This window comes from Homo sapiens, chromosome 5, assembly GCF_000001405.40.
Source record: "Homo sapiens chromosome 5, GRCh38.p14 Primary Assembly".
Taxonomy (NCBI): domain Eukaryota; kingdom Metazoa; phylum Chordata; class Mammalia; order Primates; family Hominidae; genus Homo; species Homo sapiens.
Genome location: NC_000005.10, coordinates 55,068,090 through 55,616,623, shown reverse-complemented (window position 1 = coordinate 55,616,623; position 548,534 = coordinate 55,068,090). Strand labels below are relative to the sequence as shown.

Here is a 548,534-nt window from a genome sequence, read left to right as displayed (position 1 = left end):
CAAACAGCTTGCGTGTTTGAGCAGATCAATTATTAGGCAATTTTCCTAACTCTGCTTTTACAAGAGTTTCCTTATCACTTACTGAATACCCATTGTGTCTTTTTCCCTTAATTGCCTGAGAGGAACCATCTATCTTCCTGTCCTGAAGGGAGTTCTTCCTAAGTCTGGTCGGACCTTTGTATAGTAATTAACTAAGATTTAGATCCCCTGTTAGGAAACCTGCTGGGTTAAGGATTTTTGATAGGAAGGCTATGGGCTGTCAGTGCCTCAGTGTTTTTGGGCTACGCCCTTGTTTACACTGACAACAAGGTGGTAATGGAGTGTTATGGAGTGTCATGGAGAAGACATTCAATTATCAATTATAGGTTTTAAATTTACCCTGGCTTTTAAAGGAATAGGGTACACTGTTTTTTCTTTACTACTTCTATCTCTCTTTCTCTCTCTCTGACTCCTTGTCTGTCTCTCTCTTTCTCTCTGACTTCCTCTTTGTCTCTGTCTCTTCCTCTCTTTCCTTCTCTCTTTGACTTTCTGTCCTCCCCCCCATTCTCTTTGACTTTCTGTTTTTGCCCTCTCTCTCTCTCTCTCTCTCTGACTCCCTCTTTGTCTCTCTGTCGTTAAGCACCCCGAGGGGAGACAACTATGCCCCCGTGAAAGTCCCCATTCTGTTTCAGTCGGGAATACTGGGGCTTAATCTGTTGGAGAGGGTTGTTCTATACCAAGGGTCCTTCCGTAGGTATTTCCGATGGGAGGTTCTGCCTGGCAGCAATTTTGGCCTCAGCATCTGCCCGATGGTTTCCTTCTGCCTTTTCTTCTTCACCTTTTTGATGGCTTTGGCAGTGTAAGACTGCCAGCTCCTTGGGTTTTTGCACTGCATGCAACAGCTTCATGATTTCCTTGTGGTATTTAACGGAGGTTCCCCCAGATGTTAGGAATTCCTTTTCCATATTGCAGCATGGGCACGTAGGATTAGATAAGCATACTTGCTATCTGTATACACATTTATCCTTTTTCCCTTTCCCAGTTCTAAGGCTCAGGTAAGTGCCACTAGTTCTGCTAACTAGGCACTGGTTCCTCGGGGAAGAGGCTTACTTTTGAGTACTGTTACATTACTAACTATGGCATAACATCACTAACTATGGCATAACCTGCCTTCCGTATCCGATTATCCACAAATCAACTTCCATCGGTATATAAGATTAGGATTAGCTAAGGGGACTTCTAAGAGATCCTCTCCGGTGGCATAAGTCTGGACTATAATTTGTTGGCAGTCATGCTTGATTGGTTCTCCATCCTCTCGGAGAAAAGTGGCAGGGTTGAGGGCCGCACACATGTGTATTTGAAGCACCGGTCCCTCAAGGAATAGCGCCTGGTATCTAAGCAGGCGGTTGCCTGATAGCCATAAACTTCCTTTGGCACCTATGCCATTTACATCATTAGTAGTCCAGACGGTGAGATCCTTTCCTTGCATTAGTTTGATAGCCTTTGATACTAAGATGGCCACCGCTGCAACTACCTGTAAACGGTGAGGCCAGCCTTTTGCTACTGTATCAATTTCCTTACTTAGGTATGCCACTGGTTGCGGGGTTGTCCCACAAGTCTGAGTAAGGACTCAGAGCCCTTTCCCAGAAAGCCTGACACCTGTGTCTTTAGTCTGGTGGCCGCGCTAGTTGCTTTTAACTGGCCGACAGGTGCCCGGTGTTTAGCCCCCAGATTCTAAGGAAAAATAGGACAGAATAGCAAGCGAAAGGGGTCCAGTTGTGTCCAGAATTGGTGGGTTCTTGGTCTCACTGACTTCAAGAATGAAGCCACGGACCCTCACGGTGAGTGTTACAGTTCTTAAAGGTGGTGTTTCCGGAGTTTGTTCCTTCTGATGTTCGGACATGTTCAGAGTTTCTTCCTTCTGGTGGGCTGGTGGTCTCGCTGGCTTCAGGAGTGAAGCTGCAGACCTTCGCAGTGAGTGTTACAGCTTTTAAGGCAGCGCATCTGGAGTTGTTCATTCATCCCAGTAGGTTCATGGTCTCGCTGGCCTCAGGAGTGAAGCTGCAGACCTTCGCGGTGAGTATTACAGCTCATAAAGGCAGTGCGGACCCAAAGAGTGAGCAGCAGCAAGATTTATTGCAAATAGTGAAAGAACAAAGCTTCCGCAGTGTGGAAGGGGACCCGAGTGGGTTGTCAATGCTGGCTCCGGCAGCCTGCTTTTATTCCCTTATCTGACCCCACCAACATCCTGCTGATTGGCCCATTTTACAGAGAGCTGATTGGTCCGTTTTACAGAGAGCTCATTGGTCCATTTTGACAGGGTGTTGATTGGTGCATTTACAATCCCTGAGTTAGACAAAAAAGTTCTCCAAGTCCCCACTAGATTAGCTAGACACAGAGCACTGATTGGTGCATTTACAAACCTTGAGCTAGACACAGGGTGCTGATTGGTGGTTTACAAACCTTGAGCTAGACACAGAGTGCTAATTGGTGTATTTACAAACCTTGAGCTAAACATCAAGGTTCTCCAAGTCCCCACCAGATTAGCCAGATACAGAGTGCTGACTGATGCATTCACAAACCTTGAAGTAGACACAGAGTGCTGATTGGTGTGTTTACAAACCTTGAGCTAGACACAGAGCACTGATTGGTGCATTTACAAACCTTGAACTAGACACAGGGTGCTGATTGGTGCATTTACAAACCTTGAGCTAGACACAGAGTGCTGATTGGTGTGTTTATAAACCTTGAGCTAGACATAGAGTGCTGATTGGTGTATTTACAATCTCTTAGCTAGACATAAAGGTTCTCCAAGTCGCCACTAGACTCAGGATCCCAGCTGGCTTCACCTAGTGGATCCTGCACGGGGGCCACAGGCGGAGCTGCCCACCAGTCCTGCGCCATGCACCCACACTCCTCAGCCCTTGGGCAGTCGATGGGATCGGGCGCTGCGGACCAGGGAGCGGCGCTCGTCGGGGAGGCTCGGGCCACACAGGAGCCCACGGCAGTGGGGGGAGGCTCGGGCATGGCAGGCTGCAGGTCCCGAGCCCTGCCCCGTGAGGAGGAAGCTGAGGCCCGGCGAGAATTCGAGCACAGCACCTGCGGGCCAGCACTACTGGGGGACCCACACACCCTCCACAGCTGCTGGCCCAGGTGCTAAACCCCTCCCTGCCCGGGGCCGGTCGCACTGGCCAGCTGCTCCGAGTGCAGGGCCCACTGAGCCCACGCCCACCCAGAACTCGCGCTGGCCCGTGGACACCACAGGCAGCCCCGGTTCCCGCCCCCGCCTCTCTACACCTCCCCACAAGCAGAGGGAGCTGGCTCTGGCCTCAGCCAGCCCAGAGAGGGGCTCCCACAGTGCAGCAGCAGGCTGAAGGGCCAGAGTGGGCACCGAGGCTGAGGAAGCGCCGAGAGCAAGCGAGGGCTGCGAGGGCTGCCAGCACACTGTCACCTCTCACAGTGGTACTCACTGCTTGGCGATAGTCCCATCTGGGTCACCAAGATGTGTCCGGAGTTGGTTGCTTCCAGTGGGTTCTTGGTCTCACTGACTTCAAGAATGAAGCCACGGACCTTCGTAGTGAGTGTTACAGCTCTTAAAGGTGGCACGGACCCAAAGAGTGAGCAGCAGCAAGATTTATCATGAAGAGTGAAAGAACAAAGCTTCCACGGCGTGGAAGGGGACCCAAGCGGATTGCCGCTGCTGGCTGGGGTGGCCAGCTTTTATTCCCTTATTTGTCCCCATCCATGTCCTGCTGATTGGTCCATTTTACAGAGCACTGATTGGTCCATTTTACAGGGTGCTGATTGGTCCATTTTACAAACCTCTAGCTAGCCACAGAAAAGTTCTTCAAGTCCCCACCCAACCCAGAAGTCCAGCTGGCTTCACCTCTCAGTCCCAGCTACTCAGGAGGCTGAGATGGGAGGACTGCTTGAACCTAGGCGTTCGAGGTTTCAGTGAACTATGATTCTACCACTGCACTCTAGCCTAGGCAACAGAGCAAGACCCTGTCTAAAAAAAAAGAAAAGAAGAGTGGGCAAGGGTCTTAACAGACTTAACTGAAAAAAGCCAGATGCAAAAGACTACATATTGTCTGGTTCTATGTATATGAAATGTCTAGAAAGGGCAACTTTATAGAAATAGAAAGCAAAATAGTGGTATCCTAGGACTGGGATGGAAGCAGACGTTAAATGGCCAGAGGGGAACTTGCTAGGGTGTTAGAAATGTTCTAAAAGCAGATTGTGGTGATGGTTGCAGACTATATATTTTCTAAAATCATTAAATTGTACACTTATATTGGCTGAATTTTATGATAATTTATGGTAAATCAATGGCTTCATTTTATGGTATTTTAATGTAAATTGCCTCTCAAAGTTGTTAAAGAAAAAAAGTTCAACTTCACTATTAAGGAAAATTTTAATATTTTTTGCTACTTGCCAAATCTACTATTACTAATACCCTGAAAAAAGTGTGGAACATGGACACTCATACACAAATGGTAGCTGTAAATGTGGGGACAGACTTTTGGAAGGTAATTTAGCAATGTATATCAAAGCCTCAAAATGCACATATGCCTTGAATCATTTCCAGTGTAATATCCTAATGAGACCAGGCACAGTGGCTCATGCCTGTAATCCCAGCACTTTGGGAGGCCAAAGTGGGTGAATCACCTGAGGTCAGGAGTTCAAGACCAGCTTGATCAACATGGCGAAACCCTGTCTACTAAAAATACAAAAATTAGCCAGCCATGGTGGCAGGCACCTGTAGTCCCAGCTACTCGGGAGGCTGAGGCAGGAGAATCGCATGAACCCAGGAGGCGGAGGTCGCAGTGAGCTGAGATCATGCCAGCCTGGGTGACAAAGCGAGACTCTGTCTAAAATATATATATATATATATATATATATATATATCCTAATGAAATAATTGGACAAATGTAGAAACACACACACAGATGTTCATTTCTTTAATATTTGCGATGGAAAAATTAGAGACAACCTAAACATCCAACAGTAGGAGGTAAATTAGGAAATATTTATCTCTTAGAATACTGTGTAGCTATCTTAAATGGTGATGCAGATGTATATATGTAATGTCAAAAAGATGTTTATAAATATAAGTAAAGAGATTACAATTAAATATGTGTAAATTAAAAATGTTTGTTTATATACATATGCATAGAAAAAGGGCTGGAAGTTTAACAAATGTGAACATTAGTTGTTTCTGAGTGCTAGAACTATTGGATGTTTCTTTTTTATTGTCTTTTATCTGTATTTTCTAAAGTTTTAAAGTAAAATGTATCATGTCTTATGGGGAAAAGGAAATAAAAGTTTTTGCATAAGAAAAAACCTCTGGCTGGGTGCGGTGGCTCATGCCTGTAATCCCAGGACTTTGGGAGGCCGAGGCAGGCAGATCACGAGATCAGGAGTTCGAGACCAGCCTGAACAACATGGTGAAACCCCATCTCTACTAAAAATACAAAAATTAGCCGGGCATGGTGGCACACGCCTGTAATCCCAGTTACTCGGGAGGCTGAGGCAGGAGAATCCCTTCAACCCGGGAGGCGGAGGTTGCAGTGAGCTGAGTTCGTGCCACTGCACTCCAGTCTGGTCGACGGAGCAAGACTCCATCCCCCCCAAAAAAAAAGAAAAAGAAAAAAATCTCATTGATTTATCACTTAAAAGTAATTATAAGGACTTCTTTCGACATTAATAACAAAAATCCTTTGTACCTTCACACAATAGTAGTTGTAGTTTTAGTGTTTATTGATTGATAGAAATAATGACAAAAAGCTACTCTAACTTCTAAACCACTTACACACAGCTTTGAATGTATTATTACAGTGTCTATGGACATTTAAACAATTACACACACATTTCAGGCTTATTTATTTAGTCTATGTTACAAAACCTTTTGAAAAAATTCTGTGGCCTGCAGGTTTGGCAGGACCAAACTAGAGAATAAAGTCTAAATTCTTTAGCTTGGTATCCAGGATCCTTTTTATTGCAATTTTCATACTTGTCCAACTTCATGCCAGTTCACACAGAACTACTTATTATTCCTGGACTGGCCCTGTTCCTTTATTGCATCTACCATTTATATAAGGTATGTCCTGGGCCTTGAATGTTCTTTTTCCTCCACATCTTTCAGGACACTGCTTGAAAATCTCCCTTCTTAAGTACTTAACTATCTTATCCCAGATAGTTTTAATGTTTCCTTTTCTGTGCTCTCCAGAACTTAATGCATCCACTTATCACATTGGATTGTAATTAGTGGCTTATGTATCTTTTTCCAAATAGATTAGGAACTTCATCTTTGTATCCATAGGGTTTAGCAAGTTGCAACAGAAAGAGGTACTTGCAATAAACCTCAGTTGATTGAATGAGTGCACAGAAAAAGACCCAGTACTTGCCCTTAGTGGCTTTCAGGCTGCTTAGGGAGACAGATACATGTCCAATATATGATTAGTCTTGTAATAAAAGATGTCAATGAGCCGGGTGCAGTGGCTCATGCCTGTAATCCCAGCACTTTGGGAGGCCGAGTCAGGCAGATCACTTGAGGTCAGGAGTTTGAGACCAACTTGGCCAACATGGTGAAAAACCCCATCTCTACCAAAAAAAATATATAAAAATTATCCACACATGGTGGCATGCCTGTGATCCTGGCTACTCAGGAGGCTGAAGTGGGATAATCACTTGAACCCAGGAGGCAGAGGTTGCAGTGAGCCAAGATCGCGCTACTGCACTCCAGCCTGGGTGACAGAGTGAGATCCTGTCTCAAAAACAAACAAACAAAACAATAACAACAACAACAACAACAAAACAGAAAAAAAATGTGAATGACTACACAGAAGAGGTAGTGATACATTTTGACTGGGTGATTAAGAATTGCTTCCCAAAGTAGGGTCCATTTGAATTAGACTCATTTTGACAAAAAAGAAGAAAGGACAAAGAAAAGCCTTGACTTTATTCTATAGAAAAATGAGGGTGACTCATTTTGCACCCTCAACCTCAACTCTCTAGCTATCCTCACTGCCCCAGCTTCCCTTCTCATCTCACCGTCAAAAGTGACTGACAATAAATTCCTTGTCAGGATGCTGAATTGGCACTCTAATCTCCTAGCAGAGTTTGCTTACCTGGCCAGATACACATTTGAGTGGTAAGAAAAAGTGCTAGATGAAGCATGCAAGAAGAACTCTTTTCTCATCCTGGGTTGGTCATAGTCTAGCTGATTAGACTGGATACATGATGCATCACGTAGCTTCTTGATTCTCAGTTTCTTCTTTTGCAAAAGAGGGGTAGTTATAATAATGACAATCCTCTCTAAAGTATATCACAGTTGTTCAGAAGAATTTAAAACATACTATATGTAAAAGCACTTTTCTAAGCTGATACACTGTACCAATACTCAGTGTTAGGATTATATCATTACATTTCTGAGAATACTTGTTGGAATTGGCCAGACCACTCCTCCTGAGGGGCTTTCCAGCTTCAGGAAACTTTGACAGTGGTTTGGGGAAAGAAATCCTGTCTCCCTTGTATAATCAGATCAGTAGTGGTTTTCAAGTGAATTTAGGTAACAAAATATCTGGTAATCATAGAAACAAAATATTGATGTATTTAATTACATCACCCAAATTAGGACTATGTATTCCTAATTTTATTGGCAAAACGGTGAGTCTATTACATGTATGTAAATAAAAAGTAATGGAGATACCCTTCTCCCCAGTTCCTGCCACAGTCTGAGCCCAGGTAGTTACCTTAGCTATGTACTCACTATGGTAGTCAGGGTTCTCCAGAGAAACAGAACGAATAGGACAAATGCGTATATAGATGTAGATGTGTGTGTGTGTGTGTGTGTGTGTGTGTGTGTGTATGTGTACAGGGCTACCTCAGAGATATTGCAAGTTCCATTCCAGACCATTGCAATAAAATGAATATCACAATAAAATGAGTCACGGGAATGTTTTGGCTTTCCAGTGCACATAAAAATTTATGCTTATACTATACTGTAGTCGGTTAAGTGTGCAATAGCATTACGTCTGAAAAACAATGAAAACAATGTACATGCCTTAATTTAAAAATACTTTGGGATTTTTTGTTTTTTGTTTTTTTTGAGACGGAGTTTTGCTCTTGTTGCCCGGGCTGGAGTGCAATGGTGCGATCTCGGCTCACCGCAACCTCCGCCTCCCAGGTTCAAGCAATTCTCCCGCCTCAGCCTCCCGAGTAGCTGGGATTACAGGCATGCGCCACCATGCTAGGCTAATTTTTTTTGTATTTTTAGTAGAGATGGGGTTTCACCATGTTGGTCAGGCTGGTCTCGAACTCCTGACCTCAGGTGATGCGCCCACCTCGGCCTCCCAAAGTGCTGGGATTGCAGGCGTAAGCCACCGCGCCTGGCAAAAATACTTTGTTGCTAAATATATATATATATATTAACAGGAGCCTTCAGGGAGTCATCATATTTTTGCTGGTGGAGGGTCTTGCCTTGACCTTGATGGCTGCTAACTAATCAGGGTGGTGGTTGTTTAAAGGCCAAGGTGGCTATGGCAATTTCTTTCCTCCTGCCTTCATTCCTTCCTTCCTTGCTTGCTTCCTTTTCTTTGAGACAGGGTCTTGCTCTGTCACCCAGGCTGGAGTGCAGTGGCACAATCATGGTTCACCATAACCTCATATTCTGGGGCTCAAGCAATCCTCCCATCTTGGGAGTAGCTGAGACTACAGGCATGGGCCCCCATACCTGACTAGCTTTTTTTTTTTGAGATGAAGTCCCGCTCTTATCCCCCAGGCTGGAGTGCAATGGCAGGATCTCTGCTCACTGCAAACTCCGCCTCCTGGGTTCAAGTGATTCTCCTGCCTCACCCTCCTGAGTACCTGGGATTACAGGCACATGCCACCAGGCCCAGCTAATTTTTGTATTTTTAGTAGAGATGGGATTTCAGCGTGTTGGCCAGGCTGGTCTCAAACTCCTGACCTCAGGTGATCTGCCTGCCTCAGCCTCCCAAAGTGCTGGGATTACAGGCATAAGCCACTGTGCCCAGCCACTAACTTCTAAACAATTTTTTGTAGAGACAGGGTCTTGTTGGGTTGCCCAGGCTGGTATCAAGCCCCTGGCCTCAAGCAATCCTTCCACTTCAGCCTCCAAAAGTACTAGGATTACAGGCATGAGTCACCAGACCCAGCTATCGTGACAGTTTCTCTTTTTTTTCTTTCTCTTTTCTTTTTTTTTTTTTTTTTTTTTTGAGACAGAGTTTTGCTCTTGTTGCCCAGGCTGGAGTGCAATGGCGCAATCTCAGCTCACCATAACCTCTGCCTCCCGGGTTCAAGCGATTCTCCTGCCTCAGCCTTCTGAGTAGCTGGGATTACAGGCATGCACCACCATGCCCGGCTAATTTTGTATTTTTAGTAGAGACGGGGTTTCTCCATGTTGGTCAGGCTGGTTTCCAACTCCCGACCTCAGGTGATCTGCCCGCCTCAGCCTCCTAATGTGCTGGGATTACAGGAGTGAGCCACTGCGCCAGGCCAACAGTTTTCTTTTTCTTTCTTTTTTCTTTTTTTTTTTTTTTTTTGAGATGGAGTCTCTCTCTGTTGCCCAGGCTGGAGTGAAGTGGTGTCATCTCGGCTCACTGCAACCTCCGCTGCCTGGGTTCAAGCAATTCTCGTGCTTCAGCCTCCCGAGTTGCTGGGATTACAGGTGCCCACCACCACGCCTGGCTAATTGTTTGTATTTTTTAGTAGAGATGGGGTTTTGCCAAGTTGGCCAGGCTGGTCTTGAACTCCTGACCTCAGGTGATCCACCCACCTCTGCCTCCCAAAGTGCTGGGATTACAGGCTTGAGCCACTGCGCCCGGCTGACAGTTTCTTAAAATAAGACAACAGTGAAGTTTTCTGCATTGATTCTCTTTCACACACAAAAATTCTCTATAACATGCAGTGCTGTTTGATAGCATTTTACCCACAATATAGAACTTCAAAATTGGAGTCAGTCTTCTCACATCCTGCTGCTGCTTTATCAACTAAGTTTATGTAGTATTCTAAACCTTTCTTGTCATTTCAACAATGTCCACACCATATTCACCAGGAATATATTTCATCTTAAGAAACCACTTTCTTTACTCATTCATAAGAAGCAACTCATACGTTCAAGTTTGATCATAAGATTGCAGCAATTCAGTCACATCTTCAGGCTCCACTTCTAATCCTAGTTATCTTGCTATTTTCATCTCATATGCAATTCTTCGTCTACTCTAGTCTTGAATCCCTCCAAGTCATCCATGAGGATTGGAACCAACTTCTTCCAAACTCCTGTTTTGTTGTTGTTGTTACCGGTTTTTGTTTGTTTTTGTTCTTTGTGAGATAGGGTCTCACTCTGTTGCCTAGGCCGGAGTGCAGTGGTGAGATCTCAGCTCACTGCAGCCTCAGCATCCCAGGCTCAAGATCCTCCCACCTCAGCCTTTCAGGTGCACACCACCATGCCCGGCTAATTTTTAAATTATTTTTTGTAGAGATGGGTTTTCGCCATGTTGCCCAGGCTGGTCAAGAACTCCTGAGCTGAAGTGATCTGCCTGCCTTGGCCTCCCAAAGTACTGGGATTACAGGCATGTGCCACCACCACACCTGGCACCTATTTTGCTGTTTTGACCTTCTCCTCCATGAATCACAAATATTCTTTTTTTTTTTTTTTTTTTTTTTTGAGACGGAGTTTTACTCTTGTTGCCCAGGCTGGAGTGCAATGGCGCGATCTTGGCTCACCACAACCTCTGCCCCCTGGGTTCAAGTGATTCTCCTGCCTCAGCCTCCCAAGTAGCTGGGATTACAGGCATGTGCCACCACGCCTGGCTAATTTTGTATTTTTAGTAGAGACAGCGTTTCTTCATGTTGGTCAGGCTGGTCTCAAACTCCCGACCTCAGGTGATCCGCCTGCCTCGGCCTCCCAAAGTGCTGGGGTTACGGGCGTGAGCCACTGCTCCCGGCCCACAAATATTCTTAAAGGCATCTAGAATGGTGAATTCTTTCCAGAAAATTTTAAGTTGACTTTGCCCAAAGGCATCTAGAATGGTGGATTCTTTCCAGATTTTAAGTTGACTTTGCCCAGATCCATCAGAAGAATAACTGTCTACAGCAGCTATCAACTTAAGAAATGTATTTCTTAAATAATAAGACTTAGCCTGGTGCGGTGGCTCACGCCTGTAACCCCAGCACTTTGAGGGGCCAAGGCAGGCAGATCACCTGAGGTCAGGAGTTCGAGATCAGCCTGACCAACATGGAGAAACCCCGTCTCTACTAAAAATACAAAATTAGCCAGGCGTGGTGGTGCATGCCTGTAATTCCAGCTACTCGGTAGGCTGAGGCAGGAGAATCGCTTGAACCCAGGAGACGGAGGTTGCGGTGAGCCGAGATCACACCATTGCACTCCAGCCTGGGCAACAAGAGCGAAACTTGGTCTCAAAAAAACAATAATGATAATAATAATAATAAGACTTTAAATGTGAAATTATTCCTTGATCCATGGGGTACAGAATCAGAATGGATGTTGTATTAGAAGACATGAAAACATTAATCTCCTCTTACATCTTTTTTTTGGCGGGGGGATGTGGTGCTTGAATGGATCCTGGAGTCGGCCATTGCTCAAGCACACCACCAAACAGTGCCCTTGCAAAGCAGGCCTCATCCCTGTCCACCGGGCCCAGCACCTCCCGGGTCTACCTCATCTCAGACAACCCTGCTACTCTGAATCCTGATTTGAAATCTTGGTGAAGGTATGTTTTGTTGTTTTTCTAAGTCTTTTAAAAAGAATTATCTTGGTTTCTTTGCTCCTGATGACTTTTTGCCTAATAGCTGGAGCATGAATAATGCTCCATGACTAATCAGATTTAGCCTGCTGCAGAAACTGTTTTAGTTTATCAACTTAGGGGGCATTCTGTGGGAACAAAGTTAAGATTTCAAGAGGTTCCAATGGTTCGCAACCCTGCCCGACTTCGCTTAGGCTTAATACTGCACTGAGAGCAGTCAAACCACCTTATGACAGCTCTCCCCAGCTGCATGAAAGTCTCCTGTTGTCACTCACTCATATCTCCTCTCCTACTCTAAGCATTTTGGTTACCATTTTATTCCTAACAACTACACCTTGTCAGACACAGAAGGGCACTCAGGAAATATTTGTTGATGAAATGAATAAAATTTCTGATAAGAATAAAGAGTTCATTGTAAAAAAAAAATCAAACTGCAAACAAAATAGATGAAATTATACATGAATTTCTCTCAACTCTCTATGTATAATGTTAAATCAAGTTTAGCCTAAAGCTGCCCTATTACATATTTTAAATTTGGCCTAAAGGTTTCTCTGTACATCATGAAGTATAACCTAAATGGAAGGGTAAACAGACTATAGTCTACTCTTGTGCCAGTCACTGAGTTTTGGCCAATCAAATGTGGCCAACTGTTCAAACCATGCTAAAAGAAGGCAAACAGCTGAGCTGTAACCAATCCAGAGCTGTTTCTGTACCTCACTTCCGTTTTCTGTACTTCGTTTTCGTTTTTCTGTCCAGAAATCTTCTTCCACCACGTGGCTGCGCTGGAGTCTCTGAGCCTACTCTGGCTCAGGATGCTGCCCAATTCACAGATCATTCATCACTCAATTAAACTCTTTTGAATTTAATTCAGCTGAAGTTTTTCTCCTAATGGTAAAAACTCTCCTAAGTTTAAGAGCCATAGTGGAAATCACATGGAAAAAGCTGTAGATTTGATTACATAAAACTGCTAAACTCTGTAAATCAAAAAAAATCACAGACTAAATTAAAAGAGATCGAACTGGGAAAATATTTGCTACATGTATGATAGATTTACATGGAAATAAGTGGGGGCACCTAAGATATTCCAGGAAAAAATAAGAAAAGAACATGAAACAGACAATTCACAAAAGAGAAAGTATGAATGGCTAACAGCTAGAAAATAACTAAAAACTATTATTAACAAAAATTTAAAAATCAATTATAGTACTCATTTCTGACTGGGGCACAGTGAGCTGGGCACACTACTTCTTTCTAGATCTTCAGAGCCAAGTTTTTAAAACTCAAAGCTAGACATTGACTCAGTTTCTTTGTCTGCATTTTAGGTGTTTAGACCCCACCTGAGGAGCTGTACATAACAAAAGCCCTCAATGCCACTAAACCAATGGGAGAGGGGTAAGAGTACAAAGAATTTAAAACCACAATAGACTCATATTATTCTATTACCAGTAGATAGAAATCAAATACGTTTTATCAATTTGAAGAACGTTTTCCACGTCATCCAGTCACCCAGGCCACAAGATCCTCAGTGACGACAGATAATTATGAAATTAGTTGTATTATTGATACTGCTTTTTCCTGGGTATTGGCTTCCCAGAGTTACTGAGAGAATGATGGAATAAAGCATCGACTTTGTCATATAGAGCCATGTATTACAAGTAAAACTTGCTGTTTCAAAATCTTTTCCTTCTCTTTCAAAAAAACTATCATTTTCTTCTCTCTGAGCAGTTTTTGATAGAGTTCATCATTAGCAGGGGCCTCAAAACAGAACATTGCAAATCATGTCAGTTTCAGAATGATTTTTTTTTTTTGGCTTGCTGATGGCAAACTGCAATGTGAATTTCTGCAAGAGCACAGTGCCATGTCATAAATCATTAGTCTGGCTTCAGAGTCTCTTGCTATTTTCCCTACATGGAGGACAGATGCTTTTTTGTTGAATCAGGACCATAATTTGCATCTGGTAGGACAATGGATCATATTCTCTTCTGTCCACACACAGAGCCGCATTGACAACAGCAAGAGTTGCTCAGAGATAGAGGCAAAGTTTGGCTCAGCCAGTGCTAAATTCAGCTTGATTTTTAAAAGTAAATGACCCAGTTAAAATCCAGTGAAGAGCAAAGCACATAGTGGATTTGGAAGTTTCCTTTGAAATTTCCAGCTCAGTGTATGAAGTAACTCCAGACTCTAATGAGCCTCTCCGACTGCAAGCAACTAAGACCCAAAATGATTGTCTGTATCAGATCCAGGGCTTTCTGTGACAGCAGACAATTTATTGTTATGCTTTACACCCTGGTTTTCCATCTGTGATTGATGTGTGCTCTTCCGCTTTCAAAAGACTTTTCTAATAGTCACGTTTCTTCCAACTGACCCTGCAAGATGAGTCAAAATTTCCATACTTAGGAATCCCAGCTACTTAGGAAGCTGAGGCAGAAGAATCTCTGTAACCTGAAAGGCGGAGGTTGCAGTGAGCTGCGATCACACCACTGCACACCAGCCTGGGCGACAGAGCGAGACTCCGTCTCAAAAATAAATAAATAAATAAATAAGGAGATGGTTATACAATTGCATTCTTCTCAACTTAAAAGCCTCTCTCTGAGCTGGATGCGGCCATTCACGCCTGTAATCCCAGCACTTTGGGAGGCTGAGGCGGGTGGATTGCCTGAGGTCAGGAGTTCGAGACCAGCCTGCCCAACATAGTGAAACCCCATCTCTACTAGAAATACAAAAAATTATCTGGGCATGGTGGCACGCAACTGTAATCCCAGCTACTAGGGAGGCTGAGGCAGGAGAATCGCTTGAACCCGGGAGATGGAGGTTGCAGTGTGCCAAGATCGTGCCATTGCACTCCAGCCTGGGCAACAAGAGTGAAACTCCATCTCAAAAAAAAAAAAAAAGCCTCTCTCTTTGGCTTGTAGATGGCCATCTTCGTGTTCATATGATGCTCTCTCTGTCTGCATGTCTCTGTGGCCAAGTTTCCCCTTCTTATAAAGACAGCAGTCATATTGGATTAGGGCCCACCCCAGTCACCTCATTTTAACTTGATTACATCTATAAAGACCTATCTCCAGATAAGGTCACATTCTGAGGCACTGGATATTGGACTTTAATATATGAATTTTGGGGAGACACAGTTCAGCCACAACACCAGGCAACCTCTCTGGCTTTGGTTTCTTCATCTTTAGAGGGGAATGTTGGCCTTATTGCTCCTTCAGGGCTCTTTCAATCCCAGTGTTCCAAGATTTGCTCAGCCCTTTTGAAGCTGCCAAGCCTGTCCCTGCTATCCCCAGGGTTATAAATATAAGAATTTTCCCTCCCCGGGCCTGCCAACCAGTCCTGGAGGGTGGGAAATGAACAGAGAAATGCTGCGAGGGTGGAGTTTTCCTTTAACCTTTTGTCACTTGCATGAGTGCTGTAATCGGACAAACATTCAGGGCGTGGTGAACTGGGGTTCCTGACATCCTAAAGCAAATAAGCAAATGACATTTGTTCTTTTCCAAGTCCCGAGGTTTTATGTGCTCCAACTATAGATGACAAAATAGTTCCAGGAGAGCTGCAGTGTTTTGTTCTCCCTGCCAATTCATTAGCAACAGAACCGTTGCCGGGCTCTAATCCAGCCCGGCTGACAGCAGTTCCCCAGTAAAGGAAGGACAGAACTGGAGCTGTCTGTGCAGCCAACAGGGATCAGGAGTGCTCAGATGTACTGACACGTTGGCAAAAAAAAAAAAAAAAAAAAAAGAATTAAAGAAAGAAAAGAAACTTACAAAAGTTTATTGAACTGAGAAGTTCACCCGGTTTCTTCAAGGAACTCAGACAGGAAGGTAGGAAGGAGGGGCCCCCGGCATGGTGATAACACAAATTAGGGGCTGGCCAGCATCATCTTTGGTGAAAATTTAGAAAAATTGGGATTTTCTTACCTATAAATAAAAACTGTTGGTTTTAGAAACCTAAACTAAGAGTATGTGTGCAAAAGGAAATCTATATAAGGAAGCAGGGCTGGACTGTAGTTACAGGAGGCCCAGGAACAGCCCACTTCCTTTCTTTGTGCCTTTTTAAATCATCTCTAAATGTGGAGATGGTAATACAATTGCACTCTTCTCGACTTAAAAATACTTTTCTTCTAAATCACCTGACACATCTTTTTTTGCCCCTGCATGGTGCTCATAGCCAGTAAGAGATCTTTCAGAGCCTCTTTATCAGTCTAGTAGATCTTGCTGGAAGCCGCCAGCACTCCAGATGCTGAATGCAGTCAGACTACAGCTCAAGCACTGACCCTGACCATCCTCCTGGTCTTAAGAATGTGCCAAACCTTTATGTTCGAGCTGCTTTATTAGGAACTTCTTGAGCTTTCTTTCCATGCAATTTCTCCATTCCTACTTTAAACTTTTCCACCCAGCTTTTATGATAATAATGAGCGAGGCTTGGATGCTGCTTTATGGCTTTTGAAAAGCCTGGATAGTATATGAGTGTGTCCATATCTTACTTTTTGTTTCTACCATGTGCAGCAGTGCGGGGGAAGTAAAAAAGCCATTCTTGTGGCCCCCTCCCGGCTTCCTGGAAGCTGCAGTGTGCCTGATGGGACAGGCATGTTCCTGGCTACACTGTAGCTGAGCAAAAGGTCTCTGCATACAGAAGACCAGGAGACCATAAGTTCACCATCAAAGAAAAGTCTGCAGCTGGTAGGTTGAGCCTGAATAATAATACATGCCACAACTCACTGCTGTTCAACTCATTCCTCAGCTGGGTTCACTGACTTGTGTACCTCAAAATGCTATGTTTTGCTGTCTCTTCCCGTCTATACTCTGAGATACTAACTCTTGAATCCTCCCAGTTAAATAGGAGTCTTGGATACTAAACCTGGCCATTTAGAAATCACATCCATTTATTTGTTCCTGTAGTCATTAATTCATTCAGAAGCAAGGATTGGATGTCTCCCATCTACCAAGCACAGGACTCAGCCATAGGGATGCACAGAATAACAGGAAAGGCTTTTCCTGCCTCAGAGGAACTCCTGGCCAATGGTCTCCTCTGACGCATGAAGGCTTCTGGACTTGGATTTTCATTTTGAGTTTTTGAACTTGTAGTACCCATGCGTCCTTTTCAAGGAAGAACTTGACTTCCTTGCTAACGCAGAGCATAGATGTCTGCCAAATCCCTGTACTCAACCAGACTTCCAGTTCTGATTTCTCCTAGTCCTTCCTGTTCCTATTCCTGAAGCCCAGCACAATAGCCTGAAGTGTCCACTTGAGTTTGGAAGCTCTGTCCCCATGGGAAGGGTCATACACTAGAGCCTTTGGGGCTGAGGAGCCTCTAAGACATGGCTTCTTTGGAGTCTCTGTCTTGTTTGTTTTCTCTTGGATCCACCCTAAGCATGACCACCACTGGACTACGATAGAATTTGAAGAGCCCAGTATATGTGAGAGGTCATTTGCAACAAATGAAAATGGGGGCCAAAGGGCAAGGTTTAGTTGTCAGAGTGGTATCTGGTGGCAGCAACCCTGCCAGGTCCCCTGGGAGCCCAGGTCTGCCCAGCACAAGTTCCTCAGCCATCCTTGCTGCTTTGCCTTCTGCCAGGCTGGGAAGAGGAAGGGGATGGTTACTGTGCCGTGAAGAGAAAGGCAAGTGGGCATTGGCCATAGCCTGTGCTTAAGAGGCAGTCGCACCTATCGAGTATTCCTGCCCAAAATGCTTAACCTGAATCAAATTGTGACGAGATAATCAGATGTCCAAAAAACCCCCAATTGGCCTGAACTCTTCAAAAATGTTGATGTCAAGAAAGAATTTTTTTTTTTTTTTTTTTTTTTTTTTTTTGAGACGGAGTCTCACTCTGTCGTCCAGGCTGGAGTGCAGTGGCACAATCTCAGCTCACTGCAACCTCTGCCTCCTGGACTCAAGCAATTCTCCTGCCTCAGCCTCCCAAGTAGCTGGAATGATGGGCAAGTGCCACCACGCCTGGCTAATTTTTGTGTTTTTAGTAAAGACGGGGTTTTGCCATGTTGGCTAGGCTGGTCTTGAACTCCTGAGCTCAGGTGATCCGCCCACTTTGGCCTCCCAAAGTTCTGGGATTACAGGCATAAGCCACCATGCCTGGCCAGGAAATATTTTTTTTACAGGCAAGGGAACTGGGCCGGGTGCAGTGGCTCACACCTGTAATTCCAACACTTTTAAGAGTTCAAGGCAGGTGGATCACTTGAGGCCAGCAGTTCGAGACCAGCCTCACCAACACGGTGAAACCCTGTCTCTACTAAAAATACAAAAAATTAGCCAGATGTGGTGGCACACACCTGTAATCCCAGCTACTCGGGAGGCTGAGGCAGGAGAATCACTTGAACCCAGGAGGCAGAGGTTGCAGGTAGTGGAGATCACGCCATTGCACTCCAGCCTGGGCAACAGAGGGAGACTGTCTCAAAAACAAAACAAAAATAGCAAGAGAATTGTTCTACATTAAAGAAAACTAAAAAGACATGACTAAATGTAATGCATGATGCCAATTTAGATCTGGGATTGGAAAAAATATAGCCATAACAGACATTATGGGGACAGTTATGAGTGTGTGTGTTTGCAGAAGGAGAAAGAAAAATGTGGCAAAATGCTAAAAATTAGTAAATCTAAATGAAAGTATGTGGCTATTCATTGTACTGTTTTCTCAACTTTGCTGCAGGCTTGGAATTTTTCAAAATAATAAGTTTAAAACTCAAGCATCATCCAGTGGCAGGTAAATGGGCAGTAAGATGGAAAAAATGGAGTGAGCAGACAGCAGGATCCAGGTGGCAGCATGGCAGCCCCAGACAACTTCTGGGCTGGGGTCTAGTCCCAGTAAAAAGTCAGGACCCAGGCTAAAAACCAGGCAGGCAGACAGGCATGAATACAGGGAAGCTGCAGCTTAGTGTGCACCTGGAAGCCTTGGGCCAGCCCCACCATCTGGGGACCAGGTGTGGGTAGAGCAGGTAAATTCCAGATCCACAAACAAGCAAATAACTCCCAATAATGCCACCGGTAGCCTTTGGAGGCTCAGGACTTTCCCAAGTCCTGAGTGCTGAGTGATCAAGAGGCCAGACAGGACTGGAGCCAGCAGGAACTAACATGTCTGCCTGTTGCCCAAGGATGACAAAAGCTCAAGGCGGAGATGGGGACTCCTCAGGAGGTAGGAACTTTACTGGGTTCTGTTTCCTCTTAACTGGCTACGTTCTGCATTGCCAGATTAAGTTACTGATTAAACCCACAGATGTCACTCTAATTTCCAACTTTTTCCATCTTTTCTGCCTCCTAGTCTCTATTTGCAATTCTTCCTAGCTGTCCTTGTTCTTCTCCTAGTTTTATGCCATTATGATGTGTGGAAAATATTAGACAACCTCTCTACAGTGTCTTAAAATGCCTGAGGACAAAGATTCCAAAACAAAATTTATCAAAGCTGGTTTTGGACTCAATAGTGTGACACGTAGTTTCCAAAGGTCATAAAGCTGAGTGCTAAAGTGATCAAGCTCCCAAGCTCCCTGGCTTTGTCATCCTTTGGCATTTTCCCAAGTTTTCTGGTCCTTAAAGGAATTGCTGATTTCTCCTTCCTGACTCTTTTTAATCTCAGCTGTGCTGAGCAGAGCTTCCCAAATTCTGGGCAGGCCAGCAGCTTAGCCCTCTCCTCTCCAGGACTCCTGAGCATTCCCCCTGTACATAGGGATGGACAGTGCCGGAGGTCAGCCAGGGGTTGGTGGGATGGATCCAGTCAAACTCAGCTCTGCTCGGTTTCCACCATGTGGCTCAGCAACAAAGCAGCCATGACACGTGTTGCCAAGACCATGTGTTGGGAGCCAGGAGTAGATGAATTCCTGGTGTACATAAGGAAAACAGCAACTGAGTTTGCTACAACTGTGATTAACATGCAAGATTCATCCTGGAGATAGCTCCTCTTGAGAAAACATAAGATTTGCAGAAGGGGATTTAAAGAAAGCCCCAGTGGTTTTTCATCTCAATCTTTCTCTCTCAATTTTTTAAAGCACCAAATCCCTATGTTCAAATATAAATTTTAGGCAAGAACCAATATACAGGCCAGGCGTGGTGGCTCACAACTGTAATCCCAGCACTTTGGGAGGCTGAGGCAGGCGGATCACCTGAGGTCAGAAGTTCGAGACCAGCCTGGCCAACGTGGTAAGACCACCCCCGCCCATCTCTACTAAAAATACAAAAAATTAGCTGGGCATGGTGGCATGCACCTGTAATCCCAGCTACTCGGGAGGCTGAGGCACAAGAATCGCTCGAATCCAGGAGGCAGAGGTTGCAGTGAGCTGAGATGATGCCACTGCACTCCAGCCTGGGCAACAGAGTGAGACTTCATCTCAAAAAAAAAAAAAAAAAAAAAAAAAGGAAAGAAAGAAAAGAAAAAAGAACCGATATACAAAAGAGATAACCTGGCTTGTCTGATTTTTGTGTGTGTGGGAGGGGGACCACAGACCTATGTGGTCTTTCCCAGTAGCCCAGGATACTTTCAAAGTATTATTACGGCTCTCACGGGATCCAGGGTTTGAGAACCATTGCTCCCATCTTTCCTCCCCACATGCAGAGGAACTATGGCATCTTCGCTGATGCCTTCTTTAATGTTTGTTGCTCGAGCTATTTTTTTTTTTTTTTGAGATGGAGTCTCCCTCTGTTGCTCAAACAGCAGTACGGTGGCATGATCTCAGCTCACTGCAACCTTCACCTCCCAGGTTCAAGTGATTCTCCTGCCTCTGCCTCCCAAGTAGCTGAGATTATAGGCGTGTACCACCATGCCTGGCTAATTTTTCTATTTTTAGTAGAGACAGGGTTTCGCCATTTTGGCCAGGCTGGTCTTGAACTCCTGACCTCAGGTGATCTGCCCACCTCAGCCTCCCAAAGTACTGGGATTATAGGTATGAGCCACTGCGCCCGGCTTTTTTTTTTTTTCTTTTTTTGACGGAGTCTAACTCTGTCACCCAGGCTGGTGTGATCTCAGCTCACTGCAACCTCTGCCTCCCAAGTTTAAGCGATTCTTCTGCCTCAGCCTCCTGAGTAGCTGGGACTATAGGTGTGTGCCACCATGCTTGGCTAATTTTTGTATTTTTAGTAGAGACGAGGTTTCATCGTGTTGGCCAGGCTGGTCTTGAACTCCTGACCTCAGGTGATCCACCCGCCTCATCCTCCCAAAGTGCTGGGATTACAGGTATGAGCCACCGCTCCCACTTGAGCTATTTTTATGCTTCAATGCATACCAGGACCTCTATCATATGAGATGTTTTATTTCTTTCTTAAATGTCTAGAAAGGTCCTTTGATGGAAAATGAATAACTCATGATATCTTCAAAAACCAGCATTGGCCTGAAGTTAATATATTTCATCCTAATAAAAAAATAAGGCCGGGTGCAGTGGCTCACGCCTGTAATCCCAGCACTTTTAGAGGCCGAGGCGGGCGAATCACGAGGTCAGGAGTTCAAGACCAGCCTGACCAACATGGTGAAACCCTATCTCTACTAAAAATACAAAAATTTGCCAGGCGTGGTGGCACACACCTGTAATCCCAGCTACTCAGCAGGCTGAGGCAGGAGAATCTCTTGAACCCGGGAGGCGGAGGTTGCAGTGAGCTGAGATTGTGCCACTGCACTCCAGCCTGCATGACAGAGCAAGACTCCATCTCAATAAAATAAAATAAAATAAAATAAAATAAAATAAAATAAAATAAAATAAAATAAAAGTGTGATCACAAAGTCTCACTTTCATGATGCTGAAAAGGCAGAGCTCATGAATCCTTCCCTCTCCTCCCTTACGTGATAGACGAACCCCAGGGTGTGGCTCTTCTCACAGGTTCTGTTGCACTGGCTTTCTGTGAACTCAACATCTTGGATTCAGTTGAACTTGCTTCATTTTTTTATTGTTACACACTACATCATTCATTACTTTTCCTGCCATTGACTGCTAGTTACATTTTCATCTATAACCGCAAACATCATGGGATAGAAAACCGTGGGAAAGTTAATCTCTAAAGCAATGGAAAGTTCCCAAATGTGAGAATAACAGGGCAACCCATGGTGGGAAATGCTACTCAACAGCTTTATTTCATCACAATAACAATGACTCTTGAGATGGAAAAAATTTTTATTTGATAAGGCTACCATTCATCCCAAAATGGACAATGTGTATTTAGTCATTCAATTCAAATTTGTGTGGCTCATTCCTCAGCTACTTAGTTATTTTTCATTAGATTTCATTAGTGGTTAGACTGTATTTCCCTAGTCCACAGCAGCCAGAGTGCTGTACACTATTAACATACAAATGGGGATGTCTCCTGCCCTTATCATCACTTGGAGTCCCCATCAGTGTTCCACCTGGGAGTCCCTAGAGAGCCTCTCGCCTGAACTCACCAAAAACTTTAGGACCACCATAGGCTTCTACCACTGTCTTCTTCTGCTCGGTCCCTCTTCAGTGATGTCAGCTTCCCAGGCCTCACCACCCACACAGCTAATGAAGGTGTTTCAAGGCTACCTCTGGTGTCCTCAAACGACCCCCTTTACAGGCCCATTGTCACTGCCACCACCCCGATACATGGGTACATGTGGTGTACCAATATGGAGATGAATACTCTGAAGGTCATGGCATTTGTTGCCCAAGTGAGAAAAAGCCTCTCTCTATTTCATGTAATGTACATTTTGTGTAATGTACATGAGCAATTACTGAGGCAGTCTTCCCTTGCATCCAAGATCTTAGAGTTTTTAATGAAAATAGGGGCTGTGCACAGTGGCTCACACCTGTAATCCCAGCACTTTGGGAGGCCGAGGCGGGCAGATCATGAAGTCAGGAGATCGAGACCAGCCTGGCCAACATGGTTAAACCCTGTCTCTACTAAAAATACAAAAATTAGCTGGTCATGGTGGCTCGTGACTGTAATCCCAGCTACTCAGGAGGCTGAGGCAGGAGAATTGCTTAAACCAGGAAGTTGGAGGTTGCGGTAAGCCAAGATCACGCCATTGCACTCTAGCCTGGCGAGAGGGTGAGACTCCACAAAAAAAAAAAAAAAAAAAAAAAAAGAGAGAGAGAAAGAGAAAGAAAGAAAATAGGGCCAGGTGTGGTGGCTCACGCCTGTAATCCCAGCACTTTGGGAGGCCAAGGCAGGCGGATCACCTGAGGTAAGGAGTTTGAGACCAGCCCGGCCAATATGACGAAACCCTGTCTCTACTAAAAAAAATACAAAAATTAGCTAGGCATGGTGGCTCACGCCCATAATCCCAGCTGCTCAGGAGGCTGAGATAGGAGAATCACTTGAACCCAGGCGGTAGAGGTTGCAGTGAGCCGAGATCAAGACACTGAGTCACTGAGTGAGCAACAGAGTGAGACTCTGTCTCAAAACAAAAAAAAGAAAAGAAAAGAAAAAAGAGTTTTTAATGAAAATAAGGCTTTCAGATTTTAACATAGGCCTTTCTCTTCTAGGATTCAGTCCTGAGTTCATGGAGGCAGGACTAGGGTTGGGGGGGCACAGTCGAGTATATTCAGAACTGGCCCCCCCCACCTTAACAAGCTTTTCTGGTTCAGTCTCTCTTCCTTTAAATGAGTTCTGTCTCCCCAGCCATCAGTTCCTCTTAAAAATTGGCTTTTGGCAGCTCAGTCTACCAAACAGGTCTAGACACGTCTGAATCCCAGTGGGAGATGGCTTAGGCTTAAACTAAGGCTGCTGACACATGACTTTCCACTTAAAATTTACTCAGGCTCTTTTACCCATCAATATGCTTAAAAAAAGAAAGATAACTTCGCTTACATCAAGCATTCATTCTGAAGTTACTAATTTTCTTTTGCCTTGTCCTTATGAGCTCTTGGATTTCAAATGGTAGATTGGTGAGGTTATTACTGATCATTTGACTCATACGCATTAACCACATGAATATTAAGTATATGATTTCTATTTCTCCGTGTCAGCATTCTGTTTCCCTAAAATAAATTTACTCAAATGAATCTTCAATAGGATGAGGAGAAATTGGAACCATCGTACAATGTTGGTGGGAATGTAAAATGGTACAGTCATTTTGGAAATCAGTTTGGCAGTTCCTCAAAATATTAAACATAGAGTTACCATGTGACCCAGCAACCCCATTCCTAGGTATACCCAGAGAATTGAAAACATAATCACACAACAACTTGTACACAAATGTTCAGTATGATTCCCTTTAGATGAAGAGTTCAGAATAGGCAAATCTGCAGAGACAGAAAACAGATTAGTGATTGCCAGGGACTGGGAGAAGAAGGGAATGGAGAGTGACTGCTAATGGACATGGGGTTTCTTTTTGGGATGATGAAGATCTGAAATCAGATAGTGATGATGGTTGCACAACCTTGTGACTACTCTAAAAATAACTGGATTATATATTTAAAGAAGGTGAATTTTATGTGAATTATGTGTCAATTTTTTAAAATGGATCTTTACGATATATTAAACAATCAGCAGCCTGCGTTTTATAGGAAAACTTAAATGGTTGCTTTACTGACGTTTATAACAAATTACAGCCTTCTTGTAAAAAGCAAGATCCTTTGAAAGCCCAAATAGAAAGAATAAATGCTTTGGCTGCGTGCGGTGGTTCATGCCTGTAATCCCAGCACTTTGGGAGGCCAAGGCAGGCAGATCACCTGAGGTCAGGAGTTCCAGAGCAGCCTGGCCAACACGGCAAAACCCCATTTCTATTAAAAATACAAAAAATTAGGCGGGCATGGTGGTGCACGCCTGTAATCCCAGCTACTCGGGAGGCTGAGGCAGGAGAATCGCTTGAACCTGGGAGGCAGAGGTAGCAGTGAGATGAGATCTTGCCACTGCACTCCAGCCTGGGAGACAGAGGGAGACTCTGTCTCAAAAAATAAATAAATAAACACTTTTAAAATTTATTCATTTGGCAACCATTGAGCATGTAGTATGGCAATGTGCCAGCATTGCAGAGATAATGGTGACCAAAACAGACACAGAGATATGGGCAGTCTCCAGACAGTCTGCAAAATAGCTATGCCCAGAAAAGCACAAGGCTTGGTGGGAGCATGTGAAAGGAACATTCAACTCACACGCGAGGGCTCGGGGAGATCTTTTCATAGCCCCTGACTCCTATCAGAGCCCTGGAGTTGAGCCCGAGTCAAGGATGCAAAGAGCAGAGGGAGGAGTGTTCCAGGAGGAAGGAATGGGGTGTGCAAAGACCCTCAGGTGAGAGAGAACGTGGACTATCCTGGGAACCCCAAACCGTTTGGAATGGCTCTTGAGAAAAGATCCAGTCTAAGTATTTGGTCTGAACTGAGTCTTGTTCAAACTTTACTCTGTATGTCAATTAGAATGTTTCAGCTGCAAGTAACAAAAAATCTGACTTCCACAGACTTAAAGATTAAGGACATTTATTTTATTATTCCACCTAACAGGAAGACTAGAGGTTGGCAGACTTCAGAGTTGGTAGATTCAGGGGCTTAACCATGAGGAACTGTCTTTAGGGACCCAGCTTCTTTCTTTCTTTTTTTTTTTTTCTCCCTCTGTCCCTCTCTCCCTCTCCCCACCCCGACACACACACACACACACACACACACACACACACACACACACACACGCTGCCACCACCTTCTAACTGTCTCTCTGCTATCCTCCTGTTCAGCTTCTTTCTAAGACAAGTTCCCCTTGAGGCCACATGACCTGGGACAACATGCTTTCCTATTCTCTTTCAGCAAGAAAGACACTTCTCTTTTCTGAAAGTCCCTAGCAAGCCTCCCCTGATATCTCATTGGCACAAATTTCTGAACTGACCCCTGGCGAGAAAGGGGGAGTTATCCTAAGTGTCTTGGATTCATTATCCAGCAGTGGAATGAATGCTGGGGGGTCAGCCTCAATGTGGCCACAGTGGACCATAAACATAGTTGGCTGCCTTGGGCTGGCACTGCCTTCACCAGCCCCTGCCTTGGGGCCTGTCTCCCACTTTTGCATCAAAGACATGACCAAGATGAACTTTAAAGCATGACGTATAATGTGGTTTTCACTGCAAGTTTGTGAGAATCAATTATCATACTGATAAACTTCTCAAAAATTATCTTTAAACCTCTTCCTTTCCTCAAATTTCCACTCCTTACCACATCCACCACATCTCTTTCTCTCCACCCCATCTTCCTCCCTAGGCCTGCTACAGCCATACTGGCTGTTACCTATTTTCCACTCCTTTTCTTTAAACCACTCAGCTTGCATTTTCCATCCAGCAGAAGCCAGTCCCCTCAGCCCCCATGCCGAGGAACAGAGTTTCAGGTCACCTTCTACATGCTCCCCAGGGTCTCAGTTCTCGCCCTGCCTGGAATGCAACAGGAGATCTGCAAGCTGACTTCAGTGTTTCTACCAAAAAACCCCTGTATTCTGTTTACTTCAAACTCTTTCAACCCAACAGTTTAATTAACCATCAATCATTATTAAAAGCTATGAAGACATCACACAGAAATTGTTCTATGTGGAAAAAAATGAACTTTAATATGGCTTAAAAATACCACAAACCCCCAACAGAAATACAAACTACCATCACAGAATACTACAAACACCTCTACGCAAATAAACTAGAAAATCTAGAAGAAATGGATAAATTCCTCGACACACCCACCCTCCCAAGACTAAACCAGGAAGAAGTTGAATCTCTGAATAGACGAATAACGGGCTCTGAAATTGTGGCAATAATCAATAGCTTACCAACCAAAAAGAGTCCAGGACCAGATGGATTCACAGCCGAATTCTACCAGAGGTACAAGGAGGAACTGGTACCACTCCTTCTGAAACTATTCCAATCAATAGAAAAAGAGGGAATCCTCCCTAACTCATTTTATGAGGCCAGCATCATCCTGATACCAAAGCCTGGCAGAGACACAACCAAAAAAGAGAATTTTAGACCAATATCCTTGATGAACATTGATGCAAAAATCCTCAATAAAATACTGGCAAACCAAATCCAGCAGCACATCAAAAAGCTTATCCACCATGATCAAGTGGACTTCATCCCTGGGATGCAAGACTGGTTCAATATAAGCAAATCAATAAATGTAATCCAGCATATAAACAGAACCAAATACAAAAACCACATGATCATCTCAATAGATGCAGAAAAGGCCTTTGACAAAATTCAACAACCCTTCATGCTAAAAACTCTCAATAAATTAGGTATTGATAGGACGTATCTCAAAATAATAAGAGCTATCTATGACAAACCCACAGCCAATATCATACTGCATGGGCAAAAACTGGAAGCATTCCCTTTGAAAACTGGCACAAGACAGGGATGCCCTCTCTCACCACTCCTATTCAACATAATGTTGGAAGTTCTGGCCAAGGCAATTAGGCAGGAGAAGGAAATAAAGGGTATTCAATTAGGAAAAGAGGAAGTCAAATTGTCCGTTTGCAGATGACATGATTGTATATCAAGAAAACCCCATTGTCTCAGCCCCATATCTCCTTAAGCTGATAAGCAACTTCAGCAGTCTCAGGATACAAAATCAATGTACAAAAATCACAAGCATTCTTATACACCAACAACAGACAAACAGAGAGCCAAATCATGAGTGAACTCCCATTCACAATTGCTTCAAAGAGAATAAAATACCTAGGAATCCAACTTATAAGGGATGTGAAGGACCTCTTCAAGGAGAACTACAAACCACTGCTCAATGAAATGAAAGAGGATACAAACAAATGGAAGAACATTCCATGCTCATGGGTAGGAAGAATCAATATCGTGAAAATGGTCATACTGCCCAAGGTAATTTATAGATTCAATGCCATCCCCATCAAGCTACCAATGACTTTCTTCACAGAATTGGAAAAAACTACTTTAAAGTTCATGTGGAACCAAAAAAGAGCCCACATCGCCAAGTCAATCCTAAGCCAAAAGAACAAAGCTGGAGGCATCACACTACCTGATTTCAAACTATATTACAAGGCTACAGTAACCAAAACAGCATGGTACTGGTACCAAAACAGACATATAGATCAATGGAACAGAACAGAGCCCTCAGAAATAACACCGCATATCTACAACTATCTGATCTTTGACAAACCTGACAAAAACAAGCAATGGGGAAAGGATTCCCTATTTAATAAAGGGAATTAAATGGTGCTGGAAAAACTGGCTAGCCATATGTAGAAAGCTGAAACTGGATCCCTTCCTTACACCTTATACAAAAATTAATTCAAGATGGATTAAAGACTTAAACGTTAGACATAAAAACCATAAAAACCCTAGAGGAAAACCTAGGCATTACCATTCAGGACATAGGCATGGGCAAGGACTTCATGTCTAAAACACCAAAAGCAATGGCAACAAAAGCAAAAATTGACAAATGGGATCTAATTAAACTAAAGAGCTTCTGCACAGCAAAAGAAACTACCATCAGAGTGAACAGGCAACCTACAGAATGGGAGAAAATTTTCGCAACCTACTCATCTGATAAAGGGCTAATATCCAGAATCTACAATGAACTCAAACAAATTTACAAGAAAAAAACAACCCCATCAAAAAGTGGGCGAAGGACATGAACAGACAGTTCTCAAAAGAAGACATTTATGCAGTCAAAAAACACATGAAAAAATGCTCACCATCACTGGCCATCAGAGAAATGCAAATCAAAACCACAATGAGATACCATCTCACACCAGTTAGAATGGCAATCATTAAAAAGTCAGGAAACAACAGGTGCTGGAGAGGATGTGGAGAAATAGGAACACTTTTACACTGTTGGTGGGACTGTAAACTAGTTCAACCATTGTGGAAGTCAGTGTGGTGATTCCTCAGGGATCTAGAACTAGAAATACCATTTGACCCAGCCATCCCATTACTGGGTATATACCCAAAGGACTATAAATCATGCTGCTATAAAGACACATGCACACGTATGTTTATTGAGGCACTATTCACAATAGCAAAGACTTGGAACCAACCCAAATGTCCAACAATGATAGACTGGATTAAGAAAATGTGGCACATATACACCATGGAATACTATGCAGCCATAAAAAAGGATGAGTTCATGTCCTTTGTAGGGACATGGATGAAATTGGAAATCATTCTCAGTAAACTATCACAAGGACAAAAAACCAAACACCGCATGTTCTCACTCATAGGTGGGAATTGAACAATGAGAACACATGGACACAGGAAGGGGAACATCACACTCTGGGGACTGTTGTGGGGTGGGGGGAGGGGGGAGGGATAGCATTGGGAGATATACCTAATGCTAGATGACGAGTTAGTGGGTGCAGCGCACCAGCATGGCACATGTATACATATGTAACTAACCTGCACATTGTGCACATGTACCCTAAAACTTAAAGTGTAATAATAATAAAATAAAATAAAATAAAAAATACCACAAACCAAATCCAAAGACAAAAATTGAGAAGCAGTTGTAAAATACACAATAGTTTTTTATATAATCACTCAGAAATAAAAGAACAGCCAGGGCAAAGGATATGAGCTGTCAGTTTATGAGAGAGAGAGAGAACATTTATTTCAATTGTTTGCCTATCAGATTGATAAAGATTTAAAATCTTACTAATATCCAATGTTGGAGGGAATAAGGAGCAATAGGCACTTTTTTTTTTTTTTTTTTGAGACAGTGTCACTCTGTCACCCAGGCTGGAGGGCAGTGGCATGATCTCGGCTCATTGCAACCTCTGCCTCCCAGGTTCAAGTGATCCTCCTGACTTAGCCTCCCAAGTAGCTAGGACTACAGGAGCATGCCACCACACCCAGCTAATTTTTGTACTTTTTTTTTAGTAGAGATGGGGTTTCACCATGTTGGCCAGGCTGGCCTCGAACTCCTGACCTCAAGTCATCCACCCACCTCAGCCTCCCAAAGTGCTGGGATTACAGGCGTGAGCCGCCATGCCTGAACAATAGGCACTTTTGATGGGAACATTAATTGGAACAACTTTTCTGAAAGACGATCTGCATTTATATCAACATTTAAAATATATTTACTTTTGATCAAATAATTAACACTTCTAGGAATTTATTCAAAGGCTATATTCAGGCAAGAACACAAAAATATAAGTACACATATTCGCCATAGATCTTTTCATAGTAGTCAAAATTATAGGGAGTTAATTAGTGAATTATGGTAGATTTGTGTTTGCAAGACTTGCTTACCTATGACTACCTCCCCAGAATCTAGCTCAGTGTGTGGTCTATATATGAATATTTACTGAGAAAATGAACAAATAAATATAGTAGGAAATTCTATAGCTATTAAGAATGATGATGTATAGGCCAGGCACAGTAGCTCATGCCTGTAATCCCAGCACTTAGGGAGGCCAAGGCAGGCAGATCACAAGGTCAGGAGTTCGAGACCAGCCTGGCCAACATGGCAAAACCCCGTCTCTACTAAAAATACAAAAGATGGCACATGTCCATACTCCCAGCTACTTGGGAGGCTGAGGTAGGAGAATCACTTGAACCCGGGAGGCAGAGGTTGCAGTGAGCCAAGATCGCGCCATTGCACTCCAGCCTGGGTAACAGGAGTGAAACTCTGTCTCAAAAAAAAAAAAAAAAGAATGATGATGTATAGATGTATTTCTATATGATGTATATGTATTTGTGTATGACGATGTATAGATGTATTTCTATACATCGTATATTTCCATAAATTTTCCATTTATTACAATGGAAAATTATCCATCATATCTTACTAAAAGGAAAAGCAGATGACAAAACTGCATAGACAGAATCATCTCATTTTTGTATAAAAAGCAAATGTGTGTGTGTGTGTGTATCTATGGAAAAAAGTTTAGAAGTATATACCAAAATATAAATTGTGGTTCTTTCTAAATGGTGAGATTATAGATGTTGTTTGCATTCTTATTTATACCTTTAAGTAATGTCTGGATTTTTTACAATGAGCATAGATTAACAGATGTGACTTCGATAATCACAAAAATTTCATTTTGAATAACAAAAATACTGCTCTCTATGAATATATGTGCTACAGAAACACACATATATGAAAGTAAGTATAAACTACTTTGTAGTTTTGTATGTCTTTCCAGGATCGCCTGAAGATGACAATGTCCTTGTAGCAAGTTACCACCAGGAAAAATCAACAAGTTGTCCAAAACTTGTTCAAAAGAGGCCAGGCATAGTGGCTCATGCCTGTAATCCCAGTACTTTGGGAGGACAAGGAAGGAGGATCAGTTGAGGCCAGGAGTTCAAGACCAGCCTGGGCAACATAGCAAGACCCTAGGAGGCTGAGGCAGGAGGATCACTTGAGCCCAGGATTTCAAGGTTAGAGTGAGCTATGATTGTGCCACTGTACTCCAGCCTGGACAACAGAGAGAGACACTGTCTCTTAAAAATATTCAAAGAAAATGCAAACAAAAAGTCTCAGGGAGTTCTTCAGCAGCTCATTGTGTACTAATGCACTAGGTGGACAGGAGGTGGACTGGATCAAGACAGACCTTTCCCAGGCCAGACACTATAGAGGGCCCAGCTGTGATTATCCTCCAGCCATGGTCCTCCCCCGAGGGCCAGGAATCCAAGGAGCCAAGCTCACTCCCTTCTAGATTGTGTTCCAAGAATCTTGGCACTAAAACAGCACCCCTGCACCTGCTTCTTGCACAGACCTTTTGCTGAAGTCTGAACACCAGTGGGTCAACTGTGCCTCTAGTATACACTTTCCAAGCCAAAGAGTTGGCCACGGGGGATTTATGTATGGGGGTATGAATAACTAGGGTATCCACACATGTGTGCAAGAGTCCCTGGAAGAGAGATGCAGGGTGTTCAGGGGAGGGAGAAGAATGGAGAACAGGCCAGAGGCTGTTTTTTCCCCATGTTGCCACATTCCAGAGTGAAACTCTGATAATGCCAAATTTGAAGCCAGCCTTCCTGCTCATTATGAAGGTATATTTGTAAATGTAGGAGGATTAAATATGCCATTTACAGCTATATTGGCTTGATTTATAACTTTTAAATATTTAGACACATGGTATGTGGGCCTTCATTTGTATTCTTGCCCTGCGTTCCACAAATGTTAGGGATAGAGCCTGGAGACAGAGAGCAAAACCAGTAGATCAGTTTGCCCTGTGAGAAGTTCCAGCTGTCAACTGAGAGGGTCTGCAGAAGAGCATAGATGTTGCTCTCTAACCTCATGGACAACTTAGACCTAGACCAATCTTGGATGACATCCATGGCTTCCCAGTAGGTTCACTGGTATCATCTGGACTCTAGTGAATATGTAAAGCAGAAAACCAATGATGAAAGAGGCCTAGGATGCATCCAGTCCATCAGTGGAAGCAATGCTTATTAAAGGTTAACTCTGATAGGCTAAGCATTTGCTAAGAATAGACAATAGGATTCCCAAGCACTCAAGAGCCTGAAGCTGTATAGATAGCTTGGATTTATTTGGTAAAGAAAAACTGCTTCCCATACAGCTTTCTGGAAAAGCACTGCTTCCTGGGAGCCCTGACGTGGGACTCTGCCTGAGTTTGAAGCATAGTCAAAAATAATAACAAAGGACAACTCAATAGAAAAGGAAAGGCAAATACATTTTGAATATATAAAAATATTTTCAACCTCACAATGTGAAGAAACAAATTTAAAGTATGCTTTTCACATGCACATTATCAAAGATTGAATGATTTGATTATATGAAGCATTAGGTTAGATGTAAGACAATAGGCAATCCTGTGCATTTTGGGTGGAAGTATAAAATGTTACATCCTCTTTGAAGTTATGTTTTGGCAGAATCCATCAAAATGCAAAATATTCAGGCGAGCAGATCACTTGAGGCCAAGAGCTCAAGACCAGCCTGGCCAACATGGCAAAATCCTACCTCTACTAAAAATAGAAAAATTAGCTGGGCATGGTGGCACACATCTGTAATCCCAGCTACTCGGGAGGCTGAGGCAGGAGAATTGCTTGAATCCAGGAGGGCAGAGGTTGCAGCGAGCCGAGATTGCACCACTGCTACTCCAGCCTGGGAGACAGAGGGAGACTGTCTCAAAAAAGAAAGAAAGAAAGAAAAAAGCAATACATTTATACTCTGACACAACCACCTCACTGCAGGAAATTTATCAGACAGATACATAGCTCTTTGCATATGTACACAAAGAAATTTGCATATTGCATATTGTATGTAGTAGGGAAAGATTGGGAACAATTTGAAAGTTCATTGTGGCCGGGCGCTGTGGCTCACACCGGTAATCCCAGCACTTTGGGAGGTCGAGGTGGGTGGATCACAAGGTCGGGAGTTCGAGACCAGCCTGGCCAATATGATGAAACCCTGTCTCCACTAAAAATACAAAAAAATTAGCCGGGCGTGGTGTCACATGCCTATAATCCCAGCTACTCTGGAGGCTGAGGCAGGAGAATTGCTTGAATCCGGGAGGCGGAGGTTGCAGTGAGCCGAGATCGTGCCACTGCACTCCAGCCTGAGCCTGGGGGACAGAGTGAGACTCTGCCTCAAAAAAAAAAAAAAAAAAAAGAAAAGAAAGTTCATCAATATGATACTGGTTAGGTAAATTATGCCTCATCCATTTAGTGGAATGCTATGTGACTGTTAAAAAACAAATAGGATGATTTATGAACTGCTTGAAATGCTCTTCAAGATAGATTATTGAATAAAAGATTAGGGTGCATGAAAAACAACTGGCCTGTACTCTTTGACAAACATCATGAAAGACAGGTGAAGTAAAGAATGTATCACCGTGAAATTGACTAAAGTCTCATGACAGTCAAATGCAGTGGGTGATACTGGATTGGAGCTTGGTGTGAAGAAAAAAACAATTGCCACAAAGGATAGTATTGAGACAACTGAAAAAATTTGTATTTCAAACTGTATATTAGATAACAGTATTGTATCAATGCCAAATTTCCTGAATCTGATCATTGTGTCATGGTTATGTAGGAGAATGTCCTTGTTGTTAGACAATATACTAACAAGTACTTAGAGATAAAGATGTCTGTAACTCACTCTGGAATGGTTCAGTAATAATAGTAATAATCAAAATATATGTATGAATATAAAAAATACAATTGTGGCAAAACGTTAAAAGTTAATGAATCTACATAAAGGCATATGAGAGTTCATTTTACTATTTTTGTAACTTTTCTGAAGGTTTAAATGTTTTTTAATAAAAAGTTTTTTAAAAAGAAAAAGAGGTGTAGAAGAACCTCTAGTGTATTACTTTTTAGGAGAAATTCATAGACTGGAAGGGAACAGAAGAAACTGATATCAGTGGTTGCTTCTGGGATATCAGAAATTGGCCTGAGAGAGCAGGTAGAAGGGAGATTTACTATATTGTGTACCTAACTGTAATGTTGGGACTAAAAATTTTTTTTTAAATCTTATGTACGCATTTCCTATTCAAAATGAGAGAGGAAGCAGCAGGAGTGGGTGGGGGAGGGAACCAAGACATTATTTTAAAAGTAACCACAGCTACTAACCAGCAAACACAACTTCACTTTCATTGTGTGCATTTAGAGTAACAATTAGTTTTCCTAATTCATTTTAGGCATTCCTGTGTACACTGATCAAAAGTAATCAGTATCGTTTTTTAAAATGAAAAGCAGAACTAAAAATGACACTGCTCAGAGACAAGCACTCTTCAGATTTTCCTATGGCTCCCTGTAGTCTTTTTCCCAAACACTTTTTTTTTTGTTAACATAGTTGAGATCATACTTAATATATAATGTTATGATCTACCTCCTTTTTGGCTTAATATATCAAATATATATCTATAGATATCTATATCTATAGATGGATAGATAGATAGATAGATAGATAGATACGTAGATACACAGATAGATACATAGACAGATTTTTTTTTTAAGACAGGGTCTTTCTGTCACCCAGGCTGGAGTGCAGTAGTGCAATCTAGGCTCACTGCAGCCTCTGCCTCCTGGGATCAAGCGATCCTCCCACCTCACCCTCCCAAGTAGCTGAGACTACAGGCCTGCGCCAGCATGCCCAGCTAATTTTTGTATTTTTTGTAGAAGTGGGGTCTTGCCATGTTGCCCAGACTGATCCTGGGCTCCTGAGCTTAAGCAATCTGCCCGCCTCAGCCTTCCAAAGTGCAGGAATTACAGGCATGAGCCACCTTGCCTGGCCTTCAAATATTTTCTCAAGTCCTTAACAATTTGTTTTAAACAGAAACCTTAATAGCTGCATAATGTACTATCCTATGGATGTCTTACAATTTATTGAACCATTCCCTGTTGTTGGACATTCAGGTTGTTTGCAGTTTTCTAAGTAAATCTGCAGTGAACATAATAACTTATAATTCTCCATCTGCATTTCAGTTTCTTTTCTTCTTTTCTTTTCTTTTTTCTTTTTTTTTTTTTTTAAGACGGAATCTTGCTCTGTCACCCAGGCTGGAGTGCAATGGCGCGATCTCAGCTCACTGCAACCTCTGCCTCCCGGGTTCAAGCAATCTTCCTGCCTCAGCCTCCCAAGTAACTGGGACTACAGGCATGTGCCACCATGCCCTGTTCATTTTTGTATTTTTAGTAGAGTTGGGGTTTCGCCATGTTAGCCAGACTGATCTTGAACTCCTGACCTCAGTTGATCCCCCCACCTCAGCTTCCCAAAGTGCTGGGATTACAGGTGTGAGCCACTGTGCCGGCCTGTTTTCTTCAGATAGATTCCTAGGGCCATTCGCAGTGGTTCACGCCTGTAATCCCAACACTTTGGGAGGCTGAGGCAGGAGGATCACGAGGTCAGGAGTTCAAGACCATTCTGGCCAACATGGTGAAACCCCGTCTCTACCAAGAATACAAAAAATTAGCCAGGTGTGGTGGTGTATGCCTGTTGTCCCAGGTATTCAGGAGGCTGAGGCAGGAGAATCGCTTGAACCTGGGAGGCGGCGGCTGCAGTGAGCCGAGATCGCGCCACCGCACTCCAGCCTGGGCGACAGAGTGAGACTCCATCTCAGGTTAAAAAAAATAAAATAAAAAGATAGATTCCTAGTAGGGAAATTACTGGGTCATAGGATATTAACACATTTAAAGACTCGTGGGACATATTGTCAAATACCTTTATCAAAAGATTGTTCCAGCTCCTTCTTGCAGTGTCAAGGACCTTCTGAGTCTGCAGTGATGGGAATCTCACGTGTTGTAGACTGGACTAGAAGGCAGAGAGCTGTGTGGTGGTCTCTGCTGTGCCACAAATCACTACCTGGCCCTGAGAAAAGCAGTTTTTACAAAACACCAATAATAATGATTTTTAAATATATGTAAACCTGAAATAATTTTTAAATCATTTTCTTTGTTTTCTTTTTTTTTTTTTTGAGATGGAGTCTCTCTCTGTCACCCAGGCTGGAGTGCAGTGGCGCCATCTCAGCTCACTGACACAGCCGCCTCCTGGGTTCAAGTGATTCTCCTGCCTGAGCCTCCCAAGTAAGTGGGATTACAGGCACACGCCACTAAAAAATCAGCACACCCAGCTGATTTTTTTGTATTTTTAGTATAGATGGGTTTCACCAAGTTGGTCAGGCTGGTGTCGAACTCCTGACCTCAGGTTATCTGCCCACTCGGCCTCCCAAAATGCTGGGATTACAGGCATGACTAACGCGCCTGGCCTTTAAATCATTTTCATATGTTTGTTTGTTTGCTTGCTTATCTGTTTTGAACCTTGCAACTAGCCCATGAAACAACAGGGAGGTATCATTCCCATTTGAAAGATCAGAAAGACTCCGGGCAACATTGCAAAACCCTGTCTCTACAGAAAAATTAAAAATTAGCCAGGCATGGTGGCACACACCTGTAGTCCCAGCTACTAAGGAGGCTGAGGTGGAGAGGATCTCTTGAGCCCAGGAAGTCGAGCTGTGGTCATGCCACTGCACTCCAGCCTGGGTGACAGAGCAGGATCCTATCTCAAAATAATAATAATGATAATGATAAAGCTGGGTGCAGTGGCTTACACCTGGAATCCCAGCACTTTAGGAAGGCGGGGCGGGCAGATCTCTTGAGCTCATGAGTTTGAGACCAACCTGGGCAACATGGCAAAACCCTGTCTCTATAAAAAATACACAAAATTAGCTGGGTGTGGTGGCCTGCACCTGTAATCCCAGCTACTCGGGAGGCTGAGGCAGGAAATGGCTTGAGCCTGGGAGGCAGAGGTTACAGTGAGCCGAGATCGTGCCACTGCACTCCAGCCTGGGTGACCGAGTAAGACCCTGTCTCAAAGAAGAAAGAAAACAAAGTTCAGAATGGTTAAGTGATTTTTTTCCAGAATCACCAGCTGGTAATTGACATGAAACACACCACTTCTGGTGCATACTTCAGAATAATTTCCATTTAAGTCACACCGCCTCCTTTTTACCATGTCATGCAATCCCTCTAGATCTTGGTGGGGATTGTCTTAGTGCTTCTCAGACTTTCCCGTGCACACAAATTATCCAGGTATCTTGTTATAATACAGAGTCTGATCAGCAGGCCAGGGGTGGGCCCAAGATGTGACATTTCTAACAAACTCCCAGGTGATACAACACTGCCAGTCTGTGAACCCAACTTTGAATTGCCAGGTGGGAGACAGTCACTTAAATTCCTGTCAGCAATACTACTCTATATTTCAGTATTTTCACCTAGGACAAATTATTTTAGTGTGTAGATGCCATTTATCATATAGAACCCACCAGGTTCCAGAATGCATAGACAAGTGGATGACAATCAGTAACTCACCATAGCCTGGATTCCATAATTTTATACCAAAAATTCAAATAATACAGCTTTAAAAAAAACATATATATCTAAGAAGTTATTTGAAGCTAAAAACACAGATTGCAGAACCAGCCAGTACAGAGTAGGATATTTAGCTGGGGAGGCAAGAGCTATATACAGAGAAGTGACCTAAGAACACCAGGGTGCATGACTAAGTACTGGCAAAGGAGAGCATCCCAGGCAGGGGCCACAGCCTTGGAAAGGCAAAGGAGAGTAGGAATTAGTCAAATATTTTAGGGTCAGTAGACAGACTAATTTGGGAAGATAGAGATCTTCCCTATCTTCCCAGGGAGATAAGATGGGAAGTGCAACTCCAGGCTGGATTTTCATAGCTTGTGGATGCTTGGCTGAATTTAGACCTTTATCTGATAGCATACAGGAACATGCCACTGAAAGCTTTTTTTTTTTTTTTTTTTTTTGACAGAGTCTTGCTCTGTCACCCAGGCTGGAGTGCGTTGGCATGATCTCTGCTCACTGCAACCTCCGCCTCCTGGGTTCAAGCGATTTTCCTGCCTCAGCCTACCAAATAGCTGGGATTACAGGCGTGTGCCACTACACCTGGCTAATTTTTGTATTTTTAGCAGAGACGGGGTTTCACCATTTTGGCCAGGCTGGTCTCGAACTCCTGACCTCAAGGGATCCACCCACCTCGGCCTCCCAAAGTGCTGGGATTACAGACGTGAGCCACCACATCCAGCCCTGCTGAAAGCTTTTGAGCAAAGGAATGACATGATGAATGGAGTTAGGCAGATGAATTTTCGGAGGGAAATAACTGGAGTGCTAAAAGGCCATTGCTGTATTAGCCGTGAGAGAATTGCAGTAGAAATGAAAATGGACAGGTACAGGTACAAGAGATATTGTGAGGGAAAAAAGTAATAAGTTGACTGTACTGGCTAATTATATGTGGTGGATGATAGAAGAGTTTAGGGTGAGTCTCTGAGGTTTCAAGGCTGGATAACAGGAAAGTGGTGGTACCATTAGCAAAAATGGGAACATAGGAAACATGCTGATTTAGAAAACGATTTCCTCCTGATAAGCAACCACAACAATAGCCCCAACCAACTTTATATCCTGGCATGGCCCAGGATACTATGATCACAATGGCAGAAGAAAGACAATTTGAGACAAAATTGCCTTAATTTTCTGATCACTAGTTAATATTCTGCCTTCTGTCTATAAAAACATCTGTCAGGCTTATGACTGGTTTTCCAAGAGTGATGGGTATACACAGATTTCTGCCTACTTTCCACCCATCCTAACAACTGTCGCTGGTCACACAGCTGACTAGAAGTGCAGAGAGAAATGTGCATGCTGGGATCAGGGCCAAACTAACCTGCCTGTATGGGGTTCAGACCAGAGACTGGCATCGTGAATTCTGGCTTTCTGTGCACTCTCAGTACATGCACCTTTAGAAAAGCATTGATCTAATTCTGATTTCATTCTGACTTAGCATGATCCACTAGAAACCTCCTTGTAGGAATCTGAAGTTCTGAGTTCAACTCACAAATACACTGGCTTCATTGCCTTATAGTGGCCTCGTCCTCAGAATAGCATAGTTATTTGCAGCCAAGGGCAGACCTTTATACACTATTGGCAGCCTCTTCTCGGCGGAGCTCGTGGGAGCCTGAAAGGAAGAAGTCCAGACATGCAGGCAATTTTCTCCTCTGTTCATCAATCCACTCCATTGTCTTTTTCAGTGGTTTGACCTCATGCCACAGTTGTAAGGTATTTTGGAAAGCCCTGAGATATATTCATAGCTGTGGCTGTACAAACAAAAGATTTTTAATTAAAATAAAAGCAATAATAGAAACATTTTCAAAAAGAGGGTTGGTTTTTTAAAAAGCCAAATGTCTTTGTCAAATTCTAACTGGGATAGTTCCATGTGTAGATTGTTTTCTTTTCCTGTGACTTCTTATCACAGATAATTAATAAGAATTTGTGGAACACCCACTCTGTTCAGAGCACAATAATAGTACTGCCACTGTTTAGGGTTTAAAGCAAGTTGCCAATTCAATAAACCCAGTAAAGGGTTTCTTTTTTTTACCCCTTTGTAACAACCATCTTTTATCTGAGAGATTGAATATATTTCAATGGTAGAATCATGTGGCATCATATATCATGATTTATCATAAATTTGCAGTTGACCTATCAAGTGAGATTGAACTATGATATGAAGCCACCATAGAAAAAGTTTTTCTCTATTTCTTCCCTCTTCAGTCTTCTAATGGAAGTATAGTTTGAGTGGTGAGAGAAATGTTCCAAGAACAGGCAGATGCAACATCAGCATCTGCCACAATAGAAATGAGTAATGAAGTCTCAGGATAATTTTCTGTTTTTGTTTTGGCAATAAAAACCCGACTTGTGTTTTTATTACTCTTCTCAATCACTTCTTAAGCCAGTAAACCTGATATAGGCAAATCAATTAGTTCAGAAATGTCTTCAATAATGGGATACTCTTAGAGAATGGGCAAGTGACTTCGGGAGGCCCAAGTGGGAGGATCACTTGAGCTCAGGAGTTCAAGATCAGCCTGAGCAACATAGTGGGACCCCATCTCTTTAAAAAAAAAAAAAAATGAGAGAGAAAATAGGCAAGTGATTCAAGCAACTCATTATTTCAACCACAGTCACACAGCAGGAAGATATTCAAAACCAAATAAATGCCCCAGAACTTGCATAAGAACAAACACACAGAAAGAAAAGATAAGACTCTGTGGAAACCAGTTGGATTTCATCTGTTACTTCAGCCGTTGGGCAAGATCTGTTTGACATGTACTTCTGTAAAAGTTTCTTATCTATGGAACCAGCTAAGTTCTTTGAAATATCACTTCATCTTGATATTCCTAATGATGATGAAAGATTTGTTTGCTGAGCTGTGTCCAAACACAAGCTGAAGTGGAGATTCTAGGTACATATCAAGATGATTTGGACCAAAAGGAGCTCTTTTGATAATTTGGAGCCCATTTCACTATGTTTCACTTTCGTTGAGGTTTCCATAGTGGAATGGTTATCATGTTTACTGCACACTTATGTTTCACTTTCAGTAACTGGGATTAAATGGACAGACACTAAACAATTTGTGTTGTGTCTGGGCATGGTGGCTCACGCCTGTAACCCCAGCACTTTGGGAGGTTGAGGCCAGCCTGGGCAACATAGTGAGACCCTATCTCTACAAAAATTACAAAAATTAGCCGGACATGGTGGCATGTGCCTGTAGTCCCATCTACTCAGGAAGCTGAGGTGGACCAATCACTTGAGCCCAGCAGGTAAAGGCTGCAGAGAGCTGTGAGACGTGACCACGCCGCTGCCCTCCAGTCTGGGTGACAGAGTGAGACCCCATTAAAAAAAATTTACGTTGCTTCAAGCTTTGCTTTTGGGATAGTTTTGGGATGTTTTGGGATAGTTTCCCAAATCTTTCAAAATATTGGATTCATTAAGTTTTTTGTTGTTCAGGAGGGTTTTTTTGTTTGTAGAAATGTTACCATTTTCTATAACTATGGTATAATATCACAATCAGCCTGTTGATACAATCAGCAATTTCATCCAGATTTCCCAGTTTTACTTGTACTGGGCGGGGGGGGGGGGGTGGGGTGGGGGGGCGGTGGTGTATTTACACAATATTATCACTTGTGTAGTTTTGTCTATCCACCCTACAGTCAAAATGCAGAACGGTTTCATCACCACAAGGATTCCTTGTGTTGCCTTTCTGGAACAATACACACACCCCTCCCACCCCACAAACTGTATTTTTTTTTTTTTTTTTGAAACGGAGTCTCGCTCTGTTACCCAGGCTGGAGTGCAGTGGCGTGATCTTGGCTCACTGCAACTTCTGCCTCCCGGGTTCAAGCAATTCTGTTGTCTCAGCCTCCCGAGTAGCTGGGACTACAGGTTCGCACCACCATGCCAGGCTAATTCTTTGTATTTTTTAAGTAGAAATGGGTTTTCAGCATGTTGGCCAGGCTGGTCTCAAACTCCTGACCTCAAGCAATCCACCAGACTTGGCCTCCCAAAATGCTGGGATTACAGGCGTGAGCCACTGTGCCCAGCCCCTGTATTGTATTTTGACCTATCAGTTAGTTCTCCATGTAGGCTGGAAAGTCAGATGATAGCAATGAAAAGCATGGGCTCTGAAGCATCACTGCCTGGGTTTGGATCCAGGATCTACCACCATGCTAGGTAATTTATATAACTTATCTAATTTAATGCTCACAAAAGCCCTGTGAAATAGATATTCTTATCCCTATTTTCTTTTCTTTCTTTTTTTTTTTTTTTTAAGACAGAGTCTTGCTCTGTTACCCAAGCTGGAGTGAAGTGGCATGATCTCCGCTCACTGCAACCTCCACCTCTAAGATTCAAGCGATTCTCCTGCCTCAGCATCCTGAGTAGCTGGGATTACAGGTCTGCACCACCACACCCGTCTGATTTTTGTATTTGTAGTAGAGACAAGGTTACATCATGTTGGCCAGGCTGGTTTCAAATTCCTGGCCTCAAGGATCCACCTGCCTCGGCCTCCCAAAGTGCTGGGATTACAGGCGTGAGCCACCGCACCTGGCCTATCCCTATATTCATATGAGGAAACTGACCCTTAGAGAAATGAAATACAATGCAATATTTGCTCAGAGTAACACAAAAACAGACATTCCAACTAAGATACAAAACCAGGATTGTCTGACCCCAAAGCCCATGCTTTTCCCCAACAGCAAACATTAACTTTATAAGAATAAATAAATGCACCTTTGTGCATTTATTTATTTTGGTGCATTTATCTATTATTTCATAAAGGTGCACCAAAGATGCAACTTTGTACATGAAAATTATTTTTCTAGAGTAGAGTTGTAAATTATATCTGTTGGATAGAAAAGGGAATTCCAGGCCAGGCACAGTGGCTCATGCCTGTAGTCCCAGCACTTTAGGAGGTGGAGGTGGGTGGATCATTTGATCCCAGGAGTTCAAGACCAGCCTGGGTAACATGGTGAAATCCTGTCTCTATTTAAAAAAAAAAAACAAAAAAACAAAAAAAAAACTAGCCAGGCCTAGTACTGTGCGCCTGTAGTCCCAGCTACTCGGTAGGCCAAGGTGGGAGGATCACTTGAGCCCGGGAGATTGAGGCTACAGTGATCCACTGTGATCTTGCCACTGCACTCTGTCCTGTAACAGAGTGAGACCCTGTATTTAAAAAAATAAAAGAAAAGAGAATTCCAGAGTGTATAGTTTTATTACCCTACAGGACATTAAACAAGTTTTTTAAAAAAAATAATAGACCTTTCCTTTTTACAAGTTTTTGATTTGCTGATAAATTAGGCAGATTGTACAGACAGTTCCCATATATCCTCTCTTCCTCCACTCTTACCCCCACAGTTTCTCCTATTACTGTATTAACATCTTGCATTAGTGTGGTACATTTGTTATAATTGATGAACCAGTACCGACAAATTATCATTAACTAAATTCCACAGTTTACATTAGGGTTCATTATTTGTGTTGTACAGTTTTACAGGTCTTAACAAACACAAAATGTCATGCATCCACCATTACAATGCTATACAGAATATTTCACTATCCTAAAAATCTAATGTGCTTCACCTATTCATCCCTCCCCTGAACTCCTGGCAATCCCTGACCTTTTTATTGTCACTACAGTTTTGCCTTTTTCAGGATGTCATATAGTTAAATTAATAATATGTAGCCTTCGTGGATTGGCTTCTTTTACTTAGCAATATGCATTCAAGATTCCTTCATGTCTCTCTGTGGCTTGATAGCTCATTTCTTTTTAATGCTATATAATACTTCATTAAATGGCCAATATCACAGTTTGTTCACCTATTCAACTATTGAGGGATGTTTTTGTTGCTGCCAGCTTTTGGCACCTATAAATAAAGCCGCTATAAACTTTGGCATGCAGGTTTTTGTGTGAACATAAGTTCTGAACTCATTTGGGTAAATACCTAGGAGTATGACTGCTGGATTATATGGTAGGAGTATGTTTATCTCTATAAGAAACCATCGGCTGGGTGCAGTGGCTCACGCCTATAATCCCAGCACTTTGGGAGGCTGAGGCAGGTGGATCACCTGAGGTCAGGAGTTCGAGATCAGCCTGGCCAACATGGTGAAACCCCATCTCTACTAAAAATACACAAATTAGCTAGGCGTGGTGGCGCACACCTGTGGCCCCAGCTACTCAGGAGGCTGAGGCAGGAGAATCCCTTGAACTCAGGAGGTGGAGGTTGCACTGAACTGATATCGCACCACTACATTACATCCTGGGTGACAGAGCAAGACTCCATCTCAAAAAAAAAAAAAGAAAGAAAGAAACTGCCAAACTATCTTCTAAAATGACTGTACCATTTTGCATATCTACCAAGTTTTTTAAAAATCTAATTTAGGTGCAGTGGCTCCTAAATTAGGTGGCTCCTAAAGTGACTGTACCATTGTGCATATCTATCAAGTTTTTTAAAAATCTAATTTAGGCACAGGTGAGGTGGCTCACGCCCGTAATCCTAGCACTTTGGGATGCCAAGGTGGGCGAATTGCCTGAGCTCAGGAGTTCAAGACCAGCCTGGGCAACATGGTGAAACCCCATCTCTACTAAAATACAAAAAATTAGCCAGATGTGGTGGCAGGTACCTGTAGTCCCAGCTACTCGGGAAGCTGAGGCAGGATAATTGCTTGAGCCTGGGAAGCGGAGGTTGCAGTGAGCTAAGGTTACGCCACTGCACTCCAGCGTGGGTGACAGAGCGAAAAAAAAAAATCTAATGTAGTAATCTTATTTCTAGATTATTTCTTTCATAAATTGCAGATATTCAGTCTCTTGAATTCTCCTGTGAACCAGTTTCACCATCTTGATGGCTCCCCAATTAACAAGGTAAGTAAATATTTGACATGTGCTTACTTAAATATTTGTGTTAAGGGCCATGCTTTTTACTTTCTACAAATTATACTTTGAAAATGATAACCTACCATATTTCCCACATGAAAGACATAACCTAACACACACTACAGGAAGAAAATCTTTTGTCATTTTTCTAGCCATGGTAATGAACTTCACAGTCACACTGAGATTTCCTAAGGGTAGACTCACATGTAAACTGGCTCAATAACCCTTTTCAAAGCTATTATTTTACCAGTGCAAAAGAGTACCTGTAGGGGTGGGTTGCCCCTCCACACCTGTGGGTGTTTCTCGTAAGGTGGGACGAGAGATTTGGAAAAGAGAAAGACACAGAGACAAAGTATAGAGAAAGAAATAAGGGGACCCGGGGAACCAGCGTTCAGCATATGGAGGATCCCGCCAGCCTCTGAGTTCCCTTAGTATTTATTCATCATTTGTGGGTGTTTCTCAAAGAGGGGGATGTGTCAGGGTCACAAGACAATTGTGGGGAGAGGGTCAGCAGACAAACACGTGAACAAAGGTCTTTGCATCATAGACAATGTAAAGGATTAAGTGCTGTGCTTTTAGATATGCATACACATAAACATCTCAATGCTTTACAAAGCAGTATTGCTGCCCGCAGGTCCCACCTCCAGCCCTAAGGCGGTTTTTCCCTATCTCAGTAGATGGAGCATACAATCGGGTTTTATACCGAGACATTCCATTGCCCAGGGACAGGCAGGAGACAGATGCCTTCCTCTTGTCTCAACTGCAAGAGGCATTCCTTCCTCTTTTACTAATCCTCCTCAGCACAGACCCTTTACGGGTGTTGGGCTGGGGGACGGTCAGGTCTTTCCCTTCCCACGAGGCCATATTTCAGACTATCACATGGGGAGAAACCTTGGACAATACCTGGCTTTCCTAGGCAGAGGTCCCTGCGGTCTTCCGCAGTTTTTGTGTCCCTGGGTACTTGAGATTAGGGAGTGGTGATGACTCTTAAGGAGCATGCTGCCTTCAAGCATCTGTTTAACAAAGCACATCTTGCACTGCCCTTAATCCATTCAACTCTGAGTTGACACAGCACATGTTTCAGAGAGCACGGGGTTGGGGGTAAGGTCACAGAATCTCAAGGCAGAAGAATTTTTCTTAGTACAGAACAAAATGGAGTCTCCTATGTCTACTTCTTTCCACACAGACACGGTAACAATCTGATCTCTCTTGCTTTTCCCCACAAGTACCCGTTGAACATTCCAGGGAACTGATCCATAAATTTATTTCCAAAATGTTTTAACTTGGGAACCAATTACTGGATAAATGCTAAGTTACCCTGGTATAAATCTGATAAAAGTGAATTTTTCAAGCCACACGGTCTCCTTTGTTCAGTATATTTTTAATTTAGTGGTCTCTCTTAAGGGAGGAATTGAAATCAACCCTCTGCAACTGGGTCTTAGGCTTATCTCCAAGAAATAAAATCTCACAAGGTTTTGAGGCCTACAGTCTGAATTCTGACACTGCACAGAACTTATACAGACAGGGTAGAGACAGGAGACTTACAGGTCTGGTAGTGAGGGAGGCTAGGGTGCGTGGTTTGAATGTCAAGGGCGTTCTTGGGCTTGCTGCAAACCTCATTCTGATTCTTCCATTTTTTAACTGTTGAACTGAAGTCTATTTCTCTGCAGGGTTAAGTTATTCCAGACCAAGGAGAGAATGATTCGCTCTTGCCACCCTCCTCAGATGTGGAGCCACCGGGCAGATGGTTGGCACTGTGCACATGGCACTTGCATACACACACACACACATGCACACACGCACACACACTCACACACACCTCAACTAATGTAAAGGTCCCAACATAAACATTAGTTCTCACAAGTGCTCCAAGGATTTTAAAGGCTTTGGTGCTGCAAAAGATATTGAGTCAGCTTGTGACAGCTACAATCCTGCTCCTGTTTCAGGTTTAAGAAAAAAAGAAAGAAAGAAAAAAGGAAACCATACTCATTTCTTCCTTCCACAGCTCAGTGAAATTCCAAAAAATTAGTAAGAATCCCTTAGCTTGCCTCATTGGTAGAAATGTCTGGTTGGGACATTCCTTTGGCCACTTTCGCTGAAAACTGCATACCTCTGGGACTAAAGCATCCCCACTCCAGTCTCCTGTCTCAAAACTGACTGAGAATTGTCTACAAAGATAGGAGGACTCTGTGCAAAAACCCCCCGGAGAAAACAACACAAAACCACACCTGACCCTGCATAGAGCTTGTATTTCCAGAGAGAAAACACAGTCTCTGAGATAGTATTAGGTTGGTGCAAAAGTAATTGCGTTTTTTATAATTACTTTTAATGGCAAGTTAATATTTTTTAGCATCCCTCAGGGCCTCTTTTTATTTTCCCTGCTGAGCAGGTAACCACCTAAGGAGTGTTTGTCCCTGTTTCCATCATAGTCAAGGAAATGTGGGACATTCTTTTGCCTGTGAAATGGGAAAGTTGTCACTGCGATACAGTGTTAAGTTTCTCCGAGAGCCCATCTTTGCAAGTGAAGAGGCCTTCCTTATAGGAAATAGAAATGCTGACCAGGCCTTTTCTATCTAGGACACTTGTGCTCCTGGTCATTTTACTACAGCAGTTTGTGTTTAATTTGTTGTTTTATTTGGCAATAAGCAAGCAAGGAAAACAAGGGTATTAATAATGATAATCGTCATTTGAACTTCCTGGGTACAACATGTACTTGTACCCAAGTGCTGAATACAATTTTTAAAAAGGATTATTTGTATGTGTGCACAAATGAGACTAAAAATTGCCATGAACTTAAATCATTCATTCTCCTTTGTCCCAGAAAAACACATTTTTGTCTCCGTGGCATTTGAATCAACTTTTCTTTCCTTTCCTAATTTTAGCATTTGAAAAGATTTTATGTCATGAAACGACTTTATTTATGTATTCTGCAACCCTTGCCACAAAGCCTTAGGGTGTACCAATTAAAAACATGAGTTTTACCCAGCAAAGAACTGAAGCAATTTGATGATTTTTCATCGATGAAACAGTTTCCATTAGCAAGCTCCTTGCAAAATGATAGTTCTATTTGGCGACTCAAATGCCATAAATCTGGTTGTCTTTCTGGTTTTGCGGCGAATCCCGCCTGCCTGCCGTGGTCTCTGTTGTTGATTTAGGATTTTGGCTTGGCGACCCTTTGTTCTTCCCTCTCATCCCTCCTTTGTTAGAAAGGTGGAAAATCAGCAAGGGCTGTAAGCGCTGAGAAAACAGGGAGTCTCCTAGCAGGAGTCTCTTGAGTGTAGTTACCATTTATGGATTATGATCTAATAATTCAAATTCCAGGGCAACAGAAGACCATTGCAGAAGTTTTCTTGGCATATTAAAATCTGCCCGCAAGAGAGTTTACCAGAAAAGGAATCTCTGAGGTGAGGACCTGACGTCCACATCTTTGCGTTGGATGGCCAAAATTTCTGAGAAACACTAAGCTGTGAGGTCTTCTGAGAAATAAGCTGATGTCACAGGGTTGGACGGACCTGTTGCCACAAGATGCTAATGCTCTGGAAACCTGCCAAATGTATTGCCTGTTTAAAATGTACTCCATAGAACTACCATTTGATCCAGCAATCCCACTACTGGGTATCTACCCAGAGGAAAAGAAGTCATTATACGAAAAAGATACTTGCAGCTGGGAGTGGTGGCTCACACCTGTAATCCCAGAACTTTGGGAGGCTGAGGTGGGCAGATCACCTGAGGTCAGGAGTTTGAGACCAGCCTAGCCAATATGGTGAAACCCTGTCTCTACTAAAAATACAAAAATTAGCTGGGTGTGGTGGCGGGCATCTGTAATCCCAGCTACTCAGGAGGCTGAGGCAGGAGAATTGCTTGAACCCAGGAAGCAGAAGTTGCAGCGAGCCGAGATTGCACCATTGCACTCCAGCTCTGGGCAACAGAACAAGACTCCATCTCAGAAAAAAATAAAAAAAGAAAAAGAAAAAGATATTTGCACACACATATTTATAGCAGCACAATTTGCAATTGCAAAATTGTGGAATCAACCCAAATGCCCATCAATCAATGAGTGGATAAAGAAACTGTGAGATATGTGTGTATTTTTATATATATATCATATATATGTTATATATATGATATATATATTATATATATATCATATATATAACATATATATGATATATATTATATATATCTATATATATAATGGAATACTACTCAGCCATAAAAAAGAATTAATTAAGGGCATTTGCAGTGACCTGGATGAGACTGGAGACTATTATTCTAAGAGAAGTAACTCAGGAATGGAAAACCAAATATCGTATGCTCTCATTGATATGTAAGAGCTAAGCTATGAGGATGCAAAGGCATAAGAATGATACAATGGACTTTGGGGACTTAGGGGGAAGGGTGGGAAAGGGGCGAGGGATAAAAGACTACAAACTGGGTGCGGTGTATACTGCTCAGGTGATGAGTGCACCAAAATCTCACAAATCACCACTAAGGAACTTATGTAACCAAACAGCATCTGTACCCCATTAACCTATGGAAAAATTAAAGTAAAAAATACATAAATAAAATGGACTCCAGAGAGAAGTTGGTTAAGGGGTATAAAAATACAAGTGGATAGAAGGAATAAGTTCTAGGCCGGGCACAGTGGCTCATGCCTGTAATCCGAGGACTTTGGGAGGCCGAGGCGAGCGAATCACAAGGTCAGAAGTTCGAGACCAGCCTGGCCAGCATGGTGAAACCCCATCTCTACTAAAAACACAAAAAATTAGCTAGGCGTAGTGGTGGGCGCCTGTAATTCCAGTTACTCGGGAGGCTGAGGCAGGAGAATCACTTGAGCCCAGGAAGCAGAGGTTGCAGTGAGCCAAGATTGTGCCACTGCACTCCAGCCTGGGTGACAGAGCAGGGCTTCATCTCAAAAAAAAAAGTATTGTTTTATAATGTGTTATAAATTGACTTGCTTACTATAAACAATTTACATACAGAAGTGAATAAAGGAGAAACTAGCATTTCAAATAATCCCAATCCTACAGCTAACTATTGTGAAAAACTTGATATATATGTGTACATATATGACATATAGTATCTAATATATATCTATTACATTTTATCTATTATTTATTATATATACTGATTTGGCTTTTTTTTTTTAACCAAATGGCTTACACTCTACATTCTACTCTGTAATTTGCCTTTTTTCCCACATAACAAAACGGCCAGACATCTTTCAAAGTCCAGATACGTATATCTACTCTATTTGGTTTTGGGTTTTTGTTTTGTTTTGTTTTGTTTTTTGAGACAACAGGGTCTCCCTCTGTCACCCAGGCTGGGGTGCAGTGGCGCAATCTTGGCTCACTACAACCTCTGCCTCCTGAGTTCAAGCAATTCTTCCATCCCAGCCTCCAAAGTAGCTGTGACTGCAGGTGTGTGCCACCATGCCTGAATTTTTTGGTAGAGATGGAATCTCACCATGTTGGCCAGGCTGGTCTCGACCTCCTAACCTCAAGTGATTCACCCGCCTCGGCCTCCCAAAGTGCTGGGATTACAGGCGTGAGCCACCATGCCTGACCTATCTACTCCATTTGTAAAATGACTACATAGTATTCCATTGCATGGGTATACCATACTTTTCCATCTAATTCCTACTGGTGAAGATTTGTGGTTTCTAATTTTTTGCCCTTATAAATAATGCAATGGGCATCCTTGCATATGTATCTTTGCACACCTGTTTGGGAAGTAGAACTGTTGGATCAAAGGATATTGTGTATACATGTTTAAATATAATCATACTAGTGCCTGTAATCCCAGCACTTTTGGGAGGCCAAGGTGGGAGAATCACTTGAGGCTAATAATTTGAGATCAGCCAGGCAACATCATAGAAAGACGCTGTCTCTACAGAAAGTTAGTCGAGCATGGTGGAGCATGCCTGTGGTCCCAGCTACTCGAGAGACTGAGGCAGGAGGATCATTTGAGCCCAGGGGTTCAAGGTTACAGTGAGCTGGGATCGTGCCACTGTACTCCAGCCTGTGTGACAGAGCAAAACCCTGTCTCTTAAAAATGAAAAATAAGCCAGGTGCGGTGGCTGAAGCCTGTAATCCCAGCACTTTGGGAGACCGAGGTGGGAGGATCACGAGGTCAGGAGATCGAGGCCATCCTGGCTAACACGGTGAAACCCCGTCTTTATTAAAAATACAGAAAACATCAGCCGGGCGTGGTGGCAGGCACCTGTAGTCTCAGCTACTCAGGAAGCTGAGGCAGGAGAATGGTGTGAACCAGAGAGGCAGAGGTTGCAGTGAGCCGAGATCACGCCACTGCACTCCAGCCTGGGCAACAGAGCCAGATTCAGTCTCAAAAAATAAAAAAATAAAAGATTATAAGTATATCATATGCAATTGTGCCCTCCACTTCAGCTAAATATATCATTTCGTGATATTACATGAACTTTGTAAGTATCATTTTAATGGCTGCATAATATCCCATTCAGTGAATTAATGCTTCTAAGTCACATGAATATGACTAATCAAGTCATTAGAACTTTTTTTTTTTGAGACGGAGTCTCGCTCTGTCACCCAGGCTGAAGTGCAGTGACACAATCTCAGCTCACTGCAACCTCTGCCTCCCAGGTTCAAGCGGTTCTCCTGCCTGCCTCCTGAGTAGCTGGGACTACAGGCGCCTGCCACCAAGCCTGGCTAATTTTTTGTATTTTTAGTAGAGGCGGGATTTCACCATGTTAGGCAGGATGGTCTCGATCTCCTGACATTGTGATCCGCCCGCCTCAGCCTCCCAAAGTGCTGGGATTACAGGCGTGAGCCACCACACCCAGCCAAGTCATTAGAACTTTACTAATCCTGCAAACAGTATACATGAGACGCTTATCCCTCACTGTTTTTAACTGGTAAAACTAGTGGCTGTGTTAAAGCCACAAAACACTAGTGGCCTTAAACACATCCTGAGTGGGACTCAATGTGGCTAAAAAATGTGTCTTGCTGGAGACAAATATCTAAGTGATTTTAAATATTGCAAAATATTTGTAAAGATAGAATAAAGATCAAAAAGGTAAAAGTAGATGAAAGGGTCACATTCCATAATTTTACCAAGAAAATAAACCAATATTTCAAAGATGAAAAATTATTTCTTGATAGCAAATTCAAATCACTTAAGCTGTATATTTCAGTGGAAAATATTTTTTAAAAAACAGCCATGTCAGACCAACAGGAGGTTTCTGACTAAAATAGTTCATTAGCAGATCAGGAAACCACAGTGTTTTCTGATCACAATGTTTGCTGATCTAGTTTCTCATCCCTTTGTTTATGCATACATTGTTCCTGGAGACATGTCTGATGACAGCTGTAAGACCATCATCATAAAAAAAAAACCTGTAGTTAAAATGCAGACTAATGAGCCTGTTTCAACATGTCTCCAAGCTGCATTAAATCACAGCTTGATCAAGAATCCACTTCTGGGCTAGGCGTGGTGGCTCATCCTATAATCCTAGCACTTTGGGAGGCCCAGGGGGGCGGATCAGTTGAAGTCAGAAGTTCAAGACCAGCCTGGCCAATATGGAGAAACCCCGTCTCAACTAAAAAATACAAAAATTAGGCCAGGCACAGTGGCCCACACCTGTAATCCCAGCACTTTGAGAGACCGAGGTGGGCGGATCACTTGAGGTCAGGAGTTCCAGACCAGCCTGGCCAACACGGTGAAACCCCGTCTCTACTAAAAATACAAAAAATTGGCTGGGAATGGTGGCTAATGCTTGTAATCCCAGCTACTCAGAAGGCTGAGGCAGGATAATCACTTGAACCCAGGAGGTGGAGGTTGCAGTGAGCTGAGATCGTGCCATTGCACTCCAGCCTGGGCAACAAGAGCGAAATTCCATCTCAAAAACAAACAAACGAAAAAAACAAAAAAACAGCTGGGTGTGGTGGCATGCACCTGTAATCCCAGCTACTCAGGAGGCTGAGGCTTGAGAATCACTGAAGCCTGAGAGACGGAGGTTGCAGTGAGTTGAAATCGCGCCACTGCACCTCAGCCTGGGCAGAGCGAGACTATGTCGAAAAGAAAAGAAAAAAAGAAGAATCTGCTTCTATCTAGGTGCAATGGCTCAGCCTGTAATCCTAGCACTTTAGAAGGCTGAGATGGGAGGATCACTTGAGTCCAGGAGTTCAAAACAAGCCTGGGTAACATAGCAAAACCCTGTCCTACTAAAAATAATTTTTAAAAAATGAGCCTGGCCTGGTGGCACATGCCTGTAGTCCCAGCTATTTGGGAGGCTGAGGCAGGAGGATTGCTTAAGCCCAGGAGGTTGAGGCTGCAGTGAGCCATGATTGTGCCATTGCACTCCAGCCTGGATGACAGAGTGAGACCCTGTCTCAAAAACAACAACAAAAACAACAACAACAAAATCTCCTTCCTAGAAACATCAAACATATTAGACCCTACAATTTGGAAGGTTGTTTTTTGCTTGTTTGTTTTTTTTTGTTGTTGTTTTTGGTTTTGTTTTTGAGACGGAGTTTCGCTTTGTTGCCCAGGCTGGAGTGCAATGCTTGAGTCACTGCAACCTCCGCCTTTCCGGTTCAAGTGATTCTCCTGCCTCAGCCTCCCAAGTAGCTGGGATTACAGGCATGTGCCACCATGCCCAGCTAATTTTGTATTTGTAATAGAGATGGGGTTTCACCATGTTGGTCAGGCTGGTCTTGAACTCCTGACCTCAGGTGATGCGCCCACCTCGGCCTCTCAAAGTGCTGGGATTACAGGCGTGAGCCACCATGCCCAGCCCATGGAAGTTTTTATTAATTTGCTCTACGTAAGGCATTGCCCAGAATATGGGATTGTAAAAAATGAAAAAGTGGAACCCTTTATTCAAATAAAGTTGTATATAGAAACCTAATATGTAAAACACTAAAGAAAAATCTGCTTTGCTTCAAGCCAGATCAGGGCTCAGAGCCCCATTACTTCAGCCCTATCTTTTCCTCTGTACAGATGCTCCTTGATTTATGATGAGTTTATGTTCCAATAAATCATAAATTGAAAATATCATATGTCAAAAATGTATTTAATACATCTAACCCACTGAACATCATAGCTTAGCCTGGGCTGCCTTAAATGTGCTCAGAACACTTACATTAACCTGTAGGCAAACCCATCTAACACAAAGCCTACTTTTTAATAAAGTGTTAAATATTTCATGTAATTTATTGAATACTGAGCTCAAAAAACAGAATGGTTGTACATGGGCACTCACCATTAACGTACACAGCCGAAAGCATACGGAGCCTGAAGAATGTTTAAAGCATTGAACTAACATGAATTGCTGCGTGATGAAGATGCTGCAGTGGCAGGGTCATCAATTTATCTCTCTTCTGATAAGGCTGGAAAATAGGCACTTGGGTATCCACACAGTACACTGTAGAGTTTGGGTTGTTTATCCTCCTGGTCGCATGGCTGACTGGGAGCTACATCTTGCTGCAGCTGCCCATAGTCTTTTTTTGTTGTTTTTATTTTATTTTTATTTATTTATTTATTTTGAGACGGAGTTTTGCTCTTGTTGACCAGGCTGGAGTGCAATGGCACATTCTCAGCCACAGTAACCTCCGCCTGCCCGGTTCAAGTGATTATCTCGCCTCAGCCTACTGAGTAGCTGGGATTACAGGCGCCCGCCACCACGCCCACCTAATTTTTGTATTTTTAGTAGATACATGGTTTCACCATGTGGGCCAGTCTGGTCTCAAACTCCTGACCTCTGGTGATCCGCCAGTCTCGGACTCCCAAAGTGCTGGGATTACAGGTGTGAGCCACCATGACTGGCTGTTTTTGTTTTTAAATGAGACAGATCACCCAGGCTGTTACCCAGGCTGCAGTGCAGTGGCGCGATCACAGCTCACTGCAGCCTTGACCTCCCGGGTTCAAGCGATCCTCCCACCTTAGCCCCCCAAGTGGCTGTGACTACAGGCACATGCCACCACACCAAGCTAATTTTTGTATTTTTAGTAAAGGTGGGGTTTTGCCATGTTTCCCAGGCTGGTCTTGAACTCCTGGACTCAAGCCATCCACCTGCCTTGGCCTTCGAAAGTGCTAGGATTACCAGGAATGAGCCACCACACCCGGCCACAGTAAGTGTTTTTTTTAATTTTAATTTTTTTTTTTATAGAGATGGGGTTATGTTGCCCAAGCTGGACTTGAACTCCTGGCCTCAAGTAATCCTCCCACTTCAGCCTCCCAAAGTGCTGGCATTACAGGTGTGAGCTACTGCACCTAGGTGAGAGTCTTTTTTAATGCCAAGCTTAACTAAATTTAAACCAGAACAATTGTACAGTATATTCACAAATATCATTAGACATTATGCAGTTAGTAAAAATGATATTGAAATTAATCCATCAGGTGGATTTTAGCAATAATGTAAATATAAAGTTCCATCTATTTTCATATATTAAATATTGTGTGTTTATGTGGAGACCACCCTTATTCTACAATCCAGTCAGGGATAGTAGGTTTCATTCTGGTAGGATGAAAGAAGACTTGGGAGATTCAGAAATTTGGAAATAGAGTAGCTCCATGTTTAAGAATTGCCTTAAAAAATGAGTCCAAAGACTACCTACAAAAGAATCACCTTGAGATGTTAAAAATATAGGTTTCTCTACTTCCTCTCCAAAGACTCCCATTCAGTGTCTGGAGAGAAGCCTGGGAATCAGTGCTTTTTCAAATGGTCTCCAGGTGATTCCAGTGTGCACTCAGGCAAGAAGGTGGCAATAAGGAGTTTCAGCAAGAGATAATAGGGAATTTTGGTAGGCTCCTATGAAAAGCTCAGCTGCAAGAAAGCCAGAAAACAGGTCAGCATGTGGCATCCGAGAAGTGTCATACCAGTGCTATACCAGTCCTGGGTTACTTGTTGTTAGATTTATTCTCCAGTTCTTTCCCTGTCCAGCTCAGTGTATCAGGGGTGTCCTGACTCCTGCAGGCTGTTTCCTAGGTCCCTTTATAGACTGACTTCCAGCTGGGATTGGCTAGTGAGAGGTACTGATCTGAGTTTGGAAAGCAGAAGGGAGAAGCCAGGGTATTTCTCCCTTTTCTCTATCTTATTCTCTATCTTAGACACCTTCTTTGGCTGCAATTGTGTCTTCTTCATGGTTCCAGCTTTCATCAGATAGGCCCACTATGGTTCTTGGTCCCACTAGCTGACCACAGCTCCTGGGCTCTAATTACATCTTTTTCCATCCCTCCAGCCTAGATGTGGAAATGCCTTCCTATTGGTGCCAATATCTGGGATACTTTAACATCCCCTATTGGCTTCTCAGCTACTCTATCACCCATGTCACCAATTCCCCTCATTAAATTTTCTCTATTCTAAATACTCAGAACAGTGTCTGTTTTCCTCCTTGCATGTTGGCTGATGCAGGCCCCAGCCACAGGGTTAGCTAGGGTTCAGAACCAGGTCTCCAGTCAGTCCTGGGATAGGTGGAACTGGCAGGAGCAAGGCAGGGAGGGTGCCAGTCATGGGGTGGGGTCCTTGGGTGTATAATTCAGGACTCTCCAGCTGTGTGATGAAGCTTGGTGCCTCACCATAGGCTATATCTGTGGTTTTCAAAAAAGGTCACAGGCATATAACGTCTTCTGGAAGCCTTACTACTGGAGTGTGTAGCACATAGTAGCTGCCTAATAAATATTTATTTATTAGATGCTTGTAGCTGGCAAGGGAAACCATTTGATCAGATTTAGGGAAAGAATTTGAAAGAGATTCTTTTCACATATTCTGCAAATGCTTCTGGCATGAAAAAGACATAAAAGATTATTTTTCTAAAGCTATTTATTTTTATTTTTCAGCTCCCAGAAATGTTTTTTTGAGCTGAACAATATCTTCTTGGAATCAAGTGACAGTTTTTTAAAACTAGAAAATGAGGCCTATGAACTAAGGATTTATTGTTATCTACCTGGCAATGAATATTAGTCCATAGCTTATTTTTGCAACAAATATATGTTAAATGAGATAAGTAATATCAGATAATGGTTACATTCGATTTCTACCACAGTTTTGCAGTAAAATGTTATCATTTCTAGGGAAGTAAAAGCTTAGTTGACCGTGAGAACAATTAAGGCTCAGGAAACAGCAAAATGCATTGATATTAACAAGTTAATTTTGTTTTAATTTTATTTATTTATCTATTTTTTTTTTGAGACAGGATCTTTTTTTTTTTTTTTTTTTTTTTTTTTGAGACGGAGTCTCGCTCTGTCGCCCAGGCCGGACTGCGGACTGCAGTGGCGCAATCTCGGCTCACTGCAAGCTCCGCTTCCCGGGTTCACGCCATTCTCCTGCCTCAGCCTCCCGAGTAGCTGGGACTACAGGCGCCCGCCACCGCGCCCGGCTAATTTTTTGTATTTTTAGTAGAGACGGGGTTTCACCTTGTTAGCCAGGATGGTCTCGATCTCCTGACCTCATGATCCACCCGCCTCGGCCTCCCAAAGTGCTGGGATTACAGGCGTGAGCCACCGCGCCCGGCCGAGACAGGATCTTGCTCTGTCACCCGTGCTGGAGTTCAGCGGCACAATCACGAGTCACTGCATCCTCTACCTCCTGGGCTCAGGCAATCCTCCCACCTCAGCCTCCGGCGTAGCTGGGCCTACAGGTGCATACCACCATGTCCAGCTAATTTTTGTATTTTTTGTAGAGACTGGGTTTTGCCATGTTGCCCAGGGTGGTCTTGAACTCCTAGGCTCAAGTGATCCTCCCACCTTGGCCTCCCAAAGTGTTGTGGTTACAGGCATAAGCCCCTGGGTCTGGCTACCATCGCCATTTTAATGCCCATGTTTACCCAATGTTTAGTTCCCACTTAAAAGTGAGAACATGTGGTATTTGGTTTTCTGTTCCTGCGTTAATTCACTTAGAATAATGGCTTTCAGCTTCATCCACGTTCCTGCAAAGGACATGATTTCCTTCTTTTTATGGTTGCATAGTATTCCATGGTGTATATGTGCCACATTTTCTTTATCCAATCCACTGTTGAAGGCAACTAGGTTGACTCCATGTCTTTGCTATCATGAATAGTGCTGTGATGAGCATATGAGAGTATACATCTTTTTTGTTTGTTTTTGGTTTTTGTTTTTTTTGATTTTTTTTTTTTCAGATGGAGTTTCACTCTTTTTGCCCAGGCTGGAGTGCAATGGTGCAATCTTGGTTCACTGCAACCTCCACCTCCCAAGTTCAAGTGATTCTCCTACCTCAGCCTCCCGAGTAGCTGGGATTACAGGCACCTGCCACCATGTCCAGCTAATTTTGTATTTTTAGTAGAGACGGGGTTTCACCATATTGGCCAGGCTGGTCTCGAACTCCTGACCTCAGGTGATCCATTCACCTCAGCCTCCCAAAGTGCCGGGATTACAGTTGTGAGCCAATGTGCCTGGCCGAGTGTATATGTCTTTCTGGTAGAACAATTTGTTTTCTTTTGGATACATACCCAGTAACGAGATTGCTGGATCTAATGGTAGTTCCATTTTAAGTTCTTTAAGAAATCTCCAAACTGCTTTCCACGGTGGCTAAACTAATTTACACTTCCATCAACAGTATGTAAGTGTTCCCTTTTCTCTACAGCCTCACCAGCATCTGTGGTTTTCTGACTTTCTAATAATGGCCATTCTGACTGGTGTGAGATGGTATCTCACTGTGGTTTTGATTTGCATTTCTCTAATAATTACTGATGTTGAGCATTCTTTTCATATGTTCATTGGCCACTTGTATGTCTTCTTTTGAGAAATGTCTTTTGACCACTTTTTAATGGGATTGTTTTTTCTTTCCACTTCTATAAATTTTATAATTAGAAAACTTAGAAAGGCCAGAAAAATGAAAATTTAATATACATTAACTAGAGAAAATCAGTAGCATACGTGTGTGCTAGCAACAACTCATTGGAAAATAGAAGTTTTTTTTTAATATATAGTTCCAAACCCTATATATAAATAGGATATAAATAGGATTTGGAACTTCTCCGAGTACTCTTTTTTTTTTTTTTTTTTTTCTGAGACAGAGTCTAGCTCTGTTGCCAGGCTGCAGTGCAGTGGCGCGATCTCGGCTCACTGCAACCTCCACCTCCCGGGTTCAAGCGGGCCTCAGAAATAATACCACAAAGTATATATACTTTTGAGGCCTCTGTTCTGTTCCATTGGTGTATATATCTGTTTTGGTACCAGTACCATGCTGTTTTGGTTACTGTAGCCTTGTAGTATAGTTTGAAGTCAGGTAGGGTGATGCCTCCAGCTTTGTTTTTTTTTTTTTTTTTTTGCTTAGGATTGTCTTGGTCGAGCTCTTTCTTGGTTCTATATAAATTTAAAGTAGTTTTTTCTAATTCTGTAAGGAAAGTCAATGTTAGCTTGATAGGGATAGCATTGAATCTATAAATTACTTTGGGCAGTATGGCCATTTTCACCATATTGATTCTTCCTATTCATGAGCATGGAATGTTTTTTCTTTTGTTTGTGTCCTCTCTTATTTCCTTGAGCAATGGTTTGTAGTTCTCCTTGAAGAGGTCCTTCACATCCCTTGTAAGTTGTATTCCTAGGCATTTTATTCTAAAAAAGAAAAATCCTCTAAGAAAAAGACAAACAACTAAATAGAAAAATGCACAGAACAGTTGAACAGATATGGCATAAAAGAGGTTATCCAAGTGGCTAATACAGTAAAAGATGCTCAGCTTCATTAGTTATTAGGGAAATGCAAACCAGAGCCATAATTAAATACCTCTAAATATCCACCAGAATGTCTATAGAGAAAAAGTACTGGTGACGATGTGGAGTAACTGCAATCCTCATACATTGCTGGTAGGAGTGGTACAAACAAAATTGTTTGGTAATATCCAGTAAAGGTGAACATATCCACACTTTATGACCCAGAAATACCACTTCCAAATGTAATCCAATAGAAATGTGTTCATACGTTCACCAAAAGACATGGACAACAATGTGTATAGCAGCACAATGCATAATTGCCTCAAACTTGGAGACTATCCAAGTGTCCATAAAAAACAGAATGGGGCTGGGCACAGTGGCTCACACCTGTAATCCTAGCACCTTCGGAGGCCACGGTGGGAGGATTGCTTGAGCCCAGGAGTTTGAGACCAGCCTGGGAAACATGGAGAAATCTCATCTGTACAAAAAATACAAAAATTAGCTAATTGCAGTAATGTGCACCTGTAGTCACGGCTGCTTGGGAGGCTGAGGTGGAAGGATCGTGAGGCAGAGGTTGTAGTGAGCTGACATTGTCCCACTGTACTGCAGCCTGGGTGACAGAGCAAGACCCTGTCTCAAAAAACAAATCAAACCAAAAAAAAAAAAAAAAAAACAAAAATAGATGAATAAATTGTGGTATTTTCATAAGATATAGAAAACTCTACAACAATGAGAATAAATAATTTACAGCTACTTGCAATAAATCAATGGATCTCACAAAAGTGATGTTGAGTGAAAGAAGTATGTACTGTATAATTCCATTGATATTTAGACATTTCAGCTGAGCCTAGTGGCTCACACTTTAAACCTAGCAATTTGGGAGGCTGAGACAGGAGGATCACTTGAGCCCAGGAGTTCGAGGTTATGGTGAGCTATGATTGCGCCACTGCACTCCAGCCTGGGTGACAGAGCAAGACCCTGTCTCTTAAAGAAAAAAAAAATTAAAGACAATCCATCGATATTGAGTACATAGTGTATAATTCCATTAGTAATTTGAGATGTATATAAAATTGATTTATATGTTGTGCTTTACAGTGTTCTAATGGGCTTTCTAAACAACTGTATGTTTAAATTTAGATGGCTTATATGTCTATAACACCAGCAGCTAAGTAAGCATCAAATTTGTCATTGTATTTCCCTCCTTAAACAAACCTGCGGTAAGCAGAATAATGGTCCCCCAAAGACATCTATGTCCTAATTACTAGAACCTGTGAATATGTTACTCTGTAGGGAAAGGGACTTTTCAGATGTGATTAAATTAAGGGCCTTGAGAAGGGGAAATTATGCTGGGATATCGGGGTGAGTCCTATCCAAAATCATATGCATCCTTAAAATTGGAGAACCTCTCCTAATGTGGTAGGAGGGAGATGTGACTATGGAAGAATAGTTAGAGAAATGCCACATTGCTGGCTTTGAAGATGGAAGAGAGAATAATGAGCCATGGAATGAGGGCAGCCTTTGAAGTTAGAGAAGGCAAAGAAACAGATTCTCCCCTAGATCCTCCTAAAAGGAACGCAATCCTGCCAACGCCTTGATTTAAGCCCAGTGGAAAACATATGGGATGTCTGATTTACAGAACTGTAAGATAATGAATTTGTATTTTTTTGGGCAGTGGGGAGGGCAGGGTCTCACTCTGTCACCCAGGCTGAAGTACAGTGGCAAGATCATGGCAGCCTCAACCTTCTGTGCTTAGGCAATCCTCCTGCCTCAGTATCCCAAGTAGCTGGAACCACAGGTACGTGCCACAATGCTTGGCTAATTTTTTTAATTATTATTTGTACAGATGGGGTCTCCCTATGTTGCCCAGGCTGGTCTTGAACTCCTAGGCTCAAGTGATCCTCCCACCTTGGCCTCCTAGAGTGTTGGGATTTCAGGTGTCAGCTAGCACACCCAGACAATTTGTATTGTTTTTGAAATACCAAGTTGGTGGTAATTCGTTGTAGCAGCAATAGAACACTGATATAACTTTCTTCTCCTGATTTTTAGTTGGAAAGGCAACATTTTAAAAAAATCTCATGCTTTCATCTCTCATGAGTTCCCACTGTCAGTAGCAGCAGCAATGATCCTATAATGCAGGAAGTTTGGCAAGATTGAGAGTTATGAACTGTATAGAATAAATCAGATACGCAAGGAGAAAAGGACACAAAGGGCTTGTCTTCAGTTCAACCCCAGTTCAACTGTCACTGGGGGTTCTGTTATGAAAACAAGCGCTGTTTCTGCAAGGTGCAGACAGGGCAATACTCCTATATAAATCTGCTCTTGATTTAACAACAAAAATACCTTCATAAATAAGGAAATCGTTCCAGTAAGTATTTGGCATGCCAATGATACTAAAAATCCATTAATGCATCTGAGAAGTGATTATACCTCCCTGAATTGGGGCCAACAAGATGATTCTTTGAGGTCTCCAACAAGAGAATAATATAACCAAGCAGAGAACTTGGCTGTTTAATTAGCAAGCCTGAAAAATAATGACTTGTGAGTGTGCCAACCAATGCTGACCTACTCTCTCCACCCACATTCTCTGATAGAGACTTTGATGTTTTTCCTCCAAGAGTTTTTTAAAGTGTTATGAAAACACAGCTTCAATACAAGTTTCCTAACCTACACCTACACCCTATACAGGAATTCTGGAACCATCACTTGAACTATCATTTCACACAGAGCATTGACGCGTCATTAATTGTGAATACTTGCCAATTTTCATTGTAAATTGTTTGGCATTATTTTGTAAAGGAGAACATATGCATATCCATATTCCTATGGCTGCTGTAACAAAACACCATGGATTTGAAACAAGAGATATTTATTCTCTCACAGTTCTGGAGTCCAGAAATCCTAAGTCAGTTTCACTGGGCTGAAATTAATGTGCTGGCAGGGCACTTTGTTTTCTGCTCTTCTGTTTGGAGTCAAATCTCCCTCTGCCTCCCACTTATAAGGACACTTGTGATTGTAATTAGGGACCACCCAGATAATCCAGGATAATCTTCCTATCCCAGGACCCTTCACTTGATCACATCTTCAAAGACTCTTTTCCCATATAACAGTCATAGGTTTGAGAATTGGAATGTGGACAAGGCTAATATGCATGTGCTTCTTTTTTTTTTTTTCGAGTCGGAGTCTCGCTTCGTCGCCAGGCTGGAGTGCAGTGGCGCAATCTTGGCTCACTGCAACCTCTGCCTTCCGGGTTCAAGCAATTCTCCTGCCTCAGCCTCCCGAGGAGCTGGGATTACAGGCATCTGCCACCACACTTGGCTAATTTTTTTTTGTATTTTTAGTAGAGATGTGTTTCACCATATTGGCCAGGCTGGTCTCGAACTCCTGACCTCAGGTGATCCACCTGCCTGGGCCTCCCAAAGTGGTGGGATTACAGGAATGAGCCACCACACCTGGCCATACCTTCAAACTTCTAAATAAAGACCAAAATACTTCTAATATTAAACAATGAAATAAATGTGAGCTATGCATACATTTAAGAAAGATTCATAAAAATGAGATTAATGATTTACCCAATTTTTGTTGTTTTTCAGACGGGGTCTCACTCTGTCCCTCAGGCTGGAGTGCAGTGGTGCAAGCATAGCTCACTGCAGCCTTGACCTCTCTGGGCTCAGGTGATCCTCTCACCTCAGACTCCCCAGTAGCTGGGACTACAGGTGCACACCACCACACCCAGCTAATTTTTTGTATTTTTTTGTAGAGACAATGTTTTGCCATGTTGCCCAGGCTGGTCTAAAACTCCTGGGCTGAAGCGATCTGCCTGCCTTGGCCTCCCAAAGTCTCTGGATTACAGGTATAAGCCACTGCACCCAGCCTACCCAATTTTTGGGGAATCAATGAGTGAAGGTTGTTGTAGTAGTGTTGGGTTAAATTAAGGAAGAAATGTTTGCAAAATGAAAAACGTAAGCAACAGCTCTTACCACCATGCAGTTAAAACACACACACACACACACACACACCACACACAAATACAATGGGTCGGCTGAGCGCTTTCAGATCATCTACTGTTGTGTATTTGTATGATTATCATAGACTCATCAGTTTTTAGTTTATAATAATTTGTATTTATTTATTTCGATTTTCCAGCCCATTTATTCCAGTTCAGGGTTAGTGCCTATCTTGTCAGTTCAGGGTGCAAGGCAGGAAGCAGCCCTAGACAGGATGCCATCCCATCACAGGGCACATTCATACGCACACCCAAACTCACTCAGACCAGGACCACGTAGAGACATGCTCCTTCACCTCATGCGGACATTTTTGGGATATGGGAGGAAACTGGAGCCCCAGAGAAAACCCAGGCATATATGGGGAGAACGTGCAAACTCCACACAGGCAGTGGCCCCAGCTGGGTGTCAATTTTTTTTTTTCTCATCAACATTATAATGGAATGAGGTTCTTCAAGGATCTGCTGTATGAGACTAACCCAGAGTCATTTTTCAAATTACTAGATTTAATGAATCAGAATTTCTAAGAAATATGCTGGATAATCTACATACTTAACAAGCATCCCAGGTGATTTTTCTCATTAGGGAGATTTGGGAAATTTCTAGATGAGTGCTTCTCTAGAGTTAATGTGCATAGGAATTACCTGGGATCTTGTTTAAAATGCAGTTTTAGGGCTGGGCGCGGTGGCTCACACCTGTAATCCCAGCACTTTGGGAGGCCGAGGCGGGCGGATCACCTGAGGTCAGGATTTCGAGACCAGCCTGGCCAACATGGTGAAACCCAGTCTCTACTAAAAATACAAAAATTAGCTGGGCATGGTGGCGCATGCCTGTAATCCCAGCTACTAGGGAGGCTGAAGCAGGAAAATCGCTTGAACCCAGGAGGCAGAGGTTGCAGTGAGCCGAGATCGCGCTATTGCACTCCAGCCTGGACAACAGAAGCAAAACTCTGTCTCAAACAAACAAACAAACGAACAAACAAAAAACAGCAAAAGCGGAGGGTGCTAGAAGTAGGGGGCCTAGAAACAAAATTCCCGGGGCTCCCTCCGGGGCCGCGGTCTGGGCTGCGCATTTGGCTGCCGCGCTCCTCGCGAAGGCAGTGGCTTCCAAACTCCTGCGCGCGGTCATCCTCAGACCCCCCTGCTCGGGCAAGGGCACCGAGTGCCAGAGCATCGCCCAGAACTTTGGCTTCCAGGATTTCTCCAGTGGGCACTTCTTGTGGGAGAACATCAAGGCCAAAACCGAAGTTGGTGAGATGGCAAAACAGTATATAGAGAAAAGTCTTTTGCTTCCAGACCATGTGATCACACGCCTAATGATGTCTGAGTTGGAGAATAGCCGTGGCCAGCACTGGCTCCTCGATGGTTTTCCTAGGACATTACGACAAGCCGAAGCCCTGGACAAAAATCTGTGAACTGGATTTAGTAATTAGTTTGAAGATTCCATTTGAAACACTTAAAGATCGTCTCGGCTGCTGTTGGATTCACCCTCCTAGCGGAAGGGTATATAACATGGACTTCAATCCACCTCATGTACATGGGATTGATGACGTCACTGGTGAACCATTAGTCCAGCAGGAGGATGATAAACCTGAAGCAGTTGCTGCCAGGCTGAGACAGTACAAGGATATGGCAAAGCCAGTCACTGAATTATACTAGAGCCGAGGAGTTCTCCAATTTTCTGGGACAGAGACGAACAAAATCTGGCCCTATGTTTACACACTTTTCTCGAACATGATCACATCTATTCAGTCCAAAGAAGCATATTAACCCTGCCCAATGGAAGAACCAGGAAGATGTGGTCATTCAGTCAATTGTGTGTGTAGTATTGGTGCTGTGTCCAAATTAGAAGCTAGCTGAGGTAGCACTTGCAGCCTCTTTTCTAGTTGAAATGGTGAACTGATAGGAAAACAGATGAGTAGAAAGAGTTCCCGAAGAGGCCCTCCTCTGCCTTTCAAAAGAAGGTCACCTACACATGTTTAACGTGTCTCTGCACGTCTCAAGCCCTTCACAGGAGAACAAGTACAGTGTGGATTTCAAACGGGGCGTAACCTCAGTTCCAGCTGATTTTTGACAACTATGTTGTTGCTGTGGTATCCTTTTTTTACACGTGATGATGGTGGTTTCTGGTTCCCCCCATCCCCACAAAGGCTGTTGTACCACAGCACCTGGAAGCCTGAGTCCGTTAAGGGCTCTAGCCCAGATTTGTCCCAGGCTTTCTGCTGTGTGCCTCCCTGGTGACAATGAAATTAAGGCTACTTACTCTCAGTGGTTGTTTCTCTGCTCTTGAGTGACTGTGTCCACAGTTCATTTTTTTTTCCAGTAGGAATAACTCCTTTTCTGCATCCATGCTCCATAGAGTCCCTCCCTTTCAGACATCTGGGATGAAAGAATTTGGCTTCTATTTCTTTTTAGACTGCATTTTTTTTTGACATCTATTTTCACTCTTAGGCCATTAAACAAAACAGGTAGTTATCGCTTTTATCCCTCTGAAATTCTTCTAAGAACTGAGTGAGGGGACTGTATTGAATCTCTGTATGCACTGGGAACTGAGCTATGAAGAGGATCTTCTTTCTGAAGAGGATCTTACTAAACTGCTGGTCTGACACTCATGGATTGACACTGTTCCTTTCTTTTATTGTGAAAAAAATTAAACCCCTAAAAATCGTTTGGGAACTCCCTAAAGTATTTTGGGAATCCTCAAAAAACATGGGAGGTATAAGTATTTAGCTACATAAATGTTGTAAGATCACATCTTATGTGTAGAAGTGATAAGATCATTTGGAATTACTGGACTAGTTGAATAGTTAAGGTTTCTATTCAGGACAATAAAATGTATTTTGAAAGTGCTGCTAACTATTGATGCTGACAGTGTTTCACTCCTATCAGTGACTCAAATATATTATAGATAGGTGGTAAAGGGAACGGAGCCTGTGGGGTTAAGTAGAATGTTGTGCTAGCTGTGCCTGGACTGAGTATAACAGCTTTACGATTATGGGAAAACAAAATCTTTATTATTTTTTTTCCATTCCAAAGATTCATCCTACAGGGTGGCCATAAAGTCTAGAATTAGATACAAATATTTTGTCATTCATTATAACATAATATCAATAAACCATTTGTTAAAAGATTTGCCTGGTTTCCAGAGTTGGTGGCCACCTTGAATAATTCTTGCTGTGGTCTGGGAAGGACAATGAAATTTATTCCTGCTGCCTTAAAAATATGTATCCCTTCTTCATGCATCATAACTGTCCCCAGTGAGTGTCCTTTACTATTCCTGAGAGTGACTCCTGTCTAACTTTTCATACTGGTGAGAAGAAAAGGAGCCTATTTTAACACTTCAGTGGTGTTGAAACACATTACTTACTTTCTGAAGATGTCTCAGTGAATCCTCAGTATGATAATGAATGCGTCTTCCTTCTAAGTACTGCCCAAGCACTTGCCAGCTCCTCTCGCATTGTCCCTTCATGTGAATATTTTTTGGTTACTTTAGTGGAAATATAGACAAGTGTCCTCCCCATCCTCTCAAACATAATGAGATTGTTTAGTTTGTAGGTTTATATAATGAAAATGCCCAGTCAGATCTATGAATCGTCGGTACATTATATTGCCTCTGAGCACTTTAGAATGTAGAGTTGCAATTGAATGGCCATTTGTGGAGATGGGGTGCATATCATATGTAGATAAAGCTCAGGTCTCCTGGGGAACCAGTTATAGAGAAAAATAAGTCTGATACGAGGAAAATTGCACGATTTAGAGTATTTCTGCCATAGAGAAAATTTCCACAAACTAGGAAACGTAGAGAGTTAAAGTTATTCTAAAGAATACCCAAAAGAGGAAAGTCTGTGCTTTTTTGGAAAAAGGAAAATCTCCAAACTTCTTTCTTCACTTCCCTCTGTGTTTAACTGACCCTCCAATGTGATCATTGCCTTTGGAGTTTTGGAGAAGTACAGGAAGTGGCCTGATCCCTGCTTCCATACTTCACTCCTCTATCTATCCTTCCCTCCCTCTTTCCTTCCAGCTAAATAGACAATTCTAGCCAACATTGAGTCACTCAGTAAGTCTCCAGTGTGTGTGTTTGCTGAGATTGTCTAGCAGTTGAGGGTCTGTGCTGGTTTAGGTGAGACCAAATAGAGATAAATATCTTTCCATGGTCTTTGAAACATAATGTTTATTTTGTGGTCAATGGCCTTAAAAAAATCTATTTCTGGTTTTCTTCAACAAACTCACTAGTTTTTCCCTTAAATGATTTTGTAAAAATTAAAATTATCTTGAAAATGTTTTGACAAAAGTAAAATTAAAGGGACATCTTTTCTTGGTTTTCCTTCTACTGCCACACAACTGTTCTTTCACCTTTAACCAAAGAGGGTGGTTTAGATGGTTTCCAAGATTCTAACCCGACCTCGCATTCTGTCATTCTACCCAGCTCTTAATTCAGTTTGCTTCCATTATCCTAACAGGCTTCTTACTTACTTAGACCTTGGAAATGCTGCTGTGTTTAATACCCTCCAATACTAACACAGACTTAAGATAGGTACTGTTTATTGAAAGCCTACTGAGTGAAATGTGCAGTTTTAGGACCTTTATAAACATCTCAATCTTTCTAGCATCCTATGAAATAGGCATGATTTCATGCTGATAAAAAAGAAGACAGGGGTCCCAGGGATGTGAAGCATCTTGCTCAGGCTTCGGCTGCTGGTGACCAGTGTAGCTGGGACTGCAGCCCAGGTTTTCCTAACTCAGAAGACTGAGCTTGTTCCTGGATGTTATTAATATCTACTTGTGTCCAAGCAACCAAGGGTCTTGAGTCTGCTTGATTCTGCTTGTGGTCTCACATCAAGAGTAACAGAGCTAGTCTAGGCATGGTGGAGCTAGTCCATGCCTGTAGTCCCAGTGCTTTGGGAGGCCATGATGGGAAGATTGCCAGAGGCCAGAAGTTCAAGACCAGCCTGGGCAACATCACAAGACTCCATCTCTACAGAAAAATAAAAAATTAGCCAAGCATGCTGGTGTACACTTGTGGTCCTAGTTGCTCAGGAGACTGAGGCAGGAGGATTGCTTGATCCTAGGAGTTCGAGGCTGCAGTGAGCTATGATTGCACCTCTGTACCCCAGCCTGGGTGACACAGCGAGACCCTGTCTCTTAAAAGAAAAGAAAAGAAAATAGCAGACTCACTAAAGTGATGTTCACCTTTTTATGACGTTCCTTTTTTTTTTTTTTCGTTTGCTTAAGCAAAGGAAGCTGCTAGAGGAGAGTCTTGTCTTGGTCTTCCTGCCTAAGAACTCCTTTATGAAAGGAATAAAAGACTGTCAAAGTAGGCTGGGCTTGCGTCCAGGCTAATCTGTGAAGGAGGCTAGCTCATGTTCCTTACCTACCCTTTGGGTGTCCACTGGGTCGTGCCCCTGGAGCGGCCTTTACCCTTGAGCCATGGTGCTCACACATAGGCTTTTGAGCTCCTTGGAGCTATCCAGACCCTGCTCACTTTTCTTTCCAGAGATCAGAACAAATCACTCCCTCACTCCTACTCCAAACAAGGTCTTGTTGATAAACTAGTCCTTTTCAAAGTGCTGGTAGGTAAACCAGCGATGATGGAGCATCAAACACAAGTTAACTCCTGACTTTTGTACCATTGTCTCTCTATTCCATTACATATTAACATGACTCTGAATACCTTCGCCCACCATCTGCTTGTTGTGCAACAGTTGAGGCAGTAACCAGGGGAGATTCACTTCCTGTCTTGTCCATCTCCAGGGATCACTCCCCTGCTGCTCTCCAGCAGCCAAGCTCAGGTGAGCTCCATTTTTACCCAAGATGTGACCCTCTCTTTGGTTGGGAAGGAGAAAGGTAAGAATAGCCATGAATGAGTAAGGATTCTTAAAGGGAGGTGCTGCTATGGTTTTTTTCTGCTATTTAAGATGTTGAGACAGGATAACTTTAGAAAGATGCATGCACAAACCCATAAATAGTGCTTTTATAAAATTTAGTTCACTGGAAACTGAGTTCAGTATTTGACATTAGCTTTTCTTTCAAAGTGTTTAAGACTGCTGGAGGTCTTTGCTCAAATAATAAATACTGCGTATTTCCAAATGTGTTACGGTATAGGCAGTAGTTACTATTTGTCTACTCCATGTTAGGCACATTACATGTATTGGCTAATCAAATCTTCATCAATTACCTGTGTAATAATCTCAATTAACTTGCCTCCTTGTATTATAAATGGAAATAATCCTGTTTATTTAAACGTATTTTTATGTATCAATAGGGATTAATCAGGAAATTCAAAGGGCCTTTTTTTTGTATCTTTCCCTAATTTGAGCTCCCTATTCTCATTAACAGATAAAACAACACATTTGCTTCAGCCTGGAATATTTGCTTTTGGTGCTTAGAGGCAGAGACAAGAAATGGGCACTCAGGGAGTCACACTGGTAGTTGCACACTGTATCTACAGAGGGCGTGTCTCATCTGTACTCTGCTGGGTTACAGGATGTCAGGAGGTATTTGTGTCCACCTGAGAATTCCGTTTATTACCTTCCATTTAACAGACAATGTCTTTCCTTTCTGCAGTTGATTTTGCTAGAGAGGCAATTCATAAGGTGAAGTCCTGTTCATAGTATGACTTGTTTTCTCACTATCCCCTTCCATTTTTAGTAACTCCTTGGTCTATTTGGTGTCTTTAAAAAAAAGAAGTTGGTAATGAAGACTTCTTTAAATATGGAAATGTGTGCTCTTTTATGGCATAGATATGAAATCCCTTCCTGTGGTAATAATTAGGTTATTCCCAGAAGCACAGGGTCATTCTTTTTTTTTTTTTTTGAGATGGAGTCTCGCTGTGTCGCCCAGGCTGGAGTGCAGTGGTGTGATCTCAGCCCACTGCAAGCTCCACCTCCCGGGTTCACGCCATTCTCCTGCCTTAGCCTCCCAAGTAGCCGGGACTACAGGAGCCCGCCACCATGCCTAGCTAATTTTTTGTATTTTTTTTTTTCAGTAGAGACGGGGTTTTACTGTGTTAGCCAGGATGATCTCGATCTCTTGACCTCGTGATCCGCCCACCTCGGCCTCCCAAAGTACTGGGATTACAAGCATGAGCCACCGCGCCCAGCCGCACAGGGTCATTCTTTAAATAAAAGCTTTCCTGTTTAAAGCTTTTCAAAGGAGCAGACCACCTTGAAGATTCCCCCTAGGGTTGATAGGTGTCTAATTCCTTTTATAAAATTATTATTGTTTTCATTTTAAAGCTTTGGCTATAAAGTCAGAAATGTCCTAAATAACAAAATATTTCATATTTAATTTAAAGAAAAGTAAAGAGAAGAAAAATGAAAACCCAGTCTTTATGTAAGCTCCAAGGATATTAGGGCTTAGAGGGCTTTTCTAGTTTTATGACAATTTATACTACTGATTTTTATATTATATATTATTGGGGTTTTGTTGTTGTTGTTTTGTTTTGTTTTTTTGAGATGGAGTCTCACTCTGTCACCCAGGCTGGAGTGCAGTGACGCGATCTCAGCTCACTGCAACCTCTGCCTCCTGGGTTCAAGCGATTCTCCTGCCTCAACCTGCTGAGTAGCTGGGACTACAGATGCGTGCCACCACACCTGGCTAACTTTTGTATTTTTAGTAGAGACAGGATTTCACCATGTTGTCCAGGATGGTCTTGATCTCCTAACCTCATGATCCACCTACCTTGGCCTCCCAAAGTGCTGGGATTACAGGCATGAGCCACTGCGCCCAGCCCTGTATTCTTGTTTTTGAGATGAGCAGATCTCCGGGAAAATTGTTGAGTTACAATGGCATTTTACTGTGATCCTTCTCAAGCTCAGATCATTTCTGTAACCCAATGACGACCTGTCTCTTTGGTGTACTGTCCTGTGAAATGTTAGCTCAATTTTCCCAGAAGTTGTGTGTTTGCCATGAGTCAGAGTGCTTTTCCTCAGTGGGACAGTTGCTGGCCCTCTTAATTTTGGTGTATGTGCTTCAAAGTATGTAAACCTCTAGTCTGATCTGTATATGATATCCTGTTAATTGTATTATTATTTTGATTATCTTGCTGGAAGGTTCATAATTTTCAATTTGATAGAAATAAAGTTTTTTTCTGCTTATAAAAAAATAAAATAAAATGCAGTTTTAGATTCAGTAGATTTGGAGTGGAATCTGAGAGTCTGCATTTCTCTTAATAATAGCCTCCGTTAATGCACACACTGCTAGTCCAGGGCACATTTTCGGAAGCAAAGCTCTAGAGCACACTATGGTGTCAGAGACCCTGTTTGAGAATCTGGGAAGGGCTACAGAGCCAGTTCATAGCAAAATATATAAACATGTAATTTATATGCAATTGCAAAGGATTTGCAGGGTCTCTGAACGCTATCCTTAGGCTCAAGGTTAATAAGACACAGACATCAACCTGGTTCTCATGCGAAAGTGACAGGAATCTTTGAATAATAATGTCCAACATCTATTGAGCACCTACTATATGCCTTGGCATTGTGCTGAGTGATCTTGACATATTAGCTCATTTAATCTTCACAACAAACCTATGAGGTAGGTACTATTATTGTCATTCTCATTTTACCAATAATGGGCGGATCACTTGAGGCCAGGAGTTTGAGACCAACCTGGCTAACATGGTGAAACCCTATCTCTACCAAAAATACAAAAATTAGCTGGGTGTGGTGGCACACACCTGTAGTCCCAGCTACTGGGGAGACTGAGGCAGGAGAATCGCTTGAACCCAGGAAGTAGAGGTTGCAGTGAGCCGAGATCTTGCCAATTGCACTCCAGCCTGGGCAACAGAGTGAGACTCTGTCTCAGAAATAAAATAAATAAATAAATAAATAAATAAGGAAACTGGTGCACAGAAAGTTCTAAGCAATTTGTCCAAGGGTATTCAGTGGAGTATTCAAGAGCTGGATTCCTGAACCCAGATGTTTCATTACTATGTTTTGCTGCACCTAATGTGTAGTAATTACTTTGAAGAAAGTGATTACTTTCTTCAAAGAGAGTGAAAATGTGGGCTGATGATACCTGAGTTTCTCTAATTCTGATGGACATCAGAATCTCCTGAGGGAATTTGTTAAACATCATTACCAAATAATGCTTGGATTCCAGCCTAGCTTCTGAATCAGAATCTCTGGGGGCGGGGCTGGGGGATTGTCTTTAACTAATGCCCAAGATGATTCTGATGTGCAAAATTTGAGCATCATTGTCACAGACTTTTCAAAGGCAGAGTTTTAAGAGTCCAAAGGAAAGCTAAACGAAGTTTGTTGTGTGAGAAACTCTGAAAGGGAAAGTGTGACTCTGAGGGTTAGGAGGCTCCCAGAAATGTATTTCTGACTCTGATCTTGATAAAGAAGAAAAGTGTGGTGGCCCTAGAAAATTCCTTTGTTGTCCCATCAGGATTATTCCTTAACACAGTCACTTAAAAGGAGAAAGGCCCACTTTTAAAAGAAGTTCACCTTGTTGAGGACACAAAAAAGTACTTATAAAGGGGCGTCATTGATCTGTAAGAATAATGCAGCAGAATTAACCCCACTCCCCACTTCTTTTTCTTGCTTTTTTTTTTCTTTTTTAGATGGAGTTTTGCTCTTGTCGCCCAGGCTGGAGTGCAGTGGCGCGATCTCGGCTCACTGCAACCTCTGCCTCCTGGTTCAAGCGATTCTCCTGCCTCAACCTCCTGAGTAGCTGGGATTACAGGTGCCCACCACCATGCCTGGCTAATTTTTTTGTATTTTTAGTAGAGACGTGGTTTTGCCACATTGGGCAGGCTGGTCTCGAACTCCTGACCTCAGGTGATCCGCCTGCCTCGGCCTTCCAAAGTGCTGGGATTACAGGCATGAGCCACCGTGCCCGGCCACCCCATTCCCCACTTCTAACTCCAGACAAGCTTAAGTGCATGTGAGGGGAAAAGAGCTAATAACAACAACAAAAAGGAGGTGGGAGGGGGGCACAGCTTGCCTCTTTCCTGAACTCTTGCTTTACTTTTCTTTTTCTCATTCATTCATTTATTCCAGTACTTTTTTTTTTTTAACTGCATGTGCCTTCATTTTGCCAAGTACACTCTCAGAACTAGGAAGGCCTGCTCCCCTCACTTAAGAAGATCCATTAACTTGCCGGGTGCGGTGGCTCACCCCTGTAATCCCAGCACTTTGGGAGGCCCAGGCAGGTGGATCACCTGAGGTCAGGAGTTTGAGACCAGCCTGGCCAACATGGCGAAACCCCCTCTCTACTAAAAATACAAAAATTAGCCGGGTGTGGTGGTGGGCACCTGTAATCCCAGCTACTTGGGAGGCTGAGGCAGGAGAATCGCTTGAACCTGGGAGGCAGAGGTTGCAGTGAGCCGAGATCGTGCCATTGCACTCCAGCCTGGGCAACAAGAGCGAGACTCCATCTCAAAAAAAAAAAAAAAAAAAAAAAAAAAAAGAAGATCCATTAACCACAAAGATCAACCCAAGAATGAGTGCTAGGAGAAGGGCAAGTGCAATGTCAGAAGAGCACAAATGGGGTTGTAAGCAGAAGAGGAATTGCAAGATGGAAGAAGGGCAAATTTTATTATGATTTCTAAAACAGGTGGAGCAGGTGTATTCTGACTGGAGGCCAATAACTACATGGCAATCCTACCTAAGATTTGTAATTTTAATTTTTATTTGAGATGGAGTCTCGCTCTGTGGCCCAGGCTGGAGGGCAGTGGTGCTATCATGGGTCACTACAGCCTTATTTCCTGGGCTTAAGTGATCCTCCCACCTCAGCCTCCTGAGTAGCTGGGACTACAGGCATATGCCACTGTGCCCAGCTAATTTTTTTGAAAATTTTTTAGAGAAGGGGTCTTGCAGTGTTGCCAGGGCTAGTGTTGAACACCTGGGCTCAAGAAATCCACCTGCCTCGACATCCAAAAGTGCTGGGATTACAGGCATGAGCCACTATGCCTAGCCTATTTTTATTTTTTAAGAGACAGGGTCTCACTATTTGTGTAGGCTGGACTTGAACTCCTAGGCTCAAGTGATCCTCCCACCTCAGCCTCCTGAGTAGCTGGGGCTAGAGGTATATGCCACTGTACCCAGCCTGTCCAAGATTTTAAAAAAAAATATGTGATGTCTTTAAGATTATAGATACTTTATAGGTAATTAATTTACATATTTCTGGTGATAGATTTTTAAAGAGATTGTTAAAAGAGATATTTGTGGGCCAGGCGTGGTGGCCCACACCTGTAATCCCAGCACTTTGGGAGGCCAAGGTGGCAGATCACAAGGTCAGGAGTTCGAGACCAGCCTGGCCAATTTGGTGAAACCCCACCTCTACTAAAAATACAAAAATTAGCCAGCCATGGTGGCAGGCACCTGTAGTCCCAGCTACTCGGGAGGCTGAGGCAAGAGAATCGCTTGAACCCGGGAGGCAGAGGTTGCAGTGAGCAGAGATCACGCCACTGCACTCCAGCCTGGGTGACATAGTGAGACTCCGTCAAAAAAAAAAAAAAAAAAAGATAAAGAAAAAGAAAAAAAGAAATACTTGTGAGCATCCTACAGAAAGGAACTGGTGATCACCAGGGCCAGGTGTGTGTGGAGTTATTAAGAACAAGTCATGACAAATCATCACTGTTTCTTTGGTAGATTAAGGAACCATGGTAGGTAGTGGGTTGAGTGGGTGGTAGGGAAGCAGAAACAACGGATATGGATCCGCAGAAATCTTTGTTTTTGAAAAAACATGCATTGTGTGTCAGCATATGTCAGACATTTGCTAGGCAATTGCACCTATTTTTTTTATTTGCTCATTACTAGAACCTTTTTTAGAAAACACTGACTTCCTAAAAAACAACAACATAGAATCCAGGCCCTCCAACCTTGACACGGAAGGAGAGATTGGTGGAAGGACAGTATCTTTCTGGAGCTGGGTTGCCCATCCACAGGGCCCCAAATCAGATCCTAGATACACACTCATCTCCTTTTCATGGGTTTTCACTAAAGATTGTAACTAAACACCTCACACTTGGGAATTGGCTCAAGTGTTAACAGAAGACTTTCCTCTTAATACTCTGTAGCAAAGCTGAAAAAGCACTGGAAGCCATAAATACCTTTAGGAAAGATAGGAAATAAAATGGATATATACATGAAAAAAGACCAGAATCTAGATAATCTGATTTGCAAGATAAAGTTTACTCACCTTTATTTAGAGTCCTCTGCAGAGACTATGACTTCTTTTCACTACCAGAGTACTTATTTTAAATGACTGTTGTTAGTATGTCTCTACCTACTTTGAGTGATTTTTCTTTACCCCAGCTGTACTTTTTAGTTACAAATTGTTATAACCTACCTTCTAGAACCAATCTTATCTTCCGCTAATCCCCAATGTGAGTTTCACAGCCTTTCCTACTCAAAGACTTCAAAAAAGCCACTTGTTTTGCCTCCTTTATGCTTTAACCATTGCTCAATCTTCAAAGTTTATTCTTCCTCAGCACCCTTTTCTATTGACTCAAATTGTTTTATTCAGGGCTTTGAAGTTTCAAGGACCAGAAATTCAATTAAATTAGTTCAAGTAAAAGGTTTTCTTAGAATAATGACATGAAATTTCTCAGAAATACCAATCAAAGTTCTCTTGAGCCTTGTATTTGTTGTGAATATTTTAGGCTTAAACATATTATTATTATTTTTTTCTCACATAAGAAGAAATCTGGAGGCAACCAGTTGCTGGTTATTTTTAGTAGAGCTCAACATTATAAAGACCAGTGACACTGCATTTCTTGGTCTGTCCCTCATAATCAAAAGATGGCTGCTGTAGCTCTAGATATCAGGTCCATGTTCAAAGAAGGTAGAAAGGAAGGGAAGGGAATTCAGCCTTTTCCTTTGGTCAGGAAAGCAAAAACGTTAAAGAAACCTGCCAGTAGATATCTGCTTACATTACATTTACAAGAACTCTATCACACAGCTGCTAATAAAGGAAGTGAAATGACAAGCCACATACTCGGAGAAAAAATTTACCACACAAAGAATTACTATGAAGAGCATATGAATAACTTCCACAATTAAATAAGAATAAGATATACAATAGAAAACAATAGAAAAATGAAAAAAAAAAATAGAAAACACAACAGAAAAATGGCAAAAGACATGAACAGGCAGTTAATAGAAGAGGAAACATTTTTGGTGAATACATTTAGGGAAAGACATCCAACCACATTAGTGACCAGGGAAATGCAAATTAAGGCTACATTGAGATACACATTTATACCTACTAAATTAGCAAAAGTTAAGAAGTCTCAGAATATTGCATTGATGAGAATGTGGAGTTTCATCCACCACTAGTGGGGGTGTGGATGAAATGGTATAACCATTTAGTAAAACAATCTGAGATTATCTCATGAAGTTGAATGTGGACATACTACAAAATGCAGCTAGTAATTCCACACAAGAGACATGTACACAAATGCCTGCAGCAAGCATTATTTGCATAAATGAAAACCCCGATGACTATTGTCAGAAGAATGAACAAAATGATGTATTCATATGACAGACCTACTATTGCAGCAGCATGAATGAATGTAAGAAATATAATTGAGTGAAAAAATATCAAGGGCAGAAGATTAAATCTATGGCATAATATTTTTAAAAGCTAAAAAACAAGCAAGTGAAACAATATATATTTTTAGAGATACATATGCACGTGGTTAAACGATATGGAAAAAACAAAGCTAGGGAAAGGTAAATATAGAATTCAGGTGCTTTCAAAGATTCTGCAATGATCCAGGTGTTCAGTTGAATAGAATTGTAGATTCATAGTTGCCCATTTTATTATGCCTCATAACTTATTATTATTTATTTGTTTTTTTGAGACGGAGTCTCGCTCTGTCACCCAGTCTGGAGTGCAGTGGCAGGATCTTGGCTCATTGCAACCTCTGCCTCCTCGGTTCAAGCGATTCTCCTGCCTCAGCCTCCCCAGTAACTGGGACTACAGGTATGTGCCACCATGCCCAGGTAATTTTTTTGTATTTTTAGTAGAGACGGGGTTTCACCAGGTTGCTCAGGCTGCTCTCGAACTCCTGACCTCAAATGATCTGCCTGCCTCGGCCTCCCACAGTGCTGGGATTACAGGCGTGAGCCACCACGCCTGGCCTTTCATAACTTATTTATATGTTATATATTTATGTATCAAACATTACATGATTAAAATTTTTATTTTATTTTTATTTTTATTTATTTATTTTTTGAGATGGAGTCTCGCTTTGTCGCCCAGGCTGGAGTGCAGTGGCACCACCTCGGCTCACTGCAACCTCCGTCTCCCGAGTTCAAGTGATTCTCCTGCCTCAGCTTCCCAAGTAGCTGGGATTACAGGCGCGTGCCACCACATCCGCTAATTTTTGTATTTTTGGTAGAGATGGGGTTTCACCATCTTGGCCCGCCTCGGCCTCCCAAAGTATCGGGATTACAGGCGTTGAGCCACCGTGGTCGGCCGATTAAAAACTTTAATAAGGTATGAAGCAAATGGCTTTGACAAAAAGTGTAAAAAGGATTAAAATACACCATCCTGTGAAATTTTCTTTTTGGAGCACATGTACTGGGGAACCAGACATCGACATTTTTAGTTATTTTAGTTTCACAGTGCTATTTGAGTATAATAGAAACTGTATTTGCTTCAGTCAATTTGGGGAGAAAGAACATAAACACATGGAAACACAAATATCCTAAGGGAATTGAGTCTTATTACTTTGCAGACAATTTTTGAAATAAATAAGTTGCTGAGACAGTAAGTGCTGTTAGAATGGAGAGAGGGAGACTTACCAATAATATTATGTTAAAGAGCAGTGCAAGTAGAGGAGTGGGGACAGAATTGAGCATGCAGAGGTATCGAAAGAGAAAGTGGAAATGCAGCATGTAAATTGCAGATTCCTTTTCAAGAAGTTTAGTAATGACAGAAGAGAGGAAATTAGCTTCTTTCTTCTTCAGGGAGCTTCAGGACTGTTCTTCGGAAGCCCACCCTACTTTGCTTTTGTTTGATGCCTGTATTACAGGGAGAAAAGTTTGGCCCAAGGACAAACTTTGTTAAGCATTTATGCAAGCCTCTGAGGTTTCTTTCTTTATTTTTTTAAAGTATTTTTTTCTGGGATGCACAAACTCCAGAGAAATGGAGTCAGTGCTCTCGCTTCTGAGGTTTCATGTTCAGTCCAGGGACACACTCATAGCTGCCCCCCTCCCCCGGGGGTATTAATGGTGTTACCATTTAATTCGTGTTTCCTTTTTAAATTATTTTCATCACCATTTCAAAGTTATTTAACTCATTCTCAATTCCAATGATCACACCAGAATTCAATTATGACAACAAACCAAAACAGTCAAACAAAAAAATTCCCCCAAAAAGGAATGAAAGCTCCCCATTCCAAAACAAAATGATGTGTCATAGTCATTCTTTCCACAAATAAGGGCTTATTAATTGTTTTTTTTTTTTTTTTTGAGACAGAGTCTCCCTCTGTCACCCAGGCTGGAATGCAGTGGTGCGATCTTGGCTCACTGCAACCTCCGCCTCCTGGGTTCCAGCGATTCTCCTGCCTCAGCCTCCCGAGTAGCTGGGATTACAGGTGCCTGCCACCATGCCTGGCTAACTTTTTTGTATTTTTCTTTTTTTTTTTTGAGATGGAGTTTCACTCTTGTTGCCCAGGCTGGAGTGCAATGGCGCAATCTTGGCTTACCGCAACCTCTGCCTCCCGGGTTCAAGTGATTTTCCTGCCTCAGCCTCTCAAATAGCTGGGATTACAGTCATGTGCCACCAGGCCTGGCTAATCTTTGCATTTTTATTAGAGACAGGGTTTCTCTTGTTGGTCAGGCTGGTCTCGAACTCCCACCTCAGGTGATCTGCCTGCCTCGGCCTCCCAAAATGCTGGGATTACAGGCGCGAGCCACAGCGCCCAGCCTACTTTTTGGTATTTTTCATAGAGACAGGGTTTCATCATGTTGGCCAGGCTGGTTTCAAACTCCTGACCTCAAGTGATCCGACCGCCTCAGCCTCCCAAATATTGCTAGGATTACAGGAGTGAGCCACCGTGCCTGGCCTTATTAATTGCTTATAATCTGCACATGGCACAAGTCCCATTTAAAATAACAGGAAATGACAATGCATTTTAATGGGCTTTGGTTTATTAATCTATTTTATTTATTTATTTATTTATTTATTTATTTATTTATTTATTTGAGACAGAGTCTAGCTCTGTTGCCAGGCTGGCTAGAGTGCAGTGGCATGATCCCGGCTCACTGCAACCTCCGCTTCCTGGATTCCAGCGATTCTCTTGCCTCAGCCTCCATGTAGCTGGGACTACAGGCACGTGCCACCATGCCCAGCTAAGTTTTGTATTTTTAGTAGAGACGGAGTTTCACCATGTTGGCCAGGATGGTCTCGATCTCTTGACCTCGTAATCCACCCGCCTCGGCCTCCAAAAGTGCTGGGATTACAGGCGTGAGCCACCGTGCCCAGCCCTAATCACATGCTTTCTAAGTGGGCCTCAGGATTCCCCTTGTGGGCAGAGAACTTCTCTTGTTTATTTTAGCTTCTTCACAGATGTGTACCAGGTATCCATTAGGGGCTCAATAAATGTTGAATTAATGAATGTGTGAATAAACAAAAAATCACTAATCAGTAAGGTTTTTTTGAATGCTTATTTTTGAAAACGCACTTTAAGAGTAAATTTTTTTTTTAAATAGAAAGAATAAGATCTAGTACTTGATAGTACAACAGGGTCACTATAGTTAATAATTAAATTGTACATTTTAAAATAACTAAAAGAGTATAATTGAATTGTTTGTAATACAAAGGATAAATGCTTGAGAGGATGGATACCTCATTTTCCATGATGTAATTATTACACATTGCATACGTGTATCAAAACATCTCATTACCCCAAAATATATACACCTATTATGTACCCACAAAAAGTAAAAATAAAAAATTTTTAAAAAGTAAATGTTTTTAAAAATTACTTTTAAAAAGTAAATATTTCAAAAGCTGTTTAAGACACTGAGACTAGACTGTAACACAATAGGTGCTCAACAAATGTTTTTTGAATAAATACCTAATACTCAGACATCACAAGTACTTTGAATTTATTGTGACCTTGCAATCTGAGGCCCTTGTAACTCTGGAAGTAAAGAAAGCTACATGATAAACAATGGCACATCTTTCTCAGGTGTAAATTGCTTAAAGCTTTTACGGCTATTTAAACAAGAGGCAAAATAAAACATTAGCATTCGTTTTAAAGAAAAACATCTTTCTTCAAATGTATATTTTGTTTTTGAGAGCTTACTTGGGGCTGTATCTCCAGACTCTGTTTAATGTTATCTTTCCATTGGCTTTATGAGTGCTTTGCAGGATAAGTCGAAGAAGTAGTAGGCACATTTTGTGATTTGTGTTTTACATATTTAAAGAGAAAATATACCAATCATTAACATCTGTAGACGGTTTAACTCTAGATAAAGCCACTATCATATAATCTTTTCTGGGTTTCACTTCTTCCTCCAGACTGGAACACTGGGCAGCTTAAAGCTGTAAAAGCTTTAAGCAATTTACACCTGAGAAAGATGGGCCATTGTTTATCATGTGGCTTTCTTTACTTCCAGAGTTACAAGGGCCTCAGATTGCAAGGTCACAATAAATTCAAAGTACTTGTGATGTCTGAGTATTAGGTATTTATTTAAAAAATCCCCATTTTACATATTAGGAAACTGAGATTACTAAATGTGGGCTAGGGTCCTCCTGGGTATGGGGCAGGGGGAGTGCTTGCTGCTGTTAAAGAAAATTATCCTGACACTTGTCAAACACATGAATAATTTATTCAAGATTATTACAATAAGGGTCATGACTATTGGAACAGGAGAGAGAAATTGAGCTCAACTCAGAATACAGCAAAGACAGCAGGGGATTTATAGCCAAGGAACAGGCACCGTGTCTGTGAGGGAGGTGACGGTGGATGGAAAATTACTAAGAGGAGACATCAAGGGTAGAGGGATTCTGGCTAAAGGCAGGTCAAGGGCTTCTACAACAAAGGTGTAATATAAGGAATCTAATCCGATATTAAATATCAAGAATTCAACGGTGATCAGGTATCGAGGATGGATGATTTAGCATGCTTCTTGCTAACATTTGGGCTCAGCCAGGACACAGGGAGGTCAACGTTGAGGCCTAAGTGAGAAAGGGCTCAGAGGTACCAAACTAAAGGAGAGCGTCTCTGTTCCTGCCTACTCTGACCTCTTTTCCCCCCTTAAACTCAGTGGTAACAATCTGACCTGTTTATTACCTCATCCCCATGGAAGGGGTGGGGAGTGGCAGGCAGCCGGTGCTCTAGGATCGTTGGGTAGGGAGCCTAGCTCTCTGAAAGCAGCAATGCCTAGTGGGGGTACCGAGGCCGAGTTCGGAGACCACCTGAGCAATTGCGGTCCAGAGCAAAGCCCCCTGGATCGGAACGGGAGCCGCCCCCACGCCCCGCCCGGCTGCCGAGAGCCGCACTTCTGGGCGGATGCCGCAGGTCGGGAGGGATGAGGCCGACGGCGCTGATTGGCTGACCGCCGCGGCCTGGGGTTTCCCTGGCCCCGCCCCTGCTGCACTCCCCCCGCCCGCGAACCCGCGCGCTGCCCGGTCCTGCGCTGCTCAGCGGGAGGGGCTGGACCCCGCGTTCCTCCTCCCTGCCGGTCCCCATCCTTAAAGCGAGAGTCTGGACGCCCCGCCTGTGGGAGAGAGCGCCGGGATCCGGACGGGGAGCAACCGGGGCAGGCCGTGCCGGCTGAGGAGGTCCTGAGGCTACAGAGCTGCCGCGGCTGGCACACGAGCGCCTCGGCACTAACCGAGTGTTCGCGGGGGCTGTGAGGGGAGGGCCCCGGGCGCCATTGCTGGCGGTGGGAGCGCCGCCCGGTCTCAGCCCGCCCTCGGCTGCTCTCCTCCTCCGGCTGGGAGGGGCCGTAGCTCGGGGCCGTCGCCAGCCCCGGCCCGGGCTCGAGAATCAAGGGCCTCGGCCGCCGTCCCGCAGCTCAGTCCATCGCCCTTGCCGGGCAGCCCGGGCAGAGACCATGTTTGACAAGACGCGGCTGCCGTACGTGGCCCTCGATGTGCTCTGCGTGTTGCTGGGTACGTACGCGCCGCCGGGTCCGAGGGGCGTGTGCGGCTGTCCCGGGAGGGCTTTAGCGCAGAGCCGCGACGGGCAGCGGGGGTGTGTTGCCTGACGCGTGCGCAGCTGTGGGGCGACACACGGGGGCGGCTTCTGCAGCCGAGGGACCCCGCTTTGCAGCCTGCACCCCGGCTCCCGCGTGCCCGCCGCTGTCTGTCGCCCGCCGGTGCGATGAGCCCAGCCCTGCTTGGACGCTGTTCACGCCTCTGCGCTCCATACCTTGCTCCTGTCCTCTGTTTGCAGTTCCACTCTAGCAGAGCAGGGTGGGCTCCTCCCCTCTGTACGGTAGAGGAGCCTGGTCACTGGCCCATCTCAGTAGTGAAACTGGAGGTTTGATGCACAGGGGATTCTCAGTAGCAGGCGCCAGTGCCTGATTTATCGTGAGAAGCAGTTTAATATTTCGGCTATAAAAGGCTAGAACTAGTTCCTAATTAGAAGGTGTGCCAGGTTGTAAATTGTCAGGTTGCAAGTAGGGATGAGCACGCCAAGTTTTTGCGTATAGGTCTAAAGAAGTTTTGGGGGTGGGGGAGGATGCGGTACCCCAGACCTGTTTCCTTGTCTGCCCAGACCTTGCCATGGTGTAGCTTTCCATCTCTTGTGACAGTGTCTCAAGGAGCAGTAGACATTCTTTGGCTGCAGCAGATTTCGCATTGTCTTCCTGATTGGAAGAGTTCAGTTATGAGGCTTCTGGTTGCCAGTTACTCCTTTCTTTTGAAGAGAAAGAACTGGAATCATTTGGATAAGGGATGGGCGTTGGAAGGAGTAGTTTTCACTTTTTATGTATTGTATAAGGCAGTTATGCTGTGAACTATTTATATATGATGGAATAAACAAAAACAAAGCAAGAGCTGCTGGAGGTTTGGATAGTCCTACTCATGTTGAAGTAATCAGAATAGTAGTAGTATTGGCAAGTTCTCAGGGTGGGAGATCTGTGGCTTTAGCCACCTGGATGGAAGTCTGCGTAATGGTTTCTCAGTGACAGGAGATTCCCTCGGTTTTAATCCAGTAGTTCCTAGTTATTCCACTCTCCAGTTTCCAACCGGGTCATTTAGGCCCTTGCAATCTTGTGGAATTCTTATAAATTCTGTTACCAGGTTTTGTTGTTGTTGTAAGGAAAAATTCCATTTTGTTATCTTTTTTTTTTTTTTTTGGATACAGTCTCTCTCTGTCACCCAGGCTGGAGTGCAGTGGCGGGATCTCGGCTCACTGCAGCCTCTGCCGCCTGGGTCCAAGTGATTATCCTGTCTTGGCCTCTCTAGTAGCTGGGATTACAGGCACCGCCACCATGCCTGGCTAATTTTTCTGTTTTTAGTAGAGACAGGGTTTCTCCATGTTGGCCAGGCTGGTCTCGAACTCCTGACCTCAGGTGATCCGCCTGTCTCAGCCTCCCAAAGTGTTGGGATTACAGGTGTGAGCCACAGCGCTGGGCCCTAAAACTGCATTTTGTTACCTGTTAATATGAAGCATCTTTGTTGTTTCCCAAGACACTTCCTGTTTAGGTCCACAGTGAGTTTTAGGAATTAAGTTTAGGAAAGTGGAACACAATTTTGGCACATTGTCTTTTTTTTTTTTTTTTTGGAGACGGTCTTGCTCTGTCGCCCAGGCTGGAGTGCAGTGGCGCGATCTTGGCTCACTGCAACCTCCGCTTCCCGGGTTCAAGCAGTTCTCTGCCTCAGCCTCCTGAGTAGCTGGGATTACAAGCACATACCACCATGCCCGGCTAACTTTCGTATTTTTAGTAGAGACGGGGTTTCACCGTCTTGGCCAGGCTGGCCTTGAACTCTTGACCTTGTGATCCACCCGCCTTGGCCTCCCAAAGTGCTGGGATTACAGGCGTCAACCACCGCGCCCAACTGAACACTGTCTTTATAAAAACACAGTCCTTTCAGATGTCGGGACTTATTAATAATTAAATATATTCAAATTTATTTGCAACAAAAAATTACCTTTCATAGAAATGTTACATTAAAAAATATATTTTAACTTATACTTGATGTCATTGGAACTTTGTTAAACTTTGTTTATATTTTAGTGAAAGGAGAGGAAAATGTTCGATCAGAAAAAAATATATTTCTAATATATTGAATATTATCCTATCATTGCCACATATTGTGCACTATCAGAATTACATATCATCTTTGTCTTTTCCTACTGTGGGAGTTCGATCAATTTGTAAAACAACATAAATTTTTTTCTATGGGCCAAACAGTGATTAGAATGGCTGAAACATAATACTGCTCTGAGGTAGCTGAAGCTAATGGTATTAAACACAAAGCCATATGGTAGATCTGCAATTAAAAAAAAAATCACATATAATGGAGGAACTGACATGCAGTACAATTTTATAAATTATGGGTTGTTGTAGCCTGTAGTTTTAACATGATACAAACATCACATAATTATCCTATAAAGGTTAATTTCATTGCTACATTGACCTGACAGTTGCAGGAGTACAATAGCTGTCAATAAGATAAAATTGTGTTTTTGGTGGTTTTGGAGAAAGCTTTGAGGACTTGTTTTAGGAAAAGGCATTTAATCTATTTACAACATTATGTTTTGGTATTACTGGCATTTCTTTTAAAGTAATTCAGCATATTATCACTATAAGCTCAGAATTCCCTTTTCCTAAATAGAAAGTGACCTATTTTACTGACTTTTAAAAATGTAAGATTACATTACATTTAACAACATCAACTGTCCATTGCAAACAGCAGTGAAGGAGACCAGTGGTGCAGGAGATACAAAACTTTTCACGCTTACTTTTGGAAGACACGTGTTATATAGCAAATGCGCCTTTCTGGTGGAGTCTGTTATATTAAATTTGATTTGTATTCATTTTACTGACAGCAGGAGATTGGTAGCCTAAAATCATGGTAGCTTCAAGAGAGTTTTCAACCTGGCATAAATTTCCTTTTTCTGTGAGGAATCCACAGGTAAGAATTGACTGTTAGAACAAAAAGATGATTAAGCACTTCATAAGTGCAGGGTTTTGTGAAAGTGGTTCATAATTATAATGTGGATACATTCCAGATTCTGTTAATGACCACCTCAACATCATACAGTATAGCCATTTTAATATGATGATGTTACGTCAACCTGTTGTACAACTACTTTATAATTTTACTGTGGGTGATGTGTGTTGAAGTGATCATTAAACATGCCTGTGTGCATGTGTGTGTATATGTTTCTGTCCGTATGTCATCTTTATCATCAGTGTGAAACACGACTTCCTCTATATACACGTTTGAATTATTAGTTCCTTAAGTGGATCTGATAAATCCTTGGAAAAAGAAGGAGAATTTTGAGAAGTCCTGTGTGTTAGTTCCTCAAGTGGATATGGTAAATTCTTGGAAAAAGAATGAGAATTTTGAGAGATAATGTATATTTGATTCCTTTCTGAAATGGAACATAGTCTTGCCATCTGTCTTTGGCTCTTTTTATGACTGGTTCTGTGACTATAGAACAGGCCATATACATTATCTGAGCGCATGAGAAAAGCTCTACAGAGAATGGTGGTAGGCTGGTATGAAAGGCGCGATGTTGTTGTAGGGCATCGAGCCCCGGGCCGTCACCGTCACCTCGGCCGCTGCCGCTGTCACCATGTCACCATCGGGGCCGCTGCCGCTGTCACCATCGCCTTGTTCCCCCATCCCCCGCCATGGCTGAGGACCTCTCCGCGGCCACATCCTACTGCCCCGTCTGTCAGGAGGTGCTCAAAACGCCCGTGCGGACCGCGCCCTGTCAGCACGTTTTCTGTAGAAAATGTTTCCTGACTGCAATGAGGGAAAGCGGAGCACATTGTCCCCTGTGTCGTGGAAATGTGACTAGAAGAGAGAGCATGCCCTGAACGGGCCTTAGACCTTGAAAATATAATGAGGAAGTTTTCTGGTAGCTGCAGATGCTGTGCAAAACAGATTAAATTCTATCGCATGAGACTTCATTGCAAATCTTGTAAGAAGTATCAGGATGAATATGATGTTTCTTCTATCATTCCAAACTTTCAGATCTCTGAAGATTCAGTAGGGAACAGCAATAGGAGTGAAACATCCACATCTGATAACACAGAAACTTACCAAGAGAATACAAGTTCTTCTGGTCATCCTACTTATAAGTGTCCCCTGTGTCAAGAATCAAATTTTACCAGAGAGCGTTTACTGGATCACTCTAACAGTAATCACTTATTTCAGATAGTTCCTGTGACATGTCCTATTTGTGTATCTCTTCCTTGGGGAGATCCTAGCCAGATTACCAGAAATTTCGTTAGTCATCTAAATCAGAGACATCAGTTTGATTATGGAGAATTTGTGAATCTTCAGCTAGATGAAGAAACTCAATGTCAAACTGCTGTTGAAGAATCATTTCAAGTAAACATCTGAAGGCTGTAGACATCTCTGCATCTTTGTACCTGCAAGTGCCATCTTTAAGGGGGAAACTACATGAAGTCACCGTTTCAGTAACTTGATGTGTATATTAATAAAAGTAATTCAGTCATTTTAGTTTTTGATTGAAAATAAAGGTAGGGCTTCTAAAAACTTCATCCTCTTGGTAAGTTAAAAAATGAAAGTTATGACATTAGCTTTAAAAGCGTAAAAGATGTTTCACTAATGTAATGGTGAAAGAGAATCCCTGTTGTACTTTATCTTTTTGTAATATTAAATATTCTTGAATTTTTCATTATGTTGCTTTTGAAATTTGGTACATTCCTCCCATTTACTTTATTATTGTACACATTAAACACACAGTAGCAAATTTTGAACGATGTGATATAATCTAACAAATCTGAGCCAGTTATTAGAGTTGCAGAATAGAAACTTGAAGTGCTAAATGGAAAAATCCAAAGGAAATTTTTTAAATGCAGATTCTAGCTGAAAAATTCAACTATAAGAAAATCGTATTTATATAACATTTACTATTTTTGAAGACTAGTAATAATTTTAATTCTTTAAAAAGTGAAAGCTTGTTGTAAAGATATTTTCTTTTTGTTATTAGAAGGAAATACAGAGAGAAAAATTTATTTCTTTCATGGGCATTTGGTAATTTCAGTCTTTGACTGATTTGTAAGCCTAGAATATACTAAGCTGAATAGCAGCTCTTTGGCCTCAGAATTTTCAGTAGCCAGTATTTCTGATTAACTAAGTTGAAACTCTTATTAGAAACTTTCAGTTGGTATTACTGTATTCTAGAAGATATAAATGAGAGGTTTGGCTTCATCTCAGTTTAGAAATTTATTCAAAGCTAAAGATGTATATGTATATATATATACTTTTGTGTGTATATATACACGTATGTGTGTATGCAGTTTTTCAGGTTATATATAGAGTTTCTATAAGGATTTTTTAAATGGACAAGCAATAGGGGGTTGAAGTGTTTATCTGATTTGTTAAAATTTTGTGTATAACCAGATTTTTAAAAAGTGATAGTCACAGTGCTAAGTGATCTAGTTGGCTGCTATTACACCTTAGAAATTGAGTTTACACACACACACAATTACCTGTTTGTATGGTGCTCATTTCTTATTCTCAGATATAATGTGTGACCGTGATACAGTGAGAAAGATTCTACCAACCACTGTTTCACTACTTTTTAGTCAAAATTGGGTATGTTCTTAGTATTCATTAGTGAGAATCATAAAGTATTTTGTAGAAGGCCCAAATCACAGAATAAAGGACTAAGAGTGGATTCACTGACATTCCATACTAATATACATTGTTTATGCTTTCTTTAAAATAACTAAAAGAACATAAAAGAGAATCTCAGTAGTTTGCTGCTAATATATACATATATTGTATAAAAAGGTATATTTTGGTTTTGTTCTACACTGAACATTTTTTAAACTTGGTTTAATAAAAATGTTAATTTTGGAAAAGGCGCGATGTTTTAGCCCAGTGTATTAAACCATATCCTGAATACAACTTATTAGTGTTTAATTGCTAAGGGTCATTTCAGATTTTAGCCACTATGGCATTAGGCTGCCGATTAATGGACACTGAGTCCATTAATTTATTCAATGCATATTGATGGAAGGCTAGCTTCGTGGCCAGTACCATGTTAGGTACTAGGGATACAAAGATGAATAAGATAATCCCTGCCCTGAAGGGCTCAGAGTCTAATGATGAAGAAATAAACAAGTGGTTATAATACATCATGATAAGTACGATAATGGAGGTTTGGAATATGTTCCCTTTGAGCAAAGACGAGAGCCTTGTCTTAGATCTGCTCCATTGTAGATAAATGATTTGTCTGTTTACTCTTAGAGACGCAGAAAGGTCAGAAGTTACCTGGAATTACTCGTAGCTGCTGCTGCTTTTTTTTTTCTTTTCCAACTTGATATAGGGCAGTAGGAACCCAAGTAAGTACCAATGTTTATGACTTATTTGCGGGCAGTCCCACAATATCTAGAAGATTTAGCTGGAACTGACAAAACTTTGATTCCTTATACCTGTGTTTTGCTGTTTTTGACAATCATTTAGAATATCTTTCTGTGCTGTGTGTGTTCCATTTGCCCTTCCAGATCTTTTCTCCACTCTGCTCTGTGCTTCTGGGAAATGAATTACATGGGGTACATCAACTGAGCCCTTCCTTTTTGGTTTCAGATTAGCTTTGCCCAGTGGGAGGGACATCAGAAAGGATCTCCCTAAAAGCTAGTTCCCTCTTGCTGGATTTAGTGTTGCCAAAGCTGTTCTGTGAGTAGTTCACAACTTGTATTCAATAATGGCCCTCTCTGCCAGCCATCTATAGTTACACATCTTTCTGGGTTCTAATAACCCTTCCCTAGCCCCTTTAGACCTGGAGATGATAATGGCTTCCTGACGTTGCTAACCTGGAGTTATACCACCATCTTTTGCTGTTTTCCCTAAACCCTGCCTGTACCTTTTGAAATGGTTCCTTCATTAAGTTTTCTTGAATACTTCATTTGAGTATGCTGCTTTTCTTGGCAGGACCCTACTGATAATACCCATCTATGTCTAAAACAGATTTGAGGTAGCTTCCGTTTCTGCATTAAACACCAATTACAGTGTCCTTAATGGCAAATGCAAACAGGAGCCCATGGGCTGCCATCTTGGCTTTCTTGGGAGGGAGGGGGTTATGGTTCCCTCAGCATGCTCCAAATGTGGTATCATCATTATGCCAAATCAAAGTCAATGGGTATAGAGTAAAATCTGGCTGCAAAAACATTTGCAACCAATGCTAGATGGTTGTGGGGTCCCTGTTGCTTGTTTTAACCCAGTAATTATCTCAAATACTGATGCCATTTCTTATTACCATAATGCTGACATCATTTTACCCCTTAAGGATACTCCTAAGGAGCGGTCCCTTTGTTAAGCCTCAATCTGGGTCCCTTCCTCAAAGGGGGAAAAAACAAGTATTTTGGGAAGATTCTCACTTGCTAAATAGTTTCCAGCATTTTGTGCCTTCCCTTTTCTCGTAACATTTATTTGTTCATTCACTCATATTCAGTACACATTTGTTAACTGTATCATAGGTGCTGGGCAGTGTGTTAGACACTGAAGATAAAAATAAGTAAACAAATAGGACACGGTGCCTATCCTGACCACTTGCTGTTTCTTCTATTTAACTTTTTTTTTTTTTTTTTTTTTTTGAGATGGAATCTCGCTCTGTCGCCCAGGCTGGAGTACAGTGGCCCGATCTTGGCTCACTGCAAGCTCCGCCTCCCAGGTTCACGCCATTCTCCTGCCTCAGCCTCCCAAGTAGCTGGGACTACATATGTGCGCCACCACGCCCAGCTAATTTTTTGTATTTTTAGTAGAGACAGGGTTTCACCGTGTTAGCCAGGATGGTCTCGATCTCCTGACCTCGTGATCCGCCCACCTCGGCCTCCCAAAGTGCTGGGATTACAGGCGTGAGCCACCGTGCCTGGCCTCTTCTATTTAACTTCTATTAGGAAACTTATTTTGCTTCTGATGAAAGTTTACTTGTTTTTCTGTTTGTTGTCGTTGTTGTTGTTTTTCTCTATTCTAGTCACAGAGAGAGGGAAGGAATCTCAAAAAACGAACAAAAATTTGTCAAACTGGCATATTCTTGGGTCAGTCTAGAATCCTATTGCAAGGCTTTTTCTTTCTTTAAATGGGTAGTTTGGAACAAAAGCAGAGGCTTGGAGGAAATTGCTGCTATTTGGCTCTAGTTGGTTTTATTCAGCTGAGTTTTAGCTTAAATTTACCTTACTTGGAATAAAATATAGAAATGTTCAGAAAACGTTCCCCTTATAGATTTTATGAAATGTAAATTCTTCCTTTATATTCTCTTTGAATTACATCCTTTGGAAACTCAAGAATGTGCTATGGATCTTTGTTAATCTCTTTCTCATTTAGTCATTTTTGGCTGAGCTCTACCAAACTTTCCAATGTGTTACTCAGTTTGGGGAATTATTCTGATTCTTTTGGTTAAGAAATTTAAGGTTAAAATTGTCAATGTTTGCCTATTTTTTTTTTTAAAAAAAGAAGTTGGCAGCAAAAGTCACTAAACTCCCAGATTTTGAGTGAACTGATTAACATGTAATTTCAGTTTTTATGGAAAGAAATTTGGAATGTTGTCTACTTCCTCCTAATTTAGGTGCCTTAATTCAACATTTGAAATGGAAACATACAGTCTGTACAATCAGCTAATTAAGGATTATAGAGATACTGTCTTGTCTCTTCTTTTCAAAAAAAAAAGCATTTGCCATCCAGAGATTATGAATAGTGGTTACAGGTAGCATTCTCATCTTTCTATCCTTCTTTCTCCTTTTACCTTCTTTTTCATTGTCATTCCTTCCTCCCCACTGTACTTCCCTTCCTTCTGCTCATCTTCCCTTCAGTCTTCTTGCTGTTTAGGTTTAATGTGCAAATGGTTTAGGTAGGTTGCCTTTTTACTCAACTGAAACTAGTCTAAAATTGGGGGCCAGGCATGGTGGCTCATGCCTGTAATCCCAGCACTTTGGGGGACTGAGGTGGGAGGATCTCTTGAGCCCCAGAGTTCAAGACCAGCCTGGGCAACATCGTGAGACCCCATTTCTATTTTTTTAAACAAACAAAAATTATAAAATTGGGAATGACTTGTTCCTTATAAGCTATGAAAAACTAGTCTATGTATTTTCTTTAAAATGTTAGGCAGCATAGTCTAGTGATGGACTGTGGATTCAAATTTTAGCTCCTCCATTGAACTCTGTGACCTTGGGAAAGTTTTCTCTTTGTGCCTGTATTCTTTAGCTATATAATGAAAGTACCTATGGTTATCTTAAATGAGACTTAAGTGAATCAATATGTAAAGTGCCTTGCACTTAATATGCATGATGTATGTTTGTCAAGTAAAATAATTCTCTAATCCTACTACCTGTAACATAATAATTATATTAGTAGAAATAACATCAACTAGTTTTGTATTAGGGACAAAAACACAAACTTTAAAATGTTTCTCATGAGTACTCATGGAATGCTTTTGAAACTTAGTGTTTTATTAGTCATGTGTGAAAGCCACATACATGATTTCTAAGTAGTGGTAATTCCAGCCATGGTGAAAATTGATCTGTGTAGGTCTGTGGTGGAGAGTAATTAAACGAATGGAAAAACTGTTATTTTATACAGTGATAAGTCCTGAATTTCAGCTTACTCCAGAAAGTGGAGTTAGCTACACTCTAGTCACCTTTTTATTGCTGAGGTCTTGGGAATGATTACTCCACTTATAAAAAAGTAGAGTTAATATTCCTAAAACTTTTTTTTGGGGGGGGACGTAGTTTCACTCTTGTCGCCCAGGCTGGAATGCAACGGCATGATCTTGGCTCACTGCAACCTCTGCCTTCTAGGTACAAGCGATTCTCCTGCCTCAACCTCCTGAGTAGCTGGGATTACAGGTGCCCACCACCACGTCGGGCTAATTTTTGTATTTTTAGTAGAGATGGGGTTTCACCATGTTGGCCAGGCTAGTCTGAAACTCCTGACCTCAGGTGATCCACCCGTCTTGGCTCCCAAAGTGCTGGGATTACAGGTGTGAGCCACTGCACCTGGCCCAATATTCCCAAAACTTTTGAATGACCTTAATTATACATCCTCATTTGTATAAATTCTGTTATTTGAATTGCTCTTGGCGATTAAACAGGCAGCAAGGAAAAACCGTTGTGTAATACTTCTCTATATCCTCCCTCTCCCTAAACCAAGCTTGTCCGACCCATGGCCCACAGGCTGCATGCAACCCAGGATGGCTTTGAATATGGTCCAACACAAATTTGTAAACTTTCTTAAAACATTATAAGATTTTTTTGCAATTTTTTTTTAAGCTCATTGGCTATTGTTAGTGTTAGTGTGTTTTATGTGTGCCCCAAGACAATTCTTCTAGTGTACTCCAGGGAAGCCAAAAGATTGGACACTGCTGCATCTAAACTCTTTTTCAAACATTGTGACATATGTTAAACTCAAATTGTTTTTAAAATTGTGTGAGCACAATGTTGTTTTAAAGTATTTGACATTGCATCATTTTTTATTTATTTATTAAGCAGACATTATTTGCTGTAATACAATGCTAGGAGCTGCAAATACCAGTGCAAAAAAGATCAGCTCTCCATACCAGTGTATATAAGACAATTACAGATGTTTGTAAAAGCTATGACAGAATTAAAGCAAGATTATAAGAAAGTTAGACTTTTGGGGATAGCAGTCTCAATGAAGGCTCTCTAAAGGGGGAATATTTGAATTGAGAGGTATTGGACTTGAGATTTAAGGAACAAAATGAGTTGGCCGTGGAGGAGCTGGGGGAAAATTCCAAGCATAGGGAGGAGCAGGTGTTGAGGGCAAAAGAAGAAAAGGGCATTTTGTCACAGAAAAGAGGCCAGTGTGGCTGGAATATGGTATGTATCAATGGTATTTTTAATAGTGAATTTTGTAACTTTTATTTCTAAATGCCAGAATGGATAAAAATAATAATTGACATTTATTTAGTGCTCTCTAGGCTTGGTACAGCCAGTGCAGTCTCTCGACAACTCTCTTAGGAGCTTGGTCATCTGCATTCTGTAGATGACGGAAGTGAGGGCTGGGAAAGTTGGGAAACTCACCCAAGGCAACCTGGCTAACAATGGTATAGTCAGGAATTGGGAAGTGCATTTTTGAGGATTATAACTTTTGAATGCAGATTAACTAGTGTGTATTTGGGAAAGGTTGTAATAAATGGAGAGGGTGAAGTGGGGATGGTTGATGAGTACAAAAAATAGGTAGAATGAATAAGATCTAGTATTTGATAGTACAGCAGTGATTATAGTCAATAATAATTTAATTGTACATTTAAAAATAACGAAAACAGTATAATTGGATTGTTCGTAACACAAAGAATAAATGGTTGAGGTGACAGATACCCCATTTACCCTGATGTAATGATTATAAATTATATACCTCTATCAAGATATCCCATGTGCCCCATATGTATGTATATTTACTATGTACCCACAAAAATTAAAAGTAAAAAAAATATGGAGAGGGTGAGAAAGGCAAGAATGTGGGAATTCATTGTCTATAAAAACAATCATTATTGGGCCTGGCGTGGTGGGTCATGCCTATAATCCCAGCACTTTGGGAGGCCAACGTGGGTGGATCACGAGGTCAGGAGATCAAGACCATCCTGGTTAACACGCTGAAACCCCGTCTGTACTAAAAATACAAAAAATTAGCTGGGCGTGGTGGCGGGCGCCTGTAGTCCCAGCTACTCAGGAGGCTGAGGCAGGAGAATGGCGTGAACCCAGGAGGTGGAGCTTGCAGTGAGCCGAGATTGCGCCACTCCAAACTGGATGACAGAGTGAGGCTCCGTCTCAAAAACAAAACAAAACAAAACAAAACAAAACAAAACAAAACAAAACAAAATGATTATTTTAGATGGCTTAAATATTTTGTAACTATTTTAGTTTTATGTTTAACTAGTTATGATGTAGTTTCAGAGTCAGTTTCTGCTTACCATTTTGAGTATATCTGCTGTCTAAAAGAGGCACTTTAAAGTTGGGAGCAGTGGCTTATACCTGTAATCCCAGCACATTGGGAGGCTGAGGCAGGAGGATTGCTTGAGGTCAGAAGTTGCAGGTTGCAGTGAGCTGTGATTGTGCCACTGCACTTCCAGCCTGGGCAACAGAGCGAGACTCTGTATCTATAAAAACAAACAAAAAGAAGAGGCACTTTAATATTTCATATCTCAGACTCCCAATAACTATTAAGCATTAGCAATGAGGTTATATCATACTGGAGGATGTAACTAATTTCCCCTATTCAGTAACATGCTCACAGACTTTTTCTTCAAATAGCGTTGTTATAGGCATTCCTTTCAGGTTTTCACAGGAAAGGAAGATCTTTGTCTCTCCCTGTGTTTTAGATGAATCGTGTATGGAGTTCAGAGTGACCTTTGGTAATGCATTCTAGCAGATATAGTTAGAATCTCGTGATTTAGTCCTCAGTTGTCACTGCTTGGAAATGTTTCCTGAGTCTTTTTCAGGGTGGGGTGTCCAGGAAAATGACATATAGGAAACGTGTAGCAGATGAGCCCTTCAGTTAATTGGCAGCTTGTCACGGCAGATTCTGCCTTGCCTTTTGGTTCATTTGCATCAGTAGTAGGAGAGATGGGTTTGCTGCTTGGTGCTGGAGAGGTAAATGAGTAGAGAAGAAAGCTATTATCTATTGAATGCCTAGTATATGCGTTTGGTAAATGTTTCACATGAACTCATGTAATCATCACAAAACTCTGAGGTACATAGTATTAGCCTCATTTTATGCCCTACCTACCACTGGAGATACCAAAAATAGGTATGCATTTTTCGATCAAGGGAAAAATATAACCCATGGATTTTTACTAGCTTATTACTTATGGTAGAAGACAGACTCATAGGAAAAATGATAAAACTGTATAATGTTATTGAGTGCCTGTTAGCACTGAGATTACTAAGAATGAGTGAGACAAGGTCTCCATCCTCAAAAGGTACACAGAGCTTTGGAAGGTGAGATAGGCAGGTATTTTAATCAAGTTTTTTGTTTTTTGTTTTTTGTTTTTTTTTGAGACAGAGTCTCGCTCTGTTGCCCAGGCTGAGTGCAGTAGCATGATCACAGCTCACTGCAGCCTTGACCTCCCAGACTCAAGTGATTTTCCCACCTCAGCCTCCACGAGTGGCAAGGACTGCAGGTGTGCACCACCATGCCTGGCCAATTTTTTTTTTTTTTTTGAGACAGAGTCTTGCTCTGTCACCCAGGCTGGTGTGCAGTGGCGCAATCTCGGCTCACTGCAGCTCTGCCACCTGGATTCCAGCGATCTTCCTGCCTCAGCCTCCCGAGTAGCTGGGATTACAGGTATGTGCCACCACGCCTGGCTAATTTTTGTATTTTTAGTAGAGACAGAGTTTCACCATGTTGGCCAGACTGGTCTCGAACTCCTGACCTCAAGTGATTTGCCCACCTCAGCCTCCCAGAATGCTGAGATTACAGGCATGAGCCACCGCCCCCAGCTCCGGCTAATTTTTGATTTTTCGGTAGAGATGAGGTCTCACTCTGTTGCCCAGGTTGGTCTGGAACTCCTGGACTCAAGTGATCCTACTGCGTCAGCCTCCTAAAGTGCTGGGATTACAGGTGTGAGCCATTGTACTGGGCCAGAAGTCTGTCTTTATTTCAGAACAATTTCCCCTGAAACCATTGCTGTTGCTGTACAGCAGAGATAATGTAAACTTTTGGGCACATTACTTTTGGCTACTGCTGAATTCTGAAATAATTCCTGTAGATAGTTCAGAAGGATATGAGTCTATCCACATTAATAGGTGAAAACACTCTAATATTGGTGCTTAGGAAGTGTATCGCCATTCAAATACTTGTTATATGAATGACTGGGCAATAAACTTGAGTCAGCCATTCTTCCAGGGTTTAAAGTCTAGCTCCATCTATTACTATTGTGTGACATTGGGCAGGTCACCTCAACTCTTTGAGTTCGTCATCTAATGAGGAAAGAGATGATGCTAATAGTGCCTTTCTCATAGTGCTGTGAAATTAGATGAGATAATGCATGAGACAATGTATGTGAAGTGGTTAACATAGTCCTGGCCTGCAGTAGGCACTCAAATATTTTTGCTGTTTTTGTTATTATTAAGCTAATAAGCCAATTTGGTACCACTGACACAGTCTGCTATTTAAATGTGATTTCATGTGTTGGTGACTTTTTGTTTGTTTGTTTAATTTGTCCTAGCTGCAGTTTAAACAGCATTGAAGTCAGAACCTGGTTTGTATTTCAGTTCCTGGTGCCCAGATCATGATGGGAAATGTTTTGATTACTTCTAACCTATTTCTTTCTGGAATCAGATACCTCAGATCTTTTGATTGTACTTCTAGGTGAACAGTATTCCCACAGCTCATAGACAAGGTACCTAAATGAAGTTCTTGGTTGGAGAGAGAACAGCAAACTAGAAATATGAATAAATAAAGATGTGTGTGAGGTGAGAATGGCATGGTTTGGATAGTAATAACTTCTCTTAGTCCTCAGCTCCTAAAACATGAAGATTTTATTTCTTGAATATAAACTTGTCAAGAGCTAACTTAAAGTACAGGTTGAATGAGTTAAACATTGCCACTTCTCATCATAACTTCTTTTGATGAATAATTTATTCTTTATTTTTTCTGTAGAGTTTAAGAAATAGATGTATGTAATGATTACAGTCATTTATAGTATTCTGAGGTTGTCCTAATTTTAGGTAACTGTCTTCAGAAAGGTAACTTGTTAAATAGATGACTAAATGTAATTAAAATTCATACTTTTATACTTTTTTCTTTTTCTTTTTTTTTTTTTGAGACAGAATTTTGCTTTTGTCCAGGCTGGAGTGCAATGGCGCGATCTTGGCTCACTGCAACCGCCAGCTCCCTGGTTCAAGTGATTCTCTTGCCTCGGCCTCCTGAGTAGCTGGGATTACAGGTGCTCACCACCATGCCCAGCTAATTTTTTGGATTTTTAGTAGGGATGGGGTTTCACCATGTGGGCCAGGGTGGTCTTGAACTCCTGACCTCAGGTGATCCACCCACCTTGGCCTCCCAAAGTGCTGGGATTACAGGTGTGAGCCACCATGCCTGGCCACTTTTTTCTTAAAATTTTTAAAAAACACACTTTTGAGAGAATATTTGATCTAGAAAGTATCACTAGCATAGTTATGCAGTGTAGCAGAGGCAAGTGACATTTTTTGTATTTTACTATTTTTCAAAGGGCATGGATAAGAGAAAGGAGTTTTAAATGTGCTCCTTTTCAACTGTTGTCTCTGCCTAGCCCAGTAGCCACTTGGAGAAAAGGTTTCTTAAATTGTGATGTTATCAAAACTTGTTAGGCAGGTTATGGATAATGTTCAACTTTATGGCTAGTGTGGATATCTATATTAAAATTTACTTTATGTCCCACAGTATGAATGCAGTTCTCAGTGTTGCCATTGAATATAATTATTAACCAAATCTGAAAACCAGTAATTACCCTCTGAAGTTTTTTTATGGATTTCCCCCCTTTCCTCAGGATTTGACATTGTAAATGATTTTTTAGTGAGTGGCAATTAGTTTGAACCCTTTATTTAAAGAGTTCAAAGTGTAATCTAGTAGTAAAAACAGTTGGTTTGGAAGTCAGATTCTGGTCTTGCCTCTGCTATTCTCTGTGATCTCATGGACAAGATCCCATGGCTGCTTCATTTACTGATTGTAAATTATAATGAGAATGATGTATTCCTTGTTTATCTCTCAGGATCATAGTGGTAAATGAACCTCAGTTATTAAGGAGAGTCATCTTGCAGCAGTTGACACCAATGGATTCAGGTAGTAAGACAAGGAGCACATGGTATATAAGGGGCTATTTTGAGCAACTGCAGTGGACTTGTGGGAGATCAATTATAAACTTAGCCTGGCTAAGAATGGGGTGAGTGTTACTGTCAGCATAAAATAGGAAAAAGTTGAAGACTGAAGTATTTAGAAAGTAGTAATATAGGAAAATGATCCCTGACACAAAGTAGTGTAGGCCTCCTGCCTGGCTTTGGTTACATATGTTTCTTCTGGTAAAAGAGGAGGCAAAGATGAGAGTAGGAAAAGGAAAATTAAAAAATGAAAAAAGGCCGGGCGCGGTCTCTCATGCCTGTAACCCCAGCACTTTGGGAGGCTGAGGCCCCAGCTGGGTGTCAATTTTTTTTTTCTTATCAACATTATAATGAAATGAGGTTTTTTCAAGGACCTGCTGTATGAGACTAACCCAGAGTAATTTTTCAAATTACCTGATTTAATGAATCAGAATTTCTAAGAAATAGCTGGATAATCTACATACTTAAGCATCTCAGGTGATTCTTCTCATTAGGGAGATTTGGGAAATTTCTAGATGAGTGCTTCTCTAGAGTTAATGTGCATAGGAATCACCTGGGATCTTGTTTATAATGCAGTCTTAGGGCTGGGTGCGGTGGCCCATGACTGTAATCCCAGCACTCTGGGAGGCCGAGGCAGGCGGATCACGAGATCAGTAGTCTGACCAACATGGTGAAACCCTATCTCTACTAAAACTACAAAATTAGCTGGGTGTGGTGGCTCACGCCTATAATCCCAGCTGCTCAGGAGGCTGAGGCAGGAGAATGACTTGTACTGGGAGGCAGAGGTTGCGGTGAGCTGAGATTGCGCCACTGCACTCCAGCCTGGGCAGCTAGAGTGAAACAATGTCTCAACAACAAAAAAGAAAAAAGTAGATATTGCTGGTAGCTCTGTTTTTGCCTTTCAGGAGCACTTCTGAAGAGAATGAGGCTTTTTTGAGAGGAAGGAGGATTAATCATGAGGACATGCTTTGGAAGGCCAGAGTTTGCTGTCCCGTAAAGAGATTGTGGTAGAGATTTTATTTTCAGTTGGATTAAGTCTAGAATCACATTGATAGTGATTTACATTGCCTGAAGTAGGGAATTTGCTCTTTAGGTTGGTCAATTAATTAGGTCCGTATTCTAGATTTGCTAGAAAAAGGAGCAACTCACTTGAAGAGCTTTGTGGTGGTTGCTCTTATTTCATATCCTCACATGTTTCATGATTAAGGATGAAAATTGGGCCTGGTGTTGTAGCTCACACCTGTATTCCCAGCACTTTGGGAGGCAGGGGTGGGCAGGTCGCTTGAGCCCAGGAGTTCAAGACCAGCCTGGGCAACATGGCAAAACCTTGTTTCTACCCAAAAAAACAAAACAAAACAAAATTAACTGGGCTTGGTGGTGCAGGCCTGTAGTCCCCAGCTAACTTGGGGGTTGAGGTGGATCACCTGAGCCTGGGAAGGTCAAGGCTGCAATGAGCTGTGATTGCACCACTATACTCTAGCCTGGGCGACAGAGTGAGATAGGGTCTTGAAAAAAGTAAAAAAAGAAATATTTGATTTGAAAGATAGCATAATTTGGTTGAATATTTTGTAAATTAAAGTTGTAGTAAAAGCAGAGGAGTTTGAAATTTTGGACTGTCAAATAGAATTGTAGCAGAAGTGTTATAGTTGCTATGAGGCTAGCCATAGACATATTTTAGTGAATTATCTGACTTATAGTGAATTATAGGAGACTTTAGTGAATTATATGAGATAAAGACATATTAATACTTTCTGCAATAAAGAATGTAAATGGATACTATTTGAATGGGCTACCATTATGTTTATGTAAGCTATAATTACCCAAAATAACAGGGAAACAGTGTTGTACCTTTTAAAAGAGCTTAGAATGCTAGGATGATTCTTACCTTGCAATTTCAACTGCAGATTTTGTATTTTATTAAGACACGAAACAAATTTCCATTCATTTTTACTAATATGTAGATATTTTGCAGAATTCTTTTGTGTTCATGGGATACATAAAGTTTGAGTATGGACATTGGAAGCATACAGGTCTGAGTTTGAATCTCAGTTCTGTCACCTGTTGCTTGGGTAACTCACCTGAGTTCACAGCTTTAGTTTATCTGAAAAGGACTGTGTCTTAATCTGTATGTTCTCCTTGGCATGTGGCCCAGTCACCGTTACATAGTGGGCATTTGTTTATTCCACAAATGTCTGTTGCTCATATACTGTGTGCCAAGCACTGTCTTAGGTAATAGAGATACAAGTAATCATACAAATAAATATGAAAAATGAACCAATAAGTATTGTGAAGGAGAAGTATGGGTGCTATGATAGTTTATAATAAGGGGTCTAAAAAAAAGGAGGATGAGGTAGCTTTTAAAAATGATTACTTTGGCTGCAGGGTAGAATGATAGATTAGAGCTAAGAAATAATGGATTTAGGGAGATCAGTTAGGAAGCTGCTGTAACAGTCCAAGTGAGGCAGGCAGTGAGACTAAAGAGGTGGTGGTGATGGTGGTAGAAATGGAGAAAAGTAGATACATTTCAGAGGTATTTGGGAAGTAAAGGATACCTGTCTTGGTGACATGTTGAAGGTGTAGGGTAGGAGAGAGAGAAATGTCAAGAATAGTTCTGAAGCTTCTGGCTTGTATAATTGAACAGATGTTGGTTCCTGCCAGTTACTGAGGTGGAGTGTGCTAGATGAGAACCTGGTTTGATAGGAAGGGGGATGGGGAGGAGATCGTTTGGTTTGGGGCATGTAAGTTTAAGATGTTTTTGAAATATTTAAGTGGAAGTACCAAGTTCTTGTTTGGATAATGGTTCTAGAGCTCAGAGGAATGGTCAGACTTTTGAGAATCGTTGGCATATTCGTGGTAATTGAAGCCATGAGAATTGATGAAATTTCAGGAAGAAGTTATAAAATGAAAAGGAAGAAGACTTTATACTGAGCTTTGAGAAACACTGACTTTTCAGATTGGTTGGAGGGAATTAAGACCACCAAGACTGAGAAGCAATTCCTTAAAAGCTAGGAGAGTGTTTCTGGGAAGCCAAGTGGAGAGAGTGGTAACGATCTACTTTGTTCTGAAGGGTCAAACAAGATAAAGACTGGAGAGTGTCCATTGGGTTTAGTTACACAAAGATCATTTATAACCTTATGTAAAGCCATTTCAGTGGTGAGTTGGAAGCTGAAAGAGATGGATATTGCTGGGTATAGATTATTCTTTGAAAAAGTTGGATTGAGGAAGAAGGGAGAATGTGGTAGCTTAAGGGAGAAGACACTCAAATATTGGCTGAGTGAATACATGTGCAACATGAACCTCCTTTAGAAAATAACAAGCACAGGCTAGCAGGATCATCTCTGAGGAGGATAGGAGGAGGACCTGTTAGGGATATCAGCTGAAACATGAATAGTCTGGGATCATAGTTTTTTGTGTTTCCTATGATGTGCCAGATGAAGGAAGAAGAATCTTGCCAGAAGGAGAAATGTCATTTTTAGAACAATGGTATAGGAATCGTTGACCACCCTTACAGAACCCTCATTGCTGAGAATTTGATATATTGTTTTCTAACTATCACCAAGTATAGCGGAAAGAGTCTGGGATTGGAGCCTGGTAATACTGCTTTGCTATTTTCTTGTGTTAGGTCGCACAGTTGATTATTTAGTCCTAAAGAGCTTCAATTTCTTCATTTGTATAATGGAGCGAATACTGTCTACGTCACGGATTTGTTAGGATTAAATGACAATCTGTGTATATAAAGTAGCAGGTATTTAGTAGGCACTCAATAAGCTGATGTCTACCTGTTTTCTTGCTTCTCATGGTAACAGTTGTTTATTGTGTAGTTTCAGCATTATAAGTTTGCTCTTAGCCTCAAAGGAATCATTTGTGGGAATCCTTCCTTCTTCATCTTATCTTTTGTGTAAAATAACTTGAGTGATACAAGCATACATTTCTGGGGAAATGGAAATATTATTTGCTACTGCAATAATAACCAATAAATAAGTATTTTGCCAGTCGTTTTTGGCATGTATGCCTTATATTTGTGTGCCTTTAAAAAAAAAGCGTGTGTGTTTTAAACAAAGCTTACTAATTTAGATATGCCAATTTGGTAACTTCCTGCCAGAGTAAGAGTTTTTATGTTTTCCTTCTGAGACACACCTTAGTATAACTTTATTTTAGTTTCTGGGCCATTGCCATTTGGCATAACTTCAAACTAGATGTGATGGACCCACATAAATACTTTTAAGATTTAAAATTTTTTTTATGGTGGGGGGATATGAACTTTCAAAACCAGCTGAGGTGTCAGGTCTGGATTTTATTTGGTTGTTTAATTTTTTTTTTTTTTTGAGACCAGGTCTTCCTCACTCTGTTGTTCAGGGTGGAGTGCAGTGGTGTGATCACAGCTAACTGCAGCCTTGACCTCCAGGGCTCAATTTGATCCTCCCACCTCAGCCTCCTGAGTAGCTGGGATTACAGGTGCATGCCACCACAGCTGACTAATTTTTATACTTGTTTCTTTTGTAGAGATGGGGTTTTGTTATGTTGTCTAGGCAGGTCTTGCACTCCTGGGCTCAAGCAATCTGCCTGCCTTGGCCTACCAAAGTGCTGGGATTATAGGCATGAGCCATGTGCCTGGCCATTTAAAATTTTTTGTTTGTATTTTTGATTTTCGAATTTTTTTTCTACACATATTTTGAACACTGAGATAACTAATTGTATACCAAAATGACTGAAATGAAGTCAGTCTGATTTCCGTAAGTTTGATTGCTAAAGCAGTCTCCTTAAAGGTGTTAAAATGTGCTCTCAATCCCCACCCTACACAACATCTGTCTCCCAGGCTGAAGTGCAGTGGCACAAACATGGCTCACTGTAGCCTTGACCTCCTATGTTTAAGCATTCCTCACACTTCAGCCTCCTGAGTAGCTGGAACCACAGATGTGCACTGCCATGCTTGGCTAATTTTTAAAATTTTTGTCGAGTCCTGGTCTCACTGTGTTGTCCAGGCTGGGCTCAGGAGATCCTCTCACCTCTGCCTCCCAAAGTGCTAGGATTACAGGCATTAGCCACCACTCCTAGCCTATGTATGAACCTTTACGGAAGTTGATTACCCTAGAATTTTTATAAGAGCATTAGAATTTGCCAGCTTTCTTCAAGAGTTAATATAGGCCGGGCGCAGTGGCTCATGCCTGTAATCCCAGCACTTTGGGAGGCCAAGGCGGGCGGATCACCTGGGGTTAGGAGTTCGAGACCAGCCTGGACAACATGGTGAAACCCTGTCTCTACTAAAAAAAGAAAAAAAATACAAAAATTAGCCAGGTGTGGTGGTACCTGCCTGTAGTCCCAGATACCCTGGAAGCTGAGGCAGGAGAATCGCTTGAACCCTGGAGGCAGAGGTTGCAGTTAGCTGAGATCATGCCACTGTACCTCCAGCATGGGTGACAAAGCAAGACTCTGTCTTAAAAAAAAAGGAGTCATTATAGTAGTAATACTATAGTAAACACATACTTGATATTCTTTGGAATATGGGCCTTACTATGAAATAGGAGAAATTATTTCTTTCCCAGTTACTAATAAGGGAGACTTCATTGGTTAAGGGAATTTTGTGGGTAGAATTGCTAAGACTAGAAATCTCATTGTTGGTTCAAAGAGAGAAATAAGTTAACCACGTGTTCTCACCTGAATATAGGATGCTTTGCTTTACAAGCTTAAATAATACCCGGACAAAACTCTACAGGTCACAAGTTCTTTAAAGACTTAATAAACTCTGTAGAAACTATACTTCAAAGGGGAACCTTCTCCTTGATTCACTATCCTGCCTTGTCTTCTGAAATTTATTGGTTTTTGACAAGCGTTTGAAGAAAGACCACTAAAATACAGTGTTGTTAATATTTGGTGAAATGTTCTTGTACATACATCTGTTATAGATTTTCCAAGTTAAAAATTACTTTTCCATTAGAGGAGCTCCCCATACCTTGTTTCTTTCCCCAAAGGGGTGTGTGTGTGTGTGTGTGTAGTTTATAATGTATTTTACTCTTTTGACTTTGGAAATACATAGTATTTCATTGTATAGGTTTGGCACAATCTACTTTTTAACTCTAATTTTTAGACATTTGAACCTTGGATGATATGGAATACTGTCATTAGTAAGTTTTATGTTACCTTTCTTTCTTTCTTTCTTTCTTTCTTTCTTTCTTTCTTTCTTTCTTTCTTTCTTTCTTTCTTTTCTTTTCTTTTCTTTTCTTTCTTTCTTTCTTTTTTTTTTTTTTTGAGACAGTCTTGCTCTGTTGCCCAGGCTGGAGTGCAGTGGTGTAATCTCAGCTCACTACAACCTCCACTTCCCGGGTTCAAGTGATTTCCCTGCCTCAGCCTCCCAAATAGCTGGGATTACAGGCACCTGCCACCACGCCTGGCTAATTTTTGTATTTTTAGTAGAGACGGGATTTCACCATGTTGGTCAGGCTGGTCTTGAACTCCTGACCCCAGGTGATCCACCCACCTCAGCCTCCCAAATTGCTGGGATTATAGGCTTGAGCTGCATCGCCTGACCAGCTTGCTTTCTTAAAAAATATTCTGATTCCTGAAGTTTCTTTTTTTCCTTTTTATTTTTTCGAGGAGTTTTGCTCTTGTTGCCTAGGCTGGAGTGCAATGGCGCTATCTTGGCTCACTGCAACCTTCGCCTCCCAGATTCAAACGATTCTCCTGCCTCAACCTCCTGAGTAGCTTGGATTACAGGCTGCCACCTGCCACCACGCCCAGCTAATTTTTGTATTTTTAGTAGAGTGGCTCAGCCTGTAATCCCAGCACTTTGGGAGGCCGAGGTGGACGGATCACGAGGTCAGGAGATTGAGACCATCCTGGCTAACACGGTGAAACCCCGTCTCTACTAAAAATAAAAAAAAAAAAAATTAGCTGGGCGTGGTAGCCGGCGCCTGCAGTCCCAGCTACTCTGGAGGCTGAGGCAGGAGAATGGCGTCAACCCTGGAGGCGGAGCTTGCAGTGAGCAGAGATCGCGCCACTGCACTCCAGCCTGGGCGACACAGCTAGACTCCATCTCAAAAAAAAAAAAAAAAAAAAAAAAAAAAAAACTCAACACGTGTTAAATCGCTAAAGTCTGAAGAGCCCAGAAAAGAAAATAAATATCATTAGTAATATTCTCACCATCATCCAAAGATTACCCCTTTTAACATTTTGGTTGCTTATCTTTCCAGTGCTTTTTAATGTCCATATACCCACATTTTTTTAAACCCATGCTTTAAAAGAAAAAAAAACTTGTGATATTACTGCATGTATACATATATTTTGTAATTTTCAATATAATTGTCTGAAATTTTAATGGTTATATGGTATTTCACTGTATGTATTTGGTAGAAGTCACTTTGCCCCCATTTTTGGATATTTAGGTTATTTGCAATTGTGCTATTATGCTGTGTACAACGTCCTTGTGGAAACTTTGGCAAACCTTGGGTTGTCCATCTCAAACTCTCTCATTGTACTCTGTCCTTTTCAGCCTGCTTCTCTCTCTTTTCCAGTAACTCCTTTAACAACAAGATCAGATCAGGTGGACAGATTATTCTTCAAACAATTTACTATTAGGCAATGAATATGCTGGTTTCTGTGAATTCTGGGATTAAAGAGATACATAGACACATTTTATTTGCAGAGATAAAGAATTACAATAATAAACTAAGTGTTGTGATAGGTTTATATATGTATAAGGTCCATGGGGGCTCGGAAAGAGAGCAGGGGTTGTGAGGGCAGTAGGCAGGGAAGAAAGATCAGGGAGTAAGCATTTATTAATCCTCTTAATGTGCCAGGCACTAAGTTAGGCACATTACTAGGCTCTTAGTTTGCAGCAGTTCTGGGAGGTATGTACACAGTATTATTCTTACTTACCAGATGAGGAAACTGAGCTCAGACAGGTAAGTAATTTGCCCAAGCTCCCACAAGTAGTAACTGGGAGAAAGCCAGAAGTAAACCCAGCCAGATATACTTGACTACCCAACTCTGTCCAGTACTCCACCCTGGCACACCAAAGGATTGGTTCCACCAGTAGCTGAATGGAAGCTAGAATGGCAAGTAGGCATTAGCTAGGTGGAGGGGGTGGGGTCATTGTGTAGAGCATGTCAAGAGGTTTGAAATAGGTATGAGGAGTAGGTGAGATGAGGCTTAAGCTAAAATTTAATTGTTGTGTTTTAAAAATGTATAGTAAGATTGACTCATTTAGTGTACAGTTCTGTGAATTCAGATAATATGGAATTTAGTCCTGTAACCAGATACAATCAAGATACTGAATTGGTGTGTTACCTCCCTGAGTGCCCTCATTCTTCTTCTTTGTAGTCAGCTCCTCCCACCAGCCTTGACTTTTGGCAAACAGTGATGTGTTCTCTATCCTATATGTCATATAAATGGAATGTCATATAATGTCATATAAATGGAATCATAAAGGCTATATAGTATGTAGCCATTTGAGTCTAGTCTCTTTCACATAGCATAATGCGTTTTTGATTATGCCAAGTACTGTGATGTAAATGTTACTGTACAGTTTTGCTGTAGGTTTTTGTCCCTTTCTAAATGTGCTTATATCACTTCTAACCCTAGTTCCATGTAAACAGAATGTTTTTTGGCAAAGAAGTTATTAAGTTATAGCTTCAAATACCATGGAAGCCCTAAATAGTTTCCCGATAAGTGGCCAGGAGAAAGTACAATTGAAAAAAATCAGCTGTCTCTCCCAGTACCCTTTACCTCAGTTATCTCCTTGCTTTTGACATATAAAAATCACGTGGCCGGTTTACTACTGATTGTGACCTTTGCCATCTTAAAAGGGAAGAGAAAGAAAGCGAACAGCTGTACCATGAGGGAGTGGAAGGAATTAATGTTGTTCTTGGCCAGTTGGCACTGTTTTCTTGTGCCTTTCTGGGAAGGGAACAACAGGTGAGAAGGTTTGCTTTTTGTTTTTGTTAGTGTATAAATAAATAGGTTAACTTGTTTTTTATTTGTGTGGAAATGTGAGAGTCCATAGTGAAGTAACTTGCCCTAATAGCTCGTGATTTTTTAAAAGCTCATTAAATATATACACAAATTTATTTTAAGTGTCTTAATGAACTAAGCTACTCCAAGGTTGAGGATATTGTAGGCAATTACTGACGTAAAACTACAAATGTAAAAACCATCTTTGGTAAGTGTCACTTATATCCTATATCCCAACTGCTTTTTCTCCCTTTTATCCTAATTTTAAAATAAAAAAGAAAAGATAACGAAGAACTTTTTATAATAAAACCATGTCAGCCACAGAGAGATGGTGACTGTAAGCTAAGTGACCAGAATGTAGGTGCCTCTAAAAGTTGAGGGTGCACTGTTCTTTGAATTCTTGCCTGTTAACACTTTTCATAACATCTCTGTGAATCACACTCAAATATACTGTACAGTGCTATCACTGATACCTCTCACCTGCCACCAGGCTCTGCCCCTTCCCTACCAATACCTTGCACAAATTCATTGTCCTGAAGCACAGCTTTCTTGCTCAAGAACCAGTGTTGATTTTTCATTTCTTATTGAAACATACACAAATTGTTTACCTGAAATTGAAAACCTTCATGCTGTAGTTTTGCTTTGCCCATTCACATTTATTTCTCTTTGTTACTCATTCCCCTCTACGTTACTTTAGTGAAATCATCCTGTTTTTTAGTTGTCTAACAGCAGATTGAGTTCAGTTACCAATTTTTAAATTCAGTTCTAATTCCATTTCACATTGTAGTTGTTTTGACTAGTTTTTTTCTACTCTATTAAAAGCTCTAGTTGTTCTCTGCTCTCCTCACTTATCTGACTCTGAAATCTTCTAAATGGTACCCACTTTATTTAGAACGTTTTAGGGTCAAATAAGTACAGGTTGGAATCCTGAGTGCACCACTTAACTATTGAGGCTGACAGCCAGTGTACACCTGGGTCTTCACTTCCCCTGCCCCATGACTCTTCATTGTCTTAGTCCCTTCTATGGACCTCCCTATGATACCTCAGCTAAAAGTTTGAAGCAGAACCCAGCTCCTCTAGCACCAGCTAGTGTCTGTTCTGAGTGGCCGATGCTGGTACAAGTATGAGTTATTAAATATTTTTAATTTCACCCTGTTTATTATATGTATGATTTTAATTAAGTTACTTGTCCTTTCTGAGCCACTCCCAGATCTTTAAAATGGGGATAATAATACCTGTTTTGCAGGATGACTGTTCATTCATCAAATATTTGTTGAAGGCCTGCCTTGTTCTAGGCAATGACTTAAGTACTTGGGATATATTGGTGAACAAAACAGAAATGTCTGTGCCTTCTTGGATCATGTGTTTTAGAATTATGAGAATTAAATGAAAATAAATATTCAATATGGTGCCAGACACATAGAGGTGCCCACAGTGTCTTATCTCACTTTCTTCCTGCTTGCCATATCTTTTCCATCAGGGCCAAAGAGAATGGGAAGTGGGAAGAAATAAACTTCATATTTCATTTGTATAGCTGTGGAGAGTAGCAGGCCCTGGGTCCCTTTGGGGAGGTCATGCGAACTGGGCATGGCCTTCTGTCAAGAATTATTAGACCAGGCATGGTGGCTCATGCCTGTAATCCTAGCACTTTGGGAGGCTGAGGCAGGAGGATTGCTTGAGGCCAGGAGTTTGAGACCAGCATAGCCAACATGGTGAAACCCTGTCTCTAATAAAAATATAAAAATTAGCCAGGCATGGTGGCACATGCCTGAAATCTCAGGTCTCCAGGAGGCTGAGGCATGAGAATTGCTTGAACCTGGGAGGTGGAGGTTGCAGTGAGTTGAGATTGTGCCATTGCACTCCCACCTGGGCAACAGAGTGAGACTCTTGTCTCAAAAAAAAAAAAAAAAGTTTTCAGTGATCAGTGTGCAGATATAGGTGGACTAAAAAAATCATCAGTGACCTTTTATCTGTACTTTGTTCTTTTACTACTCAATGAGACTGAGAGCCTGCTGGATTCACTAAGACCAGGTGAACCCAGAGGGCTCTCGGTCTCATTGACTCAATTGGGTTTGAATCTCAATTCTGCAACCTACGTGGCTTTGGGCAGGTTTCCTCATTTTCAAAATTATACAATAATATTTACCTTTTAAACTTATTGAAGGATTGGAAAGCTGTAACACCTAGCATGCTGTCGTGGCATAAGGTGGGGGTTAAGTAAAAAGTAGCTACTATTAACATTTTTGAAAAGTGCTCCTTCATTTTCCCTGCTCCCTTTCATACTCTTCATCCTACTTTCCTGGTAGTTCATTTCTTCTTAGTTGGCTGTTGACTTTCTCTTTTCTTTCCAAGATTATGGCTCATGCCACTTTTTCCGAGCAATCTTAAAGTCTCATGGCTTCAGCTATTTCCTTTATAACTGATAATTCCAGATATTCATCTTCAGTCTGTATTCTTTTCTGAGTGCCAGATATGAATGTCTAGGTGTGTGCTAGACATGAAACATGTGCCAAATGATCAGGAATGATAATCAGGATGGAGTCTGTATACTTGACCTACAGAGGAAACAAGCTGTCTTATCTGGCAAACTTTTTAGTTTTGCTTATTAAGTTGGTAAAATTTTGAATGACTTTCTTTACTCTTGGACATCTAATGATCTTTTGTAAAGAAGGGGAAGAGAACCCTTTCTGTTCAGAAATAACACACAACTTGATTAGTAGGAGAATTTTTCATGTGATTCTGGAAAGAATTTGCAACACCTGTTTCCAAAGAAAGCAAGAAATATATTGCATATTTTTCTCCCCAAAATGTATTTTGTCCAAACTGAATTGGACACAGAGAACATTCCTTAAGTTTGGAATAAATAAACTTTCTGAAAACTGCTCAGGTAACAAAGTAGTAAAGAGCCAAAAAAAATTTTATTTACTTCTAACCTTTGACTACTAAAAGGAGAAAATGAAAGGGTTCATGGAAGCAAACTTCACAAAAGTAACTGTAGACTTAACTTGTCAGATCCAAATATACATGTAGAAAAATGTACAAACATGGTTAAATTTACATATGCCGGAATTTTGGGGGGAATGGAATGTGTTTCTTACATATTAGTTTTATTTATTACCTTTTTGGTAAAAAATCAGCTCCTAGAAGCAACTCCCACACTGTTTATTTTTCTTATACATTTTGCTGAGGTTTCAACATTTCTCTTCCATAGTTTGCAGCAGGATGGCTACTTAACCAAATTTAATAGGGTTAAGATTTATTGTGTGTATCACATAGAGACCCTGGAAGTTAGGCTCCTTTCCTAAGAGAGAGGCTGTGTAATGTGGTGAAAAGAAGAGAAACTTTTTGTTAAAGTTTTGGTTTCCCTGCTTACCAACTGTGTAATACTGGATTATCTGCCTTAGTGTTCACTCAAGTGCTGTGCACTTGGGTGAGTTACTTAGTGTCTCTGAGTTTGATGAAATTTAGCCCAGAGATACAATTAGTGCCTTTTTTTTTTTTTTTTAGTAATTTGCTGTATTTGTGTCTTCTTTTATATTCTTAAGCTAAAGTAGGACTGACCATTTCATCAGCCTGTTTAAAAAAAGGCATTTGGTTTTGTTGATAGTCTTTTCCTTTATTTTTCATTTCCTTAATTTCTGTTCTATATTGCTTTTAGTTTCTTGAGCTTTTAAAAATAAGGTTTTTGTTTTGTTTTGTTTTGTTTTGTTTTGAGACAGAGTCTTGCTCTGTTGCCTACGCTGGAGTGCAGTGGCGTGATCTCAGCTCCCTGCAACCTCTGCCTCCCAGGTTCAAGCGATTCTCCTGCCTCAGCTTCCAGAGTAGCTGGGAGCACAGGCATGCGCCATCATGCCTGGCTAATTTTTGTGATTTTAGTAGAGATGGAGTTTTGCCATGTTGGCCAGGCTGGTCTTGAACACCTGACCTCAAGTGATCCGGCCACCTCAGCCTCCCAAAGTGTTAGGATTACAGGCGTGAGCCACTGCACCAGCCAGTTTTATTAATTTCTAATGCAGGAATTTAAGGGTTTACAATTTTCATGTGGTATTTTAGCTGTATCCTTTAAGTTTCGACTTGTGGTATTTTCCTTGTTCACTTTTAACTATTTTGTCATTGACCTTTTGACTTTTCTTGACCTGTGACTCATTGACTCTTAAGTTTTCAAACATAGATATTTTGGGGAGACCTTTTTTTTTCTCCGTTACAGAATTGTTAAGATTAGAGATAATATGTGGGCAAATATCAGGCAAATAGTAGATACTCAATAAATGTTTTCATTTTTCCTTAAAGAAATAAACCTCTGCTATTTGTTTTTTTTTTTGCGTGTGTATAGATGTGTAGAGATGGGAGTCTCCCTATGTTGTTCAGGCTGGTCTTGAACTCCTGGCCTCAAGTGATCCTCCTGCCTTGGCCTTCCAAAGTGTTGGGATTACAGGTGTGAGCCACTGCAACTGGCCTAACGTCTACTTTTGAAATGAGAATGGGAAATACACAATTGCCAATAAGTGTAAATAATACTAAAAGTGACTTTAGTTCTGCATGATAGCCAATTGAGTAGATGAAGTATAGAAAATATAGGGGGATGATAAGAAGAGGGTAAAATTGGGAGGAGGTAAGGGAGAGAAGGAAATTTAGCCCTTCCAAATTCTTTCTCTAGAATTTAGAGAGGATGGCTCACACCTGTAATTCTAGCACTTTGGGAGGCCAAGGCGGACGCATCACTTGCGACCAGGAGTTTGAGACCAGCCTGGGCAACATGGCAAAATCCTGTCTCTACATAAAATACAAAAATTAGCCGGGTGTGGTGATGTGCACCTATAGTTCAAGCTACTCAGAAGGCTATGGTGGGAGGATTACCTGAGCTTCAGAGGTTGAGGCTGTGGTGAGCCATGTTGGTGTCACTGCACTCAAGCCTGGGTGACAGAGTGAAACACTCTCAAAAAAAAAAAAAAAAGGAAAGTTAGGGGAAAAAGTGGAAATATCAAAAGTGGAAATATCAAGTGTTAATTCCAGTCTTCTGTGAAGTCATATTCTGCTGAACAGTTTAGTCTATGGGCTTCTATATACTAATTATTTTAGATTATATTTCTTACACTTTAGTAATAGAAGTGTCCTTAGATGACCTTTAGTGTGTATGTGTATGTATATGTAGGTGCATGTTGCCCTGCATGGCAACAAAAATTTTGTTTTTGGGGAAAGGGTCCCTAGTTTCATTAGTCTTTTTTTTTTTTTTTTTTTTTTTTTGAGATGGAGTCTTGCTCTGTCTCCCAGACTGGAGTGGAGTGGCACAATCTCGGCTCACTGCAACCTCCATCTCCTGGGTTCAAGCGCTTCTCCTCCTGCCTCAGCCTCCCAAGTAGCTGGGACAACAGGCGTGCACCACCATCCCTGGCTTTTTTTTTTTTTTTGATACAGAGTCTCTGTCGCCCAGGCTGGAGTGCAGTAGGACACTGTCTGCTCACTGCAACCTCCGCCTCCTGGGTTCAAGCAATTCTCTGCCTCAGCCTAAGTTGCTGGGATTACAGGCACCTGGTACCACACCCGGCTAATTTTTGTATTATTAGTAGAGACGGGGTTTCACCATCTTGGCCAGCCTGGTCTTAAACTCCTGACCTCCTGATCCACCCACCTCAGCCTCCCAAAGTGCTGGGATTATAGGCGTGAGCCACCACACCCGGCCTAATTTTTGTGTTTTTAAACAAAATTGCCTGATCTCAGGCAATCCACCCACCTCTCAAAGTGCTGAGATGACAGGTGTGAGCCACCGCACCCGTTCCATTAGTCTTAAGGAGGTCCATAATCCCCAAGAAATTAAGAACCACCCCTCCCTCCCTCCTCTCCCATTCCTCCCCCCCCTTCCTCCCCCCTCTACTTCCTCCCCCCTCTACTTCTTCCCCTGCCCCCTCTCCTCCCCTCCTCTCTCCCCTCCCCTTCATCCCCTCTTCCCTCCCCTCCCCTTCCTCCCCTTCCTCCCCTTCCTCTCCTTCGTTTTGAGACAGCCTCTCTCTGTTGCCCAGGCTGGAGTGCAGTGGCACGACCTCTGCTCACTGCAACCTCCACCTCCTGGGTTCAAGCAATTCTGCTTCAGCCTCCTGAGTAGCTGGGATTACAGGTGCACATGCTACCATGCCAGACTAATTTTTGTATTTTTTTTTAGCAGAGATGGGGTTTTACCATGTTGGCCAGTTTGGTCTTGAGCTCCTGACCTCAGGTGATCTGCCTGCCTCGGCCTCCCAAAGTGCTGAGATTACAGGCATGAACTACCGCACCCAGCCAAGAAACAACATTTTAGACTTCATTAGTTGAGATAAATTGAGAAGCTTAAAAGGAAGTAATTTATTTTTTCCTGCTCTGATAGTAATGACTACTTCCCACTTGAGTGAGATTTGGTGTTCCTTTTAATTCCTCACATTACAGCCAGATGACCAGGCAATATACTAAGATCAGGATTTGACTTTTAATGTAGTGCAACTTAAAACTACTGAACATGATATGTTATAAGCATAAATATTGTAATACCTGGTATGAATTACAAAACTGTAAATGCCTTTGATTAGTAAAGTTTTGATACAGCTAAGCCAAGCATTTTGGGCCTCACCTGAGGGTAGGAACAGTTCTGGGAGTAAGAGGAAGCAGTTGGTAGCTGCAGTGGAGATGCGATACTGTAAAAGGCAGCTTTGGACAGCCAGAAGACAAGAAGACACTGTTGGGTTAGAGATGAAAGGTTTTACCCCAGGACAAAAGAATAGGGAAGACCTGAGGCTGGTGAGAGAGGTAGGAGGGTACCCAGTCATACTTGACTGGCTCTCTTGCTTCCCTTTACATGAAGGCGTCATTGCCTGAAAAGAGAAGCTAGCTCAGGATTCTAAAATTTGAAGGATGAAGCAGTGATAGGTTCTTCAGAGGAAGCACTAAATGTATGCACGTGGGGGAGTTTTTTTTTCTGAGCACTGGCTCACAATAAAACCTATGTTTACTCAAGTACTTTATAATTATTCCCTCTTATGTTTCTGGAATCAAAATTAGTGCCTTGTGTTAATATGTTTTGGAAATTTAATGCTCAACCTGTCAGTTTATTTTTAACCCCCTAGATCTGCATTATCCAGCATGAGATCCATTAGCTGCATATAGCAATTTAAAATTAAATTAATTAAAATTTAATACAATTGAAAGTTCAGTCCTTCAGTCACACTAGCCATATATCAAGAGCTCTGTAGCCTCATGTGACTAGTAGCTACTGCACTGGACAACACATTGTATTGGACATTTTTTTTTTTTTTTTGAGACGGAGTCTCACTCTTGTCACTAGGCTGGAGTGCAGTGGCACGATCTCGGCTCACTGCAACCTCCACCTCCTGGGTTCAGGTGATTCTCCTGCCTCAGCCTTCCGAGTAGCTGGGACTACAGGTGTGCGCCACCATGCCTGGCTAATTTTTGTCTTTTTCGTAGAGACGGGGTTTCACCATGTTGGCCAGGATGGCCTTGATCTCTTGACCTCGTGATCTGCCTGCTTCGGCCTCCCTAAGTGCTGGGATTACAGGCATGAGCCACCACGCCCAGCCTGGACATTTCTTTTATCACAGAAAATTTTATTGGCTAGCACTGCCCTAGATAAAATTATGTATTTTCTTTCCTTTTTCTCCCATCAGACTAAAGCTGGTTTATATTAATGCGTAATTAACTTTGATATTTGAAAGTAAAAAACTTGAAAGGCTTACTAGAGTAATATTCTTTTGCTTTTTACATAATTAAAAAGACAGTGCCACTCTTTTATAATGATCTGCCTGAGTGCCATTATTTTATAAGATTTTTCAAGAAGTGGTGACTAAATCAAAGCACTGTTATGGCTTGTATTTATCCCCTTCTACTGAACTCTTGAGTCTCAAGGTTATTTCTACTCTCTCTGTAAGCATGTCTGGAAGGGCCCAAAATGTTACAACAAAATTTCCAATTTAAAAAGTTAGTGGCGGGGCACAGTGGCTCACGCCTGTAATCCCAGCACTTTGGGAGGCTGAGGGGGGTGGATCACCTGAGGTCAGGAGTTCCAGACCAGCCTGGCCAACATGGAGAAACTCTGTCTCTGCTAAAAATACAAAATTAGCCAGGTTTGGTAGTGCATTCTTGTAATCCCAGCTCCTCAGGAGGCTGAGGCAGGAGAATTGCTTGAACCCAGGAGTTGGAGTTGGCAGTGAGCCAAGATCACGCCATTGCACTCCAGCCTGGGCAACAAAAGCGAAACTCTGTCTCAAAAAATAAATAAATAAATTAGCTTTGTTTCATACATTTTTAAGGAAATCATCATAGATCTCTAAAGTTGCAAGAGAGGGAAAATCGCCAAAAGTAATTATTTTGCTGTAGGGCTACTTCTCTGAGAACCTATCAATTAGGCATAAAGGCTATACGTTAGTTTTTACTGCTTTGTGTTTTTTTGTTTATTTGTTTGTTTGTTTTTTTTGAGACGGAGTCTTGCTTTTGTTGTCCAGGCTGGAGTGCAATGGCATGATCTCAGCTCACTGCAACCTCTGCCTCCTGGGTTCAAGTGATTGTTCTGTCAAAGCCTCCTGAGTAGCTGGGATTACAGGCATCCGCCTCTGTGCCCAGCTAATTTTTGTATTTTTAGTAGAGATGGGGTTTTGCCATGTTGGCCAGGCTGGTCTCAAACTCCTGACGTTGTGATCCGCCCGCCTCGGCCTCCCAACGTGCTGGGGTTACAGGGGTGAGCCACCATGCCTGGCCTGCTTTGTGTTTTAACAGAGTAAGAAAATAGACTTTTCCTTTGCTCTAGTTTCAATCTTCTTAATATAGGTAGGACTTTTTCAGATAAATTTATGATTAATTACAAGGAAAAGGATAGTATGGATGATTTCAGGTAAGTTATAGGCATAATTTCAAGAAACAAAAAATGTTTTTATTGTGATAGAGCATCTCAAACACCTTTAGAATCTACCTCTTTTTCCTGTTCCCCCCGTTATTTCTTTGTTTCAGGCCCTTAACATCTCTCATATACACTGGTATTTCTTGCCTCTGGCCTTGCCGTCTATTCTGTCTTCACACTGCTTTTTTCTTTACACAGCTCTTTTCACAGCCCCCTCAGTTAGAGTACAGATTGGATTGTGTGTCTCCCTGCTACCCACAGAATAAAACTTCAAATGTGATGATTTTGGTCTTTTGTTTTATTATAAAATATTCAAACATGGAAGTATATACAGTAGAAAATAAGTTTTCTCCCTGATTTGATTTGTATTAGTACCATCTCTGCTATTTAGCCCCCACTGTTAAATTTGACTGGCTTAAAAAAAATACCATCTCTGAAGATAACTACTTAGAAGTTGGTCATATGTTTTTCCAGACTTCCCAATGTTTATTTATATATAAACATAAATAATTTTAGGCCAGGCGTGGTGGCTCACGCCTGTAATCCCAAGACTTTGGGAGGCTGAGGCAGGGGGTTCATGAGGTCAGGAGATCAAGACCATCCTGGCTAACACGGTGAAACCCCGTCTCTACTAAAAATACAAAAAATTAGCTGGGCGTGGTGGCGGGCGCCTGTAGTCCCAGCTACTCGGGAGGCTGAGGTAGGAGAATGGTGTGAACCCGGGAAGTGGAGCTTGTAGTGAGCCGAGATTGCGCCACTGCACTCCAGCCTGGGTGACAGAGCGAGACTCTGTCTCAAAAAAAAAAAAAAAAAAAATTTTTAGAGAAATCAAATTATACCATATATGATGTTTTTACTTATTTTGCTTGGTTTTATGCTGTATACTCATTGATTATATTTTTTTGTTTTAATTTTTAATTTTTCCATATTTTATGGTAGGATGTCAAATATAAATATATCTCTTATATCTGAGATATAAATATATATGTGAAATATAAATATATTCTACCGGATTTTATGGTAGGATATTTGAAATATATATTCTTTTATGGTATTCCTATAAGAATATATTTATATTTCAGGTATATATGCAAGTACCTTAGCATTGCGGTGACTTATAATAGGTGCTCAGTCAATGTTTGTTTCCATTCTTCTTGGACATATATGAGAAGGGCCATATAAGATTATTAACTATTTATTTATTTTTTTTTTGAGTAGTGAAACTCTAAAGACTCACAGTCTGAGGACTCATGGAGTTGTTCACATCCATGAACAACAATGTTATGAATCTTTTAGTTATAAAGCAAACCTTTCTCTGGAGCATGTTTGTGTTTTCTCATTTAGGTTTATAAATTGCTCTGAGACTAGCAGGATTGCTGTTTAAGAGTCTTGTGAGGTAGGCTGCCTGATTATTTTAGGTGCTTCCAGTAAGAGCAGATATTTTTTTACTGGTGAATAAGAGACCACATTATAATTTGTCCTTTTTACTGAGAGTGCATAGTATATTGTATACTGTAAACTTGTATAGTATGTGAAAACTTTTTACATGGGAATCTTGGAACAAAGTCTTAGATGTCTAACTCGTTTGCTAACTCTGAGGATGTGGAGGATGGATATGGACATAGGAAGTTCAACATGTGTATCATGGAGTGGGATATGTAGGTGTGTAATCTATGATACAGTTTCAGATCTGAGAGTTTCTAGTGGTTCTAGAGAAGAGAACAGGATGGATCTGGAGCTGTTGTTAATTATTTGTAAAGTCCTATTTTGAAGTGTGATTGCTTTTTACTCTTCAGCATCTCCTTTGGAAATCTTATCCCTCTACTTTCCTGCAGGGAGTTTGTTTTGGGTGGATCAGTAAAGAGGATGCAATTGGGGCCTCAACTTCTTTTCTCATTGAGGAAAGAGTGAGGGGTGCTGCTGAGAGCTCAGTGCTTCTACAGTAGCCATATTTGAAGGTTTGCTTAGAGGTAATGCTGGAGCGTACACAAATTGCCTTCAAGATTCCAGTAGTTTGTGATTTAAAAATTTGTTTGAGCAGTTAACATGGGTATATTCAGTTTGTTTATTTTTGTTAGCAGTTTGTGTTCCCAATGGAAAACAGCGTGAGAAAGAGTTGCTAGAGTATAGAATTGTAAGTGCTTCCCTAGCGTGTTCTTGGACTTCAGATTGTTCACCTTTTTTTTTTTTTGTCCCTTCTTGGTTTGTTTGTTTGAACTTGAGCCCTTTGGTGTGACAAGTCACATACAGCTTTTCAGGATCTAAGTTTATGGTTACATAAGATTATTGTTTATATGTTTCAGAAGCTTTGCTCACTTGTTTATTCATTCATTTCATAAATATTCCTTGAAATGCTTACTGTAAGCAAGATTATGCAGGGCATGTTATTAGGTGGTAATTAGGGAAAGGGAAAAATGGAAATTATATTTTGCAGATACAACAAAGGCTGAAGAGGTGTGTGTGTGTGTGTGTGTTTTAGATACACACACATCTATATGTACACAGAGACACGATCCACAGTTGTGTAGGAATAACTTCCTAAACATCTTTAGGATCTACCTCTTTTTCCTGTTCCCACTGTTATTTCTTTGTTTCAGGCCCTTAACATCTCTAATATACACTAGTATTTCTGTCTTCACACTGTTTTTTTTCTTTACACAGCTCTTTTCATAGCCCCTCCATTAGCACACAGATTGGAATTGTGTCTCCTTGTTACCCACAGAATAAAACCCAATGTTCTTAATATGTAGTCTTAATATAGACTCTATAAATAGCCCCTTTGTTAATCTATCTTGAATTACTCACTTTTAGGTTTCAGCTCCCTACTGAGACCCCAACTGGCTTTACCTTCTGTTCCCTCCTGGTTCTGCTTATCTTCCATTGCCCCTGTGGACCTGCTTTCTGTCATTGCCTTCCCTGCCCTCAGTCTCAGGAGCCTGAGACTGGCTTCTAGATGGGTTTGGACAATGGATAGCACTGGCAGGAGGAGAGTAGAGTTGCTGTGTTTATTTTCCTGGTTTCCTCCTGCAAGATCATGTCATGTTGGCTCTCCCAGAGGGCATGGCTCATATCATGGGGCCCTCTTTGTCTTTCCAAGTCTGTAGATGATAGCAGCTTCAGGAGGTTGCACTATCTTTTGACTGTGCCCACACCCTTCACACCTTGTAAATAGTCCCTTTCTTAAACTCTCCTTAAATTACCCAGTTTGGGGGTGCTATCTGTTTCCTGCTGGGATCCTGATGGCTGTGTTGCCCAAACCTAAATGTCAGTCATGCTTGCAGTTACAGCTGTGTTATTTTCCTGTAGTACTGATTTCCCTCTTTTATTAAAAGTTCTGTGGTGGCTGGGCATGGTGGTTTATATGTGTAATCCCAGCACTTTGGGAGGCCGAGGCAGGAGGATTGCTTGAGTCCAGGAGTTTGAGACCAGCCTAGGAAACATAGTGAGACTCTGTCCCTACCAAAAAAAAAAAAAGAAAAAATTAGCCAGGAATGGTAGCACAGGCCTGTAGTCACAGCTACTTGGGAGGCTGAGGTGAGAGGATTGCCTGAGCCCAAGAGTTCAAGGTTACAATGAACTATGATCCTACCACTGGACTCCACCCTAGGTGACAGAGTAAGACCCAGTCTCTTAAAAAAAAAATTTCTTTGAGGTCTTTTTCATTCTTCACCTCTTTTAGTCTTTTTTCCTTTCTTCTTTCTTGGCGTTGCAGCTGCCATATTATGGCAGTGGAAATGTTTGAATGAATAAGGAGGGGATGGACATCTGAGTTTCCCTGTTGTGTAGCATAATATTCATTTAAATGTCTGAAATGAGATCTTTAGAGAAAATTGAGGGAGTGGGTACATGAATCAGTGTAGTCACTTTAATAACTTGATTTTTATTTCATTGTTTTCAAAATAAATTTAGTACTTTTTCTTTACCTTCTACATATTAGGGATTAACATTGATTTACTTTAGTCTTTCTCTTTGTAAAATGCATTTTAGATTTATTCCATTGGAATATTTTGTAATAGCACATATTTGAGGAAGTATGTATGACATATATTTAATAAAATGGAAGAGGTTTCAATTATCACTGAATTGAGGAGAATATGGGAACATCTGTTTACATCTATCCAGGTATTCATGTGTCTGTTTTCCTCAACATATCATAGGAGTAGTGCACTAAGAGCAGACATACATGCCTAACAGTTGTGTTTAGCAAGATCAAAATATGTATGTGGTACTGTCACCCATGGCCCTGATAGGAAACAGATGGCATATTCAAGCTGGATAATTTGAAGAGGATTAAATGAAACAAGTATTCACAAATAGGTGGGCAGAGTTTAGAAAATCAACAAGAGATATTGTAGTATCCTGGGCTAGCAACAGAGAGGATGGGAATATTGCCCCATAGACCTGAAGTGCAAAGAGAAGGAGTGCTACCTCAAAAAGAGAGCTTTGTGGAGAAGGCTGCCTGATAGCAGCTGTAGTCCCAGGTAGAGGGTGAGCCACCACGCCCGGCGGTTATTACATAGTTTTAAAAGTGACTCCTCTTAAGGAAATTTTAATTAAGAGAAAAATATCCTAGAACTATGATTAGGGTCAAAACAGTATCTATGTTCTTTAGGTATTAAGGAAAAAGTGTATCTGTCCTAAGAAAGTGTTTATAAGGAGAAGAGTCTTCCTAGAACACTAACTTTAACACAGAACTCTCATCACTACTCTAAAAAATTAACATTAAAAATAATCTTGGCCAGGTGTGGTGGCTCATGTCTGTAATCCCAGCACTTTGGGAGGCCGAGGCAGGTGGATCACTTGAGGGCAGGAGTTCAAGATGAGCCTGGCCAACATGGTGAAAACCCGTCTTTACTGAAACTACAAAAATTAGCGGGGCTTGGTGGCGCGTGCCTGTGGTCCCAGCTAATCAGGAGGCTGAAGTCGGAGAATCACTTGAAACTGGGAGGCAGAGGTTGCAGTGAGCCAAGATCGCACCTCTGCACTACTCCAGCCTGGGCGACAGAGCAAGACTCTGTCTCAAAACAAAAACAAAAACAAAACAAAACAAAACAAAAATGATCTCAGTAGCAGATAAAGACTATTCCATTGCTTTTTGGAATAGTGATACCTGTTTACTCTGGAGGGATGGACATTCCTCTGTGTGTGTGTGTGTGTAATACATATGAACAATAGGGGACATAATTTTGACATATTTAACTTGAAGAAAGGCATGCTTAGACAATGACAACCCGATATTGAACAATGCTCAATACTAAGTTTCTTTATGAAGATACCATTGTTGTATTAGTGGAGACGGTATAATATATTCTCAGTAAAGACCTCAGTCTTTACTCAGTTCTCATGCTCCTTGATGTCTTAGCATTTGATATATTAGATTTGCCATGTACTAGATACTCTGAGCTTTGGTTTTTGTATCACAACATTGTCCTACTTCTCTATTGTTCATTCATTCTTTTGTTTAAAGAATGGCCAGACTATGCTGCTGAACAAGACAGACACAGCCCTTGCCCCTTGGAGCCTGTGAGCATCCTTTCTTCCTCTCCTATAGCCTCTTTTCATGTTTTCTCTGTGGATATTAGTCCTTAGCTAATTGCTTTGTTTCTTTTAGTCTTGATTTGCCTTCTGTAAGAACTGTTTTATTCTCCTAGCTTAAGTTGCAAATTCTAATGCCAACAACTTACACATCTTTCTCTACTTCTGATCTTTACCCTGAATTTTATTCACTTAGCCATTTAATACATTTTTTTTTTTTTTTTTTGGAGACAGAGTTTTGCTCTTGTTGCCCAGGCTGGAGTGCAATGGCGCCATCTCAGCTCACCACAACCTCTGCCTCCCGGGTTCAAGCGATTCTACTGCCTCAGCCTCCTGAGTAGCTGGGATTTTGGGTGCCCGCCACCATGCCCGGCTATTTTTTTTTTTTTTTGTATTTTTTTTAGTAGAGACAGGGTTTCGCCATGTTGGCCAGGCTGGTCTCGAACTCCTGACCTCGTGATCTGCCAGCCTTTGCCTCCCAAAGTGCTAGGATTGCAGGCGTGAGCCACTGCGCCTGGCCAATAAATTTTTGTTCAGATCTGTGTGCCTGGTACAAAGGATACAAAAATGGTAAAGGTAGCCTTTGCCCTCAGAGTTGCTGACACACACATAAAAAGTTAAAGTACAGCGTGATAGACATATGTACATGGTGCCATGGGACAGATAAGAAGGGAGTACCTGGCTTGGACTTGAAGGAGAAATGAGAGAGCAACTATCCGCAGTAGAAGGCTGAGCATTTCAAATCCCTGTGAAACCTAGGGTTTTGAAAACAGTATGTTTCGGCAACAGCAAGTGGTTCAGTGTGATTGGAGCCTTAAGGGGACAGTGGAAGATGAGGCTGAGCATTTAGGGAGGTGCCAGATTGCCCCAAAGGCAGTGTTCTCAATACTAAACTAATGTTCTTCCACCATAAATGAGCTCCCCCTGGCAACTTCTCATTTCTATCAATGGAACTTTCGTTCTTCATATGTCCAAACCCTGAAGTGCCATCTTCAGGTCTGCCTCAGCATTTGTGATCAGTGCTCAAGTTTTGTATCATTTCTATATTCAAAACATTCTTCTCTGCATCCTATTCTGTTTCCACTATCTACACACTACTTATCACCTAATTAGTAGATAATTTCAAAACTGTAAATATTTGTGTTTCTTCTTGCTCTCTCTCTCCCTTTTTTTTTTTTCCTGGAAGTTAATTTCTAAAATTCCTCATTTTACCATGTTGCTGACCCTGAGCAAAAGAGGACAGTGATATTTTATTTCCTACAAACTTACATCCTTTCCAAGTGTTTTAAACCCATAATCCTTTTTCTTTCTTTGGAGTTGGGAGTCTTGCTCTGCACCCATGTTGGAATGCAGTGGCATAATCATGGCTCACCGTAGCCTCGAATTCTTGGGCTCAAGTGATCCTTCTGCCTGAGCTTCCCAAATGTCTGGACTATAGGTGTGTGCCACTATGACCAGCTATTTTTTTTTTTTTTTTTTGAGATGGAGTCTCGCTCTGTCGCCCAGGCTGGAGTACAGTGGCGCGATCTCAGCTCACTGCAATCTCTGCCTCCCAGGTTCAAGTGATTCTCCTGCCTCAGCCTTCCAAGTAGTTGGGACTACAGCCACTACGCCCAGCTAATTTTTTGTATTTTTAGTATAGATGGGGTTTCACTGTGTTAGCCAGGATGGTCTTGATCTCCTGACCTTGTGATCCACCCGCCTCGGCTTCCCAAAGTGCTGGGATTAGAAACATGAGCCACCTCACCCAGCCACCCAGCTAATTTTTAAAAATATTTTTTAGAGACAGGGTCTTGCTGTGTTGCCCAGAATGGTCTTGAACTTCTGGCCTCAAGTGATCCTCCCGCCTCAGCCTCCTGAGTTACTGGGATTACAGGTGTTAGTCACCATGCCTGAGTCCTATAATCTTTTAATAAACACAGAAATCTCAAGCACTGTTATTCCCATGAAAAACCATAGAATTGCAGAATTCAGAGATAATCTATAGCAAATAATACACTGTTCCATTAACTTTCAGTTTTTTCTTCTTCTTTTTTTTTTTTTTGAGACAGGGTCTTGTCCTGTTGCCCAGGCTGGGGTGCAGTAGTGTGAACATGGCTTACTGAAGCCTTTACCTCTTGGGCTCAAGGGATCCTCCTGCCTCACCCTCCTGAGTAGCTGGGACTACAGGCACATGCCACCATGCCCAGCCAATTAAAAAATTTCTTTTGTAGAGACGAGGTCTCAATATGTTGCCCAGGCTAGTCTTGAACTCCTGAACTTAAGGGGTCCTTCTGCCTCAGCCTTTCAACGTGTTGGGTTTATAGGTGTGACCCACCGTACTCAGCCTACTTTGAGTTCTTATCGTGAACACAACATGTATTATACTGAGTGAGGTTTTTAAAGGACAGGTTCCCCTTCTCCCAATCATATTCTAACCTGTTAACCTAGCCAGATCACTTGTCTCCATGGGAGGCCGTATATTCCCTAACTCTGGAAGAGATAGCTTGTGTTGGAATCCTGGTTCCACCACTTCCTAGTTTCAGCAATGTTCCTCATTTCTCTAAGCTTCAACAACGTTATATGAAAAAAGCAGGTAGTGATAATACCTACTTCACAGAGGTGAGGTAAGGATTGAGTTAATCTATGTGGCCTAATTCCCAGCATGTGCAAGCATGCAATACATGTTGGCTACAAAATGCGTGTACCTTGAAAACTTCTTGCTCATTCCCTTTGTGCTCTTGTTGATGCAATTCTCATGCTTCCCTGCCTCCCTCTACCACTAAATGGTCTCCCTGTGCTCCTCCCTATTGCTTGTGTTTTACCTGTCATTTCACCTTCAACTCAGTTGCCTCTTCTTTAATAGTCTTTTCTAACTCCTCCAGTCTGTATTGACCTCTGAATTCCTATAGGTCCTTCTATGCCATTTTAGTAATTATATTCCTATTTTTATGGCATATTTCTGCCTTTTATGGTATTTCTTCTTAACTTTACATGCAATAAAAGAGTTGTGGAATTACCATCTCAATCAAGATACAGAACAGTTTCATCATTTTCCCCAAAAAATCTACCTTGGGATTTGTTTTTAAACAATTTACTGGGTATACATTATTTTTCTACATATACAATTTAGGTTCTTGAATTTAGTATTGGTTTTATACAAATTTGTCTTCCCTAAGTATGGCTTAGTATTGCGCATATAGTGAGTGAGTTTGTATAAAACAAAGCCTAAAAGCATGGTAAATTTGAATATCTTAAGAAGCCACTAATTTAAATTATTTAACTTTGGTCTTTCAGGGTCATTTTATTTAGGTGCAAAATTTCAACTGAAATTATTTTGGTATAACTTGTTAAAAGTGGTTTTGGAGCCTTGCCAGGGCTAATAAAACCGGGTGTTTGTTTGTCTTTGGAAAACAAAAGGCTTTTTCTTTCTATTTTTATTACTGAATATATACTTGTGGTTTTATCATTTTCTTTCTCTCTCTTTTTCTTTCTTTTCTTTCTTTTTTTTTTTTTTTTCCTGAGATTGAGTCTTGCTCTGTTGGCCAGGCTGGAGTGCAGTGGCACAATCTTGACTCACTGCAACCTCTGTCCCCTGGGTTCAAGCGATTCTCCTGCTTCAGTCTGCCCAGTAGCTGGGACTACAGGTGTATACCACCATGCCTGGCTAATTTTTGTGTTGTTAGTAGAGACGGGGTTTCATCATATTGGCCAGGCTCGTCTTGAACTCTTCATGTCAAGTGATCTGCCCACCTTGGCCTCCCAAAGTGCTGGGATTACAGGCATGAGCCACCTAAATTTTTACATGTTTCTTCTCCTGGATGACATTTGGTTGTTATGATATTAATTACTAAATTTATTTATGGAATTTTGCCTTTTTTCTTAAACACAGTTTAATGTAAAGCAATTCAATTAAAAATGAATTAACTACAGAATGCAAAATGGAAAACCTTCCTGTTTTCTCAGCTTTATTTTTCCATGGGCCAATTTTGCTCTCCTCCTTGTGGAAGTCTCTTTTATTGTTTATTTCTAAAATCGGAGGTCAATGCAAGTAATAGTATTTATACTTGGAAAAAGGTGGGGCTGATATGGACAAGCAAATGATGCTGCATGATTTCCTTAATCTTTGCCCTTGGGTATAATGGAGATCCATCTCCAGAGAGGGCAAAATATGGCTAGGATTTGCATCCCATTCAGTAGACTTTACTTCCTAATGAAGTGAATTGAATTTAATCATGTGTGTCTTTTTTTCCCTTCCCCAACAGCTTCCATGCCTATGGCTGTTCTAAAATTGGGCCAAATATATCCATTTCAGAGAGGCTTTTTCTGTAAAGACAACAGCATCAACTATCCGTACCATGACAGTACCGTCACATCCACTGTCCTCATCCTAGTGGGGGTTGGCTTGCCCATTTCCTCTGTAAGTAAATTAATAAGTAGGTAGTGATGGGTTTGTTGTGCTGGAGGTTGGATGAAGCATGGAGTTGGGGCGGGGGTAAATCCACAGTACTGTCTTCACCAGTGTTGATATGGTGAATGATTGCTTGAGGAATATACCCACTGTTTTAGTCCAGAGGCAGTGTTTCTCCAGTTAAAGGTGGATGTTACCCAGAACAACTTGATGTCATTCTGAAGAATGATAGAATGATTATTTTTGAATAGGAGAGTCTTTTTGAGTCATTTGGATCAACTCCTCTCAGTAAACAAATGAAGAAACTTAGGTCCAGACACTTGTTAAAGCCCAGTAAGCTATCGTACGGCAGAGCTGAAACTAAGATTATGCTTGCTTTATCATACTGTTAAGTGGAAATTGAGGCCATGAAAAAGGAAAACGTTTGCATATTAAATTTGAGAAAACAAACTCAGCAGAAAGACCACAAATATATGTGCAAAATAAAATTATCAGAATACATTAAGATATGTCACTATTGGCCAGGTGTGGTGGCTCACACCTGTAATCCCAGCACTTTGGGAGGCCGAGATGGGCTGATCACCTGAGGTCAGGAGTTCGAGACCAGCCTGACCAACATGGAGAAACCTAGTCTCTACTAAAAATAAAGAATTAGCCGGGCGTGGTGGCGCATGCCTGTAATCCCAGCTACTCGGGAGGCCGAGGCAGGAGAATCGCTTGAACCCAGGAGATGGAGATTTCAGTGAGCCAAGATCATGCCATTGCACTCCAGCCTGGGCAACAAGAGCAAAACTCCATCTCAAAAAAAAAAAAAAAAAAAAAAAGAAAAGAAAAGTCACTATTTCTTACTTTGTACTGTCCTTCAGATAGTTCATCAATTTGTAGGACAATATTGGGCTTCACTGTTAAATAATTAAAATTTTCATTCTAGTTTAAGATTCACAAACTAGGTTAAGATTGCCACTTGGGATATTATGCCTACTTTCTTTACCCTTGGCTCTCATTCCTAAATCTTGCCATTGTCATTTTATGTGACTTGGAAATAGAAGGGAAGGAGCAAGGTGAAGATTTACCTCCTTGAGTGTCTTGGCAGTGCAGCATATCACACCTTATTTCTCCTCTGGCCACCTGTCTTGTTACTTGCCTTTCCTAGATATATGACTTACAAAACTTTAGTGTCTCAGTAAACTCAGTAGCCTTGTTCTGCTGTAGGACTGGCTGGCTTTTCTCTCTCTATTTTGCCTCCAAATTGGCTAAGAATAATAACCTAGTTGTTTGTTTTTTCAGCTTATGTATCTGAGTTCATTTTGCCTTTTTGTCTGGTAGATTTTTTTCTAATGGGCTGCAGCTCAGTATTTTGAAGGTGAAGGGGTCCAGGATTTTATTATGTTCTAAGAGGTATAAGTATTAATATATTCATATAATTCTAATTTGATTATAGCTACTTTTATGGGAGTAAAATGAGAAAAATCTAGCATTTAGTTTAAGGGGATACTTCTTTTTCTAAGAAATACATCCCACCATAACTGGTTACTTAAATTTTAGTTATTCAGCTTAGGAGAAACTGTGTGCAGGGAAGTACTGCCACTTGGATGACAATAGACGGTGTTTCTGTACTATATGAAGTACTAAGTAGTTGTGGTAGCCATGATTCTGAGCAACTGTTGCCAGATAAAGTTTCTTTTTTAAGAAAAACTTGCCCCTGTATTTGAGGAGATAATTGCTTGAGAGTGAATAAATTAATTGTAATAATAACACATATATATTTTTGAGATGGAGTTTTGCTCTTGTCGCCCATGCTGGAGTGCAATTGTGTAATCTTGGCTCACTGCAATCTCTGCCTCCCAGGTTCAGGTGATTTTCCTGCCTTAGCCTCCTGAGTAGCTGGGACTATAGGCGTGCGCTGCCATGCCCAGTTAATTTTTGTATTTTTTTTTAGTAGAGATGGGGTTTCTTCATGTTGGCCAGGCAGGTCTTGAACTCCTGACCTCAAGCAATCTACTCTGCCTCAGCTCGGGTTCAAGCGATTCTCCTGCCTCAGCCTCTCAAGTAGCTGGAATTACAGGTGCCTGTCACCACTTCCAGCTAATTTTTGTATTTTTAGTAGAAATGGGGTTTCGCTGTGTTGGCCACCTGGCAACATGCCCCCTGGCCCATGATCTTTTATTAATTAAAAAAATTATTATAAAGTAGAAAGAGAAAATAAATAGCCCTTAGTTCTACTACCTGAAGACAACTACTGGTAGCATTTTGATGTTTCCTTTAGTTTGACACATTTTTTTGTTGTTGTTGTTGTTTGTTTGTTTTTTATTTTTATTTTTTTGAGATGGAGTCTCACTCTGTTGCCTGGGCTGGAGTGCAGTGGCACAGTCTCGACTTAGTGCAACCTCCGCCTCCCAGGTACAAGCAATTCTCCTGCCTTGACCTCCCGAGTAGCTGGGACTACAGGCACACACAACCACACCTGGCTAATTTTTGTATTTTTAGTAGAGACGGGGTTTTACCATGTTGGCCAGGCTGGTCTTGAATTCCTGACCTCAGGTGATCCACCTGCCTCGGCCTCCCAAAGTGCTGAGATTACAGGCATGAGCCACCACACCCAATCTAGTTTGACAGTTTTTATATCATTATGAGCACACCACAGATTTAGTTTTGTGCTTTGTTTTTTTACTTATCTTTATAACAATTTTTTTTTTTTTAGTTATAGTATTATAATATCAAGCAGCTTAAATAGCAATAGGGCTAAATTTTTTTTTTTTTAAGGAGTGGAAAAAGACTTAGTATCAATCTTTTTATCAATCTTAGTATCAAACTTTGATTAATTCCTGTGAGTTTGCTGTTAGGATTGACCTGGAAAAATATTTTAATGCCAATTATTTATTTATTTGTTTGTTATGAGACGGAGTCTTGTCCTGTTGCCCAGGCTGGAGTGCAGTGGCATGATCTTGGCTCACTACAACTGCCGTGCAATACCACCACACTCGGCTAATTTTTTGTATTTTTAATAGAGACAGGGTTTCACCATGTTGGTCAGGCTGTTCTGGAACCCTGACCTCAGGTGATCCACCAGCCTCGGCCTCCCAAAGTGCTGGGATTACAGGCGTGAGCCACCACGCCCGACCTAATGCCAATTTATTTTTAATTAAAGAAGTAGTATTTGGCCAGTTTCTGGGCCTTAAATGTGCTTGAATGTGCAGGAAGGAATTCTTGCAAATTCTTAGGGTAGATTTGTTTGTTTTAATAGTTTGTGTATAACATCTGTTATATATAGAAAATAATTTATTTTCTATAAAATGAATTATTTATGCTTAACATAACTTTCATATAATGTGCCTTATAATTTGATCAGAATTAAGATTTGGGGTGATAGAAAATCTATATTTTAAAGCAGTGATTTATTTTTACAATGCGAGGTTCATAATCTTTTTAAGAAATATATTATTTACTGTTTCTTCTTTAGCTATCCAAAAAGGTGCCATATTCAGAAAACTATAGATTTCTGCATTATTTGGCTTTTACATTTTTTTTTTGTTTTTGGGTTTTAATGATCCATATTAGATTTGACACCAGACTTTTTTTTTTCCATCATTTTTGGCTTTGTGTAGTTCTACCTTCTCCCTTGGTAATTCATTATACATTTACTTTTATAAATTCTTATATTTCTAGAAAAAGGCAAGACTTTTTATGTACAAACTTTCAGAGTAATGATAGTAACAATAAAGTTAGTATTAAATCTCAAATCCATATGTTGCAATGAATAATATACTTTGTCTAAATTTAAAAATTTGTAGTTTCAGGATAGAAAACTTACCTATGTTTAATAGGCTATTTTAAATCGACTTGAGTACTGACTGTAAGTAGTTGCTTTTCTTAAGTGATGATTACTGTATGGCATAACCTTTTAGCAAAAATACTTAGCCTAAAATAACAGTATAGCCAATGTTTGTGACCAACTTATTAAACTTTTTCTAAAGAGTGATTGTATTACTTATGGTGACCTAAACTGGAAATGTACATGGATGTTTGTGAAAAGGGCTTAATCACTTTTTTTTTTTTGAGGTGGAGTCTCGCTCTGTCGCCCAAGCTGGAGTGCAATGGTGCGATTTTGGCTCACTGCAACCTCCACCTCCCGGGTTCAAGCGATTCTCCTGCCTCAGCCTCCTAAGTAGCTGGGATTACAGGGGTGTGCCATCACGCCTTGCTAATTTTTGTATTTTTAGTAGAGATGGGGTTTCACCATGTTGGTTAGGCTGGTTTTAAACTCCTGACCTCGTGATCTGCCCGCCTCGGCCTCCCAAAGTGTTGGGATTACAGGCGTGAGCCACGGCGCCCGACCAAGGCTTAATCACTTTATATATTTTATGTTATTTTATTGTATTTTTTGAGATGGAGTCTGGCTCTGTTGCCCAGGCTGGAGTATAGTGGTGTGATCTCAGCTCACTGCAACCTCCGCCTCCTGGGTTCAAGTGATTCTCCTGCCTCAGCCTTCCAAGTAGCTGGGACTACAGGCGTGTGCCACCACAACTGGCTAATTTTTTGTATTTTTAGTAGAGATGGGGTTTCACCATGTTGGCCAGGCTGGTCTTGAACTCCTGACCTCAAGCAATCCACCCACCTCGGCCTCCCAAAGTGCTGAGATTACAGGTGTGAACCACCACATCCAGCCACTTTATATATTTTATAACTTAGTGAAAAACAGATGACTACCTCAAAGAAAAATGGGGAAAGGGCATGACTAGAAAGCTGTCAGTGGAAGAAAATTGCCAAGAAATATAAAGAAATGCTTTAACATTTAACATTTCTTAAGACTAAGTCTTAAGAAATCAAAGTTTATATTAAAGCAACACTGAGAACACAGTTTGGCCTGTCACAGTAGCAAAGGTAAGAACTTTCCCAGCTTATCAAGCATAGAAAACAGGTGTTCTCATACACAAATCTGGCAGGGGTATAAATTGGCATTAAAAAGAGTATATTGTTGAACCTATAAATTATACTGGAAGGAATTTATCCTGGAAATAAAAGTTTCATATAGAGAATTAGTTGGAAGACAGCTGATTACAGTACTTTTTATAGAAGAAAATTGGAAATAAGTAAGTTCAGCTGTAGGGGACTGTTTTATGATTTATTCTAGTGATGAAATATTATGATATTTCATAAGTTTTGATAATATTGACATAGAAAGATTTTTGTAATATATTGAGAGGGAGAAGAATAGTAATCGTTCTTTCTGAATAGTGGGATTATTAGTATATGAGATATTTTCATTTGGTCTCTTATATTTTCTGTTTTTCCCCTCCCTTGAACATTGTTTTTTCAAATAAGGAAGCCTATTTTTATTTTTTAAAAACCCATTAGAAATTTTTCTGTTTTCATTTTTCATATACCTGAAGTTTAAATGCCTTAACTATATACCCATTTTTACATAGCATTGTGGAAGCTTAACTGTTATGTGTGTGGATTTTGTCTGTTTCTAAGAAAGTGCCAAAAGAAAAAAAAAGATCAAAATAACTATGTTTTGAGATTTCACAGTAAATCAAACTTCACTCCTTGTCCTGTGGCTCAGCAGTCTACGTAGCTGACTAGGCTTTTTAGAAGTGATTGGTTGTCCGTTAACCTGAGTGGATCTACACATACCCATGTAACTCCTTGAATGTGGAAAGTTTGTCTTTTGTGTTGCAGCATGCTGTAATTCAATTCTGACACTAACCACCTGGAGTTAGCATGAGACTCCACGGATTTAAGGTCATTGTCCCCAATAAGACTGCTTTCACTGTAGTTTTCAGGTGCAAATTTGAAGTTCCCCAGGCTGCAACTCTGGGGGTTCCTGTGACTCTGTCAGGTTCAGTAATAGGCTAAAACAACTCATAGAGCTCAGGAAATCATTTTACTTATGATTATAGTTTTATTATAAAGAATCAGAATGAGCCAAATTAAGATACACAGTCAAAGTCTCAGGGTGGGGGGCAGCCTGAATGTAGAACTTTTCTGTCCTCTCCCAATGTCATCAAGATGTGTCACTTTTCTGGCACATTGATATGTTCACCAACCAGGCAGCTCCTCCAACCTTCAGTGTCCATTGTTTTTATTAGAGTTTTATTATGTAGTCATGATTGATTGAATCATTGGCCAAGCAATTGAACTTGATCTCTAGTTCCCCTCACCTACCTGGAGGTTGAGCTGGTTTAAAGCCCTGTCCCCCTAATCACATGGTTAGTGTGACCAGCCCCCATCCTGAGTCATTCATTAGCATAAACCCAGGTGTGAACCAAGGGGCTCAAGAATAACAAAGACCCTCCTATTACTCAGGAAATTGTAAGGTTTTCGAGTCTCTCTCCCAGGGACAAAGGCCACATTCTTTGTTATAGACCCCAGTCTCTGTATTTTTTACTCTATAGCCTTGGTACCTTGAAAGTGTTTAAAGCACTCAGTTGTTGGTTTGATACAATTTAATATTTTTTAAAAAAGTTTTCGTTGTTTCCTTTGAATCTGCCAACCCAAGTTTACTTAGGAGTTGGAAACTTTCCATCTAATATGGGTTTCTATTGTTGAAAAAAATTATTCTGATACTTGTTAAAATGGTAAGGAAAACTTTACTCAAGACTATTGCACCTAGTGCAATAGCGGAGGGCTCAACTCTAACTACAACAAGGAGAAGGGGGTGGATTTATGGGTGAGGGGAATCAGTGGATGGAAAATCACGAAGAGGAGACATCAAAGGTAGGAGATTCTTGTTAAGGCAGGCCAAAGATTTATGTATCAAAGGTGGGAGATGAGGAATTTAATCATATATCAAGGATGAGGGGCTTCTTGCTTAGCTGACTTAGCAGGACTTTTGCTAAGACTGGGCATGTCCTGTCCTTGCACACCATGCAAGGACAGGCTGACATGAAAGGCCAAGGTTGAGGCCTAGTTGAGAAGAGGGTTCACAGCTGGTTAACTAATGTTTAGTCAACTAAAGAGCCTTTGTCACTGTCTATTAATGATGAACTTTATCTTAAGCGTGCATTGCATAGTGAGTTAGTAGCTCATCGTAGAAGAACATCTATGTAAACATATCTTAATATGCAAAAAACCTTTGTTCTAGGTTAATTCAGAAATATGCATTATTTAAAATCCCATTATATCTCCATTTAATAGACCAAGTATTGGTCTATTAAAATTCCTTTACTCTGGGATGTGGATTGTTATAGTTTTTGGTTGGAGATTTTTGTAAAGTCATTCTAAGTGTAAAAAATACAGAAATGGAAATAGCCTCTCAACCCAAAATTTCTAATAATGTAGTTTTTTTTTTTTTTTTTTGAGACAGTCTCCCTTTGTCACCCAGGCTAGAGTGCAGTGGTATGATATTGGCTCACTGCAACCTCTGCCTCCTGGGTTTAAGCAATTCTTGTGCCTCAGCTTCCCGAGTAGCTGGGATTACAGGCATGTGCCACCATGCCTGGCTAATTTTTGTATTTTTAATAGAGACGGAGTTTCACTACATTGGCCAGGCTGGTCTTGAACTCCTGACCTCATGTGATCTGCCCACCTCAGCCTCCCCAAAGTTCTGGGATTACAGGCATGAGCCGCTGCACCTAGCCTCGAATAATGTACTTTGAATTATCCTTTTCAACTGATGTTGTTTGTGTGTTAGCATAATGAAAAATGTCTAGCTTTTGTATACCATTAAGCACTTGTATTTTTCTGGCATTGATTAATCAGATTTTCACTATAAATATTACTAGTGTAATAATATATTAAGTAGACAATATTCACAATTTTAAAGGATAAAATACGACTTTTTAAGAAATATTAAGAAATATTTTTTATTAATTTTGGTAGTCTAAGTGCTCCTAAGTTAATTTTAAAAAATCACTTTTACTCCCTTTGTTAACACCTGGGGGAAGTAACACAGGATACATTTTTTGGGTTGAATTGTTGTGGAATACCACATTTGAAAAGTTTGGGATTTGATAATGTTTTGGAAGATGAGGGAGATTATTTACTATATATATGTGGATTTTCTGAAGTTCTTTGTTTTTGGTACATTGTTTGAAAAAATAATATTTTTTTAGAGAAGCTGCCCACAAAGCAGGTAACTGAGGTATAATTTTTATTATTTTGAATAGCTTACTTAAATGGTAATAAGAAATTGCTAGTCTTGAGGAAGAAAGAATGAGTGGGTTAATAAGTTTATTTTTATAAAGTGTAAAGTACTATATAAGTAAAGTGTTCTTATGGCGAAGTGGCTTTAGAATTTTACCCTGCATAGCAGAGGAGATTGGAGTTGGTTAGGTTTTATGGCAAGGCACATCTCTCTTGCTGTCCTTTTCCTGTACTGGTTCAGGAAGCTGGTATCCAAACAGTCTATTGCTCACATTTGTTTGTCATTTCTCCCTTGTTTTCATGGGGACATAGGCGCTGTGCTGCCATTTCTTATTTTCACCTCTATAGGCAGTAAGACAATAATCTTCACTAGAGTAGGAATGGTCTGTATTGCTCACCATTGTAACCTTAGTGGCATGTAATAGGTGTTTAATAACTTGAGGTAGAAAATTTTATGAAAAACTACAAAATGTTAAATAGAATAAGATTGTTGTTTATGTTTGATAATGACTACTACCATGAAAATTCAGCTTAACTCTGTGGAAACTGACCATATTTCCAAGTCATCTCTTGCTATCAGATACCTCATTAAAACAGTTTTTCGGGGGTGAGGGGGGACAAAGGAGACTTACATTGAATGCGTATCCTGACTGGAGATGTGTGTGTGTGTGTGTGTGTGTCTGTGTGTGTATATACTATATACTATATATATATGTATGAGATATGTATATCTCCAAAGGGGGAAATATAAATATATAAAATTTAAATATAATACTTAAATATAATATTTAAATATAAATATATAATTATATTTATATTTCCCCCTTTGGATGTATCTTATATAAATAAATATATATTTATAGATCTTATAAAAATAAAAATAAAAATATATATATGTATTTCCCTCTTTGGAGATATCTTAAAATATGGAGGAAACGTCTATTAGAATTGTAGAAATATAGTACTGTGGAGATTGGTTTCTTAGGTTGGAAAAAAGTTTTATTTTCTTGTTTACTTATTCTCATGTGTAGCTGCATTTCCTATCCACAGCATTGTGGAAAGTACTGATTCTCAATTCTTATGAGCAATTTTATTAACAAAATAGTAATAGCTCCATTATTTGACAGTCTGACCTATATGTCTGGGTTCTTCAGGCTTCTAGCCTACATCCACATTCTTCTCTACTTGTTCAGGCATTAAGAGAAGAATGTATTTCCTGAAATATTTCACAAGTGGACACAGTTCTTTCTATTCCGTGGGTCTTTTGGTCTGCCTATGGGGTCTTTTTTTCTTCCAAACTATTGAGGTAGTACTTGATCTCACAGTAAATCCCAAGGCACCTGCCATCTGTGTGTCAGGATTTCTCAGACTGTTGCCAGCTGCTGTCATCCCCAAGGCAGTGTATCCCTTAGTGATTTGCTACTGTGGTCTCTAAAGTTGCATGCCACTCTCTCTTGGGCATCTGGTATGTTTTAGATTCGTACAATGGAATACTGTTCAGCAACAAAAAGGAACAATATATCCATGGTGCTATATAGGTGATCCTTAAAACATTATTTTGTGAAGGCAGTTTTGTAATTTTCGCTAATATTAGAAGAGTTCCCTTCACATGTAAAAGAGTTTTTAACCAGTTTCCCAGATTTGCTGGATACCCCAGCACCAATATTTCTAAATAAAACTGTTAGTATTTGTATTATGGTTCCAAGATCCTGAGCATTTGTGCAAGAGGAAGTTAAAGAAGATGTGGTGTGACCATGTTCTTATGTTGTCCTTTCCTGTCTCTAATAAAGGACGGCGAAGTGTTCTTGTGGTATTTGGTTTGTGGAAGCAGTAAGTTACCATATCACATACTCTGTCTTGAACCATTATAAATATTCACTGGTAAAATATAGAAAGTTGTGTTTATTTATAGCTGAGTATGAGTTTACTATGCAGAGAACCTGAGTCATGGGCTGACTAGTGAATGTATCAAAAAGCGGAATGTGGGAATGTAAAAGGGTGCAACAACTTTGGAAAACAGTTTGGCAATTTCTTAAAAAGTTAAGCATCAACTTACCATATGACCTAGCAATCCCACTTGTAGGTATCTACCCATTAGAAATGAAAACATATCTACAAAAATACTTGTATATGAATGTTCATAGGATTAATCATAATAGCACAAAACTGGAAGCAATCTAAATGTCCATTAACTGGTGAGTGGGTAAACCAAATGTGGTATATACATACAACTGAATACTATTCATTAATAAAAAGGAACAAAATGCATGCTGTAACACAGATGAACCTCGAAAACATTATGCTGAGTGATAAAAGCCACATATAAAATACTACATATTGTATAATTCCATTTATATGAAATGTCTAGAAAAGGCAAATTTGTGTAGAGACAGATAGCAGATGAGTGGTTGCCTGGGTTTCTTGGTGGAAGCAGGGATTAAATGCAAATGGGCTCAAGGGAATTTGGGGGGTAATGAAAATATTCTAAAACTAGATTGTGGTGATGTTGCATAGCTATATAAATTTACCAAAACCATTGAATTATATGTATACTTAGAATGGATGAATGTTATGGTATGTAAATTATACCTCAATTTAAAAAAAGGGAGCATGAAAATGAATTTTGCCAGCTCAAGTAATAAGAAACAGTGTTTGACAAGGGTAGTCATTTGAGAAATGATGAAAGAGATTTAGAGATATAATCTTTCAGGTGAAAGGAAAAGGGTTTTGACTTGATTTGATAAACGAAGAAAGGGAACTCTTTCACTTTTGCCTTAATCTTCAGTAAATGTCAAAGTTAACATCAAGTATCTATTTAAATGTTTGCATTTCTCCACACTTTTGTACACTGTGTCTGGTGAAGTAAGTTGATGGTGTGCACTAACCCTTTTGGAATAGTTTATCAAGGATTTAATGTTTGTATCTTTTAATTCCACATACATATATATCTTAAGGAAATAACTAGAAATGCAAACAAGAATTTGTATTCAGAAATGTTCACTATAGCATCACATAGGGTAATCAAAAAATTAAAAATAACCTACATGCTCTCAAAGTAGGAGGAATGGTTAAATTATAGTTGATTTTGCTTTGTCTCTCTTGGTTTCAAGGAGTAGAAATTCTAACTAGATTAAGTAAAATTGGGCTTTGTTGAAAAGGGTAAAAGGTGCTCTAATAACCCCAAACAGCAAGATCACTGAGGCCTTTTGGCAGTGGGGAGCCAGAGCTACTTTCCCATTTCACCCGGTTCAGGGACCAGGCTAGTCACTGCTTCTTCCTCTGTAGACCTGCTTTGTTCTCAGCTTCTTCTTCAGCCAGTCTTCCTTGTACATGGCTCAGTGTTGTTTGCCACCTTGGACTTACTCAGTTTTTGTTAAAATTCACATATTTCCAGAACAGGAATCTGAAAGAGCTGTTCTTTTTGAGCCTTAGGTGGGTCAGTGAACAACCTGTGGTTTGGTCTTTTTCTTCATCCCCTTCCAGGGGTCTGTATTTAGGTTTAGATAGTTAGTGAAAATGAAATGGCACTGGGTAATGACATTGATTCAATACATCTTGGCTAGGCACACTGGCTCACGCCTATAATCCCAGCACTTTGGGAGACTAAGGCAGGTGGATCACCTGAGGTCAGGGGTTTGAGACTAGCCTGGCCAACATGGTGAAACCCCATCTCTACTAATAATACAAAAAAACTAGCTGGGCATGGTAGTGCACACCTGTAATCTCAGCTACTCTGGAGGCTGAGGCAGGAGAATCGCTTGAACCCGGAAGGTGGAGGTTGCAGTGAGCCGAGATTGCACCATTGCACTCCAGCCTGGGCAGCAACAGTGAAACTCTGTCTCAAAAAAAAAAAAAAAAAATCTCATAGGCTTATACGAGGAATGGCAAATATTGGCCATTATTTATTATCAATTTAAAAATATTTCTAAGGCCTTTGGTGGTGGCAGCCTCTTTTCTTGATTCTCTCAACAGAATAGTGTACATTTGTGGTAGATTCATGCTTATTTTCTTATATTTCCTTACCAAAACTTGAAGTCAGGATATTACCCCTTCTTATTAAAACCTCTTTTACTAAGACTGGCAATTGAAATCCCATTGGATGCCATATTGGGCACTGTGGACCAATCTCCACCTCCTGTATGCCCCCTCTTTCTGATGTGGCCACGGTGAGGTCACTGTCTCCTGACCTGCCCTTACCCCACTCATGTCTGCCTTAGTGGATCTTCTTCCTCTCCTCATCTTCCTCTGCTGTTGCTCTGTGCCTCATCCTCCACTTCTTTTCTCTCTGTATACATCCTGTACAGTGTTTTGTACCTCTGTGACTTTAGAGACCCTTTCTATCCCCAAATCTCTGTCTCTGTCCTAGACCCCTTCTGCTGAGATGGAGTCTCTCATAACTACTGGCTTATCGAATATCACACTCAGAGATATCACCAACTCTCCTTTTCTTTCGAACATTCAGAATTTTTTGTACCTCAGTTTATTCTCTGCTATAATTATGTACTGTGCCTTATTCAATTTGTATTCCTGGTAGCACCTAGCGGAATTCCTTGCACAGTGGGTTTACTTAGTATTTGCCCACATGAATATTTTTATTTTTTAAAATGGGCTATTATCCTTTGTATGGGGTTTTATTTTGTTCCCCTACTATCCTGAAAAATACCCACAAACTTTTTTTCTAAATCTAAGAATAGTTTCTAACATGGTTTTTGTGGTCAGGGGGGAACAAAACCCCTTAATATTAATGGACATACATGTTAATAGCATTTCTAAATACATTTGGGCATGTGTATTAGGGCCTATATGTTTTCTCTGAGAATAAGGACACACAGCCTAGTGAGTTTTGGACTCGAATCCTATTATATGTGAATTTTCTTTCTTTCTTTCTTTCTTTTTTTTTTTTTAAGACAGAGTGTCACTCTGTCACCCAGGCTGGAGTGCCATGGCACAATCTCGGCTCACTGCAACCTCTACCTCCTGGGTTCAAGTGATTCTCCTGCCTCAGCCTCCTAAGTAGCCGGGACTACAGGTGCATGCCACCACACCTGTGAATTTAATTTCTATACTAAATATACTATTCCAAAAGAAAGAAATGTTTATTGGAAAATGCAACCAATTCAGAAATATGCTTTGTAGACAGTGAAAGTTTCAATTATTTTGTATAGACTAAATTAGATTATAGAGGTTCTTTGGCTGGGCACTATGGCTCATGCCTGTAATCTCAACACTTTGGGAGGCTGAGCTGGGTGGATTACTTGAGGTCAGGAGTTTGAGACCAGCCTGGCCAACATGGCAGAACCCTTCTCTATTAAAAATACAAAAATTAGCTGGGCGTGGTGGTGGGTGCCTGTAGTCCTGGCTACTTGGGAGGTTAAGGCAGGATAATTGCTTGAGTCCTGGAAGTGGAGTGTGCAGTGAGCCGAGACTGTGTCACTGCACCCCAGCATGGGCAACAGAGCAAGACACCATCTCAAAAAAAAAAAAAAAGAAAAGAAAAAAGAAGTAGTGGTTCTTTTTATGTACAAAATAAATTTGCTCATTGGGTTAGAGTATGGTTATTGATTAGGGGGCTAAGCATTTAGTTACTGCATGGGGCAGCCAATAATAAAATCACAGCCCTGTGTATTTACCTCCACAGTGTGTGCTGATAAGTGCAAAAGGTTTGTGCAAATTCTTTTGAAGTTATATTGTAACCATGGTATATGTATTGAAAACTTGGCCATTTTACCCCATTCCTATGAATGAAAACTATTTGGTGAATCAGAGGATAGTCTGAATTGGGATATGAAGGCCAGTATAAGTGTCAGTTAGCAAAGTCAGCTCTAGTTTATTATTTTTTTTTTTTTCTTTTAAGGCGTAGCATTACTAGAAGTATAGCTTTGGGAACCTTGTAGCATCTTAAAGACTTTTAAAGGGTTGACAGCTATTGGCAAATTGACTAATACAGAGAACTAAACTTTGGTTCATGTATTCAATGTCTAAATGAAAAATGGGAAGATAAAAGAGCTAAGAATGAAATGTGATTTCATGTGCTTCTCCTTTTTAGCTCTTATAATAGATTGAACAGATTTGATATTTGTGGTAAATACACTCAGGCAGAGTGACAGAGGCTTGGTTGTCATTTAGCCTTTAGGGCCTTAGTGGAGTTAATGAGAACTGCAAATGGTCATCAAGTCTTGGTGCTTCATGGAGAAGCAACACTTTTACAGTGAGTGTGTTAGCTTAGTGGTTATGGTATTACTGCAGGGACATGGATCACTTAGGGAGAGAGCGTTTCAGGCTTGGGTCAGTCTTAAAGCAGATCTCATGTGGAGGGTTTCTGCTAACCTGCATCTCTTACAACACAGTACTAGTCAGTATGCTGTAGTATTAATCAGTAGGTCAAGTTCAGTGAAGTAAAGGAGAATTGAATTCTTGAAGTTCACATTTAGGCAAAAATTTGGCGTTTTAGGAGGTGAGTATAAGACATGATCTTTATAGAAAACGCTGATGATAAAAACAGCGCTCTCTGTTAGGTGCTTTTATGCTTGACTCCATTGTCATCTTTTCTTAAGAAACTAAGCTCAGGACTGGGTGCAATGGCTCATGTCTGTAATCCCAGCACTTTGGGAGGCTGAGGCTATAGGATCAGTTGAGCTCAGGAGTTCAAGATCAGCCTGGGCAACATAGCTAGACCTCGTCTCTACTAAAAAACAAACAAACAAAAAACAAAAAAAAACCCCCAAAAAAACCAACAAACCAGCTTGGCATGGTGGTGCGTGCCTGTGGTCCCAGCTGCTCAAGAAGCTGAAGCGGGAGGATAGCTTGAGCCCAGGAGATCAAGGCTGCACTTAGCTATGATCGCACCATCGCACTCTAGCCTGGGTAACAGAATGAGACCCTGTCTCAAAAAAAAAAAAAAAAGAAACTTTAAGTTCAGATTCCTTTTTATAGCAGCTTTCAGCCTGCTATAGACAATACAGAAATGAGTGGATAAAGTTTTATTTAGATACTCTGATAGCTTAGCCAGTGACAATGACCTATCCAAATATGGAATGCTAAAATGTTTTCTTTTTGGAAGCAAAGCCCATGAAAAATTGGTTTGGAAGTAGCGTTAAAAACCTGGTGATTAAATGACAACAAGAACGTGAGAAGAGATTTTTCCAAAATCCATTTAGTGTGTTTGGACAGAAACAAAGGAAAGATAACTCTTTGTTAAATTGGTTAATAGAGGATTTGAACACTTTGTTTGCTGTAGACAAAACATCTTTATCTTAAAACTGTAATCTTTCTAACTTCCGTTGCATGCATTGCTGCATTTCCTTTTTTACATGTGCTCTCATTTATTTTCATGGCAAATGCATTTTTAGACAGAGTCTGTGGGATAATTATTGCCATTAATTAGTTTTGATATTTCTTTTTTAATGATATTTTCATTTATTCCCTTTTGCTAGCTGGATTGCCTTTTGCAATTCTTACTTCAAGGCATACCCCCTTCCAACGAGGAGTATTCTGTAATGATGAGTCCATCAAGTACCCTTACAAAGAAGACACCATACCTTATGCGTTATTAGGTGGAATAATCATTCCATTCAGTATTATCGTTGTAAGTTAAATCCACTTTTCCAAGTTTATAACTTTTGGGCACTTGGCTTAATTTTCTGTTACTCTTTTAATGCTTAAATGTGTAATCCTCCAAAAACAATGTATGCTTTTTAAACCTTTAATTGATGCTTTATTTGATCAAGAGAATCTCAGCTATTTTAAGTGGAGTCAAAAAATAACAATGTGTAATTGTAAGAGCCAGGCATGGTGACATGCCTGTAGTCCCAGCTACTCGAGAGGCTGAGGCTAGAGGATCGCTTGAGTCTCGGAGTTGGATACTATAATATGTGATGATCACATCTGTGAATAGCCATTATACTCCAGCCCAGACAACACTGCAACATCCCATCTTAAAAAAAAACAGAAAAAAAACACGAAAAGAACCTTGCTGGCTATGTATAGATTTTATGCTAATCTTTTCCATGTCACTGTGATTGTTAGAGCTCTAATTTTATTGTTTTAATAATCTTGTGATCAATAGTTGAATGTTATAGCAATATGATTCTAGCATACTTTATACATAGGATATCATTTTATAATTTATTGTATCTGTATGTATGTACCTACCGTTTTTGATTCTCCCTCTGTACTGAGTTCTAGAAAAGAAAAATTTTGCTAAGTGATGTTAAAACTTCAATGCACGCTTACTTTAAATAATTTTTAGATCATATCATACACAGGAGAGAAAAGCTATAGTTCTATATATGATTAGTAGTGAATATGAAAGAATTTTTACTGGTACTGAATGCAAGAGTGAGTCTTAAACTAAAATAGTAACTGTTGTTTTCCGGTATTTCAGGTGGAAATGCTTAAAGAATGTGTCTAGGGATAAGACTATTGACTGGACTACATGATTTTTATAATCTCTACTAAAATTCTGTAACTTAACAGTTTTGTGCTCCATAGCTTGTAATATTATGGTTCCAGCATGCTTCCACTGCATGGCTCTGCTGACCATAACTTGTGACTTTATAAACAAGATTTATGTTAGTTAAAAGTAGAAGGCTGGGTGCAATGACTCATGCCTGTAATCCCAGCACTTTGGGAGGCCGAGGCAGGCAGATCACCTGAGATCAGGAGTTCGAGACCAGCCTGGCCAACCTGGTGAAACCCCGTCTCTACTAAAAATACAAAAATTAGCTGGGTGTGGTGGCACACACCTGTAATCCCAGCTACTCAGGATGCTGAGGCAGGAGAATCGCTTGAACCTAGGAGGCAGAGGTTGCAGTGAGCCGAGATTGCACCACTGTACTCCAGCCTGGTTGACACAATGAGACTCCGTCTGGAAAAAAAAAAAAAAAACAACAAACAAACAAAAAAACCAGAAAATATGGTGGATGTGGTGGCTCACGCCTGTAATCCCAGCATTTGGGAGGCCAAGTCAGGAGGATCACTTGAGCCCTGAAGTATTGAGACCAACCTGGGTAGCATAGCAAGACCCCTGCCTATATCCATCCCCCTCCTCGCAAAAAAAAAGGCCAGGTATGGTGGGCAGGAGCCTCTGGTCCCAGCTACTCAGAAGGCTGAAGCAGGAGGATCCTTTCAGCTCAGGAAGTTGAGCCTGCAGTGAGCCATGATTGCACCACGGCATTCCAGCTTGGGCAACAGAGTGAGACCCTCTTTCAAACACACAGACACACACACACAGATTTTTTTTTTTAATTAAAAAATATATATAGTTGTATCCAGGAGATAGGCCAAAGATGACAGCATGTATATCATGTCTGTTTTTGGAGTTTATTTTAAAAAAAGAAAAGCTTCTTAATTTAGAAATGTCTTAAGAATGATCGTAATACCTTATTAGCATTGAAAGTTAACTTGTAATTTGTGGTGCATAATTAATAAAAGAAAACCTTTGTATATAGATATTTGTTTTATAAGACTGTGAGCTCCTTGAAGGCAGAGATGATATCTTGTTCATCCTTGTGTCCACTGCCTGGCATGGAGCCCAGCATGTCCTAGGTGCCTGAATGAAACTGTATGAAGGAAACTATAGAGTAATTACGCAGTAATGTTGGTGACTCTCCCAAAGTACGGGGAAGTTTTAGGAAATCAGGTATTCTTTTAATCTAAACAAATCTTTACACTGAATTTTTTCTGCTAGAAGAAAGCCAAGTCTATAATTCTTCCATTAAGGAGGGAGTAGGGTCTTTTTTTAAAAAGTATGTATGTTTCTGAGTGATTGCTAAGCAATTAAATATAACATTTTTAGTAGGACTTTTAGTTGCAAATAGCCAATTTCAGACAGGATTCAAATATTCAAATAAACAGTGCTAGAAATAGACCTGTCTTTCAATTCTGCCTTGTTTTTTGGTGTCAGTAAAAAGGATGCCATGCTAGCAGAACTACAGGAATTTGCTCTAGCCTGGAGGGCTGCAGTAGAGCAGGACACTGATTGCTGGGCACTGTGTTGATGTGCACGGCCTACACAGGGCCTGACAAAATGCTTAGTTAGCAAAAACTCATGAATTATATTTCATTAACTTGAAATTCTTTTCTATTTCTTTTCTTCTTCTTCTTCTTCCTCTTCCTCTTCTTCTTCCTCTTCCTCTTCTTCCTCTTCCTCCTCTTCCTCTTCTCTCTCTCTTTCTCTTTTTCTCTCTCTTTCTGTCTTTATCTCTCTCTTTCTGTCTCTCTCTCTCTTTCTTTCTTTCTCTCTCTCTGTCTCTTTCTTTCCTTTGTTTCTTTTCTTTCTTTCTTCTTTCACAGTCTCCCTGTGTTGCCCAGGCTGGAGTGCACTGGCGCGATCTCAGCTCACTGCAAACTCCGACTCCTGGGTTCAAGCGATTCTCTTGCCTCAGCCTCCCACATAGCTGGGATTACAGGTGCCTGTCACCACATCAGCTAATTTTTGTATTTTTAGTAAAGATGGGGTTTCACTATGTTGGCCAGGATGGTCTTGAGCTCCTTACCTCGTGATCCACCTGCCTCAGCCTCCCAAAGTGCTGGGATTATAGGTGTGAGCCACTGCGCCCGGCCTATACTCTACTGTCTCAACATAACCTGTGAGAAAGTTATCTTTACATTTAATAAAATGGCAAGCAAATTAATAGATGAATGCAGACTGCTTTAAAAAGAACAGATTGTTTAAAGGTATTGTTTTCATCTCTACAGTATCACTGAAAACAAACACTGCTTAGGGCAGTGGTTTTATGTATGTATGTTTTGATTAATTGATTGACAGAGTCTTTCTCTGTCACCCAGGCTTGGAGTGCAGTGGTGTGATCAGAGCTCACTGCAGCCTCAACCTCCTGGGTTTAAGTGATTCTCCTGCTTCAGCCACCTGAGGAGCTGGGACCACAGGTGTGCACCACCACATCTGGCTAATTACATTTTTTTTTAAAGAGATAACTATCTCTCTGTGTTGTGCAGGCTTGTGTCTCAAACTCCTGGGCTCAAGCAGCCCTCCTGCCTCAACATCCCAAAGTGCTGGGATTATAGGTGTAAGCCACCATGCTCAGCCTTATGTGCTCATTTAAAATAATTCAATTTTATTCATTAACTCAGCCTCTTTCAGGCAATGCTCGGTTAGACTTGTATACATTTAACTTTATTTACTAGAAAGTAAATCATTTATTTAAAAAAATCCCTGTGATTAAGACTGCATACCAGGGCCTTGACATGAGTTGCAAATGATTGATTAATAAATGAGTGATTGAGGGAGCTGGCAGGTAGAGAACCAGCATTATTATAGTTTCTGAGAAGACATGAGATAATTTCAATGAGGAGGAAATGGTCAGTGAAGTCAAATACACTGAGAAGTTAAAGTAAGTGAGAGTTGATAAAAATCTGTTTGATCTGGCTGAGTGCAGTGGCTCACACCTGTAATCCCAGCACTTTGGGAGGCCAAGGCGGGTGGATCACAAAGTCAGGAGTTCGAGACCACCCTGGTCAAGACGGTGAAACTCCTTCTCTACTAAAAATACAAAATTTAGCTGGGTGCGGTGGTGGGTGCCTGTAATCCTGGCTACACAGGAGGCTGAAGCAGGAGAATCACTTGAACCTGGGAGGCGGAGGTTGCAGTGAGCCGAGATCACGCCGCTGCACTCTAGCCTGGGCGACAGAGCAAGACTCCGTCTCAAAAAAAAAAAAAAAAATCTGATCTGATGAAACAATTTTGACTTTTGAGAAAAAAATCAGTAGAATAAAGGAAATGGAAGTGGTTAGAGATATTTAGGAGGGAGAAGAAGATGCGGAGATGTGTCATTGATTTTAGACAATTCTTTTGGGAAGGTGGGCCCTGAATGAAAGACACAAAATCATAGGGACAGTGTAGAAACATATAAAATGATCTTGGTTGATGGAGATTTAAAGGGGATGATAAGAGAATACTGTGGGAGATAGGCTTAAAAAGGTTGAATCACTCTGATTTAGATAATTATTAGCTTTGAACTTCATAAGTATTGTTTTACTTCTCCAAACATTTTTATTTCTTTGATAATTTATCATATCCCAGAATCTAAGTAAATAATGCATTATAAATAGTCTCAGTTTAAGGATTAGGCCACACTTGGCTTAGGTGTAAACTTCATGAAAGGTTAAGAATTGGCATAAATGGCTCAAAGGTTAGGGTAAGGAATTAAAATGAAACAAAAGAATATGGTTATCTTGTGTGGATCAAATGGGCAGACACATCTCTGCATTTAATTCAGAAGAATTGATTTAGAACTTCTTTATTGTCTGCTTCTCTCAGCGATGTGAGTTGACCTAGCATTTGCTGGCTTTAGAGACTCCCCTGCATTCCCATTATTAATGGTTAAGTTTCAGCTTACACTACTTCTGAAGATCAGCTTTTAATCTGTGCCCAGTATTCTGAATATTCCTAGCAAACTCATTTTCTGTCATCACTGGCAAGAGCCAGGATTTGGGTGGCCATAAACTATGATGATTATGACTGGGAAGACTCACAAAACATACTACCTGTTTCTGGAAAATAGTTCAGTGCCTAAGAACAGCTCATACCTGAGATGTGGAAGTTTCAACTGCTGAAACTGTGGTTGATTAATATACTTGATATGTTTTCAAGAATCAAAGATTAATTCCAAAATGAAATGTTAGATAAGTTCTTTCTGGCTGCTGATCTGTGAGGAATTACTGGGACCCCTTAATGGCCTAAGGAGGCAATGTGTACTGAAATGGAAAGGGTTCCTCTGTTGGCAGTCAGGGATAACCCTAAGCAAAACTGTAAAGGAATGACATTCTTGGAAGTACATATAGTTTACCTCTCCTGTGACCTGTTCTCAGAAAAGAATCTGACTAATTCATTCATGTTAAGGACTATAATTAGAACTGTATTTTTATGGGGCTTAACATGTATAAACTAAGGGCATTTGCTGTTTACCCAAGGCAGCACCTTTCACTAAAATTTATTGACCACCTACTTTGTTTAGGTCACTCTGGTGATATGAGGTTTTCTGTTCAACAATTAAGAAATCCTCCTTACCTTGTAGAGTTCATAGTCTCATTGTCAAAGTTAAAACATTCTAATTATGGAACTCTAGGAGCCATTGAGCCAGGTAAGGAAAGGATTTTAGGTATCAGATTCTTGAAATCCCTTTCGGGAAGCAACCATTTATTTTACTTATGGTAAGACTTACTCTGAAGACAGTTGATCCTCATTAAATGGAAATGTTTGAATGCTTTATAAAATAGTTTATATAAATTTAAGGTGAAGCAGAGAAGCTAGTAATGTATCTCAAGTCAAGCTTTGCTACTTAATTCTCTCCACACAGATTAGCAAACCCACTGTTCAGGCTGCTCTGTGGTTAAGTGGTTTTTTTTTTTTTTTAATTTTTATTATTATTTTTTGAGATGGGGTCTCGCTGTGTCGCACCCAGGCTGGAGTGCAGTGGCGCCATCTCGGCTCACTGCAACCACCACTTCCTGGGTTCAATTGATTCTCCCGCCTCAGTTTCCCAAGTAGCTGGGGATTATAGGTGCCTACCACCACTCCTGGCTAATTTTTTGTATTTTTAGTAGAGATGGGGTTTCACCATATTGGCCAGGCTGGTCTCGAACTCCTGACCTCAAGAGATTCACCTGCCTCGGCCTCCCAAAGTGCTGGGATTACAGGAGTGAGCCACGGTGCCCGGCCTTAACTGTTTATTTTGGTTTCAGGTAGCTAGAGTCTTACTGTCTTTTTTAATAGCAAATGTTACTATTTATAATGTTGCCATTCAGTATTCTTTGAATTCTCAGGATATGGGTTTGTTAACTTATAAAGCATTGGAAACCTTTTTATACTTTTAAATTAGTGACTAAAAATCCTGTCCCACCCCTTGGGACCCCAGCAGAGGTCACCTGGAAGGCTAAATCCCTGCCCTCTGTATCCTCTAGCAATCCTCCCTGAAATGATTTTACTCTTTTTAATATGATGGATGTCTTTGATTCAAAGGAATATTTGAGAAAAATGAAGCCTCTGTCAGATAAAAGTACTTATACACAGGAGTTTCTGATTGGGGAAGTAGGTATGTATGTATGTATTTATTTATTTATTGAGACGGAGTCTTGCTCTTGTTGCCCAGGCTGGAGTACAATGGCATGATCTCGGCTCACTGCAACCTCTGCCTCCCAGGTTCAAGTGATTCTCCTGCCTTAGCCTCCGAAGTAGCTGGGATTACAGGCACCCACCTTCATGCCTGACTGATTTTTTGTATTTTTAGTAGAGACAGGGTTTTACCATGTTGGCCAGGCTGGTCTCGAACTCCTGACCTTGGGTGATCCACCTCCCTCGGGCTCCCAAAGTGCTGGGATTACAGGCATGAGCCACCACACCCGGCTGGAAGTTTGTTTTTTGGACAAGCCATAGTTTTTGTCCTCCAGGATATATCACTGTCTACTTTTTAAAGCTCTGTTTATTTGAATACAAGAAAAAAAAAATAAGATCTTGTTATTTTAGGTAAGTGATGATATAATTTTGTCCCAGCCATGGCTTTGTAAGTAATGTCCACCATTGATATGACACCTGTTTTGTGGTTTAGAATTGGATATCCTAAGTTGACTCTCCATTGTAAAGAAAAAAGGGGCTGGGACTGTTTTTGAAACAAAGATATTTTTGCGATTTACCATTTCCTTTTTTCCCCCTATGTTTTGTTTTGTTTAAAGTGCCTGCTTGCTACTTTAACATGTTATTTTTCTGTTTCTTTTTCAGATTATTCTTGGAGAAACCCTGTCTGTTTACTGTAACCTTTTGCACTCAAATTCCTTTATCAGGAATAACTACATAGCCACTATTTACAAAGCCATTGGAACCTTTTTATTTGGTGCAGCTGCTAGTCAGTCCCTGACTGACATTGCCAAGTATTCAATAGGCAGACTGCGGCCTCACTTCTTGGATGTTTGTGATCCAGATTGGTCAAAAATCAACTGCAGCGATGGTTACATTGAATACTACATATGTCGAGGGAATGCAGAAAGAGTTAAGGAAGGCAGGTGAGTGTTAAATCGCTAATGCTTGTTTAATCTTGTATATTCTTGGAATAGAAGGTTTCAGTGACTGGAAGATAAGCCACGCACTTAAAAAGAGAAGTTAGTGTTATCACTGGGAGGTGAATTTTGATCTTGTATGAATTGTTCTCTCTCATCATGCCTTTTTCCTTTTTTATTGCTGTCTTCCATTTAAAAGTGTTTTATTGCAGCTCTTTTTTTCATCGCCAGCATGTAAGAATGTTAAATGAACCTTATAGATCATTTAGGCTAGAGTCAGCAAACTTTCTTAAGATGCCAGATAACATATATAATATATATAATTTTTTTTACATTTTTATATTATTATTTTGTAGAGACTAAGTCTCACTATGTTGCCTAGGCTGGTGTCAAACTCCTGGGCTCAAGTGATCCTTCCACCTTGGCCTCCCAAAGTGCTGGGGTAACAGGCATGAGCCACCACACCCAGCCAATAGTAAATATTTTAGGCTCTCTGGGCCATATAGTCTCTTTCACAACTATGGAACTGTGCTGTTAATAGCAAGAAAGCAGCCATAGACAATACTTAAATGAATAATGTGGCTATGTTCCAATAAACTTCACAAAAACAGCGCTGCCACAGGGGTCAAAGTTTGCCGAACCCTGATCTAGTCCCACCATTATTTATGAAGCTCTGCTAGATCTTAGTATTCTTAGTTTATTATTATTGTTTAGATTTTTTTTTATAAGGTAACTTGGTTCAGGTTGTGACAGCTCTAGGTCATCAGGTTGCTGTCTTATAACGCCCTTATTGGGCTCCTTTCTGCATGCTGGGACACCTTTAGACATGAATGAAACAGAATGTTTAGAACTCAGAAGATCCAACTTTTTAAATTGATAGATGAGGAAAAAATAGAGGACCAAGAACACTAAGTAAAGCCACTAATTAGTAGCAGAGCCAATTCCTCATTTCAAGTTTCAAAATTGTCAGCCTTATCTTTTTATATATCAAGTTTAATTTCCTTTAGTTGTTCAAAGTACAAATACTTTCTTGGGTAAAACATCCTTTGTTTGTTTGATTTTTTTAGATATGATTTCTAGATACTTCATTGTCTTTGTTGGTATTCTTGAAAGCAACGTGGGCCTGCTAATAGCTTCAATTTTTTTTTTCTTTTCCTTTTTTTCTTTTTTTTGAGATGGAGTCTTGCTCTGTTACCCAGGCTGGAGTGCAGTGGCATGATCTTGGCTCACTGCAGCCTCTGCCTCCCGGGTTCAAGCGATTCTCCTGCCTCAGCCTCCCGAGTAGCTGGGACTACAGGCACGTGCCACCATGCCCTACTAATTTTTGTATTTTTAGTAGAGACGGGGTTTTACCATGTTTTCCAGGCTGGTCTCAAACTCCTGACCTCAGGTGATCCGCCTGCCTCAGGTTCCCAGAGTGCTGGGATTATAGGCATGAGCCATGGCACCCGGCCAGTAGCTTCAATTTTTTGTATTTAGTGGGGATGAAAAAAATCTTATTTAACTAGAGTATATACTATGGTATTTGCTTGGGGTTTAGCAGTGAACAAGACATCTCTGGTCCCCATCTTCATGGACCTTAGTCTGGCAGGGAAGATTTACATTAAACAAAGGATGAGAATGGAAGAGAACTTGCTTGGTGATAATGAGGTCAAAGAAGAGAAAGATCAAGCTGTTAAATGGCAAACTTTGAGGTGGTGAGGAGGACTGATATGGGTGTAAAGTCTTAATGAAGGAGGGAAAAGTGACTGAAGAGGTAGACAGTTGAGAAATAGTTGGTAAAAGGTGATAGTGTTGATTTGAGCTCAGGTGAACAAGCATTTTTATAAGGGGCTAGAGGAAGAATGGTCCAGAAATGGCTTTGAGGAATGATGAAAACACCAACATCAATACTGGACTCTTAAGGTGTATGGGCTGTGTAGATCTCATTCCCTGCAAGGGCAAGCAGTATCCTAGGGAAAGCCTCTTTAATTGGATGGCTAGGAGGTACAGAGAGCCTTCAGGGAACAGTTTGGAGACACAGGGAAAGATAGAAGACTTTAACAGTAGAGCCAGAATTCCAGAGTGTTCAGTGGAGGAGTAGGAACAGAGGGGATGAACAAATGGCTTGGGTGGAGGAGAGGAAGCCTATTGAAAATGAGACTGAAATTTAAAACAAATTATAAAGAAGAACAAATAGCTGGGTAAAAACATACCATGTAAAACAAAATCTGATACAAGCTTATCCAACCTGTGGCCCACATGTGGCCCAGGATGGCTTTGAATGCGGCCCAACACAAATTCGTAAACTTTCTTAAAACATTATGATTTTTGTTTGTTTGTTTATTATCAGATATTGTTAGTGTATTTTATGTGTGGCCGAAGACAGTTCTTCTTCCAGTGTGGTGCGGGGAAGCCAAAAGATTGGACGCCCCGATTTAATAGAATAAAATTATCATGATTTCTTCTTCCATCTATAACTTAACCATATAACCTTTAAAAAATACCATACATATTTATGAATGCAATGATAAAACCAGCTATAGGAGTACGGCTGGCGTGGTGGCTCATGCCTGCAATCTCAGCACTTTGGGAGGCAGAGGCAGGCAGATCACTCGAGGTCAGGAGTTCAAGACCAGCCTGGCCAACATGGTGAAACCCTGTCTCTACTAAAAATACAAAAAGTAGCTGGGCATGGTGGCCGCACACCTGTAATCCCAGCTACTTGGGAGGCTGAGGCAGGAGAATCGCTTGAACCCCGGAGGCAGAGGTTGCAGTGAGCAGAGATTGCGCCACTGCACTCCAGCCTGTGTAACAGGATGAGACTCTGTCTCAAAAAAAAAAAAAACCACCTCCGCCCCACATAAAAAAACACTTATAGGATTTAAATCACAAAGGAAAAAAATAGAATAGATACTAGTCGAACTACTCTTTTAAATAGCTTTTTTGAGGTATAATTCACATGACATAAAATTTTGCCCATTTTAAGTGTACAATTGAATAAATTTGTAAAGTTATTTACCATTACAGTCAAGTTTTCAGATATTTGAAAAGCTTGTCCCTGAGTGTTTACAGTCAATTTACACTCCCATCTGCAACCGGAGGGTCAAGTTTCTGTGCCTATAGTTTTGTGTTTTCTAGAGTATTATATAAAAGGAATCCTACAGTGAGTACTTTGTTGTGTCTGCCTTCTTTCACTTAACATGTTAGTTTTGCAATTCATCCATGTTGTTCCTTTTTCTCCCCCTGAGGTATATTCGATTGTATGGATATAACACAGTTTACTTATCCATTCATGCAAATATTGATGGACATTTGAGTTGTCTCCAATTTTTGGCTATTAAAAATAAAGCTGTTCTGGCTGGGTATGGTGGCTCACACCTGTAATGTCCGAACTTTGGGAGGCCAAGGCTGGGTGGATCACTTGAGGTCAGGATTTCGAGACCAGCCTGGCCAACGTAGTGAAACCCCATCTCTACTAAAAATAACAGAAATTAGCGAGGTGTGGTGGTGCACACCTGTAATCCCAGCTACTTGGGAGGCTGAGAAACTGAGGCACAAGAATCACTTTGAACCCGTGTGGTGGAGGTTGCAGTTAGCCCAGATCATGCCAGCCTGGGTGACAGAACAAGACTGCTTCTTAAAAAAAAAAAAAAAAAAGATGTTCTGAACATTTGTGTACCAGTACAGTAATATATACTTTTATTTTTTCTTGAACAAATATCTAGGAGTAGAAGTGCTGGACTATATATAGCATGTGTGTATTTATTAATGGCCAGTTTTTGTTATTTTAGCCATTCTAAGGGTTTTTGTTATGGTATCTCAGTGTGGTTTTAATTTATATTTCCTTAATGACCAGTGTTGCTGAACATCTTTTCGTGTGTTTCTTGTCCATTCAGCTATTGTCATTTTTGAAATGTTAACTCTTTTACCCATTAAAAAAAAATTAGTTGCTTGTCTGAGTTGTAAGAGTTCTTTATATATTCTGAATAAAAGTCCTTTGTTAGATATATGTTTTGAAAATATTTTCTCTCAATCTGTGGCTTGCTATGTATTTTCTTATTTATTTATTTATTTATTTATTTATTTATTTATTTATTTATTTATTTATTTATGGGACAGGGTCTTGCTTTGTTGTCCAGGCTGTTTTTGAACTCCTGTGTTCAAGCGATCCTCTTGCCTCGGCCTTCCAAAGTCAAAGTGCTGGGATTATAAACATGAGCCACCATGCCCAATCAACTTTTTCTTTTCTTTTTTTTTGAGACAGAGCCTCACTCTGTCGCCGAAGCTAGAGTGCTGTGGCACAATCTCGGCTCACTGCAACCTCATGCCTCAGCGTCTTGAGTAGCTGGGATTACAGGTGTGTGCCACCATGCCCAGCTAATTTTTGTATTTTTAGTAGAGATGAGTTTCACCATGTTGGCCAGGCTGGTCTTGAATTCCTGACCTCAAGTGATCTACTCGCCTCAGCCTCCCAAAGTGCTAGGGTTACACGCGTGAGCCACCGCTCCTGGCCCAACTTTTTATTTTCTTTTTCTTTTTTATCTTAATTTAAGTTCTAGGATACATGTGCAGAACATGCAGGTTTGTTACATAGGTATATATGTGCCATGGTGGTTTGCTGCACCTATCAACCCGTCATCTAGTTTTTAAGCCCCACATGCATTAGGTGTTTGTCCTAATGCTCTCCCCACGCCTTACCCCACACCCCCTGACAGGCCCCGGTGTGTGATGTTTCCCTCCCTCTGTCCATGTGTTCTCATTGTTCAACTCCCACTTAGGAATGAGAACATGTGCGTTTGGTTTTCTGTTCCTGTGTTAGTTTGCTGAGAATGATGGTTTCCAGCTTCATGCGTGTCCCTGCAAAAGACATGAACTCATTCTTTTTTATGGCTGCTTTCTTTTTCTTTTTCTTTTTTTTTTGAGATGGAGTCTCGCTGTATCCCCCAGGCTGGAGTGCAGTGGCACGATCTTGGCTCTCTGCAAGCTTCGCCTCCCGGGTTCACGCCATTCTCCTGCCTGAGCCTCTTGAGTAGCTGGATCTACAGGCACCCACCACCATACCCAGCTAATTTTTTGTATTTTTAGTAGAGATGGGGTTTCACCGTCTTAGCCAGGATGGTCTTGCTCTCCTTACCTCGTGATCCGCCCACCTTGGCCTCCCAAAGTGCTGGGATTATAGGTGTGAGCCACTGCGCCCAGCTGGCTGCTTTATTTTCTTAATGGTGGTTTTTCAAGCTTAAAAGTTTTAAATTTGATAGAATCTAATTTATCATTTTTTTCTTTTATGGTTTTTGCTTTCTGTGTCCTAAGAAATCTTTACTTGCCTCAACGTTCCAAAATTTTTCTTATTTTTTAAAATAAGTTTTATGATTTATTTGTTTAGTATTGTGATCCATTTGAATTATTTTTTTGTGTATAATGTGACAAAAAGGGTCAATATCTACTTTTTCTCCATTGAATATCTGGTTGTTCCAACATTATTTATTGACCGAAAAAAAACATTTTCACATTGAATTATGTTGGCACTTTTGTTGAAAATGAATTGACCACATAAATGTGGGTCTATTTCTGGACACTTAGTCTAGTTCATTGCTCTGTATGCCTCTCATGCGAATACCATACTGCAGCTTTGTAATAGTTTTAAAATGAGGTGTAATGGGAAGCTTTTAACTTTGTCCTTCTTTTTAAAGCTTGCTTTGTCTATTGTAAGTTCTTTATGTTTTCTTTGAAAGGGCAGAAATTTTATTGAGATTGCTTCAAATATATAGATCAATTTTTGAAGAATTGCCATGTTAGTATTGGGTCTTCCAATCCATGAATATGTTGTATCTCTCCATTAACTTAGGTTTTCTTTAGTTTCTCATGCCAGTGTTTTTTAGTTTTCAGGGTCTGGGTCTTGCATACGTTTTGTTAAGTATATTACTAACTTAATGCCATTGTGAGTTTTTTTTTTAATCAATTTCCAATTGTTTTGAGTGTGTAGAAGTAGAATTTGTTTTTATATTAATCATGTATCCTGCAATCTTGCTAATTTAATTTATTAGTTGGAGTGATTTTATAGATTCCTGAAGGTTTTTTGCTTTCCCATTCATGTTGTGTGTGAATAAAGAGAGCTGTACTTCTTTTCTCTTTTATATTGCCTTAGATTTCTTTTCCTTTCCTTACTACACTGGCTAAGACCTGCAATACCAGGTTGAATGAAGTGGTGAGAGCAGATTGCTTGTCTTCTTCCTGACCTTAGGAAAGAAGCACTCAGCCTTTCACAAATATGTCAACTGTGCATGGTTTTTTTTTTTGTAGATGCTTTTTGTTAGATTTTTATCATGAATGGGTATTGGATTTTGTGACATGCTTTTTCTGTGTTTGTTAAGATGGCTATATTGTTTTTCTTCTTTATTCTCTAATATAGTATATTATGTTAGTTTTTTGAATATCAAAGCAACTTTTTATCCCTGGGGTATATACTTAGTCATGGAGTATTATACTTTTTATATTAATTGGATTTGGTTTGCTAATATTTTATTAAGGATTTTTACATCTGTGTTTATGAGTTATTGGTCTGTAGTTTTCTTGTAAAGTTTTTGTCTAGCTTTAGTGTCAAAAGTTTGGTATTAAATGTTGAATTCATCAGTGAAGTCATTTGGGCCTAGAAGTTTCTTTGTGGGAAGGTTTTAAGTTTAATTTAATTTTTTAAAACTGAGACAGGGTCTCACTTTGTTACCTAGGCTGGAGTACAGTGGCGTGATCTTGGCTCACTGAAACCTTGACCTCCCGGCTCAAGTGATCTTCCCACCTTAGCTTCCCAAGTAGCTGAGACTACAGGTGTGCGCCACCACGCCTAGCTAATTTTTGTTGTTGTTGTAGTATTTTTTGTAGAGACAGGGTTTCACCTGTTGCACAGGCTGGTCTTGAACTCCTTGTCGCAACTGATCTGCCCACCTTGGTGCCCAAAGTGCTGGGACTGCAGGCATGAGCCACCACTCCTGGCCTATTTTTTAATGTTTTAAAAAATATTTATATTCATTCATTCATTTATTTAATTAATTAGAGATGGAGTCTTGTTCTGTTGTCCAGGCTGGAGTGCGGTGGCCCAGTCATAGCTTATGGTAGCCTTGAACTCCTGAGCTCAAGTGATCCTTCTGCCTGAGGCTCCTACTTAGCTGGGACTACAGGTGCATGCCTTCAGGCTCGAATAATCTTTGTGGGAAGGTTTTAAATATGATTTCAAGTTTTTAAATAGATATAGAACTATTCAGATTATCTGTGTTTTCTTCTATGAGCTTTGGTTGTTTGTCTTTTAAGGGATTTGTCCATTTCATGTAAGTTGTCAAGTTTATTGGCATCAAATTGTTCATCATGTCATTATACTATCTTTGTATTGTTTGTAGGAACTGCAGAGATAGCCTCTCTTACATTCTTACTATTGATAATTTGTGTCTTATGTCTTTTTTTCTTGACTGATCTGGCTAGAAACTTATCAATTTTATTAACCTTTTGGTTAGTTTCAAGGGTTTCTTTTGATTTCATTGATTTTTATCTATTTTTTGTGTTCAGTTTCATTTATTTTTGCTTTTATTTTTATTTACTTTCTCCTGCCTGCTTTTAGTTTTGTTTGCTTTTCTTTTTTCTAGTTTCATAAAGTAGATGCTTAGATCACTAGCTGTGTCACAAATTTTGATATATTGGATCTTTATTTAACTGAAAATATAGTTGATCCTTAAACAATGCAGGGACTGGGGCGCTGACCCCCTGTGCAGTCAAAACTTCACATATAATAACTTTTGACTCCCCCATAACTTAACTACAAATAGCCTACTGTCGACTGGAAGCCTTAATAACGTAAACAGTCCATTAATGCATATTTTGTATGTCATATTTATTATATACTATCTTCTTACAATGAAGTGTGGTAGAGAAAAGAAAATGAGAAAACCATAATGAAGACAAAAATATGTATCTGCTATTCAGTAAGTGGAAATGGATCATCCTAAAGGTCTTTATCCTCATTTTCTTCACTGAGTAGGCTGAGGAGGAGGAAGAGGAGAGGTTGGTCTTGTCTCAGGGGTGAGGGAGGTAGAAGGGAGGCAGGAAAGGCAGGCATGCTCAATGTAGCTGTTATTGAAGAAAATCTGCATGTAAATGGACCTACACAGTTCAAACCTGAGTTGTTCAAGGGCTAACAATACTTTCTAATTTCCCTTGCGTCTTCCTCTTTGATCTGTGGATTATGTAGGGGATTTTGCATTTATCTTTCTGTCATCGATTTCTAATTTAATTTCATTGTGTTTAGAGAACATACTTTATATGATTAGAATTCTTTCAAATTAGTTGATTCCCATCCCCCTGGGCCCCCACATTTTTCACATACAGTCTATTCTGGAGAATGTTCCATGTGCACTTGAAGAGCATGTGTTTTCTGGGTGAAATGTTCTATAGAAATCAGTTTGGTCAAGTTGGTTGATAGTGTTACTCAAATCTTATATATCTTTACTGATTTTTTTTTAACCAACATGTTTTATGAGTTATTTTTTGGGGAGCTTGAAATCTCTAACTATAATTGTTGAATTGTCTTTTTGTCCTTTCATTTGCGTAAACTTTGTTTTTTTATCTTGTGGCCGTGCTGTTCAATATGTAGCACTTACAAGTGTCGTTTTTTTTTTCTGCTGTATTGCTCCTTTTTGGTATCAATGTATTTCTTTGTGTTTAGAAATATTCTTTGTTTTAAAGTCTATTTTGCCTGATATTAATATATAGTCACTCTAATTCTCTTATGCTTATTGTTTGGGTTATATATTTTTCTATAAGTAAAACTTTTAGCTTATTCGAATCTCTGAATTTAAAGTGTATCTTTTAGAGACAATATATAGTCATATCTTGCTTATTCTTTTTAATCCAGACTGAAAAATCTTTGCCCTTTGATCACAAATTTAATGTAATTACCAATATGGCTGGATTTTTCTGCCATTTTGCTATGTGTTTTTTTTTTTTTTTTTTTTTTTTTTTTTGGAGACAGGGTCTCCTCTGTTGCCCAGACTGGAGTGCAGTGGCATAATCTTGGCCCACTGCAGCCTCTGCCTCCTGAGTTCAAGCAATTCTCCCACTTCAGCCTCCCGAGTAGCTGGGATTACAGGCATGCGCCACCACGCCCAATTAATTTTTGCATTTTTAGTAGAGATGGGGTTTCACCATGTTGGACAGTGTGGTCCCGAACTCCTGACTTCAGGTGATCCACCCACCTTGGCCTCCCTAAATGCTGGGACTACAGGCGTGAGCCACCACGCCCAGCCTTGCTATGTATTTTCTATGTTTCGTCTCTTTGTTACTGTTCTTCCTATACTGCTTTCCTTTGTATGAAACAATTTTTTTTTAGTGTAGCAATTTAAGTATCCTACTGACATGTTATCTGTTTTTTTGGTTGTTTCTCTAGGGGTTACAATATACATCTTCATATATTTAATTTTTTTTTTTAAGGTTAATACATGACTAAGCTACAGGAAAAAAAAGCATATATGTATTAGTTTATTATTTACTTATAACCAAATGAAGAAAGGTGTTTATTTTCAGTGATCATAGATTAACCTGGGAGTTAACTATCTTCTTATTTTCTGGCATAAATATCCAAGCTTTTGCATGCTGACCATTTGTTACTCATTTTCATCCTTTTGGCATTCTTGTAACATAGGCATGGACAATAATATTGTCCCACTTTTATGAATAAAGAACTTGAAGCACAGTAAGGATTAGCATCTTGTTTTTGATTCTAGAAACTTAATAAAATGGAAGTGGGACTTCAGTATCAGGGTGTTGATTCTCTGTTTTGTACTTTTCCACCAAATGCCATGCCTATGTCTCTAATATCTCTCTTGGATCAACCAACATGTTAATAAGTTAGGCAGGAAAACTCTAATCTTTTCTCTCAGCCAGCAAATTTAAGAAAGTCATTGTGGTGATGAGTGTACCTAAAGTCTAGAAAATGTCATTGTAAATGATTTTTTTTTTTTTTTGAGACAGAGTCTCGCTGTGTCACCCAGGCTGGAGTGCAGTGGCGTGATCTTGGCTCACTGCAACCTCTGCCTCCCGGGTTCAAGCGATTCTCCTGCCTCAGCCTCCTGAGTAGCTGGGACTACAGGCGCCCGCCACCACGTCCAGCTAATTTGTGTATTTTTAGTAGAGATGGGGTTTCACCATATTGGCCAGGCTGGTCTCGAACTGCTGACCTTGTGATCTGCCCACCTTGGCCTCCCAGAGTGCTGGGATTACAGGCGTGAGCCCCCTTGCAAATTATTCATACATATATTATTTCTCTGGTTCAGGTACATAAATCTTATTTTGTTTTAGCTGAGAATTTTCTTGTGATATTTCTTATTGATGATATTTTTGTTTCTTGCACAAGCCATTTTGACAAAATGTGAAATATATTTATTTAAAATGGTATAAAAATAATTATTTTGTGATATATACATGTCATACTCATTCACTGTCTCTTCCTGGTGTATATAAATTGGCTGCCATATACTGTTACTTTGATTGCACTTTTAACCTAAGTATACTTAGGCTTTTTACCTATTTAAAATTTCTACAGCCATCCATATGCAAGTGTCCGCTTACAGTCCTGTGTAAGGGTTGGGAAAGCACCCTCTTTAAAAGCAGAATTAATTTTGGATAACTGAAATTGAAGAGCTATATATGTTGAAAGTAATTATTATTTATAGCTTTTTTTTTTTTTTTGGTCTGAGACGGAGTCTCACTCTGTCGCCCAGCCTGGAGTGCAGTGGTGTGATCTCTGCTCACTGCAACCTCTGCCTCCCAAGCTCAAGCGGTTCTCCTGCCTCAGCCTGCAGAGTAGCTAGGATTACAGGCCTGCACCACCCTCCCCGGGTAATTTTTGTATTTGTAGTAGAGACGGGGTTTCACCATGTTGGCCAGGCTGGTCTCAAACTCCTGACCTCATGATCTGCCCACCTTAGCCTCCCAAAGTGCTGGGATTATAGGCGTGAGCCACTGCACCAGGCCTGTTTATAGCTTTTAAGATAAGCTCCCTTAGTAAGCTTTGGGGTTCTGAAGCAAGGAGCAAGGAAAATCAAATATAGAAAAAGTTTTAGAAAGACTTTGTATCTTCCTAGAAAAATGTAATTTCCATCTGTCTTTCCAGAATGAGTCAGTTGTTGCCAATTTCAGAGCTGTATAATAGTGGTACATAACTGTGGGTATGCATTGCTGTTCTATTGTGGAGTGTAGTTTGGCTGGATACATACTTTCCTATTATTTTTCTCTTGAATTTTGAAAGTCAGAAAGCTAAAAATGCAAAAAATCCAGTCTAAATATTGTCTATAGTTTTTTAGGATTATAGTGTAATCTGCTCTTTTAACTTATGTATCTCTACAGCCTGCCACCATATAAGCTTTTAATTATAAAATTATGATGCTTGACATTGGGGAGAAAGGAACATAAGCACCCATAATGAGTCATTTTTGTTGACTGTATAAATGAGTCAGAGTTACATGTAAGGATGAGAATATCCTCCTACAATTTTGGTTTTTGATCTTGATTTTTTCCCATTGACTCTCTTTTCTCCCCGCCATTCTCTCTCTTGCACGTAGCACACTTTTGCGCTCTGTCTGCTATTACTGCTATTATAAACCTTTTACTGGACTTCAGTTGTAGTGACCATTAGGTCCTAAACATAGAACTAAGAGCATAAGTGGACTTTAATAGAATACTTATTAATTTTAATATCTAGAGTTCATAATTTAGAATTAATATATGAGAATTTACTGTAAATTAAAAGGGGCTATATACTTGCAATATTAGAACATCCAGTTATCTAGGACTGCCATTATTAATGCCAATGAGAATACCATTCCTCTAAGATTTTCTGGGGAAAAAAAAAGCTAATGAGCCCAGGTAGTTCACATCTGTAGCTCCCTTCCCAGGCCAAGATTCTCTTTAGATCCATGGCCCTTAAATTTTAATGGTTCATTAGAGTTATCTGGAGGGTTTATTAAAACACAGATTTGCTGGGCCACAACCTCAAGTGCCTGATTGAGAAGATTTAGCATGGGGCTTGAGAATTTGTATTTCTTCTAACAAGTTTCAGATGCTGCTCTTGATCTTGGCACCACAGCTTGAGAACTACTACTTTAGATTACCTGGATTATGAAAACATGACCTTGGATGACATCTACTTCAGGATACAAGGGTTTATATTTACCGTTAGGATGAATTTAAGGGCATACACAGCTAGCTAGTCTATTTGTTATTTTTAAAAAATTAAGACAGGGTCTTGCTCTGTAGCCTGGCCTGGAGTGCAGTGGTACGATCACAGCGCACTACAGCCTTGACCTCCCGGGTGCAACCAATCTCCCATTTCAGCCTCCCGAGCAGCTGGGACTATAGGTGCTTGTTGGCACCTATAGGTGCTGTTGGTGTAGCCACCATGCTTGGCTAATTTTTGTATTTTTTTTGTAGAGACAGGGTTTCACCATGTTTCCCAGGTTGGTCTTAAACACCTGGGCTCAAGCGTTCTGCCTGCCTCGGTGTCCTACAGTGCCGGGATTACAGGTGTGAGCCACTGTGCCGTGCCCGGCCTAGCTGGTCTATTTGTGATAGTACAGTATGGAAACTATTGGCTGCTTGAAGAGATTTGCTTTTTTTTTCTTTTTTTCTGGCTTTTATTTAAATTGTGTATGTTTTAGCACAGGCCCAGTGTTTCTGATCCATTCTGAGTAACTGATCTCTGGCTGTATGAATCAGATTTAAATACAAAATTATTTTTGTTTGGATTATGGAAGCCTTGTATTCTTCAGATGCTTACTTGCAGTATATATGATTGAATGTGAGAAATAAATTTCCTTTCTTAAATGCAACCCACATGCAGATAAAATAAAGCTGAAGTTTGAGGAAATGCCTTCTATCATAGGAAAACTCATTATAACTAGACTGGCTGGGTGTGGTACTTACGTACCTAGTACAACTGGCTTTACATTTTGAGAAAATGGCTGAAGAAGAATATGGTCTAATTGTAGACATTACTGGGTAAGCATTTATGATGCTAAAGGATTCATTTGTTAAGGCTTGTATTTCTCATGCATATGTATGTCAGTAACTAGACAGCTTTTTAAATCATATACCTGTGTAGGAATAGCAACATATGAAATGAAGAAGGGGATGATTTAAAAAGATCCTTCACTTTGTGAGAGGATATTATTATTGTATTTAACAGGAATGTGACTTAAAGATCAGTACCTCTTTCCAGCTTCCCTGTTCTTAATGTCAGTACCTGACAATTTAGGCTTGTAGGCAAAAAGCAGTGCTACTTAGTCTCCAGGGAATATGTGAGTAAGAAAACCAATAATAGCCCCTGAGGAGTACAGAAATTTGCTGTACCAAAATGGCCCCAGCTTCGCCTGGACCAGCTAATTTACTGACCAGTAACCTATTGACCTGTCTGGATCTTGATTTCCTGTGATGTCATTCTCTATTGAGCAGACAGACAGAAAAAGCTTTTGTTGATACAGAATTTCTAATGCCACTCTTCTGGGAGAATGAGGTTTGCAGAGACATTAGATAATATTATCTAATAACAGTACTGTTCGTTTATATAATAAACTTGGGAGATATAGGAGGGAGATATAGGATTGGCTAACTTTTATGTTTATATTATGTTAATCAATTATTTTTTCTTACATAATATATTGCAACTCAGAAGCAATGTTTTGCTTCTGGGGTAATGTTTATAAACTTTTGCATGTGAAGATGGGCAATTTGGAAGACTTTTGGTTTCTGGAAGAACAGAAATACTCCTGTAAAAATTGAGAAAATCTTCACATAGGCAGTGGGAAATAGAATTCAGACAGCCCCTAAGTCCTTTCTTCTTATGGTTTGTGGTTTGTTATTGTGCTGCTTACGTTTGTTTTGAGCATGTTTTTAAGACTTGAATTTTCTTTTTTTTTGAGACAGAGTCTTGCTCTGTTGGCCAGAGTGGAGTGCAGTGGCATGATCTCAGCTCACTGCAACTTCCACCTCCTGGGTTCAAGCGATTCTCCTGCCTCAGCCTCCTGAGAAGCTGGGATCATAGGTGTGTGCCACTGCACCCGGCTAATTTTTGTATTTTTAGTAGAAATGGGGTTTCACCATGTTGGACAGGTTGTTCTCAAACTCCTGAACTCAGGTGATCCTCCAGCCTTGGCCTCCCAAATTGCTAGGATTACAGGTGGGAGCCAACGGTATCCGGCCTAAGACTTGAATTTTAAAAAATTTATAACAGGATACATCTGTATTTAATCATTATGAATATTATTTACTCAGTTAATCTGACTGCCTTTGACCATAATGGAAAAAGAAATTTGAGGCATTTTGCACACATTATTCCAATACTTGCCAGATGTGTTGGGGAAGATGCATTAAGTTCTGCTTGTTTAAGCTAATGTTCTTTGACACTGCCCAAGATTTCTGACAAAAGAATGACAAGAGAGGGAAGTTAAACTGGACTTCCTAATGCTCCTCGGTTTTGATGAGGAAGTCCAAATTTCTAATCACTGAAAGGGGAAAATACATCAGGCAGTAAGGTGTCTAAATTAGATAACTTAGTGGCTTGATGTAATTTATTAGTATATAGCATTTAATTACATGATAAAGTATATTCCTTAGTTTTATTAATGTATTTTTATAACTGTCAAAACATAAGTTGTTAAAGTATACTTCTTGTGAAGCCATTTAAACTGATACTCGATGCATGTGGGTGGGAGAGAAGGTGAAATTGTTTATGACATTTAAATTTGAAAAGTGTAAGGATTATCTTGGATAATTAAATAAAACTTTATTACTCAATAGTTTAGATTCTACTTTAGCAAAAAAGGAAAAAAACCACATTGAATACCTACTCTATGTTCGATAATGCTGCAGGGTGTTAAGAGTATGACATGAATTAAGATGTGATCTCAATCAGGGAGGATGGGAGTTTGCCAGTAATTTTTCTTTTGTTTTGGTGTACCTTCTGATTTTTAAAAATAATTAACATATCTTATGCAACTAAAAATATACTGTCAAACCTATTTAAAACATCTTATTCTACCCAGCCTGCCCAGCTTTTGATGTAATTGGGGAAGAAGGTTCAGTAACAGATGATTTTAACATAACAGGTTGGGCTATGATTGATATGTTAATTGAGTGCTCTTCAGAGAAAGGGTGATCCATAAATTCAATCTAGATTTTTAGGAAAGGTTTCTTGGAGGAAACAGGGGCTGAATTGACTCTTAAGTAATAATTACCAAAGAGAGGTGTGGAGCTGATTTCAGGCAAAGGTGTTGAATAAACAACATGGAACAGATATGTTGGGAACTGTAAGTAGTGTATTACACTGTTTTGCATTGCTATAAAGGAATATCTGAGACTGGGTAATTAATAAATGAGGTTTATTTTGGCTTATGGTTCTATAGGCTGTGTAAGCATGGCACCAACATCTGCTTGGCTTCTGGTGAGGGCCTCAGGAAGTTTACAGTCATGGTGGAAGGTGAAGGAGGAAACAGGCATACCACATGGCACATGAGCGACAGGGAAAGAGAAGGTCCCAGACTCTTTTAAACAACCAGATCTCATGTGAACTGAGTGAGAACTCACTCATCACCAAGGGGATGGCACTAAACCATTCATGAGGGATCCATTCCAGTGATCCAATACCTCCCGCTAGGCCCCACCTCCAACATTGGGGATCACATTTCAACATGAGATTTAGAGGGGATGCCCATCCAAACTATATCAAGTAGTTTGTTGGCAAGTGATGGTTCTGGAGCTGTTGGGGCTTAGGAAGAGTGTGTTTACTCTTTGCTCAACAGTTTGTTCTAGTGAAGGACTTGAAGCAGGAGAGTAACAAGCTCATGTTTTTTTTCCTATACTTGTAAAAATTATTCAGCTTTCCACTCTTTAAATATACTAAAATGGGCACCTAAATGTTGTACGATAAGAATTGGTTTCTTTTCTCTAACAGCAGAAGGGCTTGGGATACTGAAGGAAATGTGACTTTTCTGCCTTTGTCTATTGGGTAAGTGGCTCATGCCTATAATCCCAGCACTTTGGGAGGCCAAGGTGGGCAGATCACGAGGTCAGGAGTTTGAGACCAGCCTGACCAACAGGGTGAAACCCCGTCTCTACTACAAATACAGAAAATTAGCCAGGCATGGTGGTGCACACCTGTAATCCCAGCTACTCAGGAGGCTGAGGCAGGAGAACTGCCTGAACCCGGAAGGCAGAGGTTGCAGTGAGCCGAGATCATGCCACTGCACTCCAGCCTGGGCGACAGAGTGAGACTCTGTCTCAAAAAAAGAAAAAAAAAAAAAAAGGTTTCTCTAAGTGAATTATTGTGGCACTGTGTTAGTCCTCCTGGTAACATGAGCTGTAGTGACATCGTCTGGTTTTAATCTTAAAGGAATAGGAGGTGACCTGTCTGGCAGCCTCCTACTGGGCTCTAATAATTTTACATTTGTGTGGGCTTTTGCCTTCTCTTGCCATTGGTGGTGTCTCCTTCAACTCAAATCTAAATTTCTGTATTGGCATAATACTAAAAACACTTTTATTGGTGTCTTGAGCGTTATCTTTCTTTTTTACTATCACGCCTGCCTAATTAAAACAAATTTTTTTTGTAGAGACAGGGTCTCACTGTGTAGCCCAGGCTGATCTCAAACTCCTGGGCTCAAGTGGGCCTCCCACCTTGGCCTCCCTAAGCACTGGGATTACAGGCGTGAGCTACTGCACCAGCTAAGGCTTATCTTTCTTGACCCTAGTCACCAAGAGTGATGATTTCATTATCTGCAGGAGGGTCATAAGTGGAGCCTACTGCCAGGTTGTAGTAGATGTTCTTGGCCTTGGTGTTGTCTTTTGGAGTGAGGGCTTAGAGTAGAAGTCTCAGGGTCTCGTTTCTAGTTAGCAGTCCTGCCTCTTAAAACAATAACAATGCGTACTTTAGAAAGTGATTTAAAATTGTCTCTTCCTTCTGTATTATTCTGAAAGAATTTACCTTTTAGCAAGGGAGTCTTCTTGTTCAGTGTTTTTACAAAGGGGATGGGTGGTGGGCAAGGTGTTACAGTTGCCTGCAAAGGAGTGACGCACAGTGTATCGTTCGTTTCATCCACCGCTTGTCCCTTGTTTCCTTTTTGACTGTAGTTTTACTGTTAGGTAAAGTGGCTTTGGTGATTTGGAGTATTTTTGTATGAGGTCATGAATTTTCCTTAATAACCAAGGAAACTTATGATCTTTCCTTCCCCTGGTTAGTAGTTGTATGTGTTTTACCCTTTTTGTCAGCAGCCTTCGTCACAGCCTCATCTCTCCTCATCTGTTACAGTAGTCACCAAGTTTCCCTGCTGAGAGTTTGGAAGCATTTCTTTCCCAGTCATGTTATTTTCAAGATATACCGAGTTCTGCTTTCCTTTATCTTAAGATTCTCAGCAACCTCCTATTTTCTAGATTCGTTTTTTTGCAAGATTCTTCCAGAAACAGAAGACACACATGATAACAAGTTCTAAATACCCTACACACATACCTACTGTGTCCTACATTTCCCCACTCTTTTTTCATTGTCCATGTTCCTGCTAGTTTCTCTCCTTTAAGGTTTATGACCTAATATCTGTAGATGTCAGTCACTCGGCATGTGATTCACAGATGTTAGTGGCTGTGGAGTGGTATTTGAGGAATTAATGACTAAAATAGAATAGTCACTTCTGTCTTATTTCAGATGGGTATGTGTCTCTCTATGTAATGTGGCTTGGTTAAAATTGACCTATATAATAGAGTAGCTTTAAATGGAAATGTATTAAAATAATTGTAAAAATAATTCAAGGAGTATATGACAGGATTTTTTGCTGCAAATGAAACAATTTCTCACTTTCTAGGTGGTTCAAGGAAATAAGATGAGTCTATATAATTTTTTGTTATATTATATTTTAGTTAATTTTGGTGGGGACCGTTTTATATTCCTTTACCATTTATTACCTTCATCTCTGTACCCTTTGGGAGAGGTACCCTGTGTTTCTTATAGTTCTAGACATTTCTAGAAATGTGATTTCTTTAAAAAGCCTCCCCTTCCTAAACATTCAGTATTTAAGTATATTTATTAGCTGCATTAGTTATAAAAATGGCAGAGTTAATTTACTGAATTTCAGGGTATCAAACATTTGAAGAAACATTTGAAGAAAATGCCTCATGTTGTAATTTGACTTCCTTTTAAATTATATGTATATTGTATATTTTTATTGGAAACAAAACATGCGGTATTTATAAATACATATATATGTTAAAACATTTTAACTGCAAGATGTGAGAACAGGGCCCGATTCACTGCTGGGTTCTGGGCATGAGTTTGTAGGTAGGGAGCTGTGTTTATACTCGGAGTAGTGGCACTTTTAGCCAAGAAACTCTTGGGGAAACTATTAGGAAGAGAAATGTAGACTGTGTGTGTGTATTTGGCGGGGAAGAGATTTGTAAGAAATCTGTAGCAGGCATGTCAGATATTTTGACAACCATTACTTTAAAATATTGTCACATATATATTATCCCTTTTACATCAAGTTGTGTTTCCAGTATTATCACCGTGTTATGTGAAAGTTTAGTTTAACCCCCATTTGATACCTTTCCCTGGAGCTGCTGTTAATAGTTTGTATTTCCTTTCAGTCATTTTGCTATGTATTTTTATATTGAATGTGAAATTGTATAGTTTGTGTGGATTAAATAAGTAACATTTAAAATATGTCTTGGAGACACAGCTTGTATCAGTTCACATAGAGCTATTCATTTTAGTTAATATGTTGTACAATCAGTTCTCCATATCTGTGGATTCAACTAACTGTGGATTGAAAATACTTGTGAAAAAAATTGCATCTGTACTGAACGTATACAGACTTTTTTCTTGCCATTATTCCCTAATCAATACAGTAGGACAACTATTTACATAGCATTTACGTTGTATTAGGTATTGGAGGTAATCTAGAGATGATTTAAAGTATATGGGATAATGTGTGTAGGTTATATGCAAATACTGTGTCATTTTATATCAGGGACTTGAGCATCCATGGATTTTGGTATCCTTGGAAGGTCCAGGAACCAGTTCCCCACAGATACCATGGGGCGACAGTATTCAGAATAATGCTAGTAGAATCGGCTGGGTGCGGAGGCTCATGCCTGTAATCCCAACACTCTGGGAGGCTGAGGTGGGTGGATCACCTGAGGTCAGGAGTTTGAGACCAGCCTGGCCAGCATGGTGAAACTCCATCTCTACAAAAAATACAAAAATTAGCTGGGTGTGGTGGCGCACGCCTGTAATCCTAGCTACTTGGGAGGCTGAGGCAGGAGAATCGCTTGAACCCAGGAGGTGGAGGTTGTGGTGAGCCAAGATTGCACCACGGCACTCCAGCCTGGGCGACAGAGCAAGACTCTGTCAAAAAAAAAAAAAAAAAAGGTGCTAGAATCTTCCTTGGGTCCTTGAGTTTCCGGCAGTGTTGCAGTAAACGTCTGCATTTCTCTAGGAGACATACCTCAAAGTGGAATTACTGGGTCACATAATACATTTTTCCTATGTTGATTGATATTTCCAAACCATCCTCCAGAAAGTGTGCAATATGAGAGTGCTCATTTTCTCATTCATCACCTACTTGATTCCTTAAGTATCTTAGATGTGAGATTCTTGTAGATAATAATCTGATATCTCATTGCCAAATCATTTAGCACAGTTATCGATTGTCAAAATCTTTCTGAAATAAACTATGACTAATATACTTAGGAAAAGTTTATGTTCATTAAGAGGTCATTGCTCATATATCCATTTGTAGCATTTGTACAGGACATTTTAACTTTTTTATAGGATCAGTCCATGTTTACAGATTATCAGAGAGGGGAACTTATGCTATACTTCAGGTTAATCTGCTGTTATATAAACTTTATAATCAGGAAATAACATTTGAGAAAATGCCTCGTTATGGTTTGATTTCCTTTTTTTTGCATTTAGAGTGTACAAAAAAGACAAATTGGTATTCACTTAAAATGATTATTTACTGAACTCTAGCCTGAGTGACAGAGCGAGACCCTGTCTCTAAAGAAGACAATTTTTACATTGACAACATCTATTTCTTCATGGATTAAGTCTAATTTCTTCTTCGTATATTTACTTTACACATTTTGCCACATGTAAACTGTACTTTGTGATGGAACTCCCCTGCCTGGAGATGGCAGGATTAAAGTTCCTCTTTGTCTGTCTACCATTGACAAGAGTGAAATCATGGCACAGAAAGAGTTGGGAAGACTCAGATTTGAGCTGCAGAGACGTGACTTTTCGAGCAAGTTACTGAACCTGTCTGAGAATCATTATCTCTGTGTGAGCACGAGAGTTTTTGTGAAAGTAGAAACGCTGTGTATTAAGTACCTGAACATACTCAGTAACTTGTAACAATTATAAGTCTTTAAACAACCTTTCTGCCTTATAATGCTTTGGGAATCAATTTCAGGATGATTTTTAGGGGAAAAAGGAAATTCTAATTTGTAGCAGAACCAACTTTGGCATACCTGGGGGAAATGGTGGTATAGTAATAATTTGAAACATTTTTGAGCATTGGTCACTGTATAATTAAAAACAAACCGCTGTTGCTGAAACTATTTTGTCTGTTAGTAAAGTGACTGATTTTAGATAGCATTTCATTAGTTCTAAGTGTTCTTTTAAAAAAGCCTGCTTCTATTTCTGGTAACATGGAGGATTAGAAGTGCCTACTGATAATAGTTCAGCTAAACGTGCTACATGATACGTTACACACACACTTGTGTATACTGTATCTTAAATTATATATACACATCTTGAAACACATTTAAGTGTTTTTAGTAAATAGTTTAGCTGGTGGGAGAGTAAAGGGATTTTTCTGAGGCCTGCGTCAGTTAGTGCTGTAGATCCAGTGTGGTCCTTGAAAGTATCTGCCGGTTCCTGGTGGCATAGACACTGAGTTTTGATAGGCAGTGAACATGGGGCACAGATATAAAGGCTGAGGCCGGGGAAGAGGACATAAAAGACATGTGGATAATGTGAGAACTCCCGAAGAGTGGCAGCATCCTCCCCGTGGGAGCTATTAAAAAGAATTCTTAAACACAGGACCACACTCACACTGGTCTGGAGCAAGAATTCATACTATTTGGTTTAGGAAGGAAAAGGAAAAAAAGCTTGAAGTTTAAAGTGTATTGGTAGTGAACCCAGCATAAGTGAACACATACCTTCTCTGGAGGAACTCTCCTTAAACCAAGGCTCAAAGATTCCCCTCAGATAGAGTCCTAATGACTTCATTCTAATATAAATGGACCTATGTGGAAACAAGCTACCCTGAGACAGTCAGCAAATACAACAAATTACCTAAACTCTCAAAGAGATTACAGATATTAGAATTACCAGGTGTAGACTAAAATAAGAGGAGATAGAAAATATGATGTGGGATGAAGAGAATCAAAGTTGGCCAAGTAGGTTTGGAACCAAAGGGATTTGTAAATGATACATATATGGTAATTTAAAATTTACAGTGTAACATATTGATTAAGCAGATTAGATACAGTGAAAGGGATGACAAAATGAAAGATACACCTAAAGAGACCTAGATGAAAAATAGAGAAGAAAGGGTAAGAGATCTGGAGGAATAGAATGCAAAGGTCTTACGTGTTGAATCAGCATCCCATAGAAAGGTACGAGGATGGAGGATGCCCAGTATGCAAAGGTGGCTGAGGACTTCTACAAATTGGTGAGTCCTCAGATAGAAGAAGCCAATGAATACTAAACTAGAGCAATAAAAGGAAATCCTAGTACTAGACACAATGCAGTAAAACTAGAATATTGATTGATGGGGGCAGGAGGAGAGGAAGCAGTTACAGAGAAAAGACAGATTACCCAGAAAGAACTGGCTGACAGATGGCTTATATTTTAACAGCAAAAGCAGAAGCCAGAAGATAGCGCAATGATAGCCTCAAAGCGATGAGAAAAAAAGTCATCAATTTAGAATTCTGTACTCAGGAATACCATCATTCAAGAATGAATGTAGGCTGGGCACAGTGGCTCATGTCTGTAATCCCAGCACTTTGGGAGGCCGAGGCAGGCAGGTCACTCGAGGTCAGGAGTTTGAGGCCAGCCTGGGCAACACGGTGAAACCCTGTCTCTACTAAAAATACAAAAATTAGCCAGGCATGATGGCAGGCGCCTCTAATCCCTGCTACTTGGGAGGCTGAGGCAGGAGAATTGCTTGAACCCAGGAGGCGGAGGTTGCAGTGAGCTCAGATTGGGCCACTGAACTCCAGCCTGGGTGACAGAGTGAGACTCTGTCTCAAAAAAAAAAAAAAAAAAAAAAAAAAAGAGTGAATGCAAAATAAAGATATTTCAAATGAAAACAGCTAAAGATGTATCTGTTTTGTGCTTTTTAACTTTGGAGAGTAGGGAGGAGGAAAGGAAGAAAGTCAGGTGGTGGGAAGAGATCAGAGATGATCAGCTGGGTTCTTTGTGATTTAACCTCCTTCTGAGCCCCAAAATACTAAATTAAGATATGCTTTATATGAGTTGATTGCTTTTGATGCTGATGAAGGATGGATTTGATTGTGTCTTTGCGATTTATGAGGCTGAACATGGATGTGGATGTTGGAGCACAGAGATAGAAGAATGCTCAGTCGAGGAGGGAACTCACATGCATGGGGGCAGGCGGATGCAGGCAGATGGCTATGAATGCTCTCAATGCCATGATATTGGGGATCAGGCCAAGTTTAATCAGCTCTGAGAAGGGGGTGCCCTGGCTGGCAAATGTGAGGAAAAAAACATCATAAAGTTGCCATTTGAAATAGAATCCCAGGCTAGGCGCGGTGGCTCACGCCTGTAATCCCAGTACTTTGGGAGGCCGAGGCGGGCAGATCACCTGAGGTCAGGAGTTCAAGACCAGCCTGGCCAACAGGGCGAAACCCCATCTCTACTAAAAATACAACAATTAGCTGGGCGTGGTGGTGCGCACCTGTAGTCCCAGCTACTCAGGAGGGTGAGACAGGAGAATCACTTGAACCCAGGAGGCAGAGGTGGCAGTGAGCCAAATCACGCCACTGCACTCCAGCCTGGGTAACAGAGCGAGACTCCATCACACACACACACACACACACACACACAAAATAGAATCCCATTCATAGTGATTTATGTAGTCAAAATCAGTTTACTTAATAATTGAAGCTGGCTTATTGTTCAGTAGACCACCCCTCAGAGTCAGTGAAAACAGCAGCATTTCAAAATACATTTTTCTCTCCGTAAATTTTCTTCCTGAGAAGATTTTCGTAAGATTTGGTTGGAAAGCTGGCTCACATTGTTACTGTACTGTACTTGCCTTCATCAGAGAGGCTATAATGAAGTGAGATGATAGTCTAGGATTGGTTAAAATCTAGAATTGGTTAAAGTCTAAGGGCAGGGTTCTTAGGCCAGGGCCATAGTCTTAAACATTTCAGTGAAGTCACTATGATGAAAACAAACTGCATTTGGGGCCGGGCGCGGTGGCTCACGCTTGTAATCCTAGCACTTTGGGAGGCCGAGGGCGACGGATCACATGAGGTCAGGAGTTCCAGACCAGCATGGCCAATGTGGCGAAACCTCGTCTCTACTAAAAATACAAACATTAGCTGGCACAGTGGTGCAAGCCTGTAATCCCTGCTATTAGGGAGGCTGAGGCAGGAGAATCGCTTGAACCCGGGAGGCGGAGGTTGCAGTGAGCCAAGATTGCACCACTGCACTCCAGTCTGGGCAATACAGTGAGACTCTGTCTCAAAAAAAAAAAAAAAGCATTTGGGCTACTCCTTGGGATTTATTAAACCACCCATACAGATATTTAGTCTATTTGTGAATTCTGGTCATAATAAGATATCCTTAAGAGCTGTATCTACTAAAGACTCCGATAAAGAGTTAGATTTATATGGAATATGAATGCTTTGAATTTCCATTGTTTTGTGCTTTATTCTGTTTGCTTAATAGAAATAAAAGACCATATTATGATCTGTTTGTTAAATTACTATGGATAAAGACATAGACACTGAGATTGAATAGAATTACCCCTTTGTTTTTAATCCCTGTCTGTCAAAGTCATAGCCAGACTTCTTCACAAATTCTATACTGAATAAAATATCTGTTTTTGTATTCAGTGTAAAAAATGGAAACCAACAAATGAAATCATTCTATGGCTGATTCAGAGCTGTTTAAAACTATTACCTAAATTAGTTTGCAGTTCATGATTTTATAGCACAGTGTAAAGGATTTAGTGAGACCTCACTTGCTTGGCTTTGAGAATATTTCTGTGATTATGGATATGTTGGCTTGGTGGGCTTTGACAATCCTTGAAATTGGCTTTTATTAACTTGTAGGCTCTTCAATAAAACATTGAAACTATAAAATATGCAGAGCTGTGCTCTAATTATCTGATTTAAAATTACTATTCGTATTGATCCATTCTGTGTGGTCAAATAGCAAGGTTAAAAAGTGATTTATTTTTCTTCCTTTACGTAGACTAAACCCAGAATAATTATTGGGTTTAATTACATAATTCCTGGTTGGCACAGGAATTTACAGAATTCTCTTTCTTAGGCATGTATCTGATTACAAAAAGACAATCAAAATTCTTGGTAGAATCATATATATGTGTGTGTGTGTGTGTGTGTGTATATATATATATATATATATTTTTTTTTTTTTTTTAAGTAATCCTTTCTTTCCCACCCACTGGCAGCTGCCAAACATACACACGTGACTTTCCAGTATGTGTGTGAGGAGGTTTCTCTCCTGTCTGAATTCAGGGAACCAACGTCTCCCTTAAATTCCTTTTGAACAAGGCAGAGTGTAATAAGTAAATTACTTAAGAGCCGGTCCCTCTTGTTTTTGTTCTTATTCTTACGTAGGGAAAAGTGGTTGGGAGATGCATTCTAGTTATTTGCATGAGCATCTTTTCGTGGCATACTTTCACTGTGCCTGATGTGCTTGCCTCTTCTGCATCAGTGGCTCATTCTGTATAAGCAAATCTTAGATCTTTAATGTTAGCTCTATTTTTCTTTTCTCAGAAGTGCCACAAAATTAAGTTTTGTAAGCATTCTGTCATTTTTAGGTGGGGAAGATGATACTTAGATGTTTATAGACTCTAATATTGAAAGAAACAAAAGCACTGAATTTGGTGGGAAATGTAAGGCAAGATGTGTGCCCATTTAAAACACCAAATTTTTTTTTTTTTGAGATGGCGTCTCCCTCTGTCACCCAGGCTGGAGTGCAGTGGTGCGATCTCGGCCCACTGCAGCCTCTGCCTCCCAGGTTCAAGCAATTCTTCTGCCTCAGCCTCCCGAGTAGCTGGGACTACAGGCACACGCCACCACGCCCGGCTAATTTTTGTGTTTTTAGTAGAGATGGGGTTTCACCATGTTGGCCAGGATGGTCTCGATCTCCTGACCTCGTGATCCGCCCGCCTTGGCCTCCTGAAGTGCTGGGATTACAGGACTGAGCCACTGCGCTGGGCCAAAATACTAAAATATTAATATGGATGGAAAAAAGCAATCAACTTCTGAGTGTTCCCAAGGAGGTATGACATTATTCAGGGACTAATCCTGCAAGTGGAAAATAAAACTTAAATCATGGTCACATAAGTGTGTATGTAATAAAGTCAAGGCAATTTGTGCCAGTTATGACTTGTCAAGTATCATTCTTCTGACATCTTAGAATTGCTTGGCAAGTTTATTTTCATGACACATTACCCATCCTGAAGGTTTCAATAAAATGATACTGTATAGAGATCTGACCTCAGATCCTTCTTGCACTCTTTAATGTTCATGTCCTAATTGTCCCCCTGCCGTACCCTTCTAATTTCTCAAAGTAGAGGGAGGCAGTTGTGTACACTCTGAAACTAAGGAGCAGATTTATGAAATCAACAATACTTTTGGCTCCTAAGAGAGAAAAGTAACATTTGTCTTCTTTTTCTTCCAGGTTGTCCTTCTATTCAGGCCACTCTTCGTTTTCCATGTACTGCATGCTGTTTGTGGCAGTAAGTACTTTGTGTCTGTTGACGGTTAGGTTATGTGCTGCATGGAATTAATGTGCTCAGCATCAGTGTCCTCACCTGTCCTAATAAATTAGCCAGTAGCAAAAGGTGAAACAGATGATCTGCAAATCTGTAAGTTTCATACTGAGAAGTAGTTGATGTGTGCCCTTACTTTGGGACGTTTCCTGAAGTGGTTTTCTGGAACACAGCTTCTGTGTAATCACAGCAGGTAACTAATCTGAAGGACTGGGACAACAGGCTGCTGTTGCTTGTTAACCTCCTCCCTAACTGGGAGCCACTCTCCTCATCTGCTCAGTGTGGGCGAACAGCAGCAGAGCTTCTTTCCTTCTGGGCTCTGCTGTGGTGAGGAGTTGGGTTTTGATCATTGTTAAGTGAAGGCAGCTGTCCTTGTTCCTATTTGAGCAGATTTTGTTTTCCTCCCATTTTCTAAAACATTCCCAGAGTGCTCTGCAAGGGACCAGAAAGGTTTCAACTGCTGGGAAAGGCAGTTGCCACTTCTGGAGCCTGTCATCTATACAACTTCCAGGTCCAGTTCTGATGCCAACCTGTAGAGCAGCAGCATAGCAATTTGCATTTGCATCATACAAAGCTGGCAGTGAGGCCTTACGAAGATTTGCACCCACATTTTGCATTATCAAACTAGAGATGAATATGTAGTTTTTTGAGAGTAACTAATGCAAGACCAGGCTTCAGGACACATTCAAGGGATTTTTAAAGGTCAATTTTACTTGATTTTTATTTTTTTATAATGTTCTCTTTACATATAAAGTATTAATAAAACACTATATATTTGGGTGTATTAATATGTCCTGCATTATCATTATTTAGGGGGAACAGAGAGGAGGGTTAGAAAATCTGTACCCTAATAGATCAGCTATAATTTTTGTCTTAATTTTCTTTATAAGGGGATTTTTATACAGTTGTGTTCTGTGTAAATTTGTCATTTCCTGTGTTTTTCCCTTTGATCACATTAAGTGCCGTATGATAATTTAATGCTTAGACTTAAAATGCACAATATGTAACATTAAGGGTAAACTAATGGGAATTAGTCTCAGAGATAATTTAAAATGTTTTACTAGAATCTTGCTTTTATTTGAAAAAACAAATTCCAAACATTAAAAGAATATGTAAATTGTAGATGTGTTATATAAAATTCAAAGTCAGAACCTCAAGCCATTACAACAGCTAATTTTCAAAGCTTTCATCTTACATTAATTAAATTTTGTGAAGAAGCACAGAGTATGATTCAGCAGAATTTAGGGCTTCCTTTTTAAGACACACACTCAAATGTTTCTGCAGATGCAGCATGGAAAATGTGACTTATCTGAAGGTAGTTAGCAGAAAATACTATTCTGACATCTTCTGTTCATTTATCATATTAGAAAAAAATCAGCATTCTTTCTTAAGTGAGACAACATATTTTTTTCTTTTTAATTAGAGCACGAGGACCAGGGCAGACCCGGAAGGCTGAGCAATAGCTAGAGCCGTTACTATCCTGAGAGCTCTTCCCAGAGCATGGGCCTGTGACTGGACTGAAGGGCGTTTGAATGTGTGGGCGTGCTTTGTATGCCCTGGGCTAGACCTCACTAGGTCTAGCTTTTGTCTCACTAGCTATTGTGGTTTGTTTTTCGCTCACCTGTCTGTGTTAGTGTCCAAGTCCCTCTTTATGAGAAATCTAGAAATCTGAGTTTTGATTGATCTTGATGATGATTTGCATTTTACACTACTTTTATTTTTGACTAAATTTCCATGAAAAGATGAGGGATGACTGCCACTGTTTTACAAGTGAGGGAATAGGCACCTTGGGAGGGGGCTGCTGAGTTCTGTGAGCTCTGTGGGGTTTCTTGATAATCAGGATCCCATGCTGTATTGATTGATTGATTACTTGGTCTGAACCCTAGTCCATTTATTTTGAAGGTCAGCTCATGCAGATCTCTGGAAGTAAAATGGCATTCTGGAAGTGACTGACACATAACTTTGACCCACTGTTTGTAATTTTAAAGAAAATTCTCAGCTATAACATATTCCATACTTCATCATTTTCTGCTCTTCTTCCTTGACCCTTCTCAAAACACCCATTAACGTCTGTGTAATTGGTCAAATAGTAACTTGTACTGAGGGCTGTTTTGTGAAAGATTAAAATTACTATAGAGAGGATGACATTGATATAATAGAGGGCCTCAGTGGCAGGCCTGCTCAGTGGACATGCAGCCACATATGAAGGATATCAACTCGGGAAAATGATGTCAACCATAGTGTGGTAATTGGGTCAGTTTGAACCAACTGTGTTAAAAGAACAACTTTAGATAAATTTAAGGGTGTCACTGGGCAAGGAAGAAACGACTTTCAAATTGGGCAGCCCTCAGAGTCACTGCAGATTCAGAATGACTCCACTGCTTCTAAGTGGTCAGGGAGAATTTATGGACAGAAAAAGGAAAGTGAGTACAGAAAATGGAAGCGAGGTGCAGAAACTGCCGGATTGGTTACAGCTCGGCCTTGGAGCTTTATTTGAGCGTGGTTTGAATGGCTGTGAGTGGTTGAAATATGGCTGCAGGGACTGGCTGAGACTCAGCTGCTGTTACAGAAGCACATTCCTGAGTCAGGCTCCCAGTTTGCTTACTTACCAAATTAGGTTGTTCTTTGTACAGAAGAACTCAAGTATGTGAGCAGGGGGTTTTCAGGACAGATTTTAGTTTGATTTAACAGATGTAAAGTTATAATGGCAAAAAAAGAAGCCTAGATAAATAGATTTGTTGTAGACCAAGACCTTTCTGGAGAAGAAAGCAGGCCAGAGCAACCATGCACTGCATTTTACTGACTCTAGGTAGTGGAAATATTTGCTTGATGTGGATGTAGGCCCCAGCTTTTATTTCAGCCCTGAATACACAGATCCTTGCTTTTTACATTTATGTACAACTTTTTTTTTTTTTTTTAGACGGAGTCTTGCTCTCTCACCCAGGCTGGAGTGCAGTGGCGCGATCTCGGCTCACTGCAAGCTCCACCTCCCGGGTTCACGCCATTCTCCTGCCTCAGCCTCCAGAGTAGCTGGGACTACAGGCGCCCGCCACCACGCCCGGCTAATTTTTTGTATCTTTAGTAGAGACAGGGTTTTACCGTGTTAGCCAGGATGGTCCCAATCTCCTGACCTCGTGATCCGCCTGCCTCGGGCTCCCAGTGTGTTGGGATTACAGGCGTGAGCCACCGCGCCTGGCCTATGTACAACATTTAACCTCTAAGCCCCACCCCCGAATTCCTTGAGCAATGACTCATCTTGTTTCTCTGGGCACCTTGGCTTCATGAGTCAGTCTCAGATTTGGGTAGAGACGTAGTCATTTAAATCCTCTCCTAGGACAGTCTTTGATAGCCAAAACTTCTCTGTCAATTCCTGACACCCAGAAATTAACTTCTAGTTAAAAATGGCTCTTAAAACACCCTGACCATTGTTCTTCTCTGGCAGCCAGTGCAGCCCTGCACACTTAACTGTGCCAAGAGAGTGTCAGCATCAGTGAAAACCTCCCAGGCCTGCGGGAGCTCAGGGCAGGGCTGCTTTGCACATAGCCAGTTTATATGCTTAGTGACTCCCCGTGAACTTGGCTGAATGCCAGAGATTCCAAATTTATTTGATTATTCAGGAGAACAGCCATGGTATGAGTCTGTATTTTCTTTCAATACAGTGAGGAGTGTTAAAATACTTTTCCTGAGACCCTTCTATTGAGGCTGTAACCCCAGATTGTTTATATCACCGCCTGTTATGAAATTCCTGTATCTATGCTTCAGCCAGACTCTCCTCCTGCCACAAAATGCCTCTTATCTGGGCCTTGCCCCTGCCCTGTGTTTAGACAGTGCTGCCCACCTATCTAAATCCACTCAGACTCTTTCATACTATCCACTTTCCTTAAGATTCATATAATCCCTCATTTAGCATTCACTGTATACCTCCTAGCATTGTTGATACTTCGTGATGTTTTCCAAACTTGATTATTGCTGAACATTGGGCAAATGATGAACAACTCATGGCCCATAGCCTACGAACCTTGTCTGATTTTGAGGTGGGATTTAAGATCTAAATTTAGTGCCTCAGTGAATCCTAAAAATGGTGAAATTAAAACCCAAAGAAGACTAAACTGAGGCCTGCTTTCCAGTGTTCTTCTGGACAGATCTGTCATCAAATGTAGGTGGAGCAATCAATTTGGCTTGCCTGGCTAGTCATAAAAGCACTATTTCAAAATAAGTAGACCAAGGTATATTTCTTTGCATTGAGCCTGCTGTTGTTAGTCTAGTTCTGGGGTTGGTATTTTTTTTTTTTTCAGTGAAAGGTCAGATAATAAATATTTAGGCTTTGTAGGTCACATATTCTTTTTTGAAAAAACAAACAAAAAAAACTCCTTAAAAATGTTCTTAGCTTGCAAGCCAACCCCTTGACTCTAGTTTAAAATGGAAAAAAAAAAGTTCTTACTTTATTAACAATAGAATATTCAGAGGCTATGAGACAATAACAACATTTTACAGTTAAGAAGTGTTAACAAGATTAGTCAAGGAAAGGCAAAATCAAAACAGCTTCAAAAAATATCTCGTTCAACGATTATTTATTTTAAAGGTGAGATATTCTAATTAGATCCTTTAATGGAAGTTAAATGTTTCAGAAATTTCAACCAAAAATGGTTATATATCCTTCCTGTCTTAGTTTGGGCTGCTATAACCAATTGCAGCAGACTGGGTGGTTTATAAAAAACAAATTTCTCAGTCTGGAAGCTGGAAGTCTAAGATTAGGGTGCCAGCATGGTTGGGTAATGGTGGGGCCTTCTTCCAGGTTGTAGAATGTCCTCACACAGTGGAAGGGGCAAGGGAGCTCCCCTGGATCTCTTATTAGGTCATTAATCCCTTTCATGAGGGTTAACCCCTTATGACCTAATCACCCACAAAAGTCCTATTTTCCTAATCCCATTGCCTTGTGGGGGTTAGGCATTCAGTATACAAATTTTGGGGTAACACAAATATCCAGGCAATAGCACCACCCTTCAGTGATAATGAAAGAATGCCTAAGTAGTATCACAGATGTTGAATTTTCTAGTTTCTTTTAATATTAATTTTTAAACAAAAGAAAAAATGGGCATACCTTGTAATTTGTTCCTGATGTGGCTCTGTGTAATGAAGAGTCTTCCGTTTGTTTTGACCAGGTCTTCTTTGTGCACTTTATAAAACTATCATGAGGCTCTTCACAAGCGGAGCCACACGTTTTGGAGTGTTGGTTTATTAGTCTGTTTTCATGCTGCCGATAAAGACATACCCAAGGCTGGGCAGTTTACACAAGAAAGAGGTTTAATTGGACTCCCAGTTCCCCGTGGCTTAGGAGGCCTTACAAGCATGGCGGAAGGCAAGAAGGAGCAAGTTACATCTTACGTGGATGGCGGCAGGCAGAGAGAGCTTGTGCAGGGAAACTCCACCTTATAAAGCCATCAGATCTCGTGAGACTTACTATCACAAGAACAGCATGGGAAAGACCTGCCCCCATGATTCAGTTACCTCCCACTGGGTCCCTCCCACAACATGTGGGAATTCAAGATGAGATTTGGGTGGGGACACAGCCAAGCCATATCATTTGGGACTGGGAGGAAGGCCTCTGTGCTTCTCAGTGAAGCATTTGCTGCCTGCAGGTGGAATGGCCAGCTTTCTGCAACCCTCCTTTCTGGGCTTGAACACCTGGTTATTTTGAGCAATGTGATGCTTGGTGTCCTTATTGCTCTAAGAAATAGGAAATTGCTTGTATGAATCTCTAGTAATATCCCGGCTAAGAAGTTTTTTTTTTTTTTTTTTTCTCTGAGACAGAGTCTCACTCTGTCGCCCAGGCTGGAGGGCAGTGGTGTGATCACGGCTCACTGCAACCTCCGCCTTCTGGGTTCAAGCAGTTCTCCTGTCTCAGCCTCCCAAGTAGCTGGGACTACAGGCGCACACTGTAGTACAAAGAGACAGGGAGGAATAGAAATAGCCTAACTGTGGTTTCCTTCTGAGGCGTCGGGGTTGCCATATGTTGTGTTCCTGTGGTATTTGTATATCCAGCCCATTTTAATAGATGAAAATGGGGGAGGGAGGAGTGTGAAGGTCAGGCGAAGAATATGATGTATCTTTGTTTTTCCTATTAATCTTCATTTAAAATTTGTGTGTCCTGGAAACCCATGTCTCTTCCTTTCCAGTTCTAGAGTTGTGTTCCTGTACGTTACAGCAGGGATCACACTAGTGGCACACTCAAGTGTTCTTTTGATAAATGACATTTACTCTTGATGTATATCAGGATAGCCTCCAAATTTGGGAGCAGAGACTATAAATACTAGAAATAGTCATCCTTTTTAATCAAGGAAGGAAAGCATTTTTTGGTATGGGCAGCTGACTGGAGATTCTTCCGCATCCATTCTCCCTGTTACCAGGTGATCTCTTGTATTAATACCTTTTAAAAAGCCCAGTTACCACTGCACATCTCCCTCAGCATACTTCCCCGGATTAGGCCCCCTTTTCTGCATTTCTCTGGTGGCTGGACTAATTTATATTCCGAGCAGCAGTGTAGAAGAGTTCCTTTTCTCTGCATCCTCAACAGCATCTCTTAATGTTTTTTTGGTCTTTTTAATAATGGCCATTCTAACTGAGGTAAGATTGTGGTTTTGACTTGCATTTTCCTGGTTAGTGATATTGAGAATTTTTTCATATACCTATTGGCCATTTGTACGTCTTCTTTTGAGAATTGTCTATTCATGCCCCATGCCCACTTTTCAATGGGAGTATTTGGTTTTCTACCGTTGAGTTGAGTTCCTTATATGTCCTGGATATTGGCTCCTTGCTGGATAAATACTTGGCAAATATTTTCTCCCATTCAACAGACTGTCTCTTTATTCTCCTGATTGTTTCCTTTGCTGTGCAGGTTTTTAGTTTAATATAATCCCATTTGTCTATTTTTATTGCCTCTGTGTTCAAGGTCTTAGCCATAAAATCTTTGCCCAGACCAATATCCTGAAGCGTTTCCCCTATGTTTTCTTTGATTAGTTTTATCGTTTCAGGTCTTACATTTAAGTCTGTAATCCAACTTACTTGAGAGATAGGGGTCCAATTTCATTCTTCTGCATATGGATATCCAATTTTCCCAGCACCATTTAGTGACGAGACTGTCTCTATTGTATGTTCTTGGTACCTCTGTCAAAAGTCAGTTGGCTGTAAATACGTGGACTTATTTCTGGTATCTATTCTGTTTCATTGGTTGCTGACGAGTCTGTTTTTATACCAATACTGTGCTGTTTTGGTTATTATAGCCTTGTAATATGAAGTCAGGTAGTGTGATGCCTCCAAGCTTTTTTTCATTTTGCTCAGGATTACTTTGGCTTTCTGGCTCTTTTTTAATTCTGTATGAATTTTAGGATTTTTTTTTTCTATTTCTGTGCAGAATGTCATTGGTGTTTTGACAGGGGTTGCATTAAATTTGTAGATTGCTTTGGGTAGTCTGGTCATTTTAACCATATTAATTCTTCTGATCCTTATGCGTGGGATATCTTTCCACCTGTTTCTGTCTTCTGCATTTTCATTCACCAGTGTTTTGCAGTCTCCTTTGTAGAGTTCTTTTACCTCCTTGGTTAAATAGATCCCTAGGTGTCTTTTTTTCTTCTTCTTCTTTTTTTGTAGCTATTGTTAATGGGATTGCTCTTTTTTTTTTTTTTTTTGAGACAGAGTCTCACTCAGTCGCTCGCCCAGGCTGGAGTGCAGTGGTGCGATCTCGGCTCACTGCAACCTCCACCTCCTAAGTTCAAGCGATTCTCCCTCCTCAGCCTTCCCAGTAGCTAGGATTACAGGCATGCACCCGGCTAATTCTTGTATTTTTAGTAAAGACAGGGTTTCACCATGTTGGCCAGGCTGGTTTTGAACTCCTGACCTCAAGTGATCCACCTGCCTCGGCCTCCCAAAGTGCTGGGATTACAGGCGTAAGCCACAATGCCAGGCCTGACCTCTTGATTTCTTTCTCTGCTAATTCACTATTGTTGTATAGAAATGCTAGAGATTTGGGGGCATGGTGCCTCACGCCTGTAATCCCAGCACTTTGGGAGGATGAGGCAGGAGAATCATGAGGTCAGGAGATCGAGACCATCCTGGCTAACACAGTGAAACCGTCTCTGTTGGAAATGGAAAAAATTAGCCAGGTGTGGTGGCACGCGCCTGTACTCCCAGCTACTTGGGAGGCTGAGGCAGGAGAATTGCTTGAACCTGGGAGGCGGAAGTTGCAGTGAGCCAAGATCGTGTCACTGCACTCCAGCCTGGGTGACACAGTGAGACTCGGTCAAAAAAAAAAAATGCTAGAGATTTTTGTATGTTGATTTTATATCCTTTAACTTTACTGAATTTATCAGATCTAAGAGTTTTTTGGTAGAGTCTTTAGGTTTTTCTACATATAAGATCATATTGTCTGCGAAGACGGACAGTTTGATTTCCTGTTATACAACTTGGATGCCTTTATTTCTTTTCTTTTTTTCTTTTCGAGACTGGGTCTCCCTGTCACCCAGGCTGGAGTGCAGTGACACGATCTCAGCTCACTGCAACCTCATTGTCCTGTGCTTAAGCAGTGATGCTCCCACCTCAGCTTCCCAAATAGCTGGGACCACAGGCACATGCCACCAATCCTGGATAATTTTTTGTATTTTTTTTTTTTTTTTTTTTGTAGAGATGGGGTGTCGCCATGTTGCCCAGGCTGTTGTGAACTCCTGACCTCAGGCGATCTGCCCGCCTTGACCTTCCGAAGTGCTGGGATTACAGGTGTGAGCCACCACACCTGGTCCGTTTATTTCTTTCTCTTGCCTCATTGCTCAGGGTTAGGTCTTCACTGCTATGCTGAATAGGAGGGGTCAAAGTAGGCATCCTTGTCTTATTCCAGTTCTTAGAGGAAAGGCTTTCAGCTTTTCCCTGTTTAGGATGGCGTTAGTTGTGTGTTCATGCAACATTTATCATGTTGAGTTATGTCCCCTTCATGCGTAGTTCCTGTGGACAGGTTTTTTTTTTTTTTTAAATCATGAAGGGATGTTGAATGTTATTAAAAGACTTTCATCACATTTGAATGTGATGTGTCACATTTATTGATTTGCCTATGTTGAAACCTCCTTGCATCCCTGGGATAAATCACACTTGATCGTGGCATATCTTTTTGATGTGTTGTTGAATTAGGCTGGCTAGCATTTTGTTGAGGATTTTTGCATCTGTGTTCATCAGAGATATTGGCTTATGGGTTTCTTATGTTGCATCCTTGTCTGTTTTTCGTATCAGGGTAATGCTCACCTCATGAAATGAGTTAGGGAGAATTCCCTTCAATTTTTTGGAATAGTTAGAGGAGAATGGGTGTTCTTCTTTGTAAGTATGGTAGAATTCAATAATAAAGCCATTTGGTCCTGGATTGGGACCAAATGGGAGACATTTTATTACTGATTGAATCTCATTACTCATTATTGGTCTGTTCAGGTTTTCTATTTCTTCCTGATTGAATCTTGGAAGATTGTATGTATCCAGGAATTGATCCATTTATTCTGGGCTTTCCAGTTCATGCACAGCAGTTAGCAGTAGTCTCTGATAGCTAGGCATGGTAGCTTATGCCGGTAGTCCCAGGACTTTGAGAGGCCGAGGTGGGAGATCCTTTGAAGCCATGAGTTCAAGACCAGCCTGGGCAACATAGCAAGACCCTGTCTCTACCAAAAAAAAAAAAAAAAAAAAAAAAAGAAGAAAAAGAAAAATTATTCATGCTGGCATGCTCTGTAGTCCCAGCTACTCAGGAGACTGAGACGGGAGGATCACTTGAACCCAGGAGGCTGAGGTTACAGTGAGTGATGATCACGCCACTGTGCCCCAGACTGGGTGACAGTGAGACCCTATCTCCAAATAGATGATTGGAGATAGATGTTCTTTTGTATTTCTGTGTTATCAGTTGTAATGTCTTTTTCATTTCTGAATTTATTTGGGTTTTCTTTTTCTCTTGTCGATTTCGTTTATCCTTTCATAAAAGCAACTTTTTTTGTTGATCCTTTGTACTTTTAAGAGTTCATTTTGTTAAGTTCTGCTCTGCTCTTTAGTATTTTTCTTCCACCAATTTTAGGTTTGTTCTTGTTTTTCTACTATCTTGAGTTGCATTGTTAGATTATTTACTTGAAATCTTTCTAGATTTTTGATGTGGGCGTTTATTGGTATTAATTTACCTCCTAGCATTGTTGTTGGGTTTCGGTATGTCCTGCCTCTATTTTCATTTGTTTCAAGAAATTTTTTTATTCCTTTAATTTATTCCCTGACCCAGTGGTCATTCAGGAGCATGTTGTTTAATTTTCATGCATTTGTACAATTTCCCAAGTTCCTCATTATTCATTTCCAGTTTTATTCCATCACGATCTGAGAATAGTTTGGCTGGTGGGGTTTATTTTTCTTTCAGCACATTCAATACATCATCCCATTTTCTCCTAGCCTGTAAGGTGGCTGCTGAGAAATTCACTGTTAGTCTGATAGGTGTTCCCCTTCTAAGTGACTTGATACTTTTCTCTTGCTGTTTTATTCTCTGACTTTTGACAGTTTGACTGTAATATGCCATGGATTTTTGAATTGCATCTATTTGGGGTTTTCTAAGCTTCCTGTGCCTGGGTGTCTAAATCTCTTGCTAGACTTGGGAAGTTTTCGGGTATTACTTAATCAAATAGGTTTTCTATCCCTTTTATTTTTGTTTTCTGAGACACCAAAAATTTGAATATTTGATGACTTTATGGTGTCACATATGTCACAGAGCTGTTGCTCATTCTTTCTTATTTTTGTCTGGGTTCAAAAGACCTAATTTTTGAAGTTCTGAAGTTCTGCTTGATGCAGTCTATTGTTGAAACTGTTGGATCTATTTTATATTTCATTCAATGAATTCATCAATTTCAGAATTTTTTTTTATATCTATGTCTTTGGGAATTTTCTCATTCATATCCTAAATGGTTTCTCTGATTTCTTTGTATTATTTTTCTGATTGCTGTTTTCTTGTATCTCACTGAGCTTTTTCAATTTTTTTTGAATCATTATTTTGAATTCTTTTTCTGAGATTTCACACATTTCTTCATTGGAATCTGTTGCTACAAAATTACTGTGTTCCTTTGGAAGTGTCATATTTCCTTCTTCATGTTTCTTGAATCCGTATTTCGGTATCTGTACATCTGGTTTAACAGTCACTTCTTCCAATTTTTTGAATTTGCCTTCATAGGGGAGGATATTTTCCTTAAGATATATCTGTGGTGTTGGTCGGGTAGATCACTTTGGCTTTGATTCCAGATGCATGCAATAGTGTAGTCTCAGTATGATTTCTTTGGCTGTAAAGTTATCAGTTGTGTGTGATTTCCTCAGTGGCTTAAGTTGCAGTTTTTAATTGCTGCAATGAAGCATTTGCTGGAGATGGGAACATTAGGTGGGCCCATCCTCGAGCCCCAGGAGTGGCAGCAGCAGGCTGAGCATGCCTGTCCTTGGGCCCTGGGGCAGTGTATGCTGGCACTGATGTTAGAGGGTCCAGGTGGGCTGATTCTTGGGTCTCCAGGAAGCTTGCTTGGATGCCAGCAGTAGCACGGTGGGAAGGTCCTCGGGCTTGCTGCCCATAGACAGCAGGTGTGGTGCGGGCAGTGGCAGGACAACCCTCTGATTCCCAAGTGGTTTGCGCTGGTGGTGGTGGTGACCGTGATGGGCTGGGTGGCTAGTCCCCAGGCCCATAGGTGGTGCATGTGGGTGGTGGTAGCAGCAGGTTGGATGGTCCCTTCCTGAGGCCCCTGGGAGGAGTGCTCAGGTGTTAATGATAGGTGCACCCTCCAACGCCCGATGGTGTGCTTGGGCATAGGGGTAGGTGGAGCCGGGCTGGATAGGTCCCTCAGTGGTGTGTATAGGGCTTGGCTGTGGTAGGTAGGGGTGTTTTTGTGTGGCAGCAGTCATAAACAGGTGGGTTGGGAGCATGCACTTTGGCCCCAGATGGTATCTGCAGGACAGGGTAGCCTGTAATCAGGCTTGACAATGCACAGTGGCTCTGCTGGCTCACTGCCAGTAGCTTGTATACTTTGGCCCTGCGGCAGCACCCAGCTGTGGGTGGGGGACTTTAATGGGGCTTCAGAGATGTGGATATGCAGGGGCTGTTGGGCCTCAGGGAATGATGCAGTCTGCTGGGGGTGGGGCTCTCAAAATGGTGCCCTGCTGTAGCTGCTTAGGACTCGGGGGGATGAGCTCCCTCTCTGGAGCAGTGCCATCATGCAGTCCCCAAGTTCCCTGTTTGTGTGGGTTGAGGGTTTCTTCCATGGCTGGGATTGCAGGACTTCACAATGGGAATGCGGATGCTGACTGTTGGGGGTCACTTACCCTTCTCCAGCATGGGGGAGCCTCCCCAACCAATCCCTGCCAGGTACCCTGCCTTGCTTCCCTCTCCTTACTTGCCTCAGGTGTTTCCTGTCATTTTGGTGGTAAATTCCAGCATTCTCTCTTAGGTGATCTATTCAAAGTGTGATTTATCTACTACTGTTTTGGTGGTTCTTCAAGCAGAAAGCAAGTACCAGGGGCACTTTAGTCAGCCATCTTGAAACCACTCCATTGTTTTCTACTAAATGGCTTGCTGTCCTCGACCATAGCTTTTGCTTCCTCCTAACTTTAGTTTGCAAATAACCTATTATGTACCCATTAGGCATCCTTCCTACTACTTTTGAAATTAGAGAACGCCTTCATACTTCTGGTATAAATTCCAGAGACAAAATACAGCCCAGCAGGTCTCTGGGTGATGCCTGGTGTAAGTCATCTAGTCAGTGCAGGGAGATGTGGGTATGCAAGGAGAAGGCAGGGCTATGTGGTCCAAATAGGACTGACTGTGAATGGGCAATTCCACCTAGAAGGGGAATTAAAAGTAATAATGTTGCTGCCGAGCCTGTCTGGTACCACACACTGTATTGGACATACAGCTCTGTTAAGTTCCTACTCTTAAAAGAGAAGTAACTAACTGAATGCCTTACCTAGAATGGGTTTAATAGATAAGGTTGGCAAATGGCATGTATGGGGAGGAGAGAAGAGTGGAATCTGCAAAGGAAGGAACCTATACAGCCTTTTTACTATTAGCCTTGGCGCTGAAGCATGAGCTGTGTCCCCTGTATCTAGTTCTAATAGAACAGTATTGAGAAGCTTCAGACATTCAACTTTTCAGTGGCATTTAGGGAAAGCTAAAGTAATAGACTTTCTTTTAAAGGAAGTCATGTCAAGTGTTTGCTTTGCCCAGAATCAAAGTAGAGCCACCAGAAAGACACTACTTTTTAGCTTTGTTGAACTTACGCATATAGGAAACTTTTGCTGGCAAGGTGGGAGGGGAAAAGCCAGTCCGGATTTCTGGGCATGTCAGCTGTGGAATTCAAGTTTACCCAAGGTCTGAGAAATTCAGGGTGTCCACTTTCTTGAGCTCTACAGAAATGGAAGTCTTCACAGAGCTACACCGAGTACCCTGACCCAGGGAAACGCAGTATGGGCACATAGGAAGCACACTCAGGCCATGCCTGTTTGTCACTAGAGAAGCCAAAGCCTAGAGCACAAGGTTAGGTACAGAACCACAACTGGGGCATCCCAGAATTCTCACGGTGAAATAATTTCTGGGTCCATGGTCAGAGTTTCACTGATGGGGGAAACCTCTATTCTTGGGTAGATGTGTAAGGAGAAAAACAGCTATTTATAGGGGGAAAGACTTCACTTAGAAGTGTTGGAGCGAGCTGGGTGTGGTGGCTCATGCCTGTAATCCCAGCACTTTGGGAGGCTGAGGTGGGTGGATCACCTGAGGTCAGGAGTTTGAGACCAGCCTGGCCAACACAGTGAAACATCGTCCCTACTAAAAATACAGACAATTACCTGGGAGTGGTGGTGAGTGCCTGTAATCCCAGCTACTCGGGAGGCTGAGGCAGGAGGATTGCTTGAACCCGGGAGGCGGAGGTTGCAGTGAGCCGAGATCGCACCACTGCACTCCAGCCTGGGCAACAAGAGGAAAACTGTTCCCTGCTTCCCCCTCCCACATCCCCCCCCCCAAAAAAGTGTTGGAGCTTAGTTGATTATTGATAATGTTAAGTAAATGTTAATTCTTTTCACTGGCATGTTGGGGAAGAAATCTGGAGAAAATAATATTCAATATGAGTTTGCAGGCTATCTACAGTGAAAGTCAGGGTTGTTTAGAATGGAAATATTGCTACAGGGATTTTAGAATCTTAAAAGAGGAAAGACCTTGGAGTCCTAGCTCTGAGTTTCCTTCAGGTTGGAAGTAGCATGGGACTAGCTTAAGTCCATTCTAGAGTTGCTATTTTTGATTTGACTACTTACTTTTTTCACAGCTTGAACAACAAACAAAAATAAGGATTCTGCAGAAAGCCAGTGGTTCTTAAACTTGCTGATGAGTCAGACTCAGTTAAACAGCTGGTGTGCTCTTTTAGAACTAGATGGTTTATACTAAGTACTTGATAAAATTAGATAAGCCCTGGGTCTTTGCCAGCTTTTGGTGACTGAACACCCATGGCAGTGCCCAGAGAGCTGGGAATGGATTTGTGTCATCTATTTTAAATAGGCAGTGTCCATGGGGAGAGCTATGTATATTGTTTTCTAAGGACTGCATTTAATTTAGTCTACGAGTCATATATTATTGAACAGAATTTTAAAGGGAATGTTATAAATTATATTGTTATTGGATAGAAATTAGGTAGTTTTCTTTTTTTTTTTTTTTTTAATGAGAGCAGACTCCCTAAAAAGAATCATTTCTACATAAAACCTTCAGAGATGCACCCAAAGTCAAAGGCAGACTGACATGAGAAAGGGGAATTTCTTAGGTCCGATTAGTGTACAGAAAACTCATAGAACTTAACTTAAAGGGGATACAAGTACTGTTGAAAGAATACACTTCTTGGCTGGATCATAACTAAACTACAACCTATATTACTTGCAAATACAGATTATTTAGTCTCAGTTGCCTTGTTAAACAATTTGAGGGTAGAAGAGCTCTCTTTGGTTAATTAATGAAATAGTCCCTAGATAGGCCCAGAGCAATGGCAACCTGTGCCCAGAATGCTAGCACTTTATCCCAAGACTCAGAACTAACCACGATACTGGGTCAGGCATGGTGGCGCATGTCTGTAATCCCAGCACTTTGGGAGGCCAATGCAGGCGGGTTACTTGAGACGAGGAGTTTGAGACCAGCCTGGGCAACACAGTGAGACCCCCATCTCTATAAAAAAAAAAAAAAACCAATTAGCTGGGCTCAGTGACATGTACCTATAGTCCCAGCTACTTGGGAAACTGACATGGAAAGATTGCTTGAGCCCAGGAGTTTGAGGCTGCAGTGAGTATGACTACACCACCACTGCACTCCAGTCTGGGCAACAGAGCAACGCCCCATTTCTTTAAGGAAAACAATAAAAAAACCAATGGCAGCACTGGTCTTGACTATGAGAATTATAACCCAAATTGCAAGGGGAGGAACTGTCCCTGAAATCCTGTTTAGAAAGCCATAAACAAGGAAACACCTGTTTGTATACAGTTTGAAGGGTGGTATAGCTAGACTGGCAATAGATTCTTGTGAACAAGTTAGTAGGGCAATAGTTTTGTTTCTTTAAAGGATTAACATTTAGGTAATAATGCGTACGTGAATGTTTGCCTAGAAGTCCTGTTCCCTATATAATAATACTTTGATAATCATTTCAAATGCCAACCCTTCCTTAATATAAAAGTTTTGCGTTATGTTAAATAAACTATTTTTTTCTTTATTCTTTTCTTTTAGCTTTATCTTCAAGCCAGGATGAAGGGAGACTGGGCAAGACTCTTACGCCCCACACTGCAATTTGGTCTTGTTGCCGTATCCATTTATGTGGGCCTTTCTCGAGTTTCTGATTATAAACACCACTGGAGCGATGTGTTGACTGGACTCATTCAGGGAGCTCTGGTTGCAATATTAGTTGTAAGTATACAGGTCAACAGCCTACATCTTGATATTGCTAAACATTTATATAAGTAAATAGAAAAAAAAAATCCAAAAAATCCCCAGCTGAGGAGAAGACTATGCAGTGGGCAAGAATCTCAATGTTATTAAAAGTCACTTCAGGATACACACCAGGTTAAAAACTAGGTTGCTCTTTCTAAAACTTAGTAGTTTTGTAAAATCTTAGTATTTTTATTGTGAAAGGCTCTGGCTAGAAATAGTTTTTTTAGGGGATTATGACTTGAAAAAACTAATTCACATGTAGAAATAACTCTTTTATTCAGTATTGGCAAAATGAAGCTATTTGCTGAAGGCATAACAAAGCAACTCTTAATTTGGAATAATCTTTAAAAAATCCCAGTTAGTCTCTAATTTTTTATATGCTTAATCTGTACACCTCAAAGTATATCCTTTTGTTTATATTTATCTTAGGATGCTGTTGATCACAACTTTGTATGTAGTTTTTAACTTGATCTAAATTATACCATTAAATATTTTGCACTGTAGGCTGTATATGTATCGGATTTCTTCAAAGAAAGAACTTCTTTTAAAGAAAGAAAAGAGGAGGACTCTCATACAACTCTGCATGAAACACCAACAACTGGGAATCACTATCCGAGCAATCACCAGCCTTGAAAGGCAGCAGGGTGCCCAGGTGAAGCTGGCCTGTTTTCTAAAGGAAAATGATTGCCACAAGGCAAGAGGATGCATCTTTCTTCCTGGTGTACAAGCCTTTAAAGACTTCTGCTGCTGCTATGCCTCTTGGATGCACACTTTGTGTGTACATAGTTACCTTTAACTCAGTGGTTATCTAATAGCTCTAAACTCATTAAAAAAACTCCAAGCCTTCCACCAAAACAGTGCCCCACCTGTATACATTTTTATTAAAAAAATGTAATGCTTATGTATAAACATGTATGTAATATGCTTTCTATGAATGATGTTTGATTTAAATATAATACATATTAAAATGTATGGGAGAACCAAATCCACACTTGCAGGCATTTGTAGTCAACTGTAATCAAACAGGTGGTCAATAATTTAAAATCTCACATTCCTTTAGCTGACTCTACAAGTAGAGGCTGGCAGCAAACACAATATCTCTCTTGATTTTGGTGATTCCTAAGAGAAAAGAAAGTAAGGTTTAAACTTTCAAGACCACAAAACACCTAACTTGCCTCTACCGAAATTTTAAAGCCAGTATACCAACCCTGATTCAACTGGTAAGCGAGCAGCCTAGAAAGTCAAACACCTTGCTGAACACCTAGAGGAATTTGCAGCCACCTCTGTGAGGTGGAAAACATACAAGCCAGACCCCTGTTCTTTTGACTCTGAAATACTCCATGGGGGCTGGCCAGGAAAGAGGTGTCTAGAACTGTTTAAAAAGATAAATGCTAGGTCGGGCGCAGTAGCTCATGCCTGTAATCCCAGCACTCTGGGAGGCCAAGGCGAGCGGATCACCTGAGGTCAGGAGTTCAAGAGCAGCCCGACCAACATGGAGAAACCCCGTCTCTACTAGAAATACAAAATCAGCCGGGCGTGGTGGCGCATGCCTGTAGTTCAGCTACTCAGGAGGCTGAGGCAGGAGAATCGCTTGAACCTGGGAGGTGGATGTGGAGGTTGCAGTGAGCCGAGATTGCGCCATTGCACTCCAGCCTGGGGCAACAAGAGCGAAACTCTGTCTCCACACACTAAATAAATAAATAAAAATAAAAATAAAAAAAATTATAGGGAAGGACTAAACTGTCTAAAGAAATGTAAAATCCAAAGACTTGGATTTTCAACCTATATCAGAAGACACTTTTTTTTCAGTTCCCATGTGAAATTCTTTCTAGGCCAAGGAAGGACAAATACAAATTTTGATTACAAATTATTTTTAAAACTTTGACACCTACACTTAAATTCTGAGTCATTAAACAGGCCTACATTTATCAACTGTGGAAATATCAGCCAGTTTTTGCAAACCTCTTCTTAGGACACTAAGTTGTTTGCAGAAATCACTAGCATTGACTGACTCAGCAACAATGTGGTTATATTCTTTGATTAACTTAGTCCTTTTTCTTGGTCAAGAGTCAGTAGACAGGACTGAAGCTTATGCCCCTTGCCCCCCCACCACCACTCCATTACTACCACCTTGGTTTAGCCATCCTTTCTTGATCTGTTCTCCCCACTTCTACTGTGCTACTCTACAGACTTGCCCTGAATGTAAGAGCAACAATTACCTTGTAAAGTCCAAGTTGGGGCAGGTCACTCCCAAACTCCACACCTCCAGTCACTGCAGAGTTGAGAAGCCTGGGGCTGGGAACTATGGAATCATTTCCTTTCTCACTTCAACCCCTACTCCTCTACTCACTGCCCATTCTGCTCCAGCCACACTGGCCTCTTGCTGGTGTTCACGTACATCAAGCATACACCAAAGGCCTTAACTGCCACCTTCCCTGTGGAGGCCCTAGACCATCATATCCATCTGCCAATTCTATTGTCTTTTCTGCTTTGTTTTTATCTTACAGACTTATCACCATCTGATAAATTTAATTGTTGACTTATTGTCTATCTCCCCACACTAGAATGTAAACTCCATGAAGGCAGGGGTGTCTTTTTGTTCACTATATCCCCTAGTGCTTAAAACAATGCCTGGCATGTAGTTAGCGTACAATTAATATACGTAAATGCATGTATATATAAAATCTCAACTTTTCCCCCAACACACTAAATTTTATAGAAACACTAGTAGATAGCTCTCCATGACAATGCAGTGAAGAACATCTCAAAACGTCCTCCTAGGTTGTGGTCCAGGGCTCAAGATTTGCTTCACCAAATTTGTCTAAATTAGAAACAGCTTATCCATTTGATACTGACCTTCTGCAAATTTATTTTCCAGCTCAGTGTTTCCAATGGCTTTTGCTGCTTGACACATTTGTCGAAGCAATTCTTCCAGGCGCCTCATACAACGAATTATGCTGCCTGGATAGAAAAGGAACAAAACACTGGTAAAATGGAAATAATCAGGAACAGCAGAATTTTTGTTAAGAGGCAAGGCAGGAGAACACACGATAATTAATAGTACTTTGAGGGACTTCCCATGAAGTAAATCATGGTTAGGTACTGGAGAAAGCTACAAAGATGAAAGGCTTAACTCCCACCTTTGACTAATGGTAGAGACACCTGTTTATTACTAACATGCTGACACTTGGTATTAAGTAGGAAAACAAAATGCCCTAGAAGGAGGGAGCAACTTTGGGTGAAGGCTGCAAAGATGACATAATCTGTGTCTGTAAGAACCAGGCAGTATCTCTCAGGCAGCAGCAACAAGGGAAGGACCACCACGACAATGCAGAAAAGCCTGGCAAACTGCAGCTATTCAAGGACCCTGAGTGTGGCCTAGTGAGGCATCTGGACACCATCCATACCATCTCATAGAATGCAACAGACTGTTTTTAGCAGGAGAGTAACAAGATAAAACTTGTCATTTTAAAGGTGCATTCATTCTTCTTGACCTTAGATTCTTTCATTAGTACGTTCTTTACACAGTGTTCTCAAGGAGCACAAGGAAAGAAGCCTTTTCCCATGGGTCTAGAATCTGTTTGAGAAAAGTGTTTGTATCAAAGCTGAAGCTATAAACATAGTTTCACTTTTGCTAGACTTGTGCAAAGAGGAGCAGAGATTGTGAGATCCTTTCTCTAAGTGCTACCTGCCTAAATCTAAAACGCTTGACTTCATTTTTAATATATGAAATACATTAGGAATACCAGTTCTCAAAATGCAGTCTGTAGGAACAATGAACTATTTACACTATTAACAATTATTAAATTAATAATAATTATTTGTTATTTCTATTCTCAGCTGCTAGGAATGCAGGCTCCAATACTGCCTTGCAATGAAACAGGAAATCCAACTGCAGAAACTTCTGGGTGTCAAGAGAGAGGGTAGGAATTGGGATAGAGAGGGTAATGTCATATTACCTATGCAATCAGATATTAAATGTTTATGCAAACAAGTATATCCAAAGATAATTAAATTAGGTAGTGGCTCAAAATGTAACTAGATTTTTACCTGAGACCAGATTCTCACAGGTCATTTAGGATTGAAATGAAATCCTTTACAAAGTCCTCTGCTGCACAGGGCATTAAAGAGCCAGACACATTCTCAAACATTGTTTTGACTGACTTCAAATGTGTACCAAGAAACACAATGTGATATTATTATTTCACAAATTTTAGTAACTCGTGTTAACCAGAATCTGTGAAAGTTATCAGAGACCAAACCATACGAAGTAAATTACTAAGATAAAGAATAAACTAAGGCAAGTAAATGCACATTCAGGCCAGAGAGCACTGTCATGTCACATTTTGTAAACATTTCGACTCAATTTCTGGAAACTTTAGTTTCGACACAGTTTCAGGTAACAAGCAAATTAGGCCAGTAGGCACAAGGTTGCATATACAATGACTGTGGTTGTTGCCCACAGAGTCTCATCAACAAATCACTGGGTATGTGCACAAACACTAACTGTCCAGAGCTGCCTGAAACATAGAGGCTACTCCCCCCAGGGATTAATGAAGACTGACGATTAAGTAGTGAATTGTCTAGCATCTCTCCTACCTACTACAGTTCTCTGTAATCCAAGGGCTCTTCTTACACCCACCTTTATAAGTCATCCTGCCTCATCAGCCTGACTAAGTGCTAGACAAAAGTTTCAAAGCCATGACCCATCATAGGCTAAATGAAGCTGACCAAAACCGAAACAAAACAAAACCACATTAACCTACTGGTTTGTTACAAAATTTTTTTTTTGGTCCTGCCAGAGTAGAAAGAGAAATCCAATTCTTTCTAGTTATTGTCTTTAAAAAATTTTTCAAATAGTGGTAAAATATAAAACATAAAATCCACCTTTTTAACCATGTTAAAGTATACAAGTCAGTTACTGCCCTTTTTTATATTCAGGTTTACTACATTCTGGAAGAACTCACATGGAGACAGAATTCACACACCATAAATTATTTTAAATAAGTGTACAACTGAGTGGTTTTTAGTATATTCAGACTTGTGTAACCATCATCATTATCTAATTTTAGAGCATTTTTACCACCCCCAAAAAACCTTGTTCCCATTAAGCAGTTACATGTCTTCCTGTCCCTCCAGCCCATGGCAACCACGTCTATGCTTTGTCTCTATGAATCTGCTTACTCTGGACATTTCATATAAGTGAAATTATACACTATGTGGCCTTTGTGTCTGCCTTCTTTCAACTTAATGTGTTTAAGGTTTGTCCATATTGTAGCATGAGTCAGTATGTCTTTTCTAACTGAAAGCTGTTCCATTTAATCTTTATTACAATGGAACACCTTGCCATTAAAAATGGCAAAAACCACAATTACTTTGGCACCAACCTAATATATACCACAATTTATTCATCTATCGATGGACACTTGGGACTATATGCTTTTATTTAAGAGCATTTTAATAAACATCAGCCTTACCCGGTTGATGAACAAAACAGCATCATTCTCATTAAGGAGAGAAAGCAGCAGATTTTCCCGAACAGAACTTCTGCCTTCAGCTTTCTGGCATACCCTAAAGCAGTTTCCTACAGTTCATGCTCTGACCCGAATTTAATACTCCTATCCAGCCTGGCCTCAGGTTAGAATCACACATGTATCTTGCAACTACTTGCCGCTAAACCCCAGCTTAGGCTGAACCCTTTCTTGAGAGCAGAGACTATTGCTCACACTGTAACTAGCATGGTGCCTGATTCCCACTAGGGTCTCAGAATTATTCATTAAACGAGTAAGTATCAGGTACTAAAACTGTGCCAAAATGTAAAGACAGAAACAATTACTAATAAATTGTTACTCTATTATTATCAGCAAGAATACTTTTAAAAGACAAATCCACTGGAAAACCACTCATGACACTGATGATGCTAAGAAAGGGTTAAACTGCTACTTGAAAGGCATGTGAGAGAATGTGTGTGGTGGGGAGAGTTGAGGAATGCAATTCACAGTATTTGCTTTCAAAACATGTGGCATACAGAGGGAGCAGGACTGAAAAAAAATAAAAAGCATATGGCAGGCAGAGGTACAGTAAATAGTTTCAAGAGATAATTCATCATAGAAGCTTTCCTAATGACACTTGCTCAGTGGAAAGCAAATCCTTTGTCATCCTTCATAGTTAAGAGTACAATATTGTTTATGTAGAGTCAGAAATAAATAGTAACAGCCTCTGGATTACTTGACTAAAACCCTAGGCATCAGCCCATACAAATAGTTTGTTTAAACTGTCATTCAAATTTAGTTTAATGGAAATAAAAAACAGCTAAATTCTGTCATTTTTTTTCCAGGGTGATAACAGAATAAATACTTAGTCTTCAAAATTTCTCAACTGAATCACAATATGAACTTTTCTTTTGCATTACACATCCCCCAAACACATGGTTTTAATCATTACAGTGTTAACTAGCCTCAGTTAATGTTTGAAGAATACTTAAAACTACTTCTGAGGCTCAGGATATGAAATGACCAGACACTTTTATTTTCATATGAAAAGAAAATTAAGAATCTTATTAGGAACAAATATGGTTTGCACACAGCACATTAGAAAGTTCCAATGCAATTATTGTCTGCCTGTAAAAACAGACACACTGTACTGTGTGCTACAGCTTTGATTACAGTATTTTTCCAATCATAAAACATGTGTAGGCCAGCTGCAGTGGCTCATGCCTGTAATCTCAACACCTTGGGAGGCTGAAGCAGGTGGATCACTTGAGCCCAGGAGTTTGAGACCAGCCTAGGCTTCATGGTAAAATCATATCTCTACAAAAATTAACAAAAATTAGCTGGGCATGGTGGTACATGCTTGTGGTCCCAGCTACTCTGGAGGCTGAGGTGGAAGGATCACTTAAGCCCGGGAGATGGAGGGTGCAGTGAGCCAAGATCACGCCACTGCACTCCAGCCTGGGTGACAGAGCCAGACCCTGTTGCAAAAAATAAAAAACAACCACATACAATAACGAGATGAGGAAGGAATGGCTATTCTTGAAATGGAAGCACTATGTAACACTGTAAAAACAAAAGAGAGAAATACTATCCTAAGAAAATGAAGGTTCTCATTTTTTGCTACTTAAATCAAAAAATAGTTTTAAGGGCGAATACATAGTATATCCCAATTTTTAGAAAGGTTTAAGCTCATCTACTGGCTCACACACAAGAAAAACATAAAAATTATGCAGATGTTAGATCTAATTTCAAGTTAGAGCTAAAAAACTGGATTTCTCAAATTTTCAAACTGAAATTTCAAGCAAACTGTGATGTAGAAATAGCCCCTGAGTAACTGAAAGAGGACAGAACAGACTTCAGGAATGCTGGTATGCTGTGGAAAAAGTCAACTCATAGGTGGCATCTAGTATGAGCTACAAACCATCTTCAATTTGGCAGTTTAGGATTTATCTTCCATACTGTGATAACTTCTACTTAGGTAGAAAGAACAGAAAAAATAATCCATAAAGACAATTTTATATGAATTCCTAGATTTAAAAAAAAATATACTCATCTGACAGGCCAGGTCTACTGCCCTTGCTTTTTACTTTTCTTTTTTTCTTTTTTTTTTTTTGAGATGGTGTCTCGCTCTGTCACCCAGGCTGGAGTGCAGTGGCACAATCTCAGCTCACTGCAAGCTCTGCCTCCCAGGTTCACGCCATTCTCCTGCCTCAGCCTCCCGAGTAGCTGGGACTACAGGCTCCTGCCACCACACCCAGCTAATTTTTTGTATTTTTTGTAGAGACGGGGTTTCACCGTGTTAGCCAGGATGGTCTCGATTTCCTGACCTCCTGATCCGCCCGCCTCGGCCTCCCAAAGTGTTGGGATTACCGGCGTAAGCCACCGTGCCTGGCCTGCTTTTTACTTTTCTAAAAAAAATAAAAAATAAAAATAAAAATAAAAAAATAAAAAAAAGCTACTCTCTGCCATGTACCACTATTGTTTTATGTCATTGTGTTCTGACTTTTCAGAGAAGCAGATATTATACAAATATGAGTATTGTATTATCAAGTCTTATTATTAGGCATTGAACAGTTACTAGTTTCATCCTTATGTTCCAAAAAGATGTCAGACTGAAGACTGGTGGTGCTCTATGTGATCGCCCTAGTGCTGCTGAAACACAATTGTCATACACCAACCTGTGCTCCTGTTTTAAGCAATTTTCATCAGTGAGTACGCAACATCCCTCTTCTCACTGACTCGGCTAAACACCATTAACTAATTAGAGATGTTGCTAAACATCATCTAGGATTAAGACCTGTTTAGTATTACTCCAAGCATGACTTTTCTGTGGATGGAGATGGTATAGTCTAGTGTAGGGTTTAAGAAATTTTCAGGTGATCCAAAATTTAAGGATAAGGTGGTATGGTGCTTAACTGAACTTACATGTAGTTACAGAGACCAGAGTTTAAATCATCGTGCCCTCACATCACCTTGGCCAAACTGTTTACCATAGTCTCCTTGTGCAAAGTGGAGATAATATCTACCCTGAATTGCTATTTGGTGATTACATGTAAATTATACAGAGCTCTTAGCACAGTGTTTGGCATATAGTACTTACTGGGCAATGACTTTCCCAGTAACAGAATACAGAATTCAAAGGATGCTTTGGGACTGTTTGACTAAATGATCATTTAGAGGAGGCTGAGAAGTTTATAAACCTTAGAAAAAATATGTAAGATACAACACCATAATTTAAAAATGTGCTATAAACTTTAACATTAAAAACCTTAAAACCCATAAAGTTCAATGTAGTAAAGGCCCTCAGTTTAAGTTTTTAATATTCTGTTGCAGAGAAGTTTAACCTATGCATCATAAAAATAACTGATTCATAAAATCAGTAATCTATTACTTCTTTAATAATATCAGTTGAAAGGCCTATAATATTTGGCATGTTAAACATGTAATTTTTCTCAAACTAAACCTATAAGCAATAGTAGCAGTTCTTATTATAATCTCTATACAGAACAAACTCATTTATTTTCATTTTTAGGAAAGTTCAATGTAAATTATCTCATTCAGTAAATACAACTGGCCATTTATAAACACACAAACCAATCTTTTCCTACTGAATGCAGCATTTTAAAATATGGTTTCGTTTAAACAGTCTACTTATTTTTTTGCTTCTTATTATTCACTTATTCCTTATATTTCTTTTGCCTTAATTTTTTCATTTAAAATTTCTCTTCAGTTGAGTAACAATTATTCTTCAGTCTCTTAAAATCCTGCTCATTAAATTTAATCTGATTCATGCTGCAATAACAGTCTGACTAAAGCCAAGTCAATTACATATGCAATGACTGATCATTTTCAGCTCTGCTATTTTTAGTGGAATTATATAGCTCACCAGGAGAACAAAAGTGAAAAGGAAAAATACCCACATAAATATGACTTCTTAGGGTCATCTGCTTGTGACTGTAGAAACTCATAGAATTACAACTGCACAGAATTATACAGTTTAAAATAGTTTCTAAAGGACTTTCTAATGAACAGACTATGCTTATTAAATAATACAAAGAATTTGTGGAGAATATTTTTTAATCTATATAATAGGGAGAAGATTTCATTTAGTTACCAAATATTAAAAATACATATTATACTTGTTTAATTAAAACAATACCATCCTAACTGTATTTCTTATACTGTAAATATATATGTGTAAAATTTAACCATACCTTCAAAGACATCTGTCATTTTGCAGATATGGGCAAATGTAGCTCCAGTTGCCCAGGTATATACTACATCCATTAAGTGAGGTTTAAATGAGCTTAGATAAGTTTCCTCATCAATTTCCAATTTGGCTTCTGCTGAAACTTTTGCAATTCTTTTAGCACATTCCTTTAAAGATAAAAGAGTTAAAATTCCTTACTTATGATCTCCCATATCACTTTATTCTTTAGGTTTCCAAGCCAGTATTCCAGGAGGTCCCTTTTTCTTCCTAGGTATTATGTCTGCAATGTGGACATTCTGCTCCTAAGTAGGCACAGTGCCTGTTCCATTGCTAAGTGATTAAACGGCCAATCTTTCCCATTATGTTGAGGTAGTTAACTAAGAAAAATGTATCAAGAGCATGCTTTTCAGCCAGTGATACCTTTTCAACAAAGAAACAGAACTCTTCATTAAAATTATTCAAGAGCAGCATTTAACTAATCTCTAATTATTTCATTACAAAACAGATTTAGAGAAATACAAATCCTAGAGCAAAATACATTTTTCCACAACAATGCTTAAAAATGTACATATCTTCATATTGTTTTCCTCTAAGTTGAGAAACTTCATTCTTCTTTACTTGGCAATCTAAAAGGCCAAAAACTCCTAGGCCTATGAAGACTTTGCTGGTTCTAGAAATTTAAATTTCTTAGTGATTTTAAGGCATGTTACATGTTCCACTGAACTGGCCTTTTAATTTTAATCAGAATTTTTTGAATTATTATTTTAAAAATATTTTAACTTTTATTTTAGGCTCAGGGGTTCATGTACAGGTTTCTTATCTAGGTAAACTTGTGACTCAGGGGTTTGGTATATAGATTATTTAGTCAGCTGAGTACTAAGTATAATATGCCACAGGTTTTTTTTTTCTTTTTTCTTCCTCAACCTCTCCTTCCTCCCACTCTCCTCCCTCAAGTAGGCACCAGTGTCTGTTGTTCTGAAGGGGCCCTTTTATGACACATTTTTTTGTTCCTCTCTTGTAATTCCTTAGCTCATCTTTCCTTGTCTTTGTCTAATGTTGAACAGACAGAAAAAATCGGCTTATCCTATGAAAATAGTAAGAGAGAAATTTATTACTATAAACTACTGTGGCTTTGAGGATCCAGAGACAATTTCTTATGATAAAACAGATTTTAAAACTTTGTTATAGGCTGGGCACAGTGGCTCACATCTGTAATCCCAGCACTTTGGGAGGCCGAGGTGGGAGGATCACATGAGCTCAGGAGTTCGAGACCAGCCTGGCCAACATGGTGAAACCTCGTCTCTACTAAAAATACAAAAATTAGCTGAGTGTGGTGGCGGGTGCCTGTAATCCCAGCTACTCAGGAGGCTGAGGCAGGAGAATCATTTGAACGTGGAAGGTGGAGGTTGCAGTGAGCCCAGATCACGCCACTGCACTCCAGGCCTTGGTAAGAGAGCGAGACTCTGTCTCAAAAACAAAACAATAAAACAACCAAACTTTGTTATAAACCAGAATGAAAAAATGTGCAAAAAATTAAAAATAAACTAAATCCTAGTCCTTCAAGATACCATTATCAGTACTGAGGAAGAAAATGACACATGCACTGAGCTGTCAATACAGCCTATTTACATTATGAAGCTTTTAATCTCTGTTCACAACAATGCTATACAGTTCATTACAATAATGGGAAGAAATACTGTTTAATTATTAAAGTAAAAATCACAAGAGATGTTATCAGAGTAACATTAAATTACATGACTGACATCAAGTAACATTTAATCCTTATAGGTTATCTCTGTGAAATGATAAACTACTATGATTAGATTATCAAAAATGTTTATTTTACAATCTACTATTCATAAAATATGTAGTTCAAAAAAAAAAAAAAAAAACCTTACCTGCATTTGACGAAGTGGTCCTGCTAATTGTTCTGTTAATTTGGGCATCTCACTAGACTATAAAAGAAAAGGAAAACAAGATATAAAAACCCACGTTTAAAGTTACTGGTTTTTCACACTACCCGTTTTAACAAATTAAAGCTTGTAAGATAGTCACATATCAAATTATAAGACCTTAGTCATCAGCATTTAGAGTTTCTAATCAATTCAGTTTACACAGGCAAAATCACTATTCCTCTCATCCCAAATTATAATATTCTGTTATTACATTTCAGAGGAAAATACACCGCTAAATTTGCAAAGTGTGCTAACTAGCTCCTTTTTGTGATTACATATGGAACTGAGGGAGGGTAAATATTGTAAACATACATAGTAGTTTAGTTACATCAACATTAAAGGGTTTTATCATAGTTTAACTTTGAAACAGTTTTAGTTTCTAGGCAACTTTCAATCTGTAGAAACTGAAAAGTTTGAAACTGAAAACTCAGGATAAAGTACGTTAAAAATAGTGTCCCTAATTTTTATTTTACCCAGATGTTCTAACAAAGTATAAGACAGCTAAAAGTTTAATCTGAGTTTCAGTATTCTTAGTATTGCTTTCCCACAGCTGAAAATTCTGTCAATTTCTGAATTAGATAATGGAGTTTCAGGTGTACACTAAGTAGCCAAATTAAGTTGGACAAGCTGCTTAAATTCTGTGTACTGGTTTTCTGCCCTGTCAAAGAAAAATAAAACCAGATCCTCAAAATGAGTAGGCTTATGATGAGAATAACAGACATTATTTGTGAAGAAATTTTTGACAAAGGTACTGTACAAAAATAAAATTACTATAAGAATGATATGTATGTATGTATGAGACAGGGTTTAATTAAAGTAATTATGGCTATTTTTTTTTTTTTTTTTGAGACAGAGTCTCGCTCTGTTGCCCAGCTGGAGTGCAATGGTGCAATCTCGGCTCACTGCAACCTCCACCTCCCGGGTTCAAGCGATTCCCCTGCCTCAGCCTCCTGAGTAGCTGGGATTACAGGAGTGCCACCACGCCCAGCTAATTTTTGTATTTTTAGTAGAGACGGGGTTTCACCATGTTGGTCAGACTGGTGTCGACTCCTGACCTCATGATCTGCCCGCCTCAGCCTCCTAAAGTGCTGGGATTACAGGCATGAGCCACTGTGCCCGATCGCTAATTTTTTTTTTTTAAAGCAATTGTAGGCTAGTTGCGACATATCTGCCTTTATTTTAAGCACCAGTACTTATAAAGGACTTGATTTTGATTTGCAACATGTATATATGTATAATAAATCAAGAACCAGATTCCATATTATTGCTGCTAAAACCAAAAATTATTGATGAATGGCAAAAAAGCAAAATAGCCAGAATGACCTTAACATCTCAGTTTAATAAAGAACCCAAGACTGCGAAATGTCTTTGATATTATGTCTATTCATGGTCAACAGCTACTCATCACATTCCTCTCTGCTATTCACTATAGGTGGAAGGCACCAGTCCTGATGTGAGGAGGTTAATTGTGATTTTAACAATGTTCTCCCACCAGGTATGTACAGTTTGTTCCCTCATCTCTCCTATAGGCCTCAATATAAGTTTCACTTCATTAGTGAGGCCTTTTCTAATCATCTTATTTAAAATAGTAACACCATCTCCCCAGTGATCTTTGATTCTTCTCACTTTTCTCCAAAAACCTTCACCCCTATTTGACAGAATGTATGTGTACTGTATTTCTTTATCTTCATCCACTAACATGTAAGTATCAGGAAAGCAAACATTTCTGCTGCATCTCTGGTGCTTAGACCTGTACACTGCCCACATTGGGTGCTTAATAAATTTTTGTATGCACTTGATCTTTATATTATAAAGATTTACATAACCTTTTAAATATTATTTTTAAAATGTAGAGACAGTTTTATAAATACATTTTAAAATAGAAGTTATTATATCAAGCAAATTTCATCTTACTTATAACAAGTATTTTACTATATTTACTAGAAGACAATGTTCTTTTTGGCAGAAAACATTCTGTTAAAAGCATCAAGAAAAATCCACATGACAATCAGTACAATCTTCCATCTCAATGTTAAAAGGCGCCACCACAAGAATTGATGACACTGTATATAAAAAAGTGTGGTTTCACTGAATAAATCTTAACTGTATATATTGACATCTTGCCCCAAGATTTAAGAGCTGTGGTTTAGCTTAACCAACTCCTTTGAAGAGGGAATATAATTGGCTTCTCAGAAAAAGGAACTATTGTAATAGTGCCAAAATATAAAACAACAAGAACATGCAAATAATGAAAAGTAAGACAAAATTTGACATGGGTGGAAGACCACTTATCCCCAAACTATTTACAAACCTACATCTCTGAACCTTCCTATTCCAAGTAAGTTTGACAAATGTTCTTAATTATCTTTATCTTGGAAATTGATATAATAAAATTTTGAGCCTAAGGAAAAACAAACACAATATTTTGTAAAGTAATGCATTCCTTTTGTATGCATATTTCATAGATGCATGGTAGGCAATCCCAGGAAAGCATAAACTGTTTTTGGATTATTGTCCTATTTGTTATCATTGCCACTAACAGCTGTGATTCTAATCAGTAATCAGGGACCTGAGAAAAGTACCCATCTACTTCAAGAAGTAATATATTTGATCTGATTAATAAATATGGAAACAGTTAACAGGTAAACAGACCAATTAAGTGTGGTTTCACTGAATACATCTTAACTGCATATACGGACATCTTGCCCCAAGATTTAAGAGCTGTGGAACTTAAAAAAAAACTAAACAATTTGTTCTACACAATTTACTTAAAAGTTAAACTAAGTATGTATAGTAAAAGGTCCTCCAAAAATTTAGAATATTAAATTATTTTTAGAAGGCAGATGTCCTTGTCTTATTCTCATTCTATCCACTTCATCTACAATAAATAAAGTCTTAAATTTGAAATGCAAAACAATATATCTTACTTTTAAAAATGAATCAAACTGGTTTTTGGAATGCAGTACAAGGATAATTAGTGTTCTTATGTGTTCCACCCAGCACTTCATTTTTTGATTTCTTAAGAACTGTTGAAAGTGAACTAATTACTCATATGAAAAAAACTGCTGCCAAACCAACAAGGATCTTATATTCACTACCTCAAACCGTGCCCATGAAAACTAATGTTTCAGTTCCTAGCAGGATGGACTGCTTCGTCATTATTCTTCAACACCGGGGAGGAGAGTTAATTCAACCTCACTTCCCCCTTTTATTTTTATCAGACTTTCCTAGTTTTCTTCTCACTCATCTTTTTATTTCTAGGACTGTCTAGGACTTGGCCAAATGTTCAATGAATTGGGTTACAGAACAAATTTAAAACTTAAAATCTAATTAATGGTGATTGTTGACAAATCTTATTTTATTCTCCTTTCTAATAATACGTATTTAATCATTTAATTTTCTTAGTACATTTGTGTTAAAGTTGCTGTGATTTCCAATTAACATTACCTTATAATATGTAAATATTAGTAATATTTGATAATATAGCCATAACACTATTAACTACATGATGTGTGAATTAATAAATAAGATGTGCTGAATCAATTAACTTACATTCTCTTGAAACACAAAGCAGCTTAATAATGCTGTTGCCTGTTCTGCAGAAAGGTCATTGAAAAGGCCATTAAACATCATCTCAGTTAGAAGGAGCTCATCAGCACTACAATGGCAAAACAAAAGAATAAAATGTCAGAATATAAAGACACACATGCACACACATATGCCCTTAACGTGTAGTTTTTAATAAAATATATTATTTGACCTTAAGGAGTAATCAATGAGGAATGACAATGATTTATTTAAGGACATAGTAGATCTTTAATAATTACCAATATATTATATAATCAATGTAAAATGGGGATTTCACATAAAGATTCCAAATATCAAAATGCACACATTCGTGAAATAAGAACAATTTCTTAACCTTTAGTATGCTAGGAAAAATCATCACTGTCATTTATTTTCTAGGGCCAAAGGACTCTTTTAATTATTTTTCAGTTATTTTACAAATAATCTGTAGAATAAAGATAATGAAAAACAATTTTACTAGAAATCTTAATTAGAATGTACTCATAAGAAGAACCACATTTTTTTATTTTTATGTTTTAATTTTTTAAAGTTTTTATATTATAGTAGAGATGGGGTCTTGCTATGTTGTCCAGGCTGGTCTAGAACTCCTGAGCTCAAGTAGTCCTCCCACCTCGGTCTCCCCAAATGCTGGGATTACAGGTGTGAGACACTACACCTGGCCAGAAGACTCACATTTTAATTCATATTTTCCAAAGGCTGAAAGTGTATATAACCAAGATGGGCAAGAGCCTTTAAATGCAACAAACTGCTGCTCACCAATTGTCATCCACAAATCTGAAAAATATCCATCTAGGAAATACAATTCTAGATTTCAAGTACATCTCTAACAGGTAGGTACTAGCTCATCACTACGTCTGTTTCTTCTTGCACTTGCACTGTCAAAATGTACAAGTCCAGATTTACATCTCTTTTAAGTTCTAGCTTATTACTTTTGATTCCTCTTTTGCATCATCAAAATACAGTTTTTTAAACTGACAACTTGATTTTGTTGAGAGGAAGGTCATCTTCTTTGCTCCATAATTGTGAAACATTTTCATATACAGACTTATAAGGACAATATATTTATTATTACAAAGATTAGAATGATCAATTCAACAGGTTTTAAAAAATTTCTTCATCATCTCTTTCCAATTTCCTTATATACACAACTGTGTATTTGACCACTTGTGGACCATATAAGGAAACTTTGGTGCACAAATAATAAAAGATGAAAGACTATTATTACAAGTCCTTTTAGCAAAATGAGATGGTCCAGGTTCTTATCATAGACGTTACATAACTAGGCCCTTTCTGTTGAATGATTACATGAATAATAATCTCATATATATATATATCCCTAGAAATATATTGTTCAGCAGAGCACAGTGGCTCCTGGCTCATTTGGGAAGCTGAAACAGGTAGATCTCTTGAGCCCAGGAGTTCAAGACTAGCCTAGCAACATGGCAAAACCCTGTCTCTACAAAGCAATACAAAAATAAGCTGAGCGTGGTGGCACACGCCTGTAGTCCCAGCTACTCAGGAGGCTGAGGTGGGAGGATCACTTAAGCCCAGGAGGTCAAGACTGCACTGAGCCATGATCTTGCCACTGCATTCCAGCCTGGGTGACAGAGCTAGACCTTGTCTCAAAATAAATAAATAAATAAATAAATAAATAAATAAATAAATAAATAAATAAAAATATTGTTCATGCACTAGTTATTATGTCTGAGAATTTACTTAGGGTCTGAGACTTTGCTTATATAATCAATCTCACCATTATCACTTTGACTACAGTGCTTTTTGTCCCTTTGTGTTTATCTTCTGATTTGAGTAATAACTGCAAAATATCTTCACTTATTTTTCTTCTTGGGTGGAAAATGAAAAATTCTGAATTTGCAACTGTGTTCAATTCAAGCTAAAAAAGAAACACTACAAAGATGATGTTTCTAGACTTCTATAATCAGGGTTCAATTGACCCATACAATAACTGTACTGTATTATTAAAAAAGTAAACTTTGCCTTTATTTTTTGCAAAGTCTTTAAAAAAGAATAAAGCCATGAACTATTATAATCTTTACTAACAGTTAAAATATTTATAAATAAAAGTCAAAAACTAAATTTGGGTCTCTAGTGTTAAGCTTAAGAGTTAAGTCAAGCAAAGAGTGCAACAATACAAACGAGGAAAGACTATTTCAAGAAGCTACAGTCTAACATTGGGGGCAGACAAGTAAGGTGATAATCACAGAACAGTGGTTTAACAGAGTGCTCTAATAATTGATTTATACAAGTGTTATGAGGAAAAAAAGGTGAGGAGCCTAAAACCAGATTGAAGAAGTTCAGAGCAAGTTTCGAAGTTCTTTGCAAAAATATGCAAGAATCGCAGGATATGGGGTGGGGGTGAAAGGTCATATGAAGCAAAAGGAAAAGCATGTGTGGGGTGTGGCAACAGACTGCTGGAGAGGGAGAGTAACAATATACTAAATTATGGAATCTATTCTAAAAGCAATAAGGAATCACTGAGGGACTTTTACCAAATAGAATGGCACAAAGGGGCTGGGTGCTGGGTGAAGTGGCTCACACCTGTAATCCCAGCAATTTGGGTGGTAAGGTGGGCGGACTGCTTAATTACAGGAGTTCAAGACCAGCCTGGGCAACATAGCAAGACCCTATCTCTACAGAAACTTAAAAAAGAAATTAGCCAGGCTTGATGGCACACACTTACAGTCCCAGGTTCTTGGGAGACTGAGGCAGGAAGATCACTTGAGCCTGGCAAGTTGAGGCTGCGGTGAGCCGAGATTGCACCACTGCACCCCAGCCTGGGCAACAGAGCAAAATCCCATCTCAAGAAGGAAAGAGGAACGACATACCAGATTTGTGCTTTGGGTTTTGAAAACTCAAGAAGGGAGGCAACGAATAATCAGGAGGGCAACTGCAGTAATTGAGGCCAAAAATAATGAGGGATACACATTAGCCAGTGGCAATGTTTAAAAAGGCAAAATGGGTGAGAGAAGGAGTCTAGGATGATGCCCCAGTTTTTGCAAATTTGGGGGAAAGTTAACAAACTTTGATATAATATTGTTATTACTATAAATGAAAAATGTATCTTGGAATAAAATCAATTTCCATTCTTTCAACACAAAATCTAGTTGTAGATATCTAAAGGAAATTAATTTCTATATTAATTGTAAAACAGGTAATTATTAGAAGGAAATAATCCCAATAACATTAGCATATAAATCAGTAGACCAGTACTGCAGTTTAGATTTAATCCTGGATATGTTATTAATTAAAATCCAATAGCACATTATCCTGTGATAACAACTAACTAGGGCTGGGTAGTCACTGCCCCCTTTTGGTGGCTAAGAGTTGTCCTGTTCACCACAGTCTCCTGGTTCTATGAAGACATCTGAGTCTGTAACATCTGGACAGATGAACGATATAATTACATTTTTACCAAGAAAGTCTGAAATCATTTACAAGGCCTGTAATTCTCTAGTCCTGTCCATCCTGGCCATGCTGAGTACATAAAAAACTGTTTCAAAAGTGTCTTTTATATATTCACTGAGAATTATGATCATCACTATATGGACAAAACAAGATATATCTTCAGACTGGATATTGCTTGAGCTACCAGTTTATGACTTTCCAGTTAAGGAGGACAGAGGCAAGCTGGCTCCTAAGGCAGGAGACATTCCTCGTGGTGGGAAATAACGAACACATTTTTTAGAACAGTATCATAAATTGTATTTTCTAAAGATGGCCACAACAGCATCTCCTATACCACATTCTTCTAGAATTGCACTGATCTATAAAGACTGCCATGTGCATACGTGGAAATTTCAATTTCAATTAAAATGATATAAATTATAAAATTCAGTTCCTTTGTCTAAGCACACATCAAATGCTAAATAGTGGCTACTATACTGAACAGTGTAGACACAGAACAATCCAATTATCACAGAAAGCCATACTGAACAATAGCCACTTCCCCATCAAGAGTTGGAATCTAATTATCCCCCACTTGAATCCAGGAGGGTTTATGACTCACCTGTAATCAAGAGAATGTGGTGGAAATGATGGTGTATGATAACAAAGCTAGGTTACAAAAGGTAAAGCTAGGTCAGAAAAGGCAACCTTAGCCAGCTAGAAGACTCACACTGGAGCCTTCAGCTACCATGTAAGCATCCTGAGGCTGCTGCCATACTGTGAAGAAGCCCAAACCAGCCCACATGGAGAGACCACATGGAGAAGCTCTAACAGAGAGAGAGAGGTCCTAACATTCCCCAGCCGCTCCGGACTCCTACTGTTTCAGCTTAACCACCTGTCTGACGGCAATCCTGGGGGACAGAGCCAGAACCATCCAAATGAGCTCTTCCTGAATTTCTGACCCATAAAAACAATAAGAGGATAAAGTCACTGTTGATGTTGTAAATAATTTAGTTTTGAGGTCATTTGTGACAAAAGATTACTGAAACAGAAAATAATATAACCAGTTTTAATCTGTGGCTTATAATAAGTTCTGTTGTAAAATCCTATTATTAGCCCAAAATCTCATTACAATTTGCTATGCACGTAACAAGATAATGGTTACTAGGCTAAGTTTCAAGGTGGGAAAATGTTAATAATTTTTAAAAAGTATACAAAATTATATATAAGCTAAGATTATGTAAAAATCCCACAAGGCATTAAAAAAAGTCAAAGGAAATACATACAAATGCTAGGAGCGCTTGTGTTAATTACTGAGATCTAAGATTTTTCTAATTTCTCAATTTCATGGTTCAAAACTGTATTTAGTGTGGAAGATATTGTACAAACTTTATATTTTTAAGAAAGCTCTTTTTTCCTAAAGATAATGGTTATTTTTAAAATCACTTAAAACTGCGAGGCGGAGTTGCAGTGAGCTGAGATTGCGCCAGTGCACTCCAGCCTGGGCAACAGTGAGACTCCATCTCAAAAAAAATAAACAAAAATTAAAATTAAAAATGAAAAAAAAAATGAACTTTCTAGAACAATAACCAGATTTTACCTGCTTATCTCACAAGCCACTCGTCCTTTCATCTCTATTACATCAGAAGAAGTAGCAAATCCCAACCTTCTTAAAACACGTTTGCGACATTTGAGTTCATCCATTTGTAGGACTGTTCTTGCTTTCTTCAGTTCTCGCTTTGCAGATTTAATATCTATTGCAATCTAAAGCACATGAAAGTATAAAGAAAGTTCAATAATAAAGTGAACAATGTACAAGGAGATTTATTCATGAAATCAAACAAAAAATATTTTTAAAGAACATCTTACAGTATACTTCTGGGTTAAAGCTTCAGTGCTGGGGAGACTGGGGAAACTGGAGCTTCTTAGATACATTCCCGGAACATTACACAAGAGTAATGATGTATCTGTAAAGTTATTAAATACTACCTAAAATATTAAGTACATGGAAAATACAAAATGTCCATTTGAAAAATTTGAGGCAGAGCAAGCAGATGTTAGAAAGTGTAAAAAGCTTGAGACAGAGAACAGAGGCCGGGCGCAATGGCTCACACCTGTAATCCCAGCACTTTGGGAGGCTGAGGTGGGTGGATCACGAGGTTCCTGGCCAACATGGTGAAACTCCGTCTGTACTAAAAACACACATACAAAAAATCAGCTGGGCATGGTGGCGGGCGCATGCCTGTAGTCCCAGCTACTCAGGAGGCTGAGGCAGGAGAATTGCTTTAACCCGGGAGGTAGAGGTTGCACTGAGCCGTGATGATGCCACTGCACTCCAGCCTGGCAAGAAAGCGAGATTCCGTCTTAAAAAAAAAAAAGAAAAAAAAAAAAGAGAACAGAGCACAGCTCTTGCTTAAATGGAGAGAGGTAAGGAGGAAGGCTAGAAGGAGGAGAGTGAGCTGGATATTGTGAGCTAGACAAGGTAGGCTGTAAGAGTAGAAAAAGTCAGTGGTGAATTTAGGATAGGCTCTCCCAAGACAGGATTCACTAGACAATTAATCACGGTCCAAAAGTACCAATCCCAGCAGCTCTAGCTTTTCATCCTTAGGGCATCAGGGGGTAGCTTAGAGAACAGGGAAAGAAAAATGAGGGTACAGAAATCTTTTCTCTTGACTATCTATATTTCCCCCATGATGTCCTGAAAACTATTCCTTCTCTTTGCCCTTAAGTTAAATCACGAATTTGCCTAGGCTGGAAATGGTTTTAGCAAAGAGAATAGGCCTTTATTCAAAACATAAATGAAACCTTAAAATGAAAATGTATCACCTTGATGTCATCCTTTAGAGTAGATAAGTTTTAAAATTTAGTTAATCAGTAAATATTACATATTTTCTGACTATGACAAGCATACAGTAGTACAAGAACAAAAAACAATGGTATCCTGAAGTGGTGGTTCAGAAAAACACCGACAGAAAAGTTTTGATAAGTTGAAATCCGAAGATAATGGAATTTTTTAGACTGTTTATTAAACTTCTACTAAGGAGGAAAAATTATGAAGGTGATCAGCAACTGATATTTATTCAGAGACTACCAATGTCCTCTATTTCTAGTGCTTTACATTATTTCATTCTTATAGCAATCCTAAAAGGTAGGGAACTAATATTAAATCTGCATTTTACAGATGAGAAAACTGAGGCACGGAGAGATTACTAAGTAAATTGGTCAAGAATACAGAGCTACTGAGTGATAAAGATGGAGTTCAAAGCCAGGCTAGCAGACCCTAGAATCCAAGCTCTTTTCAATTATTTATATTGCTGTGAACAGGGCTACTGAGTGATAAAGATGGGGTTCAAACCCAGGGTATCAGACCCTAGATGCAAGCTCTTAGTGATTATTTATATTTCTATGAACAGATGTGTAGTCACAATGCCATGTCATAGGAAGCAATGCTTTCCAAGCTAGACAATGAATGCTATGCTACCTAGCATGACTTATCAGGCCTACCAGAGTAAAAGGAACAAACCATTGTTTTTTAGGGTTTCTTTGACTGAAGTGACTGAGGATGCCTATGTGAGCAGAGCAAAGCATCGTGCTAATAACTGTGAGGCTTATAAAGCTTAGAAGGTAGAAGAGAGTCCAATATTTAAGACATTTTTTCTTGAGTAATGTTTGTATTTTGAATATAAAAATACGTGAAATATTTTAGATATAATGGGTTAAATAAAAATATTACTGAAGTTAATGCCACTGGTTTTTTCTTTCTTTTTTAAAATGTGGCTACTAAAAAATTTAAATGTGGCTGACACCAGACAATGCTGTACAAGATCTTTCCCAACATATTTATAAAAGAACACAGATATACAGTTGGCCCTACATATCCGTGGGTTCCACATCCATGGATTGAACCAACTGTGGATCAAAAATATTGGGAAAAAAAATGTCTGGACTGCACATGTACACTTTTTTTTTGTTTTTGTTTTTTTTTAAAGAGATAGGGTCTCACTCTGTCACCCAGGCTGGAGTACAGTCGTGCAACCATGGCTCACTGTAGCCTCAACCTCCTTGGCTTAAGTGACCTTCCTACCTCAGCCTCCTGAGTACCTGGGATGACAGGTGCATGCTACCATGCCTGGCTAATTTTTAAAATTTTTTTGCAGTGATGGGGGTCTCATCATCTTGTCCAGGGTGGTCTCAAACTTCTGGGCTTCAAGTGATCTTCCCGCCTTGGCCTCCCAAAGTGTTGGGATTACAGGAGTAAGCCACTGTGCCCAGGCTGTATTTTTCTTCCATTAAAAAAAAAAGAAATTATATATATACACACACACACACACACACATACATACACATACACACACACACACACACATATAATGTGCTTATATTTATATATCATGTGCTTATATACATATAAGCACATTATAGACAATGATGGGGAGGGGGCAGGAAAAGAAAAAAAAAAGACCACTATAATCTTATTGCTGTAACACAACCACTTAAAGTTTTCCTTTCAGTCTTTTCTGGTGTATTTTATATTTTTGCTAAATAGTAATCATAGTCCACTTCAATTTCAGATCCTTTTTTCATGTTATGCTTATGCATGAGCTTTCTTACATGTTATTGCAGAGTCTCCATAACAACTTTATTTAGCCAGTCCCTTCAGCCAGACAAGGTCTTTTTCAGTATATTTGAGCAGCTCAGATAATGCCTTCAAACCACCTCCAAGGATGCTTTCCAATCATTCAATCACGCTCAAGTCTACCTGTTCTTGTGTTGTGAAAACATAAGGCCGACCCTGGTGGCCATGGAGGGACTGACAGCAGGGAGAGAGCTGCTGCAATGGTCCTGGTTAAGAGATGAACAGGTGAGAATCACAACTGGATATCTGTGTAAGTAATGAAAGTTTGTTGTGTCCCAGTTTCCTCATCTTGAGAAGTACCTGGCAAGCTTCCTGCCTAGCAGCACTTGAAGGTGGGTCAGAGCATAGATGTGTTCACTGAGCATGCAGCCAGTATTGTGTATATGCTACAGCACCATATGATGTAAGTTCACAAAAAGCTAGAAGGGAGAGTGCTTTAAAACTATGAACTGAACACATTACTCTATTAAAGGAGTTTCTACTCATGTATTTATCCAATAAACACTGGGCATTTACTTTATAAAGACAGACCATTATGAGAAAATGTAAAGTTAAAATGAAACATCTGACTCTAAGGAGCTTAAAATCTAGTTTGTGAGACACAAAGACAAATGTATTGATAAAAGTGGTATGTGATAAAAGTTGAAAAAGTACAACAGCAAGGAGTTGTAAGTTTCATGGAGGAAAGGAGATTTGTATAGTATAATACATTCCAGTTGAAAAAAAGTAGGTAGTGGAAAGGATTGTGTTCACGTCAAAAAGCTTTTTCTAAATTTGCTATACAGAATGCTTATAATAATGGTTTTACTGGTTAGATATTACAGCTAATTATGCTAAAAAGCTGAACTACTAACATTTGACGCTATTAAGATGGCTACAGCAAAAACCACAGACAATAACACATGCTGGCGAAGATGTAGAGAAAGCAGTTATCTTGCAAATTGCTAGTGAGAACATAAAGTGGTGTAGCCATTTTGGAAACAGTCTGGTAGTTTCTGAGAATAAAGGTAAATATAGAGTTACCATATGATCCATCAATCCTACCTAATTCCACTCAAGAGAACTCAAAACATCCATACAAAAACTTGTATACAAATGTTCACAGCAGCATTATTCATCAGAGCCAAAAAGTTAGAAAAAAACAAATGTCCTGTCCATCAACTGATGAATGGGTAAACAAAATATGGCATATCCACATAACAAAATATAATTTAGCCAGGCCAGGTGCGGTGGCTCATGCCTGTAATCCCGGCACTTTGGGAGGCTGAGGCAAGTGGATAATATGAGGTCAGGAGTTCAAGACCAGCCTGGCCAACATGGCGAAACCCCGTCTCTAATAAAAATACAAAAATTAGCTGGGCATGGTGGTGCGTGCCTGTAATCCCAGCTACTAGGGAGGCTGAGGCAGAAGAATCACTTGAACCCGGGAGGCAGAGGTTGCAGTGAGCCATAATCATGCCACTGGACTGAAGCCTGGGTGACGGAGCAGGACTCTGTCTCACACACACACACGCATGCACGGACGCACGCACACACACAAGATTTGGCCTTAAAAGGAATGAAGTACTGATTTATGCTATGACAGGCATAAACCCTGAAGACATGCTAACTGAAAGACAGCAGACACAAACATCATATATTACATGATTCTATTTATAAGAAATATCCAGAATAGGCAAAACCATACAGATAGAAAGATTTGTGATTGCCAAGGGCTGGAGGATGGGAGAAACAGAGAGTGGCTGCTAATGGGTATAAAGTTCCTTCAGAGGGTGAGAAGAATGTTCTGAAGTTACATAGTGGTGATGGTTGCAAGTATCTGTGAATACACTAAAAACCAGTGAGTTGGACATTTTAAAAGGGTGAATGCTATGCTGTGTAAATTATATCTCAAATTTAAAAAAGAAGAAAAAACAGAACATCCTATGTGAAATATCAAACTATAGCAAAATGAACTTTATCTTGTCTTGCTGATGAGAGCTGACAGGTTCAGAGCTGACAGTTTATTTAAAAGATAGCTCACATTTTCCTGTTTTAGCCAATTAAACCAACAGGATAAGAAAATGACAAACACATATTTATTCAGTGAAACATATAGAATTCTACTATAAAAACCAAATTTCTGCCATACCTGTGCTTTTTTTTCACAAAGCGTATACACAGTTTCCAAATTTGGATCATTGTGAAGTGGATGAGAATACATTCGATGCTCAAAAGCTTCTACTTTCTGAATGACTTTTTTCAGCCCTTGATCTTGAATGCCCATATCATCAATAGGGTCTAATAAGGGGATGCCGTCAGGAAAACGTTTCTGAACTTCCTGAAAAAAATATGTAAAATTCATTTTCATCTTATAGTCAAAATTAGTAAGACCAAACCAAATCAGTGTTTCCCTTTTTTTCTATGCACATGGACATAAAAAGTATACTACATATATAATTTTGTCTTTTGCCAATTTAAATTATAGGGCATTTTTCCATTGCATTTATTTTTGAAAACTCTTTTTCAACGCTATACTATGATTTACAGATGTATTATGATTTGTTAATAAATCTACAAGTCACAATTTGATCATAGTCCTGAACGTGGCACAACTTATTGCTAAATTCATTATTGTATATTTACATTGTTGTAACTTCTTGCCATCAAAAGTAATCTTGTATTGAGCATCTATGTTTAAACTGTTTTCAGATTATTTCCTTGGTGTTGATGCCTAGGGAGGGCACTACTGACTTGTAAAGTATAGACTTTTTAAAAAGTCCTGAGGGCCAGGCGCGGTGGCTCACGCCTGTAATCCCAGCACTTTGGGAGGCCGAGGTGGGCGGATCACAAGGTCAGGAGATCGAGACCATCCTGGCTAACACGGTGAAACCCCGTCTCTACTAAAAATACAAAAAATTAGCCAGGCGTGGTGGTGGGCGCCTGTAGTCCCAGCTACTAGGGAGGCTGAGGCAAGAGAATGGCGTGAACCCGGGAGGTGGAGCTTGCGGTGAGCCGAGATTGCGCCACTGCACTCTGGCTTGAGCGACAGAGCAAGACTCCGTCTCAAAAAAATAAAAAAATAAAAAATAAAAGGTCCTGAGACCTTTAGCTTAAAGAAAAACATGATTAATGGTTAAATGCAATAGACATATTCATACAGAGAAGAAACAGCTCACTGTAGGCTGGTATCCTACTGAGAAACTTTCAGGGTCTTGGATAAGCCTTAAAGATAAGGTAGGATTTGGCTAGTTAGGAACTGGGAATTGGGGAGGAGAAACACATTAAGAGTGACAAACAAATGTAAAGGGTTCAAAGACATTTGCACATTATGTCCTAAATGAGCAAATAAGGCAAGCTCTTTCAAAAGACTGATATCTCTGGTAAGTGCATATGGTACAGTTTCAGGATATATGTCTGCCCTAATCAAAGCAGGCTAGTGTCAGCACAAAAATCCTACACGAGCCTGGCCAAGTTTTATATATAAAGAAACTGAGTCACTGGTGTGAGGTTCCAGAACAGAGAAAACACTAAAATTGCGGTTCTGAAGTTTAAAAAGTATAATTAATGTAGCTAAAGGGAAATCTTTATTTATTATGTGAAGGGTCCTGTTGGCAGGCTAATTTCCCCAATTCTTCCTCCTGTGGCTTCTCACTATGTGGTGAATGATGTAAACGACTATGAAGAACCAAGAAAAAAATAGTCTAACTTTGTTTAAAACATGTTGCAAAACTGAGACTCAGATTATCATGAAATTAATGTGAAAGCTGAAATATATCAACACCAGATACAGCACAGGGATGTTTAAGACAAATACAGACAAGCCTGACATTTGCCAATAGACAAAGAAAAATTAATTTCAATTTTCACTTTAGCAAAATGACAACTGACCTAACCCAGAAGTACAAAACAATTAGTTTTTTCAAAATAATGGCATTACTTAATGCTAAGTTAATAATGATTAATGTGTATTTCTGCTCAAAACTGTGCTATTCTGAAAATATCAGAAAAAACAATTTCAATGAACTTATAAGATATTTATTTACTACCAGACCAATAGTGATAAAAACCTTCTAGGAGTGATTGTTTTGGAAAAGATATCCACATCTACATAAAAATTTTGTAAAACTGTCAGAGAATCACTCATTTCAGGAAGCCCACCATTGGAACACAGCTTAAAAATTCCTACTCTACTCTGAAAGCATCCTACTTATCTTTGCTTTCTCAGATTTTAGTACAGAGCCTTCACTGCACAGTAAATGCTCTTCAAACTATTAACTAACTAAATAACTTCGTTAAAATCACTTCCTTGTTTTTTTTTTTTTTTCTTAAAAGAGACAAGTTCTCACTCTGTTGCACATGCTAGAGTGCAGTGATGTGATCACAGCTTACTGTAGAGCCTGGAACTCCTGGGATCAAGTGAACCTCCTGCCTTGGCCTCCTGAGTAACTGGGATTATAGATGCATACCACTGAGTCCTACTAATTTCTTTTTAAATTAGTTTTACATTTTTTGTAGAGATGGGGGTCTCACTATGTTGCCCAGGCTGGTTTCAAATTCCTGGCCTCTGGTGATCCTTTGTGCTGTGGCATCCCAGAGAGCTGGGATTACAGGCATGAACCACTGCACCTTTTTTCTACTAGGAAATTAAATTTACTACAAAATCTCAATTTTCCCTATTGAAAATAAAACAATTTCATGTATTTATTAACTATATTAAAAAATGGTTAAATGTCCTGTCAGTACATGATTTTATACATAAAACTTGTAATACAGTCTATAGCTTTCACTCATAATGAATAAAGCAGAATGGTTTTCCTTGTGAGTCCTCCTTTACTAACTCACTTTGTTGGTAGATTCAAAGAGAGTACAAATCCACATGAAGGTCTGCTGCCTTTATTTTTATGAAAAATAATTGTCACTATTGGTAGTATTTATAGGTATTCTGAAAGAAAGCAATATATTTAAAAGCATTTCAGTTGCCTCTTTATAAACACTACCTGTATTTACATAAAATTTATACTTAACTTATGAAATTAACACATACCTGTATTGATTTTAAAACACTCTGTCTATTGTCCACCGGCCGAAGGTCTTTAGGAATGTAAAGCCTAACACTGCTGATAGCAGACAGGAGATGCACCAAAACTGGGACAACCTATGACCAAAAAGTTATACAGTATTACAGTTAAATTTGCACATGTTCATATTCTACTATTTCCTAAACTTGGATCCCTAAAGAGGAAGTTGCATTTATGGTATGTAACAGGTATAAGAAGTACATAATAATCACCGTGAAGCATTCTCCCACACTGAAGCTTTTCTTATTAGAGACTGTATTTAAAAAATAAAAACCAGTTCAAACTTCTAAATAACAGGTAAATAAATGGTACATAAAAATAAGAGCTCCCCTCAATACAGAATGCACACTTTACTCATTTTTATGGTCTCAGATATTTGGCAGTTCAAAAATATTAATACATAAAGGTACTATAGTACTAAGAATGAAAGACTCTTGTTAACAGGTTTAGGAAGTCAAGAAAGATTCATGTAAGTTCTGGATGGGCAGAAATGAAGAAGTATTTCAAAGACAGAAAGCAGCATATTCCATTAGACATAATCTTGAAGAACACCTATCTGCAAACTTTCTTCCATGTTTTCTCTTGTCAAAATGGCACATTATCGACATCAAATTTTGCTTCCTTTCAACTGCTCTTGAATCCAGAGAGCCTCTATAAACTGAGGCAAAGTTAATGTTTCCACAGGTCCAAATCTGTCTTCCATGGCTACTTTTACACTGATCACTGATGAAAACACAATTTTCACTGGCTTGCTGATAGCAAATACATTCACAGTGCTTTACTGAACAAAAACGGTACAGTGATTGAACTCAGTCTTCAGCTAGTTGTGTGACCTTGCACAAATTATCTAACCTTTCTAGATTTTCTAGTACAGGTAGAAAGGTTCGATAATTTGCCAAACTTGCCAAAAAAGGTTTAGTTTGTCAAACCATTAACAGCAGTTTTTTTCTTTCTAGTTAAAGTTTTTGGGGTGGGGTGTTTTTTCTTTCTTCCTGCCTGCCTCTTCCTCCTCTTCCTTTTTTAATCATTTGAAATTAACTTGCAGACATCACTTCACTTGACCAGCAAATACATGTATATGTTAAGAACAAGCACATTCTCCTGCAAAGCTATAATGTTGTAAGATCTAAGGAAATATCATATACAATCCCTATTCAGATTTCCCCACTGACCCACTAATGACCTTTATACATTACTATTACCATCATACTTTTGGATTCAGGGTCCAGCCAAGGATCATAAACTGGATTTAGTGGTCATGTCTCCTTAGTCTTCTTTAATCTAAAAATATACCCCACCTTTCTTGCTCTTTCATGGTACTGACATTTTCACAGAATTCCAAGTTTACAGAAAACTTGTAAGAATGAAATAAATCCCACATACCCTTATTTCAATTCACTAATTAGTTATATTTTGCCTATTTGCTTCATCGTTCTCTTTCTACACACATAAAGTACAAGTATTAAAAGAGGAAAATCTAATGTCGAGACAATGATATCATCTAATCTGTAGTCCATATTAAGATTTCGTCCTCTTTCACAATAATGTCTTTTATACCACTGTACCTTCCCCACCACTACTCCATGGAACCAAACTAGGATCATGCATTGATGTCACATTTCTTTCTTCTTTAATCTGGAACAGTTCCCCAGTTTTCTGTGTCTCTCAAGACCTTGATTTTTTAAAAAGAATATAGGTTATTTTATAAAATGAGTCTCAGTTTGGGTTTCTCTAGTTATGAGGAATCATAAGATTCAGATTATCCATTTTTGGTGGAAGTCATGTTCTGTTCTACTCAGTCCACTAGTCAACATTATTAGAGATAATGTTGATCACTTTGATCATTCAATTAAGGTGCTATCTGCAGGATTCTTTATTATAGTATTATTTACTATTTTACTCTCTACAATTAAGAAATTTGTAGGGAGAGCCTTTAGAGACTTTGTAAATATCCTTTCTTCATTAAACTTTCAGTTTGCCAGTTTCAGCATCCACGGATGATTCTTGCCATAGTAAATTACTATTTGTGGTAGTTGCCTAATGGTGACTTTTCTAACTTTTATTTTATTTTATTTATTTTATTTTTTGAGACAGAGTCTTGCTCTGTCGCCCAGGCTGGAGTGCAATGGCATGATCTCGGCTCACTGAAATCTCTACCTCCCGGGTTCAAGCAATTTTTCTGCCTCAGCCTCCTGAGTAGCTGGGATTATAGGCGTGTGCCACCATGCCCAACTAATTTTTATATTTTTAGTAGAGACGGGGTTTCGCCATGTTGATCAGGCTGGTCTCGAACTCCTGACCTCAAGTGATCCACCCATCTCAGCCTCCCACAGTGCTGGGATTAAAGGCGTGAGCCACCACGGCCAGCCATTTCCTTTATATTTTATATATCTCTCTCTGGATGCATGGATTATTTTATTTTCATATGGTTATAAATCCTTTACTATCTTTTTTTTTTTTGAGATGGATTCTTGCTCTGCCACCCAGGCTGGAGTGCAGCGGTGCGATCTCGGTTCACTGCAATCTCCGCCTCCTGGGTTCAAGTGATTCAACTGCCTCAGCCTCCCGAGTAGCTGGGACTACAGGCACCTGCCACCATGCCTGGCTAATTTCTGTATTTTTAGTAGAGATGGGGTTACACCATGTTAGACAGGCTGGTCTTAAACTCCTGACCTCAGGTGATCTGCCCGCCTTTGCCTCCCAAAATGCTGGGATTACAGGTGTGAGCCACCACGCCCGGCCCTTTACTATCATTTTTATTTTTACTTCCAAACTGGCTAATTCAGGGGTCCCCAAGCCCCGGGATGGTACCAGTCTGTGGCCTGTTAAGAACCAGGCCATGCAGCAAGAGTGGTGGGGGAGAGAGCATTACTGCCTGAACTCCCCCTCTTGTCAGATCAGCAGCAGCATTAGATTCTCATACCAGTGCAAACATGGCACATGCAAGGGATCTAGGTCGCCTGGTCGTTATGAGAATCTAAGGTCTGATGACCTGAGGTGGGACAGTTTCATCCCCAAACCACCCCTGCTCCACACTGGTCCATGGAAAAACTATCTTCCACAAAACCAGTTTCTTGTGCCAAAAAGACTGGGGACTGCTGGTCTAATTCATTTTAGAAACAACATTCTGTAAGCTGCATTGGGTCTTGGGCCACCAATTTGTGAACCAGCAGTTGATGCACTGTTTGGACAGAGAAGACTCAGGACATGAAAAATTATCAATACCACATAGCCGACATCCAGAGTGAAAGATGCACAATTTGTATGCACTTAACTACATCTAAAAAGGTAGAAAAATTAAAAATAATTCACTTGGCTTTAGAAAGAGTATTTTTATATACCTGTAGTCGAATTCAATATGCACAGGTATCTGTGAATTTCCTTCAAAACAGAGTAACACTATTTTGTGAAGACGAGATTCAGAAAGAAGACAAAAACTGTCCTATTTCAAAGGCTGCTTTCCATAATAAACTCCATCCAAGAAATGGTCAACTAACACTTTAATGACAGGAAACAGATTACAAAGGCCATTCTATAAATGCCTCCTAAAGCACAGAAAAGGGAAATCCTAAGAGTTCCCTAACTAGAAACATGACATTTTATAAACAAGAAGTTAAATGTTTAAAAATTGAATGAATAGTTGTCATGAAATTATAAATATCAAATTTCAGATATTTAAAAACATCATAATATTTGCATATGGCAGTTTATTCAATTTTCTAAACCTAATTACCTTCATGATATAACTCAGAATTCAGGTTCAACATGATGCAGCACTGGTCTTTGTAAGTCCAAATAACCATGTGAGCAATCAGTGGAAACTTGCTAGAATACCAATAACAGGAAGTATTTTTATCCTTAGACCTTTTAAATCTTTTTAATTTTCCCCTAAATAAGCAAATGTGGTAGACAATATAAGAAGCAAGTTTTAAGTCAATACATTCTAAATACATTTCAAGCTATATAATTTCTTCAAATCAAGACTATCACCTGAAACAAAATATGGTTTTTGAATTTTTCATTCAACAAGCAAGTTGTTTTTTGAACCAACTGAATTTTAATCAAGTCATGGCACACACAGTTATTTTAACCAATGTGCTATTGATTAATTTGCAATTAAAAAACTGGATTTGTGTCAGTGAAAATGGTGGAGTAAGGACCTCCAAAAATCCTTTTCTCCATAAAAGCAATGCCAACACTGAGAAAACTTGTCAAAATCAACTTCTTCAAAATTCTGGAAATTAACCAAAGGCTTGCAGGAATCCAGGGAGCATATATTCAAGAAAAATGCTGACTTTTGGTAAGAATAACAAGCTTTGTGGCAAATTTAACTTATCCTACTCCATCTCCCACTCCTTAGCTTCCTAATAGCCTGAAAATCAAAGAGCAAATCCCACTGAAAACCAGTATGGCAGCCACTGGAGGGGAGAGAATAGGGCTGGAACCTCTTTGAAGGCCTATTTCCATAGAATTGTCATTATTGCAGTCTGGTGGTTCCCCGGAAGACTCCATTCACAAGGCTGTTTTTTATTTGACCTGACTGAGAGCTTACCAGTGCAAACCTTTTTCCTGGCTGTGTTTGTCAAAAATAGTAAGAAGCAACTGCTTAACACCATGGCTGCCTGAGGTTGTGAATGACAGCTGGGAGAAACAACAGGTTAACCAGAAAGCTTAAAAGGAAAGGCTGGGGAGTAAGACATTCATGGGGAATTAGAAAAGCTCCCACACATTTCTGGAAATCTAGAAGGCCATGTACAGGGCTGTGTGCATAGTCAAGAAAGACCTGAAAAGACTCTAAGCTCTCACTTCTGTCTGACCATGAAACTGTACATCCAGGAAGCGGCTAAGGTAATGTTGTTAACTGCCTAGCTGAGGGTTGATGGCTTGCTGCAATATGCATACAAAGCCTCTAAGTAAAGACTGGGGAATTTTTTTTTTTTTTTTTTTTTTTAGACAGAGCCCTTCTCTGTCACCCAGGCTGAAGTGAAGTGACACAATCTTGGCTCACTGCAACCTCTACCTCCTGGGTTCAAGTAAGTCTCCTGCCTCAGCCTCTCGAATAGCTGAAGCTACCAGCGCACACCATCATGCCAGCTAATTTTTGTATTTTTAGTACAGATGGGTTTTGGCCACGTTGGCCAGGCTGGTCTCGAACTCCTGACCTCAAGTCATCTACCCACGTCAGCCCCTCAAAGTGCTGGGATTATGGCATGAGCCACCATGCCTGGCCAGACAGGAGAACTTAATGATTGCAGGCATTTAAGGAAGTCTCTGCACAATTATGAGCTGACCATTAAACTAACCAAGCAGAGACCTTGGTGGCCACACACAATTAAAAAATATAGACTTAAAATAATTCAGAAATGACAACACAAACCAGTGACAACAAATAACAAGAATAAACTCTGGGGGTGCAGGAAAATTCCGATTTACAGAGTTGCTACTGTTAGAGAACCAAACTGGGGCCCGCTTGCCTGCTGCAGTAAGACCAGATATCTACACTGAGGTTTGTAGTGGGAGAAAGGAAGGTGTTTATTTGTAGGGTGCCAAGCAAGGAGGATTAGGTAGTTAATATTTAAGTCCTGACCTTCCAGATGGCTTACAGGTTAAGGGTTTCTAAGGGCAGGAAGGCAGAAGTTACAGCAGTTATAAATCAATATATGGAGGTTATATACTGGTTTGATTTAAAAAGGCAGGACATCTCAAATCAGGGGCCCACAGGTTATAGGTGGATTTAAAGATTTTTGATTTGTAATTGGTTAAGGAGAAGTTTTGTCTAAAAATTTGGGATCAGTAGAAAAAAATGTTCATTCTGGCTCTTTTAGGCCCCTCAGGAAGAAATTTAGAACAAAGAACAGCAGTCAGAGTTTTAGTCCTCTGTTCCTCCTTATTTGAGGCTTATGTGCCAGTATATCTGTTTGGTGTATGTCTGAGTTTTTGAAAAATAATTTAGGGACATATGTGAAGATGTTATTTTTAGTTTTTATAGGGAATAAAACAAGCTCAACTCTACTATGTTTTTTTAGACAAAGAGATTGATTTTTTTGAGAGAGGGTCTTGCTCTGTTGCTCAGGCTGGAGTGCAGTGGCATGGTCACGGCTCACTGCAGCCCTAACCTCCTGGGCTCAAACGATCCTCCCACTTCAGCCTCCAAAACAGCAGGGACTACACGCACATGCCACCATGCCTGGCTAATTGTTATTTATTTATTTTTGTACAGACAGGGTTTCACTATGTTGCCCCAGGCTGGTCTTGAACTCCTGGGCTCAAGCAATCCTCCCACCTCAGTCTCCCAAAGTGCTGGGATTATAAGCATGAGCCACTATACCCAGCCTTGTTTATTTATTTTTTAGGTCTAAGCTAGGTGCACTCTAAAGGAAGGATCCCTAATCCATCTCACTACATTATTTAAAATGTCCAATTTTCAATGAAAAATTATGAGACATGTAAAGAAATTAATAAAGTATGACCTATACACAGAGAAAAATAGTAATTAATAGAAAATATCCTGAGGAAGCCAAGAAATTTGACTTAATAGACAAAGGGTTTAAATCAGCAATTTAAAATACGTTCAAAGTTGACCCCCTCAAAAAATCTGATTTCCATAGAACATCTTCAAGGTAAACTTGAAACCTGCCAAAACAGCAAATATTATTCCATGACAAGTACTGGTATCTTAATCCTCAAATTTTTATAAGTGTACAGTTCTAATCTGTAATCTTCTATTCCATGTCCTTTTATAGATGTTTTTATCTAATGAGGAATGATTCCACCTAGTTCCTGGTCTAGAAAAACAAAACAGAACTCCCTTATCTTCACTCCCTGACGCTGAGTCTCATTTAACTATCATGACGTGGCCATGATAAGGGGAAATGGTCAGACACATGGGAGCTGGCAAAGCAACAGTGTCAAAACTGCAAGTGATCTTTAGAACACACTAAACTGTTCACCTCTGTTAATCAATGTAATTCAGAGCTGGAGTGCTCTTGCCCTCTACACACAGACACACACACACTCTAAGCCTTTTTTAGAAAAGTAAGTTCAAGAATATTATAGATACAAGGAAAAGTCACTTCAGAAAGTAGTCTTCAAGGCCAGGTGCGGTGGCTCATGCACGTAATCCCAGCACTTTGGGAGGCTGAGACAGGCATATCATGAGGTCAGGAGATCAAGACCATCCTGGCCAACATGGTGAAACCCAGTCTCTAGTAAAAATACAAAAATTAGCCGGGCACGGCGGCGAACACCTGTAGTCCCAGCTACTCGGGAGGTTGAGGCAGGAGAATCACTTGGACCCAGGAGGCAGAGGTGGTAGTGAGCCAAGATTGTGCCACTGTACTCCAGCCTGGTGACAGAGCGAGACTCCATCTCAAAAAAAAAGAAAAAAGAAAGTAGTCTTCTATAAACGCTGATAAAAAGCTAAATTTGGCATCATATCCACTCAAAGTCAGACAGGGCAAGGATGATTATGGAAATCCTACTTACCTTATGCAATGGAAGCCTGCTTTTAACCTACCCTGAATAATGCTACACAATCAATGAAGTTGAGAGCTAATATTTCCTTATAAACTGCCCACATAACTATTTCTCTGTCTAGGATTTCTATTCAAGATAATCTACAAGGCAAACAATATATTTATAAAACATATATAATTATATGTAAATATATATAATATGGTTTCTTAACCTATAGTCCCTCTCTCTGTACATTGTTTCATGCCTTTTGTCATTAACCACAAGGAACAGAAAAATGTGAAGTTCTTTCTAAAGAGGGGGTTTCATGCTCTGTACATATGGCTTCCCTTGCTAGGAATATAATTCTTGTCTGTAAAGGTACTCATGTTCCTACAAGTTTGTTAAAATCTCACTACTTCCTTTATAAAGCTTTACTAATTACCCACCCTGAGCAGTTTTGAAGCACAAAATGCTTCCTTATTAAGCTGCATCCCCTTAAAGTCACAGAGTATCTGTAAAATTCATGTTAACAACCCCCCACCCCTTGCCAATTTCCTTAGCAGCGTAGACTGAAATAAACATAACAAAAAATGCTACAGGAGCAGAGGAAAGGCCCTCAGTTTGCCTTGGTTTCATGACTGCCTATATAATTTTCTTGGAAGAATCTGAGCTTTCAGTGTAAGAGTGCTATGACTTACTATCAATGTCTGCCATGAGAAAGGGAGAATGTTGAGATGTGTGGCACATATTTGCTATTCCAACTTGCAACAACTCCTAAAGGCCCTTTGGGGACAAAGAGTATATGCCTAACTGTGGGAGTTTTAGCCTTATTTATAGTTAGGCAGTCAATCAGTAAAATAAATGTTAGAAAAAAATAAAAATCACACAAGTTTCACTTGGTGGTGGAATTCTAGAGGTGAACAAATTAGAATACTAAGAAAAGGAGACCAAAGTTTAGGTAATATTCAGAATTATAAATAAACATTTAAATCGTCATTTAAAAATGTTACAGTGAATTGTCTTTTTAAAAATACTGCCAACTCCAAAACCCATAATAATTTATTGATCCAAAGAAGCAGTCTATGATACTACAGTGGCAGATTTTACTTTCTACAAACCATGCTTATAATAACAAATATCATTACAATGACATTTTGTAAAAGACCTATCCAATACGCCATATTTTACATTCAATTAGAAGCACATGTAAATTAAATGATTTTAACTAAGGAAACTTGGGTAGAAATTTTTCATTGTTAAAATAATGCTTCAGTCATTACAGAGCCTCCTCCTTAAAATTGGGTTATGTTCTGATAAACTAGTTGTAAGTAGAAAATATCGTTAGGTCAAAAATGTATTTAATACATGAACACCTAATGTACCAAACATAACTTGGTGTAGTTTACCTTAAATGTGCTAAGAACACTTACACTGGCTTACATTTGGGCAAAATCATCTAACACAAACCCTATTTTGTAATAAATGTTAAATATCTCATTAATGTATTACTTTTGCACTACTGTAAAGTCTAAAAATCCTAAATCAGGACTGCCTCTATTTCCATGGGAATGGGAAATAAACAGCATGAATGGATTCAAACTGTAAAATCACTCAGTCACAAGCAAGGATAATGAAAAATCTTTATGGCCCTGGCAAAATCCAGCTTCATGTAAAATTTCAATGACTGAATACTTTTTCTTTCACTTTGTCACGATTTATCTTGTTGTAATTTGATAAAAGAAAAATAAAAACAAATCTCATTAATTATCCTACTGATACGTTAGATAGCTTTACTAATATACCTTAAAATACCTTGAAAACTTCTAATTTAGAAATCATGATAGTATGTTCATTACCATCACATTGGAGAACTTTGGTGATGACAAATAAGTTACAGAATATCTGAAATCAGAAGACAGAAAGTTATGTACAAACCTGCATCTCTCCTTTCTCATCAGGTTTAGCTGGTTTTGCAGCTTCTGTAGCTGAATTTTTCAAGCTCTCTTTGCTACAGCGCAGAAGTACTTCTACTACATACAAAGGATCCAGTTCACCAGAGTTAGGCTAAAAAACAAAACAGAAGATGTTCATTCATTCTTAAGAAACTGGCCCATAAATTTTAAGTTCCATCTGTATAGGAACTATTTTCTCAGCATTTAGCATTATGACTGACACAAACTGTGTAATACATACTTATTTTATGAAATGAAAACTGTCTCTCTGGATTCAACATGTTCCATTGGATGAGAAAACACAGAAATAACTTTATATTTATAAATTCTAATTTAATAGTACAAGCACTGTCAAGTGTGTCACAGAATGTTTCTAATAATGTTAAGAAACTAAAATTTTCAGTGTCAGAAAATTAATTTGCATCTTCAAATCACTCTAACATAATAGATTGAGAATAGATTATTTTATTGCTTATTATGCTAGCATTTCTATAATGTGGTTCCAATTTTTATTGTCTTTTAGTCTTTAATATTCTGTAATAAAACTATAATTCTGAAGATCTAACAACTACTAAGATCTCACAACTTCTGCACTATGATAATGTATGTTTGAGTAGCATCTTTGAAGCAATAACAGAAGATATTTTTTCAGTACAGAATGCCGCATTTTTAAATAAAATATTTAAATAATCTGTTTTGCATAAAATATACAAAAGGAAAGTTATACAGCAAAGACTTGACTATGTGGACTCCACCCAGGACAGTTCCTATTAAAAAAGTGAAAATCTGTCAATAAATGACAACGAATCCATTTCTACAATCTATTTCTGCAATAAACTACCAACTGTTTAACAAGAATAAAACATATTTCCAAATGCTGAAGAAAAAAGAAATCACAATTGTTTTAAATCATTGAGTTCAAATTTCCTCAAAGAAAGCATACACTCTATTTTTCCAATACGAAAGAAAAACTTTTTCTCATCATACATTAGTTCAAAATGTGGTTATTTTAAAGGAAGCTGCAAAACATTCCTTAGTTTAAACACAAAGCAAAAATGAAGATAGTTTGATTAGATTATTTTTATCTGCAAAGATTATGTTCAGTCATTATGAAATGAGTTTTACAAACAATGAGCTAAACAAATAGCTATGATCAACTATCAAGTCTTCCTAAGGAGTCAATGATTATAAGAAGACTCAAGGATTATCACATTAGCTTTACAGAGGAGGAAAAAAACCCTCTGAATAAGATGCATAACACAATGTGATAGATGAATTAGCTCCAAGGTGTTAGGAAGATGTGAGTATCTGGACAAAAAAACCCCACAGGCGTATGAGCAATCTTTAATGTTTCTAGATAACTCTGTTGTTGGATTTGGTTCCAATTTTGTAGATTAATAAATTTAATATTCTCTGTAAGATATAACAATCACAGAAGTGACTATTATAACTCAAGTATATCATACATAATCATCTATTTTTGCAGAGCTACTAAAACCAACTTATAGCATTATGGAAATATTCTCAAGTGTTACTATGGAAACACAATAGGAAGCCTTCTAAATTGTAACATTAAATGAAAATTTTGCTGTTAAAAGTATTTCCTAAGATTATAAATTTTTTCTCAGCTAACTTACTCTAGTTTTGCACTCTGTAAAGATGGATCAATGTCCACTTTCAGATAAAAAAACTAGTTAAGTGTTCTATTATCTTAATTTAGATTTTTGTTTTTAAGTCCTAATTTTTACTTCCTAACAGTATAACTGAACTTCTTTTTCCTAGCTTCTCTTTATTCCTTTTAAAGTGTGGCTAATTTCTTGCTATAAACTGAAATTACCTAATTAAAACATAATTTGGTAATCCCGAGCTTGTAGAATGCAAAGAAACAAGCAATTTAAAATAACATTGACAATTACAATTACATTTTTATTTATTTAAAATGCTTCTAACAGTTTTCTTCGTCGGTTTGGATACTCCCTCTGCCTCTGGCAAGCTCTATTGGCCACAAAAATCTTTGGATTTGTATTCTGACCTAGATCCCAAAATTAATAAAAATGTACTTCACATTTTTAGTGAACAAATTCAGGTAGTGCAATGGAAAAATTAGTTTCACCATCAATAGAAACAGAAAAAAATGAATGTGTTCCTCTCTAGTCCTCATTCTATCTTTGCCTAAAAGAACTCTCATCAACTGATTCTACCTTTATAGTTAGGCAGTCACAGAAATGAATTTAGGATCAAAAGAGGCAAGTAATTTTTTAAAAATATGTCTTTTGTGTGTGTATGCGTACTTGTAACTATGTTAGCTATAATTTTTCTCTCCTGAACCTTTGACTGACTACCATGTGATCCACAAGCCTGCTCCCCAGCAACTGAAGAAAATTATGAAAAACCAATCATTTAAATTTTCTGGAAACAGTCCTAAGAGAATATATCAAATAAAGAAAGATCTAGTCCAAAAAAAAATCTAAAATTCAGTAAAGTCTTTGATATCTGAAAAAAGATCACTCCCTTCCTCACTCTTCCCACTTCACTGAAACAGAAACTCCAGACTGGTGAAGCCAAAAATACAGAAGGGCTCAGTATCCCTGCAGCTCTTGCTTGGAAAGGGCTTTTAGGAGGGGCAGGATGTCAACATTTCTCATTCTCCTCCCACCTACCTGTTGCTGCTGCTAAGTCCTCTGCAAGTAAGGCTGAAAGGTAGAGGCTCCCCTTCGTTCACCTAGCCTCTACTGGTTGGCCAGAGGCTCTATCTTGGTGTGGTGCTCCTGAGAAAAAGGGCCCCAACAGCCCTTCCCCTGGTTTATAAGGCAATGGGTCCATGTTGGGAGAGGCAAGATGAAAATACCTGAGGCTACACCCCAACCCTCCACCTATGCCCCTGCTTCTAAAGCAGTGATGTTACTCAGAGAAAAGTGTGCATTCTCCCCACCCCCAGCTTTAGAATTTTGACTCAGAGACTTTGCCTGGGTGAAGAAATATGCCTTAAAACAGACAACTCTTAATATCTTCCCAAAGGACCAGATTTTATTTGTAACAGAGCCTGAGGAAATTCAAGACTAAGATAACTTTCAGAAACAGCAGAGGTTGTGGTGAAATGCAACTGGTAGATCTGTATTCATTGGAGATATAGGCTAAATTGTACAGCAGATAGTTTGCAGAAGAGAACCTGGTTTTAAAAATGATAGTGGGAGGAGCCCTCCTGCTAACAGAGCTCCTGGGTATGCCCAGAGAAAGGTAAAGTCACAGAGACCCCTGTCCAAACCATTGTCATCTCAGGGTGACTGTGGGCATAACCAAGGCTGTGACCCCCAACTCTACCCCAGAAACAAACTAAAAGGCTACATACTATAGGGGGTAAGAGGTAGACAGGACAGAGACTTACAATCAAATAATCCAGCCCGACACTAAACAAATAAACAAGGAAATAACAACAGTGGCCTGCAAGAGGTGGAGGCAGGGAGGGGAATACCTAGAGTTACTACAATATATTATCAAAAAAGAGACATGCAAAGAAACAGGAAAGTTATGACCCATAGAACAGGGAAAAATGTAGGCAACAGAATTTGCCTGTAATAGTGACCAGATGTTAGGCTAAAGAGACTTAAAAGTTGCCACTATAAATATATTCAAAGAATCAAGGGAAATCACAATTAATGAAGTAAAAGGTACAATAACAATGTTGTATCAAACAGAACATATCGATGAAGAAACAGAAAGTACAAAAAGAAACCAAAAGCAAATTTTAGAGTTTCAAAGTCTATTTACCGAAGTGAGGAAAATTACTAGAGGAGCCCAACAGTAGATCTGAACTAGCAGATAATATCAACAGTGAATCTGAAGATAGACTATTGATGGAGATTATGCAATCCCAAGAACAGAGCAAGAACAAACAAATAAAAATGAACCAAGCCTCAGAGAAATATAGGACACCATTAAGTGCAACATACCCATAATGGAAGTTCCAGGGGAGAGGTTTAGAAAAAGAAGTAGAAAAATATTCAAAGAAATAATGGCCTGGGCACAGTGGTTCACAAATGTAATCCCAGGACTTTGAGAGACCAAGGCGGGAGGATTGCTTGAGCCTAGAAGTTTGAAACCAGCCTGGGCAATGTAATGAGACCTGGTCTCTACAAAAATTGTTTAAAGTTAGCCAGGCATGGTGGTGCACACCTGTAGTCCCAGCTACTCAGGAGGCTGAGGTGGAAGGATTGCTTGAGCTCAGGAGTTTGAGGCTGCAGTAAGCCATGATTGCACCACTGCACTCTAACCTAGGTAACAGAGTGAGACCCTGTCTCTAAAAATGACAAAACAAAAACAGAAATAGTGGCTGAAAACTTCTCAAAATTTACTGGAAAAAAAAATTCATCTACATAGCCATAAAATTCAATAAAGTACAAGTAGGATAAAGGCAAAGAAGTTTGGTCACTTTCTATGCAGATACATTTATCATAATAAAAATGTGGAAAGCCAAATCAAAAAGAGAAAATCTTAAAGCAGCAAGAGAAAAAAAGATTAATCTCTTACAAGGGAACTTCAACAAGACTAACAGCAAAAACTTCTCAGCAGAAACAATGGAGGCCAGAAAGCAATGAGTTGACATATTCAAAGAAAAAAACAAACAACTGTTAACCAAGAATCCTATATCCAGCAAAGTTACCTTTCAAAAATGAAGGCAAAATAAAGACATTTTCAGATAGACTAAAAACTGAGAAAATCTGTTTCTGGCAGATCCACCTTACAAGAAACACAAAAAGAAGTTCTGCAGGCTAAAATCAAGTAATACTAGACATTTATTTTAAACTACATAATAAAATAAAGAACACTGGTAAAGGTAATTATATAATTATAAAAGATAGAAATAAATGTCTTTTTCTCTTCAATGATTTAAAAAGCAGTTGTATAAAACAATATGTATACATTATATTATTGAGCCTGTAACATACCAAAATATAGTATCTTGGCAGTAACAACATAATGGAAGTAGGTGGGAGCAAAACTGTTTAAGGTTAAGGCAGTAACTCCAGGTAGTAACATGAATCCACAGGAACAAATAGAACCAAAAATGATAAATAAGAAGGTTAATATAACAAAAGCTATATATACACACTGGCTTTCCTTTCTTCTATAAGCTTTAAAAGTAATAAAAAGTGGCCAGGCATGGTGGCTCACGCCTATAATCCCAGCACTTTGGGAGGCTGAGGCAGCTGGATTACCTGAGGTTAGGAGTTTGACATCAGTCTGGCCAACATGGTGAAACACTGTCTCTACTAAAAATACAAAAAATTAGCTGGGTGTGGTGGCGTGAGCCTGTAATCCCAGCTACTTGGGAGGCTGAGGCAGGAGAATCACTTGAACCTGGGAGGCGGAGGTTGCCCTGAGCTGAGATTGTGTCACTGCACTCCAGGCTGCCTGGGCGACAGAGTGAGACTTCATCTCAAAAAACAAAAAAACAAAAAAAAACCATAAATGATTTTCAAAAAGTAATAAAAAATTTTCAAAAAGCAATAAAAAGTACATAAAGTATTAATCATAATAATGTATTGCTGGATTTGTAACATTTATAGATGTAATATGTATAACCATAAAAAGAGAGAAAATAGAATAGAGCTATACAGAAATAACACCTCTATATCACACTGGAATTCAGTCAGTGTAAACCTAAAGCTTATTCTAATAATACGTATATGGAAAGCCCCAGCAAACACTAAGAAAATCTCTCTCTCTCGCTATATAAATATACATATATATACATGTACACATACATACATACATGTGTATATATATGAAATCTTTAAAAAATTAAAATGCCACATTAGAAAAAATTCACATGATACAAAAGGAAGCAGTAAAAGAAGAGAAAACAAAGACACAAGACACAGAAAACAAAAATTAAAATGGCAGCTGCAAATCCAACTATATCAGTAATAAAACTCAATGTGAACAGATTAAGCAATCCAAAAAAGGAATAGATTTTCAGATTGGATTAAAAAAAACAAAATCCAACTGCTGTGTATGCTGTGTACAGGAGACACACTTTAAATTTACTGATATAAACAAGACTGAAAATTTAAAAATGGGAAAAAATATTATGCAAAGAATAATCAAAAGAAAGCTCAAATAGCTATGCTGATACAAAACAAAATACATTTTAACAGAGCTTGAAAACACATGAAGCAAAAACTGATAGAAATGAAGGGAAAAATAGATAATACAACAACAATAGTTACGAGACTTCAATACTCCACTTTCAATAATAGATAGACCAACCAGACAGAATGGTCTGCAAAGAAAGAAGTCTAAGACCTGAAGTTCTAAACCAACTAGACCTAAAGGACATCTATAAAACATCCCACCTTAAAGCAGCAGAATACACATTTTTCTCAACTGCACATAGAACATTCTGCAGGACAGACCATGTCAGGCCATTAAGCAAACTTAGAACAATTCAAAACTACTGAAAGAATTCCAAGTACATTCTCGACAAAAACAAAATTAGAAATAATAAAGACAAAAATTTGGGAAATTAACAAGTATGTGAACATTAACACTCTCCTAAATAACCAATGGGTTAAAGAAGAAATCAAAAGGGAAATTAGAAAATACTTTGAGATTAATGAAAATGATAAAATATACTAAAATTTATGGAATACAGCTAAAGCGTCTGTAGAGGGAAATTTATAATTGTAAAACCTCTATAATTGTAAAAGCTCTATTTAAAAAGAAGAGGTATCTCAAGTTAATAACCTAATCTTCTACCTTAACACGTTGAAAAAAGAACAGTAAACTGAACCTGTAGCCAGAAGAAAGAAAATTAAAAAGATGGGGCATAACCTAATGAAATAGAGACAGAAAAATAGAGGGAAAAAAAATCAGTAAAACCAAAAGCTCATTGAGAAGATTAACAAAATTGACAAACTTTACCCAGAAGAAAGATTTAAACTACTAGGTCAGATATGAAAGAGACACTACTAATGACCATACAAAAATAAAAAGGATTATAAAATAATACTACGAATAACTGTATATCAATAAATTACAGACAATCTGAAGAACATGCCATACCAAGTAGAAATTGACTTAGTAATCTCTTAGTAAAGTACCCATAAAGAAGAGCACAGGCCGAAGTGGCCTCATTGCCAAGTTCTACCAAATATTTAAGAAGTTTTGAATGTGATGAAGATATTGGGAAAAAATATTTAATACCAGTTCTTCAAAACCTCTTCCAAAAAATGGAAGAAAAGGGGAACACTTCCTAACTCATTCTATGAGGCCTGCATTACCCTAATACCAAACCCAAACAAAGATGTCACCAAGAAAACAACAAACCAACATCTCCTATGAATACTGGCATGAAAAATCCTCAGTATTTCCTATGAATACGGCATAAAAAATCCTCAAAAACATACTACCAACTGAATCCCGATACATAAAGAAAATAATATATCATGACAAACTGGGATTTATCTCAGAAATCCAGTCATGTTAACATCTGAAAACCAGTTAATGTAATATATCATATCAGAATACAAAATAGAATAAAAAGCAAAAATCACATGATCACCTCAATAGGCACATAAGAAATATTTGACATAATATTTATCTTTCATGAGAAAAACACTCAACACACCAGGAACAGAAAGAAATTTTCTCTATTTCTGGGGGATATGGAAGGACAGGTGAATGACATATGTTTCTTTTTGAGATGATGAAAATGTTCTACAATTGACTGTGGTGATGGTTGCACATATCTGCAAATATACTAAATGTCACTGAGTCATACACCCTAACCGGGAAAATTGTAGAGTGTGTATCATCTCCATAGAACTGTTTAAAAAAAGAAACAGGCCGGGCGTGGTGGCTCATGTCTGTAATCCCAGCACTTTGGGAGGCCGAGGCGGGCAGATCACAAGGTCAGGAGTTCGAGACCATCCTGCCTAACACGGTGAAACCCGTCTCTACTAAAAATACAAAAAAAAAAAATTAGCTGGGCTTGGTGGCAGGCACCTACAGTCCCAGCTGCTCAGGAGGCTGAGGCAGGAGAATGGCATGAAACCGGGAGGCGGAGATTGCAGTGAGCCGAGATCGTGCCACTGTACTCCAGCCTGGGCGACAGAGCGAGACTCCGTCTCAAAAGAAAAAGAAAAAAAATAAACAAAAAATGTAAAACCTAAGGTGAAAGGAATCTACAGCACTTCAGTATAGGTAAAAATATTCTGCCTTAGCAAAATTCTCTTACAAACAAGTTATGGAATGAGTAAACTGGCAAAGGCATGCTAGCTTTTCCATCTTGGGTTACGTAAATGTCCATGAAACCACTGTATTTAGCACTCAATGTCACACTTCCAACTCCACATAAAAAGAGAATTTAATAGCTGTCAGAGAGGCTTAAATAAAGACTACTCTGTCCAGTTAACCTCATCTCCTGCAAGGAAGATCACAGCTACATGAAAACAATGCATGTGTCTCTCTGAGTGTGTGTGTGTGTGTGTGTGTGTGTGTGTGTGTGTGTCAGGGAGATTTGGGGAGTGGAAGGAAAGCACCACCACCATTTAATAGTTTTCTCATGGTTGAGGTGATACACAGAAAATATAAAGGACTGGCTTGGTGCGGTGGCTCACACCTGTAATCCCAGCACTTTGGGAGGCCGAGGCAGGTGGATCACCTGAGGTTAGGAGTTCAAGACCAGCTTGGCCAACATGGCAAAACCCCATCTCTACTAAAAATACAAAAATTAGCCGGGTGTATTCCAAAAATTAATTCCTCATGGCAGAATTTATTACTGCTTCTCTTCAGGTAATATTATTTCTTCTTAGACCGATTTCATAAGCCTTAAAAAACATTTCACTAAAAATTGATATACAATTCTAATTTAAAGATAATAGTTTACCTTAACATTTGACTTTTTTGAGAAATTCACCACTACTCCCCAGCCAAAGTCATCTCCTTCATTCTTTACCTAAAAAGAAAGAAAAGCAAGTAAGCAAGAATCAAATGTATATCTACAAGGCAATTTCAGCCTTTCACACCTACATTCTAGACTAATAAAGCTTTCTGAATTTTCTGATAAAATATCTTTGAAAGAGCACTGCTAAATTTAAGAAACAAGATATCAACCCTGCAGGAAAAAAATCAATGCCAAATTTCATTTTAGAAATTGCCCCTAGGACAGCAATAACAGGAATCTCTCAGTTGGCAAATGAATGCTGAAAATGACAGAATGTTCCAAGGATATAAATCATTTATATCTAATGAATTCATCCAGAACTTAAAATTGCCTTATTTTTCATATAGTTATATGAATAGTTATATGAACAGTTATAGTTAGCATTTCATAACTAGAAATATTTTATATGTTAATTCCAAAACTATCTACTTCAATTTATAGTCCCCAAAACAAAAACCAGTGGTGATTAAAAGGCCTTTGCATAAGCCCCTAAGTTAGTGCCATGTGAAACAGGTAAAATAATATGATTAATATAGATCAACTATTGTAGCAGGAAGCATTTTATCAGAATAAAAAATAAATTAGAATCTTTAACAAAAATATGTTTAAATATTGAATTATTCAAGTATTTTATGAAGAAACAATGACATACCTTTACCAAACGACCTGGTTGTAGAAAAGGTAAGCAGTATTTTGGTTTGTGAATATATTCTTCAATTTCTTTACCCAATTTGGCAAGCTGCTGTCTAATCTTATAATAGATAACCACACTTTCTTCATTGGGAATTACTATTTTATTATACTGTTCTTCTGAATTCTTTACCTCTGTAAATAGAACACATGTACAAAATTAAAAGGTTATACATCTTATTTAAATTATACCCAAGACATAGGATTTTTTCTATTAGGTTGGTGCAAGTGTAGTTGCGGTTTTTGTTTACCTTCCACCTTCCTGTAAGTCTCTATGTGTTCATCTATCCAAAAGCTCCCCAAACCCTGTCCTCTTGTGCCTTTTATGGAGGCTTTATTGGATAGACATGACTGACAACTGCAAAGAAATGTGGTTGGTTACAATCTATTACTAATAGACTGAGTGGGAAAACCCAGCAAGATCTGCCCATTATGATTTTTTTTTTTTTTGCACCTTTCCGTATAGCATTTCTTCCTCCAAGGTATGACTCAGGATCTCTTTTCAAATGAGTGCCTTGTGACCTAAAATCAGACAAGGTAGGTCAGAGAATTTTTTTAGGTCAGTCTCTAAAACAGAAAAGCTGGAGATGATTCCTGCCTTGGGGAGAAAAAGCAGCAGGTGAAAGGAAGGCAGCAGAAGGTCAGAGAGAGAATCTATCTTCTGGGACCTGCTTCTGACCCAACATTATAACAAAAGACTAACAAAGGCTATGGGAGTTATAAACCAGGAACCATGGACAAAAACCAACCAATAAATCACAGGCCACACCCTGGTTTTTTGTTAATATGGAACTCATATTAACAGGATATATAATTTCAAAGATATTGGCATATTATTAGACTTGTATTTAGTCATTAATTAGATCAGTCTACCATTAAATGATATGAATATATCTCTTAGGGTGAGGCCATGCAGGTTTGCAGGCTTTTATTTGATCTTGCCTGGTTTTAAAAGTAGGAGTCATCTTGGCAAATATATAGTTTCATATTTTTAGGCATTTGGTATAATTGAACTAGGATATAACTGTTTTGAGCTTCTTTAGAGGTATTAACTAATATTGGATTTTTAAAATGTGTAATTCCGTTTTTAAAATCCATAGCCTTTTTTCTTCTTTTTTTTTAGAGACGGAGTCTCGCTCTGTCGCCCAGGCTAGAGTGCAGTGGCGTGATCTCGGCTCACTGCAAGATCTGCCTCCCGGGTTCACACCACTCTCCTGCTTCAGCCTCCCGAGTAGCTGGGACTACAGGCGCCCGCTACCATGCCCAGCTAATTTTTGTATTTTTAGTAGGGACGGGTTTCACCATGTTAGCCAGGATGGTCTCGATCTCCTGACCTCATGATCCACCCGCCTCGGCCTCCCAAAGTGCTGGGATTACAGACATGAGCCACCAAGCCCGGCCTTTAGCTTGTTTTTTTTGAGACAGTCTTGGCTCACTGCAACCTCAGCCTCACAGGTTTAAGTGATTCTCCTGCCTCAGCCTCCTGAGTAGCTGAGATTATAGGCGTGCCACACCATGCCCAGCTAATTCTTGTATTTTTAGTAGAGACGGGGGTTTCACCATGTTGGCCAGGCTGGTTTTGAACTCCTGACCTCAAGTGATCCACCTGCCTTGGCCTCCCAAAGTGCTAGAATTACAGGCGTGAGCCACCACACCCGACCTATAAAATCTATAGTTTTTAAATACCCTCCCTTCTTTTTAAAAAAAATCTATGGAAGGGACATCAGAATTGGCCACAATGTTGGTCTAGATTTTAGGCAGCAAGAGTAGCCTAGCACTATGTCCTCCACATTGTATTCTATTTAGATGTGATAAGGTTATACAGGTATAGAACTAGTGCCATTTCATTAATGAAGTGCTACAGCAAATTCTAAAAAGATCTAAGAGATTTGTTTTCACTTTAATCGCTGTTATCATGGGCCTCATTACAGTCACTGCAATGGCCACCACTGCTGGAATGGCATTACACCAATCCATTCAAACGGCTCATTTTGTTAATGATTGGTAAGCCAATTCCACCCAAATGTGGAATTCTCAACAAGGCATCGATCAAAAATTGGCAAATCAATGATTTAAGACAGTCTGTTATTTGGCTTGGAGATCGGGTAATGAGTCTTGAACGTCGCATGCAAATGCAGTGCGATTGGAATACTTTGGATTTCTGCATCACCCCATATTCCTATATGACTGATCATTCATGGGAAATGGTCAAAGGACATCTTCTAGGTAGGGAAGATAATTTATCATTGGACATAACTAAATTAAAGCAACAAATTTTTGAAGCCCCTCAAGCTCACTTATCCATTGTGCCTAGAGCTGAGGCGTTAGATCAGGTGGCAGAAAATCTTTATGGATTAAACTCCACGACTTGGATTAAGTCTACTGGGGGCTCCACTATAGTAAATTTTGGAACTATGTTTCTCTGTTTAATCGGCTTGTTTTTAGTGTGCCAGACCAGTCAAGGAATCCTGTGTCAAAATCGAGAGAACGAACAAGGCTTCATCGCCATGGCACATTTATATAACAAGAAAGGGAGAGATGTTGCGGGAAGACAGGGACCCCAAACGGAGGGACCAGCTGAAGCTGTGGCAGAAGAACGTAGATTGTGAAGATTTCATGGACATTTATTAGTTCCCCAAATTAATACTTTTGTAATTTCTTATGCCTGTCTTTACTGCAATCTCTAAACATAAATTGTAAAGATTTCATGGACACTTATCACTTCCCCAATCAATACCCTTGTGATTTCCTATGCCTGTCTTTACTTTAATCTCTTAATCCTGTCAGCTGAGGAGGATGTATATCGCCTCAGGACCCTGTAATAGTTGCATTAACTGCACAAATTGTACAACATGTGTGTTTGAGCAACATGAAATGTGGGCACCTTGAAAAAAGAACAGGATAAGAGCAATTGTTCAGGGAATAAGAGAGATAACCTTAAACTCTGACCGCCAGTGAGCCGGGCAGAACAGAGCCATATTTCTCTTCTTTCAAAAGCAAATGGGAGAAATATCGATGAATTCCTTTTCTCAGCATGGAACATCCCTGAGAAAGAGAATGCACACCTAGGAGTAGGTCTCTGAACTGTCCCCCCTGGGGCGTACCTGTCTCTTATGTTCGAGACTGCCGGGGTGAAATAGACCCCAGTCTCCCATAGCGCTCCCATGCTTATTAGGTAGAGGAAATTCCTGCCTAATAAATTTTGGTCAGACCGGTTGATCTCAAAACCCTGTCTCCTGATAAGATGTTATCAATGACAGTGGTGCCCGAAACTTCATTAGCAATTTTAATTTCGCCCTGGTCCTGCGGTCCTGTGATCTCGCCCTGCCTCCACTTGCCTTGTGATATTCTATTACCTTGTAAAGTACTTGATGTCTGTGACCCACACCTATTCACACACTCCCTCCCTTTTTGAAACTCCCTAATAAAAACTTGCTGGTTTTTGTGGCTTGTGGGGCATCACGGAACCTACCGACATGTGATGTCTCCCCTGGACGCCCGGCTTTAAAATTTCTCTCTTTTGTACTCTGTCCCTTTATTTCTCAAGCTGGCCAACGCTTAAGGAAAATAGAAAAGAACCTATGTAAATATTGGGGCAGGTTCCCTGATAATTAGGCAAATAGTTGTATTGGTTTTCGGTCTATTTTGTCAGATGGGATGAAGGTACAATTCATCCTATATGGCTCTTAGGAATTTTGATAAAAGGGTTAAATATATAGTTGCAGTTTTCTGTTTAGGAATTATCTCTTTTTAGCATTTGTAGTTGTAGCCCTGGTCTTAGGACCATTCTATCAGGTAAAGAAGGAAACAAAGTTGTTCTTTTGAGGTACTGTGTTTTAAGAAACACAAGTGTTTTTTTGGCTAGGCACAGTGGCTCACACCCATAATCCCAACACTCTTGGGAGGCTGAGGCAGGAGCAGGATACCTTCAGCTCAGGAGTTCAAGACCAGCCTGGGAGAGACAGTGAGATTCCATCTCTACAAAAATAAAAAATTAGGTTGGTGTGATGGTACACACCTGTGGTCCTAGCTACTTGGGAGGCTGAGGTTGGAGGATTCCTTGAGCCCAGGAGGTTGAGGCTACAGTGAGCTATGATTTTGCCAGTGCACTCCAGTCTGGGCAACAGAGTGAGACCCTGCCTCCAAAAAAAAAAAAATTGTTTATATATATATATATATATATAAATGTTTTTTGAGACAGTCTTGCTCCGTTGCCCAGGTTAGAGTTCAGTGGCACAATCTTGGCTCACTGCAACCTCTGCCTCCTGGGTTCATCCAATTCCCTGCCTCAGCCTTCTGAGTAACTGGAATTACAGGTGTGCGCCACCACATGTGGCTAAATTTTGTATTTTTAGTAGAGACAGGGTTTCGCCATGTTGGCCAGGCTGGTCTTGAACTCCTGGCCTCAAGTGATCCACTCACCTCAGTCTCCCAAAGTTCTGGCAGGCATGAGCCACCATGCCTGGCATTTTTTGTATTTTTTATGTTACATAACAGTAACTAACACAGAAGAAGCCTTCTGTGACTCAATATGTGAGGGTTTTTCTTCCCCACACACCAAGCAGTGGATGCCAGCTGGGTGTCCTCTAATTTAATTTTGACATTATCCACCTGGAGACAGCATCAGGTCTCACAGGTTGAGAGTTCAGTCCCCAAGACTGCCCCCACCCCTACCCCCACTAGTCACAGGTTAAGGTCTCCAAAATTTTAGACACTAGTCACAAGTCCTAAGTTTAGACACTAGTCACCAGTTAGGGCCTCCAAAAAATTTAACAAATTGAAATTTTTACAACTTCCTCTTTATGTCTGATTATTTGTGTGTGTGTGAGTAGCTCACAAAACTCAAAAAAACACATTTATCAGTTTATTACAAAAATATTTTTAAAAATAGATAAAAAAAATATAAGACAAAGTCTAAAAAGGTCCTAAACACAAGAGCTTTTGTCCACACAGAGATGGAGTGCACCATCTTCCTCAACAAATAAATTTTTGTTTCCTTCCTATAAGTCTCTTCATATTTAGCTATCCAAAAGTTCCCCAAATCCTGTCCTCCCTGGACATTTTATAGTGACTTTTAATTAGATGGACATAATTCACAACTATATATAATTAAACAAAAAAATACATAATCTAATACTAATGGAGTAAAAAAACCCAAGAAAGCCCATTTATTTAAAATTTTTGGGTCTCTCTATATAACATTTCTTCCTCCAAGACATAATACAGAATCCCCTTTAAAATGGTGGTCTTATGACCTATAATAAGACAAAGTAAGTCAAAAAAAATTTATTATGAACAGATCTAAGACAAAAAGACCAAAAAAAAAAAGAAATAAAAATAAAAATAAAAATAAACAACCCTGCCTTAAATAAATAAATAAACAAAACTAGGTTAAAAAAAATCTAATTTCTAAGGCCTATTTCTAAGGCCTAAAGTGCCCCAACGTTTTAACAAGACTATATATAACAAAGGGTATAAAAATTATAAGCCAAAAACCATAGACAAACACACACACACACACACACACACACACACACACACACACACACACACACATTACAGTTTTAAATTTTGGTAAAATCCAATTTCTTTTTTTCTTCTGTTGTTCATGCTTTTGGTGTCACAGCTAAGAAATCACTGCCAAATCCAAAATTACGTAAATTCACACCTATGTTTTTTCCTGAGTTTTAAATTTTTAGCTCTTTATCTGAGTTACTTTTTGTATATGGCGTGAGGTAAGGGTGCAACTTTATTACGCATGTTGCAATCCTTTTGTTTCAGCACTACTTGTTGAAAAATCAATTGACAACAGATGTACAGGTTTACTTCTGGACTCACAATTCTACTCCACTGATCTTTATCAAACTGCTCTATGTAACCAGTGTGCTTCAGTTTCTTAATCTGCAAAATGAGGATAACAATAGTGCACGTATCCCCACAAAGCTTTCCTAGGGACTGATGAAAGACACAGAATATACTTAGCTAACAGTATAGCTCATGGTAAACAGAAAGGATATTGCTACTGTATTGTTATTATGTTTATTATCATCATCAACCTTTTCACAGACTGTTCCTAGAGCTCTAAGTTCTAGTCTTTTGTACTACCTTGGGCATACTGCATCATCCTGGTTATTTTTAAATGAACTGCATCACTGCTTACAGGAGCTGTATTTCAGTCATTAAAGACTAGAATACCATCCGTAACAACACGCATTATGGCAGTAAACATTATCAGGAAAAAAAATTAAACCCTATAAAAGAATATTTGACAGACTAAAGTCATTAAGAGTTACACGAAAATGGAGACTGCACACTGAAATGATGATCCTGCTGCCCCGCCCAGAATTACATATAACATTCTATTTGTAGGAATCAGGGGAGCACTAAAGGCAGCACAGACCAGAGGAATTTAAGAAAATGATATAAGGAAATATCTATGGGGGATAACAGGGAAGCATCCAGGAAGATTTTCTTTTTTATATCACTCCAAATCACTTCAGTGCTCAGACTATTTAACTAGTGAGTCAAAAGTCTGAAAGACATTTTAAGAAGTCACATTTATTTTGTAGTTAGAGTCCAGGACTCTAACTACAGCTACATACCACTCCAGAAAATTATTAACTTTAGGTACAGTCTTTTTTCTCCATATTAAACAAACAAAAATCAGTTTCTCTAATCTTTTCTCATGTTAAAAAAAAACTGGTTTTATGTCTTTCAAAATTGATAATATACATGTAACAAATTAGAAAACAAATACATAAATTAATGAGGCAACTTGTTTGTGAGACTGCCACTATGAAGCAAATTAACTTAATTTAAGGATAGTACCTCTTCCACCCCAATCAGACAGTTGAGGAACTTTAGTATAAGAAGCTAGTTTAACTGCAGTGCAAATGAGAAGGCCTCATGGGTCATTGCCATAGGAAAGCCTCAGAATTTCAGAAGATAGCATGTAAAATATGCCCACAAACTCTTAAGACAGCTTGCAACCAATTTCTTCCTCTCGAGGAAGATGAGAGATGGTGGTTGCAAAAACATATTTATAGTATATAATATAGTGTATAACAGTGTATACAATAGATAAGCCTGGGAGTGACTAGGAAATGAACTGCCATGCTCAGAACTAAGCAAATTTTACAAGTAAAAGCACAGATTGCTTTACTGCTCTATGGCAATACTATCATTTTTGCAACAAGCACTTACTGAGCATTTAACATAGATTATCTCATTTAATTCTTAGAACTTGAATGTACTGGATATTATCCCAACTTCATAAACAAACTGAGGCTCAGGTAGCCTTGATTCAAACCCTCATTTAACTGCACAGCTCTTCCTATTACCACTGGCATTATTAATGAAACTAAATAAAAAGACTAAGATTAAGTATGCATTTTTCATTTCAGTAAGGGTAGAGTAAAATCCAAGGACCTCTACTCTTATGGCTCACTGAAAAATGTACTGTTGATTAGATAAATCAAAATGAAAAACATCTCATGTATGTGAGCCATCTATTTGTTACAATGAATAAAACATTCTACCAATTCTACACTTCCAAAGACAATAGCCCACATTTTAATTTTGTTATATTTAAGGTGGTAAAAATAATACCAGTGCCTTGAAAAGGCTCTAGTAGTATCTGCAACAAAAGAAGTATACTCCTGCAAGTAATGACTGAAAATAGGAATGAACTCCATTCAGGATGTATTCTCTCACACTACATGGTCTGTTTGATCATTAACACTCAGCTCTGCAAACTGTACTAGAGGTGTTTCAATTCCCTTATTTCTCTTTCATCACTCAAATTCCTACCTCTTCCATTAAAAAGTATGTTATACTTTTGACAGTATTTTTACTTACTGGTTTCAGGAAGTTAGAAAAACAGAGCCTGCCCCTTTAAAACCAGAGGTAGAGAAATGCAGGGATAATTAAATTCCAAGTAGATACAAGTATTCAGAGGCAATGCCAGTGAGCAAAGATCATGTTACTCACAATCCTTTTAAAAGGTAAGTCAGAACCACATTGAAAAAACAAAACACAAAAGCTGGGGACTGTGAAGACAGAGGACATGAGATGGAAATGTCTACCTAAATGGAAGAAACCGAGGCAAGATTAACAGTTTATGTGGGCCAAGGCTGAGGACTGCAGCCAGAGATATACTTCTAAGTTCAGGAAGTGCTCTAGAGACAAAAGAGGGGCTCCAATTTCTAAAGAAAAAGGGATAATCAGGGCCAGGCACAGTGGCTCATGCCTATAATCCCAGCACTTTGGGAGGTCAAGGTGGGTGGATCACCTGAGGTTGGGAGTTTGAGACCAGCTTGACCAACATGGAGAAACCCCGTCTCTACTAAAAATACAAAATTAGCTGGGCGTGGTGGTGCATGCCTGTAATCCCAGCTACTTGAGAGGCTGAGGCAGGAGAATCACTTGAACCTGGGAGGTGGAGGTTGGGGTGAGCCGAGATCGTGCCATTGTTGCCATTGCCTGGGCAATAGGAATGATGAAACTCCGTCTCAAAAAAAGAAAAAAAAAAAAAGAAAAAAGAAAAGAAAAAGGGATGAATTAGAAGAGCGGCTAGATTACAAAAGCTGTCAGGAATTCTCATTGGTAAAAAGAAATAACACGGGTTAGTGACTGGCTATACAGTGGCTTCAAAAGGTAATTATTTAGTTCCAAGGGTAGGAGACTTGAGACTTGACTTCGGTTATATTTTAAATGACTTTCTCGGCCTGAAAATTGAAAGGGGCTCCCATTCCTCAGGTAAAAGGTTTTCTTTTTAATTTATCAGAGAAATGGTGGAATGTTTAAGTTCATTGAGTGAGCAGTAGAATCCTGCTCTAAGTCATACTGAACAATCTCTGGGTCCAGCCAGAAGTCAGAAAACAGGCTTTAAAAAAATGGGATAATATTTGGGAGTTTTCCCTCTATCCTCCACTGTACCAGGGATGCTTTTAAAAAGTAATTTACTGCTTATCAGAATGTAAAAAGAAAAAGAAACAAAACAAAGGTAGGTGCACCAATACACACTTCTGTTTCACTTGGTTATTCAGTCTCCAAAACAGTCTAACTGCTAGCTGTGTGTGTATGTATAATTATCCTACTCATGCATGACTGTGCTAACTGCTTAGGAGGAATACTTTAATTTCCTTTTTTAAGTATTAAACTAGCTTGTAATCTTACACCTGTTTCAATGACAGCATCTGAAATTTCCATAAGGTAAAATTAATATTAAGTACTAATCTGATTTTAACACCTCCTTAATTCACACTCAAATCCAAAGTGTATTTAAACCTTGTTCATCTTTATTATTTTTATTTTTAATAAAATAAAATAAAATTTATTATTAATACAATTTTTGGTGGGAGAAAGGGATTTATAGCTCTTTTAAAAATACACTTCTCTGAGACTAGAATCATACTTTTCTATCTCTTTGCTAAGACCAGTTTATCAGCCAAACGAGGGGCATTATTAATAACTTTTACAAGAAATTAATAAAATGTAATATGATTTGAAATTATACATTGGTCATGTTATAAGGTTTTTAAAAAAAATTCAAAAATCTGCTTATGGAAATTTACTAAAGGTGAGTGTTGAGATCATCCAGCTCACATTTTAAGAAACTGTCAGTCATCTTCGATTTTTTTTTTCAATTAGAGAGGTTACATTTATTCTCATCACTTTATTAATGGTGAAACCCTGTATCTACAGAAAATACAAAAATTAGCCAGGCATGGCGGCACATGCCTATAGTCCAGCTGAGCTGGGAGGATCAACTGAGCCTGCACTGAGTTGTGATCGTACCACTGCACTCCAGCCTAGGCGACAGAGCAAGACCCCATCTAAAATAAAGTAAAATAAGAGTGGAATTGTCCTATATACTCATGATAGAAAGGAATCTCCAATTTGTCCTGTTAAATAAATCATGATAGTTATAAAATTGAAACATTATTCAGTCATTAAAAATCATGCTTTCTTGAAATTAAAACTTTTTGTTCTTTTTTTGAGATGGAGTCTCGCTCTGTCACCCAGGCTGAAGTGCAGTGGTACAATCTCGGCTCACTGCAACCTCTGCTCCCGGGTTCCAGCAACTCTCCTGCCTCAGCCTCCCAAGTAGCTGGGATTACAGGTGCCCACCACCATGCCCGGCTAATTTTTTTGTATTTTTAGTAGAGATGGGGTTTCATCATGCTGGCCAGGCTGGCCTCGAACTCCTGACCTCAAGTATCTGCCCCCCTGGGCCTCGCAAAGTGCTAGGATTACAGGTGTGAGCCACCACACCTGGCTGAAATTAAAACTTCAAAAGTCAGAATCAATGAGCTACTAAATACAAAGCATTTAATAAAAGGCTAGGCGTAAGGTAAATATTTAACAAATGATATTAATTATAAGCATTATCATTACCAGTATCATTATTACAAAAACTCCACATCTAAATTTTGCCTTTAAAAAGCAAACTTATTCGTGAAACAAAATAGAAAAACTCCAAAGTGTTAACAGTGGTTGGGTAGCTATTTCTGTGTGAGATTACAAATGATTTTAACTTTCCTCTATCTTTTGTCACATTTTCTTTCTCCTTTTTACGATGACTACGCACAATATTTTTATAAGATTTATCCAAACCAGTGGTTTATTCTTTTTCACATTCAAATGAAAACCAGTACTTTAAATCGTTGCCTCCATTTTAGCTTTTAATCAGCTCTTATGACCATCAGTCACACTACCCTCTAAGGTAAGAATCAATGTACAATTCCACTTGAACATAATTACCACAGGACATTTACTTTTTGTGCTTTAGTAAGCATTACCTTAATATTAAGAACTGAAAATTCCAAAAAGCTAAACTCTAATCCAAGTTAAAGCATTATATTTCCCTAAACATTCACAGGCTTATGCCAGGGCACTCTTTTATAATGAGAAATGGTGAAAGGACAAGGCTAATAGGCATGTGCTGCTTTTTTTTTTTTTTTGAGTCGGAGTCTCCCTTTGTCACCACGCTGGAGTGCAGTGGTGCAATCTTGGCTCACTGCAACCTCCACCTCCCGTGTTCAAGTGATTCTCCTGCCTCAGCCTCCCAAGTAGCTGGGACTACAGAAGCCCACCACCATGCCCAGCTCATTTTTTGTATTTTTAGTAGAGATGGGGTTTCACCATGTTTGCCAGGATGGTCTCGATCTCTTGACCTCGTGATCCACCCGTCTCGGCCTCCCAAAGTGCTAGGATTACAGGCATGAGCCACTGCGCCCAGCCGCATGTGCTTTTTACAGGTCAAGTTTTAATATACTAGGCTTTGTGTGTTATTTCATTATTCAGGACCATGAGTTATATGACATATATGCACAAGACAAGAATTATACTAAATTTGAGCCAACTATAGAAAAGTTTCCTGCCAGGGTTTTCTTTCCTTCATTTTGAAATGTTCTATTCAGTTACAATGACCAGACTACAGTTGTGCAGTCCATTACGTATGAACCAAAATTTACCTTACAAAAACAAAAGCCAAAGCAGCCAATAATGCAGACATTTTGCTAGTCAGTCTCCTAGCTACACTAAGCTCTGTTATGGTATTTTATACTTACTCTCTACTACTCCTGGAATTGCTCTATAATGCTGAAACTGGTAGAAGGATTTTTCCAACATGTACTCAGGATTAATTTCTTCTACACGTAGTAAGTTCAAAACCATGTTGTAGGTCAAATGGAAAGCACTATTTAGAGGATCAGCGGAGCCCTAAGAGAGAAAAAAAATGTCAATTTTGTAGTTTTCCAAATAAATTTACACAAGTACCTTTAACCTACTATAATGCTCAATAACAGTCTACATTAAGAAATACTACAGAAATGTATTAGTTCTACCCTTTAGTTAACCAATATAAAATAAAACCACAGGTCTTTGGGAAAGTGAAGGGAAAAAAAAATCAGTATGAAAGTATTTAAAATACTGTTTGCCAAATGTGTAGCTCTCTGCCCTCTAAGCATATGACAGGATTGCTCTTTGTGGTCCCCCACTGCAAGGCTGCTCACTGCAGCCTTGAAATCTTGGGCTCGAGCAACCCTCCAGTCTTAGCCTCCTGAGCAGCCGTGATTACAAGCATGTGCCACCATCCCCGGCTAATTTTTTATTATTTTGTAGAGATAGAGGTCTCATTGTATTACCCAGACTGGTCTTGAACTCCTGGGTTGGCTCAATCCTCCAACTTCAGCCTCCCAAAATGATGGGATTATAGGCAGACTATTCTTTATCTACACTTTAATTCCTTTTTGTCTTCCTAACTGTGGCTGTTACTCAAGAGCTAGACTAATGACTAGACAGTATAAAATATTTTATTGTAAAATAAGTTATACTGTAGAATTTTATTGTAGAATAATGCAACCTAAACTCACAAGGTTTATACCCAAAATAGTTCCTTCACACATAAACTTCTCTTTCAGCAGTGTCTCTTCAGAAGTTTTTTTTTTTTTTTTTAGATGGGGTCTCGCTGTGTAGCCCAGGCTGGAGTGCAATGGCGTGATCTCAGCTCACTGCAACCTCTGCCTCCCGGGTTCAAGCAATTCTCCTGCCTCAGCCTCCCAAGTAGCTGGGACTACAGGAGCGTGCCACCAGGCCCAGCTAATTTTTTGTATTTTTAGTAGAGACGGGATTTCACTGTGTTAGCCAGGATAGTCTCGATCTCTTGACCTCTCCGCCCACCTCAGTCTCCCAAAATGCTGGGATTACAGGCATGAGCCACCGCGCCCGGGCCTTCAGAAGTATATTTTAATAAAAATGCTTCAGAAGTATGAAAATGGTTGTGTAGTTATTTAAATAAGAGAATGACCAAATTCTCGGACGATACATGTAGAAACATTTAGAAGTGCAGTATCACTATGTAGGCCACATATTTCTAAATGGCATAGCAAAATACACAAATACTCTTAGAGTACTCCTGGGTTCTTAAATTGAAGTCCACAGGACAACCTTATGAAATCCAGAATTTTAAATGTATGCAGTCAGGATTTTATGCAGAAAAAGGGGAGACTTCTCATCTGTGTCTCAAGTAAGGATATTTCTTAGTTCCTGAAAACTCAAGAGCCACGTACTTTAGGAGGATAGTTAGTAAGTCCCTAAAACCTTGATCTTTACCCACTTTCCTTAAAAATAGGGCCAAAAGGAGTGGTGAAGTTAGTAGGAAAACTAGATTCTTGGAGAAAAGAGAGATTAAAGAACTTCATCTACTTTATAATTTTGCAAACACATTGTTTGCAGACTTTCCTGTTATTTTTTCTTCTATGATTATGTCCACCAAGAAATCTCGGGTTTCAATATAAGAAATGTTTATTTCTAACCCCATGCTCCGCTTCTATATTCCCAACTGCTGTACAAACACCCATGTAAATTCTCAGTCACCTGAAACTCAACATGGCTTTTTGACATTCTACCCAAGTAAGCCCAGCATAGTTCCAACTTACACCTGCTGTACCAGTGTAATGACTAATAGTCCCCTCTTTCACTCTGACAGTATCCCAATTTGGATGATAAATAACATCACTATACTATCTAAAATGAAATTTCTCTCTCTTGCTCTTCCTCATTTCTGACCAACTTTCTCTTTCACATATATTGATGGTTAATGAGTTACTCATTTAAATTCCAGCTTAGGAGTTTGTTTATTCTGCGTTCTCTCTCCCTTTTTAATCAATTATTGCAGACTATTTACTCAATTTGTCTTAGATTAGTCCTTTTGTTTCTTTACCACTGCCACCACTCTAGTCCAAAGGTTCATCAAATCATACCTAGATTATGACAACTACCATCCTAACACCTAGATTACTATAACTACCATCGTAACTGTTCTTGTTTCAATGTCCTTTCCAGTTTGACTTGCCGCTGCCAGATGAATCTTCCTAAACATGCTTTCGCTGTGACATACTACCCTACTCAGCAATAATATATGATTACTTAAAGTCCCTGTAGGTACTGAACTCAGTTTCATAGTTTATACCAAATTTCATTTTATTTTCCCCCAACGAAATAGAATGGAAAATAACATAATACATCATAGCAGAAGTGTGTTAAGAAACTTTTATTTCTCAAACACACACCACACAGAAGTGTACTGGACATGTTGTAAACTCTATTGTTTTCTAAAGAAAAGGGTAAAAATGGGAAATACTGAGGCTCAGAACTGAACACCCAATTTAGCAATCAAGTTAATAAGCTTATGTCTCTCATCTATAAGTATCCACACAAATCCTCTGTCTTAGCAAAACTAAGAAATCCAAATACATGTTAATTCTCGATGCTAAAGCCTCTCCTGTTTCCTAAAGTATCATTCTTTCTTTTTAGCCATGAAAATTAAAACGTAACCCCCACTCTGATTCCATTCCTTTGGAGCTTGCCCCACCTACATTCCTCCATAAAGCCTTAGACCACAACCATCTAGTCCAGAATCATCTCAAATTTCCCTGAACTAGAATTATCAGAACTTATATTCTAGCACTGGGCCATATATTGCTTCCTGTTCGCTTTCTATGCATGAATGTAGATATATTCCTTAAGTTTAGAAATGATCACCATTTACTGAGGGCTTAGCATATGCCACTCACTGTACTAAATAAATACTAAATCTTCAATTCACAACATTCATAACAGTTTTCTGTCTCCATTTTAAACAAGAAACAGAGGCTTAGAGAGGTGCAGGGAACTGCCAAGACTAAACAAATAGGAGCTAAAATCTAGGAGTATCTAGGCTTAAAGTCTTCATGGAGGGCAAGTCATATTGGAACTTATTTTATATACCTATCAATCCAATACATCCCTCATATTACTAAAAATATAAGAACTCTTTAAGTGTTGATCAAGTACTCTTTTTACATATTTAATTTCATCAGTTAACTAAAACAATGTATCAAGAGACAGCCTAATAAGAGGATCACCTAAAATTTAACTGAAACAAGACAGGTAACCAATGATAAAGACATTATGTAAACTTTGAAGGATTCCAGGAAAACTTCGAAGAATTCCTTTTTGCCAATTTGCTTACTGAAAAGATACTAAGATTGAGAGAGCCAAACATACCAATTTTCTAGAAAAGCTTTTGTAATATTTTATAAATACTAATATAATGATCTCTTACATTTTAGAATATATGGTTCATTTAGGCAAGTAGTTCTAAAAATTAACAGGCTAAATATTTTTGCATTATGAACCATAAACGTGGAAGATGAGGAAATAAATAAATGTGAGTCTTCCCACTTCTTCAAAAAAGGCCTGTACATTGTTATCTTATGTACAGTTACAGAACTAACTTTAATAGAATAGGTATGTGCTTCTTAAATTTACAAATAATTTAAATAACCAGTAAGGTCAAAATTATTTTTCCTTCAATTCAGGAAAATTTGATTCATTGTTGAAAAGAACACACCACTGACTAGAAGTATCACACTATTGAAATGAGCACTTTATGTACTCTAAGTAACTAGTATGTTTATTTAGTAATTTCAGAAATTATAGAAATGGTTTTATTTTGATAAAACCAATAATAACATTTACTCAAAGTACTGTGATATTTTTACATTCTTTGGAAAATATGGGCACTATATTGGAGCATGTATTTCTTCTAGTTATACTGGAAAAATATAATACCTAACCGCTAACAAATAAAAGATGCATTCACCAGTCTTTCTGAAAGGCTGTTTAATAATACACACTTTCTCATTTACTCAACTTTTCATTTGAACACACATTATGAAAACTGATTTTTTTTTATAGCTCATATCAAGTAATCAAAAATGTATCAAAAGAACTGCTGTCTTGGCTGGGCGTGGTGGCTCATGCCTGAAATACTAGCACTTTGGGAGGCCAAGGTGGGTGGATCACCTGAGGTCAGGAGTTCAAGACCAGCCTGGCTAACATGGCGAAATCCCATCTCTACTAAAAATACAAAAATTAGCTGGGCATGGCGGCACATGCCTGTAATCTCAGCTACTTGGGAGGCTGAGGTAGGAGAATCACTTGAACCCAGGAGGCGGAGGTCGCAGTGAGCCAAGATCACACCACTGCACTCCAGCCTGGGTGACAGAGCGAGAAACTGTCTCAAAACAAAAAACAAACAAACAAAAAAAACAAAAAAACTGCTGCCTTATGTCAAATTCTGTTTAAGCTAATAGCAGATACTTCAACAATAGCAGGACTGGAAAAGTTGAAAAGGTTTCTCTATTGCTCCTTTAAAAATTCGCCAAGCCAGCCAGCGCGATGGTTCATGCCTGTAATCCCAGCACTCTGGGAGGCCAAGGTGGGCAGATCACTTGAGCCTGGAGTTCAAAACAAGCCTTAGCAACATGGCAAAACCTTGTCTCTACAAAAAATACAAAAAAAAAAAAAAAAAAAAAATTAGCCAGACGTGGTGGTGCATGCCTGTAGTCCCAGCTACTTGGGAGGCTAAGGTGGGAGGGTCGCTTGAGCCCTGGAGGTCAAGGTTGCAGTGAGCCGAGACTGCACCACTGCACTCCGGCCTGGGCAACAGAGCAAGACCTTGTCTCCAAAAACAAAAACAAAAACAAACAAACAAACAACAACAACAAGGCTGGGTATGGTGGCTCACGCCCGTAATCCTAGCACCTTGGGAGGCTGCGACAGGAGGATCCCTTGAGCCCAGAAGATCGAGATCAGCCTGGGCAACAAAGGGAGACCCTGTCTCTATTAAAAAAAAAAAAAAGGGCTGGATGCAGTGGCTCACGCCTGTAATCCCAGCACTCTGGGGGGCCGAGGCAGGCAGATCACCTGAGGTCAGGAGTTCGAGACCAGGCTGGCCAACATGGTGAAACCCCGTTTCTACTAAAAAAAATACAAAAATTAGCTGGGTGTGGCGGCAGGTGCCTATAATCCCAGCTACTTGGGAGGCTGAGGCAGGAGAATCACTTGCAGTGACCAAGTTAAAAAATTACTCAAGCCATAAAAATGAAGGAAAAAAATTATTAAAATATTTCAAATTCACAATCATTAAATTATTTACATGCTCAAATATATAAATATGTGTGTGTGTATGAATGTACTGAGATTTTGAAAGCTCCAACCAGCAACAAACACATGTATTTTGCCATGTTTCTAACACCAATAGGAAAAATAATTAAATATGACAAATAGACTTGAATTATACTAATGTATAAAGTAAACCTACTATTTCTACATATAAGGTGACTATGAAGAAGCTACGTATTTTAATTTTTGAGAAAATGACTTTAAGTACTCAGTATTTCTATTAAAGTTCTGAAATTACTTAAGAATGATCAATTATTTTTGCCTATAAGAAAATATACCTGACATGACTATTTTTTAGCCTATCTACTTTAAGTACATCAAAGAACAAACTGTTGTCTCATGTCAAATAGTGTTTAAACTAATAGTTGAAAAATCTATTTGCAAGAGGTACTGAGAAGCAGTACCATATAGTAGTTAGAAGCATAAACTCTGAAATCAGACTGCCTGAGTTCAAAAGCAGGATTTGCCATTTAACAACAACATAGCTCTGGACAAATTTTTTAACCTCTGCATGCCATTTATAAAATGGAGATAATAACATAATTATTGTAATTAACATTTGGAACATATTGAATATTCAATAAGTATTAGTTGTTACAAATACTGAATAAGTTACTTATAAATTCCTTAATGATAGTAAAACCACCTGGAAAAAAACCTAGAGGAAAAAGGTTGTATGCCAGTCTTGATAAAAGAAATATGCCTAGAAATGCAGACACAAAAACAGGTACTCCTTTCAATCAGTCAAACTGTATAATATTCAAAGTGAAATGTTCTCCTTCATACCCCAAGGATGGCTATTAACCAAAAGGGCAGCTAACAAGTGCTGGCTAGAATGTAAAGAAATTAGAAGCCTCATATAATGCTTGTGGGAATGTAAAACGGTGCAACTACTAAAGAAAACAGTCTGGCAGTTCCTCAAAAGGTTACACATAGATTTACTCTATGACCCTGCAATTCCATTCCTAGGTACACAGTCAGGAGAAAAGAAAACACATATTCAAGTAAAGACTTGTAAAAAAAAAAAAAAGTTCATAGCAGCATTACTCACAACAGCCAAAACATGGAAACAATCCAAATGTCCATCCACTGATGAACAGATCAAGTTTGGCATACCCATACAATGAAATATTATTCAGCAATGAAAAGGAATGAAGTACTCATAGATGTTACAACATGCATAAAACTTGAAAACATTAGGCTAAGTGAAAAAAAGCCAGATACAAAAGGGTACACATTATACGAGTCTGTTTATATGAAATGTCCACAACAGACAAATCCATAGAGACAGAAAGCAAATTAGTTGTTGTCTAGGGCTTGAGGTAGGGGTGGTCTTGTGAAGAAAGAAGAGTGACTGTTAATAGGTACAGGGGTTTCTTTTTGGATTGATGAAAATATTCTAAAATTGATTGTGGTGATGGTGACAAAACTCTATGAATATATTAAAAACCATGGAAATGAGTGACTTGTATGGTATGTGAATTATAGCTCAATAAGTCTATTAGAAAAGTTAATTTTAAAAATGCAATGAAAGGTGATAGAACTTTACACTTACAAAGTAACAAATCCAGAAACGTCAAGTAAATGGAATGAAAACTCTGCACTAAAGGAACCAGATGCTGTCATTAAAATATTACCTCCTATAATCTGGCAATCCGATTCTGTTCTTTCCACACACACAGTACAAGGAAAGAAAAATAGCATGTGCTATATCTGGCACAATTAGAGAAAAGAATAAAAATACAAATTTTCAGCCTTGTTTAATTTTCCTTTCATGAAGCACTAAAGAGGTTTCCAAGTGTTAATCTCTAAAGTTGAAAATAAGACACAATACGATTATTATGAATATGTACAGACAAGCTTTGTCTTCACTCATGTAAAGACATATAAAGATATACACACCTTCATCAATTTTGCTTCAACATACCAAGCTTCATTATGACTATATCTCAAATTCTCCACAAAGTTCCCAAGTCTAAAAAGTTAGACACACAATCTGTTTCATAGATACTGACCTAAGTGTGTCTTAACATGTTTTGAAGTAGCTACTTTTAAGTAGCTAATAAGCTGGCAATTAATTTTGTGTTTTTAATTAAAGTTTCCTATCTTATTAACACTTTTCTCTATATGGATAAGAAGAAAAAAGGCAACCAGGCCAATCTTCCTTGAGAAGCTCTTCAAAACAAAATCCTAGACCATCCGAAGCACAAATACTAAGCAAGCAAAATAAAAGTCTAATCTGCAATAAAGCTTAAAATGTGTCCTTTTTGATTGGGATATTTATAATCAATAGGGTAAAGTGTAAACGCAGATTGCTGAATTAACCTATTAAGCTATCTGCGCTTGCAAAGGTAGAGGAAGCTCATTGCCTGCCCAAAACACTTGATTATCAGTAGAACAGAACTTCCTGTTCTACCAGGTAAAGAACAACTTGTGCAGTGGATGGGTCAAATAAAGAGATTTCTTAAATTTGGAGGACAAAGTAAACATTTCTGCCCTCTCTGGAGATCTTCACACCCTATCCATTACATGAGTTGCTCTCCACCTATTAGGTGAAGTAGGATACAAGATGTTAGTATTTTGAGTAATCACACCCTTCCATCTTCCCAAGCCCAGATAGTTTCAGTATATTAACTCATTTCACTTAGGTGTCTGACTGACACAACCAATTCTGAAATGGCTCCTGAAGTATATTTCTGGAATTCTTGGTAAAGGTACACAATCTTAATGTAGTTACCTTAAGTAATTGTTTTCCAATTGTTGGGCTCATCTTTTCATCTACCATAAGAATTACAATTCCTCTATCATCCATTCCTCTCCTTCCAGCACGACCAGACATCTGAATGTATTCACCAGAAGAAATCTGAATGAACATAGTTAAAATTCAGAGTTTAGGAAAAAAACTGGTAAAAAACATATTCTTAAAATTTCTCTTTTTATAAAATTTATAACAAGTTATAAACCCTAAGAAAGGAAACATGATTAAAAACAACATGAAGTTTGAGAAGAGTTAAAGTCAAAGCACAAAAATGCAAAACATGTGAGAATAATGTTTCAAACCGACATCACACTGACATAACAAAACTAAATTTTAGACTTATTATCATTTTGGATCGAAAATTTATGCTTTTAATCTAAATTTAAAGCCTAAAATTTAGGCTTTTAAAAATTTTGGCTTTCCACATAAGCCAATTACTGTTAATTATGCTTACAAATATATGACAGCTTCTGGGAAATATTGGCTAATTCACTGGCAGTAAAAAATACCTTTGAGCTGGATATTCTGGAAAACAGCAAAATCTTGATCTCCCGACCTTGTGATCTGCCCGCCTCAGCCTCCCAAAGTGCTGGGATTACAGGCATGAGCCACCACGCCCAGCGAAAACAGCAAAATCTAAGAATGCAATGACTCAAACTCAACCAAGTATCAATTCTGACTTGATCATAATTAACTTTCTGAATCTGCAAAATGAGATGACTATAATTCATGCTTTTGGAAAAAACAAAATTCTCTCCTATTTTCTTGGTATGTATGCTTGGAGTTTGGTTGAGTCCATCTGTCACCAGGAACAACCTGATAGAAGAAGGTTAGTAAGCCACCTGTATACAGGCTTTCAGGGCACCACTGAACCACTTCAACACTGGACAAAGTTTTTTCTGTAAGTGCATGTGTACTCTTCTGTGGAAAGGGTCCAGATTCTTTTAAAAAAACTGTAACTCAAAAAGAGTTAAAAACCACTATAGGTCACAATGCTGATGCCTGAGGATGGTGGTGGCAGTCCTAGCTCAGACATGGTTAGCAGAGCTGCTGAGATGCTGAAAGCCCACTGCCTGTATGAGGTATAGATGGAACACTGCCTACAGAGCAGATCCCACCAGCCTCACTGGAGAAGATGCCTTTATGTCCATGATGGGCTGAGGGAAAAGCAAGGTCCTTCCCTAGCCATCCAACGATGTCTAGCTGGATCTGGTCAAGAAGGTGCAGCTGTTCAGTGGCACTCAGAGTGGTATGTATAAGCACTTCATCATAGAGGCAGGCAGGTTTCCAGCAGCCAGTCAATATGCAGTGTCCCCAGTACCGGCCACGAAGAGCCTCCCTTGTGATCACACAGCCAGGGTGGCTAAATACAGGGCCAAGTTCAACCCATATATGACAGTTAAGTATGACATGAAGACCCCAATTGGCAAAGGAGATTCTGCCAAGTGGTATGCATGGAGCACTGAGCCACTTGGCAGCATACACCAAGATAATTGAGATCAAGTACCAGGAGGGGTAGGAGGTGTGGGAGTCAGAGCTGTGCGTGCTGCACCAGGTGCGTCATGCCAACATTGTCCAGCCGGTGGAGGTGTTTAGGATGCAGGAGCATGTATACATGTTGATACAACTGATCCCTGCTAGCATAGAGCTGTTCAACCACATCATCACCAAGGGTTCCTTCACTGAGCATGACGCCATGTGAATGCTGCAGATGGTGCTAGATGGCATCCAGTATCTGCATGCACTGGGCATCACAAACCAAGACCTCAAGCCTCACAATCTGCTCTACCACCATCCAGGCACTGACTCCAAGATCATCATCACTGACTTCAATCTGGTCAGTGCCTGCAAGAACAGCAACAACTACAACGGCCTGATGAAGACCACCTATGGCACACCAGCATACCGTGCCCCAGAGGTTTTGGCCTGCAAGTACTACACCATTCAGTGCACGTGTGGGTCCCAGGCATCATCGTCTACATCCTGCTGAGTAGCACTATGCCCTTTGGGGACAACAATCATGCCTCAGAGACAAGTATAGTTACTCGAATGAGCCCTGGCTACCCAGTATGTCCAACCTGGCTAAGGATTTCACTGACTGCCTGCTGACAGCGGACCCTGGAGCTCATATGACTACACTGCAGGCCCTGAGACACTTGTGGGTGGTAAACACGGCAGCCTCTTCATCCACGAAGAATCTGCACCAGTTCATCTCCCAAAACCTCCTCAAATGTGCCTCCTCACACTGCCAGAGCACCAAATATGCCCAGTCCACGTGTTAAAGCCACTTGACAGGCTCCAAGCTGAGTCACATGCAAGAGCGTGAGCTGCAGAAACTCAAACTTGCATTACCAGCCAACAGTACAATGGCTGACCCACCTGGCTTGGTACAGACACAGCATGATCTCAGCCTGGCCATTCATTGCTGTACCATCTAGGACTGTTACCCTCTCTGGAAATAGGTCTATACAGCAAGCAAAAGGTGAAGAATGTCTGGTCCCACTTCCTTCTCTGTGCCTTCAGCAGCCCCACTCCTTGCCATGGGCCTGGGCCATATGTGACAAGAGTAGAGGTGGCACAGGGGGCTGTCTGTGACTCCCTGAATGAGGCATCTGGTCTGGCACTGACACTCATTTTGGTGGGAAACTGCTCTGGTATGAGTTGGAGAAAGGACAGAACCTGGCCTTCACTGTCTCCCTAACCCTTTGACTCTTCCCCAGAACAAGTCGGGGCAGCAGTGCTGGCTGAAGAGTGTTCTATAGCCTCAGGACCCTTTGGGACAGTTAATTCTAGAACTACCCCCCATTCCTCCACAGAGCCTTCTTCCCTGACTCTCTACATTCCAAGGCATCTTGATCCTTAAGATTATGCTCCAGTGGGAGGCCCAGGTAAACACAAAGCTTATGCCTTGACTGGACTCGTAGCCCCTGGCTAGATCCAAACAGTCCCCTACCTCCCAGCCAAGACATTTCTTTCTCCATGGTGCCCCCACAAAGACATCTCCTGGCCCCAGGATTCGCCAAGAGCTCTGGTGGTAGGGCAACAGCATGGACCTTAACCCTTCTAGATGGTGTGGCCATGCTGGTGGCAGGGTTGCCCCAGGGTCCAGCCTATCTCTGACTATGAGAGGGTCCCTGGCCCACCAGCCTACCACCCTCAATGCCTTCTTTGCAGAGCCCACTATTACCTCCCTTTCCCCCTTGGATGTCCATTCCATCCCCCAGGTGCCTCCTTCTTAACAGTGGAGGGGTTAAAGGGAGTCTCACTGCTGCTACCTGGGGAATGGGACCCTTGAGGGCCAAAGCAGAGGGCAGGGGGTTCACCATTAGGATTCCATTGTCAGCCCTGGTTCAATCCTTTGATATGGCCCATAGCCCTTTTCCATCAGGCTCCAGTGCTCCCTCTTCTACAGTGGCATGAAGGTGCTATCTGGCATCTGGCATAGTATAGAGAGCCTGGGAGTGATCACTGCACATCCATCATACACACCCATCATGCACACCCACTGTCCTCCACAAGGAAGCAGGAAGGAAAGGGTTGCTTTGTGAGGGAGGGTCCCAGGCTGCTTAACTCTCTCCTTCTCTTGAGCTTCTACGCATCTCTCCCTGAAACTTAATCATATTGTGTGAAATGTCTCTGAACCCTGGGTGGCTGGGCACTGACCTTCTCAGAGCTTCCCTCGCCCAATCCACCCTGTGCCTGCTTCCTCTCATGGCATTAGCCTTCCAGTCTGGACCCCGATGAGTCTCAGGCTAGAGGGAGTCCCTGTGGGAGGTGGGTGCGGTTGGTTGACTGCTGTCCACTAGAAATCATCCTCAAATCTGTCATGGTACCTTCCCCCCACCACAAACCAGGCTGGAACCCAAATTCCCTCTCTCCACAGCTGCCTTTATTGGGTAGGAAGGGGCTAGGGCCCAGCCTTAGCCAGACTGCAGAGTCCCTGCTAGCACAGAGGGTTTGGCTCCCACTCAGCAGCTCTACTCAGCTTTTCCCAGGGGCAGCCTTGGCCAGGCCCTCCTGACCCAAGAAGTTCTGGCCCAGAAATGTCACTGCCTCACCATACTCGTATTCCTCTTTTGTAGAGCATCCAACATTTTAAAATAAAACACATCATGAAAAATGTTTCGCCTTTATTTACAGTTTCAGCGAGGGTACTTTTCAGCATTTTGATGATTTGTAATTCCTTTCAGAAACTTCTCCAAGCAGAGAGAATCACCAATTTCAAAGAAAAAAGGTTAAATAAAGGACTATTTTCCCCAAAGCCAGGCTATGTGAATTCAAACTAGAAATCTTTGTTCCATCACTTTCCTTTCACCCCCGCCAATATTCTACTGTCTGCTTAGCAAATTCTCATCTGCTGTTACTTATTTTAAGGACTGCCTTTCAATGAAGCATTCCCTGACCCCCAAATGACTTCCTTTCTTATGCTATATCCCTGAACATACTTCTCAAGAGTGTTTACAGCATAACATTTTATTGTATATCTGTCAAGAGAAACGAGTCTGGATTGTCTTTTTGCTCTGTTTCTACTTCAGCATCCCAGTCACCTACAGAGTTCTAAATTCATATTTTAAGTTTGGTAATTGTTTACTAAATGGAGTACTTGCCTTGGGATTAAGGATTTGCTTTTTACCCCAGTTCATTGTTTCACCTATGCTCCCAACTTTCTCTCTTTGCTTCTGCCTTGGACATGTGTGCAAACCTGTTAGAACTTCTTTTTTAAATCTGAAGGGCAAAATAGATGCAAGTACAGCCACTGTAGTGGTGCTTTAATACCTTAAACTTTAAGAAATGAAAACTCTAGACATATTTAAAATGATTTAAAGCATTCATAAACCACTTGCACACTTAACCTCCTATCATCAAACTCCTTCACTTAAAGGAATCTCTTTTTTTTTGAAGGAGAGGTAGGAGTGAAGGAGTTAGGATAAAAATTTAAGGGAACGGAGGTTTGTTCAATTAATTAATTTATTCAGAGACAGGGTCTCACTCTGTCCTCAAGGCTCGAGTACAGTGGTGCAATCACAGCTCACTGGAGCCTTGACCTCCTGGGCTCAAGTGATTCTTCCACCTCAGCCTCTCAAGTAGCTGCGACTACAGGTGCACATCACCACTCCCAGGTGATTTTTGCATTTTTTGTAGAGATGGGGTCTCGCTATGTTGCCCAGGCTGGTCTCAAACTCCTGGCCTTAAATCATCCTCCCACCTTGGCCTCCCAAAGTGCTGTGATTATAAGCCTAAGCCACCACAAATGGCCAAAAGCCAAGGTTTAACCTTGATGAAACTGTATTAGCTCAGGTTCAAGTTCTTAAGTAGGTGGGACTTAAAATCTCAAAGACTATGTAAGCCAGTTATCTATAGTATAACAAAGACAAAAATTATTTTGATATATGAATTGCTTTACTTACCCATCGGAAATCCTTCCCATCAAATTTGCGGGCATTTGTAAATAAAACAGTTCTAGCTGGCATGTTAATTCCCATAGCAAAGGTCTCCGTGGCAAATAAGGCCTAAGTAAATAAGTAATTCTATAATTAAACATGTATTTTAAGCTGAAAATCTGGTTTTATAATTTTTAAGTAAATGCATTATTAATCTTTAAAATTAGTTAATGAGATCCTACAAAAATAACAAACAATATGTTCTCAAACCTATTTCGTATTTTATATATAAAATTATTAATTAACATTTAATGTCTCTCGTAGCCCAGAAGTTTGGTAATTAAGGGAAAACAGACTTTCTTAAATTCTAACAGTGCCAACTAGAGAGAATACACACTGGTCTTACGAACAAAGTTTTAGGTCATAGAATATTTTTCTAAACACGAACACATTTCCTGGCCTTTGCAACTGATGACACAGTGATTTTGAGGACCACTTCAGTATTAGAAGATCTCTCAAGGAAGACTAGAATCACTGACTCTGTAATTCACTTCTAAGACCAACAAAAATAGTGGTTTAGGTACAAAAGGATATATGTATAAGTAAAGTCACTGAAGTACTAAATTCTCTAGGAAAGAAGTAAAAATATTTTAGTTCATCATCTCAATAGCATACTATTCATTCATTAAAAAGAATGAAAAAGAATCTGACATATGATGAAATTATATAATAGGGGTAGTATAATGACTTTTTTTGTTGTTTACAAAATGACTAATGCATTATTTGTATGTATACTAGTAGATATTTCTGGCAAGTGATGGGATGATCTTTCATTTTTTTACTTTACATACAACTGCTCTATTTGAATTTTACACCCAACAAGTACTGCTTGTGTATTTTTTAAAAGATCCTTAAAAAGTAGGGCTCAGCAAAATATACAATCTAGAAGGGACATACCAGGATCTAAGTAAGTATAAAATTCATTATCTAAGTGACTTCAAATATGTTCTTCAAGATAAGTAAATTTATCTTAAATATTTTACTTAGTGCTGAGGTTCTCATGATAAATCTCACATTTGATTTTTAAAATTCTAATAATTTTTAAACATAATGTATGAGGCTGGGCATGGTAACCTATAATCCCAGCACTTTGGGAGGCTGAGGTGGGAGGATCACTTAAGGTCAGGAGTTCAAGACCAGCCTGGCCAACATGGTGAAACCCCATCTCTACAAAAAAACAAAAACAAAAACAAAACAAAACAAAACAAAACAAAAACAAAAACAAAAACAAAAAACAAGAAAAAAAAATTAGTTGGGGATGGTGGTATGCTCCTGTAGTCCCAGCTACTTGGGAGGCTGAGGCAGGAGAACTGCTTGAACCCAGGAGGCAGAGGTGCTACTGCACTCCAACCTGGGTGACAGAGCAAGATTCTGCCTCAAAAAAAAAAAAAAAAGTATGAGTCATATATAGACTTATGATTACATTTTGATGTTGTTTCCCATTTTTAATATCCCATTTCTTGGTATAAATATCAATATCATTTAAAAAAAGTAAATCAGATGCTCTTTGGTTTAAATTAGAATATTAAAAAAACTCTCTTTCCTAAGTCTAACCAGCAATTTCCTTGTCTTCTCTAAACTAATCCTTTTATTCTGTATGCAGAAAGAAGTTTACAACCCCGGGTTTAGTAATTAAATACACCTTCTGCAACATTCTGTGGTATCCAATAGTGTTACCACTACATTCTTTGGTTTTGTTCTTGTTTTTGAGAGTTTTGCTCTTGTTGTCCAGGCTGGAGTACAATGGTGTGATCTCCGCTCACTGCAACCTCCACCTCCTGGGTTCAAGTGATTCTCCTGCCTCAGCTTCCCTAGTAGCTGGGACTGCAGGTGCTTGCCACCACGACTGGCTAATTTTGTATTTTTAGCAGAGATGGGGTTTCTCCATGTTGGTCAGGCTGGTCTCGAACTCCCGACCTCAGGTAATCCACCTACCTCAGCCTACCAAAGTGCTGGGATTACAGGTGTGAGCCACTGTACCCTGCCACCACTACATTCTTGAAGAAAGGAAACAAATGTTTTTTTTTTACCTACACTTCAAGATTTATTTAAGTATAACATCATATATAAAAATTAAGTTCATTATTTAAGTCATTTCATTAAGCCTTGTTAAAAACACACATATTGCCTATAAACAATGTTCTCTCATTTTCAAACTCTTCATACAACATGATATGGGGGCATAAAAAATAAAAATAAAACCATACCTTTATCAATCCTTCAGAAAAGAGAATTTCTATAGTTTCTTTCAAAATAGGAAGTAAACCACCATGGTGAATACCAATTCCCCTCTTCAAAAGAGGAAGTACATGTTCTACCTGTGATTTTGGAATAACACTGATTTTATAATGATGTGAGAAAAGGATTTTTAAAATGTTAAACTAAATTAAGAAAAACAGTAAAGAATGCTTTCTCTTTAAAGAAACTTAATAAAATCTTTCCAGAATAAAAGCAAAACTCAAACCTATATTCTCACGGATTATTAAATTCAATATAATTCTGGCCAAGCTCATAGGAAAGGCATATAGTAAGTATACTTTACAAATGCTTTGCTGTCTTAAATTTTCCAGCATCACTTCATCTCCTCAAAAAACAATTACACATTATAGGGGCAGAGTTTTTGCCTGTAGAAAATAAACTTAAAAGATACTGGCAACTCAAACCCCCAAAAAATAAATCACTGTAACACATATTTAACATGAATATGTACTTAATCTAAAAATAAACCAATTATTGAAGAATTCTTTCAACAATCTATCAAACGCCATTAAATACTTACTACTAGAAGTGCGCTATAACAAAGATGTATAAAAACATGGCTCAGCCCTTAGATACTAATAATTCAGCCAGGAAGAAAAACTACAAAAAAGTTTATACATTAAATACCCTTTTCAAATAGCAAGAAACATGTTATCACAGTCTTATGGAAAATCCCTTACAAATCAAGGCATTCATCTGTAAAGGAGAGTATGATGATCTCCCAATGTTTCTTTCCACTCAACAAAACTTTCATACCAGTCTAAAGCACTATTTCTCAGCTCTGGATGCACAGCAGAATCACCTGGGGGGCCTTTAAAAGATTCTGATGTCCAGAATGTACATCAGATCAATTAAATCAGAATCTCTGGAAGTGGCACAAAAGCATCAGCATATTTTGGAATTCCCAGGCTGTTTCAACAGTCAAAGCAAAAATACACTGGATTAAGGCAAAGTAGGTATGTTAAATTCCTCACTAAACACATGATTTTCAGTAAGTGTTCTCTTTTATTTTATGTGGTAGCCTTCTGGATTAAAAAAGTTAATGACTTAAAACTAGCATTAAAAATTCTGTAATACTGAGAACACTAGCAGTAATTTTCACACCATACTAGCTCTCAGAGAAAAGTTCCTTCAGGCAGCAAATCTTTCTTCCTATTGCCTTTTTGAAGTTTAAAGTAAAAGTCAAAGTATCATTAAGGGCATATCACAACCCATATGCTACAGTGTGTGAAAAGTGCAATAGAGTAATAAAACCAAGCAATGTAAAGTGAATATATGCAATCTATTATTATCTACACTTTTATCTACTGATACTGAAAACTCACCTGAGGGAGTTTTTTATCTTCATCGGATAAGCAATCAATTGCATTACTGAATACTTCTTCAACCATCTTCTTTTCTTCATCTAGGAGAAAATTCAAGGGTACAGAAATATCAAAATGAGTTAGTGATACCAAACTTCACACATTACAAAGAATAAGAATCTAAAGGCCAGGCGTGGTGTCCCAAGCTTGTAATCCTAGCACTTAGGGAGGCTGAGGCAGGTGGCTGGCTTGAGGCCAGAAGTTTGAGAACAGCATGGGCAACATGGCGAAGCCCTGTCTCTACAAAAAATACAAAAAAATTAGCCAGGCATTGCGGCGTGCACCTGTAGTCCCAGCTACCTGGGAGGCTGAGACAGGAGGACTACCTGAGCCCAGGAGGCTGAGGCTGCAGTGAGCCATGATCGCACCACTACACTCCAGTCCTGGCAACAGAGTGAGACCCCATCTCAGAAAAAAAAAAAAAAAAAGAGTCTTTAAAGAGCAAAAGTAAAGAGGTGGCATTTAAGATGGTCAAGCAGAAAGTAGATAAAAATTACCACATAATCAATATAATTCTCTGCCTTTCAAAACATATCTAGTAGACTTAATTCATGAAAAAAGTACTATCTTACAAAAATAGTAACAATAACCACATCTGGTGCTTTACATACAACATTTAAGTCTAACAATTACAGGACACAGGAACTATTATTATCTACATTTTACTACTAAGTAAAGTGAAACTTAGTTTTTAATAATTAGCACCACTATTAACTGTGAGAAAAACAATTCCAAAGCCCATGCTCTTTCTTAACCATTGCACTGCCTTCTTGTACAGTGTCTATCAAATAATATGTATTAAGCATTTGTTAAACTGAATAAATATTTGTTAATCAGTATGCAACCCTGCAACTTTAAGTTTATTCGGCACTTGTAGGTAAGAGAAAACATTTATGGGCAGAACAATTCAGTCTTTAAAAAAACACAAACTATTAGTGGCTTTAGAAGGCTATGTCAGCTATCTGTCATTTGTTACTTTTACTCATGGAAAAGTAGGAATTAGCTTTAAAATGCACAGATAAAAAAACAAAACCTGCCTTGATAAAGAAAACAATACAACTGAAATTTAAATTTGGATGGCTTAAGATATTATTTACTTTTCACTGTACTGGATTACATGTGCAAAAGGCAGAGTTGAAAGATAATCGGGTTGGTATTCAGCACACTGCAATTCTTGGCCAGTGGTTTGGTTTGAATGTGTCCCCCTAAAGTTAATGTGCTGACCCCTTAATCCACAATGAAACAGTGTTGAGAGGTAGGGCCTTTAAGAGACAGGGTCCTCATGAATGGATTAATGCCTTTATCAGAGGAGTGGGTTAGTTATCACTGGTATGCGTTCCTGATAAAAAGATGAGTTCAGCCCCCTTCTCCCACCCTCTCTCTTGCATGCTCTCCTGCCCTACTGTCTTCAGCCGTGGGATTCCACGACAAAAAAGGCCCTCACTAGATGTGCTGGGTCCCTCAAATTGGATTTCCAGCCTCTCAAACTATAAGAAATAAATTTCTGCCTTTCATAAATTACCTAGTGATATGGTTTGGCTCTGTGTCCCCACCCAAAACTCATCTTGTAGTTCCCATGATTCCCATGTGTTGTGGGAGGGACCCAGTAGATGACTGAATCATGCGGGTGTCTCTTTCCTGTGCTGCTCTCGTGACAGTGACTAAGTCTCATGAGATCTGATGGTTTTGAAAATGGGAGTTTTCCTGCACAAGCTCCCTCTCTTTGCCTGCTGCCACCCAAGTAAGATGTGACTTGCTCCTCCTTGCCTTCCACCATGATTGTGAGGCATCCCCAGCCACGTGGAACTGTGAGTCCATTAAACCTATTTTCTTTGTAAATTGCCCAGTCTTGGGTATGTCTTTATCAGCAGCGTGAAAATGCACTAGTCTCAGCTATTCTGTCACAGCAACACAAAATGGACTAAGACAGCCAGGTTGTGCTACTGTCTTAACTGTGTGACTTCAAGTGAATTACTTTTGCAATTAATGTATAGGAATAATTTACCGATTTGCTAGAAGTTATATCACTTTGATTGAGAATTACAAAATAGTTAAGCAAAGGGCAGGTCTTACTGGTTTAGACTTCAGTGAGAATGAAGCATGGTATTTTCTATATAGAAGGTGGTCTAACCAAGCTATGAGACCTACCCTTAAGTGGTCAAATAGAGAGCCACAATAACTGAGGAGTTTACGGTAACAAAGTATAAGAAGGCATGATTCTAATATTTTTCATAGGGTTCTCCAAATTTTAAATAGAACAATGTACTCATATCTTTCAATAAAAGGAGAAGAAAGGGAAGAAAGTATAAGTCAAAGGCCTTTAAAGCTTTTACAAATGTGCTGAGTACTGCTGTAACTGTAAGGTGAATGGCATATCCTAGTAATATGTAACAGATAAAAATATTACTAGAAATATATTTTACGCTCATTTTCACATAACATTAAAATGATACTGAAATGATGTAGTACCTGTGTTGAAATCTAATTTGGTCATTTGAAGTGCATAGGCTTCACAATCTTTCTTACTAAAACTGAAAATAATCACAGGTTGGAAATTTCTTTCCATAATCATCTTCACAATTTTGAAAACATTTGATGGTCCTGCAAAAACAGTAAACAACACACCAAAATTAACTCAAAATAGATCACAGATCTAAATTTAAAAGCTAAAACTATAAAACTTTTAAGAGAAAATATAGGAATAAATCTTCCTGACCGTGGGTTAGACAAAGCATTCTTAGATATGACAACAAAAGCATAAACAACATAAGGAAAAAAATGCATGAACTGGACTTCATCAAAGTGAAAAACTTTTGTGATTTCATGGATACCATCAATAAAGTAAAAAGACAACCTCAAACAGAATGGGGGGAGATATTTGCAAATCATCTATCTGATAAGGGTCTAGTATCCAGAATATGTAAAGAACTATCATAATTCAACAACAACAATAAAAAAACATACTTTTAAAATAGAGAAAGAATATGCAAATGGCCAATAAGCACATGAAAAAATGTTCAACATCATTAGCCACCAGGGAAATGTAAACTGAAACCACATTAAGATACCACTTCACATTCAATAGGATGACTATAATCAGACATACAATACTAAGTATCGTGGAAAAATTATATGTGAAAAAATTAGATCCATCAAATTATACCACCATCTTTCCAAATGGGAAATCAGGGCAAAATACATAATCTGTTTCATTTACCCATTACCTAGCCCAGGGATGCTGTAATTACAGAAAGATGCCTCTGTTTCTATGGAGGAGGAGTACGGTGATACAAAGGATATAGAGAAAATGGAACCCTCACACATTCCTGGAAGGAAATGTAAAATGGTATAGCCACTTTGGAAAATACTTTGGCAGTTTCTCAAAAGGTGAAACATAGACTTTCCACATGGTGCAGCAATTCCACTCCTAGGTACATATCCAGAGGAAAACACCTATTCACACAAAAACTTGTATTAAATAGTACATGCATCAATGTTTACAACAGCATTCCTAACAGTCAAAAACCAGAAAAACCCAAAAGTCCATCCAATGATGAATGGAGAAACAAAATGTGGTATATCCATACAATGGAATGTTATTTAACCATGAAAAGGAATGAGTACATATAGCATAAAATGAACAAAATAGCCGGGCACAGTGGCTCACACCTGTAATCCCATCACTTGGGAGGCCACGATGGGCATATCACTTCAGGTCAGGAGTTTGAGATCTGCCTAGCCAACACAGTGAAACCCCGTCTCTACTAAAAATACAAAAATTATCCAGGCATGGTGGCAGGTGCCTATAATCCCAGCTACTTGGGAGGCTGAGGCAGGAGAATCACTTGAACCCAGGAGGCAGAAAGTTGCAATGAGCCAAGACAGCACCAGTGTACTCCAGCCTGGGTGACAGAGCGAGACACTGTCTCAAAAAAAAAAAAAAAAAAAATTAAAAGTAACGAACCTTGAAAACATTACATTAAGTGAAAGAAGCCAGTTGCTCCAAACATGAAATGCACAGACAAGGGAAAGCCACAGAGATCGAAAACAGGCTAATGATTAACTAAGTCTGCGGGATGAGAAGGGAAAGGTTGGGGGAAAAGGGAGAATAACTGTTAATGTGTACAGGGTTTCTTTTTGGGTTCATGAAAATATTTTGGAACTAGACAGTGGTGATGGCTGCACAATTCTGTAAATATACTAAAGACTACTGAATTGTATACTTAGATGAGTGAATTTTATAGTATGTAAATTATACTTAATGTCATACAAAAAAGATAAATATTTATCCAATTTTATCACATATCGTCTAGACCTTTACATAGCTTGAGAAAAAAAAACTAAGACAAAAAATATCAGAGTAATCTGAATATACAATTTACATGTAAAATTCTCTCAAAGCAAAGTTCCAAATTACCTTTTGTTCCTCCTTTCCGCCCTTTCTGGTCTCCTTTGGCCAAATCACCTGCATCTCGAAGCACTTGCATTGCAGTATTAAAATTATCTTCTCTGAAGTCACCCTGGAATCACAAATTTTTTCTGTGTAACTTCACTAATACTTAATCATAATTCAAACATTTTTCATACATAAGGCTTCCCCAAATAAAAATAATTTAGTATAATAATGAAAGCCACTAAAATAGTCCAAACATGATCTGTGGTAAGAGGTATTAAAAGGTGAAAAAGAAGGAATAAAAAATGAAGAAAAGCAAAACATAAGATATCTGAAACATGTCCAGAACCCCTATTCTCTAGGTATTTTTAAATACTGGGAAAGGAGGGAAATCTGATTCATGCATAAGAAAAACACAAGTCTCAAACATAATGTTTGAAATAAAAACACACAAAAAAATCAAGATCGATTGATTAAAACTAAGACAAACAAATGTATCTTTTCCATTCTTCTCTAATTCAAAATTTAAAAACAACAACAACAAGATATTAATAATAAAGTATGACATTATAGATTTAAAAAGGACAATTACTCTCTTACATTTTCATCAACCACAAGATGCAGGCCATCTCCCCCTGCTGGAAAAATGTAGTGTTGCAATGGAGTGGGCCGATAATCTGTGTAAATAACATGACAAGGCTGTAAAAAGAAAGAATTAAACATACAAAATTTTATTTCCTCAAAATAAAACTGTATCTTAGTCCAACCTAAAAGATCTTAAGAAAATCAAGTAATGAATTCAACATTTCAAAAAGAAAACACTTCAAAAAATTCACTAAAACCCAGGCAAGAGAAAAACGTAGAAAAATTAGGTCTATGAAATTATACTACCATCTTCCCAACTTACCAATTCCCTAACCAGGGCTAAATACATGACCTGAGCATCAACTACCCATTACCTAGCCCTGGAATGCTGTAATTACGGAAAGATGCTTATTTTTCTATAGAGGAGGTATACGGTGATACAAAGGATCCATGAAGTAAAATGGAACTTTTCTGCCCCACCCAGGCTTTTCAAAACCTTAGTATAAAGCAGCACTTGATCTAGCTTCTCCCCAAGATCCATTGGATTTTTCTATCCTACAGAAGCAATATGGGAGAATGCCATAAAAACACGATCAGGGAGCTTATAAACAGATAAGTTCATGAGAACATCAGTGTAAAGGAAAATTAAGGGCAGAAAAATAAAAGCAAGAATAAATTCAGTATACATAAACAAATGCCTATTACAAGCATATACAGACGCTAAAGTCAGACTAGAAAGGCAATAACAGAAAGTCAGTAAAAAGTCTGTGTTTACATGAGAAAAATCAAATCAAATGCTCCAGAGATGCCCAGCTTTTCCTGGCACCAAGGCATTAGGGGAAATTCTGTGTACTCATGGATAACTATTTGAGTAAATGCAGTAGTTTCTAAACCTGGCAGATCATCAGATCAACTTGGGGAATTTTTAAAATTGGAGTTCCCAAGGCACTATTACCTGAGATTTAGATATAGTGGGTTTGAGATGGGGCTCAGAAATCAACATTTCTAAAAAGTCAGTCAGTTGATTTTGATAAGCTGCTTGATTTGAGAAGCAGTTTACCATTAAAATGTTTTTTTTATTATTCTGGACAACATCAGGAGAAAAGCAAAGGGAGAGTAAAGCAAGACTAATCTGTAACATTTTGAATATTGAAGACATCAAAAAAGGAGGAAAAAATACCTGTTTATGTAAATGGCAAATCCATTCAGCAAACTGTCGGGCATTTGGAATAGTAGCCGAAAGAAAGACATAGTGGACGTTATCAGGAAGCAAAATAATAGTTTCTTCCCATACTACACCACGTTCTGAAAAAAATAAATATATACTTTGGACTATAGTTGGACTACAGTGTCACTCTGTGATAATATCTAAAATTATATTCTCTGAAGCTTTATAGTTAGAAATGCAGACTTTACTCAAGAATATTTTAAGCCACAGAACCTTACTGAAAACTATTTCTCACCATTAATCTATCCAGTAGAAAATTAGTAGACTAAACCACTATAAATACAATGTACTCTGAAATAGCCTACAAAGAGCAATTCCAGGGTTAATCTTTCCAAACAACCTAACAAGAGCCTCAATGACAAGGCAGCGGAACAGTATTTCTACTGCACATTGAAAAGTAATGGTTACTAACTTGTAGAAAGTTATAGCAACACATTTAGAAGATACTATTCCTATTCCAGACGGCATCGTTCACCCAAATTATCCTTGTGATCCTCTGGAGATGAAAGAAAGACTTGATGAAAGATAAAACCGTAAGTCATTTTTTATTAAAACGGAAAAAGTTTGACAGCTTCCCTCCTAAAATAGACAAATCAACAAAGGATTTCTGATTCTAAAACCAAAACAACTCTGTTAAGAGCTTAATTTTATAAATTTGGAAAGGGTGAAATATTCAAAGGGTAAATGATTTCTTAAATTCTATTGCTTTCTCCATAAATACAGGCTGATTTAGTGAGCTAGTTTAAATAAAAACTAAATCTTATTTTAAGCGTGTACATATTAAACATTTAACTTTTCAATGTGTTTGTTAACGTTAGCCCTGCCAGCACCCTACAAATTCCAAGCATACTTACTTTTTCATTACGAGAGCGTAACAGCCTAAGTAAGGGGCATTTGTAAGTTTTTCTTTTTGTTCATTTTTATTTCATAATCCTCACTTTTTGTTTTTACCATAAACACATATTTCATAGTTACTGAACTAAATAAAAATCAGGAAAGTTAACTTTGCAAGCTAGAAGTTTTAGAAATTCTGTAACATTAGTTCTACTGGTGAGCTATTAGAAGCACGCCATCTTTTAATTTCTTTTGCTTTATTTGAATTTGCATTTCTCACCCAGCAAAAGTTACTATTAAAGAGCTGTACTTGAATGAAATCTTAATGGAAAAATAATATCATGTTGTCCACTATTTAAAGAAGCAAGGCTGGGTGCGGTTCACGCCTGTAATCCCAGCACTTTGGGAGGCCAAGGTGGGAGGATCACTTGAGTCCAGGAGTTCAAGACCTGCCTGCTCAACGTTGTGAGACGCCATCTCTACTAATAAAATAAATAAAAATTAGCCAGACATGGTGGTACACGTCTGTAGTTCCAGCTACTTGGGGGACTGAGATGGAGATCAAGGCTGCAGCGAACCATGATCCTACCTAGGATCCTACCTAGGATCATGCACTTCAACCTAGGCAACAGAGTGAAACTCTGTTTCAAAAATAAATAGGTAAATAAAAATAAAGAAACAACAGTTTATTAGAACCCTAGCCACACAAAAACTAGAAGCAAAGTTTAACAATAACTTGCTCAAAATTCCTAATGTCATTCTGAAGGGAAATACATGATATACATTTCAACACTGAATATACCTGAATCTCTCATATAATGAATTTCATCAAATATAACCCAAGCAACTTCTCTCATAACTTCGGAACCTCTGTAAAGCATACTTCTCAAAATCTAAAGAAAAAAGTAAAAAATGTATTTAGTTGGATTCTGACATAACAGCTAATAGTTAGAGAAAAGTTGTTTTTTCCAACAAGGAATTTTGGATATTCTTTATTAAATGGAAATATTAAAATAATTTTAAGGGGTTACAGAACTTACTATTTAACAAATATTAACAAAAGTAATATTCAATATTACATTGTTGTATATTATATTGTATATTCCTTTTCTCATAAAAAGCAAAGTAAATGGCTTCTAAACAGTTACTAATCAGATACAATCCACAGAGAGAATTATCACCCCTACTCTCCATATGTCTAGAACATGATGCAACTTCCTTCTATACACAGCACCGTCCCAAGATTCATACTTTCTAAAATATAAGTACAACTTAAATTATCCTCTATTCAAAACACTGGATCATCCCTGACTGTTTGCCCATTTTTTCTGCCTCGTTTTCTTGCAACATGGATACTTCCTGGCAACTGTTACCCTAATTTTTGGAGTTAATGAAAACCTTCCACAGATGAAAGAAAGTTTTGAAAATGGAAAATAAACTTCCATGAGGCGACAAAATGAAAAGTGAGCAATGCTTTTGGCTGGTTCTCCAAATCAGAAGCTAATTTATGCTCACCATTATACCATATCCTTGGGGTTAAATGCAAAGATATAATTAAAGTATGTACAAAAATACTTAGTAAAGGTAACTAATCATGTCCAAAACTTAAGATATTCTAAGTATATGCAAAACTTAACTGCAATTATGGGAAGAAGGTAAACATAATACTGCACTCTAAAAAATCAGTTACTTGGCTGGGTGCGGTTGGCTCACATGTGTAATCCCAGCACTTTGGGAGGCTGAGGCAGGCAGATCATGAGGTCAGGAGATAGAGACCATACTGGCTAACACGGTGAAACCCCGTCTCTACTAAAAATACAAAAAATTAGCTGGGCATGGTGGCGGGCGCCTGTAGTCCCAGCTATTCAGGAGGCTGAGGCAGGAGAATGGCGTGAACCCAGGAGGCGGAGCTTGCAGTGAGCAGAGGTTGCACCACTGCACTCCAGCCTGCGAGACAGAACGAGACTCCATCTCAAAAAATAAATAAATAAATAAAAATCAGTTACTCATCTACTTGTATCAACACTCAGATATAGAAGACGGCAAAGTCACATGAAATGAAGAGTCACTATTACTATATATTCAAATGCTTAAAACTATGTACATAAAACCAGTAAAATATTTTCATGTCACTGACAGAAATAAACTTTAAAAATACCTGAAGAAAAAAATGTATCTGAGACAAATAATAAAGTATGGTAATTTAGAAATGTAATATTATCAGAACACTTTAAGATAAATGTTATCCATTTTGCCTAAGTCTAATCAGAAAATAAAGTACTATACTTTACCTAAGTAGAGCAACCAATAAAACTTCCCAGGTTCTAACTGAATAGTCACATTAATTTAATTAAAAACGAAAAGTCAGATGAGGCACTACATGAATTACCTCTGTGGTCATAACAAGACAAGATGCCGTAGGATTAATAGTAACATCACCAGTCATCAAACCAACATCTTGAAATTCTTCATACATTTCACGGTATTTTTGGTTACTCAGAGCCTTAATTGGGCTGGTAAATATTACACGCTGCTTTTCCCTTAAGGCCAATGCAATGGCATACCTACAAATGTGAAAACAAATAATCATACAACTTTTCCTTTAAATTATGACTTTAAAAATTCTGTTAATATTTAAATTGTGTCCAAATTTTCCCTAATTATTTATCTTGAATGGACTCTGAAGAACAGTAACACCATATCTATTATACTAATAATTATAATAAATATGAAATAGAGTGATCTAAAATCATTTTAACTCCGGTCACTCAGAGTTAATGCAACTTAGTCACTAATAGCAATAGATTACTAACAGTTACCTATTTCTTGCAAGGAAAACACCTTTGGTTCTAAGACGGGCTTCCAAAATTCAGAGCCTCTGTCTGTGAGTTCACACATATACAGATGATCAAGTGCTTATAGCCCCTGGAAAATGAAGTGTTTCCTCCTCAAGTTTCACAAATAAGTTAATCTATATGTATTCTTTTCCCACATGTAACAGTTAACAAGTCAGTCCTCTGAAAATTATGGTAGGTTCTGATTATGGAAAATTTCTTTCATAGCTATTAACAGAACACAATAGAGCAGTTTTGTTTTTCTTTAAATATAGACAGATAGCATTAAACTTAACATTGTAGTAGATCCTCCTTATTTAAGATTCAGCTCCTGCCCAGAATAGGCTTATTATAATGTATTTGGGGAAATAAAAATAACATTCATCCCAGCCAGTGAAATAAGCAATTTTTAAAAAATCAGAAGTTGTCCAAACATCAAATATGAATTACAAGAAACATACACAAAAAGAAAATACAGAAATGCTACATACATTATCTAAACTTTTCAAGAAAAAAATTGCAAGATATAAAAACAAACAGGAAAGTATGACCATATGTAGGAAAAAAGAAGCAGTCACAAGAAACTGACTGTCTCAAAAAGGAACCAAAACTATTAACAACATAATCAAATGGAAAGTCTACAGATTAGGCCGGGCGCAGTGGCTCACACCTATAATCCTAGCATTTAGGGAGGCTGAGGTGGGTGGATCACATGACGCCAAGAGTTCGAGACCAGCCTTGGCCAAAATGGGGAAACCCTGTCTCTACTAAAAATACAAAAATTAGTCAGGTATGGTGGTGTACATTTGTAATCCCAGCTACTTGGCAGGCTGAAGAAGGAGAACTGCTTGAATCCAGGAGGTGGAGGCTGCAGTGAGCCAACATCACGTCATTGTACTCCAGCCTGGGTGACAGAGTGAGACTGTGTCTCAAAAAAAAAAAAAAAAAAAAAAGAAAAAGAAAGTCTACAGATTAACAATCAAAAGAAAAAATTCTCTAGATGGGCCCATAAGCAGATTTGTGATGACTGTTATCAATGAACATGAAGATAAATTGAGAGAAATTATCAAATCTAAAGAGAAAAATAAATAGAAAAATAAGAGACACTCAGGTATCTGCAAGACATCCTCAAGTATCTCAAAGGAAATTCCAAAATAAGAAAGAGGTAGGAAAAAAAAAACAATAAAAAACTTCATTTGTTTAAAAGACATTAGAGATCCAAGAAGCTCAATTAACACAGCATGAAAAAGCAAAAAAGAACCATACCTAGAAACATCATAGTTAAACTGCTAAATGACAAAGGCAAAGAGAGTCTTTGAAAAACCACAACAGAAAAACTCAATACATAAGAGAACAACATAATTAAGGCTGACTTCTCATCAGAAACAATGGAGTAGAATGAAATGATATCAGTAGAATGATGTATCTGGAGTTGAAGGGGAAAAAAAATCGGTCAACCAGGAACTCTATATCCAGTGACACCGTCCTTCAAAAATGAAAGCAAAATAAAACTACTCTGTAAGAAATATTTATTAAAAACCTTTCAAACTAAAAGGAAGCAATACCATAAAACAGAACAATTAAGACTATGTATGTAAAGGTATATATAAAATTTTTATCACTTAATATTTTTAGAAAACACAATTTAAAGCAATGATTATACTGTATTACAGATACTGTATTATTAGATTTATAGCATATGTAGTTGAAATATATGACAGTATTAAATAGTACAAAAATGAGAAGAAAATACTAGGGCAAGTTTTCAATATTTTCCATAAATTGTGACTGTGATTTAGTTAAACATGCATACTGTAAGCCCCAAAATAACCACTAAAAACTAACTCAAAGAAAGCTAAAAAGTCAAGAGAAATTAAAATGGTACACTAAAAGATATTTGTTAAACAAAATAGAAGGCAATGGAGGAAAAATAAGGATCAAAAAAAAAACATGAGAAATATACCAAAAGACCCCCAAAACGAACAACAAAAGGCAAATATAAATCCAACCATATCAATCATTAAATTAAACTACTGAAATTTCACGAAGTATCTTCTCTAATCACAAATTAAGTTAGAAATAACAAATGGCTAAGTATATGGAAAATCACGTTTGAAAAGTAAACAACATACAAGGGAACCAAAAGAGAAATGAAAAAGTGGATTAAATGAAAATGAAACACAGTAATATCAGTTTACAGGATGCATTTTAAGCAGTACTGAGTGAAATTTTATAGTTTTATATAAACACTTACATTAAACATAAAGAATTATCTAAAACCTCAGGAAATTTCTACGCCAGGCACAGTGGCTCACACCTGTAATCCCAGCACTTTGGGAGGCTGAGGCAGGAGGACTGCTTGAGCCCAGAAGTTCAAGACCAGTCTGGGCAACACAGACCCTGTCGCTACAAAAAATAAATTAAAAATAAATAAATAAATAAAATATAAAAATTAGCTGGGTGTGGTAGCGCACGTCTGTACTCCCAGTTACTAAGGTGGCTGAGGTGGGAGCATCAGTTGAGCCTGGGAAGTCAAGGCTGCAGTGAGCCATGATTATGCCATTGCATTCCAACCCGGTTGACAGCAAGACCCTGTCTCATAAAAGAAAAAAAGAAATTTCTAGATAGACACGGTTTACCAAAATTGGCTTTAAAAAACAGGAAATTAAATTAGGAATTAAAAATCTTCCCACAAAGAAATGCCTAGGCTTAAATGGCTTCACTAGTAAATTCTATCAAACATTTAAGAAGTATGCCAAATACACAAAGTCTTATGGAAAACAGACCAGGAGGCAACACTACCAGCTTACTTTAAGTCTCCAGTATTACTCCGACACCAATGCCAAAGACTTTATAAGAAAATCACATACCATTATTCCTCATGATGACACAAAAGTCTAGAATAAACCAGAGTCAGCTCTCTACACACGCAGGTTCTGAGGATTGAAAATACACTATCGTATTTGCAAGATGAGGAACCCATGGATACGGAGAGACAACTGTTCACATCTGAAGGTTCCACAGGGCCTACTGCAGAAATTTGAGCATCTGTGGATTCTGCTATATGAGGGGGTCTGGGACCCAATCCTCCCTGGAAAATGAGTGACAACTGTACTGGCAAACTGAAATCAGTAACATACACAAATGATCATCTGCCATAAACAACCAGATTTATTCCAGGAATACAAGGTTGGTTTAAAATCAGAAAATTTAATATAGTACACTAAGAGAATAAAAAGCTAATACTACGATTTCCTCAATAGATGGAAAAATCATTTCACAAAATACAACATATCTTGATAAAAATTCTCAATTTTTTTGTTTATTTTCATTTATTCCCTACTAAGAACAGAAAGAAACAACTTCATTCTCATAAAGAGCAACCAGCAAAAAACAGCTAACGTCATACTTAATGTTGAAAGACTGAATGCTTTCTTCCTCATATCAGAAATAAGGCAAGGATGTCCACTCTCAGTACTATCCAACGTTGTACTAGATATTGACAATGCAATAAGACACACATATTGAAAAGGAAGTAAAACCATCTTTTTTCACAGGCAATGTTATCATCTATATAGAAAGTCTTATGGAATGTACAAAAAAGTTAATAAAACTTAAGGAAACATGATGAGGTTGCTGGATAAAATACCAGTATATAAAAATCAACTGTATTTCAATATACAAGCTATTAGCAATCCAAATATGACCTTAAGAAAAAATGTGATTCACAATAGCATAAACAGAAATACTTAGGAATAGGTTTAAGAAAACACGTATAAGACCTATACACTGAAAATTGCAAAGTGTTGCTAACAGAAATTAAAGTTGACCTAAATAATGGAGAAATACATCATTTTCATCGATTGAGTCAATATTGTTACAATGACAATTTTCTCCAAATTAATTTTTAAGTTCAACAAAATCCCTATCAAAATTAAAATGGGCTTTCTGGTTGGAAATTCACAAGCCAATCTTAAAATACTATTGGAAATACAAAAGACCTGGAAGTGCCCAGTTTTTAAAAATAATGAAGTTAGAAGATTCTCATTACCTAGTATCAATACTTATTATAACCCCACAGTAATCAAAATAGTGTACTAGTGTAAAGATATAACAAAGTCCAGAAACGATCCTACACAATTTACGAGTAATTTACGGGAATTCAATTCAATGGGAAAAGATAGTACTTTGAATTGGAACAACTGGATATCCAAATACAAAAAGCTAAATTTAGACCCTTTCCTCACATCTTACAGAAAAACTAACTTGAGAAGAATCACAGATCTAAATGGAAGAACTAATACTATGAAATTGCAAGAGGAAAACGAAGAAGAAAATACTTGTGATTTTGGGATAGGCAAAATCACAATTAGGTAATTCTTAGGTATACCAATTGCATGAACAATCTATAAAATATTAAGAAATTAAACATTTAAATTAAAATGCTTTCTCTACAAAAGGAAATTGAGACAAGCCACAGAATGAAAAACATATTTATAAATCACATCTGCTTTTTAAAAAAACTTGTATGCTAATAAAGACTTCTTACAACGCAATTAAGACCAACAACCCAATTTAAAACATCAGCAAGACTGAAATAAACAATTCAAAGATATATAAAGAAATGATAAACATGAAATGATGCTTAACACCCTTAGTCATCACAGAAATGCATATTAAAACTACTTTGGGACATCACTGAAATGGGTATAATAAAAAAAGACAATACCAAGAGCAGGGAAGGATGCAGAGAAACTGGCACCCTCATACATTACTGGTAGGAATATAAAATGGTACAGCCACATTAAAAAATAGTTCAGCAGTCTCCTCAACAGTTAAATACATATTTGCCATAAAATACAGCAATCACATTCCTAGGTATCTACCTTAGCTAAGAGAAACGAAAACATAGGTCCACTTAAAGACTTGCACATGAATGTTTACATCAGTATTATAATGGCCAAAAGATGATCAGTGTTTGCCTGTGGCTAGAGATAGGAATGGGTTTGAATGTAAACACACATAAGAGAACTAAATAGATGGAAGTCTTCTAAAACTGGTAAGGGTTGCACAATTGTACCGATTTACTAAAACTCACTCAAATACATATTTATGATAGATAAATTTAATGGTAAGTAAATTATATAATAAAGCTATTCACATAGACTTAAAAAATCAGCAGTGTCAGAAAAAGTATTTGTTTTACATATATAAACAACCTGATACCAACACGTTAGTCCTAGTACCAGGTTTATAAATAAAATGTTGCACCCTGCTATAGTTAACAGGTGAAGTAGGAGTTTACCTAAAGTCCTTTATCACTAGGGAAAATATGTGAGATCTGGTGTGCAACATCTGGTGTGCATATACAATTAGGTACTTCATCAGGTTTACTTTTTACTGAAGTGAAATTCACATAACATAAAATTAACCATTTTAAAGTGTATATTTCAGTGGCATTTAGTACATTCATAACGTTAGGCAACCAGTACCTCCATCTAATTCTAGTATTTTCATCACCTCCCAAAAAACTCTGTACTCACTAAGCAGTTATTCTTTACTCCCCTCCTCTCACTAGTCCCTGTCCCTCACCAATATGCTGTCTTTCTCTATGGATTTACCTATTCTGGATATTTCACATAAATGGAATCATAAAGCAATCTTTTGACTCCAACTTCTTTTAGTACGCATAATGTTTTCAAGCATGTATCAGCACTTTATTCCTTTTTATGGCAGAGTAATATTCCACTGTCTGGATATACTACAACTTATTTATCCATTCATCATCCACTGATGGACATCTGGATTGTTTCTACCTTTTGGCTATTGTGAATAGCGCTGCTGTGAAGATTTGTTTAGGTACCTGTTATCAATTCTTTGGGGGTACAAATCTAGGAGTAGAAATGCTGGGTCATATGATAATTCTAACATTATAACAAACACATTACATTCTACATTATAACATTCTACATTATAACAAATTCTACATTATAACAAATCTAGGAGTAGAATTGCTGGGTCATATGACAATTCTACATTATAACTTTTTGAAGAATTGCCAGACTGTTTTCCACAGCCAACCTCATCAGGTTTTCTAGTATCTACAATCCTGGTGAATTTCTTAAATTCCCTTTACGACTTCCTAGCCCAAGTTTTAGAGCAGGTTTCAGCATATCTATATGAAAACTTCCTCTACAGAAAAATCTCTCCTCTTGTAGGAAAAATGAAAGCAAGGTTACACTAATGGCCAAAAATCAAATTATTATACATATGCTGGCTTTAAATGCATAAAGCACCAAACATACCACAATTAAATAGTGAAAAAAATAATTGAACTAAGAGTAGTCAAATCTCTTCTTCTATACCTGTGCCTTAGGAGGAAACTGGTTTGTGAATTAAGCATCTTCTGAACAGGAGTGGACTCTTAAGAAATTCCACTGAACATAACTAGGGTGATAGAGAACCATAATGTGTTTAAGGCTGAGAAAGAGATAAAGACTATTCTGCAACTGGCTGATACTGCTGAGATGACAATATAAGATACAAACTTCACTCCTCTAACTCAACGAAGAGAAAAACTGAGACTTACACAGCTAAGCCAAGGTCTGGAAGGAATGAATACAGTGACCAGATAAGCCCTGACCAGGAATACAAAATTATTCAGCACCCAACAAGGTAAAATTCACAATGTTTTAGTATCAATAAAAGGTATGCAAAGAAGCAGGAAAATATAACCTATAATGACAAGGGAAAAAAATCAATAAAAACAAATCTGAAAATGAGACAGATGACGGAATTAGGAATTAATAACACAATGACCAGATAAGCCAAGGTCTGGAAGGAACTAATAATAGATAAGATAACCTGTTAAGGAAAAAAATATTCCAGGATTCATGAATTATTTTGATCACTACTATGATTTAGATGACCCCTACGAAATGTATGTAGAAATTTAATTGCCAAAGTAATGGTATTTGGAAGTAGGGCCTTTAAGAGGTGATGAGGTCATGAAAGCTCCATCTTCATGAATATACTAATTACATTATCTTGGGAGGGAATTATCAAGGGGGTGGGCCCCAGTTAAAAGGACAAGTTAGGCCCAATTTCCTCTCCCTTTCTTGCCATGGGATGACTCTCGCCAGAGGCCTGTGCCATGTTCTTGGTTTTCTCAGCTTCCAGAACCATGAGCCAAATAAACTTCCTTTCTTTATAAATTACCCAGTCTGTGGTATTCTGTTAAAGCAGAATACAGCAACAGAAAACAGACTAAGACAACCACCATGCCAAGGTAAAATGGCTGATGAACAGGATGACTGGTGCCATTTTTTTTATCTGTTTCTTTTCTCTACAGTCTTCTTTACTCTTTAGGTATCCCCTGTTAAGAGTACCTAATTCAGCTACTCAACTGGAAAGGTCATAGAGAAATATGTTATAAATTGTAAAAGTTAAATCAAAAGAGTCAATCTACAACAGATTGCAAAACGCCATCCACATTAATGAGCACCATCCATCCACTTTTAGAATGGCCCAGTTCCATCAAACATTAGTATTCATCACCTGGTGATCTTGTTAAAATGTAGATTCTCAATCAGCAGTTATAGGGTGGGGCTAGAGATTCTGCCTAACAAGTTCCCAGGTAGTATCAAGGACTATACTTTGAGTAGCAAGACTACACAATCTTAGTTATTAAATATATTTTAGAAGAACAGGAACCTACCAAAATACGTGCACTATTGTAGTAATACATAATGTACATTAAAAATAATACAGAAAACATCCACTTACACCAAGATGGAGTAACAGAAACTGGCTTTACCCACCCACCTGAAACAATGATAAATAGCACAAAATATATGAAACAGTGGTTTCATACACTGGATATAAGAACAGTACGCCCCAAGAGAGAGAAAACAAAGTAGGTAATCCAAAATTACTGCCTAGATTTTCCAAACTGCAGTTCTAAGATGGGCAACCAAGGTAAACCCTGGAAGTTTCCCTAAGTTGAACAGACCAAGATCGTAGTCTGTGAAGGCCAGGGCAGCTGGAGTTTGCAGGGCAGAATACCAGAGGAGACAACTGCAAAGAGAAGGTTCTGAAAATCTGCTGAGCATCTGCAAGTCTTCAGGTAGTAATGATCCGTGAATAAGTCTTAGGAAATTATGAGGCCAGGGAAAAACCAACCAAGAGGAGAAGAGATAAAAATTACCAAATCTTATACACGACTGGCAGAAATGTGGTTTCCCACCAGCTACAGTGGAAAACCTCAGAATTCACAAGATACTGCATGGAATACTGACTAAGTAGTGGGGAAAATCAGCCCTAGACTAAATGCTACTCTGGTCGTGCCTAAAAAAGTCATAAAAGTAAGCCTCAAAAGGATATTTTTTCCAAGTAACTTAACTATACCTCAGAACAAATCTCACAAATATGTACAAAAATGCAAAAGTATTCAGCACCGAACAAGGTAAAATTCACAATGTTTTGGCATGCAATAAAAAAGTATCAGGTATGTCAAGGTGCAGGAAAACACAGTCTGTAATGAAAATTTTTTTTTAATCAATAAAATCAGATCCAAAAATGAGACAGATGACAGAATTAGTAAACAGGGATATTAAAAGTTACTATAACAGTACTCTATATGCTCAAGAAAGCTGAGGAAAATTAAACAGCACGTTAAGTAAAAATACGGAAAACACTGACGAAATCAAAATTTTAGAGATGGAAACTGAGTGTCTGAGATTAAAAAAACACACTGGCTAGTATTAAAAGCAGATTAAGACACTGCAATAAAAAAAAAGTGAATAAACCTGAAGTCACAGCAACAGAAACTATCCAAAATGAAACAGAATAAACACCAAAAATAAAATTATAATAAATAAACACAGCTTCAGTGGGCTGTGAACAACTTAAAGGGGCCTGCTGTAAGTATAACTTGAGTCCTCAAAGAAATAAAGGAAGGGCAATATTTGCAGTAAAAAATGTCTGAAATTTCCCCAAATATAATGAAAACTATAATAAATCCACACATCTAAGAAACCCTACAAACTCAAGTATAAGAAACATGGGAAAAAAAAAAACTATCTCAGTCACATTATAATCAAGAAGTCAGTGACTAAAAAAAAAATCAAAGAAGCAGGAAAGTCAATCCATCAAAGAGACCAGGAAGTAATCAGATAAACGAAGTAGTAACAAGGACATTTAACGTTTTTGTAACTGTACCCTATCTGTTCAAGCAGTTAGGATTTCTATAAACTAGAAATAGAAAAAAACATTACGAAAAAAAGGAAGCTAAAAAAAGTTAAGAGACACGGAGGAAAACAAAAATAAATTGAACATCTAGCAAAGAAAAGATAATATCTGAGATTAAAAATGCATTCAGTTCATGCCTATAAGCCCAGCACTTTGGGAGAGCAAGGCAGGAGAATCACTTGAGCCCAGGAGTTTGAGACCAGTGTAGGCAACATAGCGAGATTTCATCTCCACAAATAATCAAAAACTTAGCCAGTCATGGTGGCACATGCCTGTGGTCCCAGCTACTAGGGACGCTGAGTTGGACTGCTTGAGCCCACAAGTTTGAGAATGCAAATGAGCTCTGTTTGTGCCACTGCACTCCAACCTGGGCGACAGAGCAAGACCCTGCCTCAAAAACAAACCAACCAATAAAAAAGTAGCACTCAATGAGATTAACAGCAGATTAGAAAATTCAGAAGCAAAGATTAATAAATTTAAAGACATTGCATTAGAAATGACCCACAAATGAAACTCAAAAGAAAAAAAATGAATATAGTATCAGTGAGTTGTGAGACAACTTTAAGCGGCCCAAAAGAGTCCTGGAACAAGAGCCCTGAGGACTGCAAAAACAAACCCAAAGACAAGAAAAAAATGCAAAAACAACACCAAGGTACATAAAAAACAAACTGCTTAAAATCAATGATAAAAATCAATCTTAAAAGCAGCCAGAGGAAAAAAGACACATTATGTACAGAGTATCAAAGGTATACTAGGATTTCTTGTCATAAACTATGCAAGTCAAAAGGCAGTCTTAAAAGAAAATTACAATTCCATACCAAAGGAAAATACCTTTCAAAAAAAAGTAAAAGATTTTCAGACATACAAAAGTTAAGATTTTCTCATCAGTAGAACTGCACTACAATAAACTGCTAAAGGCATTTCTTCAGATAGAAGGGAAATGATGCTGTACAGAAAACAAGATCAAACATAACTTATCAGACGTGTCAAATTATTTAAGAAACATATCAAAAACATGGCCAGGCATGGTAGCTCATGCCTGTAATCCCAGAAATTTGGGAGTCCAAGGTGGGACGATTGCTTGAGCCCAGGAGTTTGAGACCAGCCTATTTAAGTTTGAGACTCTGTGTTGCCTCTAAAAAAAAAAGAAAAAAAAAATTAGCCAGGTGTGATGGTGCACGCTTTTAGTCCCATCTACTAGGAAGGCTGAGGCAGGAGGATCGCCTGAGCCCAGAGGTCAAGGCTGCAGTGAGCCATGACTGCGCAGAAGAAAAAAAAAAATCATGTCAATAGATGCAAAAAAAGCACTTGACAAAATCCAGTATCTAAATATTTTATACCCATAGACATAAATACATATGCAAACAAAATCTCTGCAAACCAAGAACAGAAGTTCCTCAAACTGATAAATAAAAAGCATCTGTGAAAAACCAACAGGTAATATCATGCTTAACGATGAAAGCCTGAGTGTTTTTCTCCTAATATGAGGAACAAGAAAAGAATGTCCTCTTTTATTACTTCAAGTAAACATTGTATTAGAGGTTCAATAAGACATGAAAAAGAAATTGTTCAAAAGGGACAAGTAAAACCATCTTCACTAGCAGAAATCAAACAGCAAAAAAGAAACTTTTAAAGAGTGAAATAAGAAACAAAGTGACTTTAAAAAGGAAGCTACTCACTCGGCGCATACTGTTTTTCCCGCTGAGGTATGTGCAGATACTAGAACAGACTGATTATTGTCAACACACTGAATGGCCTCTCTTTGAAAAGCATCAAGAATGAACGGGTATTCCTATAAAAACAAAACATTAATATCTGCATAAAAACATCTAGTTGTATCAGAGCATACTTAAAATCAAAACACAAGCAGGCTACCCCCCAAAGCATTCTGGGAGTATTCCTTTATGATTTTATTTAGAAAATATACTACACATTAGTGAAAATAAGGAAGAGTACACTACATTTTTGCCCAAACAACATAGAAGCTAATTCTGCTCTCTAATCTTTCAATCATCACATTATGTTGGTGTCTATTATATTAATAATAAAATAATCATTACCATTTACCAAAAACAAGCTCTGTGGCCAGGCACTGTGTAACACATTTTCCATATATTATTACTAATTTTCACAACAACCCCTATCATAGATATTATTTCCTTTCATAGGTAGGAACTCTGAGGCTCTAAAAGTCTCTCAGTAAAGTTCACTCCGTAGAGGCAGAATATTACATCTATTAGACTTTAAGAGTTCATGCATACTCTACCATACCGCCTTTTTTATTTAAGAAAATTACTTGGAAAATTAAACCTTAAAAATTTCTTGGCCTTTTAAGGTCTATCAGGCCTTCCAAATCCGTCTAAAAAAAGCACAGAGTTCCGGTTTCATTAGAAGCCTGTTAAAACCCTAAAACTATAGGCAAAAACTAGTACACATGTATTTTTTTCTGGAGAAAGGTTGATAACTTTCATTACATTCTTTTAAAAGGTTGAGAATCATAATTTTAATATTTTAAAATCTCATCATGTAATGGCTGGTTTCCAGCATAGTTGTTAACTGATTCAGTTCTCATTATATTTGTCTTTAGTTGGCTTGTTCTTGATACATACATATACATGTTGTGGGAAATATAAAAATCTCATTTGAAATAAGAATTTTAAGAAAAAGAGAGTCTCACGAAACTATATAAACTGTATTACCCAAAGTACAGACCTTAGCAGCTTTTCCAACTCGTGGTTTAAGTGGTAAATAATCCTCTTCTGCAGGAAGTGCAACCTGACAACAAAGTAAAAAAGAAAAAAAAACCTCACCAACTATTTGAGAACTGATGTATTTAGCATTCCATAATGAATGATGGTTTGGAAAATAAAACTGATGAACTAGAGTGATGAACTTTAGCTGTCTCAGACACTGTAAATCAAATAACTGTCTTTAAGAACAAGGCAAAAAGCTAGTTTCAACACTCAGAAATTACATCTACTCGCATTTGTCTAAGGGTAATAATTGAAAGCTGATGTTTATCTCCCTGAGGAAACTGTGTACTTTTTAAAGTCGAAACTACTACAAAACAGAAGAATAACAACACAGTGGGTAGAAAACAACATAGAACAGAAAGAGAAACTTTTGAATGCTCATATGCTGACAGGGAATGGCAATTAGAAAAAAAGAGACTCTAGAAATAGTTAAGGGAAAAGGAAATTAATAAAGTCTTTGTGCAGTGTGGCGATTCCTCAAGGATCTACAACTAGAAATACCATTTGACCCAGGATCCCATTACTGGGTATATACCCAAAGGATTATAAATCTTTCTACTACAAAGACACATGCATACGTATATTCATTGCAGCACTATTCACAATAGCAAAGACTTGGAACCAACCCAAATGTCCATCAGTGATAGACTGGATAAAGAAAATGTGGCACATATACACCATGGAATACTATGCAGCCATAAAAGTTGATGAGTTCATGTCCTTTGCAGGGATATGGATGAAGCTGGAAACTCATTCTCAGCAAACTATCACAACAACACAAAACCAAACACTGCCATGTTCTCACTCGTAAGTGGGAGTTGAACAATGAGAACACATGGACACAGGGCAGGGAACATCACAAACCGGGGCCTGTAGAGAGGTGGGGGGCTAGGGGAGGGATAGCATTAGGAGAAATACCTAATGAAGGCTGACAGGATGATGGGTGCAGCAAACCACCATGGCAGGTGTATACCCATGTAACAAAACTGCATGTTCTGCACATGTACCCCAGAACTTAAAGTATAATAATTAAAAATAAATAAATAAAGTCTTTGTGGAGATAGGATAAGACACAACCAAGAATACTGGCAGAACAACCATCCTTAGTCTGGAAGGGGAATGTGACACGTACAAATAGCCTTGGTGATGGAGGTTATAATCAGAGGACATTTCAACTTGATATCCTCAAGCCTGTGAAGAGGAAAAGTCACCCTGCTGAGAAAGTGGGAAGAAGTGACAGAAAGGTGGGCTTGAAGATAATCATGGAGCACAGAAGGGGCTTTTGACCTCCTGAGAATAGAGTTTGTATTTCTTTTTTCTTTTCTTTTTTCTTTTTTTGAGACAGAGTCTCACTCTGTCACCCAGGCTGGAGTACAGTGGCGTGATCTCAGCTCACTGCAACCTCCACCTCCCTGGTTCAAGCAATTCCCCTGCCTCAGCCTCCTGAGTAGCTGGGATTACAGGCACATGCCACCATGCCTGGTTAATTTTTTTTGTATTTTTAGTAGAGACGGGGTTTCACCATGCTGGCCAGACTGGTCTCAAACTCCTGACCTCAGGCAATCCGCCTGCCTCGCCCTCCCAAAGTGCTGGGATTATAGACGTGAGCCACTGTGCCCAGCCATGTTTATGTTTTTCCATCTTTTATAAGCCCAGATAACTGAATAGGGTCTAACATATCTTGAATAATCAAATGGACATCACACCTGTCAGACACTATGTACTACCTCTAAAGAAACATAAGAGACTTTCAGTAGAAAAATATTTTAAAAGATAAATTTCTAGAAATCATGTCCTTTGCAGTAACATGGATGCAGCTGGAGGCCATCATCCTGATTTAACGCAGAAACAGAAAATCAAATACCGCATATTCTCACTACGTTTAGTGAGAGCTAAACATAGGGTACACATGGACATAAAGATAAGAACAACAGACACTGAGGACTCCAACAGCAGGAAGTGAAGTGGGAAAGGGTTGAAAAACTATTTAATACCTACTGGGTAGTATGTTCACTATTTGGGTGACGGGTTCAACTGAAGCCCAAACCTCAGCATTACACGATATACCCATGTAACAAACCTGCACATGGCTAGGCACAGTGCCTCATGCCTGTAATCCCAGCACTTTGGGAGGCCAAGATGGCTGGATCACTTGAAGTCAGGAGTTTGAGACCAGCCTGACCAACATGGTGAAACCCAGTCTCTACTAAAAATAAAAAAAAAAATTAAAAAAAAAAAATTAGCCAAGCGTGGTGGCACGCACCTGTAATCCCAGCTGCTTGGGAGGCTGAGACAGAAGGATTGCTTGAGCCTGGGACGTGGAGGTTGCAGTGAGCCGAGATCACATCACTGCACTCCAGCCTGGATGACATAGTGAGACTCTTAAAAAAAAAAAAAACAAAAAAAAACCCCCCCAAAAAAACAACACTTGCATATATGTACCACCTCCTGAAAAAATCAAACTTGCATATGTACCACCTCCTGAATCTGAAGTTAAAAAAAAAAAAGATAAGGTTCTAAACCTACATTGAAAGTCTTTTTGTTAATTTGGATTACTCTGCTTATTCAACAGACTTTTAATGAGATTCTCCAATTACCTCTAAAAATAACTTGCTATAATGTTTATAATAAAAAATTTTGAGAAGGAAATAGTGTTATAGTTCCATCATGTCCCTAATGTGTATAAATTCTCACTTCTAAATGGATACAAGCTATCTCTGACCACCATCTTGTGGCAGAACAAAGAAACTGCAATTTATCAGTCATTGGAGCAAGACATGAAATAGCATGTAACCTTCAAAAATAGCACTGTTACTTAACTTTAGGAGTATGAATGCTCTAAACACCTACTCTGTGCTAGGTACTTTACCTAATTTACTTCTATAATCCTCACAACCACACCACAAGGTAGATCCCTTTATTGCAAATTTAAAAACTACAAAAAAACAATGTTTTTAAATAAACAAAGAGGTTAAGAAATTTACCCAAGATTGGCCCGGCGCAGTGGCTCATGCCTGTAATCCCAGCACTTTGGTAGGCTGAGGCAGGTGGATCACGAGGTCAGGAGTTTGAGACCAGCCTGGCCAACATAGTGAAACCCCATCTCTACTAAAAATACAAAAATTAGCCGGGCATGGTGGCGCACGCCTGTAATCCCAGCTACCCAGGAGGCTGAGGCAGGAGAATTGCTTGAACCCGGGAGGCGGAGGTTGCAGTAAGCCGAGATTGCGCCATTGCACTCCAGCCTGGTCGACAACAGCGAACCTCTGCCTTAAAAAAAAAAAAAAAAAAAAAAAAAAAAAAAAAAAAAAAAGTTAAAATAAGAAATTTACCCAAGATTATAGTTAAGAAAAATGCTGGGGGAGGATCTGAACCCAAGTTTAATTACAAAGCCCCAACTCTTCCACTAGGTACCCCATGGAAACTATTTATTGTTTCCAAGGTCCTCATGGCTAAACTGTTTGCTGATCATCATACTAGATAGTCCAAAGAAAAATCCCATTTGTAACACTAACCTTCTGTATGCTGTTTGTGCTTACCTCATGTGTACACCCTTCAACAGTTTCAACTGATTGTACCTTGACTCTGGGCATCAGGTCTGCCAAACTTAAAAAGAATTGTTTAAAGTTACACAAAAACAAATTACTTTTCTATAATTTGATAATAAGCCTCACATTGCACTGTTAAGGAAAATGACACTGTCCAATCATCAGTATTCCAAATAGGAAAAACTTTGGCTATTAAGAATACATAGAAATGTTTTCACATTATGCAAATATATGCTGAAAATTAAAAATGACCAGTTAACATCTTTTATTACAGATACAGAACAGACTGCCGAGTGATTATTCAAATAATTATGTCAGCTTAGTTCCAATAACTATTTTGAATAAAAAGTGCCTCTACCAAGCACTGTCACCACTTCAAAACATAAGCTGGTTATAAACCATTACACAATAGAAAGTATAAAGTAAACTAGCCCAATTCATTTGTTGCTATTATTTATAGAAGTGTTCCTGGCCAGGCACAGTGGCTCACACCTGTAATCCCAACACTTTGGGAGGCTGAAGTGGGTGGATCACTTGAGCCCAGGAGTTCAAGACCAGCTTGGGCAATACGGCAGAAACTCACTACAAAAAAACTCAAAAATTAGCATACGTGGTGGCACGCGCCTGTAGTCCCAGCTACTCAAGACATTGAGGCAGGAGAATCACCTGACCCTGGGGAGGCTGAGATGGCAGTGAGCTGTGATCACACCACTGCACTCCAGCCTGGGTGACAGAGTGAGACAATGTCTCAAAAAAAAAAAGTTCCTTATTCTCATCAAAATCCTACATTATGCTATCTAGGTCCTCTGTTAAGACTCTGAAAAGGCAAAACTGGATAAACTGAAGAAAAATAGATGTATTTCTGTGCTAGATTATTATCTTACTTATCGTACTTCTGAGATTTAAGTCAATAATATTACTTTGGACAAACTCAAAAGTTACAAACAAGTAACAATGACTTTAAACTACAAATATTATTTTGTAACTTATTATAGTAGCCTGGGAAAATGGTGCATCTTAAATATTCCAGTGACACATCTATCACCATTTATAGGAGATAATTTTACTAACTGTAACAAAAGTTAACTGGTTTTAAAAAAAAATCACAGAAATTGTAAACTCTTCATGGTAGTGCCAAGTTCAAATATGGAACATTAGAAGGGAGGAGCAAAGTTGTAAAGATCATTACCACAATACAAAACAGGTCAACCAAGGGTACTGGCATCAACTTTTAGAAAGCTCCAGCTTCCAAAATCAGATAAATACCAGCGATTCCAGCCACAGATACCCATAGCAGGAGTCTTGAGATGCACAGCCACTCTACTCCACATGCAACAATGAAAATCTAATTCGCTCTAATGTTCCTTCCCACTTATTCCTTCCACTGAGTTAGCTTTATTTTTTCCTTTTATTCCACTCTTCCAGTTATCCTCCTCCTGAGGCATTACAAATAAAGAAAACGTATTTTTTTTAATCAGGTTTTAAGACTTTTTTCTCAAAACTGGATTCTAAAGTATTAAAAGATGAGTATTTTCCATATTGCTTTCCAACTCCCCAAACTTAGGTAAGTGTTCTACATTTACATGCCTGTGTAAAAATAGAAAGAATATCTTCATTTCTCTAATACGGGCATATATCTAAGTAGCAACATGGAGACAATTTTTAAAACCTCATGTAACCACCTGAATTATGAGTTACTAACATTTAGGACTTTGGAAATATTACCTTAAGTCTTCAGTTATTGACTCTTCTATCCTGGGCTTCTTTCCAAAAATGGGTTCATCTGTACCTTCGAAATCTACATCTCTCTTATTTTTTCCATTATTAGTTGATTCTGATTGTAATTTACCATCAAAACGTTTCCTGAAAAGTAAATAGTTTGGAATGAATTCTGCAGTATCCACTTTTACTTTAAGGGCAACATCATAAAATACTGCTCTATACCATTAACAGAAAGTCATGTTTTAAATAGATGAATGTTACAAACAACAACTGGCTGAAGCCCGGAATACCTTAACTTTATAACTAGTAAAACTGAATACTTTACTGCATTTGTATTTCATTTTTCTTTGACGGTTTAAAATTATCTTAAAATTCACATTAACATAACTATTAAATATATTTTCTTTAAAACTGTAAATTAAAACATCATTAGACATTAACATGAGTTACCTTTAACAAACATTTAATGCTTTCTCTAAAGGCATGATACTACTATTTGGAAGAAAATTTTTTGTGATTAGATTTGCTGGTCAAAAGTAGTGACAATAAATGACGTTTGGAGCCGGGCACGGTGGCTCATACCCGTAATCCAAGCACTTTGGGAGGCCGAGGTGGATGATCACTTGAGGTCGGGAGTTAGAGACCAGCCTGGACAGCATGGCAAAATCCCATCTCTACTAAAAATACAAAAATGAGCTGGGTATGATGGCGCATGCCTGTAGTCCCAGCTACTCGAGAGGCTGGGACAGGTGAACTGCTTGAACCCAGGAGGCAGATGCTGCAGTAAGCTGAGATCACGCCACTGCACTCCAGCCTAGGAGACAAAGCAAGACTGTCTCAGGAAAAAAAAAAAAAAAAAAAAAATAGATGTTTGGTACACTGAATATCCATAGGGGAATTCAATCTGACCTTTACCTCATCATACACAAAAATCAATTCCATGTGAATTTTAGATGTGTGAAAAGGCAAAAATAACAAAGAATCTAGAAGATAAAATGAGAAAATGATCTTCCGGACTTCTTAACCAGGACAGAAAATTAGGGGTGAGGATTATAAATCAATTTTTAAAAGATAACCCAATTAAAAAAATGAGCAAAGGACTTAGTGGGCACTTTAGAAAAGAGGATATTCAAATGGGCAACAAGCACATGAAAAGGAGCTCAACACCATTACTTATGACAGAATTGTAAATCAGATATCAGGTCAGTGGCTCAAACTTTTTGGTTTCAGAATCCTTTCTCAGTCTTAAAAGTTATAAGAAACTCTAATGAATTTTATGTGGTTGTATCTATTGATATTTGCAATATTAGATATTAAGATTAAAATTTTTTTAAATACTTATTAATTCACTTTAAAATGGCAACAGTCAAACCACTACATATTAACATGAGTAACATTTTTGGTAAAAAATAACTATTTTCTAAAAAAATTTTAACGAGAATGGCATAGTTTTTATATTTTTCCAAATCTCTCATGTCTGGCTTAACAGAAACAGCAGGATTCACCTGTTTCTGTATTCAACTTGCTATGACATGTTGTTTTGGTCAAAGCATATGAAGAAAAATCTAGCCTTACACAGATATGTAACTAAAAAAGGACAGGGTATTTTAATAGACTTTTCGGAAAATTGTGACTTTGCCCCTCTGATCCCGTAACAAAACAGTCACACTCAGAACTGCTATTCCATTTAGTCATGAATTGTGCAAACGATGTTGAGCCAAAGCCAAACATAAAAATATATTTTGTATGATTCCACTTACATAACAGTCCCAAACAAAAAAACTAACACATGTTGTTATCAGGACAGTTATTTTTTCTAAGGGACACAGAGGGGTTGTAATATTCTATTTTTTTGCACAGAATGGTGGCTGCGTGGATGTGTTCCACACACTCTAAAAATCCATCCCATAATCTGCACACTTTTCTTTATGTTTTATTTAAACAATTTTTAGGCTGGGCAGGGTGACTCATGCCTGTAATCCCAGTACTTTGGGAGGCCAAGGCGGGCAGATCACGAGGTCAGGAGATTGAGACCATCCTGGCTAACACGGTGAAACCCCGTCGTCTCTACTAAAAATACAAAAAATTAGCCGGGTGTGGTGGTGAGCACCTGTAGTCCCAGGTACTCGGGAGGCTGAGGTAGAATGGTGTGAACCCGGGAGGTGGAGCCTGCAGTGAGCTGAGATCGTGCCACTGTACTCCAGCCTGGGCGACAGAGCAAGACTCCCTCTCAAAAAAAAAAAAAAAAGACTTTTTAATAAAGGGTAAAACAATACTGATCCATATGCTTGAACAACCTTTCCATAATGAAGTCCATTCTCTGATACCTAGCAAAACCTAAAATTTGTAAATTCTGTCACTCCCAATTTTGCGAAAAAGCTATTCATTCTAGTCCCATTTTTGTTGCTGACTACTTATGTGAACCTCTTCTGGACAGGTCATCAATATCCTTGGGCCTCAGTAAAACAAGACATTTGGACAATAACTGAGATCCTTTCTAGGTGTAACATTCTATTATTCTATCTCTGAGTAAGCAACAACTAAGCCACTATATTTAAAACATTCTATTAGGAGCTGGTTAAAGTCTATAAAACAAAGAAACATGAAAGTTCCCAAACCTTTGAGAAACTGAAATTCATGGTAGAACACTTCTGGTCAGAAGTGCTACATTATTCTTTAATATTGCATGTCAGACTTTTAGGACTCTAATTATTTATTTCTCTCATAGCTTGGTATGTACGTCACATGTGGAACTTGCACACAAACATCTGAGTTATCCAGAAAGGCTGGAAATGAAGTGTTGTAGATAACCAGCTTACTTTTTAAGGATAAGGTTTTAATTTATTGAAACCATCTGAGAATGTTATTCTTCTTAGTTCATAAGGGTAGCATGCTCTATACATAGCACAAGAAAGAGCACCAAATTGGCCATTAAGCCCAAACAACAAATTTGGCCAACATCTAATTATAACTTATTGGCCAACAAACCCAAACTGGGATAACTAGCCTGTAATTACAGAGGATAAAAATCAATCTCTAACCTATAGAGGAATTTGGCAACACCTAGCAACACATTCTAAAATGGTCATGAAATTCAAAGACTAGTACATATTACATGAGACAAAAAAGACATGACAACCAAATCACTTAATCCTATATAGAATTATTTTCTTATAAAGGACATTAAAGCAATTGGCAAAATCTGGATAAGTCTGATTAGGTAACAGTACTGTATCAATATATAATTTCCTAATTTTGATAACTATAAACTGTGGTTACATAAAAGAATGCTCTCATTTTCAGAAAATACAGACTAAGCAACTTAGAAATCTAGAGGTAAATGGGCAACATATCTGCAACTTACTCTAAACAGTTCAGAAAAAATTATGTATCCACAAACATACACATATACATATGCATTATGGGAAGAAAGAGGAAGGGAGGATAAAGTAAACGTGGTAAAGTGTTAAAATTTAGAATATTTGAGTGAAGATGTACAAGAATTTTGGTGCCATTCTTATATATTTTCTCTAAGTCTGAAATTATGTCAAATAAGAAGTTTTTTTAAGTACTCACACTACCTGAAATGACATTTAGTACTACTTGTAATAAAAGTTAAGCAGTGACTGTTGTGTACAACCATTGTATCTCGCCTAGAGAAGAACATGTGCCAAGCAGAAGTATTTGGTCTTTTTAAACTTTTATTTTAGGTTTGGGGTACATGTGAAGGTTTGCTACGCAGGTAAACACGTCATGGGGGTTTGTTGTACATATTATTTCATCATCTAGATATTAAGGCCAGTGCCCAACAGTTATCTTTTCTGCTCCTCTCCCTCCTTCCACCCTCCCTCCAAGTAGACCCCAGTGTCTGTTGTTTCCTTCTCTGTGTTCATAAGTTATCTTTTAGCTCCCATTTATAAGCGAGAACATGCGGTATTTGGTTTTCTGTTCCTGCATTAGTTTGCTAAGGATGATAGCCTCCAGCTCCATCCATGTTCCTGCAAAAGACATGATCTCATTCTTTTTCACGGCTGCATAATATTTCATGGTGTATACGTACCACATTTTCTTTATCCAATCTGTCATTGATGGGCATTTGGGTTGATTCCATGTCTTTGCTATTGTGAATAGTGCTGCAATGAACATCCACATGCATGTGTCTTTATGGTAGAATGCTTTATATTCCTGTGGGTATATACCCAGTAATGGGATTGCTGGGTCTAATGGTATATCTGTTTTTAGCTCTTTGATGAATTGCCATATTGCCTTCCACAACGGTTGAACTGATTTACACTCCCACCAACAGTTATAAGTGATCCCTTTTCTCTGCAACCTTGACAGCATCTGCTATTTTTTTAGTTTTTAGTAATAGCCATTCTGACTGGTGTTAGATGGTATCTCATTTGTGGTTTTGATTTGCAATTCTCTAATGATCAGTGATACTGAGCTTTTTTTATATGCTTTCTGGCCCCATGTATGTCTTCTTTTGAGAAATGTCTGTTCATGTCCTTTGTCCACCTTTTAATAAGGTTGTTTTTCTCCTGTAAATTTAAGTTCCTTATAAATGCTGCATATTAGACCTTTGTCAAATGCATAGTTTGCAAAAATTTTCTCCCATTCTGTGGGTTGTCTGTTTACTCTGTTGATAGTTTCTTTTGCTGTATGGAAGCTCTTAAGTTTAATTAGATCCCATTTGTCAATTTTTGCTTTTGTTGCAATGGCTTTCGGTGTCCTTGTCATCAAATCTTTGCCCATTCCTAGGTCCAGGATGATACTGCCTAGTTGTCTTTCAGGGATTTTGTAGTTTTGGGTTTTACATTTGTCTTTAATCCACCTTGAGTTGATTTTTCTACATGGTGTAAAGAAGGGGTCCACCTTCAATTTTCTGCATATGGCTAGCCAGTTATCCCAGCAGCATTTATTGAATAGCGAGTCTTTTCCCCACTGCTTCGTTTTGTTAGTTTTGTCAAAGATCAGATGGTTGTAGATGTGCGGCCTTATTTCTAGCTCTCTACTCTGTTCCATTGTTCAATGTGCCTGTTTTTGTACCAGTATCATGCTGTTTGGTTACTGTAGCCTTGTAGTATAGTTTGAAGTAGGGTAATGTGATGCCTCTCCAGCTTTGTTCTTTTTGCTTAGGACTGCCTTGGCTATTTTTGGTTCCATATAAATTTTAAAGTAGTTTTTTCTAGTTCTGTGAAGAATGTCATTGGTAGTTTGATAGGAATAGCATTGAATCTGTACATTGCTTTGGGCACTATAGCCATTTTGATGATACTGATTCTTCCTATTCATGAGCATGGGGTGTTTTTCCATTTGTTTGTGTCTTCTCTGATTTCTTTGAACAGTATTTTGTAATTCTCATTGCATATATCTTTCACCTCCCTGGTTAGCTGTATTTCTAGGGTGTGTGTGTGTGGGAGGGGGGAGGTGTGTGGCAATTGTGAATGAGATTGCTTCTCTTATCTGGCTCTCAGTCTGGCTACTGTTGGTGTATAAGAATGCTAGCCTTTTTTGTACACTAATTTTTGTATCCAGCAGCTTTGCTGAAGTTGTTTGTCAGCTGGAGTGTTTGGGCCCAGACTATGGGGTTTCCTACATATAGAATTATGTTGTCTGCAAACAGTTTGACTTCCTCTCTTCCTATTTGGATGCCCTTTCTTTCTTTCTTTTGCCTAACTGCTCTGGCTAGGACTTCCAATACTATGTTGAATAGAAGTGGTGAGAGAGGGCAGCCTTGCCTTGTGCCAGTTTTCAAGGGGAATGCTTCCAGCTTTCACTTTTTCAGTATAATGTTGGTTGTGGGTTTGTCATAGATGGCTCTATTATATTGAGGTGTGTTCCTTCAATACCTAGGTTACTGAGAGTTTTTAACATGGAGGGGTGTTGAATTTTATCGAAGGCCTTTTCTGCATGTATTGAAATAATCATGTGGTTTTTTGTCTTTAGTTCTGTTCATGTGATGACTCACATTTGTTGATATTTGCATGTTGAACCAACCTTGCATCCTGGGGATGAAGCCTACTTGGTCATGGTGGATTAGCTTTTTGATGTGCTGCTGGATTTGGTTTGCAAGTATTCTGCTGAGGATTTTTGCATTGATGTTCATCAAGGATAGTGGCCTGAAGTTTTTTGTCGTTGTGTCTCTGCCCATTTTTGATATCAAGATGATGCTGGCCTCACATAATAAGTTGGGGAGGAGTCTTTCCTCCTCAATTTTTATGAATAATATCTGTAGGAATGCTACCAACATTTCTTTGTATATCTGGTAGAATTCTGCTGTGAATCCATCAGGTCCTGGGCTTTTTTTGGTGGGTAGGCTATTTATTACTGATTTAATTTTGGAGCTTGCTACTGGTCTGTTTAGGGAATCAATTTCTTCCTGGCTCAGTCTTGGGAGGGTGTATGTGTCCAAGAATTTATCCACCTCTTGTAGGTTTTCTAGTTTGTGTGTGTAGAGGTGTTCATAATAGTTTCTGATGGTTGTTTTTATTTCTGTGGAGTCAGTAGTAACATTTCCGTTGTAACTTCTAACTGTGTTTATTTGATTTCTGCCGGGGTATAAAACAATGATGTGAGCGTTCCACAGGTTTTTTTTTTTTTTTTTCAAGTTGGGTCCCAGCTGTATCATCCAGGGTGGCCCCAGCCTCCCTACTAGCTGGGACTACAGGCATGAGCCACTGCCCCCAGCTCCACAGTCTTATACTTCACTGTACAATTATACATAAGTATAAATACAGACTATTTTTAAAATGCTAGTGTAGAACAACCACCTTCTTAGTTGATGGAGATTTGTATGAAGTACACATATACTCAGAAATAGTTCTATTCTGAGAGCTACAAAGAAGTTAACCTGATAGTAATCTCCAGTGGATTAACTATTGCTCTATGCCGCAATGGAATATGGGTTTTTGTTGTTGTTGTTGTCTGTCTCGAAAAATATATATAATAATAATAACTACAAATATTTGTCAAAATGATTTTAGACTATCTGGGCAATCTGTTTAACACAATGAAAATCACTGGTTTAAAACGGATCAGATGCACATGTAACAAATAAAACCATACAAGGATTTGAAGAAAACATGACAAAAAATCCAAGAGCAACAAGAACGACAAACGTGACTTTATTAAAATTTTTCTGAATGACAAAACATTGGGGAAAATATTTGCAATTTATGTTAGAGAAATAATATCCCTAGTCTATAAAGAGGTCCAAAAATTAAGAAGGACCAACTATCAATTTTTTTAAAGATGAAAAGAAATATAAATTAACACGAATTGAAATACAATTTCTCATCTATCTCACTGACAAAAATCCAAGTTCAATACACTGTGAAAAAGGCCATAAAGTACTCTCACACATTACTGTTTGTATCAACTTTCTATTGCTGCTGTAACAGATTACCACAAACCCAGTGGCTTAAAATGGGCCCCCAACCCCTGGGCAGTTCATGGCCTGTTAGGAAACCAGGCTGCATAGCAGGAAGTGAGCAGCGAGTGAGTGAACATTATCACCTGAGCTCTGCCTCCAGTCAGATCAGCAGCAGCATTAGATTCTCATGGGAGCACAAACCCTATTGTGAATTGTACATGTGAAGAATTTAGGTTGTGCACTCCTTATGAGAATCTAATGCCTAAGGATCTAAGGTGGAAGAGTTTCATCCCAAAACCATCCCCCTACTGCTGGTCTGTGGAAAAACTGTCTTCCATGAAACCAGCCCCTGGTGCTAAAAAGGTTGGCGATGGTTGGCTTAAAATAGGACAAATTTACTGTTTTATAGTTCAGAAAGAAAGAAGTGCAATATAGGTCTTACAAGACCAAAACTAGGGTGCTGTGTTGGCAGGGCTGTGTTCCTACCTGAAGGCTCTGGGGGAAAATCCATTTCCTTGCCACTTCCACTTCTAGAGATCACCCACATTTTCCGGCTTATGACCCTGTTCCTCCACCTTTAAAGTCAGCCAGAGCCCTTCTAATGTTGCTGTCTTTCTGGTTCTCTCCCTTCAGCTTCCTTCTTTCACTTTTATAAACCCTTGTTATTACTTCGGTCCCAACTGGATGATCCAGAATTCTCTCTCCACCTCAAGGTCAACTGATTAGCAGCATGAACTCCATCTGCAACTTTCTCCTTTGCCAAGTAACCTAACAATTTCAAACGTTCTAGGGATTGGGACATGAACATCACTGGGGGACTGTCATTGCTACCACACTGTTGAAAACACAAAATGGTACATCTCCTGTGGAGAGGAATTTGGCTACATCTAGCAAAAATGCCTACTTAGTTACTCTTTGACCTAGTAATTCGCTTCTAGGAATCTATTCCAAAGATAAAATGGCAAACAACAACAACAAGAAACAGACTTCTACAAAACAGACATTGTTGCATCATTTGTAACAGCAAAAGACTGAAAATAGTACCATGTTCATTCAGAGAACATTGATTGAAGGACTGCAACTATGCAGTTGTTAAAAAAAAAAAACAGCTCTCTACATATTGATATACGATGATCTCTTGGTCAAAATATCAAGTAAAAAAAGATGAACAGTTTTTAATGCTACCTTTTGCACAAGAAGTGAGAAATGGAGACATCTGATAGACACATGTACGCACAATTTGATATTTTCAAAAAGAAAAGAGACAAAGCAAAAACTAAAGGGGAGGGAGGAAATGGAAGAAGGGGCAAGGATGGAAGCAAGAATGTACTGTTTTAAACTTTTGATTTTGGAACTACAAAATCTTTTACATAATTTCTTAAAAATTAAATTTTTAGCAATTCTTAAAAACTGTAAATACACTGAAACAAATGAACACAATAAATATCAAATTAGTGGCATAAACATTTAGAGAAAAGAACTACTACAGAGTATTTTCACTGTTACCACAATATATTGAGGGCAAAAAGAACCACAATTGCATTCAATATCTTATTAATTGCAAAATTATTTTTAAACTATTGTAAGTATATATAAGAAAAAGTTTAATTATGTAATTGTCAGCAGGAATGAGGATTTTCTTTTCTTTTTTTTGAGACATGTCTCTTTCTGTTACCTAGGCTAGAGTGCAGTGTCATGATCACAGCTCCCTGCAGCCTCAACCTCCCAGAGCTAAAGCAATCCTCCAACCTCAGCCTCCTGACTAGGAGGGACTACAGGTGCATGCCACAAGACCCAGCTAATTTTTTTTTTTTTTTTTGTAGAGACAGGGTTTCACCACGTTGCCCAAGCTGGTCCCGAACTCCTGGGCTCAGGCAATCCACCTGCCTCAGCCTCCGAAAGTGCTGGGATTACAGAAATGAGCCATGTGCCTGGCCTAGGAATGAGGATTTTCAACAAAACCGAGAAATGATACATTTATAAAAATCCAAAAAGTTAAATAAAAACCCTGTGATGTTAATTGTACTGGAAATGTCAGTATGAATTCTATTTTTTATAAAAACAAAGATTCCCTAGTTCTTTGTACTGTAAAAACCTAAAAGCAATGAAATCCAGTAGCATTGTGCACCCTAAGCACAAAATAACATTTCTCACTATAAGAAATTAGAGACTCCTTAGAGATGTGGCTGATTCCAAGTTTAGCACTGAAAGTGTATAGTGAGTCCAGAAAATCCAAAAAACACATAAGCTATCAAAGACTTATGATGTCTTGTCAAAAAGACACAACAGCCAACCTCAAGAGCACTCACTGTTCAAAAGATTGGAAATCCAAGTTTCAGAAAACGTAACAGAAACAACTCAAATGTCCAGTAACAGATGGAGGTATAAACAAATATGGTATATGCATAAAACAGAATACTATTCAGCCAGAAAAACAAACTATTGATATACACCACATGACTGAATCTCAGAAGCACTATGTTGAGTAAAAGAAGCCATGTAAAAGGAATACATAATGTATTTAAATAAAATTTTAGAAAATATAAGTTCTAGATAGGTGGCGACAGGGATGTATTAAAAAGGGGCACAAAAAAACTCCTGAGGGTGATGGAAATGTTTATCTTGATTGTGGTGGTTTACTGCACTTCAGTTATACCCCAATAAGATTAAAAAAAAAAAGAAGAAGAAATAAGTGCAAAGGAGTAAATATATAAAAATCCACTCATTTACCCAGAAACGAAACATAATCATACACCCATGTTGGTCACCATTGAAACTTCCTTAGGGCACAACTCATTTCCTTAAAAATTGTTAAAGGATCAAGCATTTATCCTGCCTTTTCTTTATGAACTGTATTTCAAGGTAAACAAACAGCTGATGAGACAATGCCTTTTTTAATAGGTGGATTCCAGGTAATAAATGCAGAGAGAAATGATAAAAACAGAAAATCGCCACTGTGCAAGTACTAGTGAAGTAATGGACCTGGGCAATTATCACTAGGTGCTAAAGCCGTCATGTGAAAGGTTGATGAGGAATCAGGGTGATACTATTTTCGCCAACTTGTCAATCTTAGAACAGTAGAATATTCAGACATTATGATGTAATGAAATAGGAAGTAAACTGAACCTGAATCTAATCAAGCCACTAGATCAGAGCAGTCCAGTATATATACATACATATACAAGCTACAAGCTGCATATGTAATTTAAAATTTTCTAATAACCACATTTAAAAAGGTAAAAAGAAACTGTTGAAATAAATTTTAATATCTTTCATTGAACCCAATATATGCAAAATACTATCATTTCAATTATAACCAAATTAAAATTAAGGAGATATTTTACAATTTTCATATTAACGTTTCCAATTCTGGTGTGAATTTTACACTCACCGAACATCTCAATTCTGACAAGTCATATTTTAAGTGCTCAACAGCTACGTGAGGATAGTGGCTATTATGTCACAAAATGCAGCTCTAGGGATGAGGACAGTTTACAGAAGATACTTGAGGATACAGGAGCAAGTTAAATGGCAGTTTAAGAAAGCAAATCCAGGATGTGGGAAACTCCACAGAATAGATGACCTGGTTTCTCCCTTCACTCATCCCTCCAAAATAGAAATCAATGGCAGAAAGAAAAAAGAGGGAGGCTGTTGTAGCATAAAATACTTAAGGGACATAACAATAAAAACAGTGTAGGGTTTTGTTTGAATCCTGATTCAACTACCAATGATCAAAAAACATCCGAGACAACTGGGGACATCTCACTGCAGATTCAGTATTTAACGATATTAAGGAATTATTGTTAGTTTTGTTGGATGACATAAATACTGAAATATTTAGGGAGAAAAAACAACTTGCATTTGATTAAAAAAAAAAGATGTAGGAATAGACTGATCATGACTTGATATTGGTGAAGCTGAGTTATGAGTACATGAAGCTCTTCATACTGTTTTATATATAAAATACATAGTTTGACAATTCTCATAAAGTTTTTTTAAAAAGTACTCACTGGCTGTGCACAGTGGCTCACATCTGGAATCCCAACACTTTCAGAGGCCAAGGTGGGAGGACTGCTTGAGGCCAGGAGTTTGAAACCAGCCTGGGCAACATACTATGAGACACCCGTCTCTACAAAACATTTTTAAAATTAGCCCGATATGGTGGTGTGTACCTGTACTTCTAGCTATTCAGGAGGCTGAGGTGGGAGGAATGCTTGAGGCCAGGAGTTCGAGGTTACCATAAGCTGCTAAGCACCAGTGCACTCCAGCCTGGGTGAGAAAATGAGACCCCATCTCTAAAAGGTAAAGAAACTATTTTTTTAAAAAGCATCCACTTGATCTAGAATACTAAATAAAGGGCAAGTTCCTCTGAAGTTCCATGATTTGCCCTCCTATGTTACACAGATCAGATGAGAATCACACTATGCATAATGTTAGTATGGCCACTGCAATCAGGCAAATAGGATTTTTTCTCTTTTTTTTTTTGAGATGGAGTCAAGCTCTGTCGCCCAGGCTGGAGTGCAGTGGCACAGTCTCGGCTCACTGCAACCTCCACCTCCCAGGTTCAAGCCATTCTCTTGTCTCAGCCTCCCAACTAGCTGGGATTACAGGCGCCTGCCACCAGGCATGGCTAAATTTTGTATTTTTAGTAGAGATGGGGTTTCGCCATGTTGGTGAAGCTGGTCTCGAACTCTTGACCTCAGGTGATCTGCCAGCCTCCGCCTCCCAAAGTGGGATTAGAGGCGTGAGCCACCACGCCCGGCCAGGATTTTTTTCTTAAAAATATCTAGAAGACCTTGCTAGAAGTGTTGGTAGTAAACAAAACCCTTTAAGCTACTAACGTTCTCCTGTGTTTTCTTATTTCCTTTCTCTAATATTCATTTCCTAATATAATGAAATGTAAATTAGATTTTTATTTCCTCTTTTCACTTTGGAAGGCTGTCAAACAGCTTACCCCAACTAACCTGCAAATAAAACTCATTTTATCCTAGCAAATTTGAGGTAAAGTATATACTAACATGGTAAATTATACATGTATTGTCTTCATAATATCATAGTTGCCCATTCAAACACTCTAGCAACTATTACTTCCTGTCTTGAAAGAAATAAAAATAATTGGTCCTCCTTTCTTATTTTCTCTGAAAAGCTTCCCCAAACTCTCCCAATCCAACTTAATGCGAGTAGACTATTTTTCCACTTTGTTCCACTCATTTCGCACTCCTGATAGAATTTTCTCTTATCCCTCTAATCTCTTATTTAGGCTTATGTACCCTCTCCAGAAGTTCTGTGTTGTGTCACTTACTTCCCCACAGAGATCTCTATCTCAAGGAGACCAATTCAAATGATATTCAAATATATACCTCCAGTCCTGGTCTCTCTCCAAAACCCTATTAAAACTACCCAGTGGACATTTTCCTACAGACATACTAGCATCCCTTCACATTGTCTCAAGCCAAATTAATGTTATCACTATATCAAAACCTCTGAACGTCCCTGTTTTTTTCACCCTGACATGCAAATTAAACATCTCTTTTGACTTCCTTTCCCTTGTTTTCCTTAATTAATGAAGGCCTGTCCATTTTTTCCTTAACATGTTCGTACCTTTCCATTCCTCTGCCACTGCCTGAGTTGAGGTTCTTTTCATCTTTACAACCAGATAACTAACATAATTTCCTAATTTACTTTCTCACTGTCTATCTTCTTTCCCTATACTATTATAGTACTCTGCCAACCACTGCCAAATTAATTTTCCTAAACTATCATTCTACTTATCCAATCACCTTGTTCAACAGGGTTTTAAAAATGAAATCAAAACTCCTCTGCTTGATATTCAAGGCCCCTCATGTTCTCAAATCAATGTATATTCCCAGTCTTATCTCTTGTAGTCCCTAAATGAAACAGTTCCTCTTGCTCAATTTATGCTCCTAAAAACAAACAAACTTGGCACCATTAACAACACAATTTCCTTAACTCAGAATATTCTCTTGTATATAAATAAGCCTTCCTGAAAGTCAGAAATAGGATCTCCCTTTCTTGAACTTTTATAACACTTAATTGTATATATCATTCATTTTAAGTTAACGACCTCCTCACCTATACTGTAACTCTTTAATGGGTACCTGTTCTCTTTCCCTACACCGAAAATTCCTTGAGAGCAAAATCATGTCTAATTTAATTTCAAGCATCTATTGGGTATCTGGCCCCACAATGCCAAGAGTATATTTTGTTGATTGTTAATTAATCATCTTACTTTATTTAATACAAGTAATAGCTTTTCCTTGTTCTACTATAAACAGATCTGTACACTTTCTGGTGGCTGTATGCACCAGTCTAAACATATGGGTAGGGTCCAGTAATTTTTAAATTTTTTCTCAATAAACTCACGATAGCTACCATTTATTAGTGATAGCTAGCTAACCACTGTTAGGCACTTTACACGTGTATCTCATTGAATCCTCATATCCACCAGTGGTAGGCACTATTATCTCCATTTTACGGAAGAGAAAACTACTACATCTTGGAGATTAAATGTCTCTCCCTTCTCATGTTATTATCTGCCCTTTCCCCTCCAAATCAATTCATATCATTTTTTCTAAACCTTTTCACCTTTTACTCAACTAATCATTCGTTTTGTTTATTAACGACTATGTGCCAGGTGTTGTGCTGATGCAGGAGACAACCGCGAAGATGGGGACAGAATCAGTAACATCGACGTAAGGGAATTGAAGCAGAAGATCACGCTGCCTGCAGACACCAGGAAACGCCAAGACCCCCCTTCCACGAACCAACATTCTTCCACCCTCTCCAACTTTTTTCTGGAACCCCTTCACTTCCAACGCCACTCAATGTACACTTCACTTTCTCGTGCTCTTCCTAAGAGAGTAGTGTTTTCTTCCTCCCCACCGAGAAAAAAAATAAAAGCAACAACTGGAACTTCTTCCTTACCCTGCCTTGTCTGCAGACCCTGGAGGCCCCTTCCATTTCCCCTTGTCCTTTTCCTTGTCTTTTTTGGTTCCCGCCGCAGTGGTCGAGTCGCCCTCGAACACGCTGAACAGCTCATCTCCGAATGCGTCCGCCATTTTTGGGAGCAGTGAGAGCAAATCTCCCTCCTACCCACGATGCCCCGCGACCGAAGACAGTGACGTCTCGTGAAGGCTCAACAGTGGCCCGCAGGAGACAAAAGTAGTCGAGTCGCGCAGCCGACAAAAATGTTCCCCTGACTTTTTTTTTTTTTCCTGCTTTTCTTTCCTTTCCTTTCCGACCTAAAGTGGATAAGCTGCTCAGTGGATAAAGAGCGAGGGCGGCGCGTGGCGCCTGGCGTGTGGCAGGCAGCTGGCGACTCAAGGAGGCGGAGCCTGCTGAATTCGACCAATTGCGAGGCAGCGGTCGCCCCGGCCCGAGAAGCCCGGATCGAAGCGCAGGGTGGCAGCCCCGGAGCCGGGGAATGTGAAGAGCTCTCGGCTGTGCAGTGGTACCGTCGGGGCCTGGGCCGCGAAGGATCTTCTGCCACAGCTGCAACATGGGCGGCAAGAACAAGAAACACAAGGCTCCAGCGGCCGCGGTGGTCCGGGCCGCCGTGTCTGCTTCCAGAGCCAAATCTGCCGAGGCTGGAATTGCCGGGGAGGCCCAAAGCAAGAAGCCAGTGTCCAGGCCGGCCACCGCTGCCGCTGCCGCTGCCGGCTCCAGGGAGCCCCGTGTCAAGCAAGGTACGAGAGGTCCCCCAGCCCCTGGCTGTCTGCCCTGAGACCTTGCTGCTTGTCCTGAGGAAAGGGCCTTAGAACCCGGGAGGAGCTTCGGGCCCAACATTTCTATTTCCCAACACTCGAGCTGCTACCTCCCCATGGGGTGGCCTTGTTTTAGATTAAAAAAGTCTAAGCTCTTTGGGCCTCCAAAATTCTGACAGTAGCCCTGTTGCAGCCTGGCATTTCTCTTTTAACTCACACTTCTCCCCCTTCTAAAAACAAAATAATTGCATTAGCTCCTGTTTCAGCAGGAATTCATCCTGAGCACCATCTCAGCTAGCTAGGCTAACGCAAAGACGAGTACTGAGTGGAGTTCCTGACCTCCTGGTGCCAGCCAGCCCCATTTTCTGTCAGTTTTTCATATCATTTTCAGCAACAATCTAGTGTCTCCATGCGTTCTGGAAAAATCAATACTTAATAAAAATTACAGGACTTACACACTGGTTACACACTGGTTACGTGTAATCTATTGTAAAATTGTCTGCCCTCGTTTCTGCCGCCATGCAGTTTTGCTTACTGTACAAATTGATTTGACAACTCAACTTATAGATGGCCGATTCCTGCTGCAGATGAGCAGGCCACATATTACGGTTGAGCTCAAAAGATGAACAATTACATTCTGTTGTGTTCTTCTCGGGTTGTTTGCTTGTACTTATTGGAGTATTCAAGAAATATTTGCTGAGCATTTATGTGTATATATGCAAATATTTAGTATGTGTCTGATAAGATGTGAGGAATGTGATGAGCAAAAAGAGACATCACCTCATGGAGCTTGCCAGTCTAATGTCAGAGATAGGTATTAACTAATAGGTAACGCACACAGACATATTTATAGCCTTATAATAGATAAGTGCCACAAAGAAAAGCCAGGGAAGACAGTTTAACAGGGTAATCTAATTTTTCTCGGGATGAGCAGGTATCATGGATGGTGTCTGGAAATGTAACAGTTAAGCTGAGATGAGGAGAATGAAAAAGGAGTTAACTCTGTGAAGCATGGCAGAAATTAGTATTCCAGGCGGGCGTAATGAACATCATGTGTAAAAAGTTTGAGTCAGGAAAGAGCTTGGGGCTCTTGAGGAATTCACAGAACATAAAGCATCGCCAAAGGATGAAATGAGATGAGACTGAAAAAGTAGGCAGGTACCAGACCTTTACCTAGAAGGTGGAAACAGTTCTTTGCCCTGCGATTTATTGTAGTGTTAGCTACAGAGTTAGCATACTTGTAATTACAAATACATAGAATTTCTCCCTGACAACTATGGCAGTTTTATTCTGTGGATCAGCCTCTTTTTTACTTTTCCTTTGTCTTTTACTGACATTCCTCTGAATTTGAACCGATAGTCATTTGTTGTATTCTTTGAATTCCCTTTCCTCCAGCCCCAAACTGTGACCCTTTCTCAAGGTGTCAATCCTTGACAGTATAGTTCACTCCTAAAGCCCTTCTAGGAGTGTTCATCTATTTCCATTACTTCTATCTTTTCCTTTGTAGATGGCCTCTCTTCCAAGCTCAAGTTGGCAATTTATACATTTTGCTGGATTCTCTGACCCTATTTTTTGCAAGCATCTCAAATTTAACAGGGCTAGTACTAAACCACTCTTCTTTCCCCAAACTAACTTTTTCTTCGACTTCCTTGTTTCTGTTTTTCCATATTTCACTTTGCATTTGTGTAGTTCACATCCTAGTCTTGGTACCTGTGAATTCCTGGAGTAGCAACGAAGTCTTTTAATAGGGCTCCACAGCTGTGCTCATTTTGCTTCCTCCAGTTGGTCTTGCATATCAACATCAGACTGATCTTCCAGAAATGCTGCTTTGGTCGTAACACTTCCTATTTTCTTCCATGGCATCCTCACTGACTTTGCAATAAAATCCAAATCATTTAGCTAGCTTCTAAAACCCTCTTTCTAACCTTTTAATAATTCCTCTATTCAACTATAGCAAGTCTGGTGTGTTTTCATTTCTCCAAATGGAGCTCTTAGCTTTCTCCTTCCTCGTATTTATTCTTGCCATGTTTTTCTTCATGGAGTGCAATCTGTCCCTAACATCATCTACCAAAACCTTAAAATACCCATTTCAGATAACAACTTCCTTTTGAATTCTTCCTGCTATTCACAACTGACGTATCATAGTTGTTTAAATCATTCTTTTTGATAGTTAGTTCTTGCCTTATGATATGTAAAGAATTATATGTTTTATATATCCAACAAAATTACAGGAGGTAGGAACAGTTTTATGGATATGTGTTAACATTTCCCCAGTATCTACTCTAGTGCTGTGCATATTGTCATGAAGAAAATTACTTGGATAACTGGTAAGGAAAGTTCAAAGGAATTATTAAGACCAAGAAATCAAGAGAAAAAAACTAGAGGTTATCTACTAAATTTGCACATAACTTTTGGGTTTATTTTAGGGTGCTTTTAATATATAGTATAACGTACAATAAACCTATTTTGGAGAAAAAAGTGGAAAAATGCTCAACTCTGTGTAGTTCCTAATGTAGATGTAATGGTTCTACTCTACTTCCGTCCCTCCTTATCTTTCCAATTTGACGGCACAGCTGGTCAAAATTGTCCTCTATCGTAGAGGTTCAGAATCACCAAATGGCTTGCACAACAAGTAATACCAGTCTTGTTTTTTTTTTAATTTCATTTGCTCATGAAAGAATTTCTGAAGAGGCCGAATAGGGAGGAGGGTGGGGAGAGGTTCAGTATTAAATAGGATGGTCAGGGAAGGAAGGCATCATATAAGAAGGTGGCTAGGCGCAGTGGCTCACGCTTGTAATCCCAGCACTTTGGGAGGCCGAGGCAGGCGGATCACGAGGTCAGGAGATTGAGACCACGGTGAAACCCCGTCTCTACTAAAAATATAAAAAATTAGCTGGGCATAGTGGCGAGCGCCTGTAGTCCCAGCTACTCGGAGAGGCTGAGGCAGGAGAATGGCGTGAACCCGGGAGGCGGAGCTTGCAGTGAGCTGAGATTGTGCCACTGCACTCCAGCCTGGGTGACAGCAAGACTCGGTCTCAAAAAAAAAAAAAAAAAAAAAAGTGACATTTGAGCAAGCAAAGGAGGCAGGTAAAGTAGTTACACAGATGACTGGGTAAAGAGTCTCCTGGGGAGAGGGAACAGAAAGGCCTTGAGATGCAAGCCTGGAGTGTTCTAGAAATAGCAAGACCTTTCCCCATCTTTCTTTTACTGTCCTTCTCTTTGCCTTTCTTTTCTTTTCTTTCTTCTTTCCATTCCTGTGCTTTAGAAGTGCCACTTCCTTAGCCTAAGTATAATTAAGCTGCTTTATCATGTTATGACTGAGACCAAAATAAGAGGTTCAGTAATTTAAGTTTTCTCTTCCAACCAAGAGGCTTGTGTTTCTGAAAATCCTTGAACCTAGTTGAGGCTTAAAATTTTAAGAGGGGAATAAGAATTGGGAATGGATGTCATAAATTTATGAAAGCCATTATAAATTTTTTTTTAGGGTCACTAAAATAGAAAAAGTGCTATGAGGAACAGAAAATAGTGACTTGGTAAACATTAAATGGAGAATGGAGGGTCTATTTTGGTTTGAAATAGGAATAGCTTCCCTTAGAAAACATTTAAACTGAGATGATCTGCAGAGTATTTGTGGCAGAGGGAAAAACAAGCCTAAAAACCCTAAGGTGGAAACAAGTTTGACATGTTGTAAGAAGATAGTGCTGTGTGGCTGGAGCGAAGAAAGAAAAAGTTAAAATGTGGCTGGAAGTCTGGGAAGGAGCCAGAGCAAGTTCAATGGGAAGTGGGGGCCGGTGTTGGTATTAAGTAGAGGAGAAACTTTAGCTGGTTTACATTTCAAAATAATTAGTCAGGCGGCCCTGGCAGTGTGTACTTCCTCACAGGCCTTAATTGCTCAGACTACATCAATTCACCCTCATCTATTTTCTTGGCACTCTGCACTTCCCCTTTATTACTCATCTGAGTATTAGTTGCTTACTAATTATATTACTGTTCCAGAATATAAGCTCCATGAGGACAGGCACTGGGTCTGTTTACCACCAGAGTCCCTGTTTGGGTCCCTTGCCTGATTAACCATTCTGCAGATGTACACACTGTCGATCAGAAGGGAATCAGAGTGCTAACAACTCAAAGTCAATGTCTTAGTCATAGTGGGTCATTAGCATTGCTTTTTCCTTTAAAATACAGTATAAAAAGAATATGTAGCAAAAGAAAAGATTATTGGGCAATAAGAAACTGATTCTGGTTGATTTTTTTTTTTTAATTAGCTGAGTCATTTTGAGGAAATCAGTTTGTCTGTGCTTCAACTTTAATGTAATAAATATTTTTGAGAGCCAGCTATATATGTTGCATCGTTCCATGACCTTTCATTTATAAATTTGGAATTCATAATACTTTGCCTTGGAGATATTGCATACTAACATCCTTACTTCCAGTCAGATTTCCAGTAACTTCCACCATCTTAAACACAAAACCAAAAATTGTAAAAGTCTCCAGGCAATAAGGAAAGTAGCTGTCATAAATCTTATGCACTTTACTTGGCAAAAGTGAACGTGGCCCAGTGAATGTTGAGCAGGATTCCTTGATTTCTCTGATCATTTTTCAGAAACTCAGCTCTTTTGTTTACCCTCTGGAAGTTTGCAGTATAAGCCAACTTCAAGGAAGTGATACAGTTGAAACTCTTAGGTGAAATGTTTGGAGGAGACAAATGAGAATTTTACTTTAATCTTTTCAACTGGGTAAATTAAAAACCAACCAGTTTTTTTTTTTTTTTTTTTTGATAGGGTCACTCTGTCGCCCAGTGGCTCACTACAATCTCTGCCTCCCAGGCTCAAGCAATCCTCCCATCTCAGCCTCCCAAGTAGCTGGGATTACAGGCACAAGCCACCACACCTAGCTAATATTTTGTATTTTTTGTAGAGATGGGGTTTCACCATGTTGCCCCGGCTGGCATTTTTAAAGGAATTTACAGTCTTACTCTTGTCAGTAGCATATGAACTTTGAACTGTTTCTCCATGTAGTCTTGGTAATGTACTGCTCATCTATCTGTAACTTTTTAAAAGGGTTATAGCTGGGGCCTCTTGATGTGTTTGGGGACCTCTAAAACTGCATGCTAAATTTGTGCACAAGCTTACTATAATTGATAAGACTCCCCAGAAATAGTTAAAGACTACTAAATATATACTCTCCTTTATGACCATTGACATGAATTTATAGGAGAGATTACTAGAATTAAGGTAAAGTTTGAGACTAGACGATAAGGAAACTAACAATACTATACCAGACTTGTTATTATCTTTTTACATATGCCATGTAGCTTTGGGTACCTCCGATATAACTATAGCATAGCAGTAATTGACAGAGAACCACAAATGTTTCTCTTTCAGACTGCCCAGATGTACAAGTTAATTTCAAGTAGTTATTCTCAAAAACTTTTGTTCTTTTAAAATATCTAATTATATTAGCTACCATCTTAAAATGAAGAACCTAATGTAACCCAGCAGAGAGCAAAGTCTTTGACTTTAAAATCATAAGAACATTTAATGTTTAAATGTCTCAAAGTAGAAAAAATACTTCTTATTTTAAGGTGTATAAAAACCATGCAACTAGATTTATGATTCTGGAATCATTCTTGTTTTTTTTTTTTTTTTTTTTTTTGAGATGGAGTTTCACTCTTGTTGCCCAGGCTGGAGTGCAATGGCGAAATCTCGGCTCACTGCAACCTCCGCCTTCTGAGTTCAAGCGATTCTCCTGCCTCAGCCTCCCGAGTAGCTGGGATTACAGGCATGCACCACCACGCCTGGCTAATTTTGTATTTTTAGTAGAGATGGGGTTTCTCCATGTTGGTCAGGCTGGTCTTGAACTCCTGACCTCAGGTGATCCACCTGCCTTGGCCTCCCAAAGTGTTGGGATTACAGGCGTGAGCCACCACGCCTGGCCTGGGATCATTCTTATACAGCAGTGTTTCTCAAAGTGTGCTCAGGAGGTCCTAAGGAACCTGAGACTTGTTTGCCAAGGGCTCCATGAAGTGAAAACTTTTCATAATAATTCTGAGATGTTTTTGCCATTTTTCACGCTCATTTTCTCATGATTATGCAGTGAGGTTGTCCAGTTGGCTACATGATGTGTAATGTTACGGCAGATTGAATGCAGAAGCTAGATGTTACGAACTGAATGTTTGTGTCCTCAAAAAATTAGTATGTTGAGACCCTTACCCCCAGTGTGGCTATATTTGGAGATAAGGGCTCTAAGGAAGTACATAAGGTTAAATGAGATCACAGGGATGGGGCCCTGATCCAACAGGATTAGTGTCCTTATAAAATGAGATACCCAAGAGAGCTCAGTTTCTCTGAGTAAGCACAGAGAAAAAAGCCATGTGAACATATAGCAAGATGATGGCCACCTACATGCCAAGAGAAGAGGCCTCAGAATGAAACCTCCCTTGCTGGTACCCTAATCTTGGACTTCCCAACCTCCAGAACTATGAGAAATAAATTTCTGATGGTGAAGCCATCCAGCAGTCTGTGGTATTTTGTTGTGGCAGTCTGAGCAGACTAAGATACCAGATATTAAAGAGATTTGCAAAAACGGATATTATTTTTTGTCTTGAAAAATATAGTCACATTTCATCTTAAGCATCATTTATATTAATGGAACAGGTTTATTTTTATTATTTTGTTGAGGTCCTTTTGTTTTTTTGAGACAGAGTCTCGCTCTGTCTCCCAGGCCAGAGTGCAGTGGTGCAGTCTCGGCTCACTGCAACCTCTGCCTCCTGGGTTAAAGCAGTTCTCCTGCCTCAGCTTCCCAAGTAGCTGGGATTACAGGCATGCATCACCAGGCCCAGCTAATTTTTGTATTTTTACTAGAAATGGGGTTTTGCCATATTGGCCAGGCTGGTCTCAAACTCCTGACCTCATGTGATCTGCCCGCCTCCGCGTCCCAAGTGCTGGGATTACAGGCATGAGCCACCACACCTGGCCTATTATTATTATTATTAGAGACAGGGTCTCACTCTGTTGCCCAGGCTGGAGTGCAGTGTTGCAGTCACAGCTCACTGTAGCTACTACTGCAGCCTTGAACTCCTGGGTTCAAGCAGTTTTCCTGCCTCAGCCTCTTGAGTACCTGGGACTTCAGACATGTGCTACCACAGCTGGATAATTTTTGTAGAGGCAAAGTCTCACTATATTGCCCAGACTGCTCTCAAACTCCTGGGCTCAAGAGATCCTCCTACCTCAGCCTCCCAAAGTGCTGGGATTACAGGCATGAGCCACTGCGCCTGGCCAGATTTATTATTTTTGGTGAATGAATGTTTTAAAATTTCCCTTTTAATTTATAATATACTAAGTATCAATAGACATAACCCACATAAACAAAAACTATTTGGATCCTCAGTAATTTTTAAGAGAGTAAGGGGTCATGAGACCAAAAGTTTGAAAATAATGTGTGTTGTTTCCTGGTTACTCATTGTTAAAGGACTGAGACTAGACAGCGTTTCTGTTCACTGGAACAGACTTGGCAACTGTAGTGGGTTGAGTGAGTAGTGTCCCCCCAAATATTCATGTCCACCTGGAACCTCAGAATGTGACCTTGTTTGGAAATAAGCTCTACAGATCTGTGGATCTTGAGATGAAATTATACTAGATTTAGGGTGATTCCTAAATCCAATAATGAATGTCAAGAGAAAGGAGAGGGACATTTGGACACAGAGAAAGGGAAGAAGGCCGTGTGAATGAGGAGGCAGAGACTGGTGTTATGCTGCCACCAGAAGCTGGAAGGGGGAAGGAACGATTCTTACCTAGAGCCTTCAGAGAGAGCATGGTCCTGCTCACACCATGATTTTGGAGTTCTAGCTTCCAGAATTGTGAGAGAATAAATTTCTGCTGTATTCAGCCATCAAGTTTGTGGTAATTTGTTATGGCAGCCCTAGGAAACTATAGCAACCCTGGACTTGAGTTCAAGGAGAAAAGATGATAGGAACTCCCACCTCCCTTTTCACTTAGCATACCACCTTCAAGAAAGAGTGCTTTCTCTTTAAAATTGTCCATCTACTCTGCCAACAATCATATCTTAGAAGTTTTGCCTCAGCTAAGTGCCAGGAGAAAAGCATCTGACTAAAAGATATGAGGATAAAGATAGATTTAACCTAAAAGATATGTAGGCATTTGCATTTTATGAGAAACTGGTTAACATGGAGTAATGCTAATTGGTAAAATGTTGAAAATTTAGAGAGGATATTGCTAGCTACTAGATTGAGTTATTTGGTGAAGTATTGGGGAAAAAAGCTGAAATCAAATATTTAATATTTAGCATTCTTTTTTTTTTTTTTTTTTTTTTTGAGACGGAGTCTCGCTCTGTCGCCCAGGCCGGACTGCGGACTGCAGTGGCGCAATCTCGGCTCACTGCAAGCTCCGCTTCCCGGGTTCACGCCATTCTCCTGCCTCAGCCTCCCGAGTAGCTGGGACTACAGGCGCCCGCCACCGCGCCCGGCTAATTTTTTGTATTTTTAGTAGAGACGGGGTTTCACCTTGTTAGCCAGGATGGTCTCGATCTCCTGACCTCATGATCCACCCGCCTCGGCCTCCCAAAGTGCTGGGATTACAGGCGTGAGCCACCGCGCCCGGCCTAATATTTAGCATTCTTTAGAGGAAAATTAAAATAATGTAATAGATATTAATCATTAAATTGCCTTGTCTATTTGTATTTACAGGTCCAAAAATTTATAGTTTTAATTCTACAAATGATTCTAGTGGTCCTGCAAATCTGGATAAATCTATTTTGAAAGTAAGTAACAAAGGTTTTGAGTCATTTCAAGAAATGTTTCCCCCTTTTTTCCCCCAAAAAAGATGTATCCTTAAATGTAAGAAAATGATGGGGTGTTTTAAATTTTTGTAAATAGTACTCTAAGAGCTAATCTCTACTAAAAATAAGTAAATCATACACATATGTTGAGAGACAGTAAGAAATGAAGGAAGGCCTGGTTAAGATCTAAACTTCTTAAGCATGGCATATACATTTTTTCAGGTCTGTCTTAGAATACCGTTTCACCCTCCTCTCTGCTACTCTGATCTCTACTTAATATTTTAGTTCATGGGACATCTCATGAATATCTCATTTGTTCTTCTAAATCCGTGATTTTACAACTTCTAGCTTTTACCCATGTACTCTCTGCGTAGAGTGCCCTTATTTCCCCTTTTTATTTGTCACCTCTGTGACCTCTATGAAGTCCTTTATCAACCGCCAAGTTGATTTTCTTGGTGGTTCTACTATTACTTGATATATCTTTTTTGAGAATTGCCATGCTGGGTTATAATTTGTCTCTTTATATATATTTTCTGGGCTAGACTGTGAATTTCTGAATTATATTTTTGTGCTTAGTTTATAGTAGGCATTTAGTTAAAAAGTAACAAAGGGAAGATATTTTTGTAAGTAGATGCTTGTGTACTCTTAGGTCAAAAATAACAAAAGAACAGAAAATAAAATGGCTAGTAGGAAAAAGTAGGAATCAAAGTCTAGAAGCCAAAAGAATTTGTGTAGCTTATTACGACATATTTAGTTTTCAGTTTTACTTGTTATACCCGTTTTTAGTATAGTGTTCATTCTTTTAGGTTGTGTGCTTGCAGTGGTTTACATTAAATCCCTCCAAGAATTCTGATTCAGTATGTTTGGGATAGAACTTAGGAATCTTTGTGACAGCAACCCAAGGGTGGTCCAAGGACAATGTCTCGTGACATTGCCCTCAAGAGGCTTTTTCTTGCCATGTGTTATCTTGTTGCTTTTTTCATATCACATTTTTTCTTAAAGAAATGATAGGAATGTGGTCAAATGGGTGGTAGTCCAAAAAATGATAATTACTGTATCTGATTTTAGCTGAAATTTTGGGCTTGGTTGGCAGGAATATAGAAAACTGTATGATTGGCTTTTAATTTTTTAATAATTTAGCTTCTAAATGATATGACCTTTTTGGCCTCAACAGGTGGTAATTAATAACAAACTAGAGCAAAGAATTATTGGAGTGATCAATGAGCATAAAAAGCAAAATAATGACAAAGGAATGATTTCTGGAAGACTTACTGCCAAAAAATTGCAGGTATTTTGCAAACTTTTTAAAGTTCCTTAGTTTTAGTGAAGCATTTTTAGACAGCTCCTCATGTGAGATAAAAATGGCTTTACAACTTCCATTGAGATTTTATGTAGATCATTTCCATCTCTAAGAATAGAGAAAGAATTGTGCACACCTTAAATCAAGAAGGTACAAGTGCACACATTAAAATGGTGATATGAAAATTAAGGTATATCCCCAGAATTATATTATTGAGCACCTACTATGTTAGATTCTGTGCTGGGCACTTTGTTTACATTTTCTCTGACACAACAGTCCTATGAAGTAAATGTATTTGGCCCCATTTTTTCAAGTGAAAGAATTGAGGCTTGCAAAGATGCCATAAATTATACCCTAAGGTTACTAGTAAACAGGGTCTGGATTTGAACCCAGCTCTGCCTAACCATAATGATTATGCTTTAGAAAGTATGTTAAAATGCTTTATCTTTATCTATAAAGATGTTCACTGAAGCACAGCTTGTAATAAAAAAAAAATATGTCCTAAGTGTTCAGCCATAGAAAAATATAAAATTAAATCAGGATATGTCCACCCAGTGGAATATTATGTAACTATTCAAAGTGATGGTGCAGAGTTTCTACTAACTTGGGAAGGTGCTTATGTTATAATGTTAAGTGAAATCTCTTTTTACAAAATTATGGAAAAATGACTGAAAAAAATGTACTACATTTAGTATCTTTGGATAGTGAGAATATGGATAATTTCTCCTGGTTCTCTTTTTTAAAGATCTCTGGTTTCCAAATTCTTAATTCAGTAAACACATTTCATTTTTAACTGGGAAAAAAAAGATAGTTTTGAAATTATAATTTGTGTCAAAGTTTCTGGTTTAAAATGAATGGGATAATTAGTAACACAGGAAGGGAACTTTGACAAATGTGACTTTTTTTATATTTGCTTGTCATAGGATTTATACATGGCTTTACAAGCATTTTCATTTAAGACAAAGGACATTGAAGATGCCATGACCAATACACTCTTATATGGAGGTGACCTTCATTCTGCCTTGGATTGGCTCTGTTTAAACCTTTCAGATGGTAAACAATATCATTAAATTCTTTCAGTTTCTAAACCTTTTGAAGTAGTTTTGGTATTTGTATCAACCTTTTGGCTCATACTCATATTTTTTCACTGTCATAATTATTTACTTTTAAAGTGTTCTTACCTTCTGTTCTTTTCAGGATATTTTCCTTAGAGATTGTGGCCTATGCAAGAAAATATTATGTTTTGTGTTCAGTTGTTGATTGTTATTTTGCTATGTCCTTAATACAAGGTTTGCCTCTCAGTAAGCTATGTCTCCTGGCTTTTCATTTAGAAATTAGGACTGTCCTTGAATATATAGTATTTTATTAAGCAGAGGATCATGATTGTAATCTTTGGCAAGAATCTGGAGTGCAAATGGCTTGTGGTGACTAAGGATACTACCACATGCTGTGACAGAAAGCCAAAGAGTGGGAAGGATTAAGATCTTATGACAATTTAGGAGCCTAACATTGAGGGTGAAATAATGGCCAAATACAAGAGGGCTAGCTATCATCTGATGAGTACGTTCACTTCTAGGTTGACGGATAAAACCAGGTTCATCTTAAGATTTCTATTCTTAGGAGATGAGGGAATAGAAGAAAATTAGGTGCTCTAAGTCTAGGCAAGGTTTACAAATGCTTAACAAATATTTGTGTGTTTTATGTATCATATGCCTGTTTATTTTCAGCATAGTTTCTTTTATTTTAAGATGCACTTCCTGAAGGATTCAGTCAGGAATTTGAAGAGCAGCAACCTAAAAGTAGGCCTAAATTTCAGTCTCCTCAAATACAAGCCACTATTTCACCTCCATTGCAACCTAAAACAAAAACATATGAAGAGGACCCTAAGAGTAAGGTAATTTGAGAATTAAGCATTTAAAGTTGTATAAAATCAGAATGGAGCACATGTAACAGTTCAAAGAGTATAAATATTAGGTTTCTATAACATTTTTACTTCTTACAAATAACTAATTGGTTTGCTAGACTTTTCTATCATTGCTTGTTTTAGTTATATAACAAACCACTCCAAAATGTAGTGGCTTAAACCAACTATTATTTCTCATGATTCTGCAGTCTGTGCTGGGCTCAGCAAGGTGTTTCTTCGGTTCCAGGAAGTATCTTCCAAGGCTGGAACATCCAAAGTGGCTTCTTCACTCCCATGACTAAGCTGGAGACTAGCCAGGCATCCCTCTGTTTACATGTTTTTTCCACATGACTAGCTTGGGTTTCCTCACATATAGTGGTCTTAGGGTGGCTGGACTTCTTATTGCATCTGGCTTCCAAGAATATTTTAAGATGATAAGCCAAAATGTACAAATTCTTATCAAACTCCTGCTTTATTATTCTTGCTAATGTCCCATTGACTGAAGTAAGTCACATGACCAAGCCCAGAGTCTGTGGAAGAAAATTACAGATGAGTGTGAATAATGGGACTGTAATTCATTAGGGCATTACACTTAAATACTCTGCATATTGTAAAACGTCTACGAAAAAATAATCCTCATAAAACCACTGTTTTTAAGGAATAACACTAGTTTTTTTGTTGTTGTTTTTTTGAGACAGAGTCTTGCTCTGTTGCCCAGGCTGGAGTGAATGGCACTGCACTCACTCGGCTCACTGCAAGCTCCGCCTCCTGGCTTCACGCCATTCTCCTGCCTCAGCCTCCCGAGTAGCTGGGACTACAGGCACCCTCCACCACGCATGGCTAATTTTTTTGTATTTTTAGTAGAGATGGGGTTTCACCGTGTTAGCCAGGATAGTCTCTATCTCCTGACCTTGTGATCCGCCCGCTTTGGCCTCCCGAAGTGCTGGGATTACAAGCGTGAGCCACCGCACCCAGCCAACACTAGTTTTTAACAGTTCTCCTTTCATTCTTTTTTACCGCTTTATGTAAACATATTCTTTGGATTTTGCAATTGTAAATTTCTTAATGTTAAGGTCAATTTATTTGTCCTTCACTGAGCAATAAGGAATAACAGCTTATATGTCTGCTGCTTTTGAGTGTGAGGAAATTGTAAAAGCAGTGACAAGATAGTTTTGACACCTTTTTCTAACTTTGGTTTTTCAGATATTTGTTTTCTCTTTCTAGCCAAAAAAGGAAGAAAAAAATATGGAAGTAAATATGAAAGAGTGGATTTTACGATATGCTGAACAACAAAATGAAGAAGAAAAGAATGAGAATTCTAAAAGTTTAGAAGAGGAGGAAAAATTTGACCCTGTGAGTAGAAATTTGTGTTAGGCTTCTAACTGGATGCTCTTAAGCAAGATATATTTCCTTTTCTGAGCCTTAGTTTGCTCATTTGTAAATTGGAAATGTACCTCCAAGGGGTTGATGTGAAGATTAAATAAAATAACACTTAGGCAAAAACTTAGCAGAAAGTTAACTGCTCAAAAGATGTTAATTAACATTTCTCATATTTAAAGAGATAATCATCAAATATTTTAAAATGATTTTTATGAGTAAGGAGTATGCTAAATTCTTTAGGTAATAAAAAAAGATAAGGCACGTTCCTTTACAGAAGTTCACGGTCTAGAGAGAAAAACATAGACATCATATGGTAAGATAGAAATATAAGGCAGAAAATATACTAAGTCAAAAAAGCAAGGTATGGGAAATACTGTAATACATATATCTGACAAAGGACTTCTATACATAATTATATAAAGAACCTTTAAAAATAGACACCTCACAAAAGTAGATTAAATTAGAGAAATGAAAATGAAAACTTAAATGAGATACACTATATATCCATCAGAATGGCTAAAACTAAAAGGATCAGTAATACTAAATGTTGGGAGGAATGTGGAACAACTGGAATACTCATATTGCTAATGGGAGTGTAAAGCTAATGGAAATGTAAAATGGTACAGCCACTTAGGAAAACTGGTCCTTTCTCATAAAAGTTAAACAAATACTTGTCATGTGACCCAACAATTTTATTTCTAGGTATTAAGAAAAATTAAAACATTTGTTCACAAAGACTTGTACACAAATGTTCATAGCAGCTTTATTTATATTAGGCAAACACTGCAAACAGCCCATATGTCTGTCAACAAGCAAATGGTAGAAGTTGTAGAACAGCATGTGTAATCTGATGAATTCATTTGTGTAAAAGAATATATATAGCTACGTATTTGCTTTTTTACATAAGCAAAGAAAACATCTGGAAAGAGACACAAGAAGCTGTTACTGGTGATTAGGACCAGGGTGGTAGGGTGGGATGGAGAATTCTTTTTTATATTCTTCTGTATATCCAAGTTTTTTTAAACCATGTTTCTGTATTAAACTAATATAAGTAAAATATTTAGGGCAGTATAAGTCTACTTTGAGATTTGGAGAAAGAAGAGGTCTCTTCTGATTGGAGCATTAAGTCAAGACTTCAAAGAGATGGGACCTAAAGGATGCACAGAGTTCAGACAGGCAAAGAAAGATGGGAAGATGGTCCACATGTGTGAAATAGTGTGAACAAGGGTACAGCTGTGGAATTGTACAAGGAGTCTTTCAGTAGTAAAAAATGGATGAGCATATATAGAGATAAGATGTATAGATGAGTACTGGTAGATAGGAGTAAACAGGTGAGTTCACCTGAGACTGGAAGATTTTGATGTCCAGAAGGTGATTTTGACACTTTTCCTTGACAGTAAAGAGCCACTACAGATTTAGGGGCAGGTAACTGACAAGAATTTTTAGGTCAAGCTTAGTAGCATTCGAGGTGGTTTGGAATATTGAGTGATGTTTAGAGCAATTTGGAAAGGGTAGGGAGGCCATTATGGTAGCTATTGCACTTGCTCAGGTGTGAGATAATAAAGGTTCATATCGGTAATTGGAAAGGAAGAGAGACATTTGTAAAGCAAGAATCAGTAGAAATTGGTGATTTACGGAATATAAAGGCTAAGGAAGATTTCTTCAGAGAAGATACACAAATCACCAGTAAGTGTATGAAGAAATGCTCAACATTACTAATCATTAGGGAAATGCAAATCAAAACCACAATGGCATACCATTTCACACCCGTTAGGATGTCAGCTGTCAAAAAAAACTGGAAATAATAAATGTTGACAGGGATGTAGAGAAATTGGAACCCTGTGTACTGTTGGTGGGAATGTAAAATGGTGCAGCCACTGTGGAAAACAGTTTGGTAGTTCCTCAAAAAATTAAAAATTGAATTACCATATGATCCAGTAATTCCATTTCTGGGTATATACTCAAAAGAATTGAAAGCAGAGTCTTGGAGGAGATATTTGTACACTGTGTTCATAGCAGCATTATTCACAATAGCTAAAACGTGGAAGCAATCCAGTACCTACCAATAAGATGAATGAATAGGTAAAATGTGGCATGCACATCAAACTGAATAGTATTCAGCCTTAAAAAAGAAGGAAGTTCTGGTACATGCTACAACACGGATGGACCTCGACCGACATTATGCTAAGTGAAATATGCCAATCACAAAAAGACAGATACCATATGATTTCACTTATATGAGGTTCCTAAGTCAAATTCATAGAGACAAAGTAGAATGGTGGTTGCCAGGGGCTAGTGGGGGATGGGAGAATGGGTAGTTATGCTTAATGGGAATAGAGTTTCATGTTTGCCAGATAAAAAGCGTTCTGGAAATGGATGGTGGTGCTGGTTGTACAACATTATGAATGTATTTAATACCACTGAACTGTACACTTAAAAATGGTTAAGATGACAAATTTTATGGGGGAAAAATGTGCCAAAGATGGCAAGAGGTGCATAAGTGGAGGGATGGTGGTATCATTGCCAAGTACAGGAAAGATGGAAAGGATAAGTATTATTTGGGTGAATTTGAGGTGGTAGCTAACCCTCCTGTCTGTTACACTGTATTGATATTTGTCTTTACACAAAATGGTACCAAAATTCGGCTAGATATGCTTGCTTAATTGTCTCTTTTTCCTTCTTTTAACAGTTGTGTTTCCTTCTGCAGTCCATAGTTTTATGCTTCTAATCTGCTGTCACTTATTAACCTAAGGGGGAGAAAAACAGTAATTTGAGTTTAACTTTAAACTCTTCCTAGTTTTTGCTCAGGAGTCAAGTCATGTCCTTGAGGGTTATGACATCCGTTTTCCTCAAAAGCCATTTTTTTCCTGTCTTCCATAAGATAAGAGATATGTGAAGTTAACTTTCAGATGAGTATTATTATTACTGCATGAATAATCCTTTAAATACACATACTTATGAAACAATTTTTTTTTGAGACAGAGTCTTGCTTTGTCACCCAGGCTGGAGTGCAGTGGTACGATCTCAGCTCACTGCAGCCTCTGCCTCCCAGGTTCCAGTGATTCTCCTGCCTCAGCCTTCTGGGTAGCTGGGATTATAGGCATCCACCCCCACACCCAGCTAATTTTTGTATTTTTGGTAGAGACGGGGTTTTACCATGTTGGCCAGGCTGGTCTCGAACTCCTGACCTCAGGTGATCTGCCCACCTTGGCCTCCCAAAGTGCTGGGATTATAGGCGTGAGCCACCACACCTGGCTGAAACAGTTTTTATAGAAATGAGCTCTACTTTTTATTCTGCAGTTTGCTTTGGTTTACTAACATGTCAAGGAAGTTTCTCCATGTGGGTCACCCTCTTTCTTTTGCTAACCTTATTTTATTTTCTAATGACTGAATAGTCTTCTCTGTAGAGATGTGTCATATATGATTTCCAGTTTTTCTTTTACAGTCAGTGCCTCACCAAACATCTATGCACCTGCAAATCTGTGCATTTGTTTTATTTCTCTATGAAAAATTCCTAAAAGTAGATTTGCTGGATCAAAGGATAAGGTAAAAATATCACAGATTTTGATACAGTTTATTGACCATAGATAAACTAATCTTGCTCTTCTTTTTTTTTCCCCCTCCTCATTGTTTTATTTGGAACAGAATGAAAGGTACTTACATCTTGCAGCAAAACTGCTGGATGCAAAAGAACAAGCAGCTACCTTTAAACTAGAAAAAAACAAGCAAGGCCAAAAAGAGGCTCAGGAAAAAATAAGGAAATTTCAAAGAGGTAAACACTTTCAAATACTTAGATGTATAAATGTAATTGTCTTCTATTTGTTGGCCTTCCTGGGATGGATGATGCTTCCTTTTAATATGTCTACCCTTTTCTAACAGTTTATACATGGGATTAGCAAACTTTTAAAATAATAAGTAGTAAATACTGTGGACTTCATGGGCCATACAGCCTCTGTTACAACTATTCAAATTTGCTGTTACAGCACAAAAGCAGCCATAGACCATACAAAAATGAATGGCTATGTTCTAATCAGACTTTATTTATGGATACTGTAAATTTCAGATAATTGTATCATGTCACCAAATGTTCTTATAACTACTTGAAAATGTAAATACCATTCTAGCTTGCAAGCCATACAGAAACAGCCAGTGGACTTGATTTGGCCTACAAGACATAGTTTGCCAACCTATGATTTTTATACCATAAAATATCGTGGTCATTCAAGAGAGAAAGGTGAATACAATTCCATGAGTATTTATTTTAATGAAGATGTTTGTTTTTCCAGGCTTATTGCACCTATTAAATAATTTATTTTAAAATTTTTGTATATGTTGTGAAAATTAATAAATTGCCTCTGATTCCTGCACAGATTCCTAACAGGAATTATTAAATAATTGGCTACAAGGAAAAAGAAGGAATGCAGTTTTTTTTAATCATTTTAAAAAATAAGGCATGAAAACCATGAAACTCTTGGTGTATAAATACCAAAAAAGTAAATAAATAAAAAATAACAATTTTTTTAAAACCATGAAACTAAACATTATATTTTTTTCTTGGTAGAAATGGAAACTTTAGAAGACCATCCAGTATTTAACCCAGCCATGAAGATTTCACATCAACAAAATGAAAGGAAAAAGCCTCCTGTAGCCACAGAAGGAGAAAGTGCATTGAATTTTAATTTATTTGAAAAATCTGCAGCTGCTACTGAAGAAGAGAAAGGTAAAATTAAGGGAAGATGGTCAGGGTGTAATTTGTAAATAATAAAATGTCAAGAAATATATAATGGTAAAATTCGTTACTTTGCATTCTGGCAAAGTACGTAAGATGGCAGTGAAGTTACACTTTATAAGCTGTCTTGAAAAAGTATTAACAATTATGATTACACATGTACAGCATTTTGTAATTACAAATAAATATCTTGCCTCAGTCTCATCTCTCTCTGATTCATCTCCAGACTGCTGCCAGAGTTATCTTTCTATAATACAGATCTAAATGTGAGTTTCCTGCCACCTTTAATGGCTGTGAGCCTACTGACATCAGTAACAAGTCCAAATCTTTTAGCATGGCATTCTGGATCTTTTGCATTCTGCCACAATCTACCTTTCTACCTTATTTCATTGGCTTATTACTCCAGCCACCTTACTCTTGAAAACGTTGGCTGTTTTATGGTTTCATTACTTCGCTCATCTTGCTACCCCCTACTTGGCCAACCTGTTCCCAGCTCAAGGCTTAATGCAAACAGCTCCTCTTCCCTAAGCCCTCCCTAACTCCTTCCATACCACCAGACAAGTAATCATGTACTTCTTTGTGCTCCCAAGTTAATTATTTTTTTAAAAAATTTTTGAGTTAATTATTGATATAGCAAGTACAGTATTTATCAGATTGCATTTTAGTTTTGAGAAGACCATTCACTATAGGATCAAATAATATTTTAGTGTTAATCATAATACTATAATTTGCATTATAGTTTTTAGAAGACCAGACTGAATGGTCTTCTAAAAACTATGGAAGTGTTTTAGTTATTTTTTTAAAATAATAGTATATAGTAAATAGTATAGTATTATGTACTATAGTTTAATAGTATACTATTTACTAATAGTAAATAGTATAACATATAGTATTTATCACATTGCATTATAGGTTTTAGAAGACCATCAAGCATAGTATTTGTCAGATAATATTTATAGTATTTATCATAATACTATAATTTGCATTATAGCTTTTTTGTTGTTGTTTTTTGTTTTTGAGATGGAGTTTCACTCTTGTTGCCCAGGCTGGAGTGCAATGGCATTATCTCAGCTCACTGCAACCTCCATCTCCCGGGTTCAAGTGATCCTCCTGCCTCAGCCTCCCAAGTAGCTGGGATTACAGGCATGCACCCCCATGCCCGGCTAGTTTTTGTATTTTTAGTAGAGATGGGGTTTCGCCATGTTGACCAGGCTAGTCTTGAAGTCCTGACCTCAGGTGATCTGCCCACCTTGGCCTCTGGGGATTACAGGCGTGAGCCACTGTGCCCAGCCTTTTTCTTTCTTTCTTTTTTTTTTTTTTTTCTTTTTTTCCAGCTCAGGCTGGAGTGCAGTAGCACAATCTCGGTTCACTGCAACCTCCACCTCCTGGATTCAAGCAATTCTCCTGCCTCAGGCTCCCCAGTAGCTGGGATTACAGGCGTGTGCCACCACGCCTGGCTAATTTTTGTATTTTTAGTAGAGATGGGGTTTTGCCATGTTGGCCATGCTGGTCTCAAACTCCTGACTTCGGGTGATCTGCCCTCCTTGGCCTCCCAAAGTGCTGGGATTACAGGCATGAGCCACCGCATCTGGCCACACATTATAGTTTTTAGAAGACAAGACTGGATGGTCTTCTAAAAACTGTAGAAGTTTTTTAGTTAATTGTTTTTTTAAAAAAAAATTCTGAGTTAATTATTGATATAGCAAGTATAGTATTTATCAGATTGCATTATAGTTAGTTTAGTCCCACACTAAATTGTCAGTTTTTTAAATTATTCATTCTTTCAGTAGTATTTATTGTTTTTGTGGGGGATTTTTTTTGAGACAGACCTTCACTCTGTCACCCAGGCTGGAGAACAGTGGCACGATCTTGGCTCACTGCAACCTCAGCCTCCCAGGTTCAAGCGATTCTCCTGCTTCAGTCTCCCAAGTAGCCGGGATTACAGGTGCATGCCTGCATGCCCGGCTAATTTTTGTATTTTTAGTAGAGACGGGGTTTCACCACGTTGGCCAGGCTGGTCTTGAACTCCTGACCTCAGGTGATCCACCCACCTCGGCTCCCAGAGTGTTGGGATTACCGGTGTGACCCACCATGCCTGGCCTCAGTAGTATTTATTGTGTGTTCAGTAATGAACAAAATAACCTAGTCTCTGCCTTTTCCAAGTGTACAGTAGAAAAGGTAAGCTTCAAATATATACAATACGTAATTACAAATTATGATGTGTACTATCAAAGGAAGTAGCTTCTAATATAGATAACAAAGGGGTCTAATTTGGATTGGGAAGACCTTGCTGTAATGACATTTACTCTGAGATTTGACAGATGTTTAGGTGTTAGCCTGGTGACAAGTTGGTGGAACAGTCCTTCCAAGAAGGAGAGGGTACATTGGAATATCTAAGGTAAAAAAGAAAGCAGCACTATTCAACAGAATTTTCAATGATGGAAATGTTCTATATCTGTACTATCCAGTGTCATAGCTGCTAGCCAAATATGAGTAAGAAGCATTTGAAATGTAACTAAGAAACTGAATAATTTACATTTAACCACATGTGGCTATGTCTGCTGTTCTGAGACAGGCATACTTAGAGCATTGAAGAATTGACTGATGGCCATTGTGGTTATAGCATAATAAGCAAGAGGGAAGAGTGGCAACAAATAGGCAAAGAATAGTAAGGAATTTGGACTTTATCTGTAACAGGAAGCTGTTGAGGGTAGTGCTGGTGCCGGTGGCAGACAGCTGATAAACCTAGAAATGACATCTGATTTCTATTTTCTTAATGGTTTAACTACAGAGTAGCCTTCCAAATGTTGCAATTTGTAGTATCCTAAGTTCATCACATGCATAGTGTCATATTTTACAAGAATACATAAGTTCCTCAAGATAATTATTTTTAAAGATTGAGAATTTTCCCGGGTTCTATCCATTAAGAGGATTTCCTTATGTCACATAGAAGAAAATCAAGCTTTTCTATTTGCCCTTTCTTCACCTGTTCTTTTTTTTTTTTTTTGAGACGGAGTGTCGCTCTGTCACCCAGGCTGTAGTGCAGTGGTGCAATCTTGGCTCACTGCAAGCTCTGCCACCCAGGTTCACGTCATTCTCCTGCCTCAGCCTCCCGAGTAGCTGGGACTACAGGCGCCCGCCACCACGCCGAATAATTTTTTTGTACTTTTAGTAGAGACGAGGTTTCACTGTGTTAGCCAGGATGGTCTCGATCTCCTGACTTCGTGATCTACCCGCCTCGGCCTCCCAAAGTGCTGGGATTACAGGCATGAGCCACTGCACCTGGCCTCAAGTATTATCTTCTAAAAGTGCTGTTCTCCAAAGCAAGAGAGGACTTTGATCACTGAAAAGAGAATGCTTGACCATTTTTAAAGAACCAATCTTTGTTTACCATTTTAGATAAAAAGAAAGAACCTCATGATGTAAGAAATTTTGACTATACTGCTCGAAGTTGGACTGGAAAATCTCCCAAACAATTTCTGATTGATTGGGTCAGGAAGAATCTTCCCAAGAGTCCAAATCCTTCCTTTGAAAAAGTTCCAGTAGGTAGATACTGGAAATGTAGGTATGTTTTTTGTTGTTGTTGTTTTTAATTAACTGAATGAACTTTAGAAAAATTTAAGGTGGAAATCTTTTTGTTCCCTGTGAGGTAAGCAGACATTTAGGAAGCTCTCAATTCTACATCTCAGGTTTATTGTCTGATAGATTATCATTATCTAATAATGCCTTCCATGGAAATATTTAAATAATTAACAAACTTGAGTTTAATGTTAATGGAATTCTGAGTTTTTTTTATCTGACTTTGTCAACTTTATTTTTTTAAAATGCGTTTGCTTCTTTGTAGGGTTAGGGTAATCAAGTCTGAAGATGATGTCCTGGTAGTATGCCCTACAATCTTAACAGAAGATGGCATGCAAGCTCAGCACCTGGGAGCTACTTTAGCCCTTTACCGTTTAGTTAAAGGGCAGGTAAGACTTTTTAGGCCTAACTATATCTGTATGTGGAAGGCAGTATTTAATTATGGTTCAATTTTCTCTTTATTGACTGTTTCTTCTGATTAATCCTTTCTCATTATTCCTAATTTGGCTTCCTTTCAACCCTAAACATAGTTTGATCTTTCGTTCCTCTTAGGCCAGAAGTCTGAAAGAGAGAGTATGATGATCCGACTTTTGGAGCTATGCTAATTTAGCTATGCTAAAAACAGTTGTTAGTGTGGTTGAATTAAGGAGAATTTTTGTTTTGAGACAGCATCTTGTTATGTTGCCCAGGCTGGAGTGTGGTGGCAGAGTCATAGCTCACTGAAGCCTCAAGTGATCCTCCTGCCTCAGCCTCCCGAATAGCTGGGACTACAGGCATGTGCCACCACATCCAGCTAATTTTTTTTAAAAAAGTTGTATAGAGACAGGGTCTCACTATATTTCCCAGGCTGAAAATTTTTTAAGTTTGTTTTCCTTTAATGTTATATTGTCTCGCTCAACTTAAAAAAATTATGTAGACATTGCTTCCATTTTTCAATTTTAGGTTATATTAACAATACACTTCCAGTTTCAGGAAAGATTAAAATAAAGTGCTACTGAAGGAAGCTCTTTAAGAGAACATAATGCTCTTTTTTAAAATTTTGGATTGTCAGTGTTTCCTTTTTACAGTAAATGTGTTTCTTTCTTCGTAGGAAATTAGAACCATTGAAAATTTTAGACACTGATTAAGTGGAACTCTGGACAGTAGTTCTTTTCCTATTTCTGCCAGTAAAAGTTCTTAATGTCTTTATTTCCCTTATTTTGCAAAATAAGGCACTATGAACTATTTGCTTGATAAAAATGGCTATCAATGTCAGAGAGAGAATTGTGGATTCTTTATAGCACAGAATTGAGATAACTTAGATTCTATCCAGTATAGTTAATTTAAAATACTTTAACCTGTAACATTATACAACTGCCAGAATCTCAAAAGAACTGCTTTGTGGTTCATTAACATTTTATATAGTGCCACTGCAGGAATAAGTAATAGACATTTGTTCAGTAGTTCAACATATTCCGAGAATAAGCACCTCACATATCTTAACCTCAGAATATGCCTATAAGGGAGGTACAATTACTAGCTCCATTTTAAAAATGCAGAAGCTGAGACACATAGAGATTAAGTGAATTGCCCAAGGTTACACAGCTAGTCAGTCAAGAAGCCTGAATATGATGTGCTGTTTTTGAATTTGCATCATACACATACATATATTAAAGTAATAATAATTTGAGTCAAATTATATTTTAAGATGAATATAGCTATCAAGTGCTAATCAATTGAATTTGCATCATACACATACATATATTAAAGTAATAATAATTTGAGTCAAATTATATTTTAAGATGAATATAGCTATCCTTTTAAGTGCTAATCTATTGAATTTCCATATTGAATAGTTAGTGAAAATAACATACCTCTGTTTTTCCTTTAGTCAGTTCATCAGTTACTTCCTCCCACTTACCGAGATGTTTGGCTGGAGTGGAGTGATGCAGAAAAGAAAAGGGAAGAATTAAATAAAATGGAAACCAATAAACCACGTGATCTTTTTATTGCCAAACTTCTGAATAAACTGAAACAGCAGCAACAGCAGCAACAACAGCATTCTGAAAATAAGAGAGAAAACTCTGAAGATCCCGAGGAATCTTGGGAAAATTTAGTTTCGGATGAGGATTTTTCTGCACTGTCCTTGGAATCAGCAAATGTGGAAGATTTGGAACCTGTTAGAAACCTCTTTAGAAAGTTGCAAAGCACACCTAAGTATCAGAAACTTCTAAAGGAAAGACAACAGCTACCTGTATTTAAACATCGGGACTCAATTGTTGAAACTCTTAAAAGGCATCGGGTAGTGGTTGTGGCAGGTGAAACAGGGAGTGGTAAAAGTACTCAGGTACCACATTTTCTATTGGAAGATTTGCTTCTAAATGAGTGGGAAGCAAGTAAATGTAACATTGTCTGTACCCAACCCCGAAGAATCTCAGCAGTTAGTTTAGCCAACAGAGTATGTGATGAATTGGGCTGTGAAAATGGACCTGGAGGAAGGGTAAGCTGTCATTCAACTCCACCTCAGTGAATGATGGTGACATTACTCACCTTTGCTTTTGTGATCCAAATGGAATGTGTACCATATGTGAGTTTTCACTGCTATTGGTTGATCAGTAGCACATTTCAGGCACTTTTCACATTTTCTTTGATAGATGTGATAGTATGCCACTGTCCTATGAGAAGGATTATCAGTAGAGTTCTGTCATTAAAATTCTCATATAAAAGAAAAAATATATTAACTATAATAATTGAATATTCAAATATGTTACACACTAAATTGAACAGCCAAAGAATGTGGACAAACTCAAATTCTACTAAAATATATCTCAAGTTTTTGCAAACCTTTTCTGTGGAATATATTCCTGAATGATTTTCATTAATTCTTTTCAGTGAGCAGAAGGGAAAAACAGTATAAATTAAAATGTTAGTATTTTCCAACCCCATATTTAAAAAAAAAATGAGAAAAATACTTAAATATCTATTGTCATGCATTTTGCCATGCAAGTATATGCAAAACTGGCCAAACCTTAACCAGAGTGACGGCAAAGTATAGGAATTAGTTTAATTAATTAAACTAGTTAGAACCAAATATGACAAATTGCAAGTTCATGTAATTCTGATTATTTATACTTTGAATTGTTCTTTCTGGAGATGGCATATTATATTTTTATCTCTAAACTGGGTACCCCTTCATTAAAAGTTTTCTATTTAGCAAATTGTCTGGGTTTCTGTCATGGAATAGAGGAGGAAAAAAAAGGCACGGTTTCTGCTGTTAGAGAATGACAGACATATACACAAATAAGACAACGGAATGACTGAAGGAGTAAGAAAGAAAATGTGATGGGGAATGTTACATTAAAATTCCGCTAGGCACTCCTAGTATGATACTAGCTGCTTTTTAATGGTGGCAAATTTTATGAGATCTTGATAGAAAAGTAGACCAAATTATAGAAGCTGCTTAAAATTCCATTCCTGAGTACCTCAATATTTTGCTCCATGATTATTTAGGAAGAAATTAATTCAACATTTATTAATGTTTTAATAATCATATTAATGGTATTTAAAGAAAGTGAACAGTTTTTTTCTCAACATCTTGAAAAGAACAAAAATTTTGGGGCTGGGTGTGGTGGCTCACGCCTATAATCCTAGCACTTTGGGAGGCTGAGGCGGGGGGATCACCTGAGGTCAGGAGTTCGAGGCCAGCCTGGCCAACATGGTGAAACCTCATCTCTACTAAAAATACAAAAATTAGCTGGGTGTAGTGGCATGCCCTTGTAATCCCAGCTATGTGGGAGGCTGAGACAAGAGAATCGCTTGAACCCAAGAGGTGGAAGTTGCAGTGAGCTGAGATTGCACCACTGCACTCCAGCCTGGGCAATAAGAATGAAACTCCGTCTCAAAAAAAAAAAAAAAAAGTTTTTCTGTTCAAATTTGCCAAAATATGAAATATATTTTATAGCTTTATATAGTTGAAGACCATGGGAAAATGCTTTTAATAATAAATTGCACTAAATAGATTTGCTAATATTTGTTAATAAACTAATAATTACTAATATAATAAATTGTACTAGATTACTTACAATGCTCCATTTAACAGCAAGATCAGCACCTCTGCTTCACTTTTTAAAGCTTGTTTCCCATATTACTCATGAGAATCTAATCAAGGCCTTATGTTCTCCCTTTAGAATTCCTTGTGTGGATATCAGATCCGGATGGAATCTCGAGCTTGTGAATCTACCAGGTTACTCTATTGTACAACAGGGGTTTTGCTAAGGAAACTTCAAGAAGATGGTCTTCTAAGTAATGTGTCTCATGTTATTGTAGATGAGGTGAGTGGATTCTATAGTTGTATTCAAAAATTTGAAATATTTTTGTATTAAAAAGATGTTACTCCTAATACTAGATAACATTTTCTTTATGCTTACTAAATTATTATATACCTTATATATAATAATTTCTTGTAACAAATGTATCTCCTGTTAGTTGGTTTCATAAATACTATATAATATTTGCTATATGCTTTTCTATTCAAGGGGATATATATTTGTGTGTGTGTATATATATAGCGTGTGTGTGTGTGTGTACATATATATATTGCTATTCAAAGGGTTATATATAGCGTGTGTGTGTGTGTGTGTATATACATATAGCATGTGTGTGTGTGTGTATACATATATATACATGTATAAAAATCATCAGGCTGTAGAAACTGCACTGTTTGGGGAGTCAGGTCTTTGTGGGGTCCTTCATACCAGCTGGCATCAGTGGGGTCCTTCAGACCAGCTTTGAGTCAGTAGTTTCACTGGCACATAGGACCTGAAGGAATTTCTCAAATGGAAAATGTAGCATTTCATAATGTTCAAGTTATCTATAGAGTAGTTAAGGGGAACGATAATCTAGGGTCTGTGTGATTCTAGGACAATAGGCAGTGAACTACTATGAAGAAGCAGGTCAGAGAACAAGCAGACCTAATGATGAATGCTGAATGTGCTGCAAGCTTGGTTTACGTTTGTTTTTCTTCCTTGATTAATTTTATAAAGTTTATAGGCATGGTTTCACTCTTATCACTAAGATATCAAAGAGAAAGAGGCTGAATGGCTGCTTTTTTATCTGGCCCATGGGCTCCTGCGGGAAGGGAGTAAGGGTAAGGTGTCACATTGTGGCTTTGTATGACCAAGACCTAGATTTAATCAGTATCATCAAGGGTCAACATGAACCAAAATGCTAATTTTTTTTTCTTATTACCATTCTTAAATTAAGCTACAGTATATTTATAGTGAGAAATTCTTACTGTTAGGTAAGTTGAAACATCTGTAGCAGTTAATAAGTTCTGTTGAACTCCAAATTATTACCAGAAAATTGCTTGGTAAATATAGATCAGGATGAACTCTAAAAACCAGACCAACTTCAGGAAGTTGTGTTCTTTCATGGTTTTGTATTAGCCATTTGTAGACACAGTTAACTGAATTGAGCTCCACTGTGATGCCATCAACCTCTTAGACACTACAGCAAGTAAAAAAAGCCTAGAAGTGAAATTCATCGTCATGTTAAGTATTTATTGTAAGAGATGTCAGGACAAAGTCCATGACATTATACAGGACCCTCTTTATGAAGACAGTCAGGATAATGCTCCTTCTGGCCTTACTATTAGGAATTGTGTGATTTTAGTTTGTAGTCAGTGTGTGAATTGAGTAGGTTTTCTTGATGGCTGCTAGTGTGCTTCCAGCCAAATTTTCTGCCCATCTATACCAAGTATACTTCATAGTATGCATTTTTATTTGCTCTATTTTATGTTCTATCCTTATTTTTTTCCTTTAAAAAAAAAATCTGGCCAGGAGCAGTGGCTTGCACCTATAATGCCAGCAATTTGGCAGGCTGAAGGGGGGAGGATCACTTGAGCCCAGGAGTTTGAGACCAGCCTGGACAATATAAGGGAGACCCCCTCTCTCCAAAAAAAAAAAACAAAAACAGCAAAACAAAACAAAACAAAACAAAAAACCCCACACATTAGCTAGGTTTAATGGCTTTTCCCTGTAGTCCTATCTACTCACCTATAGTCCCATCTGCTTGCAAGGCTGAGGTGGAGGATTGCTTGAGCCTGGGAGGTCAAGGCTGCAGTGAGCTGTGGTAGCGCCACTGCACTCCAGCCTGGTCAACAGAGCGAGAGCCTGTCTCAAAATAACAAACAAAAAATCCTTATTTGTATAAATTCCTATCTATTTTATGAAATTTTCCAGATCTATGCCATCCATTAGATTTCCTTTCTGAGCATCAGACTTAAATATCTAGCTACCGTCTAGATACCGTCTCCAGAACTCCAAACTCAGCAGTTCCACTACTCAACATCTTTCCTCCCTGTTCATCTTTTATAACTTGCCCCTTCTCATCTCTTCTCAGTCTCTGAATGATCCCCAGTCACCTGGTCAAACCACCAAAGTAAAAGTGTCTTTAAGATTTTTCCTTCTTTCTCCCACATCCCCTGAATCCAGTCATATAGTCCTTTTATTTTGCCTTTCTCAAGTACATTTACTTTTCTCCGTATTCACTGGCGTTACCCTTGGAGAGGCCACGATTATTTCTTTAACTACTACAAAAGTCTCTAATGAATTAAACTTCCTGCTTTATTTTGCTCTCCTCCACCACATTTTCCACATTGTAGCCAGGATTATCCTTTTTAAAATAAAACTCAGACCACATGATTCCTCTGCTTTAAAATGCATTAATCACTGCTCTTCCTGACTCATTGGGATAAAATCACAACTCCTTAACACAGCTGACAAGGCCTTACAGGGCAGTTTATTGAGTATCTTACCAGCTTTATTTCTGACCCATTCCCCATCCCATGCTCAAGTCATTGTTTTTGTTTCTCCGGTTTCTGAAAGTTAGTATGATCCTTCTTTCTACCATGAATTCATACACACTGTGTACCTTGACATGACGGCTTTTTTCTCCTTTTTTCATCCCGTTTCTTCCTTCTCTTTTTCTTTTCATACTCATTCCTCAGTCCTCAGCATCAGTGGCATTTGTCTTAGTAGCCTTCTTGACCATCTGGATTAGCTATGCTTCAAATATAATTTCAAACCATCCTATACAGTATCTTCTTACTGCACTGAAAACTCAAAGGAAGAGAACTCTCTTGGTTGCTTTTTAAACTCCAGCATCTAGCACAATGCTGAGTACTTATTGTTGGGCTTTGTTCTAAGGGCTTTGCATTATCTCATTTGATTGTCACAACTCTGTGAAATTTGCATTATTTGTATTCTCCTTTTATAGAAGAAATAGACCCAGAATATTTAAATGACTTTTCCTAAGTCACACTGTAAGTGGCCAAGAATTGGACCCTAGCAATTGATTTCAGAGTCTGAACACTTAACCCCTACTGCCTCCCTTCCAAACAAATGAATGATAAAACCTGTTTTGTTATCTTGATACACTTTATCCTTTTGTGCTACCTTAAATCTGTTATAAAATAGAGTAGAAATAAGTCACAGTACAGAAAGTTGGAAGACAGACTCATACAGTCCACAGATACTAAAGTTCTGACAGTATACCTCATCCGTGCTCTTCCCTAAGATGCATGTGTTGGAAGAGCATAAAACCCTTTTTTCTGACAGTGATAGAGATTCTGTCGGATTCCTGCTAGTTAATGCCTCTTTTTCTACCTAGTAGATAAACCATCTGTCTTGTAATGGTGACAGTATAGTTTTATATTAGTGGCAGAGATTTAGGAGTCACTCTTGCTTCTAAGTGAAATTTGGGATATACCTTACATCTTTTTTTTTTTTTTTTTTTTTTGAGATAGAGTCTTACTCTGTCGCCCAGGCTGGAATGCAGTGGTGTGATCTTGGCTCACTGCAAACTCTGTCTCCTCGGTTCAAGTGATTCTCCTGCCTCAGCCTCCCGGGTAGCTGGGATTACAGGTGCACACCACCATACCCGGCTAATTTTTGTATTTTTAGTAGAGACAGGGTTTCGTCATGTTGGCCAGGCTGGTCTCAAACTCCCGATGTCAGGTTATCCGCCCGCGTCGGCCTCCTAAAGTGCTAGGATTACAAGTATGAGCTACTGGCAATAAGGAACTCCTTTTTCATGCACCCCTCAAACTTAGGGTTGCACCCAGCCTTATCAGCTACATCTGATCTGATTTGCAAACCGTCTCCTAGGGTAGAGTCATGCTGTCATGGCTAATCTAGTTCACTATATGATTTTCAGTGACTTCCAATTTTAGAGAATGACTTTATTTTCAGTTCTGAAGATCTGTCTTATTTAAAACTTACAGCTTCTCCCTCCCCGCACATGTACTGACTGTACTTAGATATTGAATAACTTTTAGTAAATCTGGGTGTCTGATTGTTCAAGCCTCTTACTAGAATTTATACAATATATGATGAACTTTTTTATTCCCTTTTTAAAACTAGGTTCATGAAAGAAGTGTCCAGTCAGACTTCCTACTAATTATCTTGAAGGAAATTTTACAGAAACGTTCTGATCTACACTTGATTCTAATGAGTGCCACTGTGGACAGCGAAAAATTTTCTACATATTTCACACACTGCCCCATTCTCAGAATTTCAGGAAGAAGTTATCCTGTTGAGGTAAGTTTTCTTTATAATGTGTGTATAAGCAGAAACTGCATTCCCACCAGGTTCTTTCCCTAGAAGATGGGCACTTGTAGTCAGAGGCCAGAACTATTCCTAGGTACAGTGAGTCAGCAGAGGAGCTGGACACAGCCTTAAGAATCAGATGACTGTTACTGCCTTGCCTGAGGCTGGATAGGAGAGAAAGGAGGGTATTGACTCAAGACAGCAGTGAGGGCTAAAGAACATAAACCTATTTTCACGTGAAAATCATTATATTCAGATTAAGAGTTGCTGCCCTTCCCTGGTCATCTGATGGCTATGGGAAAAAAAAATAAAAAGAGTGGCTACCTGGCAATAAGGAACTCCTTTTTCACCCACCCCTCAAATTTAGGGTTGTCTTTGAAGCTTCCTTTCTACATATTCCATTCTTGATTCTTACCTTTTCAGTTCAGCTGATACAATCTATTCTTAACTGTTTCACATTATATGTGTATATATAAATATATCTCATAATGTAATTTGTCCTGAGACTTTAGAGGCAATCCCTCTATGTCAACCAAGTCTTCATTCCCAAATAATACTAAAAATTTTTTTTCATAATATTCTAAATTAACATTTGGTGACATTCAAAAGGTGGTGTCCCCTGTTCTCTTTAAAATGATATTTACTGAAACGAATTTGAATTCACCCATTTATATGCCTTATTCTATGCAGGTTTTTCATCTTGAAGATATAATAGAAGAAACAGGCTTTGTACTGGAAAAAGACTCAGAATATTGTCAGAAATTTCTGGAAGAGGAAGAAGAAGTAACCATTAATGTTACAAGCAAAGCAGGGGGAATAAAAAAATATCAGGTAAAAAGAAAATATTTTGAAAGATATCAGATAATGATATCCAGGGCCTAACCTGCCACAAGAGTTTCAAAATCATGTGGTTAACACAGTGAATTTGAGTATAATTTGATAGATGAGGAACAGATCTGAGAATGAACAAATTTTAAAGGTCATTTCTTTAATCTTTATTTCATAGACTGTAGTCTTTGATTTGTGATACTTTGATTGTCCTCTTAGACTATTCTGGGCCATCTTAGGTACGCATACAAAATCAAGGACCATACAAATTAGAAGCAACTTCTTTTTATAACAGTGATCAGTTATTGAGGAGTACATTAGTAGTGATTTTTCTCTACTTCTCTCAACACCATAGGTGCTCAGGATAGGGCAAGTCCCAAATCTAGATCCTTGCCATTGGTTTTCTTAGCCTCTGTCCTGGCAGGAGCAGGGCAGAGGCAAGATGGTGATAGGTAGATAGTGATAGATAGATAGATAGACAGACAGACACACACACATACATACATACATACATACATACATACATACATACATACATACATAGTGAAGCTGTCTAGGGCATAGTTCTTCCTGGGAAGTTAGTCTCAATGACATGTTTTCAGAAATATCACAAAAACAATGTTATCCTGCATTTTAGCCAGTAGTACTAGATCCAGCATTTTTGTCATAGCCATGATATTTCATGCATGTTTCCAATTTGATGAAAACAAAGTTATCTTTATATTTTAATTAAGCAGATAGACAAAAATTAAATTTTTAAAGCAAAAATTAAAATCTTGCCCTAAAACCCCAGAGGTAAAAATTACAAACTAAAGAAAGACTTTAGAATATAGTTATTTCAAAAGAGATGATTGGAATCCAGGAGCCAAAGTAGAATGTAGAAGGAATGAGCCAGGTACAAACTACTTACTAACGTTATGACCTCTCTTGGCCTGGCTGCTTTTTAGTTGCCACAGAATGATGCATACATGATTACAGTATGTTTTTCTACAATTCTTTTAGTATGTATATGCCAAGATAAAAAGGTTTTGCTATACCTAAGGGCTGGATGACATTAAATTATAGGACAGAGATGATATTTTCTGATACTCTCACCACTATTAAAAAGTATACGCTTCCTGTATTTTAACAAAATAGTAATGGTGACAATGAGAAAAATATAGATTTGAATGAATGCAAATACCGCCTTTTTTCCTTCTTTGTCTTACAAAAATACTTAATATTTTTATTCACCTCCCTCTGGTTGGATTTCTTTTAGGAATACATCCCAGTTCAGACTGGAGCACATGCTGATTTAAATCCATTTTACCAAAAGTACAGCAGCCGCACTCAGCATGCTATTCTATACATGAATCCTCATAAAATCAACCTGGATCTCATTTTGGAACTTCTTGCATACTTAGGTATATTTCTATTTCTAATGGGTCTCCATTTGATTTGATAAAACATTTCTACTAGCTGGAGATGTTTTATTAATATTTTATATGCTGTTCCTTATCTTCTTATTTTGAATATTGTATCTTTTTAAAAATTTCAGATAAAAGTCCCCAATTCAGAAATATTGAAGGAGCAGTATTGATCTTTTTACCAGGACTTGCTCATATTCAGCAGTTGTATGATCTTCTATCAAATGATAGAAGATTTTATTCTGAACGGTAACTACTCATCTTCATTATATTCCTGGTAGTTTTAAAATAGGAAAATATTTGGTACATTAAAACCCTTGATCAGAGTTTTCAAAGTCTTTTCACCATGGGTTAAAATTACCTATGGGGAAGTAAGATTTTTTTCTTTAAACACTTCCATTATAACATGTTATCTACTAAAAATTTTTAGGTACTATATTCTGCATTTATTCCATTTTATTTTATTTTTGAGACAGATTCTCTCTCTGTTGCCCAGGATGGAGTGTAGTGGCACGATTGCACCTTTAGCCTCAAACTCCTGGGCTCAAACAATCCTCCCACCTCAGCCTCCTGAGCAGCTGGGACCACAAGTTGTGCACCACTACGCCCAGCTAATTTAAAAAATTTTTTTCATAGAGACAAGGTCTCCCCCTGTTGCCCAGGCTGGCCTCAAACTCTTGGGCTAAAGGGAACTTCTCACCATGGCCTACCAAAGTGCCAGGATTACAGGCGTGAGCCACTGCCTGTAGCCTTCATCTTTTTTTTTTTTTTTTTTTGAGGCAGAGTCTTGCTCTGTCGGCCAGGCTGGAGTGCGATAGCGCAATCTCAGCTTACTGCAACCTCTGCCTCCGGGTTCAAGTGATTCTCCTGCCTCAACCTCCCCAAGTAGCTGGGACTACAGCCGCATGCCACCACGCCCAGCTAATTTTTATATTTTTAGTAGAGATGGGGTTTTACCATGTTGACCAGGCCGGTCTCAAACTCCTGACCTTAGATGATCTGCCCATCTCAGCCTCCCAAAGTGCTGGGATTACAGGCCTGAGCCACCGCACTTGGCCAGCCTTCATCTTCTTAAGATTAAGCAGAGGGAATCCTGTGGTTAAAAAGTAAGATGGTGACTCCTGCCAACCCGCTAAATCGTGCAAAACTCCAACCAAGCTGCAGTTTATCATCCATATATATTTAATCAGCTGTTTACTATATGTTTTGATAGAGTTTATTACTACTGTAGTAAACCATATAAACCACTTCAACATTAGAAAGAACATTAAAAAAATTTAATCCTATTCGCATAATTTGTTTATATTCTTTGTGATGCATGTATATGAGGTTTCATTGTACAATTCTGTAAACACTTGTGTATGTTTAAATTTTTTCATAGTAAAAAATCTTAAAGTTGCTTGCTATATGCAAATAAATTTTGTTATTCTTTGCAGTGTCTTCTAAAGAGAAACTCTTGCTAAGAACTATGATTTTAACTTTCAGATATAAAGTGATAGCTCTGCATTCTATTCTTTCAACCCAAGATCAAGCTGCAGCATTCACACTTCCCCCTCCAGGAGTCAGGAAGGTAAAATTTAGTACAGCAAATTTATATGTGATCCACCTGAGAGTATTTTATGATGGCCGTATAACTTTTTATCATCAAAGACAGTTGTTAACATTAAGTGCCTTATAGCGCATTGCCAACTCCAAGTGTTCTGCACCTTGCCATCATCAGAAGTGAACCCAATGTTACAATTCAAGCATTTGAATATTTACATTATGTGCTATTTAAGGGAGAAGACTTCATTGAGGGAGTGCTAGTTGAAAAACATAGTATGGATGTTGCCTGTTGAGGAAAAAAAGTCACAACTTTTTCCCAAGAAGGCATCACAAAGGAGATTGGATATTTAAATCCTGGGAGTATTCTTGTTGTTCTCTAGGCAGATCTTCTCTGATGATTTTTATTGTACATAAACCATTGGGTAGGTCACAAAGCTAATAAGTAACAGAGCCAGGACAACAACCTAGTTCTCATTAATGTGATTTTTTTTTCCTAATAATAGTGAAGGGTTGTGCTAAGCTGTCTCCATTCTCTACCCAGTTCCCCATTCTACTTATGTTTTTTTGTTTTGAGACCGAGTTTCAAAACAACACTCCAGCCTTGTTGCCCAGGCTGGAGTGCAGTGGCACAATCTCGGCTCACTGCAACCTCCGCCTCCTGGGTTCAAGCGATTCTGCTGCCTCAGCCTCCTGAGTAGCTGGGATTACAGGCACCTGCCACAAAGCCTGGCTAATTTTTGTATTTTTAGTAGAGACAGGATTTTGCCATGTTGGTCAGGCTGGTCTCAAACTCTTGACCACAGATGATCCTCCCGCCTCGGCCTCCCAAAGTGCTGGGATTACAGGCGTGAGCCACCGCACCCAGCCCTACTTATATCATTTTTAAGAGATTGACTAGAATTAGGGGAGTGGTATTTTTGTTGGAATAAAAATCTGTATTTTAGATTTAGTCTAATTAGTAAGCTAAGCTGACAAAACTAGAGTAAATTAAAATTACACAGTAATAGCAAATAGATTGTAAATTTTTGTGACTGAAATTGAAATTCAGTTTTTAAATTTCATCAGCTCAAACTAAAGAAATTTAAATAATGATACATTCATGAAAGTAGTCTAAATGTTTTAAGCTTTTTGTTTATTTTCAGATTGTTTTAGCAACCAATATTGCAGAGACGGGTATCACTATTCCTGATGTTGTATTTGTAATTGATACTGGAAGAACAAAAGAAAATAAGTAAGTTTAAATTTCCCAAATCAAAACATTTTTAACCTGGAAAGAGGTTGGGGCTCTTGAATTCTTGGGAGAAATCCTAAAATTATTTAGGGAAAATCCTAAATGTCCTAGTTCTGTCCAAAGCAAAAGCCTTAGAGAAACTATAGGAAACTTTAAAATATCTGAGAGTAAATGTCAGAATTTCATTTCATGGGTTTTCCCATAAGTAATACCAGTATACTGCTACTTTTAGAAAAGTGCTGAGAAAAATTTTCAGAACATAAATTTTTATAGATATTTTATTTGTAAAATAAATTGTTTAACAAAAAGCATTCTTTGTGATTATTTAAAAAAGAAACATGGCTTTTGGAGTAAGAGCTGAATTTAAATCTCTTGAGCAAGTAATGTAACATATAACCTCTCTAATCAGTTTCTTCATTTGTAAATGGGTAAAATGAAAATTTCTTTTATTTTATTTTTGAGACGGAGTCTTGCTGTGATACCCAGGCTAGAGTGCAGTGGCACAGTCTCACTGCAGCCTCCACCTCCCTGGTTCAAGCAGTTCCCCTGCCTCAGCCTTCTGAGTAGCTGGGATTACAGGCACATGCCACCACACTCGGCTAATGTTTTTGTATTTTTAGTAGAGACAGGGTTTCACTATGTTGGCCAGGCTGGTCTCGAACTCCTGACCTCAGGCAATCTGCCTGCCTCGGCCTTCCAAAGTGCTGGGATTACAGGCGTGAGCCACCTCGCCCAGCCAAAATGAAAATTTCATAACTGAAAGTGCCTAGTTCAGTAACTGGAACCTAATAGGTAACTGTAACTGAATTTTCAACAAAAAGATTACTACTGTATAAATAATGTTTATATTGAATAAATAGGACAGACCACCTTTAGTAATTTACTATAATCTAGATACACTACCCCTGTTTTAGGAAACCATAGCAATATTTGCAAGAGAGTACCACCATTCAATAAAAAGTAGATTCTTGATTCTTTGAATTGTACCTCTAGAGAAAATGTTTTCAGGGTTTAACTGTATCGTGAAAGGTATGTTGAATTGTAATGTTCACAGTAACACTTCTCAAAATATTTCAAAAATTATCGTCACATAATTAATAGGTATTCTACTAAATTTAAAAAAGATTCTGTGATCAGATTAGTATGAGAAAGGATAAGTTAAATAATTTTTTTCTTTTGCCAGACTTTTAATTTGTAGTATATTTAGTATGCAATGTTTACTAAATTATTTAAATATGAAGCATAATTTGAGAACTATTGGTCCACAATAATGGATTTTTTAAGCCTGTGTTTAACTTAGTTGTAAGAGTCAAATCCAGCTTTTTCCAATTTTGACTTAAGTCAATTATCTACATATTCTCTCCTAAAACATTTCTTTAGGTACCATGAAAGCAGTCAGATGAGTTCTTTGGTGGAGACGTTTGTCAGTAAAGCCAGTGCTTTGCAGCGCCAGGGAAGAGCTGGGCGGGTCAGAGATGGCTTCTGTTTCCGAATGTACACAAGAGAAAGGTATGGCATAGCACTGGAAATGTAAAACACATAAACCAGTATTGTGTGACATTTCTGATAATATGTATTTAGTATTACTTTATTTTTCAGATTTGAAGGCTTTATGGATTATTCTGTTCCTGAAATCTTACGTGTACCTTTGGAGGAATTATGCCTTCATATTATGGTAATCTCAAGGGAACTCGGATGGATTTTGTCCTTCGCCCCTTTCTAGAAAAGAAAAAAAATGAACACCTAAACTTACCTTATATTGCTTTAGATTTTCAACTTTTTTACTCTTCTTTAATATATGCCCTTATCCATCTTATTATAAGTAAATCCACTGTGTTTTGATTTTGCCAGACACTTACACTTTATAGATTAAAATACAGCCTCATAATCTAGACTAGTAGTTCTCAACTGGGGGCACTGTTGCCTACCAGGGGACATTGGGCAATGTCAGGAGATATTTTTGGTTGTCATAATTGGACAGGGAGGGTAAATGGTATCTAGTAGGTAGAGATCTGGGATACTCCTAAACATCTGACAGTGTACAGGGCAGCTCCCTAAAACAAAGAATTATCCAGCCCAAAATATCAGTAGTACTGAGACTGAGAAACCCTGACTTAAACAAAGGTCTTCTTAGACTGAAAGATCTATAATATCCTTCAGTTCTTAGATTTTTGACTCCTATCAAAATCAGGAATGAAGAAACTAAAAATGTGGACTGGAAAATCTAATCCTTATTCCCTCCCCACCCAAACACACACATACACTCATACACTCTTCCCCCCAACTCCTCTACCCCCATTATAAAAAAAATAACAGGATAGCCCTACTTTCACATTTTACCCTCTTTGCTCAAAATTTTACTGAAGTCAAATTTAGTTCCACTAACATCTCATTGGGTAGTGTTCATTCTTTGATTTCATACCAATTTTATTGCTTTTTTAATCTGCAGAAATGTAATCTTGGTTCTCCTGAAGATTTCCTCTCCAAAGCCTTAGATCCTCCTCAGCTCCAAGTGATCAGCAATGCAATGAATTTGCTCCGAAAAATTGGAGCTTGTGAATTAAATGAGCCTAAACTGACTCCGTTGGGCCAACACCTTGCAGCTTTACCTGTGAATGTCAAGATTGGCAAGATGCTTATTTTTGGTGCCATATTTGGCTGCCTTGACCCAGTGGTAAGTCAAACAATGCTGCTGCTTCTTTACTTTAAATATCCTTTGACCAGGAAATTACAAGTTTGGAAACAATTGTTAAGTAAAAATTTTTTTAACTAAATAGAATGTCTATACGAACATTAAAACCGAGAGGGCCTGAATGCTTGAATTTTTTTTTTTTTTTTTTTTTGAGACAGGGTCTGGCACTGTTGCCCAGGCTGGGGAGCAATGGTGCAATCTAGGCTCACTGCAACCTCTGCCTCCGGGGTTCAAGTAATTCATGCCTCAGTCTCCCAAGTAGCTGGGATTACAGGCACGTGCCACCACACCTGGCTAATTTTTGTATTTTTAGTAGAGATGGGGTTTCACCATGTTGGCCAGGTTGGATAAGAATTTTTTAATATAATATTTAACTTTTTATATTTATATACTTGAAAATCTGTTCATCCATTACTGAAGTGTTCTGTAAGTACTATTTTGTGAGTGATTTTGGCTTGTCTAAACTTTTGTTTTCAACCCACTTGAAATATTTAATGGAATATGTAGTGGATGATTCTTAGGAAGCTTTGAACACTACCAGCTTTGAAAAGTAAAATTAAAAACTTTTTTTCTTTCCTTTTTTGTCCTCTCTCTCTGAGCCAATAATTAGCAGAGTTCTCTTTTCTCAAATTATGTCAGAATTAACAAATTCAAATCTGTCTGAGTCTCTGGGCACAAAGCTTTACAACTTTATCAAGCTATGGCCTTTTCTGGGATTACCAATAAAGGCTATTTAAATACAGAATGGAAGCCTGGGCAACATAGTGAGACCCTGATTCTGCAAAAAAATTAAGATTAAAAAATTGGCCGGGCATGGTGGTGCACCCCTGTAGACCCAGCTATTCAGGAGGCTGAGGTGGGAGGATTGCTAGAGCCCCGGAGTAGGAGGGGGCAGTGAGCTATGATTGGGCCACTGCACCCCAGCCTGGGCAACAGAACAAGACTCTGTCTCTAAAAAACCCAAAAATAAAAATAAAAACAGAATGAAGAAAATGTGACTTATTACTATAGTCTCTCTTTGTTTGGTATTTGAAATAGATATTCACTGGAATTTTGCCAAGTTCAAAAAATAACCTCTTCCATGATAGTTTATCTGAAAACCTACAACAACAAATGGATTGTTATGTAGTCCAAATTATTTTTAAAGATCACGGCAGACTAAGAGTGGAAATTCAGTGGTCTTGAGGCCAAGATAACTGAGTTAGGATTCCCAGATTGCCTCTAACTGTATGACAGACTGTAAATCATTTATATAAATGTTCAGATTTTTTTCTCTGATTGTGGTGATAATTGCCTCCTTACCTCACAGAAAGGTTATAAAAGGATTTATTTTTGAAATTCCTTAAAATGAAACAAAAAATAACTGTTTAAAATGAAAATATAAGTTAGCTATAGAATATTTTATATTAAACATTAATTAGTATAATAATACTAATAAACATAATAAAATATTGAAAATAAACAGGCAACTTAAAGTGTGATTGTTTTATGATTTGCTTTCTTTTATAAGTTAACTTTCACTGTATTGCTCTTTAATGATAAATTGTTTTGTCATTTATGATTTATGGATAGGCAACACTAGCTGCAGTTATGACAGAGAAGTCTCCTTTTACCACACCAATTGGTCGAAAAGATGAAGCAGATCTTGCAAAATCAGCTTTGGCCATGGCGGATTCAGACCACCTGACGATCTACAATGCATATCTAGGGTAAAAACATAATCTGGCTGTTATCAGTAAGCCAATTACCTGAGGTTATTTACTTTAAAATATATTACCTTTGACTTATTAAAATTGTACTTCTGAGGTTTAAATTTATTTTTAGTTATTTCATCTGTCAAGGTATAATTATGTTAGAGATTCATGTGTTTTATAATCCTTCCTAAAACTTAATAATAATATATTTGGTATTATATGTATATTAACTCATATTTGAAGTAACTTAATAATTTACTGTTAAACATAAATGGAAAATATCTGTCAATGCTGTAAACAGATCTGTTAATAATATTCTTATATACAATTGGTAGCTGCTACAAGCAAGATCCCTCCCCTTTTAAAATTATAATTTAATTAAATCTTACTTTGGTTACTAGCTCTGAAAAAGAGTTTGGAAAGAGAACATGGTGAACTTTATTCATTAATTGACATTTTATTTATCTAGATGGAAGAAAGCACGACAAGAAGGAGGTTATCGTTCTGAAATCACATACTGCCGGAGGAACTTTCTTAATAGAACATCACTGTTAACCCTAGAGGTAATTCTTAATATGGATCTCTCACTCAGAGTCATGGGTAACTATAATAAGTTATTCTGGAAAAAAGAATGCCTAGGAAAATACTTGTCACATAGTAAGGGCTTAGTAAACATTTGTTGAATTAGTACATTTGTGATTGTACTTCTTTCTTCCAGCAAGTAACTTGTACGTATTACACAGTGATTTAAAATAGTATTTAATAATCATAATATGTTCAAGAAATAATTAAAAAGACTGGCTCATTCCTGTAATCCCAGTGCTTTGGGAGGCTGAAGCAGTAAGATGGCTTCAGGCCAGGAGTTTGAGACCAGCCTGGGCACATAGTGAGACTGCGTCTCTACCAAAAATAAAAAAATTAAATGGGCATGGTAGCACACGCCTGTAGTCCCAGCTACTCAGGAGACCAAGGTGGGAGGATTGCTTGAGCCCAGGAGTTCAAGGTTGCAGTGAGTTACAATTGTACCACTATGTACAGAGTGAGACCCTATCTCTTTTAAAAAAGAAAGAAAAGAAAAAAGATGCAACACAATTTCATAAACACTATCTTGGGAATTAGAAGTCTCAGTTTTTCATTAAAAAAAAAAAAAAATCACCTGAGGTTGGGAGTTTGAGACCAGCCTGACCAACATGGAGAAACCCCGTCTCTACTAAAAATACAAAATTAGCCAGGTGTGGTGGCGCATGCCTGTAATCCCAGCTACTCGGGAGGCTGAGGCACAAGAATCACTTGAACCGAGGAGATGGAGGTTGTGGTGAGCCAAGATCACGCCATTGTACTCCAGCCTGGGCAACAAGAGCAAAACTCCGTCTCAAAAAAAAAAAAAAAACAAAAACAACACAAGGACTGGGCGCAGTGGCTCATGCCTGTAATCTAGCACTTTGGGAGGCCGAGGCGGGTGGATCATGAGGTCAGGAGTTCAAGACCAGCCTGGCCAAGATGGTGAAACCCCATCTCTACTAAAAATACAAAAATGAGCCAGGTGTGATGGCGGGCACCTGTAATCCCAAATACTCGGGAGGCTGAGGCAGAGAATTGCTTGCACCCGGGAGGCAGAGGTTGCAATGAGCCAAGATCGCACCACTGCACTCCAATCTGGGTGACAGAACGAGACTCCGTCTCAAAAAAAAGAAAAGGAAAAAAAAAAAAAGTTGAAAGGAGAGAATCTACATTTCTCAACTCTGAAATGTGGTTATTTAATTACGAAAAATTTCAAACACACATCAAATTATATGGACATAATGAACTTTCACCCATTTCCCACTTTCATAATTACCAACCTGTGGTCAATCTACTTGTACTCCTTTTATTCTACTATCTGCCCCCTAGATTTTGAAGCATATCCAAGGTATCAGATTTTTTTAAAACATTATCACACCTAAAAATACTCAATTCCTTAATACCATCAAAGATACAGACAGTGTTTAAGTATCCTCAGTTACCTCATTACTGGCTTTTTTTTTTTTTTTACAGCTAGTTCAAAGGATGATCCAAACAAGGCCCACACTTTAAATTTGGTTCATATGTTTTTTAATAAAGTCTCTTAACCTATAGTTACCACTTTCTCAGTTTTTTCCTATTTGCCATTTATTTTTTGAAGAAACCAGATACATTGTCCTGTAGAGTTTCCTGCATTCTGGATATGGCTGATTGTATCCTTGCGGTATTATTTAACATATTCTTCTGTGTCCTGTATTTCTTATAAAGGGGTGGTATATTGAGAGTTTAATCCAATTCAGGTTCATCTTTGTTTTTTTTTTTTCTTTTTTCTTTTTTTCAGAGTCATCTCCCTTTTTGTAACATTAAGATATATCAATGGGGTCAGCTAGGTTCATCCATTACAAAATTCCCCACTGGCTTTTCATGTAATGCTGTTAGCAGCCATTGATAACACTCAGACCTATTGTTTCATTAGAGTCTGGATATGGTTGATTGTATCCTTGTGGTATTATTTAACATATTCTTCTATGTCCTGTATTTCTTATAAATGGGTGTTATATTGAGAGAGTAATCCAATTCAGCTTCATCTTTGTTTTTTTTTTTTTCTTTTTTCTTTTTTTCAGAGTCATCTCCCTTTTTGTAACATTAAGATATATCAATGGGGCCAGCTAGATTCATCCATTACAAAATTTCCCACTGGCTTTTCATGCAATGCTTTTAGCAGCCATTGATAACACTCGGACCTATTGTTTCATTAGGGTTGCAAATGATGGTATTATAATTCTACTTGTTAGCTAGAATTATTTCATGAAGAATTACTTTTTCCTTATCAATATTTGAATACCCTGAGGTACAGTCTATACAAGAAAATTAGGATAAATGCTTGTTTCCTTCTACCTAGCAGTTTTCATAATGAGTTGATTCCTAAGCATCTCCACAAGTAATCAGTGAATCTTGTTTTTTTAAAAAATTGTTATGAACTTAATGATTTAAATATATTTGATGTGTTTTAGTTCTCTACAGATGTTAATTTTTTAATACTCAAATTGTCCCCTCTTTGGGAAGTGAGAGCCCCTTTGGGTTGGCTGCTGAGTCCTTTTCATATAATCTTAGCAATCTTTGATGGCTTCCTTGCTTTTCGTACGGAAGACTTCTCTAGTGTATTTTATGCTCCAGGCTTGGAATCAGTCATGTTTCCAAAGAGCTCTGATTCCTTTTCAGGAAATTCTATTATATGTCCCTAAATATTGGCCAGCTATTTAGCTACAGCCTGGGATGGCTAGTTATGAAAAGGCATTCAAAGCATCATACTTAGTGGCTGGTTGTGATCAACTTTATCAGTCTGTTCTTAGGAACGGAAACCAGATGGTTTAGCCCATTACTCAGGTTGCCATTCAGGAGTAGATTTATTTCTGGGAAGAGAGAGAGTAGAAGTGTAGTTAAAATGTAAAGACAGGTGAATGTGAAAAGCAGGGCTCCCCCACAAATACTGTCTTTTTGTTTTTTTATTGATACTTATTTAAAAGGAAGTGATGTTTAATACGATATGCTATAAAAGTTTTTTTTTTAAATAGATGGGGTCTCACTGTGTTGGCCAGGCTGGTTTTGAATTCCTGGTCTCAAGCGATCCTCCCATCTCAGTCTCCCAAAGTGCTAGGATTACAGGTGTGAGCCACCTCACTTGGCCCAGATATGCTATAAAAGTATTCAGAAAATAATGTATCTCTCACATAATTCCCCTTTATATACTCATATTTTAAAAAGTAAAAAGGTTTTTTTCCCATATTTGACACACTGCTTTTTTGTGATTAAAAAAAACTGCTAGGATGACAGCAGAGACTTCTCTAAGTGGAATGAACTTTGTCCTTCTCGAAGCACATGAAGGGCTAAATTGAAGAAATAGCCCCCTCTGGCCAACTGACTGGGAACATGTAGAAATCCCAGTCAGCTGGCCCAGAGGGGGCTATTTCTTCAATTTAGCCCCTTTTCCTTTATCTTCAAATTGCTTTCCACCCCTTCTTCTGTGAGCCTTTTCTTCACCTCCCTGAGACTACAAAGTTTTAGATGTCTTCACCAACCCTGTGGTGTTATGGCAGCTGTCTGTTTGGTCTTTTCTCTCCTAGAATCAAAGTCCCTTAAGCCCCAAACTTAAAACATAAAGGATATCCTAAAGGTAAACATCACCTTTTAATTGCTTGTATCCTGTGTACTTTGAAAAATGCCCACCCTTCCTGTGCTAGTTTTGCTGATCAGCACATATTAAACATAGAAAAACATTTTAGGCAACAATTTTAGATTAAATGAAGTTGCCATTAATAAATTCTTTCAAAGTTCTTTAAGAAATTAAGATGAGATTTCCAGAAACAAATAAAGAAGGTACTTGCAATCTAGGATCAAGATTTCTGTCAATTCTTTCTCAATGCTGACCATCCTCATTGAGTAAAAATCTCCAGAGAAAAAGGAGAGCTACTATGGAAGTAGATGTAGTGAATGAAAATGTGTTCAGACACATTTTTCTGGCTCTCAAATTTTAGACATTCTTATGTTTTGAGGCACCTGAAGTCTTTGGGTGAGGAGAATAGCTGATTCTAATTCTTGACTTTCCAGTATCTTTTTTTTTTCCCTAAGGTAATTTGGGCTATCGTTAGCCAAATAATCATTAGCATCCTGTCAATTTTTATAGGAAGCAGTAATATAAACTACAATGTTATTTGGAAATTCCTCTAATCAATTTGATTATTTGTGTTTTTAACATAAACCAATCTAGGATGTAAAGCAGGAGTTAATAAAGTTGGTTAAGGCAGCAGGATTTTCATCTTCCACAACTTCTACCAGCTGGGAAGGAAACAGAGCCTCACAGACCCTCTCATTCCAAGAAATTGCCCTTCTTAAAGCTGTACTGGTGGCTGGACTGTATGACAATGTGGGGAAGATAATCTATACAAAGTCAGTGGATGTTACAGAAAAATTGGCTTGCATTGTGGAGACGGCCCAAGGCAAAGCACAAGTACACCCATCCTCAGTAAATCGAGATTTGCAAACTCATGGATGGCTCTTATACCAGGAGAAGGTGAAGTACTCATTCCTAAATTCCAGTATTCAGAGCATTATTCTGCAAGTCATTCATAACAAGTTAGGATGCCCTAACAGGTATTTTATTTGGTTCTCAAATTGAGCTATTCATTTTTGTTAATATTTGAAATCAAGATGCACATAGCTTCTCAAACAAAAGAATGCTTATTTTCTCTTCAAAAACAAATAGTAAGGTTTCTACTCTGCCCATCATCTTTTCTACTTGGAATAAAGACAGTAATAGCAAATTGATGTTGGTTAATAATGTATCAATCCCCTTAGTATTTCATTAAAAGGTGCTGCCTCAGAAGGGAATAAAAGACAGGTTGTATGTGCTATTTCCAAATAAGGGGAATATTGGATGGTGTAGTAGAACTGTGGATGATTTGCAACAGTTTCGGTCAAGTATCACCTAAGATAATTTAATAGCAAATATTTATAGATTACAATGAAAACAACCTTTTGAATTGGAGCTGCATGACCACTCCATTTTCTTATTTTTTAACATATGGTAAAGGTTAAGATGGCATTTTCTCTTTATATTTTGGGTTTTTGTTACCTGTCTCATTCACACATTTTTTAAGGCAGTATGAGAAGAAAAGGGAACATAAAGAATTGAAACATATTTCTTCTCCCTTTACAAAAAGTGCCTCCATTTTGTTTCTTGACCTTTAAAATAACAAAGATCCGTAATTTCAAGCACTGGCTTGAATAACTCTCAACATTTATCAAACTTAAATGTAAAACGAGAGATTACTGATTGATGCCCATAGCTGAATGTTGGTTTAGAAACCAGCAACTGAAAATCATAATTTTAACATTAATTATTTAATATCATTAGCATATAAAATTGCTTGTACCTAGTTTCCTTTATGTTCAAAGTATATAACTCAGCCTTAGCAATAATATTTAAAATGCCTTTTCATAGCATTAATGCACAGGTGGTAATAGTAATTATTATAAAATTGATAAATTATGCACATAAGAAAATGAAAATGTAGCTTTACAAATACTCTGAGCTTAAAATGTAGAATAACAAATTGTAGAAAAATGCTTACTTGAAAAAGATAAATGACCTCCTTCTATTTTTATATTTTGAAGTTATTTTCCCCCCTTTTTCCCATGTAGATAAGGTATGCCAGAGTGTATTTGAGAGAAACTACCCTAATAACCCCTTTTCCAGTTTTACTTTTTGGTGGTGATATAGAAGTTCAGCACCGAGAACGTCTTCTTTCTATTGATGGCTGGATCTATTTTCAGGTACATAGTACAACTGATTTTATTGATTATTAAAAATTTTCAACTTCCAGTACCATTGAGGTACATTTTTTAAATTTTATTGGAGTTTGCATAATTTCTTCTTAATATGAGTTAAGTAGAATTCCTTATTTTATCTTGCCTCTGTGGTTTTAAATCTGTTAAATTTGGAAATCAAATTATATTGCTATTACAAATTCTATTTATTATTAATAACAATTCTAGCTTTCTATGTGTTGGGTACTTCAATAGTTAACTTTATGTGGATTTTCCCAAATTAATATCCTAGCAACCTTGTTAGGTAATTTCTATAGTTTCTTTTACATAGAGACACTCAAACACAGTGAGAAATTAAATAATTTTCCCAGGATTTACGTGGATTGTTACTGACAGAGCAAGATTCAAATCTAGGACTATTTGATACCCAAATTTATTCTCATTCCACTACATTGTGGAATAAAAAGGAATAAAAAAGACCAAACAGATTTATAGTTTATAATTCATACTGTTGAATTCTTCTCTGGAAAAATTAGACCAACCTATGCTTATTTCTGGCAATAAGTTTATCTGTTTCTCTGTACTCCCATCAAGATTGACCAGCTTAAACTAAGCAAACCTATTACATTGTTAGGTTATTCTATGATAGCTGTTTGTCTAGGACTGGAGAGGTGAATTTTAAGTGCAGCTTTACAATTATATGCAGTTTGTGCAAAGAAATTGGGGTGGTGGAAATGTTTTATAACTGGATTGTGATGGTTGCACAATTCTATAAATTTACTAAAAGCTATTGAAATTAGTGAAAATGAGTGAATTTTTATGGTAATTTTTATATCTCAATAAAGCCGGGTGCCATGGCTCATGCCTGTAATCCCAGCACTTTGGGAGGCCGAGGCAGGTGGATCATGAGGTCAGGAGTTCGAGACCAGCCTGACCAACATGGTGAAACCCTGTCTCTACTGAAAATACAAAAAATTAGCCAGGCATGGTGGCAGGCACCTGTAATCCCAGCTACTCCGGAGGCTGAGGCAGGAGAATCGCTTGAACCTGGGAGGCGAAGGTTGCAGTGAGGCAAGATTGCGCCACTGCACTCCAGCCTGGGCAACAGAGAGAGACTCCATCTCAAAAAAAAAAAATTTCCCTCCCCAAAACTGTAGTCTTAACTTCCACAGAGTTGATATAAATAGAGAAGAAAACAATTATTGGAGTAATAGTTGCCTTATTTTGGGAAGAGTTACCAGATTTAATAAGGAAATTGACAGGTTTGCATGCCTAGCTAGCAGAAATAATTTGTATTTTTCCCATTGTGTTTTCCATTAAAAGCAAGATGTGCTAAGGCAGATTGTAATATAGGCTTGCCTTGATTTACTTAAACACATTCACACTGCCCTGGATTGACTTTGTCCATTTTTTCAACTCCTCTTAACAGGCCCCTGTAAAGATAGCTGTCATTTTCAAGCAGCTGAGAGTTCTCATTGATTCAGTTTTAAGAAAAAAGCTTGAAAATCCAAAGATGTCCCTTGAAAGTAAGTGTTTGCTTATAAGTGAAAGACCATATACACATATGTGTATGTGTACACATACCTATGTATTAATGTGTGGAAAAACTTTCTAAGAGGCCAGGCACGGTGGCTCACGCCCATAATCCCAGCACTTCTGGGAGGCCAAGGTAGGCAGATCACCTGAGGTCAGGAGTTCGAGACCAGCCTGGCCAACATGGTGAAACCCTGTCTCTACTAAAAATACAAAATTAGCTGGGCATGGTGGCGGGCACCTGTAATCCCAGCTACTCGGGAGTCTGAGGCACAAGAATCACTTGAACCTGAGAGGCGTAGGTTGCAGTGAGCGCCAAGATCACATGATTGCACTCCAGCCTGGGCGACAAGAGCGAAACTCCATCTCAAAAAAGAAAAAAAGAAACTTTGTAAGAGAAAATCTGAAATATTCTAGAAATTTTTTTTTGTAACATTGGAGTATACTAAAGCACACTGAAGTCGTAAAAAATCCCATCTACTTTATGCTGAATTCCATCAAACTCAATTAGTGATTATTCACAGCCTAATTATCCTCTTAAGGTTTAGTTTACTCCTGTCTCTTTTAAACTTCATTTCTAAACTTCTAGCCATTTCATAGAAAAAAAGGTTAATAAAACTGAGCATAGTAAACTTTGTTACTTATTAGCATTTTAGTAAACTGGTAACATAGCTATTATTTAAAAAAAAATAATAAGCCAAACATGGTGTCATATGCCTGTAGTCCTAGCTACCCAGAAGGCTGAGGTGGGAAGATTGCTTGAGCCCAGGAGTTAAAGTCCAGCCTAGACAACATAGAGAGACTCTGTCTCTAAGAAATATATGTATATATACACATACCTATATATGTATTTGTGTGTGTGTGTATGATTAGGGACTTTCTGTTAGGTTTATTTCAGCATGGTTTTTCCACCATGTGTTTCTTTCAAATGCAGAGCTATTTCTCTGTATAAAATAAACACATTATCCTTCAACAGAAATCTGAAATGAGCCGGGCATGGTGACACCTGCCTGTAATCCCACCACTTTGGAAGGCTGAGGCAGGAGGATCGCTTGAGGCCAGGAGTTCAAGACTAGCCTCGGTAACATAGGGAGATGCCATCTCTACAAACAATTAAAAAAAGTTAGCCGGGCCTGGTGGCTTGTACCTGTTGTCTCAGCTACTTGGGAGGCTGAGGCGAGTATCCGCACTCCAGTCTGGGTGACAGAGCAAGACCCCACATCAAAAAATAAGAGAGAAATCTGAAATGGACATCTGAGTTTGCAGTTTGCCCAGTGCAGTGTTTCTCAAACTTGCCAAATCATCAAAATCATCCTGGCAGTTGCAAAGAATACAAGGTCCAAAGACCTACCCCAGACATACTGATCTCTATGGGAGAGGCCTGTGGCTATATTATTTTTTAAATATTTTATTCTGTAACATTTCCCCTCTAAGGCTATCCCATTTTTAAATGCAGTTAATTATTTTTAATAAACTGAGTTGTTTTTCTGGTAGAATGTCCCACATTTAGGATTTGGTTAGTTACATACTCATGCTTTAACATGTTCATGTATTTCCTATAAACTGGTAGTTATATTTGGAGGTATGATTAGAATAAGTTTTGAGGAAAATAATACTTTCTAGTTGGTGCTGTATTCTCCCCACTGCGTCACACCAGGAAGCACTTAAATTTGGTTGTCCTTTTAATGTTAAGAATTGATCAGTGACTTCAGTATGATTGTACTGAACAAAGTATCCCCAGTTTATTCTCAACAGTCACAGGCAAGTTGGGGGAGCTACTGATCTAGTTCTACTACCCTGAAGCCTCATACTCTGTGTTTATTTGTATAACTAAATATGAATGCATAAGCATTAAAATGTATTAATTTTCCTATACTGCTGGAAACAGATCAAGTCTTAACATATTAAGACGTGGGCTCTTTTCTCAGGAAGCTTTGTGCATTATAACTTTGGCATTAGAAAGAATTACATTTTATAAAGTATAGGTTGAACCTCAGCTTTTAATTAAGCAAAATGATTTTTTGAAATGATATCAGTGTTTCCCTTTGCCATAAGAGAGAGAGCAGAACTTACCAAGTTGGGTGTAGTATATACGTTTGACTTGGGAGGAAGGAAGAAGTATGTTAGTGCTCTCTCTTGGATTTATAACAAAAAGTTGGTAGAATGCCAAACATTTGAAAAACAGTAACTGAACTTACTCTTGTACTTTCTTTTACTCTCTCTTCCTCAATTTAAAAATCATGGTTCTTGGAGCCAGGTATGGTGGCTTGCGCCTGTAATCCCAGCTACTCAGAGGGCTGAGATGGGAAGATTGCTTGAGCCCAGGAGTTCAGAGCTGCAGTGAGCTGTGATCACACCACTGCACTACAGCCTAGGCGAGAGTGAGACTCCATCTCTTAAAAAATAAAAAAGAAAAACGTTCTTTCTAGACCTGCCATTGTTCCAACTTCAAACAAGTGACCTCTCTTTTTCCCCTCCCTCCCACTTTTTTGTTGTTGTTTCTAATGCCACTGTAACCATTGCAACTATTGAAAGCGACAGCATTCTCTGAGTATCTAACGTAAATGTAGAATTTCAGTTTTGCAGCCCTGATAATTGTAACTTCCTAAAGAGTGGTTGTGAGGTTCTTAGGAAGTCACAATTTCAGAGTTAACTATTAAGTAGAAGCAGTTGTTAACAAAACCCCTTTAGCAAATAATGCAGCCTCTGTTGCTCTGTTTGTCAAATTAATTGGTATTTGATTCCTTTGTTGTGTAGAGAGGTCTGTCACTTCCGCATTGACACCTCTCCAAGAGCGCTTCCCTGTTAGAATTTTTTGTTTCCTTTGGACTAAACATGGAGAAACTGGTAACAGTTCTTTCTTCCTTGCTCATACTTTGGAAATTCTGCCATACTCTGAAGAACACTGAAGAGTCAGTAGAGCCTTCAGTATATTGCAGCCAAGTGAAAAAGTTGAGAAACTTACTTTCTTCAAGGAATTTTTATAGAATAAAATTTATAATTCCTTATAAAGAAGTAACATTTCACATCATATTATCTCTTTGGGGTTTAGCCTATACAAATGTTATCTGTTTTCAAAATGTTAACTTTTGTCAAACTAGGTATGGCATAACCTACAGCAATAAAATCTATGTAGGGCAAAAAATATTTTATAGGTGTCTCTAGTTTTATTACTGGTGTTAATTCTGTATTCTAATGTAAAAATTTTTAGTGACATATACCTCTTATTTACATGTGCATACCTTGGAAAATTAGACAATGTTGCATTTATTCGTGGCTTTTTTTTTTCCTTCCACTCAGATGACAAGATTCTGCAGATCATTACGGAATTGATAAAAACAGAGAATAACTGAAACTGAAATTCATGGTCAACTGCTTTAAAAATTAAGATGAAGATACAGTCATGAAATTATCTGAAAATGGGTCATCACATTAAGTATTTCATTACTTAAAATGTTGGTACTAGCCATTAACTTAAAGGTGGTGGGAAAAAAGCACATACTTTAAACATGTATAATTTTCTAGTTCCTTTTTAATGATGATTATTCTGAATGTATTTGCCACTACATTTACAATAAATTCTTTGGTATTATGCATGTTTTGCTCATCGTTGTGTTAATAAGGGCAAGGCCTATGTCTGTGGTATCTGTAGCTTAATGTTGTGATTCCCTGTGTAGCTGCCTCATCCCCTATCAGTCCTTGATGTCTGCAGAATTTAAACCCTATAGACCCAGAAGGGAAAATAATCTCCAAAACCAATTATAATTAAATTTCCATGAAAAGGAACAACTTCAGAAGTCAGTTATTTAGTATTTGATAGTCAATTTCAGAACCTAAATAAATGCACTATTAATAGATGCCACCTATTTCAGTAACATTCAAAAAGCATAAACATGTGGTTCTGGAAGACAGGCAAGATTGACTAATAAATACTCCTGTCAGCCTTGGGATGGATAGTTTGCACTGTTTTCCTCAGGCTACCGCTGTGATATCCCTGCCCCTGAACCCTTTTTATATACGCGATTGAACTGGTAAGGTCAGTAACTTTGAGATAGTAAAGTATGCGTAGGTATTTTTCATTGGTCCTATTTGTTTTGGTTACTAACAATCTTTTGAAATTCCATTTTTATTACTTAGAGGGATTTCTCATTTCTTAATCAATAGATTTTTGATAAACTTCAAATATAGTCCCTTTTAGATCAAAAGGCAGAAATTGCATCTGAAGATCAAAAGATTAGAATTTAATAGGAACCTAGTATAACTGCTTGGCTCTCATAACAGGTATATAATTTTAATATTTTTTGATGAACAAATTAAACCGTAACTTTTACCTTATATGCAAATGGAAGTAAAAACAATACTTAGTAGCAATCTCTAATTTTAGGTTTCTACTTGCAGTGTGGCAAGGGAATTGAGAGCAAGGAGTCAAATGTGACCATGGTTTGAAATCTCTAGTGCCATTAATAAAAATGGGTATGTCAGGAGAAAGAGCTAGATTGGGTGTTGAAGGCAGTTCCTCTTGGGACACATGGAGGCTAGTACTCACTCCAAATTGTTTTGTCTGTTAACTCATTTACAGACAACCTACGAGGTAGGTACTATATTAACCTACTATTTGTATTTTACAAATGAGGAAACTGAGGCACAGAGAAGTGAAATAGCATGTCCGAGATCACACTGATAGTAAGTAACAGAAGCATTATGGCTCCAGTACTATTTAGATTTCTGAAATGTAATCATTATTCCTTTGAAATGTGAAACAGTGACTCACATCAGGTAAGGTCATAGGGTTAGAGTCTTATACACAGAGATGATAATTAAAGATGTGGGAGTTGAGGTAATCAGCAAAGGGGTAAGAAGATCAAAGTCCCTTTCGTCTTTCATCTTCTCAGCCGTCACTCAGACCCAGGTCACCATTATCTTTCACTTACACCACTGCAGTAATCTCTGAACTAGGCTTTCTCCTCCTTTTTATACCTCTAATCCGAAAAAGAATGATATTTTTAAAGGGTATCTGTGTCACTTGGCTTCCCATTGCTCTTAAAATTTAAAGTTCTAAACATGACCTCCAAAGCTCTCTAACTGATCTGGACCTTGCTATCCTCCAGTCTCATCTCCACTCTTTTGTCTCATGGTGCTCCAGCCACACTAGGCTCCTTTTCAGTTGCTAGAAGATGTCAAGCGGTTTTTCTGAGCATTTACACATGGCGTTCTCTGCCATAATACATTGCTTCCGGTTCTTTGCCAAGCAGACTTTCCTGGTCTAAAGCCCTCCGCACAGGCCACCCTACTGAAGTGCATATCCCCTTTTACTCATAACACGGTACTTTTCTCAGCTTGTACCATTTGCTTTTCATCTTCTTCTCACTAGAACATATGCTGCACCAGGACTGTTTCACTCGCTGATACATACCTAACACAATGCCTTGCATATATAGGCATTCAATAAATGCTGAATGAGTGAAGGATAAGGAGAACCAGAGTAGGGCTATCTTAATGCCAAGGAAGAAGATTTTTGAAAGCAAAAGTATTGTCAACAGATGTTACAGAGTAGGGAAAGATTACTAAGGTTTAATGAATACATCAACCTTTTGAGATCAGTTTGAATGGAGGGTGGGAAGGAAGGACTCTCAGAAGTCCCACAACTACATGCACATTCAATGATACACCAGAAGGACTTGCAAGACTCAGAGGCTACAGTTGATTTTGTAGAGAAAGGATATACAATGGAATCAGCAAGGGGAAAAGACACATCACATGGAGTCTGGAGAAATCTATACACAGGCTTCCTATGTGCTATGCAGTTTCTGCCCAGAGAAACCTACTACAGAATCAGAGTGCAAGGACTTTTATTAGGGGCAGGTCATACAAGCACAAAGACCAGGCATAACAAAATTCCAGGCTCCCAGAAGGAAAGCAGGCATTTAAGTGTTCTAGCAGGCAAAACAGTGTTAACAAAAAGCAGAGGACTTTTCACAAGTCAAGTTCCCAGGCTCCAGCCAAGGGCCAGCCCTACAAGCAGTCTCTTCTAAAGACCTCTGGCTTGCTATGTTAACTCTTTTCTGCATGAGTACAAGTCATAATTTTAGGGAGTGAATAAAAATGAAAAGGTGGGGCAGCAAATAGAATATTCTTTATGGATGTTATAAAGGAACAGAATGCATAATAGGTTGAATATGAATATATTCACAAAAGGTTGAAGACCCTCACTGATTTGCAGGCAAAAATAGAAATAACCAGCATAAAGTGAGGATAATATTAACATCAGAGAGGGCTCAACAAAGAACTAAAACAGAATAACATAGGAATCAACTTGGAAAGGCTTTTTGGTTTTCCCCAGCAATGCTTACTGGCTTCGGATAAGCTGATAAAGTTGACAGTGGATAGGATTTTTTGGTTTCTGGAGTTTTTTGCATTGAAGTGACTATGGGATCTTAGAATGAAATAGATTGTGTCATTGAAATGGGTGACTGAAATCGCTTATTTAGAGGCAAATGGGGCCAGATCAGAGGCCATGGACCAGGAAAATGGAGACGTCAGAATCTAATCCCAAATTCATTATGAATAAGTCAATGGTAGGGAGGCCAGTTAGAGGAGAGAATTTCAGAATTTAAAATCTTGAGATGTAATTGTTTCAATAATAAATAAACCTAAAGGGTTTCCCTGCTGATGGATAGCAAAATGGATGTGGGGAGAATTTAAAGTAGGGACAGGATGAACAGCATATTTGTTCATCAGTGTGGATGCAGGAAAAGGATGGAGAAGACCAGGCCAGGTGCTACAGTCACTAGGAAAAGGAGGCGGGTGCCCTCGATCTTAACATACAGTGGTAAGAAAAATCAAGTGTCATATGAGAAAATCACACTCTTCAGATAAGTTGTTGAGTCCTGGTGGTAGTTCAGGAATATGCCTGCCTGTTTTCATGAAATCCGTTCTTATGCATGAGACATTTAGAAGTAGATGAAGAGTCGGCTGAGTGCAGTGGCTCACGCCTGTAATCCCAGCACTTTGGGAGGCCGAGGCGGGTGGATCACCTGAGGTCAGGAGTTTGAGACCAGCCTGGCCAATATGGTGAAATCCCATCTCTACTAAAAATACAAAAATTAGTTGGGCATGGTGGCAGGCACCTGTAATCCCAGCTACTCGGGAGGCTGAAGCAGGAGAATCTCTTGAACCCGGGAGGTGGAGATTGGAGTGAGCCAAGATTGTGCCACTGCACTCCAGCCTGGTGACAGAGCAAGACTCCGTCTAAAAGAAAAAAGAAGTAGACGAAAAGTCTTCACTGGAGAGGATTAGTGGGAAGGAAAGGGAGTATTACCAAGGGAAAGTATATTTCCAGTTTTTAAATTGAGCATTATATGATAAGCACTGAACTAAGAGCTTTACTATATTCTTGTTCAGTCCTCACAACAAGATGGTAATATATTTTCAATTTACAAACGAGAAAACCGATGCTAAAGGTCACTCAGCTAACGGGGAATAAATGAAAAGGTCATTCAAAAATAACCTAAGCAGTCTACTGCTGTGGGGTAAAGGGAATTTTCTTCCCTCCATCCTTCTGAAAGTTCTATAATTTCCCTATAAAATAAACTGACTATAGACAGATTAACAGGGAAAAAAGGCATAAAAATGTATTAATGTGCATAAACATGGGAGCTATACAAAATATGAGGCTCAGAGGAGGGGGGCCAGATGAAGTTTATATAGTATAAAAGAATAGAGGCTTAGAATGTGGCAAGACAGGTTATGGGAGGGAGAGGAAAGGAAAAGCATGGGGAGCAAAGGCTACATCTTGTATGTAGATGAAGTCTCAAGGGTAGCAGCCCTCAGAAAGAATAGAGGGTAGCCCATGGTAACATTTTTGTCAGACCTTTAAAAGTGTCAGATTTTTAGTCTCCTTTTCCTGTGAGGTAATCTTTCCTAGATCTGGATAAGGCAGATAAGGAGGGGCCTCAGAGAGAGCCTGTTTGCATCTGGGGTTTACTTCACTAATATAGATTTCCTCTACAGAAGCAAATCTCCCCCATAAAATGACAGTTTTTCAGAGCAATTACCTGTAGTGTGCAGCCCCTCCAAATTGCCATCTTGAAATATGGCCAAAAAGTATTTGGGAGCCAGTGTGGTGGCTCATGGCTATAATCCTAATACTTTGAGAGGCTGAAGTGGGAGGATCACTTGAACTCAGGAGTTCAAGACCAGCTTGAGCAACATGGCAAAACCCTGTCTCCACCAAAAATAGAAAAAAGTAGCTGGGTGTGGTGGTACACACCTGTGGTCCCATCTATTCAGGAGGCTGAGGTGGGAGGACCACTTGAGCCAGGGTGGCAGAGATTGCAAGAAGCTGAGATCATGCTGCTCTGCACTCCAGTATGGATGACATTGAGACACCGTCTCAAAAAAAAAAAAGTATTTGGGGGGTGTAAAATATTAATTGGCATAAGGATAGACATATACAGTCTCTGACTTAAGATGGTTTGACTTGAAATTTTTTGACTTCACAATGATGTGAAAGTGAAATGCATTCAGTAAAAACTGTACTTCAAATTTTGTTTTCATATTTTCCCAGGCTAGTGATATGCAGTATGATTACAGTATTTTCAATTGATGATACCTTTATCAGGACATAACCCCATTGTAAATTGAGGAGCACTGGTAGATAGAATTAAAAGTTCAGACACAAACCCATGTGTCTATGGTTTGCTAATTTTCAACAAGGGTGTCAATGGTGCAATAATCTTTTCAACAAATGGTGGATACCATGGATAGCTATGGATAACCACTGGATAGCTACATGCAAAAGAATGAATTTGGGCCCTTACCTCATGCCATGTACAGAAATTAAAGTGGACTATAGAGCCAAGTGTAGGCTGAACGTGGTGGCTCATGCCTGTAATCCCAGCACTTTGGGAAGCCAAGGCAGGTGGATTGCTTCAGCCCATAAGTTTGAGACCAGCCTGGGCAACAGGATGAAATCCCATCTCTACAAAAAAGTGCAAAAATTAGCAGGGTGTGTTGCTGCACACCTGTTGTCCCAGCCACTTGGGGGGCTGAGGTGGGAGGATCACTTGACCCTGGGAAGTTGAAGTTGCAATGAGCAGAGATCACGCCACTGCACTCCAGCCTGGGTGACAAAGTGAGACCTTGTCTCAAAAAAACAAACAAACAACAACTACATCGAAAACAAACAAAAAAGAGCTAAGTGTAAAAACTAAAACTACAATACTCTTAGAAGAAAATATAGGAGTAAATCTTTAGGACCTTGGATTAAGTAGTGATTTCTTAGATGTGACACCAAAAGCACCAGAAACAAAAGAAAAAAAATGGTACTTCATCAAAATTAAAAATAATTGTCCAATGCTGAAGGATCCCATTTATATGTGGAATCTAAGAAAGTCAAACTCACATAGGCAGAGTTGAACAGTTTCCAGGAGGTAGAGGAAATAGGGAAATATTGATCAAAAGGTACAAACTTCTAGTTATAAAATGAATAAGTTCTGGGGATTTAGTATACAGCATGGTGACTATAGTTAATAACAATATATTGTTTACCTGAAATTTGCTGAGAGAGCAATCTTAAGTATCCTCATCTCACATACATGAAAGACTGTGTGGCAAACGATGAATTACTCTGATTGTGGTAATCATTATATAGTGTAAACATAGATCATATCACTTTGTACACCTTGAATAAATATAATTTTTATTTGTCAGTTATACCTCAATAAAGCTGGAGATAATTTAATTATTAATATAATAAAAATACTTGTTCTTCAAAGGACACCATCAAGAAAGTGAAAAGGGGCCGGGCACGGTGGCTCACACCCGTAATTCTATTACAGGAAAGGGGTCCTGATCCAGACCCCCAAGAGAGGGTTCTTGGATCTCACACAAAAAACAATTTAGGGCAGGTCCATAGCGTAAAGTGAAAGCAAGTTTATTAGGAAAGTAAAGGAATAAAAGAATGGCTACTCCATAGACAGAGGAGCCCCGAGGGCTGCTGGTTGCCCATTTTTATGGTTATTTCTTGATGATATGCTAAACAAGGGGTGGATTATTCATGCCTCCCCTTTTTAGACCATATAGGGTAACTTCCTGATGTTGCCATGGCATTTGTAAACTGTCATGGCGCTGGTGGGAGTGTAGCAGTGAGGATGACCAGAGGTCACTCTCATTGCCATCTTTGTTTTGGTGGATTTTAACCGGCTTCTTTACTGCAACCTGTTTTATCAACAAGGTCTTTATGACCTGTATCTTATGCCAACCTCCTATTTCAGTCTGTGACTTAGAATGCCTTAACAATCTGGGAATGCAGCCCAGTAGGTTTCAGCCTCATTTTACCCATTCATTATGGAGTTGCTGTGGTTCACATGCCTCTGACAATTCCAGCACTTTGGGAGGCTGAGGCAGGTGGATCACTTGAGGTCAGGAGTTCGAGACTAGCCTGGGCAACATGCTGAAACCCCATCTCTACTAAAAATACAAAAATTAGCCAGTCATAGTGGTATGCACCTGTAGTCCCAGCTACTTGGGAGGCTGAGGCATGGGAATTGTCTGAACCCAGGAGGCAGAGGTTGCAGTGAGCCACGATTGCACCACTGTTCACTCCAGCCTGGGCAACAGAGCAAGACTCTGTCTCAAAAAAAAAAAAAAAAAAAAAAGAAAGAAAGAAAGAAAGTGAAAGGACAACCCCATAAAACAGGAGAAAATACTTGCAAATCATATGCCTGATATAGGACTTGTATACAGAAGATATAAAGAATTCTTACAACTCAATAATAAAAAGACAATCCTATTTAAAAATGGCAAACTAGGAATAGAAGGAAATTACATCAATATAATGAAAATAATATATGAAAATCCCACAGGTAACATCACACTCATTGATGAAAAACTAAAAACTTTTTTTGTAAAAATAGGACCAAGACAAGGATACCCACTCTTGTCATGCTATTCAACATAGTACTGGAGTACTAGCTAAAGCAATTAGGCAAGAAAAAGAAAAAAGGCATCTAAATTTAAAAGGAAGAAGTAAAACTCTGTTCACAGATGACAGATGACACGATCTTATATGTAGAAAACTTTAATGATTCCACAAAAACTGTTAGAAATAATACATTCAACAAAGTTCCAGCATATGAAACCAACATACAAAAATTAGTTGTTTGTACACACTAACAATCCACAAAGGAAATTAAGAAAGCAATCTCATTTATAATAGCATCAAAAAGAGTAAAATACTTAAGAATAAACTTAAACAAGGGAGGAGAAAGAGTTATCATTGAAAACTGCAAAATATTGCTGAAAGAAATTAAAGACACAAATAAACAGAAATGTTCACAGATTAGAAGACTGAATATTGTCCATATGACCCAAAGCAGTCTATAGACTCTATGCAATCCCTATCAAAATCCAAATGGCATTTTTTACAGAAATAGAAAAAAACAATTCTAAAATGTAAATGGAACCACAAAAGACTGATTGCCAAAATAATCTTGAGAAACAACAATAAAGCTAGTGACTTCACACTTCCTGATTTCATACATATTACAAAGCTACATTAATCAAAACAGTATGGTATGGCATAAAGACAGACATATAGACCAACAGGACAGAATAGAGTTCCCTAAATGGTTCATATGTGTATTCCAGCAAGCTGATACAGAAACAGCAGATATGATAATAATATGGAAATGCAGGTTAGGAATTTTTCAGTCACTCTGAAGGTACTGGGAAATATTTTTCCTGAATGATATACCTTTAACATCCAGATCTTCCACAGGAAAAGAAAGCCTAGCCACTCCATCCATCCATTTATTTCAAATCTGTATAGTTGAACAAACTATAGACCAAATCCTACCTCTCAACAGAGCGGCCCAATCTGCCACACGCTGAGTGCTTTTGTTAACTGCAGACCCTTGATGCCTTTTCTCATAAACTCTAAGCAGCATATGACGAGGCAGCCCTCAACAGCTGCTCTGTTTTGATCTGTACCCTATGATTTGACATCCAAGTAGGCACATTACACATTGTGTGCTGCCCTTCAGCCTTCCTTTTTGTTGCTTTTCAATAGGACGGCTTTGCTTTACATTTGGAACAGGGGTTTATCTTACCATAGTCTGAAGATACTAATTGCTGCCCTCTTTGTTTTCTGTGTGGTAGAGAAATAAAAGACAGGATAGATCTGCTGAGGTTATGTTAATATATGATGCCCCCCTGGGTATAAGGAGTTCTTTCTCCTTGAACATCTCTGGATGCTCATTATTTAAAATCATCATAAATATTATCAATAACAACAACACAGAGATGCATTAGCTTTAGCTTGCATTTAGTTGGGATATTCATTGTATACAGTAAGCCCACTTCCCACTACTACTCCTTTGCAGGTTACCTTGAAGTAATTATTTTTAGAGGATTTAACTATCAGTATCTAAATATTTGTAGGATTCCTGCCCACCAGAAAATGTTGCTCCCCAAACAAAAACATATTCTCAACATTATGAGAAATCTCACTTAGGGAATAGATTTGCACAACATTAAAAGAAAAAAACTGACATGTGGACTTGCAAACACTAGCAACACACAAGAACTTCTTCAAAGAGGCATCCCTGGCTATGCAATTTAAAGTAGATACCCATTCACACTCTAGGCCACCACACTTTTAAATCTATTTTAAGAATGTATTCCTGTCTGATATGGCTCACTTTTTTATTTTCAGCCTATCCACTCCCAGCTCTATGCAAGCAGGGGCCTTGTGTGTCTTATCCACTGCTGCAAACCTAGAGCGATGACTGGTACTTAGCAGGTACTCATTAAATATTGGTTGTGGAGGAACAGAGATAGACAACTATAGTGTCCAAGTACAGTTACATTCTAGTAACCAGAGAAATTTTTAAGAGCTTCCTTTCATGTTATATCTTAGATCTTCTACTTCATGTAAAATATATATTTGTACCAGAAATGGAAGGTGGAAAGATAAGCTGTATTTTTCAACAGGCTAATAGCCATGGTTCAAGAACAACGGCACAAACTTCTCTCACTCCTGAGGCCAGCCTGGTTTCAGAGATCTTCTCTTCACTCCCAGCAAGACTGCCAGATATAAGAATTTGCACTCTTTGGCCAATTTAAACTCATCTATTCAGCACCAGAGCTCTCTCTGAAAAGTGAAGTAAACTGTCACTTCCTTATGTGATCATCACCTAAAAGGTGGCTGGTTCATGGAAATTAGATGGCACTCTGTGGTCGTCTCACTCCAGATAGCTTTATGCTTTCTTTGGCCTTAAAGCCTTGCTTCCTTTACTCTATGCCCAAGTCTAGCTCAATTTTTACCTGCTGGCACATACTTGGGTAAGGGGATTCTGCCTGTCTTGCTATAACATATCTCAGAGCCTCCCAGATTTGTCACAAGAAAGTGCAACCAGCTCTGACCCTGTTGGCTTCTCCTTCCTCTGGGGGCTCTGTCCCTTGGCAAAGCTCTCCTTTCAAAGCAGTGGCCTGAGGACGGACTCAAAGCCTTTCCTTAGTTCTCCCTTCACATTTAATAAATACAGAACAGCACAGGGGTGAATGTCCAAACTGGAATCATACACTTGAATTTAAATACCGAATATTCCACTTACTAGCTGCACCTTCAAGCAAGCTCCTTAATCTGAACTTGTTCTCTCACCTGTAAATGAGGACAATAGTCATACCTATCTCATATGGTTGAGATAATGCTGCAAAGCTACAATAAAATATCATGTACAACTTTATAAGCTAAAGAACCCAGCAAATGTTAATGATAACAGCATCTACAGGATCTGCCCTATTGCCTCTCTGACTTCATCTGCTACTCTTTTCACTTCTACTCCAGCCACACTGGCCGCCTTGCTGGTCTTCCACACCCTGGGCTGCCCATGCCTCAGAGCTTTTGCACTGGCTAGTTTCACTGGCTAGTATACCCACAGATGTCCACATGGCCAACTCCTCCACTTCTTAGGGGTCTCTGCTCAAGTGTTACCTTTCCAATGACTAGCCTATTTAATGCCACAACCTGCCCACTGGCATTCCCAATGCCCCGGAGCCTGTACTGGTTATCTTTCCCTGCATCGTCACCCCATATAAGCTCCACAAAGGCAGAGATGTTTGTCTGTTCTATTCATTGATATAATCCAAGTTCCAAAACAAAAAGGAAAACCAGCTTATATTAAGCTATTCTTGCATTGCTATTTCAAAAAATACCGGAGACAGAATAATTTATAAAGAAATGAGGTTTAATCGGCTCACAGTTGTGCAGGCTGTACAGGAAGCATGGTGCTGGCATCTGCTTATCTTCTAGAGAGGCCTCAGGAAGCTTACAATCATGGCAGAAGGCAAAGGGGAGCAGGCACATCACATGGTGAAAGCAGGAGCGAGCGAGCGAGCGAGAGAGAGGTGACAGAGTGGGAGTGGGGGAGGTGCTGCACACTTTTAAAAGACCAGATCTCATGAGAACTCACTATCACAAAGACAGCACCCCAAGCCATGAAAGATCTTCCCCCCATGATCCAAACACCTCCTACCAGGCCCCAACTCTATTACTGGGGATTACAATTCAACATGATATTTGGGCAGGGACAAATATCCACACTATAGCACAGTCTCGCATACAAAGTTACACAGTTTTGCTCCTGGGGTGCCCAGGGGCTGTTTTATTCCATCCACTATTTTCTGATATCCATATATAATAGGTATTACCACCTTAAAGGCCTCACCTAGGGTCCCTGCTCTCTAACTTTCAGCCAGGTGCATATGAACAGTGTCATTTTTAAAACAAATGACATATCCATACAGCTCAAAATTAAAAAGGTAGATGAAGGTACACAGTAAAAAGTCCCTCTTCCTCTTATTTCTGTCTCCTAATCTGCCAAATCTTCTCTCCAAAGACAGCCAGTGTAACCAGTTACTTGTGTATCTGTCTAGAGAGATTCAACGCACATGCAAGGATGTGTGCATATGTGTATATACATGTACACATATATACATATCTTTTATACAAGTGACAACATATTAGACATGCTATTTTGCACCTTACTTTATTTCAGTCCTCTATTTTGAAACTCTGGGGCCAGCACGGTAGTTCACGCCTGTAATCCCGGCATTTTGGGAGGCCGAAGCAGGCGAATCATCTGAGGTCAGGAGCTCGAGACCAGCCTGGCCAACATGACAAAACCCCATCTTGACTAAAAATACAAAAAGTAGCCAGTTGTAGTAGTGCCTGCCTGCAATCCCAGGTACTCGGGAGCCTAAGACAGGAGAACCGCTTGAAGCCAGGAGGCAGTGAGGCTGCAGTGAACTGAGATCACACCACTGTACTCCAGCCTGGGCAACAGGGCGAGACTTCATCTCAAAAAAACAAAAACAAAACAAAACAACAACCAAAAACCTCACGAAAATCATTCCACATCAGTACAAAAACATTTGCCTCATTCTTTTCAATGGCCGCATAATATTCTATTTTTTGGATGTCTCTTATTGAAGACAATCAATGTTTTACTTCTAACAAGGATGTTGCAATAAATATAGTTTTATAAAGTCATTTTGCATTGATGTATACTAACTATCCAGAAGTAGAACTGCTGAGCTAAAGACTAGGTGCATTTTAAATGTTTACAGATCTTGCCAAATTGTCTTCCAAATGGTTGTAATTTATATTGCAACCAACAACATATTGATAACCTATATCCTCTTATCAAATGTTTGGATTGTTATCAATTATGATAAAAGTTTGGATTTTTCTGAGTTTCAGCATCTTTTCATATAGGACATTTTTCTTGTAAACTATTCAAATATTTGTTCATTTTTCTGTTAGAGTGTCACACTTTTTCATACTGATTTATAAGAGCTTTTTATATCTTAAGAAAATTATGCCAATTGCTTCTCGGCCTTTTGGCTAAGATCAAGGTAAAGAAAATTATGCCTATATCTGTGATATAAGTTATTTTTCTAGTTTCAACTTTTTTTTTTACTTTTCATAATCAAATTTACAAATCTTTTTTTTTTTTTTTTTTGAGACGGAGTCCTACCCTGTTGCCAGGCTGGAGTGCAGTGGCATGATCTCGGCTCACTGCAACCTCCACCTCCCGGGTTCAAGCGATTCTCCTGCCTCAGCCTCCCAAGTAGCTGAGACTACAGGTATGCGCCACCACACCCAGCTAATTTTTGTATTTTTAGTAGAGACAGGGTTTCACCGTGTTAGCCAGGATGGTCTCAATCTCTTGACCTTGTGATCTGCCCACCTTGACCTCCCAAAGTGCTGGAATTACAGGCCTGAGCCACAGTGCCCAGCTAAATCTTTTTTTTTTTAACAGTCTCTTGGTTTTGTGTCATACTTCCCTATTCTGAGAATATCACAAAATCTGCAGCTTATCACTTTCAAACTCACCATTGACAATGAAGAGCAAATCTCCTGGATACCCCAATACCAGGGTAGGGTATGGGGATGCAGGGGAGTGGCAAATCCAAGAAAGAGATTTCCTTCCTGCAAATTACCAACATCTTTCCCTTTATTCTGGCTCCTTTTCTAGAAAGCTCACTTTTTCTCCAAGCAAATGACACCAAGAATGACCTCATTCTTCAGATGAGATTCTGCTCCCTATATCCTGGTGTATGGTATAATGAAGCTACATAATACCCAAAACAAGTTTGATAGTGTAACAAAATCTTGACCATATCATAAGTAAATTGCAACACACTAAATGTTACACACACAGTATCAGGAAGGTTCCTTGCTCCTCACAGCCCTGAGTCTACATGGGCAACACCACCATCTAAAGGGAATCCAGCAGAGTAAGCATCAGGCTACCATCACAGTTTGACGAAATGCTTGCAAGGCCCACTGAAACAAGTCACTTAGTATCCCACACCATAACAGAGTTGAGGCCTGGGCTGGCTTCAAGCATAATTATGCTGCAGTGCTTACTACCTTTTAGTTCTTGATGTGCTCTTCTGATCCAGACCCTGGAAGGACAGAGGTTGCTGCTGGAGACCTTTCCACCCAGCATCTGAATATGGCAAAGAGACTTAACCTTTACAGAAGTAAAATTTCTTGGGCCAGGCACAGTGGCTCATGCCTGTAATCCCAGAACTTTGGGAGGCTGAGGTGGGTGGATGACTTGAGCCCAGGAGTTCAAGACCAGCCTGGGCAACATGGCAAGACCCCGTCTATAAAAAAAAAACAAACTAAAATTAGCCAGGCATGGTGGCATGTGCCTGTAGTCCCCAGAGGCAGGAGGATTGCTTGAGCCCAGTTGGGGGGAGCAGGTGAGGAGGCTGCAGTGAGCCCTGATGGTGCCACTCTAGCCTGGTGAGACCCTGTCTCAAAAAAAAAAAAAAAAGAAGTAAAACTTAAATGTTACACCAGGTGATGTTTATTTGGAGAGCTAGACCTTTAGTTCAGTACTCAAAGACCAGCTTCAGATCTCAAAGTCCAGTGGAACTATAATATGAATAGTAGCCTCTTTGCAACTATAATAAATACACATACTCCCTACAAGAAACCAAAAAACAGGTATTAGTTTTCCAACCACCCTGGATGACAAAGACACATATACCTTATACCTTAGCTAGAAAAAAAACCATAATTATAGCAGCAACTGATATTGAAAACTACATGAACGTATTATATGTCTTCATTAATCCTTATAACAATGTTATAGGATACCCTTACTATCCCAATTTTTTAAACACTAGAGCAACAGAAATAAAAAGGTTGAATAACTTGCCCACGTTCACAGAGCTAGTATACTGCAGACAGGATTGAACTCCAGAAGTCAAACTCCAGAGCCAAAGCTCTTAACCACTGCACAGTACTGCCTGTGCCGGGCAGATTGCCACAGATAGGAGGGAATCTGAGGAGAGTTGGGAGAAAAAGCACATCTATGCATGAGGAGAGAAGCAGTGCACTTGAGCATGTGTGCTGAACTTTTAGTGAACTGGGGATTGGCAAAACTCCAGGAAGGCAGGTAACAAAGAGATAGCCTTTTTCCCAGGTGGACATTTAGACATGTAAGTCAAACGTCCGGGTTTTTAAAATGTGCTAAAAATGCCTGCCCTTTGTGTACTAAATACCAGCAAAACTTGTCTGACTTCAAGTTATATGTCTCAATTTTGATGCTTAAATACATTAATAGAAAATAGAGTCTTAAGTAAATATTAGAATTTTTAGTGACATCAAAACTGAGTTTAAACATTATTTTAAGGTGCTAGCAAACGTTCACATTTAGATGGCAACCTACTTTGTTTGCTAAAACAAGGCACTGTCAGTAAATGCATTGTTCCTACTTCAGCCCCCATCATAGAGCTGGAACACGGTGAGAGTGGGGGCTTTTGTCTCAAACTGAAGTGCCAAACTGGAATTAAAAAAAACCCTCTGGTTCCATCATGTTAATACTGCCTTGCAGATTTCATAAACCATACCTGAAAACAAACAGGTCAAATCGTGGTTAAGCAGCTTTTGATGTAGAAGCCTGAGTTTAATTTGGTTTTACATTTTTAAAGTATTTTAGGTTTACCTAGTGCATTTAAGGAGCACTGGGCCCAGGTCCCAGAGAGATTAGTAAACAGAAATTAATTTTAAAGACTTTTCATGGGGAAAATAAAATGCTTTTAACTTGGACCATATTGTTCATACCAACTACAAATACTGAGGAGAGGAAAACGTGGCACTGATATCTCTGACAGTCTTGCTTTAAAATCTCTAGAAGGTGGAGCACAGGACCAAGAGATGTGCAGGAATATCACTTCATTATATGTCCTGTCTAAAACTACATTGAATTGGGTTTCAACAGTGCATTCTACAAAGAGGCAGTGGAACATGAGAAAAACACTGTGGTGAGATGGAGGGAGACATAAAATTCGTTGTTTAATGTCAATTATGGTATTTACCCTTATTCATTGCTAACACCCAAATTCACATCTCTATCCCAGACTTCACACCTGAACTCTCAATTTGTGTATTCAAATACCTGTTTTACCTCCCCATGTGGATGCCTGGAAGATGTCTCAAGCATAACAGACTCAAACTCCTTATCTTCTCCATAAAACCTTTTCCTTCCCTCAATCCTTTCCATCTCAGCTAATGACAACTTCATATCTTCAATTATTCATGTCAGAAAATCTGGGATCATCCTTGACTCTTTCTCTCATACCCTGTATCTTTCTTTTTGGGACAGGGTCTCGGTCTGTTACCCAGGCTGGAGTGCAGTAGCTTGATCATAGCTCACTGCAGCCTCAACCTCCTAGGCTCAAGGAATCCTCCCACCTCAGCCTCCCAAGCAACTGGGATTACAGGCACCAGCTACCACGCCCAGCTAATTTTGTGATTTTTGGATTTTTTGTAGAGGCAGTGTCTCGCAGGCAGGTCTTGAACTCTTGGCCTCAAGCAGCCCTCCCACCTTGGCCTCCCAAAGTGCTGGGATAACAGATGTGAGCCACTGTGCCCAGCCCCTATATCTTTATACCAAATTCTGTTGGCCTATATTCAAAATATATCCAGAATCTAATCACTTCTCACCATCTCTACTACCTACTATCCTGGTTCAAGGCCCCATCATCTCTCACCTGAATTATTTTAATAGTTTCTTAAGTTTCAATTTAAGTGTTTTCTGTTTTCAGTTTAAGTGTTTTCTGTTTCTGCCTGCGTCCTTCTCCTGCCACCCACATGTATTCTCAGCCTGATTAATTCTTCTATTTTTCTTTTTTTTGTTTTTGTTTTTGTTTTTGGAGACAGAGTCTCGCTCTGTTGCCCAGGCTGGAGTGCAGTGGCATGATCTCGGCTCACTGCAACCTCCACCTCCCGAGTTCAAGTAATTCTCTGCCTCAGCCTCCCGAGTAGCTGGGATTACAGGCACCCGCCACCACGCCCAGCTAATTTTTGTATTTTTAGTAGAGACAGGTTTCACCATTTTGGCCAGGCTGGTCTTGAACTCCTGACCTCATGATCTGCCCGCCTTGGCCTCCCAAAGTGCTGGGATTACAGGCGTGGGACACTGCGCCCGGCCCAATTCTTCTAAAATAGTGTTGTACAACAGAAATACAATGTGAGCCACATATGTAATTTTTTTAATTTTTTGAGACAGGGTCTCACCCTGTCACCCAGGCTGGAGTGCAGTGGCACGATCATATAACTCACTATAACCTTAAACTCCTGGGTTCAAGTGATCCTCCCACTTCAGCCTCCCAAGTAGCTAGGACTACAGACATGAGCCACCATGCCTCATTTTTTTCTAATTTTTTAGTAGAGATGGGATCTTACTATGTTGCCCAGGCTGTTCGTATGTAAATTTAAAATTTCCAGAAATCACTTTTTGTTTTTTTAAGAAAGAGTCTTGTTCTGTCCCCCAGGCTGGAGTACAGTGGCACAATCTCAGCTCAGTGCAAACTTCGCCTCCTGGGTACAAGTGATTCTCATGCCTCAGCTCCCCTAGCTGGGGTTACAAGCATACACCACCACGCCTGGCTAATTTTTATATTTTTAGTAGAGATGGGGTTTCATCATGTTGGCCAGGCTGGTCTCAAACTCCTGTCCTCACGGGATCCGCCCACCTCAGCCTCCCAAAATGCTGGGATTACAGGCATGAGCCACTGTCCCAGGCCCAGAAATCACATTTTAAAAACTGAAAAGAAATAGATGAAGTTAATTGTAATAATATATTTAATTTATAAAATCTAGACACCTCTTGTCAGAATCTCTGTCTGCATCTCCCACTCTTCTGCCCCCTTACTCTGCTCTAGGCACACTCCTGTTTCAGGGCCTTTGCACATGCTCTTCCCTTTGCCTGGAATGCCCTTTCCCCAGAATAAGCATGATTCACTCTCTCAACTCCTTCAGGTCTTTGCTCAAATGTCAACTGCTCAGTGAGGCTTTTCCTGACCTCCCTATTTAAAATTCCTATAACCCCATGCCCTAAAGTTCCCATTCCCCTTTCCTGCTTTATTTTCTTAGCTCTTTTTTACCATCTAACATAAACATACATTTATTTGACTATTATGTCTCCTCCCACTAAAACATAAAGTTTATTAGGGAAGGAATTTTGGTCTATTTTATTCACTGTGGTATTCCCAGCACCTAGAAAAGTGCCTAATACATAGCAGGAACTCAAAAAATATTTGATGAATAAATTAACAAATGACTAAAAGTAAACACTGCTTTTAACAATGAGCACAAGCTATAACATCAGAAGGCAGAGGAAAGAGGTAAGGATGTCATGATGACCATTTAATGAAGACATGGCTGAGATTCCTTCCTTTCCTACTCTATCTATAGAGGAGAAACGACCAAGGGGAAATAAACTATGCCTTTTCTTGGAAGCAGTGGACAGGAGTCCTAGATATAAAACCTAGCCCTGAGCTTTGAAGGTAAATTTAAGAAGGCTTTTATATCCAAGTTAAATCAATTAAAATAGGTTTTATCCAATATTAAGAGTTAGAAAAAAATGTAAAAACCATCCCCTGAATTAAAAGACTGCCTACAACTGAGATGCTATACTAAGAAAAGCTCCTTTCAAGGTTTGTTTTGCTAAATTCCATGATGCACAGTGGAGCCATATACAAGTTTATATTGAATATTTTCATTAATCAGTCAAAATCTTGGGGATATTGTTTTAACTAAGCAACATTTGAGAACAAAAGGTAACCACTGGTATTTACATATGTTCATTCATTATTTAAATAATGTCTTTTGGTACTTGCATCCTGATTAAGCTCCATCTTTACATTGAAGACTTAATTGAATGGAAACATGGAACTTTCTTTTTGACCTTAAACAGACTGACAGGTTTCACTGTTTTAACTGCCAACCCACTTGCCTAAGTACATAAGCCAGACTCACAGACCTCCTTGAATTCACCTAACCTTCAACATGGAGCCCCCTTTGTAATCTATTTCCTAAATCTTTAGAATCTAATATCCTATCTCCATCCTCATTACCCACAATTGTCTCTTGCCTGAATTACTGCACCTAACTGGGCTTCGACCTTTGCTTCTCCAATCTCTTTTCCACATATCAGCTAGAGTAATTTGATATTTTGTTTTTTTTTTTTTTTTTTTTAGGCAAGATTTGGCTGTGTTGCCTAGGCTGGAGTACAGTGATATGATCTTGGCTCACTGCAACCTCTGCCTCCCGGGCTCAAGTCACCATCCCACTTCAGCCTCCCAAATAGCTGGAACTAGAGGCACATGCCACCATTCCCAGCGAATTTTTGTATTTTTGTAGAGACAGGGTTTCACCTTGTCGCCCAGGCTGGTCTCAAACTCATGAGCACAAGCAATCCGCCTGCCTCAGCCTCCCAAAGTGCTGGGATTATAGGTGTGAGCCAGGACACCCAGCCTTAAAGTAATTTTTTAAATAAAAGACTTGCTTTGGGAAGTCGTAGTTAACTACGACTTGCTTTGGGAAGCCTTTCCAGGCCAGGCTAATTGCTCCTACTATGGGTTTCTGTGACATCAGGGCTGCCAGATGTCAGGATGCCCAGTTAAATTTCAATGTCAGATAAACAACACATCATCTTTTAGTATAATATGTTCCCTGCTATTATATACTAACTAATGAATAGTTTTTTCTTATAAATATGTCCCATGCAATATTTGGGACATACTCAATGCTCAACATTTTTTTATTTGACATTCGAATTAACCCTGTGTCCTGTATTTTATCTATCAACCCTAAATCCAGTAAATCCTCTATCAGTAATCCTTTACCACGCAGTAATCATTTAAACAAGTGCAACAAGTGGTTCTTTGTTCCCCCAACTACTATGCAGCTCTGTGAGGGCAGGGCCGTGCAGTCTTACAGTTTTAGACCCAGCACCTGGCACAGCAGGCATTCCAGAAGACTGAGGAATACGTCCATCAAGCCAAAGCTCAAGTACCACCTGTTGGGAATTGACTCTAACTATAGGCAAACTCCCTGGGAGTGCAAAGCATTTTCAGCGTGGTGCAAAGACAGTCTCACGTCCACAGACGGATCAAATGATGGTGCTTTTTTTTCAGAATAGCTCCAGTGTGGCCGGGCGCGGTGGCTCACGCCTGTAATCGCAGCATTTTGGGAGACCGAGTCGGGCAGATCACCTGAGGTCAGGAGTTTAAGACCAGCCTGGCCAACATGGTGAGACCCTGTCGCTACAAAAATACAAAAATTAGCCAGGGATGATGGCAGGTGCCTGTAATCCCAGCTACTCAGGAGCCTGAGGCAGGAGGATCGCTTGAACCTGGGAGGCGGAGGTTGCAGTGACCCCAGATCATGCCACTACACTCCAGCCTGGGGGACAGGGCAACACTCCGTCTCAAACAAACAAAAAGAATAGCTCCAGTGTGATAATACTGTTGACTCCCCAATGACAGCTTTAAGGTGACCCGAATATTTTACGTTCAAAAAGGACATTGAATTTTCACATCTATTTTACTTGACCCTCAAGGCAAATAATAATATCCATATTTAACAGATGAGGAAATGGAGACTCAGAGGGGGAAATGTCTTGCCTAAGATAACCAATAAGAGAGCCACAGTTTTACCCTCAGGAGTTGACTTCACTAATTAGATTTTCAAAAAAAAGAAAAAATAGGCTAGGCATGGTGGCTCACGCCTGTAATTCCAGTACTTCTGGAGGCTGAGGCAGGTGGATCACGAGGTCAAGAGATCAAGACCATCCTGGCCAACATGGTGAAACCTGGTCTCTACTAAAAATACAAAAATTAGCCGAGTGTGGTGGTGCGCACCTGTAGTCCCAGCTACTCAGGAGGCTGAGGCAGAAGAATCACTTGAACTCGGGAGGCGGAGGTTGCAGTGAGCCCAGATCTCACCACTGCACTCCAGCCTGGCAACAGAGTGAGACTCCGTCTTAAAAAAAGAAAAAAATAGATGGCTGGGCACGGTGGCTCACGCCTGTAATCCCAGCACTTTGGGAGGCCAAGGCGGGAGGATCACCTGAGGTTGGGAGTTCAAGACCAGCCTAATATGGAGAAACCCCCGTCTCTACTAAAAATACAAAATTAGCCAGCGCGGTGGCGCATGCCTGTAATCCCAGCTACTAGAGAGGCTGAGGCAGGAGAATCGCTTGAACCCAGGAAGCAGAGGTTGCGGTGAGCTGAGATCATGCCATTGCACTCCAGCCTGGGAAACAAGAGCAAAACTCTGTCTCAAAAAGAAAAAAAAAATAGATGAAAGCATAATTAGATTTAAAAAAAAAAAAAGGAAAAAGGAGTTGACTTCCTGCTCTTTTCACTTTACCACACTGGCCACCTGGGCCAATATGAAAAAATCAGAATTCCTGGATTCTTTCTTCTCACCCAGAAAGCTTCTCTAGGAAGAAGTCTGGTATCTGAGTCCTCTCCACAGGTTCAATTGCTCCTCCCATAATGTTGCTCCTCCCAACAATAGTCTGAGAGACAGTAAGGCCTGGCACCACTCCCAGTGTTTCTTAGCTCGTCTCCCATGTTAGAGATGAGATTATTTATTTATTTTTCTTTTGAGACGGAGTGTTGCTGTGTTGCCCAGGCTGGAGTGCAGTGGCATGATCTTGGCTCACTATAACCTCCCCCTCCCAGGTTCAGGCGATTCTCGATTCTCGTGCCTCAGCCTCCCAAGTAGCTGGGATTACAGGTGTGTGCTATCACCCCCAGCTAATTTTTGTATTTTTAGTAGAGATGGGGTTTCACCATGTTGGTCAGGCTGGTCTCAAACTCCTGACCTCATGTGATCCACCTGCCCTGGCCTTCCAAAGTGCTGGGATTACAGTCGTGAGCCACCACGCCCGGCCCAAATGACATTATTTAGGGCAGAATAGAGAGCTTGCTCAGAGTTATGGGGAAATAGGAGGAACAGTGGTCAGAACCCAAAATCCATTCCTTTTCTTTCACCTGCATCTCTAGGAGACACCATCCCACCATCTACTAAATTTTCATAGACAGAAACTTGTACTTTGAGCAGACACATTTATCAGCTTTCTTCTGGAATGAGGTTAGGTGGCTGAACCTGCTCTTGGTTTGGCACCCAGTAGCCTCGCCTCTGGAAAACACCAGGGTTGAGGGTACCTGAGCTTTCTGCCGTTGCTAAGTGCCTGTGAGGTTGATTATGGGCTACTTGTGCTCCTGCAGCCCCTTCTCCTATAGGGTCAGAGACCCTCAGGAAGATTCACTCAGGCCACAGAAGGGCTCCAGCTTCTACCAGGACGGGAGTCTGTGGACTAAACCCGAGGCGCCTTGAGGAAACTGCCACGCCCGGTCGGCCTGGGCGTCCCCATTCCAGCTTTAATTTCCCTGAGTTTATCACCCTGAAGGAGCGGACGCAGGAAGCAGGGAAAAACCAAGGACTGGGCTGCCGGCGGGGCAGAAGGCCAGAAGCTAATGACCTAAAACGGAACAGGCTGTGAGCAATTCGATCAAACTCGAAATGCAACTTTCCAACAATGTTCTTAAACCGCTGTAGCCCCAGCTTGCTTGGCTTGGGGTGAAAAGTGTGGGAGAAAGTCTTCACGGCCTGCAGACTTGCTTGCCGACTGAGGTTGATCCGGCAGTTTTCCGTTTTGTTTTGAGCGCGAAAGCGTGGCTGGCTGGTGGAGCTCCAATCTATTCCGCAGCACAAACGGCCCTTCTGAGGCTCTGCTCCCCGAGGCTGGCGGAAGGAAGGGCACTGGCTACTCCGGTACCCACCGAAACAAAACCGACAAACGCAACCGAATTAACACTATTGCTTGTTTGGGTCACTGAAGAAAACTTTTCCCGTGTCGACAGAATTCTAGCCCGACTTTCGTTTGGAACTCAGGATCAGACCTTTACAAAATTACCGACCTGGGTTAGAGGTGCCCGCACGTGTCGAGACCATCTGGCCAAGGACAGAGAGATGCCCCCTGGGAGAATGTTTTAACCGGCGCAGCGGAGCCGCTTGGCTGCGCCCGCCGCAGCCCTACTCCCACTCCGTGCACCGGGCTCCGCAGTGACCCGGGCTCCGCAGTGACCCGGGCTCCCGCAGCGACCCGGGCTCCGGTTGCCCAGGTAACGCAGGACGCAGGCGCGAAAGGCGGGTGCCTGGCGCGCGCTGCAGCTCCCCCTCCCCCCGGCGGGCCGCGGAGGCGACGCGCTGCCTGCGCCCTGAGGCGAGTGGTTCTCCAGCCGGAAAATCGCGGCTCCGGTGCCGCTCTGGGCTCAGCCAGTGAGAGGCCGGGGGTGTGGTAGAGAGAAGGAGCCGGCCGGGTACTTAGGACCGCGCCAGCCTCTGAGCCCGGCCTCCTTCGCACTTTCGAGTGCGCGTTTGCTGCCCGCCGCAGCCCGGGCGTTGAAGGTAGTAAAGCGGCCACCCGGCCGCATCATGGTGACCCCCTGTCCCACCAGCCCCTCGAGCCCCGCCGCCCGAGCGGGGAGGCGGGACAACGACCAGAACCTTCGCGCCCCGGTGAAGAAGAGCAGGCGTCCGCGCCTCCGGAGGAAGCAGCCGCTGCATCCCCTGAACCCGTGCCCGCTCCCGGGAGACTCCGGCATTTGCGACCTGTTCGAGTCCCCCAGCTCCGGCTCAGACGGCGCAGAGAGCCCCTCTGCGGCGCGGGGTGGTAGCCCCCTGCCCGGCCCGGCCCAGCCCGTGGCGCAGCTAGATCTACAGACCTTCCGCGACTACGGCCAGAGCTGCTACGCCTTCCGCAAGGCGCAGGAGAGCCACTTCCACCCGCGGGAGGCGCTGGCACGGCAGCCACAAGTGAGGTGCTGGTAGAGCCAGCTCCACGCCGCCGCTCTTCCTCTCCTCCCAGGCTCTCTCCTCTCCTGCCGGCTCGGCCCTCCGAGCGCCCGGGCCCGCGACAGCCCAGGTCCCGCCCCGAGTCGAAGCACAAGGGGCCGTGGAGGGGCGTCACCGGCCTCATTTTACAGATGGAGAAAAGTGGGGCGTAGACGGCTTGAGGGACTTGCCCCGTCCCAAGCTGGCTACTGGGGCACGGTAGAGAGGAATTCGTTTCCGGGTTGAGTCTGGACTCCTACCGAACTCGGGCAAGTTATTTAACACCCCTGAGCTTCTTTCTTCATCTGCAAAATGGAACCCCTCCCCTTCCTTTGAATTGCTGAGCCCATTACGCGAGGTAACGTGTACGACGCTCTCTGCACAGCGCCAGGTCCCAATCCCGGTGTTCCGGCTCAGCACGGCCCACGCGTTTCCCAGTTTCCATTGCGTTTCTCTTTCTGAAATCTTCTTGCCCCTCTCCTGGGAAGCTCCCCGATTCTTCTTGGCCCTTCCTTCCCTTCCACAGTCCCTCTCCACCCTAAGCCCAGCGGGCCCGCCTCCCCCCTCCTTCCCGGCAGGTGACGGCGGAATCCCGCTGTAAGCTGCTCAGCTGGCTGATCCCGGTGCACCGCCAATTCGGCCTCTCCTTCGAGTCGCTGTGCCTGACGGTGAACACTCTGGACCGCTTCCTCACCACCACGCCGGTGGCTGCAGACTGCTTCCAGCTGCTTGGGGTCACCTCCTTGCTCATCGCTTGCAAACAGGTACCTGGGGTATCAAACAGGTACACGCGGCATCTGGGGACGCAGCCAAACTCCCCCGCCACTCCCTGGCCGCCCGTCTTTCCAGCGCGCACGATTCAGTGCTGGGTTCCCAGAACTCATTTTATCAGACATTTGCATACGCATATATCCCTTAGCCTTAACTTCACAATTTCTCCACAAACGAAAAATCCTGTCACTCGGCTTCCAAAGAAATAGCCTAATAGACTAATAGCTGTAATCAGTCCCAAATAGCTCTTTTGGCACCTCTAGTCTAGCCTCCGAAAAAGCCTTCAAAATTTCCCAAGCTTTTTTTTTTTAGTTGGACAGTAGTTAGATCAACTGCGCTGGAAGTACGCTCTAGGTCACTTACGTGGAAGCAGTGGAGAGGCAGAGCCCCGGCTGTCTCTCTGGAAGGGATGGGGAAAGTCCGGGCGTCATACTGGGGTGGGCCTGGGGCCCGGGAAGCCGCAAAGCGGGGTTGAGTGCGCCCTGTGTTGCAGGTGGAGGTGCACCCGCCGCGCGTGAAGCAGCTTCTGGCCCTCTGCTGCGGCGCCTTCTCCCGGCAGCAGCTCTGCAACCTCGAGTGCATCGTGCTGCACAAGCTGCACTTCACCCTGGGTGCGCCCACCATTAGCTTCTTCCTGGAGCATTTCACGCACGCTCGCGTGGAGGCGGGGCAGGCTGAGGCCTCCGAAGCTCTGGAAGCGCAAGCCCTGGCGCGGGGGGTGGCAGAGCTGAGTCTGGCCGACTATGCCTTCACCAGCTACTCCCCTTCCCTCCTGGCGATCTGCTGCCTGGCGCTGGCGGACCGCATGCTGCGGGTCTCGCGGCCCGTGGACTTGCGACTGGGAGACCACCCGGAGGCGGCGCTGGAGGACTGTATGGGCAAGTTGCAGCTGCTGGTGGCCATAAACAGTACTTCCTTGACTCACATGCTGCCCGTTCAGATCTGCGAGAAGTGCAGCCTGCCCCCGAGCTCGAAATAAAACAGATCCTTCGTTTCCTTTTAGTCCCTGGCCCGGCTGCTGGACCTCTCCCGTAGCCTCAGAAGAGTGCAGTACTGGTCCACAGAGAAGGCTTCAGGACCTGCTTGGTCAGCTGCAGGTTGTAAATAGTGTACGATACTAGCATCTGGTATTTTATTTATTTTGCAGCGAGCACATGAGGAAGCTGAGTCTTTCACCAATAAACAGTTGTGGTTTGTCTAAATCCTGCAAGTGTCTGTCTGCGGGGAGGGAAGGTGAATTCAGCTCAGGAATGGTGGTTGGCAACGTTTGCGGGATTTTCCCTTCCCTCTGGGTCCACTCTGTAATTGGGATCTCTGTGGAAACACCAGGTCAGGTGAGGTCCTGGATACTGAATTCCAGAGATTAGTGGAGTCAGGCTTACCTGATGGCTTGGGTCCTGTGACCCTCGAATAGAACCTCTATGCTGTCCAGAGGGTTGCACTTGCTGGTGAGGCAGATGTGGGGCTGGGAAGCTTTGGGGACCACACAGGCACACAAGCAGAAGTGGGGGAAAGCCATATCCAGGCATGAGAAATCCCGTGTTCAAATGGAGCATGTTGGAAACCAAGGATTTGACTGTGGTCACAGCCATTGCAGGTTGAGCCCATTTACCCTGCAATCACGTGGTCCAACTGTTCATGCTACGACATGTGAGCCCAAAGTAACTGGCATAATAGTCATAATGGCTATATTGAGCATTAAGTATGTCCTAAGTACTGTGTTCAGCATTTATTTCATTCTTCCAGCAACTCTATGGAGCAGAGTCTATTATCCCATTTTTCAGAGGAGGATGCTGGAGCACAGAACCATTAAACAACAGTGGAGTAGCCGGGATCTGAGTCTAGAGTCCCACTCTTAGCCACACTGCTAAATGTCCCCCACTTACAGGTTTCTGGTAATTCTCAAAACACCCTCTTCCTGAGATAGGTGGCAGTTATTTACTCAGTGCTCCCCATTCAGTAGGGACTATAGAGAACACATCTGGAGAGCCAGCGCAGTCTGTACCTCAGTCACGTTACAGGAATCGTTTTACAGATGAGAAAACCAAATTGAGAAATGAGACAGAGGCTTGCCGGAGTTTTGACTCCGCCTGTCATATTGTCTTCAGTCTCACTGTTACGAATCTGATGCAGGCACTGAATCTCTCAGCTCTGTCACCTCTAGCAAATTTCATATCCTCTCTGAGCTCTACAATTGATATCAAGGTTGTTGTCAGTCTAAATGAGATTGAAAAGCTTAAATGAGATTAAGTTTACGTGTTATAAGGTAGTATAGTGATTCAGTAAGTGGGTTCTGTATCCAATTTGCCAGGTGACCTTAAGCAAGTCACATATCTATGCCTACGTTTCATCTATAAAATGGGAATATCGGCCGGGCGCGGTGGCTCACGCCTGTAATCCCAGCACTTTGGGAGGCCAAGGCGGGCGGATCACGAGGTCAAGAGATCGAGACCATCCTGGCTAACACGGTGAAACCCCATCTCTACTAAAAATACAAAAAATTAGCTGGGCATAGTGGCAGGTGCCTGTAGTCCCAGCTACTCGGGAGGCTGAGGCAGGAGAATGGCGTGAACCCGGGAGGCGGAGCTTGCAGTGAGCTGAAATTGCAACACTGCACTCCAGCCTGGGCGACAGAGTGAGACTCCGTCTCAAAATAAAAAAATAAAATGGGAATATCAATAGGGCCTATTTAGTAGGGTGGAAGTATAGCTCTAATGAGATGGTCCATACTGGTCCCCCAGCACATAGGAAGCCCTCAAGAAATAAAGGCTAGTGGTAACCTGCACAGTGATGGGAGGACAGGGGCTATGCAGAAAAACTTGGAGCAAAGAAACGAGAGCAAATATGGGAAAATAACAATTTGTGTGGGGTTGAACATATGGTTGTTCATCGTACTGTTTTTTCAAATTTTCTGTATGGTTGAAAAAAGTGATAATTTTTTGGGGGAAAATCTGTCATGTTCCCCTGCACCTAGGGTATATCAAAATGTATGACAAATACAAATAAAAAGCAAACTCAAATTTAGAGAAACTTCTTTGCACTTCTCTCAAAGTGTGTCTTCCAGGTGTTCTCGGAGCCAGGAGTGCCTTACTCTGGGCCCCTTGAATGCCTCTTCTGACATATTGCTATGCTAAACTTTCTAGGAACTTTCTCCTCCTTGGCTGTGGAAGAAGGACGTGGTGATCCCCAAGCTATTTGTGTAAAAGCTGCTCTGTGATGGTGAAAAGGGAGGAGGAAGATCATATCACCTGTTTCAAATAACAAATTATTAGGGCCCTCTGCTTGGTTGTAAGGGGTTGGGGTCTGGTCCCCAGGCAAAAGAGTGACTTTGCGCGGAGTTGTCTTCACCAATATCTGCTCCATTAATCAGCCAAGACTGCTATGAGTTACTGGTTCCAGAATCATCCACACTAGGAGTCATATAATCATGCTATTCCAGTTCCTGTTACAACAGATAATGTGCAATGCCCATATTTTTGTCTACTCCAACTTAGAACTCATTGACGAATATTTGGAAAATGGGCCTATCCTGGAAATTTTGTGACGATCTGCATGTGTGGAGATCGCCCCAAAACTCAGCTAAGAGCTTCCCTACTCATTTTAAAGGCTGGAAAGTGGGTGAGGATGGGGATGGAGATGGAGATGGACTGGCTAGTGGTCGTGCTACTCAGAAACCAGAGGAAACAGGAGACAGGGCTAGGAACAAGTTGTGGGAAGCTGGAAATACAGCTGAAAAGGCTTTTAAAAAATCACTAATTTACCCATACTAAGCACCAGTCACTTTACATAAATAATCTCACTCATCTTCACAGCAACTCTATTGAGGCCAGTGTAACTTTTTTTCCTAAAGACCTAGGGCTCATGGACCTGGTCCTCAGGCACTCTGACCCTAAAGCCAGAGCTCCTCACCATGAGCCATACCACACCAACTCTAGCTGGCTGACCTCACATCAATTCAGTTTCTGCATCTACTCCTGGGTCAGAGAGTCTCTCACTCTATTCCAGCTCTACCATTGGATTACCTTCCACCGCTGTTAGGGTATCTTGTTTCTTACTAGAGGCTCTTTCACTACGACTACTAGGTATAAGGGGAAAACAAGGTGCCCAACATAGGGGGGTGGGTACACAAAGATTCCAATTTCAGACGACTGTTCAAATTGGATGAATATGAGTGGTACTGAGAAAGGTCCCTCGCCTAAGGATGCCCCTCCCTAGGAGATGCCTCGGACTCAGGAAAATGCCCATTCCTTGGAGAGGTGTTGGCTTGGGAATGGCAACTACGACTGCGAAGAGACCAGCCAAACGTGGCGATGGGCCGCTGAGGCCACTAGGAAAGACAGGAACAGGGTTTTCGGGGATTCGGTACTTTCCACTGTGGCGTTTTCAGAAAGTGGAGGAGGGTTCGTAGTGTCACTTTTTCTTAACGGACGGTCTTTTAAAGGCTGTGCTCACGCGCCACTGCCGAGAAGAGTGCGGGGCTTGGGGAGCGGGGCGGGCTCTTGGCGTCAGGCCAAAAGAGACCACGTGGAAATCCATAAGTCAGGACCCAGGATAAGGTTCAGGTTTGAGGGAAGGGGCTTCTGTAATAAGGGGGCTGTTCCAGGGCATCCCTGCCGGTATTCTACATCCTTACTAAATCCTGCAGGAGCGCAAAGGCCGGAGTCTAGCGCTGGCGGGTGTCACTCCACGTTTATTTCGTGCGCCTTGTGGCTGGAGTGGGAAGAAAAGGAAATAATCGTTAACTTTGCCATTCCCCCTGTCTGTAAGCGGGAAGACGGTACCCAGGGCGAGGGAGACCGGCGTTTGCCCGCCCCTCCTTCTCCCTCTCTTCGCCTGGCGCGTCCGGGAGGCGGCGGCGCCAAAGCTCGCCGAAACGGCGCTGGCGGGCCGGGGCCCCGCGCTGGCGGCTCCCGGGGGAAGCCCGGTTGCCAGGTTGGGTTTAACGCCTCCGCCCGCGCGCAGATTGTCCCGGGCTGAAGGCGCCACCTCTGGCGCTCAGGCGCAAGCCACCCCTCCCGCGCGGCGGTCCTCCCCCTCCCCCGCCATCTCTCAGCACCTCCTCGGCAGCCCCTCGGCTCCTTCTCGGTCACGCGCCTGCCCCAACCTCTGGCTGGCTTCGGAGCCTGCAGGCACTGAAGGGAGTGCAGGGTGTGGATCGCTGCCCCAGCCCGGGCCGCCGCCTCCGAGCAGTCGGCACCCGGAGGCAGGAGGCACAATGCAGGCGTGCGGGGGCGGCGCGGCCGGCCGTCGGGCCTTCGACAGCATCTGCCCCAACAGAATGCTGGCACTGCCGGGCCGGGCGCTGCTCTGCAAGCCGGGGAAGCCGGAGAGGAAGGTGGGGCGGTTGATTCGGGCCGGGCGGGGTCTGCGCGCTCGGTGCCCCGAGGGCTGACCCGCGTTCAACGTTTGTGTGCCCGGCCAGTTCGCTCCTCCGCGGAAGTTCTTCCCCGGATGCACAGGCGGGAGCCCGGTGTCGGTGTACGAGGATCCCCCGGACGCCGAGCCCACAGCGCTGCCAGGTGAGCCCCGTGGCACCCACGCTACCCCTCGGGTTCCCCGCGCCGGGAGGGTGCGGCGCGCACAGCTCGGAGGAGCTTCTCTCCCCCGGGCTCTGACGTCCTAGCTGCGAGCCTGGCGGAGAGGCTCAGGGCCCGCCCGGCGCGTGTCTCCCGGTCTCCCCGCGCAGCCCTCACCACCATAGACCTGCAGGACCTCGCTGACTGCTCTTCGCTACTCGGGTCCGACGCGCCGCCTGGTGGTGACCTGGCCGCCTCGCAGGTACCTCCCCTTCTCGTGGAGCCTCGTGGTTTCACGCAACCCAAACCCTCCTCCGGGGTGGTGGTTTTAATTCCCCAAAAGCTCCTCTCGGGTCGGGAGCGCAGGCACACTCAGCTGGTGAGGGGAAGCATTGTGCAGGCACCTGAGCCTCCCAGATCAGAACTTCTACTTGCATCCTAGTATGTTATGAAGACCACATATCCACTGGAGCTGATTTGACCAACTTGATACAGTCGGGCTCATCTGGAGGCCTCCCCTCCTATTTCCCACCCTATCTACTCTTTGGAGCTGTGACAAGATTGCGCACTGAGAGACCAGGCGGGTGGGTGGGAGCAAAGTTGCGCACTGGGAACCTGTTGCATTCCTATCAGTTCTCCCAACACCCCCTTCCTGGCCATTTTCATTCCGTGGGTATATAAGAAGAGTGGAGGTTGATGGATAACTTCTCTATCAGGACTGGAAAAGAGCAAGAGAATTTGCAGTTGGAAGAAGCAGGAAGGACAAAGGACTCTGGAAGTAATCTTGCAGAAAATGTTCTTCTCTGCAGAGACAGTCCTTCAGCAATTGGGCGCTTTTTCAAAGTCCTGTTCAGCCCTTCGAAAAGCTCTAGTCACTTGCCGTGATGGGGCAAAAAGGCACTTGACTTTTTTCTTTTCCCCAAAACCTGTCTTCTTGCTCCCATCCCACTTCCGCCACTTGCTGGTGCTGACGCTTCCCAGGCAGAGAAGGGAGTCTCCCAGCACTGGTGTCTGGGAGGCCAGAAGCCTGGCTCATGGGTAGGACATGAAGTGCCCAGAGGGACAGGAGGTCTTAAACAGATGCAACCCCCAGGAAAAGTGCCAGTTTCAGCTTGCTGGCAATAGGTCTGGGGTTTGCAGACAGGCCCAGTATGGAACTCTACAAAGAATTGACCACCTCCCAGAACTGGGAGTGCTGGTGGAGCAAAACTCAGCCCTCCTCCAAGGGCCTCCTAGAACCTTGGGCTAGAGCCCAGAGACACTCAGTTTAGGTGGCTGCTGAGAGCAGAGATTGTTAAGGCAAGAGTTGGGAGTGGGCACTGCACTGCAGAGGACATTTAATTGTTCTTTTTAGATCTGGATGATCAAATAAGGAAAGATAATGCCTGAGTATCTTCCAACTGACCCAGAGGCCTAGGTCACTCCCTTACCCCAGCATGTTTATTGTGCAAGTAACAAAACCCAAGCAGCTCTCATTGGATGTTTGTCTAAGTATACAGATTCTACATTTGGCATCATGCTCTTTGTTAGAATTTTTTTCTTGCATTTGTAGTTGGAGAAATGCCAGATTTATCTAATTGGGGAGGTAGAATTCAAAGTTTCATTTTGTTTATTTTCTTTTTCTTTTTTTGAGACAAGGTCTCACTCTGTCACTCAGACTGGAGGGCAGTGACATGATCATGGCTCACTGCAACCTGGACCTCCCAGGCTCAGGCGATCCTCCCACCTCAGCCTCCCAAGTAGCCAGGACTACAGGTGCACACACCACGGCCAGCTAGTTTTTGGTTTGTCTGTACTTTTTGTACAGATGGGGATTCGCCATGTCACCCAAGCTGGTCTTGAACTCCTGTGCTCTAGCGATCTGTCTGCCTCAGCCTCCCAAAGTGCTGAGATTACAGGCATGAGCCACTATGCCCAGCCTCGAAGTTTCAAGGACAGAGCTCACATCAGATGGACCAAAAAATCCAGGAATTTTCCTGGGAAAGACAGAGCTAGTTCAGAGGAAAGAGGCCCCCAGGGGAGAAACACTCAGGGAGACCCCTGGGACACTCAGATCACATTTCCCCATTCCTTTCCTGCTGGGAAAGGTGGACAGAGAGAGGAAGTGCTCTAGAAATGTTTGAGGTTCAGAATGGACCAACACCTGGATTGGCATAAGAGGTAGCATTTCCAGGGCCCCAGTTCCTGAGTTGGCCTCCAGTCTCCTCATGAGACTTTTCTCAAATCCCTACCCAGGAGGAGACCTTCCAGTTATTGAAGAATGAGCCCCTTCAACCAGGGCAGCACTCATGCTCCAGGACTTGTCTGGGGCCCTCAGCCCTTCCTTTCTCATCTCCTTTCTCTTATAGTCTCAGCATCCAACTAGTGGCAGAGGTGCTAGAGGCCTCCCTGCTTGACTCTTTTCTCCCAAGGGAAAACTGATACTTGTACATTCTTTGAAGTTAGGGGCAGAGTAAGTTCCTCTTCCCAGAAATATTTTAATAGTAAAGAAGGGCTTTGGGGATAACAGTATGATGAGCGCAAAGGAATGAATCAACAGTGCATTCAGTATAATAAGGTCTTTCTGGTGGGCTATTGGATGCATCTTCTCTTACCATGGCCCTTGAGACTCCTGTCCCCTTCCCAGTGCTGTCTTCGGTGGAAGCCAGCTTTCCTAAAAAGAGAGAAAAGCTAGAGGAAATGAAGTATGGAGGCAGGAGGCCCTATTCCACTACTTCAGAGCTGGGTGACTGGGTAACTCTCTGAGCTTCAGATTCTTCCTCAAAGAGGAATCAGTTAGGCCCCTGCCGCTTCCCACACTGGTATGAGGATGAACTGAGAGACTGTGTAAAAGCGTTTTTATCAACTCTAAATGTCCATGAATTAAGGGAACAAGAAGGCCTATGCGCCTCCAGCCCCTTAGGGTCTCCTTTCCTCTCACACACCCAGACACTCTGCAGGAGGCCGGGAGAGTACAGTTCATAATGTTGGAGGTGCACCGGCTGTACGAGAAAAGAGTACTCCCAACTTTTTGGGAAACTGAAAGAGCAATGGAGGCCGCACTGGCTGTGCGCAGAACAGAAGCTTTTCCCGTATTCTCCTGGCCCCTCGAATCACAGCTTTCTTCCCGCTCGGTTGCATGGGTGGGGCGGTTAGCTGGGGCCAAACCTTGGCGGGAAACGCGGCCTCAAATTACTGCTCGAGGCCCCTGCACGCTGTCGGGTCTTGGGTGGAAAGATCCGGTGTTCAAGACGTGCTCTCAGCTCCTACAGCGGCGGCTCGGTGGCCGGTCGCTGGTGAGTCGGAGTCAAAATTTCGCAGGCGCACAGGGAACCGCCGAGCTTCACAGAGGCGGCTGCTTAGCTAGTTGGTGGGTGGCGGGCTACTCGGCTGCCCGGAGCCGGCGCAGGGCCGCCGCACCGCCGGTGGAAGGACCCATTCCCGCCACGCAGCTGCTCTGCAGGAGCCGCGAACTGCTGCCCCCTTCCCCCAGTCAGTGTCGTGCTCCGTGCGTCCCGCTCCCCACCGTGGCAGTGCAAGCCTGCTGGGTTCCCTGTCTCGGATGGGGCTTGAATTTTCGGGTACGAGACTGGGCTGGCGACGTAAGTGCGAGCAGACCGCCGCCGAGCCCGGGAGGAGGTCTGTTGGTCTAGAAAGGGTTCCGGACCCGCCACAAAAATTGTTTTATTTGGGGGGACTTAGGGGTACAAGTGCAGTTGTGTTACGTGCATATATTGCATAGTGCCTGCCAGATTTTTAACAGGGACGCCAATATTTATTGAAGGCTTTCTAACGCCAGACTCGTTAACCAGTGTACACCTCTGGTTTTTTTCAGAACCATTCCCACCAAACGGAAGCAGACTTCAATCTGCAAGATTTCAGAGACACGGTGGATGATCTCATTTCAGGCAAGTGCAGTCTCCTGGCAGTTAAATAACAGCGGGGGTGTCCCCCACTCCCAAATCAGACTAGTTCAGATTTCGTGGTCGTGAAGGTGGTAAACCCAGCCAACTGTCAACGACTCTCCAGCAACTCATCAAAGAGTCAGCCTTTTCCATATTTAGGACATTTCTCTCCCCCGTGGAGAAGTCGAACCGCTGGATCTACATAGCGCTTTATCTGGGATCGGTGTGAGTTCTGGGAGAGGGAGCCCTATGCTGTGGTGTGGCAGGGGAGGTTGAGTGACGAGTGTGCAGGGTATCGAAGGCCTGTGTGACGTGCAGGCCCAGGGAAGTGTTCTTGATTGAATTCAGGTAAACTTAACAGGCATATGTTGGATACCTGCTGTGTATGTACAGGCTATCAGGAAGGGCCTCGTAATCAGGCGTTTAGGAGTAAGGGTGCTTAATTTAATAAAGAAAAATCTCTACATACACCCTACACCCAGAGTGGCATTTTGCTCCTGTAACTAGCTGGGCATGAATTTGAGGCTGCAAATCCAGCTCCTGCTCTTCTCCAGACTCATCCTCTATGATGTCGCCTACCCTGGCCAGCGGAGACTTCCCCTTCTCTCCTTGCGACATATCACCATTCGGGCCCTGCCTCTCCCCGCCACTGGACCCACGGGCCCTGCAGTCACCACCGCTGCGCCCTCCAGACGTGCCCCCGCCTGAGCAATACTGGAAGGAGGTGGCGGACCAGAACCAGAGAGCGTTGGGAGACGCGCTTGTTGAGAATAATCAAGTAGGGACACTGGTCTGGCGACCAGGAATCCTGGGGCAGGGACAGGATATAGAGGGTGGAAGTGGGGTTTGCAAGGGAGAAGATGAGGTCCTGTGAGTCGGAACCAGTGGACTGACTGGTGGTTCACGTAGCTGCCATTGCTCCGGTGGCTCCACCTGTTTCCAAATTGGTTAAGTGGGAATAATTCTACCCCACCTGATTTTTATTTTATTTTATTAATTAATTTTTATTTATTTATTCATTTTTTTTTTGAGACGGAGTCTCGCTCTGTCGCCCAGGCTGGAGTGCAGTGGCATGATCTCGGTTCACTACAACCTCCGCCTCCCAGGCTCAAGCCATTCTCGTGCCTCAGCCTCCCAAGTAGCTGGGATTACAAGCGCATGCCACCATACCTGGCCAATTTTTATATTTTTAGTAGAGACGGGGTTTCACCATGTTGGCCAGGCTGGTCTGGAACTCCTGACCTCGGGTGATCCGTCTGCCTCAACCCCCAAAGTGCTGAGATTATGGGCGTGAGCCACTGCACCTGGCCATTTTATTTATTTTTAAAAATAGTTTTATTTGGGGGGATTTAGAGGTACAAGTGCAGTTGTGTTACATACATATATTGCATAGTGCCTGCCAGATTTTTAATAGGGACGCCAATATTTTTTGAAGGCTTTCTATGTGTCTGGCCCTGGACTTACCAATTTATACTTTTTCTTCCCACTTAATGCTCACAATCATTGAGCTAGATACTCTTACTAGCCCCGTTTTACAAGGAAATCAAGACATAGGATTGTTGAACTTCGGTGACAGAACCTAGATCTGCCTGTTGCCCAAGTCAGTACTCTTTATCAGCACGCTACACCGAGGATTAATGGAGATAAATTTTGTCCAAGTGCTTTGTTTTAAAAAAAAAGTAAATTGATTATTATTCTCACTAGCGTAAATGCCTGTGCGTCCCCAGTTCCTGATGAGACGTCAGGATCTGGGTTTGATTCATGCCAGATATGCAGACGAGACCCAGCACAGTACCTACCCCTGAATGTTTGGGTCTCCTCCTGCAGCTGCACGTGACATTGACCCAGAAACAGGAGGAGATCGCCTCGCTCAAGGAGCGGAACGTGCAGCTGAAGGAACTCGCCAGCCGAACCCGGCACCTGGCCTCGGTGCTGGATGTAAGTGGGGCGCGGGCGTGTGGGAACTGCAGCACGTCGGAACTGAACAGTTCAGTGCATCCCCGCCCAGCATCGGGACCCGTGGGGGCCCGGGAGAGGAGAGTACCGCTGAGTGCGTGGTGCGTAGCGCGCCTAGGTCACCTTTTGCACGCTCCGAACCCGGAGGGTCCGGCAGGCCCCAGGGCGGCGCTCTTCCCTGTCTTTCGTAGAAGCTGATGATCACACAGTCCCGGGATTGTGGGGCGGCGGCCGAGCCCTTCCTGCTCAAGGCGAAGGCCAAAAGGAGCCTGGAGGAGTTGGTCAGCGCTGCGGGGCAGGATTGCGCGGAAGTGGACGCCATCCTGAGGGAGATTTCCGAGCGCTGCGATGAAGCCCTTCAGAGCCGCGATCCCAAGCGGCCCCGACTGCTGCCAGAGCCCGCGAATACTGACACCAGGCCCGGGAACCTGCATGGCGCCTTCCGGGGGCTGCGCACAGACTGCAGCCGGAGCGCGTTGAACCTGAGCCACAGTGAGCTGGAGGAGGGCGGCTCCTTCAGCACCCGCATCCGCAGCCACAGCACCATCCGCACCCTCGCCTTCCCCCAGGGCAATGCCTTCACCATCAGAACAGCCAACGGGGGTTACAAGTTCCGCTGGGTCCCCAGTTGAGCTGTGATGTGGTCCCCCAAAACACTGCCCTGTGTTTCCACTGAAGTGCCTGGGGGCTTCCCAGAACTTTGCCTTCAGGTTGAATGCCACCCTGAAACACTTTTTCAGGAACAAAAGCATCTTGATACCGATGCATTGTAAATTTCTGCTACAAAACATTGTATAGCCCCTCCCCTTGTCACAGTGAAACTCTGTTTATATATGTATATGTCACATATGTCACAGCCAATTTTAAAAGTATTTATTTTTAGCAGCTTTGAATTATGTATTTTTAGAGCAGGGAAGGATTTAGAAACCATAGTTACTTTTATAATTATGTAATGCTCTAATATTATAAGAAGGAAAAGAAGGCTCTAAGAGATTAAGTAATTTCCTGCAATGGGAAACACTGGAACCTTTCAATCACTTTAACTAGTCACTTAAGGACTCTAGGCCCAGAAGCCTGGTTTCTGGGTGAATGTTTTTATACATCACTCAACTTCCCTCGTCCTAAAAGGACACCTAATTTTGTTACTATTGAAAATTTTTATTTTGGTGGCCAGAATACGAAATCGGGAGAGGTAACCCAAACAGTTGTCTTAGGAAAAGGCAGATTCTCAGAGGCAATGGGCTATCAACAAAATAGGTGCTAAGCACATTTGTTTGTAATGATCATTCATATAATTTAGAAGATTTATGGTAACAGTTTATATTCATTATCCATACAGTTCTATTTGTGCAAATAGAATAACCACCTATAAGCAAACAGTGTTAATGAGAAATATATATTGTTTTAAGAAAATAGCATATACCGCATGAAAAAGAGTGTTCCCTTTTTTTTTTTTTTTTTTGCCAGAAATCAAGTGTGGAAGTCTTGATCAAAGTAAAACTACCTATTTGAACTGCACAGATAAAACTGGGGTGCACAATCATATTTTACATTTCTTGGCTTGATTTATATAACTTGTAAGAAAAAGTTAACTATAAAAAGTCAGTGTGCCTTCACTTTGACTTGACTTCTATTCCCTTTTGTCTGGGATTCTTTTTCCTACTCATTTCTGAAATTATATGAGTGGCATATGTCAAGTAGTGATTTGTCCTGACCTTCACAGTTCTTAACATGAAGTCTACTTCTTGCACTTGGCGGCCCAGCTTGGGCACGTTTCCAGCTGTGTTACGCCACACTGCATTGCTGGTTCTGCCCTCTGAGAGGAGATATCAGGTAACAGGTGACTTGGCAGCGTGGCAGAACCTGCTCTTCCAGTTTGTCATGTATGTACTGCTATCTGTATTTAAATAGCCATTTAGAAACCAAAAAAAAAGCTGATAAAATAGACCATATTTCCTCATATTTTGTCTAACAAATGGACTCTTAAAAAGTACAGTGGATGGCCCAGAATTTTTTTTCATCAGCTCAAATATAAAGTTACCACAGTTCGGGATAAGAAAAAACAAAAAATCACTTCCCTCCAACCTCTTAACCTGTCCCCCAAAACAATCAGCTTGTCATGTCTTTTCCTCTCTCCTTAATGAGTATTCTTATAATGCTTTAATAACAAATAACCAAAAAGTTTTCAATATATAGGTTTTTTTCTGTATGTCTTATGACTGGAGTTTTTAAAATTACATTTCTTCCTGCCTTTAAGATTATATCCCTGTAATTGTCATGTTAGCCATTGGTAACTTGAACTGCTTAAGTATCTTTCACTTCTGAGGCAGGGGTTGGGGTGGGAGGTTGGAGGTTGGGGCGTCATCTTGTGGACTAATGGCACAAGTGACTAAATTAGTTAGCAGTAGTAGAATTTACAAATTAGATTCATTTGTTTATTTAACAGATATTTATTGATTATTACCGAGAATCTTAGTAATACAGATACTAAGTAAACAGCAAAATAACAAAACACAAAAATCTTGCCCTCATGGATCTTACTTTCTCCTGGGAAGACATAACTACCAAACAAATAAATATATACATGCTATGAAGAGTAAGGATAGAGAATTAGATAATTCTGTGTGTGGCATGATAAGAAATACATATTTGGTCTTTGTCTCTGGTTCCTGGCTTCTGGCTTCTAAAATCCTTGGACTCTAACCAGTGATGAGTGCCATCTTGCTATGTTTCCCAGGCTGGTTTTGAACTCCCAGCCTCAAGCAATCCTCCCTTTCCGCCTCAGCCTCCCAAGTGGCTGGGGTTATGGGCCTGAGCCACTACACAGCTAAGAGTGTCTTGTATGTGCTAATGAGATGGCTGGTGTCTGAGAGCCCCTAGAGAGCTTCAAGATGGGGGCTAGTCTTTAGAAAGTCCAAGCAATGGCTAGGTATGGTGGCCACTGCCTGTAATCCCAGCAGTTTGGGAGGCCAAGGTGGACAGATCACCTAGGAGTTTGAGACCAGCCTGGCCAACATGGCGAAACACTGTCTCTACTAAAAAGACAAAAATTAGCAAGACAAAAATTAGCTGGGCTTGGTGGTGAGTTCCTGTAGTCCCAGCTACTTGGGAGGCTGAGGCAGGAGAATCACTTGAACCTGGGAGGCAGAGGTTGCAGTGAGCTGAGATCATGCCACTGCACACCAGCCGCCTGGGTGACAGAGCAAGACTCCATCTAAAAAACAAAAAAAGTCATGATTAGAGGGTTGGAACTTTCAGCCTTTCGGCCTCTGCTTCTTGTCCCCACCTCTGGGCAGAGGGGAGGGGCTAGAGATTGAGTTATCCCAATGGCCAATGATTTATTTAATCAATATGAAACCTCCATAAAATACCCTAAGTGATAAAGTTCAGAGAGCTTCCAAGTTGGTAAAGCTATCTAGGTGCTGGGAGGGTGGTGTGCCCAGAGAGGACATGGAAGCTGTGCCCCCCTCACCATACTTTGCCAAGTGCATTTCTCCTATTTGGCTATTTATGAGTTGTGACCTTTATAATAAACAAATAATAGTAAAAAAATGAGTTCCTGAGTTCTGTGAGCCATTCTAGCAAGTTATTAAATCTAATGGGGTGTTATGGGAACCCTAGACTTTGTAGCCAAGTCAGAAATGTGGGCATGCTAGGCACCTGACTGGCATCTGAAGTGAAGGAAGTTTTGTGGACTAAGCCCTTAAATGTGTGGAATCTGACAATAACTCTAGGTAGTGTCAGAATTGAATTGAATTACAGGATACCCAGTTGTATCCGGAGAATTGGAGAACTGGTTGTTGGTGTGGAAAAACCCCCGACATATTTGGTGTCAGAATCTTGTAAACAAAAATAGCTCAGCGCGATAGTAGGTAGTCTTTGGGCCTGTGTGGTCTACCCTAGTTCAGGAATATGTGTTAGCCTGAAATTACCTCAATAATCACTTCATTTCCAATAGGACCAGGTACAGTTCTAGTTGTTGTGAAGACAACCAGGAACAAAAAACAAGTGCTTGCCTCATGAAGCATGCATTCTAGTGGGGGAAGACAGATACTAAACAGATAGATGATGTCTGATATTTAACACATTATAAAGAAAATAAAGCAAGGTATAGAGACAAGATGTGACAGGAGTTACTGTTTTAGCTAACACAGAGTATTTCTAGAAGTTTCTATGAAAGTAAAATCAGTTTTAAAAAGGAGGTACAGTGGCCAGGCACAGTGGCTCACACCTGTAATCCCAGCACTTTGGGAGGCCGAGGTGGGTGATCACCTGATGTCAGGAGTTAGAGAGCAGCCTGGCCAACATGGTAAATACCCATCTCTACTAATAGTACAAAAATTAGCTGGGCATGGTGGCGCATGCTAGTAATCCCAGATGCTCTGGAGGCTGAGGCAAGAGAATTGCTTGAACCCAGGAGGCAGAGGTTGCAGTGAGCCGAGATTGCACCATTGCACTCCAGCCTGGGTGACAAGAGCAAAACCCTGTCTCAAAAAAAAAAAAAAAAAAGAGGTACACACATTTTAACTAGATTATTATTAATGACATGGCCTCATAATTGCAACAGTGAGATGTTATTGTAAAGTAGTGGCTCTCGAACTGCTGTGTGTATCAGAATCACCTGGAGAGCTTATTAAAACCCAGCTTTCTGGGCCCATCCCCAGATTTCCTGATTCAGTAATTTTGCAGTAAGGCCTAAGAATGTGAATTTCTCACAAGATCCCAGGTGATGCTGGGGTCTGGGACCACACTTTGAGACCCACTGTTGTAAAGAAGCCTTTTAAAGATTATTTTTAAAAGGTTAAAGCAGGCCAGCCCTGGTAGCTCATGCCTGTAATCCTAGCACTTTGGGATGCTGAGGCGGGTGGATCACCTGAGGTCAGGAGTTCGAGACCAGCTTGGCCAACATGGCGTAAACCCCATCTCTACTAAAAATACAAAAAAAATTAGTAAGGCATGATGGCAGGCACCTGTAATCCCAGCTGCTGGGGAGGCTGAGGCATGAGAATCACTTGAACCCAGGAGGCGGAGGTTGCAGTGAGCCAAGATTGTGCCACTGAACTCCAGCCTAGGTGACAGAGCAGGACTCCATCTCAAAACAAACAAAAAAAGATTAAAGCAAAAACCAACTGACCTAATGTTCTTCAAAGATTCTTGTGATTTAGGATTAAGTTTTTAATAATAAACTCATATTCAGATCCAAAAAAGGGCTTTTATTTCTTTTCTTTTTCCTTTTTTTTTTTGAGATGGAGTTTTGCTCTTGTCGCCCAGGCTGGAGTACAATGACGCGATCTTGGCTCACTGCAACCTCCGCCTCCTGGGTTCAAATGATTCTCCTGCCTCAGCCTCCCTAGTAGCCGTGATTACAGGTGCCTGCTACTACGCCCGGCTAATTTTTGTATTTTTAGTAGATATGGGGTTTCACCATGTTGGCCAGGCAGGTCTCGAACTCCTGACCTTAGGTGATCTGAAAAAGAGCTATATTTCAAACAGTTGAAAGTGACAATAGTGTGCTTTGAAAATGATGTTAAATGACTCTGATAGGGGCTTCAATGATGATGAAAGTATTGATATTAAAGATGCATGTGAAGAGTCTGAATAAAATTATTTATGGAATGTGTTCAGGAAGCTCAATCCAACTGACCTTTATATGCGGCCAAAGAGATTAGGATCTAGTTCTAATTCTTCTCATTAACTGAAAGGTCATAGATAAGAGTAAGGCCAGGCGGGGTGGCTCACGCCTGTAATCCCAGCACTTTGGGAAGCCAAGCAGGGCAGATCACTTGAGGTCAGGAGTTTGAGACTAGCCTGGCCAACATGGTGAAATGCTGTCTCTACTAAAAATATAAAAATTAGCCAGTGTAGCTTGGCGTGGTGGGTGCCTGTAATGCTAATCCCAGCTACTTGGGAGGCTGAGGCATGAGAATTGCTTGAACCCGGGAGGCAGCGGTTGCAGTGAGCCGAGATCACACCGCTGCACTCCAGCCTGGGTGACAGAGTAAGACTCCATCTCAAAAAAAAAATAAAATAAAATAAAATAAAATAAAATAAAATAAAATAAAATAAAAGGAAGAAGAAGAAGAATACTGTATACTTAACACTTTTGGTTGAATAATTAATTTACAATAATAACTAATGATACTTTTGTGCTCTGATGTTTTACCTAAATGAGAACTAAGACAGTAAAATAATTGTTAATTAAAAGCTATTTGGAGCAAAATGTAAGAAGAATCATTTGGGGGATCCTGTACCCCATATGATTGCATATAACTTGTTAATCTTATTGTGTCCTCCTTGAAGTGCATGCTTTGGGCTGAAATCTGTGTCATAAGTGATGATGTCTCAGCTTCAGCATAGAGCTTTATGGGACTTGACAAAATTAGAGATGTGAAGGCATCTACCTGTGGAAAACACATGTAAACAAGTTTTCTCAAATACTTCTTTCTCCTCCTACCTCCCCTGTTTTCCCTTCTTCATCTCTGCATCTCACAGAAAACAGCACCAGTACTCTGAAATTCTGTGCCAGGCAGTTGAGGTATGGATGGAGGCAACTGCATTTGCTTGAGTTTTAGAACAATAAGGGCTTATTTTTCACACGTGTCTAATGGTAAACTGAGACACGAGTTGCTAACATTTGATTCAGCTGCTAATGATGCTGTCGGTGAACCAGCCTTCACCTTTCTGCTTTATCCCCTTACCTTGTTAGCCCTTTATCCTCATGCTTAATAGTTCATGATCAGAAGATTGGTGCTGTGCCTTCAGACATCATGCCTGCATTCAAAGTAGGAAGAAAGAAGGGGGAAGGAGCTTTGAGCACTATTTCTGTCCGTTTTTTTTTTTTTTTTTTTTTTTTTGAGAAAGAGTCTTGATCTGTCACCAGGCTGGAGTGCAGTGGTGCGATCTTGGCTCACAGCAACCTCTGCCTCGCGGGTTCAAGCGATTCCCCTGCCTCAGCCTCCTGAGTAGCTGGGACTACAGGCACGTGCCACCACGCCCAGCTAATTTTTTGTATTTTAGTAGAGACAGGGTTTCACCATATTGGCCAGGCTGGTCTCGAACTCCTGACCTCGTGATCCACACGCCTCAGCCTCCCAAAGTGTTGGGATTACAGGCGTGAGCCACCGCGCCTGGCCTTCTGTCACTTTTATTAGGGAAGCGAAACATTTTCCCAGGAAGCCCCCCGTGGACTCTCACTCCAGTCTCATGAGTTACATATTTATCCCTACCTGCAAGGGGGGCAGGGAATCTAGAGTCTCACTCTTTTTGCCATTACCATAGGAGGCAGGCAAGATAAAAGGAGACTGGGAAAAACTCTTGTGTTATTCGATTAACAGTGTCTGCCAGAGAGGTTTAGTTGGTCTCAATAGGTATGGAAGCCTGAAGGGAAAAGACAAGAGGCCTTCTCTTAGAGCTTGGCCTCCCCAGCAGGGAGTGAGGTGGGCTTTCATCCTTAGAGAGGTTCAGGGTAGGTTCAGGGCCTCCCTTGGCGACCTGGGAGACCAACAGGGAAGGAAGAACTCACAGCCACGTACTGCAGCCTGGAGCCAGAGGCCTGTGTATGTAATGAGAGTCTTTGAATGTGGAAGCTCCTGGGAATGAGATGTAGGAAATGGTTGGCACCCTAATTACATTCTCCTTGATACATTGTCATTTTGACCTTTTAATTTTAAAAATGGAAATCCAAATTTTATGTAAGCAATACATGCTCATTGTAAAAATAATTCAGACAAACAGAAAAGTCTAACAAAGTAACAATGTTTTTTAACTATTATATATTTTTTAACTATCTGAAGATACTACTGTTAACATTTTGGTGTATTTTCTTTAATTATCTGGGACTCAACACTTGTTATCTGTTTGTATCAGCTTTGTAGGACTGCTGTAACAAATTAACATAAACTTTTTAGTATGAAATAACACAAATTTACTACCTCAGTTTTGTAGGTCAGAAGCCTATGTTGGCTCAGCTGGTTTCTCTGCTCTGGGTTTCTTGGAAATCAAGGTGTGGCTGAGCTCTTATTGGGAAGCTCTGGGAAGACTCCATTTCCAAGCTCATTCATTGGTAGGTAGAATCCTGTTCCCTGCTGTTGTAGTACTGAGGTCTCCATCTCCTTGCTTGTTGTAAGCCTAGGGCCTGTCTTTTCTCCCAGAGACATCATTCTGGTCTTTGCACATGGGCCTCTGTATTCTGAAGCCAGCAGCGGTGTGTCAAATCTTACTCAGGCCTGGAATCTGACTTCCTTTTCCTTGTGCTATATCTCCCCTTTGCCTCCAAGTGGAGAAAATCGCTCAAAACTAAAAATACAGGTATGAGTCTAATGTCAAAGGTATGGACATGGGTTAGCTGGAGAGCAATAGTGGTGTCCTTGCCCACAGCTCTATTCTGGAGCTTGTCAGATGGAGGAAATCCAAAGAGTAGCTTTATTTATAAGTGCTAGAAGACATTTACAACAGTTTAACACTCTTAGGCAACTGTGGAGAGAAAACCCAGAAACAAGGAAGTAAATCCAGTTTTCGCTTCCCTGTGGAATTCCTTGCCTCAAGGTACCTCAGACTGTATTATGGAAGAAAAGACGCCAGAGTCCTGGAGGCATCTTGGTCTTGATGCTGTGTAAAACTCTACCTTTGGAAAAGGTGCACTGAGCCGAGAAGAGAGTATTTTTATGCACATCTCAATGTCTTGAAATCTGACCAAGCCTAGAAATGCATTCTTTTTTTTTTTTTTTAAGTGGAGACCGGGTTTCACCATGTTGGTCAGGCTGGTCTCAAACTCCTGATCTCAAGTGATCCACCTGCCTTGGCCTCCCAAAGTCCTGGGATTACAAGCATGAACCACAGTGCCCAGTCTATAAATGCATTCTTTTTTTTTTTTTTTTGAGATGGAGTCTTGCTCTGTTGCCCAGGCTGGAGTGCAATGGTGAGATCTCGGCTTACTGCAACCTCCACCTCCCAGGTTCAAGCGATTCTCCTGCCTCAGCCTCTTTAGTAGCTGGGATTACAGGCACCTGCCACCACACTGGGCTAATTTTTGTATTTTTAGTAGAGATGGGTTTTCGCCGTGTAGGCCAGGCTGGTCTCGAACTTCTGACCTCAAGTGATCCACCCGCCTCGGTCTCCCAAGGTGCTGGGATTACAGGTATGAGCCACCATGCCCGGCCTGAAATGCATTCTTATAATGTCACCACCAGCCTATTAAAAAATGTTATTTAAAAGATTTACATTTTTTTCTGACTCATTTGTTTAACAATTTTTTTTATTGCCCTCTTAACTACCTAACAGATCTTGCTTTGAAAACTCCTGTCTCATATTAAGGAATGCCATTTTCATCCAGTGCCTCATTCTTGTCTGTAGTGAACTTGGATTCACTCATTTATTTATCAAGGCAATGTATATTATTTTCATCTAGTTGTTTACATTTTATTGCCACTTACATCCAAAATAATTCTGAAACCATTTGTAATAAAAATTTACATGAAACAAAACACTTAAAATGAGTACTATTGAATGTAAGAAAATCAGCATGGTTAGACAGGGTAGTAATTTGCTTTGATTCAATCATTCCTAAATTTAAAGATGTATAACCTTCCTTAGGAAAACACCTGTTCAAACTTGCATAGCTAACAGCTATTTTCAATATTTACTTTTAGCTGGTTAACAAAATACTAGGTAAATCAGACATGACAGTTATTTACATTTATTTGTATTGTACTGGGAAAAGAAACTCCACAGATTTACTTAGGATTTATATGAGCAGTCAAGTAATAATTAGAAATTGCATTTAGTTATAGAATGTGGAAAATTCGATTATTTCTAAGCCATGCCATGGTTTAAAGCAAATACAGATGAATACCATATTCTGTGGGTGATAATAATAGCTTTGAGCACTTGCATAAGGTCATGCCTAGCTCCTAAGGTTTCAAGATTTATATTGCATTTATTTCTTTAAAATGAAAGTTCCCAATGTAGAAGATACTTCTTGGCATTGCTTCCAAACTTATAATGAGTCCCCCATTTCTGGGTTGGGTTTGTTTGGTTTGGACTTGTCACCCCCCTTCCTCTTACCACCTCCCCATCGTCCCCATCAACACCAATAGCTGATTGAGCCAGGAGATTACTTTTTAAAACAGATTTATTGAGAAGTAATTCACACACTATATAATTTATCAATTTAAAGTGTACAATTCAATTTTTTTCGCCCTAAGGATTTCTAGTATTTGCACAGGGCTTTGCAACCATATCCACAATCTAATTTTATAATTTTTTGTCCTCCCTAAAAGAAAACCTGGGCTGGTTGGGGTGGAGTGAGCATATAATCCCAGTGCTTTGGGAGGCTGAGGCAGGAGGATCACTCGAGGCCAGGAGTTCAAGACCAGCCTGGGCAACATAGTGAAACCCCATTTCTACAAAAATGAAAAATGAATTATCCAGATGTAGTCCTAGCTATTCAAGAGGCTGAAGTGGGAGGATCACTTGAGCCCAGGAGTTTGTGGTTACAGGGATTTATGATTGTGCCACTGTACTCCAGCCTGGTGACAGAGTAAGACAAATAAAATAAAATAAAAGTGAAAGAAAGAAAGAGAGAGACAGAGAGAGAAAGAAAGAAAGAAAGAAAGAAAGAAAGAAAGAAAGAAAAAGAAATTTGTGTACCCATTAGCAATCATTTCTCATTCTCCTTCCCCATCCTGTAGCCCTAGGCAACCACTAATTTATTTTCTTTCTCTATTGATTTGCCTATTGCAGACATTTTATATAAATGAGCTCATATAATACGTGATCTTTTGTAACTGACTTCTTTCACTTGGCATGAAGTTTTCAAGGTTCATTCATGTTATAGCCTGCTTCAGTACATTATTCCTTTTTATTGCCAAATAATATTTCATCTATGGACGTTCCATATGGTATTTACCAATTCATCAGTTTATGGATGTTTGAGTTGTTTCCACTTTTTGACTATTATGAATAATACTGCTATGAACATTTGGTATAAGCTTTTTTTTTTGTCTGTGTGTGAGTGCATATATATATATATATATATATATATATATATATATATATTCTCCCCCAGTTAAGGATTTAGACATATATTTTTCTCTTGGAAACAAAATACCTCTCCTATATACCTTGGAGTGGAATATCTGGATCATATAGTAATTCTATGTTTAACATTTTAAGGAACTGCCAAACTATTTTTTAAAGCAGCTGCACCATTTTACATTCTCACCAGCAGTGTATGAGGGCTTCAATTTCTCCAGATCCTTAACAACACTTGTTATTGTCTGTCTTTTTTATTGCAGCCATGCTAGTGAGTGTGAAGTGGTATCTTATTGTGGTTTTCATTTCCATTTCCCTAATGGCTAATGATTTTGAATATTTTTTCATGTGCTTATTGGTCATTTGTATATCTTACTTGGAGAAATGTCTTTTCAAATCCTTTGCCCATATAGAAATTAGTTTGTCTTTTCATTGTTGAATTTTTTTTGTTCTTTAAAATTTTTTTAAATTTCTTTTATTTCTTTTTTCCTTTTTCTCTTGTTTTTAGTTTTTTTCTTTTTTCTTTTGTCTTTTTTTCATTGTTGAATTAAGTGTTCTTTCTGCCTTTCTGTGGTTTGTTCTTCACTTTCTTGAAGGTATCATTTACAGCAAAATGTTTTCATATTGATGTAGTCCAATTTATTTATTTTGCTAATTGTGCCTTTCATCTCATAACTAAGAAATTATTGCCTCACTCAAAGTCATAAATATTTATTCTTATGCTTTCATTTAAGAATGTTATAGTTTTATTAGTTAATTTAGGTCTATGATACTTTTTTTTTTTTTGAGACAGAGTCTCACTCTGTCGCCCAGGCTGGAGTGCAGTGGCATAATCTCGGCTCACTGCAACCTCTTTCTCCCAGGTTCAAGTGATTCTCCTGCCTCAGCCTCCCAAGTAGCTGGGATTATAGGCGCCTGCCACCATGCCCAGCTAATTTTTGTATTTTTAGTAGAGACGGGGTTTCACCATGTTGGCAAGGCTGGTCTCAAACTCTTGACCTCAAGTGATCCACCCGCCTTGGCCTCCCAAAGTGCTGGGATTACAGGCATGAGCTACTGCACCCGGCCTATGATACACTTTGAATTAATTTTTGTTTATAGTATGGGATGTCTGACTTTATCTTTTTGCATTGGATGGTTTGTTGGAGACTATTCTTTCCGCATATTGTCTTGACACCCATTTTGAAAATCAATTGAACATAAATGTAAGAGTTTATTTTTGAGCTCTCAATTCTACTCAATTGATCTGTGTATCCATCCCTAAAGTAGTACTATGTTGTCTTGATTATTGCAGATTTATAGTAAAATTTGAAATTAGGAAGTGTGAATTCTCCAACTTTGTTCTTTTTTTCAAGATTGATTCAGCAATTTTGGGTCCCTCATAGTGCCACATACATTTTAGGATTAACATATCCTTTTCTGCAAAAAAAAGTCACCTGTGGTTTTGGTAGGAGTTGCATTGACTCTGTAGATCAATGTAGGCAATATTGCCTTCTTAACAATACTAAGTCCTCTAATACATGAATTTGGTATATCTTTCTCTTTATTTAGATTTTCTTTAATTTCTTTCAATAATGTTTTGTAGTTTTCAGTGTAGAAGTCTTACACCTCTTTTGTTAAATTTATATCTAGGCATTTTATTTTTCTTGATGCTATTGTAAGTGGAATGGTTTTCTTAGTTTCATTTTCAGATTGTTCATTGTTAATGCATAGAAATACAACTGATTTTTGTATATTGATTTTGTATCCTTCAACCTTGTTAAATTAGTACATTAATTCTTGTAGTCTTTTAAATGAATTCCTTAGGATTTTTTGTATACAAAATAATTTTACTTCTTCCTTTCCAATCTAAATAGCTGCTGCTGCTCCTTCTTCTCTTTCTCCTTTCTTCTTCTTCTTCCTCTTCCTCCTTCTTCTTTTTCTTTTCCTTGTTTTCCTTCTCCTCCTCTTGCCCACCTCCTCTTCCTTCTTTTTCTTTCTTCTCTTTGCCTTATTGCCCATGTGCATACCTACAGTGCAATGTTGAGTAGCAATGGGGTGAGCAGGCATCCTTGTCTTTTTTCTCATCTTGGGGGGAAACATTCAGCCTTTCACCATCAAGTATGATGTTTGCTCTGGGTTTTTCATGGATACCCTTTATCAGGTTAAGAAAGTTTCCTTTTTTTCCTGGTTTATTAAGTGTTTTTAAACATGAAAGCGTGTTGGATTTTGCCAACTTTTTTGCATCTATTGAGATAATCGTGTTGCTTTTCTCCTTTATGCTATCATTATATTACATTGATTTTTGGATCCAGGAGATTCTTGATGCAAGATAAACCAATTAGTAATTCCCTTTCCTGGGAAAACTCTGACTTGGAACTGAGGTTTAGTGACTTGTAGTCATTTTAATGTCAAAATTCTGGGAGATGATCCAAAACTTGAAAACATGATGAAAACTTTGCAAGTAAGCATCATTCAGGGTGGGGGCTATGGAGGAGCATTCCAGGTGGTGAGTGACCATCAGGGAAGTGAGCCCTGAACCTTGGAAGAGCTGCGTGTGTATAAGAGAAGCAACTAAAACTCTCCATGCAAAGGAACAGTCATTTTGTCAGGTGGGGAAGGGTATAGGGCAAAAGGACTCCAACAACTAAGGAGCATACAGCCCCTCTTCTTTTTCCTAGTAAAAAGAGACGGGAGATCTTTAGAAGAGAAAGAGAAACAGCTCTCTCTGTATAGAGGGGTCTCGCAGCGGAAAGGACCCGGCTGGCAGTGGATGCACTGGATTTTATTCGAAGATCACGGACAGTAAAGGAGGAAATTATACAGAAAAGTTGGAGATCCTGTTGCCGAAACGCCATTGGGCGGTCAGAGGCTGAGGTCAGTCCAGAAGCCTTTGGATAACGCCACGGGGTAGCCCCCGCCAGAAACCCTCAGTTGCCTCAGGACTACTTCCAGACCCACACGAGGGCTAAGTCCTCCGTGAAAGGAAGCTATTTCAAACATGGCCAACATGCCCTGCAAGCCGTGGGTGCTGGGGATTCTGCATGTTCTCCCCAGCAAGCCTGTCCCCCAAGTCTTTCAAGGCTGGCAGCCATGCTAATCGTTTTTAAATGGCTGAAGGGGGCCCAGTATTTGGTTTGATTTGGTTCTGAAATGGAGGCCGAGAACCTTAAAGTGAAATGACAGAGTTGGAGTCCGCTGCTCTACTCACCATTTGGATGAATGTTGTACGTTGGTATCCCGGACAAGGGCCCAAGATGAAGGGGCTACGTTGTCTGGGATGTATACCTTGGGGTTTGTCATCTCGCGCCAGGAAAATTTAGGACACGGACACACACAGGGAGTTTAGGAGTAGAGGTTTCATAGACAGAAGAGAAGAGAATGAGAAACAGCTCTCTCTATAGAGAGAGGGGTCTCTGAGCGGAAAGAACCCCCATATAATGTTATTAACTATATTGTTTCTATAGCTTTTTTCCAAATTCCTTTTTGCTTGGAGATATTTTGTGATTTGAAAAGTAGACTTTACGTTTGAGTCATTTTAGGTTCACAGTAAAATTGAGTGGAAGGTATAAAGTTTTCTCATATATTCCCTGACCCCACACATGTATAGCCTCCCCCATTAACAACATTCCTCACCAGAGTGGTACATTTATTACAGTTGATGAACCTATTGACACATCATTATTACCTGAAGTCCTTAGTTTACATTAGAGTTTACTCTTGGTGGTGAACATTTGATTGGTTTGGACAAACGTATTAGGACATGTACCCACCATTATAGTATCATACAGAATATTTTCACTGTCCCAAAAATCTTCTGTGCTCCACTTATCCAGCCTTCTTTCTCGCCTAACTGCTAGTAATCACTGATCTTTCTACTATCTCCATAATTGTGCCCTTTCCAGAATGTCAGGTAGTTGAAATCATGCAGTGTATATAGCCTTTTCAGACCTTCTTCTTCTTCTTCTTCCTCTTCCTCTTCCTCTTCCTCTTCCTCTTCTTCTTCTTCTTCTTCTTCTTCTTCTTCTTCTTCTTCTTCTTCTTCTTCTTCTTCTTCTCCTTCTCCTTCTCCTTCTCCTTCTTCTTTCTTCTTTCTTCTTTTCTTCTTTCTTCTTCTTCACTTTTGAGACGAAGTCTTGCTCTTGTTCCCCAGGCTGGAGGGCAATGGCGCGATCTCGACTCACTGGAACCTCCGCCTCCCAGGTTCAAGTGATTCTTCTGTCTCAGCCTCCCAAGTACCTGGGATTACAGGCGCCTGCCACCATCCCCGGCTAATTTGTATTTTTAGGAGAGACGGAGTTTCACCATGTTGGCCAGGATGGTCTCAATCTCTTGACCTCATGATCTGTCTGCCTCGGCCTCCCAAAGTGCTGGGATTATAGGCGTGAGCCACCACAGCTGGCATATTTAGTAATATGCATTTATGTTTCCTCCATGTCTTTTCATGACTTGATAGCTCATTTCCTTAGTGCTGAATAATATCCCATTATCCCATTAAGATATACCACAGTTTATCGATTCACCAAATGAAGGATATCTTGGTTGCTTCCAAGTGTGGCAATTTTGATTTCGAATAAAGCTGATATAAACATCTGTGTGCATGTTTTTGTGTGGACATAAGTGTTCAATTCTTTTGAATAAAACCAAGAAATGTGATTGCTGGATTGTATGATAAGAGTATATTCAGTTTCGTAAGAAAGTGCCAAGCTGTCTTCCACAATGACTCTACAATTTTGCATTCATACGAGCAATGGATGAGTGTTCCTGTTGTTCCTGTTGCTCCACATCCTCTCCAGCATTTGGTATTGTCAGTGTTCTGGATTTTAGCCAATCTACTAGGTGTGTAGTTGTATCACATTATTGTTTCAATTTGTGTTTCCCTGATGACATATGAGGTGGAGCATCTTTTTATATGCATATTTGCCATCTGTGTTTTTTTTTTTGCTGAGATGTCTGTTAAAGTCTTCTGCTAATTTTTAAATTAGGGTTTCTTATTGTTCAGTTTTAAGAGTTCTACCTATATTTTGGATAACAATTCTTTATCCGATATGTCCTTTGTAAACATTTTCTCCAAATCTGTGACTTGTATTTTTATTCTGTAGACAGTGTCTTTAACAGAGCAGAAATTTTAATTTTAATTTTAATTTTAATTTTAATTTTTTTTTTTGAGACAGAGTCTCACTCTGTTGCCCAGGCTGGAATGCAACGGCACGGTCTCGGCTCACTGCAACCTCTGCCTCCCAGGTTCAAGTGATTCTCCTGCCTCAGCCTCCCAAATAGCTGGGATTACAGTTGCTTACCTAATTTTTGTATTTTTAGTAGAGACAGGGCTTCACCATTTTGGCCAGGCTGGTCTCAAACTCCTGACTTCAGTGATCCATCTGCCTCAGCCTCCCAAAATGTTGGGATTACAGGCGTGAGCCACTGCACCTGGCAGAAATTTTAATTTTAATGAAGTTTAACCTACCAATTCTTTCTTTCATGGACCATCCCTTTGGTATTGTATCTAAGACATCATTGCCAAACTCAATATCATTTAGATTTTCTCCCATGCTATCTTCCAGGAGTTTTATAGTTTTGCATTTTACTTTAGAAGTATGATCCATTTTGAATTGATTTTGTAAAGTATGTACAGTTTGTGACTAGATTACTTTTTTTGCATAGATGTCTAGTTGTGCCAGCACCATTGGTTGAAAAGACTGTCTTTTCTCCATTGTGTTGCCTTTGCTCCTTTGTCAAAGATCAGTTGACTATATTTCTGTGGATCTATTTTTAGGTTCTCTATTCTGTTCCATTGATCTATTCATCTATTTTTTTAATCAATACCTCCAATGTCTTTTTTTTTTTTTTTTTTTTTTTTGAGATGAAGCCTCACTCTATCACCCAGGCTGGAGTGCAGGGGCGTGATCTTGGCTCACTGCAACCTCCACCTCCTGGGTTCAAGCAATTCTCCCACCTCAGCCTCTCCAGTAGCTGGGATTACAGGCATGCTTGCCAGCACGCCCGGTTAACTTTTGCATTTTTGGTAGAGATGGGGTTTCACCATGTTGCCCAGGCTGGTCTTGAACTCCTGGGCTCAGGCAATCCTCCAGCCTTGGCCTCCCAGAGTGTTAGGATTACCGGCATGAGCCACTGCACCCAGCCCACGTTGTGTTGATTACTGTAATATTATAGTAAGTCTTGAATATGGGTAGTGTTGGTCCTCCAGCTTTATCTTCTTCAATATTGTGTTGCCTGTTGTGCATCTTTTGTATCCTTATAAACTTTATAATTAGTATGTTGATATCTACAAAATAGCTGTTGACATTTTGATTGAAATTGCATTGAATCTATAGATTAATAGTTGAATCTTCTCAGTACTTGGGAAGAACTGACATCTTGGCAATATTGAGTCTTCCTAACCTTAAACATAGGATATCTCTCTGTTTATTTAGTTCTTTATTGATTTCTTTCATCCAAGTATTGTAGTCTTCCTCTTGAAGATCTTGTATGTATTTTGGGTGCTAAAGTAACGATATTGTGTTATTAATTTCAAATTCCACTTGTTTATTGCATCTTGTTCATTGCTAGTATATTAGAAAGCAATTAACTTTTGAATATTAACCTTGTATCCTGCAGCCTTGCTATAATTGTTTATTGGTTGCAAGAGGGTTTTTTTTGTCAATTCTTTCAGATTTTCTACACAGATAATCTTATCACCTGCAAACAAAGACAATTTTGTTTCCTCTTCCCTAATTTGTTCAACTTTTAAAGATTCCACATATAAGTGAGATCATGCAGTATTTGTCTTTCTGTGTTTGGCTTATTTCTTAGCATAATGTCCTCCAGATTTATCCATGTTGTCACAAATGGCAGGATGTTCTTTTTTACAGCTGAATAATATTCCACTGTATATGTGCACCACAATTTCTTTATCCATTCATCTGTCCATGAACACTTATGTAGTTTCCATGCCTTGGGTATTGTGAATAATATTGCAATGAACATGGGAGTGCCGATATCCTCTCAAGCTACTGATTTCTTCTTTTCTTCTTTCTTTCTTTCCCCCTTCCTTCCTCTTTCTTTCTTTCTTTCTTTCTTTCTTTCTTTCTTTCTTTCTTTCTTTCCTTTCTTTCTTTTCTTTCTTTCTTTCTTTCTTTCTTTCTTTCTTTCCTCTTTCTTTCTTTCTTTCTTTCTTTCCTTCCTTCCTTCCTTCCTTCCTTCCTTCCTTCCTTCCTTCCTTCCTTCCTTCTTTCTTTCTTTCTTTCTTTCTTTCTTTCTTTCTTTCTTTCTTTCTTTCTTTCTTTCTTTCTTTCTTTCTTTCTTTCTTTCTTTCTTTCTTGACAAAGTCTAGCTCTCTCATCCAGGCTGGAGTGCAGTGGCGCAGTCTTGGCTCACTTCAACCTCCGCCTCCCAGGTTCCAGCAATTCTCCGGCCTCAGCTTCCCGAGTAGCTGGGATTACAGGCGCCTGCCACCATGCCCAGCTAATTTTTGTATTTTTAGTATAGTTGGGGTTTCACTGTGTTGGCCAGGCTGGTCTTGAACTCCTGACCTTGTGATCCACCTGCCCCCACCCGCCCTCGGCCTCTCAAAGTGCTGCGATTACAAGTGTGAGCCTCCACACCTGGCCCCAGCTACTGATTTCTTTTCCTTTAGATTATATATCCAGAAAAGGGGTTTCTGAATCACATGTAGTTCTATTTTTAATTTTTTTTTTTTTTTGAGACGGAGTCTCGCTCTGTCACCAGGGCTGGAGCGCAGTGGCGCAATCTCGGCTCACTGCAACCTCCGTCTCCCGGGTTCACGCCATTCTCCTGCCTCAGCCTCCCAAGTAGCTGGGACTACAGGCGCCCACCACCATGCCCGGCTAATTTTTTGTATTTTTAGTAGAGACGGGGTTTCACTGTGTTAGCCAGGATGGTCTCGATCTCCTGACCTCCTGATCCGCCTGCCTCGGCCTCCCAAAGTGCTGGGATTACAGGCGTGAGCTGCCGCACCTGGCCTATTTTTAATTTTTTGAGGACCTCTCCACACTGTTTTCCATAATTCCTGTACCAATTTACATTGCCACCAGCAGTGTACAAGGGTTCCCTTTTCTCCACATCCTCACCAACATTTGTTATCTTTTCTCTTTTTGATAATATCTCACTGTGGTTTTGATTTGCATTTCCCTGGTGATTAGTGATGTTGAACATCTTTTCCTGTGCTTGTTGGACAGGAAAAGGAGAAATGTCCTTTTAGATCCCTGGCCCACTTTAAAATCAGATTATTTGTGTTTTTGTTATTGAGTTGTATGAGTTCTTTATATATTTTGGATATTAATCCCTTATCAGATATATGGTTTGCAAAGATTTTCTCCCATTTCCATAGGTTGCCTTTTCATTTTGTTGATTGCTTCCTTTGCTGTGCAAATGCTTTTTAGTCCCCGCTTATTTGTTTTTGCTTTTGTTGCCTGTGCTTTTGGTGTTATATCCAAAAAGTCATTGCCAAGACCAATATCAAGGAGATTTTCCAATATTTTTAAAAGGATTTTTAGACTTTCAGGTCTTACATTTAACTCTTTAATCCATTTTGAGTTAATTTTTATGAGTGGTATAAGGTAAGAGTCTGATTTCATTCTTTTGCATGTGGATATTCAGTTTTCCCAGCACTAGTTATTGCAGAGGCTATTCTTTTCCACTGAGTATTTTTGGCATCCTTGTCAAATATTGGTTGACTATACTCTCCCTTTTGATTGTGGTAGCATGGTATATCTTTCTCCATCCCCTTTTAATCTATATATGTCTTTATATTTAAAGTAGGTTTATGTAGACAACATATAGTTAGGTCTTGTTTTTTGATCCACTCTGACAATCTATATTTTAATTAGTGTATTTAGACCACTGACATTTAAAATGATTATCAATGTGGTTGGATTAATAGCTACTGTAATTGTTACTGTTTTCTATTTGTTGCCCTTCTTCTTTGTTTCCACTTTGTTCTTCCGTTCTTTTTCTGCCTTTTGTGTTTTGTTTTGTTTTTTAGAGACAGGGTCTCACTCTCTCATCCAGGCTGGAGTGCAGTGGTGTAATCATAGCTCACCGTAAACTCAAACCTCTGGGCTCAAGTGATTCTCCCACCTCAACCTCTTGAGTAGCTGGGACTACAGGCATACACCACCACCACCACCACCACCATACCCAACTAATTTTTTTATTTTTAAATTTTTTCATAGAGTCAGGTTCTCACTTTATCGTCCAGGCTGGTATTGAATTTCTAGCTTCAAGCAATTCTTCTACCTTGGCCTCCCAAAATGTTGGGATTACATGGGTAAGCCACCACATCCAGGCCCAAGGTATAGTCATCTTTAAACGTCAATTAGATTAAGCTGGTTGATATTATTGTCCAAATTTTCTATATTCTTACTACTTTTTTGTCTTATCAAATACTATTAAGATCCCCAACTATAACTGTGGAATTGTCTCTTTCTTTTGTTCTATGAATTTTTACTTCATGTATTGTAATAAAGTCTATTATTAGACACACATTTATTTATAAATGTTATATATATTTTAAGGTATTGACTGTTATGAAGTCTATAGTAATATCTTTGTCTCAAAGTTTATTTTGCCTGGTATTAATATAGTTATCTCTGCTTTCTTATGCATATTGTATGTATGATATATCTTTTTCTCTTGTTTTACTTTCAATTTATCTTTGTATTTAAAGTACTTCTACAGAGAGCACATACTGAGGTGTTTTTTTTTTTTTGAGACAGGATCTCATTTTGTTGCTGAAGTGCAGTGGTACAGTCACAGCTTACTGTGGCCTCAGCCTCCAAGTGACCCTCCTGCCTTTGCCTCTGGAGTGGTAGTACAGGTGTGTTCCACCACAGCTGGCTGATTTTTTGTGGAGATGGGGTGTCTCCCTGTGTTGCCCAGGCTAGTCTCAAACTCCTGGGCCCAAGCTATCCTCCCGGCTTGGCTTCCCAAAGTGCTGGGATTACAGCTTTTTAAATCCAGTCTGGCAATCTCAGACTTTTAATTGTAGTGTTTAGTTTATTTACATTTAATATAACTTGTTATAGGTAGATTTAGGTCTGCCATTTTGCCATTTGCTTTCAATTGGTTGGTTTCTTTTTGTCTGCCCTTTTTTTTTTGTTTTAATAAAATGTTTTCTTAGCATTCTATTTTAATTTCTCTATTGTATATGCATATCTTTCAGTTATGTCTCTTTGCATCACTTTTTTAGTGGTTCCTGACATAGGGATTAAAATCTGCATCTTCAATTTCTCACAATCTACTTAGAGTTGATATTGAATGACTTCAGGCAAAATCTACAAAACTTTTAACACTATAATTCTATTGATCATCCCATCATCTTTCTGCTACCGTTGTCATATATATTTCATCATTGTAAGTTATAAACCCAACAATCCAGGGTATCCCCCCCATACAAATTCTCAGAAAACTATTTATAGAAGGGAACTTCCTCACTCTGATGAACAGCATTTACAAAAAAAATACAGCTAACACGGTGGCTAATGGTGAAAGGATACCCATGCTCACCATTTCTAGCCAACAGTATACTGGAATTCTAGCCAGTTTAATAAGGCAAGGAAAAGAAATAAAAGTCATAAAGATCAGAAAGGAAGAAGAAAGAAAACTGGTGAATGTGGTTTTATTCTTATTTCAGCCAAGCTAATTTCTCTAAACACAATATTAAATCTTTTGAAACCTTTTTTTTTTTTTTTTTTTTTTTTACAGACAATTGTCTTGCTATGTTGTCCCGGCTAGTCTCAACATCGTGGCCTCAAGTGGACCTCTCATCTCAGCCTTCTGAGTGGCTGGGATTACAGGAACAAGCCACTGTGCCTGGCTAAATCTTTTGAAAACTTTTAAAAGGAGCCAGTCACACAGATGTTTAGTGCACATCCTGCATCTGACTGAGATGGTTAACTTAATAATCTTTTGCTTTACTTAATATTCTCTTACTTTACTTTGGTATCAACTACATACAGACATAAATGAGCTGAATAGATAGACATTATCTGTAGAATTTGGACTATGACATTTTGACATAATTTAGTTTGGTTTGACACATATAACATTTATATATACTTTTAAACAGGCTTTATTTTTCAGAGCAGTTTTAGATTAATGGAAAAATTGACAAAAAGCACAGAGAATTCTCATATATACCCCTGCACACAGTTTCCCATATTATTACATTGTATTAGTAATGTACTAATATAAACACTTATCTTACATTAGTATGGTATAATTAATGAAAGAATATTTATACATTATTATTAACAGAAGCCCATACTTTATTCAGATTTCCTCAGTCTTTACCCAATGTCCTTTTGTATTCTGGGTTTTCACCCAAGATACCAATTACATTCAGTTGTCATGTCTCCTTGGACCCTCTTGGTTGTGACAGTTTCTAACACTTTTTTGTTGCTGTTGTTGTTGTCCTTGACAGTTTGAAAAGTACTGATCAGGTATATTGTGGGATTCCCCTCTGGTAAAATTTGTCTGATGTGTTTTCTCATGATTGGAGTGAGATTATATATTTTTTGGAGAACAATCATATTATAGCAAGGTTACATCAACACGATTTATGACTTGATGCTGACCTTGATCACCTGGCTGATGTGACATAGGTGATATAATATTTGTCAGATTTTCCACCATAAAAATACTCCTCCCCACACCCCATACTGTACTCTTTGGAAGGAGGTCACTATGTGCACCCTGCATTTGTGGGGAGCAGAATGTCCACATAAATTGTTTGGCATTCTGCAAGGGAAATTTGTGTCTTATTCCCCATAACATTTATATTGTAATGCTGTCTATCTATCTATCTGTCATCTTTCTATAACTGCTCTTTTCTTTTTAGGTTCAATAAAGCAGTAAAAATGATCTTGCTCTGTAAGGTTCAATATTATTTCTAAATCTAAAGTGATATGTCTTTTCTTTATGCCACAATTAATTAAGCAGAATGATGTTCATTTTATTTGCTTTCATTTTGACTAATATTTGGCTTTTACTTAAATGCCAAATTCTCTATACTTCTTTGTTATAAAGAAGTAGTTTAGCCTGTGGGCTATGGCCATTAGCCTTGTTTTACAGATGAAGGAACAAGGTGGTTAAGAGCCCTTACTAAGTTCTTACAGCAGATCAGTGGATGAGCTGCCTCTACAATTGATTCTTAGCTTTGATCCCACTTCACTGGGCCTTGTTACATTTAATTATCTCTTTGTAAATTGTAAGACTTTTAAGAAAAAATATTCCCCTAGTTTTTTCTCGTTTTTGATCTCTAGTTTAAACTTTCCCCTGTCTTTGCATAATGAACATTATACATACTTTAGACTGAAGGGGAGAAATTACAGCTAGGGTTTTCTGCAATGCTTAGGAAACCACCAAAGAGCAAAAACTACAAAGTAAAATTAGTATGTTAGTTGGAAAGCAGGATGAGCACCAGTATTGAACAAAGCAAATGGCAACTACAAATCTGACAACAAATAGAGAAAGTACAGGTGTTACTACTTAGAGGAACTTTAGCTTTAAGTTCTTTTCTCTCTGGATTGAAAACAAGACATGTTTGCATTTAAATTTGGAAAGTTTTGCTGATACCTAGTCTTGAAAGTAAATACTCCACAGTAAGTGGCTTAACCATAACAGGTGTACACCAGGAATGGAGTATCTACTCTGCTACGTGGAGAGGAGGGAGAGAAAAGTGCAAGTGGCAGAGGAGCTTGGGGTAAAAAGGAAGGTTGAAGAAATGGAGCTATGTGTTAAACTTACTACTGTGGGAATTTTAAATGAATTCAAAGTTGTTAAATGAATAATGAAAATAGCTTTTTTTTTTTTTTTTTTTAGATGGAGTCTTGCTCTGTCACCCAGGCTGGAGTGCAATGGTGCGATCTCGATGTCGGCTCACTGCAACCTCCACCTCCCAGGTTCAAATGATTCCCTGGTCTCAGCCTCCTGAGGAGCTGGGATCACAGGCACGTGCCACTACGCCTGGCCAATTTTTGTATTTTTAGTAGAGACGGGGTTTCACCATGGCCAGGCTGTTCTCGAACTCCTGACCTCAAGTGATCAGCCTGCCTTGGCCTCCCAAGGTGTTGGGATTACAGGAGTAAGCCATCGTGCCCAGCCTACACATTTTTAAAAAGTGTTTTATGTAACTGTGATATGAATAAATTTGAACATCTAAAGCCACCTGTATAACAGGAGAATGACATTTGTATCTGAATTTAGTGTAGAAAATTATTTACCCAAGAAGCATTTTATCTTTTGAACAAAGAACATAAAGTACCCTAAAGCTAGATCTGTGAAGGCACAGATTTTTTTTTTTTTTTTTTTGAGATGGAGTCTTGCTCTGTTGCCCAGGCTGGAGTGTAGTGGCACTATCTTGGCTCACTGCAACCTCCTCTCCTGTGTTCAAGCAATTCTCCTGCCTCAGCCTCCCGAGTAGCTGGGATTACAGGCCCGTGCCACCATGCCAGGCTAATTTTTGTATTTTTAGTAGAGACAGGGTTTTGCCATGTTGGCCAGGCTGGTCTTGAATTCCTGACCTCATGATCTGCCTGCCTTGGCCTCCCAAAGTGCTGGAATTACAGGCATGAGCGACCATGCACGGCCCAGAAAGATTTAATAGGTAAAAATTTTATAGCTAGATTGAAAAACCATCAACTAAATGGAACTAGATCAAAGAAGAATGTCAAATTAAAACATCATTATCACACTGTCAAAATGTAAAAATGTGAACTAGTTTTTGTTATATAAACAATAATGTCCTTATCCTAGTAAATGTATTATATTTGTTGGGTGCAGTGGCCCATGCCTATAATCCCAGCACTTTGAGAGGCCAAGGTGGGAGGATCGCTTGAGCCTAGGAGTTTGAGACCAGCCTGGGCAATATAGTGAGGCCCTGTCTCTACAAAAAAAACACAAAAATTAGTGGGGTGTAGTGGCATGCATCTGTGGCCCCAGTTACTGGGGAGCCTGAAGTGGGAGAATTGCTTGAGCCGGAGAGGTTGAAGCTGCGGTGAGCCATGATCCCGCCACTGCACTCCAGCCTTGGCAACAGAGGGAGACCCTGTCTCAAAACACAAACAAACAAAATGTATTATATTTACTGGTGTCACATTTTTATCAGACCAGTTTATGGGATCTACTGTATTGTTGACAGGTGATTTTTAAATTAATTGGGTAACTAGTGGTTTATTAAGAGGTCTAATAGTCTCTCAGCTTAGGTTAATTAATTTTTGGAGGTACAGTTATAGTGGGAAGATTTTGACTGAACATAAGGTCTTGCCTAGGATAGTATCTATGAATACTTGTTGAGTCAACTCATTTCAAATGCTTCTCCTTAAAAATACCGAAGAGATTGTTTTACCTTGACAGATTATAAAGAAGGCTGATTGACTGGAAAATAACACTCTATAAAATAAATCATGTATAATTTACAAACAAGTAGATGCATGAATACAGCAGATGAAGAAGGGCTGATAGCCTCAGTGTGTGTTTGCAGTTATTTAACCAGTTATTTCCCATGAGGGTGATGACAAAGCCCTGGACCAGAACTGCTGAATATCACCTGCTCTTGATCGATCCTCTTCTTTGAAACATTTCTTTAGTCAATACCATTCCCTGGCCTATTTCTGTATTCTCTGATAGACCATTTGAAATTGACTAGTTATTTGTGTCTGAATTGATAGGCCAATTGCTGGATTTTTGGTCTGTGGTCAGTTGCTCTATGGTTCAGTCTTTCAAATACAGACTTTCCACCTCAACTAGGGAGACTTCATTAGTTATAATCCGTGGTGTGGGCTGTTTCTGTTCTCACTTTCTATTATGTAAATTGGTATGATGTAGGACATTTAGGTGATGTGATTCTCCTTTAATTAATTAATCAATTTTTTTTCAGAGACAGACTCTTGCTCTGTCACCCAGGCTGTAGTACAGTGGTGCCATCATAACTCACTGCAGCCTTGAACTCCTGGGCTTAGGCAATCCTCCCACCTCAGCCTCCCAATCCTTTAATTGTATTCTACTTGGAAGTACTTATTAATATTTATGTATATCTTCTATAACACAGTCCTTAGTATATTATCACTGCTGCATGACAAGAAGTTTTATAAATTGTCTTGGCTTTAGTTCAGAAAAACAGAATCTTTCAGGCTCAACATTACCTGAAATATTCTTTTTCATTATTTAGGAGATCATGTACTTTAGTAAACTCCTTCTTTGGGTTTGTTCCCTCTGAAAGGACAGAAAGAGGCTGGGCCCTTCTAGGCTTACAGCTTCTATGATCATAGATAAATTCATAGAAAATCCTTATGAATCTAAAAGACGGTAGGGTTATTAGAAAGCAGAAAACATTTTCTTTTTCTTTCAAAGCAAACTAATGATTGCTATAAGTAAGTAAGTAAAACGACATTTGAAAATACGTGGTTATCTTGGTTTTAAGATTTTATTATTATTTTCAAAATAGGCAATTTTATTTTTGTGCACTAGAACAACTGATGGAAGCAAGTGAGGCAGGAGGATCGTTTGAGTCTGGGAGGTCGAGGGTTTAGTGAGCTGAGATTGCACCACTGCACTGTAACCTGGGTGACAGAGCAAGACCCTGTCTAAGAAAAAAAAATTCATTGTAAAATTGGACAGACTAAGACTATTTATTTGCATGCAAAGTGAAATTGAGAATTGAGGCAATTTGTTTTCTGGATGTTTCCAGTAAAAGCAATTTTTGATGTACAAAATTCTGAAAATTGCTTTAGTGATCCCTCTAACTTTCTATACAAAGAGAACATCTAAGGTATTTAAAAATGGATTTTAACTTATTTATTCTAATTTTATCCTCTCTCTCTCTCTCTTTTTTTTTTTTTTTTTTTTTTTAAGATGGAGTCTTGCTGTCACCCAGGCTGGAGTGCAGCGGCATGATCTCGGCTCACTACAACCTGTGCCTCCTAGGTTCAAGCGATTCTCTTGCCTCAGCCTTCCTAGTAGCTGGGATTACAGGCATGCGCCACCATGCCCGGCTTATTTTCGTATTTTTAGTAGAGACCGGGTTTCTCCATGTAGGCCAGGCTGGTCTTGAACTCCTGACCTCATGTGATCTGTCCCCCTCAACCTCCCAAAGTGTAGGGATTAATGGCGTGAGCCACCACGCCCTGCCCTAATTTTATCTTTTAAATAAAAGTATAGAATATCTCTATTATTACTATAGCCCAGGGCATCTTCAACTTGTAAAATGAATTCATGTGCAGAAACAGGTGGGCATTTGGTCATTTTCAGATTCAAAAATGGAATTGGGCAAAGAACTGTAAAAAACAGAATTAGATTAGGACAGCTGATGCAAACCAGGGAAGTCTCCTGCCCTACTCCTATGTCTTCCCCCAAATCTTTTCATTTCACTTAGATACATGGTCTGACCTTCCTTTGATTAGAGAATAATTTGGGTTAATAAGTAGCCTCATTTACAATATGTTTTTTTCCTATTATATCAGTTGTAAGTGTTCATTAATTTAGTTTTAGAAAATGAGAATTACCTGTAGTTTTACCTTCCAAATATTCCATTGTTCATACTTTGGTGGATTTATTCTGCTTTTTTATAACCTTTGGTTTAATTTTTCTCATAGTTATAATCATCCAGTTCATAGCATTTGACTCCTTTATTCCACTTATTCAACATGAACTCCCTCCCCATGAATAAGCAGCTTCTTTGATGATTTCTGGGATGAATATAGGACAGTGTAGCATTCAGGATTCAGTGCAATTTTGATATGCTGGGTTGCTTTCCTGCTTCTACCTACCCAAGGTCATATGCATTTGTTTATTTATTTGACAGGCACACTAAACAAGTCTGTGCCTGAAGTCAGGGAAAGTAGAGTCCCTGGCCCTGAGGAGCTCACAGTCTGCTTGGGAAAAACTGTATCACCAAAAGGATGAGAGTTTTGACTAAAGGGAAGGGAGACGGGACACTTGGCCCCTGAAGTACTTTGGGAGACAGGACAAGTCGGGACAGAGCTGTGAAAAACATGACAATTCTATCCTCCAAGATAACAACAGAAAGGGGTCCAGAAGCAGAGGTGGGAGGGTGGCAAAAATAAATGATATATAAAGTTTTCGCTGGGGTGTTGAGCTCAGAGTCGCATGACCTATGGTGAGAGGTAGTGACTGGGAAAAGAGAATGAGGAAACTCTCTGGGGTGGTGGAAATGTTCTATGTCTTTATTTGGAAGATGATTACACAGGTGTATTCATATGAAAAATTCACCAGGCTATACACTTAAGATTAGTGCACTTTATGTATTTTATGCATCAGTAAAAAAGTCAAAGTATTTCCCCCTAGGGTTGGCCCTTTGCCCAAGGTAGGAGAGGTTTGAAAAAGTTCTGCTTCTCCTGCACTCTCCTATACTGCATTGCTCTGTTAATAGGACCTAGGACTCAGACTTGTGTTACTAATACCATGGCTCTGCTACATTATAGGTTAAAAAGGCTTTTGTGGACTAATTTCAGAAGTTAAGTACTACTTAAAATGAACTGTGTAGGAAAGTGCAATTGACTTACAAAAGAACATCAGGAGTATAATTCAACAAACAAGGAATAACTAATTTTACTGTGTACAAATGGTGCTTTGTGCTGAGAATGTCTCCAAGATGAAAGAGACCAGGATCCTAGTGTCAGGAACTTGATCTTTCCTAGGTTAGGGTCTTTCCCATATTATTATCAGTTCAAGTTTTGTTTGCCATGTTTTGGAAATAACCAAAACATAGTGTCTTTGAAAAAGATGCTGTTTTCATTCATTTTATGCTGCATTAACAGAATACTACAAACTGGGTAATTTATAAAGGGCAGAAATTTATTCTCTCACAGTTCTGAGGCTGGGGAAGTTCAAGATCAAGGTGCTAGTGGGTTTGGTCTCTGGCTCACAGGTGCCACTTTGGTTCTCTGTCTTTCAGAGAGGAAGAACATTGTGTCCTCACATGGCAAAAGAGAAGAGAGAGAGAGAGAGAGCTCACTGCCCCTGTAACCCCTTTTTAAAGCAGCATTAATCCGTTCATGAGGGTGGAGCCCTCATGCCCTAAACACCTCCCAAAAGGCCCCACCTCCCAATAACGTTGATTGAGGATTAAGTTTCCAGCACATGAATTTTGGGGACACATTTAAACCATAGCAGATGCTCAACATCATTAGCTATCAGGAAAACGCAAATCAAAACCACAGCAAGATACCACCTCATACTCACTGGAATGGCTACAATAAAGAGATAATTACAAGTGTTGACAAGATACAGGGAAATTAGAATCCTCATACACTGCTGGTGGGAAGACAAAATGGTGCCGCTACTTTGGAAAACAGCTTGGCAGTTCCATAACAGGTTGAACAGAATCACTACATGACCCAGCAATTTTACTACTAGGTATCTAGCCGAGAGAAATGAAAACATAAGTCCACAGAAAAGCTTTTGCACAATATTCATGGGAAGATTATTCATACTAGCCAAAAGGTGGAAACAACTAAAATCTTCATCAACTGATGGATAAATAAAATGTAGTATGTCCATACAGTAGAATGTTACTCAGCAATAAAAAGGAATGAAGTATTGGGTGCAGCACGAACGAACTTTGGAAACATTATGCTAAATGAGTCAGTCACAAAAGACCACATATTGCATAATTCTATTTATGTGAACTGTTGCAGAATAGACAAATTTATAGAGACAGAAAATAAATTAGTGGTTGCCTAGGGATAGGGAGAGGGGAGAATGGAGAGTGACTGCTAAAGGGTAAGGGGTTTCCTTTTAGGGTGATCAAAATATTCTAAAATTAATTGTGGTGGTGGTTGGATAACTATGAATGTACTAAAAATAATTAAAATGTACACTTTAAAAGTGTGAATTTTATGCTTTGTGAATTACATCTTAATAAAGCTGTTTAAAAAACCTAGTGCCTTTGAAGAAAGCGACAAGAAAACCTAGTTAACAGCAGCATTCAATAAAAAGTATCCGAGTGGTTAAGAGGTGCTCTGGCGCAGACCACTGGGTTTTCCTGCTAGGTCCGCCATCTACTAGCTGTGGGATGTAGGTATGTTATTAAGCCTCTCTGTGCCTCAGTTTCCTCTTTGGAAAATGAAGATACTGGCAGAAGCTACTTCATTCATAGGCACATGTACATAGGCTTTATGCATAACTGCATTAGTGAATGAGCCCATGTACATTCATGGGTAGAGTTTAATAAATGTTAGCTATTATTTGTAGAGTGCTCTAACATTTTTAAAGTACTCTTACACACATTTTCTCACTTGATAACACAAGTACTTGGGAAATTTTCATTCCTTCTGCCTCGGTAAAGTTTTGAGCAGCTTGTTTTTGGCCCTCGAAACCCTCCTCGTATTTGTTACTCTCTCTACCTCTCCTCCACTCCATAATACCCAGGGTTTATCATTATTTGATTCTTGCTTTTACCTAATTTCTGCTAAGATGCCAATAAATAACACTTAAAAATGGGACACAGCCAAGAAAACGTCCATGTTAAAAGAGAAATCTTAAAAACCAAAAGGGTCTGTAGAATCCAAAGGACTGGCAAATCTCCAATCACACCATTCAGGAGACAGCCCGTCCTTCTTACTCCATAGACTAGGTTCTGATTTTTGTGACGAGTAGCCTATGATGTAGCAGGTACATTTTGTTTTTTCTAAAATTAGCTTAAAAGTCCTAAAAATGGGCCCAGTGCGGCGGCTAACGCCTATAATCCCAGCACTTGGGGAGGCTGAGGCAGGCAGATCACGGGGTCAGGAGTTTGTGACCAGCCTGGCCAACATAGTGAAACCCCGTCTCTACTAAAAAATACAAAAATTAGCTGGGCATGGTGGCACGCACCTGTAGTCCCAGCTACTCAGGAGGCTGAGGCAGGAGAATCGCTGGAACCCGGGAGGTGGAAGTTGCAGCAAGCCAAGATTGCACCATTGCACTCCAGCCTGGGAAAGAAGAGTGAAACTCCATCTCAAAAAAAAAAAAAAAAAAAGTCCTAAGAATATAAGAATACTCTCATACACACAATTTATACTTCATTTCATAGATAAAATCTCTTATGCTAATAAACTGAGATTCTAAAATTTGCTTTAATTTTGATAATTATATTACAAGTGAAACATCTTATTTTTTTTCTTGCTACAAAATGAATAACTGCAAGCAAAAGTGTACATAAAACACCCATATTTCTCCCACTTAATGGGAACATCCAGGCTCCTTTGCGTATATATACAGACAAATATATACTTAAAATAAGAATTATAACCTGATATGTGCCTCCTTTTTCTTCTAATAGTATTTATGATTCTTTTATGATTTTTATTTCTGAAATATTTTAATGACTTGATTTCATTATATAGACGTGGAGTAATTTATTCAACCAATACCTCGTGGTTGGATATTTAACAAATATGCACTGGATCATTAACTTTCCCTACAATTATTTCAAAAGTGAAGAAAATGCGAGGAAACTAAAGGAAGTAAAGCATTTCTTCCCAAATTCAGCCTTTGGGCATTTATAATGGTGGTACAGTTTTGAGTTCTATAATCTAAGATAAATATTGAAACCTGAGGATTCAGAGGTGTACAGTAAACAAAGCATTGGGAAATAGGAATTGAAATTATTTAACCTTAAGAAGAGAAAGCTTAAGAATGGCTACATTTATGTTTATTTACATAGAAAGAATATCCTATAGGACCTTGTGTTTTCATGATATCACTCTCACAGTGTGTCAGTGTTAGGGTCATTATTGTGTATGTCTCCTCTTCCCATCTAGCCTGAGAGCTCCCAGAGGAAGTTATCTAATTGATCTATTTCCCCAGTCGTGTGTGCTGTTTAAAGAAAAAATGTTTTCTGAACTAAAGTTGATTATAATCACGACATTTCAAAAGAGGAGAGAGCAGACCGGGATAGTTTAGTCCTGCCTATAGTCACTATGCTCATTTTTGTAAACTTCTAAAGGGATTACCAGCCATGTGATTCTATCCATTTTACTAGTATGCTACTGTTTGTTTCTTCTTCTTATAAAGAAGAATTTAAGGGCTTTTCCTCACTGTCTTACTCTAGTAAATCAGGTCCTTGTGTATCCTATTACTAAAATGTAAACATAATTGTGTTGAAATTATGTCCCACTGGCTAAGTTGAACTGTATGAAATGTTAGCTAAATGCTTCTGTATTTACACAGGTATGTTTGCTTACTGGGTAAGCACAGTTGGAAGTGTTTCATTTAAATATGATGAGCTGAGAATTTGGCGGTGCAGCTGATGGGTAAGTTTTCCATAATAGTGATGCGATTCAAGTTTCTATTTTGTTTTGTTTTGCTTTTTACTCAACATTTAGGCGATAAAGTTGTAGAATCTCTATAGGAAAGTTGAGAATGATAGCACACTTTTGGCACACACCAAATTCATGTATTCAAATTATGTGGGCTCAACCTTTGAGGGATGTTTAAGATTTTAGCCTATTGAGCAGTAAGGTCACTGCAAACTTTTAGGTTGTTTGAGTCAAAACTTCCCACAGTTGATGACAAAATATTTTAGTTGGCTTGTGCCTTCCTAAACTAGATCTGATTCTGGTGAGGGTTGGTGGTATGTGTTTGTTAACAAAAAAACAGAAAATGTCCCAATTAGATCTTCATTTCTTCCTTTCTTTTCCTTTTCTTCTTTTTCTTCTTCTTCTTCTTCTTTTTTTTTGTAGCAGGTAACAAAATAAAAGCTCTTAGTCAAGTCTCTAGTTAATAAAGACAAACATCATATCTTGTCTCCCTATATGCTGTCCCAGAAGAAAAGCAGAGAAACAAGTTTATAAACTCTAAATTTTCCTAGCAAAATCATGTCAGTTGGAGTTGTGGGAATTAACTACTCTTTTAAAATAGTTCCTGCCTTCATTTTGCCACTGAAGTACAAAAATGCTATAAAGTATTTAAAGTGCTTAGTATTGTGGTTGAAAACAGCATTCAATAAATTTTAGCTGTTAGGTTTTTTTTTTTTAAAAAAGAAAACAACATCTTAATATAAAAACTCACTCAAAAAGTCAATGGGCCCAGTTAGTATAGACAATACATTTGATCTCAAAAAGGAAGGAAGAAGAATCAAAATGAAAGGAAAATAGCAATTTAAATTATCAAGGACATCAGAATAACTGAGATGTATATAATTTGTTTTTTTCTTTTTTTTGAGACAGGGTCGTGATCCTCTCACCTCAGCCTCCCAAGTAGCTGGGACTACAGGCATGTACCACTGCTCCTGGCTAATTTTTTTATTTAAATTTTTCGTAGACATGATGTCCCACTCTGTTGCCCAGGCTAGTCTTGATTCCTGGCTTCAAAACATCCTCCTGCCTTGGCCTCTCAAAGTGCTGGGATTACAGATGTGAGCCACCGTGCTTGGCCTATTTTGCATTTTTTTTTTTTTCAATCTGATAAAATAGGCCCACAATCCTGGATAATGTGAAGAGAGCTAATTACTTTCCATGTTCACAGTGCCACCTTCAGGAAAGAAAGTGTTCGTTTTAATTTAGTGCAAATGCATCTTTATTGGAGAAGGTTGGGCCAAGTACCTGAAGATCAGGTGTGTTAATGACGATGTTTAAGTTTGACTGTCATGAGCATGTTTACTCTGATTTCTGCCTGGTTGTGTTCAAAGCAGAAGACAAACTGCTAGCCTTTAAATTTTGAAATGGGGCATTAAAAATTTGATTAGAAATGAAATACATATAATTTCCTATTTATTCTGTTTTGCAACACCATACTTAGATCATCATATGTAAATTATGGAATTTTTATATATCTCCAAGAGGTTTAACAATCTCCTTTGATAATTGGTTCTTTTAACCAATCTTATAAGAAAATTATCCACTATATTGAATTAAAAATGGGACTAAACAATAAATTCTAGTGCTTGAAATAGTACCCAATGGATGAACAACTGGTATAGGAAGTCAGCATGGGTCAGATTAAACAACCTTGGGAAGAGGAGGGGAAGAGCTCCTAGAACTCTCTAGGGCTACATTGTCTTAGGTAGCCACTAGTTACATGTGGCTATTGAGCACTTGAGATGCAGATTAGTACAAATCGGGATTTGCTATAAATGTAGAACACACAAAGGATTTTAAAGACCTAATGCCAAAAAATCATAAAATATCTCAATATTTTTTATATTGATTATATGTGGAAATTATAATATTTCATATATGTTACATTAAATTAAATATATTATTTAAATTAATTTTACCTATTTATTTTAAATTTTCTTACTGTGGCTACTAGAAAGTTTGAAAGATTACTTACGTGGCTTGCATTATACTTCTATTGGGCAGTTATGCTCTAGGGCATACAAATTATAGTGGAAGCGGCCCCCATGATAATCATAGATTACTAAGCACATACCACGTGTCTGGTATTGTACTATGTGCTCTTAAGAAAGCTTTATGGCCAGATGCAGTGGCTCAAGCCTGTAATCCCAGCACTTTAGGAGGTAGAGGCTGGAGAATTGCTTGAGCCTAAGAGGTCGAGGCTGCAGTTAGTTATGATTACACCACTGTACTCCAGCTTGGATGACATTAGAGGCCAAGATTTGGGAGGAAGGTTCAGTGTGAATAGAAGTTTGAGATGCCTGGGAAGCCTACTGGTCTGGATTAGGTATGGATCACAGACACTATGCACCAGGTCGAGACTGCTTATGGAGTACAGTGTTAGAAGAAGCCCTCTGGCCGGGCGCGGTGGCTCACGCCTGTAATCCCAGCATTTTGGGAGGCCGAGGCGGGCAGATCACAAGGTCAGGAGATCGAGACCATCCTGGCTAACACGGTGAAACCCCCTCTCTACTAAAAATACAAAAAATTAGCCGGGCGCGGTGGTGGGCGCCTGTAGTCCCAGCTACTCCGGAGGCTGAAGCAGGAGAATGGCGTGAATCCGGGAGGTGGAGCTTGCAGTGAGCCGAGATCGCGCCACTGCACTCTAGCCTGGGCGACAGAGCGAGACTCCGGCTCAAAAAAAAAAAAAAAAAAAAGCCCTCTAGTGTTGAGCTGTAGCTGGTTTGTACCGTTCCACGAGCCAATTCGGCTCTTCTCTTCCCGACTCTGTTCAGTGATATAATGTTGGGAGCTTGAAATCAGCTATGGTAGGAGTATTTACACCACAGAAATTGTCAATTGCTTCAAATCAGGTCTTCCTCCTCCCGCCTAACCTGGTGCCCCAAAGCTGTTTTACCAGCATACCATTTAAAACTTAAACATTTCCAAAGCCTAACAAGAAGGATAAACCAGTAATGATTACTGAGAAGGAGGAAAACTGGGAATGTGTAGTGTTGATTTAAAAAACAGAAAAAATTTTAAGCAGGAAGAAGTGGTGAATTCCTCCTTTGGAGGAAGCAATATTCCTTTTCATCAAGGAAGATGATGAATTCCTTTAATATACTTGTGATGTTTCTCTGGACGAGATTCTTGATATCCATTATGAAGTATGACACTCAATTGTGATATGTACAGATAGGGTCTGTCTAGTACAAAGGAAGAAAAATCATTTCTCTCCTGAGCAATATTCCTTTTTCATCAAGTAAGATGAAAAATGAGACCTTTTGAAGGTAGCAATGGGGAAATGATGGTGAATAGATTGAGGATGAGCTAAAGTTAGGAAATTGAGATTGTGCATGTAGACAAATCTTTTGAGAATCTTAGCTGTGGAAAGGATAGCCTGGAACAATAGTTGGAGATTTGAAAACATTTAAATGCTTATTGGAAGAATCCAACAAAGAGGGAGAGCTTGCAGATGAGGAGAGATGGAGGGTACTACTACAGCATGGACCATGAGAAAATGGTAAAGTTCTTGGAGAAATTAACCTTAGGAGGAGGGATATCTTCTCTATTGCAGAGGAAGAAGTGCAGATGGATGGTGTTACAGGGTTGGTTGCCCAGAAGTCAGACTTGGGTTTATTTTCTTCAGATTTGCTTCCTAGTCTACAGCCATACCACCCTGAATGTGCCCAATCTCATCTGATCTCAGAAGCTAAGCAGGGTTGGGCCTGGTTAGTACTTGGATGAGAGATTTGCTTTCTAGTTAATATGATTTTTTCCTAGTTAATGTAATTTTTTTTTCTGACATGACCTTTAGATACTTTAATATACTTGTGAGGTTTCTCTGGATGAGATTCTCAATATCCATTATAAAGTATTATACTCAAGTGTAATATCTACAGTTAGGGTCTGTCCAGTACAAAGGAAGAAAAATCATTTCTCTTTTGGGGACATTACATTTCTATGAATAAAGTCTAAAATGTTTATGGTAGTTTTATCAACATCATCCTATTGACTCATACTAGCTTGCAGTAAATTAAAACTCCCAATTCTTTATTTTATGGTGGTCCTTTTATTTATTTTTTTTTTTGAGAAGGAGTCTAGCTCTGTCGCCATGTTGGAGTGCAGTGGCACAATCTTGGTTCACTGCAACCTTCACCTCCCGGATTCAAGCGATTCTCCTGCCTCAGCCTCCCGAGTAGCTGGGACTACAGGCGTGTGCCACCATGCCCAGCTACTTTTTGTATTTTTAGTAGAGATGGGGTTTCACCCTGTTGGCCAGAATGGTCTCGATCACTTGACCTCGTGATCCACCCGCCTTGGACTCCCAAAGTGCTGGGATTACAGGGGTGAGCCACTGCACCCAGCTGGTGGTCCTTTTTAATCATCACTTTTCACTCTCCACCATAAGCATCCTTTACTTGGAAGATATGATTTTTGTTAGTTTGTGAGTTTTTGCTTTTAGAATATGTATAGATTTTACATGTAGTCTAATGAAGTATTATTTTGGTAATTGATGTATTGTTATAAACTGTAGGGGTAATTTTGGATTTTGATACCATGGAATTAATGCTTACAGATATGTTGACTCTTTTTCAAATCTTTTGAGTATTTTAGATGACAGAAAGATATCTTAAAAGCAACTAATACAACTACAAAATACAAATGATAAGCCCATAATAGCTATTGGGCTAGTGAAGAAAGTCTTTAATAAGTGGACTCTGTAATAATACTGCCTTTACTTTTTCAAAGGTGAAATTTGAGATATTGATTATCCCAATCACTAATTGTTATTTGTTCAAATAAACTCTTTAAAATTTCATTGTGTCTCAGTTTTCCTTTTAACAAACTGGAGTGTGGGAAGAGAATCATTCACATAAGTCAAAAATTCTTAATTGTACTATATTTCTAGTAGCATTGAAATAAAAGTTACATTAGCGTTATGTTCTGAATGTTTAGATTCTCCCAAAATTCACATGTTGAAATCCTAACCCCCAAGGTGATAGTATTAGGAGGTGGGACCACTGAGAGATGATTAGGTCATGAGGGTGGAGCCCTCATGAATGGGATTAGTGCCCTTATAAAAGAGTCCCCTTGTCACTTCCACCATGTGAGGATGCAGCAAGAAGGCACCATCTAAGACCATGAAATGTCCTCACCAGACACTGAATCTGCTGGCAACTTGATCTTGGGCTTTCTGGGCTCCAGACTGTGAGAAAGATATTTCTGTTGTTCATAAACTACCCTGTTTATGGTATTTTGTTATAGTAGCATAAACAGACTAATTAGGCAAAGATTCTTTGAGAGCAAAATAAATGTTAATATTAAACTGCAATAAGCCATTTTGACCCCTATGAATCTCTTTACTCTTATTTTGTATTTTAGTTATGGATGCAGAAGTGATTAATAAGCACCAAAAGAAGCAGAGTTTTAGTTTAAATTTGTATTTATAGGCATTGCCCAATTTATTTAAATAATAAATTAACTGTCATCTCTTAAAATCAGAGCTAATTCCTAAGGTATCTTGAAAGTCACCCTTTTCATTGTAATAATAACACCAGCAACAGATGTTTATACATATGTGTGTGTATATATATATGTCATATATGCCTCTGTACATATTTACTTATATCATTTTTTAACAGAGTTAAAACCTGGAATCAACCAAAAAAGCAAAATATTTTCCCTGTAGATATGAACAATACAGTATTTCCAATTTACCTATAAAACCTTATTTCTTCGTATTAGTGATACACTGACACAAATACTTTCTACACTATTTGCAAGAAATGATACCACTTTCTTGTATAGAAGCTGCCACTATTATTGTGTACTGGTGTATGGGAACCCCAAATGGTCTAGCATCTTTTCTTTAAAGATTCAATTTGATGAGGATTGAGAAAGGATTAAATAAAATAAAAGGACTAAAATATAATGAAGTAATAGTGGCCTCTTTTGTACCTTAGAAAATCTGAAGACCACTATTCAACTCTGACTTATTTTAACTCTTGAGATTCATGTTGGAATCCTTGGCTATCCCTCTTTCACGAACCCCTCATATGACAGAGTTAGTCTCAGAACTTCATAACTATATGGGCCATTTAATCCCTGCAGGTGAGGAAACTTGCCTAAAGTCATATAGGAAAAGTTAGGGCTTCAGCTGGCCTACACTTGCTCCATTAAATTGCACTGAGCTGCCTCCTGCTGATGGGTCTAAATGAAAATAAATATAAAAGATAAAAAATAAAAATAAAAAAGTCAATAATAAATTGCACTGAGTTGATAAGTCAGAAGTTAGATTATAAAGCTTTTATGTTTGGCACATTACTAAGTACATTGTGGTCATTTAGCAAATATCCAATAATAGAATACGAAGACAATATGAAGAGTTAAAGAGAGAAAATTCATCCTTGGTCACTAAATTTAAAAATCCCAGGCTTGTGAGAATCTCTTGAGTATGTTTTTCTTTAAACAGTGTCCCATTTAAAAATAACTAAAAGAACATCATGCACTGACTTTTTTGACTTGAGGGGAAATTGTAGAATCATGAGGAAATGAAGGCATCTGTTCAGGGCAGTGCTGAAGCTCGTAAGTCTACTTACTAGTGTAAACACTTAAGTACCTGTGGGTTTATCTATTGTGGGCTATATACAGATCTGCTTCTCTTTTGATGCCTCCTGTCTAGTGTTTTATTGTTTCTTGGTGCATCCAAAAAAATAATGAACAAGATGAACAAGGGAGGAGGTAAAAGCAAAATTATACAAAAGATATCAACTGCATTTGGAATTCTGACAAATGATGGTAGAATGATGACATGGATGAAACTATTGCTTAAATGAGATTTCAGGATTGCTTCTATATAATATCTAAAGCAATTTTCCTCTATTAGCAGATAAGTGGGAACTGATTATATCATGGTATGTTGAATTGAATTTTCTCCCTACAATGTGTAATTCGGATGTTGATGTGGCAAAAGGAGAGAATTACATATAGAATAGTCTCTTGAAACATGGAGGGAACATCATCCACTGATGTACTCACATGGGGCAATGGCCCTCTGTGGTTGCATATAGAGCTCTGTAAATAGTCTGTGTGTCTTGGGGCTTTACAACGTAGTTCTGGAATATGGCACCAGTAAGCAGTGTATATGGCAAAGTTAGCATGGGCATTCTTACAGCAATTCAGCTGTTGTTTTCTTCTATCTTGACCCAAATATTTCATTCATTGGTCTTGAATACTGAAATAAAAATCAGAATACAGAACATGTGTGTAGAGTGTAAGAAGTTGCAGAAACACAACAAATTTTGATATGGTTCTTCCTTTTAAAAAACCATTTAAAAATAATGGTACAATTTACATAGAGTAAAATTTACTTGTTTTTAGTGAATAGTTTTATGAGTGTACAGTAATGCCTACAGTCCTATAACCACCCCACAATCAAGATATAGAACAGTTCCATCATTTAAAAAAATTCCCTATGCTCCTTTGTAGTTAGCTCCTCCCTGGCAATCATTTATCTATTTCCTGTCCCCATAGTTTTGTCTATTCCAGATTGTCCTATAAGTTGAACCATATAATATGTAGCCTTTTGAGTCTGGTTCTTTCAATGAGCATATTGCATTCCCAATACATCCATGATGTTGCTTGTATGAATAGTTCATTCTTTTGTGTTGTTGAATCCATTGTGTGGATTTACTATAGTTTGCTTGTTCATTCAACAGACGAAAGGCATTTTGGTGGATATGGGTTGTTTCCAGTTTTTAGTGATTGCTTCTTGCCTTTTACAAAGTTTTCTCTCAATTTCTTTTTACTTTTTATTTTTTTGAGATGGAGACTTGCTCTCACCTAGGATGGAGTGCAGTGGCACAATCTCGGCTTACTGCAACCTCCACCTCCTGGGTTCAAGTGATTCTTGTGCCTCAGCCTCCCGAGTAGCTGGGATTATAGGTGTGCACCACCACGCCTGGCTACTTTTTGTATTTTCAGTAGAGAAGGGATTTTGCCATGTTGGCCAGGCTGGTTTCGAATTCCTGACCTCAGGTGATCTGCCGGCCTTGGCCTCCCAAAGTGCTAAGATTACAGGCGTAAGCCACCGCTCCTGGCCTCAATTTCTTTTCCATCTGGTCTTCACAGCAACATATGAAATAGATATTATTAGTATTTTGCAGATGAGGAAGCTGAGGCTCTGGAAGGGAGTGTTAATGACTTGGCTAAGTTCACACAGCTAGTAGATGGAAAAGCCAGGATTCCAACAGGTTCTCTGACTCTAAAGCCTGTGTTCTTCCCACAGCTCTATGCTACAAAGAAGCAAAGGGGCAAGAGGGCGCATATTTTATGTCATTCTGAGTTTAGAGGAGATAAAAATCACTAAAAGTAAAATTCACTAGGGGCAGAAGCCCTAACATTTGTTTTGGAAGACACTCCTCCATGGTCTCTCATGTTCCTACATGTCTTGCTGGACATGCTAAGAATGTGAAATCTTGATGACTCTTTTATCTGGGCTCAGAATTGGTTTGCAGCATGCCATTTTACAGGTTGAGGTAATCTGGGACAAAGAGCAACCTTGCTTTTGCTTACTATAAAAGCAGAAGATTTATATCTAAAGTATCAGTAGTCCCTGGAAAACTTGGAAAAAGAAGGCATAAGAGCAATCATAAAATAAGTTAAAAAAGAACAAGTATTGATCTTTAAATTAGTCAACTTTTTTGTGTATGAGTTTATCTAAACTGTTTCTTCAACATTTCACCCTCTGGAAAGGAGCCCGGGTTTTAGGGCTTAAAACTCCAAATTGCCCCTTGGTGTTGCTCTGCTTCACTGCATGTTAAGCTCTAGAAAACTAACTTCTTATGTGTTCGTGGGTACTCTTTCTGTGGACTTTAGTGTTGCCATGATCAGACATGTTGAGAGGCTGATTGGCTGTGATTCCAGATAGCTTCCCAGTTGGGAAGTTCCATGCTGAGGTCACTCTGGTTGGTAATTCGTGAACTATAATGATACAGAGGTAGAAAGAATATTAGAGTTTCCTCTGTTTAATGTCTTCATTTTATAAGTAACCAGACTTCTGGGGAAGAGTAACTTGACCAAAATTATACTGCAAGTTAATGGCAGAGCAAGAATATCTGGTCCGGAGAGAACGCCATTGTTTAATTCACCACTCTGGTTCAAATCTACTTCTCCAGAACTATTATCAAGACATAGCAATCATTGGATACTGACTTACATTAACTAAGCTCGAGTCTGGTAGGTAAGCCAGAATCCAATTCACTTACCATTGGAGGTATGTAGCTATCTAGAATCAGGACCCTTCCCTTTCAGAAGCAAGTCTTCCCAGACTTAACCTTAAGTCATAAATCAAGTGGTTGCCTGGTGGGCACAGAATTGGAATACATTTAAATGCAAATGTTTATTCTCTGGTGACATAACCATCTAACTAGATTAGCCATATGGATTTCTCTTGATTTAGTATATTACTAGTTAAGGAACTGAGTTGGAGGTTTAGAATTCACTCATATTATATTTATTGACCACCTACTATGTGCCACGTACCTAGTATATGGCTCTGGACCTAAGGATAGTGTCTTCTGGAAGTGCTTTATAAAGACATATTTATTATCCAAATACTCATTTTACTTAGTCATCTAAGTTCCACCACTTCATTCTCAAAGAAAGAAATGTATACTTTTAGAAGCTTTGTATTTTCTCTCTTGATCCTCATCATAAATCTGTACAGTAGATAATAATTATCCTATTTTACAGTTGAGGAACCTGAGACTTCAAGGGGTAGAATAACATGTTTCAAGTTATACAATTAGCAGGTGTCAGGCCTAGGACCTGCATACTTTTTAACTCACATATTTCTTAAAACTGAGTTTATCACATTCCAAATATGGCATGTGAAAGTCTTTCTTTTGTGATTCTATATTGCCACTTCCATGATTTGGAAAATGTTCTAATCTCATCTACAAATTGGTTCACTGAACAAATTATTGATCACCAACCAAGTGCAAAACTTCCTATGCGCAAAGCACTGAGCCGATCTCTGAAGAGGAAATCAAGATGAAAAACACAAGATTCTTGTATTCTTGGAGCTTACAATATACTGGAGAATGTATGTAACACACACACAAAATCTGGAAGTAAGCAGACTAGAAGTACAAACAATATGGTATGGGAACAGAGGGAAGATAAAGAAATTCTAACTAGCACGATTTGATTTGAGAAGGCTCTTTGGAAAAGGTGGCTGAAATTTGAGAGTAAGAATTTGCCAGGAAGAGATAAGAAAAAAGACAATCCAAAAGTAAGGCAGCCTCAACAAAGACCTGAAGGCAAGAGAGTGCTAGTATCAAGTACATCTGAAGATAGGAGGTGTTGGTGGTGTTGTGGGAGATTATGAGAGAAAGGCAGAGAGAAGTTAAGTCCTAAAGGGGTTTTATGTGAATTAGAAACTTAGAACTTAATTCTAAGTGTTGAAAGGCCGGGCGCGGTGGCTCGCGCCTGTAATCCCAGCACTTTGGGAGGCCGAGGCGGGCGGATCACGAGGTCAGGAGATCGAGACCATCCTGGCTAACTCGGTGAAACCCAGTCTCTACTAAAAATACAAAAAATTAGCCGGGCGTGGTGGCGGGCGCCTGTAATCCCAGCTACTCTGGAGGCTGAGGCAGGAGAATGGCCTGAACCCGGGAGGCGGAGCTTGCCGTGAGCCAAGATCGCACCACTGCACTCCAGCCTGGGCGACAGAGCAAGACTCCGTCTCAAAACAAGAAAAGAAAAAAAAAGAAGGTTTTTCAAGGGACTTGGGGCAGGGGAGAAATATGATTAGCTTAAGATAAAGCTTATTGCCTTTTATGGCTTTATTATTGGATCTCTACTTCTTTGCATAGTGCATGACACTTGCTGGGTGCAAAGACATATGTTAAATGAACGGACTGGAGAAGGAATAGATGGAGATTATCAGGTTATCGTTATTGTTTAAGAAGAGGGCAGGTGTAATCAACACAGCAGAGGGGAAAATGTATTTGATAGGTGGATTTGGGCATATGGGGGAAGGGAAAGAGTTAAGGAAAGCTGACTTTGCCTCTGCTCCACCAGGAAGATGGTGATACTGGCAACGGCACACAGAGGGAGGAATAGATAGATGGTCTGGGCAGAATGGGAATAAGGAAAGATTCTCAATTCTGTTTTGGATTATGTTGCATTTGAAGTTCTGGAAGAATATCTAGTGAAAACAGATTTTCAGGTCTAGAGCATTCATGAACCAGCTTTTCTTTGAGAGGGGATCATTTTCATATGCCTGATTTCATCCATTGTTTTATACAGATTTGAATTAATTTCATTTTAAAATTTTCTTTGCATTGCCTTAAAATGGTAGAGAACTACCTTATTTGGGCAGTTACCCTATGCAAGAACGACCCTAAGGAGGATGTGAAAGGAAAAATGCCCTAAAGGAAATAAGTGGTTGGAAGTGATCTTAAGATTTTCATGCAGTGAAGCTGGGCAAACCTTTCCCTCTATCCTTGTTAATTTGGGTATGAATGGAGAAATAATTTTAAAGGACAGACCCTGTACTGTACTTAGAAATCAGGCAGTAATAGAAAAATATGCATATACACGAACCACTTGTAATCGAAAAAATAAGTAATAAGCCATGTAACCAGAGGTGATGTGCTACTTTATTGACCACTCTTCTGACTGAGGCTTTTACACTGCTGGAACCTTTGCAATTTAAATTTTTGGAGCCCTTTGTAAATTAAATTTTTGGATAGTCTGCATCAAGAGGGCTTCATTCGTCCATCCATGCTCTCGCTATACTGAGCGACGTTACACCGGGGAGCAGAGAGTTTATCAGTCTGGGACGATGTTTTTCCTTCCCTTTCTTTTTCTTCGTGGCTGACTTCCTTGCGCCACCTGAGTGCGGTTATCCTAAGCTCTCCCCTTCTGCAGTCTAACGCCTGCCCCGCACAGGCTGGAGCTGTATCAGCCCCCACTGGCGTGGCGCTTTCCCTCACACTCCCAGCTCGCGTTCCCCAACCCCTGCTGGGCGGGGAAGGCGTGCCCCAGGGACAGTTGGAGCAAACTCCCAACCGTCCCTTTGGCCCAGTAGGCGCGCGCAGGGGCTGCAGGGCGGCGCGCAGAAGCTAGGGGCGGGAGCGGGCGCGGGCGCGGGCGTAGCCAGGCGCGAGCGGGCTGAGGGCGAGGCACCAGCCTGGAGCAGGGCGGGGAGTAACCGCGGGCCGGAGGGGCGCGCAAACCTGCCGTTGGCGCTGGGAATGGGGAGCTCTCCGGTTTGCACTGCTCGGAAATTAGTTGAATACAGTGAATTAGAGAAAACAAGTTGAAAAATGATAAGTATAATGAGATCTCATTTGTGGGGAAAGATCCACAGGGCCAGACTCTATGTGTGCACGTGCAAATACATTGAAAAGGGTCTGACGAAGGTCGGGGAAGGAGGAGGTTGGGAGAGCGGATTGAAGGGAGTGTACTTGGTATATTGCACATTCAGTGCATATGCCGCTGAAGCGAGCCCATGTATATGGCATATTTTTGAGATATTTAACATTCTTGATGTTTAGAATGAAAGTGTAATTGAAAAAAAAAAGAGATCGCATTTGGGAAGCTTGAATATCCTCTTGCTTCCCATTGATAGGGACCTACTGAGATTCTCAGAGCACCGGCGACTTTGAGAGTTAAGGGAAGCTTTTCCAAATTCTTTCTCTCCCTTCCTCCACTAGTCCACCTCCCCTCGCTCCTGTCGCCTTTCTTTCCTCAAAATCCTTCTTATTGGCCTTTGTCCAGGAGTCTTCCTCACAGCCTTTCTCATTGTCACATCCTCCCTGCAAAACCCATTCTCAAAGAGGAAACATTTGAAAGATAGTAAAGCTACTCTTAGGCGCATAAATATTTGAATTGGACATTGTTCCTAAACCATATTTGATAAAAATTAAGATAATATGTTTACAGGATGTTTCTGTTTTCCCCAAACAGTCTTACCAAAGTGCTTTTTAATAGAATGACCACATGATGTTAAATATTTTTCATTTTGAAATAATTTCAGGCTTAGAAAAAAGTTACAAAAATGGTACAAATAATTCCATTATATCCTTCACTCAGCGTTCACAAATCTTAACATTTTATATAGCTATAGTACAATAATCATAACTAGGAAATCAGCATTACTACTACTCTATTAACTAATCTGCAGATATGGATCAATTCAAATTTCTACAGTTATCTAACCAATATCTTCTTTTTTGTGGTCCAGGATTCAATCCAGGACCTCGCAATGCATTTGGTTGGCATGTCTTGTTTCTTTTAATCTGTGACAGTTTCTTACTCTTTCTTTATTGATGACTATGATACTTTTGAAAAGTACTGGCCAATTTTGTGGAAAGTCTTTTAATTTGGGTTTGTCTAGTATTTTCTCACTATTAAGGTTATGCATTTTGTGGGGCAAAAATATCACAGAAGTGATGTGTCCTTCTCATGAGGCACAGTATGTCAACATGTCTCACTAATGGTGATGTTAACTTTGATCACTTGGTTAAGGTGGTCTCTGCCAGTTTTGGCCAGTGAAAAGTTGTGATTTTATTTTTTGTGTTTAATTATAGGGGGAAGTATTCTCATCATATGCAAGGTAATTTTAGTATTCTTGACAGTTATTACTGTAATATTTGCCAAGTGGCGAGTTTCTGTTTCCATCATTCTGAAGTTAAGTTTTAATCTGAATATTCAACTGCATAATTACTTCCTAAAGATATTTGACTAATACTTTCTCTACTTCACACTAGGGGAAAAAAAGACATTTGGAGGCTGTGTATATGTATGCTGTGGAATTAATGGCTATAATGGAATTTATAAATGTATTTTTACAGATAATTGCATTCTAAATGAATGATTCACTATTCTTAGTACTTGTAAGAAATTGGATTCTAAAAATCCCAATTTACATGGATTTATGAGCTTATTAGTTGAATTGCTTTTATTCTGTGTTTATACAAAATGGTTAAATGTAAACTATATTTAAAAATAGAACAAAGATAATATGTCCTTCATATTATTTCCAATATACTTTGAGTTTTAGTTGGCATTTGCAAAACTGATCATTTAAATTAACAATGCATCTGACTCTCATCCAATAATAGTTTACTTTTATTTAGTCTTAATGTTTGCTGAAAGATTTACTGGAATTTGGAATGAGTACTCCACTGCAAGGAAAATAGACTTCTTGTGGGTGAAACTTAGAGATCTTTTAATCCACTAGTTATTTGACTATCAAACATTTTGATATATGTCATTTGAAGATTAAGTTACCCTATGCAGCATTATTATTGTACATAGAAAACTGGTCTAAGATTGGGTCTTAGTTCTAATGCCATTTTTTCTTGCTTTCAGTATGAAGGAAAGCAGGGGAGTGAGTTTTAGGTTTTTTTTTTTTTTTTTTTTTGGATCACTGACCCTTTTGAGTATCTGCTATCTATGAACTGTTTCCCCAGAAAAACACACAAACTCACATTGCCTTAGAGCAAAATACAATCCAATGTCAAAAATGGTTGGGGGGTTAGCAAGGGAGGGACAAACAGGCTGCCAGGCTGTCAGAGGCTTCCCAGATGCAGTGTCCCCTCCTGCCATATGGCACAACTCGGCTCTCTTGGCAGCTCAGATGGGCAGCTAAGGCTGCACAGCCCATCTGGTTCCCTGTCATTTCCCGCCAGACCTCTTCCTCAACCCTCAATATCTTCCTCTCCCCCTTTATCACGGAGTCCCCAGTGTGCTCAGCTTTCTGGCCCCCTCTTCACGCCTTATGAGGTCCTGCCTGTCACTGGTTCTTTCACTACCTCTTCACCTCTCTCACCTACCCCCTGCTAAGGAACAGGGCTCAGAAGCCCGAGTGAGAGGACCTGACTACTCCCAATGTATAGAGCAGGGAATAATTTATTGCATAAATATGTCAACGCTCTCCCTTTTGATCGGCATAGAAATCTTGCCACGTTTTCTTGCCTTCTGAAAACGAAGAGCTGACGAACACGCCTCACATCTATAGCTGACACAGCGATTACCAACGGACAGAGGCCGGAGAGCTGTGCACGCTCGGATCCTGCAAAGGCAGGGTGTGGTTGGAGAAAGAGAAGTGGGTGCAGAGGAACAGGGATCAGGGCCGTTATAAGGAAACATTCTTGTTTCTGAAAATGGAAAGATCGTGAACTCCCAGAACCCGCTTCTTCGCCCGCCAACCCCTCCGCCTCCTGCCGCGGTGGCAGCCCCCGGCGCCAGGCCCAGCCGCAGGCCCGCCACGGCTCGCGGCAAAGCTTGGCGCCCGGGTGCGCGCCTCGGCCGGAGGCGGTGGCGGGGCGGGGCCCAGAGAGGGCCGGCAGGGGCGGGGCCGCGGCGCGCGCCGGGGAATCCCACCCGGGCTCTGACGACACCGCGGCGCCGGCCAATAAGAAGCCGGCGAGGGGGATTCCCGCGCCGACTGCCGCCCCGCCGGCTTTTTAAATGGTACCCTGGGGAACACCTTGCAGCGGCGGTGGGAGGAGTGGGGGACCTGGAGGGAGGTGGTGAAATAGAATGGTCCTGGGGGACGGGACTCCAGGGGTTTGACGATTAGGCGTCAAGACTGACTTAGACCTGGGAAGAAAACCAGAGGCAGTCGAGCAGAGAGGCCAAACGCCAGGCAGGGCGAAGTCAGCCGGAGATGGAGTGGAAACTGGAGCGCACCGCGCCTCGGAGGGTCCGCACGGAAGAGGAGATGCTGTGGGTGAGTAACACCCTTTTCTGCATTCTCCCTAACTCTCTAATGCGGGGCCGAAGGCCCCGTTCATAATATCTGTTTAGGACCAAGAGGTGGTACGAAACTCTAAGCCCTGGTCGTAAATTTGAGTGATGTAATTTAGTTATATTCTGAAGGTGCCTAGTTGCCAAAAAAAAAAAAAAAAAAAAAAAAAAGTGTAATCTGACAAGCACAAGATCTAGAAAAATTCCACACCTGAAATTATGATTTTCCTAAATAGTTTCTCCCTCAATATGTTATCTGTGTTTTCAAAGGAAAGTATCATGCGTGTGCTCTCCAAAGACTTGAAGCAGAAGAGAAGTCAAGATTCCGCCAACGTGAGTCCAGGGCTTGTTCTTGTTCTCTGTTTTAATTCTGATCTTGAACAAACGAATTCTTGGTAAATAATGTATTTGTAGGAAGTTTGAGCTGGTCTGAAAATATGAGAATTTTAGTATCTTATTACATACTAAAAAAAATTTCTTTATGAAACTGAAGATCCCAGACAAATAATGCAATCGTTTGCATCTGAATCGTACTTTCTAGTTTCTGCCTCCACAGCAAAGGATAAAGCTGGGATGTGTCAGGTAGGCAGTGTATTGCTAGCGGCTGTTAATGATTTTAACAGTTGCTAGTTGCACTCCTCTCTGTTGCATTCAGAAGCACGCCCCCCAAAGAAATGGAAATGGTGCCATCTTGTGGACAATGTGGAGAAGTGGCATAAACCATGGTTCTTAACGTGAGCAATTTAAAGTTGATCCAATGTAGTACCTGTTCTCCTTGAAAGACCAAACCCAAAGGTCTTTAGTGTCTCCTGTAATCAGTGTAAAAGGAAACAAATTTAAATGGTTTTATAAACGTGTTTCATAAAGAGCCTTCATCTGCTTTAAATCTCTGTCACCATTTACCATGCTTCTCTCTAGGCTCAATAGTTCATCTTCCTTTGACCTGTACGCAGAGATTCTAGTTCCAAATCCACCACCATTTTAATAGATTTTTCTAGATCTTATATAAATTTTGCAACTAGGCACTGTGGCTCATGCCTGTAATCCCGGCACTTTGGGATGCTGAGGCAGGAGGATCACTTGAGGCCAAGACTTCAAGACCAGCCTGGACAACACAGGGAGACCTTGTCTTTATAAAAAAACTGCAAAAATTAGCTGGGCATGATGACATGTGCCTGTAGTCCCAGCTACTTGGGAGCCTGAGGCAGGAGGATTGCTTGAGCCCAGGCGTTCAAGGCTGCAGTGAGCTATGATTGCACAACTGCACTCCAGCCTGGAGGACAGAGCCAGACCCTGCCTCTTAAAAAAAAAAATTCAGTATTCAAGTGGTAACATCCTATATTGAATACATAATTGCATTTTCAGAACTCGATTACTAATGTCATTTCTAGTAGGAGAAAACTAATTGCATTTAAGCCCTTACATTTCTTAAATACTTTAATGTTGATTTTTTCCCCCAAACACTGCTGCAGTTTTGTGTCGTGCACAGCTTATGTATTATCACGACTCCTAGATATTTTACTGTCTAATACAGACAAGTAGTCTTTGGATCAGTAAACAGAAGTGATTTGAAAAGCTATAGTTAAGTAACTTTTTATTTATTTTTTTGAGACAGAGTCTCACTTTGTTGCCCAGGTTGGAGTGCAGTGGTGCAATCTCGGCTCACTGCAAACTCCAGCTCCCGGGTTCAAGTGATTCTCATGTCTCAGCCTCCTGAGTAGCTGGGATTACAGGCAGCACCACCACGCTGGGCTAATTTTTGTATTTTTAATAGAGACGGGGTTTCACCATGTTGGCCAGGCTGGTCTTGAACTTGTGACCTTAGGGGATCAGCCAACCTTGGCCTCCCAAAGTGCTGGCATTACAGGCATAAGCCACTGCGCCCAGCCTACAGTTAAGTAACTTTTAAAATTCATTTGTACTGTAGAACATATTTTTATCCAAGCATTTAATTTGGAAAACCTAAATGTAAGTATTCTGAAAGTTTTAAAGTTTTTGTTTAACTTTTATGTTTTTGACTAGATTCAAGCAAATATTGATTTTATTTCTTATAGTCTTGAAGTAATACATTTTGTGTATAAGTTTTCTTTAATGTGACTATTAAGATTAGAGTTCTGCCACTATGTTTCATGTTACAAATTTAGCCTCAGTGACTGCCTGGGCCACGAGAATCGGCAGTGACCTGAATCAGGTAGGCAGTGTATTGTTAGCTGGCTGCTTGGGTCAAGTCAGCAGCCACAACTACCCTGCCACTTGCTTCTGGATAAATTCTTCTTGTCAATGAAGTGCTCTGGATACCTGTGTGTGATGAGCTGGCAGTGTATTGTTAGCTGGTTGAATATGTGAATGGCATCGGCTAACATGCAACTGCTGTCTTATTGCATATACAATGAACATCAGAGTGTAACTGAATCTGTAATTAGTGTGTGTTTATGTGTACTTTCTGCTATGAAGCAAGCCACTATTTACCATAATATATTATTGCCATTAGCTTATAATACAGTAATACTTACAATGCACAGTTTTATAATGGTAAGGAAAGTATTACAATTACTTAAATTTTTTCCTTTTAAGAAAAATTTACTTATGCCTGCTTTTCCATAACTAAAAATTTTTAAGAAATATTTTTGGAGTCTTTGGAGTCTTTCGGAGTAGACAGTGTTTAAGTATTTATGAAATTACATGTTTTTAACTATAAGGTTTAGAATGTAATAACAATGTGGAATGGACCTACAATGTGTCCCCAGATTTTCAGTGAAGTCTTTAGGATTCTTTCTGCATTATTAGTTTCTTTCTTTTTTTTTTTTGAGACGGAGTCTCGCTTTGTCGCCCAGGCTGGAGTACAGTGGCGCGATCTCGGCTCACTGCAAGCTCCGCCTCCCGGGTTCACGCCATTCTCCTGCCTCAGCCTCTGGAGTAGCTGGGACTACAGGCGCCTGCTACCATGCCCGGCTAATTTTTTTGTATTTTTAGTAGAGACGGGGTTTCACCGTGTTAGCTGGGATGGTCTCGATCTCCTGACCTCGTGATCCACCCGCCTCGGCCTCCCAAAGTGCTGGGATTACAGGCGTGAGCCACTGCGCCCGGCCTCTGCATCATTAGTTTCTAAATACAGCATTAGAATTGGTTTCTATAGCCATGACTGTGTGTGTACCAACTGAAGGGAAAGTTGAGGTAATTTTCCAGATGAGTCAGTCAACTAAAACATTTTTCACTTGAAATATCAAGAATATTGGGGATTTTTTTTGGGTGGGGGATGGTTTACATTTTTTTGGAAGATCTACCTCAATCCTTTCACTTCATTTTCTGTAAAATCACAGGTTCATGAAATATTTGGAAGACAGCATGAGATCTAACAACTTGTGAAGTGGGAAGAACTGACCATACAATATGACCTTAAATATATTCTCATTACCTTGGAGGCATTTTGACCCACGAAGTAGCATAGATATGTGCTGGCTTCCAGACATGCAGTATTCTTGTGCGGACATTTGCAGCCAGTCAGTGGAACTGACTTTGGTGGTGCCATCAGTTAGTTAAGCCATAGATGAGATATAAGAAATATTTCGCATTCTCTACTGTACTGGATTATAAGTTATTGGTAAAATAATTTTTATGCTTTCCTTATTTAAACATATTTCTAGAACATGGGTTAAATAGATATCTATAATTTGATTCTTACGCATTTTACTACTTTCAAATCACATCCTCTTTTTGATGTTGCCCAGTGTTATTCACTTTCAGGAGATTTATGTTTAAGTATATCTTCCATGTAAATATTATTTTCATCTTGTCTTTTTTTAAGGTTAAATTTCAACATGTTATTTTCTATAAAGAATCACTGACCTAGTGATAAAAATAAAACCTACTAAATTTAGAAGCTTTGGCTTTTGTGTGTTAGTTTTTTTAAATTAAAGAGCAAGATATAAAATGCCAACTTTATTTTATTTTAGATCCAGGGGGTACATGTGCAGGTTTGTTACATAAATATAATAGGCGATGCTGGGGTTTGGGCTTCTAGTGAACCTATCACCCAAATAGTGAACATTGTACCCAATAGATAGTTTTTCAGTCCTTGTATTCCTTCCTTCTACCCCTTCTGGAGTCCCCAGTGTCTACTGTTTCCATCTTCATGTCCATGTGTACCCATTGTTTAGCTCCCACTTAGAAGTGAGGAACATGCCGTAATTGATTTTCTGTTTCTGAAAATGCCAACTTAAATTTTTTTAAGTTTTCTTTTTTAGAACTTTTGATTCTGTAGGGAAACCAACTTTATATTCAATAAACAGAAGACATTTAAAGTTGTGGTTTAGTCTCATATTATCGAGATGATGAGAAAAGAGGGAAGGAATGGAATGAAATAAAAATATGTTAAAGAAATAAAAAATATGTTAAAGAGATGAATGGGTTAGGAGGAAAGTGAAGATACAAATTAAAAGAGAAAATGTTTCCATAGGTGGGAGAGGGAAAGAAAGGGATACACACTGGGATGTCAAGGGTCAAGCAGAGGGAAAAGGGATGGTAAAAAGAGGAGGGAGGTTCTGCTGATGGCAAAGTATTTTCTCCCAGGTGTTTTCTCTTGGGGCAGTCTCTTGGCTGTTCACTGGTGCTGGGAATGTCACTACTTCCCATCGCTGCCCTCTGAACCTGTCACTATTATAGTGATAGCTTCCTAATTTCTCTCTCTCTGCTGCTTTTTATTCCCCTGCACTGCTCTGCAAGAGACAGCCTTAACAGTTCAGCTGGATGAGGGGAAGGGAAGAGTGGGAAGGAGTGTGGTGGATTAGTTTCTAGGCCTAACAATTATTAGAATTTTATTTGATGGGAAAGATAAAATCAAGCAGAGGACTAAATATGGATAGAGTGTCCTCATATCAGCTCCACCCAAACATGTCATTTTTCTTTCAAAGGAACACCACAAATCAATGTGGTGCAATCATGGCTCACTACAGCCTCTACCTCCTGGGCTTAAGCAATCCTCTCACCTCAGCCTCCTGAGTAGCTGGAACCACAGGTGTGTGCTACCGCACCTGGCTAATTTAAAAATTTTTTTTGTAGAGATGGGGTCTCGCTCTGTTGCCCAGCCTGGAGTTCAGTGGAGCCATGTCGGCTCACTGCAGCCTTGACCTCTTTGGGCTCAAGCAATCCTTCCACCTCAGCCTCCTATGTAGCTGGGACCTGAGGCATGTGCCACTACACCCAGCTAATTTTTTGATTTTTTTTGTGGAGACAGGGTTTTGCCATGTTGCCCCAGGCTGGTCTCTAACTCCTGGGCTCAAGTGATCCTCCCACCTCAGCTGCTTAAAGTGCTGATATTACAGGCCTGAGCCATCATGCCCATCACCAATTATCACATTTTTAGAAATTTTGCATCCTAGTTACTAAACCAGTGGTAGATTGAAATTGACCATGAGGGAGCATGAGCATTTACATTGAGCTGGCAAATGCTGTATGTCAGGATTCCTCCTCCAGAGTCTGCTATTAAACATGTACCAGCCACCATTATATATATGCTAGATACACTGCAGTTATTAAGAATTATATATATGTACACGTATATATACTATTGATACAGTGTAATTGTTAAACATTTAAAAAAATGAAATACAACTTTCAGGGCACATTTCAGCCAAATTCATATTTATTCCAGTCTCTAACACTCTGTTGTTATGTCTGCTGTAAGATGATCAGGAGTTAGTATGAAGTATTCTTCTCTACGCACCAAAGAAAACAAACAAAGCAAACTTCAAGTCAGTGAATTAGTTACCACAGTTAAAATGCATTTGATTTTGTCCTTTTCCTTTTTCACAAGAACGACAGCTGAATACTCTTTCATGTGATGCCTGATATTTTTCTTTTTCTTTTTCTCTCTTTTTTGAGACAGGGTCTTTAAGATGGGGTCTCGCTCTGTTGCCCAGGTTGGAGTGCAGTGGTGCAATCTTGGCTCATTGCAACCTCAGCCTCCTGTTTTCAAGTGATTCTTCTGACTCAGCCTCCCAGGTAGCTGGGATTACAGGCATGTGCCACCGTGCCCGGCTAATTTTTGTATTTTTAGTAGAGATGGGGGTTTCACCATGTTGGCCAGGATGGTCTCGAACTCCTGACCTGAAGTGATCCACCCGCCTCGGCCTCCCAAAGTGCTGGGATTACCGGTGTGAGCCACTGTGCCAGGCTCTGATGTTGATATTTTTCTGTTACAGTCCTTAGCCCAGGCATCCTGTAGCACTCTGTGTCCCAGACTTTTTGATGCAGAAACAAGACTGAAGGAAGATTGTCCAATATAGGAAAGATTCAACTTTTCCTCTATGTGTTTGTCCGCTGGTATTCCTATGAGGCATTTGAGTTACAGGTAGCAGCACATCAGCAAATGACTCCGCTCCCTCTCTCAGCACACATAGCCTAATTGTTACAGAACCCCGAAGGGACACCTGAATGTCCTTTCTTTCAAGGCAATATGTATGACACGCTTTCAAATCTCCTCCTGCCTACTCTGCTTACCTAAAGGGCAAGGGGAGAAAATCCAGCACTGACATAGAGTCTGTAGGTTGAATAAGGCAGCCAAGATTAGAGAGATGTAAGTGAAGAAACCCACTTTATCTGGCTTTGGAGAGAGCTAGTGACTTAAGGCAGGATGTTCATCTGTATCATGTTGACTGGGACAGTCCTGGTTGTTCCCAGTGCAGCTCCATTATCATCCATCTGGCAGTGGGGAGTCTCTGCTGCCCATGTGGTGCTGGCATATGCAGTTCTGCTCATGCTCCTAACGTGAATGCATAAAACACCCCTGCAGTGCCACAGCACTGCTATGAGTTCATGGAAGGCGTAGGTGAGGATACAAGGCAAGAGTGCTCTGGCACCAACACTTGGAGGGGCCACCTGAGCATAAGTTTTCTTAGAGGCTCAGAATTCAAATTGCTAATAGGCTCTTGGAGCAAAATTGCAAAGGACAGATAGGCTTGTTGGTGGCTTCTGTTTTCTTCGCTAACAATCCAGGTTAGTTCTGATTTCCTTCCTGGTCACTTAAAACACCTTAGTAAGTGTGTTAATTGACTTTTAGAGTTGCAAAGGGCTTTTTATTCCATTCAACCCCTGTTCAATTTACAGGTGAGGAAACTGAAATAAGGTACTTAAGTGACTTGCCTAAAGTCACGCAGCTGGCGAGAGGTAGGAGCAGGCTTTCTGACACACTCATCTGGCATTCTTGAGGCTATCCCTACAAATCCTCTTGACCTCTGGTAGAAATTCCACCTCCACCAAATATCTTTCTAAATACATTCATAGCTGGGTGGCTGGATATGGACTCTGAAGCAGAAGATGCTTCATGAAATATTTTTGGTTTATCTAATAACTTTGGTCCAAATACGTATACAGAACTATATACTGAGGTAGCATTACTGAATTTGCCATACGAAACATCTTCACTTTCATCCATCAGGTCAGAATTTGGGAGTCAAGTCACAGACTACTTAAATTGGGTCTTTTTCTTCTTAGACAAATTTATACGACTTTTTTACATTTTTGGCCATCTTCCTATTTAATTCTTTTATGCGATGAATGTATATTTCATGAGGCAATAATTAACCTTCACCAACTTGGCAGGTTGCTTTGTTAGTCAATTATAAGGCTAACAAAATATAAAGGTCATGACTTTGGGAGAAGAAATGCCTTGTGACTCTAAGAGGTTCAGTGACTGCTGATCTACACTTTAGGACTTGTATGATCACCCCCTTTTTATACTAGAATTTAGGCTGTTTGGAGTTGACTTTTACTATTTCAGCTATCAGAATGATGCAGCATTGAATTCCTCCCAAGTGGCTAATCTAGTACGAATACATTAGCAACCCAAATCAGCCTATAAGGAATCAAGTTAAATGATCTTATACTCATGTCCTTTTTTCTACACTTGGGATTTTCACGCAAAAATAAAGACTGACTTACTTGGTAATATTATGATTACAGAATTTGAGTTGCTTCTAAAAAATAATGCAGAGAGAAATACTGAAAATGATGAAGACTTTTTCAAATGTTATAATACGGTCATTTATAAATGACTATTTATATATGTCAGTTACATACATAGTGACAGTTATAGTAAAACACTAGGAACCTGTACTTAAAAAGAAAAAACAAAATCCTGTACACAAAACAAGCATACATATATAAGGATTTGAATCTATGTATATATATTTTACATTTTTCAACATTTGTGTTTTATTCCATTAACATAACCATTTACAGTTATTCCAGAAATTTCAGTCATACACAGTGCTCTTGAATCCAAAGAGTGGTCTAGTGTGTTGGCATTTTCATCAAGTACAGTCCTAGAAAATGTCAAGTTGAACAATAAGATATTGAGGCACATTGGTCACTGTGTATTCTGAATTCTTTAGTATGGTCAGAGGAAGTAGTTAATATATTTCATGTTGATTCTTTGGCTACTCTTGATTTTTGCTTTGGGTAACATCCTCATCCTGGGAACATTCATTACCACTTAATAGCAAGATAACATTAAAAAAAAATCCTTCATTGCCACATTTAATAGCATGTTTAAAAAGGCAGAGGTTGCAATGAGCTGAGAACGCACTACTGCACTCCAGCCTGGGTGACAGAGTGAGACACTGTCTCCAAAAAAAAAATGTTTAAAATGAGACCAAACCCTCATGGAGACATTTCTCTGTTCTATTAGAAACGCAATGGCATTCTCATAGATCCTCTTTCTTTTTTATGATCACTTGTCTAACCAGAGCTGCTATGTCAGGCCTGATGACTTCAATGGGCTCCTCTGGCTTCCAGAACTTCACAACTTGACCCTCAGGGTTGACAAGATACTTCCAAAAATTCCACCTTGGTTCCTTCTTTGAAGAATCTAAAATATCCAGAACATATTTTCATGAGCATAATTTTATTCTTTGTCAAGATTTTCACTTCTATTAGTATCTGCATAAATGATAACTTTAGTATCAAGTTCTAGGACTGTCATAATATAAAAAACAAAACACCCAAACGAAGTGAAACTCAAGGTTAGAGTAACCAGATTTCAATATACTTGATGACTTCACCTATGAGTCTACTCATCTAGTATGTGATCTTAGTATCAAGAAATGAAGCAAAGTAGGCTGGGAGCCGTGGCTCAGTCTGTAATCCCAGCACTTTGGGAGGCTGAGGCGGGTGGATCACCTAAGATCAGGAGTTTAAGACCAGCCTGCCCAACACGGTGAAACCCCATCTCTACTAAAAATACAAAAAATTAGCCGGGTGTGGTGGTGTGCACCTGTAATCCCAGCTACTCGGGAGGCTGAGACAGTAGAATCATTTGAACCTGGGAGGTGGAGGTTGCAGTGAGCTGAGACCACACCACTGCCCTCCAGCCTGGGGGACAAGAGTGAAACTCTGTGTCAAATAAAATTAAAAGCCAAAAAAAATGAAGCAAAGTTGTAATCCCAAATTGCTGGGATTACAGGTGTGTGCCACCACACCAGGCAAATTTTTGTATTTTGAGTAGAGATAGGGTTTTGGCCTCCCAAAGTGAATAATCACCTTATTTTGAAAAGCAATAACTTTTTTTTTGGCAGGGTCTCGCTGTGTTGCCCGGGATGGGCTTGAACTCCTGGGCACTAAAGTGATCCTCCTGTCTTGGCCTCCCAAAGTGCTGGGATTACATGCATGAGCTACCATGCCCAGCCATGATATCCTTTTGATAAATCTTAATTTATGTAAGAAATGTAGATTTTTTTTCTATTTATACCACTCAAGATTTATGTTCATTTTATTGACTAACATGAGGAAAAATATAATAATTATAACTAAAATTTATGAAGTGCTTACTATGTGCCAGATTAATGTACGCTCCGTGCTTCAAATTGATCCTCTCTTTTAATCTTACAGGGACCCTATGAGGTGGGTATTATTATCATCCCCGTTTTGCAGATGAGATAAATGGAAGCCTAGACACAAGGTCACGTGGCTAATGAGTGGTTGAGCCAGGATTGATATACGGGCCTTTTACTCCAGAGCTCATGCTCTTAACCTTTGGGCTCTATGATCCTTCCTATCTAAGTGGAATGACACCTTAACTCACTGTTACCTTTTTGATTACACAGGCTAAGAAGGGTTTTAGAAGGTTTGTAGTGATAAAGAGAAATAACCTATGAGCTATTGCACCCACGTATCTGGCTGCTGTAACTGAAGAATGATTAGTTCAATGGCATGTGCTTGGGCTTTTCTTTCCTCAGTGGACCTTCAAAATAAGAGGAATAAAGACCTCACTGTGGTTGCCATTTATGGCGTTAGGCATTATATCAACTTTCCCTAGAAATTAAATATAATGTTTTTAGAAGATTCTGACTTCACATTTATGTGAAATATTATAGATCACTATTTGGTTTGTTGGATTAGAAGCTTGATTGCCTGAGTGAGGTAATAGTTTGATCAAAACTCAACTTATTTACAGTGAAAATAGGACTGAAGATGTCATCAGAATAAGTTAGATGAGAGAACATTAGCTAATGTCCTTTATTTATTTATTTAAGATGCAGGCTTGCTCTGTCGCCCAGGCTGGAGTGCAGTAGCGCGATTTCAGCTCACTGCAACCTCTGCCTCTGGGTTCAAGCGATTCTCCTGCCTCAGCCTCCTGAATAGCTGGGATTACAGGTGCCCACCACCACACCTGGCTAATTTTTGTACTATTAATAGAGATGGGGTTTCACCATATTGGCCAGGCTAGTCTCTAACTCCTGACCTTAAGTGATCTGCCTGCCTCGGCCTCCTAAAGTGCTGGGATTACAGGCGTGAGCCACCGCGCCCGGCCTTTTTTTTTTTTTTTTTTTTTTTGACTAATATGGTTTAGAACAGTGTCTGGCACAGAGCAAGCAGTGTATAAGTACTTTATTTTTACTATTAACAGACTTAATTCCAAACAATCTTAAGAAGGCGGTACTATTGATAGCCCATTTTACAAATGAGAAACAGGCACAGAGAAGTTAAGAAGCCACATAGCAAAAACAAAAGAGCAGGGGTTTGAACCCAGGTAGCTTGAGGCCAAAGCCTATGCTGTCTGTATGCCTCATGACCTTTGTGCTAAGTGACCTTGGCAAGTCTTTAAACAGATTTCTGTAGCTAGCTTAATTGGAGAAATAGCCTAACACTACTGCCCTCTGAAAAAACCAAGTTATATGTTTTTGGATTTTAGCAAAAATCTGGTAAGCTGACATATTCATCTTTGAGAATATTGTTTCAGATAAGAAAGACAACATAAAATTAGCCACAAACATATGTTAACTAATAATGCCCAGCACTATTCATGAGAGCTGTGTGGCTATAATGACGGGAAGGGACATTTCTCCAGATGCTAGTTACAAGAGAGGAGAATTAAGATATTTTGTGAAAATAGCCATGGGCACACTTTAAGTAAATTCTTCAGGAAGATGGTAATAAGGAATAAAATATATTGGAATAGAATTCTTTTACCATCTAAGAAGCTAAAACATTGATTTCAGGGGAGCATAACTCCTAGAAGTTACAAAGGATGAGATTCTGGCTCTTTGATGATAGTTTTATGAAGCTTTCCCGATACAACGTTTCAAATGAAATAGGAAAGTATTGTCCTGGTATAATTGTTTAAAAATGAAAAGCAATTTAAAACAGCATATGCAAGGCAGATATTTACCAACAAGAAATCTAAATGCAGGTTCTCCTTCAGATCCTAGAATCTTAATCTTGTGGAAGATGGGGAAAGTTACTCCGTAGTTTTTTCTTGCAAAAGATTCTACTTCCTTGCTTGGGCGGGGCTCCGATTCTCCAAACTGATTGCAGGGAAAAGCCAACACGCTGAAGTGGGATGGTCCAAACTCTTTGTGCAGTTCCTTCAGCCCTAAGTAATTTCTGTCTGTGAGTTGGCAGTCACTGGCCACGTTTACAACTAGTGAAACCTCCCGGAAAAAGAAAAAAATCCAACCGGAAAGTGAAGCAAAAGATTTTAAAAAATTCTGCAAGTAGTTAAAATCCTAAACAATTTGGGGGGGACTATAACCTCTGATTGATGTTTTTTTCATATTTTTGGACATACACAGTTCTATTGAAAACTGTAACCTAGATGCCTGGGTTAAGGCCCTGAAATAGTACTGCCATTAAAAAAGCATTAGATACTCATGAAAGTTTATTTTTAAATTAAAGATAAAACTATGATCCTTGATAAGTTCTTTTTAAAGTTATTAGATTATAGAACCAATACTTTTATTAATAAATGTCATCATGTTCACATTACTAACTATAAGTATTTTCCAAACAACTTTACATGTCAATTCAGCACAAAATTAAAGCATTTTAAAGAAAACGAGATAATCGGAATTTATTATTTAGAAGCAAACTATCAGAACTGTAATAACTAAAGTGATGTACTAATACCATTACTCTGAAGACTAAATTCCAACTTATGACCATGTAACAGCAAAAAATTGATTTTATTAAGAGGAATAAACAGAGACAAGGAAAAATGATAACAATAAAAATCAGATGATGCAACTTACTTTGCCTTTATACTTTTCCAGAGAAACAGTTCTTCCTTTTGCATCCTTCACTTCAAAGGCATAAAAGCTGTTGATTTTAGGTTTGAGGAATTTTAGTTGTAGAAGAAATAGCGTTACTGTGCATAGAACTATAGACAGCAAAACTGCAAATACCTTTGCTCTGGGCCCGGAACATTTTAGCGGGTAAGCTGCAAGAGGCTCCATGTTGGAGGATTCTAGAGGGAAGTCTCAGCAGCCTGGAATTCAAGGAGGAGCTGAAACTTGAAACCGGCTTAGTTTAACGGAAAACCAGGAAGGACAGGCTGACTGCTTTCACTGCTAAGGAACAGAAAGACCACTTCTCAGAGGGGAAATGAAGCGAAACTCCTGAATGAAGCAAGGAGCTCTACAGAATTTCAAAGTATTTGTGATGTAATTATAATTTTTGCTAGAAAAATCAGGACATTTTTGGTAGGTCTTTGACATTCTCCCTACAAAGAAAATATTTCGCCAGAAGATGGTGCTCTTGTAACTCGAAAGCTACGGAGGGCTCATTCCCCATGCTAAGCTGTGTATTTATTGAGCAACTGTTTGGATGCAGAGGATGGAGTACGATGCTCAGCAATAGTTTAGAATGTAGATTAAATGTGACCTACTCATATGGTGTATACCCTGAAGGACGTTACTATTACATGTATGGGTTAAACATGCTATATGAGTTCAGGAAATTTATAGTGGAAAGAGCAGGGAAATATCTGAAAAAGGCTATTTACCCTGATTCATCTAGCTAAGGCAATCAAATACCAAGTGAATACAGTCAAAATAAATATGTTAAAAACAGTGAAGGTGTTAAAAGAAACCCTTCTCTATCATAGAGCAAACTATAGTCCAGTGTTTTTCAAATTTCTACTCATGACCCCCAGTCAGCAGTGCACTTTACAACATAACTGGGTACAAACAACACACAACTGAGAAACAACACTTCTCCTTTGAACTGTGATGCACCCCCACCTGTTGCATTTTTAAACAACCCAGTTCTGACCTATCAAAATGATTTCATCATTCACCGATGCACTACAACCTGTAGATGGAAAAAACTGAGGCCGGGCATGGTGGCTCACGCCTGTAATCCCAGCACTTTGGGAGGCCTAGATGGGAGGATCACTTGAGCCCATGAGTTCAAGACCAACTTGGGCAAGAAAGCGATACCCCTGTCTCTAAAAAAGAATTTTAATTAGCTGGTTGTGGTGGTGCATGGCTGTGGTCCCAGTTATACAGGTGGCAAAGGTGGGAGGATCGCTTGATCCCAGGAGGTTGAGGCTGCAGTGAGTCGTGTTTGTAGACTGCAGCCTGGGTGACAGAGTGAGACTATCTTAAAATCAGAACAAAAGAAGAAGAGGGAAAAAAGCAAAAATTGAACTCGATAATAAAGTAGTAATTTAACAGTTAAATAAGGCAATTCTACCAAAAAAAATCCCTGAAAACAAACAAACCCTGCAAAACCCACCTCTACTTGGGCACGTCATCTAATTGCTTCGTTTTTTCTCTTTATTTCCCTCCCCTGGCTGTTGCCTGGCACAGGGGGCCTAACTTTGCTGTTGCTAACGGTCATGAATTTTAGGGGTAGGTATGGGGAGGCAATTGAGGGCTGTATATCCTAAAAGCCATTCACTTTCAATTCTGCTCTGTTTAAGACTCATGGCAAGATCTGGATGAAGGGGCATTATGCCATTTGATCATGATGTGTTTCCAGAAAGTGCAGGGAATGAGCTGAGATGTTTGTGGAGTGCCCTTCCTGTCACTGTTAGCTTGTGGAGCTTCAGAGAGGGTGCTCAGGGTGCTGCCTGCTCTTCTGGTTCCCGCTCTGTGGCATGTGTGTTTTCGGGTGGCTGAGCAAAGCCCATAGCCTACTGTGTAAAACTTGTGAGAGGAACCGCTCGACTCCTACTCTCATGGCTCAGTAAGAATGGATACAGTAGAAAAAGCAATGATTATGCAGAAAGTATTCCCTTTTAAACATAATTCCTAGTAAAGAACAAAAATGTATGTAAGATGTGTTGTATCACTTCCTGATAATTTTACTTTGGTGTTCTCTGGCTGAATTGTTTAAAAAGTCAAAGTCCCTGTGTTTATATGACATGAACACTGCTATGTTGCTTAAGCTCTCTGGCCTTGCTCTCTAAGTGGGATCTGGGACCTTCCACAGTACCATCACCTGGGCATTTGTTAGAAACACAGCATTTTGGGCCCCACCCCAGACTTCCCGAGTCAGAATCTGTACTTTTACAGGATCTCCTCATGACACATACACACGTTTAAGTTTGAGAACCTTTAGACCTCAAACTTTTTTTGGTTTCAGAGCAACAAGAGTCTTTGGTTTGTCTTTGTTTTCCATAGTGGATGTGTTCATGTCTCTATGAATACACGAGATATTTTAACTCCTCAGGCTGTACAAGCAAATGGCTTAGGAACATGCATTTTAAAATTAATTCATAGAATACCTGCTGTAATTTGAGCCGTGTAAACCCAAGTCATTATAACTGTGTTTTGAGGTGGAAAGAGAGTGATTTATCTTTGGCAGGGATGTTGACTGACCACCGCTTAGGCAGGGCCCCCTAGGGTGATATTATTTTGATAAAATCACTGTGATAGTTTCTAGTCCATTGTATTATAAGTACAGAAACTCTTATCAAGTGATCCAGAGATGAATGGATTTGAAAATGCCAAAATTATGCTGTTACAAACTTGCTTGTGATTGCTGAATAAGCCAGTTTTTACACCAGAAATAAAACATTATGCAGGCCTGATGTTGAGGTTGGTTTCACCACAAAATTCCATATTATATGAATACAACTTTGAAAACTTACGTGTATATCTCCTGTCAAGGATGAAATCAGAGCCAGTTTGTTAATTTAATGTTCCTAAGGCTTAAGAGCTTCAAATAATGAAGGCATGATATATAAATTTTCATACTGACCCATTAACCAAACATTCAGACAGCACTTTGGAGAACTTGTGCGCTGGACAGCATTGGATGAACACAGATTTTGGCCCTGTCACACCTCTTCTTTGTTGTTTTGGCAGTCTTTCTCTGCACACATTTTGATGTCATCATCTCTCAGCCTTCTGGGGATCCACCATTATTGTTTTCATGTTCTGTCTATACTAACTCTATTCTCAGACTATACATATATCAAAATGGCACATTTCTCTGCATAAGGGGTAGTATGTTAGAAAAACCACCAGCGCTCTTTCAGTAAATGAAGGAAGGCTTCTATAGGAGGAGAAGAGATTGATGAGTTCATGATGAAGGCAAGAGGAAGCTACTGGGTCAAGAAGGGCATAAAGTAGTTGACTCAGTTATCAACCAACTCAAGCACTGGAAAGGATACAAATAAGGTGCAAGGGAAGGAGCCAGCCTCATGCAACTGTAAAAGCAATTTTGGAAATATGAGAACACACAAGAAACGGAAGGATTACAAGGCAGTAAATAACTGAGTGCTAAATAAATGACTTATTTTTTTATTTATTATTATTATTTTTTGAGACAGAATCTCACTCTGTCGGCTAGACTGGAGTGCAGTGGTGCAACCTCGGCTCACTGCAACCTCCATCTCTTGGGTTTGAGTGATTCTCCGGCCTCAGCCTCCCGAGTAGCTGGGACTACAGGCACGCGCCAAAATGCCCGGCTAATTTTTGTATTTTTAGTAGTGATGGGGTTTCACCATATTAGTCAGGCTGGTCATGAACTCCTGATCTCGTGAGCTGCCCGCCTCGGCCTCACAAAGTGCTGGGATTACAGGCATGAGCCACCATGCCTGGCCAGTGACTTATGTTTTTAGAGAGCTTTATACTGCACACAATCTTCTTTAGTAGACACATTACCTTCTTCACAGTAATTCTTTGAAATAGGGAGCAGTTAACTCAGCCAAGATCACAGAATTAGTGAATGGAACAATGAAGAATAGAGTTTTGAACTTTCGACTTCATAACCAAAATTATTTCAACTTCATGAAACTGTTTCTGTGTAATAGGTGAATAAATTTATTTAGAAGAAAACATTGTAGGTGAGATGGCTGTAGTACTCTGGTGGAGGGGTCATATGGTTTGGCTGTGTCCCCACCCAAATCTCACCTTGAATTGTAATAATCCCCACATATGAAGGGTGGGGCCAGATGGAGATAACTAAATCATGGGGGTAGTTACCCCTATACTGTTCTTGTGGTAGTGAATAAGTCTCACGAGATCTGATGGTTTTATAAATGGGAGTTCTTCAGCACAAGCTTTTGCCTGCTGCCATGTAAGACATGCCTTTGCTCCTCATTCACCTTCTGCCATGATTGTGAGGACTCCCTAGCCATGTGGAACTGTGAGTCCATTAAATCTCTTTCCTTTATAAATTACCCAGCCTCAGGTATGTCTTTATTAGCAGCATGAGAACAGACTAATACAAGGGGTTTCATTCGTGAGGAGGCATTTTGTTTTATAAGAAATCACTGTATAAGCGCCCAGAAAGGGGAAGGCATGGAGAACACCACCAAAAGGCTTTTCTGTGTGTACTGAAGTTATCTGGAAGGGGCCACGGGAGGTCTGCAGAGCAGCAGGTCCAGATGATAGGCGAAGAGTCTTAGTGAAGGTAGCCTTGGCCAGCATGATGGAAGGAAGGGGGTGGGTGCTAAAGATGCTCTGTAGACCCTGCGGGCAGCTGCTGGCGATAGAGATAAAGGATGATGTTTACCTGAAAATGACCTTGACAGTGTGTGGGTCATATTGCCTACTAGGATGGGAGGGCGTTGAAAGTTCAAACATGAGACGATGAACATTTTGGTCTTCATGACTAATTTGAAATAGTATTGAGACCCTACATTTGAAACATCTTGTGGACAGAATGCTGCTGCATTGGGCTGGTGGTGGGTGGGAGCGGCACACACTCAGAGGTTAAGGAACGGGGTTGGGGTATGCTTCAGAGCTACCTGGGCTGTCTTTGCTACTTTTATCTTTCTCTTGAGGTTCTAGCAAGACTAGCATCGCCAGCAGGTCTTTTCTGGGATGTCTAGGTTTTTCCAACCCACTGGATATTTGTGTGTCAAATTATTTGTCAGTAGACATATTTGTTTCTATTTTCTCAGTTGTTTCATTCTGCTACTTCCTGACCTTATTTTTAACCCCTCTGGGTCCTTTTCTAATTATTTTTGGCACTGGTGCTCTGAATTCCTCCTGGTTTAATGTCACTATGATGTGAACTCTACAGGTAAACAAGCTGAACTGATGTGCTTGGAGTACCGAGTCATTCATCCCTTTTCCCTTCTTTGTCTTACTTTTCTTATCTTCCTCTTCCTTTCTATTAATAAATACTTGAGTCATTCAAAACTATGCGACAGGCATTTCCTTGGCAGGAGATAGATCCTGGAACAGAAGTTTAAAAATACTGAAGATGAAATAGCACAATCTGCAGCAGTGTTTCCTTCACTGCAGTCATTGAAGGAGTACCACCTCTGTGATTTTGCCATATCTGTATATCGTTTATTTGCTTAACATTTTAATACTCATACTAACAAATGAGTATTTAAATACAATTTATTTTTCTAAAATTAATTTTTCTAAGGAAAACTTTACATCAAACCTGAAAAATTATAAAATGACATTAAATACATAATTATTAGTGTTCATCTATACCACTATGAACCATATGTCCCTAGTGCAGGGACTGAGAGAATTTTACTTTATATTCAAACTGTGCTCTCTTTCAAAGTTCTCTGAATTGAATCTACCCCTTCATGGGTCCTGGTTGTATCACAGGGAGCAATATAAAGTAAGTTTTTCTTTTATTCATAAATTGCATCCCTTTAAATATTTGAAGACAGTTCCTTTTGGGTTTTCCTCTTTTTTCTTTTTTCTTGGGAGACACGGTCTCACTCTGTCACCCAGGCTGCAGTGCAGTGGCATGATCATGGCTCACTGCAGCGTCGACCTCCCAGGATCAAGCAATCCTCCCACCTTAGCCTCCCAAGTAGCTGGGCCACAGGTGCGTGCCACCATGCCCAGCTAGTTTTTTGATTTTTATTTTAGAGATGGGGTCTCACTTGCCCAGCCTGGTCTGGAACTCCTGGCCTCAAGTGATTCCCCCTCTGCACTGGCCCCCCAAAATGCTTAGAGTACAGGTGTAAGCCACTGCGCCAGACCCTTTTGAATCTTCTTTCTCCTAGACTAAGCACCCCAGGTTTCCACCCTTGGATGTGCTGGGGTGTTGTCCCATTACGGTGTTTACCTTGACCCCTGTCACTGTGGTCTCTTTCCTCCAAATGAACTCAGGGTTCGAATCCTGACTTGTCCATCTCCCTTCTTGAAGAACAGTTCTGGGACTGGACGTGGTTCTCCAGATGTGTTCTGAGCGGTGCAGAGACACAGAGTTTAGATTGCTCCTGTTCTGGACACTATTTTTCTGTTAATGGGACCTAAAATCGTACTGATTTTTTACAATAATTTCACCATACTGTTTGCTCATATTGTAGTGGGGTCTGCCTAACACTGCCAATCTTTTTCACTGCATGTTGATTCTCTTCCATCTTATGCCTGTGCAATGAAGAAAAAAAATCTAAATAAGAATATTGTTCATGCAACTTTATTGAATTAAATTTTGCTGCTTTGGCCCTTGTCCCAGACTTTATTCTGAATTCTATTCTGTCCTTTAGTATTTTAACTATATTTTCAGCTTAGAGTAATCAACAATTTTGATAAATAAATCTCCATTCAAGCTGCTGATAACAAGTTGAATAGCAGAAGGCCAGAGACTAAACCTTCAGTCCACCCCGGGGGGATTTATTCAGGCTAACGTGGATCTGCTGACTTGTGCCATCTAGGACACTGGCAGCAAATTTATTACTAGTTACTTGCTTCTCCTATTGGAGAACCATGAAAAATAATACATATATCTATCAGGGGGCATGTATTTTTCTTATTTGTCATGTTTTGCTCATAGATCACTAACAAGTATTGGTTCTGAAAGTGCTGTCATTACTCTGGGTTTTATTTATTTGGCCCTACAGACTTGAACTTGTTTTAAAAGCCCAGATACACTTTTGTTGTTTCATTTATCTCATTCTCTAATTTCTGCAGAAATGTTTATTTTACTCTGTACAATTTGAAAATTGTTCTTTTTTTTTTTTTTTTTTTTTTTATGAGACAAGGTCTGGCTATATCGCCCAGGTTGGAGAGCAGTAGCACGATCTTGGCTCACTGCAACCTCTGCCTTCTGGGCTCAAGCCATCCTCCCACCTCAGTCTCCTGAGCAGCTGGGACTATAGGCACACACCACCGTGCCCAGCTAATTTTTGTATTTTTTGTTCAGATGGGGTTTCGCCACATTGTCGAGGCTGGTCTTGAACTCCTGAGCTCAAGCCATCCACCTGCCTTGGCCTCCCCAAGTGCTGGGATTATAAGCGTGAGCCACCGTGCCTGCCCTGAGAATTGTTCTCCTTAATGGAGAAGGATGAAAACAGCTTATTTCCTTGCCTCTGGATTCTTTCTCAAATGCCTTGTGCCTTTTTAGTACTAACTGCCTCTAGGGGAAGAGATTCATCTATTTATTCATTATGGGGTTTCTAGATACCAATGTCCCGAGGATAGTAAGATAAAAGACAAAGTCCCTGGTCTTAAGGAGTGTATGATATAGCAGGAGAGAAAGTAAAAAAGTGGAATATGAGCAGACCTGCTTTTTAGCATAGGGATTAGACTAGATTGATTTGTCAGAGTTCAAACTGTGGCAGGGTTGCTCTGGTTGGTTGTGAGGGTTGTGCACTGCATATTCCAGAGGGTGCCATTCATAGAGACAATGATCTATACAGCTGTATGTAGTGTACAGCTGCCTATTAGCTCTATATCCTTGCTAAAATTACCTAACCCCATTAAGATTTGTCTTCCAACTCTGTATTCTGAAATAATACTAGTACCTATTTCAGAGGGTTGTGATGAAACTAAAATAGACACTCCCTCCGATTCATATATCCCAGGGCTTGGCACGGATTAAGTGTTTGGTAAATGTTATTAGCACAAGGTGGTCATGCTGGAGCATGCACAGTGAGTGTGGAAGCACAGGGCTGAGTATTTGTTCCCTAGGGCTGCTGCAACAAATTACCAGAAACTTTGTAGCTTAGACACACATATTCTCTTCTAGTTACGGAGGCCAGAGGTCCAAACTCAGTTTCATTGGGCAGAAGCTGGGGTGTCAGCAGGGCCTGGCCTCCTCCAGAGGCTCTAGTGGAGAATCCATTCCTTGCCTCTTCTGGTTTCTGGTGACTGCCAGCATTTCTTGGCCTGTGGCCCTATCACTCCGGTCACTGCCTCTTTGGTCACATTGCTGCTCCTTTTCTGTGTGCAGTCACATCTCCCTCTGCCTTCCTCTTACAGGGATACATGTGATTGCATTTAGGGCTCATCCTGACAATTCACAATAGTCTCCTCACCTCAACTTAACTTCATCCTGAACTTACATCTGCATAGCCCCTTTGCCATATGAAGTAACATTTATAGGTTCCAGGGGTTAGGATCTGGATCTCTCTAGGGACCATTATTTAGCTACCATTGGCTGCCTAATCTAGTTTGGAATCGGGAGGAAGGGAATGTCAGAGACACCTTCCTGAAGGAGTTGATGGCTGAACCCAGAAGTGAAGGTGGCTGGGATTTACCCTGGCAGAAAACTGGGGATGAACATCCTAAGTGGGAAACATTTGGGGTGGACAGAGTGACGGTAGACGAATCACAGAAACTCAGACCTGCTAAGGCGGTAGGATATTGTTAACGTGCAACTTCTCATGTTGTTTTCGCAGACATAGCTGACATAGCATCCAATTATTATTCTTTAATTTCCTCTTTTAAACCCAGAATTTTAAAAATGTATATTTAAAGTTTAGAATTTCTTTGGAATTTTGCTCTAAGGAAACTTTTGAGCAAGTGTCTCTGTCCTCTGCCATGTTTTCTGCAAACTAAGTTTATCTTCCAATGCGGTGTCTCCTCCCTTTCTTGGTACCTGTGAGGGTAAGGGCTACCTGGACATAGTGGAGCCGTTGCAAATGTAGCCCACTGAATGTGGCCCACAGACATGCTCTGTTGAGTCCTCCAGTCTTTTTGAAAAATTAGAATCAGTTGAACACTTTAAAAAGTGGGAAAATTCATATGAAAAGTCTAAATTTCTAATATCTTTTATGAAATGAGACGATGTGTCTCAATGTGTTCTTGCTGTGGCTAAAACACAAGCATTAAAGTTTGAGAGATTCCCTCAGTTTCTGGGGCTGAGACCCCAAAGCCTCTGAGCTGGTACTGCGGTTTTTTTCTTAGCGGAGAGAAATAAAAAAGTGGGGAAATGAAAGTTCGAGTGGCCCTGTGAGGGGCCTCATACTTGTAATCCTAGCACTTTTGGGGGCTTAGGTGGGAGTATTGCTTGAGCCCAGGAGTTAAAGACCAGCCTGGGCAACATGGTGAAACCCCGTCTCTCCAAAAAACACAAAAATTAGCCAGGTGTGGTGGTGCACACCTGTAGTCCCAGCTACTGGTGAGCTTGAGGCAGGAGGATCGCTTGAGCTCTGGGAGGTCGAGACTGCGGTGAGCCATGATTGTGCCGCTGCACTCCAGCCTAGGTGACAGAGTGAGACTGCCTCAAAATAACAAAGCAAAACAAAAAAGAAGGCCAGAGTGGGCCATGCTTCTCATCCAGGCTGGCATTACTCATCACCTTACCTGCTGCCCCCTAGTCAAGGTTTCTGAGATTGAGATGCCTGATTGACATGTACAGCCTCTTTTCATCCTTCCCATTCCTACTCAAAAACCAAGAACTACAAGACAGAAAAACTGACCCCCAACAACACTTTACAACAGCTGTGGCCTCAGCCTCTTGGCTCCTGTCTTCTGCGAAAGAAGTTCTCTTTGGTCAGCTGGTGGGGAGAGCACAGAGCAGCAGTGGAGAGAGAGCCGGCCTCGCCCCCTGGGGGCTGCAGGCAGGGTGGGCCAGCACCCTCACACACGCTTAGTAAAAAACCCAAACTGAACCAATGCTTACTGCTTCAACATTCTAGCATATTCCCTTCCTATCTTTCATTTAGAGCTAGGAAGTAGGACTGTATTGGAATACTCTTTTATAGTCCCTGTTTTACAGCTAGCAATATATTGTAAGCATTTGCATGTTTTATTCACTATTATCCTATGTTACCATTTTTAAAAAGATTTCTTTTATTGAAGTGAAATGCACATATTTAAAAAAACCTTTATTTTTTAATTTTTTATTTATTTTTTTGAGACGGGGTTTCACTCTTGTTGCCCAGGCTGGAGTGCAATGGTGCGATCTCGGCTCACTGCAACCTCTGCCTCCTGGGTTCAAGCGATTCTCTTGTCAGCCTCCCAAGTAGCTGGGATTACAGGCACATGCCACCACGGCTGGCTAATTTTTGTATTTTTAGTAGAGATGGGGTTTCATCATATTGGTCAGGCTGGTCTTGAACTCCTGACCTCAGGTGATTAACTCACCTCAGTCTCCCAAAGTGTTGGGATTACAGGTGTGAGCCACTGCACCTGGCCAAAAATAACCTTTTAAGTCACCAATTCAGTGGTCTTTAGTGTATTTCCAATGTTCTGGAACCACCACTTCTCTCTTGTTCCAAAATGTTTTCATCACCTCAAAAGAAAACTCCATACCCATTAAGCAGTTGCTCCCCATTTCCTCCTCCCCTAATCCCTGACAATGACCAATCTGTGTTCTCCGCCTATGGATTTTCCTGTGCTGACTATTTCATATAGATGGAATCACACAATATGTGACCTTTCCTGTCTGGCTTCTTTCACTTAGCATAATGCTTTCAAGGCTTATGCAGATTATGACATGTATCAGCAACTCATTCCTCTTGGGAGTGATATGTAGATCACTTGCATATGTAGATACGTCCCATGATTTGTTTATGCATTCATCTGTTGATGAGTGTTTGGGTTGTCTGCACCTTCTTATTGTGATTAGTGCTACTATGAACATATGTGCACATGAATTTGAGTTTGAGTACATATACCTATGAGTGGACTTGCTTGGTCATGTGGTAATTCTAGGTTTATCTTTTTGAGGTATCACCAAACTAATCTTCCACAATGACTGCATCCTTTCACATTCTGTACACTTGCAATGTACAAAGATTCCAGTTTCTTCGCATCCTTACCAATGCTTATTAGTTTCCATTAAAAAAATTCTAGCCATCCTCGTGGGTGTGAAGTGGTGCTTTGGTGTGGTTTAGTTTACATTTCCCTAATGTATGTCATTTCTGATGGCAGCAGAGCAGTCCCTCTTAGAGATGTCCTGTTAGTTTGCCTAGTCAGTTCTCCACTGGTAAACACTTAGTCTCTGTCTCACATCTTTTTGTACTTACAAACATGTAAAATGCAGTACACACCCTCATGTTCTCAGTTGAGAGCCTGGACTCTGGGGTCAGACAGGTGAGCCTCAGGTGTGGCATCGCCACTTACTGTGTAGTCTTGGACAATTCACTTGACCTCTAAGCCTCAGTTTCTTCACTGATAAAATGGGCGTAAATAAGATCTGCTTCACAGATGTTTCTTAGGATTAAATACAAACGTGTAAAACCCTGTACATATGGTTTCATACATAGTAACTACTCAATAAATGCTGGATGTTTTCTCCATCTTGGCTCATATCTTAGATTTCTTTTTTCTTTTTTTGTTTTTATTTTGAGACAGGGTCTCACTTTGTCGCCCAGGCTGGAGTGCAGCAGCGCCAATGCGGCTCACTGCAGCAAGCAATCCTCCTGCCTCAGCCCCATCAAGTAGCTAGGACTACAAGTACACACCACCACGCTCAACTCATTCTTGTATTTTTTGTAGAGACAGGGTTTTGTCTTGTTGCCCAGGCTGGTCCCGAACACCTGGGCTCAAGCAATCTGCCTGCCTCAGCCTCACAAAGAGCTACGATTTCAAGCATGAGCCGCCACGGCCGGCTGATTTCTTTTTTAAATTCTTAGAGGTGATATTGCTGGGTCAGTAGAAGTTATGCACATATATGAAGGCTTTTGACGCACATTGTCCAAAAGTCCTTTCCAGATACTAATTTAACCTCCACAGCAGTGTATGCCAGTGTTTGTTTTTGGCACCTTCAACACCAGGGATTGTCACAAAAAAATTATTGCTAACATCTCATTGCTGTTTTAAATTTGCATTTCTTTGATTGCTAGTGAGATTAAATATCTTTTGGGCATTTATATATCTCTTTTATGAATTGTCTTTTTAATGTCCTATGGCCCAGTTTTTCTGTTGAGTTGGTAAACTTGTCAATTTCTATAAGAGCTCTTTATGACTAGGATTTTAATCTAAATTGTCTGTCATTTTATTAAAAGATAATTCCAGTTTGTCACTTGCATTTTAATTTCACATGGCTACATGGGATGGTTCACTACTACAGGCTCTATAAATATCAAACTCCTGGTGTTTCTTAGAGAAGATGGACAGATGTTGAGCAAATCACTTACTTTCTCTAGGCCTCAGCTTCCCCATCTGTGAAATGAAGGGTTTGGACTAGAAAATTGCTGTTTATATCCAGATTTGAAATTTTATCATTTCATACAAACATCTTGCATGTTCAGTACATAGTGTTATATCATATGTCATATTTTACACTGATATGTAATGGTAATATTTATAAATGTAATTACTCCCTAAACTACATTGGTATACCTACAGACCCTTGAGCAGAGGCTCTAAGTAAGTAGTGGCATTTTGGTGTTTTTTAGATAGAAGAAATATATATCTATTTTACATATAAAATAATATATTTCACATATAAACATAAAAAAATAACATTTTACACATAAATACATATAAAAATGTAACAGTTTACACATAAATATATAAAAATACGTAACATTTTTATATATAAATACATATAAAATAACATGTTTTATAAATATAAACATAAAATATAACTTTTGTATATAAATATCAATATAAAAATATATAAAATATAACATATTTTATATATAAATATAAATATATAAAACATAACATACTTATGTTTATATAATATATAAATATATAAAACAACATACTTATGTTTATATAATATATAAATATATAAAACATAACATATTTATGTTTATATAATATATAAATATATAAAACATAACATATTTATGTTTATATAATATATAAATATATAAAACATAACATATTTATGTTTATATAATATATAAATATATAAAACAACATATTTATGTTTATATAATATATAAATATATAAAACAACATATTTATGTTTATATAATATATAAATATATAAAACATAACATATTTATGTTTATATAATATGTAACTATAAAATATAACATTTTACGTATAACTATATACAAAAATATATACAAATATATAAAATAATATCTAGGTTACAAAAATTAAAAAAATCTCATTATATATATTTTATTGGTGTTGTACTAGATGAGTCATTTGTAATTCTCTTATAGGGAATTTTTACTTTTGCATCACTGAGGCCAGTGGACTTACAGCTGTTTTTGTTGTTAAACAGGTACTCGATTCAGTTAATGCTACGTATTCTGACTTTAAGAGCAACTTTGCGAAGAGGCTGTCCGCAGAGGTTCCTGTTGCGAGTAGCCCCATTACCACAAGGTGGCAGCAAAGTCAAACTAGGGCTCTGTCCTCTGATTCCTTTGGGGAAGAGCAGTCAACCACCTACCTCCCAGAAGCTTCCGGATCAGTGCTGAAGACACCGCCTGAGAAAGAGACCTTGACTCTAGGTGAGGTGCCCCAAACGCCACAGCCCCGTTTTGCAACGTGAATAAAAGATATATTCCTGAGAGAATCTTTGTCTTGTAGAACTAAGGAGTGTCACTTTGAGTCAACTCTTTTCTCTTTTTCTCCCTTTGAATAAGAAATTTCCAAGGTGGGGAGAAATGACACAAAAACAAAGGAAAGGTACTGTATGTGTTTAAAAACAAAAACAAAAACAAAACTTTAGACAAATTAAATTTTACAAAGTTAATTGTGCAAAGAACCGTTGGCCAATGGGCAACCAGAGAGCCACTCCATGTGGGGGCGGGCAGCATTTATGGATAGGAATTGGAAGTGCGTAGGAGCCGGCCTGATTGGCTACAGCTCAGTTCGCCTTATTTGCACGTGGTCTGATTAGTTGGCCGCCTGTGATTGACTGAAGCTCAGCTTCTGTGATTGGCGGAGACTCAGCTAAGTTAGGCTTTCAGTTAGTTTACATCCCAAGTTAGGTTGCAGTTTGAGATGTAGGGACTCATCCTACATCCTCAGGCAAAATTTAGCTTAATTTTAATATGTTTTTGAGACTTGCATTGGTTAGATGATTACTTTTGTAAAGATTGTATGAATGTATATGTATATATGTATATGTACACATACACACATATATATGTGCTTTTGTTTTGCAAAGTATAGAATTTTAATGACTGGTAAGGTTACTGGTATACAGAGTCAGAAAAAATTATGCGTTAGTAATGGAATAATCAGATGTGAAATGGAAGAAAAAGACAGAAGCAGGAGAGAATGAGAGGAAGAGAAAGTAAGAGGAAGGAAGCAAGAGAGAGGGATGAGGGGATGGATGGGGGGAGAGAGACAAAGAGAAAGAGAGAAGAGAGGAGGAGACAGAGGAGGAGGAGGAGGAAGAAAGAAGAAAGAAGAACCTCCAAGAGTAGTAGGGAAGAAGAAGAGGGAAGGAAAGGAGAGTGAGAGACAGTCTGATGCCTATGTTGGGGCAGAGATGGGGGAGTGGGCTCCAAACCACCAGTGTGATGGGCAGGATCCATGATCAACCTGCCAGAGCCCCGAAACACAAACTCTCTTTCTGAAATATGTAATTCTCATTTGGGCACAGACATTTTCATTCCCATCCTTCAGAAGCAAAATTTGCCACCTATCATCAGCTGATGTAATTCCCATTCTTTCTTTTGAGAATCCTAGGCAACATAATTCTTTTGACTATCAGCGTATTTATTAAGACAAATGTTAATAGAAGTGCCAACTCTTTTCAATGACATCAGACATGATGATGCATTGCAGTTCTGCAGATTGAAAGGGAGCCCAGATTTTTTTCAAATCAATGAAATTCCCATGTAACGACAGGCTTTAATACTGAAAGTATTTAATAACCGAGGAGGGAAGCAGTAGGAGATAAAGGGTTGTGAAAAACATTGTTATGACTATCTTCTGAAAGAAATCTTTTGTATCTCATTGCAATTGAGGGACAGTTTTGATGCTGATTGTTTTTGGAAGAATTTCTGGCTAAAATTAGGGGCTCCCTTTTACTTTCTAGGTTCTTAATTAATTTATTGATTTTTTAAAAAAGTATGACATTGTGTGAGAAATTCAGAAATCAGATATTAACAAAAAGGATTTTACAAGAAAGACCATTTTATTTTCTACTGAAGTTAATACTAGGGATTAATCAGATCTACTGGTTTCTCAGTGCTTTGCTAGTGGGGTTTCTTTCTTTTTGTTTTAGAAGAGCAGATACTGAAGATCCTCCCATTCCAAAGGGACATTTACAGAGAGGTTCATTTTCAGTCATGCTCTGTGGACAGAACCTGAGAGGTCCCTTCTTTCTTAGGCTGATGGACCTGACCTCTTTGTATATAACTGTGATGATTGTCAGTACTAGCCTCTGACTGCAACTTTTTCTTTCTCATTTGAAGTTCTGAGAGCTGGCTTTTTCTCCCCTGTACACTTTTACAAATAGCACAAGAAAGCAAGCATGCATAATTTCTCAGGACAAAGAGCAAGATCTAAAACTTTGACCAGCATTTCATATTTTTATCCTTCTTCTCCCTAAATGTAATATATATTGCTTAAATTTTGAATGTCCCAGTACTTAAGGTACTAGGCTCTAGGAACATTAGTGAGAATTTATCAAGCTCATGGTTGTCCAAATGAAGAAGAGATTGTCACATGGCAAAAGGCTAAGATTTTCCAATGGTCCCTTGGCTCCTGTGATGAACAAGTGATATGGCAGATATTTAGTTTTAGAGAATGACTTGACAGGTTTCCAGGGCAGTTGAAAGTCTGGTAAAGGGCTTTCTCAATCTTGAGAAGAGAGTAGATAGGAATAATATTGATGCAAGTAACATTGACCCTTCTATTACTTTAACTTAGAAAGTATTTCACTGATGCCATCTTAAACTATCTTTAAAACATCTTTCTGCAATAGAAAGGGGGAGAGAGGCAAAGTGATTTGCTCATGATTATGTAGTGAATGTCAATGCTGGCAAAGCAAGCATCCCATAATGTTTTCCTTGCAGGATGACCATAGCTCGGGCAAACCAGATACTCTTTCCACTATCATTTAAAACTATGGAACTGTTTCTATCCATTCTTCAAATGTGCAAATCTGGTTTTTTTTTTTTTTTTTCCATACAGAGATAAAGCATTCACACTGCTGCTGCAGCAAATGAAGTCAGGTCTTTAATCTTGGCACCTCTTCCCTGCTCTAGAGGCCACTGAGACAGCTTTCTCATTGAGTGACAACCTTATGAAGTCAGCAGTCTGGATAGGATTCTGTACTGCTCTCTGCAATGGACTTTGGAGCGACGAGAGCCTGGGCTTTTTCACTCTGTCCTGCTCTCTGCAATGGACTTTGGAGTGACGAGAGCCTGGGCTTTTTCACTCTGTCCTTCTGTGAAAGATGCCACAGCCAGACCTACAATCAAAGTGATTATCTTGTTTTAAAAACCAAATTCAAAGATAAATGTCTTTCTTGTAGGATCCCGCAAAGAACAACTGAAGACCCCCAGCAAAGGAATTTCTGAAACAAGTAACTCTGCTCTCCATTTTTGCAAGGCACCTCATGCAATGGACAGAGACTGGAAAGAAAGTGTTGCCTCAAAAGGGCAGGTAGGTAAAGAGAAAAAAACTGAAGATCCCACATCTAGAGAAGCTGAGACAACTTAGTTGCAAATGTAAGGGAAGAGTTGCTTAGTTCTCTTACCAATCAATAAGAAAATGATGCATTCCTGATAAAAAATGAATAATTGAAGGATATGAATAGAGCCACTTTGTAAAAGAAAGAAGATATCCCCCAAATATATGAGAAAATGTTGAGTTGGGATTAATTAAAAAAGTGAAAATGAGAATAACTATTTTATCTTTACAAACAGGTAAAGGTTAAAAATATAATGAAATTATACTTATTACGGTATGCTTCCTCTTAGCCTAAGGATCTCTTGCTGTCATCATTTCCAACTATTTGATGATGTGATCTGTCCTTTGGGGTCTCTTAGGAAAAGTTGAATTATTGCTCTATATGATGGTCTTTTAAATATTTCCCTTAAGCCTTTCTTGTTGTTTGTTTTTTTCTTGGTTAAGTACATTTATTACATTTAGGTATCTTTTATTTATTATAGTTTTAAGATCTTAGGAGTCTGACGTAAATCTTTTGGGCACATTAAATATCAACAGCATGTTTTTGAATTTATCAAATCCAATGAAGAGTCTTTGAAGGAATCCATATTTCAGTTCGAAAGCTTTGAACTAGAAAAGTCATAAATTCTCAATTTAGGCAAAATTACTTATTCAGTGTATGCCTTTTTCTGTGCTTGGCTATTTTGCTAGAAGAATAATAAAATATTGTTCATATAAATTTTAGTTATCTGAACTCATATGCAATTGGAAGTGAATGTTTTAGAGCAGGTATTTTGATGTGTGCTTTATTGTTGGATATGGGTTTGGGGGATAGGGAATGGCCGGGGAGTCCTACTGAGATAATTAGGGTGCACTGGTGGCCTCAAACATGGGCCAGATTATTGACACTCCTGTGTTTTCCACCCTCTACTGCTGATTGGAGTTTTTGCTGCCCTACCCCTTAAGACTTCCTTTTCCTTCCTCTTATCCTTTCTGGTAACTGGTGGCAGCAAGGTTAGTGGCTCCATCTGTGGGCTCATGATGGTGTTGGCAAGATACTCCTTAGCAATTGTTATACCAGCTGGAACATCATCCCAGCATCACTGAAGAACCTGGGCAGGGGATAATGGAAGCTGTTCTATGGTGTTAAGGAGAGCATTTTTTGTCATGATTAGTTAGAAGTCAAATAGCATCGAGAGTGGTGAAGACTCAAAGCGAGGTCTTTCCCCTGTAGAGTAAACGTGTGTCTTCATGTGGTCCTCACTGATCATCTGGAGGGTGTTTCCACAACGAGGGCCTGCATAGCCGTGGAGACTTTCAGAATTCATCTTCCAGGAGCTCCATATTAAGTTGCTGATTAAAGTAGTAAGTCGATCTCATCTAGGAAAGAGCACCCCTGCACCCACAGAACAGAAGCGCCTGCTAAACCTTGCTGTGATCAGCTTTGTGGTAACTGTGGGATTCTAAAGAAGTGAGTCTGTGAAGAGTTCATTGAACTACTGATGAGCAGGCCATTTTAGGAATATTATTTTATACTAACGGTTCTCAACTCAGGGTGATTTTACTCACCAAGGGGCATTTGGCAATATCTAAAGACATTTCATTGTTACAACTCAGGGGGAGAGCATCTTGTGGGTGAAGGCCTGGGTTACTGCTAAACATCCTACAATGCACAGAACAGCTCCCACAACAATGAATTGTTGCCCATAGTGCCAAGATTGGGAAACCCTGCTTTCTAGTTAGTTGTTCTACCTTGAATAACTAAAAACCACGATTCATTGACAGCAATGCCAATTATGTGACATAACATCAAGGAAGAAAAACAAAATACCAAAATGTTGTCTGTCAGAGAGACTTCTGTCTGAACCGTGGGGACCCAGAGTGTAAGGAACATGGCTGTGCTTTGGTCAAGGATAGGCCGAGGTAGGATGTTTACATTCTTCGTGACTCAGTGAGTATAGAGCACAGGCGTATAACTCCACTTGTCATCATAGCCATGTAGACACAACATAGAGAAGCTCACCACTATAGTTATAACACCGGGAAGGCCATCACTTGGCTCTAAGCCACTATTGTCCGTAAAAGGTATAATTGCCCTGTTGACACTGTGCAGAAGCTGGCACCTGGAGAAAGAGAAAGCCAGAGCTGTCTTTGCAGATGGATGAGGGGAGCCAGGACACAGCTTGGCTTGCTCGTGCCCAGAGAAAGAAAGTGTTAAGCTGCTGACCCTGAAGGCAAGGGAGAGCCAGTCTTGCAGCTGTGTGTGTGGGTCATCAATTAAGCAGCCAAGATAAAGGTGAACAGTGTAGAGAGCTAGTGTAAGAAAGCTGTTGATGAGAGCTGCTGCTGAATAAAATCATTCACCTGCCTACGGCCCCCCAAAGTGTTCTTTCTGCTCATCCACCCACTCCCTCCAGACCTCAACATGACCTTTGGCGTAGTTCTGAACCTGACACAGTGTTTGTCATATTTGGGAGAGCAAATATTTTATTGTGAAGAAGCAAAACAGAATCTTCTCTGCTTTAATCATTTATCACTATGTTTTTAGGAAATTCCAACAGTTATTTTTCTTTCCACTTATTACTAATTTTCCCAGGTGTTTTTGATTGAAGTTGGATGTAAGAGTGTCAGAAGGGCTCTTTATATATTGGCCCAAAGGGATGGGACCCAGATTTTTGTGCACATGGAATTTTAGTAAAGTTACTTAAGAGCTCTGTGAAGGTGTTAACAAAAAAGGACCTTAAGATGGCCATTCAGCTGTGGCAGGCTTTGCTGATATCACTGGCCTATGGTGTATAGGCTAAACAGATTTTTAGGCTAGAAGAGTAAAAAAAGATTTTATTCTAGCCAAAAAATACCTGCTCTATGGAGTTGTTGAACTCCATAGTTGAGAAATAATATATGTAAAATGCTCAGCACTGTTCATAATATATTGTTTAGTTAATAAATAATAGCGATTATTGTGGTGTTGGCTTTGACAATGTGGAATCTTTGAACTCCTTAGTGAATTACCAGTTGTAATTCTATATTATACATTACATTTTAGTTGTACATGTATGTTTTTAAAGAAATATTCTCCTTATGTGTGTTTATTTTCAGAAATGCCTAAAACAACTCTTTGTAACCCAGAACGTGGTTCAGCAGGCTAATGGAAAAATGCAGCTCTGTGAGCAATCCGAATGTGTTTGGAAAGGTACAGGATCAAGACATTGTCCTTCTTTCCTGCGCTCCTCTCTCTCTGCCTCCTTCATTTCTTCCTAATCTTAAAATATATTATTTTTAATATTTACTAGACTAAATCAACCTAATTGTAAAATATGAATAATTCTCATAATCCTCTGTTCTAACTACCCCTACCTCCAAGTCCCATTCTCTATAGGTGACCACCTTTAGTTCTTCCAGCTGTCCTCCTGGTATTTACATCTATTTTCTAAATAATATTGGTAAACTACTATTTCTTGTGATTTTAGACTTAATCATGACTTTTTTGTTTTTGGTGTTGCTCAGGCTGGAGTGCAGTGGTGCGATCTTGGCTCACTGCAACCTTTGCCTCCCGGGTTCAAAGGACTCTCATGCCTCAGCTCCCTGAGTAGCTGGGATTATAGGCATGCACCACCATGCCTGGTTAATTTTTTTGTATTTTTAGTAGAGTTGGGTTTCACCATGTTGGCCATGGCTGGTCTCGAACTCCTGGCCGCAAGTGACCCTCCTGCCTCAGCCTCCCAAAGTGCTGGGATTACAGGCATAGTAGATAAGAATTTAGTTCTCTTCCTGCCTCATTCAGTTTCATCAGTTTCTCGACATGCTTATATCACACTTTAAAAAAGTAAAATTAGTAGTTAATGTTTACATCATATTACTACACAACTATTATTCACTATCAAGCCAAATAATATAATTATGCTTCTTTTCTAGTATAATTGTTTAGCTGAGTATTAAAAGTTGCCTTAGTTTTCATTTACTAGATAACTATGACACCATTAATATTTCCTCTAAATGCTCCAATGTTTTATTCCGTAGCTGTCAATAACATTTTCCATGCACTCACTCACTCCAGTTTCTTCTTTTCCTTGATGTCCTCCCTTTCAGAGCCTGCTGAACAGGCTGCTTTCTTGGCCAGTTGCACAGTTGTCTTCTGGGACTTTTCATCAATATTATATCCACTATTTTTGGGCAGCTATGTTGTGCTCTTTCTGGGTTTGCTGGTCTGAAGATGTCCTTATTTTTCTTTTATGCTTGATTCATAGTTTGGCTGGCTATAAATTCTAGTCTCACTCAGAATTTTGACAATATTGCTTTATGGTTTTCTAGTATCCACTGTTGCTGTTGAGAAGTCATGTGTTAATTTGACTTCAACTTTGCTTTTTCTCTCTTGATGCTCTTAGAAAAGTCTTTTATCACCAGTGTTCTAAGATTTCATGATGATAAAGCTTGGCATTAAAAAAAAAAACTCATTGTAAATCAAAAGCCCATTGGTGGATATTTTCATTCTTGGAGATCCATATCCTATAGTTCTTGGAAAGTTGCTTGAATTATTTTTTAATATTTTTTTTATTGTCATTTATTTTTTCCTTCTTTATGAAATATCCTGGATTGACTCTCCAATTCTCTTATCTTTTATCTTCTATTTTTCATCTCACTTTTTTATTTTTAAACCTTTTGGGTGATTTCCTCAACTCTGTTCACCAACCTCGCTATGAAACTTTTTATTTTGGCTATCCTACTTTTAATTTTTTAAAAGCAATTTCTGTACTCTGTTCCTTTTTTTTTTTTTACAGCATCCTGTTCATGCTTCATGGATATACTATCTTCTCCTATATCTCTGACAATATTATTTTATAGATTTTTAGAAGTACTTCTGTGCTCTCTGTGTTGTTTTCCTTTGCTTTGGTTTTCTCTCCCTCCAACCCCCCATTTACTTTGGCTTCTCTCAGAGTGAAAACTTTCCTGAAAGGTGTGCTGTTTTAAAAATAGTACTAGGGTAAAGAGCTTAGTTCTCCTTTCGTAGGTTAAAGAGTACCAGGGTAAATTCAGTATAAAGATATTAGTATAGGCGCGGTGGGTCAAGCCTGCAATCTTAGCATTTTGGGAGGCCGAGGCAGTGGATCACTTGAAACCAGGAGTTCGAGACCAGCCTGGCCAACATGGTGAGACCCCATCTCTAGTAAAAACACAAAAATTAGCTGAACATAGTGGCTCACGCCTGTAATCCCAGCTACTTGGGAGATTGAGGCAGGAGAATCACTTGAACCTGGGAGGCGGAGGTTGTAGTGAGCCGAAATCACGCCACTGCACTCCAGCCTGGGCGACAGAGTGAGCTCTGTCTTTTTTTTTTTTTTTTAACTCAAAATCTATTTTTTTGTTTCATACATCTCCATGGTGCCTGGCGCTATTGAATTAAAAAATTGTCATTTTTATTTATCCAGAGAATAAACATCTGGTTTCTTCTGGTATATCCATATATGTGTGTCTGTATTTACTTGGTTGGGCAGGGTGTGTGTGTATGTGTGGGAACTTGACAGTCTTTTAACTAACCCACCTCTCAGTCTTCTCTGTGCCTCGGAGCCCTTGTGGGATTTTGCAAGGCAAATCAGCTTGTTTCTCTTCACTGTCTCCCTTTGCAGGCACTTGAGGGGTAGTTTCTTATGCTCTTCTTGGTCAGTTATTAATCCTTTATCCACTGTCTAGAAAATTATTGGGCTCTCTTGCCCACTGCTATATTCACTCCCATAGTGTTTGTTCTTGTGTCTTCACCCCTTAAAAAAGTCATTTGCTGTACTTAGGTTGAAAATAGGAGGCAGAGGAAATAAACTTACATGGCCATTCCTCCAACTTGACTTGACTTACCTATGTCTCTCCCCTTCCCATAGATCACTTTAGTGGCAGCATGAAGAAACGATTTGAACAGGAGGATGTTGGTGGCAAAGACTAATTGAGAGGCCCTCTGAATACTCTATGCAAGGCTCTGTTGTTGATTCTTTTAAGGGAACTTAAACTATGAAACAGATCCCACATAAGCCAAGTAATTGCTCATCAGTGGATCACGGGGACAAATGTTATCCAAATGCTGTGTATATAAAGCAATTCTTTATGCCTTGTCCATATCTAATGACTCTGAAACCTTACAGCAGGCAGCCCCTGTAAACTTTCAGGTGTACCTCTTTGCCGAAAGCTGGTAGGAAACTTTGGATGGTGGTGTTGTGAGCGTTATCAGGGAAGCTCTGTAGCCATGCAGTGGGGAGATAATTGCCTGTGGCAATTTCTAGAAGGTCCTGTTCCATGCTACATTTGGAGCTCTCAGTGCTTTCTTTCTTTTTTTTTTTTTTTTTTGAGACAGAGTCTCGCTCTGTTGCCCAAGCTGGAGTGCAGTGGCGCGATCTCAGTTCACTGCAACCTCTGTCTCCCGGGTTCAAGCGATTCTCCTGTCTCAGCTTGGGATTACAGGCACACACCACCATGCCCAGCTAATTTTTGTATTTTTAGTAGAGAAGGGGTTTCACCATGTTGGCCAGACTGGTCTCCAACTCCTGACCTCAGATGCTCCACCCGCCTCAGCCTTCCAAAATACTGAGATTATAGGCATGAGCCACTGTGCTTGGCCTCCCAAAGTCTTTTGACCCTGAGCCCCATGTGTTTTCATTCCTACTTTCTGTTGCCATCATGGACGTTTTTGTGTTATTCATGAGATTATTGTCATGGCTGGAAAATAATTGTTTGGGAGCCAGAATTCTGTGTGAGAATCCTCTTGAGAGAACTAGCGTGGTTCATTTCATAAATGCCAAGGAAACTTGCCTGCTACATTTCCCCTCTGGAATAAGTTCTGGTAAGCATATCCATGGGGTGCTTTGGCAAGGTCTCAAAAATAAATGTGAACAAGGAGACAGAAATCCTCAATGCTAAAGTAGACTTCTATTTTTATGGCTTGTCCTATTTTTTTTTTTTTTTTTTGAGATGAAGTCTTGCTCTATCGTCCAGGCTGGAGTGCAGTAGTGTGATCTTGGCTCATGGCAACCTCCACCTCCCGGGTTGAAGCAATTCTCCTGCCTCAGCTTCCTGAATAGTGGGGATTACAGGCCTGTGGTACCACACCTGGCCAATTTTTGTACTTTTAGTAGAGGCAGGGTTTCACCATGTTGCCCAGGCTGGTCTTGAACTCTGGCCACAAATGATCTGCCCACCTTGGCCTCCCAAAGTGCTGGGATTACAGGTGTGAACCACTGCACCTGCCGTGTCCCAATTTTTTATTAAAAATATTTTTTGGGGCTGGGCACAGTGGTTCACGCCTATAATCCCAGCACTTTGGGAGGCCGAGGCAGGTGGATCACGAGGTCAGGAGTTCGAGACCAGCCTGGCCAACATAGTGAAACCCTGTCTCTACTAAAAATACACACAAAAATTAGCCAGGCGTGGTGGCGGGTGCCTGTAGTCCCAGCTACTCGGGAGGCTGAGGCAGGAGAATTGCTTGAACCAGGGAGGCGGAAGTTGCAGTGAGCTGAGACCGTGCCACTGCTCTCTAGCTTGGCTGACAGAGTGAGACTCTGTCTCAAAAAAAAAAATATTTTTTTTGGAAATTTTCTTTTAAAAATTATGTAGATAACACATAGATACACACTTTTAACTTCTAAATACAGAGGTGTCCAATCTTTTGGCTTCCCTGGGCCACATTGGAAGAAGGATTGTTTTGGGCCACATATAGAATACACTAATACTAAAGATAGCTGATGAGCTAAAAAAAAAAAAAAAAAAAAAATCACAAAAAAATCTCAGTGTTTTTACAAAGTTTACAAATTTGTGTTGGGCTGCATTCAAAGCCCTCCTGGGCTGCATGTGCCCTGTGGGCTGCAGATTGGACAAGCTTCTAGCTAGAACTTTGTGCATGTTTATTCCTCAAGCGTCTGTTTCCCAGCAGTAAAAAGGGGAAAAAAATTGAGTTAGATGCATAAAAATAGGCACAAAATTTCAGGCCTTCTAAATGTTCTTTTGGGGGTTTGGGAATATATGGTTGGGATGAGAGTGTGAACCTTGTCTTTTCCTTAGAATGATATTTTCTTAAAAGCAAAATAAAATATGTGGGGACATGTCTTTCCTCAGCTCCCTCGTCTTTTGTCCTAAACAGCAACAAGTTTTTGTTTCTGTAAGGTGCTGAGTATTTGGCTTAGAATAAAAAAATATATGTTCTATGAAGCCAGAGATAATGTACCTATATTATTCTGATATTTTAGGAGTCTCTCTCTCTCCCTCTCTCTTTCTCTCTCTGTATATATATATATATAGACACACACACACACATACACTTTATTATTTAGATTTGTTTTAGGTTCACAGCAAAGTTAGGCAGAAGGTGCAGGTTCCCTTATATCCCTTGTCACCACACATGCACAGCCTCCCCCGTTATCAACATCTCCCACCAGAGTGGTACATTTGTTACAATCAATGAACCTACACTGACACATCATGGTCACCAAAAGTCCATAGTTTACATTAGAGTTCATTCCTGATGTTATGTATTCTATGGGTTTGACCAATGTATAATGACATGTATCACTATTATAGTATACAGAATAGTTTCATTTCCCTAAAAATGCTCACTGCTTTGTCTGTTCATCCGTCTCTCCCCTTCCCATAGAAACCTTTTTACTGTATCTATAGTTTTTCCTTTTCCAGAATGTCATATAGTTGGAATCATACAATATTTAGTTTTTTCAGATTGTCTTCTTTCACTTAGTAATATGCATTTAAGGTTTCTTCATGTCTTATTTTTTATTTTTTTTAGAGACAGAACCTCACTCTGTCACCCAGGCTGATGTGGAGTGGCGCTCCTGGCTCAAGTGATCCTCCCACCTAAGCCACCCAAGTAGCTGGGACTACAGGCATGTACCAGCATGCCTGGCTAATTTCTGCATTTTTTGTAGTGACAGGGTTTCACCGTGTTGCCCAGGTGGGTCTCAAACTCCTGGGCTCAGGCAATCTGCCTGCCTCAGCTCCTAAAGTGCTGAGATTACAGGCATGAGCCACCGTGCCCAGCCCCAGGAGTTTTTTTGTTCATTCTTTGGGTATTGATTTTTTTTTTAACCTTGTTGATACTTTATCAGCAAGCCTAAGTATTTTTAGTAATCTTGCAGTTTTGCCCTCAGCTACAGGTTTTCATAGCTAACACGGAAGCAGGAATTTATGAGTAACAATTTGGTTTCTTGGTGTAGCATTGTGAAGCTCTCATGCTTTTATCAGAAGCCATCTGGTCATAGACACCACAAGTCACCTGGGTGGTCTTGGTTTCTTTTGATTTTATCATTCTCAGTTTGATCACAAGCTGAGTGGTTGGAGATGAAAAGACAGCGGCCTGTGGTTTGAACTTAGTATGGTCTTTTGATGAGAACTGAACAAAAGATAGAATACTGACCTTAGATAGTCATGGGTAAAATTAACCAAAAGCAGACAATCTGAAAAAACTAAATATTGTATGATTCCAACTATAAATATATTAACAATACTCCAGTATTGGAGTCTGTGTGCTCCAATACTGAAATATTGAGAGAAAGAGCTAAAATCAACGAATCAATAAATATTTATTGATGAAGTCTCAGAGTAGGGCATAGGTGTACCAGGTAAGTCTTGGTGTGGAAAAGCAAAATTCACTTTGGTTTTAAAATCCCAAATAACAGAATAAATATTCAAAGCATGATGTAGTATCTCTGTGTACTCCTCACAAGATCTATCTTCTACATTCAGGTCTGTATGCATGTGCTTTTTAGTAGGAAGTGTCATTGAAAAAAATTTTAATCTTCTTGTTTAAATTAATACTGAAGTGCTCTTCATTTCCTTCCTTCCCCGGCTCTTTGTACTGTAGTTTTATCATGATGACTACTTATTTTCCACTTAATTAAGCTTTTTCACTTAATGTTATTTCTTAATTCCCACAAGAATAAATATTATATTTTCAGGATCTTAGAGCTGTGTAGAAGTGTTTGTTTCTTGTAGGCTGCAAAGATGGAGTCAGAGATGAATCCTTCCATCTTAAAAGTTCTGGTGATATAAACGATTCCATACTCCAACCAGAGGTGAAGATTCATATTACTGGTCTTCGAAATGACTACTGTAAGTTATCATTTAGATTGGGAATTAAAAGTTGAAATGACAAAATGCATCCTGTGCTCTGGTATAAACTTGAAATTTGATTAAACCAGATGGCCTTTATGTCTCATATCCAAATAGTGTAGCATCCAAATATGGCTAATATACTTGGCTTTTCCTGGTGCAACTTTCATATTTAGGGATGGTATTGTTAATGTTGGCATGGTGTGGGAAATATACATTTTATGTTACTGTATTAGAAAGAATTGTACTAATGATGGTCTATTCTTATGTATGTATTTTAAATATGGGTAAATCGAATCAGTCAAACAACTGCATTGGGTCTACTTGTTATGTGCCCAGCTTGTAATCTAGTTTGGAGGACAGGACTAACTGACACGGAACTGATACCATATGCCAAGGTAGATTATAAATAATAAATCATGGGATATAAGGAGCTATAAAGACTAGAAGGAGCTTAGTGAGCTTCGGTGTTGTCCAGAAAGACGTTGTGGAGATATTTATACTTAAGCTGGGTCTTGGAAGATCATTAGAACTTGGAAAGGTATAGAGGAGAAGGACCATTTTTGGTATTGTTAACAGCATGAAGAAGGCAGGATGTTGGTAATTAAGATATTTAATGGCAATGAAGAAGATACATTGGGGACTGGTGAATAGGTGGGTACAGATTATGGAGAAAAATTCAAATTCAGAAATTTAGATTTGTTTTGGGAGTTGTTGACTAAGAGAAACATCAAAGGAAAATTCATGGCAGAGTATGCAGAATGCACTTAGTAGGAAAGAGCTGCCAAAGAGTAAAGGCTTATTTTTCCTCCATGAAGAAAAGAAATGGGATGAGAAATGAATTCATGATTATTCCAAGTTTTTGAAGCAGGAGAAAGAAGGGTGGTGTCACTGAGAAGACAGATTGGCAGAGGAGGTGATTTGGAGAGGAAAGACTATGCTTGAATATTATTTTAAAGGAGACAATCAGACATAGAAGCAGTTTGGCAGATTATTTGAAACGAATGCTGGTAGTTGAAAGAGGATGGACTAGCCCGTAGGTCAGATGATTATGATTGAATCCAGGAGCCAGTGTAAGCTCCCTAGATGAGGGAGAGAGGAGCAGAGGGAAGGGGTCTGGGCTCCATGGAATATCTAAAAAGAGGCATGAGCTGGAAAAAGAAAAATCCCTGAAGGGAACAGTTCTCTATCTCCCTATTCCTTCAGCTCCTTCTCCAAGAGAATGTATTGTCATGACCAACTAAGAAGGATGGATTTTCAAAAAATGTTAAAAAACTGTTATATTAAAAAGAAACAATGTTTGTTCCCATTTTTCCTTTAAGCCACAGCCCTTTTTCTTTCTTTCTTTTTTTTTAAACAGAGTCTTGCTTTGTCACCCAGGCTGGAGTGCAGTGGCTCACTGCAGCCTCCGCCTCCTGGGTTTAAGCAATTCTCGTGCCTCAGCCTCTTGAGTAGCTGGGCGTGTAGCTACAGGCATGTGCACCATGCCTGGCTAATTTTTGTATTTTTAGTAGAGATGGAGTTTCACCATATTGGCCAGGCTAGTCTCGAACTCCTGACCTCAAGTGATCCGCCTGCCTTGGCCTCCCAAAGTGCTGGGATTACAGGCATAAGCCACCATGCCCAGACGCACAGCCCTCTTTCTTTCCTCCCTTTGACAGTACAACTTTCAAAAGATCTTTATACTTATAATTTTCTATTTCTCTCCCCATATTGTCTCAAATCCACTCTAGTCAAGTTTTAAGTCTCATCATTCAATTGAAACTACTCTTCCAAACATTACCAAAGAACTCCTCATTGTTATAGCCAACAGTTACTTCTTAGACTTCATACCGAACCCTAACAACTATATTTGAGACAGCTGATCAATCCCTCCTTCTTGATATCCCACTCTTTTGGGTTTTGTCCAAGAGTGTCTTTTGTTCACTCTTTCTCATCCTTTTTTGCTGATTTGTGTTTCTCTTCCATTTCCCTGACCTCTAAATGTTGGAGTACCCAAGGCCTGTTCCTTGGACATCTTTTCTTTTTTTACTTCTGTTCTATTTTAATTGATCTTAGCTTTTTGGCTATATCTCTTTGTATTGTGTTTTGTCGTCATTTTTCTAGGGATTACAATGTAATTTTAACTTTCTTAGTCTACGTAGAGTTACTATTGTACACATCACACAATATATAAACATCTTGCAATCACATAGGTCTCTCAAAGTCCCCACTACTTTTTAGGTTATTGTAGTTGTCATGTGTTTGTTTGTTTGTTATTGTTTTTTGAGGGAGGTTTTGAGGGAGGTTTTCACTCTGTCACCCAGGCTGGAGTGCAGTGGTTCAGGCTGGAGGCTGTAGAGGCTTACTGTGGCCTCTACCTCCTGGGCTCAAGTGATCCTCCTGCCTTAGCCTCCCAAGTAGCTGGGCCCACAGGCACATATCACCATGCCCAGGTAATTTTTTGATTTTTTATAGAGATGGGGTCTTACTTTACTCCTCAGGCTGGTCTTGAACTCTTTGGGCTCAAGTGATCCTCCCACCTTGGCCTCCCAAAGTGCTGGGATTACAGGTGTGAGACACTGTGTCTGGCCTGTCATGCATTTTATATTTACATACACTGAAAACCATCCAATTGTAAACGTTTTAAAATTTAAAAAGTATTTAAATAGCTTAAGAGGAAAAAATGGCTCCTATGTTCACCCAAATATTTACCAATTTCAGTGTTCTCCTTCATTTCTGAAGATCCAAGTTTCTCTTTCATATATTGTCCCTTTAGCCTGAAGAGCTTCCTTTAGCAGTTCTTGCAGATCAGGTCAGTTGGCACAGACTTCTGTTAGATTTTCCATCTTCCAGTTGATGAGATTTTTGCTGGATATAGAATTCTGGGTTGAAAGATCCACCACTGCCCCCTACCCCCAGCATTTAAAAGATGTTGTTCCATTGACTGTGGCCTCCATGGTATCTGGTGAGAACCCCATGGTCACCTTGTTATCCTGCTTCTAAGACCTGACTCTACTTACACATATGTTAGATTTTTGGATATTATTCCACAATTCGCTGAGGCTTCATTCTTTAAGAAATTTTTTCTCCACATTCTTTAGATTGAATAATTTCTGTTATCTATATTCAAGTTTACTCTTTCCTCTATCACCTCTATCCTGCTATTCAGTGTATCCAAGGAATTTTTCAGATATTATATTTTTCCATTTTAAAGTTTGTATTTTGTGGTTTTTGTATATTTGATTTCCATTTTAGAGCTTTGTTTTATGGTTTCTATTTTCTTTACTTAGAAAATACTTTTGATTTTTCTGTTTATCTGTTAAAGCTTCATATAAAGTTTCATATAAATTTTCATTCATTTCATGTGTGTTTTTCTTCACTTCATGGAGAATATAATGGCTGCTTTAAAGTCTTTGATAATTTCTATACCTAGGTCACCTTGGAGTTTTCATCTATTGGTTATGTTTTGTCTTTACATTTATCCAGTAATTTTGAATTGTGTCTGGATATTGTAGATGTTATGTTATAGTCACTGGGTCCTGTGGAGAATGTTGATGTTTTGTTCTGGTTGATGTTTTTGTTCTAGTTAGGTTCACATTTTAAGTTTTGTCTTGCCATTTGTGGGTGGTGTTTCAAATCTTAGATCAGTTTCTTAAACTTTGACCATGCTGGTTTGGGTCTGTATCTCATACATGTGGATCAGAGCCTAGGCTGAGACTTGTATGGATGTTTCAAATCTCAGTTCGTTTCTTAAAGCCTTTACTAAGGTGATTTGAGTCTCTTCTGCATGTAGGTGATTTAGGGGTAAGGCTGAGATGTGTGTGAATTAATATACTCACACTCAGAGGATCTCTTTCTTTTGGCTTTCCCATGTCTAGGACTTTTCCCTCATACTGGTATCAGTTCTATGCCTCAGGCTCTTTTCCATGGTTTCTCTGACCAGAAATATGGTGGCCTTTTTGTCAGAGTCTTCGCTGGCACTCCATCAATGGGGCCTGTCCTCAGGGCAAAGGTGTGAAAGAAGAAAAGTGGGAAACTTACCCCCCGCCAGTTTGCTTCTCCAAATTTTGACTCCCTTACTTAGTTTACTGCTTTTCCTTACTTTACAGGATCTCCAGGTGTTTGTTTTTTATATTTCATTCAGAGTTTATATTTATCATGGGGACGGAATGTATTGTAGGGGTTTAAACTACTGTAGGGGAACTGGTGTGCTACTTAGTTTTATACTGATACGTGTCAGTCAGGAGTTTCTGACTGATAAGAAATAAGATAGGGTATATTTTAATAAATGGTCATACAAATATGTTTTCTCTTAGCAGTCAAAGGTTTCTTATTAGTATAAGCTATAGAATACTGTTGAGAACGTGTAGGTATCATACATGAACCACCACCTCTTCTAGCTGGGTGGTGTTTTTGGTTAGAAATGATGGTGGCATCTCCCATATAGATATCCTAGGTCCAAGAGTGTCTCCATAAGAATTATATGCTTTTAACTTTTACTGATCCGTTAAACGAAGTCTACATGTACTAATAATGGTAGATGAATCTGCCAAGTTCTTTAAATGGCTCTAAATAAATATATTTCAGTGTAAATAATAAGCATTATTGCTTATTAGACTGTGAGTGTTGACACTAGATTCTATTCCACTTTTCATTTTTGAACTTTTAAGGATTTTCATGGTTCCATGTTTCCATTTTCCAGCTAACCATGGGGATGGTATTATTCTTTTCCCCCTACCTATAAAGTTGTTTATTTGAACATGTTTTCATGTGGCTGTATAATTATACTAATTTGAAGTGCTTTTCTTATAGATCTGAATATCCTAGATTGGAGTTTTCAGAATCTTGTTGCCATAGCCCTGGGCTCTGCTGTATACATCTGGAATGGGGAGAACCACAATGGGATTGAAAACATAGACTTAAGTCTCACTTGTAACTATATCTCTTCTGTGTCCTGGATAAAAGAGGGAACTTGCCTGGCAGTTGGCACCAGCGAGGGAGAAGTGCAAGTACTGGCCAGTTTTTTTTTTTCTCATCATGTTCTCTGTGTATTATTACACTATAATTGACTTTTAATAACAAGTTAATGTAAAATAGAGAAACTAGGTGTGGCTCTTGAAGTATGGGGAATAAAAGGAGATGACATTCCGCTTTTTTTTTTTTTTTTTTACTGAATGGTTTTTAATGAAAACGTAAGGATACTCTGGTTAGTTTCCACCACAATCTTTCTGTCATATTTAAAAATATATTTTCTCTGAAACTAAAGTTGGGCTTGTAGAATCTCCAGTTTTGGAGCTTTGGAGAGAGGAAGATACTTTCAGTTCTCCTTTTCACCTGAAGCCGTGATTAAGAGTACAGTTATAGAAAATGAGTGAATTTTTTTTTCTGATAGGCTCCTTGAGATGGGGATTTATCAAATTTCCATCAATCTATCTGATTTCTCATGTATCATTATTATTGTTTATTACCAATAGAATAAACAATATCACTCATGTGCAAATGACTTAGGAGGGCCACAGATGGCTCTCTCACTGCTTTCTCATCTCTGCAATGATAATGAATGCTGTGAAGTCTATGTCATGATTTCTTCTTACACCAAAGTTGTCATTCCCCATGTGGATCAGAATATTATCTGTAGCTCGCAGGAAGGGAGTCTCTTAGCAGTAAGTGGAATTACTGATTCTAGGAAGTGTCCGGGTACCCACATCTTATTAATACATTTGTTGGTAACTGTGGGTAGATTTCCAGATTTGGAATTCTCACAATTTAGAAGGAGCTAGAAATGTGGTAATAATTCTCAACCCTTGGCTGCACATTGAATTCACCTGGGGAGCTTTAAAACAACTGCCATATATCCCCAGGCTCTACTCTACCAACTAAATCAGCATCCATAGTGTTATAGACTCCCCAGCTGATCCTAATACACAGTCAGAATTGAGAACTGCTGGCTAGATGTGCTGGGTTTTCACTTAGTACAAAAACTAACAATATCAGCAGTAATTGGCTCTCAGGCCTTTGAGAAGACAGTGGGCTGTGAAAACTCCAATGCTACATAACTCTCCTTGTTCATTTTTTCAGTTATGGGATGTGGTAACTAAAAAGCGGCTGAGAAATATGCTTGGTCATTTGTCAGTAGTTGGGGCTCTGAGCTGGAATCACTTTATCCTCAGCAGGTAAGAAGCGTCTTGTTGGAGACAGTTATGTTTGTATTAACAATTGATTATGGGGCCTGAGTAAACAGTTGTAATATTCAAAACCTAAACCAATCAAAAATAAAACAAAATAGGCCATTGGACTTAATATCAGGTATGATCCCACCCTCTCAGGTATTCAGATCTGCTGGTCATGTAAGTGTCTTGGTGGCCACATGTATCATGTGTGCCTTCTGCATGGGATGCACTAAATTGTTCAGATAAAATGTGAAAATCCCTTCAAGCAAAAGGTTTCTCTGTGCTAAGTAATAGGTACTAAAGGGATATTTTGCTGAAATCAAGTATTTATTGCTGTCAGTATCTATACTATGGAATATGTTAAGCTCTCTGGGACACATTTCCAATTCATAGACCCACAGAAATTAGAGCAGAAGGAACCTCATAGATTATCCTGTTCAGTAGTTCTCAAACTAGAACATGTATCAGAATCACCTGGAGAGCTCCTCAAAATGCAGATTGCTGGCTTCACTTGAGGGACTTCAGATTCATTAGGTCTTGAGGGGCTGATAATTGGCATTTCTCATTTCCCAAGTGATGCTGATGATACATCCCTTTGAGAACTAGTGATTTAGTTTAACTGCTTCTTTTTAACCAGAAAAATTAAGGGACTTTTTCCTATGAGCCTACATAACTGGTCTAAATATATATTGCTTTTAATCATAGCCATTCATTTTCATATTGTAGTTCTTAAGGTTAAGGTAGACTTAAGTTAGATAAATCCCAAAGACTGTTTTTTTTTTTTTTTTTTTTTGACATGGAATCTCACTCTGTCACCTAGGCTGGAGTTCAGTGGCGTGATCTCAGCTCACTGCAACCTCCACCTCCCGAGTAGCTGGGACTACAGGCGCCCACCACCATGCCTGGGTAATTTTTGTATTTTTAGTAGAGATGGGGTTTCACTATGGTGGCCAGGATGGTCTTGAACTCCTGACCTTGTGATCCACCTGCCTCGGCCTGCCAAAGTGCTGGGATTACAGGTGTGAGCCACCGCGCCTGGCCATCCCAAAGACTTTTAAAATGTATTTAAGTAATCTGATGTAAACTTGAGACTTGAATATCTTGTGTTTTTGGCCGGTCTTAAAACAACTTAGTTATTGCAGTCAATTATGTACTCAAGCTCCTTTTCTAATCTGCATTGTTAAAATTTAGTTTCATTATCCACGAGGAAAATGAGCAGATCCTTTCTTATAATAATAGCAGCTAACATTTTCAGACTACTCTGTGCCAGGCACTGTGCTATACTTTTTATGTGTGTAATTTCATTTTAATCACTGCAGTAACATGATAAGGTGGTCTCTTATCCTCAATTTTGTTTTTTCAAATTAAACTAAGACACTAGCCTGAAGTCACATGGTTAGTAAGTGATGGAGTTGGAATAACCCAGCTGGTCTGGCTCCAGAGCCCATATTGTTAATCACAATGCTGTTCAGCATTGCATAGTTTTAAACAATGCGACACTGGACTTTGAGAAATGTCTGAAATAATTGTGGAACATCATTTACTTACTCCTTAGAGAAAATTAAATTAATCCAGAAAGCGTTCATTATCTTTGAAAAAGTGATGTGATCTTTAGTTGTTTAGATTCACATCACTGAGCATGAATGGAGACATTATCCACTGCTTAGGAATCATATTGCAGTTTGCTGTGACATTCAATTGGTTTTAAACTTCTTTTACAAAGAAGTTTAGTTCTTTAGCAAAACTAAGAATGGATCTATAGGTTAATAGGACTCTACCTGTTAGATATTTATTTCCTTTTTCTATGTCTAACATTTTACTGTAAATATATACTGAAACCATTTTGTTGAGATAATCTGAAATATTCAAAGTTGCAGAAAAGTGTTAATATTTCCTAGGTCCTGTATATAAACTAGTCTTTGGGAAAATCTGGTAATCTTCTCAGCTTATTTTTCCATCGCTGCTTACATCAGATTAAAGTCATTAGAAACATCTATCAAAGGATATTTTTAAATCTAGACTTCAAACTCTGCCAGACAAATCAATTTCACTTGTGAAAAGAATCCTCCAGGCAGAACACTCCATCCTTATTAACCCAAGGAATCTCCACCTGTGTTTTGAATCTGTCCTAGGGGTCTTTCAGAAGTTTTACTTTGAACTATGCTTTCCTCCATGTTTTCAAATGTTTATGTAGCAACAGGGCTTAATTTTTTTGTTATGTAAACTCGCAGTGGGTCAAGACTGGGGCGTGTTTATCATCACGATGTTCGGGTAGCCCAGCATCATGTTGGAACACTTCGCCACAAGCAAGCTGTGTGTGCTCTGAAGTGGTCACCGGATGGCAGGCTGCTTTCCAGCGGCTGCAGTGATGGACTGCTGACAATATGGCCCCACGATCCAGGTGCCAGTGCACAGGGCCAACCGCTGAAAGTCATAACCCAGTCTACGGCAGTCAAGGTAAGAAACCCAATAGATTTCTAGGTTTCCTGTTACTCAGAGGCCACTGGGTATCCTTCACATATAAAAAGAAAATCATTAAGCCAATATTTTGAGATTTTTCTTTCTCTAGAATTTGCTTTGGAGTTTGTCATCACTCTCCTGAAAGACAACCCTATTTATACTTTCCACTGGTCAGATTTTTTAGTTGTAGGTGACTGAAACCAAAGTCAAACTTAAGCTTAAGCAAAAAAGTAAATCTATTTTTTTCATGTAACTTTGGAGTCCTGGGTACATACAGCTGGTTTTAAATATCAGCTGGATCTAAGGCTTTGAGTAATGTCATTTGGGCCCATCTTTTTAGCTCTTGGCTCTGCTTATCTCTGGTTTCATTCTTCCTTCAGACTTCATTTTCTGGGCAAGATGGCTCTTGGCAGCTTCAGATTCAGATTCTTCCAGATGGGCGCTGGATAAGAAGCCATTTTTCCTTATAACTCTGGTGGAAATGTGCCAGGGAGGACTCTAGTCTGCCTTTGGTCACATTCTCATCTCTCAGTTAATAATTGTGGCCAGAGAGATGGGCACACTGATGGGCCTGGGTCACAAGCTCACACGTAAGAAAAGAGATCAACTGTCAGAAGATGGCAGGGTGCTGTGGAATTAGATCAATGCTCCACCATGTTCTGCATAATTATTTATTTCTCTTTTAAATTCTTATTTCTAGTAAAAAAATTCCATAGTTTCCTTCTTGAGGACTTGGTGACACAGATGTGTCTTGACCTCAACGTAGTCCCAGAATATATGTCACTCACAGAGCAAAGAAATGGTTCTACCTTATTAACAGTAAGCAAATTTATTACAAGAGGATTTAAAAGTTATTACAGGGCTTCCTAATATAGGTTGAAATATATAGTGACTGCTGCCACTACATTGTACTGGCCCAATATTCCTGGCTTGTAGTTTTTCATGTCTACAGGATATTGAGAATGATGATCGGTCCAAATTCCCAGTATTCATGACTTGAAGTAGGCAAAATATATGTAAAATACGCTGTCTGAAAACAACATACAAAAACAAAACAAAAAATTAGTTGAAAACCCAAGCCAAGCAAGACAAGTTACCTTTTTAAATGCCTTGTTGTCAAAAATCTGATGCAGTGAACTACTAAATGGGAGTCCTTTTCACTAAGAGAGAGTCTCCGGAAACCAGAGCAAGCCAAGCCTCCTGGCAGTCAGCACCTGGGGAATCACTGAACAGTCACCAGTCGTGTCTCTTCAGTCACCAGCTAACCAACAGGTGGAGCAGGAGTAGACTTTGCAGGTTGACATGTGCGTGATTCCTCTCATGGTGTAGCTTCTAGTTTTGCCAAAATATTTATTATAAAAGCTATCTGGAAGTGTAGGATATTTAAGAAAATGATTATTAATAAATATAAAAAATTATTATCCATCATATGGTAAAACTGGGGCCCATGGGCTCAGGGGAATTTCTGAGCCTCTTGAAATTGCAAAATTTTGTGTTCTGTGAAATAGCCCTCTTCTCCAGCCTAATCAGAGGTGGAGAATGGTTATTTGAAAAAGACAATTAAAGCAGGGAACTTTAACTTATGATATATATTGTAGATATTTTATTTTGACTGAAAACATTACATTCACCAGATTTATTAAACCGTACATTAATTCACCATATGAGACCAAGACCTCTACTTTGAGTGTAGGTAGGCTGATGAGAATTCCTCATTGTCTTTCTTGTATGAACTATAACCATATTTCATTGTTCAAGGTTTCTGTTTATAGTATCTGTCTGGTTATCTATTGCTGTGCAACAAATTACTCAAAAACTTAGTGGCTTAAAACAATAATCATTTCATTATCTTTTATGGTTTCCTGGGTAAGGATTCTGGGAAAATGTCATCTGAGCAGTTCTGGCTCAGGATCACTCATGAGGTTGCAGTCAGACAGCATCGGAAGCTAAAAGTGTGGGAGGCTGGACCACTTGTTTGCCAGCTGCCTGGGCATGCTCCTTCTTGTAATTCCAGAGCATCTTCATGTTGTGTGGGCTGATTTGGGTTTCCTCACAACATGGTTGCCTCAAGCCAGTTGGGAGTTTGTGCTTCAGGGCAATAGGTCCAGTGCTTCAGAGAGCAAGGTGAAAGCGTTAACACCTTTTATTAATATAACCTAATTTTGCAATTCATGCAGTGTCACTTTTGTCACATTTATTGGTTCCAGGATAGTCACAAGTCCCACATTCAAAGGTAGAGGAATTAGATTGTACCTATTGATGGAGGGAATGGGCGAGGCTCAGAAGGACTTGTTGGATGAAAGACAGTGTTGTAGCTATCTTTGGAAAATACAATCTGCCGCAGAATCTTTAAAATAGAGTGAGGCCAGGTGCAGTGGCTCATGCCTGTAATCCCAGCACTTTGGGAGGCTGAGGTAGGTGGATCGCTTGAGCCCCAGGGAGATTGAGGCTTCATTGACCCTTTGTGGTAGCACTGCACTCCATCCTCGGCAACAGAGTGAGACTGTGTCTTAAAAAAAAAAAAAAGAGAAAAGACTTCCAAATTGTTTAATTTAGTTCATAGAAGTAACAGTCATCTTTAGTCCAAATAAAGTAGGTGATTTAATTAAACATTTACATGTAATTTGATGAAATCACAGTTATAATAACAAGTTCACCTGTCATAAACAGGTTTGGCAAAACACAGTGGGCTCTATAAACCCACAGCTTAATTAGTGGGAGTAGAAGTGTGGAGCATTCTAGAGAACAGAAGACTAGCATGCTATGGGTAGGAGTAAGTATGTTTTACAGAAGGAGTGGAGAACTTTGGTAAATTTAGCAAGTTGGTTAAATGAAGAATGAGAGCAACTATTGTATATTCAGATGTATGTTTTTAAAAAATGGACTCAAACTTGTAAGAAAAGCGTTAAGATGTAGGTGCTTAGATGGCAAAAAATCCACATGGTGGGAAGTGCTAGAGGAACATAAATACACAGAAAAAAGTTCATTCTTGCTAAGAAGAAAATAAATTACCCTTATAATCTGTTTTGTAATGATTTTAATTTCACTAGATGTAAAATAACATTTTTAACTTCATGTAACCTTTAGCCAGGGTGAAATTAGTATACTCATTGGATGCTGGTGCTGTAAAAAGTTATAACTGCTTGGAAAACTTTATGTCAACTCTTTTGAACCTTGGAATTTACTTAAAAAATTTGTCAGAAAAAAAGACATGTAGAATGTATTCATTACAATGTACTTTATGAGAGCAAACAGCAAATAAAACACACGCACAAAAACAAAAAAAATACTCCTTTCCAAAAAAAATTAACCCAACCCAATACAAATCAAACCACAATACAACAAAAAACCAAAACAGGTCCAGCATTAGCAGAACAAAAATTAATCAGGATATAACGACACGATGGAATATTATGGGATTGTTAAAAATTATAATTGTGAAAAGTCTATTAAAACGTGGAAAACTGTTTATACAATAGGTGAAAACAACAGAAAATAATCAAATAGTATAAACACGATGTTTGCTACTTTATAAAATATTTTTATGTGTAGAAGAGAGGATGCAAAAATGAGGGTAGTTACCAAGATGATTGATAAGGATACACAGATACATATAACTGTAGTATTTGTTAAAATGTCCTTTAAAGTGATTATTATTAGTAATTTCAATTATCAATATAAATGTGTGATACTAAATCCTATTTTTTAGAATTAACTATAATTATAAATAAATAGAAGGCAATTTTATTTTCTGAACTGCTTTAAGATTTGAAGTGCTTGAGACTGTTGAGTTGTGAGCAATCACATATAGTTCTCTTTTCTCTTATCTGACCACTACCTGGAACATAAGGACACAGGTAGACAAATCAGAGAAAGCCTGCATTTTCAGAGCCAATTTGCAAGGGCACATGTGAACTATCCCAGCAGCAGATTTTTGCCCCATAGGATGTATTGCATGTAGTTTTTCAACTGTTATTGCATAGTCTATGTTAAAAAATCCACAATTGTTATCATCATTTGATAACAATTTGATTTGAGTCGTATTAGGTACCTTCCCTTCCAGAAGTGACTGCTAGTCCCTGAGGAATAATCTCTGGAGGGTGCAGTTGCTCCTGCCTTTAGATAGCAGGCCCAGGAGAGCTGTGACAGGTGCAGACGTGGGGACTTGCTGCTTACCTAAGTGCATCACATTCATGAGTGCACCTCCTTTGAAGCTGACCTGTCTGTGCTATTATGTGAAACTTTAAAGGCCATGGATTGGTGTCCCTGGCAGTCTGGGGTCCTTGCCATTGGAGGAGGAATGAAGGATGGACGCTTACACATCTTGGATATAAATGCTGGGAAGAGCATCCAGACCCCAAGCACAAACTCACAGGTTAATATCTCCTCTGGGCTTCATCTTCATTTTGATCTTCTGGAATCTTGTGAAAATAGTTTACAACAGAGCCTATGCCCCCAACAAGCTCTCTTTCTCTATTGAGTCCATAAGGAATTTGAGTTCTCAAGAGTTTCTTTTTATTGTAAAAACCTCTTCATTTGTGAGTTCAAAGTTAATATAATTTGTGTTTTCTTTTTTTCACATTTCCTTTCTTTCCCCATCACTGCTTTGACCATGAACTTTGAGAGTAATCTGGCTCTTCCTGGCCAATGATCACAGTTCACTTAAATTCTTCAATTTATTGCACCTAAGCCTATTTGTATACTTGATCCTTTGTTGCCTTGGGATAAACTTTCCTAGAATGGTTGTAATTTCTTTAACATCCTACCCCAGCTGTACTGGAGGTTGGGTCATGGACAGTGCATACTGCCTGTAACCAGTTTAACTATATTCATAAGGAATCAGAAATTGCAAGAATTCTCTATTTTTGATCATTATTACAGATTTGTTCCTTAATCTGGCTACCTAAGACAAAGGAGATTGCAACTGGTCAAGGTACTCCCAAGAATGATGTGACTGTGTGGACCTGTCCCACTGTGTCCAGGTCAGGTGGGTTTTTTGGTAAGCAAATGGGTGAGTAAAATGCCATGCACCTATAGCAAAGTGAGCTGTTGTTGGGGGGAAAAGCCCTGAATGAAAGATTTTATCCTTCTGGTTTTTCTAAGTACACATTTCATCAGAGGAAAAAGTCCTACATCCACCCTACCTCAGAGAGCGTATAGTTGAATGTTTCTGAATTTGCCTAAGATTGTTCATCACTTTAAATTAAGTCATCTCCTCCTTGCATATGTATATGAATGATGGAGTGGTGATCTTGGGCAGTTTTTGAACTCGAGTTAGCATCACAAATCATCTTATTTTGAAGAAAAACCAGCGGTGTAGAATGGGTGGAAGATAAAGCGATCTGAAAGGGCAAGACATTATGTGTCAGGAGGCCACTAATGACCATGAGCTTCCTCTGTGAACATCTGCCCTTTCAAGGTAGACCACTACTCTTCTCAGCTTCGTTCTACAAACTTTTACTGGGTACTTCTTGAGAGAAAGACCCCATGATGGGGAGCAAGACCCAGGCCCTGTCCTCTGGGCCTTAAATCCTCTTTTGTGCATCTAGAATGTTAAAGGGGGCTCAAGGGTGAGTAGAGTATCTCCTCTACCCAGCCCAGGGAAACAGGAAGACAAAACTGGTGGTCGATGCAAGAACAGGGCACCGGCATCCAATCTCTTGTAGAACTCTGATTATATATCCCGTCTTTTTCCTCTGTTCACTCACCTGGCCTCCTGGCCAATCCCTGAGGTTTACTTATTGATTATTTATTTATGAAGCATCTATTATGTGGGAGGTACTTTTTGGGGTGCTGGGGATACACAGGTGAACAAGAGAGACAATGTTCTTGCCCTCAGGGAGCCTACACTTTTGTGAGAGGAGACATGCAGAAAACAAATATATGCAATGTTAGGTAGTGATAATACCATGACTCTCTTTGGAGATTCTGAGAATATTAGTGGGCAACAATGAAACAGCCTTATCAGATAGACTTCCTGCCTCTGATGATGAGCCCGACTGGACCTCAGCCTCAGAATGACCTTTGTATTCTTCAGCTGTCACACTCTGTGGCCTGGATCAGAATACAGGGAACTCTTAGCAGAGCCATTTTGGTGATCAGGTGCAAGTGTAGGAAGAGCATGAGTCAATCCTCATATTTTTAATCAAAAGACATGCAATTCCCTGGACCTTTTCAGATTAGAGAAGTATTGTAAATCAAGCCTTAAAACCTGGTTGTTTACAAAACTAATTCCAGCAGCTAGGTATGGCCTTCAGCTAGGTGGGGGCATGTGATAGGATATTCAAATCAATTTGCTGATGCTTAGAATAAAGAATGTACTTACCAGGTGTATTTCCTTGTTTCTCTGGTCCTCACAAGCTATAAGTACTTTAGTTTTAACTCCTTGCGAGTTTTTTCATTAATATTAGAATTTCCAAGAGTGCATTTAACCTTTTCTCTTAAAATGCTTATAGTTGGAGATGAGGTTACTTTTGAGCTCTTAGACACTCATTTTTATCTCTAACCCATTAGTTTCTTCTACATACAGTATTTCTCAAAAGTGTTTAGCAGTTATACAAAACATACATACAAAGTTGTTAATACAAAAACATACCATGTGGTCAGTAAGTTTGGAAATTTGGGGTTAAGCTAGAACAGTTTTTTCTTCTTCTTTTCTTTTTCTTTTTATTTATTTTTTTTGAGACAGAGTCTCACTCTGTTGCCTAGGCTGAAGCTCAATGGCACCATCTCGGCTCACTGCAACCTCCGCCTCCCAAGTTCAAGCAATTCTCCTGCCTCAGCCTCCCAAGTAGCTGGGACTACAGGCGCCAACTACCACGCCTGGCTAATTTTTGTGTGTATTTTTAGTAGAGATGGGGTTTCTCCATGTTGGCCAGGCTGGGCTCGAACTCCTGACCTTAGGTGATCCACCCACCTCGGCCTCCCAAAGTGCTGGGATTATAGGTATGAGCCACCATGCCTGGCCACTGTTTTCTTTCTTAAGGACCTTCCAAAGGCTTGGATAGATTATGTGTGTTGTGCATCACCAAGAGAAGGTGATAGCATTTGTTGTTTCCCAAACACATTTGGGAAATCTGTAGTGGGTGACATCTTGAAGTACTTGTTCCATGAACACACTGAGGGAGCACTGCTGTGTCCCCTGGCCTAGGTATTTAATTTTTATGGCTTTCGTTGTGAGGCTGTGTTTCCATTGTGGGTCAAGAACAGCGCTCTTGACATACACCTGATGACTGAGATCTGGATCAGGGTCTTCAAACTGGGGGTCATGACCATTGGATTATGAATGTAGTGAGTCAAGATCAGCAATAAAAAGTGAAATAGAATAGTATAGGATGGGAAAATGGAAAATTAAGTAGTATTTTATGAAACTTATGTTATAGTTATGTAGTACATGTATGTGCCTGTGTATGGGGTTGCTACATAAAATATAGTTTTGGCTGTGGATTGTGGTCACAAAGTTTGGAACAAAACTATTCTAGATTCTGGTCACACCTTTACTAAGCCGTACCCTGTTAACCATAGTCATGATTTTTTTTGGGGGGAAAATTTCAGTTAAAGAGACCTCACCCACCTGACTACAGAAGAAAGGTAACTTATGATTATTCCCACCTACTCAAGAGTTGTAATTTTTAAGCTTTAAAATAGGAGTAGGTAGCTTTTTAGCTTATAGGGTGAGATCTGGCCTTTGGCTTGGTTTCATCATTCCATGTATCAATATGTGGTCTCATTTATGACTATAGTTGCAGAAAGAAGACAACGTTTTCATGCTTTCAGTGTCTGTATTCTTAGAACTTGAGAAAATAAAGCCTAAAAAGGACCTTTGTCCGAGATAAAGACGACATTTCCCACTATCTGGTAAATTAAGATTGTCACTGATGTGAGAGAAAAACTTCAAGAATGTCTTTGCGTCCAGTCCAAATGCCATTTTCCTAACAAATTCTAAAAGTAGCTTTCCAGTTTTTAAGTCAAGATAGTTTTCAGTACATGCTTTGGAAAAGATTGGGATTTCCCCCCACCATTATTCCTTTTCCCTTTTTCTCTTCTTCATCATAACACAAAAGAGTGAAGGCATATTTATTACCTATTACATTTGTTGAATAGACTTTTCTTTCTTATTAATTTAAAAGCATCAGCACAGCCTGGGCAACATGGTGAGACTCCATTTCTAGAAAAATTACAAAAATTAGCCAGACATGGTGGCACACTCTATAGTCCCAGCTATTTGAGAGACTGAGGTGGAAGGATCACTTGAGTCCAGGAGGTTGAGGCTGCAGTGAGCTGTGTTTGCACCACTGCACTCCAGTCTGGGTGACAGAGTGAGACCCTGTCTCAAAATAAATAAATAAATAAAAGCATTAGAGTAATGTTCTATTATATATTTATCCTCTTCTTTTTAGGAGGCTGGATCTTTCTATGTTGCCCAGGCTGGAGTGCAGTGGCTATTCACAGGCTTGATCATAATGCACTGTAGCCTCAAACACCTTGCTTCAAGTGACCCTCCTGAGTAGCTGGGACTGCAGGCGTGTGCCACTGTGTCCGTCTCCTATATTTATCCTTTTAAAACAACTAAATCAAGTTGCTTTTCATTTATATGGTTTATTATTTTTTAAATAATAGACAGTGGTCTTCCATAAAAAAAAGAGATTCTTTCATCAGGGTTTGGAGTGTGGTCTGAATAGTCACAGCATTGAATTGGATCCTAGTTCTGGCTCTGTCATTGATTAGCTGTGTGACCTTGGGCAATACATTTGGTATCCCCAAATCTTTTCCCTCACCTATAAAATAAGGGGCCTGCATTGTCGTTATAAATGTAAACTTTTTTATGTCCCAACACACCCAGGGCCAATCCCATGTCCCCTTGGAGGCATCCTTTACTGGTGCGTGTGTGTGTGGTGTGTGTGTGCGTGTGTGTGTGTGTGCTTGCGCATGCACGTGGACAGGCACAAAGGAGAGTGTTGGGAGTGATGTGTGTAGAAGAATAAGCATCTCAAATATGTCTCTCTTGGGAGTGGAATAGTGTTTTCACACTCCTTTCTGCTGAGAACCTTGTATCAGAGTACACGATCATTTCTGAAATTCCAGCTCTCAATTGAGTCGTAGGCAGTACTGGTCCTTTGAGCAGTGACCACCCATCTAGTTTGATTTCAGCTGTGCCCACAAATAGCTACCCACTCAAAACCATATCTGACCTCCTTTCCTCCCTCATTCTCCTAGCCTCAGGCTCCTTTCATAGAGTCAGCTTCACCTATTTTGGCCTAAAGTTTTGATCATTAAAGTCACTGTTGGATTGGGCCAGATTTTGCAAAGCATTTTCCAAGGAGCACTAGCCCTTGAGATGCTCAAATTAAAAGAACTCTGTGGTCAGATAAATCTGAGAAGTACTGCCTGTTGTTGCCTCATCTCCGAAACATTTGTAATGCTTCTAGTAGTCCTAAAATGAAGAAATCCTGAAATAAGGAAATGTTTAATTTTCTTAACTCAAAGCTTCCAAATTAGTGTGAACATTAAACAGTCTTTTTGTTTTTAATACCTATTAACCTCTCATAGGACTACTGTGCCATAGAATGTTCTTTGGCAAATAATAATTTAACAGAAGGAGAAGTATTATCTCCAGAACTTCCTAAGTGTGGCTCATGCATGCTCTGTGGGAGAGCTTTTTTGGTCCTTTTTCATTAAGCTGCTTCAGTTTATCTGATTAGTTTATTGAAACCTGGGGCCCAGTGGGATACTTCTGGGGGAAGGCTGGGATATGTGGCAGGAGCATAGCACTGTCATTCGTAGGAATGGTTGGATTAGAGAAGACAGAACTAACAACAGTATAGGGCATGAAGGGTGTGGTAGGCTGATAAATGGTCTCCTAAAGGATACCCATGCTAAATCTCTGGAACCTCAGACTGGGACCTATTCAGAAATATTGCATTTGGAGATGTCATTAAGGATCTGGAAATAAAATCATCCTGGATTATCCAGGTGGCCCTAAATCCAATGGCAAGTATCCTTGTGAGAGACACACAGAGGAGAAAAGACACACAGAAGAGGAGGAGATGTGGTCTCAGAGGCAGAGCCTGGAGTGATGTGGCCACAAATCAATGACTGCCAATAGCTGCAAAGCATGGAATCCCCTCGAGAGCCTCCCTAGGGAGCACAGCCCCTGTGACCCCATGATTTCAGACTTCCCATCTCCAGAACTGTGAGAATCAATTTCTGTTGTTTTAAGCCACCCAATGGGTGGTAATTTGTTATGGCAGCCACAGGACACTGATACAGGGGCAAGAGCACTGAGGGAGAAAACTGTCCCAGTCGGCCCTGACTGCTGTCTCCCAGCATGGCTCAGTTGGTGGCAGCTCTGAACCTGGTGGGTGTGGGAAAGCCCTTTATCCTGGGATGGGACTCATGGCCCCAACTTACATTGCCTACAGTCCTGAGCAGCAGCCCATGTAACGTGGAGGAGTATGAACTGTCTTTCCTTCTTCCCCCAGGCCACAGGGGCAGAGTGCTGCACCTGTCTTTGAGTCCAGACCAGACCCGGGTGTTTTCTGCTGCAGCTGATGGGACGGCCTCTGTATGGAATTGCTACTAGCACCCAGCCCCTCTAGGTTTCAGTTTCCTTATTTCTGAGTGAAGATGATGATGTTGGCTATGTCTTCTCCATGGGGTTTTTATGAGTATCAAACAAGTTGAAATACTCTTCTTGATGTGAATGCCTGTTCTCCTGTTCTTCTTTTGCAGATTGCTTTACTTGCTCTGCTTCCCAGAGATCCGCTTCTTTTCTTCTCTGCTTTCTTCTTTCTGCCCCTCTTCCTCCCCCTCCTCTTCTTCCTCCCATTCTTACCCCTTTCTAGAGATTCATTTTCACTACTTTATTCAGAATAACATCTATAGCAAAGATTTCTACTTCTTTCCCGTATGACTTTTCTCCCCAGCTCCAAACCTCATATTTCTGATTGCCTCAGGATAGTTCCCTTTTGAGATACTTTCCTGTCTTTAGCTCAATCTCAACACATTGAAAACACAACTCATTCACTTGAAAAACACTTACTAAAATCTCACTATATGCTAGGCAGTATGTTAAGCATGCATATTGCTCTCTCTAAAAATCAGTTCTGTAGGAATCCCTTTCCCCTCCTGATGGTCTCATCCTTATCCTGGTCTCCCACTCAGGGAACCTCCTGATTATTCTGCTCTGTGCTTCCTCAGTTCACCCTTTGCTCTCTTTTCTTTTGCTTCACCTAGTCACATCCTGTGTGCCTGACAGCCAGTCTGCTGTAATTGTCTTAGAACTGATCCTCTTGACTCCACACCACTGCTAGGTTGAACATCTAAAAGTCCTGTGCTGATCCTCTCAGTCCCCTGCTCATCAACTCTCAAGGACAACCTATTACCAAACACCTTTGACCTCAACCTCTGGAGTCCTCAGCCCAGGACTTGAAGTTAGGAGATCTTTTTTTGCCTTGGCTCTGCCATAAATACACCCTGTAACCTTGGATGTGTTGCAACATCTGCAAGGATAGGAATTTGATCACTGCTAAGGTTCCTTCAAACTTGATCAGTTCGCTGTTCTGTCTTTTGAATGTTAATTCACATTCATCTCCTATATTAAGACTTTGGCTAAGTCTTGTGATTTCTTGCCTTATTGGAGCTTTTCTTCTAATCTGAATTCTTGCTTCTCTCTCCTTTTCCTTTACACACCCACACAAGTCCTAACCTCTCCAGGAAGTGTTTTGAAATGATGTTACCTGGGTTTGAGTTCTTGGCATTAGCCTGTATCATCTATTTGGTATTATTATACTATTATAGCTGTTTAAAAAAATCTTTTATTACTGTTTGAATCGTTGGTTGTTTTGTTTTAACATCCTGAGGAGTTTGAATTGAGGGCTTGAGGGAGCATGCGTTATATTTTTTGGTGCTCCTTCATATGTTCTGCATATGCCAGATATCAAATATTGGTTGATTATTTTTTTTTGCTTTGACATGAATTTTTTTTACTAATACATACCTATTCCCTATGCCCCCAAAATCAACACAACAAAACAAAAACTTTAAGAATTCAAAAGTAGAATATTATATACCAGGGGAGTTTAGGACTCTTCTGTTAAATTAGTGTTAATTTGTCAATATATATTTTTATTTTTCCTGTTTTTTAAATTTAGATCTGTTTGGTAATGTTAGTAATTCTTGCCTTAGAAAATTTTAGGCCACTGAAAGCCACAGATGTGATAGTTTTCTGCAATGCACACTCTTCTTTAATGGTTTTAATTTGATCTTCCTAATATGCCAGGTATTACCTGTAAGAAAATGTTTAGAAGAAAATGAGCAAAATGATTAGACCATTTCCAGTGTCCCCTGCCATTCTGTTCTGGATACTTCTGTTTTAATACTCTCATGACACTATGTCATGACCAAAGAGCACTTCTCTCAATTAATACTGGCATGTGAACAAGAGGCTCTCATTTAAGAAAAATATTAATATATCTGTTACTACAATTAGTTTTGTTGGGAAATTTGGAATATGGTTTTCATAAAGAAAAAGGTAAGCTTTCAGATAGCACACAAAAGCCTGGGCTACAATTTATTTTTAAATTTTGTAATTAAAATTTTTTCACAGAATAATAATTCACATATAGTAAAGCACATAAGTCTTTATAGCTTGATGAGTTTTAAATTTATGAATAAATAAGTGTGTAACCAACATCTAGATCAAGATACGAACATCTCTAGTACCCTAAAGGGATCCCTCGTACCCCCTCCTAGTTAGCAGCTCTACATTTTTCTGACTGCTATCCCCATGGATTAGTTTTTCCTTATGCCAACTTTCAGATAAATGGAATCTCATCATGCATATTCTTTTTTATCTCACTTTTCCTCAACATTAAATTTGTGTTGCATAAAACTGAAGTTTGTTCTTTTTCATTGCTGTGTAATATTTTATTGTATGCCTGTGTAACGTTGTTTATCCATTTTATTGTGTGTGGATATTTGAGTTATTTCTAGTTTTGACTTCCAAGAATAAAGCTGCTGTGTACATTCCAGAACACATCTTTGGTGGATAAAAGCACTCATGTGTGTTTGGGATCTACCCAGGAATGGAATTGCTAGGTCATAGGTTTATATATATGTTGAGTTTTAGTAGACACTGCCAATTTTCCTATGAAGTTGTACTAATTTACACTTCTACCAGCAATTAACAAGGGTTCCATACAACCATTTTTTAAACAGAGTTCAAAATCTGTAATACATATTGACAGTAGGGAATATTCCATCCTCTTTTTGCAGTTAAAATCCTAACTAGCAATGAGGGATTGTAGCAAGTATTTAAAATATCATCGTAGTTACTCTCTCAGAGCCTCTCTTTTATATAGTAGCACCAGATCTCCTTTTCTAGTATAAGGGTTCTTATCCCTGGCTGCATATTAGAATCACTGGAGAGCTCATACAAAGAATACTACATCCTGGGTCCCACCAAATACCAATTAAATCAGAATCTCTAGAGGTGGGACCTGGGCATTGGTAATTTTAAAGAGCTTGGTGAGTCTAATGAACTACCATGGTTGAAAACGAATTTACTATTATTTTAGCCAGTCTTTGAGCTATGCTCCTTCCTTTGTTGTTGGTTTTTTTTTTTTTTTGCACTTTATTTTAAGAGCCTGTCTCTTTGTGTTGCTGTATGTTATTGGTTTGAATATGTATTATCCATGTATATATGTGTGTGTATATGTGTATATATATGTGTGTATGTGTATATACATATATAATATATGTATATATTGAAATTTGTATTACATAATATATAATATACATATATAAAATTTATATTACTAAAGGGACTATAGAAATGGAAAGAATCTGTTCACATAATCACATCTTGAAATGACTGCAGGCTGATGACTACCTACTAAATTCACTATGTTGAAAAAATATTATGACGGTTTTTTCCAAAGAAAACTTTCTGGCTACAAGTCAACACTCACTCCCTACTATGGGATGGCAGCCACTGTAACCACCATGTTGATTGGATCTACCCCGTCTCAAGAACAAAGAGAACTGAGAAATCACCTAGGTAATCCAAGGCTTAAATGCAAGGCACTGAGAAAGAAGGCTGACTCTCTATTGTATAATTTTCTTGGCTGCCCAAGCACTTTATTTGTATGCCCTAGAATTTGGAAAATACCGTAAGGCATTGCTTGTTTCTTTTTCTCCCATAGACTCAGGTTCTTGTGTATAACATGAAAAGCAGGTGTTAATGTGGAACAATGCCCTATATTTCCTTTTAACACAAATGTTCCAGACTGGCTGTTTCTGTTTCCTGTGGAATTGTGGAGGCCTTTACTGCATTTGTTATTAGACCTGATCTTAGGGTTGTTCTTGCTGGATTTCATGGAGACAGAGAGATGAATAATTCAGGAAGCATTCCCATGTCACTTGACGCACAAATGACTCTGGTGACATTGATCACGTAATCCTTGCATTATCTACAAGGCTGCCATGTAACTCTGCTTCACTTTGCTGGTGCAGATCTGCCCACTAAGGTTACAAGAGAGAAACAGGTACAGTCATGCAAATTGATTTTATTTGTGAAAAGATTAAGAAGCCACAGTAAATGAAAGGAAACGGTTATTTAAACTGCTCCCTTGATAGTCATAATTATCCAGTTGAGGTGTTTCTTTGAGAGAAGAATATAGACACCAGGCCCACGAGGGTCTCCGCATTTATTTTCAAGGCCAAAGGAAGTGACCCCTCGGAAAACACCCTCGCACAACAAAGGGCTTCCAGAATCTCCCTGGAGGAAAACAAGAGGGGTAGGGTGTGGGGTCAGTGTTCAGCATTACCACTAGTGAAATGGAAGAAATTCTGCAGCATTTAATATGCAGTTAAGACCAACCTTGACTTAATTGAAGATAGTGCTTTAATTTTAAAAATTAAAATGTTTGGAAATATTTTAATATTTTTGAATTGGTTCACTTGGTTTATTTATGAGCCAGTGAAAATCGAAGTGAAACTTGTACATGTTATCAGCTAATTTTGAGACTATTGCTCTGCTTTTGGAAAGGAAAGTCTCCTGTTTATTTGTCGTTTTCTCAAAATGCTTAATAACTCAAGGGGCAAAATAGTCAAATGCAGATGATACATTGAAGCAAAGAATAAACACTATGTTTTGTGGTTCTTCTAGCAGATAATTGCCTTCCAAAAGAAACAAAACCAAATCAGTCCCTTTCAGGCAAAAGTTGGCCTTATAAAGATATGAAATAAAGAACCATGTTGGAACCCGGGATCCTCCCTGAACAGGTTTATTTCCCCTGCCTGTTACAGTAACTGGCATTTGCAGAATTAGTCCTTTAGGTTTAATTCATCAATAGCCAATTCCAGGGTGTTGAGAGAACAGGCAAGGATTGCCAAGTTTCGGTGGTGGCGGGTGGCTGGTGGGATGGGGACTAGCGTCTTGGGATGCTGCCGTGGCCTTAGGATGCTGCATGTGGGTTCCAAAAGCATGAAGGTTCTGGGTTCCTGGGAACCCAGGGTGGTGGACAAGGGAGGGAATGGGGGAACTAGGGCAGAGAAGAGAAAGTGGACAGGTACTGAAGACAAATGTTTTCTTTTCCTGGGATTTGGCTAGCTTTGGTTCTGAAAGCAAGACATAGATCTAGGGAAGGACAGAGACCTTTGGATTTCTCAGTCTCTGGTAACTGCCAAACCATGCATACTGCACACCCTTCTTCAGGTAAGGCTCTATAGGGTCTTTGGGACAAATGAGAAATGCAAGGTAGTACTCAGTTTAAAAATCTGCAAAATGTTTCTTCTATTCTCATCTTTAAGCATGGCCCTATCCCACCTCTTCTCAGGGGGTTCTAGGATGGAAGCTTACACATTTTCTGGTATGAGTCATGCTTTGAAGTTTGCTGCAGATTAAACTAAGCTCTAGGAAGCTATGGGGTCTGGCTGGAAATATTCAGCCAGGCTTGACAGACATTTCAGACATGCCGATGTTAAATGGCAGAGGAACGTAGTGGGGAAGGAGAGGGAATGTACTGAAATGGGGAAAGAGTACTGAGTGGCCTTGAGGAACCCTGACTTCAGCTCTCATAAGTGTTGTATATCTTCAAGTTTAGATCTACGTATGTTAACATGAAAAATGAGACCAAACATTGCTTCTTAGTAATTTTTGTAAAAAATCAAAAATATGTAGTAGGTCACCCCATGCACTAGCAGTGAACTTCTTATTTTTGATTAATGACTCACTTGAGCTGCGAGCATTCATTTATTTGACTGGGGTTTTATTAAACTTATTTCAAAAAGCTCTAGGATCCTGTAGAAGCCAGTGCCATGACAAAACAAAGCATGACATTACATTTTCTCTGTCTGCATGACTTAATTCAATAGCTGAAACGTGGGATCTTATTTTACTTACATTGCACGAGTCTCTTCCACCTCGGAGGCTTCCAGCACAAACCATATTCATTCCAATCACAGGGTTAAAATTATAGTGATTTCGATCATTGCAGACTTTTCTGTCTATGATGGTGATATTGACTTCTCTCAGAGTATCGGACCAAGATGCACTATTGTGAGTCCTGCCCCACCCTGCAACTTGGCACATGGTTCCTGGTTTCACATCGTCCCCCTTTTTAGGTAGATGAAGGATAGTCACATATTTGTTAATTTTTGCTTTTTCCATCAGCTGTTGGAAGAAAAACATAAAGTGTTAATGGGATAAGATAAATATTTACATTTTAAATTATAGTCCAAAATTTCAGGATCCTCTTTATTGTGAGTTTTTACAACAGGGGCACCAAGGAAAGGTTTTCACGTCGGCGGCCAGATTGTAGAAGGTTCTATGACTTTTGAGAAGACAATCAAAGATACGTACCTGTAAAAGTTTAAGGTCACCTTCGCGTGTGGCTGGGTCATAGCATGGATAGGGAAACTCTTTCTTAACAAGCATTATCTGTTTTGTTGGCTCTTCCCTGGTTATTGAGTGAGCCCCAAGAATGACCTGGGACCTTTTGTTCCTGAGAACAGACACAACATTATTTACTGGATTTATTCTTTGTATTGGCAGTTGAGCATATATACTGATCAGTTTCATTGTCCCATTTGTAAATATGGAGGTGGGGAGATTTCTTTGTGGCTCAGAAAGAAAATGTGTGCTTTAAAGAATAAAAGAATGTTTATGAATAAAAGAATGTTTATGAATTTATCGTCATCATCATCATCACCAGCTTATTTATAAAAAGCTAAACTAGGTTCATTGAAAAACAAGAGAATTCCATGGCAGCAAAGCCAAGTCTTGTGCTTATCTGCCCCCTACCCCTGCCTTATTTAGCTGTGATGGAGAATTACTTATTAGCTGTGATGGGAAGCAAAGATCTCAGTAGTCCAGAGACAGAAGCAAAAAGCAGCCAATAGTTGTAAAGTAATGCACTGAAGGGATCTTTTCAAGAAAACAACAAACTCAAATGGGAAAACTTTCAGAAACAGATTGCCCCATGGAGGACCCTATTTGCTTGGCATTGAGTGTGCTTGGCATTGAGTGTGTTGAAGGGATGGTGGTCTGAAGGAGGGGTCCAGGAGTCTTTTTTTCTCTTAAAGGTTCATTTTGGTTATCAAAATCAAAATGCTTTCTGATGTACTGATGATTGGATTAAGGCTATCATTCATAACCTAGTATAAACTACACCAACCAGATTATGCACACTGCCTCTTTTCCATTACATCAGCTGAGATTAGTCTCACTTAAATGGTCACATGTATCCCCAACATATGTGCAACTATTATATGTCAATAAAAAGTAAATAATTAAAAAATAAAAGAAAAAGACCTTAGAACAGTGCTTTCCAGTAGAGCATATTTTTATGATGAAATGTTCTATGAATCTGCACTAGCCACATGTGGCTACTGAGGACTTGAAATGTGGCTAGTGCAACTGAGGAACTAATTTGAGATTTTATTTAACTTTAATTGATTGAAATTTACATAGCTACATGTAGCTAGTGCCTATCATATTGAATGGCCTAGGTTTAGAGGCTTGATTTAGAGAGTAGGAAAAGACCAGGCCTGGGAAGAGGTTTGAATGTAGTGGTCGACAGGAGTGAAGAGATGGCCAAAGATGTGAGAGGAATTCACGGAGGCATACAAGAAGGTCATTGGACACAAGCTTTCTGTACTTGATGGTTGCACCCAGGGCTCTGAGGGGGCACTGAAAGTTTCACCCTTCCATGCTGAGGCTAATTCTACCTGGTCACGCAGTCATGACAGAAGCAAAGCTCTGCAGCACCTGTACCCAATGGCTCAGTGGAGATGTACAGAAAGAGCTTGTGGATGCTGCTTCCTCATTGCCTGATTCTTTGTGGCAAGTGTGGGCCTAACTTCCTTTTAGGCTCAAGCAAGTGCCCAAAGACTTAAGCGATGTGAAGATACATATGAACCTCCCATGGCTTCAGTGGGATCTACTTTATTTTATTTTATTTATTTTATTTTATTTTATATTTTATTTTATTTTATATTTTATTTTATTTTATTTTATTTTATTTTATTTTATTTATTTTATTTTATTTTATTTTATTTTATTTTATTTTATTTTATTTTTTATTTTATTTTATTTTATTTTATTTTATTTTATTTTTTTATTTTATTTTATTTTATTTTATTTTATTTTATTTTATTTTATTTATTTTATTTTATTTTATTTATTTTATTTTATTTTATTTTATTTTATTTTATTTTATTTTATTTATTTTATTTTATTTTATTTTATTTTATTTTATTTTATTTTATTTTATTTTATTTTATTTATTTTATTTTATTTTATTTATTTTATTTTATTTTATTTTGAGATGGAGTCTCACTCTCGTTGCCCAGGCTGGAGTGCAATGGTGCGATCTCGGCTCACTGCAACCTCTGCCTCCTAGGTTCAAACAATTCTCCTGCCTCAGCCTCCAAAGTAGCTGGGATTACAGGCATGCGCCACCACGCCTGGCTAATTTTGTATTTTTAATAGAGATGGGGTTTCACCATGTTGGCCAGGCTAGTCTCAAACTCCTGACCTCATGTGATCCACCTGCCTTGGCCTCCCAAAGTGCTGGGATTACAGGTGTAAGCCACTGTGCCCGGCCTACTCTTTTTATTAATGTTTCCCCAAATTAGAGTATCTTTACAAACTTTTTTTTAAAAACCCAGGCACTTACAAGTTACAGTGAGCTGCAGTCAACACCCAGTCTTTTGCAATCAAAGCCCCAGCACAGATGGTTTTTCTGTCAAGACTAAGTAGGACCATGTAGGGTCTTGAATGAGGAGTTACTTCATTTCCTCCAATAATTTTTTCACAGACATCTGTTCAATGGAAAAAGACAAATCAGATTGGTGCTCACCCCCAAAGAGCTCTACACAAAGTCATGTTTCTAAGACCAGCCATGCTTTTTGCACTCAGAGAGGAAGTCTGGATGAGAGCATTTCCCCTGCTTTTACTCTATGTAGACCCGCAGACATCTGATGCAAATCCTATTCCTGTTGGACTCTAGGGTCCTGTTTTTCCACCCACAGAAGCGAGGCCATTGACTGTTCCAGGATCATTAGGCTGGATGTCACAAACCAGCAACCTCAGGCCCCAGGGCAGAAAGCTCTGCCTTGGTCTTTACCATCAACAGTTGCTGCAGGAAATGCCAGTGGTAGTGACAACCTCAAGTGCTCCCACCCTTTTTGGCTAACTATTAATTTGGGGGAAATAGATAAGACTTTTAGAAGCCTCATAACTTCCCTTTTAACCCCAAGCCATTGCAAAAATATAGCTTATGAACCGATATTAGCATCGTTTAGCTGTGACCCTACCCCTCAGTCCTTTGGTCATTATGAGACTTTTGGTTATTAAACTGCACTGTTCTCACTCATAAGTTAAGAAAATAACATCGATTGCACCTCCCCTTCAATCTCTAGACCAAACCATGGGGTTTAATCTAAGGTCTTTTCCAATGAGATAGGGAAGAGAAGAGAGAAGATACCATATGCCAAGAATTCTGCCTAAGTGACATTTCCTTGATGATAGTCTTGAAGTAGAGACCCATTGTTAAGGAACAGTGAGAACTAAACACAAGGCAAACCATACATGCAGATAGAGAGAACCTTATGTCTTAGTGATACACTCCGAGTGCTCCACCTCCTGCACCAGATGTTCTTGGATTCTCCCAAAATAGTTTTGCTGAGACTCATGGTTTCTTGAATAGGGCACAGTGCCTCTTGTTCCATAATTAGGACTAAGTCATTGCCAAATTCACAGGCAAGTATTAATGACAGCTATAGAAGCCTTTCGTAAGATTTGATGAGGGTAAGAGCAAGGAGGAGAGTGACCACATGAAATGTGGCTAGTGTGATTTGAAAAAGCAGAGGTCTCTGCTTTTAAAAAGGAAACTGGGAGGAAGAAATTCTAGGCTCTAGAAACAAAAGGGTAAAGAGCTTATAGAAACAAAAGACCTTCACCCAATCCCAATTTTCCTAGGGTGATTCATGTACAGATAGATTTCAACTGTGCCTTGCTTTGCTGTCTGTTCCTTATATGGGCCCACACTGCCCTCTCTGAACACAGGAAACAAAGAGGAGCACAGCAGGTTGCTTTTGTTGTTTTCCTTTGAAGAAAAGATATGGCTGGATTTATCTGCCCTGTGTTTTTCTGTTATGGAGGATTTAACATGCCTGAATATAGTCATACTATGCCCTGCTTATAACATAGCCAACCTTTGTCCCAAATGTCCTGCAGCCTTGTTATTTTTATATTTCTTCTCTCTCTCTCTCTTTTTTGTTTTTTTTTTGAGACAGAGTCTCGCTCTGTCACCAGGCTGGAGTGCAGTGGCACGATCTTAGCTCACTGCAGCCTCCAACTCTCTGGTTCAAGCGATTCTCCTGCCTCAGCCTCCTGCGTAGCTGGGATTACAGGCACGTGCCACCATACCCAGCTAATTTTTGTTTTTTTAGTGGAGACAAGGTTTCACCATGTTGGCCAAGATGGTCTCCATCTCTTGACCTTGTGAAACACCCACCTCAGCCTCCCAAAGTCTTCTCATATTTAGGTGCATAAACCAGATATGCACCTAAATATGATAAACCAGAGTTCTTTGGGAATTCCTGGCAAGGCAGGTTATTACATAAGTCCCTGCCTCCAAAAGCTGATGAATCCTGGGAAAAACCGTGGCTGGCTCCATATTGCCACAGCTTGAGAGTAGTCCTCACTTCCTAGCAGGTTCTTCAAGGGAAATCTAGAGCTCCCCAAGAGCTGTCACCCTTTCAGTGGTAATACCATGAATTATACAGCATTTTAACCCATGCATGCTCAACTCACACAAAAGCAGAAATATTGGTTACCATTTGGTAGACAAAAAATTAGCTTAATAAAAAATACTATAGCACACCCAAAGGGTTAATGAGGGAACTGGCCTCACGCCTTAATTTATTGCCAAAGAGTCTCTAGACCAGAGAAATAAGTATAAAAATTCTAATAATTCCTGATTCACTTTTGGTGTCTAGGTCAGATTTGTCTTAATTGTCTTTATCTATGCATTTTCTGCAGCAGGAAAGGCTGAGCTGACTAAGTTGCCACTATTCCTTTCCTGGAAGGTACTATTTGTTTTACGAACAAGAGAGTTTTGTTAACTCATTTTTACATTGTCCTTTTTGGCAATTTTCAAGTTACAAATTGGCAGCAATAAGCATTGGTGGTTCTGCTATCTTTTGCAAAATAATTATGAGAAGAAAAGATTTTTTTTTCTAAAATACAGACATATTTAAAATCCAAGAAAGAATGCTATTTAAAAAAAAAAAATAGAGACAGGGTCTCACTATGTCGCCCAGCCTGGACTCAAACTCCTGCGCTCAAGTGATCCTTCCACCTCAGCGTTCCTAGTAGCTGGGACTACAGGCATGTGCCATTGTGCCTGGCTAAACATTATAAGGCTTGGGGGAAAACATCTTCTTTCAGTATAGGAAGGTAATATTGCCAAAAGTTCATTGAAAGTCTGCTCCATTTTGCTTCATGGTCATAATGGAAATGAGAAGAATCAGTCTTACCTTCAGGAATTAGCAGGAGAGAAACGACAACTGAGAGAGAGGATGCCAGAAATCTATAGGAGTTCCTCATTGTGGCTGCTGTCCCACATCAATCAACCTGAAAATCTGTTTTCAGTTCTTAACTGCCTCTATCTATATACTGAGAGTAAAAAGGATGTGGTTTCCTTTCATTTTTTTTTTCAAGTTTCAAAGTTTAGCATTAGGAAACCAAATCCAAATAAGTGAGAATGGTGGATGATGGCTCACTGCCAGCAGGCAGGCTTTCCTTTGCTAGGACTGCTGAGGGGGGCGCTGGAATTCTACAGGGTAGGAGAGGGGCAAGGGACCTTGTTGCCATCAGAGTACACCAGGGAAGACTGTAAAGTGTCTCAGCTATGATTTTGAAGACGCTTTCATCATCTGCAATATTATCTGTAGTATCCATGACTGGAAACTCTCGAAGACTTAAATTAGAATTTTAATAAAAGTCCTCAAAATTGGTCACCAATCAAAATTCTTTCTAGCTGTCTCCTTGGGTTATATAAGAATTAGCAGGCCAAGTGCAAGCTGAGGACAGGAGGGAGATTTATTTACATAGAGGCTCCTGCCTGGATTTTCCTTCCCCACTTTGTGGTGAGTGTTTATTGTGCTCCTGCCTGGTCTGTGGCAGGTGTGGGAACATGGGCTGGAGGAGGGTAGGGGCTCTTGGCCCTTTTCAGCCCTCTGATTGTGCGTTCCTGATTGTCTAGTTTCACAACTTTAGATACTGAAAGTATCTCCGAGTTTCCCTCCCTCCCCGCCCCCCCCCGACCCCTGCTTCCTGCCTTTCTTCCTTACTTTCTTCTGAACAGGTTTAGGTGAGAAAAGAAGTGGGAGTCATTTTTGTTCCAATGTTGGGGAATGTCTCACTCTAAGAAGAGTCAACCTCAGTCCCTGGAGGAACAGTATGCAGTGTGCTTTCTATTTGAAATGAGTTCAGCTCTTTTTCTGAGCTGAGGATGTGGTCTCCGATACAATATACATGGTCAGATGTGCTGTCAGGATGTTGGGTACTGAACCAACCATCCCCATAGTTAACATCCTGATGACTTCAAACCTAGTGGTTACTTCTTTAGAAATCAAGTGACCTTAGAAGGGAGCCCTGCTGAGACCCCTGCATTTCTTTTTCTCAGATATTACAAGTGTATCAAAGGTTAATCATTTTCAGTAACAGCAGTGAGGACCCTGCTATTGGTTTTGGTGAGTAATTTTAGTGCAGACTTAAAAAAGTCAAATTGTAATTAACTACACCTACTGAAAAATTCTTAAAACATTGACAATTTTGTTTATTTTTATGTGAATGGTTGCTCTTCCATTTATGTTGACTTCTAACAACTTTATGAGACATAATTCACACACCATAAAGGTCACCCATTTAGAGTGTATGAGTCAATGGATTTTAGTATATTTGCATAGTTGTGCAGCCATTACCAGTACCATGCTGTTTTGGTTACTGTAGCCTTGTAGTATAGTTTGAAGTCAGGTAGCATGATGCTTCCAGCTTTGTTCTTTTGGCTTAGGATTGTCTTGGCAATGTGGGCTCTTGTTTGGTTCCATATGAACTTTAAAGTAGTTTTTTCCAATTCTGTGAAGAAAGTCATTGGAAGCTTGATGGGGATGGCATTGAATCCATAAATAACTTTGGGCAGTATGGCCATTGTCATGATATTGATTCTTCCTATCCATGAGCATGGAATGTTTTTCCATTTGTTTGTGTCTTCTTTTATTTCGTTGAGCAGTGGTTTGTAGCTCTCATTGAAGAGGTCCTTCACATCCCTTGTAAGTTGGATTCCTAGGTATTTTATTCTCTTTGAAGCAATTGTGAATGGGAGTTCACTCATGATTTGGCTCTCTGTTTGTCTGTTATTGGTGTATAGGAATGCTTGTGATTTTTGCACATTGATTTTGTATCCTGAGACTTTGCTGAAGTTGCTCATCAGCTTAAGGAGATTTTGGGCTGAGATGATGGGGTTTTCTAGATATACAATCATGTCATCTGCAAACAGAGACAATTTGACTCCCTGTTTTCCTAGTTGAATACACTTTATTTCTGTTTCTTGCCTGATTGCTGTAGCCAGAACTTCCAACACTATGTTGAATAAGAGTGGTGAAAGAGGGCATCCTTGTCTTGTGCCAGTTTTCAAAGGGAATGCTTCCAGTTTCTGTCCATTCAGTATGATATTGGCTGTGGGTTTGTCATAAATAGCTCTTATTATTTTGAGATACGTCCCATCAATACCTAGTTTATTGAGAGTTTTTGGCATGAAGGTTGTTGAATTTTGTTGAAGGCCCTTTCTGCATGTATTGAGATAATCATGTGGTTTTTGTTGTTGGTTCTGTTTATGTGATGGATTATGTTTATTGATTTGCATATGTTGAACCAGCCTTGCATCCCAGGGATGAAGCCAACTTGATCATGGCGAATAAGCTTTTTGATGTACTGCTCGATTTGGTTTGCCAGTATTGTATTGAGGATTTTCGCATCGATGTTCATCAGGGATATTGGTCTAAAATTCTCTTTTTTTGTTGTGTCTCTGCCAGGCTTTGGTATCAGGATGATGCTGGCCTCATAAAATGAGCTAGGGAGGATTCCCTCTTTTTCTAGTGATTGGAATAGTTTCAGAGGGAATGATACCAGCTCCTCTTTATACATATGGTAGAATTTGGCTGTGAATCCATCTGGTTCTGGACTTTTTTTGGTCGGTAGGCTATTAATTATTACCTCAATTTCAGAACCTGTTATTGATCTATTCAGAGATTCAACTTCTTCCTGGTTTAGTCTTGGGAGGGTGGATGTGTCCAGGAGTTTATCCATTTCTTCTAGATTTTCTAGTTTATTTGCATAGAGGTGTTTATAGTATTCTCTGATGGTAGTTTGTATTTCTGTGGGATCGGTGGTGATATCCCCTTTTTCATTTTTTATTGCATTTATTTGATTCTTCTCTTTTTTTCTTTATTAGTCTTGCTAGTAGTCTGTCATTTTTGTTGATCTTTTCAAAAAACCACCTCCTGGATTCATTGATGTTTTGAAGGGTTTTTTGTGTCTCTAGCTCCTTCAGTTCTGCTCTGATCTTAATTATTTCTTGCCTTCTGCTAGCTTTTGAATTTGTTTGCTCTTGCTTCTCTAGTTTTTAGCATTGTGATGTTAGGGTGTTGATTTTAGATCTTTTCTGCTTTCTCTTGTGGGCATTTAGTGCTATACATTTCTCTCTACACACTCCTTTAAATGTGTCCCAGAGATTCTGGTATGTTGTGTCTTTGTTCTCATTGGTTTCAGAGAACATCTTTATTTCTGACTTCATTTTGTTATTTACCCAGTAGTCATTCAGGAGCAGGTTGTTCAGTTTCCATGTAGTTGTGTGGTTTTCAGTGAGTTTCTTAATCCTGAGTTCTAATTTGGTTGCACTGTGGTCTGAGAGACAGTTTGTTGTGATTTCTGTTCTTTTATATTTGCTGAGGAGTGCTTTACTTCAAATTATGTGGTCAATTTTAGATTAAGTGCGATGTGTTGCTGAGAAGAATGTATATTCTATTGATTTGTGATGGAGAGTTTTGTAGATGTCTATTAGATCTGCTTGGTGCAGAACTGAGTTCAAGTCCTGGATATCCTTGTTAACCTTCTGTCTCGTTGATCTGTCTAATATTGATAGTGGGGTGTTAAAGTCTTCCATTATTATTGTGTGGGAGTCTAAATCTCTTTGTAGGTCTTCAAGGACTTGCTTTATGAATCTGGGTCCTCCTGAATTGTGTGCATATATATTTAGGATTGTTAGCTCTCCTTGTTGCATTGATCCCTTTACCATTATGTAATGGCCTTGTCTTTTTTGGTCTTTGTTGGTTTAAAGTCTGTTTTATCAGAGACTAGGATTGCAACCCTTGCTTTTTTTGCTTTCCATTTGCTTGGTAGATCTTCCTCCATCCCTTTATTTTGAGCCTATGTGTGTCTTTGCATGGAGATTGGTCTCCTGAATACAGCACACTGATTGGTCTTGACTCTTTATCCCATTTGCCAGTCTGTGTCTTTTAATTGGGGCATTTAGCCCATTTACACTTAAGATTAATATTGTTATGTGTGAATTTGGTCCTGTCATTATGATGCTAGCTGGTTATTTTGCTCGTTAGTTGATGCAGTTTCTTCCTAGCATTGATGGTCTTTACAATTTGGCATGGTTTTGCAGTGGCTGGTACCAGTTGTTCCTTTCCATGTTTAGTACTTCCTTCAGGAGCTCTTGTAAGACAGGCCTGGTGATGATGAAATTTCTCAGTATTTGCTTTTCTGTAAAGGATTTTATTTCTCCTTCACTTGTGAAGCTTAGTTTGGCTGGATATGAAATTCTGGGTTGAAAATTCTTTTCTTTAAGAATGTTGAATATTGGCCCCCACTCTCTTCTGGCTTGTAGACTTTCTGCTGAGAGATCTGCTGTTAGTCTGATGGGCTTCCCTTTGTGGGTAACCTGACCTTTCTATCTGGCTGCCCTTAACATTTTTCCCTTCATTTCAACCTTGGTGAATCTGACAATTATGTATCTTGGGTTTGCTCTTCTCAAGGAGTATCTTTGTGGTGTTTTCTGTATTTCCTGAATTTGAATGTTGGCCTACCTTGCTAGGTTGGAGAAATTCTCCTGGATAATATCCTGAAGGTTTCCTAACTTGGATCCATTCTCCCCATCACTTTCAGGAACACAAATCAAAATGGTCTTTTCACATAGTCCCATATTTCTTGGAGGCTTTATTCATTTCTTTTCACTCTTTTTTCTCTAATCTTGTCTTCTTGCTTGATTTCATTAATTTGATCTTCAATCACTGACATCCTTTCTTCCACTTGATGGAATTGGCTATTGAAGCTTGTGCACGTGTCACGAAGTTCTCGTGGTATGGTTTTCAGCTCCTTCAGGTCATTTAAGATCTTCTCTACACTATTTATTCTAGTTAGCCATTCGTCTAATCTTTTTTCAAGGTTTTTAGCTTCCTTGCAATGGGTTAGAACATGCTTCTTTAGCCCAGAGAAGTTTGCTATTACTGACCTTCTCATGCCTACTTCTGTCAACTTGTCAAACTCACTCTCTGTCCAGTTTTACTCTGTTGCTGGTGAGGAACTGCGATCCTTTGGAGGAGAAGAGGCTCTCTGGTTTCTCCCCATCTTTGTGGTTTTATTTACCTTTGGCCTTTGATGTTGGTGGCCTACAGATGGGGTTTTGGTATGGATGTGCTTTTTGTTGATGTTGATGCTATTTCTTCTGTTTGTTAGTTTTCGTTCTAACTGTTGGGCCCTCAGCTGCAGGTCTGTTGGAGTTTGCTGGAGGTCCACTCCAGACCCTGTTTGCCTGGGTATCACTAGTGGAGGCTGCAGAACAGCAAATATTGCTGCCTGATCCTTCCTCTGGAAGCTTCATCCTAGAGGGGCCCCCTGCCTGTATGAGGTGTTTGTCAGCCCCTACTGGGAAGTGTCTCCCAGTCAGGCTACATGGGTGTCAGGGACCCACTTGAGGAAGCAGTCTGTCCGTTCTCAGAGCTCGAACGTCATGCTGAGAGAACTACTGCTCTCTTTAGAGCTGTCAGACAGGGACATTTAGGTCTGCTGAAGCTGTCTGCTGCCTTTTGTTCTGATATGCCCTGCCCACAGAAGTGGAATCTAGAGAGGTAGTAGGCCTTGCTGAGCTACAGTGGGCTCCACCCAGTTCGAGTTTCCTGGCCTCTTTGTTTACACTGTGAGCACAAAACCACCTACTCCAGCCTCAGCAATGGCAGACATCCCTCACCCTGCCAAGCTGTAGCATTGAAGATTGATCTCAGACTGCTGCTCTAGCAGTGAGCAAGGCTCCGTGGGTGTGGGACCCACCGAGCCAGGTATGGGAGGGAATTTTCTGGTCTACTGGTTGCGAAGGCCATGGGAAAAGTGCAGTATTTGGGCAGGAGTGTACCATTCCTCCAGGTACAGACTGTCATGGCTTCCTTTGGCTAGGAAAGGGAAATCCCCTGACCCCTTGCACTTCCCCAGTGAGGCGATACCCTGCCCTGCTTCGTCTGACCCTTCCTGGGCTGCCCACCCTGTCCAACCAGTCCCAATGAGATGAACAAGGTACCTGAGTTGGAAATGCAGAAATCACTTGTCTTCCTCATTGATCTCGCTGGGAGCTGCAGCCTGGAGCTGTTCCTATTTGGCCATCTTGGAAGCCTCCCCGCATCTTCGCCTTTTCTACCACTAGCACAGATCATGCAGTTTTCAACAACCAGCTTGAAATTATAGTGCTCTGCATCATTGCATGTTTTTTGGTCCATCATAGTGATGTTTGTTCACTTCTCTCAAGGTGTTTTCAAAACTTTGCATGAGTCTCTTTTTGTGCTTCCCCATCCTGCCACATGACACTCGGTGTGAAGTTTTACATCCTGTCCTGTTTTTGGTAGATGAAGTTTCCTACAGCTTTGCTCATGGTTGCTTTAACTTCCAGCTAGAAAACAGACAGGAAATGGAGTTTTGGGCAGGTATGACAGTAACAAAAACAACAAAATAGCCCTGATTGAAATATATACTTGCTTCTGTAGTCTTATGAGGGACATGGCTTAAGACATGTGCCAACCTGTATTGACAATCGGTAATTGATTTTTAAAAAGTTACAGGACACTTTTTTCAGAAGTGCTTTGCTAGGCTAGTCTAAGTAAGCTTCAGTTCAGTTGACCTGTCAGTGATAAAATTATATGGTGGTGGCTGACAGTTCTGTGGTTGAAAACCTGTGCTGAGAATCCAAACGTTTTTATTCAGGCAGTCTTAGATTCGTGAACTGACTGGTACTGTGACCAGTGGAAGAAAACTCGGGATCCTGGTGCAGTGGGGCAGGGTGGGAAAGGGACCAGTGTCCTCATTTTCCATTTTGGTAGAAATGTGTCTTCCCTACTTTTGAGCATGAGCAAACCAGCCTGCAGGTTTCACCTGCTTTCGGTTGCTCACCTATACTTTGCCTTTTCTTTCATTCCCTAAGTCCTCTTCTTTGCTCGCCACCTTGATTTCTATTTTTCCACAAAGTCAAGGCAGGGAGAGTATGGAGTATGATTCAGGTTGAGTAGAGGGTAGAGGGAGGTGATTCTAGTTCTTTTATTTTTTCTTGCCTTAAGCTGAGTTTGAAATTGCAGGGGCTTCTGGTATTGTGGAACTGCTAAAAACACAACGGCACCACAGCAATGGTCACATTCCTATGATTGCATTGCTTTCAGGCGATGCTTCCTGACATTAGAGTGTCCCCACTTCCTCGGTGCTCCTTCTGATTACTGAAGCTCCTGCCCCCCACCTTGCTAACATTGTGAGGTGAAATGGCCACAGATGAGAGCCTTTCTATAGAACAGGACTTGAAATGTGCATGTGCAACTTTCCGACTTCTCACCCACTCATGCTTCCTCACAGCCTGCATGCTTGCTATCTGAGGACAAGGAGGAGGGAGACTTCAAAAGGGACTTTGGGGCTTAATGAGTGTATCAGAGTCTGGGAAGCACATGTTTGTAAGGAGCAGTCCCCATTCAAGCTCTCTTATGGTCAACTGCATAGGACTACCATGGCCGCACAATTAGGTTTTAGCCCTGGAGAGTTAACTATCCCTGGTCAAGTCTTGACACCTTCTTTGTGGATTCCCTCGCAGCATCACACTATTGGCCATAGTGTCATAGGTGGGAAGGAGTTTCCCAGCTCTAACAGCATGGGCCCCTCACCTCCTGTACCCACCTCATTCCTTTCTAAAGGTAAGATTTTCAGGTCCTGAAGGAGACCTGACTTCTACCACTTGCTTGAAACCAGAGTCTAGAATCCCTTCTCTGCTTTTGATTACATTTGCCACTGTCTGGCTTAATTCCATCTCTTATTCAAAATTATTCAAGAAATATTTATCGAGGGCCTAATTATGTATCACATACTGTTGTTCTAGGTATTGGAGGTCATAGAAGTAAGTAGACAAAAGTATCTCTTATGTGGAGCTTAGGTTCCAGTGAGGGAGGCAGGCAGACATACACCATCTAAAGTATATCAGGGTGTGTTAGATGCCATGGAGGAAAATGTAGCAGGGGAGTGGGCCAAGGAGTGCCCTCTGAGGGGCAGGGAAGGGAGTGTCCTTCAGGGCCTAGGATGCCCTGTTGGAATCAGGCTGTAAGTGGTGGGGGGCAAGGAGTATGGAGGTTTTGCCAGAAGTGCACAGAACCCTAAAGGCCTTTCTTTATTCCCAATGATGGGAGTGGGCCAACCCCTGGGCTTTCTCTCTGTCTCTCTTTTTTCTTTTTTTGAATTAGGGCCTCACTCTGTCATCTAGGCTGAAGAGTTATGGTGTGATCACAGCTCATCCAGGATGCAGTACAGTGGAACCATCACAGCTCACTGCAGCCTCCAACTCCTGGGCTCCAGCAATCGTCCTACCTCAGCCTCATGAGAAGCTGGGACTAAAGGCATGCACCACCATGCCTGGCTAATTTTTAAATTTTTTTGTAGAGATGGGAGTCTCACTATGTTGCTCAGGCTGATCTGAGCTCGTAGGCTTAAGTGATCCTCCTGCCTTGTCCTCCCAAAGTGCTGGGATTATAGGCATGAGCTACCATGCCAGAATGTCAGGCTTCCTCCTAACTCCTGCTGGTGACCATCATCATCAGCCCTTTAGGGCTAGTGTGAACTGTTTACACTCTTTCTTCCAGACCTGTTTTGCCCTACTCCACTTTCAGCATGGCAGCCAGAATGATCATTTAACAACAAGGGTGATAATGTTGCAACCCTACTCAAAACACTTTACCATTTCCTTCCCCATAAAGCTCAAGCTTCTTACCAAGGTTTGCAAGGCCTGGCTTTGTGGTCTGTGTCCTGCCTACCCCTCTTTCTCAAATCTTGTGTTAACTCCCTTTTCTCCCCAATTCCTCCAAATGCATTGTCCAGAAAGACACCTCCAGTACATACTCTTCTTCCTGCTGGTAAGGACCCTCCCTCCCTTCCTCCTGGCTGACTCTGTCCTTCTCCAGGAAGCTTCCCCATGTACTCAAGATAGAGCCCTCTTCTTAGTTATCTCTGTAACTGATGGACAAAATACCATTAGATCAGAGCTGGAGATTTATTTGTCTGGGAGCAAGTCCTGATTTCTGGCAGGCTGGCACTAACAGCTAAGCATTCAAATTTTCTGGCTACTCATAAACACTCTCATGGAACATCAGTGTCAGACCAGGTGATTCTAATAAAGTGAGAAAAAAACAAGTCCTCTCTGGCATCATGTTTGAGTCTTTCCATTCTTTCTGTCTCCTAGATAATTAAGGTTTATTAAGAGACTGAATCACAGAATTATTCCACTTGCTGACAACACCCAATTCACAGCAAACTCATTCTTCCTTGAATCCTACCCCAAACTGCCCAACACAAGCTCCAAGCTTGTGAAAAGCCCCAACCAACACCCTCTTACTGAGCCAGCCCATGGTTTCACATAGTGAGCAGTCTCCCTTGCTAAGCCAGCATCAATGAACATAAATTTGTTTGACTTCAGGTGAATTCCCAGTGGTCTTGGATTTACGGGCATCACCACTGTAGATTGCCAAGAGGGACTTTTGTGAACAGCTGTTGACGAACTGAATTCACAAGGGGGAAGGGACATCTGTGGTAGCAGTACTGGGCCTGGCTGTACTTCCTACCCCCAGACTTGAGGCATTAGCCCACTCTGTGCATTAGCACAAGTGCATGTGTGTGTGTGTGTGTGTGCGCGCGCGTGTGTGTATGTCTGTGTGTGTGTATGTGTGTATGTAGAACCTACTTTAAGATTACACTATAAAATCAAGGTTGATTTCTTCATTCCAACATTTAAAAGCTTGACTCTGGCCAACTTTTCTCATCCTTGGAGACTTCAGCAAGGCACACTGTTTCCCAAAGCATGGGAAAGTAAACCTGCTACTTCTGCAGGTTTACTTATATATAGACAAAAATTACATAGGAAAAGTTTCAGGTTGCACTGACCTTTTACTATTTCAAAATAGTTATCAAACCCCCCCCACATATTTATCTGAAGGAGTTAAAGATACCATATGAATGGCTGTGGATCATAGCATGGATAGGAAATCGCCTTTTTAATGGAAACTTTCTGGTCAAGTTTCTGTTTATGGGATGTAGAGTGGGCCCCAAGAATAATTTGAAGTTTGCCCCTCTTGGAAAGAAACACCACCTAACTTATGTAAGAGAATGGATGAAACTAAACTATTGGCTTAATTTACTCAAGTCTGGTCAGTGTTTTCAAATGCCTTCTGATTTATAAACAAGCACTGCAAGACAGAAGGAACTTAGGGAGCTTTTTTTTCCCTCTGGTGTTTTAGCACCTGTTACCCTAAATTCCCAAGATGTGTGTTATGATACATTGCTTCAACTTCACCACATCTTTTCAAGGAAGAAGCAACGGAAAGGGAGTCCCAGGTGTTTTGGCAGAGGCAAGAGCACTGACTTGTAAAGGCCTGGAGAGATCTGCTTGGGACCTGGAGTCGGGGCTTCCCTTGGGCCAGTGGTAGCTGGGGCTGCCTGGGTAGAGGAGCTGGGCTCTGCCATTCACCTGCTGAAAGGGGAGCTGCCAATTTCTTCACTTCCTTTGGATTTGTGGAGTAAAGCCCATTCCCTAGTGGCCTTCTCGGTTGTTGATACCTAATGGAAGAGACCAAACCTGAGAACTAGAGAAGTAGCAGGTATACTTTCCCATGCTTCTGGGAAACAGTCTGCCTTGCTGAAGTCTCCAAAGATGAGAAAAGTTGACCACAGTTAAGCTTTTAAAAGTTGAAATGAAGAAATAAACCTTGGTTTTATAGTGTAATCTTAAAGCCAGTTCTACATACACACATACACACGCACACACATACACACTCACGCTCATGCACGTGCAAACAAATGAACTAGGGCTAAACCTGAATCTAGTTTATGCACCTTATGTAGCTATTCTAGGAGAAGAGGGCAAAATATTTTCTGATTTGTTGGGCAGACTGCATTGAGCTGTTCCATTAATTAATCATCCCGGTGTCTAGCTTTATTTTCACTGCAAATTGTGCTGAAGTTCTTATTTGACAAATTCTTACTTCATATAACAGTATAATGTAAATATGTTCAAATATTTGTGAGAAGCTAGTTTTTAAGCCTGTTCTTTTGTTCATGCAATCTGTGTTAAAGTGAATACGGAAATAATAGGTACTGGTTGCTAACAACAGGTACTGATTAAGAAAACAGCAGCATATCCATGTGATAAACATTATTCTGCCTTTTGAATAATAACTAGGAAAACCACTAGTTTGAACCATGAGAAATTGCTATTTTTAAAGTGAAATAGTAGTAATTTCCTATGGATCAACCGAATATGTAATAATGAGACTTCCTGGGTTGAGTGGGGACTTCGAGAACTTTTCTGTCTAGCTAGAGATATTGTAAATGCACCAATCAGTGCTCTGTGTCTACCTGAAAGATTGTAAATGCACCAATCCACGCTCTGTAAAAACGCACCAATCAGTGCTCTGTGTCTAGCTAAAGGTTTGTAAAAGCACCAATCAGCACTCTGTAAAATGGACCAATCAGCATTCTGTAAAATGGACCAATCAGCAGGATGTGGGAGGGGCCAAATAAGAGAATAAAAGCTGGCCACCCCAGCCCACAGCAGTAACCCACTCGTGTCCCCTTCCATGATGTGGAAGCTTTGTTCTTTTGCTCTTCACAATAAATCTTGCTGCTGCTCACTCTTCGGGTCTGCACTACCTTTATGAGCTGTGGCACTCACTGTGAAGGTCTGCAGCTTCACTCCTGAAGTCAGCAAGATCACAAACCCACCAGAAGGAACAAACAACTCCAATCACACCACCTTTAAGAGCTGTAACACTCACTGCGAAGGTCTGCAGCTTCACTCTTGAAGTCAGCAAGACCAAGAACCCACCGGAAGGAACCAATTCTGGACACATTTTGGCGACCACAAAGGTACCATTGCCTATCGATGCTTGGCAAAGTGGTGAGTACCATTGGACCCCTTTCGCTTGCTATTCTATCCTATTTTTCCTTAGAATTTGGGGGCTAAATGCCTGGCATCTCTCAGCCAGTTAAAAGCGACTAGTGCGTCTGCCAGACTAAAGACACGGGTGTCAGGCTTTCTGGGAAAGGGCTCTCTAACAACCCCCGACTCTTCGGAGTTGGGAGCGTTGGTTTGCCTGGAACCAGCTTCCACTTTTCTTGTACTTCTGGGCTGAGCCAAGGGTCAACAGAGAGGAAAGCCATTCAGCTCCGGGGTCCTGACAACAAGTTGGTTGACCCTGCGGCCATGAGTGGAACTCTCAAAGTCATGTCTCCCAAGTGAGACTCGCCTATCTATCCTATCTATCCTGACCCTTGCCTCCTGGGTCCTAGCACCTGTCAGACAAACTTCCTCTTGCCTCTTTTCTCTGAGGCTAGTCCTGCTTCTAAAAACCACTCCCTGTCTCTGGTGCTTTTCTAGTTTCTCCTATAAGAATGATTTCTAGTATAAACTTCAGGACTCTGTTACCTTCTTTAGGCACCCAGGCTCACCAATCAGAAAGACATAATTTTTGCCCAAAGCCCCACTGGAGCGGGGGACTATCTGGAATTTTAGGATCCCTTCTCAGACTAGCAGGCCTAACAAAAACTATTCCTGAAGCTAGGATATGGGGAGCTTCAGAAATGATATCCTTCCTATTCAAGTGAGGACAAAAGGTGTCACTCTTCCAACCCTGGAGATCCCTTCCCTCCCTCAGGGTATGGCCCTCCACTTCATTTTTGGGGCATAACATCTTTATAGGACACGAGTAAAGTCCCAATACTGACAGGAGAATGCTTAGGACTCTAACAGGTTTTCAAGAATGTGTCAGTTAGGGCCACTAAATCCAATTTTTCTTGGTCCTCTTTGTGGTCTAGGAGGACAGGCAAGGGCGCAGGTTTTCAAGAATGTGTCAGTAAGGGCCACTAAATCCGACATTCCTTGGTCCTCCTTGTGGTCTAGGAGGAAAACTAGTGTTTCTGCTGTTGTGTTGGTGAGTACAACTATTCCAATCAGCAGGGTCCAGGGACTGTTGTGGGTTCTTGGGCAAGAGGAGTTTCTGCTGTTGTGTCAGTGAGCACAACTATTCTGATCAGCAGGGTCCAGGGACCGTTGCAGGTTCTTGGGCAAGAGGTGTTTCTGCTGCTGCATCAGTGAGCTCAACTATTCTGATCAGCAGGGTCCAGGGATCCTTGTGGGTTCTTGGGCTGGGGGAGAAACAAACAAACCAAAACCGCAGGCAGTTTTGTCTTTCAGATGAGAAACACCCAGGTATCAACAGGCTCACCCTTGAAGTGCATCCTAAGCCACTGGGACCAATTTGACCCACAAACCCTGAAAAAGAGGTGGCTCATTTTTTTCTGCACTACAGCTTGGCCCCAGTATTCTCTCTCTGATGGGGAAAAATGGCCACCTGAGGGAAGTTTAAATTACAATACTATCCTGCAGCTTGACTTTTTTTGTAAGAGGGAAGGCAAATGGAGTGAAATACCTTATGTCCAAGCTTTCTTTTCATTGAAGGAGAATACACAACTATGCAAAGTTTGCAATTTACATCCCACAGGAGGACCTCTCAGCTTGCTGCCATATCCTAGCCTCCCTGTAGCTCCCCTTCCTATTAATGATAAGCCTCCTCTAATCTCCCCCACCCAGAAGGAAATAAGCAAAGAAATCTCCAAAGGACCACAAAACCCCCCAGGCTATCAGTTATGTCCCCTTCAAGCTGTAGGGGGAGGGAAATTTGGCCCAACCTGAGTACATGTCCCCTTCTCCCTCTCTGACTTAAAGCAGATCAAGGTAGACCTGGGCAGGTTTTCAGATGATCCTGATAGGTACATAGATGTCCTACAGGGTCTAGGGCAAACCTTTGATCTCTCTTGGAGAGATGTCGTGCTATTGTTAGATCAAACCCTGGCCTTTAATGAAAAGAATATGGCTTTAGCTGCAGCCCAAGAGTTTGGAGATACCTGGTGTCTTAGTCAAGTAAATGATAGAATGACAGCCAAAGAAAGGGACACATTCCCTACCAGTCAGCAAGCCATCCCCAGTATGGATCCCCACTGGGACCTCAACTCAGATCATGAGGACTGGAGTCGCAAACATCTGTTGGCCTGTGTTCTAGAAGGACTAAGAAGAATTAGGAAAAAGCCCATGAAATTATTTAATGATGTCCACCATAACTCAGGGAAAGGAAGAAAATGCTTCTGCCTTCCTCGAGTGGCTATGGGAGGCCTTAAGGAAATATACTCCCCTGTGACCTGACTCCCTCAAGGGTCAATTGATCCTAAAAGATAAGTTTATTACCCAGTCAGTCACAGATATCAGGAGAAAGCTCCAAAAGTGAGCCCTGGGCCCTGAACAAAATCTGGAGGCATTATTAAACCTGGCAACCTTGGTGTTCTATAATAGGGACCAAGAGGAACAGGCCAAAAAGGAAAAGTGAGGTCAGAGAAAGGCTGCAGCCTTAGTCATGGCCCTCAGACAAACACATCTTGGTGGTTTGGAGAGGACAGAAAATGGAGCAGGCCAATTACCTGATAGGGCTTGTTACCAGTGTGGTTTGCAAGGACATCTTAAAAAAGATTGTCCAACAAGAAATAAGCTGCCCCCTAACCCATGTCCACTATGCTGAGGCAATCACTGGAAGGTACACTGCCCCAGAGGACAAAGGTTCTCTGGGCCAGAAGCCCCCAACCAGATGATCCAACAACAGGACTGAGGGTGCCTGGGGCAAGCGCCAGCTCATGTCATCGCCCTCACTGAGCCCTGGGTACATTTAACCATTGAGGGCCAGGAAATTGACTTCCTCCTGGACACTGTCATGGCCTTCTCAGTGTTAATCTCCTGTCCTGGACGACAGTCCTCAAGGTCCGTTACCATCCGAGGAATCCTGGGACAGCCTGTAGCCAGGTATTTCTCCCGCCTCCTCAGTTGTAATTGGGAGACTTTGCTCTTTTCACATGCTTTTCTTGTTATGCCTGAAAGTCCCAGGGACATATTAGCCAAACCTGGAGTTATTATCTACATGAATATGGGGAACAAGTTACCCATTTTTTGTCCCCTGCTTGAGGAGGGAATCAACCCTGAAGTCTGGGCATTGGAAGCAACAAACTCAAGCTCCAGCCTTAAGCCTTCCCACAGGACAAAACTTCTCTTTATATGTCACAGGGAGAGCAGGAATAGCTCTTGGAATCCTTACTCAGACTCATGGGACAACTCCATACCAGTGGCATACCTAAGTAAGGAAATTGATGTAGTAGCAAAAGGCTGGCCTCACTGTTTACAGGTAGTTGCAGCAGTGGCTGTCTTAGTGCCAGAGGCTATCAAAATAATTCAAGGAAAGGATCTAACTGTCTGGACTACTCATGATGTAAATGGCTTACTAGGTGCCAATGGAAGTTTATGGCTATCAGACAATAACCTACTTAGATACCAGGCGCTACTCCTTGAGGGACAGGTGCTTCAAATATGCACATGTGCAGCCCTCAACCCTGCCACTTTTCTCCCAGAAGATGGGGAACCAATTGAACATGACTGCCAACAAATCATAGTCCAAACTTATGCTGCCCGAGAGGATCTCTTAGAAGTCCCCTTAGTTAATCCTGACCTTAACCTATATACCAATGAAAGTTTGTGGAGACTGGGATACGAAGGGCAGGTTATGCTGTAGTTAGTAACAATACTTGAAAGTAAGCCTCTTCCTCCAGGGACCAGTGTCCAATTAGCAGAACTAATGGCACTTACCCGAGCCTTAGAACTGGGAAAGGGAAGAAGAATAAATGTGTATACGGATAGCAAGTATGCTTATCTAATCCTACATGCCCATTCTGCAATATGAAAAGAAAGGGAGTTCCTAACCTCTGGGGGAACCTCCATTAAATACCACAAGGAAATCATGGAGTTATTGCATGCAGTGCAAAAACCCAAGGAGGTGGCAGTCTTACACTGCCAAAGCTATCAAAAAGGGGAAGGAGAGGGGAGAACAGCAGCATAAGCGGCTGGCAGAGGCAGGGAAAGACCAGCAGAAAGGAAAGAGAGAGGAAGAGACAGAGACAAAGAAGGAGTCAAAGAGAGAGACAGAGAGAGGAAGAGACAGAGAGACAGAAAGTCAAAGGAAAGAGAGGAAGAGATAAAGAGGGAGACAGAGAAAGAGAGAGAGAGAGACAGACAAAGTAGAAGTCAAAGAGAGAGAAAGAGAGAGATAGAAATAGTAAAGAAAAAACAGTGTTCCCTAGTCCTTTAAAAGCCAGGGTAAATTTAAAACCTATAATTGATAATTGAAGGTATTCTCTATAACACTATAACACTCCAATACCACCTTGTTGTCAGTGTAAACAAGGGCGTAGCCTGAAAGCACTGAGGCCACTGACAACCCATAGCCTTCCTATCAAAAATCCTTAACCCAGCAGGTTTCCTAACAGGGGATCTAAATCTTAATTAATTACCATACAAAGGTCCGACCAGATCTAGGAGGAACTCCCTTCAGGACAGGAAGATAGATGGTTCCTCCCAGGTGATTAAGGGAAAAAGACACAATGGGCATTCAGTAAGTGATAAGGAAACTCTTGTAGAAGCAGAGTTAGGAAAATTGCCTAATAATTGATCTGCTCTAAAGTGGTAGCTGTTTGCACTCAGCCAAATCTTTTTTTTTATTATACTTTAAGTTTTAGGGTACATGTGCACAATGTGCAGGTTTGTTACATATGTATACATGTGCCATGTTGGTGTACTGCACCCATTAACTCGTCATTTAGCATTAGGTATGTCTCCTAATGCTATCCCTCCCCCCTCCCCCCACCCCACAACAGTCCCCGGAGTGTGATGTTCCTTGCAATAGTTTGCAGCACTCAGCCAAATCTTAAGGTACTTACAGAATCAGGAAGGAGCCATCTATACCGATTCTAAGAAAAGAAAAATTAAAATCCCCAACTTACAAAGTTTTCAACAAAAGTAAATTTCACTCGCATCCATGTGAAGAGACCACCAAACAGGCTTTGTGTGAGCAACAAGGCTGTTTATTTCACCTGGGTGCAGGCGAGCTGAGTCTGAAAAGAGAGTCAGTGAAGGGAGATAGGGGTGGGGCCGTTTTATAGGATTTGGGTAGGTAAAGGAAAATTAGTCAAAGGAGGTTGTTCTTTGGTGGGCAGCGGTGGGGTTCACAAGGTGCTCAGTGGGGGAGCTTTTGAGCCAGGATGAGCCAGGTAAAGGAATTTCACAAGGTAATGTTATCAGTTAAGTCAGGAACATGCCATTTTCACTTCTTTTGTGATTCTTCAGTTACTTAAGGCCATCTGGGTGTATATGTGCAGGTCACAGGGGATATGATGGCTTAGTTTGGGCTCAGAGGCCTAATAGTAAAGTTTGTTAAAAGTTAACAGTGTAACATATACTATCCTACTACCACACACTCTCAAAGGATTTCTCAGACAGTTTGCAAAAAATAATGAAATCTATCCTTACTCTACAATCCCAAATAGACTCTTTGGCAGCAGTGGCTCTCCAAAACCGCCAAGGCCTAGAACTCCTTACTGCTGAGAAAGGAGGACTTTGCACCTTCTTAGGGGAAGAGTGTTGTTTTTACACTAAGCAGTCAGAGACAGTACAAGATGTCACCTGGCATTTACAGGAAAAGGCTTCTGAAATCACACAATGCCTTTCAAACTCTTATACCAACCTCTGGAATTGGGTGACATGGCTTCTCCTCTTTCTAGGTCCTGTGACAGCCATCTTGCTATTACTTTCCTTCAGGCCCTGTATTTTTGACCTCCCTGTCAAATTTGTTTCCTCTAGGATCGAGGCCATCAAGCTACAGATGGTCTTACAAATGGAACCCCAAATGAGCTCAACAACTTCTACCGAGGATCCCTGGACTGACCTGCTGGCCCTTTCACTGGCCTGAAGAGTTCCCCTCTGGAGGACACTACAACTGCAGGGCCCTTTCTTCACCCCTGTCCAGCAGGAAGTAGCTAGAGCAGTCATCACCCAATTCCCAACAGCAGTTGGAGTGTCCTGTTTAGAGGGGGGATTGAGAGGTGAAGCCAGCTGGACTTCCTGGGTTGAGTGGGGACATGGAGAACTTTTCTGTCTAGCTAGAGGATTGTAAATGCACCAATCAGTGCCTAGCTAAAGGATTGTAAATGCACCAATCCGCACTCTGTAAAAATGCACCAATCAGCACTCTGTAAAATGGACCAATCAGGGCTCTGTAAAATGGACCAGTCAGCAGGATGTGGGTGGGGCCAAATAAGAGAATAAAAGCTGGCCACCCCAGCCCACAGCAGTAACCCACTCAGGTCCCCTTCCATGCTGTGGAAGCTTTGTTCTTTTGCTCCTCACAGTAAATCTTGCTGCTGCTCACTCTTTGGGTCTGCACTACCTTTATGAGCTGTAACACTCCCTGTGAAGGTCTGCAGCTTCACTCCTGAAGTCAGCAAGACCACAAACCCACTGGGAGGAATAAACAACTCCGGTCATGCCAACTTTAAGAGCTGTAACACTCACTGCGAAGGTCTGCGGCTTCACTCCTGAAGTCAGTGAGACCCCGAACCCACTGGAAGGAAGAAACTCTGGAGACATCTAAACATCTGAAGGAACAAACTCCAGACACACCATCTTTAAGAACTGTAACACTCACTGTGAGGGTCTGCGGCTTCATTCTTGAAGTCAGCGAGACCAAGAACCTACCAGAAGGAACCAATTCCGGACACAATTTAACATGTAACAATACTGCTGATAAAATAATACGTAAACCAGTGGTAATCACAGAGGATGCTCAAATGATTGATTTTGTAAAATATGCTGATGAAAGAAGTCTGGAACAAAATGTACCAAAATACTAACAGTGATTGTGAGGCATTGATGATATTGTGAGTGTTTTTTGTTTTTAACCTTTCCTGTTCTTAAAAATGTTAACAATGTTGCTATTTATAGTGGAAAAGATTTTTAAATTTTATGAGAAAATGATCATGCATTTTAATCTTATTCTATAGGATCTGGCCTTTGCTTATAAGGTGAATATCATATTAGAACATAGCATGGAATGTGCTTTTTTTGCTTTCTTTTCCATGCCTACCTAATTTTGGTTTTGGACTTGGTAGTCATTTTTACCTCCCTGAAATAACCTTGAGAGTGAGAGGAGCTGAGAATGACTTACAGGTCACAGTGAGCAGCCATTAACACCCAGTTTTATTTCATCAAAGGCCCTTGCACAGATTTCCAGCCCTTTGGTTAGAGTCCTGCAGCATCTTGCATGAGGTAGCACTTCATTTCCTCTACAAGATTCTGGAAAAACTAAAAGAGTGATACAGACTGAAATACTGTCTTACCTAGACACGCTTTACACTGAGAAAGTTTGGCTACAATGAAAAGAGTCAGCATGAGTTCACAGACATGTGCTCCGTGCAAGGGAGAGTAGCTCGAAGCAGTCCAGATGGTGCAGGGTTTGTGCCTCATTCTTCAGCATTCTCATCTACAATTATGTTCCCTGAAACACTTATATGCTTGATGGTGTTTTCTCATGATGAGTTTAGTACTCAGTTTTTGGGTAAGTTTTGTTTTAAGCAAACATTACTATTATGTTAGATTTTGAATGATTTTTTTTTTTTTGGCCACATGTCTAAATGAATTTCTCCTCTCTTTGAAATTGTCAGGGTAAACAATGATAAATTTGTAGGAATGCTCCTTTTTTTGAGCAATGGTTCTTAAACTTTAGTGTCATAATAATAACCCAGAGTGCTTACTTAAAATGCAGATACCCTAGACCCTTCTCCAGAGGGTCTGGTTCAGAACCTGGAGACTTGCATTTCAAATAAGCACCCCAGGTGATTCTGATACAGGTGGTCCCCAGAACATCTGTGGGATTTGTAAGACAGTGATCAAGTCTAGGCAAGCAGTGATTTGTCCTACTTTTGCCCCTTTGTGCAGGCATTACAAACTAGAAGTAAGTTATTTGGTAAGAGGTATGAATAGGTAGCCAGGAGGACAAAGTGGTGAAAGGTTCGAGGGCTGCAGTGAAATGAGGTGGGTTGGGGCTGCAGCATTCTTGGCAGAACACACATGACTTGGCTCTTGTTGTCAAATATAACTCTTTTTCTCCTCAGTTTGCATGGGTACTAATTCTCTACCCTCTGATTCAGAGGACAGGACATTGAGAGTCTGTTTGCACTGTCATAGATGAAAAAATTCCCTATTAGTAAAACATGTATTGTGTAAGTAAAGGCACCTTTGCATCTTAACACCTGAAAAAGAGAAAGAGTCCTTTGGGGCAATCAGTCTATAAAGAAACCAACCCATTTTCTTGATTTTATGAAGCCAGTGTTAGTCCAGCTTCCTGAGCTATCTAGATCTGCACTGAATACAATGGCCCACCTTATAAATACTAAAGTTGTAGGTATTTAATGGCTTTTACTTATTTCTATCTTGTTTTGTTTTTTGTTATTACTTATGCAGAAAGTGAGGCAAAGTAGATGAGCTTTAAAAAGGGGTGAGAAGGCCGAGGTGGGCGGATCACGAGGTCAGGAGATTGAGACCACAGTGAAACCCCGTCTCTACTAAAAATACAAAAAATTAGCCAGGCATCGTGGCGGGTGCCTGTAGTCCCAGCTACTCAGAGAGGCTGAGGCAGGAGAATGGCGTGAACCCAGGAGGCAGAGCTTGCAGTGAGCCAACAGAAAAAAAAAAAGGGGGGGGGTGAGACTATAAAGTATATGTTGTAGTAAAGAACAAATGTTGATGAGTGTCTCCAACAGGGAAAGAGAATTAGCAAATTCATTAACTGCACTTCTGCTTACACTTCTAATTCCAGGCTGAAATTACTATAGAATCTCTTTCCTAAAAAACTTATATATTCATTCAATTTTTTCCATGCAATTATCCCACAACTAGTTTTGAATAACTACTGTTAAAATGGATGCACAGATGAATGAAACATTGTTCTTGCTGTCAAAGAGCTTTAGTAGTAGAAAGATAGAAAGAACAAAGCTGTGGACAGATATACAAATGATAACAATGGCCAACAGTGTGCTAAGTGCCTTGAGAGGGCATAAATAAGGAACTGTAGGAATTCAGAGACATGAGAAAATGCTGCTGGCAGGGAGGTCATGAAGTCTCATGAAGAAGGCATTTCTTTTTTTTCCTGAAAAAGATTGAAGGATATGTAAGATTTCAACAGGTGGGGCTAGAGGAGATTTCAAGTTTAGGTATAAGTAAAAGGCAATATGTTCAGCGGGGGTGGAGCCAAGATGGCTGAATAGGAACAGCTCCAGTCTACAGCTACCAGTGTGAGTGACACAGAAGACGGTTGATTTCTGCATTTCCAACTGAGGTACCAGGTTCATCTCACTGGGGAGTGCTGGACAGTGGGTGCAGCTCACCGTGCATGAACCGGAGCAGAGCGAGGCACCGCCTCACCCAGGAAGTGCAAGGGGTCAGGGAATTCCCTTTCCTAGTCAAAGAAAGGGGTGACAGACGGCACCTGGAAAATTGGGTCACTCCCACCCTAATACTGCACTTTTCCAATGGGCTTAACAAACGGCACACCAGGAGATTATATCCCGCACATGGCTTGGAGGGTCCTATGCCCATGGAGCCTCGCTCATTGCTAGCACAGCAGTCTGAGATCAAACTGCAAGGCAGCTGCGAGGATGGGGGAGGGGCACGTGCCATTGCTCAGGCTTGAGTAGGTAAACAAAGTGGCCTGGAAGCTCGAACTGGTTGGATCCCACCACAGCTCAAGGAGGCCTGCCTGCCTCTGTAGGCTCCACCTCTGGGGGCAGGGCACAGACAAACAAAAGACAGCAATAACCTCTGCAGACTTAAATGTCCCTGTCTGACAGCTTTGAAGAGAGTAGTGGTTCTCCCAGCACTCAGCTTGAGATCTGAGAAGGGGCAGACTGCCTCCTCAAGTGGGTCCCTGACCCCTGAGTAGCCTAACTGGGAGGCACCCCCCAGTAGGGGTGGACTGACACCTCACATGGCCGGGTACTCCTCTGAGACAAAATTTCCAGAGGAACGATCAGGCAGCAGCATTTATGGTTCACCAATATCTGCTGTTCTGCAGCCACCGCTGCTGATACCCAGGCAAACAGGGTCTGGAGTGGACCTCCAGTAAACTCCAACAGACCTGCAGCTGAGGGTCCTGACTGTTAGAAGGAAAACTAACAAACAGAAAGGACATCCACACCATCTCTATGTTACCATCTGTATGTCACCATCATCAAAGACCAAAGGTAGATAGAACCACAAAGATGGGGAAAAAACAGAGCAGAAAAACTGGAAACTCTAAAAATCAGAGCACCTCTCCTCCTCCAAAGGAACACAGCTCCTCACCAGCAACGGAAAAAAGCTGGACAGAGAATGACTTTGATGAGTTGAGAGAAGAAGGCTTCAGAAGATCAAACTACTCCTAGCTAAAGGAGGAAGTTTGAACCAATGGCAAAGAAGTTAAAAACTTTGAAAAAAATTAGACGAATGGATAGCTAGGATAACAAATGCAGAGAAGTCCTTAAAGGACCTGATGGAGCTGAAAACCACGGCACAAGAACTACGTGATGAATGCATGAGCCTCAGTAACCGATGCGATCAACTGGAAGAAAGGGTATCAGCAATGGAAGAAGAAATGAATGAAATGAAGTGTGAAGAGAAGTTTAGAGAAAAAATAATAAAAATAAACAAACAAAGCCTCCAAGAAATATGGGACTATGTGAAAAGACCAAATCTACGTCTAATCGGTGTACCTGAAAGTGACAGGGAGAATGGAACCAAGTTGGAAAACACTCTGCAGGATATTATCCAGGAGAACTTCCCCAATCTAGAAGGCAGGCCAACATTCAAATTCAGGAAATACAAAGAATGCCATAAACATACTCCTTGAGAAGAGCAACTCCAAGACACATAATTGACAGATTCACCAAAGTCGAAATGAAGGAAAAAATGTTAAGGGCAGCCAAAGAGAAAGGTCGGGTTACCCACAAAGGGAAGCCCATCAGACTAACAGCTGATCTCTCAGCAGAAACTCTACAAGCCAGAAGAGAGTGGGGGCCAATATTCAACATTCTTAAAGAAAAGAATTTTCAACCCAGAATTTCATATCCAGCCAAATTGAGCTTCATAAGTGAAGGAGAAATAAAATCCTTTACAGACAAGCAAATGCTGAGAGATTTTGTCACCACCAGGCCTGCCCTAAAAGAGCTCCTGAAGGAAGCACTAAACATGGAAAGGAACACTAAACATGGAAAGGTACCAGCCACTGCAAAAACATGCCAAATTGTAAAGACCATCGAGGCTAGGAAGAAACTGCATCAACTAATGAGCAAAATAACCAGCTAACATCATAATGACAGGATCAAATTCACACATAACAATACTAACCTTAAATGTAAATGGGCTAAATGCTCTAATTAAAAGGCACAGACTGGCAAATTGAATAAAGAGTCAAGACCCATCAGTGTGCTGTATTCAGGAAACCCATCTCATGTGCAGAGACACACATAGGTTCAAAATAAAGGGATGGAGGAAGATCTACCAAGCAAATGGAAAACAAAAAAAGGCAGGGGTTGCAATCCTAGTCTCTGATAAAACAGACTTTAAACCAACAAAGATCAAAAGAGACAAAGAAGATCATTACATAATGGTAAAGGGATCAATTCAACAAGAAGAACTAACTATCCTAAATATATATCCACCCAATACAGGAGCACCCAGATTCATAAAGCAAGTCCTGAGTGACCTACAAAGAGACTTAGACTCCCACACCATAATAATGGGAGACTTTAACAACCCACTGTCAACATTAGACAGATCAACAAGACAGAAAGTTAACAAGGATATCCAGGAATTGAACTCAGCTCTGCACCAAGCGGACCTAATAGACATCTACAGAACTCTCCACCCCAAATCAACACAATATACATTCTTCTCAGCACCACACCACACCTATTCCAAAATTGACCACATAGTTGGAAGTAAAGCACTCCTCAGCAAATGTAAAAGAACAGAAATTATAACAAACTGTGTCTCACACCACAGTGCAATCAAACTAGAACTCAGGATTAAGAAACTCACTCATAACTGCTCAACCACATGGAAACTGAACAACCTGCTCCTGAATGACTACTGGGTACATAATGAAATGAAGGCAGAAATAAAGATGTTCTTTGAGACCAACGAGAACAAAGACACAACATACCAGAATCTCTGGGACACATTCAAAGCAGTGTGTAGAGGGAAATTTATAGCACTAAATGCCCACAAGAGAAAGCAGGAAAGATCTAAAATTGACATCCTAACATTACAATTAAAAGAAATAGAGAAGCAAGAGCAAACACACTCAAAAGCTAGCAGAAGGCAAGAAATAACTAAGATCAGAGCAGAACTGAAGGAAATAGAGACACAAAAAACCCTTCAATAAATCAATGAATCCATGAGCTGGTTTTTTGAAAAAATCAGCAAAATAGATAGAGCACTAGCAAGACTAATAAAGAAGAAAAGAGAGAAGAACCAAATAGATGCAATAACAAATGACAAAGGGGATATCACCACCAATCCCACAGAGATATGTACTACCATCAGAGAATAGTATAAACACCTCTACGTAAATAAACTAGAAAATCTAGAAGAAGTGGATAAATTCCTTGACACAAACACTCTCCCAAGACTAAACAAGGAAGAAGTTGAATCTCTGAATAGACCAATAACAGGCTCTGAAATTGAGGCAATAATTAATAGCTTACCAACCAAAAACAGTCCAGAACCAGATGGATCCACAGCAGAATTTTACCAGAGGTACAAGGAGGTGCTGGTACCATTCCTTCTGAAACTATTCCAATCACTAGAAAAAGAGGGAATACTCCCTAACTCATTTTATGAGGCCAGCATCATCCTGATACCAAAGCCTGGCAGAGGCACACAAAAAAAAGAGAATTTTAGACCAATATCCTTGATGAACATTGATGCAAAAATCCTCAATAAAATACTGGCAAACCGAATCCAGCAACACATCAAAAAGCTTATCCACCATGATCAAGTGGGCTTCATCCCTGGGATGCAAGGCTGGTTCAACATACGAAAATCAATAAACGTAATCCAGCATATAAACAGAACCAAAGACAAAAACCACAAGATTATCTCAATAGATGCAGAAAAGGCCTTTCACAAAATTCAACAGCCCTTCATGCTAAAAACTCTCAATAAATTAGGTACTGATGAGATGTATCTCAAAATAATAAGAGCTATCTATGACAAACCCACAGCCAATATCATACTGAATGGACAAAAACTGGAAGCATTCCTTTTGAAAACTGGCACAAGACAGGGCTGCCCTCTCTCACCACTCCTATTCAACATAGCGTTGGAAGTTCTGGCCAGGGCAATTAGGCAGGAGAAGGAAATAAAGAGTATTCAATTAGGAAAATAGGAAGTCAAATTGTCCCTGTTTGCAGATGACATGATTGTATATCTAGAAAACCCCATCGTCTCAGCCCAAAATCTCCTTAAGCTGATAGGCAACGTCAGCAAAGTCTCAGTGTACAAAATCAATGTGCAAAAATCACAGCATTCTTATACACCAATAACAGACAGACAGCCAAATCGTGAGTGAACTCCCATTCACAATTGCTTCAAAGAGAATAAAATACCTAGGAATCCAACTTACAAGGGATGTGAAGGACCTCTTCAAGGAGAACTACAAACCACTGCTCAATGAAATAAAAGAGGATACAAACAAATGGAAGAACATTCCATGCTCATGGGTAGGAAGAATCAATATCGTGAAAATGGCCATACTGCCCAAGGTAATTTATAGATTCAATGCCATCCCCATCAAGCTACCAATGACTTTCTTCACAGAATTGGAAAAAACTACTTTAAACTTCATATGGAACCAAAAAAGAGCCCACATCGCCAAGTCAATCCTAAGCCGAAAGAACAAAGCTGGAGGCATCACGCTACCCAACTTCAAACTATACTACAAGGCTACAGTAACGAAAACAGCATGGTACTGGTACCAAAACAGAGATATAGACCAATGGAACAGAACAGAGCCCTCAGAAGTAACACCACTTATCTACAACTATCTGATCTTTGACAAACCTGACAAAAACAAGCAATGGGGAAAGGATTCCCTATTTAATAAATGGTGCTGGGAAAACTGGCTAGCCATATGTAGAAAGCTGAAACTGGATCCCTTCCTTACACCTTATACAAAAATTAATTCAAGATGGATTAAAGACTTACATGTTAGACCTAAAACCATAAAAACACTAGAAGAAAACCTAGGCAATACCATTCAGGACATAGGCATGGGCAAAGACTTCATGTCTAAAACACCAAAAGCAATAGCAACAAAAGCCAAAATTGACAAATGGGATCTAATTAAACTCAAGAGCTTCTGCACAGCAAAAGAAACCACCATCAGAGTGAACAGGCAACCTACAGAATGGGAGAAAATTTTTGCAATCTACTCATCTGACAAAGGGCTAATATCCAGAATCTACAATGAACTCAAACAAATTTACAAGAAAAAACAAACAACCCCATCAAAAAGTGGGTGAAGGATATGAGCAGACACTTCTCAAAAGAAGACATTTATGCAGCCAAAAAACACATGAAAAAATGCTCACCATCACTGGCCATCAGAGAAATGCAAATCAAAACCACAATGAGATATCATCTCACACCAGTTAGAATGGCAGTCATTAAAAAGTCACGAAACAACAGGTGCTGGAGAGGATGTGGAGAAATAGGAACACTTTTACACTGTTGGTGGGACTGTAAACTAGTTCAACCATTGTGGAAGTCAGTGTGGCGATTCCTCAGGGATCTAGAACTAGAAATACCATTTGACCCAGCCATCTGATTACTGTGTATATACCCAAAGGACTACAAATCATGCTGCTAGAAAGACACATGCACACGTATGTTTATTGTGGCACTATTCACAATAGCAAAGACTTGGAACCAACCCAAATGTCCAACAATGATAGACTGGATGAAGAAAATGTGGCACATATACACCATGGAATACTATGCAGCCATAAAAAATGATGAGTTCATGTCCTTTGTAGGGACATGGATGAAGCTGGAAACTATAATTCTCAGCAAACTATGGCAAGGACAAAAAACCAAACACCACATGTTCTCACTCATAGGTGGGAATTGAACAATGAGAACACATGGACACAGGAAGGGGAACATCACACACCGGGGACTGTGTGGGTGGGGGGAGGGGGAGGGATAGCATTAGGAGACATACCTAATGTTAAATGACGAGTTAATGGGTGCAGCACACCAACATGGCACATGTATACATATGTAACAAACTTGCACATTGTGCACATGTACCCTAAAACTTAAAGTATAATAATAAAAAAAGGCAATATAGTCAAGGGTTATGAGAATGAAACGGATCACCCACAGAGGAATATTAAATTGAGCTTAATGGTTCATTATGTTTAAAGCTTTCGAAGTGCAGACTTGACATGTATCTTACAGCCAGTCCATAAAATTTAACTGTTAGCAAAGTGATTTTTTTAATCTCCAACTTGATTTGCTGTCATTCTTTAATTGTTCAGGTTAGGTTTATTTGAGCTTCTACAATTTTCCATAATCTCTCTGGATAATAGTATCTTGAATTTAAACAGTACTTCTCTGCCCTAAGAGTTCAAAGCACCTTTAACGTGATGTATATCTCTAATATATATCTCCTTCTTATCCTTGGGAATTAGGGAATGTCAGGAAATTTCTTAAAGCTCAAGAAAGAAAAAGATTAGAGACCCACCATCACAGGGTAGAGTGGGAAGGGACCCCTCCTCCTAACTCCTTCCCATTCACTTCCTATTTTAGACTGGATTTTCTCAGTCTCAGTTGGACACTATGTTATGGGCCTTAAAAATCTTATAATATTTGTATTTTTAGTAGAGATGGGCATGGTGGTGCATACCTGTAATCCCAGCTACTTGGGAAGCTGAGGCAGGAGAATTGCTCAAACCTGGGAGGTGGAGGTTGCAGTGAGCTGAGAGTGTGCCACTACACTCCACCCTGGGTGACAGACTGAGCTCCGTCTCAAAAAAAAAAAACTCATAATATTTCATGGCAAGAGTATTATGTGGGATGATAGTTTAGTAAGCTATATTAAAATCAAAGGAAAAAATCAACAACTACAGAAACAACATTAATGAAAGCAGCTATGACTTACCAGGCACCTGTTAGTGTCAGACACTGGCTCTAATTATTACAATGCAAGGTAGGTGTTATTATTTCCATGTAGAGATAAGGAAGATGAAGTTTAGACAGGGCAATTAACTTGTCCTAGTTCACACAGCTAATAAATGGCAAAGTGGTGTTCTAACCAGTTTCATATCAGGCAAAACCCCTACTGTTTCCATTATGAAGCACTGACTCCTAAAGTAGTAGCTCTTTACATGTTTTTTTTTTAAATTACAGAGCCTTTTGAGAATCTGATGAAGTATAGATATACATGTGCATGTAAATATTTACATACAGTTTTGGGAGATTCACAGACTTCCTGATGCCCACCCATGGCTGTGAATTAGCTCGTGGATCTCATGTGAACAACCCTGGCTCTGAAGGTATCATTGAATTATATCACAATGTGTGGTTAAGAATATGAGCTCTGGGCTCATTTACCAATCCTGCTACTCACCAGATGATAAACCTTATTACATTTACTTAACCTCTCTGTGTCTTAGTTTCCTCACATGTGAAATGGGGCTGATAACAACAATACTTAAGAAGATTAAATGAATTAATATATATGAAGTACTTAGAATACTTCTATTTTAAAGTTTTATTAAGTGTTGGCAAATATATATAGGTATATATATAGTACATATAGTTCATTGTTTTATTATTATTAGTATTATACTTTAAATTTTAGGGTACATGTGCACATTGATGTTATTTTCTTTATCATCTTCACCACTGGAAATAGTCAAAAACAAATTCTGAACCCAAAAGTTTTTTTTTTTTTAGACAGAATCTCTGTCACCCAGGTTGGAGTGCAGTGGTGTGATCTTGGTTCACTGCAACCTCTGCCTCCTGGGTTCAAGCGACTCTCCTGCCTCAGCCTCCTGAGTAGCTAGGATTACAGGTGTGTGCTACCATGCCTGGCTAACTTTTGTATTTTTAGTAGAGATGGGGTTTCACCATGTTGGCCATGCTGGTCTTGAACTCCTGATCTCAAGCGATCCACCCTCCTCAGCCTCCCAAAGTACTGGGATTACAGGTCTGAGCCACCGCACCCAGCCATGAAACCAAAAGTTAAAAGATTTATAGAGGACTATGACCATTCAGTTGGATTTGTATAACTGGAAGATCCAGTTAGTGAGTAATTTATACATCCCTGATTTAGTGGCTTTGTCAGTTTTTCACTTAAAGGTTTTGCTCTGTAGATCTGACATGAATTTATGAGAGCCACCAGATATAGTCGATGCTTTCATATTTTTGCTGTAGACACATAAGGCATATTTTCTTCTTAAAAAGCCAATGTTCCTTTTAGAAAGACAAATGGTAACATTAAAAATGATTGGAAATTAAGTTATGATTACTTTTGCCTTTTTACATGATGTGAAACATTATTTAAGCCAATATAGGATTCTACTTTCTCATGAGCAATACTGAAGAGCTATGAAAACATGTCTTATCTCCAGGAATTAGAAGGAGAAGCATGGTAGTAGGGAAAGAGAAGGGAAAAAAAATTTTCCTGGCTTCTGTGATCCACATATGGAGATCTTTCAGTTTCAGGTATGACATTAGTAATATACAATGAAACACAAAGGATGTGGGATTTTTCTTTCTCTGCTGTGCTGCTGAAGATTTGGGTGTTTTATTACTGGAAAATATAACCATTTTGTCTGTGGTGTGGTTACTTGTTTCACAAGTGAGATCATTTCCTCAGGCGTTAGAGGTCTGCTACATAAATGTAAATGTGAAGTTGTGAGACTGAGAATCTAAAACATTAAAACAAATCGCTCTTCTTTGATAACTTTTTCACTTTCAAGTAGGAGTTTATTTAAAAGCTGAGAATTCAAGTCTGTATCAATTTGTTTTGAAATATCATCTTCAAATCTATTATAGTAGAGAAAGGATAGACATTTGATGCATTCTTTATTGAGACTGGTAATCATTGAGGAAAAACTGAAGTTAGATTCTTAACTCACAGCATTCAACCATAAAAGCACTAAATGAAGATATGGATGAATATTTATACAAATGTAGAAATGAGAAAGGTACTTCTAAATGTGATACTAAATGCAGAAATTATAAAGGAAAATATTGATAGATTTGATTATAAAAAGTTAAAACTTCTGTATCTTAAAATATCAAACATTAAAATCAAATTGAAGCTATTTTCAATATGTGTGACATAAATGGATATTTTTACAAAGCAGTAAGAAAAGTGAACACCTGAAAAGAAAATGAATGGAGGATTTGAAATAATTTACAAAAGAAGAAATTAAAACGGCTGCTATGTGCCTGTTCTATAGAAGAATGCTTAAACATATAGCACAAGCTTATCAGTAATGAAAATGCAATTTAAAACACTTAGGTACTATTTTTGCCTTTCAAATTGCTAAGAAAAAAAACCAAAAAGAAGGACACTTTCTGTTGTTGGAAATTTTCAAGTGCTGATGGTATTTCAGACTACTATTGTCTTTCTGGAAGGCAATACATATAAAGGGCTATTAAATTTTATAGAGTCTTTGACCCAACAAGTTATATCTACGAACTAAGAAAAATTGTGGACATGTGAAAGAATTAAGCTATAAGCAGTTTCATTGTATTATTGTTTATAATGAGAAAAAAGTTGAAAATAATCAAAATGCCGCCAAACAAGGAATTAGTTAAGAGTATTAGTTTCCTATGGCTGCTGTTGTTGATCGCCACAAACTTAGTGGCTTAAAAAAACACAAATTTATTATTTTACAGTTCAGTAGGTCAGGAATCTGACATGGGTGTCACTGGGCTAAAATGAAGGTCTTGGCAAGGCTGTGTTCCTTCCTAGGGGCTCTGGGGAGAATCCATTTCCTTGCCCTTTCCAGATCCCAGAGGCTGTATGCATTCCTTGGCTTGGAGACAATGCAGTGCATGCATCTGCAGAAGGAGGAGTTTTCTTTTTGAAAGGCTCTGCCCTTGCCACCCCTATTGACTCCAGACTGACAACTGGAGTCAAATCTCAGCATAACCTGAGTGGAGAACTATGGTTGTTGCTCTGGGAGAAAGTAGCTTATATGCCAAAGGAATTACAGGACCTGATGGGTTTGTACCAGCCCAAACTGAGAGAACACATGTGCAATTGCGTCATGAGGGTGCTAGCCTTGAGACCAAGGTGATCCAACCTCCCTCAGCCACTCATTCCTGTGGTCATACCCCAGACCTTGATAGCTCCAGCATTTGCAACCCCTCCCTCATCTCACTTTCATGGATCCTTCTCTATTACTGTCCCTATTTCCAGCTCACTCTCTTTAGTAGCCTCAACTACTGATCCTTTGATCCCACCAGGACACCAAAACCATTGCTCATATCTCCCTTTCACTCTTTCTCACTCTCTCCTCTCTTCTCTATTTACACAACTTAAAACTCCACTGTCCAATGTATGAATAGAGAAACTCATAAAGTGGGTATCATTTAGGATTTCCTTGCCATTCTGGTGCTGACACAATGAGCCATGACCAAAGTGGCCATGTAGTAGGGCTGGAGGCTTCGAGAGAGGGATTGATCTATTGAAATGATATTTACACAACCTGTCCTCAGGCCAAGGTGCCTGGTGGTAGGGGCTTCTTATCACCAAGGCAATCCAGCTACCACCACTGCTGAGTGCCCCCTTGCCAGCAGCAGAGACTCATGCTCAGCTCTTAGTATGGCACCATTTCAATTACACCCTGACAGGGGCAACAACTATTTTTTTCTAAAATTAGAAATTGTATATATATATTTTAGAGATGGGATCTTGCTCTGTAGCTCAGGCTGAGCTCCAGTGGTGTGATGATAGCTCACTGCAGCCTTCAACTCCTGGGGTCCAGCGATCCTCCCACCTCAGCCTCCCGAGTTGCTGGTACTACAGGCACATGTCACTGTGCCCAGCTAATGTTTAAAAAATTTACTTTTTGTAGAGATGGAGTCTTGCTATGTTGCCCTATCTGGTCTCTAGCTCCTGGCCACAAGTGATCCTCCTGCCTTGGCCTCCCAAAGGGCTAAGATTACAGGCGTGAGCCACCACACCAGGCCTCATTTCTTATAATTGATTCCTACTCCAGATGTGGGTTTACCTTCCTTGCTAGCAGTGCATCTAGGAACACATTGATTGACACATTGACATGATGTTTACACAACATAGCTTCAGACCAAGGGACATATTTTATCCCAGAGGAAGTGAAACCAGGGAAAATGACCACTGGGTCCCATGTAATCCATTATCCGAAAAAATAGCCAACCTAATGGAAGGGCAGAGTAGCCTAACAGAGGCATAGGAAAGGTGGCAGTTGAGAAAAAACTTCTGGTGGTTTGAGATGTTGAAGCAATGGCCAATATTATGGGGCTGTGTCTCCCGAAACCAGATTATGCAAATCTACAGGGGCAAAGGAGCAGGAATGGTCCCTCTTATGAAGATTCCCTGTGACTCTTTTGTACAATTTGTCCTTTTCATCTCTGTAATGTTAGGTTCTGATGGGTACAGAGGCCTCGGTTCAGGATCAGGGAGGGTGGGGAACTGCTTCTTCCCAGGACAAAGTAAGACAGTAAGAGCTCCATCCAACTGGAAGATGGGACTAATATAGCCAATTTAGGTCCCTCATGTCAGTGGACCAGAAAGCAAAGAACAGACTTATTATACTGGGATGGGGTGATTATAATTGACCCTGTTTACCAAAAGGAAAGCAGAGGATAGCTAGGGGTGTTGTCACACACTGTGAACAGGGAGGAGTATATATGGAACCCAGAGGATTCACTGGGTATCGCCTGGACTTTCTGTGCCCAAGGACAATGGTAAATGAGCAGTTGCAGAGATCATGACCTGATAAAGGCAAGGCAATGAAGGGCTTGGGCTCCCTGGGGATGAAAGTGTGGGTGATTATACCAGGAGAGAATCCAAGAGCAGTCAAATTCCTGGCCAAAGTTGAGAAAATTCTGGAATGAGTGGCAGAGAAAGGAGATGACATATTTCAATGTGGGAATAACTGTGGTAGAAGAGACTGTAGCTTTTTTTCATTAACACTCTTGCCTTAAGCTTTTTTAGAAATTGTGGCTGGCCACCAACTTGGAGGGGACGCTGACTCCACCCCCAACCTAACCTCTGTGGGGAAGAAGTGAGGACAAGGCTATTCTCATGAAAATGGAGATGTCATATTTTACTATAGAGGTCAGTTGTAATGGGACAGCACTAATGAATCTATGTCCCACATCTTTAAGTATACACCAGATGATCTCTGCCTCATCTGTTCTTAGGCCACTTAATCCTTGGGCTGCATGGGCTACAACCAACTTCACATAGACACCACCCAATGTCGCCTTAGCTTATGCCCTAACAACGTATCTCTCATATTCCACCTCTTTTCCTCATGGCCACTGGAGTGTCAGATGCCAAAGGTCTTCCTAGTGCCCACACATAATTCAGAAGTGGAGATGGGACAGTAAATGCCCTTCAGGGTAAAAGCTGACCAATGAGAGACAGAAGCTAGTGTAAACATTCCCCTTTGCCTGCCTGGGTGGACTAGACTGAGACAAGGCAGCTCAGTTCAGAGGGTGGTTCCATGAGTTCAGGCATCCGCTGCACCTCATACCAGAGGTGGCCATAATGGCAGTGCACCCTCTAGAGACTTCTTCCCTGCCTCTCTCCTTCTTTGCCCTGCTTCTCTGGTATCATAGTGCTTAATAAAATAGTAGCATCTCAGCTTGTTCTTCAGGCTTTGCTTTTCAGAAACAATTGCTAAAAAAAGCGGGTTATATAATATTCTCATTTTGTTTATATTATGTACATGCACATATACATTTAAACACACATGAAGAAGAATACTAGAACATATTTATTTTCTTTTTTTAAAAAGTCTATTTTATTTTAAATTCTGGGATACATGTGCAACGTGCAGGACGCGCAGGTTTGTTACATAGGTAAAAGTGTATTATGGTGGTTTGCTGCACCTATCAACCCATCACCTAGGTACTAAGCCCAGCATGCATTAGCTACTTATCCTGATGCTCTCCCTCCCCTTGCCCCCGCTGACAGGCCCCAGTGTGTTTTTTTCCCTTCCCTGTGTCCATGCCAGAACATATTTTAATACCAAATGTTAACAAGAGTTATCCCTGGTGATTATGGGTGATTGTTTATTTTCTTCCTTTTATTTAATTATAGTTCTATAGCTTTAACATTTTACAATGAATGTGTTAAAGGACAAAAATTGTTAATAAAATAATAGAACTTTGTTTTTAAGAAATATTAATCATGAAATTTTTTCCTACATATGATCTACTATATATTTTATTTTACCCTTTTTTTAGAGTATTGATACCCCTAAAGATAGGTGACAGTAGCAGTTATAATATTTACATGTTGTTTCAGATGTGAAGATTTATTTTAATGATCGAAATTTTTTTCTAGTTAGTAAAAATTTCTATATTTGGACTTTTTA

General features: G+C 39.8%; 8 protein-coding genes, 6 long non-coding RNA genes, 4 other non-coding genes and 4 pseudogenes across 41 annotated transcripts, besides 26 other annotated features; 14 read left to right on the top strand and 8 right to left on the bottom strand.

Moving 5' to 3' along the window:
- LOC124900980 (uncharacterized) lies at positions 11,562 to 13,404 on the top strand. The gene is made up of 2 exons (XR_007058776.1): positions 11,562 to 11,732; positions 13,088 to 13,404. It is a non-coding gene; the product is annotated as an uncharacterized LOC124900980 (long non-coding RNA).
- Positions 11,597 to 12,796: an enhancer, noted in NCBI's record as "MED14-independent group 3 enhancer chr5:54899656-54900855 (GRCh37/hg19 assembly coordinates)". NCBI's record gives its function as "activates an origin of replication core promoter dependent on BRD2, BRD4, P300/CBP and CDK7 cofactors, and independent of MED14, by STARR-seq in HCT116 cells {active_cell/tissue: HCT116}" and the evidence as "EXISTENCE:reporter gene assay evidence [ECO:0000049][PMID:35650434]".
- Positions 41,119 to 42,005: an enhancer, noted in NCBI's record as "H3K27ac hESC enhancer chr5:54870447-54871333 (GRCh37/hg19 assembly coordinates)". NCBI's record gives its function as "activates a minimal SCP1, AML or CMV promoter by ChIP-STARR-seq in naive H9 embryonic stem cells {active_cell/tissue: H9 hESC(naive)}" and the evidence as "EXISTENCE:reporter gene assay evidence [ECO:0000049][PMID:30033119]".
- AK4P2 (adenylate kinase 4 pseudogene 2) lies at positions 63,957 to 64,930 on the top strand (annotated as a pseudogene).
- Positions 81,138 to 81,207: an enhancer, noted in NCBI's record as "active region_22555". NCBI's record gives its function as "activates an Ori minimal core promoter by ATAC-STARR-seq in GM12878 lymphoblastoid cells {active_cell/tissue: GM12878}" and the evidence as "EXISTENCE:reporter gene assay evidence [ECO:0000049][PMID:35858748]".
- Positions 81,438 to 82,077: a silencer, noted in NCBI's record as "silent region_16016". NCBI's record gives its function as "represses an Ori minimal core promoter by ATAC-STARR-seq in GM12878 lymphoblastoid cells {active_cell/tissue: GM12878}" and the evidence as "EXISTENCE:reporter gene assay evidence [ECO:0000049][PMID:35858748]".
- On the top strand, positions 81,660 to 191,770 carry PLPP1 (phospholipid phosphatase 1). Of its 4 annotated transcripts, NR_103485.2 has the most exons (7): positions 81,660 to 82,052; positions 125,510 to 125,664; positions 141,174 to 141,325; positions 148,475 to 148,755; positions 174,716 to 174,773; positions 190,585 to 190,761; positions 191,290 to 191,770. NR_103485.2 is itself a non-coding variant. In NM_003711.4 (6 exons), exons 1-6 carry the CDS (start codon positions 81,995 to 81,997, stop codon positions 191,416 to 191,418), a joined length of 855 nt encoding a protein of 284 aa, NP_003702.2. In that variant the 5' UTR covers positions 81,660 to 81,994; the 3' UTR covers positions 191,419 to 191,770. The 4 variants fall into 4 exon arrangements, 3 of the variants coding, with proteins under 3 accessions (NP_003702.2, NP_795714.1, XP_006714787.1); NM_003711.4 differs by lacking the exon at positions 125,510 to 125,664; NM_176895.3 differs by lacking the exon at positions 141,174 to 141,325.
- RNF138P1 (ring finger protein 138 pseudogene 1) lies at positions 82,082 to 87,782 on the top strand (annotated as a pseudogene). Its single transcript, NR_001575.1, has one exon. The product of NR_001575.1 is annotated as a ring finger protein 138 pseudogene 1 (transcript).
- MIR5687 (microRNA 5687) lies at positions 107,698 to 107,774 on the top strand. Its single transcript, NR_049869.1, has one exon. It is a non-coding gene; the product is annotated as a microRNA 5687 (primary transcript).
- Positions 113,743 to 114,285: an enhancer, noted in NCBI's record as "H3K4me1 hESC enhancer chr5:54798167-54798709 (GRCh37/hg19 assembly coordinates)". NCBI's record gives its function as "activates a minimal SCP1, AML or CMV promoter by ChIP-STARR-seq in naive H9 embryonic stem cells {active_cell/tissue: H9 hESC(naive)}" and the evidence as "EXISTENCE:reporter gene assay evidence [ECO:0000049][PMID:30033119]".
- Positions 114,286 to 114,828: an enhancer, noted in NCBI's record as "H3K4me1 hESC enhancer chr5:54797624-54798166 (GRCh37/hg19 assembly coordinates)". NCBI's record gives its function as "activates a minimal SCP1, AML or CMV promoter by ChIP-STARR-seq in naive H9 embryonic stem cells {active_cell/tissue: H9 hESC(naive)}" and the evidence as "EXISTENCE:reporter gene assay evidence [ECO:0000049][PMID:30033119]".
- Positions 174,631 to 175,169: an enhancer, noted in NCBI's record as "NANOG-H3K27ac-H3K4me1 hESC enhancer chr5:54737283-54737821 (GRCh37/hg19 assembly coordinates)". NCBI's record gives its function as "activates a minimal SCP1, AML or CMV promoter by ChIP-STARR-seq in naive H9 embryonic stem cells {active_cell/tissue: H9 hESC(naive)}" and the evidence as "EXISTENCE:reporter gene assay evidence [ECO:0000049][PMID:30033119]".
- Positions 177,660 to 178,487: an enhancer, noted in NCBI's record as "H3K27ac-H3K4me1 hESC enhancer chr5:54733965-54734792 (GRCh37/hg19 assembly coordinates)". NCBI's record gives its function as "activates a minimal SCP1, AML or CMV promoter by ChIP-STARR-seq in naive H9 embryonic stem cells {active_cell/tissue: H9 hESC(naive)}" and the evidence as "EXISTENCE:reporter gene assay evidence [ECO:0000049][PMID:30033119]".
- MTREX (Mtr4 exosome RNA helicase) lies at positions 191,045 to 308,635 on the bottom strand. The gene is made up of 27 exons (NM_015360.5): positions 308,477 to 308,635; positions 294,160 to 294,297; positions 292,426 to 292,492; positions 288,846 to 288,908; positions 287,813 to 287,925; positions 276,440 to 276,614; positions 274,853 to 274,943; positions 273,169 to 273,293; positions 272,004 to 272,102; positions 271,428 to 271,530; positions 269,480 to 269,611; positions 266,972 to 267,051; positions 265,595 to 265,705; positions 263,355 to 263,456; positions 257,926 to 258,051; positions 249,749 to 249,899; positions 238,138 to 238,310; positions 237,429 to 237,497; positions 228,522 to 228,650; positions 219,098 to 219,208; positions 216,203 to 216,391; positions 211,036 to 211,199; positions 205,995 to 206,100; positions 202,386 to 202,442; positions 200,492 to 200,654; positions 193,642 to 193,746; positions 191,045 to 191,904 (listed from the first exon to the last, which is right to left on the bottom strand). The coding sequence occupies exons 1-27, from the start codon at positions 308,608 to 308,610 to the stop codon at positions 191,852 to 191,854; spliced, it is 3,129 nt and encodes a 1,042-aa protein (NP_056175.3). The 5' UTR covers positions 308,611 to 308,635; the 3' UTR covers positions 191,045 to 191,851.
- Positions 195,269 to 195,388: a silencer, noted in NCBI's record as "silent region_16015". NCBI's record gives its function as "represses an Ori minimal core promoter by ATAC-STARR-seq in GM12878 lymphoblastoid cells {active_cell/tissue: GM12878}" and the evidence as "EXISTENCE:reporter gene assay evidence [ECO:0000049][PMID:35858748]".
- On the bottom strand, positions 211,240 to 211,593 carry LOC124900977 (uncharacterized). Its single transcript, XR_007058772.1, has 2 exons — positions 211,550 to 211,593; positions 211,240 to 211,402 (listed from the first exon to the last, which is right to left on the bottom strand). It is a non-coding gene; the product is annotated as an uncharacterized LOC124900977 (long non-coding RNA).
- On the bottom strand, positions 238,416 to 238,872 carry LOC107986415 (uncharacterized). Its single transcript, XR_001742668.2, has 2 exons — positions 238,630 to 238,872; positions 238,416 to 238,533 (listed from the first exon to the last, which is right to left on the bottom strand). It is a non-coding gene; the product is annotated as an uncharacterized LOC107986415 (long non-coding RNA).
- LOC100419851 (protein serine kinase H1 pseudogene) lies at positions 259,099 to 260,317 on the top strand (annotated as a pseudogene).
- Positions 273,473 to 308,475, top strand: LOC124900979 (uncharacterized). Of its 2 annotated transcripts, none has more exons than XR_007058774.1 (2): positions 273,473 to 273,749; positions 308,187 to 308,475. It is a non-coding gene; the product is annotated as an uncharacterized LOC124900979 (long non-coding RNA). The 2 variants fall into 2 exon arrangements; XR_007058775.1 differs by lacking the exon at positions 273,473 to 273,749 and adding an exon at positions 297,788 to 308,077.
- Positions 308,382 to 308,861: an enhancer, noted in NCBI's record as "active region_22554". NCBI's record gives its function as "activates an Ori minimal core promoter by ATAC-STARR-seq in GM12878 lymphoblastoid cells {active_cell/tissue: GM12878}" and the evidence as "EXISTENCE:reporter gene assay evidence [ECO:0000049][PMID:35858748]".
- Positions 308,930 to 360,569, top strand: DHX29 (DExH-box helicase 29). Of its 6 annotated transcripts, none has more exons than NR_144325.2 (27): positions 308,930 to 309,237; positions 317,960 to 318,033; positions 319,226 to 319,339; positions 320,275 to 320,404; positions 321,100 to 321,245; positions 322,479 to 322,607; positions 326,280 to 326,406; positions 327,196 to 327,354; positions 330,763 to 330,928; positions 331,208 to 331,331; positions 332,813 to 333,268; positions 335,109 to 335,252; positions 339,342 to 339,518; positions 340,218 to 340,358; positions 341,614 to 341,758; positions 341,893 to 342,010; positions 343,198 to 343,331; positions 344,449 to 344,537; positions 345,918 to 346,046; positions 346,137 to 346,212; positions 346,987 to 347,211; positions 348,802 to 348,938; positions 349,393 to 349,486; positions 353,692 to 353,994; positions 355,125 to 355,256; positions 356,680 to 356,776; positions 360,084 to 360,569. NR_144325.2 is itself a non-coding variant. In NM_001345964.2 (27 exons), the coding sequence occupies exons 1-27, from the start codon at positions 309,051 to 309,053 to the stop codon at positions 360,134 to 360,136; spliced, it is 3,957 nt and encodes a 1,318-aa protein (NP_001332893.1). In that variant the 5' UTR covers positions 308,930 to 309,050; the 3' UTR covers positions 360,137 to 360,569. The 6 variants fall into 6 exon arrangements, 3 of the variants coding, with proteins under 3 accessions (NP_001332893.1, NP_061903.2, NP_001332894.1); NR_144323.2 differs by having other exon boundaries at positions 332,813 to 333,421; positions 343,247 to 343,331; positions 353,692 to 354,074; NR_144324.2 differs by having other exon boundaries at positions 332,813 to 333,421.
- Positions 309,002 to 309,261: an enhancer, noted in NCBI's record as "active region_22553". NCBI's record gives its function as "activates an Ori minimal core promoter by ATAC-STARR-seq in GM12878 lymphoblastoid cells {active_cell/tissue: GM12878}" and the evidence as "EXISTENCE:reporter gene assay evidence [ECO:0000049][PMID:35858748]".
- CCNO-DT (CCNO divergent transcript) lies at positions 321,322 to 382,730 on the bottom strand. Its single transcript, NR_185977.1, has 5 exons — positions 382,584 to 382,730; positions 336,975 to 337,091; positions 333,472 to 333,596; positions 332,796 to 332,854; positions 321,322 to 321,784 (listed from the first exon to the last, which is right to left on the bottom strand). It is a non-coding gene; the product is annotated as a CCNO divergent transcript (long non-coding RNA).
- Positions 382,710 to 382,919: a silencer, noted in NCBI's record as "silent region_16014". NCBI's record gives its function as "represses an Ori minimal core promoter by ATAC-STARR-seq in GM12878 lymphoblastoid cells {active_cell/tissue: GM12878}" and the evidence as "EXISTENCE:reporter gene assay evidence [ECO:0000049][PMID:35858748]".
- Positions 382,710 to 383,083: a biological region, named in NCBI's record as "Sharpr-MPRA regulatory region 6084".
- Positions 382,789 to 383,083: a silencer, noted in NCBI's record as "tiled region #6084; HepG2 Repressive non-DNase unmatched - State 4:PromP". NCBI's record gives its function as "represses a minimal TATA promoter and a strong SV40 promoter by Sharpr-MPRA in HepG2 cells {active_cell/tissue: HepG2}" and the evidence as "EXISTENCE:reporter gene assay evidence [ECO:0000049][PMID:27701403]".
- CCNO (cyclin O) lies at positions 383,016 to 385,472 on the top strand. Of its 4 annotated transcripts, none has more exons than NR_125347.2 (3): positions 383,016 to 383,486; positions 384,078 to 384,263; positions 384,764 to 385,472. NR_125347.2 is itself a non-coding variant. In NM_021147.5 (3 exons), exons 1-3 carry the CDS (start codon positions 383,101 to 383,103, stop codon positions 385,247 to 385,249), a joined length of 1,053 nt encoding a protein of 350 aa, NP_066970.3. In that variant the 5' UTR covers positions 383,016 to 383,100; the 3' UTR covers positions 385,250 to 385,472. The 4 variants fall into 4 exon arrangements, 1 of the variants encoding a protein (NP_066970.3); NR_125346.2 differs by having other exon boundaries at positions 383,016 to 383,857; NM_021147.5 differs by having other exon boundaries at positions 383,016 to 383,481.
- Positions 383,330 to 383,409: a silencer, noted in NCBI's record as "silent region_16013". NCBI's record gives its function as "represses an Ori minimal core promoter by ATAC-STARR-seq in GM12878 lymphoblastoid cells {active_cell/tissue: GM12878}" and the evidence as "EXISTENCE:reporter gene assay evidence [ECO:0000049][PMID:35858748]".
- Positions 383,558 to 384,197: an enhancer, noted in NCBI's record as "H3K27ac-H3K4me1 hESC enhancer chr5:54528255-54528894 (GRCh37/hg19 assembly coordinates)". NCBI's record gives its function as "activates a minimal SCP1, AML or CMV promoter by ChIP-STARR-seq in naive and primed H9 embryonic stem cells {active_cell/tissue: H9 hESC(naive and primed)}" and the evidence as "EXISTENCE:reporter gene assay evidence [ECO:0000049][PMID:30033119]".
- Positions 384,198 to 384,837: an enhancer, noted in NCBI's record as "H3K27ac-H3K4me1 hESC enhancer chr5:54527615-54528254 (GRCh37/hg19 assembly coordinates)". NCBI's record gives its function as "activates a minimal SCP1, AML or CMV promoter by ChIP-STARR-seq in naive H9 embryonic stem cells {active_cell/tissue: H9 hESC(naive)}" and the evidence as "EXISTENCE:reporter gene assay evidence [ECO:0000049][PMID:30033119]".
- Positions 384,718 to 384,797: an enhancer, noted in NCBI's record as "active region_22552". NCBI's record gives its function as "activates an Ori minimal core promoter by ATAC-STARR-seq in GM12878 lymphoblastoid cells {active_cell/tissue: GM12878}" and the evidence as "EXISTENCE:reporter gene assay evidence [ECO:0000049][PMID:35858748]".
- Positions 385,985 to 390,006, bottom strand: LOC124900978 (uncharacterized). The gene is made up of 2 exons (XR_007058773.1): positions 389,327 to 390,006; positions 385,985 to 388,980 (listed from the first exon to the last, which is right to left on the bottom strand). It is a non-coding gene; the product is annotated as an uncharacterized LOC124900978 (long non-coding RNA).
- Positions 389,050 to 389,139: a silencer, noted in NCBI's record as "silent region_16012". NCBI's record gives its function as "represses an Ori minimal core promoter by ATAC-STARR-seq in GM12878 lymphoblastoid cells {active_cell/tissue: GM12878}" and the evidence as "EXISTENCE:reporter gene assay evidence [ECO:0000049][PMID:35858748]".
- Positions 389,290 to 389,439: a silencer, noted in NCBI's record as "silent region_16011". NCBI's record gives its function as "represses an Ori minimal core promoter by ATAC-STARR-seq in GM12878 lymphoblastoid cells {active_cell/tissue: GM12878}" and the evidence as "EXISTENCE:reporter gene assay evidence [ECO:0000049][PMID:35858748]".
- Positions 389,309 to 397,060, top strand: MCIDAS (multiciliate differentiation and DNA synthesis associated cell cycle protein). The gene is made up of 7 exons (NM_001190787.3): positions 389,309 to 389,605; positions 389,693 to 389,789; positions 389,957 to 390,048; positions 393,601 to 393,673; positions 394,225 to 394,448; positions 395,498 to 395,608; positions 395,818 to 397,060. Exons 1-7 carry the CDS (start codon positions 389,486 to 389,488, stop codon positions 396,256 to 396,258), a joined length of 1,158 nt encoding a protein of 385 aa, NP_001177716.1. The 5' UTR covers positions 389,309 to 389,485; the 3' UTR covers positions 396,259 to 397,060.
- Positions 389,490 to 389,559: a silencer, noted in NCBI's record as "silent region_16010". NCBI's record gives its function as "represses an Ori minimal core promoter by ATAC-STARR-seq in GM12878 lymphoblastoid cells {active_cell/tissue: GM12878}" and the evidence as "EXISTENCE:reporter gene assay evidence [ECO:0000049][PMID:35858748]".
- Positions 393,769 to 394,063: a silencer, noted in NCBI's record as "tiled region #9706; K562 Repressive non-DNase unmatched - State 22:ReprW". NCBI's record gives its function as "represses a minimal TATA promoter and a strong SV40 promoter by Sharpr-MPRA in K562 cells {active_cell/tissue: K562}" and the evidence as "EXISTENCE:reporter gene assay evidence [ECO:0000049][PMID:27701403]".
- Positions 395,667 to 395,726: an enhancer, noted in NCBI's record as "active region_22551". NCBI's record gives its function as "activates an Ori minimal core promoter by ATAC-STARR-seq in GM12878 lymphoblastoid cells {active_cell/tissue: GM12878}" and the evidence as "EXISTENCE:reporter gene assay evidence [ECO:0000049][PMID:35858748]".
- Positions 427,657 to 427,857: a silencer, noted in NCBI's record as "peak5244 fragment used in MPRA reporter construct". NCBI's record gives its function as "represses an SCP1 promoter by STARR-seq MPRAs in K562 erythroleukemia cells {active_cell/tissue: K562}" and the evidence as "EXISTENCE:reporter gene assay evidence [ECO:0000049][PMID:32103011]".
- Positions 443,012 to 443,341: a silencer, noted in NCBI's record as "silent region_16009". NCBI's record gives its function as "represses an Ori minimal core promoter by ATAC-STARR-seq in GM12878 lymphoblastoid cells {active_cell/tissue: GM12878}" and the evidence as "EXISTENCE:reporter gene assay evidence [ECO:0000049][PMID:35858748]".
- Positions 443,429 to 443,723: a silencer, noted in NCBI's record as "tiled region #4084; K562 Repressive DNase matched - State 4:PromP". NCBI's record gives its function as "represses a minimal TATA promoter and a strong SV40 promoter by Sharpr-MPRA in K562 cells {active_cell/tissue: K562}" and the evidence as "EXISTENCE:reporter gene assay evidence [ECO:0000049][PMID:27701403]".
- On the top strand, positions 443,447 to 503,653 carry CDC20B (cell division cycle 20B). 3 transcript variants are annotated; one of them, NM_152623.2, is made up of 12 exons: positions 443,447 to 443,686; positions 443,974 to 444,036; positions 469,768 to 469,996; positions 472,981 to 473,111; positions 476,217 to 476,310; positions 483,096 to 483,212; positions 488,007 to 488,203; positions 489,273 to 489,367; positions 491,596 to 491,821; positions 496,074 to 496,199; positions 496,706 to 496,811; positions 502,306 to 503,653. In NM_152623.2, the coding sequence occupies exons 1-12, from the start codon at positions 443,624 to 443,626 to the stop codon at positions 502,404 to 502,406; spliced, it is 1,548 nt and encodes a 515-aa protein (NP_689836.2). In that variant the 5' UTR covers positions 443,447 to 443,623; the 3' UTR covers positions 502,407 to 503,653. The 3 variants fall into 3 exon arrangements, with proteins under 3 accessions (NP_689836.2, NP_001163873.1, NP_001139206.2); NM_001170402.1 differs by having other exon boundaries at positions 496,706 to 496,823; NM_001145734.2 differs by lacking the exon at positions 496,074 to 496,199 and having other exon boundaries at positions 496,706 to 496,823.
- Positions 444,271 to 444,362, top strand: MIR449C (microRNA 449c). Its single transcript, NR_031572.1, has one exon. It is a non-coding gene; the product is annotated as a microRNA 449c (primary transcript).
- MIR449B (microRNA 449b) lies at positions 445,882 to 445,978 on the top strand. Its single transcript, NR_030387.1, has one exon. It is a non-coding gene; the product is annotated as a microRNA 449b (primary transcript).
- On the top strand, positions 446,002 to 446,092 carry MIR449A (microRNA 449a). Its single transcript, NR_029960.1, has one exon. It is a non-coding gene; the product is annotated as a microRNA 449a (primary transcript).
- Positions 449,327 to 456,453, bottom strand: GPX8 (glutathione peroxidase 8 (putative)). Of its 9 annotated transcripts, none has more exons than NR_131336.2 (4): positions 456,381 to 456,453; positions 456,228 to 456,294; positions 455,369 to 455,630; positions 449,327 to 452,569 (listed from the first exon to the last, which is right to left on the bottom strand). NR_131336.2 is itself a non-coding variant. In XM_006714631.3 (3 exons), the coding sequence occupies exons 1-3, from the start codon at positions 456,429 to 456,431 to the stop codon at positions 452,406 to 452,408; spliced, it is 633 nt and encodes a 210-aa protein (XP_006714694.1). In that variant the 5' UTR covers positions 456,432 to 456,453; the 3' UTR covers positions 449,327 to 452,405. The 9 variants fall into 9 exon arrangements, 5 of the variants coding, with proteins under 5 accessions (XP_006714694.1, NP_001008398.2, NP_001293126.1 ...); NR_131337.2 differs by having other exon boundaries at positions 455,369 to 455,572; NR_131340.2 differs by having other exon boundaries at positions 455,369 to 455,620; positions 456,228 to 456,453.
- On the bottom strand, positions 506,372 to 513,978 carry GZMA (granzyme A). The gene is made up of 5 exons (NM_006144.4): positions 513,872 to 513,978; positions 511,006 to 511,150; positions 508,689 to 508,830; positions 508,230 to 508,499; positions 506,372 to 506,603 (listed from the first exon to the last, which is right to left on the bottom strand). The coding sequence occupies exons 1-5, from the start codon at positions 513,939 to 513,941 to the stop codon at positions 506,442 to 506,444; spliced, it is 789 nt and encodes a 262-aa protein (NP_006135.2). The 5' UTR covers positions 513,942 to 513,978; the 3' UTR covers positions 506,372 to 506,441.
- GZMAP1 (granzyme A pseudogene 1) lies at positions 520,071 to 543,609 on the bottom strand (annotated as a pseudogene).

What these genes read in the sequence shown, in the direction of transcription:
- CCNO (NM_021147.5), top strand. Translation starts at nt 383,101, where the DNA reads ATGGTGACCCCCTGTCCCACCAGCCCCTCGAGCCCCGCCGCCCGAGCG. An exon ending in CGCTGGCACGGCAGCCACAA is followed by an intron (nt 383,482 to 384,077) that starts GTGAGGTGCTGG and finishes CCTTCCCGGCAG; the next exon opens with GTGACGGCGGAATCCCGCTG. An exon ending in TGCTCATCGCTTGCAAACAG is followed by an intron (nt 384,264 to 384,763) that starts GTACCTGGGGTA and finishes CCTGTGTTGCAG; the next exon opens with GTGGAGGTGCACCCGCCGCG.
- MCIDAS (NM_001190787.3), top strand. Translation starts at nt 389,486, where the DNA reads ATGCAGGCGTGCGGGGGCGGCGCGGCCGGCCGTCGGGCCTTCGACAGC. An exon ending in CGCTTGTTGAGAATAATCAA is followed by an intron (nt 394,449 to 395,497) that starts GTAGGGACACTG and finishes CTCCTCCTGCAG; the next exon opens with CTGCACGTGACATTGACCCA. An exon ending in ACCTGGCCTCGGTGCTGGAT is followed by an intron (nt 395,609 to 395,817) that starts GTAAGTGGGGCG and finishes TGTCTTTCGTAG; the next exon opens with AAGCTGATGATCACACAGTC.
- GPX8 (XM_006714631.3), bottom strand. Translation starts at nt 456,431, where the DNA reads ATGGAGCCTCTTGCAGCTTACCCGCTAAAATGTTCCGGGCCCAGAGCA. An exon ending in TGGAAAAGTATAAAGGCAAA is followed by an intron (nt 455,634 to 456,227) that starts GTAAGTTGCATC and finishes TTCTTTTTCCGG; the next exon opens with GAGGTTTCACTAGTTGTAAA. An exon ending in TGCATTTAGATTTCTTGTTG is followed by an intron (nt 452,570 to 455,368) that starts GTAAATATCTGC and finishes TGGATATTTTAG; the next exon opens with ATTCTTCAAAGAAGGAACCA.
- PLPP1 (NM_176895.3), top strand. Translation starts at nt 81,995, where the DNA reads ATGTTTGACAAGACGCGGCTGCCGTACGTGGCCCTCGATGTGCTCTGC. An exon ending in ACTGCATGCTGTTTGTGGCA is followed by an intron (nt 174,774 to 190,584) that starts GTAAGTACTTTG and finishes CTTTTCTTTTAG; the next exon opens with CTTTATCTTCAAGCCAGGAT. An exon ending in CTCTGGTTGCAATATTAGTT is followed by an intron (nt 190,762 to 191,289) that starts GTAAGTATACAG and finishes TTTGCACTGTAG; the next exon opens with GCTGTATATGTATCGGATTT.
- MTREX (NM_015360.5), bottom strand. Translation starts at nt 308,610, where the DNA reads ATGGCGGACGCATTCGGAGATGAGCTGTTCAGCGTGTTCGAGGGCGAC. An exon ending in GTCTTGTTATGACCACAGAG is followed by an intron (nt 274,944 to 276,439) that starts GTAATTCATGTA and finishes TTTTTTCTTTAG; the next exon opens with ATTTTGAGAAGTATGCTTTA. An exon ending in TTTGTGAAAAAAAAGCACAG is followed by an intron (nt 211,200 to 216,202) that starts GTATGGCAGAAA and finishes CATGTGCTTTAG; the next exon opens with ATTGCAATAGATATTAAATC.
- GZMA (NM_006144.4), bottom strand. Translation starts at nt 513,941, where the DNA reads ATGAGGAACTCCTATAGATTTCTGGCATCCTCTCTCTCAGTTGTCGTT. An exon ending in ACTGCAGCTCACTGTAACTT is followed by an intron (nt 508,831 to 511,005) that starts GTAAGTGCCTGG and finishes GTCTGTTCTCAG; the next exon opens with GAACAAAAGGTCCCAGGTCA. An exon ending in GTGACCTTAAACTTTTACAG is followed by an intron (nt 508,500 to 508,688) that starts GTACGTATCTTT and finishes TTCTTCCAACAG; the next exon opens with CTGATGGAAAAAGCAAAAAT.
- CDC20B (NM_001170402.1), top strand. Translation starts at nt 443,624, where the DNA reads ATGGAGTGGAAACTGGAGCGCACCGCGCCTCGGAGGGTCCGCACGGAA. An exon ending in GAAGTCAAGATTCCGCCAAC is followed by an intron (nt 444,037 to 469,767) that starts GTGAGTCCAGGG and finishes GTTGTTAAACAG; the next exon opens with GTACTCGATTCAGTTAATGC. An exon ending in TGGTCTTCGAAATGACTACT is followed by an intron (nt 483,213 to 488,006) that starts GTAAGTTATCAT and finishes CTTTTCTTATAG; the next exon opens with ATCTGAATATCCTAGATTGG.
- DHX29 (NM_019030.4), top strand. Translation starts at nt 309,051, where the DNA reads ATGGGCGGCAAGAACAAGAAACACAAGGCTCCAGCGGCCGCGGTGGTC. An exon ending in AAGAGGACCCTAAGAGTAAG is followed by an intron (nt 321,246 to 322,478) that starts GTAATTTGAGAA and finishes TTCTCTTTCTAG; the next exon opens with CCAAAAAAGGAAGAAAAAAA. An exon ending in TGCTACTGAAGAAGAGAAAG is followed by an intron (nt 327,355 to 330,762) that starts GTAAAATTAAGG and finishes TTACCATTTTAG; the next exon opens with ATAAAAAGAAAGAACCTCAT.